Below are 471679 nucleotides of genomic sequence, written 5' to 3'. Positions count from 1 at the left end.
TTATTTTATATTATTTTTCTGGTCTTATTTATAGTCTTTTCTGGCTTATTTTAACATGTTCTGGTATTTTTCTGGTATTTTATTAGTATTTTCATGAAATTTTCTAGTTTGATGTTTCTGGTACTTTCCAGTACTTTTGTATTATTTTTTCTAGTATTTTTATAGTATTTTCCGGTATTTTCTAGTATTTTCTGCTATTTTCTAGTATTTTTACTGTACGTAAGCTTATTTTGCCCTGCCCCATCTTAATTTCGTCATATTTAGTTTTAGATAATTATTTCCTTCCCCATAATTCGTTGCCTTCCTAGATCCTTTATCTTTAGAATCCCTTAAAGTATTTAGAGCATCTTCCGTTCGGTCTGGACATTTTCTTCTTAATTTTCTATCCAATGTTTTCGTTGATTTTTTGTGTCGATGCTTACTTGATTTTTCCTTCCTTACGATTTTCAAACATTTACTTTCGCTTTTTGCAAAAAGGAAAACATAGGCAAACAACACACTCCCGCACACACACATATTCAAATGATTGGGGGGAGGGGGTGGTGGGGGGATAGGTAGGTGGTAAAAGGCGGAGTCGCCCCCGCAACAGAAGCAGCAGCAGCAGCATCGCAAAGAGGACCACGAACTGTGGCAGCTGGCGCATAGGAAAGCTCGTGGAAAAATCCGCCCCGTGTACGCAGGCGAAAATTGTTGTTGTCGGTGGCAAGTGGGTGTGGCAAGCGGCAGCCGGCAGAAGGCAGCGACGCCAGCAGCAGGCAGCAGCTAGCAGCCAGCCGAAGCAGCCGCTGCCTGAATGCGCGTTTAGTTTCAAGTGTTATTTTTGTACTAGAAGCAGCAGCAGCAGCAGCAGCCGAAGAGCTGGATTGTGTGGCCGGGGGGGAGGGGTGGATTGATGGGGGTGCTGGGGATGGTGCTGGTGTGGCAAGGACTTCGGTTTTTCCTTGGGACTTTCTTGGGTGTTTTCCTCGCGCCTTCGTCCACGACCACGTCGTTTCTGCCTTCGTCTATTTTGGCTCAAGTGCGTAATTGATGTGAAAAGTGGCAACAAACTGTTTTTTATTTGCGCTTGCTTTCAATTTGTTTAAATTGCTGGGCGCTGTCTTGCCACACTTGCCACTTGCCTAACACACACACACACACACACACCCACTGATTGGGGGGCACAGAGGCACATACATTTTTTAAACGCTGATTGAAGTTTTATTGAATTTTAAATTGTCTTCTCGGTTTCTGTGTCTCCATTTTGCACTCTCCCCCGCCCACCTCTTTCTGTCTCTCTATTTACGCACTCTCTCCTTCTCTCTCTCTCTCTCTCTCTCTGCGTCTCTCTGTCTGGATTTGCTCCTTTGGTTGAGTGTTTTATTGTTGACACAAATAATGTCACTCAAAATGTCAAAAAGAGGCCGCTGGAATTTCTGTTGCCTTGTTTTTCTTTGCCCTCCCCCGCTCCTCATTTTTTGTGCTGCTGTTGTTGCCACTGAGGTTTGACATGCATTAAAAGAGAGTTGTCACAGGTGTGTGGGTGCCTGGAGACACAATGTAGGCAACTCAAAGAGGAAACATAGATACTCGTCCCCTTTGTTGCTCAGGAGTGGACTCTGTCTGGAAAGCCTAGGATGCTTAAAGGGGGGGGAGTTTGCCCTTAATTAACTTCATATGTACATGTTGATAGATTTATTGTTGTATTTGACTAGAAATACAAAGCGAACATTAAAGATATTTTATGGTAAATTAAAGAAAACAAAGTAAATTGGAATGCTCTAAAAAGAAGCAAGAAATCAATATTTATACTGAAAATTTATCAAAAACAATGTAATTTGGATAAAATTGAATAATTTCAAATACATATCCGATAAATCCCCCACCGAAACGCCTTTAAAATTCCATACAATGCTTTAGAAATCTCTGAAATAATTATGAGGTAAATTTATTACCATACATACTTCAAAAATTTATTTAAATCGAATAAGGAAGAAAGGACTTTTAAGTCTACTAGAAAAATACCAGGAACTTACCAGAAAAATACTCGAAAATATCAGAAAATAGTTAAAAAACCCAGAAAAATCCAGAAAATATTAAAAAATTATCAGAAAAATCGTATGAAAAATTAAAGAAAATAAGCCAATCAAAACACTAGAAAAATACCAGACAAACACAATGAAAAATTACAGAAATTAATACTAGAAAAACTAAATCAAAAATTTTAATAAAAATACCAAAACAAATTCCAGAGAAATACCTTAATGTACTAGAAAAGTAATAAATTATGTACATATGTATACCCGAAAAAAATACCATAAATTACCAGAAAATTAATATACCAGAAAATAATAGAAATATAAAAATGATTCAGAAATAAATATTAAATAAAAAATACAAAAAAGTGTATAAACGTATCTAGAAACAGAAAATACTGAATGAAAATATCAGAAAAATAAAATAAAATTCTGATCGTACGAGGATCTCTGATCCAGACATGCCGGGCCGTACTTATGTTTATGTAGAATGATGTATTTTTACATATTACATGAATTTTACTTACATTCCTGAATGGAGATAACTTTTAACTACATTGGCACTCTTCAAACTCTTTCATCATTTAAAAGAGGCTTTAAGAGCAGAAATTTCTAGTAATTTGGAGTACCAGACACCCCTCCCCTATATACATATAACTCCCCAGCATTTAAAATGCTGTGCTTTAAAGCTGTAAAATTGCTACTTTAGCCACCAATCGATACTCTGAAGTAGAGGCAGCCTCTGATGGAAAAACCCCATGGCTAGAATCCATCTGTTTACCTTTCATTTTCTGCCAATTAACCAGCCTCTCAGCTAATTGTAATCAGCCGTCGCCTCTCCTGTGCCTACGCCCACGCACCACGCCCCACGCTCTACGCCTTCTTTGGGGATGGCATGCCTGGGCGTCCCTCAATTACTTAGCAGCCGAAAGAAGCAGCTGCCACAAGTCAAATAAAACATATTACAAATGACTCCCACACTCCATGCCCCCCGCCCATTCACTGGCATTACTCAGCCTAACAGAGGCGGGGAGCCACTGCCACTGCCACTGCCGCTGCTTGATGTGGCAGCAATCTGACAAATTTCGCACAAATTATGCCCTGGCCACAGATACAGATAGACAGGACAGGGAGCGTGTCCTGTGTGTGCGCTTCAGGACAAAAGGCGACGAAATTATTATTGCATTAAGTGGAATTATTAAATTTCATCGACGGGCGTCGGGCGACGGGCGACGGCGATGACGGCTCAGCACAAATAAAAATAAATAAATCTAATCAAAAATAAGCACACAAATAAAGAAAAGCAACGCAAAAACGAAGAACGGACCAGGGGGACACCAAATAAATCAATAAAAAGAGACAATGCGCTCCGGTCCGGCCCGGCCCGGTCCGGTCCCTTTTTTTCCGCAGAGCAGAGCAGAGGGATGCTGCTCGAAGTTTTGCTGCTGCGGCACTCAAATCAACATAAACTTTGATATATTGTGTGCCGCAATAGGCGCTAGGCTGGTCGATGTCCTGCCGCTGATTTAATGGCACCGCCCGAACCGAACCCAGGGGGCACAAGGGACAGGGACAGAAACAGGCAAACTACTTATTACGAAACGCTGCTTGTCGCCATTGTTGTCGTATTTTTCGCAGAACGCAGAGTCCCCTCTGTCTTTGACAGCCACAGGGACTCCCTCCCTGCCATCCTCCCGTCCTCCCGTTCTCCCTTTTCCATTCAAATAGTAGTAGTCCGTCGCATCATCATCTTTATGGCTATTGTGATTTTTCGGAATTAATTGCTGCCACTGTCACACACACACACACACACACTGAATGATTCGGTGGCGCCAGTGCCACTGCCACTGCAGACCAAGTGCTTAAAGGATTTTCGGGGAGCAACAGTTTTTCGAGGGGGGTGGGGGGCCGACCTCTGTCTCTGGTTACTTGATTGCCCTCAAAAGTATGCTATGCTAATAAATTCACGTTTTTATTGTACATCCCCCAGCCTCCTTTGGGGATCCCTCACTCCCTCTCGCTCTCCCTCTCCCTCTCTCTCTCTCTCTGGTTTTCTCTCTTCCTCTTTTTATGACAGATCATTAAAATTTCGTTCTGTGTGCGGGCGGGCCGGGATGTTTCTTATTTTTAAGTAGCCGCCTGTTTGTCTTATTTTTATGACCGCCGCTTGATTCTCGGCCGGACGCTTGTTCGCCCTCTCCCTGCGTGTGTGTGTGTGTGGGTGTCAAAGGGTGCATTAATATTGAACTTTATTTCGGGGGTTATTTCAGAGGATCCGGTTACCAGCTAAAGCCCTCCACTCCCCAACCCCCGTAGCTGGCCTCAGCACAAAAATGTGTTAATAGCAAAAGGCTCAGAGGTCCAAAGAGGGGGTTAAGTGTCCGAAAATGGAGCTGCGAAAGATACAAAAGGGCGAGAAGGATTTACCGAAAAAAGGGAGCCACCGAAAGCTACCGAAAATGTTGGCTTAAATATCGAAAAATGCTAATTATATGAGGAGGAGTAACAGAGAGAGAGAGAGAGAGAGAGAGCGTGGCGGAACCAATGAATTTTCTTATGCATAAAATCCAATTACCAAGAAAATTCCCCCTCTCCAGCACCCCTCGAACTTCAATCGAGTTAGAGAGCTCCACTTACAGAATCATATGCTGCTGCTCTTTGACCTCAGCGCACATTACGTATACGCCCCAGCTGTTTTTTGGGGAAAGCAGCAGAACAGCAGACAATTGCCACCCACTAAAACGGAGAAGGGAGATAGGGGAGAAAATACTTTGGCAAACATTGCGTATACGCAATATATACGTTGTAATAAATGCTGCGACATGCTTGCGGCATGGCATCGTTGTCATCAGCGGCGACACTTTATTATTGAATATGTCAGACGAAGAGATGAAGAGACTCTGTTTTTCGTAGGGGAAACCACATTTGCATAATTGATCGGCAACGATGCGCGCGAGAAATTGTAATCGCCAGACAGCAGACCTCTCCAGCACCCCAGCTACCAGCTCCCAGTTCCCCGTTTTAGCTTTTAGTCCGGACTCTGGAGTTTTGCAGAAGAAAAAAAACACAGCTTCACCAGTGCGTGCTGTCTGCCACAGGCCTCACATGGCCCAGCCCCATCCCACAATCAAATATTGATGCCTCTGATGCCTGCGCCGCTCCGACGACAAGCCTTCAATAATTGATGCCTCGTGTGATTTATGCGCGTTCTCGCCATCGCAGCGAAGCTCTCAATTGTGCAAATCAATTTCAATAATCGACAACCAGTTGGCGGCGGCAATGATCGAAATGAAATAATAGATACACATGTGGCAAGGCAAATCCCGACTGGGTGTGGCAGTTCTTTTGGGAGACGCAAATTATTGGCATTACGGATTGGAGAGTGGATTGGCAAGTGGATTGAAAAGAGGTGTGGAATCGAAGATACACTCGCTGCTGTACGTTCTCTTTGATGTGCTCGTTGGCAAAAACTAATGAACGTAATGATGCCTGCCCTGAGGATGCAATAACTTGAGTTTTCAGTCACTGGAAAAACTCTCTCCATCACGACTAGCTCTATCCTCTCGGGCAACTAATAACTGAGCAACAAATGCCACAACAGAACATGGCAGTTGCCTACTCCCTCTGCGTAATGATCAAAAGTCAACAGCGCGTGTCCTGCCCTCCTTCCGTCCTTCCGTCCTATCGTCCTATCGTCCTGCGTCCCGCACTTGAATCTGCACCCAGAGAAATTGATTGCCTAAAATGCAGCCAAATATGTTAGAAATATTGAAATTTAAGATCATTTAAGCATGATTATATAAAAAATACCAGAAAATATCATTGAAAATACCAGAAAAATACCGCAAATGGCTAGAAAACTAAAAAATACTGGTATACGAGAAAAATACCAAAAATAAAAAGTAGTATACAAAGTATCGAAAAGTATTCCATAAAATTCATCAGTTCACAGAAAATACCAAAATGGCTTACGTAAAACACCAGAAAACACCAAAGCAAACAGCAGAAAATATTCCATAAAATACCAAATGAATATAAAAAATACTTCTGACTCAGCATGTACGAAAATAACAGCATAAAATACCAATAACAATGACTACCAAATTCCATAAATTATCCACAAATACCAGAAGTACCCTTTTTGAGCTATTACCGCAAAATGTTTGCTCCGACACTCAAATTTGATGAGCTTTGGTATTTTTTGCTGAGTGTGGATGTACCTTTAAGTCTCTTAGATACGCACAAGCACACACACCTAGACACACATATCCTTAGCACTCTGGCAATCAGACAGCATCAAATTGTTTCTAATTAAGACTCCCTTTTCGATGGCTAGAATGGCCCTCCTTCAGCCGCTCCTTCGCTTCCCTGCTGCTGCCTAACTGCAGAATAGAGGTCCGTCCTCTCTCTCTGTGCACTCAAGTGTTGTCTATGGCAACCGTCTGACTGACTGGCAAATGTTGTCCCCCCTTCAGGCCACACACGCACACACACACACACACACACACACAGAGAGACATAACGAGTAAAGCGGAGAGTTCGGAGAGTGTGTGGGCAGGGGGGAGGGGGAGGTGCATCCTACCAAAAATGGAATTTAATTATAATTTCTGTAACTAATTTCCGAGAGCAGAAATTGCACGGCAGCACAGATTAATATTTAATGCATGCAAACGGCAGCCAAAAGGACATTTGTTTATTGAATATAAACGAATATATGCAGGACTACTGAATGGGATGCAGGAGAGCGGTGCTGGAGAGGAGAAAGCAAAAGTTTTGGCCCACGCTGTCACAGAGAAAATTAACACGTAGCACGCGGCAGGGGCAGGGGCAGGGGCAGGGGCTGGTACAGGGGCAGGGGGAATCATCATAATCATAATCATCCAACGGGGGGCCTCATTTACGTGACTTTAACGCCCATGTCCATTAGAGCAACAAAACAGGAGCCGGGAGCCGGGAGCCAGGAGCCAGGAGCCAGGATCCCGGAGCAACAGCAAGGACAAGACACAACCCAAAGGATTACAGCATCCCAGGGAGTTATTAGACCTATCAGCATTAGCAACAGAGGAAAAGCAGAGGCGAAAAACCAGAGGAAAAAGCTTGGAACTTTTTTTGCGGCCTCAACTTTTGGCAGCTTAACCCCACTTATGCCCCGCCCCCCGCTAGCCCCCCCAAAGGATAGGCGGGGGCTAATCTAAAGTTTGTTTTATTTAAAAATAAAATAAAATATTAATGGAAAATGGAAAAGGGAGGGAAAAATGGAAGGGCAAAAGGCCTGCGCCCCCATTTGCACTTTTGATAAATTAATTAAATGCAAGGCAAAGGCAAAGGGCCTACAAATCTTTAAAATAATTAATTAAATAAACGAAATGAAACGAAAGGAAAGGAAAATCAAAGCCAAACCAAACCGAAAAAAAGGAAAGATGGGAAAACTCTCTGAATGCCAAATGATGAATGCGCGCGTCAAAGCAAAGAGAGAGAGGGGGGGAAAACGCAGGGGGAAAATTATGGCAACCAACTGACACAGAAATCCATTTTTCATTTTCCACAATCATGAGAGGAAAGGGGCTGGAGGGGAGGGGGCCCAGTACGCTCGGACCAGTCACTGGGCCATTTTTCCCTACTTATTTATGAGGCTTGTTGTATGTTGCATGTTACACCAGACAACACAAACAACACTAGACATCGGAGCAGTGCAGAGCAAAGAAAATGAGCCAAGAGCACAGACAGAGACAGAGATAGAGATAGAGACAGAAAAAAAGAAACAACAGAAAAGGGGTAGAGATTACAAAAGGGAAAATAAATAAAAAGAAAGAAGGAAACAGGCAACAGCAGCATCAGCTAACATGCTGCTTACTGATTTTCCTTTGCTGATTGTTGCCACTGTGCCACACTGCCACTGCCACTGCCACAGCCACAGCCACAGCCACAAAAAAATATCATACCCAAAAGCCCCAAAAAAACAATCCTTTGAGAATCGAACCAAACGATGAACGAACTTTGGTTTCCCTAGAGTAGGGAAAATGCCAAAAGGAATTGTGGTGGAAGAGTACGGCTTCAATGGAGGGAAATGCCAAAGAAATGTGAAGGAGTTGAAGTGAAGGATATATTCTAGGGATTATGATGAAGGATTGCTGAGGGAAACATTTGTGATTGAAGGAGTTTCATTATTAGAAAACTAACGGTAAAAAAAACCGAATGTACAAAAAATTACAAAAAAATACCAGAAAGCTAAAAATAACAAAAAAAACCAAGATAGTTACCAAAAAACTGCCAAACGATACCAAAAACGTAACCAGAAAAAAACAAACAAAAAATACCAGAGAAGTATAAAACGATACCAGAAACGTTGCCAGAAAAATACCAAGAAAAATAGTAGAATAAAACCAAGAGTATAACCAGAAAAACATCTGAAAAATACCAAAAAAACTACCAGAGAACTGCAAAGAACTATCAGAAGCAAATAGGAACATAACAACAATATACCCGAGAAAAAATACCAGAAAATATACAAAAAACTACCAGAAAAGTACTAAAAATATATCAGGAAAATCACTAGAATATCATAGAATACCAGAAAAGCGCACTAATTTTTTGAAAAACGATAAGATATACCAGAAAAAATGTTGGCCAAGGAGACTAATTTTTCTTTTTTAACATTTATCATCCAAAAGTTTTCTCTACACATTTCCCCACACCCCAAAGCCTTTTTCTAGCTTGTTCTAATAATTCCAATCTGTTTTCGTTAACTGCCATCGAAAGGCTGTCCATCTACTAGAGGGTCCTTTCATTTCCTTTGGTTTTCCTTTTAATCAACCCCCTTTTACGGCTCCACTTCCCCTTTTGGCTGCTTTTGTTGTGTACACCACCATTTAACCCCTTCAACCCCATCCATTCCACCCCCATTTTTGTGTAACCGGAAAATGCGTACAAATCTGTTTTAGCGTGAAAAATCTTGTTTAAATATTTGCATTTCATATTCATCGAGCGCGGAAAGTTGTTGAAAATGTGCTCTAAAGTAATCGCTTAACACTTTTCACAGACTTAATCTTTGAATAAACGAAAAGGAAATTTCGGAATTTCGAAATTTCTGAATGGAAAACATTAAGAATTGAAGGGATACCGCTTGGCAGAAAATTCCAGTACTGGCAGATAAATAGAAACATGTTTCAAATGTCACGCGTTTTACAGCAGCATCCTTCGTTTGGGGGTTTTTCTTTAACCATCGGGACGTGAGTCAAAAATGATCTTTCACTTCTACAAACATTCATACAAACAAAATACCAAAAATATACTAGAAAAATACCAAAAAATACCAGAGAATTCAATAAAATAAATATTCTTAAATTTGATGACATAAAAAAAATAATAATATTCAATAGAAACACAACAAAAAAATACTGTAAAATATCATAAGTTACCAGAAAAATACCAAAATAACACTTTTAAGGTTTCCCTTCAATAAAAGTTTTTCTTTTGTCATACTTCTTTGACTATAAACTATATGAATCGTTTCAGAAGTGAATCCCAGCATTTCTCTCGCCATAATCCCCAAAAGAACTCATGTATTCTGCATTAAAACCTCTTCCATTACATTTCTAATCCCCGAAATCTCTATAAATTTCGATGAAATTAGGCATAAAATATCCTCCAGCTTTACTTGTACCTTTTCTCTTTTCTCAAAAACTATCAGAAGCCATAAGAACTCGTAAGTTAGGGCATCTCCTGTTTCGCCTCCTGTCTCCCCCCGTCTAACCGCCGAGTCAAAGACCTTTCCTTCGCTTTTTTGTTGTTGCTTTTTTTCGGTTGTTTTTGTTTTTGTTTTGTGAGAAGCGCCTTTCTTTCTGCATTTGGGCTTTCGTCTTTCGCTTTTTCGCATTGTCTGTTAAATTACGTATACGCCTCGCAGCATCTGTAACATCTGAATGTGTGTGTATCTTGTGTGTGTGTGGCATGCAAACAAAAGCCAAGCCAAGCCAAGCCGCTTGTCTGTCAGAGACTCCAAGACTCGAACTTGAAAAAAAAAAAACACAAACTTTCTTGCATAGAGATTTTTTTTCCCATTCCGACCATTTTTTTTTCGGTGATGTTGGAGGAGACAACAAAAATGAGTTGTAAATGTCAAAAGTGTGTGTTGTGTTTGGGTTTGGGTTTTCTTCGTTTTTTTTTTTTTGTCGGTTCTGTGCCCTTAAATGCTGGCAATCTGCAAAAGCAATTTGAAAAGAAATGAAAATATGCGCAATAATTTACACCCCAGGCAATTTTTGCCACCCAAAAGGCTCTTCTTCCCTTCCATTTTTTTCCCCTTTACGAATGTCTGAATGTTGTACTATTTTCCATTTTCCCCATAACTGCTGCTGATGCTGATGCTGCCCTGACAACTCTTCAATCTGATGGCCATGGCCGCCCCCTCTGCTCATGTGTGTGTGTATGTTTTGGCTGTAAGCAGCTGTCAGTGATTTCTGACAAATTGATTTGACAGTCGACAGGCGACCAAAGGGGAACGAACACAGAATACTCTCGCACTGGCAGTGGCACTGGCTCTGGCATGGAATGCGGTTCTACTGAGAGGAAATAAGGGGTCTCCATAGAGAGGAGCAGCACGAGGAGAGAAGGAGGGAAGGGGAGACGCTGATGCTCTGACGCTGTCGCTGTGGCTGTGGCTGTGGCTATGGCTATGGCTATGGCTATATGGCTGCTGTGGCAGCTATTGGGGCGCGTGTGCTAAAAAAAGATGAAAGCCGCCGTTTGCCGTTTGCTGGGACTCCTACCTCTTGCTGCTGCTGTTGCCACTGACTCCTGCCTGCTGCCCCTTGCTGTTGCCATGCCTCCTCTCCTCAATGCGTGAGAGAACCTTCTGCTGCTGGTAGCCCGAAAAAAGAGAAAGCCACCCAAGCAGCAGCAGCAGCATCCAAAGAGTTTTTTGGCCCCCAAAGAGCAGCACCAGAGCGTGGTGAGTATTTTTTTCGGGAGTCTGTTGCTGTGGCTGTGTGTGGGTTAATGCTACACCCTGAAAGGAGCAGGGGTTAAGGGTTAAATATAATTTGCTAAAGGTAGAACAATGGTAGTACTTTTGGAATTAAAAATACATGTATTTAAAATATATGTCACACTTTTTTTATATGCAAAAACACGTGAAAAGACCTTTTATGAAAAAATATGTCCTCTTGATGGCGATAAACGAAGGGTCGAGAGGGCGAAACGAGCTTGTCGACGAATATTCTACCAATATTATACTATTTGTAAGAGAAAATTGGTCCGATTTCATCTGGAAATGTATCATAATTCTTCGAAATTAAACATTCATCATACAATAATATTTTATTCTAAAACTTAGAGGTTTAGAATTCAAGGTAATATTATTCTGAAATTTTTGAGTACTTTTCTAGTATTTTATGTTATGTTTTTTGTGGTATTCTGTATTTTTATTACATTTTTTTTGGTATTTTCGAATATTGTCTAAAATTTCCGGTGTTTTAAAGTTTTTATCTTTTCTGGTATTTAAAAAACATTATTTTCTGTTTTTTTTCAGGTAAAATCTAAATTTTCTGCTCTTAAATATTTTTTTTAGGATTAGTATTGAATGGAATTTTTTCTATAGCCTACATTTTTGGTTGTTATTTTTACAAATTATGTACTTTAATTATTAAAACTACTCGTATAATGGGTTGGCGAGATTAAATTGAATTAATTAAATCACTAGAAAAGAACAAAATAAAATCTACAAATTTCTAAAAAAAAAATTAATAAAAAATCCCCAAATAATTCAGAAACCAATCTAAAACATTTTTGGAATTGCTTTTTGCATTACAAAAGAATTACAATTGTAATACCTGTCATGTGATATCTTTTATTTAAATATCAATCATTTCAGAAAATATTTGATTATATACAAAAGAAAACTACAATACATTGTGGCAATATTTCTCCACCATTTGTTGTATTCTTTCTGCTTCTCTGCTTGTTTGTGTTATCTTTATTTTTCAGTTTGTTGGGTTTCCGGCTCCCATTTTGCTTTCCTTTGGATCCTGCTGCTGCTCCACCTGCCGCCGCTGTCCCGCTGTTAATGCAGTGGCTTTGCAGTCCGCCCGCTTGATTGACATTCGCACTGATTGAATGGACCCGTGACTGACGTGGGGATTGCGAGAGAGTGAGGGGGGTGTAGAGTGCAGGGTGCTGTGGGTGCTGTGGGTGCTGTGGGTGGGTGCCATAACAAATGGTTGCGTGGGTGGCTGAGGAAAAGGACTTTAAACAGGACTTTTGGGGCGGTGGTGGAAGGCAGTGGAAAATGCCATTAGATGAGCAGCTGCCAACGTCAGTAAACGGCCAGAGAGAGGGAGAGAGCGAGAGTGACAGTTTTATTTATAAACTGTGCAAATAAAACTGTAAATCACTAGAGAGAGAGGGGCCATACAGGGGGAGACAGAGTGCCACCGAATGACCTACATCAAAACGTGGGAGTGGAAACAAAAAAAAAAAGAAACATTCCATTGAAAATGGAAACCAAAACCAGAAACGTGGCATCGCATCCTCTGGGCAATGCCTGCCACAAATCAAACAATTAATTTCCCAGCGAAATGTTCCCCACTAAATCAAACACAACACACAGCACACAACAATTGTTGGGGCCGAACCATTTAACTATGTAAATAAATATCCAAATAAAGTAAATATTTTGTGTAAATAAAATTAATAGAAGGCACTGCCTGTACTCCCTAAAATATCCATTAAAAAGCAATCAATATATGGAAAATAAATGCCATGTCAGTGGGGGAGTGGCCCTCCCCTTGCCTTTCCCCCTATGCTCTGCTCTCTTCTCTCTCCTCTCTCCTCTCATCTCTCATTTCATTTAGTTAAGAGCCAGAGGTCCTTCCGCATAATCTGTATTTAATTTACCCCCAAACAAAATACCACCCAAAAAAAAGCAGGAGAAAAAATTGAAAAAATGTCAAAAAAACGGAGGCCGCAGAGAAGGGGGCAGGAGGCTCAATGAATGGCCATTAAGTAGCACACAGCGGACGGGGGAAGGAGGCGGAGGCCATAGAAGCTCAAGCTCAAGGTGTATGTGCCACAAAGAGAGAGAGAGAGAGTGGGAAAGAGAGTGAATTGCCATTTTTGCAGGCTCCACAACATAATTTGTATGCCCCAAGAACAAGCCCCCCGCCTCATAGAATGTGCTTCTGCCTGCCTGCCGCCCCCCAATGAAATCTTCTTCAGAAGTCAGGGATTCTCGGCTCCACACAGCCCAAAGATTCAACCTTCTCTTACAGCCAGAGAGAGGGAGGTTCACTCCCCTTTTAGATATAGGCTTCCAGCGGCCCCAATGTTGACCTGATTCTAGTGACGTCATTGGGTCGGGGAGGCAGGCCTCCACTGCGAATACGTAATGTGCGAATCGCCTTGCATTAGGCAGATACATTTCAAGCCCAAAGAGCAAGGGCGGCGGAGAAGGAGCTGCACTTGAAGGCTCCGGCAAAGGGCAGAGGGGGAGAAGCTACTTCCAAAGATGCCAGAGAGATGGCAGAAGCTACAATCGAAGGAAGGAAGCAGATAGAAGCCACCACTCGAAGAGGGAAGAGGATGGGCTGGAAGGATGAGCCGCCAAAGAAAAGAGTGAATAACTTGATTAAAAAAGCGAACCAAAAAGGAGAAAAAAACCCACAAGAAGAATACATTATCTGGCATTAGAGAGGGGGAGAGAGAGGGAGAATATTACAATAGTAAAAGCCCAAGGTATAAGTATAAGCCTTCCCCAATGGCAGCAGCAGTAGCAGCAGCGTTTTTTGTGGCAAGCCACAGACCTGATGATAGCTTCAATTTTCAGCTGCCTCAGCCGCTGCTGCAACTCCGGGACTGTGTGCCGCATGCAACTTTCAGAGAGCGAGAGACAGCTGGCACCCAAGTTATAACTCAAAGTGCTTTTGGGGAAAGGCAGATGCTTTTCCCAGCCCACCCCCCACATACAGAGAGTGGAGAGTGGCACCACTGAAAAGATACAAAACTTGGGCGCAGAAAAAAAAAGAAATGAAGGAAAATATAGAGACGGAAAAAGAGGAAAAGTTTCAGTTACGTGCTGTTGCTTTTAATTGAATTTTTTTCCCACTGTAGCTGCCACGAGACGAGACGAGTAGTGGTACTGTTCTGCCCCTAAATGCCGCAGCAGCAGCAGCAGCAGCAGCAGCAGTGGCAGCGGGAGCCATAGGTCTGACCAAGCACATCCGTCCAGGACTTCCGCTAGGACTCTCTTTTTCTCTCCCTCTCTCTAGCTCTGGCCCTGGACTCTAGCTGGAGGGCAGTTTTCTTGTTATTTCCAACGCGCCAGCCAAGTCGCAAGTCCTTAAGCGGTTTATTTTGCTTCACACTGATTTTGCCAGCCCAGAGCAGGACAGTGCAGTGCAGCGTAGCTCACACAGAGAGTGGTATCCTTCTACACTCAGAAATGTGTGCACACGCGTGTGTTTACATCATAATTTTTTAAAGTTCGCTCACAAGAGGCTCCATCCACATATCAGTGCCCCCTGTAGCAGTTTATTCCTAAAATGTAACACTTTCTGTTGATTTGTAAGTACTAGTTGGTATTTTTAGATATTTTATGACATTTTACGGTATTTTTGTGATATATTCCAGTACTTTTCCAGTATTTGATTGTATTTTTTTTATATTCAGTGATTATTTTGAATATTTTATTGAATTTTCTATTAATCTGTTGGAATATGTATGGTTCTTCAGAACAAAGTGGACTTTTCTAGTATTTTGCGATATTTTTCTTGTATGTATGTGGTATTTTCTAGTATTTTTCCTGGTTTTTTTCGAGTTTTATCGTATTTTCTTGTTCTTAGTGCTATCATGGAAAATGTATGTCTTTTTCTTAGTTTTCATGGTATTTTATAGAATGAATCTAGTATTTTTCGAGTATCTCCTAGAATTATCTGTATAAAAATGTATCATATATATCTTTTTTTGTATGGTACTTTCTAGTATTTGTTTACTATTTTTCGAGTATTTTCTAGTATTATCTGGTAATTTTGAGTATTTTTATAGTATTTCTTGTATTATGAAAAATGTATCTAATTTTTCTTAATTTTTATGGGTTTTTCAAGTATTCTTCTGGTATTTTTCGAGTAATTCCTAGTTTTACCTTGTAACTTCAGTATTTCTAGTCTTATGAAAAATTATCTGATCTTTCTTAATTTTTCAGTTTTTTTCCAGTATTTAACTGGTATTTTTCGAGTATTTCTTAGTATTACCTGGAAATTTCGACTATTTTTCTTGTATTTAGTAAGTATTCTTATTAGTACTTTGGTATTTTCTTTAGTCTTATCGTTTTTTTGGTATTCCCTGCTATTTCTTTAGTATTTTCTGCAAATATACTTCCTTTTTTTGAGGTTTACTCTTCAGAAGTGTTTTGTGATTTCTCTCCGTGCATCCTTCTCCTCGATTTGCTGCTGCTTCTGCAAGTTTTTAATTAAGAAGTTTCAATTTGAACATTGGCCCCATAGACAGCCGTAGAAAGATGGACAGAGAGTGAGAGAAAGAGGGGGAGAGGAAGAGAGGAAGAGAGAGATGAATGCTGCAGTTTTGCATTATTATGATAATAATTTACTCACTCACTTAGAGGGTTAAGCAGTAGCAGCACAGCAGGCTGTTGGAGGGACTTCATCAACAGGGAGAAAGTAGAGAGAGAAACAAAAATAGAGAGGAATCATAGAATTAACTTTCACTTTGAAAGAAGCTAAAAAATCTTATTTGTGATTAAACCCAGAGGATTCTGGGCTGCCTAGATCCAAAATGATCAAATTTAATTTGAACATCGTTATGGGCATTTTGTCGTTGATTTTTGTGATAGTTTTTTTTATAGTTGGCGGCTACTACACGCTCCAGCATCCGAAGCAGGAACGTGAGTGTCCTTTTGGGTATATACCTGTATCCTTAATCTCTTTTCTTCTATTCCCTGACTGAACAGATTTCAAGTCCTGTTATGCCGAAGGTGGCGTCTGTCGGGAGGAGGACAACTGCAAGGATCAGTTCAAGGGTTATTTTCTCACTTTGTGTGTGCTTAAGCGAAAGATCTGCTGCCTGTCCAAGAAGCCGATGGAGACGGAAGTTAATTATGATTGAAAGAGTCCTTTAGTCCTTTAGTATTGTCATGCATCCAAATTAAATTCCAGAAAAAGTCTCTCTTAAAGCCTTACTCCTTCTTATAGCCAATTATCAGCTGTAGCCATTGGGCCGCAGGCGGCACACATCCTGGCCATTGCTTCCTTCCGTTTCAGGGGCTAATTTAGTGGTGTTTGCGCCACTCATTTGTCCAAGTGCGGCAGGGGCAACACTCCACTACAGACACATCCTTTGGGAGTCCCCCTGCTGCTGCTGCTGCTTCTGCTGCTGCTGCGGCTCTAATGAAGCGCAAATGTTGATGTAAAAATTTAATTTAGTTCGTAACCCACACGCAAGGATAAGCATGTGTCCTGCCAGAGTCCTAAAGGAGCTATGGCTGTGGAATGTCCAAATGTTTATGCATCCGAGTGGCCGATCGAAACGAAACGGAACGCAACGGAACTCAACGCAACGCGTGTCCTGTGCTCTGTTTACCTTCTAATGTGTGCGTGACATGGACCCATGGGTTATGTTTGTATCTGTGTCCTGTTGGGCCATATCCTTTGCCATATTACGTATACGCACACACAAAAATAAAATAATAAACGATGATGATGCCACCGCCACGTACATGTATTAAAAACAAAGCGCACACAGCAGCAGCAGCGCCAGAGAAAACGCTGACAGGCAAAGGCTTCGACGAAGGCTCCACTCCCCCCAACACAGCCATAAAACTACCACCCATCCGCCGTCATGGACGTTGGGGGCACACGTTGAGTATCATAGAAGAAGGGAGCTGCGAGGCGAGCTCCACATCACAAAGCAAAGCTAACAAACTGTAAGGCTGTGTGGCACAGTGGCAGTGGCAGGGGGAGGCAGCGAGAGACCAGCCACCGGAATGGCAGTGGATGCAGGGAATGGCAGGATGGGGGTCGGGGATGGTATTCCGCATGGAGTGGAAAGGTATCCGTCGCCATGGAGTGGAATGGAATGGAATGGAAGCGCCGCGGTGTTGCACAGACATTCAATGTCGCTACGTGGCACGGCAGAGAGGTGCAAGTGCCACCAGCAGCTGGAGCAGTGTGGCAGGAGTGATTGTAAATGTGAAGGAGAATATTTTCAGGGTCCTTGAGAGGAGGGAAACTTGCTTTTGGGTTTTCTTCGACATTTTTAAAACAAATTTCATTGAAAAGAAAGGATGATGTTTTCTGTAGAGGCACAAGTGGCGCGACATTAAGATACTCCGCCTTATTGCTCCTTAAAATAGGTTTGGGCTTTAGTTTTTGGCTTTCCTAGTGAACGGCTCTAAAGAACTCTTTGATTTTTAAATAAAAATTCATCGAATATCGAAAGAAGAGATTTTCTCTGGCAGCACACGTGCCGCGACATCATGATACTCGCCTCAAATCCACCCTAGAGCTGGCTTTTGTCTTTCCCTATGAAATTTCGTTAATTTCTCATTGATTGTGGAACCACTGTGCCTTTCAGGGCAGCGCGACAGGCAGGCAGGCAAAACCTAACAAACGACATCGGCGTCGGCGAACGGCGGGCATGGACACACACACACACACACAGAGAGAACATCGGCAAAAAGGATATAGAGAAGCATAAACATAGTAGTTGCGGGGGTTGAAAGTTCCTGCCACACCCCCTAGACCCCTCCCTTTACCCTTCGCTGGTAGCTCCACTTGTTTATGGCTTTGTTTGCACTTTTGTTTATGGGTGTACATTTTAAACGCTATGTGCACCTGGCTCTTCAGCAAAGGCTCGCCTTCCTCGCTTTGTGTGTGTGATGTGTGTGACCGTTCCGTGACTTGTGTTCATGCCACAAATGAACGGGGCTCCGGCTTCAGCTTCGGCTTCGGCTCCCAAGCTCCAGTCACGCTGACAGTTGCAGTGATTTTAAGCGTCCATCAAAATGCGAAAGGCTGCCAGCATACTGTTTGACATTTAATTGTTGCACATTGTTGTCGTTGGTCTTGCCACTGCCTCTTGCCACTGCCTGGAAAACATCAACAGCAAAGTCCAGAGGAAAACCTCAGTCATTCCGGAGTTGGCCCCAAATCCTCATTTGGGCTGGAGTCTGGCAAGTCCGGGACTTAGAAGCAGGGTCGTGCCAGAGTGGTCATTGTTTCTGTTGATGTTTCCAAGGTGCGGCATGCGGCATGCGGCTTGTGGCAGGGGGCTACCACTGTGTGGCGTACCCAAATTTAAGCACGGGACAAAAACCATAAAAGAACCAAAGTCATGTGCTTTATTATACATTCAACGGCATTGCGGCAAAACAGATTATACTCTCACTCTCTCACACAGACATAAACACGCATCTAAGCCCGACACACACACACACACACACGCACACGGAGAAGATACAGATACAAATGCAGGTGTATCTTTTTGTGTGTTTAGGGGAATCAGAGCGTGACTCTGTTGATTTCTAACCCCCCCTCCCCCCCACAGGACCCCAAAAAAATCTAAGAAAGGGAAAATTTGTTTAGGGAAATGTATGTGTGTTTCATGGGAAAATGAAGTGAAAATTTAAATGCAGCAACAAATGGCAGATGACTCTCAGATAAATGGAAATAAAGGAAAGTGTTTTCTTGGCAAACCCAAAGGCACTACCAGGCCTTAATAAATGGATAAATAAATAAAATAGAATAAATAACTTAAAACATGAAAACCAAACGGAGAATGCAAAATCCCAAATGGAGAAATTTTATTGAAATATTTTGATAACTGTTTAAAATCATGTGGCCTTTGAAAACGCTTATCATTTAGAGTATCCACTTCTAGCGTGGATTTGGCCATTGGAAAACAAGAGGTAGATTATTAGTTGTTGGAAAAAGGGGTGGAAACACTGCTAGGAGGGAATTAGTGATGGAAAACCGAGTGGGTAATACTTCCAGAGGGGGATAATGATAGAAAAACATGGTGGAAATACTCCCCAAGAGGATTACGGTTTGATAATGGTTTGGCAGCACAACCACTGCCATGTATGAGCCCTTGAAATAGCCATACTTTGAGGAGCTGGACGCCGGAGAGGCTGAAGAGGTGGCTCATACATCCTGGAGCTACCAGCCATGGGGTGGAGAAGGGGTCTGGTGGTGTGCACTTAAAAATATAAGCAAAATGTAAACACTTTTGTAACATTTTGCAGCGTGCTGGTATATACATATATTGCTTAAGAATAAATTGAAACAAAATTGTAATGAATATCAACAAAATATCTACCAGAAATGTTACTTCAAGAAGGAGCTGGCTTCTGTTCGCCCAGATCTTTGATGGTCTTGGCATTTGAAAGAATTCCGGGAAGGTAATCTTCACAGGGCATATCCAGGAATATCGACAGAAGAGAGCCCTTTCCTCAGGCCATCGAAGAGTGTGATATCCTGACCGTTCTGTAGGTGCCTCAGAGGCGGACTGGATGCCCTTTAACACACACTTGACCAAGATAAGGTCATCCGGACAGGGCTTCAGCTGGAAGCTGTAGCTGGGCCTGGATCTTCTCTGGAAGGACAGACACCTTCAGAATGGAGTCCTCAAAGCAGCTGCCTGTAGAGCAGTCGCCTTTCGAAGACTCAGGGATCTTTAATATCGCTCTTCTTGAGACACTTTTACTTGCAGCCAAAGATACTTCTTTTATAATGGATTTCTAGGCTTAACACTTAATCTAAGCCTCAAAAAAACAGATCTTTATATTAAAACACATATAAAATTAATAGTTAAGCAATCTCCCAACTATTTTCATTAAAGAAAAGTGTTTTTTGTACTATTTCCCAGATTATTCTATACATACCAAAGTATTTAAGGACATGGTCCATCAATTAGTAAGTGATTTGTCCAAACTTTGTCCAAAATGTGTAAAAAACTTGTCTTTAATGTTTGATGTGGCCCATAAATGAGGCATAAATGTATACATAAATTTTCTAAATTTTGTAAATTAAAGTTTATACGTGTCTCTCGCGCTGTCTCTGAGATTTTCCAACGCGCGTCAAGTTTCCAGGCGAAAACATTTTCCCTCCTACCTTTGGCCTTTTGCCGGAGAGATCTGTCTCTACCTGTTTCACCTTTTGGCCGGGGGAAAAAAAAACTTGGTAAAACTTTTACACGTGTGTGTTTTTCGGGGGCAAACGTTTTGTGGTTTTCTTCTGCGAAAACTCTAGCTCTCGCTCGCTCGCTCGCTCGCTCGCTTCTAATTTTCCGACTGTCACAGGCGATGGCTTTCCGTGCCCTTTGGCCGTACCCTTTCCCTTCCAACAGTACGCTGACCATTTTCTAATGGCCTTTTCGTGGTCAAGCATTTAAGCGTACCCTCTGCCCTGCTCTCACCTTTGACCCTCTCTCCCCCTGTCTCTCTCGCTCTGGCTGTGTGTCACTTTTGGTTTACTTTTGGTGCAACCGCAAAAGTCCACCCAGATACAGATACAGAGCACTGCACAGATACAGATACAGATACAGATGCAGATATATATGTATCTGGGGATATGTATACACACCTTTTGCTGACCATTTCGCACACGATGTTGCGGTCGTGTTGACATTTTAAATGCCTTTTCATTGCTGTACCGCTCGTTCATTCGTTCTGCTCACTGCTGTGCCGACTGCCTGCCCCTCTCCCCCCTTCGTTATGCTGCCTGCCTGCCCCTCGTTATGCTCCTGCTGCCGCCTCTGCTGCCCCTTGTTGCCCCTTTTAGGCGCTAATTTCGTTTCATTTGCGCTTTAAATGCCACAAAATTTCATACGGCATTGGATTTAATAGTGCGGTATGACCTTTGACATGAAGTTGGGGCCATTTTGGGGTTTGATTTTCACGAGTGAGTGTACGAGAGAGAGGGGTTTGCCGACTTCTGAAGCATTAATAGCATCGAATAAAGAGCTCAGATGAAGAGCAGGAAGCTCTGAATATATCATGCCTAAAATTCCCCGAGCTCTCAAGCACTGTTTCTCCTACTATTCCTGCACTTTATCTTCTTTTAAATATTTCCATTTGATTAGTGCCGTCCCACAAGTCCCTGGAACCATCCTGCCAGCTAATGACACCACAGCGACACTTAAAGCAAGTCCTTACCCCTCCTCTAAAGAGTGGAAAAGCCCCTCCCCCCGCCTCTCTGTTGCTGTAGCAAAAACTTTTGCCTCACAAATACAAAATATTTTCCATATTAGTTTTCGAGAAAATAGAAAACTCTCTCTCTCTAGAGGGACATCGTGTGTGCGTTTGCATTTTTGGTTTTTCTGCTTTTTAGTGCTGGGCATTAATTAAATTTTCATTTTCGCAAAGAAAATCTCCATCTGTGTTTTCTAGTTTTTTGGCAGCTTTTCCGCAGTTTGGGGACAGAGGGACACGGCACTTTTGGGGCTAGAAAATTTGTTGGCAAGAAGCGGTCTTTGGATCTGGGTCTGTGGCAATTAAAATGAAATTTTGCCCCCCCACGACCGGAAAAGCATTTTGAAAGTAATTAAAAAATATCACGTATACGACGCATGGGTCCCCAGGGGGCAATCGCAACAAGGTTATAATTATACCCTGTAATATTCAGTGGGGAAGGGGGAGGGCCAAAGGGGTGTATCTGATTTGTGTAGATCATGGGCTTATCTATCTTTTGGTTACCAAAAAGCGTTGTTTTTGGATCAAAATGAATGGATAGAGTCTTTCCTCTCTCCTAGAGTGGCTTAGCAGTGAAGAATTGGCTCTTAATTGGTGTAGCTTAGCAGTTAAGAATGGGCTTCAAAGTCATTGTATGTTTCTCCCTCGCTCTCTCTATCTTTCTCTCTCTTACAGTGTGGCTTAGCCAGTAAAGAATGGGATATAGTAGAATTCTATCTATCTCCCAGTTTGGCTTAGCACTGAATATTTGGCAATAAAGTCGTTTTATCTGTATCCCTCGCTCTCTCTTTCTCTCTCGCTCTCTCCCAGTGTGGCTTAGCAGTGATGAAGGGCTATATAGTCCTTTTATCCCTCTGCCAGCGTGGCTTAGCAGTAAAGAATGGGATATAGAAGCATTTTATCGCTCGCCCAGTGTGGATTAGCAGTGAAGAATGAGCTTTATAGTCGTTCTATCTCTATCTCTTTCTTTTTCTCCCAGTGTAGCTTCGTCATATAGAATGGTCTGTAGAAAAGTTGTATCCCTCTCAAAGAGTGGCTAAGCAATGAGGAAGGGCAACAAAGTCCGTTTATCCCTCTCCCAGTGTGGCTAAGCAGTGAGACTTTACATGCTTTACATTCGATCTCTCTCCCAGTGTGGCTAAGCAGTGAGGAATGGGCTTTACAGTCGTTCTTCCTCTCTCTCTCGCTCTCAAGCTCTCTTCCACAGTGGCTTACCAGCGTAAAGGTGCCCTTTCTCTGCCTCTCTCTCTGTCACCCCAATGATGGCTCTCTTCCAGTAAGACTCTCCCTTTTGAAAGAGTAAATCTAAGGGGTATCTGTGTGTCGCAACACGTCTGCCTCCGTCTAAACGCCTCGCCTGGTTTCTGCTGCCTTTCTCTGTCGCTTTTTGTGAAGGATAATGGATAATGGATGATTGGCAAAGAAGCACGCAATACACGCCCACACGCGTTTCAGTGGCATTTCCAGAGGCATTTCCAGGGGGCATTTACAGGACATCGATTCATTAGTCAAGGAATCTCTCTCTCTGTCTCTGTGTCTCTGTCGGTCTCTTGGTCGCTGGAAACTTCTTCCCCTCGAGTGAACAACGACTTTGTGCAATTATCGGATGTTCAAACAATTAAATCATTTATACATTTGATTGATTTTCATGCCACACACAAGAGAAACATTTGCGAATGCTTTATGGAAATGGAAATGTGGAAAATGTTTTCCACTAAAACTGTCGGACAGATTTACACAGTCTGTCGTCATTTATGGGGACAAAATCTAGCAAATAATCAAATAAATTCCTCCCTCCCGGGAAAATTCTATGGAAAATTCTAAAACTGTAATCAAGTGCCCGCAAAAATGTGCGCTGCGTGATGAAGGGCCTGCGTCTGCAGCGGCAGCAAGTGTCCTTAATGACGAAACTTTTGGCAAATCACTAAAGCATTTTATTTGCCACAAGACGCACACGACACAGACATATGTGTGGGTGTGGGAGAGGGTTGGGGGGGTTTTTCCACCCTCATAGTCCTAGCCGAAAAACTTTCCGTCTCTATCTCTCGGGGAGAACTCATTTCATTGCATTAAAATTAACATTTGCAGGGAGAGAGAGGGGAGAGCGGGAGAGTCGTGTTGTCAGGACAACTTCCTGACAAGAAACGAAGCAGCATCCTTCCTGCAGCAGCATTTTTTGTTGCCAAATCAGTTGGGAGTCTACCAAGATTCTGCCTGGAAAAACTTCCATTTACCTGTGCCATCAAAATTTAATTACAAGCAACAACAACAGCAACTTCAACATTTTAGCAGTTTTCATAATTAAAAGTTTTTTTATTGTTTCTATTTTTAGCCAGGGCATCCGCATCCCCACCCCCCCCCCCGCCAGCACCACCACAATCTAATCAACGAACGAAATTTTCCAACAGCAGCAGCAAATTGGTTTGACATTTTCGTAGTTCATTTCCACGGCCACAGACCCCTGCACCCCGTGGCATGCCCCTCTGGTGGCTGCTGGCTGCTGCTGCTAATAAATAAATTATAATTTCAATAAGGTTTTTGCACTGCGAAAACTAATTTCCTCTCCACGCCTCTCAAAATCCAGAAGAGGAAAGGGGGGAGCGCCATAGTTGCCGCCTTCATAGTTAGGCGTGATAGTTGTTGCTGTTCCTGTAATTGTTGTTTTTATAATTATTTTTTGTTTTTATTTTGGTGGCTTTTCCATGAAGACAACCGGAGAAACGCTTGGGGTGGGGGAGGGGCCGAATTTTATAGAATTTTCTGCATATCCGCTGGGAGGTTTTTCGGGATTTTTAGCAGGATTTATGGCTGGTTAAAAGAGCTAAGAAGCTGCTTTGGAAAGACCCCTCTGTGAGGGCAGGGAAGACTCTATAAAGTGCTCCAGAAGTATTTAATGTCCTAATGCTGTGGGCAGAGGGTTTTACTGAAGCAGAAAGGGGTTTTTTGAGACACTAAAAGTCCCTCAGTTTCTAGGAATTTCAGCGCGGAAACTCTTGACGTTTGCTGGTTTTCTTAATGTTTTTAAATGCATTTTCCACTATATTTTAACAGAATTTCAAGCAGTTCTAAGCGCATCTATTGCCCCACTGTATGATACTGAGCTATGGTAATTTATTTAACAATATTTTGTTTTTTACAGGCAGCAGCTTTGGCGGTTCATTGAGAGTTTAAAAGGTATAATTTTCATTCAAAATCCGTTAGGAATCGGCTTTCCTTTGGCTATAACTCCTCTCCTCTTCCTCTCCTCCTCCTAATCGCTCCTCACAGACAGATGCACTCCCCACCCCTCTAACCCGCATAGGCCCCAGTCTTTTTTTCCTTTCAGCTAATTAAAAATGTCGCAATCAATGTCCATCTCTAGGGCATACCCGATGTCGTGCTTAGATCCCATCATGCGTCCAATCTGCGAGCCTCCCAGCATTTCAGCCTTTGTGTCTCCTGATGGATGGATATTCTTTCTCGGTCTCTGTCTCGGTGCGTGTGCCCCAACTACAAAAAAAGAAGAACTTCAAAAACAAACCGTACAAATGTCCCTTACTCGGGTGGTTCCAAAAGAAAAAAGTGTGTGTGGCACAGAATCTGTTAAACGATTCTACTACTTCTCCTAGTGCTATTCCTGTTTTTGCCATAACAATCCATGCAACGTTTAAAAGAAAGTTTTCTGTGTCAGCTATTCGTAGAGCAGGAAAAATCAGAGGAGCGGAGGGGGAAGACCAGAGGAGCGGAGAAGGAAAAACAGAGAAGCGGAGGAGCGGAGAGGGAAAACAAACTTTAAATTTATTAACACCCGAATGAAAAGAGGGCTGTCCTGAGTCCAGTGTCCAGTGGGGCCTGGGGGGGCGTGGCTCTGCCTTTGTACTGTGAAGTGTAAAAGTGCAAACTTTTTCTATATTTTTTCCCCAGCATTTTGCAGCATATTTTTCCATGTGTCCGAGTGCGAGCGAGCGTTTTGGCCAAGTTTTATGGTAAGCACTCCCCCTGGACCATGGCTATACCCGCATATATACGTGTGTACATATATGGTAGATCGTGGAGGAGTCGTCTCCAAATCGTTTACCTTTTGCGGCTTCGTCTGCCATAGACAATGAACCTTCTGCCAGGGACTTGCCGGAATCCCAGACTCCAGGGCTCCAGGACTCCAGGACTCCAGGACTCCAGGACTCCTGGACTCCACATCCAAAAAAGGAAAAACTTTCGTTCGTTTGGGGTTGGTGGTGCGGCGGTGCGGTGGTTGGCTGTTGATGTGGTGCGGTCATGCCACTGAAATCCACACGCTGCACAGCTGTCAGCGGCAGCAAAAGCAGACGGAGGAAAAACCTCGCTCTCGCTGATGAAAATTGCTTGCAAGTGGTTTCTGTTTCTGTCTCTGGACCGACTCCGGACTCCGGACTCTAGACTCCGACTCCCAGGCCTTTTCAGCACATGTAATGGTCTCTCGTTTTGCTTGTAAAACTTTTGGATTATTGTCAGGCACACACACACGCTGGGGTGTGCTGGCCATTTGCCAAAAAGGCCTGGACATGGTAGCATGTGCCATGTGTGGCACGATATTCGTGTGTGGAAGCGCTTCGTTCGCGTTTTTCCATCTCTCAACAGCACATTTCTCGCATATTTTTCTTCTGCCGCTTCTGCCGCTGCCGCTGCCGCTGCGTAGGCGTCGCCATTTTGTCCATGACCTGAAACTGCATTTGCACACACACACACACACACAGAGGCTTGGGTATATCCTTTCATGTGTGTGTGTGTGTGTGTTGCATGCAGATGAAGCTCTGGGAGCCTCAGCCTCAGCTGCTGAAATGCTGGATGCTGGCTGGCTCTCTGGCTGGCTGTCTGCTGGCGACTGCTTGACTTGTAGCTTGTACTTGGGCGCTAAGCTGCTTGTTTGTGGTTTGTGGAGCTGCGAGAAGGAGCAGGCGGAGAGGGGGAAGGAAGAAAGAGCGTCAAGGGAGTGGAGAGTCACACAGGATGAACAGTGGAAGGTGCAGCATGCCGCATGTTTGTCTGTCTGTCTGTTGGGTGTTGCACTTGAGATCTCTTCATCGTGTACTTTGCACGGGGGGAGGGGGCGGGGGGGGCTTAAAGCCTTAAAGGCAACATTAGAATCATTTTGTTAAACAAATATGTATAACCCCTGCGCTGCTGCAGCCAAAAAATAGAAGAACAAGCTCTCCATAAACAAAAACTTTAAGCTTCAACGAAAATATATCGCAGGGCCTGAGCAAAAGTTCTTGATACTCCCAGAAGGTGCGCCCTTGGGGGCGTAGGGCGGTTAAAAGCATGAGCCCATTTTTCTAAGGAGTGCGTAAGCTATCTATTGAATTATCTTAGGGTTTCTCTTTTATTTGCAATGACTTTTGGTTAAAAATTAACCATCAAGCAAGCAGAAGCCTTCACACCAAAAAAACCAACCGAAAAGCGCTGCTGCATGACGCGTAAATTAATTTTTATCCTGCAAATCTTTACCGCCATCTTTCTCTTAATAAATCTTCACTTTTCCTTCATTTTTTTATCATTGATTTATTTCCATTCCATTCCTTTCTCTTCTTTAAGTACTTTCTATATTTCCAAACCAAATTATGTCTTTTCTTTTCCCAAAATATAAATTAAATATAATATAAGTATTTTGTTATTTAATTTGAAACAAGTGCAGCAGCAGGCACAACATTTATGTGGTATTTTTTGTGGTATTTAGTATTGTATTAGAAGGTGCCTTTGGATTTACAGATCCCCAGAGAGAGAGACTGTTCCATGGATAATACTCGTACTTAAGCTTTATTATAATTTGTTATTCAATTTATTTGAATTTCCTGGTATTTGTCCGAAGTTGTTTTTGTCTCCGAAAGGGGTTTTCCCGATTCCCACCCACCATTAAGGCACTTCATAGGTGTTTTCTTTTGTTTTTTCTTCTACATTCTAGATTCTATACGGAAACGCTCTAAACTTTAAACTACATTGAAAGCCATTTAAACTTTTGTTGTCTTTTAAGCCATAAGCCATAAGCGTGTTGCTCAATTCCTTAACCTCCAACCAAGGGTTTAGTAAGTGGGTCTGAAGCCATTGCGTTGCGACAGCACCGAATCGGGACTTTTCAGCTCCATGGCCAGCTTGTAGCCCAATTCGGGACGACGATCACGACCCTCAGCCATGGCCTTGACCTGTGGGAAAAAATGGGGCAAATAAAGGAAAGGGTTAGCGGTTTTTAGGGGATTATAGGGGATTAGCAATTATAGTTTTGGGGCTTATGTATTTCTGCTATATCTGGGAACTGTCCGACTTGAACTTGATGAAAATGTTTATTTTGATGGATTATTGGTATAATATTTATGCTACCAAATTACACAATTATATCATCGAAATTCTAGATGCCATAAGAATTTCTTTACAGTGTTCTAGATCTATTTTTTATAGAAATGGTGATCCAATCCTAGTGAAAATGGGTATTTAGGTAGAATATTACACTAAAATGAATGCTACAAAATGATAGAGCTGTACCTTTAAAACTCTATGCGCCACAACTTTTTTATGTTTTATTTTTTTTTAAGAAAAAAGTATCTGACCCTAATGAAAATGGGCGTGTAAGTGGATTATTACCAGAAGAATGATTCTACCTAATTATAGAGCTATATCTTTCATATTGGAAGCCACAACTTTTTCATGTCATGGTTTTTTTTAGAAAAAAATATCCAATCATAATGAAAATGGGTATTTTGGTAGATTATTACCAGATCAATGATTTCACAAAGTTATAGAGTTATATCTTTCAAATTCTAGGCGCCACAACTTTTTTATGGTATGGTTTCCTTTTAAAAAAGTTTAACCAATCGTAATGGAAATGGGTATTTAGGTGGTTTATTACCAGAACAACGATTCTACCAGTTTTTAGAGCTATATATATTTAGAAAAAATGATTCAATCATAAGGAAAATCAATATTTAGGTAGATTATTAGCCGAATATTGATGCTAGCAAATATCAAAGCTCTATCTCTAGAATTGTAGACCCCACAACATAGATTCCACCCCCAAATAATAATGAAAACTCCACCCATTTCCCTCCTTTTCATTACTTACATCAGCTGTGTGCACAATGACCCCATCGCTGGTGACGACCTTCTCCTTGGTGTGCTCGATGTCATGGAAATCGGTGCCCCGACAGCAATCGTCTATCAATATGGTGCGATAGCCCGCCGAGAGAGCGTCCACAGCGGTGGCGCCCACGCACACGTCGTAGGCGAGGCCGCACACATAGATGTCGGTGGCGCCCTTCATCTTTAGCTGGGCATTCAGCGTGGTGTCCGACAGCTTCTTGTTGTCCCAGAAAACAGAGTACGAGTCCACCTCCGGGTTGGTGCCCTTGTACACCTTGATGCCGTGATCGACCACCTTGAGGTCCTTGTGCAGCTCGGCGCCCCACGAGTCCTGGACGCAGTGGCGTGGCCAGAGGCGTTGCTTCATGGGCGGCGGACCGGCAAAGATGACCGTATCGAAAACCTGGGCGGAATCGGCATCGAGCTAAAAAAACACGACATGACAGGCACTTCCTTTCGAATTTCAATCTTCCAAAATGCTTACCGCCGAGGACTCGTCCATGGCCCGCATTTTGACATTATCAATAAATGAAACATGATCGCTGGGATGCCAGTCCAATGAATAGAAAACGGCATCAAAGTCCACCGTATCCAAGAGTTTGTTAATGGGCTCCAGTATCTACACGGAGAGGGGGCGGAAAAGCGGTGTGGAAAAGCGGTCATTGGATTATCTTCAAGACGGCAACAAAGTCACGACTCGACTCGACTCGAGACTCGAGACTTGAGAGCGGGAGTCCATAAAGCGACAACGAGACGGAAGTGCGTGTTATTAATTTTGACAAATTTTCATGTGCCCCAAAGAGAGAGAGAGAGAGAGAGAGAGTGGCACGAGTTGGTGGGCGGGGCAATGTCAGTTGCCAGATGGGAAGAAGACGACGACATCCGGCGTGTGTCGCAGTCGCGGATGCGACTTAAGTAAAGCATATCCGCTTCCGCTTTTGCCGTGCACTCGAGGAGGAGCCTGGCCCATCCTCGTATCCTCCTCCCCCTCCTCCTCCTCCTCCCTGGCCGCAATATCTGGTATTGAGGTCTGACATGCAGAGGCTCTCCTTGCCATATCCCTTATCCTTTCCATCAGCTCTGGGGCTGCTGCGGCAATGACTTTGGCTCTCATCTGGTGCCCTGGATCCTTCATTTTTCGTTTTTTCTTCGCTTTTTTTCGTATTCCCGCACCTGGAAAGCCCCAAGGATAAGCCAGAGCGGCTGGCCACGTCGCTGCCAGGACTCCCGCACTCCCCCCACTCCCCCCACTCCCGCACTCCTGGAACTCCACTCACCTCATGTCCTTGCTGCTGTGCGCTGCAATTACTTATATCCAAGGAACCACTTATAAAATCATTTTGTACATCAACAATGAGGAACGCGTTCACCGGTCGCACAATCTGCCAGAAAAATGAAAGAAAATGTAGAGAGAGAGAGAGTGAGAAAGGGAGACAGCCGAGAGAGGGGGTGAGAGAGGGAGAAAGGTTAGCCACCAAAAAAAAAAAAAAGAAAGAAAAGCAACAAAACAAAATGAAAGAAAATTGTAAGAAAAATTGTATATGAAGACCCAGCGAAGGGACATCCATGGGGGCATGGTGGCACGGGGGCATACCCCAAAAGTACGACGGAGTATCCCCCACAAAACATGAAAAGCTAAAAAGAAAATTTGTATACATATATGGTGGGGGAGGTGGTGGCGGGAGGGGGTGGCAGGGCACTGCATTAGTGTGTGTATTAGAGGCTGTACGACTGTGTGTCTGCTGATGAGTTTTTCTTCTTCCTTTTTTCGCCAACGCCGCCCTGCGTTATAAATGCGTTTTAAATGAAGTAAAAGCCAGTCAAAAAACGAAGAAAATGAGAAAAACGAAAGTTCTAAAAAGGTTCTAGGACTAGCAGAACGAATGGGGGATGCGCTTCTTGGGGGGGGGGAAACGGAAGAGATTTAGAGGGGAATTTATGAAAGGTTTTGTGGTTAAAGAAACTAACCCACAGAAGAGTAAATAAATAGTAGAAAGAGATGGATAAAAGCTGTTTCTACAGTTAGATTGAAGATAGATATGGGAAATCGTATGGTACTTGTAAAATTTTAAGGGACGATCGTCTTTTATCGCCTCTTTTCTATAAGTTATAAGATTGAATAGTGAAAACTTTGTTTGGATAGATAGATTATATCTATCTTTTTTGGAGATGATAAAGGACTTTGGAAAGCAGACCTTCAGCGGCTAAAATATCACAAAATGCTCTCCCTAATGATGTCACGCGTCATGCAGCAGTGCCCCTCGCTCCCAAAAAATACATTTATCCTTCAATTACAGCTGTCCAACCCCTCTCAATATCTAGCGTATACTTTCCTGCGTAGAGCATCTAAATTTCTATCTCAGAAACACGCAAAAGATACAGCAGCCACAACAGACAGACACACGCGAGACACGCGAGAGACACACGAGGAGCGGCAGCTCGTTAGGTTGTCATTGCTATCTTTTGACTGGCAGCAGCAGCAGGAGAGCAGGAGAGAAGCATCATCAGCAGTAGTAGCACGAGTAGCAGCGACTGCCAGTGGCAGAACCACACGAGAGGCCTCAGACGCCCCACTCGATGGGGGCCGGAGCTGGCTGGCTGACTGGCTGACTGGCTGTGTGGCGTCTGTGGCTCACAGTAAGCTGATTATGTTCGAGCATATTTAAAATTAGTGAAGCGCTTTTAATTTGTTATTTATGTGCACGCTGATTATGAATGATTATGATCTATGGGCGCAAAAACACAGCAGCACAGAGAGAGGGAGGGAGAGCTGGCTGTAGATCCTGGCTCCTGGAGGCGTAGCTCCTGCTGCTGCCTGTGTTGCCTCCCTTTGATTTGTGTTGTTTCGTCTGGCGGGCATTTAAAATGTGTCATCCAACTAAATGCCTTAAAGCGGTGCACAGGCACAGGAGGAGTGCACCTCCACGCAGCAGCAGGAGCCGTAGGAGCAGCAGGAACAGCAGGAACAACAACAGGAGCAACAACAGCCTGTGGCAGGGGCAGACACCCGCTTAAGCAGTTGATGATTTATCACCAGTCGCACAGTTGCCTTTGGGAGGGATGCATGCAACCGCTTTAGGATGCCGGCGTGCGGCGAGAACGAGACCCCGCCCGAAGGAAGTGATTTACATTTACATAGCGAACATTCTCAACATTTTGAGAATAGTTTTCCAGGCAGGCAACGGCGACGCAGGATGCAGGATGCCAGTATAGTGGATAGAGGATAGTGCAGCCAAGATAATAGCCGGATCAAGGTAGTTAATGTATCAATTTAGCCAAAGTTTCCCACCAGCCAGCCAGACAGCCAGACAGCCAGCCAGCCAGCCAGTGTGTGTTTGTGTGTGGATGAAATCTGAACATCTCTACGGCGGAGTAAGTGAAAGGAAGTGTTGGGTAATTTGGGTTCAGGGAATCCTACAGAAGATTAAATGCTTAGGATAGTGGATAGACAGAGTCACAAGAGGAGAAATTAGAGGGAAGATACAGCCAGAATAGGAAGAGAAATGGAGATGAAGTGCAGGTATGTGGCATGTGGAAGGATGCACTTAGGGATCCCTCTCTCTCTCTCTCTTTCGCTCTCTCACAGGGCTAATATGATGATAGCTAAGGGAAAGCTCTGACTGTGATATATGGGATTTAGTATGAGAACACTTGAAGGCCGCGTTTGTTGAGCTTGGCACGTGTTTGCGGTCTCTAATACCATTTATGGCTTCCATTTTTGATCAAATATTGATATTATACATATTAAATATCACCATTATCATTTTTATCGATAGAATGGATAGAATTTGAAAGGATATCTGTATATAAAGATAGTTTGAATATTTAACTCGATAAATACGAAAAAGACGATAACGTCGATGACCATTTGATTTATTTATGGCAAAGAACGATACCTTCAGATACTATGCATAATTATTGTGCATTTATCGATAACATTCCAAAAAATCGATAATAACATTTAATTTCGATAAATATCGATTATTAAGGGACTATTAATAAATATGTCGTTATCGTTTCATCAATAGTATGCCAGAATATCGATAACAAATACATTTTATTTCGATAATTATCAATTTTAAGTGCAGCGCGGTAACGTTTTACAATGTCGATTAAGGATTAATATATCGATTAAGTTATATTTAATCGATAACAGCCATATTATCGATAATAAATATAAATTTTCAATAATCGATGATTATCGATGTTAGGTAGAATCCACACAATACAGATGGAATAATTTAGGGATAATTGATAAATATATCGATATATTTACATTTAATCGATAGAATGCCAGAATATCGATAACAAATTAGCTTAATTTCGATAAATATCGATTTTAGTTGCAGCACGGGTAGATTTTACAGTGTCAATAAATACGATTCAGGGATTATCGATGAAAATATTGATACATTTACCGATTTATCGATATAAACCATACAACTAATAAGATCTTTGGAATAGTTCGCTTGATTTATTGATATTAGAGGTATTGAGACCAATTTCAATGTCGAAATTCCGATAGTGATAGCCTCAGTGAAAGGAAAACTCTTACCGGAGGCAACATCGACTGACATCTACTGAAAGCTGTCAAAACTTCTGGCTATAGAATATTTTGTGGCAATAATCAACCTCTAATCAGGCTCTCTTTCTCTCTTCAAACTCTGAACGCCACTCCATTGAAAATCCTTTGCTCAAACTCGAAAACTCAAACTTCAGACTGTTGTTGAAGTCTAACCAATATTCAGGGACCCCGAGGCAATCCGTCCACAAATCAAAATCAAAATCAAAACTATCTTATGCAAAGTGCAATCCACTCGCACTTCGCAATTCCTCTCCTCCACAATTAACAGCCAAGAGTGGCAGAGGGAGGGGTTTGGAGTTTAGAACTTGGGGCAAACATATAAGAAAAGCCACAAAATGCCAGAGCACGGGAGGGGCATACTTGGCCGCAATTTGCACATCAAGTTGCCTGGCTTTTACCTCAAGAAATCAGGGGGCTGGGGGCTGGGGACTGGGGTGGGGTTTCTTTGGGTCCATCCAATTATGAAGCATCTGCAGCAGATGCTGTGATGGTACCCCAGAGCTACAGAGCTACAGAGCTACAGACCTTCTGGATGATGGGTTCCATCTTCAGCTCATCCCACAGCCGGCTTCCATCATTTACCATCATCGTTGTTCAGGGGAAAACTTTGGCAAATTAACACGCGCCTTCGTCTCAGCCTCCATCTCCTTTTCCATTGCTTGACCTCTGGGCCTTTGTTTGCTCCACCTCTTAAGATCAACATCTTAATTTAAAGTTGAAACTATGAATCTTTGATGAAAGTGCTCAACAAAATCAAGTTTTCCGACTGTCAGAGGGGCAGAGGAAAGCCCCGAAAATTTCCAAGAAAATGTGTTACACTTAAATTAATTATTGAAAAGCAGGCGGCAAGAGGCAGGAGGCAGGAGTGGAGGGGAGTATATATTTGCATGTTTTTTGGTGGCAGCCGCAACGACCACAATTTTTGTTCGTGGCTTTGCTCTGCGATAGAGAAAGGATAGAGAAAGGTTCTGGCACTGGCACGGCACCTTTCTGGGGTAACCGCAAAGAAATCTTAAATTCAAATTACACTTTCAACCCGAAAAACAAAGGCCAGGCCAATGCCAGGCCGAAGATGAAGCCAAAGGAAATAAGTTTTTCCCGTCTTTCGTTTTTGGCAAATAAATTTCCACCGAAAAATCCAACGACGTGTGTGTATGTGTGCCCCACCAGCCACCAGCCATGCCGTCCGGCGAGGCAGACAAACTGTCAAAGTGCTCGGCGTATGCCAAAAAAGTTGCCAAGTGACGACGCGTCCGATCCCACGACGAATCGAAATGAAATTCAGCTTCGTATTGAAGTATGTGCCAAAAAGGCAAACGTGGCTCCGAGACCCGTTCCGAGACACCGAGACACACCCACACGTGTGGCAGTGGGTGTGCCAGTGGCAGGAGGAGACATGTGGGGCAGGTGCTAAAGCAATTTCCGTTCTGAAATTGTTGCATAAGTTGGTGGCAGCAGACAGCAGAGCAGAGCAGACACCCCAATCCCATGGATAGGCTCGCACACACACAGAGACACAGACACAGACACAGATACAGACACTCCTCATCGTCCTGACAGTTTTGTGGATTTGTGGGATGCATGGAAGGGGTGCAGGGGTTCAGGCAGTGTTCTGGTGTTCTGTGTCCTGGCCCTGACAGTTGCCTGGAAAATTACTTTATACAATTTATGCGGCTGCCAGAACACAGACTCGATGCGACTCCACTCCACTCTCCACTCCTCTCTCCACTCCACTCGATTGTAGACCCTTTCGAAAGGTGGAAATTGCAGAACAGCCGCTAAAAGAAATGAAAACCCAACTATAAATAAGCATGGAGGAAAACTTGCCAACGAAAACTTATCGGCGGCAGGAGGGAGGTAGGGGGTAGGCAGAACTTATGGGCAATATGGAAATTGTTTTGCTGTTGAGTTGATTTCTGTTAAGTCGAAAGTTTCAAAAGGTTCTTTGGCATACTTCTGACGGCTGCAGGAGGCAGTACTCGTACTCGTGCTCCTCTGAGTATCTGTGTATCTGTATCCGTATCTGTCTCTGACAGTACTTGGGATCTGCTTGGATCTGTTCTGAGACTCATTCAACTTTGTTTTGGGAATACTCTGGCTGTTGCAGGTGGTCTAGGAGTGGGATTTGTGCGTGCATAGAGTATGCGCGGGGATCTATGGTCTAGACAGTGTTTTGGAGCCCATCGAGCTTTGAATCCATGAGGTAATCTTCTTTTATCAGTAAAAACCCCATGGATTCTGGATTCAAGAAGAGCCAAAGACACACATATTTGTTAAGGGGGCATGGGCTCGGGCTCTAATACATTTTTTAGCCAGAAAATTCTTTTCCACGTTAAATTCGATTTCGAAATTCTCTCTTAAATTTTTATTAAGTCCCACATTTAGAGAGCTCTGATTTTTTATAAACATATAACTATAATCATTAACTACCTAAATACCGAAAATCATCATAATCGGTTAGTTTTTATAGTCCGTAATTACAAAAGATATATGTTCTATCCCACTTCCCCCCTTCTCTGATTTTTTCCAAAACCATAAATACAATCATTATCTACCTAAATACCGAAAATCATTATAATCGGATAGTTTTTATGGTCAGGAATCACAAAATATATGCCTAGTATCCCCCTCTCCAAAGATTTACCTCTGATTTTTCCCAAAACCATAAATACAATCATTATCTGCCCAAATACCAAAAATTAACCAAATCGCCCCACTACTTCCACCCATTATCCCCATAATATATGGCGAAAAATGGTTTAAAAATTCCCTAATATTAATCTTTGGCATTTCTCTTTCCTTCAATGAAAATTGTGCCTGTCCGCACTTTTGGCCAGTGAAAAATGTCTGTCAGAAGCAGCGAAATTTTGCCGCATAATAAATGGCTGTAGAGGCGAATAGAATTTTTGGTCAATTTACATTTGACATTTGGAGGGGATTCGGTGGTGGCTGGAACCATAGTTAACCTAACATTTTTCTCTAGAGAGAGAGAGAGAGAGAGAGAGATAGAGAGGGAGCCTAAGAAATGGCGACTCATTTTTCAATAAACGTCCAATCAACCTAAAACCAACTCTCAGAAATGGTTGGTCAGTAAATCAATGAATCTTTCGTGCCCAAACTCCTCTCGTTCTAGGGCTACCCACCTCTACCTCCTACACCTCTTTGGCTGCTGGCTCACCTTCTCTTCCGCCAGAGGCTGCTCCACTGTTCCTACGTCTGTCTCCCTCCCGAGGCTTTCTTTGCCCCTTCTCCTGTCCCCCTTCTCTGCTTATCCAGAGCCACCTCTCCATCTCCCTCTCGCTCATTTTTCTCGCACTCGTTTTCGGGCGCTTCCTCTACTTTCTGTTCATTTCCGGTGACTTTTTTTTTGCTGCTAGCGAGGTATGTTATAAGTCATTAACTTTCTAAATAATCGCCGCAGCGTGTCAACTTTGGTCGTTAAACTTTCATCAGTCGACAGTCGAGAGGTGAGGCAGTGCTGGGTCCCGTTTGGGGAAAAGCCGGAGAGGCCAGAGAGCCCAGAGAGCCCAGAGATGGGTCAGTGGAAAATTAAGCTCACAGGAGGAGGAAAAACTAAGCGAAATTTATAGCAAGATATTATTTTCCGCTTGCTGAGCAGAGAAGTTGCATGGGCGAAGACTTTTTTGGCTGCCGTGCCCCCTCCACTGCCCCCTCCTGCCATTCCTATCGCGGTGTTGGTGCGTAACAAAGCAAAGAGAAGGAACAAAAAAATGCCTTATGAAATGAAGACATTATAAAGAAGCATATATATGTGTGTATGTGTGTGTGTGCCACATATATCTGTGGCAAGATTAACGGTAGACATTGTAAGACACTTAAGGCTCTTGCTGCTGGATTTTTGAGAGCCCGCCAGGAGGCAGGAAGGGGCGGGGGGTTCAATGAACTATATGATGATGTGCCTTGCCTGCTGCCTGGTATGATATATGTGGCATGCCACACACACATAAAGGGACTCCCAGGTGTGTAGGTGGCCATAAATTTATTATACACGAAATAAAAGCAGTTTAAACAAAATGAAATATTTACGAAAAAAAGGCAACAGGAGACAGCAGCAAAGGGGGCAGGGATTCGTCCTTTTTTGAGTCAATTGAGTCGCAGAACAAAAGAAGTAGATTCGCATTAAATAAAGTGCCTGCTGCCTCCTCCCCCCTTTACCGTTTTGTCAATTAATTATTTAGGTATATGTTGGTATTATTTATAGAAAAGGGCAGTCCCAAGAAAGCCCCAAGCCGCAGGTCCCTCATCAAAAAACGTTCACTGAAAACCGCAGCATTTTACGCCCCAGGACACAGTCTCCCTCTCTGTCTCTCTTTGGAAAATGGAAAACCACTGAAGCACTCTGAGACGGCACCGTAGCCCTGTGCATTTTCTGCACATTTAAGCACATAAATTAAGCACAAACACACACACACAATAAAAACATCAAGCGGCTCTGGACCCCCCCCTCTCGCCGTTTATAAATCAAGATTTTACCTTTTTTATTCGGGGATTCATTGAAACAGAAATTCTGGACACGCGCGGAAATCATGGGGCTGGCAGGCGGACATTTTGCTTTCGGTTATTATTATTATTATTTCCATAAATTTGCCTTTGCCATTTCCATTTCCGTTTCCCGTCGAACACACTTCAATCGAAATGCAATGCAGATACAAAAACAGATACAGGAGATGTATATATGTATATATAGAGAGGAGCCGCAAATGCAAATGATTTATGGCGTTAATGTTCTATTTATGCGTTTATTTAATTTCCACACAGCCATACGGCTGTCTCTCTCTCTGTCTTTCTGAGTGTCTCTCGTTTCTGCCATAATTCTAAGCGCCAAAAAAAGCCCCACCTCCTCCTTCGTCTATCGGTTGATTTGTTTATTATGCAAATTTTTCGGCGGCTTGTTTTTCCTCTCGTTTCCACGCAAACATTAAACTGCAAAATTACCATTTATGCAATTCATGCGGAAATACAAACAAAAGTCAATTTTATGGGGCCCAGGCCAGGCAGCATTTCTCTTTTTTGTTTTTGTTGTTGTTTTGGGGCAAAAAACTGCCACTCTTTTGGGTCTGTGGGGTGGCTGTCATTTTTTTAAGTGTTGCCCGTTATTACAATATCTGCTGCCGGGAAGATTTTCATTCGCATCCTGCGAGCTGTCGGTTTTTTTTTATGCGTTAATAAATTTTTTATACAATATTACACAATTTAAGGCGGGGTCGGACGCTGGGCGGGCTAAATGCCATATCAAATATATTTGCACGCGTATGAAGAAACAAGAAAAAACCCATTATTATTATTATTATTATTTTTTCTCGTTTCGCGAAATAATTTGTCGCGTGTGACAGACGTGAGAGAGCCAGGGCGAATCAGCTCAACAGGCAGGTCGGCACACAATGCGTATACGTAATAATTTTGTATGCAGAGGGCAGGCGGCGGGGCGGAGGAGGAGGTGGCCATCAAAGTTGACATCTCTGTATTACAAATGGGATAAATAAGGATATATATGCTTTTGTGATGGTTTATCCCATGAAATGTACGAGTATTCTGTGGAAAATGATTTCAAGGAATTTAATGGAATCTTTTTTTTCCAAGTATTATATTTATAAATATTTTTACAGGGAAATCGATTAATATTTATAGGAAAAAAAGTTTTTTCTGTATTTTTAATTAATTCCCAAAAATATATTGTTATTTTCCAAAGATATATGAAAGAGAAATCAATCATTTTTTAATAATCAATCATTTTTTGGATTGAACAAATATTTTTAATAAATTTCCAAAAATATTTTAGTATTTTTTCTCAGTAGAAAATTCAGTGAAAATTCAAACTCCAATGCTATTCGTATTTTTGATGAAAATTGGCTACCAATAATATATCTTTAATACAAAAGAAGTATTTTTCTTGAGTTTAAGAATTTTACAGAAATATTCAAGTATTTTTTACAAATTTACAAACTGAAATCAATCATTTTTCGGTACGCAACGCCAAGATGTGCCCCAAAATCTGGCAATTATTTTAAGTCCTTCAATCCTCAACTTTTGCCACAAATAAAAACCTAAATATAGACATTTTCCATTGCCTTAATAAACTTTGATTTCTTGACAAATGGAAATAGGAATGGAAAACTTTGCTACGGTTTCAAGTAGCTTAAAGTTGTCCAAGTCCTGGGCCAGGCCTGATGCCAATGCTGAAGCCGAAGTCCTAACAAATAAAGAAGTCCTGCTGGCATCACGTACGCAATTTTATGGCAGTGACTGTGGCAGAACAAAGTTGTATGAACGGCATGAAAGAGGGAAATGGAGATGTGGAGAAAAGTCATAGACTACAATAAAATTATTTGAAAAATTTCCCTTCGCCCTCTCCTTTGCTTTAGCTTTTTTTTAATATCCATAGAACTCTCTTGAATGCAGTCTCTGCCTGGCCCCATCCGATATTTTTCGCTGCTTTCGAAACATATTTTTGCCTTTCGTTCCGTTCCGCTCCTTTTCTTTGGCGAGTGCTCTGTGGCATTTTATTTGTCACGCATTTTTATCACTTTACGTGCGGCGTCTGGCCAGGGAAATTTGTGGCAGCAACAGCGGTCCCGGGCATCAGATTATCACATTTGCATACGCTGCTGCCTCTGCCTCTGACTCTGCCACAGCCACGGCTGCCACTGCTACTTCGTGACAGGCCAGTGGCAGTCGCAGCACCAGAGCCGCCTGACGATGATGATGTGGATGCCACACACGAAATGCGGAATGGAAATGCTGGAAAGGGAATGGGCATGGGCATGGAAATGGAAATGGAAATGATGATGAAAGCAATCCCCCCATGACGTGTGACATTCGCTGTAAGCGACATTTTGCATCCTCAATCCCCCTGAAAAGCGGTGGGAGGGAGACGACGAATGCCCCCCTCTGATCAGGATTGAATTACACACACAATCCGAGTACTCGGCCACTTTGATTGCAAAATTTTAGCCCTTATGCCTCTCTCTGCCTTGTGCTGTTCGTGTGTGTCCCCGTGTGCGTGTATTTGTGGTTGGGGGGCTGTTGGGTGGTTGTGTGGCTCGACCGGGAAACATGTTGACAAATATTTTATTATCACATTTTTTATGATTTTACGAGTCCCCGGATATGAATCACTGAATAATCACAGCCCCAAAACGTTAGCCACAACAACAGGAATTCATAAATAGTGTAAAAAGGGAGTTGGGGAGGGGGCAGCGAGTGAGAGGAGCAGGAGAAAAGAGAGATGGGCCAGGAGATAGCAGAACAAAAAGATTCGGGGAACAGAGCAATAAGCAGAACAGCGGGTGGGAACAGTTTAAAGGAATGGTGTGGGAACAGAAAGTAGAAGTAGAGACTCTTAGATGGCAGATGGGAAAGCAGAAAGCAGAAGGTGGGAACAGATCGTATGGAAGAACATAGATGTGGGAACAGTTTAGAGAAATGATGTGGAAACAGAAAGTAGAATCAGAGACTCTTAGATGCCAGATGGGAACAGAAAGTAGAAGGTAGGAACAGATCGTATGAAAGAACATAGGAACATAGAGGTGGGAACAGTTTATAGGAATGATGTGGGAACAGAAAGTAGAAGCAGAAACTCTTAGATGGCAGATGGGAACAGAAGTTGGGAGATGGGAGCAGATAGAATGAAAGATCTGAGAACAGAATGAAGAAGAACAGCAAACAAGAGATGGGAACAGAGCGAAAGAACGAAATGGCTTGCCCTGCCATCAGAAACGAGAGGGGCAATATGTACCAGGAAAGAGAAGGGGAATGACAGCCAGAAATGAGATAGCAAAAGGCATAAAGACTGTACCAAAAGAGAGGATTGGGAAGGGTAGTGTGCTGCTTACCGTCTTTATCCATTGATTCCAACAGAATTTAAACTCCTCCCTATCGATATGCCCGTCCGCATTCGTATCAAATACGGCGAATATCTGCTCGAGGCGCTCCGGCGGCACATCGTAGATGTGTCCCTTGTCGTTGCGGAACAGCGCGCGGCAGATTACCGAAAATTCAGCGAGATTCAGGCGGTCATCTCTGCAAAGGGAAGAGGGAAAAGGCATTTTAGATAAGAGTTCAAAAGGTTAACAGAAAGTTTTGGGTAATTAATGGCGCGGAGGGAGGGATGTAGGGTGTGTGTAAGTTGAAGAGAACTTTGGGATTTATTCATTAGTTTTTTCGGGACTTTTATTTCAAGGAAAGACTGAGTGGAAGTTGGGTATCATTTTGGGGGCCCTTCTTTAGAGTTCAATCTATCATTGCTGTACCCATGATTTATCATTCCCTAGGAATTTTATGTAAATTAATCATTGCAATACTTTATCTCAAACTTGAGACTCTTTTCTATTATTTTTAAACACTTTCTTCTTCATTGCTTTGGCATTTTTTTAATTATGAAATTTTCTTTAATATTCAAACATTTTTTTTATCATTTCTTATGCTGTTTTTTATATTTAAGAAATTTTCATTAGTTCATTCAAACATTTTCTTGTTCATTATTTTCTCATTTTTTTCAGTAAGAAATTTTATTTAATTTTTAAACACTTTTTTCTTGTTTTCTTAGGCATTTTTTCATTAAGAAAAATGTTTAATAAATTTAAAAGCAAGCCCTTGCTCTATTTTCATTTTCCTCACATTTTCTTGATTTTTTCGCATTAAAAAACTTTAGTAAGCACATAATTATTCATACTGCCTTAAGGCTTACTTCTTTATCATTTTGTAGGAATTTTAATAATAAAAATGTATATATTTTATTTAGGCATTCCGGAACTTAAATTGCTTTACATTTTTTTGCTTTTATTATATATATATTTTTTTCTGCAGAAACTTTCATTTTTCATTTAATTTCATTATTTTTTTCTGTTGAAACTTTCGTTTATTTAGCACATATTCTCGCGAATCCATGGGTATTATTTATTATTTCCGCCGTTTATGGCATTCATTGATTCGCTGATTGTAAAACATTTTAAAATGTCAATTAGAATTAATTCATGTCCATTTATAGGCGAATGAATTCCGGTCTCTGGCCATGTTATTGGGCCTCCCTTTTAGAGTTTTAATCAAATAAATTACAGGTTTTTTTCTCGATTTTTTCCTGCTACTCTTGCGGTCCACAAAACACTCTAAAACGAGGAGCGAGTGGCGTGCGTTAATTTGCTTGATTTTCAGGGATTTATTTGGTTTTAACACGAAATATTCTGAATGGAATTTTTGTGTTTATTTTCCCGAATGTTTATTTGAAACTGTGCGGCATTTTCGGAATTATTTATTTGCATTTTCTGGCCTGCATATTTTGTTAATGATAATTTACTTTGCGGTCGGTTCGTGAAAGAATATTTGATATTATTTTTTAAGGCAATTATTTAAAGGTAATTATATAATTTTGCGCACAAAAACAAAGTTAAATTTTGTGAAATTATATAATTTAAAAAAAGAATATTTTATGAATGAAAAATGGTGGCCAGTTCCCCCGCGAATACGTACCCGTCCTTGTCGAATGCCGTGAAACAGGCATCCATTGCTGAACCGTTTGAATCCTCGATGACAATTGGCGGTGTAGGTGAGTCCATAACGATGTGATGTGCCTCTCTCTCTCTATCTCTCTTGCCACTTGCCTCACGCGGTGAGAGTGTGCTGTATCTGCTCACTAATGAGGGGCTTCTGCTGCTGCTGCTGCTGCAATGTTAAAGGTGAAGCCATCAATAATAACAAACACACACATAGATACACACTTAAGCACACTCGTGGGCGACACTCGTTACACGCTCTCTCTCTCTGTCTCTATCTCTCTTCCACTGGGTCTTAGCCCCGCTCTAGTCGAACGACTTTCAGCTACTGAAAGCCTCGAGCTCTCGCCTTTGCGTTTTTCTCTGGCATTCGCGCTTTCGATGGCCATAGATTTATCGAATTAACAAAAAAACACCGATCCGCCACCCACATTCACATTCACATTCGTCATGGCAACGACGTCATCTTGTGGTTTAGTTTTTTATTTATTTGATTTTCATCAGTAGAGAGCCCACAGCCCACACCCACATCTGCCCCCACACTTGAGCCCGCCTTTTGTGGCAGGCAGCAGACGATTACCTGACGCGGGCTTGGCGTTTTTCCTAATCAAAAAAAAAGCAAAAAAACAGTGTTCATTGTTCTGCAAATCGTGGGTTTGGGGGGGAGGGTTTTCCTTTTTCCCCCTGAAAGTTTTCGACATTTAGCCTCGAAATGCGGGCTACAGAAACTCCATCACTTTTTGTGTGTGCCATGTGGGGCATATGTGGCGGCGGGGAAGCAAGCACAAAAATCCACACTGAAAGAAAAGCAAAAGGTACACATCTGGGAAGCCTGGAATTAAATGTAGGACAAATTTTGGAACGAAATCTCAGTCTGTGTTGGGAGTCGGTGAGGCAAGCATACTTAGGAGTAAAAATGTTCACCAACGACCAGTCGACACCGAGCGACCCACAGCCCGAAGGGCAACAAACCCAAAAGAGTGCCACCAAGAAGACTGCATCGAAGACCGGCTGGAAGTACTGGCTGCTGTACCCCAAGACGTACAAGAACCCCGGGGAGCCATTCTTTCTGCTGCAGTCCCGCTTCGCCCGCCTGTACGACGTGGAGAAATGGCATCCCCGTTTGGTCCTCGCGACAATCGCCATGCAAGAGGACAAGAAATCTTGGGTGGGCCCAAACGGCGGCAGATATCGAGGGTCGCCAACTCCAATGGATCCCAGTACGGCTCTACTGATAGTTCCAAACGTCAATCCTGTGGTTAAGGCTCGTGATTGGGGTTGCGCTCCCAAGAAAACCGAAGAGGAGTGGCGTAGAGTGGGCCTCCTTCAGAAGGAAAAGGCAAAGGACCCACCCGTCTCGTAGGATGTGGGATACAGTTACGCCCTGTTTCCAGCCGAAAGACTGCAGCATTTCCTCATTGACATTCTTCTGTTGCTGTTGCTCATTGCCCGATAGACAATACATATTTGTGTATTTATACATTTCTCTCAGTGTTTTCTCTTAAGATGTTGCCAAAGTGCGAAAGTACAGGAAGTACAGTTGTGCTTGGAGTTGCGTTTCCTTCGTTTGACGTCTAACAAGGCTGCAATTGTGTGTGGGAGGGTTTTTTCGTAGCTTGTGGGGTGGTCTCTGACATTTGTTAGAAATTTTTGGAGTGATTTTGCCACACCAATCAGTTGTCAAAGGAACTTTTCAAAAGGAACTTCATAGGAAACAAGGTAACAGTGCTTTCTCTCTCCCTCTCTCTTGGCCCTGTCTTGGCCTTGTACTTAACTCCATTTTCTCTGGCTTCACTCTGGCTGGCTCGTTTTTCCGCACCAGTCTTTCTTTCTGTTCGATTTTCGGGCTTTTATTCTGTCACTCCTGGTCTTCTGTCTCTGGTTTCTAACTTATTTTTTCCTTTCAACCACTCTTATTCTATTTGGGATTTCGCAAGTCCTTCTGCTGTTCTACACTTTCGTTCTTTGATTCTAAAGCTCCTGTTTAGGTCCTTCTGCTCTTTGTTGCTTTAGAGCTGAACTCCTTTCCCCGCACTACCATGTAAAAAAAAATATGAAAGAAAAAAAAATAAGAACTTGGAAAAAATAAAAAAATAAATCTTTTTTTGGTCCTTTTTTATTTATGTGCAACGTTGAAAGAGTTAAAACTCTTAACCTAGCTTAGTTTACAAAATTCACGTTTTTTTTAAATATTTGTTTTCTATTTTTTTTATTAAATATGGATTTTCCCTTAATTCTTTGCTGCAGTTATTTTTAATTTAATTTTTAATTTTTAATTAATAATTTAAAAAAAACATGTGAAAGGAAAAGAATAAGAACTTGAAAGAGAATACAATTAATGTATATTTTTCTAGCTTATACTTTTTTTTCTTTTATTTGAAAAGTACAACAAAATTAAGAACTTGGAAAAGTAACAGTGTATGTATTTTTTTTAGTTCTTGATATTTTTCATATGTTTTTCTACTCCTTTTTTTCTTTTGTTCTATTTTTCTTTTTTGAACATGGATTTTCAAACCACTTTTCCTTTGTTTCATAGTTTAATCCTACTTTCCCTGCAGCTCTTTTTAGTTTTTCATCTATTTCTTTCTGTTATAGAAATTCTGTTTTTTTTCTCTTTTTTCTTTTCTTTTTTTCCTGGAAATTCTGCTTTTTTTCTGAAATTTTATTTTTTGTATTGAGTTTTTCTCTTGCAGAAAATATTCTCTGTACTTTCTTTATCTCTCCCTGTTTTGTCTTTCTTTCTGATAGTCCACATATTCATTCCATTCTTTGGCCTCTCTTGTATTTGACTTTCATTTTACATCATATTTCACCTTTATTTTTTTTTCATGCATAATCGTATTTCCCCCCCTCTTCACCCCTCCAGCCGCTGGGGCTCCTGCTGCAGCTTATAATATTATTATGGGTTTCCTTTGCCGTTTTGCAGCAACCCCTTTGGCCTTGCAAAGCCACAAAGCCATAGATTTCCATTTAACTTTTAGTCCTATTTCATCCCGAAGGCTCCAGAGCAGTTAAGCCTCGCCAGGATCCGCTCTCCTGCCTGCCTTTGTGGCTGCGGCATTCTTTCTAGCGTTCAACTAATGCTCTGGGCAGCAGGCGATAAATTCAAATTTAGATGCGAAATGTACTGCCACACTGCCACATGTGTGTTTCTGTGTTTACTTAATATTTTTAAGATTTATAACCCCAAGAAAATGTGTACCTTAAAACCATAAAATATAGGCCACTGATTCATGAAAGGAGTCCAAGAAATAGATGGCCAAATATTGCCCAACAGAAGATACAAAGATACTGCCGCCTCTTCCGCCCTCTCTGCTGGGCTGTAATTTGGCCCATAACTTCTTTTGGCCAAGAGATAAAGCAGAATAGTATGTACCAATAAAAATGCGCATAATTTTTTGGGCTGAGCAAAGCAGAAAAGTTTTCCCGGCCCCAACACTAATTGAAAACTATTTTTGGACCCTAGCGAAGCTCTCTCCCGGGTAAAGGCTCGCAGGCTCTCTTTTCTGCTGGTCTAGTGGGGGGTGGTGAGGGGAGGGGAGGGGAGGGGCGGAAGGGGAGTCTACGGGTTAATATGTAAATGTTCGGCTAAACGCGAGAAATGTGCAAAAGTTTTTGGGGCCTGGCTGTGAAACAATTTACGCGGCATTAAGCGAAACGCGTGCGCACACCTTCCAACCGTTCCGCAGAGAGGCATGCCTCACCTCTGGGGCAGGGTCTGGGGCAGGGTCGGTGTCTGCACCAGAAATTGTATTCGATTAAAGTTGTCGACGACGTCAAAGTCATTGACTAAATAAAAAGCATCCCATAAAAGCCAAAAGCGGAAACGAAAAGCAGCAGCTCCAAAGAAAGTAGTTAGAAGGCGGCCCCCACCCCACTACCCACCCCCGCCCCACCGGAAAAACTTTGACAATTTGAAAGGCTGGCGGGCGGGGGGGTAAAGTAAATGAAAGAAACGAAACAATGAACGGCAGCACGTGTCCTGATTATGAGTTCTCTTCGACTGCGACTTCGACAGCCACAAAAAAGGTGACACGGGGGACACGCCGCCTTGTCGCGGGGGTTGGAAAAAAGAAAGTACAAGTGAAAGTAAAAGTAAAAGCAAAGCGAAAGGCCATCAGGAGTGCGGCTCTGCGGCCACTCCAAAAGGTTAAAACTGCAATTGCGATACACAGAAAAGACGACAGACACGGTATCTGTTCTGGGGATAGATTTTTGATGGTTATGAGATGGGATTTTACGAGCAGATTTCTGGATTGTTGCGGGGATTTTAGCAGGGATAACAAAGTTATTTATGGGTATTTATAGGCCATAATTGAAGGGAAGTAATGGTACAAAAAGGGCTAACGAAACTACTTATGGATTCAATAATTTTGGGAATATTGAATGCTGCTTCGATGGCAGATATTTGTTGGATATTCTTAGTCATACATATAATGTCTTTTCTGGGTATTTTCTAGGGGTTTTCCAAGACCCAAACTTGCAGAAAACATATGGAAAGACCTTCCCAGTCCACAAAAGGCTATATATTGCCCTTCATTTACCTCAAATGAAGTTTATTTGGGTTAAAAGCAAAATAAAAGCCGTGGGTTTAAAGGTGGAGAAATTTAACTTCTCTTATGCCAGGGAGATAGCGTCGTTTAAGATAAGCATCTCCCCAACTCAATTTGACACCATTTGCTCCACCAAATTTTGGCCGGAGCATTTGGTGGTGAAGGAGTTTAAGGCTAAGAAGAAGAATAGGCCCCCCATATCGCTTCCAAATCTTTCCAGCGTGCCACCCTCAACCTCAACAACCTCAACTTCCTCTTCCTCAACTTCCCGTCTTGCTCCAACCTTTCCAAAAAACTAACTTCTCTTTTAGTAACCTATCAGAATGTAAGAGGCTTGCGTAGTAAGCTCAGCATTCTTTTCCGGGATAGTGTTGCATTTGCTTCCCACGTTATTGTGTTTACTGAAACCTGGTTAAAGCCGGACATTCTTAGTTCCGAGGTTTTGGCAGGTCGGTACACAACTTTTAGAAAGGACCGTTCGTCTCGACGTGCAGGAGGGGTTCTAATTGCAGTGGACTCTTACTTCACGTTAGAACACTTCACAGTCCAAGTTCAACAGGAACTGGAATTCCTGTGTGTAAAACTGATTCTTCCCGCTTTCGCTATATTCATTACTTGCTCGTATATCCCACCTTCTTCGGATATTTCAATTTATGAGCAGCACTTGTCCGCTTTAACCGCTGTTGCTTCCTCGCTATCTGATAAAGATCGTATGATAGTTCTTGGTGACTTCAACTTGCCAGGAACTGTTTGGTCTTCGGTAAACGAGTCTAGTATCCTAGTGCCCATGTCACGACATGACTTTGTTGACGGCTTGCTTGACCTGTCCCTGTCTCAAGTCAATCATGTGAAAAATTCCTTGGGTCGATTGCTTGATCTATGCTTTGTATCAGATCCGACCATAGTGTTGTTAACCCGAGCCCTTCCGCTCACTATACCTGAAGACGCCTACCACCCTACTTTCGAGGTGTCGGTAGACATAGGACCAACTGTATTGGATCGGTCGAGTAGACTACCTGAACGTGTCCGTTGCTTTCGTAAAGCCGAGTTTGCGAAGCTTAATAACCTAATTAGGGATTTTGATTGGTCCACTTTGTACTTGTGCACTGATGTCACAAAAGGCACAAACATTTTTTACAATGCTCTTGGCACATTTTTTGATTCTTGTGTCCCGCTTTCTTGTCCGATTAGATCTGGAAAACCCCCTTGGTTTACCAAAGAGTTATCCAGTCTAAAAAACTTAAAATCAAGACTTTATAAAAAATTTCAAGAAGTGGGTTCTCCTACTTCTCACTCTCGTTATGTAATAGCTCGGTCAAACTTTTCAGTTCTTAATGCTCAATGCTATAAGAACTACCTATCTCGTTGCAGGATACGTTTTTCTCAGGACCCTAAACAGTTTTACTGCTTCGTAAACAGTAAGCGTAGAACGTCCGCACACCCATCCTCGCTATCATTTTGTAATACGTCGGCAAATAATGATCAGGCAATTGCCGATCTTTTTGCCCAGTTTTTCCAAACCACCTATTCTGAGGAACGCTACTCTGGTCAACCGTACCCATACGGATTACCGAGGTCGAACGGCATTTTCAGTCCCTTGTTAAATGAATATTCCCTACTTCAAGATCTTCGACTAGTTAAGCCGGTGTTTTCACCGGGTCCAGACGGGGTTCCAGGTTGTGTACTCAGGTACTGCGCCGAGGCTCTGTGTGGACCATTGCTTAAACTATTCACCCTGTCCATTGATTCCTCTTGCTTCCCCCCAATCTGGAAGGAATCGTTTATAATTCCTCTCCATAAAAAAGGTAGCAAGTCTGAAGCAAAAAATTATAGAGGTATAGCAAAGTTATCCGCTATTCCCAAATTGTTTGAGAAGGTTTTAACTCCGCACTTGCAACATCTCTGCAAGTCACTTATATCTCCAACTCAGCATGGATTTATAAGGCGGCGATCAACCACCACGAACTTGTTAGAGTTTACCTCTTTCATTATTAAAGGCTTTCAAGGTAACTTACAGACGGATGTTATTTACACCGACTTTAGTAAAGCATTCGACTCTGTAAACCATTCCCTTTTAGCACATAAACTTGACCTTTTAGGGTTTCCGCCCAACCTCCTGAGATGGATTTCTAGCTATCTTTGTTCTAGGTCTCAAAGAGTCCTCTTCAAAAACTCCCTCTCTTTACCAGTAAAGGTTTCTTCGGGAGTACCACAGGGCAGCCATCTAGGCCCCTTACTCTTCACACTCTTTATTAATGACTTGCCTTCAGTATTAACATACTCTCGAGTACTTATGTATGTATGCGGATGATGTTAAACTCTGTGTCCAGTACAAGGACATTTCATTTCATTCTCGCTTGCAATCCGATCTCAATAGCTTTCAGTCATGGTGTTGTGCAAACTTGTTACACCTTAATGCCTCGAAATGCAAAGTTATGACATTTCATCGTTCTAACCCTTTGTTGGCTCCCTACACCCTATTTGGGGGTTCTCTTGAGAGAATTACCCTGGTGGATGATCTGGGTGTTATGTTAGATCCCAAGTTAAAGTTTTCCGAACACATTTCTACCATGGTAAATAAGGCCATGGGCGTGCTTGGGTTTATAAAGAGGTGGTCAAAGGAATTTGACGACCCCTATATAACAAAGACTCTCTATACCTCGCTTGTTCGTCCGATCCTAGAATACGGCTCCTGTGTATGGTGCCCTCAGTACAAAGTACACCAGGACCGTATAGAATCAGTACAGAAAAACTTTTTACTCTTTGCTCTGCGGGGCCTTAACTGGGATGCGGGTGTAAGACTCCCATCTTACTCTAGTAGACTATTATTAGTAAACCTCCCATCCTTAGTTAACCGTAGAAAAATGCTTGGTGTGATATTTATGCACAACTTGATCAGGGGTGACATAGACAGCCCTGATCTGTTGAGCCGCATAAACTTCACGATTCCTATTAGACTGACTAGAAACTTTATACCGTTGTTCCTTCCACTTTGTAGATCGAATTATTCCTTGCATGAACCGTTTAGGGTCTTATGCTCGGATTATAATTCCCTCTACCATATTATATCCTCCACTAATTCTCTTCCTCTTATTAAATTACTAATCCTTACACACCTTTCTAGTAATTAGTAATTGTAGTGGTATTTGTATTTTGTATTTTATTGCATGCTTAATTTCTTAATAAGTTTAGTGCTAATTTTCCTCGAAGGTTAGTCTAATATCTATCTTTCTTGCATGCTCGCGTTTGGTTCGGCTACGCACCGCGCGTCATGCGGCAGCGCCCCTCGGTCGGTTGGGCGGGAGGAGGGCTGCGTTTTGCCTGGGATCCGCGCGTAACAGCCTTCTGCTGGTGTCACACGGGCCACTTGACGGTGCAGTAATTGCATCGCCTCTTGTTAGATGCAGTCATTGCATGTCAACGTCCAAAAAAAATGCTTTGAGCTTGAGTTTTCTATATTTTTTCTTTGTTAAAAAGAGGAAATCATGTACTCTTTTGTGTATTTGATTGTTTTAGAAGAGAAAACTGTGCTTTTTGTATGTTATTTATTCATTTGGAATAGAGAAAGATGTGTTTTTATGTATTTTGCTCTTTTAGAATAGAAAACAGTGGGTTTTTTATGTGTTTCATTTCTTAAGAAGGTTAAAAATAACACTTTTCTATATATAGAGTTCGTAGAGCATTGTTGAAGGACACATTTCTAAGTTTCATGCTTAACAAGCCTAAATTTAAATTTTTCAATTGTTTTATTACTAAAAGAGTGAAAAACGGACACTTTGCTATATAGGACGTACCTAAGGAATCGTTAAAGGACACTTTTCTATATGTTTCATTCCTTAACAAGCTATAATTGTTTTTTTTTTCCTTACAGATGGGAAAACACACACTTTTCTATATGACAACTGCCTCAGAAAGTCAAAGAGGACTCCCTAATTGGGCTAAATAATATCCAAAGATGTCCTAACTGCAAAGAATTCATAATACATTTTTTTTATTCCATTTTTCTCTTCAAATTAATTCATTAAAATCCCAAAAATTTATATTTTGATTGCCTAAAACGAGTATTTCCTATGAAAAAATGTCTACAAATTGTATTTGGATTGCATCTATCATTTCCCTTGAAAAGCCACCCCCAAACCCCTCTTGTAAGCCTCCCCTTTCTCAACCCAGCTTATAATTGGGGTCTTTGTGGCCCGGAGATATATTAAGGCCCATCTTTCAGTTAGATTTTGTTGGATTATTCTCATTCAGAATTTGTCTTTTTTATATTTTTTTTATTTCAATTTTTTGTATAGAAAAAAGAAAACACGAAAACCAAAAGAATTCACAAAGCACTTGAAAAACTTCTAATGCTCTGCCAGAGAAGAGAAGGGGAGAGCCGGGAAGAGGAAACTTTAAGCTGCCACCATAATTCAGGGCAGACACTGCTGGGGCATGAGGCAGGATCTGGTTGGGGGAGAGTCTTGCATAATTTGCCGAGTGAAGCGCTGAAAAGTAAATTACCGCCTAAGACTTCCTGTATTTGTTGTGGGGGCGTGGGGCGTTGGGCGAGGGGCAGCAGCGGGGTGCGGCGTGTCAAAAGTAGCTTGTCAAGACGATGGGATCAGCTAATAAACCACGCATCTCTCAGAGAGCGAAGGAGAACGAGGCCCTCGGAAGGAGCAGCAGGAGCAGCAGGAGCAGAGGTGGCAGGACTACAAGGAGTGGCAGGACTGATAGAAGTGGAGCAGCAGGGGGAGGCCCAGGAGTAGCTGTGGAACAGGAAGCAGAAGCCAAGTGGCGTACGGAGCATTTCAAAGCAAATGCCTTGAGGGGTGGGGGGGAGGGAAGGGGGGCGCCAGCCATCAATTGAATTGCCAAAAAATTTAGCAGCTTCTGCTTGGCTGAAGGATGGAGGCTGTACGACGTAGGATGTGTGCTTCTGCCTATAAAAAGCCTTTCAATTTCTTCTTTTTTGGGCTGTCTGTCTCCTGGTTTTCTCCTTTTGTGTGTAGGTTTAATGCAGGCACGTCAGCAGCAGTAGCAGCAGCAGCAGCAGAAGGAGCCGAAGGAGCAGCAGCGACATTGATGGATACGCAGTTAAGGAATGCCGCGTCAGGGCCTTTAGCCCAGGGTTCTCGGTTCTCGGTTCTCCTTTTTTGCGCCATCCCCGTAGAGGTGTCAGGCAGTCAGTCAGTCAGTCAGTCATCACTGCCAGGCAGCCAGCCAGCCAGCCAGCCAGCCAGCCAGCCATCCATCCGGCAATCCAGCAATCTAGCAATCCATCCGTGTGTGATGGTTGCAGGATGTTTGAAGGATGGCTGGCCTGGGCACGGGGAGGCCTACGTGGTTTGCCTTTTATCACTTGTTAGTATCTAAAAATACGTGGCATGGCCCACATGGCAGTCAGCGGCAGGGCCTGCCTTTCATTTCGTTTCGTTTTGGTTTGGGCTTTTTCATTTGGGTTTTCCACACTGGTTTTTTGGCTTTCCACGGCTTCCACGTCCCCATCTCTCCCTCCCTCTCTCTCTCTCTCTCTCTCTCTTCTCACCTGCAACTCGCTTAAATACAAAATGATAAATTGCCATTTTGACTGCGGTCCCTGGTGCCCGGCCTCTAACCACCAATCATTCCGCTGCCACCATCTGCCACCCCATTCTGCCGCCTGACACCCCATTCTGCTGTGTGGCCTTGCCCCAGACACAACCGCCAGTGCAATAACGCAGCCGTTGATGAAATGAACTCCACTCCACTTGACTCGTTTCGCGGGGGGTACGCTGCGATGTCCTTCAGGGGATTTTTAGTTTGCTTTGCCTCTGGTCATAGGTCGCTTCAGGGGCAGAAGGGGCAGGAGACAAAGCTTCAGGGCAGAAGGGGGAGAACAAAGCTTCAGGGTGGAGGGGCAGGGGACAACGCTTCAGAGCAGAAGGGGCCGGAGAACGCTTCAGGGCAGAAGGGGAGCAGACAGCAGAAGAACACCGCTTCAGGGCAAAGAGGACGAAGGCAAACAGCGTTTTTTTGGCGCATTGGCTGAACAATTTTCGTGTTACGCGCTAGCGATGTCGACGCCCCGATAACACTTAAATCCGTGGCCAAAACAAACACAGAAGAAGCCTCCACGCACACACGCATCTGCCTATGTATTGGAGTGCAGGATGGGGCACAAAGAGAGGTGCCAGCGAGAGGGGGCACCCATAAAGAGAAGCGTTAATGGTCGGATCCAGATCGTTGATTTCCTAAGGCGCACCACAGACCCCACTGTGGGGCAACACTTTCGCAATCGAAAAGACAAAGGGAAATTCTTAAAGTTTTCTTTGTATTTTTTGGCAAACGAGGGGAGAGAAGGGATAGCAAAATGGAAGGCCAATCGATAACAGAAGATATCGATAGACAGCGATAGACAGCAATAAATAGCAATAGACAGCCGAAGACAACGATGAACAGCGATGGATAGCGATAGGCAGCGATGGACAGCGATAGATAGCGATGGACTGCGATGGATTGCGATGGAAAGCGATAGGCAGGGATGGATAGCGATAGGGAGCGATAGGCAGCGATAGTCAGAGATAGACAACGATAGACAGCGATAGACAGCGATAGATAGCGATAGGAAGCGATAGACAGCGATAGTCAGAGATAGACAGCGATTGACAGCGGTTGACAGCGATAGACAGCGATAGATAGCGATAGACAGCGATGGACAGCGATAGGCAGCGATAGACAGAGATAGCCAGCGATTGACAGCTATGGACAGTGATGAACAGCGATAGATAGACAGCGATAGCCAAATCATTGTGTCCAAAGTCGGTTTGGGGAGAGTAATCAAGAAAGAAACATTCAATAAATTTGTAACTTAAGAAACATCGATGGTTGTGCCTCGACAAAACGTTCAAGACTGCTTGAAATACAGATTTATAGATGGTCTGGCCTTCCAAGTGCTTTTTTAAGAGATTATTGATGGAATTAGGAACTTAAGTCGGAGAACAGAGCTCTGCCTCGGGGGAGGACAAAGTGAACAGCCCTGAGGACACTTTTCTGGGCAGGTTCAGGACTCTCCGCAACGCGATATATCCCCAAGAAACACTTACAATATTCCACTTAAAGACCCATAATCACGCTCTCCTGCGATGCAATCAGTCGAAGCAAGGCCAAAAGTGTTTAAAGGGTTCGAAACTCTACGAGTATCTGGAGGAGGGCAACCTTTGGCCGGGGATTTCGTTTCAATCTTCATTGGAATCGCACTCGAATATGGAGCACAAATGTCCCGCCTTATCGTTTCCATTCATAAACACAATCTAGCAAGGACACGATGTCTCTCTCGCTCTCTCTCTCTCTCTCTCTATCTGTGTTCTCTTAATACGAAAGCCATCCACACACAATTACCCATAAGAACCCTTTCCGGCATTACACCCACCAGCATGGGCAAAGGGGCATGGCCCCAATCCCTGACATTGCAGCTTATCCCAGAAAGAAAACCAAAAAAGGATCAACAGGAAGAAAACCACTCACCACGAAAGCCAAACTCAATTTGGTGGCCATCATTGCAAACGGCCAAAACATGGCCAAAACAGGAGGAACAGGGTTACGGAGTGGGACGGTCCGGGGGAGGGGGGGAGTCGCACTCGGCACTCGGCACTCGCATCGGCAGTGCCAAAAACTTCAAATGGCAAATGGCGCACAACTTCATTTAAAAGGCATTACGACAAGCATTTTGTTGCCTCCCAGTCGCCGTCCTGAACATCCCGAAACAACAAGCAACAGAACACGGAACTACCACAAAACGAGGGAGGGGCCAAACACAAGCAACAAGCAAGCAAACAGCCAACAAACAGTTTGCACCTTTTTTTTGTGCCCTGGCCAGGCCCGAAAGCGTTGACATAAACGCCGGCCCATTAGCATTTTTTATGCATTAATGACAAGCCACAAAAATGGACACATCGTCATGCATATGAATGAGAAAAAGGCGCAAAAAAGGAGCTGAGAGGATACAGGACACTGCCAGCCACTGGCGACAGGATGAACCTATCAATGTGTCGATGTGTGGATGCTCACAGCTCACAGCCCACAGCACACGCGACAATAGACACTAAAACGACAGGCAGGCACAGCCGCCAGTCCGGCAATGAGGATAAAAAGGGGTCCTATGAAACAGGAAACTCAATGGCAGGATACCCTGGATATATGAGAGGTAATTGAAGTGATTGTTGGCAGTGGATTTGCGAATAGAAATCAGAGATCAATCACAGCTGTAGAGATAGTTTGGGATTCTTAAAGTATTCGGAGAGGCAGAGGTTTTCGGCAGGGATATTTCAAAGGTATATGTCGCCAAATGCTTTGGATTGGGGCTACTCCAAATATGAGAGTTTGTCTACAGTTTATTCCCTGAAAATCATAGATTAAGGGCACTCTTAACATATTAGTTTGTTCCCTAAAATATGTATTGAAGAAACACCACAAATTAGTCTACGAATTTCCATATATACTCTGTTAGAAAAGTACTCTAATGGTTCAACATTTCAACTGCTTACCATCAAAACTTGCCCAATACTAGAGATAATATTTAGAGATCCCTTCTCTAAGGAAATAGAACTAGTCGAAATGTTTTTTTTTCGAGGCACAAGTGACTCAGAACATGAGAGGTCATAAGCTTTCTTGAAGTAAATTGTATATCCCACATAATCCTATACTAACCTTTTAGCTCATCTTTTAAGATCTGGTAGTACTTAAGAGGCAGAAAAAGAGACAGATTGGAGACACTTAGAGTGGGAAAATGTTGAAGAAAAGTTTGGGACAATTGAATCAAAAGGTGGCTTAAATATTTAGAGGCCTGAGAGGCAAAGCGAGGTGGAAAGCACCATCTTGGAGTACATATATCATTGATATATATTCCTTCCTATTCTTCATCTAAATTCGATCTTTTTCCCTACAATATTTGGTATCCACACAGCCCCACGTTTTCCACCAATGTTCATGCCTTTACACCTCCCACGGACTCCTCCATAAATTCTGATTCCGAAAAAATTGAATTAAATTTTTGACAAACTGCGTGCATAGATGGCGCTGGCGTTGGGGGGTGGGGGGGTGTGGTAGATGGCGCTCCATTGTTGGATAAGGACGACTCGTCCTCCTCCCAATTGCGGATGTTTTTGAATAATCGATGCTTCCTGTTCTGCTCTGTCAGCCATGGGATTTCCTCGAAAAGAATCCCCTGGGCGTGTGTGTCTGTGTTTTCTTTGGCTTTTTGTGTTTTTTTTTGGTGGGCCGCTTGATTTTTTCACATAAATTTCAATTTTTGGAATCGCGAGCATATCTGCATTTTTGCATTTCCGCTCACAAAAAAATATATATATATATATGTACATATATATATCCTTTTTTCGTGTTTGCGCATTTTTATTTGCCAATTAAAAACAGCCGCAGGTGGCATGCAACCATGCGGCAGACTCACACAAAAATTTAAATACAAATTGTTTGCAATTTCTATTCATCTTTCTTTTTCGGTTTGTCGGCACAAGGAACCTCAGAGAGTGTTGCATTTAAATTGCACATTGAACTTTGACATTTTTCTGCTGCAGCGATAGGAGTGCACCTGCAATGGCGGCGCCACTGCCACTGATGGGAGTTAGGATAAGGCACACACACACACACACGGCAAATGGAAGGACCTGCCTGCCTGCCTGGCTCCTGGAAGCCCAATTTATTGGCCAAATATGCAGGTGAAACGAATTGCAGAACGAATTGTAGCTAAATGTCAGCAAAGCCCACCGCCTCCCTGTGTGGGCGGGGGGTTAAGAATGCCAATCAGGCCAGCCCCACCTTCCCCCTCCAGCTTGAAATGTATCTGAAAACTTATGTGCATTGTTAGTGGCACGTGGCACGTGGCTTGTGGTTGTTGCTGGTGCACGTTTATTGATTGCGTCATGAAATATTGAAAGATTTTGTTAGGTAAATGATGACATTTCCCCAATGCAGGTCATGCAGGCAATGCAAAGCCTTTGATTGCAAGGGCATTCCAGAAAACAGAAAACAGAAACGTCCCCCCAAAAAAAGGTCACAGCAATCACAGGGAGAGAGTGAGAGTGAAAGGGGTGGAGATTGGTGCGGGTTTCAGGGGGGGAAATATTGAGGAAATGTTTAAAGAAAAAAGGGTGTTCCAAAAATGGCAAATAATAGTTGAACGAATGGGACAGTGTTTGACAGTGTTTAACTTCATAATTTCCCCACATATCCACAAGATTTCCCATAAATAAAAGAGCTTCAACTGTGAAAAATATGAGAAAATCCGGCAAAATCAGAGAACCTCCTTCGTGGAACATTTTTGTCTAGGCAAAACCCCCCTCTTCTATCAAAAGATGGTTTTAATCTTTGGAAATCTATATTTACATAATGTATCCATAAGATACAAGTGCTTGGCAGAGAGAGAGCGGTAGCTGGAAAGGTCACTCATTCAAAAATAGAACTATAATTGCCTTTCCCTTTTAAATATTGCAGAAAATCTCTATCCTACAGCCCTTTCATGGCTTGTTTGCCCCTTAAATGTATCTTAAGTCTTGACCAAAATCCCTTTGTACAGCACACAGATACACAGATACACACTCCGTTGGGCACACGCACACACATTCGAATGCGCCAGAGGGAGGCTGAGGAGGCCCTCAAATTCAGGTCACTGGAGTCCCCTCTGGGTTGGGGTGGGGGGTGGAAATGATTTGATTTGATTTCAATTTTGGGGCCACTTTAAATTGTCTTAACCTAAACACAGAGCGGCACTGACTATAGTATATACATATATATTTAGATTTAAGAGGAAAGATAGGTAAAGACAAAAGGGAAAATCGCTTGCCAAATAAATTAAGTAGCTTAAGAGTGAGACCCAAAGAGAGGGAGCGAGAGGGAGAGGGAGAGGGAGAATGGTCATTGAACCGAAGGCTGCTTAAGCTGCTTAAAATCAGAGCCCCCGGAAAGCCCTGCCCCTTGGCCTAAGGCAAAAACTATGCCCAAAATGAGAGGCAAAAATGGGAGCCTGACTGACAGCAGCTGGCTCTGACTATGGCTCTGGCTCTGGTTCTGGCTCTGGCTCTGGATTGATTGATTGATTGATTTAAATTAAAGGGCATTAAGTGGTTGGTTGGTTAAGGAACGGAGCCGCCAGGATACTTTTCAATTGAAAATTGCTTGCTGCTTAACTTCATCGTAATGTCATTTCATCGCAGGAGCCGCTGGAGGACCAACAAGGACACTTCACTATGCTACAGTTCATGCTGGCTCGTATTTTATGACACAAACAGGCGGCACACCTGAAATTTACGAAGGAAAGGGGGTGTCCCCCTCCTACTGGCATACCAAATAAACCAACAAATCAATTTGCCAGGTGCCACACGGACACACGGACACAGGACACGGAATGGCAGGGAGGACAGACCCACGCTTAGCTTTATTTCTTTCTCTGGCAAACACCGAGATTTATGAGCCAGGAGGCGCGTGAGCCGGAAAAACACCTCCCCAAAGCCAAGACCCAGAGCCAGAGCCACAGCCAGACCGAAACCCAATCCCGAGTCAAAGATGCAGGATGAAGAATGGAGAATGGAGAATGGGGTTTTTCCAGCGACAGCAAATTGTTTTTGTCTTTCTTATTTTTATTTATTTTTTTTTCCTGGCTGAAAGTTGCGCCTTGGGGGCGAGTGTGGGGCGGCTTTTGGCTGACCAGTCAGCATTTATTATTTATAATAGTCGACGGACTCTCCTTTTCCCTTGGCCTGGGTAACCTTTTCTAATAGATGGCACCCTCGCACAGTCCCTGCCACCGATAGAGCACTTTGTGCCACATTCAATTGCTTTTCCTGGCTGTTCTGCCTGCCTCCTGTCTCCGGCGAATGGGTATGGGCTATCAGTAAACATTTTATTGTCACACACTTGGCACAAATGGGACATCCATCGGCCCCAGCCCCTGCCCCAGCCCCAGCCCCAGCCCTAGCCCAACCTCCCCCCTCCCTTTCTCTCAGTTTTACTCGTAGCTCGTATATCTCTCGACTCTTATACGGCAATCACGGCAGCAAACAGTCAACAATGAGATTTATACTTTGGTTTCAAAGCCGAGTCTCAAAGATTTTCAATGCAATTTGCAGTAGTTTAAGGCTTTAAGGGGGATTTCTTTACGGTTTGTGGAAGGAATCGCAAAAGGTAAGCCATTCATTCGGAAGAAGTCAACAACAGATGAAATGATGGAATATTATTTCAATAATTGTCAAGGGAGTGGACAAGGTAGAGGAATGTACAGGGTATAATGGAGGGATCTAACCGATCTGTGGCCGAGGAAAGCTGCTGCATGACACGTGGCATACAAGAAAAGCGAAAGATTGATTGAAACTTGAATAGGAGTCGTTTTGGCTTCGAATTGTGTTCTGACTTTGATTCTTAGAAATATAAAATACTTACAAATTTCTCATTAAATGCAGGATTTTTAGATACTTTTTACGATCTTTCTACCAAAAATCAATGAAAATTAAATTCCTTAGACAAGAAACCCTCATTTGACTTATTCCTCCCTCAATCGAAGGCACCTTTTACTCCCTCTCCCATCTCTACTTTCATTCCTTTCATAGTTTTCTTTCCTGCAAGAGCATCTCCTAGTCGTTATATTTCAGGTATAGTTTTTCGATTTTCCTTGTTCTTTATTCATTTTCTTTTCCTTTTTCCCCCTCGTGTCGTGCCGTATTCTTTTTTTTTAATTTTTTTTTTTTGCTGATTTTCTCTTGATTTTCAGCTTCACGCTGCTGTTGTTTTCCCGTCCCGCCCCGCCCCGCCCCGCCCCACCGCACACACACATTTCCACTTGCCACTCTCCACTCTTTCCTTTTCGTTGCTTTTTTTTTCGTCATGGTCTGTTAAGCCTTTTTGGTCATTTGACTTATTGGTTTTTGCGTTGCCCTCAGCTGAAGGAGCAGCAGCAGCATCAGCATCAGCAGGAGAACAAGGTAGACGACTCTGTTGTCCGTGGATTGTGTCCCCCCCCCCCCCCCCCCTCCCGCATAATGCAACCTGCAACGGAGGAGGCTTCGCAGAGGAGGGGGGCAGGATATCGCCAGGTGGGTAATGCGTTTCCATGGTCTCTCCACACTCACATGGAAGGGGCGGCCTCCATGGCCGATGTCCTGCTTGCGGGGTGTATACACAGATAACACGATGATGAGGCAGCAGCAGAGAAGATCCCAATGAAAAGGTCGCCATGGCGGCCAGAGCACATACATATACACAAGAGAGAAGATATGTGGTGTACGGAATAGCAAATGGAAAGAAGTGTATGGTGTATGCTGCAGGACACAAAGGAAATTGGCGAGAAATTGCAACCATCCTTATATCGGGTTACAGTCTGCCCCTCCACCTCCTCCTCCTCCTCCTCCTCCTCCTCCAGGACTTGTTTATAGTCTCCCAAGATGTTTACAATACAAATTTGTATATCATTCAAATTGATATAAATATAGCCACTATATATAGCACACAAAAGGAGGGGGGGAAAGGGGCAGAGAGACTGGGTGTGGTCTTAGACAACAATACGACTACGAGTATGATTTGTGAGACATATTTGTCTTTTGAGAATTTGAGATATCTCTCGCATCGTCTCAACGTTTCATTGTCATGGGGGTTGCAGGGTTGCGGGGTTGCGGGGTTGCGGGGTTGGGGCTTTGTGCAAATGAGATATCATATTCTATTGCTTTCCACTATCACCATATACATTTGTATCTGCCACTGGTAGACTAGAGTAAAGTGATAGTTGATGATTTTTGAAAATAATATAATTTAATTTGTGCTTTTGGTTTATTCATTCGAATGTCTCCAAGAAGCAAGAAAGGCTATCGTTCATACAGGTAGGGGTCATGGTTTATTCTGGAGAGGTTTTCTGCGCGAATCAAAGAGAAAGTTGTTTTGGGATCTCGAATAATGCGAATATTGAATTAAGAATAGAAAATGATTATTTCTACAACTTTTATCATTTTTTTTGTCATTTTAATGATACTATTTGTATTTTTTGTATACCTAACAAGTACGAAAAGTTGCTGGTACATTTTTATTTTTATAGTGTGTAGTATTTATATTTTTATTTAACATTGGTATTTCTTGGTATTGTTGGTATTTTTCGATATTTTTTCATTTTTTGTAGTTTCTGGTATTTTTTTTAGTATTTTGTTCATATTTTTAAATTTATTTTATTTTTGTATTTTTGCATTGTTTTATTTTTGTATATTCAGCAATTTTTGGTAGTTGTTGGTATTTTTTCAGTATTTTGTATATATTTATTGGTTTGTCTTATTATTGGAATTTTTATTGTTGGATTTTTTCTGTATTGTTTTATATTAGCAGTATAATCAGTAGTTTTTGGTATTTTGTATATGTTTTGTATTTTGTTTTATCATTGGTTTTTTGTATGGTTGTTATTTTTCGATATTTTGTATTATTTTGTATATATTTTTGTATTGTGTGGTTTTTTGGTATTTTCTGGTATTTTTGCAAATTTTCTGAAATTTTTATTTATTTTTTTTTGTGCAGGAGAGGTCCTAAGACCACTAAGTGTTATACGATAAAGTTTTTTGATCGTTATTGGGGGTTCAATTGGGGTTTACGAATTCTTTCTCCTTCGTATATTACCTTCTCTCTCTCTCTTTAAGGAAGATACCTCTTCCATATTTGTTTTAAACAAATATTAACTCAAAAAGTTCGGGGCTGAAAAAAACCTAAGCCTCCGAGAGGCGGAGAGAAAACTTTCTCCCTTCTGCAAGTATGTTTTCGTACTTCATATTTTGAAAGTAAATTAAACTTCTGGTTAAATTCTTGCCCCCTTCCCCCCACAGTACCGTCCAGTACCGTCCGGTAGTACACAAAAAACATATTATTTACTGCATTGTTTACGCAAAAATTTCTGATTGTATAATTTAATTAGTTTTCGGCACTCAGAGACTTTTTCGGAGTTCGGTGCCTGGCGGATGGAGGGTGGGTGGAAAACTCTATAAATAACCCATTAAGTGGTTCCGCAAAACTTTATCTGCCGCTTGGACGATACGATGCTGGATGCTGGATGCTGGATGCTGGATGGTAATCATCTGAGATGAGAGTTAACCGAAGAGTCGACTCCGAGCAGACCCGCAGTCGCCAGTCCAGAGTACATTAGGGGGCGGGGTAGCGGATTGGGGTTGGGGCTTTTTCAAACTGTTGTGCGGGCAATTATTGTAAGTTTTTTCTCTTCCCCCCACCCCCTCCCCCAGCTCACTGGCTCTCCATCTGTTCTCAATTTGTGCTTTAAGTGCCGCCGCTGATGCCACGCCTTGTTTTTCAATTAAATGAACACCCCCCGCCGCCCTGTCCCGAATACCCAAATCTGCTGCGAATCTGGTTGTTGGTTTCATTATTACGAATACCAAGAGTTTCCAAATACAAACAATTCATGAGAAAAACAGAGAAAGAAACAAAAGAAGGCGAAAAATCCATGAAAATTGTTGCCGCAATATTGGAAAATGCGCCGTACTTGGATTGCTTTCAAAGTAGCTAACCCCCCTCCCACCCCTTTGGAAGTAGGGTACAAATTGAGCAACAACATCCGCTCCCTGCCCCCCCTTCACGTGCCCCTCTTTTTAGCCAGAGAAAAGCGTAGGAAAAACAATCGGCAGCAGATTAAGTTCATGCCATGTTGCAGTTACAGTTACAGATTTTCCACACCCCCACACACACACACACACACACACACACACTCGCCCAACCACTCTTTTCGCTTTTCATATTCATTTTTGCACAGTTTTCCTCTGTTATATGTAGCCGAAAACAAATGTTGCCCGAAACCCCATTGTCGCCCCAGTACCACCGTTCCCCGCGCCGGAAAACTCCCTTTTTTGGAAAACCCATTCTGAGCATCCTTTCAGACTCTTTTGCGCTGGGCGCTTTTCAGGATCATTGGCAGCGGGTTCGAAATTGTTTGCACGACGAGCAGGGAGGGGGGCGGAGAGCAAACGTTGCGAAAATATGTCACAACATTTGTTACACATTTTCGGGTCAATTTTTTATTGCAACGCCACCAACCATCGGCCACCATCGACCCCTCAGTCCCCCCAGGCCCCCAGGCCCTTGCATAAGCAAGCAACCCACATGATTCCGGGAATCTTGTCACAGCTGCTGGGAACTGCCTTTTCCCTGCCCTTACCCCATCCCCCAAAGACCCTACTCGCACCCTCTCTCGACCCCCCCACCCACGCAGTGTCATTGACACTAGCTTGTCTTTTAGTTCTTTCAATTAAAATCCATTCAACTGTGAAATTGTCAACAGTTTTTTGAGGCCAATCAACATTTTGGATACCCTTTGAAAGCGTTTTATAGGAAGCTGAAGATCGTTTTAGGATCTAAATGGGCGGAAAAATACCCTTTTTATGCATAAAAATACCCAATACCCTTGAAAATTTCAGTATTTTCTTACACTTCATATGAAAAGTGTTTAAAACAAAGACTTTTTCATGGCCTAAGAGTAGAATATGTATAAAAAATATTATTTTATGATTTATATCATATTCAGCAATAAATATACTATAAATCGGTAGAAATAAACAATAATTAGGGTATTACAACACGAATATTTAAAATACGCAAATCAACTGTTTTCCCCCCACACATGTGAAATCAATTCAGTTAATTGTGTTCTATGGGCTATATTTTAAACTGGAAATAGTTTTTGGCTATTGGCCAACAATTAGCTGACCTTTGACCCGAACCGCCTCTCTGTCGCGGGGTACGATATAGGGTAATAAGAGGCGATCCAGTGGAATAACTGCAAATTAATTATGCACAACAAACGGCGACAGATTGAGAGAGACCGAGAGAGAGAGAGACCCCCAACCGTGAAGCACACAGCACACAATACGTGTATACAGCAAATCCCATGTCCGTCCCCGTAATTGTTGTTATAATTGTTGTGCAATCCCCAACAGACCAGAGCAGACCCCACGCCACACCACACCACAGCCCGCCAACGAACCCCATCAATTCCCCAACGAAAGACCGAGCGGCCCCACCCCAAAAACCAGTCACGATTCAGCCTAAGCAAATCGCCAGAGCCAGAGCCAGAACCAGAGCCAGAGAGCTGCAGGAGGAGGTGGGGGAGCTGAAGGGAATGTCGACCGCAAATTAATTTACAACGTAAACTGCAAAATTGAAAATTATGTTGTAATTACTCAATTCTGACGTTTTTCCCATTGACCCAAATTTATGTGGGGCCACACACATACACACACACACACACACATCCCATGGAACCACTCGAGAGAGGCAGAAGCATCCTCGTCCATAGAGCTTGAAGATGATGGTGGAGACTCCTTTGGATATATCCCAGTCTCTGGTTCTCTGGCCAACCTTTGTGCCAATTTAAATGCGTAATTATAACGAGTGCCAGAGCAGTTAGAGACCGTTCTCTGGCCTGCATATTAATTACGTTCCAGAACAAAAAAGGGAAACGAAAGAACAAAATCAGGAGCCGGTCAGGCAGGTCTCTCTGGGGTCCCCGGACAATAGGAATTTTAATCAAGGATCAGCGTGCTCGAATTTATTTAAAGGTGAAGGAAACACCACCCTCTCTATCTGCCATCTCCATCTCCATCCCATTTCCCATCTCCTGGCCTGGCTCTGGTCTGATAATCTGGTCAGCATGTTTCAGGCATGCCTTGAATGCCTTTCCTTTCTCATCGACTCCACCTCCTACGCCGCCTTGGGGCTCTGCCCAGCCAATTGTCTGCCTGTGGGTCTCGGTCTCCGTCTCCAACACAAAAGGGGGGCTAATTAAGAGTGGAATGACAAGTCGAAGAAATGGATTTCAAACGGATTTCAGCAAATAATAGTACGGGTACGAGTGCGAGTACGAGTACTCGTGTGCGATGGTGGATGGCAGCCTAACCCCACCCGATCGGGCTCCGAGCGGGGCCTATGGACAGTATTGCATCGACGGAACTTCAGTTGTTTCCGTAGTGTAGCGGTTATCACGTGTGCTTCACACGCACAAGGTCCCCGGTTCGAACCCGGGCGGGAACAAGTCTAAAATTCTTTTTGCTGCTTTCTCAAACAAGATTTTTGTTCTCTTTTTTGTTGAAGAAATTTTTTGTTTGAAAGAATTTTTCTTTTCCCTGAGTGACATTTTTTGATAGAAATTTGTGGAAATATTGTTTTTAGGGGTTACAATTTATGGTGTAGCAATTTATTGAAAATATTCAAGAGGTTCCACATTTAAAGATAATATTCAAATTTGGCTCACAGTTTGATTTCTTGGGATCTTAAGGGAAATCTCTTATGGGCTTGCTCTTCAAAAGTCTTAAGCCGATCGAGATCCAAGAGTTTCCGTAGTGTAGCGGTTATCACGTGTGCTTCACACGCACAAGGTCCCCGGTTCGAACCCGGGCGGGAACAGATCTTTATTTTTTCCCCGTTTTTCATTTCATTTTTTTGTGAAATTTATTATACCAACGAAAATACTACACCAACATTATTTAAACTCCTTAAATCTCTCTGTTTTTCCAGTTTTTATAGATCTGACCTTGTAAGTATTTCCCTTTCCGAAAGAGATAGCCCTTCTTTGATTGCACAACGGAAATTATATCGGTATGTATATATATTTTATTACTCATCATAGTTTTCTTGGCATTATATGCCTTTTCTAGAACTGGCAGCAACGCCAGTGTAATCTTTTTTTTCTTCCTCCAATTAAAAATTATATAATTATAATGCATTAGTGAAACATTCTCTAACATAAAAAAGTACACCCCCTGTGGTTTTTTGCCCGTTTTTAAGAAGGCATTTGAAAATCGCTAGTAAATCGCGGGAAAAACGCATGCTGCCATAAAATCGCAGGCAGAACTTAACAGATACGCAAAGCTTTTCTGCAAATTTAACATAACCGAAAAGTTATGTTATTCGTTTTACTTTACATGTAGTTGCCGATGTTAACATTCACATTATTATCGAAGTCGTGCAATTGGAAATCGATTTTAAAACGTGAAAGTCGCCCCAGAAACGCTAAGCTTAAAAATCACTTGCAAGTCGCACAGCAATCGCGGGGAAAACGCTACAAATTATGAAATCAACTTAAAATATGAAATGAATGCTTATGCTTAAGCGAACGGAAAAATTCCCCGTTTGTTGTGAAACAAGTTCTATGTTACCATGACCCTTATGACCCCCTCGCTCTGCTCCGTGAGTCACTCTCTTCTCTTGAGCTTTCGCTCTCATGAGTGTACCGTGCCGTACCTACCACGCTTTTTCTTTGCCAAACGAAAGCTTCGTATAAACAAAATACAGGAAAGCTTTCTCCACAAAACGCACAGGCACACGCGAAATTTCGGCCTCTTATCGCCGTGGTAATACGAATATTTTTGATGATTTAGAACTGTTGTAAATCACTTGTAGTTTGTGCTACAATTATTGATAATTAGGGCCACTTGCGGTAGTCGTTTATTGGTGATTTATGTGTAATATTGCACTAAGAAACACGCGCAGAAACCGGCTTACAGAGAGGGCGACAAAAACGCGTCCCGTCAGCTGTGAAAGCTGCGCAGAGAGTGCGCCAAAAGAGAGCACGAAATGGGAGATAGAGAGAGCCGGCAACAACAGAGAGAGGGAGAACAAGCTTATGCAATTAAACAGACTCACGTTTTTGTTTACGAAAATATATATTCCCCCCACCATTTGTTGATAAAGAAAACCTAATACTCTCGACTGAATGAATGAAACTTATCATCATTTCCCACACTTCCCCCATTGATAAAGAAAAGACGAGTAGCAATGAGATAATTGGGGAATGATATTTATACAAATATACACAGTAGGGGATCTGTGATGAATCATTTACCCATTAAGTGCATCTTGCAGCAATGCAGTTCCCCTGGACAGGTGCCATTCACCGCGAATAGCTCATAGCAGGGTTCCTTCAAGCAAAATCCATCGCACGTTTCCTCAAACTTGACGACATCTAAAAGATAAAGATACTTTGGTAGATGGGATCTTCGGTGAGTGGCCAGTCTTACACTTGATTTGACACTTGATTTCTGCCACCCAAAAGACCCCCAAAAGACAGACCAAACAAAGCAGCTTCATGATGTGTTCGCCAGAAAGAACGCAACTAAAGGCCAAAGTTTGGGTCTGTTGAAGGTCTTTCCTTAGCGATTTGTTAGGCCTGATTAAAGGCCTTTAAGGATGACCGATTGATAAAGTGGAACGGTATTCAAAAAACGGGATATTGGAATGGGAATAGTGTTTCCTATTTATTCAAATTGATTCATCAATATTTTCATCAGACTGAGGACGACAGCAGAATCCTATGGGACAATCCCCAGGACTCTGGTATATGAATTCACATCTTTCCGGCTGGCATTTGGCAGTGCACTCGTCTTTGATCACTAGGAGAAAGAGAATAAATATACACATAAATTACAGGATATTTGAGGATATAACTCACCCACTTGTTGGCCGGGAATCAAGCCAAAAGAAAGTGCGAAAGCGAAAAGAAAGTACCAGAGTTGCATGACTGAACCACAAATGAATGGAAATCGAACTAAGAGTGACATTTTTATAGCATTCAGAGACTGCATTAAATCGGTTTATCTATGACTAATTTTCTGGGACACACTTTATTCATAAATGTTTAAATATTAAATAATTAAGTTAACAAAGGAAAAAAGTATTAATAAATAAGGGGAAGAGTCGGGGTATTCAGTGGAGCATTAAGAGTACATAGTAAGACAGAGACTAGTGAGTAACTAAACCTAGACTAAGGTTTAAGGCTAAGCGGATCATCCCCCCAGGAAACGGTCCGATGATCAGTCACGCGTGTGATCTCGTATCCATTCCAGGTACTCAGTGACACGCGTGTAGACACCTGGAGAGGGACAGAATGATTAGAAAAGATACGCCCAAAAAGATTATAAGAACACCCACCAGGATAACCAGGCTCTCCGCACTTGTTGCCAAAGGATACCACCCCCAGCTGCACCCAATGGGAGTCGTAGCGCATCATCAGAGGACCACCAGAGTCGCCCTAAGGGAAAAAGGTCATATTCCTGCTAGAAGATATCTTTCCAGAGGCAATCCTCACCTGACACGCATCCACCCCGCCATCGGAGTAGCCGGCACAAAGGAAATTCTCATTGATCGGCTGGAAATAGCTGCGATCGCAGTCCTCGTTCCGCCAGATGGGCAGCTCTGCCTGCCGCTGGCTGGTGGACTCCTTGCCCCCGTAGTAGGTGGTGCCCCAGCCCACCACAGTGGCCCTGCGTCCGGGCAGGCGCTCCTTCGGTGGCATTCGAATGCCTTTGGGCAGGCAGACGGGTATCACATATTTCGATTTCCTCACGGGTTTGTCCAGCACCAGGATGGCAATGTCATTATAGAAACCAATGCGAGAGAACCTATACAAAAATACCAGATATATCTGCCATCTATAGCTCCTCGAAAGGATCTGCGACCTACCGTTCATGTGTCCGAACTTCCTTGACGGCAAATGTCACCGGATCCGAGGGCTCGGCATCTGTGGAGAGATCGATGTCGCCCAAACGCACTGTAAACTGTCGAGCAGCAAAGCTGGAAAGAACAGATCCTTGGATCAGCAATAAATCTATAGAAAATCTCCTCCAGAAAACCTACGGTTTCTGCCTGGAATCCCGCGTGCAATGGGCTGCTGTCAGGATATACTTTGTGCCAATCAAAGAGCCACCACACCAGAACTCCGTGCGCTTGGGGCCGTGCAGGAAGATGGCCGCCATCCAGGGCCACTGTCCATTGGGGGCCTCCACGCCGCCCACGATGCGACCCGTGGAGTACTCCTGCTGTCCGCACTCATCCGGATCCACAATGTTGTTGCCAATCTCATCCAGGCCCTCGGGTTCCAGGGGCACTTCTGTGGTTGTGGTCGTGGTGGTTGTCGGTGGCTTCTTCTGGGGAATGAGCACCAGACCAGAGGTGGGCCTCGTCGAGGGTCTGGCTGTCGCAGGCCGCACAGTGGTGCGTTTTGTGGTGGTGCTGGTAGTGGGTTTTGCAGTCAATTTGAGAGGCCTTTGAGTGGTGCTCTGCAGGGCAGAGCTCTCCGAAGTGCTAACCGAAGACAGAGGACAGCACACTCCCGGCACAAAGAGGCTCTTGAAGCACAGGGACTCCCGCAGGCTGCTCAGATTCAGGAGCAGTGCTGGACAGCTGCTGAGATCCTCGCAGCGTCCCGCCCGGCCACTTGGCGTCTTGCAGTAGTTCTCCACATCCTTGCCCGTGCCAGACTCCTCGTCGCTGCTGGCCAAAGCCAGTTGATCGAGAGGTCGTAGGGTCACAGGCGTGATCCTCGTGGTGCTGGTGATTGTGCTGCTGCTGGTGGTGGTCCTTGGGGTCGTTGGGATCTTGATCTTTTGCTGGACCTGCTGAGTGCCCTGGATCTGGCTGGGATCCGCATTGGGTTTCTGTTTCAGCTTCTGTTTGTTCTTGTTCTTCTTCTTTTTCTTCTTCTGCTTGAGCTCCTTGTTCTCCACGAACATGGGAGAGGACTCCACGCCGATCCGCTTTGTGGCCACCTGCTGAATGGCACTCAGATTCGCTGGCTTTCCCGCTGGCAGCAAGCTGTTGGCCGACAGTGTGATGGGGCTGTCCAACAGCTTTCCAGAGACTCCAGGCAGGGGATCTGATCTCCCCAGAGGAGAGGATGTCGCGGTGGTGCTTCCACTACTGGGACTCGGAGTAGGTGTCGCTTCTGTGGTGGAAGTGCTGCTCTTATCGTCACTGATTTCACTCTCTGTCTTGGCCGCATCTTGTCCTCCTCGTGTCATGTCCACCAGCATGTGTCCCACATGATTGATGGCCCCCAGGGTCTCCGATATCCGATTGAATGTCGACTGAGAGAGCAATCGTGGCAGCGAGTCGTTGCTGCTGTCGCTGCTCCCTCCCCCCTGCTCCTCATCGCTGTCGTAGTACTCGCTGGAGCCCTCCACATCATCCTCATCCTCGTCATCGTCCTCGTACGTGGACGTGGATTGACTGCTGCTGGCACTGCTCGCGGAGCTTATGCTCTGGCCGAGATCCTCGCGCAGCTGGCGGCCCAGTCGCTTGTCATGGAGTTGGGGCTGAAAGAAAGACGCTGCCTTAAGGGTTAAAGTTATGAATGTCCGTGACAACAAATCTCAGGTCGCTCGGACTTACCGTCGTTTGTCAGATGCAGAGGCTGTTCGTCGTCGTCCTCTTGGGCCTGTATACGCAGGAGTACGCCAGAAAAGAGGACTAAAGGAAGAGAAATGATCGGTTAGACAAGGTTCCCAGGGATTTTTGGTGTTATATATGGGATCTATGGGCACATTTATGTTTCATTGATGGAACTTTGTTGGCTTTATTTGCTTTGTTGTATTCCAATAAAAAATGCTTTAATGAAGCATTTTTCTCATTCTTTTAATATTATGAGATTAAAGATTATATGCTGAACATGTAGAAAGTTCCAATCTGTTATTGAAAAAATAGCTAAAACTTTACTTTTTCTATACTAAATTCCCAGTACTCTACTTTAGAGATCCTTAACTCTGTTTTGATGCCCTATCCCCCAAGAGTGGGAATTTTAAAAAGAGAATACACTCAAGAATGCACTTAGAAGATTGTATCTTAGAGATCCCCGCTCAGAAATGCCTCCAAAGAAATAGCAAAGCGAGTATCTTGATGTCGAGACACTTTTCGAGACCTCCCTACAACTCATAATTGATTTTTTTGACTATTTTTATCAGAAATTAAGTGTTTTTATTACAATTTTCCATGGAGTTCAAGCAAATTATAAATTAAGTAATAGAAAAAAAACTTCCTAAAAGCTACTCTAAAACATATCTGTGAGCCTTCTAGCCCCTAACCAAACCTGCAATCTCTAAAGTACTCCTCAATTTCAAGTAACAAATTGCATAAATCTTCCATAATTCGCATACCTAAGCTCCTCAAAAGCAGGCAAACTATTATATATGACTTTAAGTAGCCGTAACTATAGGTTTTTTCCTTCAATTCTCATCGCTGTGCTCGCCAGCACTGACCTAACACACTTCAAAACCAAACACACAATGGGCAGTGCCTTATGCAAAGTCTCCTCCCTCCGCTGGCGGTTCGTCTTCGGTTGAATAATGTCACAAATTGGCATTACGCATACGAGTACGAGTGTATCTGTATCTGCATCTGTGATTGTATCTGTAAGTACTTTGCCTCCCAAAATGAGAAAGTATGTCGCTGGTTATGACTCCAATCCTCCCCTGCTTTTTGGAAGCGTTTAATGTTTATTTAAGTTTTTTGTGGGGCTGCCGTGACATAATCTAGTCGGATCGTTGGGCTCCACTTGGCTCCGCGTTTGCTTAATGACTTGACATGTTTTCTTTTTGGATCTCCCCATCAATAGAGGAGTAAGTGGTAGTTCCTGCTGTTCCTCAAGGTCGCCCGGCCCCTCCCCGACCCCTTGAAAAGAGATTTCACCCAAAAAGAAAACCAAAAACCCAACAAATTGATTATCTTTCAATGATTTGGGTTAAGTTTTTATTTTTTTGCTTTTATTTTGTCTGGTTTTTGCGGCTCATTAACATTTTTCGAGGTGTGCGTCGCCGCGCCACTGCAACGAACGCTCTTTATTTTCTGGTTTTTTTTTTTGTCACTTTCACTTGGAATAAAATGGCAATGCTTTGGTCTGCTTTGCCACCAGGCACAATGAAATATTTTGGCCAATTACAGGGCTTATACAAAGATCCAAGAAATTTTTGGAGTAGCAAAAGTGAATGGCCCTAAAAAAAAGGCGCCCCCAGACGCAGACCCGACACTTTTTTGGCATAGAAATGGGAGTACTGCTAGGTATTATTTGGTGTTCATTGTTTGGCAAAGACTTTTGTGGGGTTGGCTGAATGGTTGACCTGAAAAGGTGTCACACTTTCCATTGAAATTCAACAAAAAGTGAAAATTAACAAATATATAAATCAATATTTAGAGCAGTCCTTTGTGATTTGTCTAGGGTTATTATACGCGGCGCTGAAAGAGTATTGGAATACGAGCTAGAAGGAATCTTTTCCGGCTCTATAAGGTATATGTATTCCTCATCAGTGTGGATAGCCGAGTCGATATTGGGGTCTAGTGCTCAGAGCCTATAAGAGCTAAAGCAAGCGGGTTTCTTGTCCAGAAACGTGTGATATTAGCCTTTATTAAATTTATTTCAAAAGTATGCTCTCTCAGATCCAAAATTTCTGTGGCATGAGCAAAACTCGAGGTAGAAGCCCCCGACATTTGGCTGTTTGAACACCTGGCTTCTTGAACACTTTTAATGCCAGAACAAAGCGCTTTATGGTGCATAACTTTTAAGAAGCATAAGCAGATCGTGTTTTGATATATAGAAACTGTGTGTTTCTGGTCTTGAAATATTATTAACATTTCCAAATGCATTTTTAATTAATTATTTTTAATTTTTTATTAATAAGTTAAGGCATGTTTAGTGCTTTCTAAACTGAAAATAAAGCAAAATATATTTCTTCAGACAATTTTCAGTCGTTTGCAGTGGTTTCTAAAATTTGTTACACCATTAAAAACAATTTCTAATTATTTTTAATGCTTACATTTGACCAAAAAGTATTTAGAAAATGTTCAAAATTCATTGTATTTTTTATGTTTACTAAGACGTAAGCCAATCAAAGCCCACCAGCTGTTTTTACCATCGGTTTTCCAGCGTCCAAATGAAAGTGAAAATTAAAATCCCCCCCAGCCCCACAAAGAGAGATGTCATGCGGGAAAAACTATCATTTGAAGCGTGTGGCAGCAGTGGCAGTGGCAGTGGCAGGGGCAATGTGCAACAAAACAGCTGCCTGCCTGCATGACTTCCGAAAGCCGCAGTCGCAGGGGGGAAGGTGGTGGCATTAAAATTGTGTGCACTTCATGGTCAGGCCATAAATAAAACCCGTCCGTTGTCCGTCGGCTGGAAGTTTGGGGAACCGGCAGCAGCAGTGGCACCTGATGGGGCTCGGAGGGGCAGCCAGAGGAGTGCTGACAACATCAACGGTATTTTTGTATGTGTTGCATAATAGATGGTCAGGCCTGCTGTTGCGGTAATACCAAGAAAAAACACGTACACGGAGAGGGGTCTCTCTCTCTCTCTATCTCTCTCTGTCTCTCTCTTTCGATTTGCATTTGCCATTTGTCTGTGACGTCACTTGATGGCCGGAAGTTTTATTGCCTGCAAACGAAAGTTGCCGCCACAAAAAAAACACACGAACTGCATTTCGACTTTCGATGCCCCCAGCCCCATCCGCATCCCCATCCCCAAGGAAAAAGCGGTCCCATCAAAACGTCCCGTGTTTGTTGCCTAAGTCTTTTGTTTGTTTTTGCACAAATTAACAATAATCTAAATCACTGCATTAATTATTACAAAATGTCACATGATCTCCCATTTGGAATTTGGGTTAATTATTTGTTTTATAGGTTTTTTACGCACCAAAACACAGCAGAAGAAATGCATTCGAATGCATCTTGCCAAACATTGAATCGATTCGTATGGTTTATTTTCGTTTTTCTTTCAGTTTTTCAACATTTGCCAGACCGATTTCGTTCACTTTGCTTTTTGTTTACTATTATTTAACACACTCAACGAAACACCGCACGTCCCTCGCGACGACGACACGAACGAACGAACGAAGCGAACGAAGCGAACGAGCGAGCGAACGAACCCAACGAAACGCAGCGAAAACGAAAACGAAATTGAAACGAAAATGAAAGTGTTAAAAGTGTTTCGTTTCGTCTTCGAGCCTGGGCTTTTTATATGGAAATTGTCTCGATTTTAGCTGCCAATTGGCTTTAATTGAATTTTGTAATATTTATTTTTATACGCCACTCGCCGCACGGATTTCAAAATTTGCGATTGCCAGAGCAAAAATTTCACTTTCAATATAAGTTTATTTTTTGTTGTTTATTTCTGGTGTTGTGTTATTATTCCAATATTTGGGGCTTGTGCGTATTGCGGCTCCTGCTTCCGTGTGCCGTTGCTGCCCGAATTCGACTGAAATTGAAACTGAAAAAACGGCCAAAAGACAAAACCCCCAGCGACGTCTCGAGGCACAACAATCGTACAATCTTTTTTCAGTCGTTGTCAGGCAGCTTTGGCTTTGGCTTTGGCTTTTGTGTTGTTGCTGTTGCAGATCGTTTCGTTTCGTTTTCGTTTGTGGAAAGAGTGGAGAGTGGAGTGCGGAGCGGGGAGTGCTGTGCAGAGAGAGAAAGAGAGAGAGAGAGACCTAAGAGCCGCAACGGTAGCTGGATTTTTACTTTCTTCAGACTTTTGGGCATTGTCTGGCAGTGACTGTCTCTCTCTGTCTCTCTCTCTCTCTCTCTCTCTCACGCTGGGCCCCAGAGACAGATCAGATGAAGAGCCACCAGAGAGACAGCACCAGAGACTTGCAGATCAGGCAGAAATCTGCAACAGATTGCAGAGTGAAGCTATGTCAATAGAATCTGGAGAGTATCATATTTTTTCTAGAGAAGTTCTATGACAGGAAGGGGGATATAACGATGAAAAACGATAACCATAATTTTTAATTGATTTTTATTGAAAAAAATGCATCAAAATAAAGAAAAGATATCCATCGTTTAAGTAGATTTTTATTAAAAGAAATTTCTATGAAATCTATGCCCTAATCGTTTTTAAAAAGAAAGTCTAAAGAGAACTACAGAGAGGTTATAGTAAAACCATTTTAGGGGTTTTTCTTAAACAGAAATCTGGGATATTTCTTAGACGAACATGTCTATTAATTCTCTATCTAAATAGATAGTTAAACGATACCAAAACATCGTATAAACAGCAGTAAAATCAATTATATTTTCGTATATTTCTTGTGTAAAATCTGGATAATTTGTTGTTATGTTTCTCAGGCACAAATCTGGCTCCCTCTCCTTTTCTAACCAATGGAAATTTACTTAACCAAAATCTGCCTTGAACAACAACCCGCTTTGAACCCATCCATCGTCTCTTTGGGGCTAAACAAATTTACATTGAGCACACACCCACATAAAACACTCGTACTGAAGGCACTAGTCGGTTTCGGGGGCTCAACCTCAGGTATTCCCCGGTTTGCACAACCTTCCTATGTTTCTCTAGAGGCACAGCAGACAGTCGAACGATCGAGTACAGGGAGTGAATCATATTCGGACTGTGGTTTCCCCAAAAAACTTATTGGTCTTCAGTTGGCCTACTTTAAATGCTAATAATTTCAAGCGAAAACAATATACATATACTCGTATCATCGATGGAAAGGAGAAACCCAAACTAAACCAAACCAAAATTAAATGGAAATCCTTGGATCTTCGGAGAAGAAGAGCCCAAGGAAACCATTCACATTGGAAGATCTCCCTTTCATACTCTTATCTTTGTCTCATTTGCTGGATTTTGTATATGTTTTTATGTTTTTTTTTTTTTGCTCTTTGCTCTGCTCGTCACTAACGACCGTGAAATGGCAAAAAGTGTAAAAGTGTAGAGCGTGTGACCAACATAATTAATTGGGTATTCATAAAGCCCGACCCTCCACACACTCTACAACCAGTAGAAACGAAACCCGAGCAAGTTCCATTGTTTGTCCAAATGTTGACACCTTTTGGAAAGAAAAAGCAGCGCGAAATAATCGTCCAACGTCTAACGAAGAAGAGTGTTAATAAATGAATGGGTATGCGGCCTAATGGCTGAGAAAATGTTGGAAAAATATAATGTAAAAGGGCCATAAGAAATTGCTAGGGTAAAGAGGGGGTCTATCAAGGGAGGTACCTGTCGTTGGAGTTCATTGTATGGCATGGCTATAAGCTTTAAGCTAAGGCAAGGGCTTTTCAAACAGCTGTTTGAATCAGCGTGTATTACCGTTACAAAGAAAGCCCAGCAAAAGCTTGATTCAAAGCTTAATTTTCGTGTAACGGCCATGAGGAAACATTTCAGAAAAAAAGTGTCATAAATACATGTTCCAGAGATCGCAAACTTTTTTGGTTTCATTAAGAATTAATCTATCTGTAACATAAGAAATATTTCATCGAAATCTATAAGTTGGTGGAAAAGGTTTAGCGGCTTTACTTTAGAAAATTGTGGAACCTATTCTGAGCATGTTCTGCAACAACATACATACGTACATATATAGACCTTTCGATCAGATCAATATTATAACAAAAGAATGAAGAAACACCATACTTTCTCTCCATCTCTCTCTTACAGCGTAGCTGAGCCGTTCCAGGGTGGGTTATCATCAGCACAGCGGAGAGGTGGGCTCTGTCTCTCTCTCTCTCTCTCTCTCTCTTACAGAGTAGCTTAGCCGTCCCAGGGTGGGCTATCATCAGCGCTGCAGATAGAAGTGGACTCTCTCTGTGTCTCTCTCTCCCAGTGAAACTCTGTTGGGGTATGATTTTTCTCTCTATTTATTTACAATTAAAAGCATTTGTTTGTTTGAGACATAAATTAATTAGAAGTAATCATGTTTTCCGCTTAATTCTACAGCAGCTACAACGTCAGTTTAACTGGATCTCTAAAACATGAAGCTTGTTGCAGGAATTGTATTATTTATCGATTATAATAATAATTAATAATAATACCAATATTATTCATATCTTCAGAGTGTGTGTGGTGTTTTCAACAATATTTTGTCTATGTTTTAAAATTCATACGACTTAAAGCTTCTGTGCGCCTGAAAGCTTAAGATTTAAGAGATATATATGTATATATACGATATATGCGATATATATGCGAACAATCAACGTTTAAGAGCGAGCATATGTACAGAGAGAGGGGGACCAGGAGGACACTGAGAGGAGTGTCTGTCACATATTACAGATACTCGTAGAACACACACCAATAGATGCCATTGAGGCTGGCAAAGAGCGCCGGAAACAGGACCCTCGATGTACGATCGATGTAGATCGCCCGCTTGAGCCGCTCCTGGGCGGGCGTCAGCTTGGGCTTCGGCAGTTCCGGCTCCACTGGCGGCGGCGGCGGTGGCGGCGGATGAGCAGCGATGCCAGGCGTCAGGATGATACGCGACTCCTGGCGGGGTATCCAGGGACCATCGGCATCCAGGGGCGGTCGCACCACACGGCGTGTGGTGGTCACAATCTAAGGAATGGCCACAACCATGAGAGATCTTTAGTGGAATAGTATCTGTGAGTATTTACCCTCCTGTTTTTGGTCATCTCATCGAATATCTTTTCAATTTTCTCCATCTTTTCATCGGCCAGTGGCAGCATAGTGGGCTTACTGCCCGCAGGAGGATTGCCACCACCTCCTCCCCCGGCCGCGCCCGATTCAGGATCCTTTTTGGCCGCCCCCTCACCAGCCACCGGCTTGGGCGGATAGGCAATGGGCTTGGGTATGGGCGTGTCGCTCAGGACAATGTTGATCAGGCAGTACTCCATGAGAGCCATGAACACGAAGACCGTGCAGACGGACATGAAGGCATCCACGGCTTTCAGGTAGGAGACAGGCGGCAGCGAGGACTGCGACTTGGCGTGTTGCGTGGAGAGTGTGAGGAGGGAAGTGACCCCGAGCGTGACCCTGGCAGGAGCCGCCTCTGGCTTGATCCAGAAGGACACCCACGACATGATCACGATCATGCAGGTGGGTATATAGGTGTTGAAAACGTAGTACACGAGACGCCGCTTCAATGTGAAGACCACCTCCAAGCAGGTGAAGTTACCCGTGGAATAGACCTGCGTACAGTCCGCCGTTTCGTTGCGTATAAGTGCCACTTGTGGCAGCTCTATGTTCTCGTCCACCACCAGAGGAGTTGTGGGGTCCCATTGGAAGATCAAATCATCTGTGGTGTGGGATACTGAGGGTAGAGGAAAGACCTTAAAGTAAAGACTTCTGTGGAAGAGCACGCCGCGACTTACGGCTCTCCATTTGCAGCTTGCACTCCTGGGTGTCGTGCGGATAGATAGCAAAGTTCATGATGCACGACAGCTTGAGGGTCAGCTTGACCATGTACAGGATCGTCTTGTCCTTGTACAGCCACATGTAGTGATTGGGAATGGTCATCGTCTGGAAGGTGACCGACTTGGCATTCTTGAAAAACGAATCTGGACGCCACATGTTCTTCAGCCAATCGACTTCCAGCAGACGATACTCCTGGGTCATGTTCTCGGGCAGACGCAGGCGATGATCCTTCCAGGTTTGGGCAAAGAACACATCCGCCACATAGGTCATGGAGTTCTCATCGATGGAGTCCAGGCCCATTACCGTCACATGGAAATAGACTATCGTGGGCTGGCCCTCCTTTTTGGGGGGTCGCATCTTGTCATATCGTTTGATATCCTCCGGCAGAATGTCTGTGATGGCTAGACTTTGTCTGAAGATTGGATCGGAATATATATATTATAGATAGATAATCCAAATGCAATTTACTCACTGGAATTCCCCTTTGGCATACTGCTTGAGGCAGATGAAGCATATCACCAGTAGGAATATTTGTGCCACCATTTCTCTGAGCCTCTCTCAGGGTGCTTCCTGTGTGTGTACAGTAGGTGGCAAAAGACAAAAGACAGTAGGTATTGATACGTAAATCGGATATTTCATTGACCTTCGCCTTCGCAAAGGATCACAGACGAAGGCAACCTATCGAAGGGTCTCCGTCCTTGACAATCGACATTCGAGATTCGAGAGCGATTGACACGTGAAAAGTAGCAACAATTATGCTGCTTGCCCAAGTAAATAAAAATATAACAAAGGACCAAAAGCACAGTAAATCGGCCTCGGCATTGGCTGGGATGGATGGCAACCCTGGCAGGCAGGCAGTACCTGTCCCCCTCTGTCTCTCTCTTGCCGCACAATACCCGTCTTAATTCACAATTAAAGCCACTCGAAGGCTAACCAGGGTAGAAGCAGGGATGGGAGGGGGCACGGGCACTGCCGCCGCTCCTTAAGTGGCCCATGCGCCTTTTTATGCGCCTCGACGATGCGGAGGTGGAGGAGGAGGGGCAGAGCAAGCGGGAAGCAATGAAAGAGGAATCACCGCCAATGCAATATAGAGGAGCAGCCCCCCATTAGACAAGGACAATTGTCGGAGGTAGGACTCGTGCTCGGGTTTTGGGAAGGGGTTTTCTTGTTGTAGTTTTTTATTGCGGGAAATTGGGGACAACTTAAAGAATCATAAATGAGTCATTTTTACTGGATTTGAATAGAATTTTTGGACAGATGTTCATCATTTAATTGTGGAAAAATCCAGAGAAAAATCCTTTAGAAAATCACGTCATGAAAAGTAGGGTTTTTTATTTAAGAATTTAAAAACTAAAGTATACAAATATTACAGGGGAAAACTCTTTAAAAAATAAGTATTGAATTATTGGAAAATGTGAAAAATTGTTCGATTTAATTTCCTTTAATTCATTTAAAATTTCTTTTATGAGCTGAAGATTCAGGATCTAACGAATTCAAAACCTAAATCAATAGGCAGAAAATATTGGAATTTTTTCAAATTAAACAGATAATTTTTTTTTAATTCCAAAATCAGAAACTATGTTTTTCTTTGAAAATTCATGAAATTAAAAGCTTAAAGATCCTTAAAAGAGGACTGTTTAGTTTAATGGCGTTAATTATCAATTTTTATTCATATTTAATATTAAAGGCAAAGATTTTCTTTAAAAATTAATAAAATCTTAAAGATCCTCCATATTGAAGGACAGAAACAGACATGCTGTGGTTTTCAGCAGGGGTTACTCTTGCCGTTTTTAATAGATACAAGTTTCTTCAAAATGTTCTTACACAATCAATAGATGGAGATGGTTCTTGTTTCCCCTCAAAACCTTCTTCTGGGTTTCTGAAGCACTTAATTCTTGCTAGATTTCTAGAATCTTCCGAGCGATTGCATAACCATCAGCTCGTCAATCTCTTGAATATATTTGAAACACCAATTTGTTCCATTAATTTAACACTTTTTAAATATAAATTTTTGCACGAATAAATATTGAGAAAAATATTTATTTAATTTTAAAGAATTTTTCAAGATTTTTCCCTTTTTAGTTTTTGTTTTTTGTTCCGATCTGAACGTCTTTGCAGTTCGAACTTTCGCTGGCAACTGACAGTTGGAGGCGCCTCTGATTTGAATTTAAAAGCGTTGCAGCGGCTAACGCGAACCAACCGAAGGATGTCAGGCAGGATGCTTGACGATGATGTCCTGTGTGTGTGTGTGTGTGTGCAACGGGGGTTCGTTCTTTTTCAGACTGCGGTTTCGTTGGGAAAAACAAAAGTGAAAGCCCCCTGGAAAATGATGTTGTAGACTTTAATATCGGGAGGAAAAACAAGGAACTAAAGACAGGATGCTGCATATATCCGAGTGACAATGGACGCGACTATATGTATGTGCGTGTGTATCTCCTACTACGATATATATAGGACACAGGCAAATATCCTTCTGCCTCGTCGTCGTCGTCTGTTTGTCTTGCCTTCAGTCACTTAACATAATTTCCTCGAGTGCTTTGGCATTGCCTCCGTTTGCCACATAATCTGTGCCCTGCTCTGCTCTGCTCTGCTCTGCACTGGGGGTGCTCTGTCGTCATCAACATTCCGCTATATGATGCATGGCCAGGACCTTCATTTGTCTATCGATTTGAGGCAATATTTAATTCGGGGAAATTCTCATAGATTTCCCTCCTTTGGCCCGTCTCGGGTTTGAATCTTTTTGTATTTCGCTCACACTTTCGTTGCTTAAGTTTTTGTGATTTTTTCCAATCAGTTGGGGCCTTGTTAGAGGTCCTTCCGCAACTTGTCAAGTGCTGCCCCAAGGAGTGGCCCATTTGTCGCAGCGAAAATGTTGCAAGGAAAGGAGGGATAGATGTGGGAGGGGGACATAAGTGAGCAGACACTTGGGGACCCCTGTCCACATGGCGGCTAATGAATGCAACGGCACAACGGTAATCCAATGAACCCTACCGACCCCTGCCCCCACCGCCTGACGTCACACGACGGAATGCACAAATCAGAGGGAAAATAAAGAGGGAGAGAGAGAAAAATCAAGCCTGGAAAATCAAGTTTAATGAGATGACAAAAGAGCTTTGGTTGAGTGGCCAAAGGGGGGAACACCAAAGCTGATGGGAGTACAGTTCGTTAGGAGGGAAGAAGAAGGGTGTAGAATGGAAAGGTAGGGGTGTATCATAGGAGTTAAAGCATTTAAGAGTTCTAGCTTTAGAGTTTTTATCTTGCTTATTTTCTATATAGAGAACTTTACTGAATAAAAGGAAACAGGGGAAAAAAAGGAGAAGAGAAAACCCTAGAAAATATTTTATATTTTCCTTTAAAAAAAATAGTTAAGGTAAAACTTTTAAATCAAAAACCATAGAATACATGAGCATGGAATTGTCTGATGGATATTCAAACTATCTATCAATATCTATCAGTTTATCAGCCAATCTATAGGTTATTTCGCACTTAGCACTTAAGAGGATACCTTAGAGACCTTCCACTTTCATCCATAGAAAACGGCTTTTTTATCCAATCCGTATATAAAAATTACCAAAGAAAATATACTCGCATGTAGATAAATAGATACTCTTCACCCTGGAAATACCTGTTGGGGAGGAATGGCGGGGGGGGTGATTGCCTGCCTTCCTGCCCTAACCTTGAAGCAGTTGTCGCCCCACTAGAGACATGTATGGCTGTATAGCCTATAGAGGTCCCTGCCTGCCTCTCATTTGGGGGGGGGGGCGGGGGGTGCCTTTGCCAAACACTCAACGCCTTGCCGCAACACTCTTCAAACGGCACAGCTACACATTGCATCGCATCCTTTCTGTTTCTGGCCTCCGACACACAGGCGGCACAAGAAGCAGAAGGACTCGTCGTTATTAAATTATCTCTGATGCGATAATAACACACTTAAGCACCCACAGACCCCCAGCTCTCTATAGATGGATGGCTGGATGAGGGGGATGGCTATAAAAAGCCGCTGATTTTTCTATAGTTTATTCGAATGCAGTCGAGCTTGGACCCCCACCGAACCGACCTGAGTGCTCAGGCTCGGGCACGCCTTTCACAGAGACGAGACGTTGCCCCGGCGTCCTGCTGCTGCACCACTAAGTGGTGCTCTTAAGTTTCTGCTGAGGGCAGCAGCAGCAGCAGCACCCGTAGCCGTAGCCGCCGCAGCCGTGGATTTTTCGCAAAAGGTTTTTGGCGCACTTTCAATTTGAAAAGAGAGGGAATTTTTTTTCACTTGTGTTTTTGGCTTTTGACAAGCGGCTACGTCATAGAACAGAATTTGTGAAAAATAAATTATGTATGAACAAAAAAACATTATTGAAATAGATTCTGCTGCGGGAAAATGTATTTTTTGTAATACTATAGTAGTTATAGTGACGTCAATTGTGGCAAGGTCGTGGAAATTATTAAGAAAAAGTAAGACAAGGAGCAGGCCCCAAGGCCTGGCACGGCAATTCAGCTCCACTCAAGCGGAAATCACAGAAGATCGGAGATTTAAAGATGTACAAAGTTGGAAAATATGGAACTGAGGAAGATTGTGTGGTTTTAATCATGCTAGAGGTAATTTGATCTAACAACTGGTCTGTCCATCATCGATAGCTCTCAAACAGTGTTGAACAACGTCTCTTGCCGTCAGCTTTTCCAATCTCTCTGTCATCTCATTTCCTGGCCAGTGGCCATAGAACCGCAGACAAAATGGCATTAAAAATTAATAAGCAACCTGAATCGCAAACACACCAGTGCCCCACAGAAGGCTGTGTCCCACATTTACTCCCCCCCAATATGCGGAAGTTTGCTGAATGAAAAACAGACCCACCCACTCTCTCTCTCTTTAAGACTCACTCTCCAACTTCTGTCTGGCCCACCCTCTACTTCATTCATGAAAAGGCCCCAAAGCGGAGGACATTGAACCGCTTTGACAATGTTAATAAGGGAGTTGCCAGCCGGGATGTGAGGGTGGCGTAGGGTCTGACGGGCCCACACCCCCAGCCAAGCAACAGTTGCCATCCGAGAGAAAGGGAGGCTCTCTCTTGAGAGAGGGAGCGTCCAGGTGGGCGTCAGCAATGTTGACAAACAAAACCTGTAGCCGTTGGCCAACACGTGTGCGGTTCCAGGGTACAATCAAACGAAGGGTGGGGTTGGGCCTCCCTTCCTGGGTTTCATTATACAAGTTTCTTCAGAGAGCGGAACCCTTTGTAGACTGAATGCCCTACCTGATCCGTATCATACCCTGCCCGTGCAGTTCTCTCTCTTATCTGCGTGGGAGTGTGTGTGTGCGTGTGCCTGGGTGGCAGTGAGAGAGTGGGGTGGCCCGTTCGCCTTGCGATGCGCCTGCGCATCCAAAAACCCAAAACCAGCTGAGCCCGTAGCTGGTGACGTCGCCATCGATTTTTACACGACCCGCAGGACGCGCACTGACTGCAGTTTTTCCTGCTGCTGCGTGGCCCAAAAAAGAGGATAACAAAATGCATTAAAATCTGTACAGAAATTCCCTTAAACGCGACCATCGACTGTTGCATACTTCCAGGCGCAGCGAGAGTCCTCGAACGCGATCGACAAGATGATCAAACTGCGACCATATGTGCCCTCGAAGCGCATCGCCATACGGGACTCTTCCATCGATGAGGACATCAGCGACGATGTGGACGATGAGGTGTTCATCAAGGACGCCCGCTCGGCCAAAGTAAGGATCATCAACGGCACACATATGCATCCATAATAAGCCCATTGTATCCACCTTTAGCGCAGCGAAGAGCAGGGCCTGAAACGCCCCCTGATGGCGCCACGACGAAAACACAGCTCGGGTTCCGTTTCCAGCTCGGGATCCTCCGCTCCCATCATGAAGCTGCACAAGCGACGACGCTGCGGCCGCTGCTGCGAGCCCTTCTGCTATGCTCTGGCCGCCTTCACCGTGATCTGTGCCCTGCTCAGCCTCGCCGCCCTCATGCTCACGCTCTTCCCCCTGCCGCTGCAGAGGATCCGCCACTGGTGGCGCGAGGATCCCAACCAGCTGTCGGGCATCTCTTCCGTCGGTACCGCTGGCGGAGCCTCCTCCAGCATCGGTTATGGGAGCAGTTTGGGCAGCGAGTTCGTGCCCTGCACTCAGATCAGTGTCCAGAAGCGCTGGACACGCAGCCTGGCGCGCATGAACAGCGAGAGTCCGCTGCGAGCGGCGGATCTGAACGGGGATGGCGTCCAGGATGTGATCTTTGGCTATGGCGTGGACGACAACATCCACTACGAGGGCATACCCCTGCCCAGATGCAAGTCCTCCCAGGGCGAGGACGAGGTTCCCTGCGAGGGCGGTGTGGTGGCCCTTAATGGCAGGGATGGCTCCATTCTGTGGCAGTCCTGGAGCGTGGCCAATGTCTTCTCGCTGCACTGCAGCGCCGATGTGGACGGGGATGGCGGCACGGATTGTGTGGCAGCTGGAAGACTGGGGGTGAGCATTATTAAAGTCTTTTCGTGGCTGAATCATTACCGGAAATCCCTTTTGTTAGATGATTTATGCCATCAATGGACGCACTGGCTCGGTCATCTGGCACTTTCGTGAGCTGGAGGTGGAGACCAATTCCCCCATTGTCATGGATCTCTATACGATCAATGTTCTTCGCGATCTGGATGGCGATGCAGTTCCCGAGCTGATTGCCGCCCATCTGGAGGAGCGCGAAGAGTCCAAGGCGGGGCACATCAAGCTGATCTCCGGGAAGACGGGCAAGGTCATCCGCAGCATCCCCACGCCCTACCGCGAGGAGATGTTCGTGCCCATCCAACTGCTCACCCAGGCGGACGGCACCGATGTCCTGCTGATCCTCACGGGTGGCCAGAACACCCCCGGAGGAGTCTACTCCCTCCGCCTGCACTCGTTGATGGCCCACACGAGTGAGAAGCATTTCACGCCGCTCTACCAGCAGCCGGGATCGGGTCTGATGGTCCCTGCCGTACTCACCGATCTCAATGGAGACGGCATCTCCGATGTGGTGGTGGCCGCCTTCAACAGCACCGTCTACGCCTTCAACGGTGCCAACTACAGCGTCATTTGGAACTACACCTTCCCCGCCAGCGAGTGCGTGAGTGCCATCGTGCCGGGCCACTTCAACCACGACAATGTCACCGATTTCATGGTCAAGTACAACTCGGGACCGGGCTTCCCCGTCTACTACTACTCGCAGACCACCATCCTGGACGGACGCACAGGACAGCCCCTGCTCAACGCCATGATGACGGATGCCGGTGGGGCGAACAGTCTCCTCGGGGGAGTCTCCATTTCGCAGAGCTTCGGGGGAGACTTCTTCCTGCACTGGCAGATCCAGTGCCGCAATAAACCCAATGCGCGGGATGCCTACGAGTTCGTGCCGGACAGCGACATCATCCTGCAGGCCCGGGCGGACACCTGTCGCCTTCGCTACAATGAATCCACGGTGCTGAAGCTCTATGCGATTGCCCGGCACATTGAGCCGCCAGGAGCGGTGCTCTTCAGCACCGACGATCTGGAGGTTCAGCTGAATCGCACACAGCGACCGGCTCCAGCCGGCAAGCAGTCACCGCTCAAGCACCCGAAGCTGCTCAAGAAGCTGCTGGCCAATCGGGAGCAGCTCCTGCGCCAAGTGGCCGAGGCGGAGCAGACGGTGAAGCGCAAGCATCACAAGCACAATCCGCTGCTGGATCAGCAGCTGCAGGAGCTGCTGCCCAACGAGATTCCCCCCTTCGGAGGTGGTGTCTATCCCAAGGAGTTTGTAAGTACAGATTGATTATTCAGATACATGCCGATTCCACTCACCACACCCCGCAGAAGGACTACGAGCAGGTGCCACTGCCACTACCGCCAGATAGCCCCAATTCGATGCGCGTGCCGGAGGAATACGAGATGGTGTACAACGACGAAGTGCCTCAGCTGATGGAGAACGATCGTCCCATCCATTTGCGCAGCAAATATCCCAGCGGCAGCAATCGGGACGTGCGCAGCGGCAGCCTCGACAGCACAAGCACCACTAGCACCCCCACCACCAGTCTGCCTCTGTCCGCCCAGTCGCCGCTCAGCCTTTGGGATCTGGAGCTGGACAACGAGGCCAGGGAGCAGGCCGTAGAGGCGGCGGCGGTGGCGGCCCAGAAGAGCCGTCGGCGACGCAAGCGTCAGCGACGCGAAGAGACCTCCTCCAGGGCCACCACAGCGGCCGGCGAGGAGGGAGGAGCAGAGGAGTCCGATTGGTATTTGGCCTCCATTTCCTCCACTGGGGTTCTGCTGAAGGCCCTGGGCAATGCCAGCTCGTCACTGGACTTTGCCTTTGTGCTCAACATACGCGAATCGGAGGCCTATCCGCCGCTGTTCTCCCCCCAGGATCTCAGCTGCGTGGAGGAGAAGATCAGCGCCTATAAAAGTGAGATCATAGGAAAGAAAGTGAAATCTGTATATTGTTATTGTCTATTTTGCAGGCTATACCATCGATAATTTGCGCGTTTTGCGCAAACAGTTCCTCAAGCAGTGCCTCAACGAGCGGCTGGTGGACTCGGAGCCCGCTCTGCCCAAGTACGAGTCGCAGTTGATTGTGACCCGCATTGGGATCACCTGCACCTGCCGATCGCTGCAGCCGGGCGAGGTCTGCTCCGAGCTGGATCCCCTGGACGCACAACGTTGGACGGAGTTCATGGGTAACCATGGTCATGGTTACTATGCTAATCGCTAATCGCAATAGGACAGGAGCGGGTAGAAGCAGCAGCTGCGGTTTGGTTTTTTTGGCCGCCGCGGCCTGCAAAATGCGATTCCTTTAACTCTCTCTCTCTCACTCTATTTGTCTCGATGTCACTATTGTAATTAATCGTAATTTACGTGTTGTGGGGTTTCTTGTAATGGTAACACAGTATTTACATGTGTATTTGTGTATATTTTATGAGTTTTTTTAAATAAATAAAGTACAATTAATCCAATTTAAAAGTGCGCCGCGATAAGCGTTATCGATAGCTCGCAGAGTTGCCAGGCGGCCAGGCCAGACAAAGAACAGCTGTTCGAGGGCTGCACACCCACCCACTCAATCACTCTGCATCCCTGGGGCCCCGCTCTGCTGGCTAAAATAATACAAGGCAAAGAAATTGTGTTTGTGTTAATTGAATGCTCTGCCCACAGACCCTCGCGTCAGCAACAACACCATGGGCATCCTAGAGAAGATTGCTGAGATCGAGCGTGAGATCGCACGCACGCAAAAGAACAAAGGTTAGCCGGCAACACCCCACAGACTCGACTCAATACTCGATCATATTCAGTTGTGGTCCATTTTTATACCCGATACTCAAAATGAGTATTGGAGTATATTAGATTTGTGGTAAAAGTGGATGTGTGTAACGTCCAGAAGGAATCGTTTCCGACCCCATAAAGCATATATATTTTTGATCAGCATCAATAGCCGAGTCGATTGAGTCATGTCTGTCTGTCCGTCTGTCCGTCCGTCTGTCCGTCCCCTTCAGCGCCTAGTGCTCAAAGACTATAAGAGCTAGAGCAACGATGTTTTGGATCCAGACTTCTGTGATATGTCACTGCTACAAAAATATTTCAAAGCTTTGCCCCGCCCACTTCCGCCCCCACAAAGGGCGAAAATCTGTGGCATCCACAATTTCGACGATACGAGAAAACTAAAAACGCAGAATCGTAGAAGATGACTATATCTTCTAGAGTGCAAAATCTGAGCCAGATCCTATAATTATTATAGCCAGAATCACGAAAACAATTTCACTCTTTCTCGCTCTGTCTCACTCTAACACACAGGTTTCATGGTCGGTTTTGCAATTGCAAAAAATGAGTTCAAGGATCTCAGAACCCATAAGAGCTAGAGCAACCAAATTTGGTATTCACACTCCTATGATATCGGACCTTGACCGTTTTGTGTCCAAATTTCGCCGCACCCCCTTCCGCCCCCGCAAAGGACGAAAATCTGGGGCAACCACAAATCTCAGAGACTATTAAGGCTAGAGTAACCAAATTTGGTATCCGCACTTCTGTTAGATCTCACTATAAAACGTATATCTCAGAATTTCGCCCCACCCCCTTCCGCCCCCACAAAGGACGAGAATCTGTTGCATCCACAATATTGCAGATTCGAGAACACTAAAAACGCAGAATCATAGAGAATGACCATATCTATCAGATTGCTGAGTCTGGATCAGATCAGATAATTTTTATAGCCAACAGGAACAAATCAATTTGCAGTGGCTACGCAGCGCCCGACGTCACGCACAGACTGATTTTCTGTCTCTCTCGCACGCACTCTTTGTCGTGTCGTTTAATATTTGCGCCGTCTGCCGGAGGAGAGCCATACTGACTTAGTATCGGGTATAACCGTAGAGTTGCGGTGTCCGCAGCAACTCACAACGTTCCCCCTCGTTTTGGATTTGATTGAACCAATAGTATATATATATATAGTATATATATATATACATATATAGACAAGTTTTCCTGGTCATTGGAGTATTTGCATGCCTGGGGTTTACATTCCAGATAGCTATTCTTTCAGATTTAATATCAATTGTTTCATTGCATTCGCATTGTTTCCATAGTTATACCAAAGTACTGTATAAAGTCGAAAAGAAAGGATTATCCGTACTTTGGTAAGTGGTTCGTGGTAACCGCTATAATATTTTAAAAGGCAGTAGTGAAGCTCATAATTTTATTTATTTTTCCCACTAGCCTTGTTTTCTATGTGGTTTTGTCTTTTTAAAGTCACTTAAACATGCAGCTTTGGCGATCTTTCAGTTTTTTCGCCGAAAACTTGTATGTTTCCCACCAGAAGTGTACCTTAAATGGTTACGAAAGGAACTACACGAAATTGACTGTCTTAAAATCGAGGACGTTGCACTCCCAGTGAAGACATTTCTGCTGCATAAACATTATAAAATTCAAGTGTGACAAATAGAAAACAACTTTAATCTTATTTCAGTTAATTACTCAATTTAAACAGTGCTAAAGCGTAGGAAATGCATTTATTTTCCATTCCCTATGCTTGAAATCTTCCATAAATTTAAATGGCATTGCTTAGTAGCTATCTGAATCTTGTTCGTGTTCATTGTTTTATAATTAAGTTTTCCGACATCAAATTAGCAATAGGTTCTAAGCTAAACTCCCCGATAGTTTGTGATTATGTGAGTGAAACTAAAGCCAGTGAAGGCTAAAACAATTTAAAATTCTTACTGCGACTTATGTAAAATAGATTTCGCTGGAAAATGCCATAGTGATATGAATGATCAATATATACAATGTATATAACAAATTTGGTTTTTACAAAAGTCTGATTAAAATGTATAAAATATGACAATTCATATCACAGTCTCAGTCTATACTCCGTCAAGTAAAGACGCGCCAAATGTAACCAACAGCGAGCACACCGAAATCCAACGCACAAAACCTAACACAACAACATTCAAGTGCACAAAGCAAACTCCCAAAAAAACCAAAAACAAACACACCTAACGAACAGTTAGAACATTAAGTGCAGCGGCCGTCAGCCCTAGCCTACCTGAAATGTCGCGACCACCAGACCCCAAATTCCACGCACCGTGGGACAAATCATCGTTTCTCGAACCCAAATATATTACAATAATCAGAACAGACAATAAAACCTTCGAAAACGTTTCCCCCTTCATTATTAAAAAAGTCATAGATTTCAAAGTGGAGGTGAAGTAGACTCAGTCAAAAAAATCAGGGACGGTTCACTGCTCATTAAAACAAAAGGAACAACACAGGCATCAAAGCTCCTGAAAATCGTAAAATTCCACGACTTTCCAGTGATAGCATCTGATCACAAAACCCTTAACTCCTCCAAAGGTGTCATCTACTCCAATGATTTACGCAACATAGAAATAGAAGTCATCAAAAGCGAACTCAAAACTCAAAAGGTCATTGACGCAACTAAAATTCACAAACACAAAGACGGCTTACTCCAAGAAACCGGTCTGATCATCCTCACATTCGATGCACCAACACTCCCCCAACGCATCATGATAGGATACGAACGAGTAAACGATCGCCCCCAAACGCCTCGCCCCCTCAAATGCAATAATTGCCAGAAATTCGGCCACCCAACCAAATACTGCACAAACCCCAAAATCTGCAAAAACTGCTCCGAAGTACACCCCGCCGACGACGATCTATGCTCCAAGCCCAAATTCTGCAGCAACTGCAAACATAACATCAACATCCAAAACAACCACTGCCCACTAGACCCCAAATGCCCGGAATTCCTCAAGCAAATAGAGATTGCAAATATCAAATCCTCCGAGAAAGTAGACTTCTTAACCGCAAAAAAATATATTTTCAACGCAACACACACCAAACCACACCATACGCCGAGATGGCTGCAAAATTACAAACAGTAGTATCGACCCCCAACGCAGACATCTCAGACTCAAACACACACCCATCCAAATCAATCCAGCAACCCACCCAAGAAGAAATGGCCATGGACACAGACCTCGAGGAAATAACTAAAACCAACGAGGGGGAACGTTGTGAGTTGCTGCGGACACCGCAACTCTACGGTTATACCCGATACTAAGTCAGTATGGCTCTCCTCCGGCAGACGCCGCTAATATTTAACGACACGACAAAGAGTGCGTGCGAAAGAGACAGAAAATCAGTCTGAGCGTGACGTCGGGCGCTGCGTAGCCACTGCAAATTGATTTGTTCCTTTTGGCTATAAAAATGATCTGATCTGATCCAGATTCAGCAATCTAATAGATATGGTCATTATCTATGATTCTGCGTTTTTAGTTTTTTCAAATCTGCAATATTGTGGATGCAACAGATTTTCGTCCTTTGTGGGGGCGGATGGGGGTGGGGCGAAATTCTGAGATATACGTTTTATAGTGACACTTTAAAGGAGTGAGTGTACCAAATTTGGTTACTCTAGCCTTAATAGTCTCTGAGATTTGTGGTTGCCTCAGATTTTCGTCCTTTGCGGGGGCGGAAGGGGGTGTGGCGAATTTAGACACAAAACGGTCAAGGTCCGATATCACAGGAGTGTGGATACCAAATTTGGTTGCTCTGGCTCTTATAGGTTCTGAGATCCTTGAACTCATATTTTGCAATTGGCAAAACCGACCATGAAACCTGTGTGTTAGAGTGAGACAGAGCGAGAAAGAGTGAAATTGTTTTCGTGATTCTGGATGTAATAATTATACGATCTGGTTCAGATTTTGCACTCTAGAAGATATAGTCATCTTCTACGATTCTGCGTTTTTAGTTTTCTCGTATCGTCGAAATTGTGGATGCCACAGATTTTCGCCCTTTGTGGGGGCGGAAGTGGGCGGGGCAAAGCTTTGAAATATTTTTGGAGCAGTGACATATCACAGAAGTCTGGATCCAAAACATCGTTGCTCTAGCTCTTATAGTCTTTGAGCATTAGGCGCTGAAGGGGACGGACAGACGGACGGACGGACAGACAGACAGGACTCAATCGACTCGGCTATTGATGCTGATCAAGAATATATATACTTTATAGTGTCGAAAACGATTCCTTCTGGACGTTACACACATCCACTTTTACCACAAATCTAATATACCCCAATACTCATTTTGAGTATCGGGTATAAAAACACAAAAACCATCCCAGATACCGAACGCAAACTCCGAAGCTGGACTAAAGAAAAGGACAAACTCAACCTAGTCACCAAGCCACTCAAGGCAAAAGATAAATCCGAAAAAACAAAAACTACAAACCTAGCGTCACTAACTAACAACTCCCTTTCTAACCAAATCTACAACGAAGAAGATCTTTAAATAATAACAATAGTATTAACATTCATTTCAAGCCCCTTGGAAGTAAATACAATCACTAGCATGCAACTTAAAATAATGCAATGGAACATACACGGCTACAAAAACAACTAAAGCATATAACCCCCTAACTGTTGCCCTACAAGAAACCCACATATCCAACCCCAACTATCTCCCTATTCCAACCAACTATTCAATATACTGCAGCTATAACCAGCTTAATACTTTTGTTGGCACAGCCATTCTCATACACAACTCCATATCCCACACAAAATTCCTCTCAACTCCGACTTTGACGCTGTGGGTGTCAACATCAAATCAAAATCCAAAGTGAACATCATATCCGCATACATCTCCCCTAACAAACCCTTCAACTTCCGCAATCTACATAACGTCCTAGCCCTAACCACAAACGATCCCACTCTAGTCCTAGGAGACTTTGACAGCTGGCACCCCTACTGGGGCTCACCTAAAGCCAACCTAAGAGCGAAAACTTTAGCCTCCTTCTTAGATCATTCAAACTACATCCTCCTAAACAACAAATTCCCAAATTCACAAGACATTCACCCACATTGACCTCTCCCTAGCATTAGCAACAGCTGGCACCCCTACTGGGGCTCACCTAAAGCCAACCTAAGAGCGAAAACTTTAGCCTCCTTCTTAGATCATTCAAACTACATCCTCCTAAACAACAAATTCCCCACCCACTTCTCAACACACAAGACATTCACCCACATTGACCTCTCCCTAGCATTAGCAACTATTGCTCCAGAACTCCTCTGGGAAGTAATAGACGACCTCCACGGTAGCGACCACGTCCCCATACTAATCTCCCTTTTCAACAACCCATCCCTCCCAAAATTTACCTCAAAACCGTCCTTTAAACTGAAAAGAGCCGACTGGGACCTCTACCAAAAACACATCCTAAAACTCAACTCCACTTCCCAAACAAGCGACAACGTCAACAGCGAAAACGCTCTAATACAAAAAATAATAATCCAAAGCGCCCATCTTTCCATCCACCAAAACACCACTTTCTCCCTCCCCCGTACCGTTCCCTGGTGGAACAAAGAACTAGCAATCCTTAAAAGTTCAAAAACCACAAAATGGAATAAACTCAAACGAGACATAAACAACACCAACTACATAGAATACAAAAAAAAAGCAAATGCCAAATTCAAAAGAGCAATCAGAGAAGCTAAACAGAAATCGATTCTTGATTTCACAGCCCAAATACACCCTACCTCAGACACATCCTCAACATGGGGTAACATCAGACGACTATGCGGACTTTACCCTGTCAAAAACATTCACAATATCTTTAACGCACACACCAAACAAACACAACCAACCAAACCGAGATAGCCAACTCCTTCGCCCACACGTGGTCAGAAGAAGCTCACGATCGTAATTTCTCCGCAACATTCCGGACGAACAGCTCCCACACAGACTCCCATATAAACTACACCCCAACTCCACCAGCATTAGAAATCGAAAAGGACATTACACTCATAGAATTCTCATCAGCACTGTACTCCCTGAAAGGAAACACCGCCGGCCTCGACCGCATCTCCTACTCAATGATAAAAAACGCACCCCCCACCCTTAAAACCAGAATAATAGACCACTTTAACAAAATACTCGACTCAAATTCAGCCTAGTCCTCCCGATTCTAAAACCACAAAAACCGCTAACAGACATTAAATCCCACAGACCTATATCACTTAACTCATGCCTAGCCAAAACGCTCGATAAGATAGTGGCAAAAATGTTATGTTGGTTTGTTTTGAACAACAAACTAATTCACAACAGCCAACTAGGCTTTAATCAAATCGCAAATCGGTACTAGACAGTCTACTCTACGTAGACCATCTAGCTACCATCTAGCTATCCCTTGACTTCACCAAAGCTTTCGACAAAATAGGAATCCACTCCATCATTCAACAACTAAAAAAATGGAAAGTAGGTCCACGAATGTTACAATATGTCATAAGCTTCATGTCAAACAGGAAAATTCTTGTGAAAAGTTGCTCTAACCTCTCGAACACCGGCCCACTGCCCAACGACATACCCCAAGGCTCCCCCATCTCACTTATCCTTTTTCTTATAGCGTACAACCCACTCTTCACTGCATGCGCTGACGACTACCTCCTTATCATCCAACACAGCAAAAGGAAAAGCCCCACAACCGACATCCAATCAATCCTCAACCAAATAAACAACTGGTGCACTCAGTCAGGAGCAGACCTCTCCAAAGACAAAACTCCTACACATATGTCGCAAGCATACATAACTGCAAACCAAAATTCTTTACTGGCAACACATCCATCAACCAAAACAGCTCACTCAGACTACTAGGCCTCACACTCAACTCCAGATACAACTGGAATTCGCACATCAATAAATTCAAAATAGACCTTTCCAAGCCACTGGGCATTATCAAACACCTCTCGTCCTTAAAATACAACTGCCACACCTCAACACTTGTACAAATTATGAAATCTCTAATCATATCAAAAGTAGACTTCTGCCTCCCCAGCTCAACCGCCTGAAAACTACGATTAATGCAGCAACAAGAGCCGCCCTGGGTGCATTCCGCACCACACCCACTAACAACCTTCTATCCGAAGCCAACTTACACACCTTGGATAACAAGCGAGACTTTCTAACAGGCAAAATATTCCCCCCAAGACTTCCCCATGGTACCAACAAGTTATCAATCTATCTTCCACTCATCCTCCCCCCAAAAACATAAACAACCTTAACAGAAAACACCAAGTCATCCTAAACAGACTGAGACTAGGGCACACAAGATTCACCAATGCCCACTACATGGATAAAACATCCTCCAACGCATGCCCACTCTGCCACAACCCAACCATAGATATAAGACACATACTATACATATGCCCCACACTCTCTCTACAAAAATCCACAATATTCCATAACACCGACCCCATTCAATACATCTCCACCCCAAACAACAATTACGCAAAAATAATAATCAACTACCTAGTTCAATCCAAAATCATTCACTACATATAAACTCATAAACTATCATCCCTGTACATATACATATACACAACTAGTATACTAGATAATAATTCCTTTACAACATACAATATCGTATAAAACCAACCCTGTAAATATATCTATATAAATTCATACATACTCAAGTGAATAATTATACCATAGCGAGCTTAAGGCCTCAGTAGCTATAGCCCCACACCTTGTTAATACCTAGTTTTATCTATTTATTAGCTTTATATAATAATAATAATAATAATAATGACAATTTATATGCATCCATAACCCATTGTATCCACCTTTAGCGCAGCGAAGCGCAGCCACGGCGCAAACACAGCTCGGGTTAAGTTCCCAGCTCGGGATCCTCCGCTCCCATCATGAAGCTCCACAAGCGACGGCGCTGCGGACGCGGCTTTGACCCCTTCTGCTATGCTGTGAAGGTGACCGTGATCTGTGCTCTGCTCAGCCTCGCCGCCAACCAGCTGGCAGGCTCCTCCAGCGTCGGGTATGGGAGCAGTTTGGGCAGCGAGTTCGTGCCCTGCACTCAGATCAGTGTCCAGAAGCGCTGGACACGCAGCCTGGCGCGCATGAACAGCGAGAGTCCGCTGCGAGCGGCGGATCTGAACGGGGATGGCGTCCAGGATGTGATCTTTGGCTATGGCGTGGACGACAACATCCACTACGAGGGCATACCCCTGCCCAGATGCAAGTCCTCCCAGGGCGAGGACGAGGTTCCCTGCGAGGGCGGTGTGGTGGCCCTTAATGGCAGGGATGGCTCCATTCTGTGGCAGTCCTGGAGCGTGCCCAATGTCTTCTCGCTGCACTGCAGCGCCGATGTGGACGGGGATGGCGGCACGGATTGTGTGGCAGCTGGAAGACTGGGGGTGAGCATTATTAAAGTCTTTTCGTGGCTGAATCATTACCGGAAATCCCTTTTGTTAGATGATTTATGCCATCAATGGACGCACTGGCTCGGTCATCTGGCACTTTCGTGAGCTGGAGGTGGAGACCAATTCCCCCATCGTCATGGATCTCTATACGATCAATGTTCTTCGCGATCTGGATGGCGATGCAGTTCCCGAGGTGATTGCCGCCCATCTGGAGGAGCGCGAAGAGTCTAAGGCGGGGCACATCAAGCTGATCTCCGGGAAGACGGGCAAGGTCATCCGCAGCATCCCCACGCCCTACCGCGAGGAGATGTTCGTGCCCATCCAACTGCTCACCCAGGCGGACGGCACCGATGTCCTGCTGATCCTCACGGGTGGCCAGAACACCCCCGGAGGAGTCTACTCCCTCCGCCTGCACTCGTTGATGGCCCACACGAGTGAGAAGCATTTCACGCCGCTCTACCAGCAGCCGGGATCGGGTCTGATGGTCCCTGCCGTACTCACCGATCTCAATGGAGACGGCATCTCCGATGTGGTGGTGGCCGCCTTCAACAGCACCGTCTACGCCTTCAACGGTGCCAACTACAGCGTCATTTGGAACTACACCTTCCCCGCCAGCGAGTGCGTGAGTGCCATCGTGCCGGGCCACTTCAACCACGACAATGTCACCGATTTCATGGTCAAGTACAACTCGGGACCGGGCTTCCCCGTCTACTACTACTCGCAGACCACCATCCTGGACGGACGCACAGGACAGCCCCTGCTCAACGCCATGATGACGGATGCCGGTGGGGCGAACAGTCTCCTCGGGGGAGTCTCCATTTCGCAGAGCTTCGGGGGAGACTTCTTCCTGCACTGGCAGATCCAGTGCCGCAATAAACCCAATGCGCGGGATGCCTACGAGTTCGTGCCGGACAGCGACATCATCCTGCAGGCCCGGGCGGACACCTGTCGCCTTCGCTACAATGAATCCACGGTGCTGAAGCTCTATGCGATTGCCCGGCACATTGAGCCGCCAGGAGCGGTGCTCTTCAGCACCGACGATCTGGAGGTGCAGCTGAATCGCACACAGCGGCCAGCTCCAGCCGGCAAGAAGTCGCCGCTCAAGCACCCGAAACTGCTCAAGAATCTGCTGGCAAGGGAGCAGCTTCAGCGACGCAAGGAGACCACATCAGCCACACATCAGCCACATCAGCCACATCAGGCCACAGCAGCCGGCGAGGAGAGAGGAGGAGAGGAGTCCGATTGGTATTTGGCCTCCATTTCCTCAACTGTGGTGCTGCTGAAGGCCCTGGGCAATGCCAGTTCGTCGCTGGACTTTGCCTTTGTGCTCAACATACGCGAATCGGAGGCCTATCCGCCGCTGTTCTCCCCCCAGGATCTCAGCTGCGTGGAGGAGAAGATCAGCGCCTATAAAAGTGAGATCATAGGAAAGAAAGTGAAATCTGTATATTGTTATTGTCTATTTTGCAGGCTATACCATCGATAATTTGCGCGTTTTGCGCAAACAGTTCCTCAAGCAGTGCCTCAACGAGCGGCTGGTGGACTCGGAGCCCGCACTGCCCAAGTACGAGTCGCAGTTGATTGTGACCCGCATTGGGATCACCTGCACCTGCCGATCGCTGCAGCCGGGCGAGGTCTGCTCCGAGCTGGATCCCCTGGACGCACAACGTTGGACGGAGTTCATGGGTAACCATGGTCATGGTTACTATGCTAGTCGCTAATCGCATAAGGACATGATCGGGTAGAGACAGCAGCTGCTGTTTGGTTTTTTCTCTCTCGGTCTTACTCTATTTGTCTCGATGTCACTATTGTAACTAATCGCAACACAGATGTGTATTTGTGTATATTTTATGAGTTTTTTAAATAAATAAAGTACAATTAATTCAATTTAAAAGTGCGCCGCGATAAGCGTTATCGATAGCTCGCAGAGTTGCCAGGCGGCCAGGCCAGACAAAGAACAGCTGTTCGAGGGCTGCACGCCCACCCACTCAATCACTCTGCATCCCTGGGGCCCCGCTCTGCTGGCTAAAATAATACAAGGCAAAGAAATTGTGTTTGTGTTAATTGAATGCTCTGCCCACAGACCCTCGAGTCAGCAACAACACCATGGGCATCCTAGAGAAGATTGCTGAGATCGAGCGTGAGATCGCACGCACGCAAAAGAACAAAGGTTAGCCGGCAACACCCCACAGTCGACTCTGCGGCGTCTCGCCGCGTTGGAATTTAGGTTAGGATTTCACCTGATTGGATTTCCTTTGTTTTTGTGTATTTTTTGCAGCCACCGAGTACCATTTGGGCCTGCTGAAGGCGAAGCTAGCCAAGTATCGCTCCCAGCTGCTAGAGCCCACGAAGAAGGGCGAAAAGGGCGAGGGATTCGATGTGCTCAAAAGCGGAGATGCCAGGGTAGCGCTCATTGGCTTTCCCTCGGTGGGCAAATCCACAATGCTGTCCACCCTGACCAAGACAGAGTCGGAGGCGGGTATGTAACACCTCCTACATGTGCCTCCAACCCAATATTCATTTGGTTCCTCTCTTCGCAGCCAACTATGAGTTTACCACGCTGACGTGCATTCCCGGCGTGATCGAGTACCAGGGCGCCAATATCCAACTGCTCGATCTGCCCGGTATCATTGAGGGTGCCGCCCAGGGCAAAGGTCGTGGACGACAGGTCATTGCCGTGGCCCGCACTGCCGATCTGGTGTTGATGATGCTCGATGCCACCAAGCCGAATGTCCACAGGGAGCTGCTCGAGCGGGAGCTGGAGTCCGTAGGCATTCGGCTGAACAAGCGGAAGCCCAACATTTACTTTAAACAGAAAAAGGGCGGCGGCCTGAGCTTCAATTCGACCTGCACCCTGACGCGCTGCAGCGAGAAAATGGTCCAGATGATCCTACACTCCTTTAAGATCTTCAACGCCGAGGTGCTGTTCCGGGAGGACTGCACCGAGGATGAGTTCATCGACGTGGTCACCGCCAATCGTGTCTATCTGCCTTGCCTTTACGTGTACAACAAAATCGATCAGATCTCCATCGAGGAGGTGGATCGCCTGGCCCGCCAGCCCAACTCCATTGTCGTGAGCTGCAACATGAAGCTGAATCTGGACTACATGCTGGAGGCCCTCTGGGAGGCGCTGCAGCTGATCAGGGTATACACCAAGAAGCCCGGCGCACCGCCAGACTTTGATGATGGTCTGATTTTGAGAAAGGTCTGTCAAAGAACTCTCACAACTCCAACTCGAAAAACCCTTGCTGACCCTCGATTTTCCTCTCTTTAGGGTGTCAGTGTGGAGCATGTATGCCATGCCATTCATCGCACGCTGGCCGCGCAGTTCAAGTATGCCCTGGTTTGGGGCACATCCACCAAGTACTCGCCCCAGCGAGTGGGCATTGCCCATGTGATGGGCGACGAGGATGTTATACAGGTGGTCAAGAAGTAGGAGGATTCGGGATTCGATTCGTGTTTGGTGTAACCAGATTGTTGATCTTTGTCTCTGGCCCGGTTGGAAGTGAAATATATTCTATTCTACATTTAAAGCCTCGCGAGGATTACTTCATATAAAACGATTTATTTCAACATACGGATTGGAGGACAATCAATCACTTGGCTGCCGCATTGCTGGAGGAGGCAGCCGCCGCCGAGGCATACGATTTGTTCAGGCTACTAATGGCCGAGATGTTGGAAAAGGGCGTCGGGCCACTGCTGATCCGCTGAGGCTCGACTGCCGGCGGCGGTGGATTATCGATCTTCTCAAAGACATTGGTGGCGTCGCGCAGCTTGTATCGTCGCAGATTCAGATACAGCTCCTTCTGCTCCTCCACGCGCTGGTGAAGGTCATGCAAGCGGCCTGCCAGCGAGATGAAAGCTTCGTTGAGCTGCCGAAGGCCACGCTTCAGGTCCTCGGGCGCGATGCTCTGTGGATTGGCCAGGGCGTGCATGTGCCGTTCGGTGAGCGTGATCTGCTGCCGGAAGGCAATCAAATCCTGCTCGTACTTGACCACCAGACACTGGAAGTACTGGAACGGAGCATTGTTCTCGTACTGAAGTCCGATGGGCGTGTCCTGAGTCCTCTGGGCCATCTCCAGCGACTGTATGGCCTTAGCCGTCTCCAAACGCAGCAGCTTGATCTGCTGGTTGTTGGCGTCCACGGAGTTGGCCATGTTCTGCAGCGCCCAAGCGAAGCCCGTGATCTCGTGCGTCACATTCGAGAACTTTGAGGTGGACGTCCGTCCGATGTCCGAGGAGGTGGTCTTCTGCTGCTTGATGTACACCTTCAGCGCCTCCACTGTCTTGACTATCTCGTCCGGCACTTGGGTTTCCTTGATCTGCAAACGGTTCTGGGTAAAACGGGTTCGAATCTATGGATTGCCAGAACTCACCTTGATCCCGTCCTTCTTGTTGTCTCCCAGCTTTGGCTGCGTGGCGCTGACATCGATGCCGCCCAAACCCACAAATGTGGCGGGAGCTGTGGTCTGCTGGCCAGGCGGCTTGCCAAAGATTCCACTCCCCACAGCCGACGTGGAGCCACCCAGCCGCAGGCCCGTATTGAAGGGCTGCGCCGTGGCCGTCGTGGTGTTCGTGCTGAAGTTCAGACTGGCCGCCGTCGTGGCCTGGGGCTTGGCGAACGCAAAGGAACCAATGCCAGCAGTCAGAGCCGGTTGCAAACCCACTGAAGTGGCCGGTGCGGTGGTGGCCGTGCTGCCAAAGCCAAAAGCAGGCGGTGCTGTGGTCGGGGCACTGGTGGCCGGCGGCGCAAAGGAGAATGTGGGCGCTACACTAACGACAGCAGGAGCTGCTTGGCCGAATGGCGATGCTGTTGTAGCTGCTCCGAATGCTGTTGGTGCTCCGAATCCGGGTTGGGCCGTGGGTGCTCCGAATCCTGGCTGGGCCGTAGCTGCTCCGAATCCGGGCTGGGCCGTGGGAGCTCCAAACCCGGACTGTGCCGTAGGTGCTCCGAATCCGGGCTGGGCCGTAGGTGCTCCAAATCCTGGCTGCGCCGTGGGTGCACCAAACCCAGACTGTGCCGTGGGTGCTCCGAATCCTGGCTGGGCTGTTGTTGCACCAAACCCAGGCTGAGCCGTAGGTGCTCCGAATCCAGGCTGTGCTGCTGTTGCCGCTGCAAATCCCAACGACGTGGGCGCTTGACCGAATGCTGATGTCGCAGGCGCCTGTCCAAAGGCTGACGTTGTGGGCGCCTGTCCGAAGGCTGATGTTGCTGGCGCTTGTCCGAAAGGGGAAGATCCTGCAGCTCCAAAGGCTGGCGCAGCGGTTGCACCAAAAGCGGGAGGAGGTGCCGTTGTAGTCACCGGTCGCGCGCCAAAACCGAATGCACCCGCTGTGGGCGCTGCGGCTCCAATAGCAGAATTGCTTGTGGGCGTAAATGAAAAGGACATCTCAGAGCAGGAGATTTAACTAATTTCACAGCGAATTTTATCTTTTTATTGATTATAAACAAAAAATGTTCTGCTGTAGAAAATGCAACACCGAATCCCTGGTATAATCATCCCTCCCTGGTGCACGCGCAGAGTTGCTATTACATGTGTGTGTCTTCGTCATACGACAATTATTTTGTATATTTTATCGCAAAGTTCGAGGTTCACTGATTTTTCGCCACCATGTCTAGCTCACACACTATGCAAATTTTGTACTTATCATAGTATTTCCTAGTATTTTGCACCAATGTACACCAACGGAGGTTTCGCAGACTGGGGTTAATATGAAAAAACGCGCAAACATTTTTTAAACGTACACATTTCCCCTTTAGGTGTCGCTTTTGTAGCAAATGTGTAGTGGGCGTGTAGTTACCATGTAAAGAAAATTATTTAGCAGAAATTGTTGTTGAACATTTTTGCTTAAACCTTATTTTATAAGTAACGCAATAGGGATGAAACCTTTTCTTTAACCAGTTTTGTAGGAAATTTAGTTAGTAATCGGATAAAATTATGTAGGCAGGACTGGAGGTTCTATTTAACTAGTAATATTCGACGGAATATCAAAAACGAGAAATATGTATAATATAACTTGAATTCGTCAGTATATTTACGGTATATTTCAGAGGGTCAGACCGTATGGGAATATCCATGGTCACACTGCTGACTTCGTCAGTCATATGACAATTTTCGTGCAAAAAATTTCTAAAAGTCACTTGCTTTTTTTTCTTGGTCAGTACACCACGTAAATTTTTGTGAAGCTAACAAGATGGCCAGCCAAACGCAGGGAATCCAGCAACTGCTTGCTGCTGAGAAGAAGGCCGCCGAGAAGGTGGCAGAGGCAAGGAAGCGTAAGTAAAATTGGAATTATTTTTTCCCAATTGGAGAAACAGATACAGAAAGCAAAGGCAACTGTGTTTTCTCACCACCATTGACCCAGCCCTCGGCCCCGCGCCGCCTTATCGACGTTATGCGCGGTGGGTCACATGACTCGCTGAAAAACAGTAAATACTGTGCAAGCTGACGAATAACTGTTTTTTCTTTTTGAATTTTTTCACCCACCCACACAGGCAAGGCAAGGAGGTTGAAGCAGGCCAAGGACGAGGCCACCGAGGAGATTGAGAAGTTCCGTCAGGAGCGGGAGCGCGCCTTCAAAGAGTTCGAGGCCAAGGTTAGTTGTACCATCTTCGATCCGATTTCGGAACACAAGCTAATCCCCTACGATCCCACTACCTATAGCACATGGGCAGCCGGGAAGGCGTTGCTGCCAAAATCGATGCGGACACCCGCGTGAAGTTGGCCGACATGGAGCGCGCCATCGTGACGCGCAAGGAGCCCGTCATCCAGGAGATCCTACAGTTCGTCTACAACATTTCGCCTGAGGTCCACAAGAACTACACTGCCAAGTAGAGGGAGTAGGTCAGAAAGCCTCCAATATCCGTATCCATCTCCGACGGCGACGTTTCTGATGCAAATTCAATGTCCAAGTTCAACTCCTAATACATAATTTAGCCCCATAATAATAGTGCATACAATATGAAACACTACTGTATTATTATTCCATATATTAAAGTCAAAAATTCGTTGTTGTTCCCGTTAAAATTGAGATGAGAAATACGTATTATTCTGTTTAATGTTCTGTTCAATACAAGTTGTTATTTTTATTTGAAAAGTCATGTGTTTTTTTGTTGCATATTTTGACTATTAATTTCCGAATTATTCCTTATTTAAACATACATACACAAAGTCAGCTGCTTTTTCTCTGATAAGAAAAAATTAGTCGCTTTTCAGCGATGTTTTCTTTCATTCAACCATCGCTAATGGTCGTATGACACTACACTTAACTACCTGTCTAGTCTAAAAAGCAGACTTCGACAACCGACGCGTCCACATAAGCCAGCCTATAAGCCGTCGTCATCCTTCTACCTGGCCATCGAGAACAAGGACTTTGGCAAACAAAGGAGAGGTTACATGGGCTACTAGATTCTAGATATATATCATTATTGTTAGATTTAAGGATTTAGGTAGTAGATACAAATGTTTTCCACTTGTTTACTTATTTATACTAAGCTAAGTTTTGATGATTACAAATATTAAAAAAATCATCCTTGCTGTTTTCTGTATCGGGTAAATTATTCCGATTACAAAAAGGCGTGGCACGCCCAGATCGGTTCACAAATAGCGGAGAAAATTATATATTTTTGATTGAGGAATGATCCTTGATCCGCCCAGATCGGCTCACAAATAGCCGAGAAAACTGAATATGTATGCTTGGGGCTGTTGGAGTCCTTGGCGAAGGTTCAAGGACATTTTTCTGATCACGGCCATTACAAGCCATTTTTTTCTCCGTTATTTGAGGCCTGACTTAATGGAGTCCTTATCGAGGACCAAGGATCAAGGATATTTACCGCAGACATATATATTCTATTTCTCCATAATTTACGGCCCGATCGGGTCGTGCCAAGTCCCACCGTGATCAGAAAAATGTCCTTGATCCTTGAATGCGCTTACGCGTCTTGAAGCTGAAGCCCAGCGTTTGATTCGGCGGCGTTTGAATGGTGGTTTGCTGGCATTATTTCCCGGCTCTCAGTCGATCATTGGTCCCTGCTGCAGTGGATGGGACGCCAAGTGTCGACTTAGCCACACAGCAGCGGTATCATGGCAATGGCTTGCAGCAGGACAGCCAGTTGCTGCCACAGTCCAGCCGCAGGAGCACATCCCTTGGAAATCCCGATAGGACGAGGAGCTACGGCGGAATATCCTGGGATCTTATGTCTGTTTGCGACATGTTCAGTGTGTGAAGAATTGAAATTTAGTTTTTTTTTAATTTTAGGTTAAACATATCGTGTACATTAATTTCTTCAAATTAAAAGTGAAGGTTGGGATGGACCTACAAGAGTAATTATTGTTATAACTATTACTATTAGTTTAGCTCAAGTTTGTATCTTAAATTATTGGGGCTTAGGCGGTATATTTCGGAGGGTCATATTATGTATTGAATCGGTAACAACAATAAGTCCCATTTCATACCCTAGGGAAAAGGATATTACAGAGTTAGGGAAATGTTTGTCATACCAGGCTTTAATTAATGAAGAAACTGATCAGTCTCTGTTTAAAATGTATTTGAACTATATTTTGAAGTTAGTGGTCTTCTTACAGAGACCAAGAATTAGTATCGGGATCAGGATATATGTATATACAATAACCTAATCAAATATTTCCATGAATACGTCTAAAAAAAAAACAATTTGATATAGGGTATAGAAAATCCCATACTCCGGTTGACTTCTTCAAATGACAGAAACATTGACGTGACAACATTGCGACTATTGTTTTTGTTGAACTTTTTCGTTTGAACCTTGTTTTAGTCCGAATAATAAATGACATTAATTAAAAGTAGTTTATCTTATAGAGAATTTATTCTTCAATAGGATAAAATTATGTGGGTAGGGCGGAGAGATCTATCTAGCTAGTAATATTCGACCGAATATGAAAAACGAGGAATATGTATGAATTCGTCAGTATATCTACGGTATATTTTCAAAATGAGACGGTAAGATTTGGTATATTTCCGACGGTCAGACGGTATATATGATTGATTTCAGCTGTTCTAAGTCTCCCCGCGCGCGCTTCAGTCTTAAATTGTTTTTAATTATTTAACACTATACTTCCTCCAGCGGAACGTGCAATATAATTGAATTGTGATATTAGATTTAGTGCAAAGTGTAGCAATGCAGCGGCACAAATGAAAGTTGGCCCTCGCCATCAATATATTTTGGCAACACACACACACACACACATACGCATGCCGCGCGCGCACATGAACTCACACACAGATGCCTTGTGAAAGTAGGGAAGAAGTGGTGGGGGGAAGCAGCAAGACTCCGCCGATTGGCCAAATTTAAAAGTTGCCACTAAGCAAAATGCTAAATTTAGACGGCGCCGAAGAAGCGTCTCCCCCTCCGCCAGAGAGCTCGCAGCTTCTGCTGGACGAGGAAAAGGGGACTCCAGCGCCGCCTGCTAGCCATTTGGAACCGCCATTCACCACCCCGCTGGCCCCCTTCGACATGGAACTGATGCAGCGCATCGGCCTCAGCGATAAGCTGAATGGCAGCGGAAGCCTTTGGGAGGGCAGGAACAGGGGCCGGGGAGCAGCAGATCCAACGACGGATTTTATGGACCAAGAGCGAGATGCGGCCAGCGGAGAGAACCGAAAATCATCAAGTGAATCACTCTCTGATAAGAGAGCCAGGTTCGCTGCAAGGTAAGTCCAATCCAATGAAGCTGACTATATAGAGGAAATATCCATTAAAGATAATTGCAGCTGGTTTTTGTCGACTGTTTGTTGTCTGTCTATTGTTGTTTTCTGTAATTGAGTTTGGGTTTTTTTATTGTCATGGATAGAGGGTGTTTTAGCAGGGAGTTTTGGTGAAACCTCTTGGATGTTCTCTAGCCACTTTCAAGAGCCCCCTGTATGGTTTTATCTGTGTTTTATGTTGATCATTCGCACTTGTTGCTATATGCATAAGACAGATAAGCAGAAAGTGCGAATCACTGTATTCTTAGACAAATATACTTTTGATTCCTCTTTCGGATGTGGAATGTCAGTGTTTTTCTTCCTAATTCAGTGACTCAGAACAGAGAGCACCTTGTATTAGCATTGCATTCCATCCCACTATTCCGCCGACCTTCTCTGAATATTAATCTACAATTTACTACACAGTAATTACCCAATGAACTAATTTCCTATCATAAACAGAACATCTATTTCCCTTTGTGCTGGAAATGGGAAATATAGGAAGAGGGGGAACAGATAACATACGTACCTGCATTTGATCTATGAACATGTGCTTAGACTTCGCTCTCTCTCTCTCTCTTTCCGACGCCAACTGATTGAAGTACTGTCTAAACGAGACAACAGTTACTTGGCAACAGGTTTATTTCGCTGATGCACTCAATGTACACTATTGCACTACACTTTCTTTATGAAAATGTAAAGCACATTTGTATATTATGGAAGGCATCTTAGGCGCTGTCTAATTTAGTTCAGAAAATCAACTACTTTTCGTATCGTCACACAACACGAATGATGTTGGCCTGCTGCTCTTTTGTTCAAAAGTACTCAAGTCAACGCACGGGAGTGTGTGGTGGGGGGGATTATCATATGCCGGCTTGTCTGTGTCTTGCTCTTCGCCCAGCTGACAGCTCTCTCGCCCTCTCTTGTTTCTGCTTTGTTGTTGCTGCTGCGCTTTGGACAGCTCTGCCGCTCTTTGGGGCTCTCCCGTTGTCAGTGCCAACGTTTGTTGGAATATTATTTCAATTTTCTGAACACTCAATTCTCAAACATCGGGCGAACCAGAAGCGAAAAACTCGCCGGAAATATTTTTCCGCGCTAAATGTGATATTACACCCGCTGGTGGGTCAATTAATACCTTATTAAAACCTTTATACACTTATACGCCCGATCAGCTTTCGCAGAAACGGGTTTACCGTAGTGTTCCCTTTTTGTGTTGGATTAATCATCTGTTTCGCGGGAGAAAAGTAAAAGACAACGGTTTCCTTGTGTGTTTGTGTACTGTGTGTGTTTCAAGTATTGCGGATCTTGTCGGTTGGATGATTAAACGGATCATGCATATATAGTATATAGCATAATATTTGCATACATTATATAAGAAAATTTCGGGGAAACAATTTTCCGTCACCTTTCGCTGCTCTGCTCTTCCTTGGGTGACAAATATTCGAAAAAGCAGCGGCACAAATGTTTAATAAATTAGTGTCTCTCACTCTGTCTTGCTCTCTCTTGGCCTTGATTAAAGCCAAATGCCAAAATTTTCAATGTGTGGGCCTACGAAAAAAACAATAACAATAACAAATTGTGTGTAAATTTTCATACTTGAGTTTTTTGATTGAAAGAAGTTGAAGATAATTATGAATCGCCGCGAGCCAAGGCTGAAAAGTTTGTAAAATATGAACATGAATGTTTGATGAGCCGAGCCACACACGAAATAAGAGTACAAAAGAGAATGGAGGAAACAAGAGGAAACATACAGCTTAACCGAGCGGTTTATGGAAGTTGGAAGGGGAATGACGTCAAAGTTCCCTTACCAATAGAATTCCAAAAGGAATTATAGCAAATTATACCATATCTGCAGGGTATCCAAAGCTTCGATCACTGAGACTTGTCCTTCCTTTCATGATTTCGCTGTTTATGTTTTTTCCGGTGGCTGTTCTATTTCTAATCACTGGCAATAAACACTTTTCCTACTTATAAAATGCAGTAGAGTGGTTTTCCCCAGCCTCATTCCATTCTGCGTTAAATAATCTGTACCTCTTCACATTATATGCAAAGGAAGTATTATCTGAGGGCTTTTCCCAATGAAGCTTTGAATCAACAAGTGTAATTACTGGACTTTATCTCCTTGTTGGACAGCTATAAATAAAAGAATGATGAAAGATAATGTAATTGACAGCCTCCTTCATGGCTGGGCTTATCATTTCTCCCAGTTTATTTATAGCTGATAAGAACTTATGCCCTGTATCACACAGCTCCCATTGACTCCCATTCAGCATCTTTCTAAAATATTTCCCTCTTTTTTGGGTCGATTGCTCAATTACTCATTCGATTGCACTTTCGAAGTTAAGGTAAATTTTGTATTGTTTTTTTTTTATGATCAGATATAATCGTGAATCATAGGAGATTTCTCATTTTTTCCACAAAAGACCGACTCACACGAGGAGCTGAGCTGCTTTTCTAGCGCTCAAATATCAAGTGTTTGCATATATTATTTGCAAATGTTTTTGCCACATTATCAACTGAATGTGAGGCACTGCACTTGGCTCTTTAAAAAATATACTAGAAACAGACTAAACAGATGGAAACAGACTGCTGCTGCTGTATAAGCAAATGAAAGCCAAGGAAAAATAGAGAAATTATTTACTGATGTCATGTGGGTGAATTGTGTGTGCCAGAAAATGGCTCAACGCGTTCAGATTATAGTTGCTTAGGGGGTTCCAACCACCCGGGGAGTGACCTAAATAAGGTGAGGGTGGGACATTAACACGCCAAGCGGGGGGTGGGTCCTATAGGGACATTAATGGACATCAAACTGAAACACTGAAAGCATTCCATTCCTGAACGTCCATTCTTTGTTACAGCAACGCCTCCACGCTCCAACTGCCAGACGGTGCTGCCGGGCCCCTGGCCAATGGCAAAAAGAAGTCCTCCGAGCCAAGGAACCAAAATCATCTCTCAAGCCCCTTGCTGCCAATGACTGAACCCACTTTGGGAAATAATGGCTACGATGAACGCGAATGCAGTTGCCCCAGGGAGTTCTATCAGCGGGAGGAGATCAACACATCGCTGTTCTTCGAGGACTGCACGCGCTCCATTGACTTCGTGCTGGCCTACAGGATCAATGCCCATGAGCCCACGGAGGCGGAGAATACGGAGAAGCGAAGGGTGTTCGAGGCGAATCTCGTGAGCCAGGGTCTCGAGGTGGAAACAAGCCAAAAGGATCAAATATGTTTCGTGAAGGTAAGTAAGCCTTGAATTTCCCCAAAAGAAACCTCATTAATGGGTGTTTGTTCTTTGCAGATCCATGCCCCTTTGGAGGTGCTGCGTCGGTATGCGGAGATACTTAAGCTACGGATGCCCATGAAGGAGGTGCGTTTCGTCTCTCGATCTTCAGATCTAATTCCTTTAAGACTTTTGGGCCCTGAAACAAAATTTGATTGAAATTCAGTTGAAAATTCCTATTGTTTTTGTATGATTTCTTATATGTTTCTGTGTTTTTAGTCCTTGTGTAATTTGCGTATATATGAAAGAACCAACCGTCTACAGAATGCGGCTCAATACTTGTCCAAGAAGGTTGGCCCAGACGTTGTTGAATCAGTTAAATATTTTACACAATTAATACTTCTAAAACCTAGGCTTAAATGTTGTTCTGCTGTGAGTTGATGTATGAAAGAAACCTAATCCCGTGCCTAACATCTGTTGTAGAATTATCAATTGAATATAAATGTGTATACCCTTTAGTAAGCCTTTGCTTTGACTATCTTAATTTAATTTAACCTTCAATTTCCTTCAGATTAATGTGTATTTTGGTGCTCTTACAGATCCCTGGAATGTCTGTTGTCAATCGTTCGACAAAAAGCATATTTTCTAGTCTGAAAACCGTTTGCCAATTCTTCCTACGGAATATCCATGTGGATGAGCATATATTCCCCAAGAGAGCGCATCGTTTTACTGCCATTTACAGTCGCGACAAGGAGTATCTGTAAGCTAGAAGAAGTACCATAACCATTTTTCGTTTAATTTATCTTCTTTTTTGGATAGCTTTGATATACGACAGGATTGCTTCTTTACCACCGCCGTGAGGTCGCGCATTGTGGAGTTTATATTGGATCGTCAGCGTTTTCCTACCAAAAATCAACATGACATGGCCTTTGGCATTGAGCGATTGATTGCAGAGGGCGGCTACTGTGCGGCATATCCATTGCATGATGTGAGTATTACAACGATATTTATAGCAGATCCACTAAATTCCTTTTTCAGGGCGAAATAACCGAATCGGGCACCATGAGAGCTCTTCTGTACAAACATTGGGCGTCTGTGAAGAAATGGTACCGCTATCAGCCTCTGGACGACATCAAGGAGTACTTTGGCGTCAAAATTGGTTAGGAAACAGCACCTATGTTCAAAGAAAGCCTTTCTTAGTATATATTTCCCCTCTCTTTAGGTCTGTACTTTGCCTGGTTGGGCTATTACACCTATATGTTGCTGCTGGCCTCCATTGTGGGTGTGATATGCTTTCTATACTCCTGGTTGTCTCTCAAGAACTATGTGCCTGTGTAAGCTTTACCTTTTCATCCATCAATTGTGGCCCCAACTAATTGAAAATTCCTTTTATTTGCAGCAAAGATATCTGTCTGCGTCCCAATACAAATATAACCATGTGTCCCCTCTGTGATTGGTGCAACTTTTGGGACCTCAAGGAGACCTGCAATTATGCCAAGGTCACGTATCTCATCGACAATCCCAGCACAGTTTTCTTTGCCGTCTTTATGTCCTTTTGGGCCACTCTCTTCCTGGAGCTATGGAAGCGCTACTCCGCGGAGATAACCCATCGCTGGGATCTGACGGGCTTTGATGTCCACGAGGAGCACCCTAGGCCGCAGTATTTGGCCAAGTTGGAGCACATACCACCCACCAGAGTGGACTATGTGACGAACGTCAAGGAGCCGACGGTTCCCTTTTGGCGGATGAAGCTGCCGGCGACTGTTTTTAGCTTTTCGGTGGTGCTGCTGCTCATTGCCCTGGCTTTTGTGGCCCTTTTGGCGGTGGTGGTGTACCGCATGTCGATGCTGGCGGCTCTAAAAGTGGGCGCCAGTCCCCTGACCACCTCGAGTGCCATTGTTTTGGCCACAGCCTCGGCGGCCTTTGTGAATCTGTGTTTGCTCTATATCCTGAATTATGTGAGTGTTCGCCGCTTGAAACTCTTTTGGAATGTTATAAAGGGAATTCTTTACTTTTCAGATGTACAGCCACTTGGCGGAGTACCTCACAGAGCTGGAAATGTGGCGCACTCAAACGCAGTTCGATGATTCGCTGACTCTCAAGATCTATCTGCTGCAGTTTGTCAACTATTATGCCTCTATATTTTATATAGCCTTCTTTAAGGGAAAATTTGTGGGACATCCAGGGGAGTATAACAAACTGTTTGACTATCGACAAGAGGAGGTAGGTCCCTACCACTGAGTGTTCCCGTCCAACAGCTAATCTTTCCCTGAATTCTTTTCCAGTGCTCTTCTGGTGGCTGCCTCACGGAGCTCTGCATCCAGCTGGCCATTATAATGGTGGGCAAGCAGGCCTTCAACACGATACTCGAGGTATATCTGCCCATGTTCTGGCGCAAAGTGCTGGCCATTCAGGTGGGCCTCTCCCGTTTGTTCAACAACACTCCGAATCCCGACAAAACCAAAGACGAGCGTTGGATGCGCGACTTTAAGCTGCTGGATTGGGGGGCACGCGGTCTGTTTCCCGAATATTTGGAGATGGTTTTGCAATACGGATTTGTGACCATCTTTGTGGCTGCCTTTCCGCTGGCCCCGTTCTTTGCCTTGCTCAATAATATACTGGAAATGCGTTTGGATGCCAAGAAACTGCTCACACACCACAAGCGACCCGTGTCGCAGCGTGTGAGGGATATTGGCGTGTGGTACAGGATACTGGATTGCATTGGAAAGCTAAGTGTGATCACAAATGTGAGTAGATGCAGGAGAGTACCCCTAGGAAAGATCTCTAAATAATGTATTTTGTAGGGCTTCATCATTGCCTTTACATCGGATATGATTCCTCGACTGGTCTACCGCAACTATGTCTCCAAAGATGGCACCCTGAATGGATACCTCGACTTTACTCTCTCCGAATTCAAGGTCTCCGATTCACCCACTTTGAACAGCCTCGCAGGCGATCTCTCCAACATAACATCGTGCAAGTATGGCATGCACTCGAGGGTTTGCTTTATGGAATGGGATACTAAAAGGGTTTTCTTTCTTTCAGATACACAGACTTTCGGTTGCCGCCCTCATCGCCGGATAAATACAATTTAAGCAGCATGTTTTACATCATTTTGGCCTGTCGTTTGGGCTTTGTTGTGGTCTTTGAAGTGAGTTGCAAAAGATAAACTAAGGCAGAGAAGCAACCCACCTTTAATCTCATTTTATTTACCTATAAATGCTTTAAGACAGCTTTAAAAATCAAATCCCTCAAAGATACTTAGTTTTAGGCGTTGAATGTATGAGGATTCTGTTGAATGGCTTCGATATTCTCATTCGGTGTGGACTTTAGCTTCCGATAGAGCGCATAGATGCCATAAGAAAGCAATGCATTGAGCACTTCATAGATAAAAATCAATTAAAATTCAAATTAGGGATATAAATCATGTGAAAGCCTACCTAAAAATACGCCAAAGATGAGACTACGCGCTATCCGACGATCCACTGCGGCATCGACTTCATCAATTCGGAGTTCCAGGCTCACAAAAATGCCAGTTTCCACGGTCATCGATAGATAGGTGTTGATCAGCCAAGGTGCAATGCAAATCAGTCGTTTCTGCAGATAAAATCAATCATTTAGACAGATTATTCTATATTTTTAGTGGTATGCCATTACCTGCTTAATGCCATCGACTAGAAGGCAGGCCACTGCCAGATTTATCAATGCCTTGACCCAAATAATGAGTGTGGCAGTCATGTAAAAGACCTGCGAGAATTCACGCACCCAGAGATAATCCACTGGAAAAGGGTTTCCTTTTTAGCATAGAATTAAAATTAGTTTTTCTTTATGTTTTACCCAACGTGGAAACGAATGTGCCAAAGGCACTCAAGGCCTCCACATCGTTGGTCTGTTCCCACCTATCGATATCCAAGTAATCAAAGTACAGATAATAGGTAGAGGGACCGAGTATGCTCAATGCTATAAGGATGTCTAGGATGGCTATGCTAAGACCCACTGAGGAAAGGCTCAGGAATTCAAAGTATTTCATTTTAAAGTGTTTGAATTTTGGAAATTGGTAGATGAAAGCCTATTCTTATTAATTTTTGTTAGTTTTTTAATCCTATATTCCTATGGCTATCCTTTTTGCTATCACACACACGTCCGCTCGTCTCGAAGTATTCAAAGCCACTGTCTGAAATGTTCCAACTTTCGTGCAGAACTGCCAATGTGCCCTGCCGGCCAATTATCCATTTAGTTGGCATTTCATTTTATTCTATTTTCAGTTTCTTGACATTTTGTCTGCTGCCTCTCTCTCTCGCTGGTTATGCTGCTGCCAAAGTCCGATCTATGCTATGTTGGGGGTGCATGTGCTGGTTTCATTCGATATGGGGTTTCTTTTGGGGAGCGAGTGCGTTCCCAATTCCCCCGAAAATATTAGGGTTGAGGCTAACACCTGTCTTAGCCCGTCTTAGCCAATTGCATTTACTGTCGCTTGAGTGGAGAAGAATAGGGCTTCTGCTTCTGGGGGCTGTGACCCCAAAACGATGGACAAATCATGGACAAGTGATGACATGATGATGAAATATGGTTCTTCGTTTCTTTCAGAACTTTGTGGCTCTTGTGATGATTCTGGTGCGCTGGTGCATACCCGACATGAGCGTGGAGCTAAGGGATCAAATCCGTCGCGAGGTCTATGTCACCAATGAGATTATCATCGAGCAAGAGGCACATCGTGCGCGGTTTGGTAAGGAAACAATCCCTCCTTATAAATTTTTCTTCTGCTAAAAGTGTACATCTTTCTTTTAGAGCGCGCCAAACGCAGCAGTTCGGTTCTACAGACCTCTCCCGACCAGGAAGTGGACGCCTCTTCGATCCAAGAGCCCAATGCCAAGTTCATTAGCATTGAGAAGCTGCTCAGCGAGAATCTCACACAAGTAGAACTCGATGCCATCATCCATCTCTCGGATCCTCTCACAGGCATTGCAGGCGCAAACGCCTAAAGGAATGCTCCTCAATATTGTGGCACAAATGCAAATGCTCCTTAAACTGAATCTCTAGCCTTAAGTTTCATTCAAAAGTGATTAATTGTGTTATGGATGTTCCTTACAGTCACTTAATTAGCCTCTAATTTTCGACTCTATTGTTGATTTCGGTTGTAAGCTTTACTCATTTGCACAATTGTTATATAGGTTCATCTTTTTTTACTACAAAATGCTTTAAAACAGACTCAAAAGTAGTATAAGGAGTGCCCTCCGCCCCCCCAGTGAGTGCCAAATAATTGGCAATTATTCTCCTCCTTAGTGAAGGAATCTCACCAAATGTTATAGAACTCAGGCTCTGTCTCTCTATTTTATATGATAGAAAATTTATATTTATGGCATTCATCGCATTGATGTATATTGATGTTGGTATATTGAAATCTCTATTTAATGTTGGATAATCATAATAAAAAATATATTTTAAATGAAATGATTAGTGGAAACCAATTTGTAGGTAGATTCCTATAGATTCCTTGGTATATATTATATATTTAGGAAGATAAGTCGCTCAATCGCTTGTAAAACATTGTTTCAGTTTCTAAATGCATTGAGGGCACATTTTGGGATAAATTGAATATGTATTCGATGTATTTATCAAGTTTTAAACATATTACTAAAGAGGTTTATAGATTACTAGCTTGATCTTGTTTCAAACCACCATAAAACTGTAGAATATCCCAAAAATCCAGGAGCATTCATATGAATATCTGTTCTCTAAACGCTTTTAATGTTAGTCTGTATCGATATCCCCTACTATTCTCATAGTAGCGCTCTGTGACGCCATCGACCAGCCCTGGTTCTCCCGCCATCCCTCTTATTTCTGTTTTTTTTTTTCTTTTGGCAAAAGAGCGTCATGGGGCAATGGCAAGTGGCGCAACAAGCATGCACTTGTGTGCCCCCAAAGCATGAAAAAGTTCCCCCAAAAGTGTGCGCTCTCTCTCTCGTCGGCTGCGCATGAGTCGCATTAATGACGTCACTAGAGAAAAGCGTGTGCACGTCGTCGGGGCGGCACGACGCCTTTCAGCTGTTTTTGCCCGCCAGCCAGCAAGCACATGGCGTTGTCGATGGTGATGGCGGGCCATACAAACAATAAATTCTCATTCGTTTGCCTCGTTTTCCACAGTGCAGAGTGCCGCCGCCGCCGCAGAGAAAAGCCCCGCCGCACGGACAAGCGCTCGCTCGCCCGAGAGTGATACGCGGCATTTGTCTGCTGTCCCGTTTATTCGATTCCGGTTTGGTAGAGATTGGCTTTCAGTTTACTTTACGGATTTTCCGAGTCAACAACGCAAGCAGGACCCAACGCCATGCGGGGTTCGATGGCCGTTTGCCGTTTGCTGTTCTCGTTCCCGTTCCCGTTGCCGTTGCCGTTGCCGCTGCAGTTTTCCTCGTTTTTCCGGTTGTTCTGCTGTGGCCAGTGTGCAGTGCCTTCCTGGTGCCTTTCCCTAGGGACTGACTAGTGACCCGGCAGCATTCCAGCGGGTGTCCATGGGTCAACGCTGAATCTTTTGGGTGAGCTATGACTGCAAAAGCTTCTGCTACTAATTTACTTTTATTATAATCCTAATTAAATGACACGGAAAACGTTTTAGAGCGCTTCAAGTCATGAGGTTCTTTTTTGTGGTTTCCTCACAGCTATCGATTTTTGTAGCCGGCAAAGCTAAGTATTTTCAAGCAAAGAAAACGTGTCGTTTGATCCCTCTACCTCTGCCTCTCCCTATCCATCTGAGGATGTGGGATTTGCGACAGTTGCAGTGTCCTTTGTGTCCTCGGAATGAAAGGAGGAGTGCATAGTTCTTTGTTGTATTGTGACAGCCATGGAAATACAACTAAGGGCCAACGATACCCGTCAAAAGCGTTGACTGCCATCAGCAGCAAAGGGTTCCTTGACCTTCCGCAAGGCTGAAAAACGATACAAAAGAAGAAGAATAAAGGAACAACTTTTGGGGGCGTCCTATCCATTATGTTAATGATGTTGACTATTTTATTGATTTAATAGAAGAAAAACCTCCACTGGAACCATCTGCCACTCTGTGTTCCGAGAAAATTTAATATTATTTCAATAATTACACAAGAGAAGTGCCAGTACCGTGCCCCGCGTGGAAACGCTTAAGCAAAGTCGTTTCAATTATTTACTTGGGATTTGGTTGCCCGCCAGCTGTCGTGGGGGTCGTGGTCTTTAATTACCCTTCGGGTCTATCAACCTCTGACCCTCTTCCTGCTCGGATTACACACTCTGGACTCTGTACACACATGGACTACCTCCTTAAAAGAGTGCTAAATAATGCAAAAACATGTCCTAGTCGTGGGAGGTTGGTTGGCATGCCTGGTATTCGTGTTGTTCTGTTTATTCAGCGCCTGGATCTACTGTTCTGACATTGAATAATGATGTGCTGCTGCTGCCTGCTGCTGCTTGCTGCTGCTTCTGCTGATGTTAATGCTTTTGGCAGCATGAATATGAAATGAAATACATTTTGACAACCTTATTCAAGCAAATCCAGTGGGTATAACCTCTTTCTTTTAGTGAACTCTGTTGGAAAAATCACCCATACGACAGGTGTAATGGGTTTCTGCTCCCAAAATTCTCTTTAGCCTTGGGATATTTTATTCTAATGGATTAATCATCAATTAATACATCATATTTAACCTTTCAAATGTCACTTATCAGGCCAGAAACCGCTTGTATCTGAATATTTAGCAATAATTTCATCAAAATTACGTATACGCCATGCTGCTCGAACGGAACATTTCCGGTGAAATAAAATGGGGTGCAAAAAACTGTGCAACAAATTTGCTAATTTAATTTATATTTCGTACACTTTTGTAAGCATCATCTGTTCAGTAAGCTCTCACATTTTATATATGCCCATTCCTTCCACATTTTATGTATAAAAAATCAAAGACCCAAGCAGAATCCAGCAGAAACCGAACACTAATTGCTTTGATGGGAAAAAACAGAAGCCAAACAAACACAAAACAGGAACCAACAAGTGGAGGATAAATGAATGAATGGATGGATGGAATTTCCTTTTCAGCATGGCAAAGCATAAAAGCAGGAATCCATAGCAACGACTGACGCATGGAATATTTTGTCATAATTTGTGGGGCGGGGGGTCGGGGTCTGGTTCTTCTTTGTATGCAATTTCCTACCCGGAACTTTTCCGTATATATCACCATGCCGCACGCGATTTGCCTGCTTATAAATTATAGCAGTGTCTGCTCTGGCTGTGTATATTGTGACTGTCCTTGAGTTATTCTATAAATAGAATTCCCCCTGCAGAACCCCTCAAAGACAGCGATGTCAAGTTCTATGGACGCACGACAGGAGACCGAGACCTCCTCTCTTCCCTCTTGGATACCAATGGGTGTCCGCTGTGTGTCCGTTTCGTTAGCACAATTGTAAAATATATTAGATTGTAATTTTCACTTCTTATACACCACGCACAATGCTCTCCGATGATTTATTGCCTCTGTTTCTGCGAGTAGTACTCGGACTCCTCTGTTTTTGATTGCCTGGGTGAAAGCCGATCGGGTTTCGGTATAAAACAATATAAGACCCCCTGCCCTGCTACAATCTGCGTCATTCGAAGGCTTAATTAATTTGTTATTTTGCATCGCATCCAAATTAGCGGACACATAAATCGAAAGCCGATAAACAGAAAAACCCATCCAAGCATAAGCATAACTAATTTTGATTTAAGTCACACGAATAATTCACAGAGAATTATCCAGAAAAGTTAGAGCTTATTCAATGGTCAGGGAAATTAATTGAATTAAATGAGAAATGGGAACGTTAAACATTAAAAATAAGGATTTCTGTATCACATTTTAAATTAAATTTATATATCTTCATCTTCCCTCATTCCCTTTGCTTCATTCCTCCATTTTAAAATCATTTTCCCAATCAATTATCTCTTTCAATAGCCAAAATCCTCTTTAATCCCCAGGCATTTCACTTATTTCTTTACTTCCTGAAGCCTTCAACCATCAATATTCCCGCTCTTTTCTAGCCACAAATCACTTTGAAAGCTACTTCTAATACCTCATTGATACTGTGTGTTGATTGTTAAACAAATTAAACTGATAAGTGTCACACTTTTGAAGACAAATAACGAACACTTCTTATCAGTGGACATTTGTTTGCTTCAGCAAATAATGAATGATTATAGTAGAATCGAGTGAAAGATGGCAATACAAGAAATACATAGTGTGTATTTCCCAAATTAGTTTTCCAGATCCATACAGAATGATATTGACAAGCGAAACTGTCGTATTTGTTTAATATCGTGTATAATAATTACATACAGATGTTGCAGAAGGCCTTGAATTGATTAAATCAAGGGAAAATGTTACGATATCTAAGCAAGGGCATTCGTTTATCGTCATTATTAGCAATGATATGATGTAGTAGTCTTTTCAAAACTTGAGTTTAATGGTCTAAAAGGATCTAAAGTGCAAATATAGAAACGTGTGCGTCTAATTATATTTATATAGAGGTTGTAGCAACTGCGATGAGAGTCAACAAATGAGTAAGCAGATTCATTGGACGCTGCCAAGAATTCAAAATCCCACGAAAATAAAACATTTCTGAAGCTCAATGTGAAGGTCGTCGCTAGAGATGGCAGCGTGAGTTGATCAGGAAGCAAAATGTCTGATAAGAAATAATTTCCTCAAAGTACAGAGATTCTTTCTCTCTATATATTTTCCATTCCCGAAATTTCTTAGAAACTCAATGTCAATGCGGGCTTCCTATCATGCTCTGATTTACGAGTCACGCGCCCACCTCTAATCAAAGTCCACGGCAACGTTTTTGCTCTGCCGCCAGGTAGAGTGTTTATCAAAGTTACGCTCTTGTCCGAATGAACGCGGTGAATGCTCTCAAACAAACCGCCGCGCCGCACAAATAATTAAATCAAAAATTGTATTTTGATTTTTGTGTAAAGACTACACAACGGCTGACGTCATCGGTGGGATGGGGGAAACAACAAAACAAAACATAAAAATCAAGCGCAAGTTGAACCGGTTCCGTTTGGTTAATTCGAGCAAATATAGCGCATCCACATAAATTATTAACAAAGAACTGCATTAATCAGTTTCCACTACTTATTGCTGCACTACTCTCTCTCTCACCTTTTCGCTGTGCGTGTGCCTGGGATGGGTAGAGACGAGGGTTAATCCTAGTAGCGAAAGATTTTTGGCCTACCTTTCCCCCCTCTCTGGGGTTATTGCGTTGTTTGGTGCAGCGGAGAAAACGCATTGCCGAAATTCTTGTTGCGTAGTTTGTCGAACTCTAAACTGGGGTGGGTTGATCTCAAACGATGCCCTGATATTCCATGGTGCATTTATGCACTTATGCAAGGTAAGGCATCACTTAATATTTTACTATATCCTCTTTTGTTCTCTTTGTGTCAAGGGAGTACGGTCCTGTGAGATATGCGGCCTCGAAAAACTAGGAAACTTTTACAGGAGAGATGTGTGAAAAAGCCTCACCTCATTTAAATCAACCTTGCCAACTTCACGCTCTTAATCCATCTCCCTCTCTCAATCTGCACAACCACCACCAACTCCGCAGGCGATCTAAAACGCAGTTTGGCTGCACTCTCTGTCTCTCCTTTGAATTACAGGAAAGGAAAACAGCAGCAGCAGACAGCTGAGCGAAAAGCAAAAGACACAAGGAGAGGGAGAGGGAGAGTAAGTGAGCGGCAAAGAACGTGAGAGAGCATTACAAAATAAATTAGAATATGATGGTACCCAGCACTTGCACATTGCAAGGAGGGGTATGTCGGACAGACGTTAATGTGTAAAAGAAAGAGGAGAGGGTATAGAATATAGCGTACAGTTGAGAGAGATATGTATGTAAAGTGACCCATATTAAGGTCCACTCTTGATGCTTGGAATACTTTTTACACTATTTCAGCACTTCAGCACTATGACACTTCCTTCCATTACAGGTCATCTGTCAGTCCTTACACTTTCCTTGCTGCGGGTACTTGTTTTAGTTTTTCTTTGCCAAAGTCATGGCCGATATTTTGAATACCTGACGGGCGGCGCGAGCATTGGCGAACACTCAGTCGTACAACGGACGGCACTCACACGGGCAGCAGGCCATACAAAACAGAAAATAAAAAAAAATAGTGTAGCATACTCGTATAGCTAGCATATAGCACACGCGACGCGACGCGACGTTCAAAACGGAACGGAACCGTCAAACTGTTGCTGCAGTTCAATGCAAGTGTCGCCACGGTACGGGACGAATGGTAAACCGTAGTGCAGCATTGTATAAGAGGCAACAAACTAACGGCAAATTGATGGGATTTGAGGAAAGGAGAGGTGGAATAGTAAGACGAAGCCATTCTATGCTTAAACAATATCCCAAAGTGCAGTGCTATGAAATTGTGTGTGTGTGTGTAAATTAACAACAATTAATTGACGACAATTGAAGTGCAGTTCGAGCAGGAGACGACAGGCAGCAACAGCAGCTGCAGCAGCAGCAACATGCAAATGGTTTCTCGCAGGCGAGTGGAAAGTTTCCGATTCTCTGTTTCTGTTTCTTTTTCCGTTACGCTTCGTTTTATTTATTTTGCACATTTATTTGGTCGCCAAGTGATTGGGGAGGTCTTATAAATAGCAATTAACGAATTTATGCAATCGTCTGCGCCTGTCACTGTACATACTCGTATATCCTATGTGAAAATGCACGCGTATCGAGGAAACGTTTTCTATTTGGTTTTCCCCTACTTTCCCAGTGCCCCCACGAACTGGTTTCGATTTAGTTTTCTGGATCATGACCAAGACAAACACAAACACACACACACACACACATATATACGTTTCTCTGGCCTTGGCCAATATTATAATAGCAATGTTGGTCCACAAAGTGGCAAAAGTGGCGCTCTAGGGAGGCGAAGGAGGAGCACGAGCGCGAACACTTTGAAATGTCAATGGGGTTTCCGCTGCTGTGTGCACAGTTTCCCCTGAGAAGAAGAGACTTTAAAGACTCGAAAATGGGAAAGTTTATTGTGGGACAAGGAGCTGACGGAACTCATTAAAGAAAAATCGAATCTAAGGGGGAAAGGACGGAAATACTTTGTTTTCTGCTTTACTACGAAGCCTATTAATTCGATTAGATAGAATGAAGCTCTTCCCAATTATCAATCAGTTCTTTAAGTAGATACAACTTGAACTTACGAGCCATCATCATCAGATTTAGAGTGCTACCCAAGAAATTATAGGTGAAAGGAAACGCACTGATCGGCGGGGAACTATTATGTTGGACGTCTACGACTGGGGAACCAGTTGGATCTGGTATATTATTTTATATGCATATACTCGTACAGATGATAATCTCGATTGCTTTCGTGGAAGCAATCTCCTTGGACTGATCTCATAACTCGTTTCGGAATCGCTGAGATTTGTAACTGGTTTCCTAGACAGCCACCAGCCCCCCATGGACTAATGACATTTGACCGATACGATGCCAAACTCTAATTCAGAGGAGTGTCAGGCCAGGGGGTACTCCATCCATAATGATTGATGCCTGAGGTTTGCAGTGAACTTGTTTTTTCTGGATCCACCAATTATGCGCATAGCTTAAAGAACAAACAAACAAATTGAACTCTAAAAAAATACAAAAAAGTTTTGTCACGTTTTTGACTCATTTATTTTCAATGATAAAAACTCATAGATTTCTATGTGTCTGTGTGTGCGTGTGGCACTGTTTTTTCCGCAAACGATAAAGAAATATGTATATTATATAAATTGTTAATGCCGGAGACGTCAGGCGCCCATTAAAAATCGGGTCTCTCTTGCGTCCCAAATGTTTTGCACTATTTTTATTTGTGTTCAAAGAAGAGTTGTCCAACGTGTTTGCTGCCCCCCTCCCAAACGATCGAAAGTGTCTCCACCGACTGTAAAATGTTAATGGGGGTCTGGTCTGGGTGTGGGGTCTGTTTTTGTCTGTCTGTTGTCTGGCAATCAGCTGTTGTGCGCGCACGAACATGATTCAAAAGGTAAACCTTTGTTTATGTCGATCTCGATCCGATTCATACCAGTTTCGGATGTTCTCTGGGGGTACTGGGGTACCGGGTACTCGTATCCCCCCTCTGATTAATTTGTTGTGGAATATTTCCAATGTTTATGCTGGCGGTACAGTCACAGCAGCATCGCATCGATCGCCCCATGCTAAAGGGTTGGGTGCGGGTCTGCGTCGGCTGTCGCTTATGACATCATTTGCATAGTGCCCTGCCCGTAGGATCAATTGTCTCCTGACTCGACACTTTCATTCGTTCATTCATCGATTTGTTTATGCAATAATTGATTGTTTGTTTGTTGTTTTTTGAGTTTGAGTCTGCGGCTTTCTTTCTTTATCTAGCGAAATAAATTTCAAGGCTTGCGAGGAGGTTTCGTGTGTGTTTGTCGTTGGGTCAATGAAACTTTGGGCGGAAAGTTTTCAGGAAATGATCCAAGAATCTCAAGATGGAATTTGAAAGGTTTTTGACTGGTATTTTTTACATATAGAATGATATTTCCTGTTCTTTAGGGGAATAGCTATTTTTATAATCCTAATAGGAAATATATAGAAATTCATGGGATTTTGGGTAGATTATAAGGAATAATTGCAACAATGATTACGTGGCTATCGCTTTCTGGGATTTTTTTTGAATTGTTGTATATTTCATGGTCTTTGAAGGAACTTTTATCAAACCTACAGAATTATCTTCTTTGGAAGCAATTCGAGACTAATAAACCTAAGATAGAGATAGTAATAAATACAGATACACATTCTGGATAGAGCAAAGAACACAAAAAGTGATTACCCCGCCACTTGTTGCTGATTATTGGAACAATGTTGTGTGGGTAAGGCCAATCTCCAGAGGGTAATGGGGTTACTAGAGAAATGATATTTCGTTCTTTTGTAGACCGAAAGAAGCTGAAGAAGAACGAGACCGAGCATTGCTGACGCCATTTGTCGGGCGATGCGAGCATACGAGAATGTACGAATATTGTACATATAGTTCGCTGTATGGCTGATTGTACGAGTCATGAATTCGAATGCCTCGAATGCCTCGAATGTGGCTCGTAATTGGTTACAACTGACACAAACCAGTCTGGTTCGGATGGGCCAACAGCACCCGACTCAACGATGACTTTGACCAGAAACAGAGAGAGAACCAAGCGAGCAAGAACGAGAGCCATGTAGAGAAAGGGGAAGGCTGGGAGTGTTTATCAATGTTTTTGCCCGGTGTGTGTCCTCTTATCAGTGGGAGGGATCTTTTGCGGGGGGATTTCTCAGTGTTGCCAACGATTTTCCATGGAAGAATTTTGTTCCGGTTAAGGGTTAAGGCGTGTGCTATATCTAATCTAAGCGTAATTCGTGCAAATTTTGAGTGTTATGTTCGGCATGAAAATAGTTGAATGTTGGATCTTTTGTATCTGTAGAATTATAGAGAGCTAAAAGCCTTGTGGACCGTGGACTTTTGGATGGTAAAGATATATCTGTAGATAGTAGATAATATTGTTTATAGCAGTACTTTGAGATCTTTAAATATTGGTTCTTTTTTATGATTGACCCGCATTTGAATCGCATTTAAATCCCATCTCCGTCCGTCACCCCTACCTCCCTGAATCATATTCCCCCTCTGATAATTGTTTTTGTCTCTTTTATTTATGTTTCCATGGGGCCTTAATTGATGCCAACAGTTCTGTATGCATTCATATCTATTTATAATGGAATAATAATAACCCCGCAAGCAAACAAACAAAAGAAATGGTGTCATAAAAGATTAATCAGCGAACATTTGAATCAATTGAGAAATTGGATCTGTTGCGAGTATTTCTTATCTGCTGGAGAGTCACGTCACCCTATTGCCAAGCAAAAGACTTGCATGTGCATGTCCGTAATGGAAGAAAGAGAGAGTGGGAGTTGAAACAAAGACAGAGAAAGAGGCGGGTCTATGGCTGCAAGCGAAAGGGATAACATATCTACTACTCCAATCAGAGAGAGCATCAGAGAGAGAGCACCACTGACGTTTGCTGTTTTGCACTGAGAGAGAGAGACGTTTGTTCTGCTGCTTGGCAAGAGAGCGCGCGCGCCACCGTCGCTTTGGTTCTTCTTTAAAGAGAGTGCAGTGTAAACCTTTACCATTTACAAGTACATTTACAGCTCTCAGGCAGAGACCAGGCAGAGGAGGCACACGCGAAAGCGTTTATAACCGCACACATTCGTTGAACTTGAAGTCAAACCGTTTTCAATTGTCGTCACGCGAGCAGCAGCGGCAGCGACAGCAAACGCAGCAACAAGATCAAGCGTGCAGGAACAGCTGTTCGCGCGCGAGAGTGAGAGAGTGTGGGAGGGAGCGTTGTTGCTTTTGCTCTCGCCAGCTTTCGCCCCGCGACAGGAACCGCCACAGCAGCAGAAACAGCTGCAAATACAGCGGAATCAACCATAAATCCACCTCAAAAATCAACGCAAAATGTGATTGTTCATAATAGATACTAAAATATTATACTATAATTAGTAAGTTCAATCTTTGATTACTATTATTATAAAAAAAACATTTTCGAGATATTTCGCAAGTTTGTGTGAAAATAAAGCACCAGCAGACCACAACAACACGACATTTGTGGGTCGAATTTAAAGTTTTTGTGAATTTGAAAGATTTTGAGTGCTATAAAAAGATAAACCGCGATTCAAGGACCTTAACTGTGGGACTTCCGAAAGTGTTTTTGGAAGGAAAATATGAGAAAAAGTATTAAAAGTGCTGAAATACAAGACAATATTAAATAAATCTCTTCAATAGTCAAAGATTTTCTCCTTTGTTTGCTTTTGCTCCAAAATAAATCTTCAGCTATAGTTAAAATGGGCTTAACACCTTTGCATAAGCATAATCTATTCGTTATTTGTATTGATTTATTAAATTAAGGCAGCCAAAGAGTTAACGCCTTTTGGAGTTTTTGTGCACTTGTTGTTGTTTCTTCAAGTAGGTGTAAAAGTTAGATAGGGAGTGTAAATACGATGATTGTAGGATCAGATCAGCCAAAAGTTGAGCCAAAGATTAGTCATATATACAATGAAATTCAATGAAAATCCCCTCCAGTATAAGCTTCGGATAACATGTCGCATGAGTAATATGGCGATTGTCTCAAGAATTTCCCTAGAAAAAAGAGTTGTGCGGCTAGGGCTTTTCTTTGTTCTTTTGTTGTCTCTCGTAGACAAAGAAAAATGCAAGGGTAATGTTTATATTGGTATGTATATTTCCCCCCGATGATCCATTAAATCCATTAAGTAGCAAAAAGTACAGTTGCCGCAGAAAAGAGCGAAGCACGTGTTTGGTGAGGGGAAAGTGCGATATGGCATTGACTTTTGGATCCACTACGCCACGCACTACTCACAGTCATGATCGTATTCGTTCGAGTACTACTCCCTCGTTAGCACGTTCCCCTCCCCTCCCCTCCCCTTTCCACTAAACCGCAGACCCCAAAAATTGTCCCATATGCCTGCGGCTGCCGCTGCTGCTTGAGTGCTCCGATGTCTGCCGCCTTTGGGCCATTATCTAATCGCAGTAGTAGTAGGTTTCCCTCTTTTTGTTGCCTCACCAAAAGTTTATTGGCTTATAATTGCATTAGATCATTACACCTGAGCTTTGATTTCCGATTATTGCTGCGTTATTTATGGCTTTCTGTACTTTATCTACCAGATGTTGAAGTGTCTTATACATTTACTCGATTTCTAATTCAGAGAAAGTTCTTTTTGGAACACAGAAAAGGTAATATTCCCTTTTCAGAGCTATATTATTATAGCTCCTTTCTTGGGGCTTGAACAAATAATTGCCTTAAGAGTTTCCATTATAATTCTTTAATCATTTGAAGGTTTTAAAATGACAGCATACTTTCTTTATTATCTATTAAATATTAGATTAGTTTTCTTAAAGAGGATCGTAAATAAATTCTTTGACAATTGTCCGCTTTTTGTTGCTTGAAATTGTACAAATAATTCGATTATATTTCGGTTAAATTACGCTTTAAATTTGCTTTATATTCGGCTTATCTTCGATGTCTCCGGTAAGTACATAAATGTTTTCCGTTTTCTCCCCAATACTCTCAAGATTATGCTTCGATTGGGGTTCGCTTAAGGTTCGCCAAAGTTTCGTTTCAACTTGGAAATTCTTCATAAGGAGCCCCCACATGTATCGCCACCTCTAATCTCCTTTCCTTCAAAACTCAAAAGTCGATTGCCAGCATTCAAATTTGTTTTTGATTTAAACTTTAAGATAACACAATGTTTAAAAATATTTATTCAAGACCAAGATGTCTTCTCCCACCCCAAGCCCACAACAAAGTGGTTCTATGCTTAGTCTCTAACTAAATAAAGATGGTTTGTTTATTTACCCGTTGCTCAAGGCAGTAGCTTTGCGGTTTTGTGACAGCCAATTTGTCAACTGTTTTCGCTGGCGCCGGCTACCCCAAGAAACCGCAGTTAAACAACAACAAAAAAACCAGCAAAAAAGAAAGCGACCTCAAAAAAGTCCCAAAATAAGAGAGCAATAATTAATAAAGCAATAAATGTTACAAAATGGCCAGCTAATGCACGTTTAGTATAAACAATTAGCAAAATATTCAGACCATGAATCAGCCCAAAGGAATATCCGCTTTTAGAAAGATACTCGTATATAATCGTAGGATATATCCAGTGACTTCTATTATTGTGAGCAGAAATTGCCTAATCTTCAGGCCAAAAATCGAAGCAAAAGATTAACCGCAAGAAACGCAAAAACGTAACTTATTTATAGGGCAACTAAATAAAAGACGACTCATCCGATTCGTACTTTGAATTTGTTTAAACAATTAGCAGGGCAATTTCCTTCATGGCAGAGACTCAAGAGATTTAGAGATCACAAGGGTTCGTTCGTTCGTTGGGATGTACATGGTGGATATATGTAGGGGGATATGGGGATGTAAATCAAATCGAAATCGTATCGAATCCAATCAAGTATACGCCTTGTGCCCCGTGTGTGTGGTGCTCGTAAAAATCAAGACTCGAGTTTGCTTTTTCACAGCTTTTGAATTTAATTATGACCCGTGTCTTGTCACAGCCCCTCCCCATCCCCCTCCCCTCCCCCACAGACCGACCCTCTACTTATCCACTCTCCGCGGAACGCTCTCTGAGCGTGTTCGAGAACAGCTGTTTGGCATTTTTTAATAAACAATCGAGTCGGCATTTGGCAGTTCAGTCTGTGAGGAGCATTCGGTGGATACACAACGCACCATCGCATCGCATCGAACGTACTACGACGCTCTAGATTGTACCGTCGGCCGCCGACAAAACGGGCCTAAACGGGTGCCCCTCACATACATAATTCGGCAAAAACATAAAACAAAACAGACAACAAAAACACGGGGAAAACTATAAAAAACAATACTCATTCGGTTGTGAGTGCCTGTGTGCGTTTTCCGGGACAAACAAATCACTGAAGAATTACTCGAAAATAGCAGAACAAACATCAAAGTTTTTCATCAGTTTTGATCCGTGCGTTCCTTGAACTTTATAATATAGAATCTCTAAAGATATACATATACGTATATGTGGATTGTATTTTGAAAGAGATAAACATTAAGTGACAGGGAAATTCTCTTGTTTCTACGCTGCAAAAATTTTGTTTTCAAATTAAACAACATTCAATTTTTGGCTGCTTCGCTTTGGGCGGATCGTTCGTAAACAACAACACTTTGTGGAAACAACCAAATGAAGAGAAGAGTTTTCCTATTCCCATGAATATTAAGGTAATTACAGAAGATGATTCTTGAAGGAAATGTTTAAATATTGTATCATTTTTTAAAGTTTTATCTTAATTGAATTTTTTGATAAGTGAAACTTGTGCCAAAGATTAAGTGCATTCCTTGGGCCATAGAATGAACGAGTCAAGTGATAAATTATGGATAATCTGTTGTGTAATTTTTATCTTTAAAGTTTACCCAAGACTTTCTTTGGGGCCCACTTTGTGTTTTAGTGTGTTATTAATGCAAACGGATTAAATAATTAAAGGTGCAACTAAGTGGACAACTAAAACAAAGTTGGAAGACATTGTGTGGCAGGGAATTTTTCATGGATTTTCTCGAGGGTTTCCATCAAATATTTTGCTCACCCTTTGAATAGTTTTCATATTTTTGTACCCAAAGAATAGATATAGAGCTTCCCCAGCAATATTTCTGCAAAATGTGGTACAGTTTACATCATATTCTAAGAATTTTACTTAAGCAGCCGTAAAGCAATTAGTTTATGCTTGAAAAACCTTGAAAACCCCAACATTAAACGTGATTTGGTTTGTGTAATCAGAAGAAACCTTGGAAATCTTTTCATTTATTCAACAAAAGCAACAAAATGTTGTTTCAGTTCTTGGGAGAGAACTTGGGGCTGCGCGTGGCACTACGAATGGAAGGGAGCTCCAAATGGAGGGGAGATCGGCAAACCAGTTGCATTTAACCGAAAAAATACATATATGCATATAAAGCTTTCGAAAATTGCATTTATTTATTTTAGTTGTAAGAACAAACAAAAACAAAACCGTGCCATGCAAAAACAGAAAAAAAAACGAAAGCGTAAAAAACACAAATGTATTCCTAGAAAAAAAAACGGAAAGAGTGTGATTCCATTTCCATCGACACGTGCTCTCCCAGGGGGCTCTAGAGCCCCTATTGAACGTCGATTTGGTGCTACTTGACAACAGTCTGCTCCCCAGAACACAGTCTCTGCGATTAGTCAGCGATCCACTACTCTATATATTTTTAGTAGTTTTTGTGTGTGCTTTTTTTTTATCTAAACGAACGTCTATATAAATATTTGTGCCCAGTGATAAGCCAGCCAGCCGACTGTTTGCTGAGCGGTTGTAAGTGATGAAATTTGACCTTAATTTCAGTTCATTCAACAAGCCATGCCACACAGGACACACACGCCGCACATGCCACACGCTTGGGCTAACTTTTGGGTGTTATCTTTGGGATTAGCATACGGTAGTCACTGGTTAACTTATAGCCCAATCATTGATTGGATACGATCCTAATCGTTCTTCCCATATGTTTTTTTTTTGTACGTAAGGAGTGGGGGAAATACGTTTTTCCTATTTTTTTTTCTCGCTAATGGAACGATCCAAGTGTTAAATGAATCTATTTATTTGTGGATGACATTTCTATTGCCCTTTCAGAGCAATTAGCGAGCGAAAAACGTGGACTCGATAACAAATAAAAAACAATAGTTGTTGAGTCTGATAAAAGGGTTATTAGATCATTGTTCCTAGACATTGCAATGATTTCTCATGATTTTCCTTGAAGAACTAAAATGAAGAAACTGTACTTTGTCTAAAAGTGATATGGGTTTCCCTCATTTCCAAGTTTTTTCCATTTTTCCAATGATTTTCCATGCAAATTAGGACAGAAAACATTAAATTTCTATAAAAATGTAAAAAACTTTACAAATCATCCGAAATGAAGTGTATTTCCTTTCCCTAATTACCTTATTTTGTATAATTTATGTGGATTTCCGTTTAATTACCTCATAATTTAATTGATTTTCCACGAAAAGAGGAAAGATATTTTGGAATTAGCTGGCAGCTATTCGCTTTTCTTTGCTTTCTAATCGCGATTCCTTTCAATCAAAATTTAGTTAATATTTTTTTTGGATTTATTTTTGGTATGCATTTAATTAATTTCTTTGTCTGCCAAGCGTCGCATATAAATGTTGTTTATTTTGAAGCGATTATCTTATCTAAATGCATCCCAAAAAAAAACCAAAATATTTTGCATCTGTATCTAAAATATATCTAAATGATAGACATTGGCCGTTCAATGACCTTTTATATATATTTCCATATCTTTCAGACAAAGCCAAAGGAACAAATGTGATTTGTGATAGAAGCCAATGTGAAGTCCACTGGCATTTCCCCCACCCACAAAAACAAAAACAAACACAAAACAGCAATAGGAACGTCACAACAACTACGTCACAGGCTCACGATACCCTGCACATCATTAAGAGTACAAATAAAACCCCAAGGATTACCCATTTAATTGAATTTCAATATGGATTTCGATCAGATTTTGGCCAAATGTGGCGATTTCAATCGCTATCAATTCATGATTCTTGCCCTTTTTGGCTTTATCAATATCATCGTATCGATGGTAGGTAATGCTTTGCTCTTTTGAAGATAACTTCTAATGATATTTGGATCTATTCTTCCAGCATTACTTTACCCAGACAGTCATTAGTTTTGTGCCAGATCATTGGTGCTATCACGATAAGTTGGTGAATATGACCTACAAGGAGATTGCCGAGATCTATGCCCAGTTCGAGGAGCCCTCGTGCACACGCCTGGAGGATATCAACGGCCATAATGCCACTGTCAGCCAGGAAAAGTGCGAGAGATGGATCTATAACTATGATTTTGGTTATAGATCAATGAACACAGAGGTAAGAGGGCCAATTAAGTAAAGATCTACTAAAGATCAATTTCCATGGAAATCATCTTTCAATAGATACAATTTTCACAATAGATAACCTCTAGAGATCAATTGAAGTGATGATCAGCTTTACTAAGACTAAATTAGTGTAAGATCCACTAAGTTGGGGATCCCTGGAGACCAATTGAATAGATAGAGATAAACTTCCTCATACTCAAATAAAAATCATCTTTCAAAAGAAAATCAATATTAAATAAAGATTATCTTGGCATTAAATCCATTTTCTAGGGATTATCCCATGAAGATCACAATTGAAGAAGATTAACCCATTCTAGATAATACCTATAGATATTTTTTTATAGAGCACATACCATTTTAATGATCCTTTCCCTTTGTTTTGCTTTAGTTAAATTGGGTTTGTGATTCCGCCTACAAGGCACGCATTGGCCAGTCGCTGTTCTTCATTGGATCCGTCGTGGGCACGCTCTTCTATGGCCTCCTCTCCGACAAAATAGGACGCGTCCCAGCGTTGATTCTCTCAAATTTCTGTGGCTTTGCCGGTGACTTTTCCACGATCTTCACGAAGAGTGTAGGCACCTTTACACTCTGCAGATTTATATCTGGATTGGCAGCAGACACGAACTTCTATCTCATGTACATTATAGGTACGAATCATAGCTAAATGAATGAATGAATCAAACATGAGTCTAACGTGAATCTTCCCCTGTGCAGTGCTCGAATATATACGCCCCAGCATGAGGACATTGGGTCTCAATATGGCCGTGGGTCTGTTCTACTGTATGGGTCTCGTGTTCACCCCTTGGCTGGCGGTACTCGCGGGCCATTGGCAGATCTACCTCGCCTGCACCTCGCTGCCCATCCTCCTGGTGGTGCTGTACTATTTCGTGGTGCAGGAGAGCGCCCAGTGGCTGGTGACGCGCAACGACATCGATGGGGCCATCGTGCGGCTAAAGCGCGTGGCAAAGTTCAATGGATGTCGCGTGACGCAGGCGGAGTTCGATGAGTTCCGACGCCACTGCCAGATGACTCGCGAGATGCAGGGCGGCGATGAGAAGAAGACTGCAACGCTATTGGACATGTTCCGAACGCCGCGAATGCGCAAGAATACGCTTATTCTGTTCTTCAAGAGGTAGGCTATAAGATATATACCATTTGATATATCAAGGAATGATAATGCTTCTTTACAGCATGGTTATCACTCTCTGCTATGATGCCGTCTCTCGAAATGTCGAGGGCATGGGAATTTCGCCGTTCATCATGTTCTCGCTCAGTGCGTTGGCCGTGCTGCCTTCCAGTATACTCCTCGTCCTGCTGCAGGACCGCATTGGACGCAAGGGCATGGCTTCGGGCTCCCTGCTGGTGGGTGGCCTCTTCACAGCCGCCGCTGGCATAGCCATCGCGTACCAGCAGCACAACCACAATGCCATACTCCTTGCCTGCCTCACGATTGCCGCAAGGTTTGGTGTGGCCATCTCCTACGAATCGGGCTCCCAGTACGCCACGGAGCTCATTCCCACGTGTGTGAGGGGACAGGGTGTGGCCGCCGTGCATGTGGCAGGGTTTGCGGCATCCTTCCTGGCGCCCTACATCCTCTGGCTGGGAACCTTCTTCAAGGCGGCGCCATCGATCATTCTGGGAGTGCTGTTCTTTGCGGGATCCTTCGTGTGCCTTTTGCTGCCAGAGACACTGAATAGGTGAGTGGATTTAGTGGAGTATTTATCAGGAATGTATTTAAATATCGTTCCTTTTTTGCAGGAGTCTACCCACCACCATCGAGGAGGGCGAGGTCTTTGGCAAGGGCGAGCGCATGTTCGATTTCCCGTGCCTCCAGCACAACCACGACGACGACGAGGAGGCCGACTCGGCGCTGGAGAAGTACAAGCGTAAGCATTCGCTGATCGATGCCAAGCAAATGGAGTCCTCATCGAATGGCAAGCGCAAGCAGTCCCTCATCGATGCCGATCGCGAGGAGCAGGCCCTCAAGGATGCCAAGCACTGAAAGAGCAAGGAATGGATTGTCGTTTCATTTAGTTTTTAGTCTAGCTAAACAATTGTATTTGCCTCTAAAATCCTACTCCCCCCAACAATTGCCTACGCAAAAGCATTGTGGTGTGCTCAAAAGCCTTTTCTTATATAGAGATTTATATATATACATACTATATCTTTAATCTACAAAAAACCTCTAGCTTGTAACTTTTCTAGAACGTAGAACATTGTTTTTTCCAAAAGCTCCCATTGTGTATAAGAACGGAATCGTATAGTTAACACTTAAGCGGCACAAACATCACTTAAAATGAAACAATTTTTGAATACTTAATCCTAAGAGTTTTTCATATGTAAATACATAATTGTGTAAGCCTCCTTCCCTCCCCTAACTATTCAATATTCTCTTCATATTATTTTTTGATTTCGATCTTTAATCAAAATGGAAACAAAAGTATCGTCTAAAGAAAACTGATAATAATTATATATCTACTATATAGAGAAACAAAAAACCTATACAAAATCGTATAAAATATACAATGCAAAAATAATTTAAAAGAACAAAAAAATGATAGCCATAGTTTGCTTTGGGAAGAGTGTTTTTATACCCGATATTCGAAATGAGTATTGGAGTATATTAGATTTGTGGTGAAAATGGATGTGTGTAACGTCCAGAAGGAAGCTTTTCCGACCCTATGAAGTCTATATATTCTTGATCAGTATCAATAGCCGAGTCTATTGAGCCATGTCTGTCTGTCCGTCCATATGGAAGAGAGTTTTCTATCATTTATTCGGGATTTGATTAATATTTCTAAGAGTTGGAAGTATAACTTATGTTTTAAAACGATAGGAGAATATGTAGTTTCTTATATAGGACTAGAAAGTCTTCTTTCACGGCACATTAAACTTTTAGATAGTAATGATTCGTTGTAATGACTTTCAGGAACCTGGTAGATAAGATTAGTCCTTATGCACGACGGTTCTTATGGACAGACGTAATAGCTCTTCGTAAAAGATTAAAACTTGAGACCGTACTGCCAAAATCATAACTCTTTTAAGGATCTTCTTTAAAATACGACAAACTTAAGACAAATAGCACTCTGGGGATCGAAAGATCTAAGATATGTCAGAATATTTTTCTATTTTCATATCAGGATATATCATAATATTTTATTTAACATAATATATACATTATAAAACGTGAAGAAAATTAGAACATAGATTAGTAGATAGATATTTAGCAGTTCTGTTTGTGGTATATACGGGGTATAGGATATATTAGATAAGAGTGTTTTCTAAACAACGGTTATGGTTTACTATTACTATGCATCCTTCACATGAGTAATATTACCTATCAGACCATTCAGTTACGGGCGAAACCCAACATTATTTGTTGGGCTCATCATCAGGTTATTCGTTTATCATCAGATTATCAGTTTTATTAGTTGAGGAGTGTTCTCTAGGGTTCAGACTTGAGATCCGCATGCTTTGTGAGGCCATCGCGGCGCTTATAGAAGCAGGGGAAGTAAAAGCAGCTCTCGTTCATGGCAAACACCTCGCCATCGGCCAGGCTTTCGGGTAGTTTTCTAAGGGAAACATACGATTATTCCATAGTTCCGAAAGATCTCCAAGGTTCAGACTTACTTGTGCAGGGTTTCGGGTAGGGATAGACATAAAGCCGCGCCAAAGAACATCAGGCAACTGATGAAGATCGATGGCAGGGGCTTGTAGTACTGCGCCAGGTAGATCACATAGAATGCCAGGGAGCTGGAGGCCAGGCCCACCACATGGATATTGGACACTGCCTGTCCCCGCACGCTGGTGGGGATGATCTCCGCCGCGTACTGGATCTCCGCGTCGTAGGAAACGGTGCTGCCAAAGCGTCCCAGAGCCACCATGCAGGCCAGCAGGATAGCATTCTCCTTGGGATCGAGGAAGGCGATGAGGAATCCCGTAACGGCAGTGATGATGCCACCCACGAAGAGTGCCCCGCAGGCCATGCCCTTGCGACCGATCCGGTTCTGCAGCAGGAGGATCGCAAAGCCCGCGGGTAGGTACACGCTGGATGTGAGGGAAAACAGCTTGAAGGGGGACGTGCCCAGACCCTCCATATTGCGGTTGATCACATCGTACGAGAGGGTTATGATGACACTAAATGCAGAACCATTGGTTTATACTTTTCCTTTGAAAATCTCCTCAAATCACTTACGATTTCAGCAGCAAAGTCAAGGTAAACCGACGAAGGCGCGGGGTCCTGAACATGCCCAGGAAAGTGTCCCTCTGTTTGTTCACCTGAGCCTGTTGATTCATCTTCTCGCGGTAGTGTTTCACGAACTCATCGAAGACGGAGTCCTCCACTTGTCTGCCATTGAACTTGGCCACTCGCTTGAGGCAAGCCACCGCCTCGTCGTACTTCTTTTTGGTGAGCAACCACTGGGCGCTCTCGCAGATGAGCAGAGGATATACCAGGACTCCCAGAGCGGGCAACGAGGCCAGCCAGAGGTAGCGACGCCAGTTTCCAATCCAGATGGCGGCCCAGGGGGAAGTCATCAGTCCAAAGCAGTAGAAAACAGCGAGGATTATATTGAGGCCGAAGGTACGGCGCTTGGGGCTCAAGTACTCGAAGACTGAGGAAAGAATCGAATGAATCCATGGATGGTTGGAGATCTCTGTGGACTCTTACCCAAAATGTACATCAGGTAGTACATGGTATCCGTGGACAAGCCAGACACAAATCTAGAGAAGGCAAACCATGGGAGAGTGTGCACAAAGGAGGTCATAAAGTCCCCCGTGGCACCGGAAAGAGTGGCCATCAACATGGCTGGCAGTCGCCCGATGTGATCCGATAGAAAGCCAAAGGTAATGGTCCCCACCACAGAGCCCAGAAAGAAGAAAGACTGTCCTACTGCCGGCTGGTGGGACTTGTCGCAGACCCACTTTAATTCCGTGGTGAGACTCTCGTAGCCACTCTCTCGCTCAAAGATCCAGTCCTGACAGATCTCCGAGGAATCTGCGGGTATGCCAGTGCCATTGATGACGCCTTGCAGGGGAGTACACGAGGAATGGGAGACATTGGAGTAGATAGAGCGTAGATCCTCGGCACTGAGACCCATGAGGTCATCATGGGAGCACCTATGGGAGAGTAGAAGTTAAAGAAGATCCAGGGTTTGTGCTTCTCTAGAGACTTACCAATGCTCTGGTGTGAAAGTAATGAGGGTTTGCGAGAAATAGTGCAAGGAACTGAGAATGTTCGTATAGCCATAGAGTATGAGTATTACAAATTGGAATCTACCAAAGTTCCCGCACTTTTCAAGCACACGATCGAAATCCATGCTTTGACTGGGGAATACCAGAACTTCACTTTGAAAAAAACACAATTACTTTTCGGACAACAGATATTCTATGGAGAGAGATGCAGCAGAGTCTGTTCTGTTCTGTTCTGTTCTGTTCTGTGAGGCAAGACAGCAGCTACATTCTGTCTCGGTGCGAGGCAGTATTTTGACGCTGGGCCTCTACCGACCAGAGCCTTTTATACTTAGTATAAAGCGCACGGATTCTGATTAGGATGTGTAATTAGTAACAGCTACTGGCTAGATGGGAGATTGGCTATCTCTCTTTGCAGCTGCTGCTGTTTTGGGGTGTGTGATGTTTACCAAGAGCTCAACAGACGACTCGCGAGCGAACATTCCACCATTCGAAAAGGTGAACGAACACACCCACAAAAAACCGGACCCATGAAAACCCTTGGGTATATAAAGATCACTGCCGATCAAGATGGCTTATAATGTAATATTACATCCAATCATTCACTCTTTCATTCATTCATTCATAAGGTCTCTTGGCCTTGGCTTTGTAATTTTTGGGGTGGGGTGGAGGGCTCTGGTGAAATGCGTCTTATGTGTCGTGTGATAGCCCCCCGCTTATCAGGCATTTAACTTGGCCGACTGCCCCCCGAAGTTCTCTGTACTTTCTCGCGATTTTCGACTGTTGTTTGTTTTGTCTTAGATTTATAATAGATTTAGCCGCTGGCATACTGTAAGTCACGCCTCAGCGTCGTTTGTTGCCTCCGAGGATTAGGCCAGCGAGAGAGATGCTGAAAATTCTTTTGTTTGTCGCCTGACATGTTTATAGGATATAGAGATCCAGAGATATAGATTATATATAGTATAGATTACAAAGTGGCTGACGGGGCGCCAACCGAAGACTCTCGAAAATGACAACAGAGTTCATTTATCTCAAAAGAGGGAGAGAGAGAGAGAGAGAGAGGGGGAGAGGTCCATAAAAGTTCCGGAACCAGGTGCATGATATCCATATATCAAATCCCCAGGGCAGACAACTTAGGATCCCTATCTTAAGGGTGGGTATAATCGTTTTAGAGACACTATGTTACGACTGTCTGGGTTGCGGGATTAGTCTTTGTCTGTAAGATCTTTAAAAGTCATCTTTCATAAAGATTTTCTAAGCTTAAAGCAAATATTTCTTGTATATATATTTTGTTTATTTAGATAATTATTTAATCCGTTTGGCCGCCTCCAACTGAGATTCGGTTTTGTGCTGGCTTTCTCTTCGCTGAAAGCAGGGAAAGAAGTACCATTTCTCATCCTTGGCAAACATCTCGCCTTCTTGAAGTGTCTGCGGGAGGGTCCTAAGGGAAAAGCGTAAAAAAGATATACCAACTATAGATCGAAGATCCTTAAATGAAAAACTCACTTGTGCAGAGTCTCTGGCAGCGTGAGACACAGTGCAGCCCCAATAAAAAGCAAAACACTGATGAAAAGCGATGGCAGTGGCTTGAAAATGGTACCCAGGAAAATAATATACGAGCTGAAGAACCCAAATGCATATCCCACCACGTGGATGTTGGCCACACCTCGTCCCCGGACACTCGTCGGAATGATCTCCGCCGCGTACTGGGCCTCCGCATCATAGGCCACGACAGCGCCATATCGCCCGAGACCCACCATGAAGGCCAGGATCAGGGCATACTCCGAAGGGTCGAGTGTGGCTACGAGGTAACCTGTGGCCGCTGTGATGATGGCACCCACAAAGAGCGAGGCACAGGCCATGCCCTTGCGCCCGATGATGTTCTGGAAGAAGATGATGGTGAGTCCTGCCGGAAGGTAGCAGAAGCCCGTGTAGGAGAAGAGCAGGAAGGGGGACGTGCCAACGCCCTCCACATTACGACTGAGGATATCGAAGGCCACCGTGATGATCATTCTAAGAGGAGAGAAAAGATTGCAGTACTTCTAAGAGAAAAGGAGGAATCACTCACGATTTGAGGAACAATATGATAGTGAACTTCCTCAATCGGGGCGTCCTTAGCATCCCCATAAACGTGTCCGCGGATGTGGTCTCCACTCGGTTCATCTTCTCGCGGTAGTGCTTCACGAATTCATCGAAAACGGAGTCCTCCACATGTCGGCCATTGAATTTGGCAATACGTTTCAGGCAATGGACAGCTCTGTCGAATTTGTGCTTCGTCAGCAGCCACTCGACGCTCTCAAAGAGGCAAAAGGGATACACGAGCACCCCCAAGGCGGGAAGGGAAGCAGCCCAGAGGTACAAACGCCAATTTCCCAACCAAATGGCCATCCAGGGGGAAATCATCAGGCCAAAGCAGTAGAAGACGGCCAGAATGATGTTCAGGCCAAAGGTGCGATGCTTAGGACTGAGGTACTCAAAGACTGAAACGAAGTGAATCTCTTATATATGGATTCTTGGGAGGGAGAGGGAAAGTGCTTTCCAAATACCTACCCAAAATATACATCAACACATATTGGGTGTCCGTGGAGAGGCCCGACATGAAACGAGTGGCGGAAAACCAGGGCAGAGAACTCACGAAGGACGTGAGAAAGTCTCCCAAGGCACCAGTCAGCGTGGTTATCACACAGGCTGGCAGACGTCCGATCCGATCGGCCAGATATCCAAAGAAGATCGTTCCCAGCACAGAGCCCACAAAGAAGAAAGACTGACCCACGGCCAGCTGGTAGGCATCGTCGCAGACCCACTCGAGCTGTGGGAACACAATTTCGGATGTGAGTGTCAGATCAGCAGAAAGTGTTTTCTACTTTTGGGGATTCGACTCAGATACTCAGATACGAACTTCTGTGGTGATGCTCTCGTAGCCGCTTTCTTTGTCGAAATGCCACGACTGGCATCTGGACTCCCGCTGGAAGGAAAGATCCGGGTCCCAATGGATATAGCTGCAGGAATCTACCAGAGAAGTGGCATTTTCCGAGAAGTCTTCACCGGGAAGAGAGCATCTGCCAAGGGAAAGGAGTTACACGATCTGCTTATGGATGGACCTATTTCTGGACACACCTGTGAGCGGGCGTAAAACTGATGATTGTCTGTGAAAAATAATGCAACGAAGACACTATATTCGTATATCCATAGAGTCCCAGGAGCAGGATCTGGTAGCGACCAAAGTTCCCACACTTTTCGAGGACACGTTCGACATCCATTGTTGGTTGCTGCTGCACCGGCGATCGCTGGCCAACGACTGATGACCTGACGGGGGATCTAACCAACTAGATATATAGATGTACCCATCTGTCTCGTGGGGGCTATATACACTGCAAATAATCGCTATATCTTTATCTTGCTACTGCTGCTACGATGATGAGAAAGTTCTTTGGTGATGAGAGAATTCCCCGACGTCCGTCTGGGAACGGCTGTGCAGTGTTTGCCGACTGGAGATTTTTCGTGGAGTGCTTCTACAGACCATAAAAGAATAAAATATTCTAGTAGTTCGCATATCTTGAAAGGTGTTTTATGTCTCAATCCGCTGAGCAAATAGAAACAATGGGGCAGGCTGTACAAACATTGGTCACGCGAATCACAGGCAGAATCACAGATGTTTCGCCTACCAAAACACTGAAAGGTCTATCCATATGTTTATTCAATCGATCGGTATATAATACCTTGGAATCGTTCAGTGACATCTTCTGAAGACGGCCTACAGCTACATACGCGTATAATGAAGATCAATTACCTTCATCCCAGCTTAAAATCTAATCAAAAGTAAACCGCCGAATCCGTGGAATTCGAATGGATCTTGGTGTTGTGCCCAGAGGCCAAGGTGGTGGCCGACTGAGTGCGTTGCTCCGTGAAGCTGAAGGAAAACCAGCGATCATTCTTGCCAAAGTTCTCGCCATCCTCCAGGGATGTGGGGAGCGTCCGATGCAGTGTCTCTGGCAGCAAGAGACACAGGCAGGCTCCAAGGAGCGAGATCAGGCCCAGGATGATCTCCGGCATAGGGGAAAAGATGCTCCGAGTGTACAGGATGAAGGCGCTGAAGAAGGTGAAGGCATAGCCAGCCACATGCACCGCAGCCACACCCTGTCCCCTGACACACGTGGGAATCAGTTCAGTGGCATATTGAGCCCCGGAGTTATAGGCGACTGTCACCCCAAAGCGACCCACAACCGAGAGGCTGACCAGCAGAGTGGTGGCTGTAAGAGAAGGGGGGATTATATGTGGTTATTCTTTGGGTTGCACCTCACTCTTATCTGTGGCAGGGGAAGCAAAGAGTATGCCACCCGTCACCGAGATGAATATTCCACTCAGCAGGAGCGAAATGGAGGCCATGGCCTTGCGTCCGATCCGATCTTGGAGGGCGATGATCAGCAGACAGGCCGGCAGAATGGTGGTGGCGCTCAGCGAGAACATCAGAAATGGCGAAATGCCAAGACCTTGAACGTTGCGAGAGACGGCATCATAGCAGAGGGTAATGACCATGCTAAATCGGGAGAATCCCGAACAGAAATCAAATCAGAAATCAGATATATAGATGCAGCCACTCACGATTTGAAGAAGAGAATGAGGGTGTTCCTTCTAAGACGCGGGGTCCTGAACAGATCCAGCAGATTGGGGGTGGCTTTGGTGTGCTGCTGGCTGAACTTGCACTCTTCGATGAACTCCTGGTAGCTGCTCTCGTCCACCTGCCGGCCATTGATCTTGGCCACGCGCTTCAGGCAGACCACAGCGCGGTCGTACTTCTGCTTGGAGATCAGCCACTGGATGCTCTCCGGGACGATCAGATAGAAGAAGGGCACCAACAGGAAGGGCAGCGAAGTGGCCAGTAGGAAACCCTGCCAGCTGTGCATCAGGACGGCAATCCAGGGAGCGGCCATGGACCCCAGACAATAGAAGAAACCAATGCAGAGGCTGAGGCCCACTGTGCGCAAGGTGGGACGCATGTATTCCATGACTGAAAGATCCGAGGCATACTGTAAAGAGGGGTATGGGATATGGGAAAGAGATCTTCCGCACTCACCCAGTATATACATCATCACAAAGTTGCTGTCCGTGGCAAAGCCAGAGACCAAACGGAAGACACAGAAGAGCGTGAGATTGGTCCCCCAGATGGTCAGCAGATTTCCGACCATGGCAATCATATTGGCCACCACCAGAATGGGCAAACGACCCACCACATCCGCGAGGAATCCCAGCACCAGGGTGCCCACCACGGAACCCACAAAAAACATGGACTGGCCGAGGGTGAGCTTCCAGGCGTCCTCGCAGATCCAGTTCATGTCCGAGGTGAAGCTCTCGTAGCCCATGAAGAGCTCGTAGTCATAGCCGTGACAGGTACTACTGCCACTGCCATTCTGTGCCGAAGAAACGCAGCTTGACTCACTGGGAGGCTTGCTGCCAACTGGCAGACCATCCGCGCACCTAAGCGTATGATTAATATCAAGTATGCGTCATGGTGGCTGGTGTTAGGTATTGTTTTACCAATATTTGGGCACAAAACTGATGATCGTCTGGGAGTAGTAGTGCAGGGCAGACAGCATATTGATCAAACAGAAGAGCAGCAGCATCAGCAGCTGCAGGCGATTGCAGTCGCCGCATTTCTCCAGTATTTTGTCGACCTCCAGCATGGTGTGATTCCGCACTCGCACCACTTGCATTCACTTTGCCCTCCACTCTCTGCACTCTGCACTCTGCGATGAAATGGGAAAATGGGAATGGGAAATGAGACCCGTTTCTCTGTTCATCTTTCGCGCTTTTAATTACAAAAGCCAATTAGTAGCTAAGCGACGGAGCGACAGAGCAGCTGTTCTATTTCTTTCCGTCTCAGCTTCAGATCAGAAATAATTTGGATAAATTATGAGTTTGACAGCTGAAGCCTCGTCAGAGAGATGGAAAACAGATGCGGATTTCTGTTTGCCACAGAGAACGCTTTTATGAAGCCATTTTCCATAGATCATCCGTAATAATCGGCTTTGGAAAAGTGTCACAAAACTGTGTTATATATTCCCATTACATCACTATATATTTTAGTGGCACAATGGAAGTGCCCAATCATATGAAAACCAACTTCAATAATCACTTTTCAGCTTTTTGATCATCTGTTCTTTCTCTCCATTTAAGGAATAAAAGCTTTGACACTCTCTTCGCGAAAACAGAACTTACACATACGACCTGCAGTTTTCGACTGGCAGCTCTAATCTTTCGGGGCTCAGGTCTCAAAAAGGTGTCGAAAATTGGCTTAAAAATTGCGATAAGAAACAGACCTTCACGCACCCTGTCGTCTGCACCTGAATCTGTACAGAAGTACTAGTAGAATAATGGAATAAACTCAGTCAGTGACCGCTGCTTTATCGTTAATTCTTATGGGAGTCTGCCGCGAAATTGCAATGTCAACCGCACGGAACGAAAGTAGAGTTGGATTTGAGAGGCTCTCGATTCAGATTCAGATTCAGACAAAACAAAATAGCACAAAAGCATGCGGCACTGCTATAGCAGAGTGTATCGAATAGGGGATGCCCAGTAAGGAGATATACAGAAAGGGTGTACAGAAATCTACAATCCAGTCTGTCAGACAGATTTTTAGATTCCAGTCTTTACCAAAATGTGTTGGGAGGAGTACGTTGATAGATTCTTGTTTCCACTTATTTTGGAGCATGGCTCATGGTTTTATGCCCAATTTGGTTCGTATCTCTGTCAGCGATTCTTTGGTTCTTTCGGTTGTGCTTTTTACTTCGATATTGCACATTCTGGGGTGGTATTCTTTGTGGGGATAATTCTGGGAAATTTCTCTCCATAATCACCAGGTAGGTGGTAGCTTCGGTTACTCCTTTGCTCTGCTCTCAGCTGTACACATCGTTTGACCCAATAAATTATCTGCAACCAACCATCTCTTTTTCCACATATTCTACTTTTAATTAAGGGGTAGCAAAAGCAACAAAAAAGTCAGGAAGAAATGTTGGCGACACTGTCCGCTGGAACGAGGAGATAAATATAGATTTTTGGGTTCGCCGATTTCTAGCATGCGATGCAATTTGCCGACTCTTATTGTTATTATTATTGTTTTATTATGACGTCGCAGTAGGCAGCGATTGCATGTGGATAGGCCTGGCTTTTGCATTTGTAGAGTTTGCCTACCAGATATCTCCAAAGCGATACGATGCGATGCGATGGGATGGAAAAATATTGCAACTTTTGGCTGTGAAAATGAGTGTAATCATGAAAGCAATCAGCAGTTATCGGATTATAATAATACGCTGCCACTTAATTCTCTACAAATATTAAAAGCAAACAAATCATCGCTCTGTGATATATTTTAGGCAGTATCAACAGCATTTTCTTTGGGTTTTTGTCTTCTGTGAAAGCAGGGAAAGTAAAAGAAACTTTCGTTCAAGGCGAAGCTCTCACCATCCGCCAGGTTCTCTGGAAGTTTCCTGAAGTTAAGAATAGAATGAATGAATGGTATACACAGATATATTCAAGGACATACTTATCCAATGTCTCTGGCAACGTGAGGCATAGGCCAGCGCCAAAGAACATCAGGCAGCTGATGAAGATCGATGGCAGGGGCTTGTAGTATTGCGCCAGGTAGATCACATAGAATGCCACGGAGCTGGAGGCCAGACCCGCCACATGGATGTTGGACAGAGCTCTTCCCCGGACGCTGGTGGGGAGGATCTCCGCCGCGTACTGGATCTCCGCGTCGTAGGAGACGGTGGCTCCGAAGCGGCCCAGGGCCACCATGATGGCCAGGAGGACGGCATTCTGCTGGGGATCGAGAAAGGCTATGAGGCAGCCCGTTGCCGTGGTGATGATTCCACCGGCAAGGAGAGCCGTGCAGGCCATGCCCTTGCGTCCGATCTTGTTCTGCAGCAGGAGGATGGCCACTCCGGCGGGCAGATAGGCGATCGATGTGAAGGAGAACAGCTTGAAGGGAGACGTGCCCAAACCCTCCATGTTTCGGTTTATTACATCGCAGGAGAGCGTGATTATGACCCTGTCAACGGAACACTGTTTCTCAGAGTCTTTGGGATATATCGCAATCCAAACACTCACGACTTCAGCAGCAAAGTCAGTGTAAACCGACGCAGGCGGGGGGTCCTGAACATTCCCAGAAAAGTGTCCTCCTGGCTGTTCACCTTCTCCTCCTCGATCGTCTTCTCGCGGTAGTACTTCACGAACTCGTCGAAGGCGGAGTCCTCCACTTGTCTGCCATTGAACTTGGCAACTCGCTTGAGGCAGGCCACCGCCTCGTCGTACTTCTTTTTGGTGAGCAGCCACTGGGCGCTCTCGCAGATGAGCAGAGGATATACCAGGACTCCCAGAGCGGGCAACGAGGCCAGCCAGAGGTAGCGACGCCAGTTGCCAATCCAGATGGCGGCCCAGGGCGAAGTCATCAGTCCAAAGCAGTAGAAAACAGCCAGGATGATGTTGAGGCCGAAGGTACGACTTTTAGGACTTAGGTACTCAAAGACTAGAAAGGGGATGGTATAGAGATGAGACTTTGGGTATTAAAGGTGCTGCCACTCAAGTCTTAAACGATCAATGGAACCGGGAACCCTGTTGAAAGTTAATTGAAAACCGATGATCGCACCTCCCAATAGAGATCAAGAATTGTAAGAAGGAATCCTTCTGAGAGCATATTTTATGATATATTCCCCGAAGTGTGCCTAATATTTAACATTTACTCTTTCGTGCCCTGCGCTGCTCTGGTAACGGCCTTACCCGTTTGGGTGTTGCCGCATGGATGCATCCACACTGCATCCACAATCGCGTGCATCGCGCCAGCAGCTGGAACATCGCTGGCCACAAACTGCTATGCCGCGATACCCTCCACTTACACCGCCAGAAACCAAACGGATTTATTATGTTCTGATTTATTATTTAGAATGCGAGTAGTGCCAGGAGGAGGATGAGGGCAAGTTCTGCATAAGGGCACGCTCCCTCTGTTGGAGCTTCTCTGGAGCTCTTCTGTTGGAGCAAATGCTGACGCTCTCACTACATTACGTTTGCCCGGCATCGGAACAGCCTATAGAGGACCACAGAAGTGATCCCCATCAGCCCATTATAAAGCAGCCAACCGAATTTCGTTAGCGGTGGCGGTCTCGGCTCACGATCCAGGTCATTTTTAATGCACTGGACAAAGTAGGGGAGCTGGGACTTGTGCAAGGCGCGGACCAGCAACAGCACCAGCACTATGCCAAGCAACAGATAGTCCCAAGAGTTATCGTCTTGCGGGTGCTGCTCTTCTTCATCATCAGTGTCGTCTAAAATCCATTCATTTGGCTCTCCCATATCGCACTCGCTGTCCGTAGTCCAGCCATCGTCTTCATCGTTTACTAGGTCACTAGGCTCCGACATATTGGAATTTTTTTCCGGCTTTATGAGTGATTTAAACTATTCTGACAGCTTTCTCACAGTGTTTTCAGTATTGCATTGTTTTCTAATCAAAAAATTCCGATACAAAGGGGAGGGAACCAGAACAGGGTAGTCTCAAACGTTCCTGCATATGAATATGGGAAGCATACGAGTATCTGCAAGGAGTACTGCAAGGGCGACACCAACACCAAAAGCCTTGGTCCTTTTTTGGGATGCCAGTCAGTGGGCCGGACCCTCCCTATCACGCTATAGCATTGTACAGACTGTGCAGAAATGGAGGATGGCCAGCAGAGCAGGGGACCAATGATATGGAAAATCATCGGTCTCGATCATAGGAGACTTTCAAAACTAAGTACAGTCAGACAGATAATATTGAAGTCAGAGTATAGTACCCATGTATATTTCTACAGATTCCAAAATTGACCACAATGTGTGCTAAACAATGTGATGATAGAGCAGTTTCCATTGTTTTGGGAGCATGGAACTTGATCTCGGGACCATGTTGGTTCCTTCTCTCTGTATATTTCATATCGCAACGTAAGAAACCGGAGGATGGCACGATTGTCAGTTATGAAAAATTTTGGTATGTGTTTTGTATGATTGTGTTTGTTGCTGCGATAATACACACTCTGAGTGGGGTTCTGCTGCTGTTTGGCGTGTGGAAGGTGAGTGGAGTGATTCCTTATCTTATCCTTTCCAATTTGGCTTATTGTTTCTGCAGGACTATGGAGGAGTGTTCTTAGTGGGTATGGTTATTAGCAATTTCTTGCCAATCGTGTTGGTTTTAACCATAATTATACCAAGTAGGTATCAAGTGGCCCAATTACTTTGATATATGGTTTTTCGGTTACTTATTTCCTGTGCTTTCAGTTATACAAGTTTTTTGCGTGTTTAGAGCGCTCAATTACTGGAGATCGAACTGGCCTTAGTTCCAGCTACATATGTCTAGATCATGGAAACTATATCTTATAAATCAAAATTAATATATAAAAGACCATAAATTATCAGTATAAATAATGGAACCATTTCAGAACTGCTGTTCAGTTTACTGCCGTCTAAAGCGTTTCCAATGGAAATGAATGAATGAAAAAATTGTATGCGATAAATGAATCAATTTTCTATAGGATTAAGAAATTCTAAAGGGAGTAGTTTTATTGCATTATTTTTAAATAATTTTAAACAAAAAAGGTCGAACGCGTGACCACAACTACATATTGATGTAGTTAACTAATCCCCAGAAGTATGCTACAAGATGCGAATCAAACACGAAATCAATGGGTATCGAAATAGGGAGCAACATAAAAACTTCGAACATGAAACGAACTTTCTCCGATTCACGAGGAGTCCCACTAACGATTTCTACATATATATCGGCTCGTACTCACCCAAGATGTACATCAGATAGTACATGGTATCCGTGGAGAGACCCGAAACGAATCTGGCGACTGCAAACCAGTGCAAAGTGTAGACAAAGGAGGTCATAAAGTCACCCGCCGCCCCGCACAGGGTGGCCAGCAGCAAGGAGGGCAGGCGACCAATGTGATCCGACAGGAAGCCAAAGGTCAAAGTGCCCACCACGGAGCCCATAAAGAACAAGGACTGTCCCAGAGCGGGCTGGTGGGACTTATCACAGACCCAATTCAGCTGAAAATGAAAGGTGGAAAATGGTGATGATGATGATGCCCAAGTTGCAGGGCATGGATTAGTCACCTCCGTGGTGATGCTCTCGAAGCCGCTCTCCCGTATGAATATCCAATCGGTGCAGACACCATGCTCCGAGGCAATGCCCGTGCCATTAATGACATCCTCGAGGAGCGTGCAGGATGGTTGCGAGACATTCGAGTACACCGTTCGCAGCTCCTCCACACCAAAGCCCGTGAGATCTTCGTGGGCACACCTTTGGAATGTAATTTGGGATACACTTTGGGCACTTCTGCATCTGTGACAGTGACACTAACCAATGCTCGGGCGTAAAGGTGATGAGAGTCTGCGAGAAATAGTGCAGCGATCCGAGAATATTCGTATAGCCATACAGCAATAGGATCACAACCTGGAATTTCCCATAGTTTCCGCACTTGTCCAGAATTGCAATAAAGTCCATGGGGTGGAATCTTTTCCGACTAGAACCGAAACTGGCCGAAATCAGTGTCCAACTGGAGTGAAGGGCCCCCAAGAGGCTACCAAATTGAGGATTTTTTGCTGCAATTTTCGTACAAGGTACGTGTGAAAAACAGCTGCCTCCACATGTGGGTCGGGTAAACACATTTCTCTCAAAGACTTGTGCATTATCTGCAGTTTCATTTCCACTGCCATTTCCCTCTGTTAACCTCCATTCGCGACATTGTTGCATTAGCCTGACATTCTTGTTGATCAATTGCTTTGATCTTCTGGCTAAAAATAGTTAAAACATATGACACAGCCACAGCCACAGCCACTGGCACGACTTTGATTCCCTGCTATACTTAGGAGTACGAGTGGCTGTCGTTGCAATGCAATGGCGAAAAACAATGCATGCAGCTGTCAATGGCTTAACCGATCGCAGATACAAATTTGCGGCCATAAATTAAGCGCACAAAACGGTAAATATACGTGGAATTGTCGCAGACACTGGCCTGTGGGAAGTGGTGAAGGGTATGGCTATGGTATATGATAGCTAGAGCAGAACATGGAGTGCACTTTAAAGCAATCAATTAGGTAATAGATACAAAATATTATCTACAGTTTCCTTCCTATAGAAATCCTTCAAGATATATATTACCATATCCTCTCGTGCATTCACTTGTACTGTACCCCCAATCAAAGAGTATTATTAATGACATTATTTGCTTAGATATCGAGTGTTTCGGCCTGGCCTGCCGACATCAGCACGTTGACCTTTCGCTTTATTAGGCGGCTATGTTGGCAGGCAGACCCCGACCCCTGTCTTCCCTCTCTCTCTCTCTCTTTCCAGGCACACTCTTAATTCAATTGCGGACACTCTGACCTTTTGCGCATGCGCGCAGCGCCATCGACTGCCATTTCATATGGAGACCCCATAGCCTGTTCTTCTGGGGGCAAACTAATTACCAAAAAAAGAAACAACAAAAGCAAGTCCTAGACCGCTGCCTATATGATAATTTAACATTTCAATTGTCGTAAAGCGAAATAAATTTTCACATAATTGCCGAAAAGTTGAGGTCCGTCCAAAGGCGGGAATCGAAATCGAAAAGCAGAAAAAAGTGAAAGGGCAAGTGGCTGTGGCTGTGGCTGTGGCTGTGAGTGAGGTCCCTTTAAATGGTTTAGCGGAAGAATAACCTTTCTAAGTCGACACGATAACTGCGCCAAAGTTGAAGCCAGGCACACGATTTGCCAAAGCCAGTGCCAGTGCCAGTACCGCCAGGTGGTGGCACCACCACGCAGACACAGACACCATAAACGACTCCTCGACTTGTTTGTATCTGTGTCTGCGCCATATGCATGATCGCTGAACTTAGTCTTTGGTCTCTGGTCTCTGGGTCTCTGGTTTCTGGTCTGTGGCCAGGTCTCGTCTCTCTTGATCTTAAATTAGTTTATTGCTGGCTGCGCCATGTGAAGCAGGCGACATTTGCCGCCAGTTTTGACTATAAATTGCCAGAACGCCATCCGAGTGTCTGCAGTTTCGGTTACTTCTTCTAAAGCGATTGTTCATCGTTGTCGTCGTCGTTTGGGATCCGAGAGTTAACTGTGGAGGATACCTGTGCCACACAGGACAACGTTATGCTGAAGGTTGGCTCTAGTACTGTGGATTACTCTGTGAAGACCCCCGCTAACCCCAAGCCTCTGTGTGTATCCCTCAGATATTCCTGCTGAGCGCCGTGCTCGGCATTGCCTGTGCTGGTGTCATCGGTCCCGGACCTGGTCCTGGTCCGTACTATGGCGGACATCCTGGACCCGGTCCCGCCCTGCTGCCCTACGGGGGGTATGCCCCGCATCCTGGCCCTTATGCAGCACCCAAGCCTGCGCCCGCACCAGCACCAGAGCCGTACGATCCCGAGCCCAAGTATTCCTTTGGCTATGACATCCACGATGGCTACACGGGAGATCTGAAGAGTCAGCACGAGACGCGGCATGGCGATGTGGTCAAGGGCAGCTATTCCGTGGTGGATCCCGATGGCACCAAGCGCACAGTGGACTACACAGCCGATCCGCATCACGGCTTCAACGCAGTGGTGCGAAAGGAGCCGCTGGCCTACAAGCCTGCCCCTGCCCCTGCTCCAGCTCCTCTGCATCTGGCAGGACCTGCTCACGGACCCATCCCACTCCATCTGGCTGGACCTGCGCCAGCTCCACCTCTACCGCCAGTGCCCAAGGCTCCCCTGCTATCCTATCCTCTGGCTTATAGTCATCATGCTCCAGCTCCAGCTCCAGCCCCAGCTCCAGCTCCTGTGCCCGTACCCGTGGCTGCTCCTGCACACCATTTCCACCCAGCATATCCTGCCCTAGCACACAGTCCGTACGCCCACTATCCAGCACCCGCCCCGGTGGATCCCCACGCCTACTATCATCACTAAACACAGAGACGGTGGCGGTGGCGGCGACTGTTCTGTTCTGATCTGATCTGATCTGACTTGATTTTCCTTCTATTTCTGCTACTCCGTAACTCTCCGTGCCTCTCTCCTTTGCCTTTGCTGCGTTCTTGGTGGTGTAGATTGTCTATAAGTCTATAAGGTTTAACCACTAGATCTATGTACATACTATATGCTATCGTTAGTAAAAGATTCTGTAGCGATAACTAGATAAATAATCAAGAGAACAAGAGATCCATTAAAACTCCCTTCTGTTTCTTTAACGCAATTGATGTGTGTTTTATTTATTCTTGTATCGCAATTGTTTTTTTTTCATATATGTATATGTTATATGAGATATCGTATATATGATATATGGTATGTATAATTATTCCGATTATGTGTTGTATATAAACGTCACCACCATATAGTCGTATGTATTATATGTATAAATGTAGTTCCAATGTATATATCATATCATAATATGTTTTGTTATGTTATGCATAGTACTAGAACAGATTGAAATGTGTGATACGATATCGTGACTTCAAAAAGTTGTCCCTTCTCTCCTCCTTCTCTATTTATTTTTTAGGTATACAATTTAAATACGATTATAGTCCTTAGTTTTGTAATAAACGGTATCAAAAGATAGGTACAATTGAGTCATATGCCTGCTACCCACTAAATTAATTTCGAATCAACGGAAATAGCATTTAGTCGCCGCCAAGCTCTCGGGGCTCTCTCGTTTGTCTATCTGATTGATTTGCTGATCGATGGATCTATAAGATACTTCAACTAAGGGTTTCTTTTGGGGTCTTTAGGCTGAGATACATACCATGGAAAGTGCTGTGCTCTTTAGGGGGGTAGGGGCTTGCATTTGGACACAATTTAGCTAAGTATTTGCTTAGAATAAGTTACTATTTTATCAGATATTTCCATATGTTAAATAAGCGGCTAATATAGCTCACAATATACTGTTCATAATTCATAATTTCTTCGTTGATTGTTTGGCTTCCATCCCTAATCCTTCTTTCCCGGGATAATGCATAACTATATATCGTATAAATTGTTTATCATAGACAACCACTTGATAATGATTCCACTGAAGACTATTTTGGGATATGCTTGAATTGCTTTTGCTTCTGATATTTCATTACACATAATATTGTGTATCCGTATAAAAGACTTTTGAGCAAATAAACAAATATAAGTTGTATTCAAAAATGTATTCAAAATGATTAGTAGTTTTTCTTCTGGCAGCTTTTTGGCTATATTCTCAACTCTTAAATTCGTACGAGTACTCCTACAAATTGTATTTCGATCTAGATATATTTGGTATATTATTTTATCGGGTCATATATGTGGGTTTTTTCGACTAATTATTCGATTACGATAGATTAAGCATTCATCGGGTTATTATTGGGTTTTGGTTCATTTGTTTATAACTAGAAACGGAGGGTTTTCATTTATTAAAGTTTGATTGGTGATTGGTTATTGGTAGGACACTCCTCTCCTTTAGGATTTGTGGGATTCGAAAATTTAGCTAACTGCATTTTAAAGATACATCATAGCTACACATCTATTCGTATTCTGTATATCTCTAGTAGGTATTATCGTATATAATTCATTCTAGATTTATAGTCTGTTTTTTTCTTTTTGGGTTGGAAAATGTTTGAAACCAAATGCTTGATACATGTAAAAGAAGAAGTTCCGTTTCCTAAATCCTGTTCCATATTGTCCATATTTTCGTACTTAATTTCGTTAACTAAAAACGTGTAAATATTTCAAGAGAGATAGAAGTTCAACTAAGTATTGCTATAATATATATTTTAGAAGGTATATTTTTATATGTTGATGTTGTTTTGTGGGTTAAAATGTTACTCTCTTTTGTGGTTATACTCGTATTTGATTGGTAAATTGCGATATTTCTTTCTGAATAGACATCTAAAGTGGTATTTTTGTGGTATTTTTTAAGGTATTTTAATGGTATTTTAAAGCGGTTGTTCGTAGTTCATTATTTAAATTTTTTGTTTAGAATAATTTGACTAGTTTGCAATCAATGGAATGATTCGTTTTATGATAGGATTCTGTTAGATGTTAGAGTTAAGATTAGAAATAGAAAAAGGTGGTCCATTTGGTGATCGTATTCGTGTCAGCATATGATTTGTTTAGGTATCTAGAAATCTACACATCATCAGAAATTAAACTCAAAACAGGACGGGGGGATGTTCAATAATAAGTTTCTTTAATTAAAAACATTTTGCAGCACACACTTTCAGTTAGCACAGATACTAGATAATTAATATTAAATAATATTAAGAGAAATAATACACAAGAACTATCGACTCGACGTGGAGAATAAATAGAGTAGAATAGGAATTAAAAAATTATGAATAAAACTCTGTTGGATTGTACATTTCGAAAGGCTTATTTCATAAGCTTTTCCAAAGTGATATGGTATGGGGTTCTAAGTCGGAAATATTTGAAATTTTATACTCTTTCTTTTAACAATTTCTGATTATGCTTCAGCTATGATATATAGGTTCTTCCCTCCTTCCTTCCATCCATTATTTTTATAGATATATATATATGTAGAGGGTATAGCTTTATGGGGTATATGTATGTATCGCTTAAAACCTAATCTTTTCTGCATTATTTCCAGCTTTCAATATGTATGTATCCTCTCGATATATCGTATATATACTATATATATAGATTTCTGTTGTATCTTTTCCATAACTACTAAAAAGGATCGATCCTCAATCCTCAATCGCATGCATATTTTGTGTATAAATAGGGGACTGTATCCGTATCTTGATTGGACTGATTTCAGTTAAGTATCAAAGGGGTTTTTGCTGCTCTTAAGCTCCACACAGGTCTTCTCCGTCGTCGTTGTTGTGTTTGTGGTGGTGGTGTTGCTGCTGCTCGAAGTCTCCTCTTCATCCTCATCCTCCTGATCCTCCTTCTGGCGGCTGCTGTTCTCCACTTCCTGTTCGGTTATGATGGTCACCAGGCCACTGGCTTTTTCTAAACAAACAAAAACACAGATATTTTGGTATAAGTAAGGTTAATCTTTAAGGACTTTCTGCTGTTCTGCTGCTGCAAAAAATAAGAAAAGACAACACTCATTGTTTTGTAGGGCATTACCGGGCACTGAGATTCTTTCAATCCATTCAACATTTTTAGGTGAGATCTGACCAAATGAGAGCATAAGAATGCAAAAAGCAAGAGAAATATATATTCCAGATTAGAAGAAATCACAATCAACAGTCAAGAAAGCACAACATCAATCACAAACAAATAAAGTTCTAGGAAACATGGAAATAAACTCGAAGAAAAATGAAGGAACCGAAACTTTATGCAATTTCCGCACCATTCAAGTGCTGCTGCTGCTGTTGATGTTGCATCAGACTCGAGTGCGGTGGCGGCGGCGGACGTCCGTCGTCGCCCAAATATCCCCCGGACATGTCAATGCCACCATTTCCCGTGAGAGCGCCTCCTCTCTGAGAGTGCTGCTGCTGTTGTTGCTGCTGCTGTTGCTGCTGCTGCTGCTGTTGGTGCAACGCATTCAGTGCCCCACTGAGCTGATGCTGATGATGCTTGGCCGCCAAATGCTGCTGCAGATCGTTTTGGAGTCCTGGCAGCATGATACCCTCTGAGGGTGCGTGTATTATAGCAATCGAAAGGTTAGTCAGAGTCAGGGGGCTGCTCCTAAACCTAATTCTAGTCCTAGTAAAACTCCTTCGATAACTCACTTGAATTGTGATCGTAGTGTCCATTCTGTTGGTTCATCTTGGCCGGGGAGTCCGTGTTGAGCTGCGAGGCTGTGACCGAACGGGTTTGCAGGGTATTCGGCTTCGAGTTGAGTGCAGAGCCCGGGGCACTGGGCAGGCCGCTGCTGGTGGCACTGCTGCCGCCATTCGGCTCGTCCAAGAGCTGTCGCAGACGCTGCAACTGTGCCTCCAGCTGCCGATTGTGATCCTCGAGGATTCGCATGCGCGCCTCCAGGCGACCCTTGTGCTGGCGCAAGAGTTGGGCCTCCGCCATCATGTCCTACAAGAATAAGCGACGATTAGTGGAGATCTTAGAGGGGGGAGGAGGCTATCCCACCTGTCCCTGTTCTCCTTGGCCGCCTCCCAGTCCTCCCGACATGCTGCTGCTGCTGGAATGCTGCATGCCATTCGTGTCGTCTGGGGTGCCGCTCTGCTGTTTGGTGCACAGCTGCTGGTACTCCGCCTGCAGATTGGCATTCTCCTCCTCGAGATCCCGTATGATGGCCTCCAGCTCCTCCCGCTGCTCGGCGTCCATGGCGGCCATCACCTGGACAGGACTCTTTGGGGCACTGCTGCCATTGCTGGTGCCGGGCAGAGCCTGGCAATACTGTGCTATCAGCTGGTGCTCATCGTCGCTGTCGGGCGTCGAATTGGAGCCCGTGCCGCCGTACTCGACCTGCGCGAGCCGTGAGGCATACATCTCCAGGCGTGTGTGCATGTCGCTCTGCAGCTGGTGGGTGGTGTGCTGCGGACTGGGGGCAGGACTCTCCAGGGCATCACCTAAACGATCAGGAAACGATGTTAGAGTCTGTCTGTGGCCTGTGGCTTTGCCCATGGCTTACCCTCGAGGACACTCTGGACGGGCAGGTAGCCCACACGCGGATGCTTCTTAAAGTATTTGCGACTCTTGAATTTGTTCTTCAAAGCGCGCGTAAAGTCGCGCACGTCCTCCGTGGAAGTGGTCTGCAGATAAAGGATTATAAATCAGTACAAAACCATGGAATAATCTACAAATATATCTTTACCGCTGTGCAGTATTCATGCATCGGATGCGTTAGCTTGTGGTTCTTGGCATTCCTTCCGAAGAAGAAGCACTTTTGGCACATGTCAAAGTTGAAGCACTTGAGGCAGCGATACCGGAAGCCCACGATCGGATACTCCTTGCAAATGTTGCACTTGGCCTGATGCTTGGCCGCCTCGGCGGCAGCCAGACGATGCAGCACGGGCAGCCACACCAGACTCTGGGGCTCGTGCTGCAGCCAGCCGAGGAAGTGCTGCAGTTCGATGGAGATCTCCTGATTGCCATCGATGGCCTCCTGGGAGATGCCAGCCTGTTCGAGGCACGAACGCACAGAGGGCTCAATGTTGGAGCCACCAAAGGCGGCCACTTCGCCCAGTTGTCGGGGGACCTGTAAAGATCGGGAGCACAGAAGATCGTATTACTACTCGTACTCCCTGGAGGGGGATCCACTGTCATCTCTTACCTGTATGCAGTCGTGCAGCAGGAGGCCCAGTCTTCGTTGATCTGCTCTTCTTTCGGTGTCTGCCACCAGGCGGAACAAGTAGCGATACTTCTCCTCGAGATGCCCCTTGCAGAGCAGCACCAGGCCCACCTTGAAGCTCAGGACACGGATCTGGCCGGTGCGCTGCGAGTCGTAGACATTCAGTATCCAATTGATGGCCAGGTCCAGCATCAGCGTCAAATCAATTTTATCGATTGTCACATAGAGCGAATGCAGCACCGTGGTCATGTCGGGTATATCGATCAGCTTGTCGTTCTGTGCCCTCAGGCCGTGCCGATCGAAGGACTCGCAGGCAGTGGCCATCGTAATCCTATCGAGAGCTACACAAGAAGAAGGAGAACGGTTTTTAGTGAATGTTTTCTGAGTGGAAGATTCTCCGGGCCTACCCAATCTCTTTTGCACAGAACGCAGCTTCATGGCCGTCCTGTAGGCGGAGAAACGTATCTCATTGAGATCCGCCAGGCCCTTCATTAGCTCAATCATATCCGGATGGTCCCAGTGTGTCGTCTCACGTTCGTGGCTATCATTTCAGACATCATCGTCATTAGGAGGGTTACACAATCCGTTAGGGACACTGATACTCACTCGATGTAGTAAGGCACATTGGCTGCCGTTGTGGCCCTCTCCCAGGGGGGCTTAACGCTCTGTCCCAGATTCGGTAGCGGTCCAATGGTCCCACTGTTCGATGTGTTCCGTCCATCGTCCCCGTTCTCGTGCGCCTGCTGGGCCCCTGCCGCACAGAGCACCTTCTGGCGCTCATCCATGGCAATTTGCAGGAGTTTCATGCTGCAACGACAACGAAAATCCCTCAATGAACAAGCGACAATCGAAGGATAAAGGGCAGTGCCCCCCCCCCCCCTCCCCATCCCCCGCACTCACCGAGTATTCAAATCCTCCAGCTTTGAGAGGCAGGGCGTGGGCACAAGCACTTGATTCGCCGTGAAAAAGGATTGCTGCTCATTACAGTCGTCCAGAAGGGCACTGGCCGTCGTCATCTTGTCACGCAATCGCTGCAGCTGCTGCATCTGCTCGTTGGCCTCCCCCACGGACACGGGCGACAGCCAGGAGTTCTTTGTCTGCTCGGCCAATGCCACACGGGAGCTCAGATCCTCGAGTATCTTCTGGAATTGACGCATTTTCTGGTGAACGAAAGAAAGAGCACAAAAGGTTTACGAATTAGTTGCGTAATAAAAGAGATTATCTGTGGAGGTAGAGGTGTTTAAAGGGTGCCTACAAATGTATGTTGAGAATTATTCAGATTGTGGGGAAAGCCTTCATTATATGGCACACAAATAATCTAAGATTTATTTTAATTTCCTTATGCAAATTGCCATCGTTTTGTGACTTATTTTTTATTTTTATTTTTAAAGGCAAAACTTGGTTTATTTAATCAAAAGGCAAAGGGCATATGTGCCTCAATAAAAGCGTTCCTTAAATATTTTTACATATTTTTAGAGCAAATAATACAAAAAATTAATGTAATATTTAGTGTTTAAGGCTTTTTAAATTACAATTCTACCAAAACTGTAATAAATATGAACATAAAATATTCCCTAAAAAATCCTCCTAAAGTGGAACAATTTTGTATGGAAAGATTGAATATAATTATAACAATAAAATCCTCATAAATTTCCTAAACCAATCTTTAATCTTCAAACTTTTAGGTCTATAAAAAATGCATGAAATATTTGCTGTAAATTCTGTAAATTTTTCTCAATAAAATAAAAACCTCATAAATTTCCATTAATTTTTGTAGTAAAAAATATTCATTCTTTAAAAAAAATTAATCCTAAATCTTCAATCCTTTCCAATATATAAAGTCTTTAGAAATTGCATAAAATATTTGCTGTAATTTTTTTATAAATTTTCTCAATGAAAGTTTCCTTGGCAAAACTTTTTAAAACCCGTAAAATGTATTTATTATGACTGCAAAAGAGATTTGCTTTTCCTCCCTTTTTGTCCGTGGATCAGCCGTATATCCTTTACACCTCCCCGTAAATTGCTTCGTTCTTTGCATTAGAGCCAGAACCAGAACTGCCTTTGCCCTGCTTCTGGCCAACATTATAATCCCCTTGACGGGGCCCATAATAAGCCGTTACAGCAGCAACAGGAGCCCCCATCCCCCCTGCCCAGACATAATCGTAATTAAAGTTCTGCCAAGGAGGAGGGAGAAGAAGGATCAGAGAAGGCTGTGCCTCCCAGAAGAGTATCCACAGTCACGTCCATACATACATATATCCTTTGGGGCAGGTCCCTGTGTCCCTGTGTGTGTGCATGCAAATGAAATGCATTTTCTTGGCTGCTGGTTCTTCCTTTTCCTTTTTCCCTGCCATTGTCTTGCGGCAAATTAAGTTTTATGCACATGACCAAAGGAAGAGCCAAGAAAATTAAGCCAAAAGGATGCCGCTGGAGCGTAGCAGTGGAGTCATAATAAACAAGTGACAAAAGCTAATTTTATATAATTAGGGCTGGTAAATGATGAGCCACTGGGATAGCTCTTTTGTGCAGGATATGGGAGCACTGCTGGAAGAAAGGATTCTGAATAGATGGTTTTGAAAAGATGCTGAAAGATCCAATGTGAGCTAAAGATGAATTTCTTTGAAGAGAATACAACAGATTCATTGCCCAAAAGGAGGGGGAGTGGTGATATGGTGCTTTGTAGGGAGATCTTTTGCTTAGGAAATACTCGTATTTATTCCCCAGTTCCACATGGATTTCCTGCTCAAGGGTCTGCTTAACGCGTTTCCATTTGACTAGCAAGTTTTCCTTTAGCCGTTGATGGTTTTTTATTCGAATTTTGAAGACCCTTTTCCGGCCTTTTCAAGCCTTGATTGATTCTTTGATTTATTTGGAAATTCCGGCACAGATATTCCAAGAATTTCCATCGAAATTCCTGCCTTTTCCCTCCTCTGACTATCCATCCATCCATCTATCTCTCTGTCTATCTATCTATCTATATATTCATCTATCTATCCATCTATCTCTCTCTTAATCCATCTATCTATCTATCTATCTATCTATCTATTTATATATGTATCTCTCTATTCATCTATTTCTCTACCTATCTCTCTATCAAACTCGCTCCCTCTCTCTCTCTCTCTATCGCTCCTCCGGGAATCTGTTATTTTTTTGTCCATGCTGCCTTCCTGCCTCGCAGTTGCATCTTCATTAGCAGTAAAAAGGCTGCTGCTTTCGCGTTACCGTTTATGCTCTTTGCCCTATTGGGGGTAGCCCCCTCTACTCCCCTCATGGCCCCCATTTGCTCTCTTCTTTCAGCACTTTTTCCGCTGTGCCAATTTGGTGCTTTGTAACTTTAAACTGGTAAAAGGAGGAGCACAAGGAGCAGCCAGTAGCATCATGCATCCATGAGACGTGCAACAGGAGTCGAGCACAGAGGAGAGCCCAGCAGATGTTGCACACGTTTCATTTAGCCCATTTTCCATCGGCACTCCCCCCCCCCCCCCCCCCACCCCCCTACCCCCTACTCCCTGCCCAGTGCTTGGGAAATTTTCGCTTTTCAATTTTTACCTTTCGCACCCCATTCCGCCTTCCATCCGTCTGGCATCCCCCGCCCCACCTTCCCACCGTCTGGTGTCTGCATTTTCCATTTCCATAAACCGAGCAACAACAACAAGAGGGAAAACTTTCATTGGCTCTGCCTCTGAGCTCTGCTTCTGCTTCTGCTTCTGCTGTGGCATTTTGCATGCAACAAGCACAAATGCATTTTCCTCGTTTCTTCGGCAAAAAGGCAAAAGTTTTTCCCTCAAACCACGCCCCACCCCACCGCCTGCAAGCCCTATACCCTGCTCCTCCTGCCACTCCTGCCACTCCTTCCACTCCTTGCTGTTCTTTCGTTTACTTTATTATTTCATTTAGTTTTCCCTCTCTCTCCCTTTCTCCACCCCGCAGTTGGCTTTCCCTTCTGTGATGCTTCTGTGTGTAGTTTTTTAATTTAGTTTTCTTCAAGTTTGTGTTTTTGATTTGCAACTTTTCCTTTAGCTTTTCCAGCCTTTAACTCCTCTTGCCCATTGCTGTCTCCTGGCTCCCGCTGCTGCTCCTTCTGCTGCCTTCAAGCTCCTCTGGCTGTTGGGACAGCGTTTATGCCTCATAATGCCAAGCCCCCACATGGGTCCTGTCTGCTGTCTCTCTCCCTCTCTCTCTGTCTGTTTTCCCTCTCTCTCTCTGTCTCTCTTTCTCTCTGTCTGTTTACCCTCTCTTCTTCTCTGTCTGTTTTCCCTCTTCTTGTTTTTGTGGCTTCTCCCAAGTGACGTCCACTGATGGGGCAATTGTTTCATTGTTTTCTTCATCAACTCTTCTTCTCTTCTCTTCGCTTTTTTTTCTTTTGGATGCAAATCCTATTTTCTTGTTTTTCTTTTTAGGGGATTTTCATTGGGGGTTGTCTTGAGCCACGGGTTACCAATAAAACTGTGTGGCAGGTGGAAATTCTCATACATTTTCTTAGAAATTGAGTTGTTTTTTTTTCGGAGCTTAGATGAATTCAAGGCTGAGGAAAACTTAATTTAGTTTGTTTGGGTTTTTCTTCGAAAACACTTCAAAAACACTCTAAGAATTGCTCCATGCATGAGGCTTTATGTAAAAATAACGTTTACCTTTAGATATCCCTGAATGATCCATAGAAACAATATTCTAGGACTCCACTTTTATCGGGGGATTGTAAACGATTTAAAATAATTTATAAATGAGAGCTCAAAGATCTCCGTTTTGCTTAATTCCTAATCTGGAAAGATCTTTCATGCCTATCAGACAACGGCTTTAGCTTGGCTTCGCTTGCAAGAACGTTCCTGCATGAGAATCACCCGATAAAGTTCTCTTTGCTTGAGCACATATGTACGAGCGCTGCTGATTTTACATGACTCAAGCCTCCCTCTCTCACTGTCTAGCGACCGCGCTGCTCGTTTTCGTTTCGTTGCGTTTCGGGTGGCTGTGGCTTCGGCTCAACAATGATCGTATGCTCAGCTCGTATGATTTTAATCATGTGCGGTCGGCAGCCAGAAACTTTTTTCGATGGCATTGGTGTGTGTAAAAGGGAACGGTCCTCAGTCGCAGCGCAGCTTATATGCTTATGTATGCGTGTAAAACGGTCCCTCAGTTAACTGAGGTAAATAATATTTTGCGGTGCTTTGAGTGAAACGAGGCTGAGCAAATCAAGAAAGATGTGATTTTTGCAGTTCTCTGATACCTGCATCCCTGTTCTCTAATTGATTTCATCTGCTAAAATGTTGCTGCTATATTTTTGGTTATTGAATGGCATTACAGATCCCTTGTTTTGCAATTGAAAATTTTACCCCTCCCTTTTACTGCTTTTATCATTTCACCTGCACCTAATTGCTGGCCCTTTTCCCCCAACCAACCCCCTCATCGCCTACCCCTCCTCTTGTAATATTCCAGTGCTAATGAGGCGTACACATAATTTGCCCCTGCACTGTACTGCAGCACAGCTCCTTCCTCTCCCCACTCTCCTCTGTTTCTTTTGTGTGCGTATTTTCTCTTTATTTTTTTCTAATTAGCAGCCACAAAGGCTCCACTGGAGCCTGCTCCCAATTTGCCGTCGTCCATTGCATCGAGGCAGCAATCAATAATTTGATGTTTACAATAAATATGCAACACACTCTGCCGCACGTTTCCAGCTGCCTCTGTTGCAGCAGCTCCTTTAATTAGTGGCAGGCAAAAAGCCAACCAAGTGGTCGCCACCGCCGTCGCCGCAACAAAGAGACAAGAAAGCTGTTTGCCATCGAAGTCTCATTATGGAAGGCAGCAGGAGGGAGAGGGGGAGGGAGGGTGGTACAGTGGGCGGTGGGCGGTGGGTGCCACTGATAACAGGGGGCAATGCACTTTTAAAGCTGCCTCCTTGGGAGAGAAGAAATGTCGTTGGGAGAAACGCAGCGGCAAGAAGAGTTTAATCAACGAAGGCAAAGTCCATGCAACATTCATGCCGCTGTGTGTGGGGCAGGCAGGGAATCCTTGTAAGGTCTTTAGGCCCCCTACCTGCCCCAAAGTTGTTGGCAGGCGTCCGTCTACTTAAAAAGTGCAACACTGTGAAATGCAATACCTTTTTCCTTTCCCGTTTCACGCCCCCATAACAATTCCTGGCCACACCCCCACCACCCCCTGGGGGAAAAGTTGGTTAAATAAAGAAAAAGCTGTCGCCATATTTTCTATGGCATCTGCGTTGCTTATTAAAAATGCAGCCTTTGTGGCATGCCTCCTCTGCCTTCTGCCCCCTCTAGGGGAAAAGCGCTGTGCCGCTGTGTGTGTGCGCTTCTGATGGAAAGCTTTCATTTCTAATTGACAGTTTGAAGGGTTAAGGATTGATTTCGGAAACGGGAATGTCCCTAGTTCTTGGCGAAAAGGATCCTTCTAGGGGTTGGGGGGAGGTCCCCAGCTAAACAGAGATTTCCGTCCCTCTCTCGCTCTCCTTGGATACCACTCAGCCTCTTTGTGTTGCTCTCTTTTTTGCCCCACATCCATGGCTCTGCCTCTCTCTTTGAGTGTTTCCGCCCCCTTGGACTCCATTGAAGCGCGAAACGGAAACGGAAATGGAAATGGAAATCCTTTGCAGGAGCGTCATTAATTAATTGAAATTGCAAGTGAAACTCAAAGAGACAGGAACAGAGGGAGAGCAAAGAGGAAAGAGGAAAGAGAGAAGGGGGCGAAAAGCCAGTACGAGAGAAACAGGAAAAATGTTGGTATTTTTTGTATTTAAAATCACTCTGTAAAAACAAAATGAATCAGATTTAAAAAGGGAATACAAAATTAAAGAAAATTCTATGAAAATTCGTTGAAAATACCCTAAGCCGTCAGTCAAGTAACCCTAATATTACAAGCCACCAGTGTAAACCCTTTAGCCAAGACACAAACCTCATTTTCATCGCGCAATATGCCCACAACCTGGAGGAACATGCGTTCCGCATCGTTCTGTGGATCGTAATTCGAATAGGTGTCGTCCACCAGTGTAATATCGCCGAGACGGCAGTGTAGCTGCTCCTCGGACGAAGACGAGTACAGCGACAACATGTTGCGTCGACGTTCGTTGGCAACAAGTTCGACGGCAGAGACCGCTGCCGTATGATCTGCTGCTGCGTCTGTATGATCTTCGTCGGCGCAACCGCTGCTGCTGCTCAAATGCGAATAGCTGAGGCTCAACTGGCTGCTCTGCTGCTCCAGCTCTTCCTCGTCCTCTTCGTCCTCCTCCTCGTCTTCGTCATCATCGTCGTCGTCGTCTGGTTCGAGTTCGTGTTCCAGTTCGGTGCCGCCCGTGCCGCTGTCGCCGCTCTGCGAACTGGCTTTGGCCGTCGTAGTTTTGTTTTTGTTTTTGGTTGGAACTCCTCCTGCCGCTGCCGCGGCTCCTACTCCTCCTGCTCCCGTGACTCCAAGATTCACGACAATCATGTGCGAATCCCCGCTGCTGCTGCTGCTGCGACTGCGACGCTTCATCGAACGGAAGGGTGCCAGCAGGCGGCGTCGTGTGCTGCCCGTGGGCGTGGCATAGGGGGGCAGGAGCTCGATGCGCGGGGCCCCAGCATAGCGTTCCAATGACCTTGACTTGCCAGTCTCTCCATTGCTGTAGATCAGGGCTCCCCCTGGTCCCCCTCTCCCTCCGCCACCTCTGCTGATGTGAGAGTTCTCAATAATTTCGCCCGCCTCATCGCTGGAACTGATCGCCGCAGAAGCACCAACAGTCGCTGTTGCCGTTCCGCTGCCTGGAAACAGTCGCATCCTGAAATAGTGTTCCCTCCTGTGGATGCTGGAGTTTCGTGTTCGAATGTTGCTTTGGTTGATTTTTTTCTTGCTCGAATGTTCGCTAGAGTTAATTAATCTTTCTTTATGCAGATTTCAGGTTTTCCTTCAGCATCGTTTTAGGGCACATTCTTGCGTAATGAACGGGGCTGCGTTCTCTGCGCTCCTCAGATCTTCTCTGTGTCGTTTATCTATTTATAAGAACCGGTTACACAGGATTCGCTTCACTCTTTTACATTTGGGATTATTTTTAGTACGTTTTTCACTTGATTTCACTTGATTTTTCTTTGCAAATATGACATGCGGCACGCCCCACACCACCCCACCCCGCTTGGGGCCTTTGAATACCCAAACAAATACAAATACAAATACAAGGAAATACTTCAACAAATACTTCAAATGTGTGACGCGAGTCAATAAGCCACTCCATTACGCCGAAATTTTCCCAAGGAATCTGTGACTCTGCCTCTTCCCCTTTCACTCTCCTAATTTCCACCTAATTTGGAGCCCACGCCGCTGACAAATATGGACATGTGTACACTGGGAGAAACATAACTCATTTAAGTATAATTTCGTCTAACTTTTGATACACTTAAGCGCTTATTAAAGGTATATTTATGGCACTATTCCTAAATATTCCATAAATAAAAATATGCTACTAAGTAGTCCGAAAGAAATATCCATCGGAAAGCCCAGCAAACATCCTCAAAAATGCCTGAATTCTGTTTTGGAAGATCTTTATTTGTATACCATTTTCACCTTCTTTTTTTTCTCAGTGTATACGTTAATTATCCCTCGAACATCTCTTGAAAATTGTTTGTCAAGCAAAAAGGTTGATTTAACTGCATTCTGTTTGCATTTCTGCCCTATCTACCTGTCCCTCTCCCTCTCCCTCCTCTCTCTGTTTGTAAGAGTGTGTAAATTATGTTGGGCAACATTTACTTATAGATAAGACCCCACTCCCACTCCGCCACTTCACCACTCCCCACTCTCTAACCACTCGATTGTGTTTCAGTTAAGATATTTATGGTCTTGTCTTCATTCTGTTCTGTTCTTCCAGAGAGACAGACAGGCAGGCCCCTGACATTGTTGTGGATCCACATAACCATCCGATGATGATCTAGAGAATGAGGTGCGATAGGGGGAATGGGAGAGGTGTTTGTTTTTGGGAAAAGCCAATAAAAAAGTGGGATAGGTTAGTGGAACAACGATGGTAGTGTAGTACGGCTGGCAGACCAGACTGAAAGGGAACTTGGTTTCCAGAACTCTGAGACTTGGGAGACCTATGGGACTAGGAGTAGGAGAACAGTGAGATCTAGAAGAACTCGAAGAGTTGGGGGATCTATGGGGGTAGCAGTACCTTCTACAAATAAGCCCTAAAAAGGGAGAAGTCGCGAAAACTAACAGGTGTCTTTTCTTTAAAGAATATGTATATTTGAACAATCTCTATAGGCCCTCGAAGATTTCCTGCTTTGAAAGTATTTCTTTAATTTTTTTTTAGAGACTATAGGAATATGATTTCGCAGTTGGATTTTGATCATTAGTTCTGGAAATATCTGAAGGATTTTCAAGTATTTTCGTGTGCAAACAATCTAAGAGTCAAGTCTTTCCCTAAATCATTTTTGTATAGCAAATTCTTGTGTATTCCCATAAGAAAACTTTCCAGTGGCACAGACCCAAAGAACTTTAAGCCCCTCAAGACTTTAGTTTTGTTTTTCGGGTTCAAAGGAGAATGTCCGAGACCCCGTTCTCGTTCTCAATACGGGAGTACGTGTAGTCCACAGTACAGTCCACTCTCCGGAGCATAATACTCAGCAATGACCCCGCAAAAAGACAGAGAGAAAAAACCCAAAGAAAAACAAAGAACAAGCCTCAAAAAATAGATGACATTTCAGAAGCAAAAAAGAAAATAACCAGCGGGAAAAACTGGAAAAAAAACAACAACAGAAACAAGAGGAAAGGAAAGGGCTTTGCTTTTGCTTTGTGGCGGCGAAGAGAAGCAAAGTACGAGGTAGACGAAAGCTCATTAAAAATTCTGAGCGGTAAAGCAAAACAAAGTTTTAAATAAAGTCAAAAGAGGTGAGGGAGGGGTAGGAGCGAGAGAGAGAGAGAATGGGAGGAAGGGAAGGAGAGGTACAACAAAAAACTAACAAGCGATTGACAGACAAGAGAGACCGAAAGCCGCCGCCAAGAAGAAGATGAGTGGTGGTCGTCAGACTCAAGAAGGGGGGGAGGGGCGGCAGGAGGGGAGAAAAGAGTAAAAGAGAGAGAGGGAGGGGGGTAAGGTAATGCCGGTAATGACATTGTAACGGTATTTATTACAACATTACGACGAATGACAAGTGTCTAATTAGTAGAAGCAACATTCCGCCATTCCATGCCTCTCACTCTCTCTCTGGATTTCTCTCCCTCTCTCTCTCTCTCTCTCTCTTTGGTTTTGCATAAATTTTGTTTTTCCATTGATTGATGTCCAATTTTTCGCTTATTCTGCGGCAGGAGAGTCTCTCTAATTGGAAATGCAGCAAGCCGGAAAATATTTATGCCACAAGAGCAGGGCAGGCGAAAAAAAACCAAATCAGAGAATTGCATTACGAGTATATGTGTATATGAATATTATTGTTAAATGCATTACGAGATATGGAAAGAGAGAGAGAGGGAGAGAGGAGAGTAAAAGCTGGAGAGAGAGAGAGAGAGAGCGTATGATGGTTGCATTTCAATTTGATTGATGTACTTTGTTCTCGTACGTGAGGGAAATCCCCAATGAATTTCATTATAATTTTCACTTTTTTTTCACTCATAGCCATACCCTCCACCCCTCCACCCCTCCACCCCTCCACCCTTCTCCACAGAGATTACATTCATCGCTGACTGGCATACGGAATCCCATCCATCCATCCATCCATCCATCCACAGTCCCCACCTCCCATCGAATATGAATTGATATTGATAGAATGTCCCCCAGTCCCCCACGACTGATGTGGAATGCATTTGTTATTGCCTTTTGGATATGCAAATGTTTTCGTTTTTCCAGCAAAAAGAACAAAAAAAAATATAAGAGATGATAGATACAGATACAGATATTTCATAATAATTCCAATGTGCAACAGATTGAAAGGGACAGATAGAGAGAGGGGGCGAGAGCGAATCAGCGTCAGGCTGCAGTTTTAATGGATAATTGCAAGGGGGATTACATTGTATAAGGGGGATTATTACATATTATACATGGTCACAGCATAGGGAATTAGGGATGCATATGAGTGGCATGTGGCATAGGGGATGTGTGTGCCTAAGGCATCTAGAAAATATGGAAAATTATTGTAGAGTTTGGTTCCCATTTCCTCACAGAAATAAGCGGAATATGCGAAGTATTATACAGAAAATCGATACATTTTACGATTTGCATTACTTTTTATCAATAAAAATCCCTTATTGGGATAAAATCGTTCCTGTCTATCTTTGGACAACTGTAATTAATTTCTATCGATAATTTTATCGTATATGATTTTTAATATCGACATTTCCATTATATATCATTTCAAATATCTTTTATTCAAGCAAATCTCATCTCTCCCTATTATTTGCCACCATCTCAAAGCTACATCTATCGATAGTTCCATCAAATATCATGTTCGATAAGTAAATAACATTCCCTAATTCAGTTAAACGACTTTTCCCTATCTTTTCCATCCATCAAACCATATATTTAATGATTCGCAACACAAAAACACATCAAATGAATGTTCAATCTGCATATCAGTTGAGGCAAATCAAAATCTATTGTATATTTTCACTTTCAAGCTCTGTGTTGCCAAAAACCCGAAAACCCAAAAACCCAGCACTAATCCCCCATTCGAGGCACATGCGAGGGGTCCCACAATTTAACAGACTTTTTTTTCGTGTCGGCGGGGATCCAAAAACAGCAAATAAATCACCTTAAAAGGCAAAGCGGAACCCCAGCTCAAAAAAGAAATCCGTTTACCTGCTGGCACAAAAACATAGGCAGTACCCATACATAACATATATATCTATAATTCCTATAGACTCTCGCCTATATAGGCCATTATTTTGTGTTATCAACAAACCAAACTAATTAGGTTTTCGAAAGAGAGAGAGAGAGTGCCTCTCTCCGCCCCAGCGGATGGTCCCCCCCCCCAAAAAATACTCGCAAGCGAAACAAAGGGTTCCGCTGGAGCTCCTAAAAAACAGATCTGCAGAATTATGGTGGAACCAACAGCTGAGTCATGCACAGGCTGCGTGAAAATGGTTCAAACAATAAATCAAAAGCGTCACGAATCGTAGATCAGAAATGCCCCCAAGCCCCCTCCCCCCTTCAATCGGGGCACCCCCCTCGGGCGTTTCAAACACGTGCTTAAGATAATTGCAATTTGATTGAAGTCGTGGTTCCAGTCATGAATTTCTGAGCAAAAGAGACCCAAAACCCAAGCGAAAAGTCATTCAACTTTTCGGAATACAAATAAATTCTGAAAAAAAAACCCGAATACGAATCATGCCCAAGCCTCGTATCTGACGGATTAAAGAACCGGAAATTTCAGCAAATGGAAAAAAATTAAAAAAAAAAAGCAAAAGTGCATTATGCGACGCTCCCTCCTGCTCTGGAGGGGCCTTTGTTTAGCCCTCGTTTCGCTCTGTTTGGTTTTTACTGCATTTTTCACATGGGGAAATCCCCATCTAAGAGTCTCCCCCCTCTGTCCGTCCGTCTGTCTGTCTGTCTGTCTGGAGTTCTCGAGTGGCCTCCGACCATGAATAATTTTCCACTCTGTGATTGTCAAATCCAATCCCCCGAACCCAAGCCCATACAAAATGCTAAACAAAAGGGAAATCTTTTGTCTGTTGCGTGGGCGAAACATTTGTTGACGGTCTCGTCTCTTTAATGGCATTTTCCTATATTCAAAATATATCAACAGATACTCGTAGTAGATAGATGGCCATGAGATAAGGTTCTTGGTCTCTCCAACTAATGATTGGACTGGAGTTTCACTCCACCAAAAGCTTGGATATGTGATATTCGATCTGGGAACAGAAACATTTGTTGGGGAATTGATTGCAGGTTTTATTGGGTTTTGGGGAGTGGATGAAATTTGGGTTGGAAAAAGTCTTTTGGATGGGGGAAAAAGCTAAAATTGGATGTGGCATTTCGTACTTTATTTTTGCAGATTTTTAGGTTCTCAGAAATTGTTGTTCACTAAGAATTTAGAGGCCTGTAAAGCTTGATATTTTGTGGATTCTGGTGAGCAGAAAAAGCTAGAACAGAAGAAGACCTTATACAACCAGGAAATACCACGATCTAGAATGATCTGTACCGATCTTGAACGATCTTGAACGATCTGGAACGATCTGGAACGATCTGAGCTGATTTGGAACGATCTGAAATGATCTGGAACGATCTGATTCGATCTGTATGGATCTGGAACGATCTGTATGGATCTGAAACGGTCGGAATGATCTGAAAGGATCTAGAACGATATGAAAGGATCTGGAATGATCTGAAGGGATCTGTAACGATCTGAAGGGATCCGCAACGATCTGCAACGATCTGAACGATTTGAAAGGATCTGCAACGATCCATAAGCTATCAAGCGTTTTTTTACAATATCTGGAGAACGATCCTCTTGAAAGTTTCGATCTTCTATTAAGAGCCTTCAAATATTGAGAGAGATATAAGATCTCCTTAAGATTATACTCTCTGGAAAAGCATATCTCAGAATGGATCTTTTATTTGATCTTGGGAGGGATATATAGATGGATCTACTTATGGATGAATCTATTGGTGGCTTCAATGGATGTCTCTTTGATTATATATGTTGATAGATCTAGGGATGTAGCTATGGATGTATCTGTATATTTGAATTCATGTGTAATTGTATGGATACATCGATGGATAAATGCATCTGAAGATGGTTCTATGAAGAGATCTTTGGTCGGATCTACAGGTGGACTAATGGGTAGTTTGATGGACACATCGACTATTAAATGCATCTGTAGATGTTTCTTTAAAGAGATCTGTAAGTGGATCTATAATTCCACCCATGAAAAGATCTATCATCTGAGTCATGGCCACATCTTTTAGGAGATCTATGGAAAGGCTCAATGGCTCTCTCAAAATCTATGGTATTAATGGATTCTATTCATCTAAGAGCACCATTTTATTCTGTCGGTAGCGCAAAGCCCTTCCAAAAACCGCTCAACATTTATCTCGAATTATTTGCTTGGCTTCAAAGTGGCGGCCAAATAAAAATTGCATGCGTCATGCGTGTGCAACCAAATTGAAACCACAAAAGTCACTCCCAAGGCACGCCCCCAAAAACGTCAACCATCTGGGGCATGCCCCAAACGGACTGGGACATTCTATGTGGCGTTGAAAAATGATATCAAATTTGTATTTTGCAACAAATAAACTTCAAACTACGGGAATGGCAGCATTTGGGGCACAGTCTGTGGCAGGCAGGCGGCAAAAGAAATACAGCGGCCGGAAAAAAAGAGTTTTTTTCTGATGGCCAGACGACGACTATGGACTTGGCCCGAAAGAAGTACTAGATGGGGCTCTGGATGGGGATGTGGCTGCCCCATGGCCATGGGCATTCCTTTAGCAATAAAAGTCAAGTCCGTCGCGAGTGCCGGGCGACATGGAGCACAATTTATCACAAGGCAAATGATCAAAACAAGGCATCCATTGAGAGTCCCCGTCGTCGTCGTCGTCGTCGTCGTCGTCTCTCTCTTTGGTAGACCGCCCCGAAGCCGGAGGCAGAGGGCGTGGCCACCAAAACGAATTTTCCTTAGTGGGTGGAAAAGCTCTCCTTGGGATTCAATTGTTCAGCAGAACGAAGGGGAAGAGGAGCGGAGAAAACCATGTCTTGAGGCGCAAAATAACGTGGAAAATTTACAAGATGTTTTCGATGCGATAAATAAAGTTGCAAATGTTGCAAATGTGAACTGCATCTGCACCAGGCATGCCCCACCCGCCCCACCCGCCCCATCCTCCTTTGCCACGCATTTCTACAAATTGAAGGAAGGAAGGAAGGAAAGGAAGCTCTTTCTTTCTTTGTGCGCGTTTCTTTCTTTTTGTCTTCTTTGGATTGCGGCTTAAGCTGGAAACTGGTTCAAATTCTGTGTGCCACCAGCCACCAGCCACCAGCCAAAGGAGAGCTTTAAGACATGTTTATTGGCCATTGCACATCGGTGGCACAGGCTCCAGTCGGCGGAGCTCTAGTCGGGCTTTAAATGTGGGTTCCTGAATCTTTAGCAGCATCTGCATCTGATTCGCATTTGGATTCTGTGTCTGTGTGTGGTCTTTGGATTTCAAACAAATTGATGCGAAAATTCGGCCTGGGTTTGTGCGTGGTTTCTGCGAACAAGGGCTTGCGGGTTGTATTTTCCACAAGTTTTTGGATTTACGGGGAAATTTAAATGAAAGGGAAAGTTGGGCCGGAGATATGTATGGTTTGATTCTGGTTTACATATTAAGAGAAATATGTATTTTGTAGCTGTTTTAAAGGATTCATAAGACCTAGGGATGGTTTTCGGAGACCTTAACTGGAAAATAATCGAAGAATCTATAATGTAAATACAGACTATAGATCGCAGGATCTCCTTCATAGGGCTATAATTTGGCGACTTTCCCAAAGAGGAAACCCTCAGCCTTGAAGCAATGCCAAGGCTAATGAGTTCCTGTGGGAAATTCAAAGGATTAAACAATCCTGAGGATGGATTAGCAATGAAATTCCTTTCTTTCCAAACAAATAATTCCTTTTTTACTTCAAATTTCTAAAAAAGCCACAGAAAACGCTGTGGGGCTACCAAATGTTCCAGGAAAATATTATTTCTTGGGCGAAAGCCTCTTTTAAAGCTATTTTCCCTATATAAAAGCCATCGTGTGAGTATTACTAAAGCCTTATATTTCAATATTCTTTCCTACAAACCATCTATCCTCTACATTTCATAGCTTTCTCTACGTTTTTTCCACCTCTAGTAAAAGAACTTCCTTTTTCCACCTCCCAAAGAACAAAAAGACTCGAAATCCAATCCCAAAATCCTCAAGAACAGCCAAAAAAGTGTAATTTTCACAGTGGAATTTTTATGGCCTGGCATTTGGATTAATAATAAATGCCGCACACCATTTGGTGGCACTGCCACTCTCTTGTACGATTTGTGTGGCAAATGTTTATGGAAGGAATAATTTTTGGGGAATATTTAATGTCCCCCCCCCCCACACAGTAGAGAGGGTGAAAAAGTAGTTGAGAAACTTTTGAGAGCTCAGGCAGCAGCCATTAAAGATCCTGTGACCCCGTAATCTATTCAATTAGAAGGAACCACAGGATGACCACACAGCAGGACCAGAGGAGAGACAGAACTTTGAAGGAGAGAATTTTCCAACAGGAACAGGTCTAGAGGTAGTACGTGAGCATGTGGGGCTGCCATTGTTTGTGAAAATTATTTTATAATCATTTTATCACATTTTCCAAAAACACAGCAGGAGAAAAGGCTGCCAGGAGCAGCCAGCATCCCATCTAAAAACTTTCAATGGCACACCTGCTGCTGCCGTAGATCCTATCGGAAAAGCCAGACATGCCTCCACCACAAAAGACTCAAAGGATATGCACGTGTGTGTGTCTCCAGAATCTTCATTTTCCTCTTAGACAATGACAAAAATGAAGGATAATAGATAAAATTAAGTGCAACTGCAGCCGACAGCCGACAGCAGACAGAAGCCACAAAATGCGGCATGGGGGCAGGCAGGTTGGGGGCAAGATGACTTTATTGTCGCCTTTTGTCAATCGATGCCAAGAGCCCCCCAAAGCAACCCCCAATCTAAGCCCAAGTCCCGGGCCACAAGCCAGAGGCCAAGTCATGGATGCCATTAATAAAATGCATTCAATTGGCTTCTGCCTCCCTGCCGCCTCGAGTGTCGCCTCCTTTGGCCATTTTCCAGTAAAACGTTTAGTGAAAATTGTTGAACAAACATATCGCATAATAAAAAGAAACTTTCCTTCGCGATTGCGAGTTATTTTTATGGCTTTCAAGAAGAGAACAAGCTAAATTCCTAGACACATTTTGAGGCTGCCAGAATGCACAGGAATTTTCAGGGGAATTTGGACGGAAATCAGGGTCTAAGGGGTCGTTAGTCGGTAGCTCTATTCGGCTGTTAGTTGTTTTATTGTATAACGCCAATGTTTCTATAAAAAAGAAATAAATTATACGGAAACCAGATGTTCAAACAGCCATTGAACAGCCCAGAACAGAGATATGCCATTTCCCCGATGGCTGGGTTTTACTTCCAGTTTTCAAGATTATTTTATGGCATAAAAGTACTTCCAAATAGTTATCGATTATGCCTATCGGAAGACGCTATCAATCGATAAGTGGTAAGAACGCTTCTTCAGAATTTATCTTAGTTGTTGGTAGCACTTCCGTCCGCTCTGCTATCGATCGGGTTTATCCAAGAACTGCTCTAGAACATTTCTGTCTCTCAATTTCCAAGATTTACGAGGACATCTCCACAATTTATCGCACGGAATGCACTTCCGAACAGTTATCGGCCATCGAAAAGAGGCTTTTATTAATCGATAATAATCGATCTTTGAAATAGATTAATCTTCAGAATTTATCACAATATTTGCTATCACTTCTATCAGTTATCGATTGGGACCACCCAAGCTCCAAGCAGTTAACGACCCTCAGAAAACGCTTTTATTAATCGATGAGTGGTACACCCGCTTTAAACAATGCCTCCGCACTGCACAATACTAGTCTTCTCATAAATTTGTCTCATTTGCTGGAGGCACTGCCATCAGCTATCGATGGGGGCTATCCAAGAACTTCTGTTTCCCGAGCCCCAAGATATCGCTCAATATTGATCGCATGCGACTGTACTTCCGCTTAAGGTTACCTTTAGTTGAAAAACCAATCAGAAAACATGTAGGAATGTTTTCTAGATTGGTGCCTCCACTTTAAACAATGTCTTTCCCTATCTTAAGAAACGAATTTCACCTGAATTTATCTTTCTTTTACAATGAACTACCACCTGCAAAGACAAAAGGTCTATTATAGATTATGGCAATCCGTAATCGTCGAAATTCAAGCCAGTTATCGATAATGAAGATCAGAAGTGTGTAGTTTTTGTTTGGATAAATTATACATCGGTTCCAGCAATGGTTTTCCAATCTTAAGGCAGAAGAATCGCAAAAAATTATGGCATTTTTTTGTGTAGAACTTCCGACTGATGTTAAGCCAGAAAGATAGTCCCGAGGCAATCGAAAATCGTTGAAATTTCACCCAGTTATCGATAAAGAATATCAGAAGTGCCGTGTTGTTTTAGTGCCACGCTTCCAGCAATGTTTTCGCATCTTAAGATAGAGTTTATTGCTTTTTTTGTGCAGAACTTCCGCCTGACATTAACTCTGACAGATAGTGCCCTGGTTTATCCATCGATAAGTCTGTCCATCAGCGAGCACTTATCGCAGGGCAGCTCTGCTTCCTCATTCCCCTCTCTCTCCCGCTCTGACTTGCTCTTTTCCCTTTGATTAAAATCATTTCTCGAGTGTCAGGAAGGTAGGGGAAATATTAGCTCAAGAAATTGAATTAAACATTCTCAGAAGCACTCGAAGTACGACCTTTTTGCGCATCAAAACTTTGCTTAACCTTTTTCCCCCGTCCCCCACACCACCCGCTGGAAAATTCGTGGGAAATAAGGCAGCAACGGGAGTCGAAGCCGAAGCCTTGAGCAAACTTTTTCAACTCTAATAAGAATGAAAGGCGTTTTAACCTTTGCAATCTTCTCACCTTCCGACAAATGGCGCCTCCCACTGCCTAATGCCACCTCCTGTTGCCTGTTGCCTGTTGCCTCCTCTCGAGGCAGGCAGGCATTTTCCAAGGAAAATGCTGAAATGTGGCCGCAAAATTTTACGCAAATTTGTGTGTGTTCTTTTTTTTCGGTGTAATATTTTTAAGAGCAATCCCGAAAAAAGGGATCCACCCAATGACACCTCCTCCACACAGGCAGTCCTGTGTGGCAGGATCTCTGTTGCATCCTCATCTTTATGGCCGCCCAACAATAATAATTTTTAATGAGTTGTAAAGTATTTTTTACAACTCTTTTTTGGTTGAAGGCGAAAGTCGGGCAGCACCTGAAAAAGACTCGTACCCATACCCATACCCGTACTCGTATTCGTTGTATATTCACAACATTTATTCGGTTATTCATTAAATTTGATGTCTCAATTTCCGTTTGGTGGCATGTGCAACTTCCGTGCATCGAAGGCGCGACTCAAAAACACGCCCAAAAAAACAAGTTGAAAACAAAACAAAAACAAAAGCAGCAAAAAATATTCGAAAAATTGCTCTGAAAGTCGGTGATATGCGTGATTAAACATTGAGAGAGTGTGGAGTTCCCCCTCGCTGCCTCGCTGCCTCACTGCCTCACTGCCTCTCCCCCCTGTCTTTACATCGTGATTGTTCTCCTTTTTTCAGTTGTTAATAAAAATATGCTGGCATCTATCTTTGGGGTTGGAATGTTTTGTTTTTGCTTTTGTTTTCTGTTGTAGGCGGGTGTGTCACTTAATGACTTTTCTGCCTGAATGCCAAATGATGTACAGAGGGAGCACCCCTCTAGCTCTCCCTTTCCCACTCCTTGGCGGCAGATGGAGTTCCACAGATACTCGTTTTTACATTGTTCCATCGATTGTTGCCCCACAGGTGAGTGATGGTTAAATGAACACCGAAAATGAATCGAAATGGATCGCCAGAGTCAGCGTTTGATCATCATTGATCATTGCTCGACTTGGATTTTGACATGCCTTTTTTGAGGGGAAATCAATGAAATGGTAAGATATATTCTATACAGAAATTAAGCAAAGCAGGAAGGGGACATAAAGCGCCAATAAACCTATTAAAATTCCATAGAAATCCCCTTTTACATCACCTACGTTTGTTTCGGGGAAAAAAGTTTAAACGCCGCCATCTTAAAATATTTTGTAAAGGAAAAAATGTAATAAATTATTCTTTTTTTTTAGAAAAAAACCTAGCTAAAATGTTTTGAAAAGTTATTTTATTTGTATGGAAAAAAAATGCCAGAAAATTGATAAAATTTTGGGGTCAAAGAACGGAAAACTCTCTTTAAAGGAAATACTCTTCAAACATGCCCAAAATCATCTAAAAATTGGAAAAACTTCACCTACTGGAAATTTGAGAACTTTTCCTCTAATTAAGACACTTGGAAATATTAGAAAATAGTACCTTTTTCTAATAATTTCGGACCCATCCATTAAAAAGATAGCCTTTGGGCATCCATTAAATACACAAATTGTGGAACTCTTAAGGCAAAAACTGTTCACCTTTCAAAAATCAAATTTAAGTCTTTAAAACCAGTACAAAAATCTTAATTTAAATCGTTATATAATAACTATATTTTTATAACCATAAAAACTTGGTTGATATCTGTTACAAAAAGAGAACTTTGGGCATCTTTTAATCACAAAAATTGTGCACTTTTAAGGGAAAAACTTTTACCTTTCAAAAATCAAATCTAAGTCCCTAAAACCAGTACAAAATCATAATTTAAATCGTAATATAATAACTAAACTTTTCACTACCATAAAAACCATTTCTGTTAACAAAAAAAGGATTTAAAATATCTAAAAATCAAACTAAAATAATTCCCAGATTAAATATTTTCACTTTGTTTTCGTATCGAAATCGAAACATTTCAAAGCCCTTTCGGGCTGCCTGCTCTTCGATTTCTATTTCATTTCGAATGCAATTAAATGGGAACTGAAATCGTTGTACAATTTCCTGATTTATTGCCACCTAAGCGGCTTAAAAGTGATTTCCAGGCGACTGTATTTCGTGGCTTCCTTAGTTTTCTGTTTTGCCACTAATTAAGTGGATCCGATACAGTCGATTCCCGACAAATCTCTTTAAAGCTTGCCACCAGAAGAGGCACAGAGACAAACAACCCATCGAATGGTGGCATAGCAGAGCAGAGTCTCTGATTCTCTGTGGCTCTGTTGCTCTGTGGCTCTGTTGCTCTATTGCTCGGCTTCTGGCTCTAACGTAATATATTTGCATTAACCCAGTGACACATTTCTGACATAATCTGATTAATTGGCGTCTAAAGGAGGCAAATAAATTGAGCGGCGTCTAATGAAGCTGCAAGCAAATAGAGCGTGGAGCATGGGGCATGGAGCATGGAGCGTGCAGCATGGAGCATGGAGCAGGCGCCTCCCAATGCCAGACAACGCCCACACGACGAGGCCATCTGTTGGATGGTTCTACGCTCTGGCTCTGGCTTTGGCTGCAAAATGGAAAATGGAAAACTGCAATTCCTGCAATTGCCATCAAATTGTGTGTTAATCAATGATCCCCTCAGTAGTCCCCTCCCCTCCACTACTTAATTGATGTCAACGGCTTGGAGCGCCAACCAGGAAGATTGAGCAACCAGGCCAGACCGCAATATCTGTGGCAGCCCCATCTGAGGAGGCAACTCCATCAAAAAATAAAAGACGTGTCCCCGCTCGAACGAACCCTTGGGCCGGGCGGCATTTATCTTTTCTTGTGGTTCCCCCCCCACCCCCTCCGTGTGGCACTCTCAGTGGCACTGCCGCTCGCATTTGCAACCGCCAACGCCACAAAATCAATCAGCCATAACACTGCCGTTGGCTCCTCCTCCCCCTCCTGTCGCGCTTTTCTTTTCTTCTTTTTTTTTTCAATTTATTAAATGACATTTTCTTCGCGCATATTTGCCTAGATTTTCCACGATTTTCCACCCACCAAAATGGTTGGAGGGCAAGACCCCAAAGCATCAATTTTTAATTTCATTAGCAAAGGGGATGCTCCACTCCCCCTCCTCCTTCGATTACTACATTTTTTTTTTGTTTCTTGCTCTGTTTTTCATTATCTGTTTTTCCCCATTTGCATTTTTCTTTTTTTTCCGGCGGCTGGCTGCTCGGTTGCGTATTTGAATTTTAAATGATTATTGATTTTACATTTCACCCTGCCCCCTTGCCCCCTGCCCTGCCCTCTGCCCTGCCCTTTGACCCCCTTTTTTTGGCCTATTTCTGGCCACCGAATTTCGCTGTGGCTTCGGTTCTTGAGTTCAGGGTCAAACAAACAAACAAACAAACAACTTTGTCTGTTTTTGCTAATTATCCAAAGTGCATGGTTCAAGTTCTATAAACAAAGTGCCACCCCCGCCCCGTCCCTCCCTCCCTATTGGGGGTCTCTTTCGGTAAACAAATTCCGCCGAAAAAGCGCCAAATAAATATTCAAGAGGAAATATAATTTAAACAAAAGGTGAGACGAGAAGCAGAAGCACAGCTTGCTCTCTCTCTTTCTCTCTCTCTCTCTCTCTCCCCGGCCCTCTTATCCATCAATTATCCGATTACTTATCCGCCAAATGGTCAACAGATGTTCTTCCACCTGCTGCTCTGCAGTGGAATTCAGGTTAAAAGGCAATCGATTAAATATGGATTAAAAAATAGGATCCAAAATAATGGCTAAATTTCTTAAGGGGAGATTCCCGTTTTAACACCCAAAAAACTTTCCTAAATAGCGGGATTTGTTTTTTTCGATACAACATAAAATGCAAATAAATTTCAGCAAGTTTTTTTTTTATTTTGAACAAAATAAAAAAAAAAATTTTTTTGTTTTTTCAATAAGAAAATAAAATAAAATAATTTTCAGGTATTTTTTTTAAGAAAATAAATAAATAAAATACAAATTTATTTTAAATCATTTTTTGTTTTAAAAAATAAAATATTCTGCAAATCCTTTTTGTTAGGTTTTGTTTGTAACTAAATAAAGTAGTTTATTAAATTTTTTCATCAAGAGAATATTTCTAAATGGCGACGTATAAATGAGATCTCGAAGCAACGAAGGAGTCAACAGATTTCAATGCCTGGCGGCTGTTGATGGGATTCAAGCAGGGACTATTTTCCATCAAGGAAATGCTGGATCTTTAAGACCCAGAGCTATACAAAATATGAAAGGGAATAAATATCGCAACAGTTGAAGGAAGGTTCTGTTTCAATCCCTAAAGAAGTCTCACATTCGTTAGAAATGTCTTTCTAAGGAAAGACCATCAAATATTCACAGACGAATAAAACCGTGAAAAAAACCTTGGGATCTTTGTTTTTGCATGGTTTAAAATTGTGCAGATTTCAACAAAACAAAACAGATGTACATTTAGAGCAGCTTTTTATTTATAAACAAAGAACGGAATGGTGTTTTCCAGCTATCCATCTATCCATCTTCTGATTGGCAAGAGGATCTCTTTCATGGAATGGAATAGACACAGAGCATCTACAGGATTGATTGATCGATGGATTAACTTGGGTTTGAGGGACTTGAAGTGGTTCAAAAGCGACACCTTTTACCTCTTAGTCTTTAAGGACGATTTCTTGGCAGAAATTAAAGATACATATATGTGTGTCTTTGAAGAACAAGCAAGGATTTGAAGGATAAACAGAAAATATGGCCCCCAGATGTGACATTTATTTGAAACATAAATAAACGGAAAATGCCAGAAAATGTAGGAAAAAATTATATAAAAAAAAACAAAACATTTTGTTAAGGGAAAAAGTAACCTCGAGCACCTTTCGATTTATATTTGTAATATTCCACAACCATAAACCGATGGGTTTATGATTCCTATCAGATATGAAGCTAAATATTGAAATTTCTCTCTGCAGTCGAAACTTTAATCCCACTTTTCCCACTACCCAAAAAGCAAACATCCCCGAAATGTATCTCGTAAGTGGCTTATCGGATGGGTATCGCTAATCCGCCGAAAACAAAACAAAACCCAGCCAAAGTTTTTGATAAAATCCCAAACTAATCAGTACAAAAACAGCGGAAAACAAACTCAAATTTCCAGCCAAAAACCATCCATTAAGGTAATCCGAAAAATGTTTGTTTAATAAATAAATTGCCAGAGAGGGAGATAGAGGGGGGCTTCGAATTTTATTCAATTAAAATAATCATAAAACGAAATGTTGTTTATTTTTGGGAGCACAAAATGCAAATAAAAATAGTTCCAAAAATATTGCTATGCATGTTCGAGTGGCAACTAACCAAATACTCATGCCGCATGCCCCTTGTGCCCCACTCGCACAAATCGATTCAATTATTTTCAATTGAATTCAAGCAGAAGAGGCACCAGACGCCACTCGGGGCACAAGAATGGATGGATGAATGCAGAAGAGGCGCCTCCTCATTAAGAGAAAATTACTTTAATATCTCCATCTCTCTCGCTCTCTCTTGAGAAAGGATTTTTGGCGGCTCATTAAAGTTGCATTTGTCGCCGCTTAAAACTTTCTTTTTCTTCTGTTTAAAACTTTAAACTAAACAGTTTCCATCTCCGAAAACTTTGACGTTGATTAATGATAAAAAGTATCTCATGGATGGCCCCGCCTCCATCTCCTGCTTCGTGTACGAGTATTTTCTGCTCAATTGAGTTGTCAACATTTGAAGCTCATTAGAGCATTCGGAATCTGAGGCACTCGAGGCATTCGGATTCGTGGCATTATGAATACTTGACTCGTTGGCCCTTCGGGGGGCAGGCTTGAGTGTTTGCTTGAGTGATTTGCATAAAATGTGAATGAATCTGGAAACTGGATGAGGATTGAGGCAACAACTGACTTCATAGAAGGCCTACGTTTAATTGACTGCAAACTGCAATAATTGTTCAATTAAAACAGCACCATATACAGATACAGATACAGATACATTCTGTGGCTCTACAATTAGTGCAACAATTTTTTAATTGATTGAAACCGAATTGACATCCCATCCAACGGCAGAGCCTCACATATTGATAGTCCAAGCGGTGGCTGGTGCGTGAGGAAGCGCTAAAAAACGTATCTACAGAGCGTGTACGTGTTGTATGCCACCAATTGGGGAAAGGGGGGGGGGGGGGGGGGGGGCACCAGAGTCTTGAGCAATAAACGGAATTGTTTCGTTTCGTTTCCAATCTGTAAATACTTGAGAGACGAGAGACAAAGGCTGCTGCTGCCTGCCCGTCCGTATGGCTGGCCACACACCTGAAATTGCAGATACAGAGATACTTTTGCACAGCCCAAAATGCCAGCTGTTCATTGATTCATGCAGCAGCAGCAGCAGCAGCAGCAGCAGATACTTTCATAAATATTTCACAGCAGATGTAGATACTTTTGGGAGTAGCAACAGCAGTAGATACTTTTACCAGCAGCAGTAGATACTTTTCTTCAAGCTGTGCAAAAGCATTAGCACTAGATACTTTTCTATGGATTCATGCAGCAGTAGATACATTTCTGGGATACTTCTTCGAGACATATTTATGCCTGTCAATCTTCGGGAATGCCTGCCAACAGATACACGTGCTTACAGATACAGTTTATGCACATTCCCTTGACAAAACTGCAGATACAGATACAGATACAAGATACTGGGCATAGTTGGGCCACTCCTAAAACGTACTTCATGCCCCTACCCTTAAGCCAGAAAGCCACATACATTTTCGCCCTGACACATGGACTTTTTTCCTTATGCAATCCGGCAGATACTTTTCCCGCTCCCCCCCTGCCACTGCCACTGCCACTTGACATGCAAAATGTGTGCACTGGCGCCTGGCGCGCGCGTCTGAGAGTCAGTCTGCAACGAGTGCCATTTATTTGGCGACTCTCCTCGGAACGGCTTCGAATCGAATCGAATCGAATTGAGTTGCCCGCTTGCCTCCTCCGTCTGCTGCCATTTGCTACGTTGTGGCATCTGCGGGCCTATAAATAAGCACGTCAAACAGTTAACACCATTAACTGCATATTAATTGGCCGAAATAGACACCCGAGACTCTCGAGACGCTCGAGACGCAACTCTTGAGAGTCTGACTGCATCAGGATTAAGCCTCGTCGTGGCTTGACATTTTGGCCAAACCAAAGCCGAAGCCAAAGCCAAAGCCAAAGAAGGCATAGCGTGTTGCTTTTGGCCAGAAAGGAAGGCGAAGTCACAGGCGATTGAGTGTCAGAGCCGGTTGTGGGGGGAGGGAGTTAGGGTATTCCATGGAAATCAAGGAGATTTTGTTTAGGAATCAGAGAGAGACTAGTTGAAGAATTGGTTAAGTATATATCTAATGCTCTAACACTTCAAGAAAGCCTATGACATATGAAATATGTTCTTGAATTTTAACAAATTCCAACAGATCTACCTTTTGTAATGCCTCTTAGAAGTCATCGAATATTCTTTAGACTTTAGTTCATTTAAGATTTGTTGGTATCCAATAAAGGGACAATGAATTGACAGATTCCTATTAATTTGTGGTGAATTTAGGGCTTTTTTTAAGAACCTTTTTCGGGTGTCTTTCAAGTGGATTAAGGTTAGATTTTCGCTAGCTTTAGGGTGTTCTTAGCCTCTTTTGGAGCCTCAACTGCGTGGCCATGTGGCAGAGAATGTCTACATCTTTGGACCTCCTTAAGTATGTGATTTCGGTGGTTCTTTCATTGCTTTGCCATTGAATTCGGCAGGATTTCAGGCAAACCCCTTCAGGAACTCCCAAAGTTTGTGAACTGAAAAAAGGAGGTGTCTGAAATTTGGTGTAACATTTTTAAGGTTTCTGGTTCTTGGGATAGATTTTCAGTGATTTTTGCTTTAGTTTTGAATTCTTTAAAGCTTCCAAAATCACTTCCCGCTCTCCTCCCTTCGAATCCCTCAATCTTGTGGCTTTGGCGGTGTTGTTCTTGTGGGGAGTTGGAGGCATACCAGCGTTAATTGTGCCAAAATAATATTTGTTCTTTCCCCGCCTCCGCCTCCGCCTCCTCCCCTCCCATCCCTCAGTAATTTTCCCGAGTGCTAATAAATACATATGTATCTGGGGGGGGAAGGCGAAACTAAAACAACAGCAACATGTTGTTGTTGCTGCTGTCACTGCAGTGCATTTCTTCCTGTATCTGGCAGATACATTTGCACACACTCATAGATAACAGGCGGGAGGAGGGGTGGTGATGGGCGGGGGGAAAACCTCTACGCATGCATAAATTAAATACAATTAGCATAAACAATTTTCAGCTTTTAGCAGCAGCAGCAGCAAGACGAAGACGAAGACGAAGCCCCGTAATCAAGTGTTGCATGCAACAGCAGTCGAGTGGGTAGAGGGGGGGCGGTAGACAACACATGCCACGCAGCCACAACAGAATCTGGTGGACCTCAGCATATAAGGCAGGGGACTTGGAGACTGGGAGACTGGAGACTGGAGCCTGGAGTAATTTCTGCATTTGTGGATAGATTACTTTTGGCCAAATTTGGACAAAGTGAGAGAAAGAGAGAAGTTGAAGCATTGGGAAATTATGGAAGGCATTCCTGGAGATTCTCCAGAGCTCCAAGACTGCACTAGGGATACCTCTCCCATGGCCATAAATAATCATGACAAATAAGCCTTTAATTTAAATAAATTCCCCAAAGGAGATTTATACGAAAATAAGGCTTCTTATGTTATACAGTTTAGGCCAGACTTAAGATCTGTTAATGGAAATATTATACTTTTTGGAGAATAAAGACCAATAATCCCGGAATAATCACGTAGAAAAATACTTTTAAAGGATTTCGATGACTGTAAAAGTTCTAATGGAAATAGTGACGTACCCTCTAAAGTAATCCCCTCTAACATACCCTCCAAATCCTATCCTACATGCCACAAAGTATCTTTCAGTCCCCGTTCTCTGATGAAATGTCATAATGCAACAGCTGCGACGAAAAGTGTACACTTTTCTGTTTCGATTCTGCTCTGCTGTTTATTCTGCTGCTTTTTGGAAAGCTCTCTTCTCTTCTCCAGATGTACAGAACAGCAACAGCAAGCACCCTCTCCAGTAATTGTGGAACCCAAAGTCCACGAAATTCACAGAACAGCAGCACATGGGGGGTATCATTCGTTGCTGGCTGGTGTCTGTTTACACAGAGTTTTACACACAGAATAACAGACAGAAAGACAGAAAGACAGAGAGAAAGACAGAACATATATCTGAAAAAGACTACATGTGTTGCCATAAGTATATGCACATGTAAAATGCCATACGATAGCCGATGCATGATGTTTTAAATGGCGTTTAGAGTACGTGAAGAGTACGAATATTTTCGGGTTAAAAAGGCCCCGCCAATCCAAATGAGTGAATAAATGAATATTCGAGCAAATGCAAGGGGAGAACATGGGCTGTGGGGCACTGGGGCGCGGCGGGGGGAGTGGCTATGGGTATGGGAAAGCAAGCGCTCGATTAAACGAAAATATTTATGAAATATGATGATGAGTATGATTATTTTTATTATTTGAAAGACGATCTTTGTGTGGGAATGGCATTATCAAGAGTTATATAAATAATAAACACAAAAATGCAAGGTCAAAACGGTTAACGGAGGGAATTCTGTAGAAGGAAAAGTCGTGTATTTATTGAGGGATTTATGGGGGACATATTTCTGGGAAGAATGTGGCCGTAAATGAGGGGATCTTTTACTCAAAATATGGCAGTTTTTGAGGGTTTTATGATTCGAGAATGTGCCCCTTAGAGAGGGATTCTTGGATGGGAAATATTCCCTGTAGAAGGTTCCTTTGAGACAGATATATCTTTCCTCTTTAGAGATCTTCCACACTACAGGTCACCCAGCTGTCAGCTGCTTTATATTTTCTGTAAGATAATTCCCTTAAATCTTTAATTACTCTATTCTTAAATGTTTTTTATTGGAAATCACAATATTTTCTGTACAACAATTAACATTTTTCGTTGGCCCCAATTTTCGACTTCAATTGAGAATTATAGAGAGATTGAAAAGTACTCTCTCTCTCTCTCTCTTTCTCTCTCTCTCTCTTGCTCTTATCGCTCGTCAGTCAACCCATTCAATTGGGTCAAAAAACAGACACTTTAGATCTCTGCTGGAGAGGGGGGGAAATGGGGGTTCCAGTTCAAAAATCCCCACAGACAAGCAATTCATTAAATAAATTTTGTTGCTGCTGTTGCTGCTGCGTTTTTTATTGGTCATTAATTTTTAGAGGCCTGTCAACACACACACATAGCTTCTCAACAATCCATAAAAAACAGCAATTAAATAGCAACAAGATCAATCCGTATCCGTATCCTCTATCACAGAATTATCATTCGTTTTCTTACGATAAATATGTGTCATACAAAATGATGTTCTATGTGGCATATGGGAATGTCTCTTGATGGATATTATTGGATGAGATTGTTTATTTAAAGGGTTGAAAGGTTAATGGGGTGGCTCTCAAGGAAGAAATGAGTGGAAGAATAGAAAAAAAGAAAAAATAGGAAAACATACTTTGAGCGTGTTGGAAATTAGAATTTCAGATACAACTGAAACAGATTTTCTCTGCAAAAAAAATTATAAGAAAAAAGAGAAAAAAACAGAAAAGCTTAGAAAATTAAATTATAAAAAAGGAAAAACTTAGAAAATGAAAATAAAAATGAAAGAAATTCATAAAATATTTATGGTTATTTTTGTGCGGCTTTGTCTTCGCTTTAAAGAAAGAGTTGTGACATCATCGATGGTTGCGGATGGTTGGAGTTCGCATTTGGGGGCACAGCGGGCTCCCCTTTGGAAAGCCAACCTTGAACTGGGGCAACAGATGGCGCCAACAACAGCATGTTCTGTACATTTGAGTCATATGCGTTCTAATTAAGCCGCTGGCAGTGATGACATTTTCGGGGGGAGAGAGGAGAGGGGAGACACAAACAGAAGCCGAAGCGTTGGCAGAGGCGGCAGCAGAGGCAGCGACTGCACTGCAGCAGAATGCACATACGAAAAAGAGATAACGAGAATCAGAATCAGACACGGGATAGCCGTGGCACCTCCGCGTCGACAATGAAATACCCTGCAGGAAGCAGAATGGATTAGGTAAGAGGAAGCAATCATCAGGCTTTTTCCAAGCCCTAATTACTCTTGCTTCATCCAGACTACTACTTTTTAAAGGTATTGTACAGAAGATCGATATTTTCTAGTCCTTAAATTAAGCAAAGACAATGCTCTCTGTTTCCATTTCCATGGCAGCCAACGTATGATCATAATTGGCAAACCCTTCATTACGGTAGACTAAATGCAAGTTACACTCTTCCACCAAAGAAAACTTAAACTTCCTTCTCTTTGAGCTACAAAACAACCCAGCAAACCGATCAAGCTCTCCGTAGGCCACAAAATTGAGCAGTGAGCAAAAATATGAGCAGAGGGAGAGCAGCAGAATCACCAGCAGGACAGCCGGACAGACAGAGACAGCGAGACAGCGAGACAATGTAAATCCAGTTGAGATAAAAAGTTAAGCAAAAAACACAGAAAAACAAAAACCAAGATGTGTATATTCCTCATATGGAAACAAGAGAAGAAAAGAGAGGAGAGGAGAGGAGAGGAGACAACCAAGGCGTTGGAGTAACAAGGCTACCAATGAATGACACTCGAAACGATGACAAAGATAAAGTGGAACTGAAAAGGGAAGGATGCTGGAGGGAGATCGAGAGGGAGTGCCAGAGCCGGTGGGAGACAATAAAGAGACAACCTTAACAAATAAACCGGAGGACAACGACTAAATCTCTTTCTACCCCTCACTCCACCAAAGAAAAATTCAATAAAATGCAAAGTAAATAATAATAAACGACCTTGTCCAGGGGGCAGAGGAGCAAAAGGAGGCAAACAACATACATATTTCCATCTCTCTGTTCCTTCTGGCCATATTTCTCTCACTCTCTCCCTCTCTCTCTCTTCTTTTTGACAGTCGTGGAGCGTGGGATACGAAAAGTGGGTGGAAGATGTGAAGGTGAGATGCAAATGAGATTTTCCTCCAAGTGTACCATGTGGAAGGTGGTTCAGGTTCAGCTCTTATCTGTGGATTCTTTGGCAGGCAATTAAGTGGAATCCTCCATCCACAATCGCTGCACAAATATTTGACAGTAAGAGAGATGGGTACAACGTGCGACTTATAAATGGAGCTCCTTTACAACAGGTGGCAGCAGGATGAATCAGGCAGAAGTATACCAAATATAATAAAGAAAACTTTAAAGTTAAAGTTCCCTTAGGTTTCCAAATGTTATATCACTGTCTTTTAAGTTTTCCCCCCCAATAAATATGTAAGATATCGTATTTCTGGTGTACATTTCTGAGGTTTTTGTCTTTTTTTTGTATAATCCCTGAGTTGGCAGAATTCTGCTTAACGCCGTTGTCATATTTGCAATTTTTTCCATGTTCCCAGCAAATGAGGGAAACCAAAATTAAGTATTGAATTTTTCACTTGAATTTGTTATTTTTTTGGTTCATTTGATTTAAGTTTTCATAAGAAAAAGAGATGTGCAAATTTCGTTCAGCAAAGCAAAAATATGGACCTATTAAAATGCGAATGGAAAGAAAATCAAGAAAAGCGAGTGCGCACAATTTTAAACGTGACTGTTACAAAGTATTTTGTTTCATTTATCACACAGATACACAACACAAGTACACAAGCACAGCCACAGAGGGGTACACCGCCATAAAGCCTTGTCGCCGACGTTGACGAAAAATTATTATAATAAATTCGACCTTATTACTCTTGTTACTTTCGTTTGTTTCTACCACAAAAAGAACACGCGAACACACGAGAACAGAAAAACATCTCTGAAAAACACCCAAAACGATTTATTTTCGCGCTTTTGTGTTTGCAATTTCTCCATATTTCATCCGCGAGCGGGCGGCGGGGGATTGCGTTTTGGTTTACACTTTTCGAGCCAGTTACCAAAGGATCGATCCTCGAGTGGTTTCTATTTACTGGCCGGTAGCCGGTAGAGGGAGGACGGCGATCTCCTACGCGACAGACAGCGGAAAAAAGCTCAACCTTGCGCGGCGACGTCTGGGCAAAAACAACACCGCACCGGCCGCATGCGTTATATGCTCCAACGTTGGGGTTGCTTTCCAGTGCAGCGGGAGCAGAGCCCCACTTTGCGCTCTCAAAACTCCACTCCACAGCGAAACGAAACTGGTCTCCGCTCGCACGCTCTTTTCTTTCTCTCTCTCTCTCTCGCTCCCCCTCGCTGTCTATGGAACGGAACCGAGCCGAATGCATGCATGAACTTGTTGCTTTTGGTACCATTAGAGGTGGGCATGATGATTTTGAGGGGAAGGAATGGCCTTTCTGAACAGGGAATGAATACATATATTTCTGATCAGTATATGCATATATTCTGTGTGTTTTCTATAAAGGCTTGACCCTCAATCACTAAGATATCTGAATGAAACGTTGAAGCGAAATCTTCCAATTAAATCAGACCCAATGTACCGATCTTCAAGGGTATCCCAAGCGTCGATCTCCAAAAGCTTTGCTTCTCTTTTTGTTTTGAGTTTTGTTTATGTTAGCCTCTAGAGCAACGCAACTGTTTATGCTTGCTCTCACTCCCTCGCTCTCTGTAGCTTACGCTCTCGCCACTTCCGCCACCACTTACTCTCTCCCGCTTCGATGCGTGTTCACTCTCTTTGCTCATTAAGTGGTTGTCTGTTCTGTTGAGTGGCTTCTCATTCACTCTCTCTCGAACCAATTGAGTGCGCCGCTTTTGAGTGTTTCAATCGTTTTGCCCCAAAACGAAGGCTTATTTATTGCCCGATTTTTAGGCGTTTATTTCGATTCCATTTATAAATGCTTTTCGTGTGTGTCTCCCCTCCTCTCTCTTCCCGCATTTTTTGTTTCGTTTTTGTTTGTTTTTACTGGTTTTTATGTGTTTTTTATTTGATAATTTACACGCATTTTTTGCGCTCCTCTTTAATGAATGATTTTTGTGAGTCAGAGAATATCAGATCAGGGGCACAAAAAAGGGGTTTGGGTAGAAGATTTATGAGTGCTATCATATGTACTATATCAATGAATAAATCCGCTCATTCCTAAATCCAACCAAAAAGCGGAAAAACACACAAAGAAATGTGCTTCCTTGTGGCTTGCATTTTTTCACCCAAAAAAAACTTCAGAAAAAGAAAAATGCAAAACTGGCAAAAATAATTTTCCCATTTTTGGCCGGCACCCGCCGCCGCCGCGCCTCACACGTGACAAAGTGTGAAAAATGCCTCCGAAACGAGTGGATCATAGGCGGGCAAACACACACAGTTTTGTTTTATTTTTTTTCTATTTTTTTTCGTGTGTCTTAAGCCTACACTTGCCACAAGAGGCAGGCAGGCAGGCAGGCAGTCAAGCGGTGGCCAAGGATGTGGCAAAGCAAAATTTATTAACACCCAACGCGACACTCCACCTCCAGCAATAGTTTCTGTGTCTGTCTCTAGCCGGAAAAAAACGAAGGAAAATCTATTTTCGGTCGCATAATTTTCCTTTCCAGTCTGCCACCACCTTGTAGGGCAGCATCCCCCCTATTTTCCCCTCGTCTGCATATTTATCTTCGGAAAAAAAAGGCGATTTGTCGTCTGCCAGGAAAATGGTATCTGGGAAAATTGTCTTTTGGGTCTTTTGCCTTTGCATTTCGGATTTCCTGAATTTTCGTAAATTGAAATTGAATTCTCCTTTGGACTCTGGTCTCTGGCTTCCATTTCTAATTGTTTTTCTCTTGTCTTCCGATATCTGTACCCCCCCTGCCCGCCCTCCCACACTTTGTCTTTATTTTGGTTTGGATTTTCGTTTGGGTTTTTCATGTGTTGTCTCTGGCAGTTATTAATTATGATAAATTTGAATGGTTTTCAAATTCTGGATAAAGAAAACCAATTGAGAAATGAAACAAATAAAGAATATTTGAAATATAAGAAGAGACCCTCCTTAAGGATATCCATTAGTAAGAGAAGAGACCCTCAGAAGCACTCCAACAAAGAGGGCAGAATAAAAAAAAATATTTTTCATTAAAAATCATGAAAAAACGTGCCTGTTGTTGAAGGGAAATCAAATGCAGTTTTCAGGAAAATTACATAAAAAATACTTTGAACTTAAAAAAAATGTATTAAAATACCAAAAAAATTATAAAGAACTTTCAAACAATAGCTGAATGATATTTTTCTTTAAACATAAAGTATTTTTTGCATAAAATAACAATATCCGATTATTCTCTGTCAAATATTTTTTAAATATCTTTTTTAGGCAAATAAAATTGTATGGAAAACTTGTTTTTCACCAAAAAATATCTTTGGTATATTATTTGTTTTCAATTATGGTTTTAACTCGATTTTAAGCGATGCAAATTTAATTAATTACTCGACCAAAAATATGAAAATATATATTTGTGATATTTTATGATAGAACTCCCCAATATGTCTGTTTGTCTCTTACTCATTTTCCCCCAAATTTTCTTCCCACAGTTTCGCTGTACATATATTCTCTCTCCCTTACTCTGTCTCTGTCTCTCATTCAATTGAATGTTAAGCAAAGCCAATTAGAGAAATATTCCATGGCAAAATTGTTGCCCTAGGCGGAAATTTAGCAACTGTTTGTGTTTGCCCCACGCTGTGGCACATAGCCATCCACCCAGCCATGCCCCATGCAGCACCACAAAATGGCAAATATTTATGAAACAAAAATCCTGCAATGCACACCGCCGCTCCACACCCTAAAGGGTCAAGAGGGTGAAATTGGAAAAAGTTGACTACCGCAGGACAAAAAAAAAAAACCAAAAAAGGAGGAGAAGGAGCACAGAAATATTGACAGGGAAAATAAATTGGCCAACCAGCCACACGTTTCATATAGAAACACATCTGTATCTGTGTATCTGTGTGTGTGCGTGTGCGTGTGCCACTGTATCTGTGTGGCAATATAAAACAGAACACGTTTGACAATTATACATTGGTTACATTTCGTGGCATATTTGCAAAGACACACAAAACAACAACAAAAACAATGGAGAAAAAACCCAGGAGAGTGGAAAAAGAGAACAGCCTGAAAAAGCGGTAAAAGAACAACAAGGAAAAGCGGTAAAAGGCAACACACATAAACGTGAAAATGGCACAAACAAAAAAAAAACGTCATAGAACAACAACAGGGGAGGGACTGCCAGGGAGTGCAATATGCGGTTATAACATTGATTGTGGGCGTGGCAGATGGGAGGGACAGAGTGGTGGCATATCCAAAGAATTTTAGCGTGACAATCAATTGATTTCCCCAGCGATTGACGACAGATGAGAGATGATAGAGGGTACTAGGATATGCTCCTGCCCTTCTGGGATTCATCTTTTGTTCTACTTTTTTGTCAGCAAATGCTTAAGGATTTAATGACAAAGGCGCCATGTGGCATACCACTTAAAGAAAGATATGTAAAAACCATTTTTTGTGGTAAAAACATTTCATTTATGGGAAGTAATTGCTGTATTTACTGCTTAAGTCGTATATTTGTCTTTTGTTTTCTTTTTTTTTACCATCTAATATGTCAAATGTGCATTTATTTAGAGCCCGAATACTCTTAAATATATTTTTTTATGTTTATGTTTCTATAAAAACAAAAATTTGAATCTTGAATTTAGAGACAGACCATCTATGAGTATATTGAGATACAAAATAATTAAGCAAATAATAATGTTGATTTTCTATAAATTAAAGCCAAATATACTACTTAAAACGAGGAGGAACGTTGTGAGTTGCTGCGGACACCGCAACTCTACGGTTATACCCGATACTAAGTCAGTATGGCTCTCCTCCGGCAGACGCCGCTAATATTAAACGACACGACAAAGAGTGCGTGCGAGAGAGACAGAAAATCAGTCTGAGCGTGACGTCGGGCGCTGCGTAGCCAATGCAAATTGATTTGTTCCTTTTGGCTATAAAAATTATCTGATCTAATCCAGATTCAGCAATCTGATAGATATGGTTGTTATCTATGATTCTGCGTTTTTAGTTTTCTCAAATCTGCAATATTGTGGATGCAACAGATTTTCGTCCTTTGTGGGGGCGGAAGGGGGTGGGGCGAAATTTTGAGATATACGTTTTATAGTGAGATCTAACAGGAGTGCGGATACTAAATTTGGTTACTCTAGCTTTAATAGTCTCTGAGATTTGTGAATATCCCCAGATTTGCATCCTTTGCGGGGGCGGAAGGGGGTGTGGCGAAATTTTGAAACAAACTCGTCTCGGTCCGATATATTAGGAGTGTGGATACCAAATTTGGTTTCTCTAGCTTTTATAGTCTCTGAGATCTAGGCGCTAATGTTTTACTCTAAGCAAAGCCGCCTATGCTACGTGTGTGTTAGAGTGAGACAGGGCGAGAAAAAATGAAATTGTTTTCTTGATGCTGGCTATAATAATAATACGATCCAGTTCAGATTCTGCAGTCTATAAGATATGGTCATTCTCTACGATTCTGCGTTTTTGGTTTTCTCGTATCGTCGAAATTGTGGATGCCACAGATTTTCGCCCTTTGTGGGGGCGGAAGTGGGCGGGGAAAAGTTTTGAAATATTTTTGGAGCAGTGACATATCACAGAAGTCTGGATCCAAAACATCGTTGCTCTAGCTCTTATAGTCTTTGAGCATTAGGCGCTGAAGGGGACGGACAGACGGACAGACGGACGGACGGACAGACGGACAGACAGACATGGCTCAATCGACTCGGCTATTGATGCTGATCAAGAATATATATACTTTATGGGGTCGGAAACGATTCCTTCTGGACGTTACACACATCCACTTTTACCACAAATCTAATATACCCCAATACTCATTTTGAGTATCGGGTATAAAAATATGAATATATTTTCAACGAATTATTTTTAAAATAAAAGTAATATTTTCTATTGGTATTTCGTACTTTTTCAGCATTGCCTTTCAGTCTTTCTTCAAATTAAGTAATTCCTGCATTTTTGGAAAATTCTATCTGGCATTTGCCAGAAAAGATGTATTCTAAAAGATAGAATACATATGTATAGGGATTTGCTTTGCCAAAATGTCAGTAAATGACTTTTTTACCATTGATTTATTTATTTTTATATTCATTTCGGGAGCCTACATATCTTTGTCATCTTTGTTCCACTACTTTTTCATTGTTTTAATGTTCTTAACAGAGAATCTATCTAACTATCTACCTATCTATTCATTTATCCATCTATCCATCTATGTATCTATATATTATTCATATTTTAGCAAGGTTTCTATTCAATATATCCCCTAGAAATTAAATTCATTCAAATTAGTAGCAATTCCGCCCCTCGATCAGCCCCAACAATTGTATCTTATCCCTCAAATGCATTTATCTGTATCTTTTTTCAATAAAAAAAACCCGAGCATACTTTTAGGCAGCCCGTTGCTCTCTTTTGTGGTTTAAGTCTTGGCTAGACATTAAATATTTATCGTTTTATTAACTTTTTGGCATAGCAGGACGAAATCCTTGCAGCAATCTCTGTTGCTAAATCACACAAAAATTTCCATAGATAATAATTTCTCGAGTGTCGAGAGAGTGAGAGAGCAACTTTTTGGGGAAAAGTGTGGCTCGTAAATCACAGGACACACACAGGACACACACTGCGTATGAGTGATTTATTAAACTATTTTGCAGGACAGAAAATTCTAAATTGATTTCATGAGGTATAAGAGAGAGAGTCCTACGTCCTGCCAGCAAACCAACAACGAAAAAAAAAGAAGAAAACAAAAACTGCAACTCGAAAAAAAGAGAGAAACTTGAAACTTTCACATGTGACATTATTTTCCAAAGGCCAACGACTCGTTGCCACAGCCAGCAGCAGCAGCTGTGTACCATGTGCCCCCCACCAATCCCCCACAGCCACATAAGGGGTTAAGTGTGGAGAGTCCAGTGTCCTGTGCGTTCAGGGCTCCAATATCGACCACATGTGGTTAAATTATGGGCAATGCTATGACCCTCTCTTTGCCACATTTTTCGAGCAGTTTTCTAGCAGAAACGGAAATCAATGAAACATATTTCAAAGCGTTAAGCAATTGCTTTTTAGCGTCCCATTCAACATGCCACTTCCATTCGAGCATTCGACCATTCGACCATTCGACCATTCTCCCATTTGGAATGCCACAAAAGGGATACGGTACAGCCCTCTCCCATTCATTCATTCATTCATTGCTGTCCCTTCTGCCCCTTAATGTTGTCGGTCGAGAGTTAACTCCATAAAATTCAGAGTCTCCATTGGCATTATTTGCCAAATGAGCCAGAAAGTAGTTTTGTGGCTCCGGACATGTCTCTCTCTTGCCCTCTCTCTTGCCCCCTCTCTCTCTCTCTGTGTCTCTTTGTCTGCCCCCAAAAACCCTTTTCATTAGCATTTGACAGTGGCAACAGCATTCCAAAAGACTGAAGGTCTTCGGTGGTTGATTGTGCATTTGCAAAGGAATTTTCAGCGTGACATTGATGTTGATGTGTGCCACCCCCCATGCCCCATCATTTGCAAATGCACTTGCATCCTTCTGCCACTCGAAGAGCGATGCGTGGTATGGCATAATGAAGGCGGGGGGTGCCTGGAGCTGGAAATGCAGTTTGATTGAAGAACCGCCCCCCCCCGTTCCAACCGTTTCATCCCGCACTTGTGGACTTGTCTATTGGCAAGAACCAATCAAACTTCATTAAGGGGTACAATGTTTGATTGTGAATGGGGGAAATGGCACTTTGAGGGGGAACGAGAGCGAGAGCTACGGATCAGAGATGGAGCTCAGAGATGGTTGAAGGATATCTCCGAGAGACAGAGATATCTAGAGGTTATCCAGTGAAATATCAGAGGAAGACAAAGGCTACCTCTGTCTAAATGTTATCCTGCGATGTTTCGGTGTTTGGTGATATATCAGACAGGGAGATCTAGAGGTTATCTTATGGTATTTCAGGGGAAGTAAAAGGTTATCTCATAACAAGCCGAAGATGTGTTCTTTCAGAGACAGAGACATATATATTTAATGAACTAACAGGGAGCAATTGACAGAGCTATAGAGAAAATATCAGGCTTTGCAGTGAAAGGTTAAGTGTGAGTTGAGATATCTTAGAGATAGATGGAGTTTATTCTTTGAATTTTTAGGGGAACCGAAACATTGTTGTACGAGTCTTCATTGACGTCTCAAGAAGGAATGCTAGAGGATGTCTTTTATGTTCTGAGAGAAAGATATCCCATGATTTACGAAGTCTCAGAAATTATTCTGAATTTTTCTATGATATTTGAATCTAGAGAATGTTCTATTCAAAACATCTCTAAGAGACAAATGGAGATTATTCTTTGAATTTTTAGGGAAACTTCAAGGTTGTTCTGTTGTGTTTCCACAGGGAATGCTAGAGGTTGTCTTTTATGTTGTCAGAGAAGGACAGATGCTGTTCTATGATATTCCATGCTTTCCCGAATTCTCTTAGAGAATTTGAGGATTTCCTAGGGAATTTCGAATGAAATCTAGAGATTATTCTATTCAAAATATATCTAAGAGAGTGCTGAAGATTGTATTGTACAAATATCGTAAGGATAGAACACTTTCTACTATGAAATCTCACGGAAAACTAAAAGGGTTACACAGAAAAGGGTACATCGCATCCGCTGAATATTTAAGACACAAATAAAGGATGCGGCTATCTGCTCAAATTTCATCCAAAAGGTAAACCATCCATCGCATACCCCTTACAGACACACCTTCCCCCCCACAGTACCCTGTCCTGCCTTTCTGTCTGTCTGTCTGGCTGGCTGCATCTGTTTTAATTTCATTAACATTATCCACCGTGTCAGCAGCAATCTCTGCCAACACCAATTTTTCGCCTCCTGTCAGCGGTTTTTGCCGTAAACGCACCGACCCACAGCCACACATCCACACATCCACCCCCCCTCCACCACCCACCCACAAAAGAGGTGAAAATTGTGCAATGTGCAGGCGGACAAAAAAAGAGGAGGAAAACTTCGTTCCCTCTGTCTGGGCTATGCAAATGAAATTTTCCGTGCAAAACTTTTTATTCAATTAATAGAAAATTTTTCAGTGTGTGGTCAATTAACCAGGCTGGGCGGATGGGTGGTTGGGTTGGGTTGGCCATCCTTTGGCTCTGTGGCGAAACTTCAGCCTCAGCTATTTGGCGACTTCATTTAAAGCGATGCCCCAGTCCTAGCCCCAGTCCAGGCCCCAGTCCCAGTCCCAGCGCCAGTCCCAGCCTCAGCCCCATCCCCTACAGAGCTCTCATAAAACGCTCTGGCAAAAAAAAGTTTTCTATTGTACCCTCGTTGTCGTCCTTTGAATCCTTGTAATTGTTTTAAGTTGCATTTATTTAAAGTTTTTTTTTTGTTGTTAATAGCAAACTTTTCGCCTTTTGTTTCCCTGTTTTTCCTGTGCTTTTCCGCGCATTGTTAATTTTGTTAAAGTTTTTTCCTATCAGGTTTTTTGTATATATATTTTTCGGATAAATAGTTGACGAAACTTTTCACCAGCCCGAAAAAATAGAGCTTTTCCTGCAACGTTTTTCCATCATTCCCCGTGCACTAATTGTTTAAAAATGTTAAGTACTTTGTGGAGTATTTTTTAAGCTCGCCTCGAATGGAATTTTCCAGGGGCGTCGGGAAATCATGGCCGGCAAAATGGTTATTAAAATTCGGTTAAAACTATTTCGAGGAGAATGGTTTTTCCCTGAATGAAAATTCATGTTTTTTAATCTTTCAAATTCATTGAATTTTCGCTTTTGAAATTGAAGTGATTTTTCGCAGGAACTAGTGGGGCCTCTATGTACATTTATTGGATCTAAAAAATTGCCAGAATTGGGTCAACATTTTTTCTTTGATTAGAATCTGGGCCCGGTTCTGGCTCTGGCTCTGGCTTTTGGCTGCTGCAGCTGTAAAAATGTTTACCACAAAAATTGTTAGCCAATAAAAGTCTCGAATTGCTCCCCAAAGTGAGATTTATATTGTAAATAAATTTTATTATCAAAAAAAACTAAGATAAAATGTGTGCAATTTTTGGAATAAATATTGGGGCATGCCGCTCGAAGAATAAGTAAATATTCAATACCATATGTGGCCCTTTTCCACAGAAAAATGTGGTTTAATTCTCTCTAAATTTCTCTTAGCCTGTCTAATAGCCGTAGAGTCGATTTTAGAGCCATGTTTAATGTACATTTCTCTCAGAGAAAGATCACTGTGCATTGCTATTACACTTTCCAAAGGTCCAAGGGGTCTATCGAAAGGTCTACCTTTTCCCTAGAGGAAGATCTCTGTCTGAAAGGTCTCGCCAAGAGTCTACTTTCTTCTCAGAGGGATATCTCTGTCTGAAAGGTCTTTTCAAAGGTCTTCATGTATTTTCTAAGCCTCCAATTTGATTCCCAAGCCTTCGTCTTGAAAGTTTCTTTACTTTTATAGACTTTTCTTTAACTAAAAAGCAAGAAAACCCTTGAAACCGATCACTTCCTAATGCCTTAGGAGCGCTTCTGAGGGATTTATAGCTGTAATATCTGTTTTAAATCAAGAAATCTTTAAAAAAAATGGTCGAAAGATACCCAAAGATGTTTCTAGAAAAAGCTTAAAAGGTTTACTAGAGATTATCTGAATAAAAATATACATTTTAAAGGAATATTTCGGTGCCCTATCTTTGAAAAATGGGTTTAAAAAATTCTACAAAATACCAATACATTTTCCATGATATTTTTATACATTTTATAGAATTCCTATATATATTATATACATAATTATATTTTCTTTAATTTCTCAAAATGTTTATCTTCTCTTAGAAAGGGTATTCCTCTTCCTGCCTAAAATTCCCGCCTTCCTTTTCCAGCCTTTCCCTTCTGCAAGCGACTGTTGACTGGAGGCCCTGGGATTTCTTGGATTTCTCTGGATTTTTATGACTATTGCCTTTGGGATTTTGTTGGTGTTTTTGCTTCTGTTTTGTGCAAAGGAACAAAGGTTCCCCTTTGGAATATTGTTTTTCCGTTTGTACGCCATTGATTTTCGCTTCGACACTCGGCCAAAGGAGTACAAGGACGATAGAAGTATCCCCAACAATATGTGCACTTTATGCGCTTTGATATTTTATACATTTGTATGCGGAACCAGCTCCAGCCCCAACCCCAGCCCCAGCCGCCATTCTCCTCCTTCAACGAGCTTTTCCTTTTGTTTTTCCTGGTGGAAAACCAAAACCCCATTGGATGTGGCTGGGGCTGTGTGTATCCATTGTTTGCACCAGACTGTGTGACATTTTTATGCGATCAAACATTGTTGCATCAAATTTACGGTGCGTATGAGTAACGACAGCAACAGCAGCAGCAGCAGCAGCCAGAGACCAGAGAGACCAGAGTCCTGCCTGCCACATGCCCCTGAACCACACCATTTCGAAGCCACTCTCGTGTGTTGTCGTTCTGTGGTGGAATATATTATTTTGTTGTTCTGTAGAGCGTTACAACCGAATGACAGACGTCATAAAAAACACACTTGCATTTATTAGCCACAAAAAAAAAAAAGGAAAAGGAAAAGAAAAAGAAAGAAGAGGTAGTTTTTTGTGGGTGGGAAAAACCAAACAGCAGATGCCCTTAAAAGGGGCTCAAAAAAATACACTTTGGAAAGGGTATACCTTTGAGACTTTTTCTGTGCGAAAAATGTAATTGAATCACTGCTTTAAGCCCCGGAAAGTGACACAAAAAAAGCCAAAAAAAAAAAAAAATGTGACACTAGAAGCACGAATTTTCCGCACAAATGAAGCTCCCATTTCTGTGCATTCAAATTATGAAAATGTCAGAGGAGGAGGAAAAGTTTTCGCCTTCTCTTCGACTTACCGTCATGTACTCATCCAGACGATGCTTCCAATTGTCAGATCTATCGATTAGATTGTTCCACTGCTCGGAAAGTTTGCCCACCTCACGGCGGATGCTGCGTGTTAGCTCACGGCTCTGCTCCTCGGCGGACATGTAACGCGAATCGGAATCATGATTTGCTGCAAAATAGAAGGAAAATATGTATATTTCATGAAAATCCACACACAGACCCAAAAAAGACAAAGAATGAGACTATAATTGCTGCTGCTCTTGGGGCACGTTCCAGAGAGGTGGAGTCCCATGAATTATAGATAATATTATGACTCCTTAAGTCCTTGAAGGAACTTTTGATTATGCTGATTGTCTGCGATTAAATTTGCAATAAAATAAGTCAGGGAAATGGACAGGTAAAGGAGCTCTCTAACGCTCCCTCAAGTGTTGCCAGACAAGAGGAAAACTTAATTGGTTTCCACTTTGCTCTCAAAGGAAAAGGGGGAGTGGCGGGGCGGGGGTTGAGGGGTGAGGGCCTTCTGGGAAATTAAAGCCAAATAAATATCCATGACTTTAAGCCATCGATTAGCTGTCGATTGTAGATGGGAAAACCGCAGAGATATTTCCGGGCAACACGCAAAAGAAAATCGAAAAGGAAAAGTGTCAAGAAATTTGAAAGACGCGGGAAATGCAATAGGAGATTCAGTGACTCCACAACTGACAGAAAGGACAGAAGGGACACACAGACAGACGGACGTGGCAGAGTGGCAGACAGAGTGGCAGCTGCTCGCAGGAGAGAGACACTGACACACAAAAGTACAGCAACAGCAGCAGCAGCAGCGGATGGAAACTTGGCTAAATCCGAATTTAATTTAATGCACGGACGGAGACGCTGAACAACTTTTATGGCCAAAAGGACAGAGAGAGAGACAGAAGAGACAGAGGATGAGAACTGAGGACCCTGCCCATGGACAGCTGGTAATGTGATGCTAAGCAAATATCGAGAGTTGAATACTTTTTGAATTTCCTTCTTCTTCTCTCGAAGACGAGATACTTCCTGGCATGTCCTTCTTTCTCTCTTTCTCTCTGTCTCTGGCTCTCCATCCACTTTTCCTCTTGTAATATTCAAATTCAATTTAAAGATTGAGTTTATCGCTTTGGATGTTTTGCTGCTTTTTGCTCGCTTCACTTGATTCAAAATGGGAACAAAAATATATATAGAGGAAAACTTTGTGCGCTTTTCAGTTGGATTCTTATGGCTGTATACCACAAGATATATCGATATAAATATGATAGAGATGATTGTATGGATAGTCACTAATGTCTCATATCGAGTGAACAGGGGGTTGGCGAGTGCGCTGGGGTCCTGTCCTCTAGTATTGCATTAAATTTTCATTATTTTACTTGGCATTTCGACAAATGTAAATATCCTTTTTTCATATGTAAAAAATATTTTAAAGAAACCCAAGCAGAAAACATGCTATCGATAATTATCGATACATTTTGATAAATTATCGCTAAGAATGGTCTACATAATATTCAATAAGATATGGGATTTGGGAAAAATCTTTAAGGCAAAGCCTTGAATATTCAACAAAAATGAAGAAAATGTATCGATTTTAATATCCATAACGGCTAAAATATTAATAAATTCATTAAACAATCGATTGTAATATCGTTTTTTAAAGAGACCCAAGCAGAAACTATGCTATTGATTATCGATAAATTATCGGAATTGTATATATAAGACAACGCCTTGAATGTTTAACAAAAGTAAAGAAAATTTATCGATTCTATTATCGATAACGGCTAAAATATTGATAAATTCATTCAGCATTTTTAAAGAAACCCAAGCAGAAACCATGCTATTTATTATCGATAAATTTGTTAAATTATCGAAAAGTATTGAATACTCAACAAATGTGAAGCAAATCGATAGATTTTATTATCGATAACTGCTAAAATATTGATAGATTCCTTAAATTGTCATCTTAGATCACTTAAGAATCCCTAAATGCAGGCTTAAAATCTCCTAGAAAGCCATTAAACGTTTAAACAATAGTTTAAAGCTAATGTCAAAGCCCTAAAGCAGTTCAAATTCAATTTCTATAATCATTACAATTAATTTAGACCGGTTTTAAGCGCACACAAAGACAGAGAAAGGGAGATATACAGCGACGTCTGGTGACCCACAAAATAAACATCAGAATGGGTGAAAATCAAAGGCCAAAAAGGGAGACACACACACACACACACACTCTCTCTCTCTCTCTCTCTCTCTCTGATGACTGGCACTAATAGCGTACTAATCGCACTAATTGCTCTGGTCGCAATTATCGTTGACGCCTCTCCTCCTTCTCCGCCGCCTCCACGCAAAAAAAAACAAAAATCGAAAAACAAATCCCCAACAGTCCTGCTCTACCAAAGTCCCTTAACCGAGCTTAAACCCACACAGCCATTTGCTAAATTGTTAACTACAGTCTAAAAAAAGGGAGAGAGCGAGAGAGAGAGAGACTAAAACCAGAGATAGAGAGGGACGTGTGTGTGTGTGTGTGTGTGGTGCGGTGCTGTGGTGTGGTGGCAGAATCAATTGCCAATTCTCGGGGTACTCGCCCAACAGTTGTCTACTTTTAGGCGCTCACGTAGCAAAGTGTACTCCTCCGCCACTCGATGTGTGTGTGTGTGCGGTTTTTGAGCTTTGCTCTAAGCTTTTGTAAAATAGTTAAAGCAAATTCTTCTTACATGTTAGTTTTCATTGACTCCCTCCCACTCTCTCCGAGGGAGATTTCAATCAATTGCGAAAGGAAAACCCCCAAGCCCCAAGGGCATGTGGTGGCTAGGATGATTGAAACCTCAGGGATTAGGAATTACAAATCAGTTAAAAGCAGTACATTTTGATAGATTCCAAAGTCAGTGGAAGAAAGATACAAATTATATAAATTTACATCCTTAAACTGAGCAATTTTAAAGTTCATTTTGCATTAAAATTTACTCCTCGAAACCCCTCTTCTGTGCTCTACTTTTTCATCCATCTATTATTGCCCCTTGCACTTTTTTACAGCCCATCAAAATGAGTTCTTCCACTGACTTTTACACAATTTCAGCCCTGAGATTCAGGGAACGTTTTTAGTGGCAGTTTAGTGTGGGTTTTTCTCTTCTTTAGAGGGGTAGAATCGTAAAAACTTACCCTCCGTGTCGCTGGTGTCCGAGACGGCGGCCTCATTGGCAATGTACTGACGGCCGCTCGTTAAATTGCTCTCAACAATTGGTCGCTTATCCTCCAATTGGCGGCGAAAGGCTTTATGATCGTCCTGCAACACACGAATACAAATACAAAATAAATATATATATATATCATAGGAAAATAGTGGTCAAGCCCCATAAACTATCAAAAGGAATGGCCCTGGCCAGAGGCAGGCCTTGCCGCTGGGCAATAAATTCGCTCGTGTTTAATGCATTTAGGTTTTTTCGGGGCTAGAAAATGTGCAACAATATAAAAGGAAGAACTCTCTGTATACAGGACTGGCGTTCATTCATTCGTTGGTCCTTTCGTCCTGGCAAATAAAAATCTTCAAGCCGAAATGTAAATGTTCGGCAGACCGTAACTTAGTGGCAGGCAATAGATTTTCCACAGTTCCACTACCACCAACTGCTTTCCCCCACACTCCTTCGGCTGGGAATTTCCACACTTCTTCTTCTTCTGGGAGGCGGGGGGGATTTCCCTTCGGAAAGGCTTACCCCACAGGCTCTTTCTCCCGCTCCTGGGGTGAAAGTTGGCTCATTTTTCTCTCTTTCTCTCTATATCGCCGCTTGCCAGCTAATGGGAGGGCAAGTGAAATTCAAGTGCCTCATGCTGTGTTAGACAGTGTGTGTTTTCCACGCCCACCCACACCCCCCTCTGTGTGGAAAGTGGCCTTCTTGAGTATTTTTTTCCCTCCAGCAGCAGCTCCATGCTGGCGAGGGGGAGGGAGGGAGACCCTTAAGTGATTTCTCCACACATGTGGTAGGAAGCCTCTTTCTCGTACCTCGTATGTTCATGTTTTTGACATAACAAGCATCATTTAACAATTATTTAAGAATTCCAAACAAACTCCAGGAGCCAGGATCCAGGATGTAGGACGCGTGTGGGCGAAGCCTGAATACGCAATTTGGTCAAGCAAAACTACTTATATTCCAGGCTCCAGGTTGTCCAGGCTCCAGGTTCCAGGCTCTGGCTATTAAATACACTGACGTGGGTATTAGCCAGCCCCCAAAACCAATCGCAAAATTTATGACTGCTGCCATTTGAAAGTGAATGAAAATGAATACAGCATCGTTCGAGAGTTCTTTAAGGCGTCTGAAATACTGTATCTAAAGATTTTCTTTAACTTAAGTTTTAGCAAAGGCAATATAAATACTAAGATGAGTAACGCGCATACATTTCAATGGTCATATGCAGCGAGGTGTTTTGAACGCACGGCTCTAAAAATATAATGATCTTGCATATGGGAGTACCTACAGAACCTACAAGTACGTATGTGAGCAGATGGAACAAAAAGTAGCTGAAGAACACAGTTTCTAATAAGCCTGGAGCCAGCTCAAGAGCCAGGCAGAAAAAATCGAGTCCTTGTCTTTGATTTGGTGCTTTAGAACTTTTAAGAAGAACAATGGTATAAAGAAAAGAAAAGAAAATAAAAACGATCCTCATGTATGGCTCTTTGAGCACCTGGCTTTCAAAGACTATTATTGATACTCCTCTAGGTATTAGGTGCAATAATTAAGTCAAAATTATAGAAAATACATTAAAGGTATAGAAAAGCATACTAGAAAAGGTTATAAATCTAGATATGACCTTTCACCTGAGAGCCTTTTCAAGCCCTTCTACCGAGCCGTTCTTTACTGGACAATCCATTCAATTTTCTACTTCAAAACTATAGCATTTTATAGGAATTTGATTGCTCTAACGAGATGACAAATACCACACTTATTTGCTAGGAAATCTAGTGCAAAGGAAAGCCTGTAAGCTTCTACTAAAATGTAACACAAATAAGCTCAAATTTGCATTCAAAGCCAATACCTTTCCTTCCCTAAGCCTGCACTCCTGCTTTTCATTTATGAAATCTTAGCCTCCAATAAACCAATAATAATCAAGCAACTACCAACTGAAATAACTTTCAAATCAAATTCCCAACACAAACAAAAGCCCTTTAGCCCAATGATAATGATTATTTCGATTGTTTTAAGCTCATTTACAAATCAACATTTGATGGGTAGACATTGATTCCAAAGCTCAGTGTCCTGAAGCCCATTATCCATAGAAATATATTCCTGAAATCTGGCAGGATACACTCTACAAAAGTTACTTTAGGCCTCATTAAACTTGTTTTGGCAGCTGTAAAAAGCGGGTCAAGAGTCCAAGCCATGATGTCCTTCCACACAATTAGTTGGCCAAGCAAACCAAACAAATTGAGGTGCAGAAAAGAGTCCACTCCACAAACAAAAAAAAGGTTAAAAATTGGGTCGTTGACAAAAAATATATATATACATTTAAGGGAAATGGAGACACACCCCCTTGGGGAAAATAAAGGAAATGAAAGGAAAGAGAAAGAGGTAAAACCCCTTGACCATCCCTGTGTGATTTGCTTACCAACTGTTTCTGGAGACTGGCGGCATCACCGCGAACAGGACCCAGGCCCAGGGTGCTCAATTCGGTGTCCTTGCGGATGACCCATTCGGTGAGTTCTCTGAGGGATAAAAGCAGGGCGTTCCAGTGCTCCGAATTGGATTCCAGGCGATTTCTGTGTAAAGTAAAAGGAAAACAACATTTAGAGGAGGAGCAGAGGAGCAGGAGGCCAGACGGCAGGCATTATAATAATATTAAATTTAATTTGCACTTCTCGAGAGCATCCTCCCATCTTCATGGCATTCCCATCTGTTGGCCTGATTGCAGCAGGCAGCCACAAAATGTCAGCGACAATTTGTCTATTTCCTTCGGGCTTCCCTTCGGGTTTCCCCCATTCTCCCGCACAATTTCCTTTTGCCTAAGTGGTGGTCCATTAAAGTGGGGTTCCTGTTCCTGTTTTGGCATTTGTCCTCCAGGCACAGGACACGGAACACGGAACACAGGACACAGGACACCCAAACAGTGGCTCTCCGGTTCTCCTACTCTGGTAAATTTCAGCTGTCGCTGTAATTGTGAAATGCCATGACATTTTATTCACATTTTTATTTGGCCAAGAGGAGAGGAGGCAACGCCGTCCTGATGTCCCGTGTCCTGTGCCATATTTCTGCTGTTGCTGGAGGAATGGAAAAATAACACAGGAAAAAATCTGAAAAATCTCCATCTCCTTCGGGCAGAGGGGCCCATCATTTCCCCATCTTTTCATATCTTTTTCACTCTACGATTTCCTTTCTCCGTATCTCCCGCCATCTCCTTTTTCCACTGGCCTTTTGTCTGGTTTATCTTTGGCGAAAATTCCTTTTCTGCTCATTTTCATTTTCATTCTTTTATTGTATTTCTGTAGCTGGTTTTTCTCTGCTTATAATTAAGGCTTGGGCTTTCTCGCTTTCCCGCTTTCCCTTTCAGGGAAGGGGAAATAACTTGAGACTGGCACGAAAATTTTTGCAGCTTTTCTTCTCGTTTCTGTTCTGCTAACAATTACAGATCCCACAAATTTGTTGTTGGAAAACCCCGAAATTGATAAGGGTTTAAGTAAATACAAGAGAAATACGACGGATCATAGCCTGCAGTTTTTTCCACCTTTAAGTCCCGCTCTTAAGGTATGATTGATCCATTCCCTTTCATATCCATCATTTAAGTGGATTTTTGAGAGAAGAAAAAACCCTATCGCATGCGCTGGCGGTGGTTCATCAATCTTCCACTCACCCCACAACAAACAGCACCCAAGTCCCAAACAGTTTCGGAACACCTGTAGAGAGATCCATGGACAAAAACTTTCCCACACACACGCACACAGGAACAAAAAGTTCAAAGAGGCCAAAAGTTTGCACATAAAATGAACCAGAAAGCAGGAACCCAAAAAGCCAAAAAGTGCCGCGGCTAATACAAACAAAACCCAGCGATAGAACACAATGGCCCCTCAAAACCAAATAGAAAGCGAGTCCGAAGAGGGGAAACTTTTCAAGTGCTGTCCAAAATATTTCATAGGAATTTATAAGCCAACAAATCCTTAACGCAAACAACAAGTCCCTCCCCCTCCTCAGACGGAGGACCAACAAAGGAAGTGGCTCAAGTTTTTGGCCAGCGGAAATATGCCAAGACATCAGAACAATGGTGGCTGAGGAGGCGGAGGCATTCCCCTGTTTGCTGAGGAAGTGGGCTATGGGGGGGATAGAGCGAAGTGCGCCCTCTCTTGAGGTGTCATTCGTCAACTTGTCTGTGGCGTCTAATTGAAAAACGTTTGAGCGATAAAGGAGGGAAAAGAAACGACTAGAAAATACTCACTATGAAGGAAGCTGACGGGCCTTCAAGTGGCACTAGGGGCGAGGGGCGCTGCTGCATGACACGGAATATTTCTAACTAAAAGAGTTGTAATTTGCATGGAAATTTTGTAGAGAAACAAACCACAAATCTGTAAAGATGCATCATTAAGATCCTTTACCAAAAGGTAGCCGCTTCATAAAAGCTTTTTTGCTGTTCAAAATGAGATTTTCCGATGATATTCCTAATGGAAGAGGTCTGAGAAAATAGATCTTTCGATGATCTACCTATCAAAAGAGTTCTTTCCATCGTTAATCTAAGTAAATACATTACAATGGGACCTAAAAACACTCATATTTATAAGAAAAAGATGATCTCTAGCTAAATTCTTGATAAATTCATTTTGTGGAAGATCCAGGGACTTTTTCCCTATAGCTGGCTATAAAACTAAATCGATTCTAATGATTTTGATTATAATAATAGATAATAAATATTTAAACGTATAAATTAAATATTATGGAAATATTTGGAAAATTGTAACATTTAAAAATCACAGCAAAATTTATATTTTCCTGGACACTTAATAAATGTCTATAAAAAATGTTGATGCCTCTATCATTAATAGTCTTCACAACTTAAAAGTTTAGTGCTTTGCCCTCGCTCCTCCTGCCCTGCCACATACGCCCCTTCATAGCTTTCATTACCCTCTGATTACAGCGTGTATAAAAATAATCGTTGCCTACTTTTGAAGCGCCGGCTCGCTGGCTCGCTCGCTGGCCTGCCTGCCCTCTGGTCTGTGGCCATCACGTATACGCCTTGTTGCCTCGCCCATTGGATAATTGCCATTTATATTCATTATGCGAGCACGGCCACAGTGGCCGGCCTGTTCCTCATTCAGCGCATTTCTGCGTGTCACCATCATCATTATTCATTTTGGTCCCAGGATCCCAGCTCCCTCCCGGGCCACGTACTGTAAACATGGCATCTGACTTTCATCATCAGCCTTGGCGGCACGGCATCAATATCAACAAGCGTTCCCAATATTTGTGGACTTTGTGGGGGGCCGCGGAACGATTTTATTTATGAAATGTGGAAATTACAAACAGGTCAAATGGAGAGGGCCACTGTTTGCACTCGATTTCATCGAATGACACAGTGGCAGCGGACCATGGTCCATGGTCCATGGTCGATGTCCTCCGCGTCCTCCCATTTTCCATCACTTTTCACGCATTTCGTTTTTAATATTGATTTTCCACTGCTGCTCGCTTGACTGCCGCTCCTTCCACCCCACTCAAGGCATAAGGAACAAGGAATAAAAAGGGGTTTTAAGTATGGTTAAAATTGTATCTTTTTCTTTCTTTTCTCGGGAGCTTAATTAATGTTCGTTCCCTTTTTGGTGATTAAGATTTTTCCGTCTGCATAATCATTCATTTAACGCACTATTTGGTCCTTAAAGGAACAACTTATTGGCCCAACAATTAACGCGTTCAAGCACTACGCGAAAGCTACTTAAATTCTATTCAACCGCAGGAAGCGTCGTGGCACCGCCGCTGCCACTCCACAGCCAGACGAGAAGGCTTTTACAGGATTGGCAGGCGGAAAAATAAGGAAACAAACAACAACAAAAACAAGTGAAAAAGCACTTACCTGATTGCAATACTTTTCGATTTTAAATTATTCCAACGCTGATTCATTTCATCGAGGCGACGCTGCAGCATAACCGCATCCTCTTGCGAGGTGAGCGAACCCAAAAGTTTCCGCCCAGTGCCATCGAGACGATCGTACACCACGCGATGGGTTTCAATTTCCGATTGTAGGTCCTGCAAAAAAGCACGAGAGGAAAATTGGAGCATGAGAAAAACAGTTTTATGGCTCGCGAGTGGGCAAAAACGGGCAAATGTTCATAAAAATTCAGTTTATTCATAACTCGGGGCAAAATAGGAAGCAGGAAGCACTGTGCAAATTTGGGGCATTTCAAGTGCTTTACTGGCTGGGAATTTCCACCCGGAAAACACTCTGTGCATTGTTCTTGTCAGGGGATTAGTTGAGAAGCCAGAACTTGGTGCTCGGTTGCTCGGTGCTCGGTTGAGTGACAAGTTTTTTGGTAAAGCTGCTCTGCACCTAACCAATTATTAACCGCATGTGTCCCCCAGATGCTTCCTTCTGTTTCCGCATCCTGTTTCCCGTTTCCCGTTTCCTCTTTCCCGTTTCTGCCTTAACCCTCTCTGGCTGTCATATATTTCCTCTCTCTCTCTCTCTCTTTTTGGACAGCAGCCTGTCGTATGGGCAGGTGTTTGTATTTGTCCCAAGGCTTAAAAATTGTTGTATGTTTTGTGCTTTTTAGTTTATATTTTTGTTGGTCAAATATTTTGCTGCGGTTTTAACCCACTCCTCCCCCCCGCCCCACTCAAACTAAGTCGAGGGTTTTCCGGTAGAGATTTGATGTGGGTTTTACCCTCGAAAACGGCTCTTTTTTGGCAAGCATTTTCCAGCCTGAAAAAGCTTTGATGTTTTAAACTATTTTAAAGGTCAGACGATTAAGGTTTTCAGTCAAGTTTTCAACACTTAAAGTAAGCAGTGTTGGAAAAGGAAAATCAATCAATCTTTTTTGTAGGGAATTTCCAGGCATATTTCAAGGCTGAAAAAGCTTTGATGTTTGAAGCTATTTTAAAGTGCAGACGATTCAGATTTTTAGTCATGTTTTCAACACTTAAACCGAGCAGTGTTGGAAAAGGAAAATCTATCAATCTTTTTGGTAGTGATTTGACAGGCATATTTCAAGGCTGAAAAAGCTTTGATGTTTGATGATTTCAGTCACGTTTTCAACACTCAAACCAAGCAGTGTTGGAAAATCTAGCCATGGCCTTGCCAGGCTAACAAAAACAGCCTATGATTTGCTAGTTTTTCTTTAATTCCTAATTAGATTTCCTTGTAATTTGATCAATCAATCAATCACGTGAAGTAATATCAAATAAACCCAATTAAAATTGGGGAATTAGCCAGCGGGAAGCATAAAAATAATTGAAATGCTAACAGAGAATCCATCTTCTCTGCGTGTTCTCACACTCTCTCTCTCCCTCTCCCTCTCCCTCTCTCTCTCTCTCTCTCTCTCTCTCTCTGTACGTGCGTGTGTGCCTGTGTCTGTGCGTGTGTGTTTTTACTAATTAAACCTTCATTAGGACGCTCGTTGGCTTTGTTGCAAGTAAACAAAAACCTATAAAGAGAGTTCTTTCCGGGGGGGTTTGAGGTAGAGTCAAAGGGAAATCTAAGCCCAAGGTATATGCCAGAGAAGGTGGAGCTTTAGTGATAGAAAACTAGGGAAATCAACACACTAAAGAGCAAGCCTGTACATCACAGACTGAAATGCATATGTCGACCGATTCAGCTGCCTTTTCATTGCCCAACCCTTAAGACAATATACCCTTTGAAAATGGCATTCTTTTGGTTTGATGAGGGGAAAGGGAAATCTGTGCGTAAGTGATGTGTGAGTGTGTGTGAAGCTCCAATTAATTTGGCTTATGCATGTCACACCCACACACACACATACTTAGCATCCAACATGGCGATTCAATTAATGCGCAAAAATTGTTTATACGTCAATAGACCGGAAATGGGGCAAACAAAAAGGAAAAAGCGGTGGGACGGGGGGATGCGGTGGTAAGGAAAACAAAACAACGAAGCATTTTTAATGAGCAGCAAAGTACAGTGCAGAAGGAGAGAGTCTGAGTGAATGGGGGTATCAGAAATGTGGTATTGGCTCCCCTCTGTGTGACACATGCGCCAAAGCCGATTAAATCAATTAAAATGAGAAAATGCCGCCAGCTATGGGGACGACAGCGACAACGAGGACAGCGACAGCATTTTGTAGCGCCACTGAACGCATTCTCTGGCCATTATCCCGTTTTGTTGACCCCCCACCCGCCCACTGGCCAGAGCAGGCCAGACCAGGCCATGCCTCGAGCCTCAGGCTACCTCGATTTAATGCCGCTAATTTGTGCCACGAAAGACCACAATTTCCTGCATGAGAAGAGTGCTCTCAGCGCTCCACCTACCCCATCTCCCTCTTTATGTCTCTGTTTAAATCTCTTAGCGTTCAAAACACGTGTTTGGACTTATGTGCGAATGAAGTTTTCTTTTTGGCAAATATCCCCTATTTTTTTTTCGTGGAAAAAGTAGTTTGGTGGCATCCGAGGAGGTCCTGCAAAAGGCTAGTACTGTGGATAATTTATGACTGGAAAGACCTACAGCGAAACCTTAAGGGATACTTCATTATTCCAATTCCCGTATCGAATTGGAAACGAATAAGGAATGGAGGTCGTGGTGGGGGAAGAGTGGAGGTTATTTATTGAAGAATGATATTGATTGGAATCTACAATAAGGTATGACTTCTGTGCTACGAAAAGGTTAAGGAATTAAATTAAAGAATTATCGATTAAGTTTACTTGAGTTTAGTTATCGATAAGTAATGGAGCAAAATTTAATCTTCGAAATGAGTAAATTGAGAGTACAACCTTCGAGTAACCCTTCGAATGCGGGAGAATATTAATGAAAAGGCGTTTAAAGTCGATTACTGATAGGTTTTCGATACCACACATAATCTCGATAGTTGCAGTGATGCATTTCAAACAGTTATCGATAGAGTATTGAAAAATGGCTGTACGTTTTCGTCGTTTTGGTGCATCGGAATGATTGTTATCGATTAAAGAATTGTATCGATAAATTTATCAACAAAAATTATGAATTTTTGCTCAAAGTTATCATTTTCATATTGATGCCCATCGATTAATAGACTTGTATGTCGATAAATTGATACTTATCGATTATTTATCGATACCATATTGCATAATGGTTTTGATTTTTTGATGACTCCCAAATTTGATCCCTTTTCCTCCACTTGGAGTCCCTCATCCTTCACGATTTCGTTACCAAAATCCATTCCAGGGTATCCTGCAGGCCTCTCATCTGCCTCCTAAGCACACACTCCCTATTCACGGGGTTTATTAATGGCATATAAAAAGCGCCAGCATTTTCGGTGTGTGGTGTTTGGTGAGTGGCAAGAGGCGGCCAAGACCATTAGCTTTGGCCAAAAAAAAGGCTTTTGGGCCGACAAATGCAGCCGTAAGCTGCTCTTATGTATGTGTTACACACACACTAACACGCATACGAACACATTTCCAGCTATAACTGTACGTGTGTGTGTGTTGCCTTTCCGACGCGCTTTTGTTGGCTCATTTTTCACATTTCCTCGGCAGCGGCTGATGCTGCTGCTTGTGTCCTTGCCAAGTCACGACACCGACACGGGGTGGATTCACACACACACACACACCAAGAAGAGAGCTTACAGGACACGTGTATGTGTATGTGGAACTGCATTTTACAGTTTTAAGCGCCAATTAAGTAAATGCCATGCCATGGCTTGCCCTCGTCCTGGACCTGACCTCAACGTATCCGTATGCCATGTGCGTGAGCGAAGAAGATAGATAGCTACCATACAGACAAAGAGAGAGAGAGAGAGAGAGCTAGGTAGCTAGGGGGCGTGGCTGGTAACGCCCTCTCTCTCGTTGGCCTGCAGCTGAATGGCTGCCGCGATAGTTTCCTTTCTTCGTGCGGGGCTTTTCCTTTTCCTTCACATAATTATGACAGCATTCATTGCCCACTGCTAGCCCCCATGACCTGAATGGGTTAATTTAAGGATTCTAAATTACTCTAGAGCGGCAGAGTCCTTAAAGAGATGAAAGGGCAAGCAGGACTGGTAGCTTAAGAGCCGCCAATTAAAGCAAATTTCATAACCCCAACGAGCATTCCATGAGATGAGTGCCGGGTCATTGAAGAGCTAATCAAATCAAAGGAAAAATGTGGGTCTACACGGTATTTGAGGGAAATGCAGCCACTGAAGAGGTTACATTTTTGAAGAAATCATATGTAATTTCATGGAAAAAGGTTGTGGGACTTAAATTGAGGGGAAATCGTAGGATATTTCAAGCCTTAAAGATGGTTTCTTAAAATATATCCCCTGAAGAGCTATATTCCTAGGGAAATCATGAAGAATTTCACTACAAAAACTTATTCCTGGTGGAAGTATTTATTCAATTCAGGGGAAATCATGGGATATTTCATGGCCAAAAGGTTTTTTCCTGGCATATATTCCTTCAATTGGAAGGAAATAATGATAGCCAAAAGACATTCCAGCAGGAAATCATGCGGTATTTTATAATTAAGTATCGAGTGTCATGCAGCAGCGCCCATCGGTCGAATCATGGCGTTGACGTTACAACAAAAAGGTTTTCCGATAGAATATAGCCATTAAACGATCTAAGATTTGGGGAAAATCATACTTCATTGGAAAATATCCATTGATAACAAATCCTTTGATAAATGTATGGAAATCATAGGATATTCTCTACATTTAAGATATTTTAAGGACAGATTTACATTCCAGAATGTAAATTTAAGGCAAATCCTATATAATTTCCCACCCAAAAGGTATTCCAGGCCCAAAAGCCACCAAAGAAAAATTTAATCAAATTTGGAATTTCCAGCCCGTACGCAGCACACGATTCGATTAAGCCACTCGTTGAGACACTTAGCCCCACAAATAATTTCCCCTATATAAATTCATAAGAAAATTATGCGCATCATCACACAGACACACACAGAGACAGTGCGTATGATAAATATATGCACACGCAAAAAGAAATCAAACCCGTCGAAAGGCGGCACAAGATGTCTGAATGAATTTGAAATCAAATTTCTTTCGTTTTAGAAAAAACCCAAAAATACCTAAGGGGCATTATTTTTGGTGCTTTGATTGTTCTTTCTTTATTTATACTCGTATAGAATGGTGATTGAGGGATTGAGCAGACAGGAGGCAATGTAAATAAAATGAAAATGCGTTTATAAGACGCCTCATAAATATATTAGAGGCACATAATAAACACATCACCAGGCAATGTCCCAGTCCCAGGACTTCCCTTGAAGGGAAGTGACGAATGTTTCACACAGTTCTTTGGCGGGGGAGGGACAGAAAGCTGTCAAGTGGTGCTCACAAGGGGCGTTCAGGCATTACTGACAGCCCAGGACGCAGGACGTTCAGGACCCAGGAGGCATTGAGTGAAAACAAAAATGACAACAAATTTAAACAGGGCCCTTCACGCATTCCGGGGTGCTTATCCATCCACATGGATTGTAGCATTTTACATATTTTAGTCCACGGCCCTCTGCTGTGTTAACATCCGTGTAAATCCTTTATGACCGAAGCTCTGAGCCCTCCAAAGGAGGCAGAGACACATACAGGATCCAGGCAGGAGGAAAAGGCAGGTATGTGGCAGGGAAACTGAAATTTTGATTTGCTTATATCGGTTTTCTTTAAGGGAAAACATCGCCCCTTATTTATTCGATTATGTTTATTCCTTGTTATATCATTTGGGAAATGTTCCATAATAATGGAAAACACTTGCGAGAGCATACAGCGAGGAAGGTAATCAATGTTGATGATGGCTTACTTCTGGGAGGGGCTTATGAGAGAACATTAAAAATTATATATTCCGGAATACATGCGATATATTTTGTAGCTCTTGCCGAACCGCACTGTACAAATAAAAGATTTCTTTTTGGCAAAGAAAAACTTAGTTTTTGTTTAGTTTTGGAAAGTTTCTGGTAAATGTTTGACAAACTTTCTTTAATGCTTAGAGAAGCACACAAAATCAGGGAAGTATTTTCAGTGAATGGACTATAGGGATACCCATTTGCTAGGAGTCCAGAGTGGAGTATTTAATGGGAATCATGAACATATAAATATTTCTACAAATACTTGAAGTTTTCATCTACATTAATTAAAAGGGCTATCCCTGAACACCCTCCAATAACCATCGATTAAAGTGCTGGAGCCACCGATAGAAATGCCGACTATCGTTACTCTGGCACACCATGTCCTTGGCCACTAACCATCTCTAGAGTTACGAGCCATAAAGAACAAAAATCCCAGGGGTCTTCGGCTGGGAGTTCTCGCATTCGCCATGAGGCTCTTCGCAGAAGGGCGTTCGAATGTATGCGTTTAGGCCCGATATCACACACAATATGATCCCACAATATATGTCTTCACTGCTTGAGACACTTAGAATTTCCTGTTTTCTTTTGATGTTCCAGCTTATTCGAATGTATGTGTTTTCTTAATTAAATATCAAATCACACAAATATTCAAGTCTGCTTTTAAGCTCCCATATATACCCTTTGAGCCTTCGGGTACTAAAGGGTATACATTTATATGACAAAACGAAAACTTTGGCCATCAAATGCAGAGACTCTGAAAATCAAAAATGCATAAAGCCAAGGGGCACCAGAGACAGAATCAAAGCCAAGCGAAACTAAACAGAAAGAGACGGCAGGAGCTAAGAGCTGCAAAAGGCAGTAGAGCTTAAGAGAAAGAGAGATGGCTTTGGAGAGGATGGAACTGGAATATGAGCTTCAATTTATCCGCATGCAATATTAACTTGGCTGCACTTGGCTTTGACTTATCTACGGGAGTTTACGCTGCACTGAGCAAATAGACAGGACCCTCCCCACACACACACTGTATATAGGGGAATGTGTATAATCAGGTAACAAACCAGGTTAGCAAGCGGTTGGCTCTTCCTATCGGGCTTTCTGCTGCTGGCCAAGTCTCTGGCAATCAATGTGGTTGTGGCTCGTTTAAGCCCCAGCAAAAAAAAGAGCAAGCAGTCGATGCCACAGCCAAACGGAAAACACAAAAGTCAGTGGAGTTAAATGTTCTATGCCACACGGCCACACGGGCACACGGCTACTGGTGCTATCTGTGGCTGCCACTGGATGCTCTGGCTCTGCTGTTGACCATATTATTAGACACCCACCCCACATATGCAGAGCAGGACCAGGACCCAGCTCCACCTCTCTTTCGGCCAGTTCTCTGTGTCAGCTTTAATTTACTTCGGCAAACGAGGGGACAAAGTCGGTGCCGGAGCCGGTTCAGGAGGATTTCACGCTTATAATCCTTTTTTGTCTGGCAGTGGTACTGTACTCCTTCTTCGCCTTCTCCTTCTCCTCCTCTGCCGCCTTAAGTTTATGACTTGTGGGGGCTTTTCCTTTTGGGGTTTTCCAGTCAGCATTTTGTTCTGTTCTCCACCTTTTCCTTTTTTTGTTTGCACCTTCATTGTTTCTGTTTGCGTGCACATTCTATTTTTTATGTCCTTTGCTTTTGTATTTTGTATTCAAAGCATCTTTTTCAGCTCGTTATGTGCTCGCTCTCCTCAAGGACCTACTCCGACTCCTACTACTCCTCCTGCTGTCATCATTTTTATTGTTTCTCTGCCCAGAAAAGTGTCAAAATGTGTCTGCCTAAATCAACTTGTAGGAAATTTGTTAGAATATATGCAAATATAATAAATTGAATTGAAAATAGAAACATTTAGGGTAAGCCGAGTCGCTTTTAGAGTTTTAATCCTGCATTTTTAGGGGTTCCTGGTCATGTAGTCCTGCCTCTGTTTGGTCCGACTCCTCTTCCAGCATCTTTTCTGCCTTTGGGTGCCTCCTTTGTCATTGTTTTTTATTGTCAACAGCAGGTGAGAGACACCGTTCATGCCTCGTGTCTCGGGTTAGTTTCTTCATTTGGCTGGCCCTCTCAGGGACCCCCTTTTCATTCTCATTCCCCGGGTCTCTGTAGTGTGTGTCAGGCTGTTAAGCTGCTATAACAATTGTCCCTCTACTGCTCTGCCTCTGTCATATATAGTTGTACGTTTCCATCCAGAAAACCCTCTACATGATCTCTCTCTCCATATTGCTACTCTCCTGTCCTGTCCTGTCTGTCCTGCTCCACCTTTGAGCTGCTGTTGCTGCCGCTTCTGTGCCTCTTCCCTTGCTGCCGCTGTGTCCCTCCGTGACTCTTGTGCCGCTTCCCTTTCTGCCATTATTTTCTGTGAGCTTTGCACGTACACGTCGTGCCACCTTTGTGGCTGTTGGCTGCTGGCTTCTGGCTGCTGGCTGCTGGCGAAGGCTGTTGTTGGCCATTGTTGTTGCTGGTGTTCTCCATCATGGCTACGACTACGACTACGGGCTATTAACCCAAATCCCCCGAGTGGCAGTTGTTATGCCTCTGCCCCGCCAATGGGACTCTGACTTTAGCGGAAAGTTCAACGTTCAGTCATAAATAAAAAAAAAATAAAAAAGAGGCAAGGAAAATATACATATTTTTCACGCCCCATATTAATCATACGCCTCGAGGCTCGCATTTCAATTGGCCCAAAAAGTGTGATATTTTTGCCTTAAATGATTTTCTCTTTTTAATAAATTACACTTTAATTAATTAATTTAAAAACAGTTTGCAACAGCAAATGCCGCAAATTTATGTTTGGCAATTCATTAAAAAAAAGAGAAAAAAAATATTCCAAATGAAATGTTGAACATTTAATGCATATGTAAATGGAAATGGAAATGCTGCGGTAAAAACATATTTTAATTAAGAAAATTGTTCTGCGGACGGCTGTGGAAAGTAATATTCCAAAGGGTCAAGCGAATATTTTATGCGAGGGCGTTGCGCAGTGAAATTTGGGGTGAAAGTTCAAGGACGGGCGGCAACAAAAAATTGAAGGAAAATATGTATTTTCTGGGCCTGTGAAATGCAAGTGAAAGTTGAGCCACAGAAATGATTCTGTGCGGGCATGAAATATGTGTAAAAATTGTATCTTGTTGAACACCAAATAAATGTTGGAAAAATCAGAAAATATTTCTGCAATCAAAAAAAAAAAACAAGTTCTTTGTATAATATTTCTGGCAAAGGAATTTTCCTTCTTTCTGCAATTGAAATAAAAGGAAAACCTCAAGAAACAAAGTGAAAAACTAAAAATATTTTCCTGCTTCTTTCTGAAAGAATGAACTACATCAAAACTATTCATAAAATATTCAATATTTTTAAAGGACCATTTCTGAGTCAAAGTCCCCCAGTCAAAGGTGCACATCTTTTTGACAGAAATAAACCACCAAAATGTCCTGCCACATGCCTCGTCGCACCAGCAGCCTTCAAGCCTGGCCAAACAATGCAAATTCCCAGCGATTTAGATGTGCAAATATGTAAATTTTATAAAGAGAAAGCCACGCGGCGAGATCTCTGTTCTGCAGACCTCGAACGTTCTGTTTGCCAACGAAATTTGTTCGCCACGTTAACGAATATTTAGCAGCAGGAGGAGGTGGCTGGGACGGTGGCAGCAGTGGCCCAGTTGGCAGCGTTCTGCAAACAAGAAATTTTTGCCGCAATACCAAAAAAAAGAAAAGGAGTTGGAAGTAGGAAAGGTGCCATCACAGGCAGGGGCTGTGGATACTTTTAGAGACATTTAGATCTATAGTCATCTAGGCAGAGATTCAGTGAAAAAGCAAGAGGGTAAGGGGTCCTCTATAAAGGGTTGCTGCTGGGATCCGCTTAAAGAATCAACAACTCTTGGTTTTTCATCTCTTCCCAAACATCTCATCAAGGCCTAAGCTCATGGCATACTCTCAAAGAAAAATAACTTGAATATTCAGCAAAAATCAACAAGAAACTGAGACAAAAAACTGCAACAAAAACTCAAACTAAAAAAACACAAAAAAAAAATCAAATCCAACGAGTCCTGAACTGGAAGTGACATTTGCATTGAGGATTTCAAATGTCTAAAATTTTGTTTGCAACAAAATATATATCTTTCGCTCCCTCTGCGGCTGTCGTTTGGCTTTTCCTTCAGTTTTTCCTCGTATTTTCTTTGCCTTTTTTGTTTTTGTTGCATAGCAAACGAGCAGCAAAAGGGACGCTCATTAAAATTCATAAAGAAAAAGAAAACCACCCGAAAGGAATTTTCGCGAGTCAAAATAAAAAACAGAAACAAAATATATAGAATGCAAATTGAAATACAGAAAAATGTTTTCTGTGGCAGTCGCGCTATAATTGCACCATCCTTCACATCGAGGATAATAAAATTCCTCTGAAAGCAAAGACTTTTGCCAAAAAATATAATTGAGAAATTCCAAAGGCAACATTTCTTTCAGTGTGAGAGGATTTACAATGTATGTACGTATCCTCCACATATGCGAGCGAGTCGTAATGCTCTGCAAATTAGGATTTAATGAATGTTATCCCGGCCACGAGGACGACGACTTTTGGCCTAAAGTCTCAGCCAAAAAAGAGCACTTAAAAATGTGCACAGGGCATAAAGTGAAATTCAATTGTGAGCCCCAACAAATATTGAAATATCTTCCAGCAGAGCCGGGTGTGACTCGGTAAAGGATAGATAGGATATATTTATGCAAATATTCGAGTATGTAAATTACTTACACACAAAAATTGTGTCAGCAAAATGTTTTAGGGGATAGAAATGTTTGTACTCGAAATGATGGGGATATTTTTTCGTTATGTTACGGTTATTTAATTGTACAGAGACATAAATGTGGCTTAAAATATATTTTCTCAGTGTATTATGATCTGTTTGCTGCCTTCTTTGCGATTTACCGTTTGAAATAGTCCAATGCCTATCCCATTGCTGTGCATGTTTGTTCTTGTCCGCTGCCTGTGCCATTGCTGTTAGCGACAGGGAGAGAGAGCGTAGGCAGAGCAACAGCACGCTTAGAGAGGATCAATAGCGACAAGAACAAGAGAGCGCGCGTTGAGCGGCAGTGTGGTGTGTGGGGTTAGAAAGAGAAAGAGCGGCATGGTTATTGCGTCGTAGACAATCCTTTGGTATGCTGAGAGCGAGAGAGTTATTATGGAATGGTTTGCTCTGCTCAGAGAGTAGTTGGAAGTGTGGAAAATGGCAATGGAAACAGATAAAACAATCGAAAGAAAAACCCGACATATAAAATGTGGAAAAAATGAATCAGAAAGCTAAGTTTTAAGAGTTAATCCCATATGTTCTTTCTATTAAATTGGTTTGTAAATCAAATAAAAATATTAAAGCCATTATCAATTGATGATCTGTACAGCAATTACAGTAAAACTTGTGTATTCTGTTCTTCTAAAGGAAAAATCTTCAATGCCACAACTTATTCAGGATTTTTTCCCCAAGGATAGTGCCTATCCTACTATGGGGGGTATTTCTTCTTCCAATATTAAGTTTTTCCACCAATTTATCTCAAATTATAGCTGTTCATAATCTGAATACTCGTATGAAAACTTTTCCTGAACGAACAGCAACAGCGGCAGCATTTAACCGCATAAACTTTCTTCCAAAAGAGAGTGAGAAAACACAGCCCCAAGAAACCCAGACAAATATCAACTGCAATCCCACCCCCCTCCCCAACCGCTGCTCCTGGTTTTGGGGGGTTGTACTTTGTAAATATGCATGCGATATGCTTAATTATTTATTACGACTAATTTGAAAAGTCCCCAAAAAGTAGAGAGAGGAGAGAGAGCTTTCATCGCTCGTCATCGTGTATAAAGTTTGAAGTTGATGTTTACGAGGTTTTCCTCCCCGAAAACCCCACAAAAACTGTTTAAATGCTGAGCCAGAAGTACACACACATCCCAGCAGAAGGAAAGGAAAGGACTGGCACATGGTTGGATCGCTATCCCTGCAGACATCACATATGAGCGTCCGTTTACACAGGTCAAAACACCAACATACCCAGACGGAGGTCTCGGGAACTGGGAGGGGGGGTCTTTGAATCGGAGGAATCAGCAGAGCCACACAGTACACGGCAAAGTTTAAGTAGTTTAAAAAGTGTCCTCCTCGTCGTCTGGTGGCTGGTGGCCTGGTGGCTGGCTGGGTGATGATGAGCTCTTTGCCAGGCAACGAGTAGTCATCCCCTTAAGCCTCTGAGCACACAAAACTCGTTTAAGTTTTAATAAACAAATTAAACTTACTTGTGCTGTCTGTGCTGTTTTTTATTTTGGCGCCAGTGGTACGCAATACGAGTAGACTTTTGGGGAAATATCAGCAGGGGAGCGAGCGACTGCCAAAAGGTTAGGAAGGGCTCCAAAAGGCGTGTGAAAAGTACCAAGCTCTATACTGAAATCAAGGCAACGCGTAAAAGGTGGATCCTTATTAAAAGGTGGGATATAACTCTGACTATCCATCATGTGGTATCTAATCTATAGTTTGGAGACACTTTTTGTTGATAAACTTAAGATTACTAAAGAAAATGTATATTTTTTCTTTACATCTTGCAAGATAAGCACATGATAGCTATTGTTACCCATGAATTCTTTCAACGATGCCAGAGCCATGGAAAAAGAATGAGAGGTCAGGGGAGAATTGGTCTCGTTCCTCATGACTTGCTCACATGCACATTTTCGTTATCTGTTTGGATTCATTCGTCTGTTCTTTCTCCTGCTCATTGGTTATGGCTTTAGGCAAAATGTATCTCAAAGATGAACAACTATCATCAGAGTGGAATATTTCGATCGATCTTCCATTCATTAAGTAATTTTTTAAGCTTCGAAATAGAGTGGAGACATGAAAAGTTCAATCATCTACTAACTACTTGTATCTTCTTGAAGCTATCAAAGTCTGCAACTAAACTCATTCGAGGCTAATAGACACCTCCTGAGACTTCTTGATGCAAGCATTGAGTCAAAAATTTAGTGTTTAGAGACAGACAATAGGGAGTGCAGAAGCACCTCTCGGTGGATGGTCAAGAGTCACGTAGTGGCAGCATCAAAATGCCACATTAAGTAGCATGCAAACGGATGGCAGGAGACCCCAGAATGGAAGTCAAAGGCAGGACAATAACAGATATTGAAAGCTGCTGCCAGGACACACACACAAAGAGTGAGACAGGGAGACAGGGAGACAGGGAAGACAAGGAGCAGAAATATAGCTGGACACTTTACCCCTGGGGGCACACAGCAAAGAGCCCGAAATGCAACTAGTTATAGAGAAGCCACTCATTCAGTCAGTCATCCGGTCATTGAGCCATTCAGGGACTCTCCTTCTCCGCCTTCGAGCATATCCTGGGCATTGAGCCAAATAAAAAACGACTACAACAAAACAAAGCAAAACCCGAAAACATTTCAATTTTCCTGACGAGCTGCTGCCATGGCCAGGCCACCCTTCCATCCTCCCTCTCGAGCAAATACTCGTAATAAAAAATCAACTTTTGGTCAAGTGAGCAAATTGGCTAAATGAAAACGATGTAATGAACCAGAGTGCATGAGGGCCAAAAGGAAGAGAGAGAGAGAGCGAGAGAGAGAGCCACTCGATGCAGGGCCAATAGCGAGGGAGCAGTCTCTAAGCGGAAGTTGGTTTATTGAGATGTGATTTGGTTGCACAATGACGGAGGAATGAAGGATGAAGGAAAGGTACAGGAAATGGTACAGTGGCAGTGGAAGCAACATTTGATGGCCGCTCGTCCTTCCAAAACAGAGACCAAGTACAATGAAAGTTTAACCATTTCTTGGGCGAAGGCTGCTTCTGTTTAAATGCTACCCCAAAGAATTTCCACATTAATTTCCTTTGCCATTTTCCCGAAAAACTCCCATCTGCAGCTTACTGAAAATATATGGTAAATCCCCGACAGCTGTAGCTTCGCTTCTAATTAATGTCAGTCCTGTCCATCTTTCTGCCTCCCTGACAGTGTGGGGGCGGGGCATTCTAACGCCTTTTCCATGTCATAATAATTTCTGGCTCTCTCTTTCTGCGAAACGACGTCCAACAACAAAAACTTTAATTAGTTATGCAAAAGCCGAGGAAAATGCAGCAGCTTTCGGAGAGAAAACAAAGAAACGAAAGCCCGGAAAAATAATGTAGAACAGCGGGAAATTTTAAAACGGAAACTAAAATAAAATAAAAAAACGCAAACAGGAAAAACACACACACGAAAATAGAATTTGTAAAAGGGAATTAAACACATGTTCCGCACTGCTCTCCTCTCCACTCCGCGCCAAACTTTCATTTGCAGGAAATGTTTTCTAAAAAAAAGGAGGGTAAAGAGGGAGGAGAAAATTCCCAGATTAGAGGGGGAAAAGAAAGAGAAAGAACTCTTTTTTTTGTGCAAAAAAACTCCCACTTTTGTGGTGGACAAAAAAAAACCACTGGTAAAAAAAGAGATGGGGGGAAACGAATTTCAAATTAATTGTGCGCAAAATTGTAATTTCATGCGGGTAATTAATAAATTATATCCAGCATATGCAAATCCCAAGGATCCCCAGGATATACCACCCCACTACCCCCCGCGTGTGTGTTTGTTTCCAATAACACGCGAAAACAAATTAACGCGAATTTAATGTGCCATGAATATGGTATAACCCCTGGAATCCCTCCAGGCGGGGGTGGGTGGAGAGAAATATTATTATGCCATTTAATTGACACAAAACAATGCAGTGGCCCAGAGGGTCAGTGGACACAGGCCAGAGGGCGTGGCTTTGCATTTGAAAGGTCATTTTCAAAAGGATGATTGAATTTTTAATTTAAGTATTGACACAGGATTTAAAAATAGAAGAAATGTAGGTTTTTTAGAAGCTTTAATTATTTTTTTAATTTTAATAATTATATATTAATAAATTCCATTTTTGTGGTATTTAAATCTGGCGGGAAACCAAACTACAAACGGACCTGATCGATACCCATCTATCGATAAGTAATCTGAGTGTCATTAGGGAAACATTAACAAAAAACAACTCGCTGTTGTCTATAAAATACTTTAATAATTGTAAGCAGCATTGTGAGCACGTTTTAAACCATTCCAGTAAACTAAAATATTAATAAACATTGGGTGATTGAAATTCCTACAAATATAGAATATCCCTAACATAACCATCGATAGAAATGCTGGGCAATCGATAGCGATAGTTCTCTAAACCTTCCTCTAGGCCATCTCTACCATGTCATTTCGCTTGACATTTCCTTTTTAATTGAAATCGAAAAATGACTCCCTCCGAAAAAAAGCAAGAAAACATGAATGCCGATGTGGACATGGATGCCGAAGTGGACATGGATGCCGAAGTGGACATGGATGTCGAGGTAGACATGGATGCCGAAGTGGACATGGATGCCGATATGGAGTTTCTGGATAGCGCCATCGATTTAGTATTTGATGCGGATCTCACTGTGGAACCGCAAGTACGAAAGCAGCTTTTGGAGCTGGTCTACGGTAAGTGGTTGCCCCACAAGAACGACTAATGCCCCAATGATTATGTTGCAGCCAGGACCCATCGACTGCTGATGCAAGCCCACGAAAATAGAAACGATAGGCACAGCGACGACATTACGCTCGCCGACTGGGAAAAGGTGCCAAAGGTGCAGATGAAAAAGAGGAGCAAACTACTGAGCACAGACGAGAAAAACGACATCATGGCAAATCAGAAATCCGACATGCCCATGCCCAGTACCACTGGACCCTGCTCCGGGCTGATGTTGCCGCCCTGGCGACACTGCAAAATGGGTCCCACGGCCATCCTGAAGGCAATGCAGGCACCACAGAAGATTGCTACTGCTGCAAGGTCCAATGGTGCAAGCTGCCAGGGCTATTTCCCGGTCAAGGGCGTTCCACGTTTCCCTGCTGCAAAGGCACTACCAATGGGTGCCTTTAACTTCCGCTAGGAATCGAACCGCCCATCAGACGAGAAAGGATCCTATTTCTTAGACTTACAGCAACAGAAACATTATGAATCAATCAAATGGGATTACATTTCATCTTTGTTTAATGGAAATAAACAGAAATTACATTTGAACTATCGTTTAAATCATTTTTCACCACAAATTTTCACTTATTCAATCCCACAGTTATCCAATTTGAATTTCAACTAAATTTTCAACCAATTATGAAGGAAAACTTCATCGGAATATCCACCAAACGACCTCGATGAACCCCAAAATGAGAGGAAAAACACACACACACACACACACACACACACAGGCGTACGTGCATGAAAAAAAGAGTAGGGAAAACTTTTAACAAATTATCAACGCACAGTAGATGAAACTTTTTCCAGCAGGTGAAAAACTTTGTTCGTACAACAGCAACATTCTGTATAAATTCGTAGGGCATGCCACAACGCAGTGGCACACACACACGTGAGTGCAATTATGTAATACAAATAGGTAATGAAAGTTTTACAACACTTGACCAAGCCCATTCCCAACCCAACACTGTGTCTGTACGGAAAAAAAACTAGACAAATATTTTCAACAATTCTGCTACAGGGAAAAGGGCTTTTACTCGCTCCCCGAACCCAAACCCAAAAAAATAGAAATAAAATTAAGTTTCCCCCACAAAAAATAGTCCCCTGTTTTCCGCTCTCTGCAGCTGAGAGGTAATTAAATTTATTGAAATAAATTGTCCCTGGTGCTGATGCTGGCTCTGGTGCTGGTGCTGGGGCCCCGAAGAGCGACTTAACTTTTAATGAAATGAGTGCATAATGAAACCGAGTAAATAATGGTAGACGGGGCCAGCACACAGAGAGAAAGAGAGAGTAGAAAATACCGCGTGAAAAACTCCCAGGCCAAAAGAAAATGCAGGAAAAAATGCGCTAGTAGGAAAAAAAATAAAAGAGGATGCGAAATTTTTAATGCGTTATGATGGCGGGCAAACACTTCTAATGTACGATATGGGAGGGGTGGGGTCTGGGGGATCTGGGGGTCTAGGAACAACAGTTTTTTCGCTGGCACTCGCTGGCATCGCATTTGTTGCCATATTTAATGGCGTTGAAGCAAAAACAGAATGCAGAAAGCGTCAACTTTGTGGGAAAACAGGGTTTTCCGTCGAAGTTATAGATACTCTTAAAGATCTATAGATACTATGGGATATAGTGAAAGGATTTCGATCAAATTTGGTTGGGATATGGAAAAGGTCTTGAGTCTGTGGATTCTAGAGTTTTAGTGGAATATTTAAAGAAACAAAAAAGTTATAATGAAAAGACCTATATAGGTTTTTGATGAAAACATTATCCGATTTAGATGAAATTTGGAAGAATAACGGGGAAAAAGATCATTATAGTATCTCTAAACTTTAGTGAAACTTGGTGGAGTTATGTATAAGCATATGATATCTTCACTTTCGAGATTTCTTTGGATTATCTTTAGAAATAAGAAGGAAATAATGTTTTCCATAAAACAGATTTTAATGGAATTTAATGGAATAAAAGTGTTATAAAACGGTGTTATAATACTTAGAGTTTGCATGAATTACCTACCAATTTTCTTATAATTTAATCATTAATTTTCCTCTCCATGTTGCAAAAGTCTAATAAAAACATGGATACCCCCTTCCAGGGTACCTCAAAAAATGGCAAATGAAATAAAGAGTAAAAACTAGAAGCGGTAGAGGGAGAGGAGGGGGTAAATTGAAAAAATATGTTATTGTGGCAAGGCATTTGGTGTCAAGAGAGTGCCACACAAGAGTGCCAGTGGAGTGTGTGCGTGAGACTGGTTGAGTGCCAGGGAAATGGCTTGGAAAATATTTACCCAAGCATGCCACTATTTGTTGCACTCTAGGAATTAGAGAATACAAACAATAATCTAAGAAAATTTAAATGAGTAAAAGATGAGAGAAAAACAAACCTTAAACAGTCTTTTGCAAAAAATCTAATAAAAATAAATCAATGACAAAAATTGCCAGGCTTCCAAGCCACAGAAAACTTTTTCGACCACAGCACACACAGGACACAGGACTCCTTCTCTTTGAGGCAAAGTCAACAATAAACAGGAACCACAATAACGAGGACAACGCCAGGCCCCCAGACAGTAGTCCATAAAAAAGGAGGCACACACAAACATTAATAAAGTTGGTTAACTTGCAGTTAACTTTACCCGTGAGTGTGCTTAAGCATTATAAAGAACAACAACAGGAGGAGGGAGGGGGAGGGCAGGACTAACGACTAAATAACGAAACGGGGGGGGGGGGGGATCAGGCGCCAAAAAGTATGCAACACGCACCGGAGCAATAAACCATATTCAACCGCAGGACCGTATCCTGTGCTAAGGGGAACTTCCCCCCCCCCAAAACAAATTGCAAACTGATTTAAAATTAAGCAAAAATATATATAGCACCTGAAGGAGACGGAGGAGGAGGAGCCAAAGCAGGGAAAAACACACGTAACACAAATGAGCGTCATCAATCAAGTGAAAGGGCGAGCAGGGAAAGCAGCAAAGGAAACCTCACTCAAGGATAAAGGATAAGCAGGGCCAGGAAACCAGAAAACCAGGAAGTGTAAGTGGCGTGCTCCTGATTTTGCCCCCCCCAAAAAAGGCACAGCTGCCGCTGCAGCAGAACTTTCTTTAATAAGAACTTTTCAGCCTGGCCCTCTCCCTGTTTTCCCAACAAATCTGGCAATCAATTATGTTAATAAAAAAAAAAAACAATAAACAAATTACAGCAAGTGCTACTGCCTTTCTCCCTTTGATTTAATGGCAGGACCTACTTTTCTCTAAATTTCGCACCACCTCCCCAGCCCCCATTCTCTCCTAAGCGATAAAGTTGCGGCCTAAGTGGTGCCGCTTCAAGTCTTCTTCTGCGGCTTCTACAAAAACACACACAAATTCGAGAAGAGGAAAACTTTCTTTCAGTTTTGGAGAACGAGAGGCACAGTTTGTCAACAGAAGAGCAGCAGTCGTTCTCTCCATCAGGAAGAGGAGCCTCTTCTGCTCTCTGTCTATCTTTCAGGGGGGACGCCTCTTCTGCTCTCTGTCTATCTTTCAGGAAGGGCGGTCTCTCCAGCTCTCTGTCTATCTTTCAGGGAGATGCTGCTACTTTTTGCTCCATCAGGCAGGCTGCACCTCCTCCTCTCTCTCTCTCTCCCTCTCTCCCCATCCGGCAAGTGCCCCTTCTCCTCTCTTCTGGCTAATAAGACTTTCTGTTGCTCTTCTTGGCTGTTAAGTTTTTCCTACTCATGAAAGGAGCCAAAGGCGAAACTTTGTTGTTTATTTGAGAACGAGGAGAACCGCAGGTAGTACTTGAAGTCTAATCATTTACATTGCCCCCTGCCGCTGTCAACATCCCCATCTGTTATCATCCTCATGCCCATTTCCATCATCATAATTGCCATCCAGAGAGACCAAAAACAATTCAACAGAAACTATCATTTGCTTTGTGGTTGGAAACTTTGCTCATTTGCTGTCATGGCACAAAGTTTAAGCTTCAGGTTTAGATTTCTGTTAATGTTTTAACAGGGGGATTGACACTTTGATTTGTTGTCAGCGGAAGTAAGGATTGTGATTGGTTTCCTTCCAGGAAGAGAATGATGTATCCACAGCAGAATGGCCGTTGTAGGCTATGACTGAGAGAAGATACTTTTGTGGGAGATATTTGTACAGGGGGAGACATTTCTAACCACCTACGGATTGTAGAAAGTGAATGATATAGACAATGACTAGGAGATGAAGAGGATTTGAAGCGGGTTCTAGATGAAAGTCTCTGGATTCCATGTGTTGAAGGAAATCTATCACCTTCTTGAGATCTGGAAAGTTTCCTAGAGGATATTTAGCAGATTAACCATAAAGAAACATCTCTTAAGCCTATGGATTGTTCAAAAAGAAAGATGTGTTCCACGATTGAGAGTTTCAGAGGCTTCAGAGCAGATATACAGATTATATTTGCTGTATTTCTTATGAGAAAAGTGGACTTTGAAGCAATAATCTTGCAACAAGAAGATATACATATGTAGGCTCTAAAAAATAGATGAAAAGGCTCTGGAGCAGTTTCTGGGTCATGTAAAACCTTAAAATGTTCACAAGCGGAAGAAGTAGACTCTGATTAAGAGATGCCCCAAGGCTAAGGGAACTTTTCGAGCCCCATTTCAATGTAGAGGCCACTATCGTATGGGATTGATTAAGGCTTATAAACTGCTTCAAATAATCCCTTTGTCCAGAACCTCTCTCTTTATGCAAAAACTTTCCCCTCAAGGTGTTCATAGCTTAAGCAACTTAAAGGTGTCCTTAGGGTCTTCACCCAAGTCCTGACAGCTCCTAGCCTCTGGCATCGTGTCACCGCTCTAACGCGTATTTAAGTGGCCTACTCACTCAAACAGAAAAAGAGGCTCAAGACGAGGCAAAAGATTGGCCAAAGAGTAGGCGAAAGAGCCGCTGAAATCAAAGTTAAGCTCTTCTGCCGCTGCCTCCAAGAAGATGCTCCAGCGCTTAATGGGATGCGGTTTGAGAAGGGGCGTAAGGGCGAGCCAAAAAGGTCGCGGGGATTTGCCACAGAGCCAAAGCCCGTCTCTGCCTCTGGTGCACAAAAAAAGTTTGCTGTGTGCCACGCAAAGAGGATCAGAATGAGGCATGGGGCACTCTATCCTCTATCCTGTAGGGGAGCAGTAGTGTGTGCAACGCATCGTAAATGTTAAGTCAAAAATCTAGTTGGCAAATACTTTTGGCACTCAATGTGTGTGTGTGTGTGTCTGTGCGCCATGTAGGGGATAAGCTGGTGACTCCATCGCACTCTCTCTCTCTCTCTCTCTAGGGAATTATGCTTATAAGTTTTACTTCCTTCCACTTGAGATTCAAGCGCTTTGGGCGCTTCATTATTTGCACAATAGTTTTGTGTGGAAATACATTTCCACCCCAGGAAAAGCTGCTGCTGCTGTTGCTGTTGCTGTTGCTGCCTCATAACTTGTTATTGTCCCTGTTAACACATGTTGTATCTGGTAGATACTTTCGTGTCTGTCTCCGTCTGTCTGTCGTGCGTTGCGTGTGGCATCGTGTCTTCTGCTTTTATTTTTGTGCTCTGGGTAATTTGTCATTTGTTGGCAGCAGACACGATTCCAGGAGTCCTGGACTGAAACTCAATTGTCTCTTGTCTCTGCGTTGCTCCTTTTCTCTCGTCCTTTTTTGCTCTTATAATTTACGAGTCTATGTATGTCCTGGGCGCTTCTTTGCTCTATTTAATCTGTTTTAAATATGATTTAGTACCACTTGTCTGGCACTGAATTATGTCCCAGGGGATTTACAAGAAGGAGACGGAATTGGAGCGGAAATATCCTTCTAGTTGATAGATAAAGTTTTCTATCCTTAAGATATGAAACTAAAAGGGATTTGAGTGTATGGAAAGCATTTGAAAAGGGAATTTGTATCAGTATATATATTTTATAGCCAATATTTTCAGTACCTTCCATAGAGCCACAGAAATGGAAGGCTTTTGAAAGGCTAATATATCTTAAATATTATTATACAAAATTTATATAAATAATATAATAAATAAATATTTAGAAAATATCATATTTTTGGGTGAACATCTTTAAAAAGACATCTCTAAAAATATTTTAGTATATTTTTAACCCAAAACCACAATCTGTAAATCCTGAAATTCCCCTAAAAACATATTTTTTAATGTTAGACAATTATTTTGTAAGAGCTATATTTTAATTAAAAATTTTGAAAAGCTATGATTTTTTGTATACAAATTTTGAAATAAAAATTAATTAATAAATTTTCTGCTAAGAAATCTACACCTCCAAAACCCCGATTCCACATTTTATGTGCTCTACAGGAATTGTATACTAATTTCCATCCATCATTTCCGTCGATTTTCCATCTTTCAACTATTTTTCAAATAAAATCCCTGGCCAAAAATCAACTTCAACTAATTTCCACAAATAAATTTTTTGAATGCTCTTCGGAATCCATCATCTACCACCTTTAATCTATAATCTTTGACCCCATTCGGTAGTTGGAGAACTTCTCGATTGACCTTAATTTAAATATTTAGAGATTTCCTTTCATTCCAGACTTTTTCCCTGCCTTTCCTCACTCTTTCTCGTCTGCGAAGTACAACCTTTTAGGGGATTTGGCTGTCATTTTGTTATTGATTTTCACACAGAAAGGAACATTTTGGCCACCCCCTCGGCCCCCCCAAAAAACCTGTCGAAATAAATAAATGTGCAACACATAAAACTGAAAATCAAGTCGACAGCCTCCCCTCCCCTCCCCAGAAGCCGCAACAAAAAAGGGGCAAAAGTACAAGGAAAACTTTTGGTCGAAGAGAAGGCGGGGGAGAGCGGGGGATAGTATCTATTGTGTGGCATTTACAAGCAATTGAAGTGTGGCAAGCATCTCATGTAAGAGAGATAATGTTGCTTGTCCTTTAAGGAATAGTTTTTTTCTGGTGTTTTGGGCAAGGAAGGAAGGAAGGAAGGAACAGAAAACCCTTTTTGGCTGACAGCAAACAATACATATGCGGGCGGGCATCAAAGGGGTGGACCACTAAGAAAATACACGATAAAGAGTGTGGAGAAAGGGGCCGAAACACAAGATAAGGAGTGGAGGGAAAGGAGAAGGAGTAAGTGCACGAGGAAAGGACTAAAACAAGATGCGAATTGAGATCTCCGAAAAGATACGAAAATGTTACGAATTTGTGGCCAGTGGGGTTTCTGGTTAGTGAAATTCTTTAAATATTAAAATCTTGATTAAGTTAAATGGGCATTTAGGGGGGTGGTTCCTGGCCCCAGCAAAATCTGTTTTGTGCCCTCTACATTTTAGACATTTTATGCGCCCCTGCAAGAAAAAACATAAAATAAATTGAATTACATCTTTTGGCCTTTCACACTTCACAGGAGAAAACTTTTGATGGTTCAATTAGCACTCGCCAGTCGCCAGTCGACCAGCCAAGTGAGAAAACAAACAATTAAGCCCTAATTGAGCCCACATTCTACGACTGTGTCTGTGACTGTGACTGGCCTGTAACCCCAAGGACCCCAGGGAAAACTCTAAGGAAAAAGTATTTTTTTCATTTCATTTTCAATTTTACTTTTTTTCCTCCCTTTTTTTTTGCAGTCTCTGGGCTGCCGGGAAGCCTACTTAAGTTGTCATTTTGATTGCTTTTGAAGCTTTTTTAAGGCCCACGCTAATTTCTTTCTGTCCCAAGTCCCTCGCCCATCCATCATTTTGTCGCGGGGCTCTAACACAATTTTCCTCGGTTTTTTCTTTTGCACTGTTTCGCTTATTTAGATTTCCATGTGACACTTTTGTGCTGGAAAAAGCGAATAAAATTGAGGAATACCAAAATGTCTTTTTTGGGGCAGCATTGAATTATTAAGTGACACTGAGAGAATCATAAAGAAATGCCTCTCTGTCTCTCTGTCTCTCTCTGTCTGTCTCTGCTGTGGGTTTTCACTTGCACTTTATTAAATTGTCATCTCCACAGAGACAGAAAGACAGCGAGTATTCGAGGCAAAGAAAGACCGTGGCAACCTGATGTTGTATGAAATCTGTGCCATTTTATTTTTTCTTTCTTACAAAATGACATTAAATCCGATTTGAATTCAATTAGTGGAATGACAATTCGTGAATCCCGTGTCAGGCCCAGTTCTTTTGGTTTGCTTGGGTACAAAATAATGAAAAATGGTAGCAGAAATAAAAAGAAATATGCCACATTTTGGAGAGTTTTCTTTAAGCTGAAAAATATTAATAGAAATCTAGAAATTGTTATGGGAAGTGCTTATATTTATATTTATTTTATATATGTGTCTAATTATATTTATGTTGTTGTTATAATATTCATTTTCTAAGAAATCTTGTGCCCAGGAAAAGGTATATTTTTTTATGATTTTTTAAGCTGCCTGATGATTATATATTCAAGGGAAATATTTGACTAACAATGTGTACAGATATATGCGATTACTATCCTTCTTTTGAACAGGTCCCTCCTTTCGAAGTTCTCTCATCTTTAAAGCCTCTTAAGGTATTACATTTTTTTTATTTTAATATACCATATACTATATATTTCTCTTTCTTTTTCCTTCATTTATCAAACTATTTTTTAGCATAATCTTTTTTTCTTTTAGATCACATTCCCCCCTTGAAATCCTTTAAAATATCTTTATATTTTCTCTACAAAATTCCTTTTGCCACAAGCAGAAGTTCACTGACCTTTAATCGCCTTTTACTCACAGCAATAACCACATTTCCTTTTCGCCTCCCATCAACCACCCCATCGAACGCTTACCTGCAATGAAAAAATAGAAAAATAAATATTATTAAAAATATATTCCATCATAAAACATGACCATTAAATATTTAAAACCCAGTCTGTGGTCAGTAACGTGAAGAGGGGGAAAAAAAGTGGCCTTAATTTTTCCTTATGATTTCTTTTTGATTAAATATAAGTTTTGTGCGAGAAAAAGTTGTGGGACTTTGATTTTCAATTGAAAATGTTGTCCAACAAACAAAAAAAACAGCGGGAAAACAGGGAAAAACAGGGAAAACAGTGAAAAAGAAAAATAAAGAAAAGGAAAAGTTGCTCGTCATGTTCAGGAAATTAACTGAAGAGCAGCGGCTGGGGCATGGGGCAACCAAGCAACCATATGGCGTGGACATGCGACTTCTTCTAGGTCATATTGCGGTGCTCAAACTCCTCTCGAATTTCATTTCCTTTTCGCACACACTTCCCTTGGCAATTTTTCCGTGTTGAAGTATATATATTTTTTTTTCCATATTTCAAAGAATTTTTCCCACATTTATCCCGGGGGCGTTTTCCGGTAAACAAAGCCCACCGCCCACCAAAACAACAAGAGGTGCGACAAACGTAAAGTAACAAAAGTGAGCGCTAGCCAGAAATGAGCATGCAGGCAGCCAAATGAGATTTTTAGGTCAACAGAGAGAGCCGGTACAAGCCGGGAGCCGAGAGGAAGCCAGGTGCTGGGACGCTGGGAGTACAGGACTGTCATACGAGTACCACCAGTACGAGGCCAGGCCCTGCCGCCATGCCATGGGTTTTTTTGTGTCACTTTCCGCTCGACTTTCCACTTTCCCACTCATTTTCCAGCAGCTTTTTTTCCGAGTTTTACCTTTTTATAAACGGTACGAAATGGGTGTTTGAGGGGTGTATAGGTTTTGGGGGTAGGTGTGTCATGAACTTTCAATGAATGGATCAATGAAGGGGGCTATTCTTTGGGTTAATCATATATGACGACATTATCTGAGTTTACTCTAAAATTCTTTATAATCAGAGGACTTTTAAGGAGTGAGTGTAAGAAGTATTGTGGTAACCACAAACTTAGAGATATGAAGATCTTTTTTGGTTGGTTTTTATATGATGATATTATCTAACTATTTACAAAGATTAAGCATAATCGGATAGCTTTTAGAAAAATAAGTTTAGCACAGAAATCCTTGTGGTGACCAAAGTTTCAGAGCTATGGAGCTCCGTCTTCTCACGATTATATATAGAGATAATTATGTACCTCTTTTCCCAAGTTCATCATAATCCTACAACTTTTACAGACTGAATGAGAGATGACCTTATGGTAGCCAAAGTTTTAGAGCTATTGAGCTATACCTATAAAGATATCATCTACCTATTATCCAAAAGCTTTTATAATGGGATCATAGTGATCATTGTTCCACACATCCCATTCTCGTTGTTCCTTCTGTAAGAACTTCCCTTTGTACAGGGTGCACCTTGAGTCGATTTATTCACTCCCTCATAGCCTTGTTACTTGTTTCTCTCTCCGCTCTTCTGGTTGAACGCTTTGATGCTGTGCGAGACGGCAGTAACCCACTGAAGCTTTATAGGCTAAATAAATACCGCAAGCTGCCCAGCCCAGGTCTAGGACCAGGTCCAGGGGTGATGCGGGGTTCTTCTATAAGGGTTTCTGCAGGGCAGGGACTGGGGATGACATCACACTTTTGTGTGTTTGTGGGACTCTTGCCCCACGGGCAGGCCGTGGCCTCTTCGTGCGTGCGGCTTTAATGGAGCCAAAGTACGGGCGGGGGGAGTGGTGGTTTTTTTTGTTTTGTTGCCGCAATCTGTGCGTACACCTGTGCATGGGTATCTGTGTATCTGTGTGAATGAATGGGGGGCGTACGTGTGTGTGTGTGTGGCTGAGTGAAAGTGCATTGCATACTTATAGGCACTTTTGCGGCACATTAAGCGGATGACCTGAATTTCTGGTCGCCTGCTAATGATTTTCGGAGCACAAAAACGAAGAAATGGTAGAGCAAAGCAAGAGCCACCTCAAGGAGTGCCCCACCGAAAATGTGGCAGCCCCAAAATGTGACACACACACACACACACACCGAGAAGTGACGATGGAGGCTGACGAATGTAGGCCACCAAAAAGTGTGAAATTTTTAGTGGAGAGCAGTCAAAAGTCCCGAAGTAAATGTTCCATTAATATAGAAGGAAAAAAGAGGTATCTTGATGTCGAGGGACGTGTGCCTCGACAGCAGGCACCAAAAAGTATGCAACGAATTTTGTAAAAAGCAATACGATTTCTCTGGAATAATACTTGAGTGCTCTCCCCTTTTTTGACCCATATTTGTAGCAATTAATATTCATAGACCAAAGAAATTCCAGGCACAAACGGAACATACCAGAGGGCCTGCCAGTTACAGACAGAAAACGCCAGAGGCAGCCACATTTCAGTGGAAATCCAGTCAAAGATTTCCCATTTCCATATCCAATTTCAATTTATTCTTTTTCCTGGCAGCCTGGCTGGCTGGCTGGCACATCATTACCCAGTGCACTGCTGTGGCAATCAGAAACGAACTGAACTCTCTTTTGGCCCTAACTATGCTAATTTCAAACTCGTTTTGCGAGAAAATAACAAACTCACATGCAGCACAAGGAGGAGGCAGGATCCCAAGTAGCAGGCAGAGATTCCAAACAGTCGACGAGTCGACACTCAAATCACTGACGAGACTTGTTAGCACACAAATCCGCAGACAGTTAACTAAACCGACTGCGAATCGTGGCTCCCGTCCTCATATCTCTCGAGGGAGAGGACCTTTTCACTCCTCTTTCTCGCTCGTTCATATTTCCCATGTTGCATGTTGCTCTGGCAATGTAACAGCGATGAAACATTTTTTGTTTCTGTATGAGTATGAGTGTGTGTATTTTTTTTTTTTGCATTTTGCGGTTGCTTAAAGTTTCGTTTCCTTGCCAACAGAACACGTATACCACCACACGCATTCCCCTCCCTCTCTCTCTTTCTCTCTCTCTCGGCATATTTTCCTCTGTTACACAGCATATTTTGCTCTACAGCCATGTTTTGCTCCTCTGCGAACAGCAAAAAATCATGTTTTCTCAATGTACAACGCTGCGTATGTGTAATATACGATGGCCATAATGAATGGCAAGTGCTGTACGTACAGGCAGGCGCTGTACGGGTCAGCAGATATTCCTAGTTTTTGGGCAACATTTAAGGGAGTCTTGAAGAGCTGAACCCGTATGCCTTGCCATCCACAAAACTTTCATCTGATTAGCCTCCATGTCAGAGAGCCACAATCTATCCCTCAAACCGACTAGGACAAAAAAGCAAAGCCAAGGCCATAAATAATTGCAACTAATTTGGGGACAAGTTGTCCCTGCCACAGACACAGACAGACGATATATACTCCCCGTATCGTATGAGTAGGGGCTATGGAAAAACTAATAATGCCAATGACACACTGACATGTCGGTCCCACACGGATACAGACGCAGACACAGACACAGACACACTCGGGACTTGTGGGGCACACACACATGGTGGCATGGTGGCATGGTGACACATAATCACATAAAAGTAATGAACTCTGCGCTGAGCTTTCGCACTGAAAGGGTCCTTCATCTCATCATAATGGGGGGGCCACTAAAAGTCTGCTACACCTCTTTTTGCCATCTCTATCTACACTCTGCAGATGTATCCTCCCTCTACAGAGATATCTTCCCCTGTACATCTTCTTCGGTGTATCTGTATCTGTATCTGTCAAATGTAGCTCAAGCGTAAATGCAACAACTTTAATGCTTGTGCCGCTGCCGCTGCCACTGCCGCTACTGCTGCTGCAGGAGCAGCCAAGGAAATGTGAGGTCGCCAAAGCAGAAACACGACCTGAACCACAGGCAAAGCCAAAGCGAAAACCCAACGAAAAGCGGGAGAAAGGAGAAAAGAGAGCACACCCCTGGCTCACACCAGCATCGTAGACTCTGTCATCAACCCATGTTCGCTGGCGATGAAAAACTGATGTGGAAAAATGTGCAGAAAAATAAGGAAAACGGGGGAAAAATTACAGAAAAAAATACATATATATATATATATATATAAGCGATAAACGAAGATGGGATACGCTTGATTAAGATACGAAAACTTTTGGTGAAGAAAGTTGGAAAAGGGTTCGATGTAAAGGTGGGAGAGAGAGAGAAAGTGTGAAGAAAAAGAGAGGAATAGGTTTTATAGGAAGAGGAACACAAGATTCTTTAAAAAATAAAGCAGAGGTATTTAAAAATAAAATAATTGTTAAAAAAAAAAACTGTTTAAGGAATACCAGACTTTTATAGAAAAAAATATAAATTAAATTAAAATAATAAATAAATAAAATAAAAAATTATATATAAAATATAAATATAATATCATATAAAGTCTCAATTTACAAAAAAAAATGGCTTAGAAAGATCAGAATTTTATAAAAAAAAATATAAATTATATAAATTAAAAAATTAAATAATAATTTAATTAAATAAAAAAATTATATATATAATATTTTCCATGGTATATCAAATCTATGTCTTAACTAAAAATTTGTATCAAGATTTAAAAAAATAAAATTTCAAAACTTTAAAAAAAGCTTAAAAGAAAAAACACTAATTTTTAAACCAATATTTAAGTAGGGATGTATGTAGGTAAGCTTTATTGAAATAAAGTGAAAAGTGTATAAAATAAAAACCGATTTTTAGATAGGATTTTCTTTTAATAAAAATTCAGAAATAATTAACGGAAGTTACTAAAAATCTTAAATTTTTTACTGCACCTTCAACAACTATTTTTCTAAGCTTTACGACTCCTTTTTATTGGTTGGAAAAGTACTTAAAGTACTCCATTCCATGGAATCTCAAACCGATGGCTCAACTATAAGTTCCCCATAAAATTCATTAAAAAATAAAGAAAAAGAAAGAGTATATTGGTAAAAGCAACTAACGGTTTATTAGTATGTATGGTCACATGTCACTAACGGCGTCGTTGTCGTCGTCGTCCTTGTCGTTGCGGTTGGAAGCTCCTGCTGCTTCCAGGAAGCCCCATGTCCCTGTATCCCTGTCCCATGTCCCATGTCCCTGTCCGCATGCCTGTCCGCGTTCACGTCCGTGTGATGTGGTCATGTCATTGCGCTCTCGGCATGCTGATAAAAATTTTTAACAAACTTTGAGTTAACGACAGAGCGCGCCAACGTTCGTCCTCCTTTGGAGAGTGTGTGTTCTGTTATCCAGCTTTTAGTCATTCCGCCTCCCGATGCTCCTCCTGCTGCTCTTTCAGTTTTGAAAAATGGCCAAACACTATTAGCTTTTTGTCGTGGCAAAAGGATGAGAGGAGAGGTTTCCATCGGGAAAGGAGGAGCAAAAGCAACAGCAGCTACAGTCGGTATGAAGGAGGAGGAGCAGCTACAGTCGGGAGGAAGGAGGAGGAGCACCAGTCGGGAGGAAGGAGGGGGAGCAGCTTCTGTCATGAAAGGACGAGCAGCGGCAAAACTGCCAGCAATACAACGTCGAAAATATTAGTTGCAACATTTTTCGTGTCATAAAACTTTATTTTGTTTGCAGCCAAACAACAGCAGCAAAATAAAAGTAGGAAGAGAAAATTCCCATAAATTGTATCTGTAGAGCGAGCAAGGAATTCCATCACATCACAAACAAAAATCTAAGCCAAAATGCAAAAAATTTAATATCAAATAAAAATTCTTTAATAGAGGGAGGGTATTTGTTTATGATGTGAAAGATGTGGTTAATTTTGGTCCGGTTTTGGTAGCATTAAATAAGGGGAATACCAGAGAAAGATGAAAGATATATTGGAGGAAGCTTAAGAAAGATATGATTTTCAGATACTTTCAAGTGAAATAAAGATAGAGCAAACAAATTGTTCTTTAAGGAACAGGTTGAAAAAAATATACAAAAATGATATCCCTTTCCCAGAAAGTGAACCCAAAAATGTGCTTCATCTGCCACAGAAATCACTGCCCTCTGGAAGCTTTGTTTTCCCAGCAAAATCTTCAAATGAAAATCACATCCACATCCAAGCAACCTGTTACCATATCTCTTCCCCTGTAGCCACCCAACAAACCCTATTTCCCTCCAACTAGAAGCCAAGTAAATGTTTACCTTTAATATCCGTCCTGCCAAATCGAAGTTCTTTCTCCTTTCTTCCGCTCTGCTCTGCTCCGTGCCTAATCCTTGGGACCTGCCAGCAACAACAATCGAAAGGAAACAAAAGTCTTGGACTAAGCTTTTCCGTTAGCTGCTGTTTCTGTTTCTGTATCTGTTGCTGTTTCTCTTTTCAATTTTCCGCACAATCGAGCAAGAGACGAAGACAATGACAATGGGGAAAACTATGTGACAACTATTCCTCGGCAGCTGTCGCCCTCTGAGAGAAGGATGAGGGATCCCTAAATCCAGTTGCCATAAATAAGGAGACTTTTCAACACATTAAACACAATAAATCCCGAAAAATAAAGAGGGATACCCTCATCCCCATCCCCATCCCCATGACAGGGATAGGGGTGGGGTAGGGTAGGGGTTGGGGTAAAACTGCATCAAAGCTCAGAGAGTAATTGAGTGACGATGGGGCTGTCTGTCTGTTGTTGAGACAAAGCCGCAACACATTTGCCAGCATTAGCGAGATTGCAATTATCCTTTGGGCCTCCTCCTCGTTCCTAGTAGCAGAGAACAGTGCAGATATATAAGCCCCCAATGGCACTATAAACAAGAATTATGACAGTGAAACCCTTAAAGAGAAACAAAGAGAGGGAGCGAGAGATAAAGAGCATGAAGGAGAGATACAGAGAGAGTTCCATATTCCATTTGTTTTGTCTCTGTGTCTGTTACTCGAGTGACACTCTTTTGTACTCTAAAAGAGGGTACTATGATATTTTGCAGACTCTTGGAACCCTAAAGAAGATCTATCCCTATCAAATATATATTTTATTTATTCTTTTTAAAGATATTCCGCTGAAACTGCACTCAGTTTCCCTCGTATTAATATGTGTCTTCGGAAGCTTAAGTAATGGAATAATATATCATATATTTTCATAGCATAAATCGATTATAACTTGGTTTTTTCTTAAGATAGTTCCACCAATAGTTAGAAATATTAATTTTAAATAGTTCTAAACAACTATAAGAAATTTCACACAAATCGGAAACCTTTTTTATTATATATTTCCGAAAGAAAAAAGCGTATAGCTTTCTTTCTTATGAAAACAGTCAAATCATACTTTACAAATAAGCCTTTCATATATTTCCACACATTTCTTCAAATTTTCATAGAAATCGCCCGACTCTAACCCCCGAAAACAATGACACCCAAAGAGTATTCACATTTCTGCATAGAAATCGCATATTTTTCCTTTTGTTTTGACTTTGATGCAGTGCACTCGACAAATGTCAAGTTTTTCATTCTCTCCTGCATATCTTTTTCTCCTTCTGACTGTTGCTTTTCCTTTCATTCTGTTTGTTTGGCTATTCCCTTCTTATCCTTCTGTTTGTGTTGCTCTCCTTTTTGGAAAAGTCAACTACTAATAATCCTTAAAGTGTCAACATCCCCACTGGCTTAAAGCGCCTTACAGAGGACACAAAAAAAAACCGATATACTTTTTTCGAGTGAAAGTTTAGTTCAAGTGAAATTGACATTTAGGCCGTAAATTGCATATCGATGCAAATTTCGTACGGGCTTTCCTTGCTCCTTTCTTCTCCTTTTCCTTCTCCTATGTGTGTTTGCATGTCATTCAATCGAATATTCTACTCTTGTCATCAGGCAACCCAATTTTCCTAACGTTCTTCGTTGCTTCTCATCCTGCATTCTGCATCCTCACCGCCTTACACATGGCCTTGCCTTTGGTAGCAATTTCTTTTTTCACATCATTTTATTTTGCATTTTTCCTTGTATTTTCCTTGCATTTTCCTGCTATTTCTTTTCTGCATTGTGCTGCTTGCACAATTCAATTTGGCAAAATGTAATCGATGCTAAGATGTGCAACGAAAAACAAGGAAAATTTAGCTCTTTTGGGGATGCAAATATTCCACAAAACTCAAAATAAAACTGTGTAACCAAATGAAATGTTAGTCAGAGAGTGAAAAGGCAAATATTTGCTGGATTTTAGTTAAAGTTTGTCAATTAATTTTTTTTTTAAAAAATGAATATTTATTTTAAAATATGAATAAAATACTTCAGAAAATTTGCTTTGGAAGGAATTAAATTAGATTAAAAAAACACAAAAATGATATGTATTAGAAATTTTTAATTTTTTTTTTAAATTTGTGAACAAAAAGTGAATAAAAACCTTAATTTTGTTAAAATTACACAATTTATTAGATCTTTAAAAGAAATGTAGATGGAATTTCTCAACATGCAAATTCTGCCATTTATTTATTCTGTCTTAAAAGTGAAGTTTATATGACATTAATAGTGTTTTTGTTGAAATTAAATGAATAAAAGTTCAATAAAAATTTAAAAATAGTACAAACGGGTGAAAATATATCTAAAAAAATATCAATGAATATCTCAGTATTTTTCTCACCTAGTTACCCAAAAAAAAAACCATCCATTCTCCTGCCATCCACGCCGTTTTCCTTCCAAAGAAATCATTAATTCTCAGCATAATACGTTCCTTCCTTAATTAAAGCTCCACCACAGGGCAGACACACACACACACACACACAGACATCGTTAACTGGCATATCGGCAAAGGTATTCCCCAGAAACTCTCACTCCCACACCCTTCGATTGCAATCAATCAAAAACTGCAATCAAGACCAAAAATTGATGCAATATACAGACTAGACTCCCACGCATACATATATGTATATATATATATAAATATTTCCACCCTTTAGACAGATCAGATATATGCATAATGCACATATGTATATTCTTTTGCCGCACTTAATGGCGGTATGCAAAAAAAAAACCACAAACGAGTTGCGGTATTTTGCACTCTTTTGCACTCTTCTGCACGAAAAGCGGGGTAAGGCCATTCCAGAGGTAACATTAAAGTAATTGCATCCAATTTGATTTCATCAGAGGGAAGGAGGAGCGGAGTGTCCTGCCTCCAGGATTACACCAGGATGAAATCAGCAGACCCTACTACTATTGTCTGTTGCCCGTGCTGGCAGTTGAATATTCTCATTAATGAAGCTGCCATTCAAACGCATACGCGAAAAATCAGTGAGGAAAATAAAGGAACATTTTGAACCCCGTACAAAATTGAGCTGTTGCATATGGCCCCCATAAAGTGGCAAGGGTGCTACCCCGTTGAATGCATTTTCGTTTCCTTTTTCGTTCTTTTTTTATTCGTGATTTTCCTCTCGTTTCATTTTTGTTGTATCCATTTTCCAACAGCATTTGCATAGCACTCTACACTATCCTCCCAATGCCGCCACGCACTACCAGGGCTAGGGGCAGCAGGGGTGTCTTCCAGCAATTTCCATCGTAACGTAACCCAGTTGCACCTGAAAAACGCCCCGAAGTTTGTTAGTTTGTTTGCTTCCCGCCGCTCCTGCCGCCTGCCCCTTGATGCTGCCGTTGCTGCCAGAGAAAATATGTCAAAAATCAGCTGCGGAAAAAAATTGGAAAAGACAAGAATCTGCCTTCGATTGCCTGCAGGTATTTTTTTGAGAAACAGAGTTGGAGAGTGGAGGTGGAGGTAGCCCCCTACCATATGGTATATGCACTTTGTTGTGTTGTGTACGAGTATATTGCAGCTGACGCGCCCTGTCAGAGGAGATGCTGATGCCGAGGCGCCTGAAAGTATGCAAACGATTTTCGTTTTGCGTTTCGCCCGTCTGTCGGATCTCAGATCTCTCGTTTTTCGTTCAAACAGCAAATACTTGAAAGAAAATGAAATTGTTAAATCTTTTTTTCGCTGTTTTCTGGCGCTGAAGCTAATCTGGGAACAATCTTTGGATGGTTTTTTGATATCAACATTCTTTGGTAGGCAATTTGCAGAGGGCACATCCAAGAATGATTCTATCAGAGAAGGGGTTATTTTTTTATACACATTTTTGTCTATCAAATGAGGTTTTTTTTTAGATGGTAAAATGTGTTTTTTCAGATTTTCTTTGCCAGTAAATACTTATTCGTCTATTAAAGACTTTCGCATAATTTTTTTATCAGAAAACCAAAGAAAACTTTAACTTGTCAGGCAGCAATGTTTGTCGCTCTTTTAATCTATCTATCACCTCCTTTTCTTTTTTACTATTAGTTTTCTATTTAAGTTCCATTATTTTTATAAATATCAAGGGAATTTATGATACGAATTTCCTGGAATTTTTCCTTTAATTTAAATTGCATATTAATTGCAGAAAATTTCAACAGCAACGCAAAGGTTTCTGAATTATTAATTTTATTTTCAGGAATATTTAAAGCCATAACTCTCTTTACACCAAAATTAAATGAAAAAACTTTATATATTTTATATTCAATATATCCTTTGGGGTAGCCGCTCAATAATTTGATTCAATTTCCGTAGATTAAGCCGCAGTCGGAGCCTACTTTTCAAGTGGCTTAAACGGATGAAGCGCTGCCGCTCCGTTTTCCCCAGAATTTCTCCCTGACTTTCTCTCTCTCCCTCTCGCTTTGTGCGAGTAATGAAGTGCTTTAAATATTAAAACCAATTTACGCGACAACATACGCATGTTATGATGCGTGTTGCCACCAGTTGGTCCTCCCCCCCCAAAAAAAAAGGGAAGCAGCTGACATATTTCCAGGGGAATGTGGGTCTCTGGCCGGCCGGCTGGTGTGTCCTTCGTGTCCTGTGTTCTGGTAAACTTTTGCAATTAATCAAGATAGACCATAGAGAGACCCAGAGAGTGGCTGCTGCTGGCAAAAGTGGAATGAACATCGCAATTTACATGGTGCCGAACATATGGCCCCAGACTCTGTTCCACCTGGGGCCTGGCCTGGCCAGGGGCAGGGTAGGCGACAAAGATTAATAATAATAACTGCGACTAGCGCCCAGCGGTTGGTCAGCAAGTGGCATAATCATGATTTATGGCATGCAATTAATAAGCGACATGGCCAGGAGTCGGTCCGACGGGCCGCAAAGAGCTTTGAGCCCCCAATTGAATGGCTGTTGACAATGTGGTGGGCAGTGGTGGCCGGACTCCAGAATCTCACACCTGAAAAGCCGCACTTTCAACGCACGACAATTGCAATTATTTTAAGCACGCACTTTGCTGGTTATTTCTGCGGTCAAAATGTGGAAAGAGCCGGGACACTGTGCTACAAGTTGAAGAGACAAAATATTGAAGGAAAAGGGAGGTGTAGAACGAATAGAGAAATGTATAAGGAGAAGGGATATTTCATATATTTCTCATTAAAAAAATTCTTTAAAATCCCTAAAAAAAATAATCCAATTTTTTCAACAGTCAGTAACTTTTTTGTCGATGCACACAAGATGCCTCCTTCTTCCTCATTTTCCTTTATTATTTCTGCAAAAAATCCCATCCACAAACAACTTTTCAAACAATCTCCCCCGCCCTTCCTCCATCAGCTGCAAAATACTCGGAAAATCCTCTTTTGTTGCGCACAGACACGACACAAAAACGAATCGGGGGGAAAACTCATGTAAATTGGCTTATCGCCAGCCATGTTGTCCAGTGTAATTAACCGCAATGTCCGTTATAGTAATTAAAAAGTTATTTTTTGGGTTTTCACGCCTCTACAAACATCATTCGCGTGCGTGTCGGCGCATCGGTGTGACTGCATGTGTGCGTGGGAGGGGGGTACACGGCACAATAAACATTAAAAGCCACAAAATTGCATTTGTTAATTGCCAAGAGGCACAAAAGTGAATTCCATGTGAGGGACAATGGTGTCGGGGGTCCTGTTAAGCTGCTGCGAAACGATATATTTTGTATTTTGTACCAAAGGTGTTTGATATTCGGTATATTTTGGCATTCATATAGTCTAAATTGGGTTTTCAGGTGCAAGGTGCAAAATAATTACAAATACTAAAAATACTGAATAATACCAAATAAAATACAAAAAAATACTGAAAAATACCAAGTTAACTACTAACTCTAATAAATATAGTAATTCGTTTTTTTTCTTATAAAATACATAATATATTAAAATACATACTAAAAAATACTAGCATAAATACTGCCAATGCAAATAGTAAATATATACTAAAAAATACTGAATAAAATACCAATAATGTCTCAAATATTAAAATAAATACTAGATTTGCTAAATATACTAAATATTCATATTAAATAAAATACTAAAAATACCACAAAATTCACAAAAAAATACTAAGAAGGCTTGATATTTCTTCCCAAGAAAATGGCTATTTTTCCCCAATAGAAGAAACCGATTGAACAGTACTATTTATACTACTATTCCATCGGGCTAAGCGTTAATCAAACATTTGTATTGCTTAAACTATCCCCACCATATATTCCCTCACAAACCATCGGTGAAAAACGCAACGTGTAACAGCAGTCGGTGCTCTTTAGTTGTGCGAAAAGCTAATTAAAATAAATGTCATTTTGGGCCCATGACTGTCAATAGTCAAAATGGTTGGTTAGCCTGGTCAGTGCGTTGATTTTGCACTTCATTTGCAAAACAAAAGGGGCGCAGGGGCGGCGGGGCGGAGTTTTTCCAGAGAGAAGGTCTGCTGCTGTGGCTGGCAGTGTAGCTAAAATAATTACTTTGTAATGTAAATTGTTAAATGGTTTAAATGTGGAATTGTTGTGTTTGTGTGCGCGGCATGCGACAGGGCAGGAGCATGGACATGCAATTACTTTAGATCCCTGTGTAATTGTTTGCAATTGCATTATGAATGGGGTAGCACTATGTTTGCCTTTTTTCGGTAGAAATACCAGAGAAATATTCTCTAAATAAGTTGCCTTTAGGCCAAGAAATTGTGTGTTTAACTTCTGTCACTCCTCTCTCTGTGAATATTTCTCTCTGTGGAAAATCTCTTAAATTAGTAATCTAGGTTTTAATGTTTATGCAAATTTTGGTTTCACTTTAATTGCTAATTGGCATCATTTTGGGCATCAGTTATGCAAGGAGACATTTCCACAATTTCCATAACTAATTGGCTGAAATCTACATCAAATATACGTTCAAGAGATTTCCAGCTAGACGAAGGACAGTGCAAGGCAAAAGTATTAGGCAGGTAATCGATAAGTGTAGAGCAACTATAAAGTTGAAGATAGATTTCTATCTTAGAAGTGCACTTTTGAATAGATTTACCTCCCATTTTGTAGAAACACATCTTAAATTCCTTTAATCTCCGTCCCGCACTGTATGCTGTGTGTATTTATAGTAGAACAGGCAGTCACATAAACTCAATTTGAACATTTCATGTTTCGCCCAGGAGCGGCCCCACAAAAAGGACTCTCGAACACTGAAAACCACATGCGTACATTTTCGTACATAAATTTAAATTAGACCCGAACATCCCCAGTAAAGGACTCGGCATGAGCGATAAGCCCACAATTAGAACTAGTTCCCATTTGTCATTAGCAATATTGTTTTATGTATAGAGAACAGGGACACAAAGGACCAAGTAGGGTGACTAAAAAAGGTGTTATTAAAACACCAAAGAAAGGGGTAGACAGTGCGCCATTTCCGTTTCGGTCCCACATCGGCTTGAGCCACATTTTGAGGTGCGACACACGTCGAAAGGGCGATGGATCTACGATGATTATCTCGGACATTTTCAGGATTTTCGTGACTTGATTATTTCACCACCAGCTCCCATTCCCGGCTTTTGTGGGTGGCACAAAATGTTGATTAAAATTTCAATTTTGGCTTTGGCCAAAGATTAGTTTACTTGACGGTAGGAAAATGACTTTGTAGTTTATTAAAATTAATTGGCTTTGAGCACAGTTTTGGTTGGAAAATTGATAGGAATTGATGCCACTCCTCCACTCCTCCACTCCTGACAACTAGCAATTTAACTTTCTGGATCATTAACTGATTTGATGGCTTTTTGGCCCTGTGTGGAGCGGAGACACAGTTTTGGCCACCGACAGATAAGCTTGTGCGGTGTGTGTAGTGACCGACCTCCGACCTCCGACCCGCCCGGGCTTGCAGGTCATTTCGATGATGATGAATTATGTACGGCAATAAAAATTATCTGTTTAATGCTGATGAAAGGGGAGGGGGGATGAGAGCAGGTCTATCTAACTCAGAAGGTAAACATAGGTTAGGTAAAGACATTTAAGGTTTTCCAATTACAAATATTCTATGGGTTTAAAGATGAAAAAGAATGGCGTTTGTATACATTTTTGAGATTTAGCGAGGTTTTATAAAGTTTTCCAGGGAAATGGCATCGAAATCGAATAAATATCGACAAATTTCGATGAAAGATCAATCATAATCGATCAAATTTCAATCATAATTGATAAAATATTGATTCACATAGTTAAATATGCGATTAATCTATGAAAAACCGATATGATTGTTGATATATCGATGATATGTAGTTAAAAATAGATGACATATCGATCAGTTATCGATCAATAATATAATGATCAGAATATATGAAAAATATGAATAAATATCATGATAATATGATTGAATTATTGAAATATCAATAAACTGGTCAAAAAAATTATCAGAATCATTGAAGTATGTCTTGTAATCGACCAAAATCGAATAAATATCGATCAAAATAATTTGAATATCAATAAAATGTGCATATTCCCGCCTAATGCTGGACTTACTCATTAAGTTATAGCCTATGATGAGCAACACGAACGTTTTACATACCTGAAAAAAATAATTTTAGAATTAAAATAAATATAAATTTATATTAAATGGGATTTAAGTAAACTAAAACGAAACATAAACCTGCTGCTGACTAATAATAATCTAATAATAATCTATAATCACCTGACTCAAGCGATCCTGGCTATCGATGATATCGATAAACAATCGCATGCGATCATCGAGTATCTGAAAGCCGTTCCTCGGCTGAAGCAGCAGATTCTGTACCGCATCCCTGATGCTGCCAGGCGTTGTGCTGCACGAACTGCTGTCGTCGCTGGTGAAACCATTTTGATACTGCTGCTCTCGCTGCTGTTCCCGGTGCTGGTGTTGATGTTGCAACGTGGCATGTTGCTGGTGAGTCTGCTGCTGTTGCAACTTCAACTGCAACGAATGCTGTCGCAGGGCCTCGGAACATTTGCGCAAATAATCGTAGGAACCTTTCGATTTGTACTTGTCGGCCATGGCCTGAAAGCTATCCAATATCTCATTGAAGTCCGTCAGCAGGGGGGCCGTTGAGGGTGTCGTTGTGGCACTCGATGCCGTCGTCACCGAACCCAAAGAACTGTTCGACTTGGACATCACCATTTGCTGGAGCTGCTGCTTGGGCGAGGTGCTGTACAGCGGCGAACTGGTTATGACCCGCAGTTCAGAGGTCAGAGAGGTGCATCCATTGGCGGCCAGGGCTTTGAGGCTGCCACTGCTCGCGGAGCTGGTAACCGCTTTGCTGGGACTCAGGGCCTGCAGGTCCTCGCTCATTAATCGCAGATTATCGGAGATCTGATGGAAGCTCTCGGATGTCACAAGGGAATGCTCCCGCTGATCCAATTTGGCATTGGTTCCTCCCGGCAGGATGCTGCTCTTGGGTCTCCTTCTGGTGGGTAAGCCCCCATTCGTTTGTCCAGCGGGCAGTCCTGCTGCTCCTGCTCCTGCTCCTGCCACGATCACTGGCGTACCCGATGTCACATCTGGCATTTGCAATGGCTTCGATATGAACGAATCCAAGGTCTGGGAGTTGCTCATCTTTGGTTTGTCCACATTTTCAGGTATTTTATTGGCGCGTATTGCATCCAGAAATTGTCGCAGTTGATCTGAAGGCGTGGGCGTGGCTTCCTCGGCCTTTATTGGTGCCACAGCAGCAGCAGCAGGAGGATTCGGAATCGGATTCTGAGGATTCTCTCCTGCCGCCACATTCCTTTTCAATGTGGATGTGGGTTTAAGTACATCATCGGGCATATGTTGCTGATACTCCTGCCGCATGCTGCTGCGAATGTTGTCCAAAAACAGCCTCAATTGATTCGAGGGGGTCTGTGCCTCATTCGCCTGCGTCGTGGAGAGTGAGGCCAGGGATTTGCTCACAATCTCCGGTGATATCATATTCGGTTGAAAGTTGTTGTTCAGATTGGGGTTCGTGGCACCGCTGATGCTGTTGCAGGATGTCGGTGTGAGCAGATTGAGATTCGTTTGGCTCTGCTTCGCCAGCTGCTGTTGGCGCTTCAGTTCCGAGAGGAGTTTCGCCTGCTCCGAGTACTTCCGAACGCTCTCTGTGATGGTCCGCAGCTGCTCCGAATAGGCCCTCAATTGGTGCTCGAGATAGGCCTGATCGGGCGCCGGGGCCGCATAGCTTAGGGGTCGCGTCTGCTCCATCTTTGAGTTGCTTTCGGGCTCTTGAAAACTTATCGAATGCCGCATCATATTCACCTGCCCCGCAGCGGGACTCATGGGCGTTGTGGAGAGCATATTATCCGTGCTGTTGCTCTTTTTGGGACTCTTTTGGCGGCTCAAAGTTCCATTATTATTCGTGTTTCCATTGGGAAAGCGTCGCAGGGGTATGGGAGGCGCCTCTGGCTGTACTCCTCCTCCGGCTCCTCCTCCCACCCCATTGAAACGATCTAAGCTTCTGGGTCTCTGGGTTCCATTGCCATTTAGTGTCCCATTCATGGTGCCCTGTTGCTGCTGCTGTTGCTGCTGCTGCAGTGGGGGTCTGGGAGTGCTCTGTGATCTACGTGGCACCACAGGTGCCACTCCTGCAGCTCCCGGCGTCCCTGTCTTCCGATGGAGTGGCACTGGTGGCGCCGGTTGTCCATTTGTGGGACTCTGTCTGTACTGCTGAAAGATGGCTGCGTATAGGGATTCCTTGTCCACTCCATTGGATGCCACTGTGGCCGTGGCGGCTGTCACAGCATTCCTTAGTTGCTGCTGCTGCCGCGACAGTTGCAACAAGCGCTGCTGCTGCTGTGCATTGTAGTCCACGAACCCGGAGGTGGAGCTGGAGCTGGAGCTGGAGGATGGAGGGCCACCGTTTCCCACGGCTATGCTGTGGGGTCGCTGCTTCAGTCCGCGGAGTCTCGAAGGCTCGGCATATTCGGGCATTTCATAGTTGCTGCTGGCCACAGAGTTTGCTGCTGCTGCTGCTGCGGCTGCCACTGCTCCCGGTGGCGCCTTCTCTGTGGGCGAGGGGCTATTCAGAAAGGGATTGTTACCCTTCAGAGCAATGGGCTGTGCCGCTCCTGGCAGTCCTGTGCTGGGCAACATGCTCGTCAACTGTGGCGGCGGCCCTGGCGAATTTTGTAGCAATTGTTGCTGATGTAAATGTTGCTGCTGTAGCTGCTGCTGCTGCTGCTGCTGTTGGGTGCTTCCCGGATACAGTAGGGATTCGCTAATGTGCAAATCCAATTCATGGGCATTCGGTTTCGCGTAGATTGTTGTCGATCGCATGGGGGGCGTGGCTGCCGCTGGATAGCCCGTAATACGGAAACCATTCATGTTGTTGCTGCTCATCGATTGAGGAGGATGATGTTGCTGTTGTTGTTGCTTCTGTTGTTGCTGTTTGGCACTTGTTGTCATGGCGCGTACTTTTCCTTTGCTGACGCCATCAATCAGTCGATCAATCAATCAATCAATCACTGATGTTTGCTTTTTTATTCAATTTAATTGCACTTCGAGGTGCAATTATTGAAGATTTACTGGGAGAGAGAGCGTACAAAAAACAAGGCGATGCTGTACTCTCGAGAGTTGTTTCCATTTTCCGAACAATTTCCCAGAAAATGTAAATGAAAACAAGCCGCTCTCTGTGTACCCGGGAAAATATTTGTGGCAACTGTGTACTCGAAAATGCAACAATCAATAAATCTACTCTACTCTACTCAAATTTGTGAGCCCAGGAATTATGCTAATGGCTTCAAAGGCAAACAATATATGTTTTACATGAAAATAATCACCCAACAATTGAATGCCAAAGGAAAACCCCTGAAAATCCCTGCAGAAATTTACATTAACTGGAAAATAAATCAAAGGCAGCGGAACTCGAGAAATACCTGAAGAGTAGGCCAACAATTTGCTCGGAGAAAATGTCCACACGAAAACTTCAAATTTGAGTTTTCCGTGTGGTTTTCCTTTGTCACAAAACTATTCATGAGAATTTTACGTGTGTGTGTGTGTGTGTGTGTGTTTGTCCCCAAGAACAAACATTTACACGCTTTAGAGCATAAATGCCCCATAAAGGGAAATGGTATCGTATGTGGGCTGATGCTGCGGTTGTCAGGGCTTGGGGCTCGGCACAAACATAAATATTTAATAAAAAATGCGCATAAATTATACAAAACAAATTCGAAATAAGAAAACAAACTAAATGAAACGAGACAGAGAAAGGCAGTGTGAAAGGATAAGGGCTGATAAATACATGTGCCATGAGGGAAATAAACGCGAACATGTAACCAAATGCACAGAATCGTATGAATATTCCGTTGGAAAAGAGGCAGGGAAAAGGGTAGCATCAGGGGGGAGTAAGAGGAGGAAAGAAGTGGGTAAGAGTTAGGGAAAGAAAGAGGCGAATGGAGTGCGTAGATTAATTTACATGACTCCAAAGATGGGCAACAGGCCACAAACCCAATTACACTTGGAGAAATTTCTAAAGCGAAATCAAAGCGAATTTTCATTAGACAAAAGTGTGGAAAGTTGGCCAAAGAATAACCTATTAATATACCCAAAAAAAAAAAGATATATAGTAAACGGTTGAACCGCCTCTATGGCCTTCTGTTTAAGATGGCTTTAAAAAAGCCACAATTGGTCCTCAATTTCAGGCATTTTTTCGGCCTTAGAGCCGGAAGATCCCCTTAATTAATCAATGAAAATCAATTTCAGACATTTTTCGGTAGATTTGATTTGAAACTAACAAAAGTAAATTAATTCATTTTTTGATTAAAAAATATTTTAAAATTCCTGAAATTTATGCAACGGGAAACTCCCTCCCTCAAAAAATCACAGCTCGTTTCCAAAAAGTATTTGGTTCGTTGTCGTTGCCTGATATTTTACTCATATCGAAGCTAGTGAGCCGGGGGTTTATTTGATAGAAATATTCCATTCATCCTTTTCTTAGTTACCCAAAACCCTATCCCATGCCCTGCCTGGTGTTACTCCTAGGAAAACCCTTCCAACCAGCATTTTCCAAGCCCTGTAATCTACATTTTCTAATGACAAATCCATGTCTGTATTGTAATTAATGAAATTGTCATTTATGTACATTATTTCATTGATCAGGTATTGGTCAATCCAAAAACATATCCATGTCAATAAACCTGTCACAGAGAGAGAGAGAGACAAACATGCTACCTGCCTGGCCTGCACAAACACATTTCGAAATCAATTAAATTCTAATTGCAAATTTGACAATTAACCCATTAAGGCAGATGTCATGGATCGGCTTACGCTTAGGGCAGAGAAATCCCAGAGATTTCCAAGTAACTATTATTTTTTCTTCGACTGTTTAGCGATGCAGGAGACTAGATACTCCGGCTCTCTCTCTCCCTCTCTCTTTCTGGGTGATGCACTTTGTCAACTCGTCATGCTCAGCTGTCTGCTACGTGCCTCAGCTGTCTGAAACTGTGGGGCAGGCTGGCATTCTGTCAGGCAGGCATGCCCCAATGTATCCTTCTGTATCCTCTGATGTGGTTTACGAGACTGACTGCCTCGTCGAGTGTGTGTCAGTGTGTTAGAGAGAAGGATTCTGTGGATGGGCTGCAAAAGTAACTTGTATCAACACTTTAGCACATGCACAAGAGGACCCACTTTCCCCCTTCCTGTACAAACACACACACACACACACGAGAGAGAGACAGGGAGGAGACCCACTTGTACACCTGCTGACCCTCTCAGAGCATTGCCCCCTGCATTGCAACGTCTTGACATATTTGGGTTAGATCTACGCCTCTGCTCTGCCCTGCCTCCTGCCTCCTGTCTCTTGTCTCACGCTCATTAGAAATTCCAACTAAATTCTCTCGACGTATATCCCAGTGCTTTTGAATCTGCTAATGAACATAACTCACCAGCAGAGAGAGCCACACAGACAGCATCTGGGGCTCTACCTCTGCTCTGGTTGTGGAAGTTTTTGGGGTTTGTTTGCTCAAGTTTTAAATTAATGACAGCATATTTACTTGCGGTCTACAGAGAGAGAGCCAGCCATCCAGAAAACAGCTGCAAAGTTGACCAACTTGGAATCTTGGAAATAGATTAACAAAAATTAATGTTTATGCCTCTCGGTCGCTCGGTTTCTCGATTTCTCGGTTGCTCTGCCCTGCTTCTGGAGTGGAAATTAAATAAGATGTCCTGTCACTGTCACGCAGCTTCCAGCTTCTTCTTTTGTTGATGAATCTTTTGGAATTTGATTTAATTTTGTGGCAGTCCCTAGCTCTGGTTTGTGTTTGCATTGTTCTCGTGGCTTTCTGTTTACAAAACAAATTCCGTGCTAGAAAAACCCCTTTAAAAGTGGCCCAGGCATTTTCCAATTTAATTTTCTATAAATTATTCAAGATGCTCAAACACTTCGACGATGATTGGATACTCGTATTTTGCAAGAGCCTGACCGCATCTTTCGCTAATAAAACTCGACCATAAATTAATTAAAAGACAACACACACACACCCACACATGGGGCAGAGTGAAAACCACACTCAATGATTTTCAATTAATGTGAAAACCTAATCAAACCAGCAACAAGGAGGTCGCTGCAGGATCCCATTGCAAAAACCTTACCACAAGCCAGAGATAGAGTTGGGAAAAGGGAGTTTCAGTGAAAAAGAGTTAAAAGGAATGGCAGGAAGAGGAGGGGAAGGGAATATCTAGTGAAAGCAAGTCCGTAAAGCTTAGAAAAACTATCGACTAAATGGGAAAACCCAAGCAGAGAGAAAAAACGAGCGTTTCCCCGCCGCATTCAAAAGTGAAAAGCTTCACAAGAAACAAAACGCAAACAAGGAGGATAACAAATGAACACGGGGCCACAGAGAGCACAGAGCCAGCGAGGAGCAAAGGACTCCCAATCGAGGGGGCGGGGTGGGGTCTGGGTTCTGGGTTCTGGGTTCTCAGGGCCAGGGCACAAACACTAAACAAATAGACATGATAAATTAAAAAAAGGAAAAAGCAAAGGAAGAAAAAAACCAAAGCATGGGCAAAAGAAATGAAAAGCAAATAACGCGACGCATTGCACGCAGAGCTCAAGAAAAAGATTACGGGAACACACCTCCAGCCTCCTCCTCCTGCCTCCTCCTGCTCAGACCCCATGGCAGCCATGGTGGTCGATGTGTGTTAAGTGGCATGCCCCAAAGGCGTCAAGAGGCACGCAGGATAAATAACAAAACGACACTGATAGAAGCAGCAGTAGATGGTAGGAAGGGCCGAGAAAAAAGACACGCGCGCGCGACGAACAGCAAAAGGTTGGAAAATGGAGAATGGGCGTTTCAGGCTGATGGGCGTGGCAGCTAAGAGAGACGAATGAGGCGGCAAAGGGGGCCGGGAGGGTTGGGAAGGGGGGCGTGTTGTCGGCGTGTTTGGTTAAGCCTTCCAGCAGGTGTTGGCGCGTTTGAAATGCGAGCGATTTGCAATTTGCATAGCCAGGGAGCAACACTACTGCTTGCTCATCCACTCCTCATTCTCATCCGGCATCTCAAGGGTTAACAGGGTTGTCAAGGCGCTGAATGGTGGGGGTGGAGCGGAGCACTCTTAATGTGGGTATGGTGCTGATTTGTTGGAGAAACTCCTTGTTGAAAGTTGAATGATTTTTTCTAATTTCTAATTGAATTGTGATATCGATTAATTTTCGATAATTATCGAATTTGGTGATGATTTGTTGGAAAATCAATTTTTTGAATGTTGAATGATTTGTGCAATTTCTAAGTGAATTTGTATATCGATTAATTATCGATAATTATCATTTTTAATCGATAAAATATAATGCAGAATTAGCCCATTTAGAAATTCGACATTTTGTATCGATAAATTGTTATCGATAACTCATTTTAGCATCGCGATAAATGCTATAATACAACACAAATATTTCCTCTACTTCCTAACGATGATTTATTCGATACATTTTGATCGATAACTCATGTTGATACCCGATAGCGATACACACAATAATCGCTGTAAAAGCACCCTATCCTGACCACAACCTCTAAGAACACCAAATATGCCACACAGCTGTCATTTGTAGCCACATTTACAAGCCACCTGACAACCCTATTTGCTTGGCGATACATCAACACGACACCTTCTGGCCAATGGACATGGCCAACATGGCTAATACTGCGGCAACAAGAGACACCAGACAGAGTGAGAGAGAGGGAGAGAGAGAAACACCTGGCAAATACGCAACCAAGTGAGAAATGAAGACGAGTTAGTTAAGATAGGAAGTCGGTTAAGGGGGGAGAGGGTGCCCGTACCGACTGAATGGAAAGAGATAAGCATCCGCTACTCTGCTACTCTGCTGCTCTGGCAACCTGCAGTCACCTCAAGGCATCTGGCAAGGCCCCCGCTCCAAACTGCGGGAGTGGACGGACCCCTACTGCAGGACGACAGCATAAATCAGGACACACAGCAAGACAGAGGGAGAGAGAGAGAACGGGGGAGTAGGAAACGATAAAAGACAAAAACCGGGGCAAGGAAACAAGCACGGACCAAACGGCCACACTAATTGAAAAGCAAGGTGGAATTAATGGCTGGGGAAATGTAAGCGCTCCCATAAACTTTTCCCACTGGCCGGAGACCAAACCAAAAAGAAAATGTTCAACTAGAACGTAACGGTACTTAAGTTGGCCAATTTGGAGTCCACGCAGATAAGGAAATACCAAGCCTCCCACCGCCTGACGCCTGCTCTTTTGCCTTCTTTTCTTTTCCTTTCTTGTTGCTTTTCTATCCACATGAGTAAGCAGTGAAATTAGTTTTTTCGGTTAGACAATTTTATTAACATTTAATTGAAATAACCAAACAAGCAACAAATGAGCTGCCACAAGCAATCAACTCATGGGACAGTACAGTGCGTAATGGGAGTGTAAAGAGGGCCCTGGATGTGCGTAGGAAATTCATGCGAAACATCTTTTCAGAGTTGGAGGTATTTTTAATGTATTATGTGCCTTTAAAACAGAAATTAATTGTGTTATCGATAATTATTGCTAACGAATTCGATCAATTTATCGATATTCATTTCGATTACTCATTTAGATACCGCATTTCGACTAATACATACCCAAATTTGGTTCGATAAATTGTTACCGGTAAACTTTTCGATATCTTTGTAACGATTATTCTTGTGGATACTGCCATTCAAGCATTAAACATGACAACAAGTCAATCTACGCCTTTGTTTAGATAATTTCGCATCGATAACATATGTCGATTATTCGATATACACAAAAATCAATTTAAAAACCTATTGGTATTCGTCAAAGAACACTTTCCCTATGAATGAAGGAGACTTTCTTCACTTTCCAACCAAATCTCTTCCTTTCTGTCTCCTTAAACCCTCTCTCCAACCCTTTAGCCACCTTAAAGTAACGATACGCACTGTCTTGTCGCCAGAAATTAACATCCATTTAAGCCAGTTAATAACACAATCAAGTTTCTTATGCGAAAAGGGGTTTCGCATCCAACCGCACCTTTTGCCAAGTCTCTGCGGTTTCGAAAACTTTTAATCTGCTAAAAGCCAGCCGCCATGGGATTATGGGCTTTTGGCATGTCATTGATACACGGAGCTTCACTGTAACAACATGTGTTTGCGTGTGTGTATGAGCACTGTGAATTTTATGATGATGAAGGTGAGAAAATGGGGGCCGGAAAAAGGTGTGTGTGCGCGGGTTATAAAATAAACTTTTAGCGGCACACACATATACATAAATAAGGCAGCAAACATTCCTAAAACAGAGAACTTTAAGCACAAGACGTGATTATATCTTTAAGGTTGTGGGCCTCATATCCATAATTCGTGTCAGATAATTCATAAGCCGCAGGACCCTCAGGGCATCGAGACATCTGCCATAAGTTATGACAATTAAATTTGGGTTCAAGTCTGGCCCCCAATGAAAATATACTACGGTTGTTAAGAATCATCTTGATAATCCTTAAAGTTCAAAAGAATTATTACCGAAAATTTAAATGCCATTTCGAGGGCAGTTTTCTTTTATACTTTTTCGTGGATATTTATTTATTTATGAGAGTCGAGAGCCGTTTCTTTGGTGCTTTCTTCTGCTGGACATTAAAACTCGATTATTTCGATAATAAAAGTTGAGGGGACGACGTGCAGCGAAAGCAAATGGTGCAAAATTTTGTGGAAACTTTAAGCATCCACAAAAAAGGGGAGAAAAAGGGGTAAAAAAAATGAGGAAAAACGAATATAAAACGAAATAGGAAATAGGAAACATTAAAAAAGTGGGAAACCATTCGAAAGTTGAACTATTTATGAGGGGCACAAAAAACACACCTAATTGAAAATGGGATTCGATGAGAACTCAATTCCATTAACGCACAAACTTTAGCTTTTCCTTGGAGCATTTTCACGCTGCTGCTGCTGCTGCGCCGAAAACTTTTTGCGTTCCATATAAATAAAATCACAATAAACTAATTGAATTCAACAAATCGTTTCGGTGGCAGGAGCAGCCGAAGGAGCAGAGGAGCAGCAACAGAAGGACTCGGAGGAGCAGCAGGAGGGAGGTGGGATTGTGTGCGCGAAATTAATTCAATTGACTAACAATAATAATTTGCACAATAAAAACCGGCAACACAACGGCACAGCAGAAGGAGGCGAAAACTTTTGGTCCGAGATTTAATCACAGAAATGAAATGGGGATTCCCCTGACGCCCCTCCCCTCCAGCTCCTTCTGCTACGTGCCACGTTTCATTCATTTCTGGCAGTGATGGACCAGTGCCAGTAGCAGGAGAAGTTTTGCTCCTGCTTGCCGTAAAATTAATGAATTTGTTATGCAAAAATCGACAACAACTATAACTAAGTGAAAAGTCCAATAACAGAAGTGTAGCAAACAATTAAGCAAAAGGATTTGGCAGATGGCAAGAAGAGTTACGACAGAAAGGAGATGAATGGAGGGAAAAACACTACAGACAGAGGGAGAGAGAGAGTGTGTGTGTCTAGAGAAGGGAGAAGGAAGGAAAAGTGGTACCCCTTGAAGAGTAAAATATTGAAATTGAGAAGATTACTAATGGGAAATGATATTTTCAGGCGGAAAAAGAGAGAACCACACCATTCTCTAAGATTCTACAGGCTCTTCCACCTGCCAAGTCTTTCTCTATCCCCATCACTATTTTCTATCTCTAAGCCTCTCCAAAATAATCTTAAACCATTCGAAATTGTTCAACTCTGTGCATATCCCGCATTTGCTGCCAAATAGTTCTCGTATGTGTGGCCAAAGTCCACCAATGCGTATACGCAACATCATGGCAGCAACCACTCGATAAAATGTACCACATGTACGAGAACAAGTTTCCTTTTTACTTTCTTTATAGCCTGTGGCACGTTTCTTGCCTAACTGCTTACAAGTCCAGCATTCGGTTTCGTTTCGAACATTTTTATTTCTATCCCCCCCAGGGCCCGGGACCAGCACAATGGCCCCGATGCCGGGGTACTCCTCTCCTCTCTTTCTGGTTGTACAACACTTAAATCCCAATTCGTTTTTCGGGCCACCAGGAGGAATCACAAGGAATCACAGAATCTCAGACACACACACACACGCACACAGAGAGAGGATGGGGCAGAGACCGGTTGGCCGGTGGGGGGATGGGAGGGAGAAATACTTACTTAACATGCATATATGGATATTTTATTGATACGCAACTGTGAGTGCCCCTGGCCAGAGAGAAGAAAACCCAGAGAGCAGCCAGGGTAAGGCATCTGCGGGTGGGGGATATAAAAATGAAAATGTGTTGCGAGGCTTTTAATGCGTTTTCCCCTCGAAGCATTTCTGGGGTTCGTTCTCGCCTCGAGCAGGGCATGGGTCTGCTTTCCCCATAAATGGCCATTGGCCAAGAAGGAGCAGGCCCAAAAGTAGGGATCAGCAACCGCCTCAATTGCACTGCAGTCAAGGCTGCGGAAGTCACATGGAAATCCCTTTTTTTGTTTTTCCTTTTTTCCGTACATTTAAGAAGACAAATTTTCACAGCTTCTCGTTTTGGGGGTTTCGTTTCGGGCTTCATTTCGGTTAAAGTTTAAAGACATTCTCAAAGCATAAATTAAATTCCATAATAATTATGTGGGTGGAACTTCAAATTGAATCAATCATAAGCAGAAAAGCCTCATGTTCATCTTTTGAGTTCAAAGACAAGTTTCAACGGTGAAAAGTATCTATTTGTTCTATCGTCTTTGAAGGAACAATATGTATTCCTTTTTCTTACAGAATTATCATAAATAAATATCATTATTTAAGTGTATTTTTGTGAAGTCTTTTCTCAGGAAAATGGCCGATGAAGCAGCACACATTTTCTTCTATAAGAATCGTACAGAAAATACAAAGAAAAACTGAAGAGAACAAGTTTGTCCTTAAGAGTAGGTTCTGCAATATTTTAACACTCATTTGGTGCAGGAAAAACTTCCAACTGGAAGGAGAAATATTTCTAAAATTCTTTAGATTTAGAGGCAGAAATATCTCTTTAATCTCCACAAGAACCACTGGTTTTAATGTATCCAGAATATCAAGTGTATCACATGTTCTATAACCCCTAAATCTTTTCCTTTCCGAAAAGAGATACCTCTCTTGACCAAAGTAGAAATCTCATTCAACCCAAAGAGCATTCAAAATTCCCACAAAATTCAACCGAAACCGAAAGCGAAAAGAACCTTCTACCCATTTACCCGATTTGTTCCATCTCATGCGTCAAGTGTGTTCATTCATCTTCCTTCGGGATACGGATTCGAATTTCACTCCTGATGGAAGGGCGGACCCGGACCGAACCGAACCGAACCGAAGCGGGACGGGGGGGAACAAACAATCAATAAAATTGAAGATTTGCCTTTTTCGCTCTCGTAGCCACACAAAAGTCATGCCAGCTGCTGCCTGGAATATATATATGTATATATATAGTAAATATATCCCCCATCTGAAGAGTGAGGGACAGACAGGGGGGAATGTCAGGGAATTTGCAAATGCCGCCTGATTAATGACGCAATAATTGTTGGCAGGACGCAGGACAGAGAGTGAGGGAGAGATCCCGAACTGGTGGTGTCCGTAAATGTATTTAAGTTTTGTTTTAGCCTTCGCTTCGCTTCGGTTCGAGAACAAAGTGCTAAAAAATGGACTTTTGTTCTGGATCAATGGCTGGCTGGCTGGCTGGCTGGCTGGCCGGCAATGTCCTGTTCTTTGGGCCATTTGATAGGATTATTATCGTGTTTTCAGCCCTTTTTGGCTTTTGATTTTGCGGAAAGCTTTTCCCCTTCGATTACGTTACGATTCGTTCCGTTCAATTTACCAAATTGCTTGAGTGAATGGAAATTTCAACTATTTTCCCCAACCCCTTTTTGGGGTTTGGGTTTTTCTATTAGCGAGAAACCGAAACTCTTGGGATGCCGATGCCCCCCTTCTTAATGATGATTTATATTTGCCTTGAGCATTGAATTGGTTGGTTAATTATGGTTCTGGGGTTCTGTGGTTCGTGGTTCGGGGTTCGTAATGAATTTCAATGATAACTGGCACTTTGAATGGGCTTCTGATTGATACTCATTGAAATGCTGTGCGGTTTCATGATCAACAAGTAATTGAATCGAGAGTGAGTGTATTTTGGGGGTGGTTCTTCTCTATAGATTATTGGGAAATCTGGTTCATTGGTTGATTTGTGGTAGTTTTTGTATTGGGCTTCCATTTATCGGAATATAACTAATTTGTGTCCGATTTAAATTCATTTTATTTGGAAGGGTTCTTTAAAGAGCTCGTATGTTTTATTGAGTGTAAGATCAGATTTGATTCAATTTTCTATCGATATTTAGAATTTTCATAAAGATATACTCCATTTAGGATAATCCTTTCAATAACTGTTATGGAACACGAAATATCAAACAATTTTTTTGCTCTTATTTGTATTTTGTAGTATTTTTTTATATTTTATAAAGTATTTGCATTAGTATTTTATTCGGTATTTTTTTGTTTCAATAGTTTTGTTTCTATAGTGTAATATTTTTATAAATTTTGGTATTATTTAAGTATTTTCTAGTCATTTTTAGTATTTCAGTATTATTTGTAATACTTTGTAATACAATGTAATCTAATTACTATATCTATTAAAACCGCTTATAAATTTCTAAAGATATGGCGGTATTTATTGGAAATTAGTCGTATTTCTGCCCCATTTTCTGTTCGATCATTTAGTTTATTCCTTATAATATCGTTAAAGAATATCTATATATATTATATCTATGCAATATCCTCTACAGTAGGTACTGTTTGTCGGACTGCATCTCAATTTCCGGGAAAAGCTAATCATTTTTCATCCCATTTCTCTCAACCAAACATATTTCCAAGCCAACTAATTATGCCATCAGCTAGAGCCCTGTCCATGGGGCTTAGTATATAATAAATCCCCAATCCCTTCAAAGCTTTAGCTTCCTGCACACACACATACACACATAGTACATAATCCTCTCATGGAGCGAAAACAAAGTATAATTAGCAAAAAAGCGAGAAGGTGTTGAAAATTATGCCAGAAAGAAGAAAAGAAAGTAGGAAAATGTAGGAAATGAAGTACAAATTTTCATAGAGCTGCGATTTATGGCATTCCCCGAGAACCCAGAGGATATTTGTGAGTCGGTCGGCTGCCAGGCAGCGGCGGGCGCGCTAATTTGTTAAGCCCACTTACACATCGGTGGAACACAGAACACAGAACCCGAACCCAACAAAAAACCCCCAAGGATCCCCCGTGGCATGGGGCTTTTGCGGCATTATCATTAGAATTTAAATTGCCTTTTCACGTTGTAGATGCTGCCGTTGCCAAGGTAAAGGCAAATAATTTTGTGGCGCCACCAAACTTGGGCCCAGGGCCTCATATTTTTTATGAGCTTATTTACCCTTCCGTTCTCTCTTCGTCTAATTTAAGCACCTTTTCTTTAAGCTCTTTTATCTAACTGAATATTTAATTAACCGCAAAACGAGACGAAAATTGGTAAGAAGTGGAGCAGTGGAGAAGGAGAAAAAAAGTGAAAACTGTGAGGAAAACTGTGTTGCCGAGTGATGACAAGAATTGGGTTAATCTCCTGCTGCCCCTCTGCTGCTGGCAAAATATTATCTAAAGTCGAAGAAAAACTTCTCACTGCCAGAGGATGAAACTTTCTCTGGAATGATTCTCGCTTTCTCGCTCTCTCTGTCGCTCTGTTATTTTTTTTTATCTTGTTTAACTTTTATTATCTTTCCGAGAGGCTGATAAGCCTTATCGGGCATGTGTTTGTATGGCTTCTCTGCCTTTTCTGCTGGTGCTTTTCTGCTGTTGGCAGTTTCTGGAAAATAGTTGTGTTTGAACTTTATCGCAACAACAACCACGAGAGGAGAGGGGGCACACAGCATCCCTGCCACAACCGCATTTTGTGGCCTGCCAGGGTTGTCATTCTCGCCACCACCACATGTCGCTTATAATTTCGCAGCAACCTCTGTGCAAACTCTGGCATTCCCTTCTTTTTTTGCGGCTTTGTGCTTACCGCAAAAATTAAATATTATTTCAAGATTTGCTTTGACTTTGAAAATGCCCCAAAATTGTATTATCTTTTATGTGCTTGAAAAACATGAGAGAATTTTTTGAGTGACCTCGTCGGGAATATGTTTTTGTTTACAGTCCAGTTTTTGATTTCCTTTTTTTTCGTCTGTTGTATTTTTTGATTGACAATCACATGTCGTCGTCGCTGCCTTGGGGAAAAATATTTGCTAGCAGCAGAAAGTTTTTGTTGGATCATGATTTATGTGGCCTGGACCGAAAGGGAGGTATTGTAGATTTTAGGAGACGTTTGGATGCCGGTAGAAGTCGATTGGTTCCAAGGGTTTCTAGTGGGTCTTTAAGTGGGTTGGAATTCCTTTTCTTATTACCTTCAAAATCATCTAAGAAATTCCACAGTAATCTCCCATTAAACCCCCCACAACATCTTAATAAAACCCACCTCTTCCCTATAAACATCTCTCTCGGAAAAGAGTATCCCCATCTTCTACTTAGTTTTTCCTTCTCTTTTCAAATCCTATTTTATTTTCGTTGCATTTCCACATCTGCTGCTGCTGCTGCTGCCCGCCCTGACATTTGGCCATGTTTGAGTGAATGATGTCGAACATTTCTCTGGGTTCGTATTCGCACTGGAGTGATGAGAATTTTCTCATCTCGTTTTCCTTTTTATTTTCTCTGTCTCTCAATTCTCATGTTGCATCCAACTGTCGGACGATTCGTGTTGATTTATTTGATGAAAATTTCAGCATTGCTTGGAAGGTTCAAGCATAATATTGAATTGAAATGCAAATTCCAGAGACGATATACGCGTAAACAAAGGCCTGCAGATGATCACGTTAAAATATATATATCATATCTTAGATAAAGAAGAGATCTGAACGGATTGGAGGCACTTTTTGGGGGAGGGTGTTAAACAAAATTGAAAGTTTTAGAATATATTGGTTGTATCCTCCTTAAAATATTTTTCTTCTGATATTCTCTTTTCAGTAAAAAACCATGAAATTTAAACTTCAAATCATTGAAAATCGTTTTTCCCTTGTCTGCCGAAAAGGATTATCCTAAGCTCTTTTTTCTTGCCTCAACTCTTTAGTTTGCCTCTCAGCTACACCTGTAAATGTCCTTCAACATGGAAGTCCTTCCAACCACAAGCCATAAAAACGCTCCTCCTCCTCCTCTGGTTCAAGCCTCATTCTCATTCTCATGCCATACAAAATGTTAATGCATTTTTAATATGCGCATAATTCTCTTATACTCGTACATATATATATCCAAAAAGACAAAGATATGGAAAACCAGAGAGGAACAGGCAAAAAGAAAATTCACAAAAAAAAAGAGAGAAGAGAAAATGGTTTGGAAAAGGGGGAGGTAGAAGAAATAACATTTAGTGTGAAAAGCATTTAAAGAGAGACAGAGACAGAGAGAGAGAGAGAAAGAGAGAACATGCGAAAATGTAGTTAACATTGCAAAACAGTAACCGAATCAAGTGGAAATGGAATTGAAAGCGCAAACACACACAGAAAGAGAGAGAAGAGAGAAAGAGAGAACCGAGTGTGGCTGGGACAGTGCTTCACAAAAGTATGCAACCGGCTAGACAATCGCCATTTGTATATATGTGTGTGTGTGTGTGTGTGTGTGTGTGTGCAAGCGCTTCTTTTGTGTTGGTTTATGTCTGTGTCTATCTCTCTGTCTCTCTTTTCGGTTTTCTCTGCTTTTGCTGCTGGTGCTGCATTTCCAGCTGCATAAAGTTCGCATTTTAATTTCGTTGGGCAACACTTTTTTTCGTTCTCTCAGCAGAGCCCTTTTGGAATACCCTGTAATCGTACAGAAGAAGGGTATATTTTATATATTCGCAAAAGGCAAGGAAAAAACCCAAGGAAGGAAGGAACCCAATCAAGAAAGAAGTTCCATTGACACCCTTTATAGAAAGCAATATTATCCACCAAAAATGGAGAGTTTTCGGTTTTGAAATTAAAAATAATCTTGTAGGTTTCCCTATTTTAAAGATATTACTTTCAGTTTTGGCGTAATTATAGCTTGGGATAATATCCACCTGAATACCAAAATTCATCATAATCGGACAACTTTTTCTTTTGAAATTGTCAATACTGTTAATACTGTGTTGCCCACAATTTTCAAAATATGAAACTAATCTTTTATGAGATAATATATGGAGACTATATCTCGCTATCTTCCAAGATTCATCATAATCGGATAAATATTACAGGCAGAATAAACCAAATCCTATGGTGTCCATACTTTTATAGATATGATATTTTTGGTACGCAGATATATAGAGATAGTATCTACAGGTATTCCAAGCTTTATCGTTATCGGTTTACTTTCATAGTCAGGATAAAAAAAAAAAATTGTGTGGTTCTAAACGTTTTTAAGATTTGGATTTGGTGTGGTTCTTACAGTGCTAAAGATATGGATCGCAGCTATGTTGCGATTACGTTTCTATAATATTATCTGCCTCTATTTCCAGTTTCATCATGATCGACAATAAACAAAACCCTGTAGCTTCCACAACTTCAAAGATATAGAACTAATCGTTGGCACGTTGATATACAGAGATATTATCCACATATCTTACAAGATTCACCATAATCGTATTACATTCACATCCAAATAAAGAAAACCCCCTCTTAAGTATTCTCTTTTTTGAGAATTTTTTTTTCGATACATCAGGTATCTAATATTTCAAGCGACTCTTCTATCATTTCCGCTTGTTTTTGGTATGTTTTACCCTGGGTTTTTCGCTCGTTTTTCACAAATATCTGACTGTTGTTGTAGCCTTTATCGCATGTTTGGCCGCGAGTTATCATTTGAAGAGACAGCACCAACACACACACACAAACACACAAAAAGAGAAAGATACCGGGGCAAAAGGAAAGAGGGAGAAAGGCATGTGGCCCTGTAAACATGTCGCAGTGTCTGTGAGGCGTCTGCGAGCTTCCCCGCTTTTCCGACTTCTCTCTATATTTTCTTTTTTGCCTTTTCTTTTTGTGCCGCGAACAGGAAGCAGTCGGCCCCAACACTGGCACAAATTAAATGCAATAACATGGGGACAAAAAAAAAGACCAGAGAGGAAAACCAGAGAGGAAAAACTTCTATGAACCTCGGGTTGCATGCCGCAACGGAAATGCTATGCAGGGGAGGTCCTGCAGAGATCCTGTCTGGCACTAAAACATAGCATGAGGGAGGAAGCCAAAGGACTAGAGAACTAGTGCCACGTTCAAGCAATTATTGTCAAAAGTGAAGTTGTAATCTTTGGTGGGGTCGTCCTTCTTTCTCTGACTGCAGGAGACAGAGGGCACGGCACTCTTTCTCTGTGAATGGCAATGACAAATAACTTTATTTGAGAAACGGAATGAAGGATACACGAGTGGAAGTGCAGAGAGCTAGAGCATGGTCCTCAGGACCCTACGAGTCATAGTTCATTTAATCGTTTCTTTTATATTTAAATCAAAAAATTATATTTTGTTTGTATTGAAACCAAAACAAACAATGCAACACTATACGCAAAGGGCGTCGTCAGAAGAAGACGAAACCCAACCACCGTTTCATAGACATTCACGGAAAAAAGATCCAGGGCCAGTTCCAGCCCCACCATCGACCCCTCGGCCGGCTGGACCACAGACGCCTGATTCACTGACTCCTGAATTGCCTTCTCCTCCTCGACGTCGGACTGTTCGATCGACTTTGACGCAACTGCCGCCGCCACCGCCGCCGCCGCCGCCTCCGCCACCGCCGCACCCACCTTCGACTTCTTCAGCAAGAGAGAAGCACAGGAAGAAGTCTCAGAAGTATCCGCCTCTACCCACTCCTCCTCCACCACCTCCACCTCCTCCTCCGCCTACGGAAGAGAAGAAGGGTCTGCTTCCTGCTGTGTCAGATACCCCTCCACCAACGCCTCCTTTACGAAAGACTGTTCTTCCCCCACCAAGGGATCCTCTAGCACCTCCTGTTAAGCCTCCCCCACCGCCGCCGCAGCCAAAACTGCCGCCGCCGTCCGCATTGAAACGACAGAATCCCCAGCCAAAGAAGAAAGCCAATGTGGCACCGGCTCTCGATTCGGCGTACTCGAGTTCACCTTCCGATGAATTGACGCCGCCGCGCCGGTCTCTGAGGAGCACGTTCATGCATCGCCGGACAACGGGAACAGTGCGGGCACCTATACGCCCAGGGCAGCCCACCAAATGGCGAAAGTTAAGGGTCATAGCACTAACCGTTGCCATGTACACGGTCCTCGCTTTAATTGTGTTTGGGGCGGTGTTCTATAGCACTTTAAAATAAATTGACAAATAAAAAAGAAAGATATGGTTTGAAGCTGAGGGAACTGAAATGATCTTCTCATATAATATAAGGATCCCAGATCTCATTGTGCTTCCTTTGGAATTTATATCCTGTAGTCAAAGTGCAGTACAATTTTCTTCAGAACTTGAGAGAGGATGTTGTCTACTTCGCCCCTTTCTTTTTCAAAATATAAGTGTTTCCTGTCTTTGGATTCCAAGCTTCAGAGCGAACTTAGTCGACTGTTTTCTAAGATATAGAAACACTTTGAATTCTTTCTAAATTATAGTATATTATAGTATAAAGGCTCGAAACTTCTCGTAAGGCAGGGAGCCGGGAGCCAGGCTCTATCTCGTTTGCTGCCGCGACTGTTTTTCGTGGAAGCAGACATCTTGAGAGTCAGTATTTCTGGCAGATCGACAGAGACCGCGATGACCAACAGTTGCCTCTTACTTCTGCGGCAAGAGAGTTAAGGAACAAGGCACACAGATCATGGCAGCGACCGGTACAGGTGTAAGGATTCTTTTTGGAACTAGATGGGTTTCTCCTTAACCTCCATTTTATGGAATATCCTGCCTGAGACTGCCTGAAAGACTCTACAAAACATGTCTATTAATTTGTGATCAGATATCATTTATTCCTTTTATTAAATGTTTCTCGCCCCCCCAATTACGACTATTTTCCCTATGAAAATCTTGTTCTAACCGGTTTCCTTTCTGCTCCTCTTTTGCATCCTCGAAAATGTATGCAACAAAATGTTTCGCGCTGTGATTCCCGCTGACCAGCGACTGACAAGAGGCACTCCAAAAACTGGTAACAGTCGACAACAGTCCAAACGCTCATCAAAAAAAAACTTCACACAGATACAGCACACACACACATTCGTACACTGTGGTCATTTGTGTTTGAAATGCAAACAGGAGTCACAGTCGGAAGTCTGGGTGTCGTCCAGGGGCCCTGGTCAATCGTCGGGTGGGCCACCGTTCAACGTCCAAGTCAAGGGCCATTGGCTTTCCCTTCAAGTGGCGCCCCACTTCGTGTAGCCTTCTGCCTCCTGCCCACTGCCCACTGCCCCCTGCTTCTGCCTCTGCCGCTGCCTCTGCTCTTTCCCTTTGCTTTTGTTTCTATGTAAACTTTTTTCTCTCTCTCTCTCTTCTACTCCCATTTTGCATTTGCTTTTCCTTTTTTGTTTTTGGCCATGCTTTCTGCGCGGAAATGTAAATTAATTGGTCTAACAAAGTGCACTTCAATTGTGCCCGCAGGTCATGTGGCACCACTGGATGTTGCATGTTGTTCTAGGTTGGTTGCATGGGGATCATTAAAGTTTTCAAGTGCCTAATAATGCCAGCCAGCCAGCCAGCATACAATTTTCGAGTGTCTCTCTCTCTCTCCCTCTCTCCCAAAAGTTTAACAAATAATGTCTAATGAAAATTGTTTTTTACTCAAGTTTTCCAATTGTTTCGTTAAACGTTAAATGGAAAGACGAAAAAGAGATAATCATTTTCGAATGATTATTTAATTATGAATTATGTTTAAAGTTTTCCCCGTTTCAAACAATCAACACGCGAAAACACCCTCAAAGTTTTATGGCCCCTAAAATTTCCATAAACTCGAAAAGAGGCTGCTGCACCTTTTAAGATTTTGAACCGGAAAAACTATCCAATCATCTGCGATGTGGCAACCAACCAAAATCGGTTGCAGTGATTATAATTTGTGGCTAAATAGACAATTAATACACGAGAGAGGCTGCCGCCGGCCAAGAGATCTCGGGTCACTAATCAAACAACTTTTTGTTGTCGCGGAGGAACCCACGCAAAACCACCGCAAAGGGGGCAACAGATACAACACCATCTGACAATCGGTCAGACAATTTCAAGTGCTTCTAACAAACAAACTTCACAAAGGCCCCCACGCGTTTTTTTTTTTGTTTTTGTTTTGTTGTGGACTTTGGAGTACTCTGTCGCCAAGAGAGGGTATGAGGACTTGAATGAAGAGAGGGAAGTACTTGTGAGCTTTAAAGGCTTATGAATGATTGAATTCCGACAACTATTTCCGCAGTTTTAAAGGAATTAATTGTATATTCCTTATTTATGATTTGTAGGGCATATTAACTATTTTTGTGGTTAATATTACACACATTTTTCCATATCTATAACCTTGGAGGTACAATTTCGCTTTTTAAATCACTCTACGAATCAATTCCAAAACACTTTCATAGGAATTTCTTTCGAAAAACCAGTTTGTGTTCGAAAAACTTCATGGTTTTCCACATTATTCTTTCAAATATTCCCCTAATTTTGAAGTATCTAAGAGAACCTTTCGAAAATCAGAAGAATGCATCACTTTCATATACAAAATTTCTCTAAAAAGTAGTTATTTTCAGAGAAAATTTAATAGTTTTTCAAAGATATTTTATCAAAATATTAAATACATTTTTTGTTACATTTCCAGCAATTCTTGAATGCCTAAAACCGCAAATTCCTCAAAGTTATATGCCCAAATTTTTCAAAAACAGATCAGTGTATCGTATGACTGTCATAGTTATAAACCATGTTCCCAAAGATATTCCCACAAAACCATCTCACATTTGAAAGATTTCAAAATTGTATACAAATCAAAGCACTTCGCATAGAAACTATACCTCTTTTAGCGTATCAAAAGTTTCGTTCTCCCTCGAGCATATTTTTGTTTCTAGTTTTATTTTTTTTTTTTTTTGGTTACTTGTTGCTTTTTTGGGCCGCTTTTGTTTTCTGGCTTTTCTGTGTTGTGTGTGTTTTCGTGTTGCTGCCGCCGCGTCAACAGGTAATGCCCCCATGCCCCACACACGGCCTCCCTCCAGAGACCTGAGACCTGAGACCTGAGACAAGACTTCCAGCGGGTTGACATTTGTTTTCACGAGAGACACGAGACACTGACCAATGTCGTTTCACCCACACCCCAACCCAAGACCAACAAACATCTTTTCTTTCTTTCGTTGGAAAGTGTGTGGAAATCTTGTTATGAATGAACATTCATTTCTTTCATTTGTGATACATAATCGGCTTTCGGTTCTACCATTTCCAATGCTAAATCGTGTTAACACATTTTTTTCGAGATGGAGATCTTTTGGAGTTGGAAATCTTGAGGACGGTTTGAGCTTCTGTTGAAAGGGCAGTTGTATTTTCTGAAGAGTTTTTTGAAGTTTTCGTAATTATTAAGCAGATTCTCGTAAGTAGATAATTATCATCTGGGTTAAGGTTGAGTTATGACACAGAAAATAGGGCTAAGATTATGCCAAGGTTTGATATATTTTTTGTGGTTGATAAGAACTTTGGAGATCTATGAATTTGAGAGATCTAAGCAATTGTTTATCTGTTGTTTTATCTAAGGTATTGCTTAAGATCTTGGGCTATAGATTACTGGAAGATCTTCTGAGTTGATTCTGGATCTCTTACATCAATTTTGTTAATCGTTATACTTTTAGACACATATTTTGACTTTAAAAATTCAACACATGGTTGCGTATTTGGTTTTGACCTACAAAATATGGCACAATATTTCCAAAAATAGTTCACTTTCATATTAGAAAAATCAACAGCTTATTCAATTCTTCAAAGCACATCAAAAACTACAAAAAGAAACATCTAAAACCTACAAAAATCATGAAGAACATCAAGATCTACAAAAAACAAACCGAAACCCATAAGATAATATGGAAAAACTTCAATGGAATGCTCAAAAATACATAATAACTCTTTCTCTAGGCCTTAGAAATTCCTTTTTCTACATATTTTTTCGAGCATATTTTTCTTATAAATATTTCAAAAATTTCTTTAGAACTAACAATAATTCCATGGAAATCCCAAATTATTTGTTCCGCCATTTCTAGCTAGTTTTTTTCCAGAATTCTCTTAAAAACCTCCCAAAAATATACCAAAACTTTAAAGAGAATCACAAAAAAAAAACTTTATATTGGTACACTTCAGCCAAAAAAATTCCCCAAGCTAATGGTAACGTTGCATTTAAGTACACTTTTCCAGAAACATTTCCTCGAAAGAAATACATTGCAAAATAAATTCCATATTTCGGGTAGTATTTTAAAAGGTATTTCTGGTTGCACAGTAAAAATCCATCTGACAATGGCAGTAGATTTTATGATTTAATGGATATTAAAACATTTCATAAGCCGATTAGAAAGTTTCGTATAGCGCAAGAGAATATAATAGAGTTTTGGTTCCATCACATTTTTGTGGTCACAATATTTTCAATTTCATTTTACGCGTACACGGACACAAGACACACACACGCACACATAAAGACACAGAGGGGGGGTAGTAGGTACATGTATTGTAAGGGGGGTGTGGGGTAGTGCAATATGTGGGCATAATTAATGCACATTTCACTTTAAAATGCACGGGCACACTGGCAGAGCACACACACAAAAGCAAACATGGAGGGAATGCACTGTTGACGATGGATGGGCTTTTCCATCATTTGCTTTTGGCGACGAGATTTGTGTTTAATTGTTGCATTAATGCGGGGGATTGTATTTGCAGAGTGCATTGTACGCCTCAAGGTAGGCAAGGATTTCACAGAAAAACTGGAATACTTTTCAGATTTCTTCTTATATTTTCTACTATTTTATTACGTTTAATTTGGATTCGTTTTTGACGTTTTACTAATTTTGAATGTTCACACTCAAAAACCGGAACCGGTTAAAATGCTGTCGGCTTGTCCGTTAAACACGCGCGACCGGGCGCATCTCAAAAAACGAACTGAAACCCGAACGCCGCACAGACGCCAGCATCCAAGCAGAGGCAGCGACTGAGGCTGAGGCAGTGGACAGCAGCAGCAGCAGCAGCAGCTGGTGTGTTTATCCAAAATAGGAACATGTTCGGGTATCATCGACAGTGTCGTCGGCACAGAGTCGGGTGCTCTATAGAAGGGTATCGGCATGCGACAATCGGGTTTGTGGGTGGCGCTTCGGGTTGGGGTGGGTGGGTGTTTTATGCCGAGATAACAAAAACAGAGAACGAAAACGCGAGTGGAGACTTTTTTGTTGTGACTCTCTCGGGGTCTACACAAAAAAGCTTAGAGATGCGAGATGCGAGAGAAAGACAAGGAGAGCGCGTAAAACAGCCGGTTAACATAACGGCACTGCCTGCCGGCAAAATAAACAAAAACAATGGGCAGAAAATATATGGGGAATCGACCAAAGAATGCCCTATAATAAACAAAAATATAGTAGCATATGGAAAAATTCAAGAAAATAAATATATGTTAAACAAATACAAGAAAAACAAAATATATATAAAGGAAAGAAGTGACTAAAGAACGCTATTTACTAATATAGACCACTAAAAATACTAATACTCCTAGAAATACAAAAAAAAAAAATAGTGAAAAGAATTTCTTTGAAAACATAGTAATAAAACTAAATTATATAGTAAAAATGGTTTAAAATTTAGATTTATACTGCCATCTTTTTCGGATAGAGGTTCTAACCCTCACATAGTGGTATATATCCCCCTAGATATATGTATCATATATTAGAAGGTGGTATATATACCTTTAAACGCTATATGAAGGCATATATAATCGTTTTCTTAGACCTGAATAAAAGAAGACCTGAATTCCTTATTTTATATCAAATATTTTTCAATATTTTTTTTTGTCTTTTTGTACTTATCTTTTCTTTCCCAACAATATACCCCCATTTTAATATAAAAACCCCTAGAGTATATACGCAAAAGCGCGCCAAAGAAAACCAAAGCGTTTTAAACATTGGAGACTTTTTCTAAAGCTGTACTTAGGCCAGGGCAGCACTGCCAACATCAAATGTGGAGAGAAAAAGCTTTATTTTGAGTGGTAATGCGCCTGCGCAATACAAATTTTATTGGGCAAAGGCTAAGACCAAAGTTTCAAAAGGAAATTTAGCAGGAAATTCCTTTATCCTTTTTAAGAACCATTAAAAGCTTTTAAGGAAACGAAGAATAACGAAAGAATATAGTATTTGAATATAAAGAAATATAAAATTACAAAAGTTTACTTTTCAAATAAACAGATATCCATTGAATATTATTAGCAATTTACCTAATCCTCATAGAACACCACTCACTCTCTTGGTTGCCCCTCAAGACATTTCAATTTCCCAAAAAAGAATAAAAATTTGCATTTAGAACAAGACTCAAAAACAAAAAAGCCATAACAATAATTATAATTGAATTGGGGAAAACTCAAAGAGAAACTTGAGGGTGGATCCGACTCGCACTCGAATATAAAAAGCATTTTACAATAATTATCTTAAGTAGGCGAATGTGTAATTAAGGGAAAAGTGGAGGAAGGCCTCCACCCACAAAGAAGTGATGGAGGGGGGATTGTTTCGAGGCAATCCAAATACACAGACGCCACGAGATGCGGCACTTGAGGAACGCGCGCGCCACACCGAACTCTGGAGAGTGTTCTAGGAGGGAGCGGAGTTCCCCCCCCCCCCCCATTAATAAGTGCATCTCCCCCGCTCATTTGTTGCAGCCACAATGCCAATTCCTGATTGCAACTGCAATCGAGACATTAAGTGCTCTCGGTTCCGTTTTTGATACAAATTTGAATACGAACGCATCCATGGATGCCTTCATTGAGCGAAGTTCAAGTGTTTTGAAGTTCAGCCCTGGAAATTGTTTCTTTGGTGCCAGATTATCGATGGAAGATACAAGTAATTAATGCATATTATGGGGAAAACAAAAATATAAGAAATGGTAGGAAATAAACAAAGAAAATGAGTCAGAAATTTACTCCGATGTCTGGAGAATTATACAAAGAAGAAAGCTATGGAAATGGTGTTAAAAATTGAAGAAAATTCAGCAGAAATTTGATGAATTCATTAAATATAGACTCTAATAGACGGGTGTGGAAAAGCAAGAAATATTCACCAGGAATTTACTGAAATATATATTACATTTGAAAGAAATTATTCCAGAATTTTTCAGGACAGAGTAATGTATCTGCAGGGAGGATGAATATTGACTATGATTATTGAAACTATTGCTCTTTCAATTTTTAAAAATTATCTTATAATTCTCTATAAAAAATATGTAAATTATCCTCAATCATAGTCATAGGATTTGCTCCAAAAAATATCCAATATTTCCCATTGTTCCACTCGTAATGGCACTGCACATCACCATTGCACACCCGCTGATCTGATCGCATATGGTCAAGCCCCACAAACAAACGAATCGGCGAGTCAATGAACCCACAGACAGCCGGCCACCCCACAATAAGAAATTCCTTCAGTGCATAAATCTGTCAAGTGGCTTTAAATTGCTATAGAATTGTATATATCATTATGTCAGCAGCAGATTCTACAGTTCAAAGATCATACAAAAGTGAGAAAGAAAAGTATAAAGGCTTACCTTGAACATTAATGGATTGCGATCAATTTCAGATTCAGCATTTTCGCATAGAGTTTCCGTTTCCGAAAGAAAAGCAAGGAACTGCAGAGGGAAAGATAAACATATAAGATATGGTTTTGGGGGGGGGGGTTTATTTTGAAGATATGTATATACCTGATCCATGGCACGATCAAAGGACTGAAGACTATGGACAGCGGCATGCAATTGTTTGCCACGATTGATGACGCCATTGTTTAAGTTGGAATAACTGTGAAATTATGGATAAAAATGGATATTGAGAGATCACATAATATTTATAAGGATTCAAAACCAATTCTGTTTAAATTTTGAAAGAGTTAAAGCGATAATTCTTTGACCATCTTCCCACTCTACCATCCGATGGTCGCTGCATGACGCGTGAAGGGTATCCCCTACCTACCGTTGATTAACAACCTCCGTCATCTTCTTGATCCTTGAAGTGTCATCATTCGGATAGACGGCAATCAGTTTCTGTGTCAATTCATTGAAGATATCGAAGTGTTGCTTGTTCTGATGCAATTCCGCATGGAAGGACTATAGTCAAACGGTGGGTTGTGGGTGGGGGAAACGCAAACATAATTAGTGAATAGACTGTCATGGACTGCCATTGAAAGGGCAACTGTCGTCTACCTTTTGCTCCTTTTGTTGGGCCTCCAGAATGTCGGCTGTGGTTGCTATAGTCCCCATACGCTCTGCCCTTTGCTCCATGCGGGCCAGCCACTTCTCCAGCTCCAAGCGTTTCGCCTCAAACCTGCAGGTGGTTTAATTAGAGGAAAGGGTAGGGTCACAGTGGAGGTTAAGTGGGTGTCAAGTGGAAGGTTGCGCCACCTACCGCTGCGAGTCACTCAGCATGGTCTTCAGTTGGGCAGCACGCTGCAGGACGCACTGTTGGGTCTCATCCCAGTGCTCTCTCAAACGGGTTACTGTTGGGGCGGATCAAAGAGAATTTAATTAACTTTTGTTGGTGCAAAAGCATCATTCGTATAAGGTTAAACAATATAGATGTATTAATTATATTAACTATTCAACATTTAAACAACAAAAAATATTAGCCAGAAGTTTTGTCTCTCGTTTCTGTGGGCCCCATGCAATTTATTTTAGTACAAATAAAAATTTTAAATAAAATTAGATGTCATAAACTTTTTCTTCTTTGGTTCGTGTTTTGTGCTGTTATGGGAGGAGGGTTAAGCTTTCAGGCCCTGTGTGGGGTTAAGGTTACAAAACATTAACACTCTAACGCCGGTTCGGTTACCTTTCAAACAGCAACGCATATAATCTAAGTCCGCCGAACAATGCGGTGCTAGACAGAACTGTTTCAACTCTAGGCAGAGTCCAGAGAGAAGTCAAGAGAATAAATATAAATATAGAAATTGTAGAAAAGAAAAGGTATATAGAAAATGATAAAAGAAAAGATAAATGATCAAGAAAGAAAGATAGGTGGTAAAAATAGGACGATGGAATGTGATTTTATTCAACATCAAGCGGCCACAAGGTCGAAGCTTGTTCCGCGCGGATTCCATCGACCGACTGGCGGTGCTGCATTACGCACGACACACGTATTATAACGCAGATCGCGTATAAACAGGAAAGGCTAACACCATTCTCATATCTCCGGTATTTTTTTAACATATTTTCATTGTTCTAAAAATTTTTTTAATGCTTCTTACAAAATTATTAAATAAATATCGTAAAATATTAAAACCCTTTAGGAATCATGAAAAATTTTAAATTTAACTTTGGACTACTTTAGTATTTATTTTCATTTATTCCTTAGCCAAAATGAAATTAATTTATGAAAAACCCTTAAAAATATATCACAAATCATACAAATAAAATAAAAAAACACAACGAATAAATGTTTCTTTTATCAAATTCATGTATTCCCTTTCTCAGATGTCAAAAACGCAGCCCGTCGACCGAGGGGCGTTGCTGTATGACGCGCGAAACCAAAAAAATTCGAATTAAACTTAATTTATAAATATTTTTCACTTGAATTGAAACATATGGATACGATTTTAACAGATATTCATTCATGGTTTTAGTTCTCCCTCTCCCCAGATCCCTGATCCTTACCCTGCATTCCACCAGCGCTGGCATTCTGCGAGAGCTGCGTTTCGTCGTGCGAGGAACGGCGTCGCATTCGCAGCTCCTCCCGTGACAGTCCTCCTCCAGCGGCCACCTGAGCAGCGGCAGCGTTGGCGGCTGCCACCTGAGCAGCGGCAGCAGCAGCAGCGGCGGCGGCGGCAGCCCGCGATTGGGCCTGATGCTGGAGCAGGGCGGCAGCGGCCGCAGAGCCCGGCGACGGGCCCATGTTGTGGACCACCTGGGGCGGTATGTTACCCAGTAGCTGCTGTCGGATCTGCTCACGGAATTCGCTGCTCAGTGGCATCGGTGGCTGCTGGGAGGAGGAGGAGGAGGAGGAGGCGGAGGCGGAACCACCACCGGGGGGTACTCCTCCATTAGAGGCAGGATTTACTCCGGCAGCGGCGGCAGCTGCTGCGACTCCAACGGCGGAGAGATTGTTCTGGAAGCGATGGCGACTGTACTGCAGTTCCAGTGGAAGATTGCGATCCAGGGATCTCATGTGATGCTCGATGGTGGACCGCATGGACTGTTCCACGTGCGAGGATGACGAAGAGGAGGAGGAGTTGTGCAGCGATTGCTGTTGGGCCTGGGCCCGCAGTTGCTTCAGCTCCTCCAATGATTGTCGCGAGTCTCCGGCACGTCCTTCGTCCAGCGAGAGATTCCTCTCGTAGTTGGCGGTCCTTAGATTCACGGATCCCCCGCCCAAGTGGCGTGTCCCTGCCGCCAGACTCGCCTTGAAGCTCAGATCGAAATTGTTCTGAACCGCCGCCTCCATATTCCTGAGATTCATCTGCTCCTGCATGGCCCGCTCCATGTTCCGCAGGCCGCTCTCTATCCCCCGAAGGGCATCCTCGGAGCCAAACTCCTCGGTGGGCGAGGCGGCAATCATCGACGGCCGCTGATTGATTTTCTTGGCCTCGCTGGCCCTCGTGGGCGCTGGAGATGGCACTGGATTCAGGGCATTCTTGGAGCTCTGTTCGCTCAGGGCTGCCACTGCGGACTGGAGCACCAATGGGGGAGGTGGTGGCGGCATTTCAAAGGGATTCGAACAGCGGCGGGCCGCCATTCCTTCGGCCGAAAGAGTCGAGTGCTTCTCTGGAGGCGGCGGTGGCTTCTCCTTGAATTTCATGGCCACCAAAGGGGAGTTCTGGGCCGAACTCTGAGCAGAATTCTGTGCGGAGGATGCTGGCTTCTTGGGCAGTGGCGGTGGTTGCCTCATCGGCGGCGGCAGTCCCGGCAGTCCCGGCACCACCATAGCCTGGCCATCGGGCAGACTCTTGAGGCTGTGCCGCTTCGGGGGTATCTCCGGGGGTGCCGCCCGATCGCTGGCTCCTCGGGCGGGTATCGCGGGCACAGGACGACTCTGCTGCGGCGGCAGCGGCGGTGGTCCTCCCATTTTGTGCGCTGGCAGTGTGTTGTGATGCCCCTGTGGCTGGTCCTGGGAGCTCTGTTTTCTCAGCAATTGCTGTCCCCTGAGGGCTGCCTGGGCGGCCAGTTCGGAGTTGAGGCGTGGTATCTCGGGGCCTAATTTGGGGCCATGTCCTGTAGGATCATCACCGCCCAATGTGGGCGGTACTGGAGGCGGCGGTTTGGCTGTCATTCTCTGTGGATTCTCTCTCCTCTCTCTCTCTCTCTCTCACGTTTGTGCGTAAATCCTTGATTGCTCCTTGGGGCTAATGGGGGAGGCTTCAATCACGTGGATTTAAGGGGCGGGCAGGGGCGGGGGTGGTGGATTGCACTTCACTTGATTTGTTGCATTATCACGTGCCGCATTATGCGATTTTGATAGGTTCGATTTGCATTGCATTCGCGGCGACGGCGACGGCGGCGTATCCTCTCAATCAAGAGGTACAAAGCAAAATCGTATAAAAAAAGCAACGGCGAGGACTCTGTTGACATTGGGGGTAAAAACGGTAAATAAAAATCACTCTCTCTGGCTCTCTCTCTCTCCTTCCCTCTCTTTCACTTTTCATCCAGGGTCTGGGGTTTGTTTATAAAACGTGCCGGAAACTTAACATTGGGACATGGCCACAATGCAAATACTCGCGTGACGCCAAAGAGAGCGAAAAGCGGACAAGGCACTTAAGAGAGAGCCGCACAGAGGTACTCTTCAATTTACTTTGTCTGTCTCTCTCTTCGCTTCAAAGCTCACTCTCTCCACCACACACAATCTCAATCTCTCTCTGTCTTTCTTTTTTCACCACACTTTGTGCCTGGATGTGCGCCGGCTGGGTGCCGCTCGTTGCATACTTTTTGGCGCTGTTTGCTTTGACACCTCATTCGCACTTGGACAGTGGACACTGGCTATAAGGACCACTTTTAGACTTGTCATAGAAAAACTATACAAAAACTATTAAAAACTAAAAAAAAATTGAAAAATACTAAGAAAAAGACTACAAAAAATCAGTTACTAGCAAGAAAACCTTATGTTGCATAAAAGACTGCCTCTTCTTACATCCAAATGGGAATTTCTCCCTATATCCCATATGCATCCTCTCATATATTTCCTGTATTCATAATTTAAAGCCTATAAATCTTGCTGTAGAACCAGAAAAGATTTAATTGATTATAAATGGAAAAAATAAGTTACGCGTCTTATAGCAGTGCTCCTCGGCTGGTATGCATTTATGCCCAAGAATTTTGTGAATTTTACCCGATTCTGTTAAATCTAGTGGTTTCCTGAGAGTACTACACATTCCAGCAAAAAAATTAGGTGCATTTTGATATGTCTTGAAAGAAGAAAACGTAAGGGATGAGTGATCTAGATCTACCCGAATATATGAAGTTTAGAGTTTGAAAGGGGGACACCTCCACAGAAAGATGGCCAGCATATAGTAAACATTAAACCCTTAAGAAGACTGGGTGCCTTAAACCCCCTTCTTCGTCTTCCAGTTTATGGGATTATTTGTGGATATAATTCTACCGTAGCTTTCATAGAGAATTGTTAGACTTTTCCATGAATTTTCTGAATTTCTAGACACCTCTGAGCTGCATCTACATTCTGCCATGCATATTTTAGAGCTCTGTTCATTAGTTTAATTTAGAGGCACGAAACTTTGAAAGTTTCTCTTGTACCTTCCCGTGGTGCTTCATCAGCCATCACCCACTGTAGTAGCGTCTGCCTGTTTGGTGAACTCTTCTGCATATGAAATCGCAGCGACTGCAACTATCAATGTTTTTTTCACGCACGATGAAGTTTGTTTCATGCTGTTTTTGCTGATTCCGTTTTGGCACCTGCAACAAGGAAAATCAGGCAGAGCAGCAGACAAGACTCCCACACTTTTGCTTGCCCCCAAACTATATGCTGGTGGCAGGTGCATTTAACTTCTGCCACACACACCCACCAACAGAATGTGAGGAACGGGGCAGAGCAGAACGCAGAACGCAGACAGGACGGAGCACACAGCAGACAACAATGTCGTAGACGATGGCCATTTGGCTTTTGGCTGAACATTTCAGTTTCTTTTGTTGGCCCTGTCACATGCCACATGCCGCTTCCACTGTTGCATCTAGACTGCCTCAGAAACTACTCGTTTCACTGGGTAGAAGCACTATAACCCCCCTGCTGCCCTCTGGCCACCCCCCAGAGAGTCCTTTGCTGCTCGCTGAGTTTCGGTTAATAGCTTTTCTCGCTTTGCCATAATTTTTGTATGGCTCCTTCTCAGATCTATTTAATTTATGACAAAAGTTAATTATTTTAAACTTTATTTCGCAGCTGGAACAAGTTTCTGTCACTCCGTTTTCCCACGTTTCTGCCACACAATTGTGTGCCACAATTAGCCGGAGGCTCTCTCTCTCTCTCTCTCTGCCTCTCAGCCGAAACTTTTTGGGGGGCAAAATCCAGCAAAAGCGGATTAACAGACAGTCAAGTGGGAATGCCGTTTGCTAATGGAATGGGGATTTGTACTGCCGGAAAAAAAAAGTTTAAGGAAGATGGCAGATTGCAGAGCAGATGTTTCTGTGAATAGATTTCGCCTTGCCGAAGAATTAGGGGCCATAATCTATAGTTGTGAATGAATTGGAGCATGAAAGATGTCCTAGAGATTGAATTTGTAAGGATTTTCCTTCACGAAAAACCTATAGCGTGTCATGGAGCAGCTCTTCTCGGTTGAATGGTTGAATAATGTCCTAGATATTGAATTCGACAGGAATTAGGAAATGAATTCATAATTCCATATTTTTCTATGGAAAATTGTAGGAAAACTCCTAGAACGTCTTTCTGCGTCCTGCAGCAGCTCTCATCGGCTGAATGGTCTAATAATTTCCTATATATTGAAATCGAAAGGAATTAGGGTGGAAATTCAATATTTTTATGGAAAATGGTAAGGAAAAGGTTGTAGAGCGTCTGTCCGCGTCTTACAGCAGCTCTCATCGGTTGAAGGGTTGAATCAGGGAAAGAATTTAAGCATGAACAATGTTCTAAAGATTGAATACGAAAGGAAGTTGGAAGGAAAACTGCTTTAGAGCGTATAACGCAACATGCAGCTACTCTCATCGGTCAGATGACTGAAAGCCGGGCATAAAAAGGCTTCGGCTGAGTCTCGCTTAGTTCAATAATAATACTAATCTAAAGAACAATGAAGTCTCTCGATACATGGACAGTGAAATATGTATGAAACAGCCCACACAGTCTTCCACTTGCCACAGCCCCGAAAAGCCCATTGATAAATGATATCAATATGGTACCCAATCATCGAGCAATCGAGTCATGCATTGAATATACCTATAATTTCCAACCCCCCCGGAAAATCTGTGGCACTTATCCGAACAACAAGCTGTCCCGAATAACCCACTTGATTACCTCTCTCTCTCTCTCTCTGTCCATAACAAATATGTTTTCTGACCTCCCACAATTGGAGCTACGATAAATTCCAATACACATTTTCTATCCTGTATATTTGGCTTTTTCCTAGTAGCGCATTTTCGTCCGTATTGTTTTTCCTAATACCACAATAATGACCTCAATAATGGACGTAATTTTTCCATGACACTCAATTGACACATCAATTGCTTTGTTCTATGCCGGCACTCGCTCTCTCTGTATCAATCATTAATCATTTTCCTGGGTTTCCTCTAGCTTTTCCTCTAGTTTTGATGAAGGATTTTTCCTATTGCTTTCTGGTGTTTCCACAAATTTCTCATTTTAAGTTTTCTTTTCGGTTCTGTGCCTATAAAATGGCCCTCTAACATGCCATCATCTAAAGCAACTCCACAAATCTATCCGTCTGTCTATCTGTCTGTCTTTGATGGGGCTATGTGGGGGGGCTTGTGCTTGTGGTTTTTTTTTTGGTGGATAGATAGTTTATCTTTTTATACAAAACACGTTCCTTGTTGAGAGATGCGGGTGGTTACGTGGATACGTGTGGCGGTGTCAGGGAGGAGTGGGCGGCCTACAAGTAAATGAAATGTTTTTGCCTGCCTCCGCCTAAAAGTATGCAATCAAGTCAAATAACTTGAGTCGCTGTTCATGTTCTTCATGGTGTATAGTCCACCGTTCGTTGTTGGTGTACTTGTTGTTGTTTTTGTTGCTGTTGTTGCGGTTGTTGTTGGTGAACGCAAAGTTTTCCTGGTTGTTGCTGCTTTAGTGGTTCTGCTTTTTGATATCCCTTCGAGCAGCGAAGTTGTATGAGCAGGTTCTAACTTAGAATGATGGAAACATTTCTAAAATACTTTCCAGATTGTTGTTTTTGTTATTTTCCCCCAGAAGACCTCCATATCTATCGATAATAAAGCCTTAATCTTAAAGATATACCATTAAAAGTATTGATTGCTTTCCCTTTGTCTCTACTGTGAAATCAAATAAAGAGTGAGCGAGAAAAAAATCCGAAATGTTCGGATCCAACACAGTAAACAAGGCTTTCGTTTAGTCCGTTTTAGGCGACAATTTTTATGGAATCAGAAAGCTGAGATGCAGTTTAAAGCTCACTGAATATAGCCCATACCGAATCGCACCAAATCGATCCGGTGGCCTATTCCCTTTAGGATATTTGTAGAAATAGGAAAGTATGGACTGTAAAACGTTTCTCAGGTGGGAAATTATTTATTTCACAAAATTATGAATTATACCTTACAGTTCCTTGTTAAAAAATTCTACTAAATTCTTCTAAATTTCTTTTGAATCATAAAAAGTATGACAGCTCTGAAACAGAAATTATACACCAAGGAGCAAGTCTTTGTGAGTATAGTTTGCTATTTCTATAAGGAATTCAAGGTATCTACTCCACTCCTATCTCTATACCATTTAGATCAGAAGGCTGCGTCATAATAGAGGGTATCGTCCATAGTGAGGGTATTTTCCTGTGCGACCCCTTTGAAACCTCATTTTATGCTTGTTGTTTTCCTTTGCCATTTCTTTACGCCAACGTTTGCTGTTTTTGTGCTTCGCTGGAGTGGACTCCAATGAATTGCTAGACGCACACACAGACACAAGCACAAACACACACACACTGCTACACCGAAGAGCTCCTCAAGTTATGCTACACAATTTTTTCCCAACAGAGTTTCGTCTCGTCTGCGAGTGGTCTTTGAGGAGGTCGCGTTTCCCAGTCCACAGCGTCGTCCCGTGTAATTTATTGAAACACATTCATTTCCCGCTATGATATGAGCAGCAGCAGCAGCAGCAGCAACAGCAACAGCACACAAAAATTGGTAACACGCCCACTTTGTTTAGCCTCCACATCCTGCTCCTGCTGCTGCTCCTTCTCGTGTGCTTTTGTGGTCCTTTTTTTGTGTGGGGCTGCTGCTGCTGCTGCTGCTTTATTGAATATTTATATGCAAATTGTGCCTCGAAATTTAGTAAAATGCCGCCTGGGCTGTTTCCCCCTCGTTGATTTTGCTTATTCGTTTGTAATGGAATTTAATATTATTTGCGCTATAATTATTTTATGTGTGAATATTCATTATAGTTGTATGCTGATTTTATGCCATGGCAATAAATTATATGTGTAATTGACGGCTGGTTTTTGGGGGATTGGTCACACATTCGATTCGATTGTCTGCTTATGGGTTTCATTTGAATGGAATTTAAACGTGATGTGCTTCGCGGTGATTACAGGAATAATATTTCAAAATTAGACGGGTATTTAATCACCTCTTGTTTACGAATTACACGGATTTCATTTTTAATTAGTTTACGCATAGTTTGAGCAAAATTTATGTGCATTTTATACTATTTAGCATTTTTATGCGTTTAATATAGTTTTAAATATTTAATAATGCCTTATTTAATCTTGGTATTCGTTTTTTTTTTTTTTGTTTTGTTATTTTTTAATTAAATTTCATGCCTTTAATGCTTTAAATATTTATTTAAACGTATTTCCTTGAATATTTTTAATTGCTTTTCATCAAATGGATTAATAAACTTAATATTTTTGTCATTTTGTCATATTTCCACAAGTATTTATAGCACCTGACGATTTCATCATAGTTTACGGTGGAATTCCCCGAATATTTAACATCAAATTGCTTTCATTTTATGCTTAAACCATTGTTTAAAAAAGATTTATTCAAATATCTTCTTTTTTTCTTTCTTTCTGGTAATTTTATTCCATTTTTAATTATTATTTATCATCATTTTAATAGTATTTCCATAAAAGTACCAAATTTTGTTCACTTTTTTTAAGTATTTCCTTATAAAATTATATTTGTTTGCAATTCTTAAATTTTTTAATGCATTTTAACCCAAGAAAATACCACATTTTAAACAAAGGAATTCCTCCACATTCCTTTTTTGTAAGTTTCTCGGTCCAAAATTGGTTGCGTTTTATTTATTTTTATTATTATATTCCATTTCCATTCCATTAATTTATTCTTCTTTAAAACTTTGCCAAGCTTCCCAAGAATTTTCCTATTTTTCCAAAAATTTCCTTCACTTTTCCATTTTTTTTTTTTGTATTTTTTTGGATTTATAAACTTTTGATTTTTGGTTTGTATATTTTATTGTTGAACAACATTTTGCGGCTTTTTTTTGCCACCCTCTTATTTATTGATTTACAAAACTACGGCATGAGGGAGTGAGCGAGAGAGAGCACCGCCAGCACAGAGTGTGAAAGAGCGACAGAGAGAGAGGGTGATAATGTGAGGGAGTGACACAGGGGAAGAGAGAGAAAGAGTACGAGAACGGAGAGAGGAGCGAGGAGAGCGGAGGGCTGGGCAATAAGCCGCCGCAGACACAAAAAACTTTAAATGCCTCCGTTTTTGTGGTTTGACTTTTTTAACCGGCTTTCCACGCACACCAACACACACACACACGCACGCACATATACACAGATGCAAAAGTTTTTGGCGAAAATCGGATAAATAAATATCTCATTAAAAATTACAATAATTTTGTGTGTTTGGGCTTTGGGGGTTCGGGGAGTTTTTTTCACGCGTCGTAATATAAGGAGACTTTCGCGTGTAGCGTGAAAAAGGGATCTAGTTTTTTGTGTGGAGGAGTGTCACAACCGTTTGAACGCAATGAAAGCCAACGAATGTCCTCCATGGAAGCTTTGAGTGCGCCAGAGACCCCCAAAAAAGAGAGAGATAGAGAGAGAATTTCAACACGGAAGAAGGCAAGGTCCAGGCGGTGGAGCAGCAACCCCCAAATGAGTAAACAAAAGGTGAGTAAACAGTAAAGAGAGTTTTAAAGAGAGCCAGAAACACCACCCCCAAAGGCACCCAAAGCACACACCACCACCCCCCCACGAAATGTTTATAGGAAAAGCTTCTCCCCCTTTCAGCATTCACCGGCATTCCGCTGCTCTCTCCGGCATTTGTTTTGCTTGCGCTCTCTTTCTGTGAGGGGGTTGGGGGAGGCACATGCGCACTTGCCCCATAGCCGGAAGACATTCAACCTTCCTGCCACATGTTGTTGTGCGTATGATTCTGCCGCATGCCGCATGCCGCATGCCACATGCCGCCTGATGCCTGAACCTTGACAACTGATAAGCGGGGAATATTATATATTTTTTGCACCCACCAACAGAGAGGGAAAGAGTGAAAGAGACCGCGAGAGAGACAGCAAATTGAGAGCTTGGCTCGTGTGGGTTCCTCTCCTCTCCATTGATGGAATTTGATGATGTTTTATGGTCCATGGTTCTAGCTTTAGATGTAGATCTATCTAACGCCCCCCCCCCCCTTCCACCCCTTTTGAAAGCGGGACGCCAACAAATTGCTTCGTGTGCATTGGCCTTAATGAGAGTGAATGAAGGGGGAGGTGAAGGGATGAGATGGGTAGGATGCTAAAGAGGAAGATGTGGATGGCAGGGTGCTGATAAGAAGGCCATTTAGAAGGGGATTGCCAAGGGGGGAGCTGATGGTTATAGAGGGGATATAGTTCAGGGGAAAATGGGATAAAGTTTGGTTGGGAGATGGCCTGGAAAATACCTATATGAGAAATACATTTGCCAGTATACACCAAAAAAGACTTTTCTTTCATATCACAGAATCCATAAATTATAGGTATTATTATAGACCAGTTTTAGGGGAAACTTTAGTTTATACTAAAGATCTTATGAGTTATTAAAGAATTAACTAGAGGAAGATTGGAGTCCAAGAATGAATGGGCTCTGAGAAGGAGAGTGTAACTATGCTTTAGCCATGATTAATCTAGTATTTATCCACCTTTAATCCATGCCTTAACCATACCCTATCCCTCGAATCTTCCAGCTCCCTGATCAGGAGACAGTACTCCTAAAATCGTATCAAATATTCAGTATCCCTTTTTACGAGCAAACTCTATTGCCCTGCATTCGAATTATATTATCCGTTTAAAAACCCCTTAAGTTTTTATCTCTCCAATCAAATAAATCATTCATTACACTACTAAAAATCTCTAGCTTTATTTTCTCAGAATTTTGTGGCGAGCTTCTATAAGAATTCGCTTCTTTAAACTTTTTCCCATTTAATATGCAATTCCATTTACGGCGATTCCTAGAAAAAACAACAGGAAGAAAAGAAAAACACATCAAATCATGTCCTTCTCTGTCTTAGCCTTCAAATTATTCATGAGTCATGAATATGAATAAATAAAATGCATACAGATATTCATAAGCACAAAACGAGTCAGAAAGCGAGACAGAGAGAGACAGCGAGAGAGAGAGAGAGACAAACAACAAGTGCAACCTTTTTAATGAATTTAATTAAAATTCATTAAAAAAAAAAAAGAAAATTGCTAAGGACATTTTGGTCATGTGAGATGGCCAGACAGACAGACAGCACAGGACAGGACAGGACTGAAGAGGAGACCCAAAGCGGAGGACACAGGACGCCCAGGACGCACACAGGACACCCAGGACGCACACCGGACACGCAGGACACGTAGCAGTGTGAAAGCCAAGACAATTTGCGTAATGAGTGGAGTGCAGCAGCAACAGCAACAGCAGCAATGGAGCACAGCACTGGAGATCCAGAGAGATATACTACCATCCCCCATCCCCATCCCCATCCCCATCCACATCCCCTTTAGTGTTGTACTCTTTTTTCTCACAGAGAAAAGAATTTTATTTTTTTCTTCCTCCTGTTGAAAGCGGGATACAGCCAGCCCCTCCCCCACCCAAGGGGGACACACACAAACACACAAAGAACACCCCTTAAACCTGCGAAAAATTTAGAAAAAATATTCCACATATTTTTCCCAGAGCCAAGAAAATAAGAGAAAAGAAAAAGAAAATTTTTAACGTACATAAAACTATTTAGACGAAAATAACTTTCGGGGGCCTAGCCGCCTGCAAAAAAGGCTCAAAGGATCTCGGCAACTGCGCCAAAAGTCCAACAACCATGACAATAATTTCACTTAATTCTAAGCTAAATTTTATGAAGGGGAAGCAGAACACAAGAACGGATTGTAGAGCGGCAACGACACTGCGGGGTGAGAGGTTATATCCCAAGGGTTAGCGGGGGGGCTGTAGAGTGTTTAGGGGTGAACTCTGGCTTTATGTCATAAAAGGTCTGAGGTTAAGCAGCCATAGGAGAGACAGGCCTCTACTTCACTTCTCCACTTTTCAGCTTCTGGTTTTTTTTGTGTGTAATTAAAAAAAAAGAATAAGACGATGACAGGAACAGGAACAGAAAAGAGAAGTCGGCTTGTGGATGCTCTAAGAAGAATATAAATATAAGAGCTATAGGAAATAGATAAAACTCGCCTTGTTGATGATCTTATATAGCAAAAAATCAATATAGAAAATATATTGCTATGCAAAAATCATAGAAAATAGTAGAGCAGAAAGAACAGAGGAACAAATCCCACAAAATGACGAATATGTGCGTGTGAGCATGTCGCAATGGCGTTAATTTCAATCATAAAAGACTGGAATGAAATGAGAACTATAGAATATTCATAAGAACAAATATTAAGACTTTTAAATCGATTCTAGTTCTTATAAAGAACAAATCTATGGACTCTTGAGTAGCGGGGTTTTAAAATTTAAGATTTAAAAATTGTACAGAGAGAAATTAAATTAAAGAGGAAAATTTAATCGATCTCTGGAGATCCAGACTATATGTACATGACTCTTTCATCGGTTTCATTATGTATCTTGTAAACATCCTAAACTCTTCGGTAAGCCCTACCCAAACGAATCCTCCAGCTGAAATACTCCTTCATTTTAAAAAGCAGAGTACCAAAAAGCAACGAACTTCTTGAAAGCGCAGACACAAGCCAGGAAGCTCAGCCCCAAAGCCATTCCCAAAGAAAAAGCGCCAGACAGAGAAAGAGACTGAGAGAAGGAAGGCAGCACAGTAAGAGAAAGAGAAAGAAAGAGACAGCGAGTAGCATAAAGAAAGAGAAAGACAGAGAGGGGGTGTTAAAGAAGGGTGCTCTGGGTAGCGCAGGGGAGGCCTATTAAAGCGTGTAATGGCGTGAAGCCGAGCACCCAAACGGAGAAGTTGAAGGCGTTGCAAGGCGAAAGGCTGCAATTAGAGGCAATTTCCAAACAGAGTCATGGGAATGGGTGGGTAGAAATCCGCATGCCACGCAGAGCGGCACAGGCACAGGCACAGAGGCAACGAATGGAGTGCGTTGTCCTTTCAGATAATGTTCTGCCTGCTGCTGCACTGGTGTTGCAGCAACAGCCGCTGCTGCACAGCACTAAAATTGCATGTCAAAGACAGATTTACGAGCGGCATACACACACACACACACACACACCATAGAGACGATAGAGAGACGCAGATACACCGCACCCCATATGTACGTGCCCCAACACTCCCACTCTTCCTGTGTGATAAGAACTTTCGGGGGCAAGAAGTTTCTGGGTGACTCTTGCCCTGGTCGAAAACGGGGGAAGGGGAAGGGGTGGGGAAACCCCCAAAGAAAGGTGCAGTCCCCGCAGAGATTGCGATAATACCTCGTAAATAATGGTTTAATTAAGGCCTCGAAAGACTTACAAAAATAACAAATTAATTGGAAGGACCTTTGCTCTATATATATATATCCTCTTATAATCGCTATCTCCTAAGCAGGTCCTTGTTCTCTAATCATGCCACCTCTTTGCTAATGGACTATGGGCCTCAGGTGACCCTGTTTTTCCGCTGCTGGAGAGGGGTAGAAATTCAATTCCATTTCGGGTTGAGGTGGAGGTGGAGGTGGGAAAACAAATTGAAATACAATGCTCGTCGCCTGATGGCCATACTTTTGCCAGAGTTTTCTGGCCAAATGCCAGAAGTTTATGGCCAACAACAAGAGAGGGAGCCATTCTCTGGCCACAACTGTCAAGGTTTTTGGAGGGGTATACACAAACATGTGTGTGGCATCATTGGAGGGCCATCAGCCACAGAAAGAGGTAGAGGAGACAGCGGAAAGTCAGTGAAAGAGGCACATGAAATGAGAAAAGTAGTTGTGGGAAAGTGGAAGTAGAAGAAGATTCAATTGCATTTCGATTTAAATATCTCCCAAAATGCACTTGAGAGACTCATAAAAGACAGACAGGCAAAACGGATAGAAGAGCTAAGATATCCAGTGTCCCAGGCCTAAAAGTATGCCTCTACTACAATGCGTTGTTTGAAAGCCAGGTGTTCAAACAGCCATTTAGTTTTTTTTAATTCCGGCTATAATAATCAACCCATCTGATTGAGATCTGGCAATCTAGTAGATGATAACCCACTTTATAATTCTGTATCTGTTTTTTGTTGTACCTTCAAAATAAATACCGAAAATTCGTTCTTCAGGCTGCACTCCTTTGATGAATGGGTTTTAAAAAGAAGAATAATTAAAGGATGGTCTCTTGTTACCCAAAATATGAATCAGAAAATGTAAATATGGTCTTGAAACGAAGATATATTCATGAAAATTAGAAAATATTCATGAAAAAGAAATACCATCTATGGAATCCTAGATGTGATATTTGGTAGATGGTAAGGTACTTGCATTATTCTCATTAATTCTTTTAATTCTAAATCTTAAATTAGAAAATATTTTAATACAAATTTAAAGAAAGTTCCAGCAACAATATAGAAAGTCCTTTACTGCACTGGGAAATCACAACAAAAGCAACTCCCGAATGCAAGAACAGGCCCTATGAGAGGGAGAGGCTGGCCCACAGAAGCAGCAGCCTCGCTGCAATACACAGAAAGAAGCCAACGACACAGAAGCCTGTGTGCAACACATTGTGGCACGTACAAATAAGCGTAGGCCGAGAGGAGTGGGGGGGGGGGGGGCACAGATGGAGTAGTGGGACAGAAGGACAGGACGTTGGACAAGTTACAAATGTTTATGACAAACCAAACATCATAATAATATGTAACAAGCAGTGCATGCTACATGCTCCAGCCACTCCATCCCTGCCCCCACCCCCCCGCCCCCCCTCGTAATCCCAGCCACCAAACAAAGAGCAGGCCATAAAAATATTTCAGCTACCATTGGGTTCTTCCTCCCCTCCCACCTACGCCACTCCCTATCCCGCCCCTCCTTCCCCCTCACACTCCCTTTCCCCCTTGTCAATTAAATGTCAACTGGCATAAATGTTGCATGCCTCTTGCTCTCTCCCTGCCTGCCACAGCCTGCCACATTAAAATTCCGCAGAGAAAAATCTACAGAGAAAATAAGAAGGCAACAAAAAAAAACAACATTAAAGAGCATGCGCCTCCTCTAGAGGCACAAATCTCTCTTCGGGCAGTGGCTCTGCAACTGTGAGGTGGGTTTGAGATTCAACACAGCCCAAAAGTATGCAAGGCTTTTTCGCGTGCGTTTTTAATGCATTTTGTGTGTCTCTTTGAACACCACTCGCTTTTCAGTGGGTATTCATAAATTGATCAGATGATTTTAAAACAGAAAAAGAAAGGTAGTCTTAACCTTATAAGTTTAGGATCAGCTTGTGCTTAATGATTCCTTATAGCCATGTTTTTCTGTCATTCTGCAGTCGGCTTCAAAGGCAAGTATTCCTTAAGATCTTTAGATATCTTACTGAAACTTTGCACAGATCTTTCTTTTCTTCTGCAAAAATCTCACAAATCCGAAGCAATACCATCGTATCACTAGATCTGAAGAATATGGATGGTAGTTTCTGTACGAGAGTAGAGTACTGGTAGACTGGACCTTTAAGAGTAGTTTTTGAGTAGTTTCTAGGTTCTGTGAGGGTATCAAATGGGTGGCTGCATCTCTTGTTTCTGTTTGTGTTTGGTTTTGATTTTATTTTGGAACTTTTGAACATTGTCTTTTGACTTTTCTCTCAGTCTTCTAGAGAGATACATACCTCTCTTTTTTCGCTGTCTTCTCTCTGTCTCCCTGTGTTTTCTCTCTCTGTCTATGTTAGCCTCCCTCTCCCGTTGATTGTGTGTTTGTTTTTGACATTGTTTCCTCGGCCACAGACAGACAGGACATTCAGACAAATTAAAGGAGTTTGAGCGGCGGTGGGGAGGATATAGTCGGAGGTTCACGGCCCCATTATGCAAATGTTGACGAGAGTCTCCTTAACCACATTTTCCATTGCATTGCCAGAGACCAGCACCAGCCTTGACTCTAGAGCGCTCTGTGGGGGCACTCTCATGTTCTGCAGGACCTTCTGTGGTGTGCTCTGCTCAAAGTCCGAGCCTTCTCTGGCCCTCCACTCACTTTCACGGCATTCTCTGGCCCTCTACTCACTTTCAGAGCCTTCTCTGGCCCTCTACTCACTTTCAGAGCCCTCTCTGGTGCTCTGCTCAGTTTCAGAGCATTCTGTGTCGTTTCTGCTACGCTCTATTACCAATTTTAAGTGGCCATCCATTGGGTGTTGCTGTCTGTTTGCTGTTTTCACTACAAAACTCTCATATGTCTCGCCTCAGCTCCAGCTCCAGCTCCTGCTCCTGCCATGTGTCCTTTCTCTAGCAGGGAACTTTTCCTCTGAATTCCCTTTCTGTGCATTTCATGCACTTTATCTGTGTGTGTGTGTGTGTCCTGTCTCGCCTGGCGGAAATTTGTTTGCACTGAAGTGATTTCTATGTGTCTGTGTGGGGGCTGGGCTTGGGGTAAAGGAAATGGAACCGTGTTCCCAATGTCACTCCCTCCCCTCCCGTTCCTCCAAAGGAAAAGGACGAGAGACAGGCAAAAACCAGGCCTAATGAAATTTCCATACGAGTACGGCAGAATGTAAGCCAATTTGGGGACAATTTCATTCAAACATTAATTGCAATTGCAACTGAATTTGTGATGGCATTTTGCATGGAATTTATAGCAACAGAAATTGCTTGATGGATGACATAATGATTGAGTTACAGAAGGCAGTGAGGAGGTCCTTGATTGGAAGGTAACTAATGGGAATCATCTCTGTTTTCAAAGGAGGAATTTATCAAAGGTTAATGGTGATTAAGGAGTAGGTATTTACGGGGGAAAAGTGTTTTATTTCAAGAGGAAATTGGCTTGGATTTAATGCGGAAATTTGCTCTTAAACGGCATACGAAATGTTCTTTAAAATTAAATCCATAAAAGGTTTTTTTTGGTTCAGCGAAAGGTTTCAAGATATGTTTTCTTTATGTAGGAAATATTTTTAGTGGCTTTCACTAACATATCTCAAGAAATACAATAATTTTCATCTATACAACATATTTTGTCTGGTTTTTCATAAACCTAACCCAAAGATAACATATTTCAATGCAGATCTTTGAATTTGGGATAGTTTTCAGGTTTTCAGTTTATTTTAGTGACTTTTATAAACATATTTTCAGGACCCAAAAAAAAACTTTATAGAAATCCAATAATTTTCTATATATCAAAATCCAAAGGAATAGTTCTTATAGATATCAAAATTCGATATATACATGTTCAAATTTTTATAGAAAGTCTTTCTATAGCAAGTCCTAAACGTATTCTGTGGTCTTTTCTGATCAAACTTTCACAGATCTTTCGAATTTTGAATAAGATATAGGAACAACAGGATTAATCTCAAGAGATCTTCTAAAGAAGAGATCAATAAAGGTCCATCAAAATCTATCTTCAAGAACCATTTTGAGGAACCTTTAAGAAAGCCATAGAACCCATGGACCCATAGACCCATAAAACCCTTCAGAAATATCAGATTAAATTGTGAATCCTTAGAACAGATTCTTTTGTCGTAAATGTAGCCCAAAATAAACGCAATTTCTCCAAGAAAATCTTAAAATTTAAGCAGCTTTTCCATTAGTATTTTGCATATAAATTTCCTTACCTTTCTCCTGCAATTGCTGACGCTTCATATCGCCTTTGAGCACTTCCGCCGTGTGGACCAATTCATTGAGTTGTGGCTTTTTCATTTTCAGTTCCCGTAAAACTTTCTGTTCGTTTAAAATAAAAGAAGGGAATGCATAAAAAGAGAGGAATGCTGTGGAGGAATGTATAAAGGATAATGGCACCTCCTGCTTCTCGATGGCCATGCGAATGGCATCCACATCCTCGACAAGGACACTCTGTATCTTGATCATGTTTTGTTCCCAAGTCAGCCAATCGGAAATTTGCAGCACAGACTTATCGAAGCTGCCGGCCAACGCTCCACTGCCGCTCGGTTCGTTATTGTATTCTGTGGAACAAATGACAAGAGATAGAGAGGAGATTTTTGAAAAATTACTGCTGTGGGAAAATGGGAAATATTCAGGGGTGGTGGGGGAGAGGACTCTTTGCTAATTAGGTGCTCCAACAGTGACAGGTTCTCCCCTTTCATTAGCCCGTGCGTCACTGCTGGGAGAGGGGGCGATGACGATGATGATGATGAAGTTGCTCTCTCATTAAAACGCGGGGTTTTGGGTGGTCCTGTGGTCACCCTGTGATGGTTCTGCCTCCAACTTTTATCTCCTGCCCGCTGCCGTCTCGCTTCTTCTTCTTTTGACCACAATGGGGTCAGTAACAGCTGCGTATTGAATATCTTTTCCTACCTCTCTCTTTTTTTCCTTTAAACTGCAATTTTATTCTCTCGTTTTTCTCAGAGTTTTCCCCTTTGTTTTTCCTCGTACATTATCCTTTTTTTTGTGCACTTATTTTAGTCTTTTTTTCTGCGTATTTTTCTTTATTTTGCACTCTTATTTTTCCTTTGGTTTTCCCTCTTCTGCCGGCTCCAGAATCTCTTTACTTTGTTGCACATTTGAGGCAAAAGGCAAGTAAATGAAAAACTATTTCAATGAAGCAAAAGTTTCAAGTGTCTTCAGATGATGGACAAGCCACAGTGGGGCAATAGTCGAGGACTTAGGCAACTGAAATTCCGAATTCCAGGAAATATTGATTAATTGTAGAGAAACATGGCTTGAAAGCTTCTATAAAAATTGAATAAATTGAAAGAATAAATTTCAGTTCTTTTGGAGTGTTATTCCTTAATGATTCTAGGTTTCAACTCTCACTTTTCCTCCTCTAAATACATATAAGAGGCGGGAAGTCAGCTTTGGTGCCTCGACAAAAACGTTAGCCCTTACTTTTCAACCTTTAAATGTATGAAACAGGCCGAAGAAAACGTTTTCAGCAAATGTGCCTCGACAAAAGAGGGCTATCCTTGTTAGCTTCTTAATACCAAAAAATACTCTAAACCCAGTTCTTTAAGGAATTTAACCCCCGATTTTAGATCTCTTCAATTCATAGCCCAATAAAAATTATAATTTCCATCACCTGCTACCCACTGTGCACAAACCGATTCCTTTGCTTGTCTTTTTGTATCCATCTCTGCACTGTTCCACTGCCACACTTGGACTCGAACTCGAAGTCAACCCCTGGCCAAAGAAAGGGACAATACTTGACAGTACAGTGCACCAGCACAGCACAGCACAGCACAGCACATAATAATATTATTCTTGGGTATCGGGGGGATCGCCCCTGGGTCTCCTTTTCCCCCTCGCATTTTCCCTCATTTTTGCTGCCCATTAAATGACAATTTTCAATTGGAATGCCATTCAAAGCGCACAGCAGAGCTCAGGGTGCAAATATCTCTGCGAAAAACTTGAAAAGGGAAAAAGGAAACACTTGAAATACTTGTGCGGGGGGCTAAAAAAAAAAAGCGCAAAGAAACGAGCAGGCGAAAGAGAATCGAAAGAAAAGCTTAAGTAGGCATAGAAGCAGAAGGCAAGGAGAAAACGAAAAGGTGTCTTCCTTTGTGAAGGGAGCCCCAAAACTTTGCTCCTTCTCTGCAAAAGTTATGAAAGTTTCCCTCCCTGCCAATAATCCGTGAAAACAAAACCAAACTACGAGTAAAACCAAAACCAAAGGCAAAGAAAATACAAGAAAAATAGTCCGGTTTTCTTAGAGAATTTTTTTAATACACTTAAAGATATATTATGCTGAAATATTCATTGGAATATGATCAGATTTGGCTGAAACTATAGTTACTAGAGTTTTGCTTTTCTTATTGTTTAAACTAGAAGAATATTTCCTTCAAATACTAGTTATACAAGCGATTATTCCTATAATAGCCTCTTTTTTTTAACCGATTCCGACTGAGATCTGTCTGATATCCTATGAGAACTCATGATAAATTAATCCGATTATTATGAAACTTAGTTAAGCCATTTATATACCCGTGAAACTAGTACTTCCAACCTTTGGTTAACCTAACTTCAGCAAGTACAGAATAATAACTGATAATTCCTATGATACCTATATGATATAGTGATCCATATAGGATGAAACTTTGGTTAATTATATATCCCTATATTCGATTCGCTGTTTTATTTTCAGAAACAACAAACTTATAATCGATTAAATCTTTGATATGTATAAAATAAAGTCAGCCGATTATGATCTGATTTAGCTAAAAGATGTAATCGTAGATAAAACTTCGGTTTTCAAAGCCTCATTGAAATATCTCTAGAAGGAACCGAGCTATGACCGATTTTTCTTATGATATCTATGCGATATAGAGTTCCAAACTCCTCCCCACAATCAAAATACCCTTCCCCTTTGAAGGGCATACAGAACAAACAAAAAAAACATTGACTTTGTTTTCTGTGTGTGTTTTTGGGGGGAAATCTCCCATGTCCCGGACAGGATTAGGCGCGCTCGCGCGATGGACGCGTCTGCAAGGACAAGGGATTTGGGGGCGACAAATGCCAAGTCCAAGACGACAGTTGAAAACGTTCGGATCAGGGCATAGTCCTAGGGCCCGTGTCAAGTTGAGGAGGAGGCGTCTGAAAGCATTTAGAGGCGAGTGGAGGGGCTCCAGCCAGCGAATGAATGAATGGAGATTTTGAAGCACACAAGAAGCTGTTGGGCAAATATATATGCAAAAGGAAAACAGGAGTATAAAAAGGATATGTATGCGAAAAAAAGGAAACCAGAAAGAAATAATAACATGGGCTCCTACACAAAGGAGGGGGGTGGGGGAAGTCCTCTCTCGAGTAGCAAAGTGGGAGAAACACGTTAAGTGTAAAATTTTCTTTTCACTTCATTCCCTGATGAATGTCCCTCCCAAACGCGTATGTGCACCCCTTTGTGGCAGGTGCAAAATGGTAGAAAATATCATGTATAAAAAAAAAGAGGAAGAAAACCCAAAGAAAAGCAAAGAAACTGAAAGGAAACGAGCGGAACCACTGATAGCACTCGCTGCCTACATTCTCCCCCCCCCCCCACGCCCACCCCCTTCTTATCACGGAAGCAAACGCGTTCGGTCTACCAGGAAAATGTCATAATTCATTAAAAGCCAAAGAAAGCGTGAAATTCTCCCCCGAGCACTGCTGTCACTCAGAAGGAGAAGCTTCTGCCTCTGCTTCTGCTTGTGTTGCTGTCCTTTCCTGTCGTCCTGTTTTAAAGGACACCACCTAATATTGAGGACACCTGAGCAAAGGGCAAGAAACTCCTTTTTAAAGGCTCAAAGGCTCAAGAGGTTCGCCAATTTTATACACGACCTTGAGTGGCATTTAATTTGTGATTTTCGTATTTTTGCGGGAAACAAATTTGAGACTTTTTGAGGAATGTTTGGTGCATACCTTTAATTTATTCCATTTTAAGTTGCCTTAAATATATTTGGCATTAATTTTGATATGGAATTCATTCACATTTCACTTTTAATTCATTTTATGCACTTCGTTTTTATTTGTTATGATTTTTAAGCATTTCTAAATTAATTTCAGAACAGTTTTGATATCAGTATTGAAGTTTAAAAAATTGAATCATTTATTATGTTAATATTTTTCCATTAAACTGAATATTACCCGAGTATCACTTCCATTCAAGGATTTTCAAAAAATTTTTTAAGAATATTAAACCTAGAATTTATTTGTTAGTTATTTTGATTGAATATTTTGTGCATATTTTAATATTCTTTCCTTCCTGTTCAAACACTATCCATTTATATATTCCCAATTTCTTTATTTATTTCCTGTGTTCTGGGGGACTTGTTTACTTCCTTGTCGCTGAACGTTTTCTTTTCAAATGTTTCGCTATTTCCGACAACAGCTGTTTGAAGGCGGCAAAAACAGGAAGTCTTGAAAAAAGCACAGGACCACACAAGCCTTAGCAGTTGAGTTGAATAAGAAAAATGCTTTGGTTTAAAAATTTGATGAAGTTTGAATTTTTGAAAATGAGTCACACACTAACCAGCTTTCGTCAGTAAGCACAGAAAAAGCTGTTCAAGCAGTTCACCAAACGGTTAACAGTTAGCAATATTCCTTAAACAGTTTCACAGTTTAGACTGCTTGTTGCACTGACCGTTCAGAAAAAAACAACCGCAATTTGAATGAAATAATAAAAGGCCATGCAGTTCCTGTAACAGACCAAAATAATACATAACTGCAGATAGAAGAAAACTAAACGCCCTTTAAAGCCCTGATATTTAACCACCCACAAAACTCCATAAATTATTAATCCACACAAGCAGTGCAAGAGGTTAACAGTTAAGGGTTGGTTTTCAGGCAGAGTTTGAAGCAGTTTAACACAGTTTAACCGTTTAACACGTTTAACGTCCAAAGCAGTGGTTATCAATTTGAATTAAAATTCAAAGAGGGTAGGTTATAACTTCAATGAATTTTCAGTAAGCCTTGATTTTTTTTAGCTAAAATTCAGATGTTACAAGACTACAAATCAATCCAGACAATCAGAAACAAATAACTCTAGCAGTGAAACGGAACGATCACAAGCGAAACACACATAAACACGGCCAAAACGGGACACACGCTACAATACGACCCAAAAAAAAAACAAATAATCCTAGGAATTCTTAAAAATGGTAATACCAACCCATACCAGCCACAACGTACCTCTAAAACTCTACATTCCCTAGACATCACTACCCAAATACTCTTCGATGAGACGGAAAAAACCCGACCAATCGAGCTTGGATGATTCGATACGGAAGCGCATGTTCCGGTTGAAATTCCAACACACCGAACCGCTGGCCGTGAATCTAAGGGAATATGGTTTGATGCAAACCAGCCGCAAGGCGGACACGCCGTATCCCCGGGCTGAGAAGGCCATCGATCCGAGTCTGCTGAAGGCGCGTCTTGTGGAGAGCAAAAAGATGTATGGCAAGGACCTGAAGAACGTCCCCTCCATGCAATCGACGGGCAGTGCGGAAGCACACAATGAACAAAACCTGCAACACATAAGGAGTGTGGAGGCGGCCCCAGGACCCATGCGAGACAGTGCCAGTCTTCTGTTGGGCACGCCCCATCCCCGCAAGGGCAGGGCCCTCGATCCCAAGTCTCTCATCCGACATCTGAGCACAGCCAAGGTCAGACGTTCATCGTTGTTGGGTGCGGCTCGTAGTTCCTACGGACATCTTCCCTCCTCACGCCCCTCCTTGTCGGCTCATGTACGGGAATCCGACAGCGGGCAGCAATCCAGTCAAAGCCCCTCGGCGCTGACCAAACACAACCTCGGCATTGGCACGCCGCATCCAATTAAGGGCTACATCCTGAATCCCCATGATCTGACCAAACGCCTGGAGGACAAGGTCGACAAGGTCGGCAAGGCCGGCAAGGCCGGCATGGCCGCCCCAGCGCCCCGAAAGGATTCCCCTTTGAAGCTCCCGCAAGGCCAAAATAAGGGGAAAAAAAAGGTGAGCATTTCATTGGAACGCGTCAGCACCGAGGATATGAGACAAACCTCCTGTCTGAGCTTTGGTTCGGCGCGCCACGACGGCGCCAGCCTCTCGGGCAACAATAGCAGCTTCCTGACGGTGGAGAGCAGTCATGAGTCCACCAGCTTCTTGAAGATGTCCTTTGAGGAGCGGCGGCGTCTCTTCTACCAGGCAGAGTTCACCATCGCCAAAAACGGGCGAAAGATGAGCGACGTTGTCATGGCAGTGCCGCAGAAGGTGGTGGAGATCAGCGACAAGCATGAATGGCAGGGCCACGACGAGGAGGCGGACGAAGAGCTCGAGGAGTTCATAAAGAAACAGGGTCTGATCAAAACCGAACGCGATCAGCTGACCATCACAAAGATGCCGCCAGCGACACTCTCGAGACGGTCGAGCGAAACGGACTCCGTGAGGAGCCGTTCACGAGGCAGCCGCAGGAGCTCCATGAGGCGCTATCGCTCCTCAAAAAAGAACATCAAATTTAGTGCTTCCGATAAAGAAAAGAAGCCGCATCCCGACGTATAAATGAGAAGAGAGGGGGCCAAGAGTAGAGAGGGTGCTGCAGAGTGAGAGAAGAAAAGTGGGAAAAATCCTCAGTTCTCTTTTCTCACTCTAAGTATCTCAATCTTTTAGAAGCAGTTTTTTTTTTGATAAAATTTCAAGTCTAATTCTTCCAAAACCGATCTTTTCTTTCGATCTGATAATCCTTTATTTATTTAATACCAAGCGATTAATCTTAAAAACGTTATGTTCTACGAATAAATTCCAATCATTGAATATTTTAGTGTTGATCAAAGAGTCTATTTTACAGTGTTGGTAACGATCAATGCGAGATTTCTTCTCTTTAGTGGGAAAAACCTTTTGGAAGCGTTTTTATATTAATTATATCAACTTCTAGGATGAATACCTGACCTAATCACTTGACCTACTTGACCTACTGGCTTTTGGTACAGGTACTAGAATATTTTACAGCTTCAGTGTAAATAAAATCGTCCTTAAATTTGGAAAATCTTCAGGTTTTTGCGTTAAGTCCATTAAATCCAAAATTTAGTTGAGATAGAATCAGGAATTTGCCAGGAAACCTTTTCTTTAAAATTAATAAAACAGGAATTCTCTTTAATTGAACTCCAGTGAAACAAATACTGCATTCTTTAGGATCTGCATCCCTGAGTGAAACATCAAACGGAGTTCCATTAAATGATAATCGTTTTGAAAGAATTACAATTATTATCTGGCAATCCAATCCGCCATCCGACAGACAGTTCCTGATACACCTTTATCGAATGTTAATCGAATCGAAAGCCAGAGATACGTATTTGCTTCTGGCAATGAAAATATCTCTCTCTTTCCCTGGGTGTTGTTTTCTGTTATTTTGAAATATTTATCAGCATCTGGTTGCATCTGTGTTATGGCAACAGGCAATACGAGTCAGAGGCAGTGCCACCAGAGTGCCACCGGCCTCTGCACTCTCCCCTCTCCTCCGTGTTTTTTTGTTGTTGTTGTTGTTGTTTTGTCTGTACAAGTAAGTCAACACCGAAAACATTCACATAAAATGTCAAAAGTGCCATTGACATGCGGCATTTGGCTGCTGCTGCCGCCGATTGCCGATTGCCGGTCCACAGGCGACTGAGCGGACGCATGCTTCACGGGCTGCCCTTTTTTCAATACAAAATATAAACAAAAAGCCAGGGAAAAATATGTGAAAATAAAGGGGAATATGGTGCTGTTGAACACCCTGTAATGGGGTGTTGCGGGTCTTTCAAAGCAATCGAGAAAATGAGCGGAAAGTCACAGATGGGTTCTGTATTTCTGTGTTGATGAAAACTACAGCCTTTTTAAACATAATCAATGTTTGCTGCTTTTTGCTGTTGCACAATAAACTGTTAGAGAGCCTCCTTTTTGGTGTTGGTTGGGAGTCTCTTTTTTGGATAATATCTTCCTTAGTCTTAGTTAGAACATAGAGCAGTTTTTGTAGCGACCCGAGAGACTATTTTAGTATTGATTAGAGCAAATAACAGTGCTGTTAAAGACGTTAAGGACGCCTTAATTTAACTGCTTTAAAGCTATTCATTAAATCTTTTAGTATATCGATCAAACCAGAATCCAACCATCCATTCGACCCTTAATGCTACCCTAGACTTTCATCATTCTGTATAAAAAAATTACGCTTTTCTCGGTCCCATAAAAAAAAAACTATACAAAATAAATAAACAAAACAAACAACAAAAAAAAAAAAAAACAACAAAAAAAACCCATTCAGAAATGCAACAAAACTGCATACGGATACAAAATACTTTTGTGCGGTGCGTGCTTTTTCAAGAGTTTTTCCCTTTTTACGTTATGTTTTTTTTTTGTCTGTGATGTCTGCTCATATTTTTGCCAAAGAAAATACTACCACAAGGGGAGGGCTGCCAGTGCCCGTTCCAGAGATTATTGAATTTCAATTATGGTTAAATATTTGCATGGCATTCGATAACAATACACAAGTTTTAATTGGGTTTCTAATGAAAACACAAAAACAGTCTTTGGAAAATGCAAAATTAATAAATGAATAGCTCGATGGGAAATACGAGAGGGATTGTGTGGAATATTTAAGTAGATTTCTGCAAAATATATATTTTGAAAGAGAATATTGTGGGAAATTTCAATGATATATTGATTGGGTTACATTTTTAGAGGATTTTAAGGTAGGAGGAAATAAGAGAATTTGTTTTTTGTTTATTCCATCCTAGCTATCTCTTAGAAGGCCCTTATCTATCAGAAATCATCCTTTAATGAGATATCTGCATTGGAAAACAACTTTTTTACAGATATTTCTATCAGAACTAATTCTCCACAGACTTCCAATGAAGAAACAACCTAATATATACTTTATTCAGCCATCGAATTCCCTATCCTTTCCTTTTCCCTCATTATGCAGCAATAAAAAAGCATTTAAAACCTCCTGAAACTAACTTTACCCAGAGCCACATGCACACACACACACTCACTTTGAGCCCTTAGTTCTTATGTACTTAGCCCTCAATTCTCCATCCTCTTAGCCCTGTCAACAACTCTTTCACTGTCTTCCCTACCATTTAAGCCATCAACTCGAGCGTAAGCCAAACACAATTGAAGACCACCAGAAACAATGCTAGAGCGGTACGATGGGATACGATCTTGGGGAAAACTATTACAAACAATCAACCATCCAGTGGTGAGGGGTGGTGGGGAAAACTCACCCGAACGTTGGGCAATGGGCGGCACTCTTTGGTCGCTTTCCTTGCCATTGGAAATTCGGTTGCCATTTCGCAGTTCCGTCAATGAGAGCTCTATGGCATCCGCATGAGCAATCAAATTGTTTTTCGTCTGTGAAAAGAACAGAGAACAGTAGTTACAGAATGGAAACACAATGGAATGGTTGTGTAGATGGATGTTCATACCTTTTCAATTTCGTTCATCATGAGGGGCGTAACCTTTGGCATTTGGGCGTTCTTGCCAATGGCGCCGACAATCACCTGTAAATCGTCGTGACGCTCCTGCAAGAAAAGATAAAAATGCAGGAATAAAAGATGCATTTAAAGCTTTAAAATGTATGTGTGTGTGTGTGTGTGTGTGTGTGAGATGGGGGGGAAACGGAAGCTCCAATACACATACGGAAACAAAATGGCCAACAGCGATGGGAATTCAATTTCAATTGCATTCATGCAAGGACTCTCTTCCACTCTGTCTCTCTCTCTGGGGTGACTGAAATGCGTCTTGTACTGGTTGGATGATGGAGGGACGGATGGATGATACCTCTCCTCCTCTGACAGCATTTGCCAACCAACAAAATTGCATTTGATTTTGAACCTTGCGTTGCGTTTTTTTTTTCGCGCCCAAAACTGAATTTTCCGCAAATTTACAATCAATCAGCGAATCAACAAACACACCACAGAAAATATATACAGAAGAACCGCCTCCACTACGAGATGCCGCGCTACTGAAGAGTGAAAGAAGCGCAACAAAAAAAAACCAGAAATAAAACTAAAAACTGAAAAAGAGAAACATATTGTATGTGTGAGGGGGGTTGGGGGTCCTCTGTAAAATTAGGTTTTTCCAATTCTCTCGCTCTCGCGTGTGCTCTCTCGGAAAATACGGAAAATTCGCTTTTCTATTTTTGATTTTTTTTATATTCCTTGCGCTTGTCGCCATCCCCACATTGGGGCCATAAAATCAAACAAAACAACAAATGATTGCAATGATTAATGGATTGTGATGTCGTCTAGGGATGGAAACTTGTTGAAATTCGGGCACTTTTTGGTGCCGGCGGCGATCTATCATATGTTCGGGAGGGATTTTATTCGCTTTAAAATTTGAATTGAACATCTTTTTGGAGCAATGAATAAAGGAAGTTTCCAAGAAGCTACTAGGTCTTGTTTAAAACAGAGAACTTTTGAATCTTTAAGCGCTCTAATATTTTCCATAATTCTCCAACAATTTATTTCCTTAATTCCCCTTCACTTCATTCCCATTTAATTTATTCCAGAAAACTATACAAATATGTTCTTCTAAGAAAGAAAATTACGTTCCTTAAACGCTTTAATATTTCCCATATTTCTATCTGATATTCCCTCTACAAATCACTCTTTGATTTCTATACCAAATGACATGCTTCATTCATAAATTTTCTTAGTTTCAATTCATCAAAAATCAACGAAAGAAAGACCAAAGAATATTTCTTTGATAAAACATGTCATGTCCAACCCTTCAAGCACCCATCATCCATCAAATGCACATCCCATGGTCTCTCCTCTCTCTTGATGCTCTCTTATTTTTTACTATTCTGCTCTTAAGTTCTGACCCACAAAGGAAATCTCCTACTAAATGCACACAAATGCTGCCATCGTCGTCGTCGTCGTGTAACTGTGTCAGAAATATGTATTTTTAGGCCTTCTAATGGACCCATTTAGCCACGCTAGAAATACTGTGGTGCCGCCTCCTCTGCCTCTATAGCTCGGAATGCCTCGAGAGGGCAATTAACTTTCTATCAGAGCTGTTCCTCTGTGTGTGACGCGTATGAGTAATGCCAGACGATTAAACAAATCCCGTAATTTCGCACAACCAGATGTTCCCCGCAATGCACAGAGATCTCTGGCATCCAGCCAGAGATGCGATGATCATCCACGCGCGCACTTACATTGATATCATCCATGCGCTTCTCAAGTTCACCGCTGGACTTCAAGTCCACAGGTTTCTCAATCAAGACATTAATGCGACGCAGTCCCTTGGTGACAAGTTCTTCAATGTTGACGCTTTCCAGCGGTGGAGCAGCCGCACCACTTCCCATGGTCTTTGATCTGTGAACAAAGAACATTCCCATAAGTGACAAGCACACAACGATTTTTCTTTGATATCAAACCTCGCTTGTTGCACTTCTCGGAACTGTTCGCGGAGTATGATTTGTGTTCTCATGACCAAACGAGAGATGCTTCCCTGTCGGCCATGGGTCTCTAGAACCAAAGAATCCCCCTGGGATATCAATGTGGCCGCATCGGGTGCTATCAGCAGTCGCAAATCCTCTCTATAAAAAGATACTTCCATTAGAAAAAAGATTTAAAATGGTATGTACTCCTTTCTTACGCTTCACTCTCATGACACTGTTCGATCTTGGCTTTTGTTAGCTTCAGTTTATAGATCATCTGCTTGGCCTGTTTATCGAATTCCCTCACACGATCATCCAAACTCTTGAGCTCTTGGGCTCCCAGCGGACTCTTGAGGGTCACATTCGAATCATCTGCCGGCGAGGGCATCGAATGCAGGACCTTGCTCAAAAATGAGGCCGGTTTCTTGGCCGAGGGCGTCTCAATGCGACTCTAAAGAAAAAGAACAATCATATTTATAGTAGAGATAATTATAGTCTTCTTTTTTAAGATATTTTCCCTTGAGATTTGGTTCCCCGAAATTACCGTATCACTATCGGAGTCAATGGTTGGTGTCATTTCCAGCGAGAAACGCGGTATCTCCTCATCGTCGGAGAATACCAGAGGTTCTATATCGAAACCGGACTCTTTGTCGGGACTATAGAAACTATCGCGACCTGGGGATTCGGGTTCCGTGTCGGGTGTCCCTGGCTGAAGGTGACGCCACCGCTTGGGCTTCGACACCTGAGGGGCTCTGGGAGCGTCAGGGGTCTTGGGACCATCTTCATCTTCCTCCGAGTCCCCTAGGATGTCCCGCTCGTTGGCTATTCGCTTGCGTTTCTCATCAAAGGAGATGCGATGCTTTTCCACGCGCAGGAACGGTGTGCTCGTGTTGCCATCGCCAGGACGCAGCAGCGTCTCCTCATCATCCACCACTGTGGGCAGGGGACTCTCGCACAGCGAGTGCTTGCTCTTGGTCAGCGACGACGAATCCGAGTCCTCGGAAAGATCCACTATCTGCACAGTCTCCACATATTCGGGCACAAAGGGCTCCACACTCTCCAGAATGTTGACGGTGGACACGATCTCCCCCTGATGTGGTTCCATAGCTCCAGATCCAGATCCATGGTGGATGCTCTGCACCGACATCTTGTCGTTCTGGATGTTCTTCACCCTGATCTCAACCATTTGAGCGGGAATGGCAGGCGCCTTTCGCTTCGTTTTGTTGGGTTTTGGCGGTGGTGAAGATTGGGAGACATTCGCAGGGTTCAGCGATATTTGAGAGAACAAAGTGCTGGATTCTGCCAAACGGAAGGTCTGTGGGGGCAGGACATCAGGCAGCACCTGCTCTCCACTTGCTTCGGATGGGGTCTCCACGGATTTTGTGGGAGACTCCGTTGGTGACTTTGTAGATGGCGATTCTCCAGCCTGGGGTGTCCGTGCACGTCTCTGTCGCACTGTATCGCTCACCACAACGATTTCCGTATCGTCATCGTTTGGAGACTTTTGTGTCGAGTTGGTATTCAACGTGGTGGCTTCATTGAAACGTGTTTTCAAAACATCCTGCGCAATAAATGCAGATTTTTGTATAAGTACCAAAACTCTTCAGACTCTCGAAAAATATAAAAATGGTTTTCCATAAGCCAATGAAGCCTCAAACGCGATCAATGACATATTAAATAGATATCTGTACATTCGTACAAACTCTCCAAACTCTCCAAAGGTATAAAAATGATTTTCCATAAGCCCATGAAGCCTCAGACGCATCCAATGACATGTTAGATAGATATTTTGTACATTTAATAAAGTCTCCAAAAAAGCATTTATCATTTGGTTTGGTGGTGAGGCGCAGGTAGTGGTGGTTTTTTTTTTTGTTTGGTGGTGAGTCGGTGGATTTTGAGGGATTACGGATTACATTTTGGACGCAGCCGCAACCATTTTTGAACGCCACAACAAACGAAAGTAAAGAGGTTCTAGTATTTATAAAAAAAAAACTCTACACAATACAACAAAATTTGAAGCGTGAAAATGACACCAAAGTTAGACCCCGGTAGAGCTCTAGTGATACGGTGATTTCTGGTTTTATACATGGTTTGGTTTTTGGTTTTTATGGTTTATTATTATTATTTTGGTTTTTGGGATGATGATTTACCAACACTGGTAATTGTTGGTTCTTTGATTAGCTTTTGGGTGGAGAGTGGAGAGATTATTGAATGGTTTTATGAAACTTTGCATATAAAAAAAACATTTATGGGTTGAAAATTATATTAAGATTGAAAGTGGAAGAGAAGCCAAGGATGGAGGAAGTATGGTATCGATGGAGGAAGTATGGTATACTTTGTGTACGTATATGTATAATGAAGGTTAGGGAGCAATGGTCAGTTGAATTAGCTGTATATTGAAGCGGTATTGCATTCGTTAGGCTTTACTTTTTAGAATTCTAGTCAAGATTATAGATGGCAGAACAACTTAAGCTCTCATCCTTCCATTTCTAACTTTCCAACACTTTTATTTTATATTTCTACCTTTTTACAATACTTTTGTAACATTTTTTAACTCTGGCATCAGTTTAAAAACTAGATAAAATAAAATTTAAGTTCATTTCTTTAAAGTTTTCAATTTGAATCCATATTAAAAGTCACCAATTCCATTTCGGTTTATTCCACTATTCCACAGTGTTACCCACCTTTATCAGTCTTAGTCTCTATTAAGTTTAAATTCTCTCATATTGTTCTTTAATTACTATTTCAACCAAGGCCAAATAACATCAATTCCACTTCATTTACTTTCAATGCCTAAATGTCTTCTTCAAATTTCAATCAATCTTAAAGCTGTCTGTCTATTCTCTTAAATCTTAAATGGAGAGCTGTTCGAATGCATCAAATGTACAAATGAGGCGTAACATAAGGAGGAAAAGTGGAGGACACGAAACGAGAGAGAAATTCAATTCCATTTGGCGAGGAGGTGTTCAAGTAGAAACAGCCACAAAACAGAGGTATGAAGAGAGCGAAGGAATGAATGTATGAATGAATGGATTGGGTAAGTGGGTGTTAGAATGGATAAGGTGTGAAAGGTAATGTAGCGAAATGTGGAGTACGCAAATGAGAGGACAGACAACAAGCTGAACTTCCAAAATGGTAATTGGATAATAGACACAGATAAATTCCGATGCAAATGAGTGACATAGAGTGCCAATAAGCATATATTATGTACAAAGAGAGAGGAGGAGTGGAAAAGCTTTGCGTAATTAAGAGAATTATGCCGTGCTTACCACAACAATTGCAATGACTTGTTGTTGCAGCTTTTCTATTTCCGGATTCGATGGGACATTTATCTCCTTCAAATCATGCTCCATTGCTCTGAAATATAACAAAATGTACATTCAATTATTCATTCACTTGGGGGAAATTCAGTTCTAGACAAACTTCAAAGTCTCCAGGGAAATGTTGTCCAAGTTCTGCAGCGTGGCCTTCATTTCGGTGAGCCGCTTGATGATATCCGCACTCGTGAGCTTGTGGTAGGTCGCCTTCAATCCGTCAATCCTCTGACGAGTGTCCACCATGCAGCTTTGATCACAGGATTTACTGTACTCATTGTAGTGCTCCTCGCATTTCCTCAGCACCTCCTCAAAGTCCAATAGAATCGAGTTACGATCGTGTACTTCTTGGGGCGATTCAAAGCGTCGTATCAGGGTATCTGCCGAATCGAAGCACTCTTCAAGATTTCGAGCTAGCGACAGGAGACCCTCCAGAAACACCTTCGATTGGGTCACATTCTCGCCCAGGGCATTGTACAGATGCTTCAGAGCATCGATTTTCTGACTCAATAGCTTCGGCGACTTTGTGTAACGATCCTCGCATACCCTGCGTCCTGTTTTGATGGTACTCTCAATCTCTGCCTTGATTTCCGAGAGTGTACGATAGATTTGCTATAAAAAATGGAAGAGATTTTCTTTAGAAAACGGCAGAAAAACGTTTCTGGCGAGGCACACGTGGTTCGACCTCAAGATATTCGTTTCCAAAAGAAAGGGAACGTCTGATTCCACTCACCAAACACTTTTGATACTGCGCCTGCACCGTATTCGGTCCCGCGGAAGCCACATCCAGCACCAAAGTAGATCTCTCCACGTTCCTGAGATCCCCATAGGCGCGATTCAGCCTCGATTCATAGGCGGGCTGTGGTGCCGTACATTTGCTAAGCTTCGCCTGGCACGCCTTGAACCTCAGTTCCATGAGGTTTAGCTGCTCTTGGAGGCGATTGGCGGCACCCATTTTGCCGTTTCTCGTGTGTTCGGCTATCAGTTCTGTGATTTCCTTAAAGTTTTGCTCATTTGTGATGAACTCCCGCGCCAGGCGCTACAAAGAAAGGGCTTTAGAATCATTGCAGGCATAAATCTCGTCTGAAACCCACCTGAAAATCATCTGGCAGATCCTCAATGGTCACATCATTCTCCAGATGCTCGCTAAGTATCTCATCGACGCGCGTTAGCCATGCCTCGAATTGAACAATGCACTTTTCCGACTGCTCTGCCTCGCTGACCTTTTCCTCCAGGAGTTCTGTGCGCTTTTTGGCCTGTTGCTGCAACACATTCCATCTGTCGACCATGTCCTGGATATCCTTACGCATTGTTTCGGCCATGAATTCGTTGTCAATTAGCTCGGTGCCAATTTCCTGAATCTTCTCCAGCCATTCGTCAGAGTGGGAGCGCAATACATTCTCCAGATCCTACAAGGAATAGAGGATTAAATGTTAAAATTCACTAGTAAAAGAGTATTTTTTCTCTCTACTCACATCTAATTCCTCCATGATCTCTTCTGCATCGGCTGCATTCTCTGGTGTATTTCGTATCTTGTTCTCCAGTCGATCCAAGTAGCCCGTTTCGCTGACCATAAACTTCTTGAATTCGCCCAACTGTGTGGATATATGCTCCAGTAGGGCCGTCTTGGCGTACACCGTTTCGGTGACCTCCGTCCAGCGGGCATTCAGACGCGTGAATTGCTTTGCCAGGGAACCGTACTTGGATTCCTTCTCCTTGTCCTGCAGCTCATCCATCTGTACGAGCAGATCTCCGCCAAGTTCGTTGAGTTCTCGGAAGGATGTGGTCTCCTTTTCGCAGGACTCCTTGAGGGTCTGGAACCGGCATTTGCTTTGGAAGAGCTCATTCGAGTTGGGTATATCGGCCACACCAGATTTGGGTGTATTTTTCTCGAGTTCGCTGAGCCATTGATCGGTTTTCCTGAGCCGCTGCTGGACAACGTCCATCTGTGTGTGGATTTCCAGCTGCTGTTGTCGCTGCTCCCGATGCACTTGCTCTACCTTCTCGTACAAGGCGTTCAAGGTTCGTATCTGTGATTGCAGGAAGTCCTTTTGTTGGGGTTCCGCTTCTTTAATCAGAATTTCACTGAAATTTCGTGCACTTATGACATCGATCTCCAGCTTTCGCAGATCTTGACTCGTTCCACTGCCGGACTTTCCATCCGCGGCGGTCTGCAGTACGGCTATAATGGCATTGTATTCTGCCGTAAAGTGATTCAAGTTCTCGATGGCTGTCGTCTGCTTGATCACCCTTTCGTTGAGCATCTCTGGCAGACGCTGCCATGTGGCCTGGAGATCTTCACTCAGCAGAGATCTGGGCAGCCTTTCGTATTTGGTTTTCAGGTTTTCCAATTCATCCACCAAGTGGTTCAGCGATTGCTGTTGATGCTGCATGATCTCCAGAGAGGAAACGCGCACTTTTTGGCTCCCCACCTTGTCCATGAATCCCTTAATCTCTTCCATTTCCCTGGAGAGATTCTCTCCACCTCTTTGTTGGATGAGCGCCTGCAGTGCCTGCTTCATGTCATGCCAGCTGTCGTAAAACAGACCAAAATCCTGCTTCCATTCCACCAGGGAAACATCCAGCTCTTCTGTGGCCTTCTTGGCTTCAGCTATCTCCAACGACAGCGATTCCATGTGGCTGAGACGCTGTTCCAGTTCCTCACCACTGGCCGTGCCCGCATGCTGCTTGTACCAGTCCCGGGAGTCGGCCAAAACGAGCTTGAAACCCGTCAAACTGTTGTAGTACCGCTCTTTGGCGAACAGGGTCTGGCTCTCGCTCTGCTGTGTGGCCAGACGCTGTGTGAGGAGGCCATAGCGCTGCTCCAGCTGCTTGATGTGCGTGTCCTCGAGGACAAGGTTCCTGGAGGGGTCCTCCAGTTCACAGACTTCATAGCGTTTCTTCAGCTCTGGCAGGGTGGCACTCTTTAGGTGATTTTCCGCCTGAAGTTCCTTCAGAACATCGCACTGCTGACGCAGACTCTGTCGCTGGAGCTGCTGCAGCTTCGATTCGGCCTCTTGGACATACGAAAAGTGCTCCATTATTTGCATTTCCAAGGCATAAAAGTTTTCCCCATTCCGTAGCTTCCTCTTCTTATTGGCAGAGTCATGCGAGAGCTCTGAATCTTCATCTAATTCCTCGCCAAAGCGTATGATCATCTGATAGTCCACCCAACCCTCGGGACGTACCACTCGACTGTCGTCATAGCTGGCACGATCTCGACCAAAATTGAAGCCCTTCGTTTCGATGCGCACCGTCTGAACCTCCAGAATCTGTTTGAGGGCATCCAAACGATCCTCGTAGCTCTCGAGCTGTACGAGGACCCTCTCGCCGCGATCATCGCCATCCTGGAGCGTGGCGGCCACCATTTGGCGTAGATCGATGAGGTAACGCTGCAATTCCAGCAGATCCTTGGCACAATAATTGAGTTCGTTGATCCGCTGGGTAATGCCGCCGACATCTGTGACATCCTGGCACTCCATCTGCTTGAGATCCTGCTCCCGAGCGTCCAGCCATCGCGAGATGCATTTGTATTGCTGGAGTTTCTCGGTCCGAAGATCACTCCACTTGACCACATGCGACCAGCGCTCGCCCAGGGCACTCAGACGATCCTCGAGATCGATAAAGTTACCCGACGTATCGTTCACGATCACCACCATGCTGCTGAGGCTATCCACCAGCTCCTGCTGTTCGGAGAGATCTGATTTCAGGGATCGCGCCTCCACCAGCTGCTTCTCCGCTTCGGGCAACGTGGGCCCAATGTCGCTCATGTGGGAAATGCGATCTTCCACGTTGGTTAGGAACTGCCGGAGCTGCTCTAGCTTTTGCTTCTGAAACTCTGCCAATCGCATGAGGATCTTCGCTTGGACATCGAGGGCCCTCAATCGTAGCGTCTCCCATCGTTCATTCAGTAGCACCATCTGCTGACGCACCTCGTTCTGATCCTCGAGACTGAGACCGGCTCCTCCGGCCTTTTGTGACTCGTTAATCAAGTTGCTGCCCTCTTCCAGGGCCTCCCCCACGTACTCCTGGTGTTCGGTGAGCTTCAGCATAAAGCTTTCGTTTTCATGAAACTGAAACTTTGCCGTTTGAAAGTCCTGTGGATCGGGTATCTCCTGTGAGAGCAGCTGCTCATCTTCCAAAAGGAGTGTTAGCACAGCCTCGAGGGCCGTTTGATACCCACTAATCTCTACGCTGGCATTTGTGGCGGTGCTCAGGGGTCTCATGGATGATTTGAGCTCAACAGTGGATCCCTTTTCCAGGCTGCCGCCGCTCTCAGGGGTATAGATCTCCATTGTATCGAGCGGAACCTCATCCAAATCTGTGATACTCGTGCAGGGCACTCGATCCTGCTCCGCCTGCTGCTCCTGCTGTTCGCGCTGTGCCGCTCTCATCGACTCCATGGCATGATACAGACACATCACGTACATCTGGATCGATTTATTGTCGGGCTTGTGCGTGTGCACATCCTCGGCATCCAATAGCTTCTCGATTTTGAAGTGTCGATGCGCCAGATCGAAGGCCAAATGAAGACGCTGCAACGCATGCTGTTGCAGGGCCGCCTCCAGATGCAGCTCCTCCAAATGTGCCGCCAAAATCATCAGAAAGGCCCTGCCATCCGCCCAGGAACTGGAGAAATCCGTCAGCTGCAATCCCTGCGGCTCTGTGTACTGTCGCGCCCAAGCCAAAAGGGATTTCTCCACGCCGTTGCTCGAATGGCTTTTGACTAGATGTTGGCCATTGAACTCCAGGGCAATCAGCCAAATGAGTCCGAGGGTCAGCTTCGGATTCCCGCCGACAATGTCATCACTGGAGATGTTCACCAGCTTTACGCCATGCTGCTGGATCACATGAATCACTTTGTTCAGGTTATTGATGTGATGGACACGCATGCGTCCCTTTTCGGGTTTCTAAAAGGAGAAGAAAGGGTTTTTTACAAGGGATCTAATAGATTTCTGTTGGAAATCCTGCTGGAAGGTTTTCAAAAATGGTGCAAATAAAAGAATTCACCTTTCGTTTTGTGACTATCAAAAGCTATCGATTATCGAAAAGTTCGATAAATTATCCATTAAAATACACATTAAGTCAGAATTTACAAATATTCTTCTGGTGGCGTGGCTATCGATGTTTATCGATTAAATTTATATCGATAATATATCGATTTAAGCTTCACTTCGCTAAAAAATTTACAAATTAATCGATTAAAACACAACTTTACATGAAATACTTTTTATCAATTAAAAAATTGATAAACAAAGTTCGATAATTCACGATAACTGATTTTCGACCACAAATTCTTATTGAACTCCACTTTTGAACGCATTCCGGCAGACCTCCAATCGTCAATGATCTCTTACCATCTGTGTCTGTGTCAAATTGCTCAGCAAAGCCAACAATCGATGGCCATCCCGCAGATCGATGAATAAATCCTTCACTGGTGTGCACTGGGTATCGCTTAAATGTGAATTTATCCATTTCGTAAACGTTTTCTTCTGTATATGCTGTCGTTCATCTGGAAAAAAAACAACACACACACAGACGTTGATTAGTTTTGCACAAGACTTTCTTTCCTTCTTTCTTTCGTCGTTTCGGCCAAACCTCGTGCCAAATCGGCAGACTTTAATGGTAAATTGTAGGCCATAGCCAAAGCCATGGCCCAGCCCCAAAACAAAAAAGCAGACAAGAGTCTCTTAAGAACGCCAAACACGAACGCGAACACCTCTCCCAAACGGGTCCCCAATCGAGTCTTGAGTCTGGGGCTATGGGACTATGGGTAGGGCTCTACTTTGCTAATGAACTGCACTGCAAACGTGCCAAATCATTCGCTCAAAATCAATTAGCAGAGACGTCGCTTGCAGTTTGAAGGCGCAACGATCAGAGTGGAGCTGAAATGAGCTTTTGGCCAACAGCAGGGCCTTTACAAGTGGAAGCCAAAAACAGCAGGCAACAGCTATAGCAGATATTCCTAGGGGGAATCGAGTTTTAGATATTGAGAAAATACATATAATTAATCGATTATTATCGATATTTTATTAGAGATAAATTAGAATAATTCACTGAAAGTTATCGAATTTCTGCTATCGGTATATTTACATAATTTTAACTTTTATCGTCTTTTTATCGATAATTTATCGATAATTCTTCAGAATTCCATTATCGATAATTTATCAGAACTCCATTATCGATAATCGAAACCCTATCATTATCTTCCTGGAAAATATCTCCTATCATCCCATATTTTCCTCTTTGGGCAATCTTCACTGTCTTCGTAAATTTTCCACCTTCTTGTCGGCATCTCGAGCGCGTCATTTGTCAGTTTTGTGTGAAACCGCAGCTCATTCTGGCCGAAAGCAATTTGCATTGCTGCTCCATGCACTCGATGCCTCATCCAATCGTCGTCGTCTCATGGCGTGTCGTCTCCTCCGAATGTTGGGGCCTGCCAACAGTGGAGTGGAGCAGCATGTGAGGGACTCTGATTGATGGCCGTCTTAGAGGCAGACAATTAAATAAAGTGGAAGCCTGTGCGTGTAATTATTGATCGATTTTTCGTTACCGGGTGGTAGGTGAGTAATTAGACTCTAAAATTAGACACGCTTTTGGTTAATGCAGAGACAACTCTTGACATCTGACATCGTGAGTGGAAAAAAAAACCAAAGGTCTAATGCATGAGTCACACTTTGAGTAAGTTTCTACAGAGAAAAGTGCAGTAATTAACTAGTTTTAATTAGTTTAAGGAGGTGTGAAGCGACGCCACAAAGTTGTTTGAGCCACCATGTGACTTCGAGTGTGACAATAAATGTGAGATAATTATACGATTAAGTGGGTTTTCTAAGGACACGAGAATGTGCTTTGGTGAGAGAGAGGGGCCCTTTCCATGGAGATAGCGGACTTATTTCAATGGAAGGCTAAGGATTGTTAAAGGAACTTTAATCCATTTCGAAAGAATTCTGTACAGTCATCGATATTTTATCGATTACAGAGTAAAGCCTAAGGGTTTAGTAATGTTTGCACATCTGCTGTAAGGCACTTTTATGCATTTTGATTACACAGTTATTGTCTATAAAAAACTATTGAGAACCCATACATTTTAAAGGGTTTATAGATATGTATCTGCCTCCTGAAAATTTACCAATTCAAAAGTTCCAATCGTATTCACAAGAATTTCGATATAAGAACATAATGTAATCCATAATTTATCGTTTCGGTAGCACAAATATTTTAGCAAGCCCTTTTGAAGCCGTCATTACAATTAAATGTATTGAAAAATGCCCTGAAAATTAAAGCTGAATCGATATGATAATTCCTACCATCAATGGCGGGTTCCAATTGACAAATAAACCTCTGAGAGGACATCCATCATTTAAAGGACTTAGAAATATAACTTTAAATACCATCATTCATTCAATAAAATGAAGATAGATCCCTAATTTAAATTCCGGTCTCAGTTCCTACTGGCAATTCCACATAGCCATATCTAATTACACATTCAAGGGAAAGGCTTGCCGTCTCTGCTGGGAGGCATAATAAATCATCTTTCAGTTGGTACTGCGACGCCCTGAGCCTCTGTGGCAAAGACGCTGTGCCAAGTTTCAGGGCACTCGCTCGCTCACTACGGAATTTAATTGCCATATAAATGAAGGACGTTCCCGCAAGGAAGTCTTAGTCCCCATCGCCTGAACGTAGAACTAATTGCCGCCGCAGCACTAAGCCCCGAAACACACACACACACACACACACACACACACAATATTGATCGATGCGGAAAGTCACGATGCTGCCTTGCCTGTTGCATGTGACCCACAAATGTGGTGGACTGTAAAGCGGGGTGCCAATGGGTTCCAAAGGACTTTTGGAACTGCCATTCCCTTGACATTGCCACACGTACGAATGTCACCGCCAGTCAATTGAAGCTCAAAACCAATTTTGGTAGACAGCGAGAGGAGGCCCTCCCTGGTAATTGAATGAAATTTCATTAATTGAGCTTTAGACTCTTTGCATTCATTAAGTTAATACTCTCTTGCAGGCCTCACTCGCTCTCCCGCTCTCTGCATCGTTTCTCTAACCAATTGATGAGAATTTATACAATGGACAAGGCCTATGAAGGAGTGCCAGGGGCGGTGTTTCGTCAAGGGGTTTGGGAAATCACTTAAGGAATTCAGATAGAAAACAAAAAGGAACGAAGGACCGAAGTGTAGATACCCTAGATAAAACCATAAATCTTTAAGATTCTTTTAAATTAATTCTTTCTTCTTTCAGAAGCCCCCTTTTCCACCTCTAAATTCCCAATTCATACGTATCTTCAGAACGAACCCCTTCCCAAAAGCTTGGCATCGCCCAAAGCCCCTGTGAGACGTTCTTTTAAGCAATTAAATAAGCAACATGCAGCATCATCAGCTTTTGGATAGATGATGCTGCATCATCATCATCATTTTCCCATACGAAAAAACCAAACAGAAGCAGTATAATTTTTCCAGTGTCAATTACTGCAATTTTCTTCTTTTTCAAGCAATTGAAATTTCAGTTGTAGACTTCTTCTTTTTTTTTGTTTACCAGGAAGTACATGCAATTCATACGAAATATTCAGAAATCATCTACGAGCCTGATGCTGGCCAGGCTGTTTGTTTTCCAAGTCGTTTCACAAATTGTTTTGCCCCGGAAAAGCTACCTCTTTATGGCCACCACTTTTTGTTGTTGACTCGTTTTGGCAGCCATTCAATTGGCAACAAACAAAACAAACAACTCGAAAAATGTTATTGTTTTAATGGGTATTCATTGTTGGAAAAGTTTCGCAAAAGTTGTATAAGTTTTCTTTTAGTTTTGCCGAGGAAGATGGTAGGTGGCATCCCCATTTCGAAATCATTTATTGAAGCACAGGCCACGAAAAATGTAATTTAATGTTACAATGATTTATTCGTCGTGTGGCAATATTAATATTCGTCGTTTTCTTTCGTGTATTATATATGGATTATGTAGTGGAAATTTGTTGGTCTAGTAGCCCATGTGTATGTAATTGACAATTATTGTTTCGTGTGTTGTTTTTTTTTAATTTTTTTTGTTTTGTTTTTTATGGTGGATCCTGGGCTTTGGTTCTGGATCAGTTGTAGCCTTGGAAATGCATCGAAGGGTAGTTCTCGTTCCCGTTCCCGTTCTCCTCGTTCTCATCATCCTCCTCATCTTCTTCGTCCCAATCTTCCTCGGGCGCATTGTACGCCATAGGTAGGACAAGAAACTGGGTTGCAACAATCGCCACTGGCTCCGGCGTTTCCAACTGATTATCAATCAGCAATGGGTCCGGCTCTTCTTGGTCTGCAACCACCACTGGACTCTCTTCCTCCGGGACAGCGACCTCTTCCGTCTGGACGGCGACAACTTTTGCCACCTCTTCTGCAACCACGACGTTGGTTACGTCATCCTTCTCCGGACTCTCTGTCGATTGGGGCAGTCCTTTAGCCATATTTTTAGTGAAAAAATTTAATTCAAGAAACAAGAAACAAATTTATATTTTCAGTGAGACTTCTACAACCAGACTGATATTTGGAGAGACGAAACCAAACCAAATCAAACGAATCTTACATCAAGGCCTACTTTTTCTGAAAGGAAAAGGGCGTTTCTTCGTTTATGCTTAGATTTTAGTGTCAAAATTTGAAGAGAGAAAATATAATTATTCCCTTGAATGCAAAGCATTTCTTCTTTTTAGCGATAGAGCTCCGTTCCTACGGTATTCCGCATTTGAAGGCACAATTGTGCATGTCCGATCGTGTCGGCAACTCCGACTCCCGCTGCCGCCACTGCAGGTCATTTGTATGAGCTTTGCCTCTCACACACACACGCACTCGTCCAATTGCATGCATTCCATGGCACTCTCTGCCAGCTATGCGCTCGGCTCTCGCTCTCCGGTCATCCAAGCTCTCTCTCTCTCTCTCTACGGGACCCTTGGGTGGAAGGCGAAGTAGCCAACGGGACCCTTACTTTTGCTGCGTAGATTTGTTTTTGCTTTTGTATTTATTACATTTATTTATTGCTTTACATTTTCTGGTTATGAATGATGGCTCTACAAAGGGTAGCCGTTCTTTCCTCTCCTTTTTTCTCAAACGTCGCAATACGACGTCTGTGTGGGAAAGAGAGTAAGAGGGAACCATAAAATATCAATTGATTGCTTTATAATTGAAGGCAATAAAAAGTCTGTAAAAACAAAACAAATGCAAATGGGAATTGGCAAGTGCGAAGGATGGTGTAGGGGGGGGTGAAGAGTTCTGAGAGCGACTCTATAATGACATCAGTTTCTCATTCATTACGTTCGTAGAGTAGTTTGCTCTCCACTGAAACGCAGACCAATTGAAAATTTAAAAATCAAACGAAATATTCGTGTTTTGTTGTTGCTGCTGACTTTTTCAATTTGCAATAAATTTGCGTCGGAAACTTAACTAAATTCAGAAAATAATCAACAGAACAGAACAGTAAAGCACACAATTGATAGATGGAAAAAAACCCCAAAAAAATATGAATTGCAAATATTCTATTCCAAGGTTATTTATTTTTGTAGTACATAAATATTAAAAATAATTGGAGTTTTTATTTGGAAATATTCCATTTCAAAGGGGGCCAGAAGTGAGAAAAACCAAACAGAAAGTAGGCCTAAATATTACTGTTGGTTTATATGTGTATCAAAAATCTCTCTCAATCAGTCTGGTTCTGGAACTCGAACGGAACTACAAAATTTTGTTCTCCTCTAAAACTCGAAAATATTTACAACTTTTCTCCTAAAATGGCTAAAACCGTAGAGGAAACTGAAGCCGAAAAGGACCAGGATCAAGGCGGATCGGTGGAAGAGGAAGTGAGCGAATTTTATCTGGAGGCACTACAACAAATCATCGCCAAGCTGCTGGTAATACGTAGCATGGCTGAAAATTTGCACACAACTCTCGAAGATAATATACATCAAAACAACAACGACAATGAGGGTGAACCACAGTCATAAACAAAAACCCTAATGTTTATACGAAAAACACTAATGTCTATACGAAAAACCCTAATGTTCATACGAAAACTTACACCAAAAAGAAAAGCTCCATAATCCATATATAATACACGAAAGAGACGACGAATAAAGCAATTGAAACTAGTTGAAATAATATTCTTGACCAAAAATCTCTTGAATTTCATCATAGCAAACTTTTCAAAGGGTATTCGATGTGCCTTTCGTTTTGTCAGTCAACTGTTTTTGTGATTCCTGTCATGATATTAAGTTGTTTCAAATATTTTCGGAAGGGGGAAGGGGCTTATATTTTCTGTTGTTCCTTCCCCAGTCAGCGGGGGGGTATGATGGGAGGAGGGACCCATGTACTGTTGCTCAATGGAGTGTGAAAAAGTTGGCGAATCATTGTTTTTTTTGTGATTTATTGACAGACGGGCGGGCAGGCGGGCGGGCAGGCGGTCGGGCGGTTGTTGAAAGCCGGTTATTGGTTTGGAGTTCTTTCCAATTAAGTTTTGCAAAATACAAAATTGTTGGAGAGTTTTACAGAAAATATCATACAATGCTAGAGGAAATTTATTATTAGAATTTATTTTGCATTTTCCATAACTTGTGATTGAAACGCCCCCGCTTTATTTTTGGGAAATCAACCCTTTCCCTTTTCAAATATATTTCCGATCTATCTCAATGTAATCTCTTTTGTGTGTTCGTATTTCTGTATGGTTTATGGCTTTTATGGTTATTATGGCACGAAAGCGTGACCCGCATCGAATGAAATGAAAACAGAGAATTATGTGTAAACAAAAAATGGGAGAAACAAGGGGAATGGGAGAATCGCGGGCTGTAGTGTGGACCCTCTACATTTTGTTTATTATTGGTAGCCCCTGCGGATCCCTCCCCTCCCCACCCCCACCCCTCATTTTATTGTGGGTCAACAGACGGCGGTGTCTACCCGTCCCCCCTTCGCTCTCGAACAACTATCGCATGTAGCGCCATTGAGCAAATATTTATTTGTTTTCCCTGTACGCCTGGCCTGTACGCGCCTTGTACTATATTGTGGAGATGTTTTAATATGAAGCCAAACCGATGGATGGTTTGTTTGTGTGTCGAGTGGTGGTGGTGGCATGGCAGCATTGAAGGAAGCCTCAAAAGAGGTGAAGGAACTCTCATTATGGCCACAAAATTGATAAGAGCACACACACACACACACACACGCAATAGTGGAACCCCTTATCAGTGGTTGTCTCCCCCCGTCCCAATCCCGAATGAGATTTGAATAACTAAATGGTGGGAGAGAGAGCGTTACAAATGGTACAACTATTTATAAGGTAGGGCCCACATTCCGCTCTCCTGAAGCCACTGTTCCATAAGCCTCAAATAACATTCCATTCCACTGCATTCCTTGCAGACTCTTCGCTTATGGGAAATTTGTACTGCAACCTTTGGAACGGGGGTATTGGAGGGCTATCTGTAATGGATCTGCAATTTTTCAATTTCAATTAATATTTCATCTATCGATGTACACGCCCCCCACACATTCCGCCCCCTAGATTGATGGCGGTGGCTGGGGGCGCCACCCGCTGCTGACAGGCGAATAATAAATTCAATTCATAATTCAATCCATGCATCAATGTTGCAAGCACAAGCCGGTTCTCCGATACTTATCATTGGATCATCAATGGCAATGTTGCGTGCCACAAAAGAATCAACAGGCAGAGGAGGAGCTGAACAAAAAGAGAAAGGGCAACAGACAGCGACAGGCAGAGAGGCAGAGAGGGAGAGAGGAAGGTTGGTATATGGCCATATGTCGGAAATTGTAAACGATCGATCGGTTGCAGGCAGTCAATGATTTGTAAAGCCTCAAAGGATAGGTTAAGAAAAGACAGAGAGAGGGAGAGAGAGAGAAAAGTGGTATAAAGAGTGTGATAAAACTAGACCCAAAGAAAGACCCAACAAAAGAGAGTGTCTTTATGGTCAAGAGTGATTTTCGCACAACATTTTCACTCATCTTTCCAACCATCGGCAGTATTTTCCTTTTTGTCTTTTGGCTTTTCAATTTTTCTTTCGCCTTTTATGCGATAAATAAACTTTCTAATTATCGTTGAGTATTGTCTCTCTCTCCCTCTTCTCCCATTGAGGAGGTGAATGAGAAGGAGAAGACTTGAAAACTTGAAACAATATTGATTTACAGACCGAACGAACAACATGTTTATTTTTTAGTTAAACAACAAAATACTCAAAGTATCTTTGGGTTACAGCTGTATCTACAGTGGGAGGGGTTTTTTTTGCAATTGGCAGGTACCCTGCTCTGTCTCTCTCTCTCACAACCAGAGTGGCTTAGCAGTAAAGGTTATGAGATATACAGAAAGGAAAAAAATGGCTTAGAAATGGAATCAAAGATTGGTTACACGTTTTCTTTGAAATTTCTGAACAAATATATCTTTTAAATCTTAATATCAAATCTTCTTAAAGGATTCCGAGGGTTTCTGTGGCAGAAATTAACCTCCAAGTAATGCTTTTTCTCAGAAAAAAATAAACACCTATAAAAAAATGAATCTCTGGATACTAAACATATTTGATAAGTACTCTTTGGGGACATATTTCTGGCACAAACACCTCTTAAGACCTCTCTCTCTCTCTTTCCCCAACAGCTGCGTGAAAAGTGTGACCCAAAGGCAAATAAACCATAAATCCTTCCAGCCTTTTATCCCGAATAAACAAACAGGAGGAAAGGGGGAAACCCTGCCACAAAAAAAAGCAAACAATAATGCAATTAAGTGACACAGAAAATATGAAAGTAAATGAATGGCAAAAGATACACAGAAACCCGTGAAATACTGCCGCCACAAACTACGAGAATATACATATATCTTCCAATTGTATCTGTAATTCGTTATATGTATCTCCATCACATGTCTCTCCCTCTCTCTATTTGTCCCATAAGTTTCAGTGTCGAATCGCTTCGACATAAATTATGTCATGAATGCTGCCAATTCTCACGCCTCCCTCGGCCATCCTTAACCGATGCTTAAGCTCTTTCAATTATGGGCTTCAGGAGGCGGGGGAGTAGGTGGTGGTGGCCAAGGGCACACACTACCCATAATCTTAATAAAAATAACATGAAACGAAGCTGTTTTCAAGTGGGGGAAAACAGGAGATGGACCCACAAGCAGCAGCAGGAGCAGGAGTAGGAGGTGGACCCTCTGTCAGCAGAAGATAGAGCGGCAGACACAGACATTGCCCCTCATCGCTTGAGGCAGGATCAAGTGCTTGCAACAGCAGCGCAGCAATTGAGGCAGCCAACATTCAGGCGGCTAAGTGGAGCTTTAACAAGTCCTCAGAGAGAGACAGAGACAGACAGAGAGAGAGAGAGAAAAATGTGTTTTGCCTTAATGCCAAAGAAAACAATTTTAAATTACAGTAAAAGTTCCCGCCAGGCGATTGACTTTTTGCGGGCTATAAGAAAATTTCCAACGAAATCTTAGGAGAGAAATTTCCATTGAAAATCTAATGAAATGGTGTAAAGGAAAGCGATTTAAGGTGAAAAGAAAATGGAGAAAGGAAATCATAAAGAAATATTCTTAAGTAATAGCAAAAGTTCTCAGAAAAGTGGCTAATATTATGTAGAAATCGTAATATCTTTTTTGATGTTTTATCGATAATTAACGATATTTTAATAGCTTATAAAATTATACTGAAATTTCAACTTAAATTTTTGTTCTCTAATTTTTGAATTTAAACTTTTTGTTTTTTTAGATTTTTTTTTTTAAATATAAAGTTCTTTTTTACGTTTATAATTAATATTTTTAATTCTAATTTTAAATGTAAGTTAAGGGTGCTTTATTTGAATTTTTTAATTTAAAATTAATTTTTTTTTAATATTTAATAATTTTAAAGATACTTTTATGCTATAAGAAGGCCTTTTTTGCCTGGATTTCAATGAATAATTTTTTATGCCAAATAAAGATTTTATTGATCTTGTATATTTTTCGATTGTTTTCCCCTTTGAAATGGTTCTCCATTCAAAGGTCTCACTGTGTTATTTAATAAGAGAGCACATTCCAGGGGGGACGGGCGGCAATGATATTTAATGAAGCGTTTAAGAACTTTTAAGAACAGCGTCAACGAAGCAGGAAAATAATTTGAAAAGCCAAAGCTAAATGGAATTTAAAGCGGAGGGGATTCCCCACATTCCACAGAAATGCAAGAATGAAACCAAAAGGCAAAGAAAATGTACAGAAAAATCTAAGCTACGACCACAATACACATTCCTCTCCTAGTAAGAGCCTACATTCCTTTATTTAGCCTTTATTCCAATCCATTTCATTCCTTACTTCCAGACCAATTCGTACTTAAAAGAATAGTTTTTTCAAGTGGAAAAGTGGAATTTTGTGGAAGATGAAAATCAGCCGAATTTGCTATTCAAGAAATATTTTCCATCTCTTTTAATGCCCCTTCCTTCTAAATGATAGAAAAGTTCACTTTAAATCTAGAAAAAAAAACTCTCCTCCAATCTCCAACCTCTTTAAAAAACCATTTTTTCATGTCTTTTGAGAGTGAAACTCGCGCGTTAAGAACCAGTTTAAATCGTAATCATCATTGGGGGAATATCGCGGGAATTTGTCAACCAGCAGCCAACGCGTGGACGAGGATGATGACGTTGTTGGAGTCGTCGTTGTCGCTGTCTTCATTCCTGTTTTTGCTTGAGTTGCAATTAATGCATGAATGAATGAATTTCGCGATAAGTAAATTCAATTATCCGTAACATTAATGAATGCGTAAAATTTAAACAGCAACCGATGGCAGCAGCGACGAGGCGATGGCGGACGACAGACGGCAGACGGCAGCCACCGAAAAACCGGTGGAGGCTAAGTGATTTTGTAATCAATTTTTGTCGAAAACGAGTACGCCGCCGCTGCCGACAGACCCCAAGAGACACCAAGAGACGGAGAGTGATAGAGAGAAAGACGGACCCCCAGAGACGGTAAGCGAGAGGGAGAGAGACGGCCAGGGAGACACTCTGAAAAGTGGGGCCCGAAAGATATGTTCAAAATCCAGAGAGACACAGGGGATCGACAGTGAGAATACCCTAATTAAATTAATTGATTGGTAATGATTTATTTTATTTTATTATTATATTTTTATTTATGTATTTTATGAAATTTTAATTTCGTAAATTTAAATATAAGAAGTGAAAAAAATTGGAAAAATTTTGGTTAAAGAAATTCGTTAATTTTTTCCATAGGTATAATATTTACAAAAAATACTGATGCTCTACCTCTTCTAAAAGCCGAGATCTAGGGGTTCTTAAGAGATTTCTTCCTAGGGGTTTCCAATCGGGATGAATTTGGGAATCAAGATAGAAAATACCACCATTTATCATTGTAGGAAGTTTGGCTTTCATGTATTTAAAATTGTGAAATGTTTTTTTCCAAATTTTGAGAGATGAAAATTTTTCTGAAGTTTCCGAAATCAAAGTTTTCAAATATTCTATGGATTCTATTCTTCTTTTTACTTGTCACATACCTCTTCCCTCACAAATAACACCCGTTTTCACTCCACAAATACCTCTTAGAAAAATGTTTAATAAGGCATAAAGTGGTTAAGGTTGAGGAGTGGAGTGGACTGGAGTGTGGATTCGTGTGGGCCGCCGTTTTGGCTAAAGATATGACTAAATAATTTTATAAATATTTATAGATAAAAGCCAGCCGCAGCAAGGGGTATGTTGTGCAAGTGGCCAACAAATGGGAGCCACAGGTGGGGGCAGATCTATGGGAAAAACTGGGTTTGAATGAGTGAAGAGTTTTCCTCCTTAAATTAAGGAAAATTTAGCTGACTTTGAACTGTCAAATTATCACATTTCTTACTTCTTTAGGGCCCTCAAAGAATCTATTGAGAAGGCCACTTTCCCTTCCAAATTCAAGGGAATACAGACCCTATTCCGTTGTGGAAATTTCTCTTATTTCTTTTTCTAAAATGCCACCCAGAAGGCAGACAGATAATTAATCATTTCCAATGTAATTTCTGGCCATAATTAACACCCATAAACGTTCCTATCTGCCATTCATCCGGCTATAACCGACGGAAGCGGCCAAAACGGCGGCCAAAACTCTACAGAGAAAATATGAAAATGAATGAAAACTTCCGCTATTGGGGAGTGCAGTGTAAACCAGACAGAAACGAAGCCAAAGACTGTGTGTTGTTGTGGGGGCGAGTGTGGAGGTGTTGCAGGGGGTGCCCCCTCTTTAAAGCCAAGTTTTTTTTTCTCTGATAAAGCCTTTGGCTAAGCAAAAAACCCCTCAGAGTCGTCGCTCGGAAAGTGTCGGACATGCTGGGTGTTTGGTTTTCTTTAACGTCTGTGTCTGCCTGCGGTATTTCGTGTTCGGGAAACAGGTTTTCCCCATGATTTTCCTCCGTTCACTACTCCGCTCTGGCATTCCTATACACAGTTTGTGTTTTTTGTTTTTTTTTTTTTTTGTTGTGGCAACCATTGAAAATGCATTTTATTCTAATTTATGCGGGCCAAAAGGTTGTTCGAATCGATGCATTTAATTTTGTTGTTTCTAGCCCGCAAATCGCGTCTAAATATGGGGCTTGAATTGAGCCATAAACAGGCCATAGAAGGGGGTTTAAATAGGGTCTAAAAGGCGCATAAATATGGTCTATAGATGGGGGTGTTAAATGGGTTTTTTTTGGAAATATATTACAAGATTAGCGCCACAAAAAAGGGAAAATAAGGGCTATAAAATGTGTAAAAATATAATAAAAAAAATCAAATAAAAAAGTGAAAATGAAAAGCCAACTAAAGTAAGAAATCACCTTTATTTAGGGCTAAATAATGCTACAATATTTCTACTCTAAAAGAAACTAATAAAATATGTATTTTTCCAAACTATTTCTGGAAACTCCTGCTCCTCCTCCTCAGAAAAAAAAACACCAATTGAATAAAACATTTGACACTCCAGCAATTTCCTCAACAACCCATTTCCAATCTTCAATTCCTGTCGCCCCCAAAAAAGCTGTTAAAATCAAATAAAATATGTACAAGCAAAAAACTTTAGCAAAAATTAACAAAAAATAAAAGTAACAGAAACTGCGAGCATATTTTCTATAGAAAAGTCCCCAGTTCAAGTGGCGTTTCTGCTCAATTGAAATGCGTGTCACATGCAATTGAAATGTCGTCCAGAAGTCACGTTTTCGCCTCCTTCTTTGAGGGCCATAGAAAAATCGAATAGGTAATCGAACGGAGCTCCAAAATGCTTCAGAAAAATCACAGTATGGTGGAGGGGGAGCATGTTTGTTGGCTTCTAAATTTCCCATATGGCCCGTAAAATGTGGAGACAATTAAAATGTTGGCCTAAAAATGTAAAAGAAAAACCTTCCAGTTTCCATTACAAAAGTGAAAATTCACTGGAGCGTGGGGGAGTGTGTTGTTTTTTTTTTGGGGTCAGAATGGAATTTGCTTTGGGTTTTTGGGAGCCATAAAACCAGAAAACAAAAGCCACTGAGGCAGAAGGGCGCTGAAAGAATTCTCTGGTACTTTTTTTTATATGAAATAAAAGCTAAAAATACACAAAAATATAAAAAATTTGTTTTAAATAATCTTATGAGTAAATATCAAGTTTTAAATACTTGTTTAAATCTAAAAAATTTGTTTTAAATACATTTATGAGAAAATACAAATGTTAAAATATTTTTCAAATATACAAAATTTGTTTTAAATAATTATATGAGTAAATCAAAACTTTTTAAATATTTGTGTATTTATTTAATTGAATAATTCACTGATTTAAAAGTATTTGTAATTTATTATTACTTTTGTTTTTTATTTACTAAACGGAATGGAATGCATGGACTGCCATGTACTGCTAATGGATTGAGCCCACAATTAGCCACAAAATACAATTAGATAAATCAATCCACAACAAAAAATTCCTCCAAAATACTCTCATTTTCAAAGTAATTTCCATGGGCGTTTGTTTTTTTTTTTTTTGCATACTCCCCCATGCGATGCGATGCAACGTTGTATACCAGTTCCTGCCACCAGTTCTGTGCTCCAGTTTCCTGTCAGCGATTCGACACATGTGGCAAAATGCCCCAAACAGTTGCAACTAGCAAATGCATCGCATTTTGTCGCATTCCAAAGCCCCAGCTGTCGACTGTCGGGTTTTAAGCCGCAGAAAATCAAAGACCAAGCGAGAGACAGAGACAGAGTCATAGATATGCCTAATGGCATCCGAAATTTGAAATTGGAATCGAAATCGGATACAAAATAAAACCCACACACATCCCACCACAGACTGGGGAGGGGGAGGGGTTCGTATTCGTATTCTATCGCACAAATTGATGGCGGAAAGGGGTTCCGTGGTTCCGCGTCTAAATCGAGTCTCAATTACACAAAACACACACAAAAAATAACACAAATTAGAATGATTTTAAGAGACTTGAGACTGTGAGGATACCCCTTAAAGAGAGTTTTTTTGAATTTAATATAAGTAAAATTATCTTTTCTTTTTTTTAGGTGCTGAAATATTTTGGAAACCTTGGGGGAACTGTAAATCATGATTATTTTTATGATCTTTAAATATCTTAAAAGTAATGTCATCAATCAGAACTCTGGACAATAGTAATTTTTACCATAATAACAATTTTCATAGAAATATCTTTAAGAAAATGGGCTCTATTACATTTACTACTTTTTAGAGGGTGTAAAAGTAGCCTTAGCAGAAATGAAACCCCGATTTTATTTTCCTGGTAGCCTTAAAATCGTACACCGTTGCTTAAACTCTTATAGATCTTGAGATTTGAGTGTTTTTAAGGAAGGAAGACTTGATATTTATATATAGTTTTTAGCGATCTAAAGCAGAATATTGAGTATTCCTTTCCTTTGAATGGAATCTGAACAGAATAGAATGGGAATATCCAGCTACATACAGGGTATAGAGACGCTCATTTTCCCCCACTTTAAAGTGGTTTCGATTCTCATTAGAAGAGCGTGCGGGTTACGCCACGCCCCATGCCCCACACTCCGGACTCTGGCTTTGGCTTTGGCTTTGCATTTTGCCCCGCCGATCATTAAATGCTTAACCAAATGAAACGCCAAAGCGATATACAGATACTCGGATCCGCGCACTCATAAAAGTATCTGTATCTGTTGTTCTGGGTTCTCGATTCTCCGATTCTGAATGGGGTGTGTGCCGCTCGGGGGCACTGGGTGTGTGCTGCCCTGCCTCTGTGGAGCATCTGTATCTGAGAGAGAAACATGTGGTATGTCTTGAAAGAAAGTATTTTCTGAGACACGAAATGGTGTCATGAGGGGAGCAGAAGTGTTGCTGGGGTTAATTTTGGGGGCACTTCTGAAGGAAAGAGATCATCCATGGAAAAGATCATCAATTAAAGATCATAATTGAAGTTCTTTTTGGGAAAAATGAACATCAGAAAGAGAACTTTGGGAATAAAGAATATCAGACGAAAATGTCCCAAAAAATATGTGTGTATGAAGTGAAACATTTACAAAGAAAATACCTTTCAATATCTGTAATATATATATGTATACCCATATATCATATCATAAATAATTTCTTTAATCAAGAAACATCATAAAATTCACTTGAAAAAGATCTACAATTTTCTTACCAATTAAAATTCCAGGTTCCATATTTGCTTAATACTTTAAAAATCGCCGTATTCCTAAAAAATCGTTTCAGCTTTCGTTTCGTTTTATAGATTAAAAGATCACACACAAAAATCACAAAATTAAATGCTTCTTAAGGTTCGGGTCGGTTCGGTATCGTTGTATCCACAATGGAAAACACACACACATTCGCTTTTTTATATCTCGGAGGGATTCGTGGAATGTGTCGTAATGGGACCGTCGTATCGAAGGGCCACTGATACAGCTACTCCATTTCGTTGCTTTAACACCTTTTACACTTTTTATTCTCGCGATTCTCGCGTTGACTTTCTGACGTAGTATTTTCGCTATAATTAAAATTCGCTTTAAAACGAAGGTGCGCCAAAGAAACTCTACAATAAAGATGACTAAAAAGTGACACCTGTAGCAGTTGTACTCTTAAAAAAAAATGTATAATTGATTTTTGGAGTAATTTACGGCGCGGCGATGGCAGTGTTTTTGTCTGTATAGCAGAGATCGGTCTCCAACTCCTCCAGTATCCCTCTCCCCATCTCTCTCTTTTTCTTCTTCCCTTTTGGTTTGCTTTTCTATTTCCTTTTGTGTTATTTTTCCCACGAAGAAAAAACTTTTGCGCACGCGCAAACACAAAATAAACAAAATCCAAAGCAAATAGGGGAACGAAACGAGCAGATAGCAGAAGGAGTGAAGAAGAGAGGAGAGCAGAGCAGAGCGCGAGGCAAAACACAAACAAACCAAAACAGAAAAAAAAAACAACAAACTACCGTTAAACGAGCCAGAAACATCAACATATTTTTCGTATTCCGTTTTTTTAATCAGTTTTGTTGTTTGTTTTTGCATGTATTCTCTTTTTTTCACTTTATCAGTTTCGTTTTAGCTAGCTATCCCGTTCCCATTGGCCTCCTCCACCTCCCGCACTCACTGCTTATCGAAGATTCACACAGGTGGCTCTCTCTCTCTCTCGCTCTCTCACTCTATCACTCTCTCAATTACAAAACAAACACCGGTTCGACTTTCAGCGGCGGGAACGTTGGCAACAAATGAACCGATCGGATGCATTGAAAAGCGAAAACCAGAAATGAAACGAATGGAATGGTTGAACACAAAAAGAAGTCAAGCTTTGCGGGGTCGAAGCTTTGGATACCCTTGTAGATCGATCGTACTTATATGAGAGATGGAGAGCATTGGAACTATGGTACCAGTTTGAATAGAAAACAGACAAACGACCAAGCAAGATGAGCAAGAATATATTTCTTAGGATCGGAAATTCCTTTATGTTCAGTATGGCTTATATTGTTGGTGAAAACCATCATGCCGTTGGCAAAGGGTACAATAAGACAACAGTTTTGTTTCTGCTTTGACGCTGTTGCGCTCTCTCTGCCGCCTCTCTTTCTACTGTTTTTCCTGCGTTGTGTTCTTATTGCTGCTATCTCTATCGCTCCTACTGTGTCTCTGCCACTATCTCTGTCGCGCTTTCTGTTACTGGTTTTGGTGTCTCTGCCGGGTCTTACACAAGGTATATTAAAATGAAGGCAGTGCCGCTTTGTGGGTGGCCTATTTTTTGTCATCCTCTCACATACACGCACATATGGGTGGACACGTTCCAAAGCACTTTGGTAGAGACCACACTCTCACACTACCCCACCTTTGTTTTAATATACTTTGATCTTGCTGTTCTTGTGGCTCTCTATCTGTGCCGCTGCTGTCGCGGGCAATTTGTGAGTCAAAGAATCAGGCAGCGGCCCTTGCATTGGTATTAGTGAATGCGTGAGAAAAAGAGTTAAATAAAACTCGAATTAAAGCCGCACAATCACTTGAAATTATTATAATTCTTTAGTCAACAACACTATGCATACTTTTTGTTTGCATTTCAATCAAAATTATGATAAATTTTTGCATTCAAACAACTTGTTGCTCATACATACACACACACACGCGCGTACACCTTGAACTTGCTGCTGGCTGTCGTCAGCTTTGCTGTATTTTTTTGGCTGTAGTTCGATTTTGTATTACTTTTTCACCTCTTTTTCATTCTATTTTGCACTGTTTTACCTTCACGCTTTTAATTATGATTAAATTTTATTATTTTGTTAATAGCACACACTCTTTATAGCCAATAGCTATCTTTTGGCACTTCTTATTGGAGTTGCTTGTTGTCTTTCGTTCGTTCGATCGGAGCTAAGGAAAAACTTGTTGTTGCGCGCGCGCGCGAGCGGCTTATTTTAAACACTTGACTTGTTTTCCTGTTACTATTGTTTTTGTTTCAATTTTGGTTCCTTACCAGCACTATACTTAACCCACTTAAGCCCCCTCTATTTAAATACTTCAACTACATGAGGTAAATGACGGAAAATATTAGCGATTGTTAATTCTTCTTGTAGATCCATGTCATATTTCCTCTGAACTTTAAAAAAACCACGATGTCTTTCACCTGAACTGCGCTAAAATGATTAAATTGTCAGTATTTTCGGTGGAAAATTGAAATACCCCCTTGGCGTATAATAGGTTAATCGTTCTCGTTGCTCGCGCGCGCCAGCGCAGTAGTGAGTAGGCGTCCGATTGGAACTTTGCTTGTCGTAAAATAGCTTTTATTTAGTGGAATTTATTACAACATTTTACAAATGCATAGGTAAGCTTATTTATTTTCGATTTTAGCCAATTTTGGTATATATTTTTAGAATCTAGCTTGTAATTGGAATGAGTCTTACCGATTAAGAGAGAGCGCGCTCTAAATGTTTCATTTCCATTTGTATCAGAAAGAGAGTGCGAGAGAGAGAGGAGTTTGTAAGAGAGTGGAATCGACTGGGAATAAATTGAAGAGATCAAATGATCGCTCTGATTGGAATTGTGGCCTTCATTTTAATTAAAGTGAGAATTGATGGGCTTAATTAATTATTATCAATAAACGATGGGCTTTAAAGGGTCAAGATATGGGTCTGTGATGTAAACATTAAGGTCTATACTATCACGACCCTGGAATACTCTGTAAATAAGGTATTTATGGAGTTTTACTTATATTTTTTTAATGATTTTCGACACCCCTCAGAAAATATACCGCCTCCGCTACTGTTTTTGTAGATCTACACCCCGATTCGCAAAAAATTTCGTTCCGCAATGGCATTTTATCAAAGTTCTCATATCTTGAACAGAATTCGTGGGTAGAAAATCCCATAACAAACACTAGATAAGGGGTTAGACGTCCCCGAGAGACGGTAATACCCTGTAGTCAGAGACTTCTTACCCATGGTTTTCACTCGGAACTCTTCGTAGTCCATCAGTGGAGGTGTTATGGCTCCTTGGACGGTGTTCTGGTAATCCTCTTCGCTGTAAACCGAATCATAATCGCTGGCATTGTGCATTTTTTCAGGAACTTATAGATTAATTTTTCTTTGGGAATTATGGTTCACTTTTTGTATGACCCAAAGGTCACTTTCTAGAACACTTTTTGGGGAATTCTTATTCACTTTTTCAGTTGGGATTTCGGCAATTTATTGGAGGAGCTCTAGCACTATAGCAAACTTTTAGGCACCAGTGAAATATACGATATCAGCAGGTGAATATTTCCCAAAATTGCATTATCACAAGTCGGATAAGGAGATTGCAATAGATGAGAAGTCCTCAAGGGTACTCCCAAGCAGTCTGGCCATCGAAATTGATGATATTTATTGGTATTACTATACGTAACCGAATCGTATGGAGTCACAGGCACTTAAGGGAATATAGAAAAATGATTCCATCCACAAAATTGCACTATCTTTATGAGGTTTCTTCTAATATGTTAAGTGGAAACCACTTAAGGGATTGCCCGTACCCAAAAAACCGAATCGCAGACGACTCTTCGAGACCTTCCGCACCGACTTCCGAATAAAACACGACTAAGGTCTCTCCATAGAACCCAGAGAGGCAGAGTTTTTTCTGGCTAATCAAGAGCAAATAATGGCTATCGGCAACAACAAATCTACATTCTAGGTTCTCTGATTAGAATATAAAGACATTCATTCCATGTCGTATTCGTATTTGCAGTGAGAGGAGCGGCGCGTGCTATCTGTAGCTCCCTCTCCAGCGAAAGTAATCGCTGGAAAGAGATGGAGAGAGACATATATTGTATGTATATGTATCTTATCGCTCAGGTAGAACACAAGTCAAGATATGCGACCGTCGCCTAGTATTTCCCCAAAAAAAATTCCTTCAATTAATTAATGCACTTCAGTCGTATAATAAAAACACAAATATTACGACTGTGGGGTGAGAAAATAGAGCGTTGAGGGTCTAAAGTCTTTATCTATATCTGACTCTAGATGACTTCCTCAATATGATTCGTATCTGTATAGGAAATGCCAGAGACCTGGGACTTATCTTTGGAGGCAGAATGTCTCTTCAGGTAGGAAAAAGTCATAAAAAATCCCCTTAAGTGAGTGAACCATAATTTCTCCATAAAGTTACCAATGGAATATAATTTTCCATTCAAATACCAAAAGGGACTGTATGTAGGTCTCTCTTCGAAGTTACGTGAATTTACCAGAGAATTTTTCCCATTCCTTTCCCCAAATAAAAACACAATTTCATATTTCGTTTTCGTTTTTTTGTTTTTTTGTTTTTAAAACAGCACACCAAAGAAATAGCTTCATTGGAATGTTAAAAATGTTTATTTAAGTTAGTTTTTTCATCTGTTCTGTTGGTTTCTTGAATGTTTTGTTTGTTTGTTGTTGAATTGTAATCTATATTTTCTATAACACATAGATTTCTTGTATAGTATGTAGTTCTTCTTGTAGTGTATTTTCAAACATTAAATGTATGTATGTATATTTTCGTATATAATTATGAATATAATATACCTTTTTTTGTTTGATTTTTGAAGAGCAATTTTGTCTCTTGTTTGCTTTTTTTGGAGTACGAGTAGTATCTTGTTCTTTGCTATCTGTCTATTTTCTGCATTCTACGTTTTTAGTGTGTGTTTCCTCTTTAAGATATGTATGTATATATTTCTATATTTTTCAACTATTTTCTGGTGTATCTGTTACTGTTTTTTGTTTTGGTGGTAACATTTCTAATTTTTCATGCAACTTAAAGTCAAGGGAAATCATTCGAAAAGTAAATAGAAATCTTAAATTATAAATTAAAAAGCTGTTAAGTTTTATGTTTTTTGTTTTTGTATTACAAATTATATTTCTGGTAAATTTTTGTAGAATTGTTTCAGGATTTTAAGAGTTCAATGGGTCAGTTTTGGTTTAAAACCCTGAAACAAGTTACAAATGTTTTATAAAGAACAAAAACTAATACAAAAATCATTAGAAATTATGAATCTAATCTAATAAAAATTGTTGATTAAGAAATCTCCGTTGGTGTATTTTTTACTCATAAATATATTCGTATTTCGCTTAATTTTATTTGATTTTTAAGTTTTTCTTCATCTTTTTTCCACTTCATATTTGATATGTTTTTTGTTGTTTGTGTTTTTTACTTGATATGTTTGCATATATTTTGTATTACCATATAATTTTCTTGATCTGATCAGATCTGCTGATATGTTTTGCGATATAGTTTTTCCGTGGCTTACAATTTGTATTGTATATATTTTTTAAAAATTGTTCAAAAATATTCACAAAGAAAAAACATTTATTTTTTGTAGATTTTCATCTTTGCTTTTTTATAGTTTATTTTAAGTTTCAATTAAGTTGAAAATAAACCAAAGAAAAAACACAAAATTATCACTTTTGGTTTTTTTCGGTTTTTTTGTGGTTTTCTTCGGTTTCCTTCAGCTTTTCCTTCGGTTTTCCATTCTTAAATCATTTGCATCGATTATGGAATTTCGTAGTTTGTCTTCTCTTTATTTACATGGGGCCTTTAACATTCGTATATACCATATATATCATGTATATATATTTCAATGGATCAGTTTTAATCGGTTCTTTCTTCTGGTAATAGTTACTCTTGATTTGCTTAAGTGTTTTATTTGATTAAGTATTTTTTATAAATATTATTTAATAGACAACTATATTTGATAAAAAGTTTTCTCGAATAAATAACTTTAGTGGTTCTGATCTATCAGCTAATTCAAGGTACTTATAACTCCATTAAAATTTTCCTTCCATTTCCATTTCAACGTTGGGTTTCGTTTTCTAATCCTCACTTTACTCAAATTTTCTGTTTTCCATTGTTTTATAGTTTTCTTTTCAACAATTCCGTGCTCCATTTTTGAAATAATTTTAAGGAATAATAGACTTTTCTTAGAACTAGAAAGAAAAGTGTTTTGTGTGAGTGTGTTTTTTTTTGAGAACCAATTTCTGTATAATTTTCTTCAAGTTAGTTTCCAAATGTTTTTGGGTCAGTTTTTGGTTGAACAGAAATTGGCTCTCAAAATACGGTTCGAATCTCATTTTGGTTACAAATTGTCGGGGTTTTTTCTGTAATGTTTTTTTTTTCTAAGAAATATGTTTGTTAAGAATTTGAGTAAAGTTTGAGTTTTTTATGGAATATATATTCGTAAGTTTTCGTTTATTATATTTTTTAGACACACATAAATATATTTTATCTCGTGAATTATGCAACTCAAAACGGTTTCCGTAATGTGTTTTTCCCTTTTCCCCTCCATTTTTTGCACAGTAGCTCGACATTTGGATATACTATATGGGATATATATCTACCTAGATATCGTAATATATTCGTATTTCTCATACTATTTTGTTTGGGGGGTTAGTAGATTAGCTGCAGGGCTTTTTCTTCTACTTTTTTAAACACTAAAAACTAAAGAAATTTGTCAAGTTTTAATATTAGTTTAAGATTTTGGAAAAAAGAGTGAATAAAAGTTCATAGAAGATTCTGTAGTGGAAGGTTCTTTACTGAAGGTCTTTTGCATTGAGGTTTCCTTTTTGCTCATTTAGGGACTTTAGTTTCGTGAATACCATAAGTGATCATCGGTTTACTTTACGGATCTAAGAAGCCTTGAAACACTATTACATATACATCAATAAAAATCAATATATTCAATATATATGGTATATATGTTTCAGAAAGGTATTTTTTGTTTTCTTTGTATTTTTTTTTGTAGTTTTTTTTCATAGTTTTTACTTTAAGTTTTTCCTTTTTTTGCCAAACGATCCTGCTTCCATATTTTATTCTTTTTTGGTATTTAGTTCTCATGAAGGATTTTTGTTGTTTTGTTTTTCTTTTACTGAAATTTGCGCACTGATTTTCTCAAAAATAAATGTATAGATCGTCAATGGAAAATGCAACAAATATTCAGAGAGAGAAAGTCGAGGAGAAAGTGTAGGAAAAAGCGCTGAAATTTTAAGAGAAAGCAGCCGAATTTGTTCTTCTATTTTTAACATCTTTAAATTTCTTTTTTTTTTATAATTTTTTTTGGGTGGCTTTTTTGCAATTTTTTTTTTAGTTTTTGGTTTTGTTTGATTTTTGGTTTTTTTGTTGTTTTAATATAAAATAGTTTTGGAAAATTAAAAAAATTATAGCAAAGGAAAGGAAAATTGAGATTTAAGAGAGAAGAGAGTAATCAGAAAGCAGATAGATAGTTTGAGAAAATATCTAATGGCATGGGAATGAAAATGAGTGTTGTGGTGAGTGGTTGTTGGGTGTTTCGGTGAGTGCATTCGCATTTAATAATTGTAATTATCATAGGGCGTACCCAAATACGAATAGAAATTAGGACTGATGGGCTGTGCATGGGCATAATAAAATCCAGAAGCCGGATCTGGCGCTACTCAGTCAAGGAAGCCGGTATTCACCAGCTTCTCCAAGAAGAATTTCACATCCCCCAGTTCCGAGTCCTTGATGCCCAGCGATTTCAGCATACCCAGATCCCCGTTCTCCACAGCCATGAATACGGAGCGCAAGTGTTCCAAATCGGATCTGCAAAGAAAATGGCATTTATTTTCATTATTTTCTTTCCAGATTAATTGCACAACTTAAATGAAGTTTTTCTCTCTGGTAAATGTCTTAAGCCAAAGAAAAGTAAAGGCGGGTGCCATTCGCAGAGGGGCATTTAGTTGGGGTTTATCCTTGAGGGGCAAAACCAAGATGTTACAGTGGCTTGAGGTCGAAGAGTGGCTTGAAGGGTCTTTAAATAGGGGGAATCCTTGGCTTGAAGGGCGGAAACATCAGAAGTTGCTTGAAGCTAGTATTATCCTTAGAATCGATGTTGATGAAAGATCATATTGGAAACTAGTGCCGTGGACATTTCATCATCAAAATGGCATAAGCAAAACCCCGTCGAAGCTCACTTGTGCAGCAGAGACTCATTCCATAGGCCGAGGAGTGCTGCTGCACGCCGCGCTATGCATTTAAAACACCATTTCGAGGTTCATGAATACCCTAAACGTTTTTGAATACCCTTTTTGATTCATTTATAGTCTTCAATTGACTATAAACATACCCTATTTAAAAACTTTTATTATTTTCAAGTCAAACTTTTTACCCCATGTTCTCTTGCTCTCGTACCAATGTTCTTTCAACTGTACCACCCCCTGCCTAATGGTATAACTTATAAAGTAAGCCAAAGCTACTCTGCCCCACCCCCACACACATACAGACCACATGTACACACACACACACACACACCCTCAAACATGGAGACAAGTTTAAGCTTTGCTGCGGCGAGCTTCAAATTATACGCTTTGCTTAATTAATCCCTGCAGGTATCGTGCAACCATTCCTGCTGTTGCTTCTAGCTGTTGTTTGTTGGCTCTGTGGCACCACCATATCCACCCTATAGCCTCACACCCTTTTCTCGTTATCTATGGTACTCCCCAAAGTATTTTTTATACCCTTACAGAGGGAGGATATGAGTTGTAATAGAGATGTTGATCTATTTTCGGGGATAACTTCTTTATTTTTGAACGTAAACTAATGAAACTTTGGAGATTGACGTAGAATATGTTTTTTTTACACATATATCTAAAATTTCACAAAAATCGGACAATCTTTTCTATACTATTAATAGCTAAAAGAGTGTGCACTTTTCGATCTAGGCATCCTTTTTCTTATGTTTCTTGTTGCTTGTTTTGCTGGATGAACTTCGTTATCATCAACATAATTAACAAGTAAGTGGAAAAGAGAGACAGAGAAGGAGTCACAGTAAGATAGAGATAGCCACAGAGAGTAAGAGGCAGAAAGGGAACGAGCAAGGCAGATGCACATTAATAAAATTCGTGTGCGTGTCTTGTGGTTCGAGTTTTCGAGTTTGGGGTTTCGGATTCGGGTTTGGTTTTGTCTTCTAGGGTTCATTCATCCACTGCCCTCTTTCTCTTTCTTTGCATTGCTATCTTTTTCCCTCTTGGAGAATGACATTATGACACTTGGACGATTAATTGCGTTGATGAAATTGTATAAAAATACCAAAGGAAAGGGAAAAAGATGGCGTGAGGGGCCAGACAGCCAACACCTACGTGAGGTCCTGCTACGTCTCTTCCTCTTACTATATCTTACTTTGTTTTTCAGCTGTTTTTCTAAGGTTTTGTTGCACAATACGTTTTTTCCCGCCGCTTTTTTGAGAGAAAGGCAAACTATTGCGTTTACTCATTTTACAGAAGACAGATATGATTAAATACAAGTTTTTATAGCTTTCTTTTATCTGTCCGAATTGTGTGAATGGTAAAATTATTTATTCAAATGGAGTGAATGCCAAAATATAGTTCTCCGAATGGTGTGAATGGCAAAATGTTCTAATGAAAATTGTAAGAATAACAAAATATACCTATGCGAATAGTCTGAGTGGAACAAAAACTTTTTGCGAAAAGTTTGAATGGCACAAAAAACCATTGCGAAAAGTGTGATTGGCAAAATTACCTATGCGAATTGTGTGAATGACAAAATACACTTCTGTGCCATTCTTCTATTGTGAATGGCAGAAAAAAAAACTCTACAAATGCTATGAATGCCAAGGTAAACCTGTACGAACCATGTGAATGGCAAAATAAACCAACTCCAAAATACCGTAGGTAAAAAACCGGACGTGCAACAACGTGCCTCATCCATTTACGGGTTGTTTTGCTAATTTATCAACATGTGCGTGAAGCCAAATATTTTCATGTCCTTTTGTCTGGCCCTCGGGCTGGTGGTCGTAGTCCTGGTACATAGTCAGTCAGTGGGGCCTCCTGTCGGGGTCCTCACAATTTTATTATTATTATTATTGCCAGCTCCTGCCCCCACACAAACCCACTGCCCCTCTCATCCCATCCCATTTTGTGGTTAGTTTTTGTTGTACTAATTTAATGAAAATTCTCTTCTTTCAGTTTGTGTTTTTCTTGGGGGCCTCTGCCTCTCTCTCCCTCTCCCTTTTTTTGTTATTTTTGTTAATTAAATTTCAGCTTTTGTTTATCTTTTAACAAAATGAAAGATGCGTGAGGGAGAGTGTATATGTTTTGTGGGCGTTGGGAGGGGGCAGGGCATAATTAATGCAGTTAGGAAAACATGTTGCGAATGGAGATTCGCACAAGAACGAAGGCCGTTTAAAACGTAGATTTGAAGGTAGTAAAAGTACCGCATTTTATAGGAGAAAATGATCTCTAGAATCTCTAAAGTCTGAGTAGTGTCCCCTGCTCACCCGCATCGTTCGTGCGCCAACCCCTGGCTCACTCGCCTCGCTGGCTCGCGCTGATATGAGTAAAATATCGGGCCACAACGACGACCCAAAACATTGGTATATAATAGAGAGATATTCCACTCATATCATCTTCAAATGCTCCATCCCCTAGGCCTTTCCCTGATTGTCTCTGAACCTTTATACCCCTACCACATTTCCTAATTGAATTCATTAGGATATGACAAATACTTTGTTTGCTTGGGACAAAGCCAAATAAATTACATGAGCTGGAGCAGACGCTCCACAAAAGCAGCTCTTCACCAACTAAAGGCCAGCCAAAAAAAAATATGGAGAAAATAAGAAAATAAGAGGGAAAAAAGTATGATAAATATGTATGAAATATTTGAAAATTTCATGACACTTTCTGTGTGTGTGTTTTGGGGTCGCCTTGAACCCTTGAAAATGTTATTGTGCCAGCAGCAGCCACACAAATAACAAAGCACCCAGAAAGGACCCAGAGATAATTCATGGGACAAGGACAAGGACAAGGACACCGAAATGCTAGGGGTGGGGGGAGCACGTTGTTCTGTGGATAGTTTTACAGGAATAAAAGGATTCCCATAGCTTGGGGTTATGCCAAAAAGTTTTACTTGAACAGGGATTAGAATTATGTATGACCAAAACAAAAAATAGGGGAGGACAAAACACTCGTATCTTTATGCTTAAGGGGTTTTTTGTGTCCACACAAATTGCAGCCCCAAGCCACAAGCAGAACCCTGGAACTGGAATCACTCACCTCATTAGTCGAAGGGCGGCACCAAAGTCCTCAATCGTTTGCGATTCACTCAAAGCGATGGCCACCTTGTCCACGCCGCCCAGAGGGGAAAGGGCATCTCGGGCCTTGCTGCCAAAAAGCTTCTCCAAATAGTTGGGTCCATGCGATGCAATCAGGCTCTGAAGGAAGGATGCCGTCTCCTCCACCGGTGGTCGTTTGGCTGTAAAAAAGAATAAACAGATATTTGTCTGTGTTGAAAGCGGATTTATGATTTCAATTAATAATCCAAGAATTGCCCAGCAGCTTTTTGCATTAATGCCATTCACAATTTAATTGATTTTATTCATTAAGAAGCATCATCGTTTGGACAGGTCATTATTTTGTTGACTAATTAATAAACGAATGGCATTGTAAAAGTAGAAATATGCTTCAAAAAATGTATAATTAATTAATTTCTGTGCTGTTATTTATCTGTAATTATAGATTTGTTTTTACAACTAATTAAAATGGAATTATCCAAGCGGAAAGTATATTTTTAAAGCCTGTCCTGAAACTCTTGGAAATTCACAGAAAATTTATGGAACCTTTACGTTATTTTAAAGTAGCTTTAGTCTCAGTAAATCTTCCATGAATATCAGATAAAGCACTCCTAAATGCATTACATATATTTCTAAGAATTTCCTACAACACATGTCTCCTTTTTACAAGTTTTTTTAGTAGCAACAGTTATTAAATAATAAATTCATATTTATCTTAAGGACTCATCTGCCTTTATGACACATATATTTTTGCAAGATAAATTTCTCAGAACTTCCTAAGCATTAATATTAATAGTAGACTTTAGTTACATCAGTGTTGTCCCTGCCTCTCATTTTTCTGCCACATGCTTGCATATGAAATTTTTGGCTCTTAATAATTCAAGGACTGTACTCCTTTGAGATTTGATATTTTCGGACAAAGCTAAAGCATTCTAAATATTTAAAAGGGCTATAAAAAAGCACAAACCAAAGATATGTGACTTATACAGGAAATTTTAAAGTTTTCTAGAGACTTGAGATGTGGAAATGGGTGCATGATTGTGTTCTGGGAATTCCCCCAATTTTTGAGAATTTTCTGTGGCATTAAGGAGAGGTATTTTTTGCATTCCTTTTTATGCTTTTGCTGCATAAAGTTTTTCTTTTATTTCCTTACAATTTTTCGGTAGTATATTTTTCATGGTTTCTTTTGTATTTCTTTATTTATTCTTTCTGTTGCACAACCAAATATTTATGGGTCATTCTATGGGTCGCTCTGTCTGTCTGTCAGTCAGTCAGTCAGTCACTCTGTCTGCCATTTAGGTCGTAGAGTAGCCGTCCCTCCAGTCTGTCATTCAGGTGGTGGGGCGCTCGTCCATCACGTCAGTCAGTCATGCACAAAGGGCAGACTTTACAGTGCTTGGGCGTCGCTGTTTTTAACCCGCTGACTGCACTTGTTAACCCATGGGTGAGCCTGTACTCGCACACATATGCTGGCATTTTTAATGGCTGCAAGGACACGTATCCGCCCTCCCTCCCGCTCCTGCTCCTCAATCTATGCTCTATCCACTGCTCGAGTGTGTGTGTTGATTCAGTTACTGGCTTTATTTGTTATGCAAATGGCGATGTTCGCAAACCGTTTTCCCTCTCGTTCGGTCGTCGTTTCTTTTACCCATATCCTGTGGGAGTTTGGATAGTAAGGATACCCTGTATCTGGTAGAGAATGGTAGAGGATGATCTTTCAGCAAAAAGTATAGAAATCTTTCAACGATCGGTAGAGCTTTTTTCTTTGATTTTTCACATAATTATCTAGTTCTTGGGATTAACAAGAGATCTTAAAAGTGTCTTTGAAGGTACAAAAATGCTTATGATTTCGACAAATCTTAAGCTACAGTGCTAAAATGTTATATATCAGTTCATGAAGTCATTATCTACCTACTCTTACGAATAGTTATGGTTTATTAAGCTACCAAAATGGTACTAGGTCCTACAGTTGTCGCTGTAATTTGATATATGGCTACTTGAAATGGTTACCACTCCTAATACCAACTTTCATCAAGATCCAATGACTATTTCCATCTAAAGACCAACTTTCATCAAGATACTACCTTTTCACAGTACAAATTGTTGGCTTTTATTTCAAAATAGTTATTCTAAGGCTGATCTCTTACTAAAGGATATCTGCCAGCCTTATCTATCGAAAGCCTATGCATATCCTTCCCATGCATACTTTTTCCTGTTGTGTCGCGTACATGAGCTTCTGTACCGTCATGTATTGTATACACGGCCAGGGATGACCCAGTAGCGAAGGGGGTACCAGTAGCATGAGAGAGGCAAAGGGAATACCAGTAGCATTAGAGAGGCAAAGGGAATACCAGTAGCATGTGAGAGAAGAAAGGGATACCAGTAGCATGTGAGGAAAAATGGCTAGCATGAGAGGAGGGGAATCCAGCTCTTTGGGCCCATTGCCATGGAAGGAAGGGCTCTTCGTGCTCTCCGTGCTGTGGGACATTTGGATTGTCGCCTGTTGTTTGCCTTTAACTTGTTACATATTCCACTCCACTCGGAGGTATATCAGTCGTTTAGATTAAAGTCCTACGTCGCAATTCCGCTGCGGCATCCACACTCCTCCCCCTCTACCATTGCGTGGGTTAACATTTTTAAACTTTTTTGTCCGCTGTTGTTAGCCCCGATAAAATGTATGCAAAATTATGCTAATTTCCCCCGGGGTATGGGTATTCGAGTGCAGTGTGTTCAAAGGTTTCAGTCGAATGGTTTTTTATTGCAATTTTACGTTAAAAAACATACCCCTAAAAGATGGTCCAAAAACGTGGCCTGAGTGGACTTTTAATAAAGGGGTTTTTTTTCCGATTTGCATATATGAGAGAAATTCATTTATGGGATAATTATTCCATTTTATTTTTGGAGATACTCTTTTCCTTTGATGTGGGAGGTCATTTTCTTTACTGGAACTTTATAAATATTTATATTGGCTAAGTTTTCTGGAATTTTTATTAGTTTTAAGACCCCAATTGTTGCTTTTTTCTTGAATACATTTTTCAGAAATTTTTGCCATACTTTTCCTTGCAAATTTCTTTGACTTCTCTTCCACTTTTTGTGCATTTACTTTCACTTTTACATGGCAATCAGGAGTCCCACATGAAATGATATATTAGATAATACCCTAACATATCCCTTCAAAATTATTTTGAATAAAAACACCAAGAACTCAATGTCAGAAATACCAAAAAAATGGATCAAATCTTTTGAAGCAAAAACGGAAACCGGTTGGAGGGTGATGAAGCGTGATGCGTGATGCCGCATGATTCGTGATGAAGCCTAATCTAAAATCGAGTAAGATTAAAAAATCCACTTATGTTGTGGAAAATATTAAAAAATATAATCATGCTTAGAGAAAATGGAACTTAATTTATAAATTCATTGGAATTCACCGCAAAATATTTGTTTGAAAATCTCTAAATTATACAGTAAGAAAATGTCTAATCCGCTTGAGGAAAGTAATCGTCGTGTCATCGCTGGAGGCAGTGGAACAGGAGGCGACGGCGGCCATGGCGGAAAGGGGGGTGGTGGCGGTGGCGGAGGAGGGGGCAGAGGCGGAAAGGGCGGTGACGGAGGAGGCAGCAACAAAGAAAGTAAAGATGATCCGAAAGCCAAAGATGACAAGAAAAGTCAAGAAAAAGAGAACGATCAGCGACGTGGAAAAGATGGAAAGGATGGAGAAGATGGCGGATCCGGAAGTGGTGGAAAAGGTGGCGATGGGGGTGGGGCCAAAGGCGGAAAGGGGGGAGAGGGAGGAGGCAACCAGAAAGAAAGTAAAGATGATCCGAAAACCAAAGAAGATGGCAAGAAAAGTCAAGATGGAAAGGATGGAAAAGATGGTGGATCCGGGCGAGGTGGAAAAGGTGGCGATGGAGGTTCCGGAGGTGGAGGTGGAGGCGGAGGTCGAGATGGCGGCAAAGGTGGCGATTGAGGTTCCAATAAACGATATTAAAAGAAAAAAGGAAGAAACAAAAACAAATATTAAGAAATCATCAAATAGGTCCACAGATCCCCCATCCCAGAACGCCCTCTTCTGAACAAGCTAATATTCAATTTTAATTCAATATTTTTGTACAAATTTTTGATATTATAAATTAATTATATGCAGAAAAACGGCTCTCCAAATTATAGAAGACATATTACAGCCATTTCGCAATGAGGGTCTGTGGAAAATAATCAAAAGATATCAGTGCTAGAAAGTATGGCAAGTGGGTGATCGGATTTATATGCTTAGGCTGGTTGTGCTTCCAAAGTTCGTTGGTCTCAGGATGCTCATGATAAAGGCAAGAAGCGTTTCTGTGTGACCATACTCGTATGGCCACTACGGCAAAATACTGCGGCCGTTTTCGTTTGTTCCTTTTAGTTCATTGTTGAACAAAAAATAAAAATGAACAAAAAAGAATGGTTAAGATGAACAAAAAGGAACGAACTAAAAGAACAAATTAGTTCACTGCATGAAAATGAACGAACGAACTTGTTCAGTAAAATGAACGATCTTTACCCAGCACTACAATCCATAGTTCTCCACGTGGCGACAAAATACCAAAAAGAAACCTTACCCATATCGATTACTATCGATTAAGGCTTCATCTTGGCTGGTCTGCACATCGGTTCTCTTAAAATTTTTCAACCAACGTGTGGCGTCTATACATTTTTTAGCGAAATTCTGAAATAATTGTTTGCGAGCAAGTAAGTTATAACACACCCTGAACAATATTCATTTAAGCATTTACTTAAGTTGGTTTTGTTGTTGGGTTTTGTGCTTTTGTCCTGACTGTGGCATAGAAGCCTTGTTGTGTGTGTGTGTGTGTGAGACTCCCTAGAATTTTCCATGGCAGACTTGTGTACTGATTTTTGATTGCAAATCTTCTTAAATATAATAAGTTTCAGTTTTCGTTGCGGAGCGGACGAGACGCCTGTCATTTTGCGGGTGAGTGTGTGTTGGTGTGTGTGTGTACCTAGCACGTACGCTTTCGTGCGTCTTTTCCCCGTCCCCGCCTGCCGGCTTTCGTTTCGCGTTTCTTCCATTCTTCCCATTCCGCGTGTGAGTGCCGCTCAGCTTTTAGTGAAGTGTACTAAACGGTGAAATTATGCGTTTTCAATGTCTCTAAATGTTTAATTTCGGAAATGTGTTTTTGGATCAAACAAATATTGAGCCGTGAAAATCCAATTGAAAAACCACGCGTTTTATTTTTTCGTGCCTTCTCCTTGCCTTTTTACCGTTTGCCTTTCCATGTGTGTGCGTATTTTACAATGTGCTGCGTGTTGTCTGCGAGTGTGTGTTTTCTCTTCTCCTTTTCTTCATCTGCTTCTCCCGACTAGTTTATACGAAGATTTTGCTTGATCGCGAGCGCTTTTGCTCACATGTAATTCCTTTTGTGTTCATCATATCTGTCTCGTGTTGTTGTTTTGTTGCAGTTTGATTTACATGAATAATGTTTCAGTAAAGCATTTAATTTACTTATTGTCGGTTGTATGTGTTTTTTTTTCATATGTATGTCTTTACTCATTTGTGTTTGTGTGTGTACCTTTTTTGCGTGTTTCTTTGTAGGCATCAGACGCATGTCATTGCGTCCGTGTGTGTGTGTGTTCCTAAAATGAACTTTAAATTATTTACTACCCCCTCCCATGGCTGGCTGTTTAATGTATTCTTTTTTATTTAATTTAATTTTTTTCAGATCATGTCTTTCACTACGGTCCCTGGAAGGTCTCATCCTGTTAGTGTTGCTCCTGATATAGATCCAGAAATGGTGTCCGCCGTGTTGCAAGGATTGAGGCACGGAGTGGTATCAGCAGAGGTGCCAGAAGTTGTGCCAGGAGAGGTGCCAGAAGTTGTGGCAGCCCAGGTCCCGGCAAACCCTGACCAGCAGCGTAAGCGACACCGGCCCTGCATCCACGACCAGGGGCAGGCAAAGCGGTGTGGCGACGTAACAAAAATCGTCTTTATGTAGAGCATCGCCTCGTCGACCCGTTAGAGGAGCGCAGCCGTAGTGGTGGAGTGCCCACTCGTTGGGGGGCTCACAAGTTTACAATATTACTGCTTCTCTGTATACCCTGGAACACGCCCCTACGTGAATTATCATTTTCAAACTTTTTATCACCAGCACCGTGAAAATGTATGCAACAATATACCCCGAAAAGATGGGTCAACAATACATATATACATAAATAAGAGAACTTAATTTATGGGATACCTATTCCAAGTTTTATTTTACCGTTTACCCCGAAAAGATGGTCCAAAAATTTTGCCCTATTGGACATTTAATGAAGTTTTTTTTTCCGATTTACATACTCGTACATACATACATTTATAATTGAAATTAATTTATGGAATAACTATTCCAAGTTGTATTACGATGTACCTTGATCCTTCAATGTGGAAAGGAAAAAATGTTTTTTTTTTTCTTGTATAAAATTAAGGCTCAGTTTCCTGGCATTTGTAACCATTTGAAGACCTCATTATTTTTTATTTCTTTAAAAAATTCTTCATCTTATGCCAGATATTTCTTGAAATTTCGTTGACTTCTGTTCCTCTTCTATTGTGCTTTTTCACTTTTTAATGGCTCTTCTACAACTCTTTGTTTTACTCGCTTTGCAATCAGGAGTTGGCACATTAATTATTACCCATTAAGCAGCAATTTGTGTTCGCCTCAAGGATATGGACTGTACGTCCAAGCAATTAAACAAGAGCCGGAGTCGGGTTTATAGTCAAGCAACAAAAAATTGGCCTTCAGCATTCGTTTTGTCTTTCAACTGTTGCCTGGGAGACCCACAAACGAGGAGCAGTCCTTGGGGCGGGGGGGCGAGGTGTAGCCTCTCCTGGTAACAAGAAACCCGACGCATAATTTATCAAAGACATTCACGGGGTGGTAGCCGGAGTGGCAGAGCCACCGACACTTCCTAAATGATTTCATTGTCGAAAATATAGTTTATTTCGCTTCTATTTTATCCGCGAGCGCGCGAACAATGGTTGGAAAAGCAGGGAAAATTTATGCCATTGTTCAGACCAAAGCGGAACGGGAACTAAGGGAGCAGGAAAATGAAAGAATAGAAAGAGAGAAAAGTGGGAGTGCTGGGAAAGTGGGAGGGCAGGAAAATGGGAAACAGAGTTTGGGGAAAAGTGTAGTGTAGTCTCCACTTTCAGGCCAAAACACTGAATGGCCGGCAATTAGCAGCAACAATTTGCTGTTTTAGCCTCAAGTTTCCAGTCTAATTTGTGGGTCTTTTGTTTGCTCATGGATGGGTGTAAAATTTTTGGCAATTTATCAAAGAAAAGAATGACATAATTATTGAAAGCTATATATATATAAATTAGTAGCCATTACTCTTGCATGGTATTATTTTCCACCTATCTGTGAATCGTTTCACTTATATTTTAATTGCATTTACGGACTCCCCGAATTAATATAGGCTTTTCATTTAATTGGCTTTCAATTTGATTTCATTATTGAATCGATTGTAAATCAATTCAGTCTGTGGGGGGCTACTGGTGTGGAAAGGTTTTTGTGGGTTGCGGGTGGGATGCAGTCTTTAAAGAAGTTTTTTTCATGAAAGGAAAACTGAGACATAATATGGGAAAATTTTAATGGGAAAGACTTTAACGAAGAAAGAAGAGAACTCCTTGAAATCTATGAATTTTGGAGGCATAGCAGAGTCCTGAAAGAGCTCTAAAATGTACCTCCTTTAAAGCATTCTTTCCATTTATTCCTCTCCTTGGAATCTATGAATTTTAGAGCGCCAGAAGATGCGATTTAAGAGCACATTCTTCAGGAAAGCAGAGTCCTGGAAGAGCTTTAAAATGTACCTCCTTTGAAGTATTCTTTCCTCTCATTCCTCTCCCCAAACATCGCTCATTCTTAAACAAATTCCTCCAGCAAAATGTATATAACTTTCCAGAGTCTTGCCACGCTTGACATAGAACTCATTTCCCCTGACCCTGAAATCCAGAAACAAGTGAAACTTTTGGCCCAAAAACTTGGCTGCAACTTGTTATAATTTGATTAGATGAGCAGCTGCCACAAAAAGTGCAGGACGGCAGAGTAGCCAAAACTTTGATGTGGCAGCCCCGGGCTACATAATTCATTTGCAGTGAAATATGTTTAGAATTTCGCCGAAAAAAAATGCCAATCACTGATAGCTCTAAGCAGCGAAAACCCACAAATATTTATGCACAAATATTTCGGGAGGAGATTTAGGAAGGATGACTTACCCGCCGTACAAAGACGCATATCCTCATCGTATCCGTCAGAGCAATCGGGTGCACCATCGCATAAATATTGAATGGAAATGCAATTACCATCGCCGGGGCACTTGAATGGTTCGTATGGATGACAGGGATCTGCAAATATATCCAGAGAAGAGTCGCAAAAATTACAATTGGTTTTACAATTTGGTACACAGAAAATCCCCCCATCGAACAAAGGGAAAATATTTGTGTTTGGCATTTTCCTAAGCGGATTTGTCTGACATTATTTTGATTTATTTATTTATTTTGTGTCCATTTTGTTTGCTTTTAAATTATACAATTTTATCTGGAATTTATTTAATGGTACTTTCTTTTTTTATTTAGTTATCCGAGCATGATTTTGTAAATTATTCATTAATTTTGTTCAGTGAGGCAGGATATGTGGAAATATAATCCATGTTTTAGAGGAACTTTTCAGCAGAAAAATGGTATACGATTTCTTATATTTCGAATAAAATATAGTTCATAAATCGATTGATTGAAAATACCTACGATTTAAAAAGTTTTTTGTTTCTGTCACTAAAAAAGGATTCTTGAAAATGTAGGAAAATTGTGGTTACATTTTTACACATTTTCATGTCACTTTCCATACATATTTTCTATGTTTTTGACACTTGACTTTCGCTTGCATTTTTTCCATTATTAATTAAATTATCCCTTTGGATAATCAAATTATCTGTCACATAAATAAAGATATTTCCACATTTAAAATTTAACTCGTTGGCAGGTCTAATTAAATACCCATAAACCAAATATAATTTAATTAGTGTAAAATTCCATAAAAAAGGGACTATCTTCTAACTAAGCTCCACAAAAAAAATATATGTTTTACAAAATTACTTTTAATAAATCAACAAAAGGCATAAAATCCTAAAAAAGATAACACAAAAAATCGTATCTGCGAATTAAGCAAATTAATTTGCTTTCATGTTGCTTTTTGTACACATATTTCTCACTTTCACTGTCAGAGAGAATTTTGCCAGCTCATAAAATGGCGTTAAGTAAGCTTTCCCCTCGGGAGGAAAATGGATGATGATGTTTTGCCAGCAGAGTGGAACATCCAAAGCCCCCAACCAAAAAAAAAAGAGAACAAGAAGCGGAGAAAGTTAATTGAATTTATTGTTTTTGTTCTCTTTTTTATGCGGATTTTTCAGGCCCTGCCTTCTGTCTGCTTGGCATTGTTTTTCCTCCTGTTTTTCCAGGCTTTTCAGCTCTCGTGTTGGCAGACGCAAATTGGTTTTATTAGGCTCGCTCGTGCCACGTGGGCCGTCGTCGCGGAAAACAATTTTCATTTTTCAGCATTTTTGCTGGGAAAAATCCCAATTCCAACCGCAAACAAAAACACAATCCTTGACTTTTCAGCTTTTGTTTTATGACGAAAATAAGTTAAGTAAAAGCATACCCAAAAATCTCGGTGGAAAAGTTTTATTTAATTTTCTTCAAAATATGAAAAATTCTTTGACCGACTTCTGTCTCTTGAGTAAGCGCCCGACACTTGACATATTTTTTCTATTAAAGTTTTTCTTTCTTCCTTACGGTCTCTAGTTTTTTTTCCCGTGTCAAAAGAAAGAAGAAAGTGAAATTTGCGGAAATTGCTTTTGCAAGTCAAATTTTTTCCAAGTGCAAACATTTTTTGGTACTGGTGGAATATTTGTTGTGGCCTAAACTGAGGGAGAAATTTTTTTATTTTAGTGGGAAATCCACCAAAGAATACCAAAGACTTTATATAAAAAAACATGTTTTGTTTCTGCTTCTCTGGGACCGAGTGCTGCCTCCCGGAACAAAGGCCATCCTCAAAGGAAACTGGGATCGCATTCTGTGACTCGAATTGAATGACAAACACTTTCCTGCATCAAAATTCCTCTTGTATAAGCAGTCTGTCACCTTAATCCCATCAGCTTGTATCCTATTCCCGAAAAATAAAAGGTAAATGAACTTAGGGAATACACGTATGTAGAGGGGCACGCGCCAGACAACTTAATTTCATGCCATTCATTATTTTTTCGCTCGTTTGGTGTCAAAACAATTGGAATTTATGTGTCGTCGGTCACACTAATTGACAGCGAAGCCAGGGAAAAACCCAATAAGCTCTCGCCCCCCTCTACGACGTTTGGAAAATCAGTTCGCAGCATATAATTCAATGGGAAAAGCCCGGAGAAAAGCGGTGCCCGGTGCTTCGGGTTAATGGTGCGTACAATGGCTGCGGATTGAAAAGGTCAAATGGGGCAAAGGGTTGGACGAAACCGCTTCATTTTCAACCAGTTTTCCCCCTCAACCCTCTGAAGTGTTGAGTGTTTCCCTCTGCTGGGGAGATGTCCGATCCCCTGTGCAGATGACCGAGCCAGATGCCTTTTATGGTTGCACTTAAAGTTTTTCTTTTATGTGGCATAAAAGGGGACAACTTTTGTACTACTTTGTTGATGGCTGGCAAGCGTTTGTTTCTCCATCCGCGTTTATTTTGCTTTTCTTTTTGTTGGTTTCCGTAGCAGTTTTAGCCCAGCTTTCTACACGTTTTATACGGCAATTGATTACCATTTGATTTCTTTATTATTTTTAATGCCTGCCTGCGGTTTACGATACTACGTGATTGTTTTGTACGCAATTTGAAAATGGCATTGCAAGAGAAATTTCTCTGTAAAAAGGTAAAATAGGGGCAGACACGTTGAGGTATTGATTTTGGTTTAAATTTCAATAGAAGCTTCAATAAATTTAGGTAGGATTGAAGAGTATTTTGCTATGGAAATAAGATTATAAAAAAATTGGCAAAAATGTACCAGTGTTTTGTGATTGAATTGAGGGAAAATAAAAAAGGCAATTTCCCATCGATATCTAGAGAAATATATAGTAGAAAAATCATTGAAATCATTTCCATTAAACTCTTCCCGCCTTGAACACTTTTCCACTTTACTTTAAAGCCTTTTCCTGTCCTGTCAAAAATCTATAAAAATCTAAAACAACATTTAACAACATGTTTGTGCCCCAAAAAGTGGCACAAAACTGTTTGGCCTTGTTCATCGTTTGCCCCGAGGTTTCGTTTGGAGAGCAAAAGTGAACACACAGTTTTCACATACTAAAAACTCTGAACAGAGCAACCACAAAATTGACTGCGGTTTGCCGGTTGCCCAGATATTAATTTTTGTGTGGCAAAAATGTAGAGGTTGAGGCAACAGAGGCAGAGTGTCGTCGTGTCGTGTGCTGCACACATAATGAATGTTGCATAAATGTCATAAATATGAAGTCAGCACGCAGTCCTTTCTCTCTGACTCCTCTCTGGGGTGCTGTCAACTAAGGAGACTTTTCTCCTCTGTGGCTGTTCCTGCTGGCTGTTGGCACAAAAAATAATAAGCATATACAACAACAAGAGCTGTTAAATGAAGCGTAAAGCTTCTGGCCAACACACACACACACACACACACACACACACAATCTTGTTAGCCACACACACAAGCATACAATGTCCAATGTCCAAGAAACATTTTTGCTAAGCGCTCTGCACGTGACACCAGGAAATGTACAATATACAATATATATACGAGGATATTTCTACTAAAAGCTGGTTGTTGTTGTTTGTAGAGAGAGGAGACCCCTCGCTCCCCCTGTGGAATAGACTCTGGTCAGCAGAAGGCCAGGGGAGATACTTTCCCCAAAAAAAGGGTATCGTATTCGTCCGATGTGTTCTGGGAAATTGGTGAAAGATTGGAGATTTTCCGATTTTATAATTTCAGGTTTGATAGTGATTTTAGTATTATATTTAGCATAGCTCTTGGGCTTAAAGAGGCTTTCTGGCTGTGAGCGGTTTTAGGGCTAGTTTTCGGTATACTTTCGTTTCAACAAACGTTTTTAAAGGTTTGAAGCCTGCTTTACTTTTATTAGAAATTTCGATATTCCTTTGGGCTACAATTCAATTTCGTTACTTTCCTTTTGCTATAACTCCCAGAAACAATTTTCGTCTTCCCTCTAGATATTTTTGAATATAATTTCGTACCGGTTTTGGCTTGTTAGTGATTCCCGGAACACCCCTTGAGGTGAACCGGCCAGGACACCTTGTCAATAATTTCGCACAACATGCAGTGGTCGCCTGCTTTCCAGCAGAATTTTAGTTTTCATGTGTCAATTTGCAAAGTAGAAGTCGAATCTAGAAGCGGCAGAATGTGTTGTCACACATGTCGTATGCGCAACGTATGTGCTTTCGGGGGGCTCTGATTATTGTGTCAGCTGCTGTTCGCTGCCGTACCACCCCCCTAGATAGTGGGTTCTGCCCCATGTGTGTCTGTCTAACTGCCAATTGCAGTCTACCTGACCCACGCAATTGCCTGGGCGTGGCCCCAACTGGCGGTGGGCGGGGAAGGGCAGGGTGGCTTCTACTTCTGGCTTTCGTGGTTATGGCCCTTAGGCCAATATCTGTCCAAACAGACGAAGATGTGGGTGGTGGAGTGCCCCTGCTAGTTCGATTTATAAGCAAGGAGGGAGATTTTTGGTACAGTAATGGCCAAAAGCTGGCTCTAAGGGGTTGGGTTGGCAAAGAGTTCTTAGGGCTGTTATTTTGTGGCTTTGTGCCTGGGACTTTAATTGGAAGAGTAGTCCATAGAAGGAGTGTTTGGTTGGGTTTAGTTTGTGTGTAGTTTTGGGGGGATATTTTACGGAAATTGCAATTGGAATAAAGGGTGATAATGGATATGTGCTTTCTAGATTATTATTTGGGGACTGTTTCTGGAGCATTTAGGTGGAGTATTGTTCTGCAACAAAAGAGATAACTATTTGTTCTATTATCTGACAATATTTTGGATTACTTGGACTAACTTTTAGATAGAATCTTACAAGTAGTAGTCTGCAAGACATAGTTAAGAGCTTGCTTAGGATATTTAGGGATTTAATAATTGGGAGAGAGTCTTCTGTGAGAGGTTTCAGCACCTAACTTGATAAAATATCGTTGGAAAAGTATTTTTTTGGGAAATAGGATCTCAAAAAAGATGACATCCAGCTGAAACGTTAAGGTGGAACGTTATGGGTTGAATTAAAGCTTGTAATCCAACATTATCTATCAGAAGTTTATTTTTGAAGACCTTAAAGGCCATTTCAAAGTACTTTATCATATTTTGAGAGCTGTTTTAACTTTCGAGCTATTTTGTCGAGTTTTAGTCAATGGTTAGACCTTTCTTTGTGTTACCAGAGATGGTTAAAGGGATAGTTTTCTTTACTCTTTTCTGCGATAATTTTGAACCGCTTTTGACTTCCGTTTTAACAGCAAACTATGTCCGAAAGCGTGATCTAGCTTTCGCTCCACAAAACATGATTTATTGCAACTTTCCTCTATTATTCTCAAGACACACAACTTCCTTGGCATGCTATGCCTTTGGCCATAGTTAAGCCAACAATTTCCATATATCGACCACAAACTCCCCAAACAATCAGCGGAGACATGTAGACAGCCAAGTGCACTAATTGAACCCTGCATAAATCCAAAACTCATTTGAAGAAACAGCAAACAATATGGTAAAAGGTGTACAAAAGGAATGGCCATGCACACATGACGTATACGCAATATCAACTAAATAATTGCACACACCCTCACCCTTCGACTAGCAGAGTACACAGAACAGTACACAGTACAGTCGGCTAATGAAAATTACTTTCCTTGGCTGTCACTCAGTCCTGTGTGGGCTCTATGTGTGTGTGTTTGCTTGCAATGTGTGGCAGCAACAGGAGCAGCAGCACTGGTGCGGCACTGCCACTTCCACAGATGAACAACAGCAGCAAGAACTAATTGTTTTCCATAGAAATTAGCACATTTGTATGCAGTGCCCGAACACGCACTCCGAACAAAACAGAAACAGAATGCTGACGTAATTTATTGGACCACGGCCAGGTCCTGTTTCTGTGCAACCCCACCTCGAAGGACATGCATCTTTCTATTGCTGCGTCGATTGTCTTTTGCCTCGGTTATGGTTGTGGTTACGGTTTACAGGCCACGTTTACGGCTCTCTCTGGGCAACAGAGTGTGAGATATTGCCTGGTTGGGTTGGAAGAGGGGAAGGAAATTATTGTGTGTGAATAACACGAACAGAAGGGTGGCTAGGTGTGAGAGGTCTATGACAAATAGTTGGTTCCATTGGGCAGCAGAAACATTGAACAGTGTGAATGTTTGATGAGGGGAAAACTATACCCAAAAAAGCTTAAACAATCTTTATGGAAATCTGCTCTAGGAAAGTGTCATTCCAAAGTCTTTGATGCTAAAAGATGTGAATAATTGATGGTCGATTAATTACGCAAACATTTATGTAATAAATTCAATTAATTTAAATCTATTTGGTTGCTATATTCCTGAGCTATCCATTAAAAATATATTCTTATAAATGCAATCAATAGCTTAATATAGACTGAATGCTCCAATCCTGAAAAAAGCACTCACTGTAATCGGATATCAGAATAAATATTCATTAAGCATGTTCAACAGTTTATTTATTCAAATGGTTAGCCTTGAAATTAAATCTTTTAATTGCTGAAATATGCCAATATCCATTACAAATAATTTTGTAAGTAGCTTTAATATGCAGGAAGCTATTCTGCTCCGACTGATTAGCCATATCATCCATTAAGTAGCAAAAGGAAATGCCTTTGGGGGATTGCGTAGAGATAAATATGCAATTAAAATCATCTGCAGGCGTAGGGAAAACCAAGAGGCTTCTGCAGAGGAAAGCAAAGAGGAAAATAGCCGGGACTTTGGTTGGAAACCCGATGAAGGAAGGAACGGCTTAAGTAATTAATTTCATATCCCATGAACAGACACAATTGGAAATCCCATTAATTTGGAAATGCATCTGAGCACACACTCGAATCACACGCACAGACACTCACAAATCATATTCATAATCATAATCACGCATTATTAAATATTCATTTGATTTGTGTTGTTGTTGTGGACTGTCATTTGGTCATTTAAATTTCAAATGAGGACAAGGCAAACTGTCACAGACAATAAGACTGTGTCTTGAAGTTCAAAATATAGAACAAGGGCAAATGTTAAGCTGAAAAATCGATAAATTTTAAATGAAACACGTGTCTCTTGCCATTCATTTCTCCCGCCATTATAATCCATTATTGTATCTATATTTTACCACAGAAAATCCAAAAAAAAAAAAAACAAAACCAAAACTCTGTTCTCTCTAATCCATTTAGCCCCATCCCATCTGTTGCTCGCACAGAAAAAAATCACAGAAAAACTTTAAAAACACTGTTAATACAACAACAAAAAAAGAAAAACTAAAGCCCGTCATAAACTTTAGCCAATGAAAGCAGCAAAAAGAACCAAAAAATGAAAAGAGAATGCATTTTCCATAAAGGAAATGCCTTTGTTGAAGTGTGTGGGGGTAAAAAGGCCATTTGGCGCTGAAAAGTGGTCGAAAAGCGCAAGCCACAAAAAATTCCAGCAATCGTAAAATACAATTTTTTACAATTCCTAATGGCAGCGGATGCATGTGTGTGTGTGTGCGTGTGTGTGTGTTTGTGTTCAAGGAAAAACTAATGCAATTTGTTCCGCTTAAAGGGCCCAGGACCCAGGTGGTTGGGGCGGATGGGGATTAGATTTTTATACGCAAATTTGTTGACGGGAAATGAAGCGGAAATGAGAGCACATCGTTAAGGTGCAGAAAAGGCAATTTTCTTGGCATGAAAAACGAAGGTAAACGAAGGTCCTGGAAGAGAGTTTTGATTTACCTTCAAGGCGTTTGATTAAGTGGGATACGAAAAGGAAGTAATACCTTAAATAAAATTGGTAGCTAGAAATATTACCATTCATTATACATTTAGATTATCTCATAATTTGTCTAAACTTTTCCATAAAACGGAGTACCGTTAGCCAGAAAAACATTTTAAACTTTTATACTACTTTCTATCCAAATTGAAATACCCCTGACATTTTATTGTGGCAGTAACTAAAAGCAAAACTCAACAAACTCTAGAGGAATTTTATGGAAATTTGTGTACTGTTTTTTGTGCCACATGCAAACAGACAAGACAATGTCATTTAACTAAAATAAGCGAACACGAAGCTCCCTGTCGGTGTCCCTGTCCCTGTCTGTCCATCCTTTAGATGGATTCCACCACTCAACTAAAAATATATATTCAGCGAAATGGTTGGAGATCCCGTCTGTGGCTGCATTTCACGCAATCAAAACTGAATGCCACAGCCAACCAAATGGCACTCCTTCCCACACCGCAAAAACGCACACAAACACACACTAAACGCTGTACACATACCTATATATCTGGTGGATATATGTATATTGCAGTACAGTCAAAGTTCCCATTAGAAAAGTAAACGAGGCAGCAGCATGGTAATAATTTCGCAGAGCAAACGGACAAAATGCCAGTGAATGGCAGTGACACTATTACCAGAATAGAACGAAAACACACACACACCCACGTACACACATTTCACATGATCCAAATCGGCATTTTTGTTGCTATTTGTTTGTTTGTTTGGCTGTGCGCTACACAACACTGGTTGGGCATGTCCATCCATGGAATAAGCATGTTACTTTTATCACAAAGAAAAAGCGAAAGAAGATGAAAGTAAATGCAATACAAATGGTTTCTTACATTCATCGATTTCTTCATCGATTTAACCAACAAAATGCTTCTAAAAATGTCTTGTGCGCTACACAATACTGGTTGGGCATGCCCACTTGTCGGGTAAAGTGAGGAAGAGAATTGGAGAGGTTGTTTTTAACAGAAAGAGTCTTTAAAAGTGCAAACTCCCATGAAAACTCTCATTTAACCTCCCCCTTAAGTGACTATTTGTTCTATCTCTAAGCTAAAAATCTACCCTTAAACAACCACCTTTAACCCCTATCAAAAACGCAAGTCCTGCACCTGCAACAGTTTTTTCATTTCTTTCTTTCCACATCATTTAACACCCAGCGGAATGGCTGGGGCCTGCAGTGACATGGAAGTGTCCGTGCCGCAGGCAATTATCAAATGCCGCACAGTGAGACATAAAAGTCAACTGCAGTCTGCAGTTATAAATATGCGACGACGAAGTGTGACTTTAGCCTTAATCTCTGCCAGAGCCTTGACCCACAAAAAAAAAAGAACCAAATGGTGGAGCGAATGCCATTGCCAATGCCTTTTCCATTGCCAGGAGAGAGAGAGAGAAGTCGTCAACAGGAAGTCCATTAAATTGATGGAATTTCCGTTTCCCCTCTGTCGCTCTCTCTCTCTCTCTCTCTCTCTCTTGATGTGTCTTCTCTTGGGGAAATAAAAGAGAGAGAATTATTTATGTTTATGCACTCACATGATTATGACATTGACAATGGCACTCAGAGTTCTCCGAGCTCTGTTTTCTTTTTCTGTTTAAACGATAATTGAATCCTTGAGTCGAGTCTCTTGCACTTTAGCCATAAAAGATGAGATTTCCCTGTCAGAGTTGTTAAAATTGATTGCCCACTTAATTGTCATTTGATTTTATGGCTTTGGAGAGACAGCACAAGGATTTGCGATGGCTCAAGGGTGACTGAAAGCCACAACTGGTGTCAAATGCGGTGTAAAGCATTTAGCCAAGGCCATAAATATCGACATTTAAGAGGATTTAATAAAAGATCGATAAATGGAAGATTTAGGAGGATTTATGATGGAAACATCGATTAATGCCAGGAATTAGCCATCATTTGACGATGTTCTCCGATGCCATACAGGTTTTTTTTGTATACGAAATGGAATGGATTACCGATGGCAAAGCCTCTCTTATGTCTGATAATAGTTTTAGCCTCTTAATGTCCTACTTTTCTTTGCGACATTGCAACCATCCTTAGGAAAACAATTTCCGTTAAATAGAGGAAGGGGACACCTTGACCCACTTGACATCTCATGAATAAACATTCTTCATCAAGAACCAGAGAACCTTTCAGGCCACACAAAATGTTGAATGGCGAATTTTAAAAAGCCCAGTAGCGAGCGAATTCTTTCTTACGTATGCAAATGTCAGGCCCCCAAATAGGTCCCAAGGTCCTTGATAGTGGAAAGGACCCTGTCTTGGCGGGCAGGCAGCGGCGGCTCTTGTTAATTGCCAGAACCTTGCACTTGAAGCTGCCTCTGCCTCAGCGGCTGCAGCTGCTGCAATGTTGCAAGCTTTTTACAGAGGACACAGAAAAATGCTGCTGAAAGAAAATGCTAAAATAATTACCACTCGAGCTGTTGCTTTCGCCCAAGAAATATGACAATTAACGCAGCACCAGAACCAGGACATGGGCATGAAGCTCCCTCCCAGCAGGCGGTCACTCCTGCTCCTGCCCCCTCTTTTTCTTGCCCCCTTTTAACAGCATTATTCGCCTGCAATTAAATTCTTCTATGGAATTTAAGCCAGGGCTAAGCTTTGCGCTTCTGTATGCCCACAAAAGCAGCTGCATTTTTTTCTCTCCGTGCAATTTTTAATACAAAGATTAACTCTCTAAGTTGCGGAAATTAAGCTGGCTACTGCAACAATAAAGTAGCTGGAAAATAGCTAAAGGAAAAGCCATAGGTTAAGATAAGTTTTGCCGGGGAAAACTTACGATTAAAGTATAATTTTCAGAGTAAAGGTAAACTTATTGGGGCCTTAAAGTTTGAGCCAAGCTAAGAGAAGATGTACCCTCATTTGGTTTCCTTTTCTCAAGAAGTTTTGCCTTCTCATCACCTTTTTTGACAGCGCACTGTTTGACTTTGATAGTTTTTCAAATTCAAGGTGCAAAAAAGTTGAACAAACTTTTGAAAACAAAAAACTCACAGAAGTTTCCTCTTAGAGGACTTTAAAGACAACTTCTGTCTTAATTTTAAAGTTCATCTTGCCGTGTCCTTAGAGAAACCCTTGATTCTTCTTTAACTTGTCTTAATACATCACCTTTCAGGCTGAATCCTTAGCTGAGAATAGTCTATTGCCCTATCCTGAGGTAAATGAAAACTGTACCCTCATCAAATGTTCTTCCCTTTTTGTGGTTATTTTAAGTTAATTTTCCTCTACAATTCCTTGTGGCATGATATCTTACCAAAGTCAAGGTCACAGACGGCTTGAGAGCAACTTCTTTACGGACTTTTCTTTAATGTTTCATCACCATATCTTATCTGTTTTTATCTTTCAGTTTTTAAAGTAATCTTCAAGCCAAAGTTCGTTGTATTTTTCCCTGCCAAAACTTTTCTTTGCTAGTTTTTCCCATCAGCTTTTCCCTGATGATAGTTTGTTCAGTTCCGTATTCAATCCTCTTCTCCAGCATTCATTTATTTTTGTTCTCTAAACACCCAAAGTGACCAAAGTGACACTAAGAACACACTGCCCTTGAGGAAAGCTATCCCTCATACCCCTGCCAATCAAATATAACAGATTACCTTACACAACGGAAACCCCCTCTGCTCCACTCAATATCGCATTCGTATCGAAATGACGGGACATTAGCGTACAGGCCACAAAATTAATGGCCACTAATCAGGGCGCAAACAGGAGCTGCTCCAGTGTTTGCCTTCTCCACAGAGTTTACTCCACAATTCTTTCAAATTAGTGGTAATAGAAGGCACGTTACGGAACCGACCTTCATCCTCTAATTGACAGATGGTCCTGGCATTCGTTTTGATTAGCATTCTATTGGGGGCTGGCCAGGAAGTCTACTAAAACTTTTTCCGACTTTTTAAAGAGAGAAAAACGCCGAAAGGTAGCAAACAATAAATTGTTTTCTCTCTGTCTTTTGGGGGCTGTTTTTACTTGGTCTTTTTTGTTTGTTGCCAACTTTTCTGGGGGTGGTCTACCGCCTGCTGTCACCTGCTGGAAATCACACGCCTCAATAGGCGGCAATTTAACAAATTGTTCAGGGGCATAGGGCAAGGTCGAGGAGGATACTCTACACTTGTCTCGTTTCGTTCTGCATTTTTTTTACCAATAATGAAAATGTTGCTTGACTCTTTGACATTTAATGCCAGCCAACGCGACCGGTGGAAGGGTTTTGCGGTCGAGGACATGGAGAGGCTTTATGACAGTCGCTGCTGATGAGGACGATGATATGGTTGAATGGTTATTGGGTTACCAATTTGTTTCCCATCCATCCATTGCTCCTGTGCAATTGGAAATCGATCTCTCTCTCTCTCACTCTCTGTGTCTGTGTGTAACCATCAATCTCCCTGTAAGCCGTAATTTTATATAAATTTAATCGATAAAACCAGCAAACAAGCAGCCACCTGTAAGCCCACACCTAACGAACGTATACCCATGATAAGACTATACAAAATCCCCAACAGCTTTCAAGACCCCATCTCCCTTTCCAGCAGCTTAACGCTTCGCTGCGGCGACAGCTCTAATCCCAACCAGAATCGTGGGGGGGCACAGCACACATATGGCAGGAGCACAACGAGTAAATATGTAAATGCAATGCAGATACGAGAGAGTCAGAGAGAAGCGTACAGGTGGCTTCCAGAACAATAGAAAAACGAAAGAGATAAACGTGCGGGAAGCGATGAGAGCCGTGGCAAGGGCCGCAGCTCTACCGATGCACTTGAAATGCCACTTGTAACAGTCTTTATGGCTATATGGGATCCACTTCCACCACAAATCGAATACACAGAGGCAAGGAAAACGTTGCGAAAAAACAGTCTATAAATTATTTAGATTAAAACGCTTTCGTAGCCATGTTTTCAGCCACTCCCACTCTCACACCCACGCACATGTTGACAAAGGGACTTTGATGTTGAACCAGCGGGGGCTGGGAGCAGATGGAACTGGCAACGGAACTCGTGTTCGAATTAGGGGTCTACATCCTACACGCCCACAGAAGTAGGAAGCAGAACCAGGATATCCAGCTGTGCAACCCATGTAATCGACTAGCAACATGGTTAAAACAAGCAGCAGCAACAGCCAATTCTTGGCAAAAAAACAACATGTAGGAGTAGATTTTGTTCGAGGGTTACTTAAGGCTTGAAGGGAGGCTAAAAATGATAGCCGGAAACAGGTAGAAAAGTCCCATTTTCTTCAAGGCAGATGTGCTTTACCAAAATTCTTGGAAACTCCGCTCCTGTTTTCCCAGAATTCCCTGCCACAAAATTCCCTGTTAGAGGAGTTTCCACATTAGCAAACACCCCACGAAATTTTGTAATGGCTGTTTTAAATATTCATATGAAAACAAGCTCGTGCCATAATGTATAAAAATAAATTGATTAAAGCACAGCTGCAGCTGTGACGAGACTCCTAGAAAAGCAGAGGAAAATGTGCGGGAAATTTTGCAAATCGAAAGTGAATTTAAGGGTATTTTATGGGCTTTCTTTTTAGCTCCTAAAAAGAGTAGTTTCTCCCCCAACGAAATTGGTCAAGTTTCAGGCCTTTACTCTCTCTCTCAGCTTGAACAATTGTCTCGCATGATTCATGTACACGCGCTGGCTCCCAAGGATACACTCAAATATGAATGATGAATTCATTTTGGGGCCTGATGGGCCATCCATCAATCAATCATGGGCCCAAAAGCCCACAGACTGGCACGAGGAATGTGAGGGCTTGCTCGCTAATTTTTTCTGTATATTTATCGTATCAATCAGACATCACAGGCTTTCATTTGTCTTATGGCTGGGTATTTAAGCGCCAGGGCCATTTATCAGGCAATTATCCAATGCTGACAGATTGTGTCAACGTTTTATATCAGCATACATATATACCATATATTCCTCCCTAATGAGTCATTTGACTCTGGCATTTTGATTGAATTACATTGAGTTTTGTTACTGTTTTTTGTGATAGTATTCTTTTTGCATGGCTTTTGATTGGCCAACTTAATGGTTTTGTAATGATACCTAGCCCAATTATAGGGCCCTGGGGGAAGGGACTAAGGACAGCGGTTAGGTCAAGGGTTGGCACCACTTTCCCCCATTTTTCTCACAGATACACTCGAATAGATATTGATTTGGGTTAATACGTGGGCTTATCGATGGGAAATCAATAGGGGAAACGTGTCACAAATTAACAGAAAATGTTGGAACTTAAAGTAACATTAATCATGGCGATTTATGTGCTCTTTTTCTGACTTATGACTGCCCTTTTTCTGCGGATATCTCTGACTTATGACTGCTCATTTTTTGGGTAGAGATATCCTCCTTTCTGTTGCCCTTTTTCTGGGTGTGTACTCCTTTCTGCTGCCCTTTTCCTGGTATATCTCTGCCTTTTTCTCGAGCATCTCCCTCACTTATCTCTGGCTTTTCTTGGGCATCTTCTATCATTTTCCAGACTATGCAAATGTACATTTTAAACAACAAGTAGGCCAGCCTGCTGTTCATTTATTTCCATTATTCTCTCCAGTCAAAATTATATGCAAAGCAGACAGAAACTTTTTCGATTTTCTGCGTAAATTGTATACACAATATCGTGCGAAAGCATTTGACAGAAATTATAAGAAGTTAGCCATAAAGTTTGGTGGCACATAAATCAGGGATTTCCTTGGCAAAGTCCCTGCAGCTCAATTATGCAAATTGTATGCCGAAAAAACAAACAATAAAAAGCCACAAGAATTATAATACCTACCACAATAAATAAAATGCGAAAAAAATAAAGAATAAAGAATAAACAACAAAAATGTCGCATTTGAGTATAAATCAAATTAGTATGAGCCATGGAAATGGAAAGCAATTTGAAAGGAGATCGTATGACACACACACGTGGCGTATGCGTAATGAGTGCAGACGTATGCGCATTTTTATGAATAATTGACAGGGGAACTTTAACAGCTGTCTGTCTGTCGCTGAGGCACTCTCCTCCTGTCATACAAGCCATTCGCTTGGATTCTTTGGGGCATTCGTCCGAGGTCTGAAATGCCATTTACATGAAAGGAATATATACATAAAATGGAGAGGATGTAGGGAGTGTGGATGCAGCAGCTGCTCATCATCATCATTATTTTAAATAAACATTACGCGTTGGCTTTATAACCATTTATCACATTTGCAGATTTATGTCCTGCCATTTGGCCACTCGCAAAAACCAGACACTCACACGGAAAATCACAAGGATTCAAAAACGAAATTAGCTGGCATAAAACGACCAGGGAATACACTGTGCAAAAAGGGGAAATCATAGCAGCAAACTATATTTCTTTATTAAAGGTTAAGCTATTCTCATGCCTGAAGACCACAAAAATAGACCGCCCCAAATAGACCTCTCGAAAATATAATCAAATTAGTTTCATAATTGATTAGTATTTGGGTAATTCCATTAGGTTGATGGCCATACAATATCAACCCGAACTTTACCACAAAGCAACAGCTTTCACTACACAACATTTTATCTGGCATCTGGTTAAAGGTTTCGGTATACGTAAACCCATCCATTTTCAGTGGCTCTCCATCGCAGAGTATTATAAATCATGGCACGTCTAACGACCGACACACACCGAAATACCGAAAAAAAAACCGGAAAGGACTCAAAGGAAGGGGAGAGCGAAATCATAGCCAGTCGCTCACCGTGTCGAGGATTTTTCAATCTCGGCTGCGTTTTCGGTTGGCTCTAATATTGATTTTCCTTGTTTTTTCAGTGCTTTTCCTTTGCCCCCATATATGGCACATACATATATCCTATATAGTATCTGTTGGTTGGCCGTTTTTAATGGTAATTGGTGCCTGCATAACCATTAAAGGGTTTTATGCGAATGACGTGGACAGTGCGCGTGGGGCTTAGGGACTCATTTAAGGTACGTGCCAAAGGCCAGGGATTTCTGTTGGATAGACACACAAAATATCTGTTGATTGATATTTTCAAAAGGGATTATTAAAGCGGATAAACAGTCAGCTCTGCAAAAAAGTTGGAATGGCATAAGTTTTCCCTTTAGAAAAACATTTTAATGGCCAAGAAAATGGTGGAACGGAACTTCCTACCTGTGTCCGTGCCAGACCATCAACTTTTATTGTTAGAGCAAAACCAATATGCCGTCTACTTTGCGAAAACATGGCCAACAGTTGGCCATTTTGTCTGGGCCAAGATTTATGCACGATTGCTGAAGTTTTATGCCAACAAAAGAGAAGAAGACAACGAAACATCGCACCCCGCTGCTATTTTCATTATGGTTTAAGGCAAACTTTTTATGGCTCTGCCTGAGACAGAGACAGATTAAGCGACTTTTGAGAGGGCCAGGGATTGGCCTGGTACTTACACTCATGTGTCCCGAGGTTAAAGTGCAACAATTTGCTGGCCGTGCTGTCCGAAAAGAGGGAGAATGTTGCTCCAACCCGAATGGGGATTTACATTTGTCAGCAGAAAATGCTTTTAGATGAGTTTTCTCTGCCGCTGCTGCTGCTGCGGCACTTGTCGACAGGAAACGGATATGATATGGGCAAAAGCTGCTCTAATAAATTCCACTTTGATGTATTTGCGCTGACAACTCCCCCGAGGATTACGTTCAAGAGCTCCATCCAAGAGCTCCTTCTCGGATCTGCCAGACAGACGCATTTCCCTTCCAATCATAAACTTGACTCAATGCCGTCATCAGCAATTACGAATGTCCTTCCACCAACACCAATAGAACACACAGAAAAAAAGAAGAGGATAAGCTATTTTCGTAGAGAAAAGGGCAAGCATTTTTGTGGCAGCAGCAAAAAAAAAAGACTATCACAAAAAAGGGACAAATATTTCAAGAAAAATGACAAATACTGCTTGTGGGCGCAGCAGTAATTTTCCACTGTCTGTTTCCACCATTTCCCCCTGGCCTGGCCTGGCCTGGTCTGTTGGCCCGTTAGCTGCTGGCTGCTGGCAAATATTTGCCTTATTGAAATTTATCCATGTCTAAAAGGAAAAGCATAAGCAGGCCAGGACAAACAATCTATTCCGTATCAAACGTTGTTTGGCCTAGGACAACAGGGAACTTTTTTGGAAAGAACCAACGGAAATATAGTAGCCATATTTTGAAGAAAATCTAGAAAAAGCAAGGAAGAAAAGTTGTGGAATATACTAAAAGAATGGATTGTTTTTTAAATTTGGCAGCACTTTGGATTGTAAGAACAATAGGATTGGCAGCACTGGATTGGCTTTTGGGTGGCTTTTTGTGCGACCCTTTGACTGGCTTTTCGAGTGCCTTTTTGGGTGTCTTTTGGTTAATAAAATACCCCTTAGACAACCTCTTATCACAAAAATGTCATACCAGTAGCCCAGACAGCTCTTTTCACTTTTAAAATCTCAACATAGAAGCATTTTCCCTACACTTATTTAGTACATTTTAATCTTTCCTTTGTTCCACATTCATTATTTGGCTTGTCTCGATTTCTCCAAAAATATACAAAAAAAATTCTGTACGAAAAATTTCGTAAAATTTTCCCATTACTTGTACACAAAATTTTCTGTAAGGCGGTAGAGTCCTGAGAGACATGCAGGCCCACCATGCCATGCCGGACTTTCGGTGCCGCAACAACTGCCAGCACAAGGAGTGCCAGCGGCATGCCCCCTTGGGGATCATCGATCAGCACACGCAGTGCAAGTGCCTGGGCGAAGTGAATGCCTCGTCGATCTTCCTGGAGAATGTCCTGGATCTGGCCAATACGCTGGCCCAGATCATGATCACGTGCGGGCTGCACGAGTGCAAGGCCAAGTCGACGGTGGACATCATCACGTATGCCTTTCTGCACTACGATCAGGTGTGCTACTGCATCGATACCACGCCAAAGAAGCGCCTGCGGAAGGAGGATCTGTTCCACGAGTTGGGCAAGAAGTCGCTGATGAACAAAGTGGAGGCCCATCTGGCGTACAACATCATCAAGCGGGGCTTCAAGGCCTTCTACTACGAACCGAAGGCGGAGTTGACCTACGACGAGCAGGGCAGACCCTCGTACAACGACGAGTGCGTGTGGGTGCATGCCGCCAGGAAGACTGCCGAGAGCTATGCCCGTTTCGATGGGCTCTCCTGCAGCGACCAACTGGCCTACGAGGCCAAGATCAAGATCGCCTACAAGAAGTTCTACGACCGGATGCAGACCCGCAAGCGGCAGCCAGAGGGCGACGACTGCAACTGTTGCTTCTGTGCCAAGAAGCGGGGACACCTGGTCTATGCCAAGGAGCCGGTGCCGTGCAGCACCAAGAAGAAGCCGAAGCACGTGTGCCCGTACTGCTGCAAGAAGAAGCAAAAGAAGACGTATGTCCATCCGGCACGGCAGCCAGCCAAGTGCCCCAAGTGCCACAAATCGCGCAAGTTCTGCTGCTGTACGAAGCTCGACTTCAACCTCCAGTGGGTGCGTAGTATCTGGGAGCGACCGGACTTCAATCAGTACTATAAGAACGAGATTGCTGAGATCGAGGATCGCCTCATCAAGGGCTCTTGCTGGCTGCCGCCAGAGCCCCTGGGCGAGCTACTCGGGGACGAGGAGGGCGAGGAAGAGGAGGATGACGGCCATGAGATGCCACCCGATACTCTGCTGGCACTGGCCGGCAAGACCCCTGCCACTATAGAGGCCCCTGCTGCGGAGGAAGCTGCCGAAAAGGTGTCTGAGAAGGGCTCTGTAACATCCGCCAATGCGGCAGAGGAGTAGCTTCTCTCAGCTCTCCCAATGAAACCTCTGCTAACCGCATCCTAAATTACATTCAAATTTTCTGTCTGCAACAAATTTTTAGTTCAAAATTCAACGGATTTTATGGTATAATTCAAATGTTAATACAATAGAACTGCACGAAAACTACAACTAAGTGAAGGGTTGTTGGGTTGGTTTGCTCCTCTCCATCTTGCTCTCTCCTTTGGTTATGGCTGAACTCTTTGCGAAGCTGGAACGTACATATATTCAATGTTATTATATAATTAACAGCACTTTAACAGCGGCCTTCTCTGCACTTCTGTTACGTAGCAGCTAAGTGGAAGCACTAACAGTATGTATGTACAGTATGTATGTATGTACAGTATGTACAGTATGTATGTACAGCACTGTATGGTTAGTGGTGGAAACTATGTACATATATGCGTGGCTAACATTTGATTTACATTTTGTGTAACATTAATATAACATTTGACATGTTTGAACTACTTTAACAGCGCCTTTCTATGCGCTTCTCATACGTTGCACGTAAGCGGCTGCGTTTTTCATCATTTTTAAACGTTTTGCAGTTCTTTAATAACTTTCTTCTATCTCTCTCTCTTTTTCACCATGTCTCACTCACTCTCAACAGTTTCAATTTTCTGTTAGACACCCACATCTACGAGGTAACCACAGGGCGGGCCGCTGCCTTTCTCTTTTTCCAAATCAATTATACCCAGACAACCTTCTTGACCAAATCGAGCTTCTCTTTGGAGATGCACACAGCTAAATCTTTGATTAAAAGCTACAATTCCGCATGCATCTTGGCCGCAAGCAGACACATGCCACAACAGTTGAACCCTTCAACCAACCAAAAATAACCTTGCAACAACTGGTGTCTCGTGTCTACTTCTAGCGAAAGTGGTGGCATACAACAGTAATGGAAACTACATTTAATCTGGCTTATGCGAAGAGCTCCGTTACTGGATAGCTCAGAGGGCACTTTATCACAGCACTCACATCCTTCTCCTCCTTCGACGACGCCGAACAACAGGCAGCTGACAGGCAACAGGAACGGAGGAACTCAAGGTAACCCACACCCAGAGCACCGGGGCTGGTTCGGGCAAGCAGCCTCTCACCTCAAGGAGCAAATGCTGCAGAAATGCTAAAATGTTGACCAACCCATGAGGATGATGATGATGATGGCAGGGGGGGAAACTTTATGCACTGCAAAGTTGTTTCCTTTGTTTTTCGCTCTCCAACCGAAAACTGAAAGCCAACAACAACATTGTTGCCCAGTTTTCTCCATTTCGATGCACAGTTTTCCGTATTTCGATGCACAGTTTTCCCTATTTTGATGCCCAGCCTTGCCTCTTTTGATGCGCAGTTTTCCCTCTTAATTTGGGAAAATGCGGAATTTCCTGCACGTATCGACATCGATGACCGCAGCCGAACAAAGCCAATGAAAATTTACACCTGTCGACCGCATAGGAATTGCAAACAAATTTAAATATGCTTTGTGGTCGTCGGTATAGCCTGGTCCTCAGGAATAGGCCATAAATAATTGATGGCCGAGTAATTATATTTTCCGCATTTAAGCAGCAAAGCCACAGAACTCGAACGAAAATTTAATTTTATTGCTAAATTATGCAGTGGCCCGGATAGATAAAATATCAATTCATTTCCATGGTCCTTTCCTTAAACAAATTTCCAACACATTTCATGATTATTTGTCTAAGGAAAAGCAATGAAATTTAAGTAGAAATTTCCCTTCCAACTAATTGCAGGCTGCCTTTCAAATGTGCCACAAAAGTTTCCTTTAATTAGCGGACGCTCCTGACAGCACAAAACTTTCAAAGTTTTATGCACATAGAAATAAATTTCCATTTACTTTTCCCATCATTGTCTCTGGCATACTTTGCAGAGGGGAAATTGTGAAAATGCCTGGAAAATGCCTTGTGCAAGCAAATCAATTTGTGGCAGTCCAAATTCAAAGGGCTGCGGCACGAAATATCGAAATCTAAGGCTCACCTGCGACCAGCTCCAGCACGTGCTGATGATGGCATTTCCCGGTCACATGCAGCATGCCACAGCGGCTGCAAATGCATATATTGAATTGCATTTAATGCACACATCCACACCCATAGCATGCCCCCAAGATACCCTTTAAATTGGATATTCAAAGATGCAGGAGAGAGGGCTTCTTGGCTTCGTCCCCTCCCCGTGGAAATGCGCAAGTCACAAGTGGATTTCACTAGAAAAGCAGGAAAAGCTCTTCAGTGGTTAGGTTATGGCCAGCCTCTGCCCCCCCCCCCCCCTAACATTATATTTCCCTGCTTTTTATGGGCTATACACCACTTGAATAGAGGGTATTTTGGTTATTTAAAGATATTTGAAATAAAGGAAAGGGTTGGAGGTTTGAAGGTACAAAGTGATCAAGAACAGCTATTTGAAATTATTATTAAAATATTAATATTAAATTAATATTTGCATAAATAAAACAATCAACTCTGCACTTTCTCTGAAAAGTCTTCCAGTTAAAGACCTCCATTTGATTGCAATTTAAAACCTGAACAAAGAATATTCTCTAACAATCAAATACACTTATTTGTTATTACATTATTCGTCGTTTTATTCGTCGTATATTATATATGGTTTCTTGTATGGTTTGGCCCATCAGTCTTTCATGTCTCAATTATTGTATTTCTTCTAGAAATTTATTTAAGCTCTCCTTGATTTTCCTTTTTAACTCTAATGCTTCCTGGATCAGTTGAGCACGATGGCATTGGTATTTCTGTGCGGCATTCTGCAATAAAGCCATCTTCATTAAATTTAGATACCGCTCTTTCGCTTTTACAGCCATTATTTTTTGATCCAAGCGAATTAATTCGTTGTCCAGCTCTTTGAGCATGGCACTGTCACTGTCGAAGGCTGATTCTTCCATTTTTTGTTGAGAAAAAAAATAGTTTTATAATATCTATTCCAAAAACATTAATTTCTAGGCTTGCTTTTCAGGATAGAGTATCTTTAAGTTCGCCTTATCGAAGCCCTTTACTGCGCGCTTTCTCCTTCTTGGAATTTCCATTTGGTTTGGAAATTGGATTTTATGTATTGTGCATTTGTGGAATAATATTCGAATCTTGGCCATCATAACTGTGTAAGTATGCAAAGCACTCTTCACTACTTCTCTTTTTTGGCCAATAAATACAGCTATTCTTTAGCCAAGCCAGATGAGAGCTCTAGAGCTCCAAGTGTTTCCCACAATAGATTTGGGTAACTTCGAAAGCTTGTTAGCTTCGGATTAAAGTCATTGGCAAATCAATAAATCAACTGTTGTTCCACCTTCGAACCCACCTTTAAGCCCACTCTTTTCCGTCTTTTCACCGTCACTTTTGTTAATGAAACTCTGTTGTTTCTGGCTCCGTAACCGTGTTCAATGGTTCTATTTATATAAGCGACCAACATGGCGTATGAGTAAGACCCTCACATTCTCTGACCAGCCACACTGACGCACTCTTTGGCCCTGGGTCCTTAGACGTTTTTCCTTTTCCTTCTCTCTTTTTTTGCATATTTAACGAGTGGTTTTTTTCTTGGGTTTTGGCGTGGCAAAAGTTTTAGTGCGCAGCAAATAAATAATAAATGAGGCAACAATGAATGCCACAAAGGAGGAGAGGGGAGACCATGGCAAAGCACTTTCACAGTGGCCCAGACGGGGGCCAGCCCGTAAAAATTGACAAGATATAAAACACAAATATTTCGATACAAAAAACTTACAGCCTCGTAAAAATATGATGATGGCAGAGCGGCGTAAAAATAACGTGTATATTGAAAGTAAGACTTTAAGGCCACAAAATGTTTATGGCCCAAGGGATAATCCAAAAATGTTATAGATTGGAAATCAATTGCAAGCGGATTAAAGAGAAGGGAGACAGGCAGACAGGCGGACAGGCTGAGTTTTCATTACAGTTTTGCGGCTGCACCACACCGCACACAATTTCCATTTGCATTTTCGCAAAATGAAACGCAATCTGCCACACAAGCGTCCATAATGAGTTATACTTGCACCGGGGGGCCCGGGGGCAAACCAATTTCCGCCCCGAAAATCTGATGACAGATTTGGTAAACCAGTTTACAGTTTACATAGTTTAATGGTTACAAGAGGGGGCCTGGGATTGATCGGTGGATGCCTATCCCTCGCTTTGCATACGCACACATCTTATAAATATTCATAGACTTTCCACCCATGTCCCACAGTTGGCCAAACGATATAAATCTTGGGGCATGAGGCATAATTAAACTGTCAGCATAATTAAATTTATGTTCGACACCTTTTTCGGGAACACACACACCCATATTTTTATGGCAGCAAATTACCCTGCCACGGCCAATAATCTAAAACATATTTTGTTCCAAATTCTTGCGGAATTTATATGGCCATAATTTAATGCTGCCGGAAAATGGGAAAAACTTGTGGCACCAATTTATATTTGTTGGTTTTTTAAGCAATTAATTGCTTGGGGGTTCTAAATCGATTATTGGCAGAATTTGTATGCACAAGATCTTGAATAATGTTTGGGAAATACCTAAAATTGTAACCAATTTTGTTACTGATGAATTATAAATATTTATTATATGATATGACAAAATATGCCGTTTTATAACTCAATAACCACCCTTACTTTTTCGGTTATTTTTGAATTAATCAGCATAAAAAATGTGTTTATTTTCTGTAATTACTGGGCACCAGTTTTCCTAAGAAAATCCCATTAAAAGTTTCCCTTGGCACGAGTCTCTCGTTTCTCAACGGAACACCAAACAAAATGCTCGACCAAGAAAATTAATTAAGAAACATTCAGAGGGGTGGGAGGCGGGCGAAACTTTCAGCTAATAAAATTATTCACAGGCAAGAGGATCCTGCAACTAAATGCTGCCCGAGCGGAAGTTAATGCTAACTGGAGGTTTGTTGAATGCTAAACTGGTGGTCAGATCTGAGCAGCTGTGAATTCTAAATGGCGGTTAGTTCTAGGCAGCTTTGAATGCTAACTGGCGGTTAGTTCGAGGCAGCTTTGAATGCCAAATATTTTCTGGCCATAATGCTGGATGTAATCACGTGTTTCAGCTTTTGGCTGTTTGCCATTTCTCTTCTCATGGGTCCAACTCTCTTGCCCTTTTTATGGAAATTTCATTTGATGTCTGCCACGGCTTCAGCTGCAGTGGAAATGATCACGTAAGTGCGGCAAAGTCCACGAAATGCTTGTAAGCCACTATGTCCCTCAGCAGTGGCTCAGTGGCTCAGTGGCTCACTGGTTGCACCACCACCAGATATGCAGTTCTCTAAAATGCAGTTCCAGGGCTTTGGTTTTCGGTTGGCCATTTGCATGTGGAGCACGCTCCACCGAATGCCGGATTGTATGCTACGTTTTGTTTGCCATTTGTTGCCACTTAAGCCACATCCCCACTTCGCATCGCAGAAACAGCAGAAACAGCGGCAGCTGCTGCCGCTGCTGTGGCAACTCCCCAGCCGCCTGCCACAATTTTTGGTTTTTGTTTGCGGTTTGCGCCCTTCCCTTTACCCTGTGCCGCCACAAAACCAACACTCGTATGTCGTGCATTAGCCAAAGTCCAAATCAAATATTGCATAATTTATCATATAGGGACTGGAGGACTGTCCACGAGTATACGTTCGAGTACTAAAACTAATTGAATTATTCGGTTAATATTTATGATGCCCAAGGCGATGCCAGTTAATGAATATTTAAGGCCGAATGATAGGCGGAAGTTCATGGGCTAAATAATAGGGAAATGTTAATGAATGAAGATGGACAGTAAACACAATTCAAGATGGAAAGAGGCGACAATTTGAGGAAAGATGAGACATGTTTAGCAAACAAGTACGTCGAGCATTTACATTCGACTACAAGCCAAATAATGCATATTCCGCTCATCCGAAAGTACTGATTCATGCAGAATGTCATCATTGTAATGCGCTCATATTCAAATATGACTCAGATGGTATGTGTTGCTCATCAGGAGTAAGGCACTAGCAAGAAAATACTCGTATTTATGTACATATACTTATGTACATTCTTTCTGTGCTTCAGCCATTAATTTAATTACAGAGAACCTCTTGAAAAGCATACCCTTTCCGAATGCCACTTAAGTCAATTAGCAAAATTACTTAGCTTGTCGAAAACTTTGGCATCGAAAGCCACTAAAAACTCCAGGCCAAAGAAACCAGAAGCCAGAAAACCTAATTAATATTTTATCAAAATGTCACATTCATGCGATGCGATCAACTTTTTGGCCCTCTCGAATGACTTTCACTTAAAACTGTCTGTCAATCAACTTTCTGCCAAATCTAATCACCAAAAGCTCACAATAAAAAAGGAAAAAAAAATGTGAAAAGAAAACCGGTGGAAAACCCTTTCAAGCTGTCACCGTTGGCTGCTTTTCCGACTAGCTTTTGCTGCTGTGCTGCGGCCAGTGTTGGTGGCACATTTATTAACTGCCACAAGGAGCTGAGCTGCAAAATTATGACCTGACCTGCGACCGGTGACCTGTCCAACCAACCAACCAACCAACCACCCACCCACCAAAACCGCGAACCTTTCCCGTCACAAAAGCCAAAATGCCATGGTATACAAAAGCGGGCCACAATAAATAAAGTGAACAGGGGGCCCAGAACCCATACCCCAAAATAAAATACCCCCCGAAAACCCAAGCAGAGTCAAAGTCGGACAAAAGTCGGGCGGGAAAACGCAGCGAGTTTTCTCTGTTTCGCTGGCGGAAAATTGCAGCATAAAATATGTTGTCACCGACAGGGAAAAAACTGAAATTATTACACTGCTCTGCAGAGTATTATATTGCTACTTTATCTTGGGCTCAAGTGAAGTTTCTATTCTCTTCTATTCGGGAATACAAGAGGGTTTTGTTGTATTGTACGAACAGATTGGGTATGGAAATTATTGAGGTAGTTTATTCTGAAAAAGGAGTCATGGATAGAATTAAGGGCTACCAAAAGAATTGGTGGCTAAGGATTCTTGAATTTTGCTAGCACACAATATAATATAGTATAATACCCTTTATAGTACCCTTTCCCCTTGATGTCTAGTGTAGAGAGTGGGTTTGGATGGCCTTGAGGTCTGCCATGGTCTCCCGTGGCCATTTTCTGGCTGACAAGCGGCAGAAAATGGATTTCTCTGGCTTGCCAGGGACTTCTACTAAAGTGCAATGTCTGCAATTGACATCTAAGAAAAAAACGTAGGAAATTAAGTACTGCTCTTCCGTTGCTCAGGTGGAAAAGCCGCCAGGAAGCTGTCCGATGCAGCAAAACTTCAACACAAAAACCGTATAAATTCATGGGGTTTATTTTAGCATTAAATAACCGTGTTTAATGGAGCATCCATGAAATTAGTATAATAGAATAATTATGCTATGCATATTTATGAGATGCGATGTCGTGCGACGGCAAGTGGACCTCAATTAATGGCCAATTGAGGTACTGACTAATTGAAGTACCCTCGTACACAAAAGTGCCACAAATTAAGTTGGGCAAATATTTAGTTAGCCACTTTCGTGCTAATTAGTTCTATGAATGGCAAATGGTGGAGTGAGGGAAAGTGTCATAATGAGGTTCACCCAATAAATAATTTAGTTATAGAATGAAATTCTTCAAATGCCACAAATCAACTCTTTCTCTCTCTCTCTCTCTCTCTATTTGGGTGTTAATTAATTTTGTGTAAAAAGCCAGCACGAAGCGAGGCGGGGAAAAACCCACTGATTCGAAAGGCAATTAAAAAATTCTCAAACAAAACCCAAGCCACGATTTACACAAAAACTTTAGCGAAAGAACCAAAAGATTTCCATCAAGCACGCAACTGGCAAAAGTTTTCGGTGGGGCGGGGAAAGCGGAAAAAAGAAAAGCGAAGACCAGTAAGAATGCATTTGCAATAGAAATAATATAATATAGAAAAGCACGTGCACATTTTTTATACAGTTCCCCTGCCAACCGAAAAAAAATGGGGAAAAAATAGGAAAACTGGGGAAAATAAATTAGAAACAAATTCGGAGGGAAAGCCTAGAAAGACTAGTGAAAATGTATTTAATGGTAATACAAAACAAGTAGGGCAATAAATAAGGGACAGACAGAGAGTGGGAATACAAATTGTGCGGCTACAAAAAAAAACGGATGACCCTACTCCCAAATGAAGGTCATTCTGGACGAAAAAACAATAACAGCAAGGGAAGCCTAAATTCGAGAGTCGTCTTGAAATACTTTAATTTTCTTTGCAGAACTCTCAGCCAGAGCCATGTAGATACACTTTGAAGAACAATCAGTCATATGTAAAGCAATTAATGAAATAGAAACAAAAACAAATCCACGCCGAGAAAATAAGGGTTCCGTTGGTTACTGCTTCAATCCAAGAGTTCCATATTTCAAGAGAGCATGGATGGCCAGAGAGCGAGAGTCGAGCGCTTTGTTGTTGTTGGAGGCATAGCTGAGAGTGAGTGCAATCGACCGCATGGAATTGGGAGAGTGTGTGAGTGCGTGTGTGTGTGCGAGGCAAAGCTCATACATGAAAAAAGAGGCTAGAGAGGGAGCCGGAGTTTGCCGACACGATCGGACATGCACAATTGTGCCTTCAAATGCGGAATACCGTGTAATCGAGCTCTATCGCTAGAAAGAAGAAAGGCTTTGCATTCAATGGAATAATAATATTTTCTCTCCTCAATTTTGACACTAAAATCTAAGCAAAGTCGAAGAAAAGTAGGCCTTGACATAAGATTCATTTGGTTTGGTTTGGTTTCGTCTCTCCAAATATCAGTCTGGTTGTAGAAGTCTCTCTGAAAATATCTAAAACTTAACGAAATTGAAATTTATTGAAATTTTTGCAATAAAAATATGCCTTTTGAACTAATACCGCAATGGATAGAGAGGGTGGAGGAGCCCGAAGAAGTGGCCAACGTCGCGGACGTCGAGGATGCCAACCCTGTAGTTGCAGTCCAGCAGGAGCAGAATCCTGTGGTAGTCCAAAACCAGGAGGAGCAGAACCTGCCAGTACCTGAGCAGCAGCCCGGCAATCCTTGGGTGGAGATGGAGGTCGACTTAGATATGGTCTTGTTCGATATATACCAAAATGAATTGGAAGCAAATTTTATGCCATTATAAGAGAAAAGAAAACACGAAATGTTTACAGACCAAAAAACAGCACTCACTGGCTGAAGTCCGCTACATAATCCATATATAATACACGAAAGAAACGACGAATAAAACAATTAACAGAACTCAATATTCCAAAGAATGTTCATATATCAATGAAGGATCTACTGTATGGTTTGGCATGTGCCTGCTTGCCTTCTTTGTGTTTACCTAACCTTTCAACCCTTCGTAGTTATTAAACCCCATCGAAAGGTCACACCGAATGCACCTCCAGGCACACATCCCCACACATACGCCTCCTTTGCACATATTAATGAGCTAGCCCCCAACGAAATTACTGTTTAATGGCATTACTGTTCGATTAGAAGGGTAGAGGCTCTGGGATACTGGGTGATGGATACTCACCGCTACGCTTCTGCACCGGATTGGCCATGTGGCCGTAGAGGCGACTCAGATCGATGGCCATCGTGGTTGTGGTCGCCTGCAGGAGCAGCAGACAGACGGCGAACGTGGGCCACATGCTGAGGCGATGGCGATGTCGGTGACGGTCCATTTTCCGAATGGACGGACGATGGTTGGAGAGGGAGGGAAAACTTGCCAAGTGTTCGAATTAAAACACTCTCGCCCAGATACCAGGATACCAGAGAAAACTTTTTCACACGCGCACGCACACGTTTTCCACTTTATCCGAGTGTTTCGATGGAGTTTTCCACAGTTTCCCCAGTTCGTTTTTAGTCCGCTTTCAGGCAGGAGGCAGCACCAGGCCGCAGGACTGGAGCAGGATGATTTTCAAGCAACTTCTTCTGGGTCCTTGATTGAATTATCGTTGGCACTTCTCGTTGCGTCGTCCTTGACTATGCTAATTGTTCCTCTAATGGAGTTATACGCACCAGGAATTAGCTCTTTTCCTCTTCTCCACTCTCTCTCTCTCTCTCTCTCTCTATTCCCTACTTTTCTATATTTTCGTTTCGTTTACTACGTTGCTTTCTACGGTTGGTTTATGTGTATTTTAGCAAGCCTTAACTTTCGTATTCGTTTTTTGTCGTTTTGTTGTTTTTTGTTGGTTTTTTTTTGTCGTTTTGTTGGAACTTAAAAATTTAAAAGAATTTCTGCAGGCAAACAAATATTTATATGTATATATATAGATATATGTTTTTAGTCGACTTTTTACATTTTTCTACACTGCAATGAAAAGAGGCAGAAAAACGGGGAATATTAGTGGGAGAATATAATAGATTTTTTGTGGTTTAAAAATGTTTTAAGTGGTTTTTTTATGGAAATCTCATAGATTTAATTAATATATTATTATGTCATGCAAATCTCCTGTCATTTCATACACTATTTTCACTCAAATTTTATGTCCATGTTCTAAGGCCCGAAAATCCCCTCAATTTTAGGTCTGCACAAAATTTTTGGTAGGTTTTATTTGTAACTAAAAGAAGTAATTTATTATTATATAATATAATATATAATAATATATAATTATAACTATTAAAACCGTATGACCCATAAAAGTGCAACTGAATACCAGATATCTGCCTGAAAATTTAATAAAAAGACCTCAGAAGAAGTCAACACCCCAGGATCATCCAAAGTGTCCTTTTGGGTGGCAATTTGCGTGGCAAAAGGCAACTCGAGGCCGAGGCCGAGGCCGCTGTCGTCTAATCAGCTTAACGAACTTTAACTTTTTCCCTGCTGCTCTTTTACCACACCTTGGGGGGAAGGGAAAACCCTTTTTCCCTTTAATTTTCAGATGGATACCCGACCGACTCTTAATGACTCTCTAGAGTACCCAAAACACATACGAAAAACGAAAGGAGAGAGACAAATGCCCTAGACATAGACGGAACCTTTAATTAAAGCCAAGCTAACCCTTTGGTTTACTTTTTCACTAACGCTGCCCTTTTCGAGAAAAGTTGAAAAAGTCTTTCAACTTTTTTTTTTGGGGCAATCAAAATTGGACACACGACAAATTTTTCAGAGAGAAGTTTTGGCCCCCCTCTTGCCACACAATTGGGGGACAGGAAAGCGGAGAAGGAAAAGTTAAAGACAGGCGAGAAGCGTCCAACAGGCAGGCCAAAAGCTTTTTAATTAGTCCTTTTCCGTTTGCAGGAGTCTTTCCGGGGCACTCTATCATTATTCCTTAGCACGTTCGGAAACGTTGAACATTTCCGAAGACCATAGATTCCCGGTTTTCCAAGTGCCAAAAACTTTTGCTCAACTTGAATTTTCTGCATTTTAAACAGGCTTCTTCCCTGGAGACTATGAAACCGTAAAATCTTGTTACAATTCCCTGGCAGACATAAACTACCTCTCAGCCCTCGTGCCAATAAAATAAGGACGGAAGACAATGAACATAAAAATACTTTAATAGACTGAAAATGAAACTTCTGGCTTCTCTCAGCCGATTTCATAAACACCAGCCCCTCCACCAGGAAACACGCACCAGCAGAGACACCGATTGAAAGAGAGAGAGAGAGAGACAAACATTTGGCTCTGAAGACAACTAAAAGCCACAGCCAAATGTTGGCTGTATAAGCCACCAGAGACCTGCAGACAAACAGAGGTGGCCAAAAGACACAGAACCATAGTCAGAGCCAGGCCAAAAGACAGAACCATAGCCAGAGCCAGGCCAAAAGACAGAACCATAGCCAGAGCCAGGGCAAGAGACAGAATCATAGCCAGAGCCAAGGCAAGAGACAGAACCATCGCCAGGGACAGAGCTAGAGCCAACAGCCAAGCAAACAGAAAAGTTAAGTGAATTATGACCAAGGTGCCGAAAATGTGGCCAAATAAGCCGGCACAAATTGCCCGAATCGGTCGTCGGTATCGGCTCTGAGGTCGACCAAAAGAGCAAAAAGCAATTTGTTAAAAAATTGGGAAAAAATAAAATCGTAAAAGAAAGATTTACCAAGCAATTAAAATTGGGTTTGGGGAAAAAGAACTGCAATTTCTAGTGGATTTACTAGAATTTCGGGCCAACCGAAAATATGAACAGCAAAAACTAATTTTAGGAATATTTTTTTAATGAAGAAAAGCACTTGAACTGGCTATAAAATATTTCTCCAAAAATTCTATGAAAATTCCCTTTTTGCATGTGATTCTAATGAAAATTGGGAACACCAAGAAATCCACTCAAGATTTTGTGGTCTGGCAACTATATTTTTAGCTACTAGAAATCACACCCCAGGCTTTTCGGTTTCTCTCTCTCTCTTTGTAGGCATTTGTCGCCCTACAATTTTTAAAGATTTGCAAAGATACAATAATTTTCTTGGGCTGCAGAAAAATCCTGAAAATCTTTTACGGCCTTACTGCGAGCCTGCCCAAATCACAAACAAACATTAATTTGCATAATTTACTCGTACTATACGGTCGGAGGGGGAGGCGGAGGGTGGATGGTGGACAACCCAGACAACGACAGCATTTTAGAACCATTTCTTTTCTTTATATTTCATTTTTTTGTGTGTGCTGGGGCGGGCGCTTGGGGTTTTCTTAATGCATAATTTAACAGCAGATCCCCAAAAGAAAGGAAAAGGGAGGGTGCCGCAGGAGGTTGGGGGAACAATCAACAACTGCGTGTTGTTATTCAAAGCACACGAAGGCTCACAGAGGCTCACACACGGCGTATACGCAATGAGAGGAAAGCCGAGACAGGGGCCAGGTGGAGGCAGTGAGAGGCACGGAATAAACGCAATGTCAATCTTGGATATACTACGGCACGGAAACACGGCGTGTACGGCGAATACTCATCGCAAGTCATGGGCAATGTGTGAGGTGTACACTCAATTTGAAGCATGAGAACACTCCGTAGACTCAACTTTAATCATGGTTACACGGCGTATACGCAATGTGAACGCATGGAAGCATGGCCTAAAAGCAATGAATGCGAAGAGAATCAAGGAACATGGGAGGCCAGGACTAACGAGGCCTAGGCTTCAACCAGAAAACCAGAAAAAAAACACCAAGAAAAACCAGCAACAGACCTGGGGGGCCAGGCCGAGCAACAGAGTGAAAGAAAAAAGCCTAAAGGTAATGAAGAACCATTTTCCGCACACACACACACACACTGGCACACCGAGAGTTTTCTTTTCAGCTTTCCGTTGGTAAAACACAAGAGTTTTCAAAGTCACTTTTCAAGTCCTTTCCACAGACAAACACACACACGCGGAATAGATGGAAATATCCAGTTTTTTTATGGCTAATATATATAGTATTTTATTTTATTTTATTTTATTTTTGATTAAATGTAATATTTGTTTGGTGTTACAGTACGTTTGAGTACGAGCCAACAACTCGAACAACTATTTACAACTCCGCTTGAGTGTAAGTTTCAAACTCGACTGAAGCGTTGAGCGGTTTGGCATCGACTTTTATAAGGACAAACGCCTACGCAGGACCATTTTGAGTGGAGTGCAAACGTGAGTGGAATGTAGCCACTCGAATGTCACTCGCAGGGCACTGGAGCAGCACCGCACCTGCCATGCCATGCCATGTGGCATGCCTCTTGTTTGTTTGTTTGCCTGCTGTTTGGCAGCGGCATGGGCCAGGAGCGGTTCAGCGATGGTCCGACTTTGGGACATGGATACGTTTTGGGTAAACAAATTGAGTGGATTATGTCTCAATTAGTTAGTGGAGCCTTGGAGGGCCCTGCCAGGGCTTAGAGATTGGTTAGAGAAAGTCTTACTTTTTCTACTGCACATATGATGTTTGCTGCACAGAAAGTTTCTCTTAATTTGTCCTCGCAGAAAGCACAAACCACTCTGATAATCCTTTCACCACTTGGAGCACACACAACACACAGCAGACTCCCAGTAATTTACCAAATTAATGGAGCAACAAATATTAATTAGCACGAAAAACCCACACACACAGCATCGCCAGGAGTGGCGCCAGGCGGTTCCTGTAAAGACACTCAGAGCCGAGGAAAATGTAAATAAATTACGAGTGAAAGAGCGCTCGAGTCGAAAGCCGGCCCGCCCCATTACCACACAGCCCACGCAGAAATGTGAGTCCTGCGAACGTCCATGGGAATGTATCCAATAGTTTGGAGTACCCGAGTCCCAGGCGCCCACGCACAGCAGAAGGTGACGGCTCTGATTCGACAAGGACTATGATGCGTTGGCGTTGCACTCAAATGGGCACACAAATGGGGGAGGGGGCTAAAGCTTTTGATAAACGTTAAAATTCGAAAAGAGATAAATTTTACCTTAAGGTAACCGTGTGGGGGTGGGGCAGGGATCCTTAATCAACCAATCAAGCCAAGACAAACAAAAGCAGGGAAAATGCACAAGCCAGAGGGTAAGTGCAATTTTCTTAATCAACAGCAAAGTTGTTGACACACTCGAGACGCAGGACACTTGTTGACAAAGGCCGGGACGGGCACATGACTTATATGTTTATTAAATAATTAATCATGGATGAGCATATCCCGGTGGCAATTTATATGTGACGGCGCAGAAAGGACATCACACGCAGTTTGGCCAGATTCATTTGCACGCTGTCCCTTACTTGAATGCCGCCAAGGTCCTCGCAATGCGAGTAGCCTGTGTGGAAGAGACACCCATCAAATCATCAGGGATTCGCTTCGCTTGGGTTCTCCCTCACTTACCCCTCAAGACAATGGCCTGATTGCCTTTTTGCTTGCCCAGAGAGCGCCAAGGATCCAGCTGGCCGTGCGTAAAGAATACCTCTCCATAGCGCTCACTCTGATTGAAATGGTAGCCACCAAAGTGATTGTTGGCCTGCTCAATGCCCTGGGCTAGCTTCTCCCGGGTCTGTTCTGGACCGAATGCATCCAAACAGAGACGCTCGTAGTAGGACAAAGGCACTTGATTGCCAAAGGTCGATGATGAATCGCTTGTGGCTGTGGTCGAGTACCAGCCAAATTCATTGCATGTCTGATAGAACCAGGCACGAACTGTCATACGATTACCTTAGAGAGTGTTTCTGTTTTGGGGCTTTTGAAGGTACTTACTGCCTGAAATTGGATCGCTGAATAGTTGCAGCATGGCCCCATAGCCAAAGTCCTGGCAATCTGTCGACCTTCTGCCTTCTGCAAAGAGTAGTTCTAAGAAACCCTCAAATGCCACTTCATCGTTGGAGTTCAAAGACATTAAAGTGTCGCAAAGTTGTGGAATATATGAACTGAAAAAGGGAAGATTATTTAAGCCAATAAAGAGCTTTTTTGATAGCCCTTTGCCCCCACCTATAACTCTGCACAATCAAAGCAAAATAGTTGCCCAAGCCATTGAAGAAGGCAGCTCTATCCAGGGGATCGTTGGGTTCATAATCCTCACAGCCATTGAGTTTTTGCAGTAATTCCGGAATTTGATTTTCTTCAAACAACTTTGTCAAGTGCTGAAAACCCTTCTGTATTCTAGTAGTACAATTTTGACCATAACTTAAGCGAATCGAATTGCTAGCCACTTCCATGTACTCTGAAAGAAAAGGAAAGATTACAGAATCTCTAGGCAATCTCTCTTCGATTTTTGCGACGCACCATGAAAATCCGCTTTGGCCAGCAGTGGGGCACTTGAGGCCCAACTGGCGGCTATCAAATCGGGATACAATTGTGTCATCCAGGCCACCATGCTGCCCGAATATGAACCACCGACTAATATGACTTCCGACTGTTTCATTCGAGGATTCTCCGACTTTTGAAAGCGTATGAAGTGAGCCAAATCAGCCAGGGATTGATAGATACTCAAATGCTGCAGCTTATCCACACGGAAGCTCTCCTTTCTATTCCACAAAAAGACGCCATTAAAAGATGATCTATCTGTAAGTATCAGTAAGCACACCCACCCATGGGGCAAGCTCTGTCCATAGTAACGATGTTCGGTGTAGAACAGCATTCCCGAATTTTCCACAGCCATGTCGTGGGTGAGACCTGTGCTCAGAAACCCCGGACTTATGCTCCATTCACCGCCCACAAATATGAAGATGGGTCCTTGATTCCTATGATATTTGCCATTGCGTAGATAGCGCTATAAAAACACATGTTTTCTATGGATTTTGAGATGTTAGAATGATCAGAGTTTACCATTTTCCAGGTCTGATTGTTCAGAGCATCGAAATTATCAACTTTTTGTTCCAACCAAAGTTCTTCAACCGAAACGGCATCGTTTTTGGTATAAGATCCCGCACTGGGCTCCTGGAATAGCAGCTCCAAATTTCTTCTATAAGGATTATAGACAGCCCAAAGATTTGGTAGCCATAAAAGAATTGGCAGCACAAAAGACAGCCACTTCATGTTGCTTACTAAAATTATTCTTTTGGTGTGCCAAAGTTTTTATAAGAGCCCATGGGCCCCTATATATGGGGGAATATTTAATGGGAAAAAGTTCAGTGGACTATGTAGATCAAGGTGTGAATAATAGTTTGGTATCCACACGTCATATCAATGTTTTTTTTTTGCCAGCAAATCCCTAACGTTACATTCGTAAAAACATAGCCATAAAAATGATATATTTCCTTAGATATTTCCAATCGTCTTTGTCTCTGTTTTTAGAAGCTCTAAACATTTTTACTACTTTCACCTTTTCAGCAAAAGCTTAGCCCTGCTGAAAGCCGCTTGAAGCCATCACCTCGTATACGCAATGATACCACATCCTGCCCTCTGCCACGCAAGGACACCAGTATAAATATTTTTACAGCGCTGGGTAGAGGGAGAGGAGCATAAAAGACAAGAATCGAGGCGAACAAGCAACAGGAGAATGCACAAAATGTGTAATTGGCATATTACTCATACGACCCGACCACCGAGGACAAAGGCAGCAGGAGGAGGAGCAGGGGAGATTGCATAGCAGCAAGGAGTCTTGGAGCCTGTCAGGGCATGTGTTGTGTGCATTCGAAGAGAAGGGTAAGTCAAACAGTGCAAAGTTATGTATGGCAAGAGCTCCTTCAAGCGCTCCTCAGGGATGAGTGAACATTTCTAAGAAGATTGAGCAAGGAAAAGGGTGCATACTGGACTCCTTGTGCGGTATGAAACGTTTAAGAGAAGCAGACTCTGTAGCGGGTATCTTTCAGTCCAAACAAAAATCATTATAACTTGTTTTCCACTGTTTTCGGCGCGCTTAACGATAATGGGGCGCTATGAAAAGTTATTATTATTGAGGCTCGTTGACGCCATAGAAGTTGCCTGCCCCCTTCCATAGGCCCCCACAGAAATTGCAAATTGCTTAAATCGTACAATTGATGTTGAGCCCATGTCCTCTGGCATTATTCCTCGCTGTCTGGGGGTTGTTTCGTTGTATTTCCGTTCGGAGTAATGTCAGCGAAAAGGATTATTCCACATGAAACCCCAATCCGAATGGCGCAGGAGCTAGCGAAAAATCATCAGCATATAAATAACATTTTATACGTGAATGGGAGGGAAACAAACAGTTCCATTCATGCTCACATGTGCACTCCAATCCACGGACCATACAATTTATGAATATTTCAGAAGAAAATTCGTGGTTTTCCAGCGAGAGTCGAAGAATTTAAATGAACATTTCAAAAGGTTGCTCTTTGAAGAACTTGGATTTTTTGCGAAATATTTTGTATTGCTGAAATAAAATAAAATAAAAAGAGTTTTCTTTTAATCCTATTAATTGTTGAATTTTCTTAAGCTTAAATATTTGGTAATTTCTGGAAATATTATTATTTTAATATTTGGTAACATTTTTGTGTTATATTCTGAAGAATAGACCGCATTTTTAAATCTAAAAAATACCAATTGGGATAAACAGGAATATAATTGGAAAATATTTAATATATCTGAAATAAATTAAATTGAGTTTCCTTTAATCTTCTTGTTCGGAACAGTTTCTTAAGCTTAACTCTTTATAAATTTCTAGGACTACAAGGAGTTCCATTTTTTGGTAACAGTTTTTGCTATTTCCTGGCCAATTTTTCGCATTTTTTTAAACCAAAAAAAATAATCACAAAGTATGTACATTTAAATGTTTAACAAATTAACACCACATGTTGTTAATTTTACAGATCATTAAACAACAAAATCTGTAAAATAAAATACCACAAGAATTTCCTTCTCATATGCCACCCACTCCCCCAAATGGCAATCACAGGCGCACATCTCGCCCCCTTCCGCTCAAAAACTTTTCTCAAATGTCAAAAGCTTCGAAGTCTGCGAGCATGCGCCTGGCATAGCCACTCCAAAGTCCACTCAGTGCTTTTGGCTACCCCCCTGAAAGAGAGCTTTCGCCTGCTCTCTTTGGCTCGAAAGTAACGTCCTTTATGAATGGCCTCCTGTTGCTCGAGACATAACAGGTGGCAAAAGGGGCTCCACAGAGAGAGAAAGATAGCTTTAATGGAGCTGTTGATTGCTCAAAGATGCACCCCCGAAAACCATATCGATGGGGGGTGGGATGTGATAGCTTTCAGCGCTCTGGCTCTGGCAGACACCTTGACACTGTGACACACTAAAAAATGTCGAGAAGAATTTAAAATTACGTACCGTATGGCATTAGCCGGAGCCACTCTGTGTGTCTGCGCTCAGAGCTACCTTGAATTTGATTTGAGTTTTCCTATGCTGACGGACAACTTATGTATCTCCTCCGCTCAAGTGTGTATGTGTTCCGCACTGTAAAGTAGTAAAGTTAATGGAAAATGTGGCCATAATTAAGCCGAACTAAGGCCTAGAGAACAGAGCAGCTTTTGACAGAAGAAAAGTTAATTTCCTGCCGTTTAAACAAATGATAATATTTTGAGGGTAACTTTCTTCATTTTTCATAATCGGAATTACAATTTAACAACTGTTTCAAATTCCACAGGGGGTGGCAGTTCCAGCTAATGCTTCTGCTACTGCTAATGCCAGGTGTAATATAATATTTATCCAGCAATTGAACATTTCGAATGTTGTTTCAAGTGTGGGTGTTAACATGCGATTCCTTACAATCTTCCAATTAGATGATGATTCACATTAGGGCCCTCGGGATTCTCTTTCTTCGGACTGTTAGAATCAGCGATTCAGTTTTTTTATATTTTTTTCTCGCTCACTATATGTTGAACTTTGCTTGGATGATTCGTGGCGTTTGTAATGTCTGATATTTATTGAGACAAACCTTTGACATTTAGGCATACAAATAATTACATCAAATTCGATTTGTAATCTATTTTTGAACATATTTGATTGTTTAGGAAGTTTATGTTTTTGGCAGATAGTCTAAATGGAATGAACGCTAACTTATTGTCGTTCCTTATAAAAAATGCTGATTTAATCCTAAATTGCTTTTGCAATGGTTTCCTGTATGAGTTTTAGTTTCGTTTTGGTATTATATTCGATATATAGTTTCTAGTCTCGGATTCAGTATTTCAGAAATAAAAATTATAGATTTTGTTACCATTTATAAGGCACACGCTAGAAGGCGTCTTTTACCTTGCTTGCAAGATCGATGTAGCCCCTACATCGGTGCAGGCTGGCCCGCATTGGCAGCCGGTTTGTTCCTATTGTTTTTGGGTTTGTTTTTCTATTGGAACTTCGATTGGTTTGGAGCACGAGTCCCCTGATTCTGTGGTTGATTTGGACCACGAGGACGCTGGTTCTGTGGTTGATTTGGAGCACGAGGACGCTGATTCTGTGGTTGTTTTGGACCAAATCTAGGCTGTTGGTTGGGTGCAGCAAACATAGGCCTCATGTCCTTTGATTGCGGTCCGAAGCGATTTAAATGCGGTCCGAAGCGGTTTCCGCCCAGCTGTGGACGCGGCGGCATGTTTCTGAAGGGGTTACCGCCCTGCTGTGGTCGCGGCGCATAGGCCAAGGGGTTGCCGGCCCGATGTGGACGCGGTGCATACATGGAATTTGTAGGCTGTGGATGAGTCTTCGCGGCTATACCGAAACGAGCCGGCGTGTTTCTGAATGGGTTATTGATGTGCTGCAGATTCATCAAGTTTACAAGTGGCCCGCATTGGTGGTACGCATTGGCATCGGCACCCACTGGCTGGTTCTGATCCATAGACTTCTGACTGGTGCTGGCGGTGATCTCGTGCTCCTCGCGGGATGATGCCGCTTCCGGCTTGGCGGTGTCCTCCAGTTTTGCTTCGTCCAGCAACTTGACAATATCTTCCATTTGCTTTTTTGTCCGACGTTCGGATTCCTTGTCCTGCCAATGAGTGAAGAGATGGGCCTTCAGAGCCAACAACAATGGGGACTGAAAGTCGCACTGATTGCAGTGGAGAGGCGTTTGTTCCTTCAGCTTTTGGAACTCCACCTCGGAGAGGGTCTCAATAGCGCCCTCACTGTCCAGCATCATGTAGGCCTGTTGGAAAGGCAGGAACAGCTCGGTGTTGAAGCTGTTCCAGTGCTTGATGCGCTTCATCGACAGGGAGTAGAAGTCATCGGATATAACGTGCATGTTCAGCCGGTCCCAGAACGGGTCCGCCTTGAAGCCAATGCGAAAATTGCGTGACGGCAAGTGGTCCTGCTTCCCAATGATCTGGACGGCCAGCTCCATCATGTGGTCCAGCAGCGGCAGATGATCGCTGGTCAGCTGTTGGCAGAACCAAATTATCAGTATTTTGAGACTAAAATGGATAGTCGCTTACCTTGGTCACATCCTCGATATCCTCTTTGGCCACCACACGAAAGTGGTACTGCGCTTTGGGATAGTCGGCCTTCACCACCACCGCCCTGTCGCTTTCGATAAGAATGTGATTCTTGTCCAAGATCTTCTTCCTCAGTTCGTTGCGTATGTTCTGCTTTATATGATCCATTTTTATTTTATTTTTCTCTGTGACGTCCATTATGTTAATTTTGTCTTTGGATGTTTCAATTTTCGTGTAAATCACACTTTTCTGCTGTCCGTCTGCCGGTAAAAAAAAATAGCCATGAGTCACTGGATCCAAAATTCTTATGGAGCGAACTAGCTGCACTGGAAAAAACAGAGACAGCCTTCAGTTCAAGAAAAACGTTTTGAACCACCAACACCAACACAAATCTATCGATATGTTTGCGTGAATGCACCGATATTTAGACGCCCAGAGAGCGAGAGAAGTATGTAAGTTATCCGATCCAGCCGGATACCCCTCCCTCTGCATTTGGTTCTCGACCCTACAGCGGGTCAATGAGCTTAAACACCTTCATATGAACCAAATACAGCACATGCCTCGTCGCGTAATAGAACACGAGAGTTGCAGCGTTGACGGAAACACTTGCCCAGACGGCCCAACAACAACCATGGGGCCGTGGAACGTGGGAAACTGCCGCTGCTCAACATAACACCGGCGCGTGTGCCATGTCAGCAGATTAATGCACCGGCGACTGCGCAGCCGGCGGCCGGGGACTTAATATTAAGACTTTCATTTTTATGTAAATTTAGATTCTCTTAGACCTCCAACGAGGAACAATAAATCTCGCTTCGACGAGTAAATAATAAAGAATAAACATTACAATAACGTCGATTCTATTTAATCTAACTGGCGCCCAACGGAATTTTATCCAACGCGAGTAATTATTTAGTAAAAATTCGTAAGCTAACGCTTCGGGCTTAACGAAAATAAAAGAAACATAAAAAGTGCTTACCCAACTCGAGGTTCTACTACTAAATTAGCGAGCTAACGCCGCAAGTGTAATAAACAACAAGTGAGGTGAAATAAATAATTAAACCTACATTTAAAGGAGCTGAAGGGCAATCCCTCGCTCCCGGCATCAACATCTACGAAGGAAAAATAGGCTGAAGGGCAATCCCTCGCCTCAAAAAACCAAACAACAAGCTGAAGGGCAATCCCTCGCTGAAGGTGAAAAAAAAACCACACCCGGAAGAAGCTGAAGGGCAATCCCTCGCTCCCGGCATCAACGTCTACGAAAGAAAAAGCAGGCTGAAGGGCAATCCCTCGCCTCAAAAATTAAAACCAACAAGCTGAAGGATGATCCCTCGCTTCCCTCATCGCCACCCACAAAGGAATTAATAATTAATCAAAGGAAACTAATAATTAAGTCAAATAAAACACGGTATAAACCGCAGAAAACCATGTAAGTGAGCTCTTTTTATAAAATTTTATTCAAGTATTTTGGGTAATCGCGACCCAATAAAAATAAAATAAAACTGAGCGGTCAGCTGAGATATTTAAAATCAAAATCAAATTCATTAAAAAAAAAAAAAAAAAAAAATACAATAAAATAAGAAGTGGCTAATGGGCGATAGCCCTAACAGTTCCAATAGTGACCTCAAGTCCTTTAAGCGGTCTGATAGCTTAGTTTCACTGTGTGGGGACCTGCAAGACCCAGGGGATAGCAAGCAAGAACAATCCGATAGCGACGATAGTTTACGTTTGTGTCTTAGTGGCCTCCGTTTGACTGAAAGCCACGAACGTTCCCCGGACATCATGGATCCGGCAACTTTCGCAGCAGCTATAGAGGCCGCACTGCAAAATCAGGCCTCGCGGTTTGAGACCAGGTTACAGCAATTACAAGCCGAGATTGCTCAGTTGAGCACAGGTACGCCTGCCCCGAAAGTTGAAGCGTATAAGGAGATAGAAATAAATCCCGATGTCCAGTGTGATCAGCCATTGGACATGGTTAAGTCCGTCCCCGAGTTCGACGGCAAACAGGAAAATTATGTGGCTTGGCGCCAGGCAGCGCTGGCGGCCTATAAAACTTTCGAGCCCTATGAGGGCAGCGCTAGACATTACATGGCGACAGGCATCATCAGGAATAAAATAAAAGGTGCCGCAAATAACGTCCTGTCATCCTTCAATACAGTCCTAAATTTCAAGGCAATTTTGAATAGATTGGATAGTTCGTATTCCGACAAAACTCCAGTGAGCGTGATACAACAAAAACTGGCCACCATGCGGCAGGGAAACCTGTCCTTGGCGGAATACTATGACGAGATTGAGAAGCAGCTCTCTCTCATTACCAACAAAAACATAATGGTCCATAATGCGGTCGCAGCGGGCATTCTAAACGAGAAAGCTAGGGACGACGCTTTAGACGTATTCGTTTCAGGCTTAAGAAGAACATTGAAAACAGCAGTATTTCCGGCAAGACCGAAAGATCTGCAGACCGCTCTGGCCCTTGCCGAAGCGGCGGAATCCAGCGAGGATCGCAGCGTTTTGGCTGCAAATTACGCTAGGGCCATGGAGGAAAAGGCCCAAAAAACGGGCCAGCGCCAAACTCAAGCGCAACTCCAGGGCAATTTTAGGCAAACTAGAGCTGTGGACTCCTATAAAAGTCCTCATTACGACAAAAGGCAAGACGCGTCGATCGCCCAGCAGGGAAGATCCAACCAACGATCCAATAGCGGCAGGACTCGGGCCCAGGGCCCGGAGCCCATGGATGTAGATCCTTCTTCTTCCAAACTCAGACTGCCCACTGCTTACCAAAAACCTTTCGGGTCGGGTGGACGCAGTCAAAATTTTACGAGGAAAACAAACGCGTCAGAGCGCACCTCGAGAAATTGGCAGCAGAGGATAGAGCACACTACAACCGGGGACAACCAGACTGACACGGCCTACAATGGGGCTGCGGCCGAAGCTGTCGCTGAGATAGAAGCGGAGGGCGAATTAGAGTACGAGAGCGACTCAGTGAATTTTTTAGGGGAAGATCCCTGCTGCCATTCGTTTGGCGGAAAATAGCAGGGATTAATATGAAGCTTCTCATAGACACGGGTGCGTCAAAGAATTACATCAAGCCGTGTAAATGGCTTCGCGGCGTCATCCCTGTCGAGACACCCTTTCCCGTCTACTCAATCAACGGGACAAATGAAATTTCGAAGAAATGCCTTCTGTCAATATTCGGCAAGACCTCCCCATTTTTTTTGTTAGAATCATTATCATCATTTGACGGCATCATTGGCCTTGACCTGCTATCGCAGGTAGGGGCGACATTGTGCTTAAAGAGCGGTACACTCAGATTCGGTAACACGACTGAGGTAATCAAATTCCACAAGTGCATAGACGTCAACCACACAAACGTTATTGACGTCGATGCTCCCCCAGCCATAAGGGCGGACTTTATAAAAATGTTAAATAAGAGGAGTAAGGCATTTGCCGACCCTAACGGGTCTCTGCCTTATAATACTTCGGTCGTGGCCACTATCCGCACTGTGGACGACGAACCAATTTACTCCAAGCTGTACCCGTACCCTATGGGTGTAGCTGATTTTGTCGAATCAGAGGTCAAGAGCCTTTTGAAAGACAAAATCATTCGCAAATCCAGATCGCCATATAATAATCCTATATGGGTGGTCGACAAAAAAGGCACTGATGAAGCGGGCAATAAGAAGAAACGTCTCGTAATGGACTTTCGGAAGCTCAATCAAAAAACAGTGGCCGACAAATACCCGATGCCAAGCATCTCAATGATCTTAGCAAACTTGGGTACTGCCAGATACTTCACAACACTGGACTTGAAGTCTGGATACCACCAAATAACCTTGGCGGAGCGCGACCGAGAAAAGACTTCCTTTTCCGTAAATGGAGGGAAGTACGAGTTTTGCCGACTGCCCTTTGGTCTACGAAATGCAGGTAGCATTTTCCAGAGAGCAATCGATGATGTTTTGCGCGAACAAATCGGCAAAACATGCTACGTCTATGTCGATGACGTAATTATTTTCTCCAAGTCTCAAGACGACCATGTTAAACACGTCGACTGGGTGCTGAAAAGCCTCTATGACGCCAACATGAGAGTCGCTCGAGAGAAGTCCAATTTTTTTAAGACAAGCGTGGAATACCTCGGCTTTATTGTGACTAACGAAGGCACGAGGACGGACCCTGAGAAGGTGAAGGCCATCCAGGAGTACGTCGAGCCAACAACGTTGTTCGGCCTAAGGTCGTTCTTGGGCCTGGCAAGTTACTACAGATGCTTCGTGAAAGATTTCGCGTCAATTGCCCGACCGCTTTCTGATATTTTAAAAGGGGAAAATGGGTCCATCAGCAAATACAAATCAAAAAAAACCACTATAATTTTGAGCGAGGTCCAACGACACGCCTTTCAGAAATTAAGGAACATTCTGGCATCAGAAAACGTAATATTGATGTACCCAGATTACAAAAAACCGTTCGACCTAACGACCGACGCCTCTGCCTATGGCATCGGGGCGGTCCTTTCACAAGGCGGCCGCCCAATAACTATGATTTCAAGGACACTAAAGAAAGGTGAGCGTCACTACGCTACCAATGAACGCGAGCTTTTAGCAATTGTGTGGGCCTTGGGGAAGCTTCGTCACTACATTTACGGAGTCAGGGACATTAATGTGTTCACTGACCACCAGCCACTCACGTTCGCGGTTTCCGAAGGAAACCCTAACTCTAAAATAAAACGCTGGAAGGCACGCATTGACGAGCTCGGTGCCAAGCTTTTCTATAAGCCAGGCAAAGAAAACCATGTCGCAGACGCATTGTCTCGACAAAACATCAATGCATTGGAAGACAGCGCGCCACCATCTGACGCAGCGACAATACACAGCGAAGCGTCTTTGACTTACACGATAGAAACGACAGACAAACCTGTCAATTGTTTTAGGAATCAAATCGTCCTAGAAGCGGCGCGTTTTCCTCTAAAGCAGATGTTTATTCTTTTCGGGGAAAAAACGCGACACATAATAAATTTTACGGACAAAAATGCGCTCACTGGGGTCGTGAAGACCTCAGTAAACCCTACGGTTGTAAACGCGATCCACTGTGATTTTCCGACTCTAGCCTGCATTCAGCATGAGCTAGTACGCGCCTTCCCGTCGACCAAGTTCTGGCATTGCAAGAATCTGGTCACAGACATTTTCAATGAAAATGAAAGAAAGGAGATTGTCACAATCGAACACAATCGAGCACATAGAGCTGCTCAGGAAAACGTAAAACAGGTCTTGGCCGATTACTATTTCCCAAAAATGACTAAACTCGCAAGCGAGGTAGTCATGAATTGCAGGATTTGTTCTAGAGCAAAGTACGATAGGCATCCAAAAAAACAGGAGCTGGGACCAACGCCAGTCCCTTCGTTCACTGGAGAAATGCTTCACGTCGACATTTTTTCAACAGATAGGAAGTACTTCCTAACATGCGTGGACAAATTCTCGAAATTTGCCATCGTACAACCGATAGCTTCCCGCACGATTGCGGATATAAAGGCTCCACTCTTGCAACTTATGAACATTTTCCCCAACACTAGACAAATATATTGCGACAATGAACCATCGCTGAATTCAGAAACCATCAGGTCACTTCTGCGAGACAATTTCGGAGCCCACATTGTGAATGCTCCTCCCCTCCACAGCACTTCAAACGGCCAAGTTGAAAGATTCCATAGTACTCTGTTGGAAATCGCGAGATGCCTCAAGATAGCGAAGGGAATCGTCGACACAGTCGACCTTTTCCTCCAGGCAACAGTGGAGTACAACAGGTCGGTACACTCGATAACCAACAAGAAGCCGATCGATATTTTAAACGCCGCTGCAGCAGAATTTCACAGCGAGGTACAGAACAGGGTACGGAAAGCTCAGATTGTGCAGAACAATCGAGCCAACCGATCGCGTCAGAACAGAGTTTTTAGAGTAGGTGATAAGGTACTAATGAAAACCAACAGACGCCTCGGAAATAAACTAACCCCGTTGTACGTGGAAGAAACGGTAGAAGCGGACTTGGGGACAACGGTCCTAATTAGGGGGAGGGTTGTGCACAAAGACAATCTTAGGTAATGCCCCTATGCCCATACGTGAGCGTTCCACTCAGCCGACTATTTTTTACGCTCCCTTTACATTCATACTTAGAGACTCGATCACAGATTACCAAGCAACCTTTTCTTTCATTCCTTAGGTTGTTTCACATGATAATCCTTCTGGTGGCCTTGGTAAACGCTCGCATAACAGACTACTCACATTCTGACTACGTACCGATATTGGACGGCGACATACTCGTATGGGACGAAATAAATTACCTTAGGCATTCGACAAATTTAACGGATTACGAACGAATGGCGGACGAGACCGCAAATTTAACCGAGATGTTTCCACAGTCGCACATGCGAAAACTACTAGTGGTGGATACCGACCATATCCGAAATATGTTAGCCACGATTAGCGTGCACCACAGAGTTGCTAGGAGCCTAAACATCCTGGGCTCGGTCTTAAAGGTGGTAGCCGGAACTCCGGACGCGGACGACTTAGAAAAGATACGAATAAACGAGGCCCAACTTATTGAATCGAATAACAGGCAGATAAGCATAAATTCTAAGTCTCAGGAGCAAATCAACCGCTTAACAGACTCAGTCAATAAGTTGCTAGAGGCAGCAAAGGGAAAGCAAATTGACTCGGCTCACCTGTACGAGACCTTGCTGGCTAGGAACAGAATGTTGGCATCCGAACTAAGTAATCTCATGCTCACCATTTCCCTCGCAAAAGTTAACGTAATCAATCCGGTCATATTAGACCATGATGACTTGAATTCTATTTTCTCTAATCAGCTCACCAATGTTATCGTAACTAACATTTTAGAAGTATCTAAAATCAAAGTTTTTCAATCAAATAGCATAATACACTTTGTCATTCAATTCCCTAAGATTAAGTACATTTGCAAAAAGATAACTATTTTCCCGGTCGCCCACAACGGCACCGTCCTTCGACTTGACGATAACATCGTCGCCGACTGCAACGACCAGATAGTAACAGTGTCGGACTGCAAACAGACGACCACGACAACATTCTGCGAAACGTCGACAAAGGACTCCTGTGCCCAAGGATTATATTCTGGTGGCGTGGCCCACTGCCAGTCGCAACCCAGCCACCTCAGCGCCATCACACTGGTCGACGACGGGATCATTATCATCAACGATCACCCAGCAGCAGTAAGTTTCGACGGCAGCGCGGCGCTCAACATTTCAGGGACGCATCTAATCACATTCAACGATTATGCCGTCATAAATGGTTCACGCTATCAGAATCGCAAAAACGTTCAGAGCCGATACCCAGGAGTTGCATCTTCACCCTTGCTAAATGTTACCGAGCATAAAAGGGTGCTGAGCCTGCCATTCCTCCACCAGTTGAGCGAGGAGAACCTCAACTTCATCAAGGAGATAAAGGAAGAGGTGTCCTCACGTTCCAGACCAATCTTTGCATTCTGCCTAGGACTAGGTATTTGTGGCCTAGTATGTGGCATGGCCATGCTCAGACTATATTTGACGAAGAAGCGCGACGCCCGGCAAATCAATGGATTAATGGCAAGACTAAGTGCGCCGGGGACGGCGACTGCTCAAGGGGGGGAGTAGTTATCCGATCCAGCCGGATACCCCTCCCTCTGCATTTGGTTCTCGACCCTACAGCGGGTCAATGAGCTTAAACACCTTCATATGAACCAAATACAGCACATGCCTCGTCGCGTAATAGAACACGAGAGTTGCAGCGTTGACGGAAACACTTGCCCAGACGGCCCAACAACAACCATGGGGCCGTGGAACGTGGGAAACTGCCGCTGCTCAACATAACACCGGCGCGTGTGCCATGTCAGCAGATTAATGCACCGGCGACTGCGCAGCCGGCGGCCGGGGACTTAATATTAAGACTTTCATTTTTATGTAAATTTAGATTCTCTTAGACCTCCAACGAGGAACAATAAATCTCGCTTCGACGAGTAAATAATAAAGAATAAACATTACAATAACGTCGATTCTATTTAATCTAACTTGTATCTCTCTTCTGCTGTCACCGTCTTTTGCAGCCTCGTCAAATACCACTCTTATTTAGAAGATGCTCCAGCAAGTGCTCCTTAAGTTTGGGCAAATTTATGCATATGCGTTCGCATTGATTGCATTGAAGCGGTGAGTCCAGCAGTTTATGGTACGCATGCGGCGGCAGGCGCTGGAAACTGTTTTCCGACTGAAGCTTGTCGCGCAGTTCTGAAAGAAAAAGATTTTCTTGCATCTATGACGATTGGTGGGGGTGGGGTTGGTTCTCTTACCTTCGTATGGCACAAACAGTGCCGTGTTGAAGGAGGTCCAGTGCTTTTTCCTCTTTAGACATGGCGACACAAAATCCTGGGATATCACATGCAAATGCACGCGTTCCAGGCTCGGCTCGGCATGGAAGCCCACCTTAAAGTCATTCCACTGCTGGCCGCGCACTTCGACAACGTTGCGGGCCAGCAGATGCAGTTCCTCCAACAGTGGCAAATGCTCTCGGGTCAGCTAAAAACAACAACAGATATCTTAGATGCATTCCATTGGGTGTATGCGGCGGGGGTTTAGCCTTACATTAAAAACGGACGAAATTTCCGCCTTGGGCAGCACCAGATAGTGATGTTGCGCTTTCGGATACTTATCGGCTATGACAATGGCCACATCCGAGGAAATTATCCAATTGGCCTGATCGGCAATAGTGTTTATCAGATTAAAACGCCACATTATGTCTATTTGTTTTTCTTGCCTCTTCGTATGCAGGCGTGCATCTAAATATCGTTCAAAAATACCAATACGCATATATCGATATTTATTAGCCATCCCTAACAGTATTTTTGCAATGCCGGCGCAAACTTCGGCCACACTAATGCGTGGAATTGTTTACCCTGGGACGGACGCATGGCGAACCATCTTGCAAATTACGTGATAATTGTGCATAAAAGCTGACTAAAAGCAGCGCCATGGCCAGCGGCACCAACAGAGACATAAAGACCCGCATCATGGCCGAACCGCCGCACATACAGCGCCTGGAGGTGGCCCTCAATATGCGGCCCTTCATGGAAATGGCCAAGCGGGTGCTCAAGCAGCCGCTGAGCAGCAGCAACGATGAAAGCGACACGGACGAACCGGGGCTCCCACAGCTGAAAGCAGAGCCCGAATCCGATTCCGATGACTCCTCCACGGTGGGCGTGGTCAAGTGCAAGAAGGCGTCGCAGCGCTGCAAGAAGCGATTGTTTTGCAGCAAAGAAGGTGAGTGTGGGGGCAGGGAAAGGGGAAAGGAGTGTCTGGCATTGATTTGTGTTTGACCCACCAGAACGACAGAGTGTCAAGGCGCAGCTGTACAACTTCAATGACCTGACCAGCGACAGGGAGTGGCTGTACGATCTCCTACTGAGTGACACGGAGAGCGATGAGGCCGTCACTAATGAGGACGAGTACATCCATCAGATACTGCGCGAGCATATACGCGAGCAGCGTCAGCGCAAGAACTATTACAAGAAGCCCACGGTAGGAGCCCCAAATTGAAGGAGATTCCACGTGCTAATCCCCTTTTGATCCGATTCCCACAGAATGCCCAATATGCCTACTACGGCAGCAGTCTGCTGTCCAACCATGACATCTATGCCGAGCGGCAGCAGGCCACTGCGGGTGTGCGCAAGCGCAGGCGTCGCACCAAACAGGAGATACTCATGGCCCGCCTGGCAGAGGCCCAGGCCCCGAAGCTCCCGAAACCACAGAAGCGTCGCGGACGCAAGAAGCAAACGACCATCATGAACTCGCCAGAGTCCGGAGAGGTGCCGCCCTCAGAGCTGGGAAGGTACACCTATGGCGACACGCTGCCCACCAACGACGAGGAGGACGACGACAATGGCGTGGTCGACTACAAACGAGAGCTGGCCAGCCTCGCGCTCGACTTTCCCGAAGAGGAGGAGATCGAGGAGGAGGTGGATGTGGTGGGCGGGCCCGATGGGCAGGTGACCAAAGTGCGACGCAAGCGGAAGAATCCCGCCGCCTTGGCCGCGCGACGTCGCCGAATCTGGCAGATTATGTCGAAGAAGGAGTGCGGTCGCTTGCAGCGCATCACTAGCAACAACCACAAGGAGATGCTGGCCAACTGCAAGCGTGTGGCCTCCATGTGCTCCAAGGTGGTGCGCCAGCGGGCCATCAATTCGCAGCGGATCATGAAGGAGACTGTGTGGCGAGCCAAGCGCCTCACCCGCGAAATGCTGGCCTACTGGAAGCGTTACGAGCGGGTGGAGCGCGACCAGAAACGAAAGCAGGAGCGCGAGGCAGAGGAGCAACGGAAGCAGGATGTGGAGCTGATCGAGGTGAAGCGACAGCAGCGAAAGCTCAACTTTTTGATCACCCAAACGGAGCTGTATGCGCACTTCATGTCCAAGAAGCTGGGCCAGGGCACGGAGGAGGATCAACTGAGGATTCTCAGCCAGCTGGATGAGGAGACCAATGCACGATTGGCCGTCCCAGATGACTACGATCCAGGGGAGATGAAGCAGCTGGCCAAGGAGCACGCCGAGGCGGCCATGCAGAGAGATCTGGACAAGACGCGAGCCTTTGATGTGTTCCCCAAGAAGCGGGGAGAGTGCGACGACGAGGAGGAGGCCATGGAGGCCTTCGATGTGTTCGCCAAAAAGGAAGAGGAGGAGGAGGACCTACAGCCAGAGGCGCGTGCCGAGATGAAGGACCTGCCACAGCCGCAAATGTTCAAGGGCACACTCAAGGGCTATCAGATCAAGGGCATGACATGGCTGGCAAACATCTACGACCAGGGAATCAGCGGCATCCTGGCCGACGAGATGGGTCTGGGCAAAACCGTCCAGTCCATAGCCTTCCTCTGTCACATTGCCGAGCATTATGGCGTGTGGGGTCCCTTTCTGATCATCTCGCCTGCCTCCACGCTGCACAACTGGCAGCAGGAGATGTCCCGGTTTGTGCCGGACTTCAATGTGGTCCCGTACTGGGGCTCGCCCAGCGAGCGGAAGATCCTGCGCCAGTTCTGGGACCAGAAGCAACTGCACACGCGCGATGCCAGCTTCCATGTGGTGATCACCTCCTACCAGCTGGTGGTCAGTGACTACAAGTACTTTAATCGCATCAAATGGCAGTACATGGTGCTGGACGAGGCGCAAGCCATCAAGAGCGCCGCCTCGCAGCGCTGGAAGCTGCTGTTGGGCTTCAGCTGTCGCAATCGGCTGCTGCTCAGCGGCACTCCGATCCAGAACAGCATGGCCGAGCTGTGGGCACTGCTGCACTTTATTATGCCGACGCTGTTCGACTCCCACGACGAGTTCAACGAGTGGTTCTCCAAGGACATTGAATCGCACGCCGAGAACAAGACGGGCATCGACGAACTGCAGATCTCTCGCCTCCACATGATCCTCAAGCCGTTCATGCTGCGTCGCATCAAGAAAGATGTGGAGAACGAGCTGTCGGACAAGATCGAGATCATGGTCTACTGCCCCCTGACCATACGCCAAAAGCTGCTGTATCGCGCCCTCAAGCAGAAGATTCGGATCGAGGATCTGCTGCATTTGACGAGTGGCTCGAGTGCCCCTTCATCGGCGTCCTCCAATCTGATGAATCTGGTGATGCAGTTCCGCAAGGTGTGCAACCATCCAGAGCTCTTTGAGCGTCGTGATGCCAGGAGTCCGTTCTTCATGCGCTGTGCGGAGTATGTGGTGCCGCGCCTGGTCCACGATGAGGCACTGCTCCACAGAGCTCTGCCCAGTCGTAGGCATTTGCTGTACAATCGGTGGGTAGATACCTAAGGATTTGCTTTATGTTTATTTATGCTATTCTTTTCTTGTGATAGGTTCAATATCTTCAAGTCGGAGCACATCCAGAGATCGCTATTCGAGGATGTGAGCGTCGAGAGCTGCTTTGGCTTCACGCGTTTCTGTGACCTCTCATTGGGGGATATTCTAGACGTCACACTGCATGGATTGATTGATTTGTAAGGCAGCTAATGGCTAAGTGAATCCCTGCCTCTGCTACATATTCTCCTCATCTTTTACAGTTTTTTGCATCATCGTCGAGTGCTGGAGAAATATCCTTTACTGTCGTATCGCCGCCAATGGTGGCCACATCTGAAAGCCACCTTCTATCAGCTGCTGGAGCCCATGCTGGAGAACAAACTGGTGCCGCATTATATGCTATCGGACAGTGTACTCAAGAATTTCCTCTTTACAGCGATGGTAGGTTTTTGTCCTCCGTTTGAAGATCGTAATCCTTATACCTATACCCACTTTAGACCACCAATGAGAGCAGTGTTTATTCCTTTGGGGACTACTGCACCTACAACATGCAGGAGACCATTGAGCATCGCGTGACACGCTCCAAAATACTCAAACAAAAGACATCCACACTGATTGAGGAGCTGGTGGATGTGGAAGTGGAGGAACAGGTGAAGCAGGAGCTCGAAATAGAGTCGGTCGAAGTGCAAACCAAATCGAATGCCAAGAGCGATGTTAAGGTCCAAACACTGATGCTGTTGCCAGAGTTTCCGCATCGTTTGAGGAAGCCCAGGAGCTATCATTGCGAGCCCCTGTCCATGCCGCGACTGCTCTATGGCTTGGGTCAACGCGTACAAGCAGTGGATAGGCATTTATAGTGAGTTTTTCCCAACAATTAATAGAAATACTCTTCTGATTACTGGCTTCCTTTTAGCTGCGAGAGTCGTGCTGCTGCCTGGACACAGATACGTCATGTTCAGTGCGAGAATGCCGTAGGCAGAGAACTTGTCTCCTCTGGTCTGGCTCTGTGCAAGCCACGCAGTGGTTGGTCCGCGATTGTGGTGCCCGACAAGGAGACTCTGATCACCGATGCGGGCAAGCTGTTTGTCCTGGACACACTACTCACACGCCTCAAGGCGGAGGGCCACCGAGTGCTCATCTATTCACAGATGACCAAAATGATAGACTTGCTAGAGGTGCGTTTCGCTTGCAGTTTAAGGGATTGATATACCTTTGAATAATGTGTATTTTGTTCTTAGGAGTACATGTGGCATCGCAAGCATCGTTATATGCGCTTGGATGGCTCCAGCAAGATCTCAGCGAGACGCGATATGGTGGCAGACTTTCAGACGCGTGCGGACATCTTTGTGTTTCTGCTCTCGACGCGTGCAGGAGGATTGGGCATTAATTTAACAGCAGCAGATACGGTGAGTGGATGTAATAAAAATAAATCTATAGGTATCAGTGTGTTCCCTTGGAAATTCCCTTCATCACATGTCCCCATATTTCATTTAACAACCTACTCCCGACCAAAATTATAAGTACTTCTTTCCGAAGAACAATGCCTAACAAACGACTGCCTCATTTGAATGCCAGCATGCAGCCGCACATGTCCAGGCCCAGTCTGGTGCGCAGCTCCTCGCCCAAGCAGGAGCCGGACAAGCGGAATGGCCTCGATAGGGATTTACTGGAGGAGTCCAGAGAGGAATGCAAGCGAGTCCGTTGGAATATCCCGTTTGATTCGTTGCAAGACAAACGAGGGCCAAGCAAAAGTAAGTTGAGCCAAAAGAGCCCCTCCTTCATCACGCCGTCAAGCACAAAACCAATGCAATTCGATCCGGATACCCCAAAGGAGGTGCAGGTGGCCCACGAACTGCGGCTGGCGGTGCACCGCGGTGGCGGTTCTACTGATCCCGACCACAACTACGCGCTGAGGGCCAAGCTGTCGCCGCTGCAGCTGCCCTACAGCCGCATCCAGCGGATCCTCAAGGAGTGCGAGCTCTACGAACGGAACCAGAACACCTTTATCGTGCCCATCGATTACAACGATGATCAGGTGGCACTCGTGTGCAAGGCTCGGACGCACAACCTCGCGGAACTGAAGCAGCGACTGGCCCCCTTGCTGATGCGATACAAGGCGCGGCTTTACAATCGGCATCTGTTCACCGAAACGGGCGTCATCAAGGCCATTGTGCCCCGCAAGACGCGTCTTAACTTCTCGGACTTCAGCCAAACCGTCCAGACGGATGCCCTGTGGTGCAAGGCCTCTTCCGGCGAAATAAGCGACTATGAAAATGGCTTTGTCGTCTTCAAGTGCCCGCCCAACGAATTGGCCGACGTGGCGGCAAAACTTAAGCAAAGCGGCTACAAAATCCATCACTCGGAGATCGGACATTGCCCCAACGAGCCTTTGGTTTCGCTCTCCCCGCGCCACCTTAAACGCTACGTGGATTTCGTGATGGAACTAAAACAGGATGAGGACATATTCAAAGTGTATGACAATGTTGACCATCAAATTTAAGTAGAAAGAAGAAATATTTAAAGAAATATTAGACAAAGTAGTAGACATGACAATGCTGTATGGCCTTTACCAAAAGTAGGAGGGACATTGTATGCTTATAAATGAGACCAACGTTTTCTAATGGGACATTGCGCACCCCTACATTGATTGCCGTAGAGATCAGAACGATTTCTAAATGGTAGAACACCTTTTATTTTACTCCTTTTACAAAAATCAAAGACAAATTCTAGCAGCACCTCTTCTGCTCCTTCTGCTGAAGTCTGAAGTCCAGCTATAGAAAGCTGCTACATTCCAGTAATGACTATATGGATTGTGCAATCTGATGAGTGTACTGCTTGAGATCTCCACTAATTGATTATGGTCAAAGTGGATGATACTTTAGTTCAATGGGAATGGGTTCCTTAGAATTGTGTGCAATTCAACAATAAATATTAGTCAGTGTCATCCAAAACCAGTGCGATTCATAGCTGTAAATGCAGCGGAGAAGCAATGCTTAGACTCGGAGTCGAGCAGCAGTCACACACTGTGTGTATTTTGTTATTGCATTCTCGGTACCGAGTCCAAATTTAACTCAGAGTAATGGAAGCTGTTGGGAACTATGGGAGCTGCGTAGAATGCAGAGCTTTAAGTCTAAAGAGTAAAAGAGTTTACTAACCTCTCATTCATAGCCAGCTTGGAGAAATCTTCTTATAACCAAGCTCCTCTGCCATTGTCTTATATGCATTGACTGTCACTGTCGCCTAGTAGAAAAATCTGAAAGAGAAGCCCGAAACGTGGGCCGGGTGAGGGGTAGGGAGGGAAAAACCCTGTACTGTGTATGCCATTTGCTCGAACTACTTGTTCATGCATTGCACAGCATTTAAGCAGAGAGGAGGGGCGGGCCCATGATTTACTCTGATGATCTTTATCATCGCGTAACAATGAGTCCCATCCACGAAGCAAATCCACAAATTCTCAGCCAAAAAGGATACAATATCGAACAGAATCTTTGCATGTTTTCTGCCTCTCAGCATAAGCAGCAGCAGCAGCAAAGACCACAGCAGGCAGCACTTCTTGTTCGATTTGTGCGGTTCTTTGATTTCTTTTTGGACTCTGACTCCGTCTCCGTCTACGACTCTGACGCTGCCGCTGGCCCTCTGTGGCTCTCCCGCTCTCTGCTTCGTGTGAACATTTTCGCCTGGTTCCTAAATCATTTTGTCACTGATTTTGATTTGTTATTTGCCACAGCCCCGCGTGGCCTGTCCCGTGAGTAATTTGGTTTCAGCCTTTTGCCTGCTGCTGCTGTTGCTGCTTTTGTCATTTTATTGCCAGGTTCTCAGGCTCGGCTCCAAAGTGGCGAAGCGGCGAAACTCCTTCCTTCTGACTGATTCGTTGTAGGTATTTCGTTTGAAGGGCGGATCGGATCACAAAGGGAGCCTTCTTTGGGAACCTCTTCGGCCACAACTTTCTCCATTCAAATTCCCTAATCGCAAACAAAAGATATATGACCCGATCGATCCAGCAATTAACCTTCTCCTTCCATCCTTCTATCCGTTCAGCGGTAAACATTTTCTCAAACCAAACCAAACCAAACCAAACCTTTTGGCAAATATGGCAAGAATTTTTATTTCTTTTGCGATATAATTTCTCAAACACCAGCGCAAAGAACAGAGCCCCTTCCTGCAAACAAGAAACGTATTTTGAAAGTATTTCCCGTTCATGTCTTTGGCGCATACCAAAATAATTTGACCAAAAACTCAACACTTTGGCATTTCTTCATCGGCACAGTCTTTTTATTCTTTTTTTTTTTTTTTTGTAAAAGGAAGAGAAAACTGTACCACTTACGTTTCGAAATGATATCAGGTTGTACCAGTAAATGCTATTTAAAGACTATTTATAAGCAAGTACGGATAGTACATTGTGGTGTGCTCTGATCCAATCGGATCATTATAATGCGTGACTTGATTCGGTTTTGGGTTCACGAAGATTTATGACATTGTCTTTCGGTTGGCGGGCCAGTCGACAATCTAGCGACTGTTGATATTCCCCTCACGATTCGGAATTTAGTGCAATTCATGGGGTGATCTTTTGGATTCCATATCCCCACCATCTATGGCCGTGAGGGACTGTCCGAGTGGTCACACCTTTTGGTGGATTTTGATGGATTTGTGGGGCACATAAATTCGATATTTTTATTACATCATATTTGCAAATAATCCACAAACAGCAGAACAAGGAGAAACAGATTCTTGATTCTCTATGGATGGATCTTGTATAAATCCACTCTGTCAAAGTTCTCCCAGTGTGTCTTAGCAGTACAGGACAACAAGACTCTTCCAATGTGTCTTAGCAGCACTGGTTTCTCACTTTCTCTCTCCTAGTGTGGCTTAGATGTGAAGGGTGCTTGAGTGTGTTTTCAGCATTGAAACGCCTGAAGTTCTCGCCATCTCTCTTCCTGCGTGACTTAACTATAAAAAGTGCTTGATGGATGCAACTTGTGCCTTAATCATTGAAACCCCTCAAGCTCTTCTGATGGAACTTGTGGTATAATCATTGAAACCACTCAAGTTATCTGTTAAGGACAAGTGCATACTTCAGTTAAGGTTAAAGATTCGCTTCATTGAGACCAATTGTGGTGATTAAATATTTGTAAATAGAAATAGAAAAAAGTACTTTGAAGATTTAGATATAGGTATATAGAAATTCTACAGTTTCGATCGATTTACTGCGCCAACCAATCCCGAACGAGCTGTGCCAACTTCAGCTTGGAGGCCTGAAGTTCAGGGCTATCGTTGGCACTTATAGAATCCAGATCGGAGCAGTGCGAGGCCTGCGGAATAATGGTGGCCCCTTGGGCGATGCCTGCCCCCACCTTGCTCCATGGATCCAGACCCCCCTGGGTCCAGTAGACATTCTTCACAGCGATATCGATGCCCTGGAAGTCCTTGTTGGTGGCTGCAATGTTAGCCTCGATATTGATGAGGGTATAGTTCTTGCTGAAAACATCGTGGCAGGTGTCTGTGTAGAGGGTGGCCGGGAAGGAGGAACCAAAAGGCTGGTTTTCGCTGTCTGATGACTGGTACCAACCAAATTCGCTGCAAGTCTGATATATCCAGGGAAGACCGCCTGAGAACACAAGGGAAAGGGATGAGAAAGGGATAGGCTTCTTCCTTTCAGAATATCACTCACTGTCGTCTTCATAGTTTATCTTGGCCCATTTGTAGTAGTTGACGGTGCCCTTATAGGTGACACTCAGGCAGGTCGGGTAACCGAGTCGCCATTGCACGAATTTGGACAAGGCTTCGGCATCATCGTCGCTGAAGGAACGCAGCACCGAACAGTACTTGGGCAGATCATAGTTTCCAGGTCTAAAGGGAAAGGCTTCTATATAAATTTACTGCACTCCTTAGATCCTTGTACCTTTTGTACCTACTTTTGGTACTGTGCCAGTCCTGCGAATACATTGGCTATGGTGCTGAAAATCTGCCAGCGGTCCTGTTTGCTATTCACATTGAAATTCGCACAGAGATTCAGCTCCTTCTTGGCCTTGGCGCCCTGGCCGCCCTCAAACAGATCCTGATAGTACGAGGTGGCATTGTCGATCAGATCGTAGCAGTATTTTCCACCCAGCTGCTCGAAAGCCTGTCCAACCACCTCCATGTAGTCCTTGAAATCAACTTTCGCCTCCAGTGGGGCCGATGAGGCCCAGCTACCCAGAATAATGTCGGGATAGAGCTTCCTGATCAATGTGGCCATAGTGGCCGAGTAGGAGCAGCCAGAGACGATCACTTTGGAGTCCTTGTACTTATCCTCCAGCTTCAGGATCTTAATGATATGCACCACATCCGCCAGGGCCTGTTGTACGCTCTGGTATTTCAGGTTTGTCTCGAAAAAGCACTCACGTTATGGGAAAACTCTTGCCAAAGAAACGATGTTCTGTGTAGATCAGTGAGCCATTGTGCTCCTTGGCAATGTCCACCCACAGGCCAGATGTAATGGCACTCGGCTCGATCTCCCATTCGCCGCCCAAGTAAATGAAGATGGGGGATCCATCCGTAAAGTGATCCTCGTTGATCAGCAAGCGCTAAAGATTACATACAAGATTGTTAGCTTGGTTTAAAGGCGACTGCTTTCCGATTCACACATCTTTCCATGTGGCATTGTTGGCGGCATTGAAGTTATCCAGCTTAAGGGTGAACCAACGTGTTTCCACATTGGCTCTCTTTCGCGATTTCTCCAATGGAGGAGCCCTGCGCAGTTCCCTAAGGGACTGTACAAAGGCATTGGGTTCTGGCTGTAGTTCTAGGTTCCCCAAACTGGCGGCAGCAGTCAGGGGTGCCAGTAGAGCTAGCACTATTAGGGTATACTTCATCTTATTAGACGCTTTGCAGGCTGGCGAATGATTTCCCAGGTCATCAGGCGGCCTTTTTTATTCCAAAACTAGGAGCAGAAGTTACTTATGATAAGACTTGGAAAGCAAACAAATATTGGCACTACTCGTACTATGATAAGCTTGAGTGTTGGCTGTTTCTTCTCACGTGTTGGAAGATTTCAAGGTCACGAAATACATAGAGTAGAGGAGTCGTAACACGTTTGATCTGTACTTATCCATCTGAAAGTGTATCTTGACTTTGGTGTCTTTCATTCTTCTGTGGATAGAAGTTCCACAGATCTGGAAAGGTACCTCTAGGCCCGAAGTTTGTTAGACAGTGTGCACGCGTACACTTTTTCCATTACGTCCTCAATCAGTAAACTGTTGACCAACTCAAAGCACTCTATTTATTTTAGGATTCAATTAACGTGATGTAAGTGGTGCTCTTGTCATGGTTACTCACCTCCACAAATGTCACCAAATTATCTTATCCTCTACATATATGTATACCTGGCACTCATGGAGTATATTACGGATATATTCCTGTAATATGGAGACACATAAATGCACGTAGAGGAACTCTGTATCGGAGTATCTTCATGTCGAGAAACGTATGCTGCGATAGAAAAATATTTCGATTGGTTTTTGAAGAGAAGTTTTGAATGGAGTGGACTTTGGTTTTAAAGTGAAAAATGAAAAATTATGGAAAATGTCCTGAGCAGAAAATTGTGGTTCGTTTGCTTACAAATAATTATCATAATTCAAAATAATTCCAGACCCCTTTTTGTTGCATACTTTTGGTCGTAATTTATTCAAAATTAAAGCTCCTTTTTATTTATAAAAGTAAAAAATGGTAATGAAGTCAAGGTAAAAGTTTTTAAGCCGTTGTATCGTTTATCGAAAATTCCTTTTTTGGAAAAGAGATAACTCCTGTCCAAAAGAACCATAATATCTACCCCGAACAAACTATTTCCAACCCTTAACTATGATACACATTGACTTTATTGAATACAAATAAAAGACTTGATTTTCTTCTGGCCAAAAAAAGATCCTACGCCAACCATTCGCTGACCAGCTCCGCCAGACGCTCCTTGGAGGCCCGCATCTCCGCCGAGTCGCTGGCCGAGATCGAACTGAAGTCGGCACAGTGAGAGGCATTGGCAATGAGAGTGGCACCTTCGGCCACGCCATGACCCATGGGATTCCAGGGATCCAGAGCTCCATGAGTCATGTAGACATTCTCCACCTCCGGGGACATGCCACCAAAGTCCAAGTTGGTCTGTGCGGCATTGCTGTTGATCTGCTCGTTGCTGAACTGCGAACCGAAGACATCCGCGCAGAGAGTGGTGTACATGGCGGTGGGGAACTTGGAGCCAAAGGGTTGTTTCGCGGAGCCAGAGGTCTGGTACCAGCCGTACTCATTGCAGGTCTGATAATACCAGGGACGACCGGCATCAAAGTTATTCACGGCCCAGAGGTAGTAATCCACGGTGCTGGAATATCGAGCATCGATGCAGGAGGGCATACCCCAGCCCCAGTAAACGAAATTGGCAATGGCCGTGGCATCATCCCTGAAGCTCAGCAAATAATCGCAGTAGTACTCAATATCGCCAGGTCTATAAAAATACAAAAAACAATCAATCATCAATGAAAGGTTCCGGGCTTCCGATGGGACTCACCTTTGATATTGGGCTGTTCCTGCAAACACATTTGAAATGCTGCCAAAGAGAGACCAAATATCCAGATCGTTCTTATCATCGAAACTGTTGCATAACCTCAACATGGCACGTGCCTCGGCTCCACGTTTATTGTCGAACATGGACTCGAGCTCTGCAATGCCATTCTGTATGCGATCGTAGCACTTCTGGCCGCCCAACTGAAGGAAGGCTTGGCCCACCACCTCCTTGTATTCGGTGAAGGCCACCTTGGCCAAAATAGGGGCACTGGAGGCCCAGCCACCGTCCACCAGTTCGGGATATAGACGCTTGAACCACACCACCATGGTGGCCGAGTATGAGCCGCCTGCAAGGACCACTTTCGAGTTGGCCAACTGGGGATGCTCTGCTTTGAAGGATTTTATGAATTCGGCCACATCGGCCAGGGCCTGCTTGACATGCAGATACTTGAGGTTTGCCGTGGACATGGTACTGCAAAGTGGTCGGAAAACTCAATCAAAATGAATAAAAAAACCTCTCTGAAAGATCTCTTACGATGTGGGAACACTCTCGCCGTAGTAACGATGTTCGGTATAGACCAGGACACCCTTGTGCTGCTCTGCCAGATCGTACCAATGTCCAGCACTGACCATGCTGGCCTCGATCTCCCATTCGCCACCCAAATAAATGAAGATGGGGCTACCCTCCTCTTGGAACTCATCGTTGACCAGATAACGCTAAAAACGAAACCATGAAAAGGGTTCCACTATGAAAGGGGATTCCTTGGACATACCATTTCGTAGGTCTCCTTGTTGTCATCATCGAAGTTATCCAATTTCTGTGTGATCCATTTCTCCTGAACATTCGCGCGCTTCAGCACGGTCTGTTTCGGTGGGCCACGATGCAAATTCTGCAGCGTCTTGACCAGCAGGGGGACATCCTTGTTGGGTAAGTCGAGTCCTTGGGACACTGCAACGAAGAGCGCCAGCAGCACCACAGCCAATCGAAAGGCAGCCATTGTCCACAAATGATCGAAAATTTGATCGACATTCCACTTTTAAGTTAACAACCGACAACTAGCTCTATCAAGATAAGGCGAGGATCGTAAATATTAGCCAACTGATAAGAGTGACCCATGCACATGATATGATAGCCTTCCGCTACGTCTACGATTAGAGGCTACTATTTTTGTGGACCATTGTAAATCGATCTGACTTCAGGTGAATCTTTTGTGGCATTAGAAAAATAGTGGAAAGAAATCACAGAAGTGAAATCGCGTATAAAAGTTCAGTATTCCATATAGAAATGGTTATCTCTGAGGTTATTCACGCGCCTTCATAAATCTAAGCCACTCAATGGATTTCCCATACCGCCATTCGATTTTTCGCAATAATAAATTGTTTATTCAACTAAATTGCTTAAAAATAGTCCATTATCTGTTTTAACTAGTAGATGGATCTAAGTCTTATTTAATCCATTCCCTGACCAATTCGGCAATACGTTCCTTGGAAGCCCTCATCTCTGCTGTATCGGTGTCACTGATCGAATTGAAGTCCTTGCAATGGGCATACTCTGTAAGATAGGGATGCCATCTATGGTTTTTCTTCTAAAAAGACTGTCAGATATATGCTTACCGGGTATGACCGTGGCCTGAGCTTCATCTTGAATGCCCATTGCCCGCCAGGGATCCAAGTGGCCATGGGTCAAGTAGACATTCTCCACACCGGGAGTCCAGCCACCAAAATAATCATTTGTGGCCGCCACTCGGCTGTCAATGAACTCGTTGCTGTACTGCGATCCATAGATATCCCCGCACATGGTGGTATACAGAGCCACAGGGAACTTAGTGCCGAAAGGCTGAGCCTTAGAGTCAGAGGTCTGATACCAGCCGTACTCGTTGCAGGTCTGGAAGATCCACTGACGCACTAAATGGAAGAAAGAGATGAGGTATTGCTGGAAGAGTCCTTCTGTTCTGGCCACTCACTGATATTCCCCGTGTAGCTGGTGTCCAGGAGCTGTGACAGAATGGCATCATAGCTTAGTTCATTGCACTTGCCGCCACTCTCCGAAAAGACATCCAACAAGTAGCTGGCGACACCAATTAGATCATTCGAACCCGACATAATCTTCTGGCAAACGGCCTCGATTTGGCCAGCACTGGAAAGGAGTTAAATATTATAGATATACGCATATTGAATGAGGATCCTTTAACCCACTTGTGTGTCTGCACTACGCCTGCAAATAGATCCGAGATCTCGCTGAACAAGGTCCAGACATCCAGATCGCTATAGACATCAAAGCGTTCGCAGAGTTTCAGCAGAGCCTTGACCTCAGCTCCTCGTTTGGTGGCGAACATGGTCTCCATTTCGGCAATGCCGCTTTCGATGCGATTATAGCAGGCAGAGCCACCCATTAGGGCAATGGATTGGCCCGTGATTTCTTTGTATTCCACAAAATTAACCTTGGCAAAGAGCGGAGCACTGGAGGCCCAGCCACCGGCCACCAGATCGGGATGGACTTTCTTGAACCAGGTGACCATTGTGGCGGAATACGAGCCACCCACAATGATGACCTTGGACTCGGACAGACCCTCATGAGTGGCTTTTAGAGTCCGGATAAAGACAGCCAAGTCCTCCAGGGCCTGTCTTACATTCAGATATTGGATGTTTTCATTGGAGAGATCTCTAAAAAGAAGCAAAGGAAAACCTTTAAGAATATGAGTATTTCGAGAGTTTAAGGCTCCACTCACGGCAAGGGCTTGCTCTCGCCATAGTAGCGATGCTCTGTGTAGGCCAACAGAGCATTGTGCTCCTTGGCCATGTCGTAGATATGTCCGCCAGTGATTCGCCCCGCAGAGATCTCCCATTCTCCGCCCAAATAAATGAACAGAGGTCCACCCGATTGATACAGGGCATCGTTCAGCATATAACGCTGAAAAAAAATAAGCAAAAAAACATATAACCATCTTCAGTTATATAAGATCTAATCTTTGGGGTATACCATTTGCCAGGTGCGCTTCTCGTCTTCATCAAAGTGATCCAATTTCTGTTCAATCCACAAAGTTTGCACCACATCCGCACGATTCTGATTGGAGGGCAGTGGCGGCTCTTCATGCAGCCTCTTGAAGGTGTTCTCAAAGATACTGCCCTTTGTCTCGACCAGGGCCAGAGCCACCAAAGTGATAGCCAGCCAGAGCTTCATCGTCGCGGTTTGGAATGGAACTAACTGTTGCACCACTAATTCCCGCCCAGAATGTGCTTTAGCCCAAAGCCAAATCTTATCGCAGCCACTTAATTAGGTATTCTTTAAACCCCGTAAATAATACCATTGCCAAATGGGTTAAATACTCGTAAGTAGATTGTAGTTGGGCGAAAACCAACCCATGCCGGGCCGCCTTATCGCGAGTTTCCTCGGAACGAGTGCTGTTTCGATTAACAATCCAATGATTGAGGCTTTCATTCGACTCAATTTGTGGTTGTGGCACTTGAAAGGTAATGGCATTATACGATAAGGGTTATAGTGGGGCTCTGTTAATTAGTGGTACATTTTTTCAAGATGTTTACACGGTGATAATGTTGGTAATATTTGCGATAATTTCATTGTAGTTTTTGATATGGAAATATGTCCATCTTATGGCTATATATATGTAAGTTCTTTGCAGCTGAATGACTGCACAAATTTCTATTAGATTCCATGGGTGTAAGGATCTGTCATAGATCTTTATAAATCTCGAACTTATCTTTATATAATATTTCGGAATCTCAACATATGAAATTACATCCAAGCATTGCCAAACACTTTCTGCAATCTTAAAGCAAGTTTATGCAAATATTCCTGAAAAACTCTTTCCACAATTCTCCTAATGATAGACTTCCCTTGCAAACTCCTCCATGAAAATGCCCATTCAATAGACAGATATCTGAATAATGAATAGATTTTCCATTCAATGGAGAACTTCCTTCCTTCGTTTGTGCCCTTCGTTTTGCTCAACACGTGTTCCAAATAACAAGAAAAAACACACAGAAGGAGTTCGTTTTTTAATTAGACTCATCTTTTGGGCCGGAAATGCCACTCCCCTGCATTCTGAGCTCTGAACTGAAGAATTTGCTGCTGCTGGAACACTTGCCTATACCGAACACGTACCAAGTGCCGTAGAGCTCGAATGAAGGGTTACAGGGGATGGTGGATGGTTTTTCCTACTCCAGATCAAAGACGGCAGAGAGAGGGGACAGGAAAAGCGTAGACATTCGTGACACGACACAGTGGTTTATAGAACATTCGAAACAATCGAATATGCAGGCAATGGATTCGATTCATTGATCAAAGAAACAGCGAAAGGATGTGCGTGTGAAAGACGCATTTGCATACGTAATTTCGTTTAAGAGAACCCTATATTTGAAGCCTTAAGGAAACTCTATTCTAACCCCAAAGGAAACTCTATTCTGATATATATTTCTACCTCTTTTTGCAGGTCATCTTCTATGATTCGGACTGGAATCCCACTGTCGATCAACAGGCCATGGATCGGGCCCATCGTTTGGGCCAAACCAAACAGGTGACTGTCTACCGACTGATCTGCAAGGGCACCATCGAGGAGCGGATTCTGCAGCGGGCCAGAGAAAAGAGTGAGGTGAGTGAACAGGAAACACCCCAACAGAGACCAAGAGAGAGGTAGAGAGAGATGGAGAGAAAACCGCAAAACACTCTTGAGAGTGTTTGCTTTGAGGTTTTCCTTTTGTATATTGCCGCATATTAGGCACGTGCTTTGTTGTTGAGGATCGAGTACACGAAACACGAGCATCGAGATGGTAAACCAACACCGGAAATTAATTATACAATTGGTTAGGCGACATTTTGGTTACGCCTTTGGCGTTCTCTATAAAGTATTCCTCCTCCGCCCTCTAGGGCTCCCTTGTGCATTTATTGGTTTCGTTTCGAATCAGTCCCTTCTTGATTACCATTTAAAAGTACTTGGCGCTATCCCCGCACTTCCTGCCTTGAATAATAATATTTTTTTGTGTGTGATTGCATTTCAGATCCAACGAATGGTCATAAGTGGCGGCAATTTTAAGCCAGACACTCTCAAGCCCAAGGAAGTGGTCTCATTGCTATTGGATGATGAGGAAATTGAATTGAAATGTGAGTTTTATACATCACTAGAACATGCATTTACTTATAGAACTATTTTTGGTTACAGACAATCAGGAGGCTAAGCTGCAGGAGCCTTCAAGCACAGCCACATCTTCACCGATTCCTGTGACAGCAGTCGCAGCAGCAGCAGGCCAAAACGATCGCAAGAAACGACATCCCAATAAGGTGAGGGATCTGATCGGCTGCTGGGATGTTCCCCGCATTTCATGCATGATCCATGGATCCAGCCTAATGGCTGTTTATTAGACCAAGTTTGCACTTGCTCGTTGCACGACAAGTTTCGCTTCTCTCTTCGGTCTTTTACGGTCTTCGGTCCTAATGAAAGTAAATGATCTTTTGAGTGAGGTTCAAATTGCCACTGCCAGTGCTAGTGCCACTGCCATATACAGACAGACAGAGAGGAAAAGCGAGACCTGCGACGACGCTACGCTGCTTTTGTTTCTTTTTCTGTTCTTGGATATCTATGCAATGGTGTGGTGTGGTGTGGTGGTGTGATGGTCATGGTCACGTGATTCATGCAACACAAAGACAATTCAATTTGCTACAAAACTCCAAACTACAAACTCATCGTCTTGGCCCTGGTCTTGGTCTGATGCTACCATCGGCAGCAGCAGCAGCAGCAGCAGAGCAGCGTGCTTTGAACTTAGGCTACACCGAAGAGCTGCCGAGTATATATTCATTCATCCAAGTGTTGTACGAGGAGTACTCTCTGCCTACTGCTTTCTGCCTCTGCCTCTGCCTCTCCAAAAGCAAAACACTTTGCTCTTACCCTACTTGGACGCAGAGCCTCAGTCGGAGACTCTCTTTAAAACAGAAACAAAAACAAAAACAGTTTCAAGTGCTTTTTGGGGTGCAGCTACAACTTCAACTCCATTTCTGACTCTGGCTCTGGCTCTTCTTTAGATTTTTCTGTTGTTGTTTTTGTTGGTTTCGCTAAATGATTTTGTGCGTTCAATGGAACACTGATTATGGTCTGCTGCTGCTATAATACCTTTAGCAGTAGTAGTGTTACTAGTAGTCTCTTCTTTTGGTTCTTTCTTCTTTGTGTCTGTTAGGTAAGTGCCAGGCCGGTCTTCGTCTTCGTCCTCTCCTCTCAAGTTCATATACCACCGCTCCACCTTGTATATGATCCCAGATAGTAGATACTATATGTATTTATAATGGCACGCAGCAATCGTTTCTTTCTTTCTGGGGTTCTTTTTGTCAATTCATTTCAACTACAGAGAGTGTGCTTTCCTTCGATCATTTACTTCGGCCAGAAGGCATTCATTTGGAACTGATTTCTGTTCTGTTTTGATGAAAATATATGTGTCATTATTGAAACGGTTTTAAATTTCTTTTCTACCGATATAATGGCATATAATTTAAGTGTCAAGAGGGTCTGCTTTATGCCTTGTTGGGTTTATTGATAGGGGAAATTTGTAATACATTTTTAGAGAACTTTAAACCCAAAGTACTTTCTGTATTAACATTTATTTTCCGTAGGCTTTCTTTGGGTTATTATGTATGGAAAATTCAGCATTTAATTATGGGTTTTCCAAATGGAAATATAGCCATTTTTCCAACAATTTAATTAGCATTTAATTTCCAATTTAATCAGTGATAAATTTTCAACTTATTTTCTTTAAACGCTGTTCTACTGTCTGCCTATGCTTTCCATTAATCTTTAATCACTTTAACAAGCATTTAAGTTCATGTTGGAAAATTGCTACTGTTTCTCTGTAGTCCATCAAAATCTGAGCAAAATGTATGCAAAACTCTTTACCCTACTTCCGAAACGAAACAATTTCCTCAAGCATGGCAATTACCAGCAGAAGAGACCTCCTATTCCACCCTAAAGCAAAGGGTTTAGCCATAACTCAAGTCTCTTGGGTTGAATGATTTTTATGCCATATGGAAAAGAATGGTCTGTATGAGCGAGGGGAAGCAGCGGAAGATACTTGAATCTTTGCATAAATTATAAGCGAGAGAAGAGAACCACCATTTGGTACGGAAGATACGCAGCAGAAGATACCTCACTTCCGTTGTCCATTAAAATGCTAATTGACTTGATTGTTTTGTTACATTCAAAAATATAACTTTTTTTTTTAATGATATTTTGTTAACAACTTTAGGAGGCTAATATGGGTGGCACAACCATACCGGCAACCGTAAACCTCAGAGATTTTGACCCCGACGATGTTCCCAGCTGCAGTTCGGCAGCCAAAAGACAGAAGTTGGATCCAGAGGATGACTACATTGATGTGGGCATTGCCTCGTCCGCTTCCAGTGTGGGCACCGATAGCATCAACTTCAGCCAGGAGACCTATGTGCCAGGTGCCACACGAGTGGAGGATAACAATGATTCCGATAATGAGGCTCTGGTGGTGGATGGAGAGAGTCCCACAATGATGTTGATGGGACAAAATGAATCAATGAGTGAGTACTGAACGTTCAAAAATTTAATTGATGGTTAAATTATGGTTTTATTTTATTGATTTTCTGTTTAATTAAAAGTCTAAAAAGTGTTACAACACTGTACTTAAGCTGTTGTTCAACACTGGAAGACACTATATAGCTATTTTGGATATACCATTAACGGTTCTAATAACTGTCTTAATGTTAGCTGTTACTCATCCCACCGCCAGTTCTTTTCCTTCTTTTATGGCATACTAGTAGCACTTTTACTATTTTAAAATCGCTTACCAACACTGGAAGCTACATCTGAGCGGTTTTCTTACGATACTGTATCTATCTGTGGGTTCTACCTCCATTACTGCATTTCCTCATCCTATTTATTCCCCCGCCTTACTTTTCAATTATCGTTTGCCAACACTGGAATGCACAGTTATGCTCACTTCCTACGACATTGTACCCCATATTCTGTGTGTATGGACGTATCGACACCACTCAAAATGTAGTTCAAATGTGGGTTGCAAATTCCTCCGAAATAAAAACATCTCGCACATTAAACCCAACTGAAAAACCAATTCAAATTCTTTGCAACTGAAGCACAGCGGCGTCTATGCTATGTATGTCCATTCCCCCTTGCACGAGTATGTACCAATCACTTTTTTTGTATGATTAATAATTCAAATTATTTGGTAATCACCTGCAATATGGAGGCGCAACCGAAAATGTGGTCTACCAACTGCCACAACTGTTTGGCTTAGAGACTTGGCTTAGGCTTAGAGCAGCCGCTGTTTGGATTTGGCAAATTGCATGTGGGATGTGCAACGTTGGCTGCCAGTCGGTTGGATCGCTCATGCGATTTGCATTCGGAAAAAAGTATAAACCAGAGACGGAGGAGCAGTAGGAAGAGTGGGCAAACTCGATGAACATTTCAAATTTGTTTAACAATTAACCAATCGAAAGTACAAGACGTTGAAAAGTAGGCAATCGACCAACAACAGAAAAGAGCACAAAAAACTGATGTGAAATCGCGACAAGTGCAACCGTCAACAGATCGAATGGTGCAACAGATGCCAGTGTCCAGCATCCAGCATCGAACATCTGGAGTCGCAAGGAGGAGACTTGCTAACAACCAGAGCTCCACTGCACTACACTCCATTGCGATGGCATCTTGGTGACTTGACCAGTTTTCTGGTTGTTTCTTTGGCCAAATTGTGGCACACACTGATTGGCCTACCATTTGGTTGGACAGCCAAAGCCACAGCCAGCAAACGCAGCTAATTTTGCCTATGTCCTCGTTTTTCCCCATCTTGTTACTGGCTGTCGCTTGATAACGTTTTCATTACGACTAGTTGCTGGCTTTTCTCTAAGCATTTTCCACTCCGCCTTCAATCTGGTGAACATTTCCCCTGCTGCGTCTCCTCCTCTTAGACATTTCCCAGCCTCGTACGCAATCCAATTTGATGTTGGCCAAATGTTGATTAAGTTTCATTCGCTTGTCACTCAGTATTTGTTTTCTTCTCTTCTCTATTTTCTGTTTGTCACACAAAAAAAGGTAGGAAAAAAGCTCTGAAAAAAAAGCCCAAAGAAAGACAAAACAAACAAAATAGCAGCTCATAAATAATTTTTATATGCACACAGGGCTTGGCTTGGCTACGATTTAATTTAATCAATGAGCCCCTCACGTGTTGCGGCCACATAAATCGACAGTCCCCAAGCAGGTTGCTCTTGCTTTTGCTTTAGCTTTGGTTTTGCTTTGATTTTTGCTTGATTTCGTAATGTTAACTGACATTTATTTGCTGTTTACGATTAGGGGTACGGCTAAAATGAGAAATTGTCATGAATGCCAATAAGGGGGAAGTTTTTTTGGCAGGGGGAATGTACATAAATTGGTAAAGAAATATAGATATTTATATGGAAATGTTTTTGTTGTGTCGTGTAAATTGTATTCCTTCAAGTGATATTTCATTTTAGATTATTGATATCAATTAATCTTCTTGAAAATCAATCGATTTATTGTAGATATCATATACAAAATATCGTGGAAAAATGCAACCAAAATATGTTTTATAGTACAAGTATTTATAGTATTATTTAGCATTGCTATCGATTCAAAATCATGCTTTGGATTCGATTTTTCATCAAAAGAACATTTTAAACGGACTTTAATGGCTTTTATAGATTATAATCGATTATTTAAGCATGTTATCGATTTTTTTCTTAAAATATTGCAGTGTAATCGTAACTTCTACCCAAAATGAGCTTTTAAACCCAGTTTCTTTTAGGAATATCAATATTTATTTGTATCTCAAGAATTTGAATGAAATATTCCTACATAGAGATGCAAATTTGTCCAATATATCATATATTTCCATTGAAAGATCTAATCTAAGCGATGAGCCATGATGACAATCATTTGTAGACACTCTTAAAAAAGACGAATAGTAGTACGAATTATGATTTTCTCTCCTGTAACTTTGATTGTAATTATCGTATGTTTTCTTTTATCGATAATTTAATCAAGCTTCTGTGTTCCCATCTCTAGTACAGACAATCTGTTACAATTCTTTCACAAATCACATACTGTGTAGACATCTGCTCCGCTCCACATCAAGTATGGCCGGGCGTCTTGGCCAAGATCTTAAGCATTTGCCTGATGTTTCACTCAACAGCATTCCGAGACACAAGACACACACAACACTTGATGTTGTTCATAACAAAACAACACAGACCTCATTCCAGGGGATTCCATGGGGCAGTTAATTTTATGCAGCAGGATAGTTGGATAGTTTTTTGCCTCGGCACATTTCTTCCATCATTCAAATTTCCCAGTGCGTGCGGGCCCGGCACGTCCCATTCCCATACCACTGTACCATTTCGCATTTAATTGTGCTGTTGCACAACAGACGACTCCCGAGTGAAACAATTTCTTAATTGATGCCAACATTCAATGGGGAATGGGGGACACGTGCCTCCGAATGTGTGTGCAACTTTCACATGGACAACAACATAATAAGAGCAGAGCATAACGAAACCCCTTAAAATCCAGGCGAAAACAAACAAAAAGTGTATATTAAATATTCATTAGATCTCGGGGCGGGGCCACACCCCGATCGTACTCGTAGATCATGAGATCCTTGTCCACTTTGTCAGCGGTGCTTGTGAGACATGTAGTATAATTAAGCCGAAACACTTGTTAAACAAATGCACACCAAGAAATCCCGCATATAAATCGAAAGATCGATCACACAAAATATCTCATAGAATACACGTTAGCCATGAGATACAATTACGCCTGAGTGCTCCTACTGCTGCTGACAATCCTAACAGCAAATCAAAACTGCGAACAAAAACTTTGATTGGCCACAAAAATTCACACAGATACAAATAATTACAAAACACACAACAAAAGTCTCCCAGAAAATCCGAATGCCAAAAAAATAAAATGTGCGTTTTGTTGTGGAGAAGTAGTCTTAGAAGTATTCAGACATTCGAGAGACCATCGAATTGCATAGGCCCGGCTTGCTAATGGCTTTAATGCTGTTAGCCGTAGTCCGGCTACCACTTTTTGACGCATAAATTTACACCTTATTGGCCCCCATAGCGCCCAGAGCGCGTACGTGCCGTGGTTCTGTGCTTCGGATTGGGGGTACAGAAAACTCTTTTATAATTCAAGTGGTTTTGACTCAAATTGGTTTTAATCATATTTACAAATGTGCAAAATGATACAAATCCACGACGAGAATTCGCCTTTGAAACGTTTCGTATTTGAATGCGCGAATTCCTTGATTGGTTAAGACATTTCCTAATAGAGGGGCTGGCTTTTGGTATTTCAAGTATGATCATTGGTGATTGATATCATTTCATGGACTGTGATTGATGGATAAGCAATTCAACTAGGTTTGCTTAAAGGTTGATGGAGAACTAAATGAAAATCAATGGAAGCCCCAAAAGGATCATCAGAATATGATGGGAAAAACATGTTTAAAACGAGGGGGAACGTTGTAAGTTGCTGCGGACACCGCAACTCTACAGTTATACCCGATACTAAATCAGTATGGCTCTCCTCCAGCAGACGCCGCTAATATTAAACGACACGACAAAGAATGCGCGCGAGAGAGACAGAAAATCAGTCTGAGCGTGACGTCACGCGCTGCGTAGCCACTGCAAATTGATTTGTTCCTTTTGGCTATAAAAATGATCTGATCTGATCCAGATTCAGCAATCTGATAGATATGGTCGTTCTCTATGATTCTGCGTTTTTAGTTTTCTCGTATCTTTAAAATTGTGGATGCCACAGATTTTCGCCCTTTGTGGGGGCGGAAGTTGGCGGGACGAAGTTTTGAAATATTTTTGTAGCAGTGACAGACAGGGCTTAATCGCCTCGGCTATTGATGCTGATCAAGAATATATATACTTTATGGGGTCGGAAACGATTCCTTCTGGACATTACACACATCCACTTTCACCACAAATCTAATATACCCCAATACTCGTTTTGAGTATCGGGTATAAAAATCTAGTAAATATTTCAGAGGAAAGAAAAGTTACAGCCTTCAAAAACGGGTTATTTATTCGGGAATTCAGTAAATTCTTTTTCAATTCTTTGAATGATTGATTAAACAAAAGCCAATCCCCAACAATAAAAACCCAAAATCCAAGCTCCATATTCCACTCCATTCAACAGCCATCAGAAGCTTGAATTTAATGCAATTTCTTTAACATTAGATCTGCATTATTTCTTTAGGAAAAACCAACTAAAATATCTTTCAGTTACCTCACATTTTCCTTCCTCTAGACACCCCTAATGATCCAAAAAAAAAAAGAACATACTTCTCATTCCCTTCGTGTTGCCTCAATTTTTTAGTCATTCCTTTGAGGGGGTGTGGCTCCAACAACAGCCCCAGAACAGCACCCTGCTACGAGTACAAGGACAGACCATCTGCCATAGAAAGAGTAGAGGGAGGGGGTTTTGTGTGTCATTAACTAAATGTAGCGTAAAATTGCCGTCGTTTCCGCATCTGTGGTGTCGATTTCACACATGTTATGAGCACTTCTGCGGTCACCACAGATTGATGACTCTTTCTCCCTTTATTTTTTGTTGTCCTTGTCCTTGGTTTTAGATTAAACAAGTTCCGGGGGGGACAGGAAGTGTCCAGGGAAAAACTTTCCAAAGGGAAAATGTACATACGATTGGCTTTGGGATTTAAAATTCTTCAAACATCGAGACACAGAGAGAGGGAGAGAAGGGGGACATTGGCGACAACAAATCATGACAATGGCAGGGTACAAAATGCCGACAACAACTGCTGCCACGATCATGATCATCATCATGATGATGATGATGACGATGATCCTCATGGCCAATGGCGACAACGTCGGCAACATAGCACATCATCAAATGCAACACGCTGCTGCTGCCGATCCGATGATAATGAAGATGGGCGACAAAGCCACAGACCGACCTCTCCAAGCGGTAGGAGAAGGAGAAGCCTGGCCAAGAAGAGTCCGACGTTAGAAAGGTAGAAACCAACAACCGAACAAACGACAACAAACGGGTACGAGGCATACGACAATCACCAGGCCACAAAAAGTGCGATCGATTGCAATGCGCACCGAATTTCAATTGGAGACGACGACGACGACGACGACGACGACGACGACTCCTCCGAACGAGCCAAGAGGAAGGCTGACTGCTCCTCCGATAATGGATGGCCGTTGGTCGTTGGTCGTCTGGCGCGGAATACAGTTGCAGACAACAGACGGACGGCGGCGATAGGAATTGGGTTATGACCTCGAATGCGTGTCGCCATGGACAATGCCCAGAAGATGCATCTGGCCAGAGGATTGGTGGATTGGATTGTTTGGAGGGGGCGCATGATTGAGCCATTTTGGGGGCAGCCAGCAGGCCTTAAAAAGTTGAAAGTTTAAAGAATCAAATAAAGATTGGCATTTAAGGAATGTCTAGGAAAGAAAAGAGAAGGATTGAGAGGTTTTTTATGCCACTATTCCTTAAATAGAAAAGGAATCTTTTAAACCTTTAATTTCTATCAAAAACCATATTAAATGAATCTTTATACGAAATATTATTGCTTCTTACACTTCGCAAAGCGATGGTCTATGAAATCTGTATCAAATTTCCTCCGTAAATTCGAATCGAAATATATAAAAGATGCCAAAACCCAGTATTCCATTTCAGAGCCTAAAAATCGAACAGAAATTCTACTTAAAATGGGACTAAAACCACCCTGCCAAAATGCTAAAAATCCAATTTTAAAAAAACCTCATCAAAACACCCCATGAAAAATACCTAAAAAAGAAAAATTTTTATTCAAAATTTTGAGCGTAAACAGTTTTTTGGAATTTTTCTTTCCCCCCGGAAATTATTGGAGTTGAGCCTCCAGAAGCATGTGGCAGCCGCGACGACGCAGGTGCTCGAAGGAGTGGTGTCTCCGCAATGCCCAGCCGAAGCCCTCGATTCCCCCCTTCAAGCCGGAGCCGACCCGCTGGGCAAAGCCGGGGCCCATGAATCTGGACGATTGGGTGAACTTCTACAAGTGGTGCCAGGTGAATGCTGCGCCCATCGAGAGGCCACCCATCAAGAAGGAGCCGCCGCCTCCGCCCACACCTGAGCGGGTACCCAGGATGGCCGAGGCTCCGAAGGCACCGATTGTGGGCTGGACTCGCTGCGAGTCGGGAGGGAACAGAGACGAGCAGGACGCCTTCAGTCGGCTGAGCAGTCCGCGTTGGCGCCGGGGAAAGTACCAGCCGCCGCCCCCGGAGGTGTTTGCCTACCGCCCCCGCCTCGCCTATCAGCCGCGTCCAATGCCAGAGCCGGGCAGACCGGCGAATAAGATAAAAGTGCCCTGCTGCTTCCAGCACGACGACGTGGAGTCCGAGTTCTGGGCCACCGTACGCTTTCCTGTCTCGAAGAACGCCCGGTCAACGATGCCATCGCGGAAGGACTGTGAGCTCTCAAGACCCAGGGCGGTACCACCGAAGCCCCACTGCCCACTACCGCCGCAAAATGCCTACCTTATGCCCAAGCGGAAGAAAATGACTGCCCGCCAATGGCGAGCCCATCAACAGCGTCTGAAAATCTTGGCCCAGCCAAGTGAGCGAATTCTGGCGGAACTGCCATGCTTCTGTGATCGGTGGTAACCGAAGAAAGCTCAAGGATCGGGTTCGAAGGAGCCAAAGGATCAGCATTAATCCATAGAGCATAGAGCAACTGGAGATGGATGTCTATGATGCAGTCAGTTGATTGAACTATGGTTTAGGGCAGATTGTTTTGGCCTTTCTTGAAATTTAAAGTGACAGAAAATATATTGTGTCGTGGAAAGAAGCAAATAGTGAGGGTCTCTAGAGGTAGATGTGGAGGGAAAATGTTTAGGCGAAGAAGGAAAGGAAGGAACTGTCGGATCTGTAGAGTAGATCTCTCTGAAAGTTTACCAGATCCGTGGTAGCTCCTACACAGCAAAACGAAAACCTCTTTAAATATTTTAGATATACATTTATTTCATTGAAGAAAAGGTCAATAGGCTATAAAAATAATATCTGAGACACTGGATCTGTCATCTGAAGCTCATCTCTAAGCTCAATTAAAACAATTAAAAATACAAATTTAATCCAATGCAAACTAAGGAAAGGGGGAACGCCTCTGCTCACAGATAGAAGTATTCGTAGTGCCCCCTGTTCATGGGTTGGGACAGATAGGTCAGGCGTATCTGGTGGAGGCGCCAGCCTTGGGGCGTGAACTTTTTCCGCTTTGGTGGCGGCACATCCAGCGGGCGCGGGGTTTTCGGCGGAATCGGGCAATGCGGAGTTGGTGGCAGGGTGCGGGGCCTGGCCAGATCGATGATGCGCGGAGAGGCTTGGCCCTTGAGAGCTTCCTTGCGAACGGGGAAACGGAGCTGGGACCAGAACTCGGCCTCGACTTCGTTGTGCTGGAAGCAGCAGGGCACGGAGGGAGGCTGGAAGGGACGTCCCCTGTCACGATGGGGCGGCTGCCCCACTGTAATGACCGGGTTATAGGGCGAGTCGTCGTCGTGGAACTGGTGCTTCTTGTTAACAATTCGAGGCTTTGCCAGTTCCACGAGCTTCTCGTCCAAATCCATCCAATCCATACTCCCTCCGGCCTTGCCGCCGCCGGCCTGGTAAAGATTCTCCGCCTCCTTGAATGTGCGCTCCTGGGGTGCGGCCTTCGTCGTCGCCCAGTGGTAGAACTTCTTCCAGTCCTTCTTCTTCATGGGCCCCTTCTTTTGCCACTTGGTCAGAATCCGCTCCTCCCTGTGCCGTTTCCGCACCAGGGGCTTCGAGTTCCTTTCGACCCATTCCACCCACGAGGGCACAGGCTTCTGATTGATCTCATCCGTGGGTATCGTCAGCACGGTTTTTGCGGCGCGTGCATCCCCGATGTTTATGCCACTGACCATGTCGTTGGTTTTTCTCTTCTCCTCTCAGTTGATTGGCACTTCCAAAAATGGGGATTTTACTGCGAATTTTCAATTGATTTTACAGGATTTTACTGTTACCGGAGGAATGTTGACAGGAAAATCTTTACTCGCTGGACATTTTAGAAGCCATTAAGCAAGAGCCTACTTTTAAGCCAAGAAAAACGGAAATTTTAGGTGAATCCCATCACAAAATCAGTAGAGTTTTACCTTCCGTCGAAACCACAACAAAAATTCGTATTTGAAAATATTGAAAAATTTTGGTAGCGAAATTTAAAGTGAAAGAAACCACTTTTTGCGATGGGCGATCAGGAGGACTTTAAGCTGCCGCAGGTGCCAGGCGGTAAGGGCGATGCCTCGCCAGCGGAGCCCCCCTCGTGGGTGGCCTGGGTGGAGCGCAATTCCAAGCCACGGGTGCGTGTCCGTCCGAAGGTGGTGCGAGAGCTGACGCCCTGGCAGAAGGCCGGACCCATGAAGAAGAAGGACTGGAAGCACTTCTACCAGTGGGCTTCCACCAAGGCCATGCCGAAGGAGCAGCCAGAGCCGCCACCAATGGAAATCCCCTGCGAGGCAGACTATCTGCCGTGCGGCAAGCAGAGACAAGCCGACGAGGACGACTTGGACATGGGCGAGAAGATGGAGCAGCTCTCCATACCGCTGGAACGCAGGCAGCGCAAGAAGTACCAGCCCATCCCGCCGTCTATCACCTACAACCCAATGATCGTGTGGGGCCAGCAGCCGCACCTCGATAAGGGTCGTCCGTTCAAACCCCCGGAAAAACCCTGCTGTTTCCCCAACTCTGACATCGAGGACGAGTTCTGGGCCACCCTGCGTTTCCCCGTCCGCAAGGCAGCCCTCAAGGGCCGTCCAACGGCGCGTATTATCAGTTTGGCCAGGCCGAAGGTCATGCCACCCTGGCCACCCCATTGCCCCCTGCCGGAGAAAGCCCTGGCCCCGCTGGATGTGCCGCCACCGAAACGCAAGAAGTTCACGCCCCAAGGCTGGCGCATGCACCAGATACGTCTGATCTATCTGTCCAAACCGATCTCACGTCGTGAATTTGAATACTTCTATATGTGATTCGAGGTATCATTGGAGTACCCTCAATGGGAAAACGATTGGAGAATTAGGATTCGTTCAAAATTTGATTTGTTTTTGAAGTTTACTTCCAAGTTTCGTACACAGTTTGTTTTTGTAAGCGTATAAATATTAAAGTATCGTGAATTGTGTACAGGATTATTCCTCAAGATCCAGAGCAGATACTTTAACTTTTTTTTTATTCGAATGAAGGTCTAGATTTTGAATGATATAATAAATAGAGCTACTCGATGTAGATAGATCTTTCTGCTATAGATTTCCAACTTTTTTGACCCCTCTTTTTATGGCTGTCAATCACAAATGGTCATAGATACAATGCTTATATTAAATACAATATTTACTTCAATAATTGTCTGCTTATATACCAATTTTCATAGCTATCGAATCGTTCTGTACTGTAATCATAGTTATTTCCCTTCGAAGATTCAGGAATTCTCTTCAGACACTGGCAATAAACCCCGAACAAATCCCTTAAAAAATTAACAATTTCACACACAGATAAGAATTGCAATTTATTTGACTTTTTATGGGCTTACAGTAGCGACAGCCGAGAGATGTAATCTAAGCCTGAAAATCTGCGCAAGGCAAAGGCACAGTCACAGTCACAGGGAAGACAGAGAGAACCTCGGAACGAAGGGGCCAAGAGCCCAATGAGAGCCACTTAGTCATGGCCAGGCGCATTACAGTCAAAGGTGAGGCTGTGGCAAAGGCCCTGCTGTCCAGAGATGAGATTGGCCCTGTCCTGGCCGTCGTTGCATTTATCAGGCGAAACAAACATGCGTCACATTGGGCACCAGAGAGACCCGAGGCAGATTGCGCAGACTGTGGATCCTCTAGGATCAAGGTTCACAAATGATCATCAGTCAAATCAATTAGATAATTGAATGAATGATTTGTAAAATCCGATTATGTTCGCCAGATTTACTTTTTTCCTTTCCTACCATTCTCTTCATTTTCTTTTCTTTCCTACCATTCTTCTTCTTTACTTTCCTGGTTTTAAGTTATTTCTTTTTTACTTCCCTGTTTTTTTTTAAGTTTTTTTTTGCTTTTTTTTTTGCTGCAGTTTTTCTGTGTTCGTGCCAATTGGTAATCCATGGAGAGGGCCCCAAAAAAAGAAAACTCCTGTAACACTCGTGGCAGGCGGCAGCAACAATCCAAACAAAAGCGAAAATATTTATTACAATCATAAATACAACTACAACAACCAGACCGGTGGCAAAGGAGAACGGAAATGCCTATTATTGATAGTATTTATAGGGTGGAAGGCAAAGGGTTTTTGGCGGAAGATTCTGCTTTTTGGCAGAGTCCTTGCGACTTTTGATAGAGGAACACAGAAAGTTCTATAAGTATGATTCGGGATCGTACGCGGAACACTCGTGAGGAGGATTTTTAGAGGATATTTATATGATAATATATTTGGAAAATTTCCTAAGAATTTTTACAAGATTTCAAGAGTGGAATACCTTAAAAAAGATAAGAAATCGATCTACATCTACAATTTGTTTGAGATAACAGTATGACCTATCCCTAGACCCTTAAATAATATATCACACACGACATTTCCATTCTCTCATACCCCAAAAACCTCTTCTGCACACTCCCCCCGCGATGACAGCTGAAATATGCTAAAAAGCGAAACTTTTGCTGTTTTTTCTGGTGTTGTTCGATGGCTTGCTGCAATGCCGCGACGTTTGACCGAAATACATGTCAAAATAAGCCAAAAAAAAAAAATATATATATAAAAAGGAAAACCTCTTTCGGGCCTTGGATTGAATATTATTGATAAAACTTATGGCTCGCCGGAATAGTGGCAGACTGAACTTTGCTACAGTTCAATAATATTGCATTGCATTCTGTGGAGGTTCCTGTTCTCGTTTTTGTTTGTTGTAACAGTAAAAGTAAACCCTATCATTAAATGTTGGCTGCTAAAGACCTGCCTCTCTTTCTAGCCAACAAATGTTGAGCTATGACTTGTAGACAATTCCTCTGGCGACTGTCGAACGATGATGATCAGATCTACTGACTGTTGAACGATGATGATCGACTCCTCTGACTGTGGAATGATGATGATCGACTCCTCTGACTGTGGAATGATGATGATCGACTCCTCTGACTGTCGGACGATGATGATCGACTCCACTGACTGTCGGACGATGATGATCGACTCCACTGACGAGACAATGTCGATCATGATATGGGATCAGGTAGAAGATGATGATGATGATGCTGCTGACTGCATGCTGCACTTGTATTGCATACCAAAATAGCAGAGCGCCAGGCAATGTCGCCAAGAAGCCAGACCCAGAGCCAGGCCCAGAACACAACACAATTCCATACCCCCCAACCCCCCGGAACAACCAGTTGTCTCTCGTGTGTTGTTTCTGTGTCTCTGCTGTCGTCTGCCTGCTGATTGCAACTTTTGTTGCAATGAATGCTGTTGCCTCGTCTGTTTTATTTATGCAATTTACAGTTACAGTCCCAGCCTAGGACCCAGAGTCGTATAGCCTCAGAATCGGCGAATTAAAATATGCAAAAGTCCCCTCTTCCCTCCCCCAATCCACGATTAAAGTTGAACTAGTTGCTTGGCTCTGGTTTTGTGGGCATTGTCGTTGGCTGGTTGGTTGGTCTCTGGGGCATCAAATGCCACACGTTAGTGGGAGAATATATGGTCATGGCATAGATAAAGTTGTCGCCGCACAGATGATGATCTCGTTGTGGGTGCTGCTCTGCAAAAGAGGTTATCGCTGAGGAATCGTCTCTAAAAACTAGAGGTGGCAACAAATGATCGATCTACAAGACGATAACTGATGAAACGATCGATGAATAATCAATTGTGGCCATTTTAGACGAAAGATGCTCAATCTTTGGTAAAGCCAAGTACTTAAGTGAGGATTTTGGCACTTTTGTCAGAAATTATGGATTAGTTTTAGGAAAAACTCGATATTATTTAGGAGAATTGAAGTTCTGCGATGAGGTTTTTTGTATCAAATATATTATTTTTCGATTAAAAATCGACCGATATGCAACACATTTCATATCGATGGTATATTTAATCTATTTTCGTTATCGATAAAATCTTTCCCATATGAATTTACTGCTGTTTCTAAAGGTATTCCCTTGCTGATAGCCCTACCTAATCTTGAACCCCAATATATCACCTAACATCGATCCTCATCAAGCATCAGGCTACCCAAAAATTAATTACAGCCCCCATTTAATGACCATAAAATTGCAGAAAATGTAACATAACTCGTAGTTTTTTGTTAAACCGCCAGCTGTGTGTTTTTTAAGGCTCGTAACTCGTAACTCCTAACCGCAATTAATCAATAATGAGCCGTCCATAAATTGTTGTATTTGCAGACTTCCTCAGCGACATGAGCGGTGTTTCGCCGATGCGACGGCGACACCACCCGCGCGGCACCAAGCGCGGTCGGCCACGTGGCAGCACGAGACGCGGCGGCGGACATGGGTCGCTGCAGCGCGTGCTGACGCCAACGCATTCGCCGGGGCAGGGGCAGCAGGCCGCCGCAGCAGGAGGAGGATCAGCAGGGGAAGCGGGCTCTGGAACGTCTTCGCCCCTGCCACAGCTACAGCAGGAAGGAAGCGGTGGTGGCGAGTATGCCCCCGTGCCGCTCAATGAAGAAGGTAAGAAAACACTGAGAGAAAAGAGGAAAAAAAGGGAGGAGAAATGCTGATGGGAATTAAAAAAATTTTTCATAGGAATGAGAGCATGAAAGTAGTAGCTTTATATACACCGAAACTCCTAGGAAAATGCTCATATATTTAGATAATTTTCTTTCACTGCAATGCCCTTCCTTTCCGGCTCTTCTTCAAGCGGTAGTTAGGGCTCTCACCCCCTCTCCCCCTTAATGCACTCGATTGAGTGTCACTTGTCACTAAGTAATCGCTTGTCATAATCACGTTTATCGTCTGCCTTTTTCCGGGGCACTTGTACTTTTTGGGCAACATTATCTCCACTTCGCTGTTGTGGTTGATCTGCCCTGCCGTACGTTCCCCCTTTTTTTGGGCCTTTTCTTGGCTTCGATTACAGCCCGCAGGAATACCACTTTGTGGTACGTGACAATTTTAACGCACTCCCGAAATGGATTATATTCAAACCCCTCCCTCCCCTCATTGCCCGCCCTTTCTACCAAAGAAATCAAACAAATATCCGATAAAAACTGCCTGGCATTTTCTCCCCCTTTTATGCGGCTTCAAGTCAAGGCAAATATTTGCCTAAAGATTTACATCTGGCTGCCATTATCTTTGGCTTTTCTTGGGGAGATGTCACTCCTCTTCATTGGGGATATATTTCCCCCTTCGTGGGGACATCTTTCCTTTGGTTTGGGCTTCAAAACGATAGATACATATGCCTCTTAATGCTTCTTGTAGAACATTTATCACGTTGCACAGATTGTTGCAACTTTTGATACATAATTTTCTGTGAAAAGTAATTTTCCATCTGTCCAGTATTTAAAGTCAAACAAATGGGATTTAAACCGAGGCGAAAATATGGCAAAAATGTTGCACGAGTACGACAAATGATAATTACACAAATCCGCTTAAATGACGCAGACAGTACAGACGATGCACCGTGGCAGGGAAGGGGGGTGTGTGAGGTATGAGGGTGCATTGTTGTACACGTGACAGGAACATGTGGGCCCGAAAATGGAGACATAATCGCACTGGCAAATACGCAACGTTGCATAAATTATCATGCAACATGGAGCGCCCGCCGTCCCCCGAGGGTGGGACCATAATTATAAAAACCACAATTGCATGCAAGGATTTGCAGAGGATACAACGTGCGGCAGCAAATGCCCATGGAATTAGTGGAAATATGCCTCTGATCCTCTGTCCAATTAATGGATGTCCTGCCAGGCACAAGTTTGGGGGGATAGAGACATGCCTTAATTTCTTTAAATCAAATAACTAAAGTGGATCCATTTCTTCTTCTCCCAAACAGATCTCCCCATACACCAGCAGAACCCTACGATGCAAGCAGTATCCCCCACTGGAGCCGTCAAGCGCGGACCAGGACGACCCCGATCCAAGACAGCGGCACCCATCAGTCGAGGGACACGCGGCGCCCCACGCGCCCGCCGGCCGATGGGTCCTTTGCTGGTGCCACTGGGCCGCAGTCCAGAGGCCCTGCCACCAGGTCAAGTCCCAGCCGAGACTGCCACACAAGCCACGGCCAAGCCGCCTGGAAATATTGGATGAGTGAATAAATAAAAGAACAATCGATGGAAATTCCGAAATAAAAATAAATACTGTTTAATATCTTTGGACTATTTTTTTCCTTTCAAGGTCTGATAGATGTACACCACCGTAACGATTAGGCCCACTTTGGTTTTCAGATCGATGCCGGCTGGAAACTTGAATTGGGTGGGTCTGGAAATCAATGAGATAGGGTCCAGCATCGTTATGGGGTCCATTCCTCCGATTTCTGTTTCGTCGTCGGGTGCATAGATTTTGTAATATGGATTGTATGCTGTATCCCTAATTTTGTACACTAAATTCCCTTTTGGATTCTTATAATCGAACACGTGTTCGCGATGTCGACGGTGATGCTCGACGGTTGCAATGTGCGATCTTTTCTCATCGAATATTTCCAGCCAATCGAATTCGTCGTTTTTACCCGGCTCGACTATAACGACCAGATGATCTAAGTGATCGTATAGATTGCCCACCTTCTGCGGAATGGGTTTCAGCAAATCCCGGAACCAGTCCTTCCATGTTGTCGTTCTTTGGGTAAAATAAAACAGTTCGAAGCCATCCGGATCCAAAACGAGATGGGCCTTGCGCGCTCTGTGTTTGAAACGCACCGCATCCATTGAATCCAATTCGTCCATTATCCTCCAGCCCAAGACATGATCACAGTTTAATTTATTCCAGTTTTCAAAAATATTTTTGGACAAAACAATTTGTTCACAGACTGCTACAATGTAGACTTTCCCCTCCAATGTTTTGTTAATTAGCAGGTAGTACCCAAATTTTATTACATTTTGCAATCATAAATTAATAAACTTGTAAAACTGTTAAAGCGTTTCCGTTGACACTTGTTCCGCATTAGAGACCCCTGGAGATGCGATACTGCTGATGTATTCACGCATCAGCCGTTGAAATAATTGAAGTCTGAAGACTGGAAACAAAAGACCCCACCAAATTAGATGTGTAATAAAAATCTTTCGAAAACAAATGTCAGTGGTAATCAACACCGAAGATGGGACCACAGGAACGCAGCCAAATAAAACTTGTAATTAAATTAAGGAAAAACTAGAAAAAGTCGGTGGGAAAACCTTTTGGCAATTAGTTACGGGGCATGATTCCTCCACATACAAAGATTATAATAATTTTGTAGAAGTAATACATATGTGAGGGAAGCAGCCTTATTGGCGGCCTCCAAATATATTGAACAGGACACGCCATCTCGAAAATATACAGAAATCCATACAAATATAGTCAATAAAACCCGTTGGGCGGGAATTGTAGGAACATACTCTACAATGAGTGACGGCAATAGGGATTTAGAGTGGTCTATTTCCAGCTGAAAATTCAGTTAAATTGTAGATAAAATTCCCTTAAAGGAGGCTTACACAAATAGATGAAGAGACTGCTGAAGACGGAATATCATTGATGCTTGCCTTTTTATTCCAATCTTGCGAGAGAGCATACAAACATCAGTAAGTCCATGGCCCACTATTCCCAACTACTGTGATATTCCGTACCAGTTGGCATTGACTGCCTCTGGCATCCTCTCCGACTTTTCAATATGACAATTCTTAATATTCCAGCAGCAGCAGCAACTCGTTTTCCTTTCTGCAGTCTCTCCTCTGTGGATCTTCCTTCCCTGGTTCGTCGTCGTCGTCGGCCAAATGGCGACATTGGGGAACTGTCATAAGGCTGCACGTTTTGCGCCACAGTTGGGGAATCCGAGAAATGCTAAAAGTGTGCATTTATGCCGAGTGGCATCTGCGGCGGCGGCGGCAGTGCGTCGGGCTGCCCCAAGTAGCAAGTTGTTGTTGCCCTTGCCCCCACAAATGGCTGTCAGTGAGGGGGGCCCAGTGCTTTTATTAATTAGCAGCCAACCCGAACTCCACTCGAGGGGCAGCAGACAGTAGATACCCTAGAGGAAAGGGTACTCTAGAGTAGGAACTGCCCAGATAGTATCAGAAATACAGGCTATAGTTTGCCCAGAGTGTTGCCAAATTGTACATGAATTCGATGACTAAATCATACTTCCACCATAGAAACAATCAATCAGCAAGAGTATCAATGATTCGATCACTGATCGTCCTTCCTTTATCGGTTTTTTTCTCAATTAAAAATCACAAACAGCATTTCAATCGATGTCGTCTGCAGTTTGTGGTCGTTGCAGGAAAAGAAAATTGTTGAAAAGCCGCCAGCAGGTTGGGCCTGACTGCCTGCCTGCCACATTGGCGACAGTTGTTAACTGGTTCGTCTCGCTGGCTCTGGCTCTGATCCTGGCCCCCGAGTCAAGCGGAAGGTGGAAGAAAATCGTACCCCAAGAAAGTCCTGAGTCCAGAGATGAGGATTAAAGAGCAGCAGCAGCTGCTTCCGTGTGCCGCAGCAGGCCCAGCCCAAAAACCATTCATGTGATTTAAGCCAGCGCAACTAATAAGCCGCAAGAAGCCCGACTTAAATCCTTTTCTTTTGCTCTTTAAGCCGGCCAAGATGCTGCCCCCTCCCGAACCATAAATCAAGACAATAAGCAGGCCAGATTGCGTGGCCACACCTTGAAAAAATAGACCAAAAAAGGGAAAAAGAAAAAGGATTAGAAGGGGGAAAACTCTAGATCTGCGCTACTCCTTTCTTCCACGCAGCCTACGCATCTGTAGAGCGGCTTAAGGCTCATCCTTCACAAAAAAAATGAGAACGCGCTGCCTCCTGCCCGGCTCCTGCTCCTGCTCCAGTTTCCCCTGGCACTTAAGAACGCAACGCACAAAAGGAGCAGACAAACCCCTCAAGGAAGCATCCATTCATCTGGCAAACTATTTTTGGGAAATTAAAATGTCTACTCCTACTACGAGTATTTGTCGGCAGGGGATTCGGTTTCGGCGTTCGTCCTCGTCCTTCGGTTCTTTTTTAAGGTCTATACGCACACATCCCTCCAACAACTATCTATCATGTGCTCTGCTCGGATGATGAATTGTGCGCGTTTGGCGTCTCTAATTCAATTTATCTTAGACAAAGTCATGTCCTGTGTATAAAGAACATAATGATAGGGCAGGGGCAAACTTTGGGTGGAGTGGCAGCTGTCCTTTGATTGTTTTTTAGGCGGCTGTTGTCTTTCTATCAGAGTGCCGTAGCACTCGCACTATTGATGCGGAAGTATCAGATGATCCGCCCAGTGGAGAGGAGACGGAGACAACTTTCAAGTTCGTTTCGCAAGTCATTTGTTTTTATCCATTCTCTCCACTCGAAACATTCGAGAAATGTTTAGAAGAACTTTAAGAGAGATCCACCGCCCAAGACCAGAGACCACAGACCAGAGACCGACTCAATGTTAAAAATTTTAATGTAAATATTTGAAACAACATGCCACGACTGCCACTCACATAATGAGGTCTCTCATCCTAGTCCGGAGGTTTGTTTTGCCAGTTAAAAATAGTGCAGACAGCGGCAGAGCAGCACTCATCTCTTGGCCACAAACAAAAAAAAAACTGGACCCAACCGAGCTGGAAAACACGTTGCCAGCTCTTTAATGCATCAATTAAATTTTTTCTTTTAATTATTGTTGCTGCTGCTGCCTGTGTCTTGGCGACTGCTGTTGGTGGCTTTTTGTTCCTGCTCCTCTCCTGTCAGGCAACATGCTGCGCTGCTCTGCGCTCTGTTTCTACTTTTTTTCCCCACATTTACTCGTACTGGTACTCGTAGTCGTATTTTTTGCACAAATTGTTGCCTGCTCTCGGGGCATCTCTCTGAAGCTCGTGTTTAGTGTTTTTGAAAGCCAGGCCAGGCCAGGACAGAGCACAGTACAGGACAGGTCGGTGCAGGCCAGGCCAGGCCAAGCAGTCACTTGTCCACAGCTGCGTCTTGTGTTTATTGATATGTTTTCATTATTGAATTAGTTGTGGTTCACTCGGTGGGGATACACTTTAGGAAGGGGATGTTAACTAAAGGAAGATGCGGGATAAACTACTCTTAAGATATGTTGGGATATCATTTATCACTAAAACCTAGAATCAAAGGCATGTTTCCAGCTTTAGGCAGTCCATTCCATAATGAAAAGTATGAAAAATCAGTTTTTCAGTTTGGGATAATATTCCTAAGATTTAAAGTACTTTTTCAGCTCGAAATTCCAATTTCTCTTAGAAAACCATAGCTGAATCCTTGATCCCGTCCCCAAATCTTAAAGAGTATTTCCTCTTTCGACTTCCTTAGTCTCAGAGCTCCTTTCTTGTTTAATTTTTGTGTTTTTTTCCTTAGCATCTTTGTCTACAAAAAGTCAATTAAGTTGGTTCAAACTTGTTGTGGACATCTGGCATTTTTCTGTATTTCGTTAATGTGGGAAATCGACAAGATTTGGTTTATATATTTTTTCCGATGTTAACTTAAAGATCAGAAGAGAACTATTGATTGACAAAATTGAGTATTATGGATCCAAAAATCAGGGAAAAAAATGTATAAAAATTAAGTATACAGAGCAGGCCAGGACCTTCACCTTCTGTGCCTTTTCTGCTCAATGAAATATCCTCTCTGAGTCCCCAATCATTGCTGCATACTTTTGGGTGGGAAAAGGACACAAAATACACTCTCATTTGGTTCCAAAAAACCTTATAGCTAGGAGAAAAAGAATTTGCAACTACTTTTAAAACTCCTCCCAGTATAGCCTTTCTCTGAACAAAGTTACAGACCCTTTCCATTGGTAAGGCCCTTCATTGAATGTCTCTTAGTTAGTTCAAAAAATTCAATTAAATTCAATGCAGTTCCCCCTTTAATTCCACATAAAAAGGAAAACCTTAACAATTACTCAATTCGGCTGCGCGCCCCAATTGCAAAGACGAACGCAAAAAGGCAACAGGCAACGCTCTTTATCATTACCATATCGCATCCTGTTGATCTGCAGCCCCGATCCGTGGATCCACGGATCCGTAGAGCCCCGAACCTCACTAAAAACTTGACAAATATGCTTTCAAGTCTAATTATACACGAAGGAGCCCAGCCGAATGGCTGAGCATGCTCAGTGATCAGGCACCAAGGCACCAAGCAGGTGACCCCGATTCGCCATTCGGACAACCCTTTGACTTGAGACTTGAACGCGTTCAGGTTCGGTTTGCTCTGTAATTACGCCAAAAAAAATAATAAAAATGTGAATGTCAACCGATGGCATCGAAAAAATGGTAGCAAATTACATTTTATTTCTGTTTTTGTGTTTTTCATTTTTATTTGCGTGTGAACAGAAAATTTATTGCCAAAAACGAAGAGAAATTTCGTGAGGTGGAGTGGAGTCTGTGAAATGTTGGAAACATTTCAATTTAATTCACGCCCTTTTGCCGAGTCATCATCGAGGGGAAAGAACCACCTATCTACCGTTGAAGATCAACCTGGGCGATCATTAAAACACACAGACAGAAGAGAGCAAAAGGCAGGCATTTGCATATAAAGCGACAGCGAACAGAGGGTCGGGTCGTCACAAGTGTTTAGCATAAAACATAATACTATTATTCATTTTTACAGCATAGTTAAGCATCGGATCGGGCTTGGTCGTCGACCAATTAGTATTTGTTTGGCATCTAGCCATAAGGCCATTGTGGCCATGTTTTCACAATTAATTACGCCCGAAAACCGTTTGTGAAGTGGATCTGCCTCGACTTTATATGCCCGGCACGTTGTTGGCCAAGAGGGAGGCCCTGTCAAAGTCAAAGTCCTAACCGAAGTCGTCGAAGACGTCGAAGTGGCGCCACAACATGGCATGCCATGCAATTTTTCCCTTTACAGAATTATAATCACATGAAAATAATAATAATCGCACTCGTAAATTAATGCAAGCAATTTCTCTCGTTGAACATTTAATTTCATTTCAGTTTTTTTTTTATTAATAATTTTTGTAGGTTTGTTTGTTTGTTTGCCAATGCAATGGGGAAATGTTTGCGTGTCCATACCAGAGATCCAAGAGGTAGCCTGACTTGCCACCAACTAATTATGATTTTATTAACATTTTTGGGCATGATGTTTTGGCGTAACAGTGGAGCGAAAGGATTAAGCAAGGAAATCTATAGAAAAATCAAGCAAAGAGCTAAAAATGGATCCCAAAGCAGAAAAACCAACCAAAAGGGCGCATGTTTCTTCACATTTCGAACCTTCCTTCATTGAGTCTTCAATAGTATTTTTCGCTCTTGGAACCACTGTACATTGCATTTATTTTTGGCTTGTGCTTATTAGAGCGTCTCCAGCTAATGACTTTTGGCAGCTTGCTGAAAAAATAATCCCTGGGAATGGGAAATGAAATTCATAATTAATATGATAAAATATTTATGAACAATTAGGTATTTCAGCAGCAATTTCCAGAGCCATGAAAACAGTTTCCTTGGAGCCACGACAAACAAAAAAAAAGAAGAAGACGGCACCGAAAATAGCTGAGCAAAAAACCATACCAGAAATCTGTAAAATCTGTATAAATTAAGCATTAAATGCATAACATCAGGGGCTGTGTCCCAGGCAATTTCCATATAAATTATATACACTTATTGAAGCAACAACAAAAGGAAATTGCTCTCGATACCGCGACGCACAGGAGATGCGAGGACGTGAGGCTGTGACGACGATGATGATGATGATGGCCACACTTGGGGCGACAATGTTTTAGCACCTTACGGGCATTGGGGCTGAGGCCGCAAACCAAACTTTCGTAAAGTGTGAACATCACTGGGAATGGATCGCTGGATCGCTGGGATCCCAGATGGACACGCGTAAAAGGAAAGTGCCACACCGTCCAGCCCAGGGGGCATGTAAAACTGTTTGGGGCGTGGCAGTGTGTCCAGTGGAGAGCGCCAGCATATGGCCCCGATGGTGTGGCAGATTGAGGTGGCAGCAATGACACCAGTCCAGGTCCAGTTCCAGCTTCAGCTCCAGCTTCAGCTCCAGGTCCCAAGTGTTGAAGCCTGATGACGACACTTTCTTTTCCACCTTCCACACACAAGAAACACGTCCCGGCGTGGCAGCAATTTGAGAATTCTCAAGGCGAAAGTCACACAGCCTCTTCTCCTCTCAGGCGAAGTGCGTGTGCAGGGGGCGTGGCTGTAGCCTTCATCGTGCAACGCAAATTATGAGGTGTTATGTCAATGCGATCGTCTCCCAGTCTCCAGTGGTGCTCCTCGATCTTGGGCATCTGGTTTGGCGGTGGCGGTGGCGGCGGCGTTAAAGTGCCTGAAAATGTGCGTTAAAAGTCACACGACCGACCAGACACAGAGATTGTGAAAGGTCTGTGTGTCTGTTGGGGAGCAGGATTGCTGCCAGCCGGGTCTAAATTAAATTGAAAACGCCCCATGAAAGGGAAACCATGGGGCAACATAATTATCGGCTACTGAATGCCTGCCGATTGCTGGCACCCAGAGCGTGAGGAAAGCGTAGCCAAATGCCCTAAAGGAAATGACCAGACACATTTTAAATTTACTCGCAAGAAAGACAGAGAGAGAGAGGTTTTAGACTTGAGTGTAGTTTAAGGAAAAGTCATTTGAAGATTTAAGTATATTTTTATAATGTATGGAATATCTGGGAAATCATTTCAAATCTTTATCAAGCTTATACCCCCTATTCAACCCTCTTTACCCCACTATTTTCCATTTCCCCTTTTTTACATAGTACTAGTACTTCTTTTACCTATCATTTAAGACATAACAATTCATAAGTTACTAAAACATTTCACTTCAATCTCTTCATTTTCTTTTTGTCTTCCTTGTTCCTTCCACAATTCATTTCTATAAAGTTTCTTTTTACGATTATATTCATTCCTATGGCCCTCGACTAAATTTAGATCCAAATCAATTTGAAAATAACTTTGCGGCTAGGCAAGCAGGAAGCCCCAAGACAGTAGCCTGTTTGTGCCACTGCCACTGGAAGTGCCTCCTCCTCTGCCTCAGCCTCTCCTGCTGTTTTATGTTGCAGTTGCTGGCTGTTGGCTGCTGTTGCAGCTTCGATTTGTTGCCGAGGACGTGCTGCATTTTGCTGAAATTGCTTGTTGTTATTACTATGGTTATTATTAGTATTATTTGATGGGCTCCCTGGATGTGGATGTGGATCTGGATGTGCGCCGCCTGCTGCAATGTCACTGGCGCTTGCCAACCTGCCACTGAACCACGTTCTCCACAAAAATATAAACATAACAATCATTACACGACAAAAAACGAAAGCTGAACAAAAACTATTATTGATATTGATGAGAATTATGTGGACTTCCTGCTTGGCTTCGCTTGGCTTTTTTGTTGTTGTTGTGGCTGCCTCTTGCTGTTGCACAGTGGCCGCTTAAGTGGCGCTAAATGCCTGCATTTAATATAATAAATCTTGTTTTTTTGTTTTTGTTTCTTCTATTTGTTTTGTGGGGATTTCATGCCGCTGCTGGCTGCCGTTTTTTAAGCCACATTTTGTGTGGTCAGGCACGTACATTCGGCATTCGATTTTTGAGTGGCGTGAAGTGAAAGGGTCGACAGCCTGTAGACAGATCTTCAGAGATCTTGGGAAAAGAGAACTCCACGGAGAGAGGCAGCTGATGGGAAAGAGAATTTTTCGGACTTATAGAAAGGAGAGTTCGATTAAATATTGGATTTACGTTCAATTCTCACACGTTTTTTCCAAATACTTTTCTTGACAGATATTCTGTGGAAATTTTCTTGGGCTTTTCGTTGAGGAATTTTTGGCAATCTCCTCCCGCCCCCAGCAACAACTCCCCTAATCGATTGTCCCCATGGCTTGACCAAAAAGTTTGTTGCTTAAGTCTTTTGTTTTTTTGTGTCCACCGTTAGATGCGGCGCCCATGCATCATGTTCGATGCCCGATGGAGGAGGAGTACTGGCCAGGAGTATTGGGAAATATATGATGCCATTGTTGCGATATTTCACGCTACTACATCGACGGGGGGGACAATCGACACGAGTGTAAACAGAAGGCACACACGCACAATAGAAATGGCAGAAAACTCCGGTCTACCCGGTCCTCGGCCTTTTGTTGCGTTTGATTTCTGTTTGTTTTGCCTGTTGGCCGGCCATAATTCAGACTCCGATCGAGACAAGGGGCCCACAACACAACATGAGGCGCAAATGTCAACGCATTGTCTTCAAGTTGCCATGAATGATGTCCAGTCTTTCATCCACACAGAGAAGGAGGCAGATTGTCAGAGAGAGTGCTGTGAAATCGATTAAAGCCAAGCTGAAGATGTTCCGCTTTATTTTTGTGGGGCGTTACCCAGTGATAACGTGCGATGAACGCCCTAAATGCCTGGCGACAACAATTAATTGTGGAGCAAAGAAGAAAGATCACTCACGGAGAGTGACCAGAGTGAGGGGTAAGCTTAAAGAGTTTACTGGTAATAATTGTAATCAGACTTTCATCGAAGCTTCTGTGACAGATTTGACCCATAACTCCCTCCAAGAAGCAGCTACATTTCTTTAGTACAGCGTTTTCCCAGTAACTCCCTCGCTTCTGGCAGCCATGGCATCTGCTCAGTCAAACGAAGAACAAAAGACATACCAAACCAGCAGAAAAGACAACAAAATCAAATTCAAAACGGTGGCAAAATATTTACCAAACCCTGTCCAAGTCTGTCTATCTGTCTGTCTGGTGTGGTGCCACAGGGCTTCTTCTCCTTGGCAGTTTTCCTGGGAAATTGGCGCATGCTGTGAGACACACACATAATATTTTCCACATAGTCATGGCTGGAAATTGCGTTGCTTTTGTTTGGCAGCAGTTTTCAGTTTTCACGCCGCTGCAGCGACTATCAACGATGAGGTGGACTCCGCACCAGCGACTCGCGACTCCATCTGTGGCACCGACTCATGCTGAGCTCTGGGGCATCGCGTTATCTGTTGTGGGATGTTGTGCGGGGAAAAAGTGTCAACAGCATTTGCCAGCTACCGTTCTACGTGGGCCCCCAAAGCCTTTCTTCATATTTTGATGCCCTTTTTGGAGAGTATAATGATGAAGAGAAATGGATTGAGACCTCAAGAAGGTTTAAACGATGCATGTAGATTTTTGTGGAAAAGAATTGAAGAACATCTTAGCAGAACCTATCAGCTAGTGCTTCATATCTTTTCCCAAACGAAATACCTCATACAAATCGCATAACTTTCATAGAAAATATGTCCCCAAAGTGTATCCAAGTCTTCGTCAAGCGATCCTCCACTTACCTTACATATATTTTGTTTTTTTGCTCGTGTGGCAGACAATTTTTCCCCTGGTGCCTTATCAGATCCCTCGCAGTCATGCAATGTCTTGGCCAGCATTTGAATTATGGAGATGATAATGCGTTTGAATCGGTTTTGGATTTGGGATTTGCATTCCCATCCCCCCAGTTGGCAGACAGACCTGGCCAAAACGCAACCTCAAAGTTGGTCAATTAAGTGCCATGTACGACTCGTACGAGTACTGTCCCGGCCATCAGCTCTCCGTTTCGGCCATCAGCACTTGACCAGAGCAGTCTCTGGACACGCTTACAGTCGCTGCTTAATTGAGTTTATTAGCCCGTCGCCCGTCCGTCCCGGCTGGCCTGAGAAAAGAAATACCCAAGAAATGTTCGAAAGAAATACGAAAAATATTTTTTGATATAAAAATTCGCCAGAGAGACATAACGGTAACAACAGTCGAAATATTTCCACCAAAAACTCCTGTTGCCTGCTGCCTGTTGGCCGCTGTCATGCTTGGCCTCTCTTCCCCCCCTTCGATCTGGGCCAAATTAATGACACTCACTCCGAGAAATGATATAAAGAAAAAAACGGAGTAAAAATGCAATTTTTGAAATAATTAAATATGAATGCCAGCAGAAGAAAGGCTTGGAACATTCTCACATGTTTTTTGGTGGGGACGGGAAGGGGAAATTGTTGTAATAATTCCTCTGTTCTGTTCGTTCGTTTAATTTTTGGGTCAACATTTTATTTGCAATTTGTTGGGGGAACATTCTATAATATAAAAATATGTTAATTTGATGGAGGTGCTTAATTTTGGGGGGAGATGGAATGAAGAGCAAAGGAAAATGTTGTGGGAAATGCAGGAAGATGCGAGGAAAATGGAAATTAATACCATAAATTAGGCACGCAGGCAAGGGAGAACGAGTGAAATATTCTTAGAAGAACCATGAAAAAAAGAAACAGAAACGTAGATGAAACAAAAGATAGGCTTAGTAATTTCAATGGAAATTCCATGATTAGATTAGTGGATGAAAGATCCGTCATTGATATACCAAAGAGGACTCCAATCTCTTCAGAATTCGTAGGGATATTCCTATATAAATGAATGCTGCGAATTTCTAGAATATTTCCTGGAAAAATCTTGCCTATTTCTGGTAAATTTTCGCAGTTCCTTTCCTCTGCTTTCCCCGTCTTAAAGTCCCGCTAAGACTGACTTCGAACTTGCCATTCAGTAAGGAAAACCGCCATCAAAGAACCAGGTCAATAACCAACCGAATGAGAGAAAAGTTCAAGAGAAAAATGTCAAGTTGGCAGACCATTTGGAGCAGCAAATTAATGGGTTCATTTTGGGGGGAAGAATGCTGCAAATAAAAAATAGACAAGACACTTGCCACTTGAACCCGTGCTCTCATTAAGACTGGCACACACACACACAGAAGATACAGATACAGCAGAAGCAGCTGCTGCAAAGATGAAAGCCGCCTTTCAGCTGGAACTGGAGGAGGGAACACAGCACAGCACAGCACAGCACACACAAAACAAAAAACTCTCACTAGGCACTTAAAAATTAACGCTTTTGACAGCCCAACGGACGTTCAAATGTACAACAACCACAGAGAGAGTCGGGGGCCTCTCTGGGATTGTAACGACTCCAGAGTGCCTCCAAGTCCAAGTCGAAGCGCAGGCGCAACAAAGTGTCAATGCGGCTTTGGGGCAAGTTTAACAAGATTGGCAGCGACGTAGAAAAGACGCGACGCGACGCGAAGCGATGGAGCTCTCAAGATTTTTCTCATAAGGTGCAAAATCTCTCGACATCATAAAAAGGAAAGACAGAGAAGTGGAGGAACATGCACAGCGAATGAGCATCCATAAAAACAGAAAAAGAAGAAACATTTTTCGGTGTTACATATATTTTCCTCGAAGCCTCCTAATTAGCCGAAAAGCCGGTTCTTCTTTTTGGGATACATCTCTTCTGACTCTTTTCATATTTTATTATTCCTGGCTTTGGCTTTGGCTTTGGACCGACTTTAAGCCAAAGAAAAAACAATGGAGCCGTAAAAATCTGTGGATAATAAATAAATTAACTCCTTAACGATGACAAGAAGCCTGCTCGAGGGCCGGGTGTTCTTCTCTCTCGCTATCCGGCCAAATGTCTCAATTAAGTTGTTTAAAGCTCATTGTTTCTGAATTTTCGGTTTAATTTTTTTATGGTTATGGGTCGCCTTTGTCTTGTGGCGCAGAAATTGTGGCAATTTCAATTCAAAAATGGTTTCATAAATGCCCCAAATCCAGGGTTAGTAACCCTGAAGCCACCACTATTAACCATGTAATCAGGGTCTTAATTAACTAATTAGCTAATTTGCAAACAATTAAGCCTAAAGCCCTGAACCAAAAGAAAAGAAAATCCCAAGAAATCTCCGCGGGTTTGTTCTGCAAAAATAGTCGAGTCATTTGATTGGAGATTGGACAGCAGCTGGAAAGAAATTATTTCGAAGGTTTTTCGTCTTATGAGGTAAGCAGAAAATGGTATTATGCATAAAATAAATATTTTTACATTGAAAGAAAGAAAAAGTGTAAAAGGAAAAGTTGATGGAGAGCAAAAGGGAAATTACTTGAGGTAAATAAATATATTAGCAGAACAATTGAAAGGAATCAGCAGAGGTAGAGTTACTGGATTTGTAAAGGGAAATATTAAAAACAAAGATAAATATTACATATCCATTTACAGAGATAGGAAAATAATTTGCTTAATAAAATAATGTTATTAATGTTCCTTGGAAGAAATCTTTGTACAAATAAGATACAAAGATAAATTGTAGAGAAATGTGTATACAGAACTTGAGTACCCTTTTTCTTAGGTTTTGATGAGTAGAATGTGTAATTTTCTGTTCGACTTATAGAATCGAGAGTATATAGTCTTAATGCAGAGTAGAACTACAATATATTCTATGCCAAATTAAATATTTGTGGAAGGCCTGAAAGAAGGTACAGTTTCTAGTTGATTTCTTTAGGAAGACCCAACCCTGCTTGTGATAAATTATACAAAAGTGTGTACAAAATGCGCATTAAATTTACTGCCTTACACTAAACCCCATTTTAGACTTTCCCCCATCAGAATTCCCATCATTTGATCAATTCTTTCAACCCCATCTAAGCGCCAAACCCCGAACCTCTGCCCACTGATCGGTAATACTCTTAAGTGTTTGTTCGAGTGGTGGTGGTACCAGCTCCACCTGCCTTTGAATTGACATAGAAGCCTATGCATCAAATGTTTTTGGATATTGTTGCCAAAAATATACGTTCCCACGTTTTGGCAAAAACCCAAAAAGAAGAGTAAAGATCTAAAACAGTTTTATAACTGTACCAAAAGAGACGAAAAAGAGACCTTCTTCTACACTATGAGAACATTTTGGACTCTACACCTGCCCGACAAAAATACAAAAAAAAAACATACACAACACTTCATAAAGAGGAAAGAAGATCTGTTCTGTTCTGTTCTGTTTGGTTGTTGCAACCCCTCTCCGAGAGAGATCTACCTGCCACACCGCACGAAAAGCATTTCCAAACAATTGAGTTTTCTGAAATGACAATTTTTCCGCGCTGTGAAGGGAAATTGGAACAATGCCAAAAGAGTGGCTGCTGCACCTGAAGCCGATGTTTCTGTCTATTGTCTGCAGAGAAAATAATGCTTTTTAATAATTACCAAAAAAAAAAAGAAAAAGAGAGACAGCCACGAAAAAGCAGCTGCAAAAAAACTGAAAAAATATTAAGTTTTTGGCGCCCCCAAAAACTGAAAACAAGTTCGGTTTCTGAGTCTTTCGTTTCGTTGGTTACCTTTTGCCTTTTTTTTGGTGGCTTAAGGAAGCCAGTTTTTTTGGGGCTCGATTTAACGCTTTGCTAACTGACAAATGAGCAGCATATCCTGTTGATCCTGTTGCCAGGAAATAATTATAATGTTGCACAACAAAAAGGAGACACCTTTAATTGCGAAAATAATTAAAAACTCATAAATTAACAGACAGCAGAAAGTGCAAATTTAATTATGGCCTTCATTAATTAATTCATTAAAGAAGAAGCTGCTGCTGCTTCGGCTGCTGCTGGTGGGAAGCCCAGAGCCCTGGGCGAGGTGTTTTTTGTGCCACAAACTAAATCAATCAACGCCAAATACAGAGGATCTTCCTCGATGATGGTCCCTAAGGACATGGGGCCGATGGATGGAGTGGCAACCGGTTTGTCGTCACTCCTTTTTGGCATCCTTAGAATACATTATGCAACTGGCAACTGCCACTGGAAGTGGACTCGACTCCCTTTGGCACTCATAATTTATTGATTTTATATGGCGTCACATTTGTCAGGCATTCCGCCAGCCGCTGACAGTTTTTGCCACTGCCACAGACGTTTTGACAGTTGCAGTTGCTGTCATCGGGGGCATGTACGTATACTGTATTCCTGCTGCTCCTCCTGTCATCTGTAATTGCATCTGACGCATTGCCAAAAATACATTCGCTTTAAATGTACAATATACGCTCCCCCCATCATAAACGCAACTGTCATTGCGATTTCCCCCAACATCTGAAAGGAAAAAGGTGCTCCTCTGCGTGGGTCTCGGGGAGCCAGTCAAATGTATGATTAAGTAATATCCGAATGCCATAATTTCCTCCATACCCCCTCTTGAGTTTTTCCTGTTTCTTGCATAATGAAGTTGATAAGCGTGGGGCAGCAGACGAGTTTCCAGCTGATAAGGTTGCTAAATTATATACTTACTGACAAAAAAGAGGAGGAATATTAAGCAGGATCTCGACAGAGGGCTTCCTGAATTGAGATCCTTAAGCTACTAGGGCTCTCTCTTCCCCTGAAAACTGGTTGGTTTTTTTCCATATTTTATTTGTATTTCTTGTTGATTTACTACGAGTAATTTTGAATACAAATATTATGGGGGAAAATTACTTGAATGATAATTATGGTTTGTCCTTAAATTGGTTCATAATTAGCGCCATATTTTGTATATTTTAGGAAACAATTTATTGTGTTTTTTTTGAGGTTCTAATAGCGTTTGAAATACCAACATTTTTGGGTAAAAACACAGAGCTCTGAGAGGGAATTCGAGGTAGAGGTAGAGAATTCTAATACAAAACTTATCATTATCCATTTGTTTCTCTATCTATCTGCTTAGCGCATACTTCTCACCTTTCCACCTGCCCACCATAGTCCTGCTTTAGTCAAGGATTCAAATAAAAACCTTTCCATCTGCCACACCTCGGACTCACAGGTTGGTGGCCAAATTTTGATGAATAGATAATAAATAACTTTAATTAAAACCTATACGAAAAGGCAGACAGGCTGCCTGGCAAAGGGCTATCCTTGAAGCAGAAGGAAAGGCAGCTGCAGTTCCACCTAAAAGAAATACTAATTATTCGGCAGAGGTCCACGATATATTTAAGCTATAATAATTATAAGGAAATTTCGTGCAAAATCCCGATGCAGCTGCCACCAGGGGGTCCACTTGTTGCAGATGTCTATCTGTGACTGGCCACGGCCTGCTCATTAAGCTTATTAATTTTCGGTGTGGGGAGGGGGGAAGGTTTTCCCGTTGGTTTTGCATTTGTGTCGCCTGCCACATGCAACAAAGTGCAGCGGCCAGGCAGCGTGACCAAAAAAAAGAAGACAGATACAATAAAAATATAAAGAGTTACCCCAAAAGCCAAAGACAACTGCTGCAACCCCTGATGTGTGGCAAGTAGAACTATGAGCGTTCAATTTTCGGGGGCTGTCATGCAACGGTCTCTCGCTGGTCTCTGGTCTCTTCTCCATTCGATTTTCACGCTTTCTACACTCACATCTTCCCCTCGAACAGGTGTAATGATTTTTGGGGCTTGCACCTTGACTCTGCTTCCGTTTCACTTGTCGATAACTCTTTTACGAAGGGGTTTGTGCTTTGGGCTTACTCTTTGTCGGGGTAACTCTTTGTCCAGACAGGGTGTGTGTGGCTTTAGCACTCTTTTACGTCCTCCTTCTGCCGCTTCATGACTGCATCAATGGTCTCCACATTGGTCTTGGCTGTAGGTATAAAATCTATATAGGACCTGCCTATAACTTTCTGTATCTGTAGCTCTTGGCTTACCCAACAACCGCATACGTTGCTGTTCGGCGGACTCGATTTTAACCACGGCGGAGAGCAGAAGGTGCATGATTGGTAATACTAAAAATAATTTAGGAAAGTGTCTCCAGTTGAACGACATTTTTGTAAATCTTTTATGTGAATTATAACAGTGTTACTTTTTTTACAAAACTGTTTACTGTTTTGGATTGAAAAGTACGGCTTGTTTTTCGGGCTACTGCGATGGATTCTGCTTTCGACTGTAACACCCTGTTTTTGCTGCTGGCAGGCCCCTCTGTTTAATTGTTAAGTTTCTTGGCTAAAGACTTTATTAGCCAAGGGCTTGATATACCAAAGGCATTTAGTAAAAACACTTAGAGAAATTTTAGCAGAGAAAAGAAGACGAATTTTAGGGATTAAAATCGAATGAGGATATATTCCAAATTAATACCAGATGGTGCCAAAAAGATTTTACAGGAAGAAAACTAAGATTATTGTTGAATCATGAATGATTTTTATACCATAGTTTTACTGGTGTTTGGTTTAAAGAATTATTACCTATTCTTATATCTATATTTTAACTTGATTAATCCAACATTTCACTGAAAATTATAGTATTTCTTGAGTATATATTGTCTTGGCTGTCTTCTAACATTTCTTTGAAATTTCCCAACCTTTATTCCCAGTGTTAAATCCCCTCTTTTGCCAAGGAAGGAAGGAAACAGCTTGTAATATAACCGCAAGATACGAGCAAGCAACTTCCTCAATATCAATCATTGCACTTGGCCATATACATATAGTACTCGTATATTTCCTACCCCCAAAAAACTTTCTTCATAAAGCATATTTAGTGTTTAAAGTTTCCGTTTTACGGAGTAGGCTGCATTTTTCAGGTGTTGGCTGCAAACCATTCGACTGAACTGAATTTAAGCTCAACCCTTTCATTAAAGAGGGAACCAAAAATGATATATTTAATCCGTTCGTCCGCTGGTCTGCTGGACTGCTGGTTCGTTGGATCAGTGAAGCGTATGCCTGTCTTCGGAGCAGCAGCAGCAGAAGCAACGACAACGACAACGACAATGACAGCGAATGATAAACCTGATATGGAACACACTTAAGGGCTCAACTTGGGTAATCTGCTGCAGTTTGCTGAAGTAGAAACAGCAGCAGCAACATCGGCAACAGCCACCACGCAACCAAAATTAAAATCCAGAGAAAGAGACAGCCAGAGATATAGGAGGAGACTCCAGAGACTCCGGAGACAGCCAGAGAGATACTATATATAGCAGTAGAGAGCGAGAGGGCAGCAGCAGTTTCTTCGCTTCGAGATCGCCAGATCGTTTCCAGTCGTGCAGGTGGATTTTTCAAGTGGCTGCGTCCGCTTTCCTGACTTTTCTGTCCCATGTCCCTTGTCCCTTGTGTATCTCCATGGACTTCCTTCATATCCCCTTCCATCTCTGAGAGTATCTCCCGGTTGCTGTCAGCTGATTCTTTCAGCGAAACCCAAGACTTCTCCGAGGGGTAATAGATACACACATGTGTTTGTACTTGGTCTTCACTTGAGACAAGTGCATCTCAGAATATAGGGTTTGGGGGAGGAGAATGCTACTTAGGGAGAGGGCCACTTCAGGGGGATTTTCTTGGCTATTGGAAAATTTATTTCTAAGGTGGAACTACAGAAGAATTATTACAATTTCACATGGATACAAGAACTAGAAGTTATAATTTTTATAGCATCTGTGAACATTTCCTTTCTTCTAGAACTATTCTATAAAGCCCCATAGAAAAATCCTCCATTTGTAGACAAATATTCGTATAGTATAAACCAAAATAAATCCTATAATTTAGATACCATTTTCGTACATTATTTGACACTAAATAATCAGATTAATTCCAACATCTTCTTTCAGAAAAACAGTCCCCTAATTACATACGAATACAATTCTCTTTTTCAACGAAACCCAAATGGATTTGCTTATTTATGATTGACACTTTAACGAGTGGCATACCCCACATATGTGGCTCCTTGGCTCAAAAACTTTAACGAGACGTCCATAAAAATGTCACAGAAAAATCCCCAACAGAAATCTAGTAAATGTCAGTATCAATCGAAATGCCCGACTCCTGCGCTATGCATTATCCATGGCTGCTTAAGATTTTCCTTGAAGGACAGAGAGAAAACTCCACTAAGGAGGAAATGCAATTGTATGTGGTGTCAAAAGTCGCACAGCAATCCATCAATTTAACAGCCATGGAAAATCAGCACAATGCCAGAGAGAAAATTCCATAAAATGCAAAGATGTCAGAGGACAACAATGGGACACAGTAGTCCTTACACAGTTGCCGTTTTGGGGTGGAAGTAGAGTCCCTGAAAGAAATCCAAATAGGAAAAAAGAACGATTTCCTTTTTTCTTTTGACTTCTTGGCTTGTTCTTCGGGGGAAAAACGAAGATGCCACAAAAGGAAATGCTGCTGCTGCTGTGTCCTTTTGTGGCATGTTTGGGCAATGTTAACACACACGGCAGCAGCTCGGCAAACTTTAAGCTGTGCAAACAGTGTGGCAGCAGCCGCAGCTGTCCCTCTGTGTCATGGGTCTATGCCCCCAAACGCGTGCCATATGCCCCAGGAACCAACAACCAACAACCAACAACAAAAGGAGAAAGACCCACAAGGGAGACACTCCAACTGCAACATTGTCCCCATGGCGCGCCGTGTAATTAAAAACCGCACACTCTCGATCCCGATCCCGATCCCGAACCACGCTGCACGCTGATCATTTAGTTATGCCTTGCCCCAAAAATCCTCACTTGCAACCTGCTGGCTGCCCCTGGAACAGATTTTGATTGGCTTCGCGACACACAAAGCAAAGGAAAACCAAAACCAAAACAACGAAACACCAAAAAGCCTTCTCTCGTGGCAGCCGGTGACCATCAGGCTTCACTTTTGTCTCTTTTGACTCCCTTTTTTTTATTTATTCAAGTATTTTTTGTTGTTTAATTTCTCGTGTATGTGTGTGGCATAAACGAGCGACAACATGCCGCAAACATTCCACTCGATAAATTTTAGCAATAAAATTTAAGCTCTTCTTTATAAAAGGTACTCGTACTCCGTTGTCCACCAAAATGTATATAATTTGTGCTTAATGTTGATTAAATATGGTGGAAGGACAGGCCACAGCCCACTTTTTTGTATCGCTTGTGTGTTCACAGAAAAGAAAAAGGGTTTATGGGTTGAAAGTTGGATAAAAGAAGGTTCCCTTTGGGGTGTATTAGAGTGTTTATGTAAGTGTTTCGTATGTAGAATGAAAGGAAGGTTTTGAGAGAGTTTGTGGTCAACACTTTTGCTTTCCCTATCAACATGACATAAGAAGCACTATATAAAATAGCAAAATCTCGCGTGCGAGCTAAATATCGAATGTTCCGCTCATCTGAAAGTGCTGATTGGTGCTGGCATCAAACATGAGTCAGATGGTTTATACTTGCTTAATCAACAGTCAACAGCAATAGAAATTTTCCTTAAATCTTGATAAATCCCAGACAATAATCCCAGTGAAAATACCAAACCATATTCATGATTATTGAGAACTGGAAAGTGTCAACCTCTTTCTTATTGATCAGCTCTTCCCACTCCTCTATCAACCATTTCAAATACCACTCTGTGGCGTCTTGTAATTTCGCTTTGGCATAGACCCACAGCTCATTAGCTACCCAGACATTCAATCGACTGTTTTACATAAAAAAAAACTCTGTAAAGAAAAGGCAGACCACGAATACGAATCAAGAAGCCACTGAACGAACGAATTCCATGGAAATGGCAAATGGTAATGGCAATCGTAATTATTTGAACGCTTTTAAATCGCTGGGGCGTTGGCCAAAAGCCCATAAAGGGCCCTTAAAGAAGACATTGGCCAGACAGGGATGGGCACGACTGGAATGGCATAGTTACGAGTACTCTCTCGCACTCTCCCGGGTAGCAGTTGAAGCAACAGTTCGAGTAGTAGGAGATACTATCTACAGCAGTACAAGATACCATCTAAAGCAGGGAATCTGTTGTGATTGCAACCATTTTACAGAACAGAGCTACGATCCTTTAGCAGCAGCTGCCAGGATCCAGAACAAAAGCCATTACAAAAAGAGAAAAACACACAAAAGTAAAGTAAATCTTTCCTGCATGTTAAAAAAAGAGAAGGAATGGAATGCCAGCCTGTTGCTCTCTGAGGATCAGCATCCTGATCCTCCGTGGAAGTACCTGCTGCCACCGACCACCAACTGGCAGCCGCAGCAGCAGATCCTCTGGTGCTCTGTGATTCGTTTCATTTGTTGCACTCGGTATCGCTGTCCCTACCTAACCGAACAGACCTGACCTGACCCTCTACTCGACCCTCTATGCGAACCGAATCCCACAATCTGTTGCTCTTGTTGCACATGTCTCTGATTCTCCGCCGAGCGTAAAAAAATGAAGGCAAGCCGAATTTGATGCCCCTTGCAAGGTGTTTCCACTGACCCTGTTTGTGTTTTCCTCTCCCCCTAAATGTATTTCTCTGTCTCTCGAAGCATTTGTTTTCGCGGAATGTTCTATGGAGGAAATTTCCAGCACATGTTGCTGGCTGAAGGAAGAAGGTCCCACTTGGGCATCTCTCTCTCTGTAAAGTAGTTCAATTGTTTTAAGTACAGTTGGGTTTGGAGTGCACTAAGTGGAAAGGTTCATAGAAATAGCTATAGGGATTCCCTGGGATATTTTCCTCTCCTTTTACACAGATTTCTATTTACAGAATTTATTGTAGAAATAGAAGTATAGGTAGGAAAATGGATATTTCGATTTCCCTGCGATATATCAGTCTCGATTATTACCCCAAACGCCAATAAAAGAAGTTCTTACATTCTGCAAGACTCTTCCAAAGAGCTCTGACCATCAATATATCGATCAATTATCGCTTTGAGTCTTCCTGCTATAAATAAATCTCGATAATTTCAGCTCATTTCACCCGTAGAAGAGACTGCACCGCCCACCACTTGCTAATAAAGTTGTCAATTCCGCACGATTGAGTAGTCAGGCAAACATTTTGTCCAGCCGGGGAAACCCCCTAGATTCCCTCGGATATCCCCAATCCAACGGCACGGCACGTACAATGCCAGAGAGTAAAATGGCCAACAATTACCACCGTCAAGCGGGGCAGCAAAGAGTCATTACAGTGGCCAAAGCCAGTCAGAGTTGTGGCCATAACAAGCAAGTGGCGCTCTATAATCATAGACCTCTGCTCCGCAGCTGCTGCTGATGCTGGTGTCGGAGCCCAAGATGGAGATGGCGGACACTGGCACTCTAAATCAATTAACAGCCACGTCAAAAGTGTTGAAAATTGGAGCAGCCTGACGGGGTCTGGAGCTAATAGATCATCAACTCTCTTGGGGGGGGAAAAACTCTTTTGGGGCGGGAAAGTAAGGTGCAACCTGTCTCTTGGGAACCTCTGTCTGGTCTGGCATTGAAGGCTAATCAGCATGCAAATAATGTTACCGCCTCTCTCTCTCTCTCTCTCTCTCTCTCTTTCTGGCACCAACACAGAAGATTAAAGAGCCATGTAGCTGTGATAGAGCCACCGTGAAGGAGAGGATGGCTGGATGGAGCAAAAACCAGTTACAGTTTTTTTCCCCCAAGTGAAATGAATTTGTTAACACCTAGCTTGAACAAGGAGGCGGGCGTGCCACACACCATTGCCACGATAATTAAGTATGCGTCACTGAAGGAGCTCCTCCATGGACCCATGGACTATTTGCCTGCTCCATTAGCAGACAGGCGCAATATTTTGGAGTAATTATGAGGCGGAGTCCCTCGCTTGGACATGTCTTCATTAGAGACGACTACAACTCGTACTCCACTCTCGACTGGTAATGGGTATTGTAATTGTGATTGTAATGTCAATGGCATTGTTATAGTTACGAGTGTATGATGGTATCCTATGCCCCGTAACTTGTCTCTTGCTGTCTGTTTGTCTCCTTGATTGGCATTCACTTGCCACATTCAGATTGAGATCTTTGTGTGGAAAACTGTAGCGCAGCAACTAGTTTTTTTTCACTTTTATTTATGATGAAGATGTCAATCTCTGATGAGATGTCGGTCGGCATTTGTTTGGCCTACCAATTGGCTTTAGCTGGGGCTTTCTTTCAGGCAGCAGCAGCCGCAGCCGTAGCCGCAGCACTGGTCAGCAATTGAGTTGGGAGAGGGACACAGCTTGCTTCTGTTTTTTGCTACTTAGTTGTGGGCCTGGGAAAAGTTTTCACTCCACAAAATGGGACAGACACCCAAAGAAGGGGAACTGAGAAAGTTATACATTGATTTTTGTTGGTGGAAGAATTTAGACGAAGATGGTCAAGAATTGGGATAAAAAATTAGGTCTTAAAATTAAAGATTGGTTGGGGAATTCTTGGGGATAGATTAGAGATGAAGATGGGTGAGAATTGGGATATAAAATGATGTATTTAAAAGGCAAAGAATATAGGTTATTTATGGAGATCTTTGGGGAGGAATAAAAGCAGATCAAAGTGGATTCTATATCCTCGTTTCTTCTTTCTCTTGAAATTAAAAAAAATACAAAATAATTCCTAGAAAATACCCCCAAATCGCATGAATATTCGATCAAACAACTACCGATCCCAGGTGATCGGTACCCTTTGAAAAGAAATGGATAACCGGACTAACCTCCAAGGTACCTCTAAAATGTTGTTGAACTCCTTTCCTTTATGACTGCCATTACCATTGCCTTAAACATTTCCGAAATGCAAAACATTAACGATAAACAACAACTTTTATGACCAAAAATTTCATTGAACATTGCCACAAATTGAGGAGGCAACGACGACCGGCGACAACGATGACGGGACGCGGAGGCACACGTGCACTGACTTCCAAAATCAGGGCCATAGCCACAGTCCCACCGCACAGCCCCAAAACGGTAGTCCAGAAAGCATCTTTAGTGGAAGAGTGGAAGCCACGGACGTGCCACCACACAGACACTCACCACAATTGTCACCAAGGAGAGAGAGACAGAGTGCGAGGGAGTCCAAGATCCAAGACCCATTCCCCCACTCCCGCAACCAAGACCCTGTGTTGAGCTCCAAAACTCTCTCGTCCGATTCGGGCGTGCGGCTATTTGATGTCAAAATAATTGTTAATCCGCTGAGGAGCTCTGTATGAAGTGGATTTTCTTTTATTTTATTTTATTTTTTGGTGTGTGGTACCCTTTAAAGGTGGGTGTAGGAGGGTGTATGGGCTTGTGGAGGTTCTTTAAACTATTTACTATCAAAAGTATGATAAAGAGCACTAGCTACTTGGAACTAGATTCGTGGAGGAGTCTTGAAGAGTGGAAGAGCTACAGGCATAAAGTAAGGATCATAAACCTCTCTGAGTCCAATAATGAACATGATTTGAGGTCATAGTTTCCACAATTGTAGAGATATCACCCTCAAATTTCATATGTAGATTCAAAAAATCATTATCTAACTATTTATTAAAATTCAACAAGTTCCTATAATTCTTACTGCTTGAATTTCATATAACCCTCCACAGTCCTTAGGTTCTGTATTATTTAGAGAACTTTTTGGAAGAATTTATCAAGCCCCGAGGCCCAGGTATCCTTTATTCGAAATACTCTTAAACTTCCTCTTTTTTTGGTGGCTGTTTTTGGGGGGGAAGAAGACTCTCGCCAGTGGTTTGGTGGGTCTCTCTGTGCCTCTCTGCCAGATATTTACGAGTAGCTGTTGCACTGGAAACGTGACAAGCTTATGAAGATTTATGGGGTTCAGGAGGCAGGCGAAGACAGCAACAGCAGCAGCGTCGGCATTCGGCATTCGACATTGTCGCCATTTCCATTCTCACGATCGGTGTTCGATCGACAGTTCTTAAAGGTACGTACTCCTCCTCTCAGCACCCCCTTGGTCCCTCTTTTAAGTTAACAAATTTTGTTTCGATTCGTTTAATTTAAGTACAATGTACGTGTTATCATCAGTCGTCGGTCGGTTGTCGGTTGTCGGTTGGGCATTGATTTTTAATTTGTTCATTAAAATGCAATCATCACGCCCTCGTTCCCAGACCAGGATCGATCGCGCTTCCCAGCCTCGAGCTTTGTCTTTGGCTCTCTGCATCGCAAAAATATGGCTCATTAATTTCCTGAATTTATATATATTTATTTTTATTCATTGTGCATCATTTCGATTGAAATCTTGTTACATTTAACTCCCGCATGCAGTTGGGGTTTCTCCGGCAATAAATATTCGCATCGAGCATTCGAAATGTTGCTCCGAAATGCTCCATTTTCGTGCGGTTTTTGGACAAAATGCAAATGGCCATAATGTGAGGCGACTACAAATTGGTGTGAAGTGGCGCTGGGGTCTAAAGATGAGTCAGATTGTTGGATTGTCAGTGGTTGAAGTGGCTGTTGGGGGATAGATATTTGGAAAGGTTGACTGTCAAAGATGATGAAATAAGGATGTTATTTTTGATTAGGATTTGCTTTGCTATTAGGAAATGCTATTTTCAATATAAAACCTTTTCATATCTCTAAGATTTCTCGCACTTTTTTCATTCTTTCATTTTACATCCATTTTCTATCATTCATTCGATCATTATTGATCTGCTTCTATCTAAAATTGTTTATCCTCATCCATTTTGGGTGCTTTATATGCTAGAAAATATCATCAGAATTATAAAAAAGTTTATTAATTAGTCGAAAACCCATATCAACACTTTACAGAATCCTATCATTTCCTAACATTCATTTCCCCATTATCTCTTTTACTTCCCTAACTTCCATCACTCTGACAAACCCCTTTCATTTCCCATTGACTATTTTTTCAATCAGAATGAGAATCTTCCCACATGTTCGATTGCCGTTAGGGACCTCTTTGTCGTATTCCCAGCCATCAAAAGGTGCATCCCATCCTCATTAGGCATGCACAGCGTCTCGGTGGACACATGTTTGACATTATCAAACCGCAGCATCCATCCTCCAGCCATCCTCTCCACAGTTTTTAATGCTCTTCACACATGGAGGAATCGCTGAAAGAAAAGGCAACATACTGCCTGGATGGATGACTGCTTCGGTGGCTGTAAAAATGGAAATAAATTCAAAAACGAAACCGCGGACAAGGAACAGTTGTGATTTTTTTTTGGACAACTGTTGCACAGAGATTCGAGAAAACAGGAATCGCAGTTTGAGGACTGGGTATGGGGGACGGGTCTGAAACTGGAACTGCTGTTATTTCCGTTTCTTATTCATATGTTTTCTTATTTTTTTCTTGGTTTTTGTTTTGATTCCTTAGGCAGTCGCTTCCGCATCCTCTGGAGTATCTTTGCATCCTTGGAACGACGCATCTGTCGTCATGACAGGTACACAGAGAGATCTCTTCTCTCTCTGGCTTTGGTTTTGGTTCTGGTTCTGATTCTCTACCTACCCTACGCATCTTTTGTCTTCCGATCGACATCCGAATCGGCGGGCGCTTCCTCTATTTTTTTTTTTTGCGCCAGACCGGAAGTTTTTGCTGTATACCGATCATCGTTTTGTGGGCAAATTTTCCCAAGGAAAATACTCCTCAATATCACTTACAGGTTCAAAGGTTTCCGGAACAGGTTTTCTATGGGTTTTTCCTTCTAGCATTTCCTTTGCGCCCAAAGAATAATTTGCATGATCGGCAGGAAGTCGTTTGCTCTTTTTGCAAGAAGGGCACCAAGAAAGGTGACACCCCGAAGAGATCTGTTTGCCAATACGATTATAATTGATTTTGGGCGTAGAGGCTTAAGGGGATTACATGCTTCTCTAAGGAAATTTAGGGAAATTCACAAAAGGATCACAAAGGATCGATCGATCATGGGCATGGGGCGGGAGAAAATGGCAGATCTTGGGCGAAAAGATTGAAGAGTTTCTTGGTAGGGATCTCTATCTTTCCACTTGAAAATATGGGTCTTAAAGTCTTTACCAACTAACCCTTTAAGGGCCTTCTTTTTCGCTGATCCCCAAGCTCTCTCTTTCGCTCTCTCCTGCACCCACAAATCAATCAAGCAATTCCCATTCCCAGATGTCTCAATTCTCTCTTTTTTCTGTCTCTTTTAAAAAACCTGAACAGGCTACAAATTCAGGGAGACCCCCGTCCAGCTACAGCTACAATTGAAATCAAGATAAGCCCCAGGACGAAGCAACAGGATAAAGCTGCAGTGCAGGATGGCCATAAAGTAGGGACCAGGTCCGGACCGCATCGGGATCGTGGACAATGCATGGAGAATTATGATATAAATTATACAATGCACATTGCAACATTTTAAATGCCGGCTGCTAGCTGCTGCAGGACGGCTGCAGGACACGGAGAGCGCAAATCGTGAGCAGGACAATGGGCAAAGGACTACCTGCCGTCTCCTGCCGGCAGCTTGAACCTGCCGATCTTTATCGCCGGTTTTAAAGCGTCTCAAATGAGTCCGAGGTGAGGACTCTACTCTCCTGCCTTCAATTCAGGGGACAGCGTGACGGGGCGATTAGAGATTAGGACAGGACCTGGCCAAGGACATGGTCAGGCGTCCTGTCTTTCACCTGAGACCGTGTTCCATAAAAAATAGTAGACAAACAAATGTCTTGCTGTTCGACAAATGCCCCGAAATTAATTGGAAATATTGCTGGGGTTTCCATAGATTTCTAGGTCCCCTAATTGGAATTAGTTTTTTTTTCTTTTAATTTCCGATGTGATAAGAAAATGATGAGTTATGATCCTTGAAGAGAGATGTGGTATCTAAAAGATGGTGAAGGTACCTTTGAAATAATGATAAGGTGTAATACTTGGGAGGCCGCTAAAGGTGGAAAGGTGATGAGGAATACGGAAGGGTAGGAAAGAGAAAGGAGAACAAAATCATATGACTTGTTCCTGAGTGAAGAACAGTGGTATATGATACCATAAGATTGAACAAAGTCAATTAAATAAAGAGTTTAAAATGAAAAGTAAAGACCCGGCAACACTTTCTGATCTACTTTCTATAAAAGGATAAGTCGTTCTTCTAGTAAAACCTAAGCCTAAGCCTAACAAAGGCTTTTTTGCACCAAGATTACATACAAAGAAAGTCTCCTGCAGTGATCTTTCGAGAACTCTAACTTAATCTCTTTCTTAAACAAAGCCCTGTCTCTATTGTAAGCTTCATGGTATACTCTGATGTTAGATCCAACAGTTTTCTATATCTATAAAGTCTAGCCATACGAAAGATCGCTGAAACCATCTGCAACAACACGGAACCCCTTTCAAAAGTGTCCCCTATATAATGGAAATAGAAATCCAAACAGTTGCAAAAATTGTCAAAGGATCATATCAAAATTGCGAAAACAATTGAGGGATTGAGCCCTGAGCCAAAGGATAATCCGGGTATTGTCAAATGTTTGCATCGAATGGAGGCAATTGTCGAAAGGATTGCAGCACAGACCAGAAGGCAATTGCCAAATATTCACCAAAATAGAATGGAGATACGCAGGAGGAGCAGCTGCTGTCCTGGCACAGGACATGACATTATGTGGGTGCAGGACAGGGCAATATGCTAATTGCAGAGGCAGCTGTGTGGATGGATCCACGGCAGCACCACAGGAAATAGACTAAAAAATATCAAATCATTTTTTTCCATTCACGCTTTCAAAGTACTTCGACGAAGGACACGCACGCTCCAAGGATCTGCCTGTCGCCTGACAGGATGATCATCGTTAGTGACAGCTGCTGGCTGGCTGGCGTGGGGCACATGCTGCCGACTATAGCAGGATACGCACACATCCTGCGTGTTTTTGAGAGATTTTTTCTATTAAAAAAAGTACTGGTAAAAATTACTAGATGGCAGAGGCAGCGGCAGGGGCCGGGGCAGGACACGTGCTCCTGGGCTTGACCTTGACATTGTTCCTAGATGACAAGCCAGTCCTTTTAGAGACAGAGTGAGCGGGCGAGTGAGGGAAGTACAGTCTGCCTCTCACTCTCTGCCTGGTTTTGTAGCTCTTTGTAAGTATCCTGTTCCATGTACAAGAAGACGGAGCATAAAAAGAGAAGAAGCGAAGGAAAAAACATTAAAGAGCGGGGCAGATGTTTCTTCCTTCAACAGGCTGCAACGCACACATCACACCACGCATGATCAGTCCGAGTTTCAGTCTTCGTCTTCGTCCTGCTCCTTTTTTAGGGCCTGGCCTGGCCTGGAGCATTGTCCTCCACGCACACACAACGCACAATGCTGGCAGCGACTTCTTTCGATGCTTCTTAAAAAAGCAAAATCTCTTTTGGGAATCCTCTGAAAGGAATCAAGGAATCATCAAAAGAGCTCGTCGCTGCCTTCTGGCCCTGCGGGGGACTTCTTTCTATGGAATAGTGCGGGTGTCTCGGCCTCTCATTGGGTATGCCCTTCAGGTGGTTCTGCTACAAGATGCTGGTCAAGTTTTACCTAAAAACGATATATCTATGGGTACACTTTGTAGAAGATTTCAACAAGAAGTACTTCTACTTTCAATGAGTGAAAGTACGGCATTGAAAGTCCAATAACTATGAGAGATGGCAGCCTCTGCAATGAATGTTTTATCTAAGGGAGTTTACCACCTTTCATTCCTCCTTTAGACTCCCCATTGAACCAGTATATTTTCCATTTCTTATCCCACATATAGTCATAGAACCCTATTCCATAAAAACCCCTACCCTTTCAGGGAATACGCGTGAAATCCATTGACAGCTGTATTTGTATCTTGTATCCACAGTGCCGTGCCCCCACAATGTTTGATCAACATTTGAATTAACCCATTGATGTCAATGGCGCAAATTACCCACACTTAACCCCTCTTCCACTCGTATATAGATATCAGCAGGGGGCTATTCATCTAACAATTGTCATACATATTTTTGCAGCTTGCCGGAGGGGGAATTTTTGCGCAAACATGACACACAAATGTGTCCTCGAAATATTTGTACTTTTCTTTGGAGAGTGGGAATCCTTTCATCAATAGAAGAATCCTTTCAGATTGCCAGATCCTTTCCTTCGCCAGATTGATTTGTCACATCAAAGGGGTACCATTCTCTCTGTTTTTCTTATCAAAATTGAGAGATTTGAATGTTGAATTCAGAGTCAAAAAAAGACATCTGCCTGGGATCTCAATTGAGTTCTGTGTCCTCTCAGATGGTACGTGCTTTTGCTTCAAATCCTTTCTGGGAACTGCTCTTTGGCTCTCTATTATATGACCATAAATCCACATCGAACTGCAATTCACACTCAAGCGTGATTTTTTACAGGAGAACAGGAGACGAGATGTGTGAATCTTTTTCGGAGTATTCCGCCGTACCTTTAGCTCTCGTTTTGTTGATCTCTCTTCTGGTTGTGCAATAGACCAAAAGTTCGAGGTGAAACATACATCTGTTCCGGCCACTTCACTTTGGCCTCGACCAGAATGCAAATACCTCAAAGGGAGGGCCTCTGGACTGCAGCAGCAGGTTCCACAGGCAATCCACCTTTTGTTTGCTGTAGTCCTGGTCCTGGTTTCTATTTGATCCTGCCTGTTGCTTCTCTTTTGTTTTCGGGGCAGCTGCTCTTTGAAAAATATTTGCATATGCGCACGCACTGTGGGTGTTTCTGGCCCAAAAAACAATGGGCCACAGACTCGAGGTCGGGTTGTGTGGAAATGCATTTCATGCTTCACCTGCTCGGCCTTTGGACAATGGCACGTGGACTGACCTTTGGGTTTGGCTTAAATATGGGAGAGCCAGAAGGTTATTTGAGCCAGGTTTTAGCTTGCGTCGTGGGTGTTTTTCCCTAGAGATGTTTTGGATAAGAATCGAGTTGGTAATTAAGCAACAAATGGATTTTATCTGAAGGAATCTTCGGCAGGAAATTGTAGCTAAAGGATTTCGTTTGCTAATTTCGCTTATCGATCGAGGATTTTAGAAAATACAGAGGTAGTTCTAGGAATAGATATGGGGATTACATGGCTAATTTGTTTTATGGAACTCTAAAAGGTGAAAGAGGAGAGTATTCTGAAAGATCTATTGCCTTATACAAGAATAAAACTTGATATGATCAAAGATAGATCATATTATAGTCAATCCCCAAATTGCAGGTGGTAGATAAGGGCAGGAGAGATGATATTACACTAAAGGCCAGCATTTCGAAGAACATTTTTAAATCAAAACGTACTCAATTTAGAGATCAGATGCAAGCCTTAGGATCGAGCAGAAAAATCTGCTGAAATCAATAAAGAATGCATGGAATCAAAAGATCTTTGCAAGACGTTGTAGCAGAAAAATCGTGAAAATTCAGGAGAGAATTCAAAGATCAGAGGCGAACTAAGAAAGGGACTAAGATCAAAAATTAAAGATTTTAAGCCTATCAATAAAGGTTTCTGAGAGGTGGACGAAGAAGGAGACTATTATCCAGAGAAATATATCTTCATTTTTAGAATAATACCCTACCATATGGATACAGCAATCAGTTATTTAGTTAGTTAGTTTTTCTCTTTTGATATGTCTCTAAAGTAACATTTCTGCTTCACTGAAGAATCACTAAGGAAAGAAGCTCTTCTCTTACATATTTCATGGAGAGAAAAGAATCTCCATCCAAAGAATTCCTATCAATGGATCCCCCGCTAAGAAAATTCCTTATAAGCCCATCTAATCTACCCTTATAAAACCACACCCCTATCCCATTTGGAAGTATCTCCCGCTTAGATAATACCTTCTAAACATCCTCTTCTCTATCTTTAACCATTCAACCATGATCCATGAGGCTTTTCAATGATCTTTGAGCATCCTTCAATGCTTTTCAATGATGCTCTCAGCGCGGATTCTTCAACGCAATAAATTGTGCCCTCATAAAACCTCATTCCAAAAATTAAAGAAAGGAAAGCATGGAATTTTTTTTCTGGGACCCAACTCCATATTTTGACACCATTAAATGGTGATTTTTCTGGAGGTTTCCGTGAGTTGTAATAAATTTTATATAAATTTGACAAAATGAATCACAACAATGGCCGAAGATGCAAGGACACGCACACCGAAAATGCGAAACAATTGCAGCACGCGGCAAGGACCACAACGGGGCAAAGCAGAGCGACGACAGCCCGTGGACAGGGGACAAACGAACAGCCACTCGAAACCGGACAAAGGACCCAAGGACCACTGATAAGACCAAGAAAATGTTGTCCAGCGTAGCACCTGGTGGCAGCCGCATGACCAGGCGCAGCCGCAGTTGCCGTAGAAGTTGCAGTTGCAGCAAGGACGAAAGGTACAGTTGCCTCTTCTCAGTGGAATATGAGGCAGGGCACGTGCCCTATGCTAGAAGGTCTTTCCCGACATTTGTTCCACTTAGAGAGCGAGACAGAGGTCAAGCAGCGGGCAGATGTCTCGATGTCTCGATACCGACCGAGATCACTTCTCGGTTCACAGCTCAATTAAATTTCTGGCTAAAACCCTTTCGGGACCAGTTAGGAGGAGCAGCAGACAGACAGACAGCAGGCTGCTGCTGCTGCTCCAACTTCAGGCCAGTCCAGGTGGTAAATCCCTAAAACCCGGCTCGATAATTGCGCCATGCGCTGCTGCTGTTGCCATCATTTGACTGACTTTGACTCCGCAACCCGAACCTGAACCCGAACCACAGTCCAAACCCTTCGGCAACTGTTTTTTTTCTGTGTAGACAACTCTTTGGCTTCTACAGTGAATGCTCAATAGAGTGAATAGTCTATAAACATAGATAGAGTGGAACTTCTGTAATATTTTATTTATATTTTAGGCTTTTCTGTGCGTTCTTTTGGTAATTTTCAAGAACAGTTTTTGGTCGAAATATAATTTTTAAAAAATATGTATAAAATACTTTGAAATGTAAAATATTTTTGTATTTTTTTTCATAAATAATATCATGGTTTTTCTATTGTTTGATTTTTCATTGAAAATACAACTTTTTGAAATTAAAAATTATACATTTTCATTCTGGAAAAAATGTTTGAAATTATATAAATATTTAATTAAATTAAAAAAATATATAATACATTTCTTTTAAATTCATCTCACTTAAAAACATAACGAAATTTGATTTTTTTTATTTTTTTTTTATAAATTAAAGCTATTTCTAGTTTTAGAGCCATATTTTTTAAAGATATTCAAACAATGGCCTTCACTGCCTTCCTTTTGCCTTTTTTTATTCCAAAATCTTTCAGCTCTCTATATCGATCATTCACTGTACTTCATTGGCATCTGTAAGCGCAAGGGTTTCTGCCTTTTTCTTCATAGTAGATTTTCAACAGCGTCGTTCATTAGCTTCAGTTTTTTGTCTGAGTCTCCGTCTCCGTCGCCTTCGCCTTCGCTTCTTTTGGGGCCTTCTGCCTGTCGTCCCTCACTGCTTTTTGGCAGTTGGTCATTACGCATTCATTGGCAGATGCTCTCAACCTCTACCTCTGACGCTACCCTTTTTTATGTTTCGTTTTCTTTGTGTTTTTCGGTTTCGGTTAAGTATATCTTTCGTCGAAGGGTCAAGCGGAGTAACACCTTTGATTTTAAGCAGCAGCAACTGGAGTTGAAATTGAATTTGTGTGGCAGTTAGAAGGGTTTCGTATCCTTTGGGGCATGTTGCAGGTTGCATTCAACTGATGACTTTCAGCTGATAAAAGCCAGCAACTTGCAGCCGTTCTGATCGTCTGAAGATGAGTGTAAATTTGGTTAACAAAGTAGCCCCAGCTATCAGGGCAGGATCTCTTAAGAGTTTGCTGAACATTTGGCTGTACATTTGGCTCAACATTTGGCTGAAAAGCAGGCAGCAGAGATTAGCCAAAGGAATACGGTAGAAGGTCTAGAAACAACCTACTAACAGATGCAGAAGAGGGTCAAGGAATAGAGTCCTAGGACATATTGATATCAGTAGCAAAGGACAACTCAGACAACTGCCAGTTGCTGACATATGGATAGGTCCTAAAACATTGCCTGATTTTTCATGGAACTAAATGGTAACCCAAGTCCTGGTCCTGGTGCTGGTCAAGCATGTCCGTGTCCCCGTCTAAGTGGTTTGTTCCAGCGCCGCCTGCAACGCCGCAGGCGTCTCGACCCACGCCATAAACCCAAACCCAAAAAAGGACGAAAGGACACGAATCAGTGTTCGTTCTATATTCGATGTTGTAGGTGTTGCCTCAGGGTACAACCCACCCAGGATTCTGGTCTGGTGTCCGTGTCCTGCCTGCCTCTTGCCTGATGCCTGATCCTGCGGTGCCGTTTACATTTGTCATTTTTGCGGTTTTCATTTCAGTTTCTTAAGGAACATCTTTTGTTCTGCTTTTAGCGGGTGATTTTTCTTTGCAAATTCTTTCCTCACCATTCGTTTTGTATTCATTTCCAATAATCTATTTGCAATTGTTCGAAATGTTCTCTTTTTGGGGGTATCGAATGTTAAACAGAAGCTGCTCTCGTTTGTTCTTTTGATTGAGTTATCATATGACATGAAGACGGTATTCTTTTAAGGAAGAATGAGATGATGTTATCTAGGGAAAATCTAGAAGGAGTCAAAGGAATTCTTTGTTAATGAAGAAGAAAATAGTGATCTAACTCCAAGTGAAAAAAATATAGAGTTATATCAGTGCTAAAAGGTCTTAGATGAAAGATTCCGTTCAGCGTCATGCAGCAGCGCCCATCGGTAGGTTCTTCTTGCAGAAAACCACCTTCAGAAGCTTCTCCAATCTATTAAAAACTATCTAAAAGGATTCCCATCGCTTAGCCATCCTCCAAGTGGGAGGTCTACCATCATCATCTCTAATTTCCAGTTCTAATATCATGCTGTCGTTTGAAAACGTGTGTGTGTGGTCAGTTTTTGGGCGGATAAATCGAGAGAGATCATCACGTAATCATCGTTAAACTAAAACCCCTCCATTAATAGAGCCTCCCTACCAGCGGTCACTTCAAAGTTCATTTGACAAAAAAGTTCGGGTCAAAACATCGGGTCGTAAATGCAATAAGTATGAGCCATAAAGTAGCTAAATGGAAAAATTCTTTACACGAGAGACGTGACAAAAATAAGCCCAAAGGTAAGAGTGTTCTTCGTTTATATGGAATGTTCTGTTGGGTTCGTTTTCTAGATGAATGCTTCCGCTAATGGGATGGAGGAGTAATCGTATTTGGTGGATTGCCTTGCCTAGTAACCCCTTCTGCTCGTAATTTGTTGATGTTGCTGTTTGGCTGATCAGAAAATTGTTATAAATTTGTTCCATGAATTTGCGCGCCACCTGAGCCAAATTAAGTCTTGGCTTTGGGTCTCCCCGCTCTGAAAAGTCGGCTAAAGCAATCTTTTTTTTTTTGTAAAATAAAAAACAAAACAACAGCTGGCGGCACTTAGGACGGGCACCCTTTTTCCCTGACTCCAGAGATCTCTCCTCGCTCTCTTCCTCTCTCGCTTGTTATAATTCGTGTTTAACTAATTTTCGACTATTATCGCCATCATTATTATCATTAAATGTGGAAATTGTTGTGTATTGTTTGTGCGCCGCGCGCATGCGCATTGCCAATTTCACACACAGTCCCAGTCCCAGTCCCAGAGTCCGAGTTCGAGTTCGAGTCTCCCAGTTTCCTGGGTTCCAGATCCCATAGTTGGGGGCCTCTCCAGAGAGTCAGGTTGCTGTCAGACACCAACTGTTGTCTCTGGCTGAAAGATCGGGGATGTGGCTCTGGCTCTGGCACTGACTGGTAGATCTCTGGCCGCTGGGGTTGCCTTCGGGGTCAGGCCAACGTTTTGCGCCTGTTACGAGCTATTCAGCAATATGTTCTATTTTTCTCTCTCATTTATCTCTCCTTCCTTCCCTCCTGATATTTCATTTATCTCCTCCCCTCCCCCTCCTCCTCCTCTGATATCTTTACCCTTTTGCTGCTGCGAAAAAAATAAACGATTAGCCGTTCCAGTAATTTCGCATTCGGAAGATTGGCCCAGGGGTTGTCTTCCCTTCAATCATTTTTGGGAAATTTTAACTTGGGACAGCAGCAAAGAAGATCGTTCCTTAGATATGTATGGGATATGGATATAGTAGGAGATTGTAGAGGAATACTTCAGATATGGGGAAACAATCAATTGAATTATGGATATTATCTTTTCATCACAAGATCTGTAAAAGAAACAGAGAGAAATATGTAGTCTGACCCTCTAAAGAAGATATTTTAAGGCTAATATTCTGGTATAATAGTTTTAGGAAGTGCCTCTAACGGTCGTCTAGTTCTCTTGAGATCAAGAACGATATTCTGCTGAAGATCTTTTAAAGCAAATATTCTTATAAAATACCATTCAAAGGAATCTCTTGAAACAACCTAAAAATAAAGATCATAGTTTCTGGCTGAAAATATTCTAAGAAAGATATTCATATAATGTCCATATAATCTTCTGATAAAAAAAATTAAAAAGAAATTGTTCTTCTACAGACAGATACCCAGTCTAATTAAATTTCTACAGATGAATATCTTCTCAGGGTCTTCTAAAAATATCTTTAAAGGATCATTTCCCAAATCTTTATTATTTGTATTTAGTTGTGGCTAAGACTATCATCTTTCGACTAGACTGTACCTTGATATTCCTCCCATCTCTGTCTCATTCCATAAAGTGTTCAATAGCTGACCTAAATCCCTATCAAATATACTCCTATCGAATGTGCGATCATCATGTTACCTCAGCTGCTTGGCTGATCGCACTTTTTTTGTACCGCCTGAGGCATTACCGCGCTGCAAGATGCAGAAACCACTTGGCCAAGCACTCAAGCGATCGAGCCATCGATCCACTTCAGACTCCTCGACAAATGGAAATTGAAATATTACATGATGGATAACCAATCAAGCGATTATCCTTGTAATTATGGCTACCCATACCCCACTGGCGATCCTATCTGGGGCTGATCGACCACAAAATGCAATAAACAGAAGGCAAGAAATTGACAGGCAGTCAGGATCAGGAGCTGCCTGACAGCAGCGTCTGATGGACACAAAGGAGTCCAAGGAAATCTAATGTGAAATGTATAACATTTTTGTGATACAAAAGAAGACGTAAACCCGAACAGAGGAGGCGTCGGTGTCGGGCCTCGTCAGCTCATCTGCTCATCGGGGGATGGAACCCAGGGAATGGCATGATATAGACGGGGGGGGAGAACTGGCATCTAGCGAATGATCTTTTGTCTGACTTTATGGCTTATTGTTGCAGCTACTGACTTGGCTATCAATATCATGGTACAGCTTGCAGTCATCTTTGTGGTCTCCTTAGCAGAAAAAAAGGGATCTAAATAAGATCATCTATGGATGAGAAAGGTTTGCAGGGAGGAGATCTAAGCAGGGGGTAAATCTTTCAAAGAAGCCATCAAAGGGAGTCCTTTTAGAAGCTCTTCCAAGGGAATTTGGGAGACCTTTCTGTGGAGGAAGTTTCTGGAAGGAAAAGATCAAATGAATATCAAAGATCGCTGCGTAAAGTTTAAAGCAAGGGGCAATATGCTGATCTCTGAATAAAGATCGTTGTTTCCATAACTTCCATAAATTTATAGAAATAATTACAAGTAGATTTTTTGAAGATGAATTCAGACGATCTTCTGCCAAGAACAGTTGCTGTTCTTCATTGAAGAACAGTTGCTAGAAAACACCTACAGAAAGGATCCTCCTCAAATATTTATCCAATGAAGATCTATCAATGTACAAAGCCCATAAAATTACGAAATTGAAGAAGGAACCTCTCCCTACGGAACCTATCAAATTCCACCATTTGGCGGCCCCATAAATGTCTTGAATAAATATCAAAATGTCTTGAAGAAATATCCAAATTAAATTAGGCATAAACCCATAAAAACAGTGCCATCACTTAATGAGGCGCAACTTAGTTTCGAAATGGCATAATCAGAGCCATAAAACGAAGGACCAATAAAATGATTATACGATGCATATCCTTTCCTGCCATTCCCCGCCCGACAGATGCCACACAGCGGAAGGAAGGAAGGATACGGCACACACGATACGGTTTTATGGCACTACACTCTGAGCAAATACTACACCGATCTCCGGATGAATTCTGGGTATAGCGCGTGCCCGGGTTATCTTTTGTGAGCAGCTGCCTGCGTGACATACAGAAAATGTTATTTTAAACTTCTGACATTCCATATCGATCTTTTGTTTGCTTAGATATCGAAGTGCCATTATCTTATCGGTGTGTGTTTGCTCCGATGTTTTCTGTACTTTACAGTCGTTCGAGTGAATGCTACCTGAGCATTTGAACCACCCTGAGGACTGAACTTCACCCCAATATTTCTCGGAATTCCAAAGCTTAGCACGAGCCAAAAAAAACTGTCTGTCTTTGCTTTAAGTTTTGTAAATATTTGTTACCCCAAAAGAAGGGGAGAAATATTGCGATTTTACTGGCGATGGAAGGAGTTCTTTCGTTGAAAGTCTGAATACCTTTTTAATCGGTGACCCACACATGTATTAAATATGATATCAAAATATTTTCCCTTCACTTAATGCATTTTGTCATTTACGAGATATAATGCTCTCCCCCCAGCAAATCTCCTCAGAGATTAAGTCCAAGGAAAGTTTATCATGCCACAAAATGTTGCTGAATGCTGCACGGCTGCAGCTGCCCCTCCATTCTCTCATGGTAGATTAAGCAAAAATTACTACAATTTTCGCTTCGGTTTTTTTTGGGGGGAAGATAAGCCTAAACGGGTTTGCCTTTGCCTTTGCCCCACAAAAATAATTTACTTGCAACCTGTTGCCGTCCGTGTTGCCTGCTGAAATTAATTTCTGCTATGGCCTGCCTTTTGTTTTTGTTTGTGTCGTCCTGGAAGCAAGCTGCATCCGGTGTTTGGGCCTTAAACTTCCGTTTTCGTGCCTCTCTCTTTATGTGGCAGATCGTACAAGTATATTTTCACTGTTTTCATGGATTCATCGAGAGGTCTCCCTGGGTCTGCTTTGAGCCACAAGTCAGTCACATCGATGGCTGCTCCATCAACAGGTGTATTTACTGTTGCTTCTCTTTTATTGTTTATCTGAGAAAAGAGAAGAGGAGGAGCAGAAGAGGAGCAGCAGCAGTCTCCAAAGAATCAACAAAAATAGTCCGGCTTTTGGGTGGAAAGATACGCCTAAGGGATACCCTTTTTAAGCGCGAGTTTCCAGCCGGTAGGGCAGAAAACAGCAACCGTGCGGTGATACTGCATGACGCGTGATACGTAAAAGTTTTGAATTGGAGTTTTGCATCCAAAAGGTAATAAACCATTGATTGGCAGGGTGTTAAAATGCATTATACGAAAACCAACCAACCGAGTGGCAGTGCCGCACGACGCGTGTAGATCTTTGAGTACTTTGAATATTTCTTTGGTAGATTATTTATTTAAATTCCAATCTTGATATTTTTTATTCCTATAGAATCTTGCAGATATTCCCCTTTTTCTTTTGCCCACTTGCAGACCTTAAACTCCCCATTCGTCTACACCCTTCTACAGGGTACAGTGCTCCCCAAGTCTGGGCTTTTCATGTGACTTTTTGCTGTTGTTGTGGGTTTTTTGTGGATCTCCTCTCCTGCTTCTGGCGAGGCAGCAGCTTTTTCATTGCCATAATTACCATGATTAGTCCATGAATGCTGGAGAGCTTCGGCCAGCTACCTTTTGGGGGCCCAACAACCCGTCCCCGTTCCCGTCTCTTTCCGACTCTCATTCTCTGTCTCTTTCTGCAGAGAAGAGACAACAAGCCAGAGACAGAAAAGCAGCAGGCAGGCAGGCAGGCAGGCAGTCAGCCAAACACGCGACAAATTTAATTTTTATGCTATATCTTTCTCAATTTATTTATCATTTGTGGCTGTTGCTGTTCCGATGCTCTTGGTGTTGCATATATTAACCGTAAGTTGGGCACTGCACTGCACTTTAATTTGTATTTATGCGGGCTGATTATCTCCCTCCATCCCCATCCACATTCACATGGAGGTTTCTCGCCGTAAAAAGCCAACACGATACGGATACGATACGGATACGGATACTGCTGGATGAAGATGTTTTTGTACGAATGCGACTTCTTTTCTTTGTACTCTTTATTGGTTTTTTGACGTTCTTTACTGCCATTCATTATTGTCATTATGCTGTAGTTGGCGTAACGAAACTGTACCCTGCTCGAATGCGTATGATAAAGAGAGTAGAGGGCCTCCTCTCTCCTCCTTCTTCTATCTTAAGTACAAGTCGGTTGTTCCAAGTGGAACCATAGTAATTGAAGGTGCTACCCAGAGCGCTACAGCGCTGTGTGCTCAAGGAAAACTGTCACTTGGGCAATGTTTAATGGCTTGGAGATGGCTTCTCTTTGACGATCCATCACTGCAAAGAGTTGGGAGCTGTCTTGGAGGTATATTTGTAGGAGATTCTTGGAGATTTAGTGACCAGAACTGATAGAGAGAACTGGCATGGTAGAGCTCTTTCGTAAGGAACCTCTTTCTTGAAGATATACAGCAAATAAAGGTTAGAAATATTTGATTGGCTTTCTGATGAAATATAGATTTTTTCAGCATCAAAGTACCAATTCCTTAAATATATTCTCATCAGAGTAGGAAACCCCTTTCATAAGGATTTACTGGAGATACAGTGTTCCATCTACACCACAGTCTCTTCTGCCAATATATAGATCTTAGGATATATCTATTCAAATGAAAAAGGGTATATCATTTCTGTTCATTGTTAAGTGCCTCTATCGGAGCGATCTTCAAAGAGAAACTCTCTTCAGAAACTCAATTGCCAAAAACATCTTGAATCCAGCACTTCAATATCTTCTCAAACATATTTTCCCGTAGTAAAAACCTCTTCTCTAGTGAGACCTACTAATCGATTTCACAGTCCCAGAACCCTGTACAAACTGTACCTTCGCTTAAGGATCACTTTTGAGACAGCCAAATGTTTGTCTCGTGAGTATACAAAATATCTAAGGACACATCTTATCTGCAGGATAAGTGCGTGTCTGGTCTGTGTCCCACACATGTTTTTTCCAAACCAAAGAACTCATGCCGAAATGCATGACAGGACTCCAAAAAGGACACGTAGTGGCGTAGGAGATTTCTGAAGACCTGCTGAGACTGAGACTTTTGAAAAATTTCAATTTCAAAGTGAAGCCGAGGCAAATGCCGAAAGATTTTCTTGCACAATCATTTTGTTCCCTAAGATTGGAATAGTTCTAGAAAGAATTTCGAGGCCCGGTGTGGGCGTTGGCAAGGATAGCCTCCACACCCACTCTCAACATTTTTGTATGATTAATTTAGTTACCTGTGCAGGTGTTTCAGAGTGTGGCTAAGGTCTAAGGTCTCTCTGGGTCCTGCCCTGTCTAGACATTTGTTTGGTAGTCTCGTCGTATCAGCAAATTGCCGGTTTTTTTGCGCTAATGTTGTTTGCTTACGTCCTGGCAAAGGTCCCTGGCTCTTGGCCCTGGCATTGAAAATTATTCCTTCTTTTTGTTTGGCTTTGGGTCCCCTGCTTCTGTGGCAATTAACTGAAAAATAACAAAGGTACAAAGTTTTTTAATTGCTAAACAAATAAAAGGTAGCCAGGAGAAGGAGGAATATGGGGAGGATGTGATGTACATACATATATGTTAAACGTTTAACGTTTAAAATAAATGATAAATATTGTGCACAATTTACTGAAGATAAGGGTGAATATTGAGGGGGAAGTATCTATCTCTTTTGATTGTATATAAATTCGAATCTATTGTACTTCTCAAGAGATTCAGACACTTTCAAGATTCCTTTTTTTAAATCCCTTAAAAATGTCTCTTAAGAATGACAATAAAATGTGTAAATACAATACATTTTCTGCCGTTTTTCCAGGTGTATATTTGGAGTATATTTTCTGCCTTTCGGAAGCACTTGAAGCACTTTAAAGGTGCCCTCTTTTCTCTTAAATTTCTCTGCAAAAATCATAGTTAAAATTGTAACACAATTCCTTTATTTACCGGCCCAAAGGACAAGTCTGGACCTCTAGGACCCAATCGATCGATTTCCAGCAAACATCCGGTCGCTCGCTGGTGGCACTTGATGCTGTTTGTGCAAACGCATGTCCTGCCCAGGCGACATCCTTATTTGCATGACAGAGTCCCGCAGTCCCGCAGTATCGCCGTCCTGCAGTTCTCTGAGTGGTCCTGCAGGAAGTGTCCAGCAGCGGCGGCGGCGAAGGAGAAGCGGAGGAACTACCTGCTGCGATGCGATGCCGTTTGCTGTTGTCCTTCGCGCAGCCCGAAAACCGGAAGTAGCCAAGGCTCAAGGTGCAAAAACAGCGAACAGGAGCATCGGCAGCAGCATGTGGGTAATGGATGGCTGGTTGAAGCAGAGAGAGAATCGAATCACACAGAGAAAACTCCTAAAACCCAAAGACGCGATTCCACGCGTAATTTGATTCGCGTTTCATAGGATCTCAAGGATCTCTGCACTACGGAAGGAAGTGGCCCATGAAATTCCCACGAATTTCGCCAAAAGTCTCTCTCTCTCTCTCTCTCGAGATCTTCTCTTCTCATTTCCGGTTTTTGTTTACGCGAAACGTTTACGCATTCGATGATCTCCTCTCCACTGGACACTGGACACTGGACCCTGGACCCTGCAGAATGAATGAATTAATGAATGAACAGGAATGAATGAAACGAGTTGTTCGGAGACTCAATAACAGGATGTTTTGGGGCAAGGACATGCGGCTGAAATTCCAGGAATCGTTTGAATGCAGGACAGGACCCGAGAAGCTTCGCTTTTCGCAGAATTCAAGCTGCAAAAAGTTTTGTTGGTACAAATTTAATGAAGGAAAAGAGGTGTTCCTAATGTAATCAGTTTGCTAATATATAGAGAGAATTTTTCAGCACAAAAAACCCACTGATGGAAATCGGAAACTGAACCAAAACCGGAAGAGCACCCTTTCATCTCCATCCATCCATTCTGCACCTGCAAAATCAACTAGAAATCAAGACAACCCCTTTATAAGTCCTTTTACAAGGACTTCCCACGCTAAACAACTTCCGTTTTACCTAAGGATCGATCTTCAGATCTCTCCACCAAAAATCCACGAAGAGAAGAAGAGAATCTATCCCCCAGAATCCTCGGAAAAGGAAGACATCTCTCCCCCAAAATCCACGAAAAAGAAAATAAAGGAAGAGATCTTCCCACACAGACAAAAAAAAAGCAGAAAGATTATGCAATGCACCTGATGGATGATCCACCCTCGCAGGACCCTTCTTTAATTTTTGGCAAACAAGGTTCTCTCCGTTCTCCGGGCACTTCCGTTCTCAGGATCGTTGCGTTGAACGATTTCTGATTTCTGATAAATACTCGAAAATTCAATAACAAAAGCCACGAACAGCAACTGCTGCTGCGGTTTTCTGCAGCTCCCTCTGCTGCCAATTAAAGCGGAGGAGTCGAGGATTTCTGTGATCTAACAAATGGCCAAAAGGATTAAGGATCCCCAGCTGTTGCTGTTGCTGCAAAATATTCACACGGAAGTGGAGTCGGCGACACCTTAAGGACACCAAGGACCTGCTACAGTAAATATCTCCCAGAAAACTAGGGAAGAAATCTCTCTAGCAAGAAACAGCTGTCTGTCCCTCAGAGAGCCTCCTGGGAAGATCGATTTATGGATAGATGACGCTCTCCTCTCTCCCTTCAGAGAGAATGTACCTGCTACCCCAAGGATTCCGAGGATGCTGTGTGGGAAGCACACATGTCCTTCGGTTCGGCGTTTCTTCGCTTTTGTGTTTTGCATGAAATCAAATTTTTGTGTGGACTTTAAGGTTTCCTATTCCTTGTTTTTGGTTCCTTCGTGGTTCTGTTACATTTGCATCCTGTTTTTGTTGGGAAATGCCCGTCCTGGGAAATTTCTAGAGGCTGCACCTGCAGGGAAAATGAATGCGGAACTAGAAAAATGATGGGGAAATCATTGAAATCATGTTATTTGATGATTTCTTAGGGGATGATTCCATCGAGATTTCCCTAAAGTTTCATTAGTAGATCCTATATTTTCCCCTTTCTCCTTTAGATTGATAGCGCCACATGCCGCAACAGGTTGCAACAGTTTCAGCATTGCATCACTCATCTTTAGCTCATCATCATCTCGTGTCGCTAAACAGATCCAATGGATGGACACACGCTTCTCAGTTGCTTTCCGTTTCGATATCAAGAGCATGTCACGCCTTCAGATCCGCCATATCGCCCCCCTCCCCTCCTCTGAGATTCCACAGACTCTGTCACTTGCCACGCGACTAATTTTCAAGTTTTTCAACTTCCAGACTGCCACAAAAAATCCAACAAATAATGAAGAAAAAATATGCATAAAGTGCGCAGACCCCAAGCCCGAAGAAGAGAGTCTGCAGAAGTGAAAGAAAGACCGCGTCTGGACCAGGGCCAAAAAGGCAGAGAAGAGGCAACAAAAACAGGGAGTACATGACCCCAATTTCTGGTGCAAGGCGCCCTTCGATCTTGGGCAGGCAAAGTCCCCAAAGGAAGGATGATGTATGTTGCGCTTTCAATTTGGAGCAGCAGGACATCTGTTTTTGTTTCTTTTTGGGAAGCTCCACTGAGGTCCGATACCTGGCTGACCGTATCGCCGTCTGTTAACCGGTTTACAGGTGCTAACTTGGCTCAAACTGCGGGGCTTCAAGAGAGAGAGAGAGATGCAGATACAGAGCGAGGCTAAGGCTGGGGCTGAGGCTGCCGTTTGGCTTTGGCCCAGAGCCTGCAGGTTTTTCTTTTTTTTTGTTGATCATAAATTTGTGTTTAATTTAAAAACTTTTCACTCTCCCGAGAGCAGCGGTACGGTACGTATTTTACTGTCAAATTTATGGTGCGAAATATGGGTTTTTTTTGTTTAAACATTGTATATTTTTCTTTGGGGAGAAATCTTTACAGCGAATGGGCTGGGGGTGGGGTGTTGATTTGATTGGTTTTCGTTTCATCTTGGGCTCTTACCAACCCATCCTCCTGGTTCTCATGAATATGCAAATATCAGCCCAAAGGGAGGGCTCCTTGGGATGCAAGTAGGTTCCAGGAGGAAGGCAGCTCCCTGGAGAATGCAAATTAATGAAGACCGATTTTGATTGTACAAATTTCAACAACTTTATTCCGCTGCAAACGAGATATCTGCTGCACGGCGATCTTTTCGACCCATTTATCACGGTTCCTGGGTGCTCCAATGGATCTGGGGATTGGGCAGCGGTTTGTGGGGAAATGATTTACAATGTTTGTTCAAGCAAAGTGGATCGTATCAATCTTGGGATTTTTTTGGTAAGGGATTTACTTATACACTCCTATGAAAGTATATCCTAAATCTATAGTAGATCGAGTAGATCTATCATGGATATATGTACATATCTTTATTTATTCTAAAAAAAAATGTTTCTTTGATTAGTTCCAAATCTATTAGGGCTCCAAAATCTACTTTATTCCATATATAATCATCTTTCGGAGGTCTGTAAGCTTTTAGACTCAATCATTTCTAAAGAATCTTTTAAGTATCGATTTTGAATCCCTTATATACACATCTATAAGGAATCCAAATCTTAGTTCTTTTAAACTTTTATCTTGAATTTCTTGAGATGTTTCATGGTTTAAATAGTGGTTTTCTCATTCAAAAGCGATGTAATAATTGGATATTTTAATAAAATATCAGATATATTACATTTATAAACGATGAATTCATCATCTATACCATGGATCCGTCTACAAACCTATTCTTTTACT

The 471679-nt window shown here is 42.4% G+C and overlaps 33 protein-coding genes, 4 long non-coding RNA genes and 2 other non-coding genes across 73 annotated transcripts; 20 read left to right on the top strand and 19 right to left on the bottom strand.

Moving 5' to 3' along the window:
- The first annotated feature begins 15692 nt into the window (after positions 1 to 15692).
- Positions 15693 to 16197, top strand: LOC6897993 (uncharacterized). The gene is made up of 2 exons (XM_002138054.3): positions 15693 to 15909; positions 15976 to 16197. The coding sequence occupies exons 1-2, from the start codon at positions 15801 to 15803 to the stop codon at positions 16128 to 16130; spliced, it is 264 nt and encodes an 87-aa protein (XP_002138090.1). The 5' UTR covers positions 15693 to 15800; the 3' UTR covers positions 16131 to 16197.
- A 10903-nt stretch (positions 16198 to 27100) lies between these two features.
- Naam (Nicotinamide amidase) lies at positions 27101 to 66505 on the bottom strand. 2 transcript variants are annotated; one of them, XM_033380887.1, is made up of 7 exons: positions 66193 to 66505; positions 42371 to 42556; positions 40738 to 40924; positions 29577 to 29681; positions 28784 to 28918; positions 28283 to 28723; positions 27101 to 27368 (listed from the first exon to the last, which is right to left on the bottom strand). In XM_033380887.1, the coding sequence occupies exons 2-7, from the start codon at positions 42454 to 42456 to the stop codon at positions 27249 to 27251; spliced, it is 1074 nt and encodes a 357-aa protein (XP_033236778.1). In that variant the 5' UTR covers positions 42457 to 42556; positions 66193 to 66505; the 3' UTR covers positions 27101 to 27248. The 2 variants fall into 2 exon arrangements, with proteins under 2 accessions (XP_033236778.1, XP_033236779.1); XM_033380888.1 differs by lacking the exon at positions 66193 to 66505 and adding an exon at positions 42619 to 42670.
- On the top strand, positions 56438 to 76335 carry LOC117184246 (uncharacterized). The gene is made up of 3 exons (XR_004469541.1): positions 56438 to 56641; positions 65463 to 65543; positions 76147 to 76335. It is a non-coding gene; the product is annotated as an uncharacterized lncRNA (long non-coding RNA).
- On the top strand, positions 64907 to 64979 carry TRNAV-CAC (transfer RNA valine (anticodon CAC)). Its single transcript has one exon. It is a non-coding gene; the product is annotated as a tRNA-Val (tRNA).
- TRNAV-CAC (transfer RNA valine (anticodon CAC)) lies at positions 65279 to 65351 on the top strand. The gene has a single exon. It is a non-coding gene; the product is annotated as a tRNA-Val (tRNA).
- On the bottom strand, positions 67177 to 74038 carry LOC4803278 (serine-rich adhesin for platelets). Its single transcript, XM_001360008.4, has 8 exons — positions 73399 to 74038; positions 70113 to 70190; positions 68580 to 70050; positions 68406 to 68516; positions 68032 to 68344; positions 67875 to 67974; positions 67396 to 67815; positions 67177 to 67336 (listed from the first exon to the last, which is right to left on the bottom strand). Exons 1-7 carry the CDS (start codon positions 73442 to 73444, stop codon positions 67757 to 67759), a joined length of 2178 nt encoding a protein of 725 aa, XP_001360045.6. The 5' UTR covers positions 73445 to 74038; the 3' UTR covers positions 67177 to 67336; positions 67396 to 67756.
- Positions 76333 to 80009, bottom strand: ort (ora transientless). 2 transcript variants are annotated; one of them, XM_015182920.2, is made up of 5 exons: positions 79681 to 80009; positions 78329 to 78426; positions 77814 to 78268; positions 77097 to 77752; positions 76333 to 77037 (listed from the first exon to the last, which is right to left on the bottom strand). In XM_015182920.2, the coding sequence occupies exons 2-5, from the start codon at positions 78397 to 78399 to the stop codon at positions 76753 to 76755; spliced, it is 1467 nt and encodes a 488-aa protein (XP_015038406.1). In that variant the 5' UTR covers positions 78400 to 78426; positions 79681 to 80009; the 3' UTR covers positions 76333 to 76752. The 2 variants fall into 2 exon arrangements, with proteins under 2 accessions (XP_015038406.1, XP_001360044.1); XM_001360007.4 differs by lacking the exon at positions 79681 to 80009 and having other exon boundaries at positions 78329 to 79218.
- On the top strand, positions 77457 to 86818 carry LOC6897988 (uncharacterized). 2 transcript variants are annotated; one of them, XM_033380871.1, is made up of 6 exons: positions 77457 to 77538; positions 83414 to 83569; positions 83630 to 84328; positions 84387 to 85622; positions 85679 to 86264; positions 86320 to 86818. In XM_033380871.1, exons 1-6 carry the CDS (start codon positions 77521 to 77523, stop codon positions 86568 to 86570), a joined length of 2946 nt encoding a protein of 981 aa, XP_033236762.1. In that variant the 5' UTR covers positions 77457 to 77520; the 3' UTR covers positions 86571 to 86818. The 2 variants fall into 2 exon arrangements, with proteins under 2 accessions (XP_033236762.1, XP_033236760.1); XM_033380869.1 differs by lacking the exon at positions 77457 to 77538 and adding an exon at positions 82183 to 82446.
- Positions 86819 to 87030: 212 nt separating this feature from the next.
- LOC117183337 (uncharacterized) lies at positions 87031 to 97445 on the top strand. Its single transcript, XM_033376924.1, is given in 5 exon segments — positions 87031 to 87094; positions 88432 to 88496; positions 94978 to 95556; positions 95615 to 96977; positions 97033 to 97445. Coding segments are annotated over 5 exon segments (2322 nt in total). The 3' UTR covers positions 97284 to 97445.
- A 99-nt stretch (positions 97446 to 97544) lies between these two features.
- On the top strand, positions 97545 to 99095 carry LOC4803275 (developmentally-regulated GTP-binding protein 2). Its single transcript, XM_001360006.4, has 4 exons — positions 97545 to 97732; positions 97841 to 98041; positions 98103 to 98767; positions 98837 to 99095. Exons 1-4 carry the CDS (start codon positions 97669 to 97671, stop codon positions 98996 to 98998), a joined length of 1092 nt encoding a protein of 363 aa, XP_001360043.1. The 5' UTR covers positions 97545 to 97668; the 3' UTR covers positions 98999 to 99095.
- A 12-nt stretch (positions 99096 to 99107) lies between these two features.
- On the bottom strand, positions 99108 to 101345 carry Nup58 (nuclear pore complex protein Nup58). Its single transcript, XM_001360005.4, has 2 exons — positions 99939 to 101345; positions 99108 to 99884 (listed from the first exon to the last, which is right to left on the bottom strand). Exons 1-2 carry the CDS (start codon positions 100950 to 100952, stop codon positions 99159 to 99161), a joined length of 1740 nt encoding a protein of 579 aa, XP_001360042.3. The 5' UTR covers positions 100953 to 101345; the 3' UTR covers positions 99108 to 99158.
- Positions 101346 to 101669: 324 nt separating this feature from the next.
- Positions 101670 to 102594, top strand: Vha13 (V-type proton ATPase subunit Vha13). Its single transcript, XM_001360004.4, has 3 exons — positions 101670 to 101839; positions 102059 to 102159; positions 102228 to 102594. Exons 1-3 carry the CDS (start codon positions 101758 to 101760, stop codon positions 102396 to 102398), a joined length of 354 nt encoding a protein of 117 aa, XP_001360041.1. The 5' UTR covers positions 101670 to 101757; the 3' UTR covers positions 102399 to 102594.
- LOC117183321 (uncharacterized) lies at positions 102357 to 106183 on the bottom strand. The gene is made up of 2 exons (XR_004468477.1): positions 105815 to 106183; positions 102357 to 103763 (listed from the first exon to the last, which is right to left on the bottom strand). It is a non-coding gene; the product is annotated as an uncharacterized lncRNA (long non-coding RNA).
- Positions 104577 to 113955, top strand: subdued (anoctamin 1). 3 transcript variants are annotated; one of them, XM_015182919.2, is made up of 15 exons: positions 104577 to 105252; positions 108144 to 108522; positions 108583 to 108651; positions 108784 to 108855; positions 109104 to 109264; positions 109324 to 109492; positions 109543 to 109663; positions 109727 to 109838; positions 109904 to 110462; positions 110524 to 110727; positions 110790 to 111251; positions 111309 to 111484; positions 111550 to 111655; positions 113092 to 113230; positions 113293 to 113955. In XM_015182919.2, exons 1-15 carry the CDS (start codon positions 104912 to 104914, stop codon positions 113484 to 113486), a joined length of 3264 nt encoding a protein of 1087 aa, XP_015038405.1. In that variant the 5' UTR covers positions 104577 to 104911; the 3' UTR covers positions 113487 to 113955. The 3 variants fall into 3 exon arrangements, with proteins under 3 accessions (XP_015038405.1, XP_001360040.2, XP_003736940.2); XM_003736892.3 differs by lacking the exon at positions 104577 to 105252 and adding an exon at positions 106291 to 106404; XM_001360003.4 differs by lacking the exon at positions 108784 to 108855 and having other exon boundaries at positions 104578 to 105252.
- Positions 111671 to 113092, bottom strand: LOC13036311 (uncharacterized). Its single transcript, XM_003736893.3, has 4 exons — positions 112342 to 113092; positions 112162 to 112283; positions 111945 to 112101; positions 111671 to 111884 (listed from the first exon to the last, which is right to left on the bottom strand). The coding sequence occupies exons 1-4, from the start codon at positions 112532 to 112534 to the stop codon at positions 111772 to 111774; spliced, it is 585 nt and encodes a 194-aa protein (XP_003736941.1). The 5' UTR covers positions 112535 to 113092; the 3' UTR covers positions 111671 to 111771.
- Positions 113956 to 114910: 955 nt separating the features above from the next.
- LOC6897987 (organic cation transporter protein) lies at positions 114911 to 132480 on the top strand. 4 transcript variants are annotated; one of them, XM_015182912.2, is made up of 7 exons: positions 114911 to 115034; positions 129393 to 129692; positions 129754 to 129981; positions 130378 to 130636; positions 130704 to 131121; positions 131180 to 131686; positions 131748 to 131991. In XM_015182912.2, the coding sequence occupies exons 2-7, from the start codon at positions 129594 to 129596 to the stop codon at positions 131989 to 131991; spliced, it is 1755 nt and encodes a 584-aa protein (XP_015038398.1). In that variant the 5' UTR covers positions 114911 to 115034; positions 129393 to 129593. The 4 variants fall into 4 exon arrangements, with proteins under 4 accessions (XP_015038398.1, XP_033232736.1, XP_033232737.1 ...); XM_033376845.1 differs by lacking the exon at positions 114911 to 115034 and adding an exon at positions 123731 to 124038 and having other exon boundaries at positions 131748 to 132480; XM_033376846.1 differs by lacking the exon at positions 114911 to 115034 and adding an exon at positions 123731 to 123996.
- A 645-nt stretch (positions 132481 to 133125) lies between these two features.
- On the bottom strand, positions 133126 to 141639 carry LOC4803270 (uncharacterized). The gene is made up of 17 exons (XM_033376920.1): positions 141396 to 141639; positions 140715 to 140923; positions 140254 to 140654; positions 139782 to 140187; positions 139481 to 139716; positions 138994 to 139429; positions 138297 to 138485; positions 138079 to 138238; positions 137730 to 137988; positions 137248 to 137659; positions 136686 to 137192; positions 136513 to 136620; positions 135165 to 135353; positions 134659 to 135107; positions 134185 to 134602; positions 133620 to 134126; positions 133126 to 133561 (listed from the first exon to the last, which is right to left on the bottom strand). Exons 2-17 carry the CDS (start codon positions 140888 to 140890, stop codon positions 133435 to 133437), a joined length of 4980 nt encoding a protein of 1659 aa, XP_033232811.1. The 5' UTR covers positions 140891 to 140923; positions 141396 to 141639; the 3' UTR covers positions 133126 to 133434.
- Positions 136440 to 138658, bottom strand: LOC4803268 (organic cation transporter protein-like). The gene is made up of 6 exons (XM_001360001.4): positions 138297 to 138658; positions 138079 to 138238; positions 137730 to 137988; positions 137248 to 137659; positions 136686 to 137192; positions 136440 to 136620 (listed from the first exon to the last, which is right to left on the bottom strand). The coding sequence occupies exons 1-6, from the start codon at positions 138437 to 138439 to the stop codon at positions 136485 to 136487; spliced, it is 1617 nt and encodes a 538-aa protein (XP_001360038.3). The 5' UTR covers positions 138440 to 138658; the 3' UTR covers positions 136440 to 136484.
- Positions 141640 to 142449: 810 nt separating the features above from the next.
- On the bottom strand, positions 142450 to 146766 carry LOC6897986 (organic cation transporter-like protein). Of its 2 annotated transcripts, XM_033381435.1 has the most exons (6): positions 146567 to 146766; positions 146319 to 146505; positions 145994 to 146252; positions 143286 to 143703; positions 142720 to 143226; positions 142450 to 142663 (listed from the first exon to the last, which is right to left on the bottom strand). In XM_033381435.1, the coding sequence occupies exons 1-6, from the start codon at positions 146707 to 146709 to the stop codon at positions 142546 to 142548; spliced, it is 1632 nt and encodes a 543-aa protein (XP_033237326.1). In that variant the 5' UTR covers positions 146710 to 146766; the 3' UTR covers positions 142450 to 142545. The 2 variants fall into 2 exon arrangements, with proteins under 2 accessions (XP_033237326.1, XP_033237319.1); XM_033381428.1 differs by having other exon boundaries at positions 145994 to 146505.
- On the top strand, positions 145019 to 145641 carry LOC26533111 (uncharacterized). The gene is made up of 3 exons (XM_033381463.1): positions 145019 to 145273; positions 145330 to 145411; positions 145479 to 145641. The coding sequence occupies exons 1-3, from the start codon at positions 145037 to 145039 to the stop codon at positions 145535 to 145537; spliced, it is 378 nt and encodes a 125-aa protein (XP_033237354.1). The 5' UTR covers positions 145019 to 145036; the 3' UTR covers positions 145538 to 145641.
- Positions 146698 to 149415, top strand: Cpr92A (Cuticular protein 92A). The gene is made up of 3 exons (XM_001359999.4): positions 146698 to 146825; positions 147559 to 148352; positions 148424 to 149415. Exons 2-3 carry the CDS (start codon positions 148344 to 148346, stop codon positions 149135 to 149137), a joined length of 723 nt encoding a protein of 240 aa, XP_001360036.3. The 5' UTR covers positions 146698 to 146825; positions 147559 to 148343; the 3' UTR covers positions 149138 to 149415.
- Positions 149416 to 151350: 1935 nt separating this feature from the next.
- On the bottom strand, positions 151351 to 329167 carry Dys (Dystrophin). Of its 25 annotated transcripts, none has more exons than XM_015182891.2 (36): positions 328527 to 329155; positions 310019 to 310173; positions 306137 to 309571; positions 305756 to 306070; positions 305395 to 305700; positions 304771 to 305273; positions 304617 to 304704; positions 301892 to 302908; positions 301566 to 301798; positions 301345 to 301506; positions 301123 to 301282; positions 299387 to 299482; positions 299186 to 299312; positions 290329 to 290492; positions 290145 to 290250; positions 272717 to 272785; positions 272297 to 272387; positions 272095 to 272215; positions 271865 to 271998; positions 271600 to 271693; positions 271447 to 271527; positions 205861 to 206033; positions 202420 to 202570; positions 199981 to 200104; positions 196824 to 196981; positions 183489 to 183539; positions 155307 to 155566; positions 155013 to 155213; positions 154814 to 154947; positions 154389 to 154747; positions 153930 to 154313; positions 153747 to 153867; positions 153242 to 153684; positions 152887 to 153184; positions 152505 to 152786; positions 152279 to 152324 (listed from the first exon to the last, which is right to left on the bottom strand). In XM_015182891.2, the coding sequence occupies exons 1-36, from the start codon at positions 328642 to 328644 to the stop codon at positions 152314 to 152316; spliced, it is 10725 nt and encodes a 3574-aa protein (XP_015038377.2). In that variant the 5' UTR covers positions 328645 to 329155; the 3' UTR covers positions 152279 to 152313. The 25 variants fall into 25 exon arrangements, with proteins under 25 accessions (XP_033237297.1, XP_015038380.2, XP_015038384.2 ...); XM_015182901.2 differs by lacking the exons at positions 152279 to 152324; positions 328527 to 329155 and adding exons at positions 325270 to 325674; positions 327338 to 327552 and having other exon boundaries at positions 152353 to 152786; XM_033381320.1 differs by lacking the exons at positions 152279 to 152324; positions 328527 to 329155 and adding exons at positions 325270 to 325659; positions 327338 to 327552 and having other exon boundaries at positions 152353 to 152786.
- On the top strand, positions 220901 to 221869 carry LOC6897984 (mRNA 3'-end-processing protein RNA14). Of its 2 annotated transcripts, none has more exons than XM_015182907.2 (2): positions 220901 to 221243; positions 221326 to 221473. In XM_015182907.2, the coding sequence occupies exons 1-2, from the start codon at positions 221049 to 221051 to the stop codon at positions 221344 to 221346; spliced, it is 216 nt and encodes a 71-aa protein (XP_015038393.2). In that variant the 5' UTR covers positions 220901 to 221048; the 3' UTR covers positions 221347 to 221473. The 2 variants fall into 2 exon arrangements, with proteins under 2 accessions (XP_015038393.2, XP_002138083.3); XM_002138047.3 differs by having other exon boundaries at positions 220949 to 221274; positions 221326 to 221869.
- LOC4803263 (uncharacterized) lies at positions 294935 to 296743 on the top strand. Its single transcript, XM_001359997.5, has 2 exons — positions 294935 to 295112; positions 295167 to 296743. The coding sequence occupies exons 1-2, from the start codon at positions 295110 to 295112 to the stop codon at positions 296487 to 296489; spliced, it is 1326 nt and encodes a 441-aa protein (XP_001360034.5). The 5' UTR covers positions 294935 to 295109; the 3' UTR covers positions 296490 to 296743.
- A 1846-nt stretch (positions 329168 to 331013) lies between the features above and the next one.
- LOC4803261 (IDLSRF-like peptide) lies at positions 331014 to 376917 on the bottom strand. Its single transcript, XM_001359996.4, has 5 exons — positions 376823 to 376917; positions 372956 to 373732; positions 344878 to 345006; positions 336616 to 336814; positions 331014 to 333148 (listed from the first exon to the last, which is right to left on the bottom strand). Exons 2-5 carry the CDS (start codon positions 373101 to 373103, stop codon positions 333001 to 333003), a joined length of 624 nt encoding a protein of 207 aa, XP_001360033.4. The 5' UTR covers positions 373104 to 373732; positions 376823 to 376917; the 3' UTR covers positions 331014 to 333000.
- LOC4803260 (uncharacterized) lies at positions 362097 to 363564 on the top strand. Its single transcript, XM_001359995.4, has one exon. The coding sequence runs from the start codon at positions 362260 to 362262 to the stop codon at positions 363412 to 363414; it is 1155 nt and encodes a 384-aa protein (XP_001360032.2). The 5' UTR covers positions 362097 to 362259; the 3' UTR covers positions 363415 to 363564.
- On the top strand, positions 363988 to 365292 carry LOC117184371 (uncharacterized). Its single transcript, XR_004469684.1, has 2 exons — positions 363988 to 364076; positions 364307 to 365292. It is a non-coding gene; the product is annotated as an uncharacterized lncRNA (long non-coding RNA).
- An 863-nt stretch (positions 376918 to 377780) lies between the features above and the next one.
- LOC4803257 (putative serine protease K12H4.7) lies at positions 377781 to 382470 on the bottom strand. The gene is made up of 9 exons (XM_001359992.4): positions 382011 to 382470; positions 380952 to 381099; positions 379593 to 380873; positions 379355 to 379536; positions 379050 to 379291; positions 378756 to 378987; positions 378525 to 378694; positions 378159 to 378467; positions 377781 to 378093 (listed from the first exon to the last, which is right to left on the bottom strand). The coding sequence occupies exons 3-9, from the start codon at positions 379800 to 379802 to the stop codon at positions 377990 to 377992; spliced, it is 1449 nt and encodes a 482-aa protein (XP_001360029.3). The 5' UTR covers positions 379803 to 380873; positions 380952 to 381099; positions 382011 to 382470; the 3' UTR covers positions 377781 to 377989.
- Positions 382471 to 382581: 111 nt separating this feature from the next.
- On the bottom strand, positions 382582 to 392924 carry Aptx (aprataxin). Its single transcript, XM_003736886.3, has 5 exons — positions 392727 to 392924; positions 392435 to 392660; positions 392208 to 392372; positions 384098 to 384357; positions 382582 to 384042 (listed from the first exon to the last, which is right to left on the bottom strand). Exons 1-5 carry the CDS (start codon positions 392874 to 392876, stop codon positions 383023 to 383025), a joined length of 1821 nt encoding a protein of 606 aa, XP_003736934.2. The 5' UTR covers positions 392877 to 392924; the 3' UTR covers positions 382582 to 383022.
- A 66-nt stretch (positions 392925 to 392990) lies between these two features.
- Ino80 (chromatin-remodeling ATPase INO80) lies at positions 392991 to 426807 on the top strand. Its single transcript, XM_001359986.5, has 14 exons — positions 392991 to 393401; positions 393466 to 393659; positions 393722 to 395922; positions 395983 to 396123; positions 396187 to 396364; positions 396421 to 396779; positions 396837 to 397098; positions 397162 to 397329; positions 408901 to 409059; positions 409466 to 409568; positions 409627 to 409745; positions 411695 to 411998; positions 424883 to 425167; positions 426489 to 426807. Exons 1-14 carry the CDS (start codon positions 393113 to 393115, stop codon positions 426743 to 426745), a joined length of 5019 nt encoding a protein of 1672 aa, XP_001360023.4. The 5' UTR covers positions 392991 to 393112; the 3' UTR covers positions 426746 to 426807.
- Positions 397370 to 398477, top strand: LOC4803258 (probable transcriptional regulatory protein MS53_0373). Its single transcript, XM_003736885.3, has one exon. The coding sequence runs from the start codon at positions 397464 to 397466 to the stop codon at positions 398421 to 398423; it is 960 nt and encodes a 319-aa protein (XP_003736933.1). The 5' UTR covers positions 397370 to 397463; the 3' UTR covers positions 398424 to 398477.
- LOC4803256 (thymus-specific serine protease) lies at positions 401001 to 402810 on the bottom strand. The gene is given in 5 exon segments (XM_033376925.1): positions 401001 to 401528; positions 401592 to 401770; positions 401836 to 402302; positions 402304 to 402486; positions 402547 to 402810. Coding segments are annotated over 5 exon segments (1461 nt in total). The 5' UTR covers positions 402775 to 402810; the 3' UTR covers positions 401001 to 401124.
- LOC4803254 (putative serine protease K12H4.7) lies at positions 403759 to 405467 on the bottom strand. The gene is made up of 4 exons (XM_001359989.4): positions 405223 to 405467; positions 404985 to 405166; positions 404454 to 404921; positions 403759 to 404390 (listed from the first exon to the last, which is right to left on the bottom strand). The coding sequence occupies exons 1-4, from the start codon at positions 405445 to 405447 to the stop codon at positions 403826 to 403828; spliced, it is 1440 nt and encodes a 479-aa protein (XP_001360026.2). The 5' UTR covers positions 405448 to 405467; the 3' UTR covers positions 403759 to 403825.
- Positions 405805 to 407659, bottom strand: LOC4803255 (putative serine protease K12H4.7). The gene is made up of 6 exons (XM_001359990.4): positions 407430 to 407659; positions 407179 to 407360; positions 406646 to 407113; positions 406414 to 406586; positions 406064 to 406354; positions 405805 to 406001 (listed from the first exon to the last, which is right to left on the bottom strand). The coding sequence occupies exons 1-6, from the start codon at positions 407628 to 407630 to the stop codon at positions 405895 to 405897; spliced, it is 1422 nt and encodes a 473-aa protein (XP_001360027.1). The 5' UTR covers positions 407631 to 407659; the 3' UTR covers positions 405805 to 405894.
- On the top strand, positions 418289 to 419316 carry LOC4803253 (uncharacterized). Its single transcript, XM_003736884.3, has one exon. It carries the CDS (start codon positions 418380 to 418382, stop codon positions 419130 to 419132), a length of 753 nt encoding a protein of 250 aa, XP_003736932.1. The 5' UTR covers positions 418289 to 418379; the 3' UTR covers positions 419133 to 419316.
- LOC6897981 (uncharacterized) lies at positions 419573 to 420532 on the bottom strand. The gene has a single exon (XM_002138044.3). The coding sequence runs from the start codon at positions 420404 to 420406 to the stop codon at positions 419636 to 419638; it is 771 nt and encodes a 256-aa protein (XP_002138080.2). The 5' UTR covers positions 420407 to 420532; the 3' UTR covers positions 419573 to 419635.
- LOC4803251 (uncharacterized) lies at positions 420615 to 421686 on the top strand. Its single transcript, XM_003736883.3, has one exon. It carries the CDS (start codon positions 420725 to 420727, stop codon positions 421502 to 421504), a length of 780 nt encoding a protein of 259 aa, XP_003736931.1. The 5' UTR covers positions 420615 to 420724; the 3' UTR covers positions 421505 to 421686.
- A 7552-nt stretch (positions 426808 to 434359) lies between the features above and the next one.
- Positions 434360 to 435811, bottom strand: LOC117183307 (uncharacterized). The gene is made up of 2 exons (XR_004468462.1): positions 435328 to 435811; positions 434360 to 435251 (listed from the first exon to the last, which is right to left on the bottom strand). It is a non-coding gene; the product is annotated as an uncharacterized lncRNA (long non-coding RNA).
- A 6486-nt stretch (positions 435812 to 442297) lies between these two features.
- Positions 442298 to 443185, bottom strand: LOC26533969 (uncharacterized). The gene is made up of 2 exons (XM_015182883.2): positions 443006 to 443185; positions 442298 to 442941 (listed from the first exon to the last, which is right to left on the bottom strand). Exons 1-2 carry the CDS (start codon positions 443121 to 443123, stop codon positions 442874 to 442876), a joined length of 186 nt encoding a protein of 61 aa, XP_015038369.1. The 5' UTR covers positions 443124 to 443185; the 3' UTR covers positions 442298 to 442873.
- Between the last annotated feature and the right edge of the window lie 28494 nt (positions 443186 to 471679).

Source organism: Drosophila pseudoobscura, chromosome 2, assembly GCF_009870125.1.
Source record: "Drosophila pseudoobscura strain MV-25-SWS-2005 chromosome 2, UCI_Dpse_MV25, whole genome shotgun sequence".
Lineage (NCBI taxonomy): Eukaryota > Metazoa > Arthropoda > Insecta > Diptera > Drosophilidae > Drosophila > Drosophila pseudoobscura.
This window is presented reverse-complemented; position numbering and strand designations above follow the sequence as displayed.

Coding starts and splice junctions, on each gene's coding strand:
- LOC6897986 (XM_033381428.1), bottom strand. CDS start 146,709: ATGGACTTTATTGCAATTCTGGACAAGTGCGGAAACTATGGGAAATTC. Junction 143,704..145,993: donor CTATCTGATGTACATCTTGG/GTGAGTACGAGC, acceptor TCCCCTTTCTAG/TCTTTGAGTACCTAAGTCCT. Junction 143,227..143,285: donor CTGACTTTGCTGCTGAAGTC/GTGAGTGTTTGG, acceptor TTCCGTTGACAG/GGTCATAATCACGCTCTCCT.
- LOC6897988 (XM_033380869.1), top strand. CDS start 82,387: ATGTACAAAGTTGGAAAATATGGAACTGAGGAAGATTGTGTGGTTTTA. Junction 85,623..85,678: donor GTGTCTATCCCAAGGAGTTT/GTAAGTACAGAT, acceptor CACACCCCGCAG/AAGGACTACGAGCAGGTGCC. Junction 86,265..86,319: donor GAAGATCAGCGCCTATAAAA/GTGAGATCATAG, acceptor TCTATTTTGCAG/GCTATACCATCGATAATTTG.
- Aptx (XM_003736886.3), bottom strand. CDS start 392,876: ATGTGGCGTTTTAATCTGATAAACACTATTGCCGATCAGGCCAATTGG. Junction 384,358..392,207: donor GCATCTTCTAAATAAGAGTG/GTATTTGACGAG, acceptor TTTTACCGGCAG/ACGGACAGCAGAAAAGTGTG. Junction 384,043..384,097: donor ATATCGAGGATGTGACCAAG/GTAAGCGACTAT, acceptor TTCTGCCAACAG/CTGACCAGCGATCATCTGCC.
- Vha13 (XM_001360004.4), top strand. CDS start 101,758: ATGGCCAGCCAAACGCAGGGAATCCAGCAACTGCTTGCTGCTGAGAAG. Junction 101,840..102,058: donor GGTGGCAGAGGCAAGGAAGC/GTAAGTAAAATT, acceptor CCACCCACACAG/GCAAGGCAAGGAGGTTGAAG. Junction 102,160..102,227: donor TCAAAGAGTTCGAGGCCAAG/GTTAGTTGTACC, acceptor CACTACCTATAG/CACATGGGCAGCCGGGAAGG.
- LOC4803275 (XM_001360006.4), top strand. CDS start 97,669: ATGGGCATCCTAGAGAAGATTGCTGAGATCGAGCGTGAGATCGCACGC. Junction 97,733..97,840: donor ACGCACGCAAAAGAACAAAG/GTTAGCCGGCAA, acceptor TATTTTTTGCAG/CCACCGAGTACCATTTGGGC. Junction 98,768..98,836: donor ATGGTCTGATTTTGAGAAAG/GTCTGTCAAAGA, acceptor TCCTCTCTTTAG/GGTGTCAGTGTGGAGCATGT.
- LOC4803261 (XM_001359996.4), bottom strand. CDS start 373,103: ATGGACCGTCACCGACATCGCCATCGCCTCAGCATGTGGCCCACGTTC. Junction 345,007..372,955: donor TCCGGTGCAGAAGCGTAGCG/GTGAGTATCCAT, acceptor ATATATTTGCAG/ATCCCTGTCATCCATACGAA. Junction 336,815..344,877: donor TATGCGTCTTTGTACGGCGG/GTAAGTCATCCT, acceptor TCTTTTTTACAG/CCAAACGACCACCGGTGGAG.
- LOC6897984 (XM_002138047.3), top strand. CDS start 221,049: ATGACTCCCTCCGAAAAAAAGCAAGAAAACATGAATGCCGATGTGGAC. Junction 221,275..221,325: donor GCTTTTGGAGCTGGTCTACG/GTAAGTGGTTGC, acceptor ATTATGTTGCAG/CCAGGACCCATCGACTGCTG.
- ort (XM_015182920.2), bottom strand. CDS start 78,399: ATGGTGGCACAAATATTCCTACTGGTGATATGCTTCATCTGCCTCAAG. Junction 77,753..77,813: donor CAAGCTGCAAATGGAGAGCC/GTAAGTCGCGGC, acceptor CTCTACCCTCAG/TATCCCACACCACAGATGAT. Junction 77,038..77,096: donor AGATGACCAAAAACAGGAGG/GTAAATACTCAC, acceptor GCCATTCCTTAG/ATTGTGACCACCACACGCCG.
- LOC4803268 (XM_001360001.4), bottom strand. CDS start 138,439: ATGGATGTCGAACGTGTCCTCGAAAAGTGTGGGAACTTTGGTCGCTAC. Junction 137,989..138,078: donor ACGAGAGCATCACCACAGAA/GTTCGTATCTGA, acceptor GTGTTCCCACAG/CTCGAGTGGGTCTGCGACGA. Junction 136,621..136,685: donor CTGCCAGAGACTCTGCACAA/GTGAGTTTTTCA, acceptor CTTTTCCCTTAG/GACCCTCCCGCAGACACTTC.
- LOC13036311 (XM_003736893.3), bottom strand. CDS start 112,534: ATGAAATACTTTGAATTCCTGAGCCTTTCCTCAGTGGGTCTTAGCATA. Junction 112,284..112,341: donor CACATTCGTTTCCACGTTGG/GTAAAACATAAA, acceptor ACCCTTTTCCAG/TGGATTATCTCTGGGTGCGT. Junction 112,102..112,161: donor TAGTCGATGGCATTAAGCAG/GTAATGGCATAC, acceptor TTTTATCTGCAG/AAACGACTGATTTGCATTGC.
- LOC26533111 (XM_033381463.1), top strand. CDS start 145,037: ATGTGTGCTAAACAATGTGATGATAGAGCAGTTTCCATTGTTTTGGGA. Junction 145,274..145,329: donor TGCTGTTTGGCGTGTGGAAG/GTGAGTGGAGTG, acceptor TTGTTTCTGCAG/GACTATGGAGGAGTGTTCTT. Junction 145,412..145,478: donor TTTAACCATAATTATACCAA/GTAGGTATCAAG, acceptor CTGTGCTTTCAG/TTATACAAGTTTTTTGCGTG.
- LOC6897993 (XM_002138054.3), top strand. CDS start 15,801: ATGATCAAATTTAATTTGAACATCGTTATGGGCATTTTGTCGTTGATT. Junction 15,910..15,975: donor CCAGCATCCGAAGCAGGAAC/GTGAGTGTCCTT, acceptor CTGACTGAACAG/ATTTCAAGTCCTGTTATGCC.
- LOC26533969 (XM_015182883.2), bottom strand. CDS start 443,123: ATGTCGTTCAACTGGAGACACTTTCCTAAATTATTTTTAGTATTACCA. Junction 442,942..443,005: donor GCAACGTATGCGGTTGTTGG/GTAAGCCAAGAG, acceptor TTATACCTACAG/CCAAGACCAATGTGGAGACC.
- LOC4803253 (XM_003736884.3), top strand. CDS start 418,380: ATGTGGCAGCCGCGACGACGCAGGTGCTCGAAGGAGTGGTGTCTCCGC.
- LOC4803278 (XM_001360008.4), bottom strand. CDS start 73,444: ATGTTTGGCAAGATGCATTCGAATGCATTTCTTCTGCTGTGTTTTG. Junction 70,051..70,112: donor TCTGCATCTGACAAACGACG/GTAAGTCCGAGC, acceptor CCCTTAAGGCAG/CGTCTTTCTTTCAGCCCCAA. Junction 68,517..68,579: donor CGGGATTCCAGGCAGAAACC/GTAGGTTTTCTG, acceptor TGTTCTTTCCAG/CTTTGCTGCTCGACAGTTTA.
- subdued (XM_015182919.2), top strand. CDS start 104,912: ATGCTAAATTTAGACGGCGCCGAAGAAGCGTCTCCCCCTCCGCCAGAG. Junction 109,664..109,726: donor GTACTTTGGCGTCAAAATTG/GTTAGGAAACAG, acceptor CCCTCTCTTTAG/GTCTGTACTTTGCCTGGTTG. Junction 110,728..110,789: donor TTGACTATCGACAAGAGGAG/GTAGGTCCCTAC, acceptor ATTCTTTTCCAG/TGCTCTTCTGGTGGCTGCCT.
- Dys (XM_033381406.1), bottom strand. CDS start 328,644: ATGCACAATGCCAGCGATTATGATTCGGTTTACAGCGAAGAGGATTAC. Junction 271,999..272,094: donor CCCAACAAAAGGAGCAAAAG/GTAGACGACAGT, acceptor GTTTGACTATAG/TCCTTCCATGCGGAATTGCA. Junction 152,787..152,886: donor ACACTACGATCACAATTCAA/GTGAGTTATCGA, acceptor ACGCACCCTCAG/AGGGTATCATGCTGCCAGGA.
- LOC4803260 (XM_001359995.4), top strand. CDS start 362,260: ATGCAGGCCCACCATGCCATGCCGGACTTTCGGTGCCGCAACAACTGC.
- LOC4803258 (XM_003736885.3), top strand. CDS start 397,464: ATGCCTAACAAACGACTGCCTCATTTGAATGCCAGCATGCAGCCGCAC.
- LOC4803255 (XM_001359990.4), bottom strand. CDS start 407,630: ATGAAGCTCTGGCTGGCTATCACTTTGGTGGCTCTGGCCCTGGTCGAG. Junction 406,587..406,645: donor GGCGTAGTGCAGACACACAA/GTGGGTTAAAGG, acceptor ACTCCTTTCCAG/TGCTGGCCAAATCGAGGCCG. Junction 406,002..406,063: donor TCAGGCCACGGTCATACCCG/GTAAGCATATAT, acceptor CCTATCTTACAG/AGTATGCCCATTGCAAGGAC.
- LOC6897987 (XM_033376845.1), top strand. CDS start 129,594: ATGGATTTCGATCAGATTTTGGCCAAATGTGGCGATTTCAATCGCTAT. Junction 129,982..130,377: donor ATAGATCAATGAACACAGAG/GTAAGAGGGCCA, acceptor GTTTTGCTTTAG/TTAAATTGGGTTTGTGATTC. Junction 131,687..131,747: donor CTGCCAGAGACACTGAATAG/GTGAGTGGATTT, acceptor CCTTTTTTGCAG/GAGTCTACCCACCACCATCG.
- Ino80 (XM_001359986.5), top strand. CDS start 393,113: ATGGCCAGCGGCACCAACAGAGACATAAAGACCCGCATCATGGCCGAA. Junction 396,124..396,186: donor CTGCATGGATTGATTGATTT/GTAAGGCAGCTA, acceptor CATCTTTTACAG/TTTTTTGCATCATCGTCGAG. Junction 397,330..408,900: donor ATTTAACAGCAGCAGATACG/GTGAGTGGATGT, acceptor CTCTTTTTGCAG/GTCATCTTCTATGATTCGGA.
- LOC4803270 (XM_033376920.1), bottom strand. CDS start 140,890: ATGCAAGTGGTGCGAGTGCGGAATCACACCATGCTGGAGGTCGACAAA. Junction 137,193..137,247: donor ATCATATTGTTCCTCAAATC/GTGAGTGATTCC, acceptor CTCTCCTCTTAG/AATGATCATCACGGTGGCCT. Junction 133,562..133,619: donor CTACCCGAAACCCTGCACAA/GTAAGTCTGAAC, acceptor TGTTTCCCTTAG/AAAACTACCCGAAAGCCTGG.
- LOC4803254 (XM_001359989.4), bottom strand. CDS start 405,447: ATGGCTGCCTTTCGATTGGCTGTGGTGCTGCTGGCGCTCTTCGTTGCA. Junction 405,167..405,222: donor ACAAGGAGACCTACGAAATG/GTATGTCCAAGG, acceptor TTTCGTTTTTAG/CGTTATCTGGTCAACGATGA. Junction 404,391..404,453: donor GGAACAGCCCAATATCAAAG/GTGAGTCCCATC, acceptor GTATTTTTATAG/ACCTGGCGATATTGAGTACT.
- Naam (XM_033380887.1), bottom strand. CDS start 42,456: ATGGACTCACCTACACCGCCAATTGTCATCGAGGATTCAAACGGTTCA. Junction 40,925..42,370: donor ACGGCATTCGACAAGGACGG/GTACGTATTCGC, acceptor TTCCCTTTGCAG/AGATGACCGCCTGAATCTCG. Junction 27,369..28,282: donor TCATTGTGCACACAGCTGAT/GTAAGTAATGAA, acceptor TTTTTCCCACAG/GTCAAGGCCATGGCTGAGGG.
- LOC4803251 (XM_003736883.3), top strand. CDS start 420,725: ATGGGCGATCAGGAGGACTTTAAGCTGCCGCAGGTGCCAGGCGGTAAG.
- Nup58 (XM_001360005.4), bottom strand. CDS start 100,952: ATGTCCTTTTCATTTACGCCCACAAGCAATTCTGCTATTGGAGCCGCA. Junction 99,885..99,938: donor ACAAGAAGGACGGGATCAAG/GTGAGTTCTGGC, acceptor AACCGTTTGCAG/ATCAAGGAAACCCAAGTGCC.
- LOC4803257 (XM_001359992.4), bottom strand. CDS start 379,802: ATGAAGTGGCTGTCTTTTGTGCTGCCAATTCTTTTATGGCTACCAAAT. Junction 379,292..379,354: donor GGACAGAGCTTGCCCCATGG/GTGGGTGTGCTT, acceptor TTTGTGGAATAG/AAAGGAGAGCTTCCGTGTGG. Junction 378,695..378,755: donor TTGATTGTGCAGAGTTATAG/GTGGGGGCAAAG, acceptor TCCCTTTTTCAG/TTCATATATTCCACAACTTT.
- LOC6897981 (XM_002138044.3), bottom strand. CDS start 420,406: ATGGTCAGTGGCATAAACATCGGGGATGCACGCGCCGCAAAAACCGTG.